The sequence below is a fragment of the Artibeus jamaicensis genome, unplaced genomic scaffold (assembly GCF_021234435.1).
Source record: "Artibeus jamaicensis isolate MK-2021 breed Jamaican fruit bat unplaced genomic scaffold, CSHL_Jam_final contig_1998, whole genome shotgun sequence".
In the NCBI taxonomy this organism is placed as follows: Eukaryota; Metazoa; Chordata; class Mammalia; order Chiroptera; family Phyllostomidae; genus Artibeus; species Artibeus jamaicensis.
The window spans coordinates 24410005-24868198 of record NW_026521407.1 but is presented as its reverse complement, the minus strand read 5'-3'; the positions used below and the strand labels follow the sequence as shown (position 1 = coordinate 24868198).

The 458194-nt window shown below is 42.6% G+C and overlaps 5 protein-coding genes across 13 annotated transcripts; 1 reads left to right on the top strand and 4 right to left on the bottom strand.

The window, feature by feature from the left end:
• Positions 1–42258: 42258 nt before the first annotated feature.
• WSB1 (WD repeat and SOCS box containing 1) lies at positions 42259–57766 on the bottom strand. The gene is made up of 9 exons (XM_037146033.2): positions 57432–57766; positions 52471–52639; positions 51293–51561; positions 49745–49876; positions 48034–48134; positions 45615–45787; positions 45009–45122; positions 43670–43777; positions 42259–43383 (listed from the first exon to the last, which is right to left on the bottom strand). The coding sequence occupies exons 1-9, from the start codon at positions 57469–57471 to the stop codon at positions 43224–43226; spliced, it is 1266 nt and encodes a 421-aa protein (XP_037001928.2). The 5' UTR covers positions 57472–57766; the 3' UTR covers positions 42259–43223.
• A 103565-nt stretch (positions 57767–161331) lies between these two features.
• Positions 161332–395564, top strand: NF1 (neurofibromin 1). Of its 8 annotated transcripts, XM_053655751.1 has the most exons (60): positions 161332–161773; positions 209927–210070; positions 211751–211834; positions 215701–215891; positions 219771–219877; positions 224464–224531; positions 224784–224859; positions 225542–225699; positions 230664–230837; positions 231287–231409; positions 231673–231747; positions 233333–233362; positions 237937–238068; positions 242335–242469; positions 245949–246062; positions 254236–254315; positions 255836–255959; positions 257396–257557; positions 258701–258950; positions 259613–259686; positions 259920–260003; positions 269195–269635; positions 270013–270152; positions 270415–270537; positions 270981–271064; positions 271779–271895; positions 272490–272671; positions 272790–273001; positions 275010–275171; positions 275309–275412; positions 278662–278797; positions 287842–287904; positions 292652–292810; positions 293323–293420; positions 294652–294798; positions 297378–297524; positions 301388–301498; positions 348917–349349; positions 349941–350281; positions 354728–354930; positions 357832–358025; positions 358932–359072; positions 359223–359502; positions 359940–360154; positions 362527–362588; positions 362718–362832; positions 363361–363462; positions 365145–365285; positions 368161–368287; positions 369936–370067; positions 371260–371395; positions 373142–373299; positions 375575–375697; positions 376074–376204; positions 376383–376483; positions 377534–377676; positions 378002–378048; positions 379250–379466; positions 392262–392378; positions 394550–395564. In XM_053655751.1, the coding sequence occupies exons 1-60, from the start codon at positions 161714–161716 to the stop codon at positions 394573–394575; spliced, it is 8556 nt and encodes a 2851-aa protein (XP_053511726.1). In that variant the 5' UTR covers positions 161332–161713; the 3' UTR covers positions 394576–395564. The 8 variants fall into 8 exon arrangements, with proteins under 8 accessions (XP_053511726.1, XP_053511729.1, XP_053511739.1 ...); XM_053655754.1 differs by having other exon boundaries at positions 257399–257557; positions 392262–395564; XM_053655764.1 differs by having other exon boundaries at positions 269291–269635; positions 392262–395564.
• Positions 318955–321991, bottom strand: OMG (oligodendrocyte myelin glycoprotein). Its single transcript, XM_037146807.2, has 2 exons — positions 321320–321991; positions 318955–320470 (listed from the first exon to the last, which is right to left on the bottom strand). Exons 1-2 carry the CDS (start codon positions 321320–321322, stop codon positions 319139–319141), a joined length of 1335 nt encoding a protein of 444 aa, XP_037002702.2. The 5' UTR covers positions 321323–321991; the 3' UTR covers positions 318955–319138.
• On the bottom strand, positions 328568–337098 carry EVI2B (ecotropic viral integration site 2B). Of its 2 annotated transcripts, none has more exons than XM_037146806.2 (2): positions 334126–334187; positions 328568–330257 (listed from the first exon to the last, which is right to left on the bottom strand). In XM_037146806.2, exon 2 carries the CDS (start codon positions 330232–330234, stop codon positions 328888–328890), a length of 1347 nt encoding a protein of 448 aa, XP_037002701.2. In that variant the 5' UTR covers positions 330235–330257; positions 334126–334187; the 3' UTR covers positions 328568–328887. The 2 variants fall into 2 exon arrangements, with proteins under 2 accessions (XP_037002701.2, XP_037002700.2); XM_037146805.2 differs by lacking the exon at positions 334126–334187 and adding an exon at positions 337009–337098 and having other exon boundaries at positions 328569–330257.
• Positions 341006–345220, bottom strand: EVI2A (ecotropic viral integration site 2A). Its single transcript, XM_037146808.2, has 2 exons — positions 344923–345220; positions 341006–341970 (listed from the first exon to the last, which is right to left on the bottom strand). The coding sequence occupies exon 2, from the start codon at positions 341947–341949 to the stop codon at positions 341224–341226; it is 726 nt and encodes a 241-aa protein (XP_037002703.2). The 5' UTR covers positions 341950–341970; positions 344923–345220; the 3' UTR covers positions 341006–341223.
• Positions 395565–458194: the final 62630 nt, after the last annotated feature.

Sequence of the window (458194 nt, the reverse complement as noted above, 5' to 3'; positions counted from 1 at the left end):
CTAAGGAAACAACTAGAACAGGAACAGAACCACAGAAATGGAGATCACATGGAGGGTTAGCAACAGGGGAGTGGGAGGAGGAGAGAGGGGAAAAGGCACAGAGAATAAGGAGCATAGATGGTAGGTAGAAAACAGACAGGGGGGAAGGCAAGAATAGTGTGGGAAATGTAAAAGCTAAAGAACTTAAGACACATGGACATGAACTAAAGGGGGGAATGTGGGAGGGAGAGGGTGTGCAGGGTGGAGGGGAATGAAGGGCGGGAATGGGACAACTGAAATACCAATCAATAAAATATATTTGGGGAAAAAATTAAAAAATAGAAAAAAAGAATGAAGGTGAAAAAAAAAAAGAACGAAGGTGAAACAGACATCATCAGAAACAGCACACTAAAAGAATCCACCACCTTCAGACCTGCAGCCTGAGACGCGCCGCCGGAAGTTCTTCAGGCCGAAGGGAAGCAAGGCAAGGGGACGATCTGAATCCTCGGGGAGGCGAGAAGAACGTTGGAAATGCCAAGCACCTGGGAAACTGTGTAAGACCATTTTCCCTCTTTATTTCTTTAAGCAGATGTGGCTCTTTAGAGAAAAGATTGTAGCATTACCTTGCGGAGTTTATGAATGATGCAGATGTGACTCACATGTACCACAATTATGGCAGGAAGGACGGAGGGCGGTGACGGTGCACGGCCGCCAGTGTGCAGTGGTGCGGTGTTAACTCCGAGCAGACTGTGCAAAAGGAAGGATGTTGGCACAGTCCTTTTGGGGAGTTACAACAAAATACCAGAGACTGGGTGGCTTACGAACACATGAATGGAATTCTCACAGTTCTGGAGGCTGGGAAGTCCGAGATCGAGGCGTTGGCAGGTGGAGTGTCCGGTGAGGGCCTGCTTCCTGCTTCATAGATGGTGCCTTCTGTCCGCAACCTCACGTGGGGGAAGGGCCAGGGGATCTCCCTGGAGCCTCTTTATAAGGGCTCTACGTCTTCCATCACCTGATCACCTCCTCCTGAAATCCCTCCTAATACCTTCACCTTTGGGCGTTAGGGTTTCAACATTTAAATTGGGGGGGGGGGTGCAGCGGGGACACATTCAATCCACAGCAGATACATATTGTAATCCCTAGAGACACCACTAAAATATGCAGCAGAAGTGGCACGCTAAAAAACACTTGAATAAATCTCAAGAAGGCAGGGAAGGAGGCCTCCTCATCTATAAGTGCGGATGACACACCAGGCCCCACAGAGCCGCAGTGACATGAAGGGACACTGCAGTGACTGCTGGGCCCCTGAAGGAGGCTGCAGAGGGAGGGGAAGAGGAGGCGGTGCAGCTTTGCACTCAGCCCAGGAGGAGAGGGCTGCCGCTGGCCAGTCAGAACAGAGGACACTCTACCCATTCAAATGACCTCTGGGCCGCAGGCTAGCTCCCCCTATAGTGTTGAAGATCCCTTCTCACTTTTGGATCTTTCTGTCTTTCCCCTTTTCTAGCCTCCCCCCCCCCCCTTTTAACCTATCAACATCCCAGAAAAGGCAGGCTCTTTACGTGGGGTTTGTTTTGATATGCAACACCAGCAGGTCCTTAGTCTCCTTCCCCACTGTAGTCCGGCAGGGGAAACCAGCCTACCTCTCATTCATCAGTGCTAGGCACAACCCCACTTTAGCTGGCCAGGCTCAGGTCTTCAGGGACAAGAACAGCAGTGGTAAGAGAGGAGGGCTCCGGGAACCTTCGGCTGCTCCTCACTCCCCAGGCCCTAAAGCAAGGCTACGTGGGCCCCTGTGTCTCATAGAGGCAGTGGGGAAAGCGGTTCTTTTCGCCTCTGCCTGCAGTCTGACGTCAATATGTCCAAATCTGCCTGAGACCCAGCTGGAGACCCTGCCGTAGGCTCATCACCAGGTAGGGTGACCAGCTTGCCTCAGTGTGCTCAGGATTCTCCTGGTTTTAGCCCAGTAAACCCCTCAGGCCCTAGCAAACTGGGGTAGTTGGTAACCCAGTGACAGAGGGCAGAGGAAGGGGAGCAGGTAAGGGCATGACAGTGGGTCATTCCCTCTGATGGCTGTCACCCAGGGAGTCCCCAAGGGTTTAGAGCTGGGGCAGATGGAGTTTTGGCTCAGGCCTCTGATGGGCTATGAATTCCTGCAGAAGGCCCAAGAAACCCAGTACAGACTTGTTTCTTTAGGGAAATTTGTTCTGGATCCCACATAGTCAACTTTCCCATGACCCGTGGAAAAAGACTAGGGGATGCTAAACCATGAAGAGTTTCACTGGCGGAAACAACACTTCAGAGCTAGAAAGTACCTCAAACATTGCATTTTCACTCTATCTTCACCCATCTAACAGCTAAGAAAGCTGAGTCTCGTAGTCGAGAGAATGGGCTTTGAAGTCAGCAGCTCAGGGTTAAACCTTTCCTGTCATAGAAAAGGGTTACTCTACACGTGGAATCTAATGAACAAAATAAACTAACAAATAAAACAGAAACACGCATAGACACAGAGGACAGACTGACAGCTATCTGAGAAGAGGTGGAAAGGGGCTGAGTGAAAAAGGTGAAGGATTTCAGCAAAATAAGCAAACAAACAAACACACACACAGCAGTGTGGCGATTTCCAAAGGGAAAGAGGGGTGGGGGAGATAGGAGAAGATAAAGGGGGGATAAATGTTGACGGAAGGAGTCTTGACTTGGGGTGGTGAACACACAGCACCATATAGAGATGATGTGCTATAGAACTGTACCCCCAAACCTCTATAATTTTATTAACCAACATCACCCCAATAGACTTTATTTTAAAAAATAGAATTAAAAAATATAAATAATAAATAAAGTAATGCAAGGGGGGAAGGACAGGGTTACCCTGGGTGAGGGTGACTCTCTCCCTGTCAGTCCTTAAAGGTCTTCACTGCCTCCTCTAGTCACGGGGAACCGCCCTCCCCAGCAACCCCTGCTGCTGCTGGCGGGCCTCCTGACAGAAAGTTCTTTCCTGATTCGGGCCTGTTCTTCCCGTTTCACTTCTTCCCTGAGGTCCTTGTCGCACAGAATAGATGGAGCATCTTGTCCTCACAACAGCCCTCACGTGTTTAAAGACGATATTCTCCCTCCCTGGCCCTAACCCCCAGCCCGGTCTTCTCATCTTCCGGCCAAGGACCCTAGCCACCTCCTAAAATTTGCAGACAACCATCCTATAGAAATCAAGGCACAGTGAGGTTTAGTAACCTACCCAAATTCACACAGCTAAGGGAACAGCCACAGATCTGAGCCCGCGATGGCCGTGGTCTTTCTGAGTTTCCAGGCTCCCAGACTCCCTTGTTAATTCCCTCTTTCTCTGTCTCTCTGTCCCTCTGTCTGTCTCTCCCCACCCCCACCCCCAACCCCCGGTTATTTCTTAGGGCAGTATAACAAATTACCATAAACTGAGTGGTTTAAAATAACAGAAAAGTATTGTCTTGTAGTCCCAGAGGCTGGAAGTCCAAAACCAGGGTGTTGGCAGGGCTCCGCTCTCTGAAAGCCCTGCAGGGGGCCCCTCCTGGCCTCTTCCTAGTTGCTGGTGGTTTTTCGAAGTCCTTGGCTCTCCTCGCCTTGTGGATGCGTCACTCCGACCTCGGCCTCCTTCTTCACCTGGTCTTTTCCTTACCTGTCAGTGTCTCTGCATCTAAGTTCCCCTCCTCTCTCGAGAACACCAGTCCCTGGATGTAAGATCCAACCCAATCAGCATAACCTCATCTTAACTTGATTATACTAGGAAACACCTTATTTTCAAATGAATTCACATGCACAGTGGCAGGGGTTAGGATTTGGATGTATCTCTTCGGAGGACACAATGTAACGACCCTTCCCCCGACATCAAAACCAGTAGAATTCATTCAGCAGGAGAAAACTCAATAGAAACGGTCCATCGGTAATCGACTGGTCTTGCTCTGGGTATGGTGGGGACCCGGGCAGGGCCTCGTGGAGAGAACCTGTCTGTCCCAGGCACAAGGACAGGAGCCTGGTCTGTGCTCAGTCACCAGACATTCTTGCGCTGTCCTGGCTGCACCATCCACCCTCCGGCTGGCAGGAGGGATGGTGGTGCAGGCAGAGAAAGGAGCCTGGGAGGAGAGGCTGGCAGTTTTAGGGCCTATTCCTGAGCATTTATCATGAAGCCGGGGTGGGCCACAGCATTGCTCTGCAAGACACTCCGGACCCCAGCTGCCTCCCTGTTGGTCTCGTCTGTAAAGTAGCAACTTAGTCAGGAGCTGAAGGGTCCTTGGCAAGGGCTCGCATGACTGGCAGAGAGACAAGTTTTTCTCAGAAGAAAAAAGAGAGGAAGACTCCCAGGGCAAAGAATGCAGCACTTTCTTTTCCTGGAGCTGCCGACCTAAACCGAGTTAGCAGCAAGGACAGCCCAACACGTTGCGATTTAGAAGGCCTCTGAGTAGGGACTGCGGGCTCCTTCCTGGGTCTCAGGCTACCCCGGGGGCAGGAGGGCCGTGTGAAAAGAGCATTTGATGTCAGGCAGACTAGGATCCAGTAGTGTGGCCTGGGGTGGATCGTAGTCTGGATCCACAACTTAACCTCTTTCTCTATGTGTCTTATGTCCCTCCCTCTAAAGCAGACAGTGCGGTGAAACTTCGTTGTCTGCTTCACTGGCTTCCATCCGCTCCTCCCTTACGACACCCTTGAGTTTTACCGAGAGGGTCCACCCGTCCCCTACTCTCAGTCCATGAGGTCTGGGAAGGCCCCACACCTCGTTTAGATGGTGTATTCGGATGGGACATGGAGCATTTGGTGGGACCTTCAACCACCAGACATTGCTCTCCTTGGGTAGAGTAAGAGGCTCAGGGACAGACCAGTGACCTGAGCTGGTCGTCAGGGTGGATGGCGGGGCTTCTGCAGGAGCTCCCGGAAAAGAGGTTTTCGCTCCCCCAGTGGCTTCAGAGCTGTAAGGACGTGAACTTGCAGCCATGGGGACACTGTGCGAGGCGGACCCAGGGCTGCTGGGGTGACAACACAGTGCCAACCTCAAGGAGAAAGAACCAAGAAGCAGGGCAGTCCGGGCTGGGAGACACTGCTGAATCTAGAACCCAGCCGTGCCTGAAGCAGGCCCACCCCACGGACCTGTCGGCCCCTTGTTTTGCTCAAGCCTGTTTGAGTTGAGTCCTGTGTCACTTTGAACAACCCAGATTAGTAGGCTCACTTCAGGAGATTACTGTAGGACTCCACAAGGTGTGATCTTTATATTATGAGCTTTTGGAGAATAAACACTGTCTTATCCACAAGGCTGTTCTTAGTAACTGACCCATAGCAAATGCTTAAAGGTTTGTGGAGTGAATCAATGTGTTTAAATGCCCCTAAAGGTTTTAAGATTTCTAATAAGTATTAGCTACTATTATCCCAGTAAAATTACCTCTATCATCTATTCTTTTTTTTTTTTTTTTTAGATTTTATTTATTTATTCTTAGAGAGAGGGGGAGGGAGGGAGAGAGAGAGGGAGAGAAACACCCATGTGTGGTTGACTCTCCCATGTTCCCAGCTGGGGGACCTGGCCCGCAACCCAGGCATGTGCCCTGACTAGGAATTGAACCAGCGACCCTTTGGTTCACAGGCCGGTGTTCAATCCACTGAGCCACACCAGCCAGGGCTATTTCCTATCTTTTAACTGGGCTATTTGCCTTTTTATATTGAGTTCTAAGGGTTTTTAAAACTACATTCTAGATACAAGGCTCTTATCAAGTAAATGATTTGCAAATATTTTCTCCCATTCTATGAGTTGTCTTTCCACTCTCTTGATAGTGTCCTTTGAAGCACAAAAGTTTTTAATTTGATGAAATCTAGCTTATCTATTTTTTCCTTTGATTGTGTTTTTAGTGTCATGTCTAACCACTGGCAAAGCTGAAGTCATGAAGAGTTATCCCACGCTTTCTTCTAAGAGTTTTACGGCTTTAATTCTTCTATTTAATGCATTGTTGTGCTTACGCAATGCTTTGAGTATGAGAACACTTGGAAAGGGTCCATAGGTGGCCAACCAAGGAGCTGAGGTCGGGGGTGTGCTCGTGCAGCCTCTGAAGGAAGTTCCCAGCCCTGACCTGTGTGGCTTGCTTGGCTGGGCATTGTCCTGCACAGGAAAAGTTTGTGGGCTTGATACCTGGTCAGGGTGCATGCCTGGGTTTGTGGGTTCAGACCCAGACTGGGGTGCACACATGAAGCAACTGATTGATGTTTCTCTCCCTTTTTCTCCTTCCTTTCCCCAATCTCTAGAAATAAATAAAATAAAATATTTTGGGGAAAAAAAGCTTCCATAGGCCTCTCCTCTCCCTTCCCATCCTCATCCCTGGGGGTTCACACTCTGTGAGGTGCTGTCATGTGATGGTGGAGCACCCCTCATGGCAGGGAGTCCTCGACCACAGCTAAGGGGCCTGTTATACATCTTCAGGGCTGGGCCTGAGCCATAGATCAAACTGCAGGGCAAGAGTCGAGGACCAGGGAAGCTGGTTCTCCAGAATCTACCCACAAGGAGGGCGCTCGGGCAGACTGCCGGTGACGTGGAATATGTGGTCAGGATGAAATAATCCGCCCACCAAAATACCTGGATGAAGAGAGCTAACGTTAAGCACCGATGAGAACGTGGAACGAATGAAACTCTCACAGCCTGCTTGCTGGTGGGAGGGAAAACTGTCACAGTCACTGCGGAAAAAGGCAAGTCTTTACTACAACAGAGCATACCCCTTGCCTATGGCCCAGCTGTTGCACACCCAGGTAGTACCAGCGTGAAGGTGTGCATGAGCTCCCTGAGGCATGTACAAGAATACTCGAGACGGCACTAGCCGGAACAGCCCCCAGCTGGAAATGACCCGAATGTCCATCGGTAGCAGAAGGAATAAATAAATTGTGGAGTATTTATATCATGAGGTGTTGCACAGCAATGAGGATGAATAGGCATGGCATGAAGTAAAAGAAGCCAGACTCATAAGAGTCTCTATTGTCATATTTATACAAAGTAGGAGCCAGAACAATGGTCACCCTTGGGGGCAGCAGTGACTGGAAGAGGATACAAGGAGACCCATTTACATTCTCGTCTGGATCTGGGCAGTGCTTACATGGGTGTGTCCACTTTGAAAATCTACCCAACTGTGCAGTGATTACTTGCATTTTTGGCATGGATGTTATATCATAAAGTTTACAACAAAAACAAGAACAACAGCAACAAAACAGAATGAGCACAAACTGGTACGGTGCTGTGGCCAGGGGCCGGGCAAGATGAGTGTCACATACAGCGGCCAAGGCCCAGCATTCCTCTCTGTGAGGGGGGACACGCTCCCAGCAGACGGGGGCTGGGACTTACAATGGCGGGACCCTGGCAGGCAAATGTGTGGAAAACAAAGGGCAAACTAATGAATGGATCTCTTCCTTCCTTCCCTCCCTCCTTCTTCCCTTCATTTATTCACTCACTCTTTCACTGCACTTTTAAGACCCACTGACCGAGTGCCCACATCAGCCAAGCCCTAGGCACACAAGGCGAAGGGATGTACAGTCCCTGCCCTCCAGCAGCTCCCAGCCCAGTGCAGGGAGCGGATCTGGAAAGAAGGCGGTGCGATCTAGAGGGAAAGAGGCCCCGAGAGATGTCAGTCCACGCAGCAGCAAGGCCAGATCGGGTTGGCCGGGGACCAGGGCAGGGCAGGCAGTCAGGGAAGGCTTCTTGCAGGAGGCAATGTGGAACCAGGGGCCTGAAGCAGGTGCTAATGAGACAGGCTGTGGAGACAGAATGTTCTTGGCAGAGAGAACATCCAGGCTGTTTCCCCCTACCTTATAGTTAAATGGACATGATTAGGGGTGAGTACAAAAAAAATAAGGGGGCAGCCCTGGGCAGGGAGCTCAGTTGGTTAGAGCATTGTCCGGACAGACCATTCAGTCCCCGTCAGGGCACATATGAGAATCAGCCAATGAATGCGTAAATAAGTGGAACCACAAATCGATGCCTCTCTCCCTCTTTCTTGCTCTCTTTTTCTCTCTCCCTTCCTCTCTCTCTAAAATTAATAAATTTAAAAAAGTTAACATAAAAAAATAAGGGGACAGATCAAGAACCAAAGAGAAGGGGCCTGGGGATGACTCCATGTTTTTAGATGACACAGGCTGTGTTCCTACCTGCTGGTGGGACAGGGGTCCCAGACGAGCCTGGTGGCAGCAGGCTGAGGTGATTGCCCAAGGAGTCAGCTTCTCCCAGAGTCTCACCTGTGAAGTGCACACACAGGGGTCCATGCAAATAAAGCGGATGTTTGAATCCGGCTGGGAGCAGGGCAGTGAGGAGCGGTGGGCTCTGTGGACTTGACTTCCCCGAACCGCTCACAGGCGTGCCAAATGTGCTTTCAGAGCGTGCTGTGGGCCAAACAGAACCATCCAGTCCCTGAGCCCCATCCAGTGCTTGGCTGCCAGTTTGCAGCCTCTGGACAAGCTTGTCTCCAAGGCGTCCCCGGATAGGAAGAATGACTCCTGTCATTCACTCTGTGGGTGATGGGCTGCAGACACACAAGGTGAAGGGTCCTCCAAGTTCTTTCCTCTCTTGACAGAGTCACCCTCGGGAGCCTTTTGGCAGCTTACCCCAGCTCTCAGGGACAGAACTCGGAGGGACTGGTTTTTCGGAGTGGAAAAGTACTGGCAGACACAACAGATCTTGATCCAGGTCCTGGAAAATCCCAGAAGCCAAGCGCTTAGGATGCGCAGCTGCCCCTTGACCAGGACAGAAAGACCTGAAGCATCGGGACAAGGCACTTTCCTCTCTGGGAAGACCGGTGGCCTGTCCAGGGTCTCACATGGCAAGTGGCAGAGACGCTGAGCTAGGGCTGCAGACAGCCCGAGCCTGGTCTAAGCACTACATCCTTGAGGACGTCTGGTCACGTAGAACCTGGGCTTGGAGAGGGGAAGCGACTCACTTAACGTCACATGGCTGGTAAGCAGCACACTGTCCATCATCACCCTTCATTTATTCTTTCAAAAACCTTTTAAGGGACTGCTAGTCATCTCACGAGACTTCCTGAGGACCGCCAGCCACCACTCTAGGGTCTGGGGACACAAGAGTGAACAACACGGACAACAGTCCCAGCCCTCATTCGGTTTACATTCCAGAGGGGAAACTGAACAAATGAACTAGGAAGTTATGCACTCGGTGGAAAATGTGAAATGCAGTGGAAGAAAATAAATCACGGTGCGCAGGAGGTGTAAGAGTTGCTGAGTTAAATAAGGGGGTGAGAAGGTGATGTTTGAGATAAAGCCTAGAGATGCGAGGGAGTGAACCCTGGATGTTTCTGAGAGAAGAGGTTCCAGAGGGAGGGGACAGCAGGAGCAATAGGTGGGCTGAGCCTGGAGTGTGGAGGAGGCCAGTGTGGCCACACCAGTGGGTGAGGGTCAAGGGGAAGAATTAGGTCAGTGAGGGCATGGGCGGGAGGGGGGACCTGGGGGCCAGGAGGGACAGGGCCTTGCAGGCCACTGTGAAGAACAGCTTTTCCTCAGAGTCAGTGGGAGCCATTGCAAGGGTGTAAGCAGAGATGTTACCTGATTGTAGCAGGATCTCTCGGGCTTCTGAGTGGACGCAGGCTCTCCAGGGCAGGAGCAGGACTGGGCACCAGCAGGATGCAGTCACTGGGACCCAGGCAGAGAGAACAGGGCTCAGGCCAGGGTGCAGCAGCAGAGGTGGTGAGGACAAGGTGGGTCCCAGATTCACTTTGGAAGTAGAGCTACCAGGATTTGCTGATGGATCTGACATAGCAAATGAGACAAAGAGAAGAGCAATGACGATATCAAAGGTTTGGACGGAGTAAGTGGAAGGATGGAGTTGCCACTTCTGAGATGGGAAAATGTTTAAGAAGAAGGTTGGGGGGGACATTCAGAAGCACAGTGCTGGGCATGTTAGTGTGAGATACCTCCTGGATTTCCATGGAGACGCTGAGTCAGCGTGGTGCTGGGGACTGTGGGGAAAAGTCATCATGTGAGAATCTGTCCATGAATTTGAAGAGCTCTGCCGCGGGTCGGGAAGGCGGGGCCCCCTGATGAAGCTCCCTGGAGCCTCTCGACCCCAGCTGCCCCCCGCCATGCCCTCGTGGTAGCCAGCATCCCGCTGGCTCCAACAACCCTCACTTCCAGGTATTCACACAGGGAGGAACTATGTAACACAAAAGGGACGGCAGAAACGACGGCTTGTGACGATCAAACCACGGCCTCTTCCTTGCTTTCCTTAGAATCGCTTGTTCCGGGAGGAATCAGCTGACGTGTCACGTGATGCTCCAGCGGCCCAGCGAAGGGGTTTCATGTGCCGCGGAACTGAGGCCTCCCGGCTGCAACCCCGTGAGTGACGACCAGTCTTCGAATCAGGTCCTCCAGGCTGTGCAGCCCTCGATGACTGCAGGCCTGGGTGACAGCTTGTCTACAACCTCATGAGGGACTGTGAGCCACGACCACCCAGCTAGGTGCTAGCAGATTCCTGACCCACAGAAACTGTGAGCACTAAAAATCAAAACCTACTAGGTTTTGGGGTCATTTGTTACCCAGCAACAGATAACTGATTGGAAAGAAGTTTTCAGTGCTCAGAAGGGCAGGGCAGGCCCTCAATGGCTTTGGAGTCCTCAGACCTGGGTCTGGAATCCCCACTTGGCTGTTACCCACCCTGTGACCTTGAGTCACTTCACCTCAAGTCATTGACCTCAGTTTTCTCAGCTGTCAAATGAGAAGTCAGTGCTGACCTAATGTGACCCCTGACACTAGGTAAGACTTAGGAGCCCAGGGCACACAGGGACATCCAATAAACAGTGGTGGTTGCCATGTTGTGACCTCATGGCCCAAGACCAGCTGAGTCGGGCTCGGACTGGGAAACCCCAGCATTTTCCATGTCCTTCCCGTTCCCTTTGTGAAATCAAGTGACTGACCGTTATCCCCACAACCCCTTCTGGGGCTCTTGGCAGAATACAAATAAGAGTTTAGGTGAGTAAATCTCTCTTTTTTTTTAATTTTATTGAGTTATTTTTCAAGTAAATCTCTTAAAAGATGCTACCACAAAGAGGTGTCTCTAGAGATAACAGTCAAATGGGGGGTTTTTGTTAGAACAAATCATAGAGTTCATCCCTTGATATCTTCAGCTTCCTTGTGCATAAGAGCCAGAGCCTTTACAGGGCCCAAACCTGGACTTCACTGTCACGGCCACAGGAAGTTGGGGCCAGAACTGAGAGGGGCAGAGGCTGGCAGGAGTTTCCGAAGACAACTGGGAGGTGTAGGAAGGGAAGAACCCACCCCAGCTGCTCCCTCTATATCTATTTTTGCATCTATTTGCATATGTCTGTTTTCATCCATCTACATTTATAGTTATTTAGTAAATACTTATTTAGCATTTCCTATGTGCCAGGCATCCTTCTAAGCACTTTAAAAATATTAATCATCACTCATCAAGCACCTACTATGTAGTACAAACACCTTGCACATGAGTTCCCGGTCAGCTCTCTCAGCAGCCCTACAGGGCAGCTGTAACTGTCCTCATTCTCAGGCAAGCAAACTGACTCAGACTTGCCCAGTGTCACAAAGCAAGCATGAGGGAGCTGGAATTCTGAGTTTCGCAAGATGCCATAACCCACCTCCTCCCACCAGTGGTAGAAATGCAGGCAGGGCCGAGCTGCAAGGGGTGGAAAGGCTCAATTCATCTGGAGCGCTAACGCAAAGACGTGACTTACGGCACTCACGGTTTACGAAGTTCTCCCACATCTAGGGAAGTCTAGAGGACCTGAAGGAGTGTGTTTGAGAACCCCTTTCCCAGTGTCTTTCTATCAAAGGTGAATTAACTGGGATTGGAGAAGTTAGGGTGGGTGCCCAACATGCCACCTGGCCATTTTTACATTCACCATCCTTTTCGGGAATACTCCTGTCTCTCCCCAGCGCGGCCCCCAGGCTCAAGCACATCAGCCAGAAGGGATGTTCTTTAAGCTCCTGTTCTGCATCGGGCATAGCATACATATCCTCTTGCAACAACCCTGAAAAGTGGATATTTTCTTTTTTTAAATATATAATCTTTATTATATTTTTCCATTACCATTTAGTCCCCCCCTATACCCCCTCCTCACAGCTGAAAGTAAATATTTTCATTCTCATTTTATAGCGAAAGAACTTGAGGTTCAGAGAAATAAGAGGACTTGCTAAGTGAGGAAGTGGTGGAGGTGGGATTTGAACCCAGATCTGCTTGACTCTAGAACTTACAAGGACCCTTCCATTACAATTTACTGTCTCATCAAGGGTCAGCTAGGCCCCAGGTGGGAGGGCAGGGTTAGATCAAAGCTATACTGCCCCTCAGAAGGGAGTGCAGAGAAGTCAGGAACAAGTCTCCAGAATGCTCAGGGGCAAGCTCCACTTCCCAGGCACGGGCATTATGGAGGCAGGGCCAGGAATGGGTGGTCTTAGAGATTCCCCGTATCTTGTCGTTTCAGCTTCAGAGCAGCAACCTTGAGACCCAGCTAAACCGTCCTCTGGTGAACCCCAGTCGTGGCATTTCCCCAGACTGGTAATCCATCCCCTGTTGGAATACTTCCAGGGGCGGCAAGCCCGCTCCCCACTAAGGTGGCCCCGACAGGGCTGCCCTTCCACGCTGTGTCACCTGAGCCCTCCACGCCCCCTCCGGTCCACTGATGACAACAGGGCCACACACGCAGCGATCGGCTTTCCCTGGCTCTGTCCCCAGCAGTTTCTATAGACTTTCCTTGGAGTGCCCAGCAGGAGTCTCTCAGATGCTCTGCCTTTGGAGGTGTGTTTCCTGGGGACCAACCTCCCCCCCCCCACCACCAAATCCTCAGTGTCTGTAACAGGCAGAAGCCTCTGGATTGCCGTGAAGCCACAACTGACCCACTCTGTGATGTACCTTCTTGGCACATGTGTGAAATCGTTCACTCCTTTATGCGGTGTCCTGGGACTCGGGGTGAGTGCCGAGGACACTCTGCCCAGAACCACCCTCTGCTCCTCGCCCTGTCCTCCAAGCTCTCTTGTGTTCTTCAACTCTTTCCTTACAAAAAATTCCTGCCAGGAAGCCCTCTATTGCTTGTACAAATAGGCCCTCAAGCATCTTCCCCTTCAGCCCTTCAGGTCTGCTCTGACAGTCCTAAATCCTACAGCAAAGTCGGTCTAGACAACAGTAATGGCTAACATTTATTCATTCAACAAGTATTTACTGGGTTCCTGCTTTGCACCAGACAGTGTTCTAAGTGCTAGACATGTAGCAGTGCACAAAGAAAGAAAGTAGACAGAATCCCTGCCTTAATGGAGCCCACTAAGAAGGCTATTGGGTTGTTTATCACACCTCCCATGCATGAGCTCATTTAAGCCTCCCAATAACTCTCTGAGGTGCACTATTACTACACCCAATCTACCAATGAGGAGATGGAGGCACTGAGAGGTTAAGTAACTTGCTGAGGAATAATGCTGACCACCACGTATTGAGTCCTTTCATTATGTCAGGCGCTTGGCAGGCATTTTGCCTCATCATCCGGGCGGCAGCGTAGGAAGCAGGGAAGGGGTCTGAGGCAGGGCAGGCGTGGTCTGAGCCCCAGCTCTCCGTGTGGCCTTCACAGGACCCCCTCCCTGTGTCCTAAAGGAACGCACCCTTCTGTGGCTCTGGGTCCTGCGAACATCTGAAACGCCTGGACTGGAGTGAGCTTTCCTGCCTCCGTGAAACCTGGAGGGAGGCCGAGGGGAGAGGGCCGGGGCCAGAGGGGCCAGCACTGCAGGCGTCCGCTCCAGGCTGGGGAAGGTGGGGAGGGAGCAGCGCTGGGCATGGGAGCGCCTCCCACGCACTGCACGCTCCCCTTGCCTCCCAGGTGGAGCCAGAGCCGCCCGCAGCGCCTGATGATTCCAGAGGTGACCACGTTCGGGGCCCACAGATGATCAAAATCTGGGGCATCTTGTTTGCTGACTTTGGACTGGAAACAGGTGGGGGTAGGGGCGGCGAGGAGGATAAAGTAGCTCCCGTGGGTCTGTGGGAGAACCGCCGGCCTGGGCGTGGGGGCCCGAATGCTGGATTCCTGTCTCCTCACTTCCCAGGGAGGCTGCACCGTCTCGGTCAAGGCATAACTACCCACTCCCGTCCCCCTCCCCCGCAGGTTTCCAGTTTCCCCATCCGTGAGCGTCAGGGGTCTGACTCCAGGCGAGGCAGGTAGAGTGCGGGGTAGCGCAGGGCCACAGGTCGCCCTCGGCCTCCCTCTTTGCCACCCAGCCCCCGCCCTGACGCCGTGGATCCGGGCGGCAGAGGGAATCCCGCTCCACGGCTCCTGGGGAGGCACTGCGGGCTCCGGCGCCCCCTGCTGGCGGGGAAGCGCCTCGCAGCGCCAGCAACCGGAGCGGGTCACTGCCAGGGCCTCGCCCTGCTGGGCACACGATTAGGTCAGCGAGAAGAAAGGAAATGAGTCACCTCCCTAGGGCTGTGGGGCGGCCCGGGGCAAGTGCGGAGACGGGCCACAGGAACTCGGGACAATGGCGGGAAATGAGAGGAATGTGGGCCCGGCTGCAGCCGCACTGCCCTCCGTGGGCCCTGATCTGCCACCCTACAGAGGCAAGCAGGCTGGTCGCTGGCTAGGCGGGCAAGGGGGTGTCAGGGGCAGCGGGTGGGGTGGGCATTGGGTGGCTGGAAAAGGATGGGGGCAAGGCCAAGCCCTAGGTGCCCCACACTGAAGGATAGCCTAGGGCATCTTTCCAGCCTAGCCAGACCCCACAGTGGCCCCCACTGCCCTTCTGCACAATGCACAAATTGGACTGAACGTCAGAATCATCCCCCAGGCTTGTTGAAACCCAGATACCCCCACCCCACCCCAGAGGTAGGTCAGAGCCGCAGCCATATAATTGTGCGTTTTTAACAAATGGCTAATAAGTGACGCTGAGGCAGGGGTCCTGGGAGGACACTTTTAAGTAGCACCACCTTATAATGAAGTAAAAGCTGCTTAGCTGGCTTATTGGTCCTGATTCCTCCAGCCTCCCTTCTCCCCACTTCCTAATCCTTCTAGGCATGAATTATTTAAGTCTGGAATTTAAGATTTAGTATTTTCAGACCACGGGTAAATGAAACCGTGGATAAAGGGAAACTACTGTTCATATACAATGGGATCTTACTCAGCCCTAGAAAGAAAGGAAATTTGTTACATGTTACAACATGGATGACCCCTGAGGACACTATGCTAAGTGAAATAGGCCAGACACAAAAGGACAACCACTGTATGATTCTACTTGTATTAGTTACCTAGAGTAATTCATAGAGAAGAACTGTGGCTGCCAGGGTCGGTGTGGAAAGGGGGGAAATGGAAAGTTCTTATGTTATGGGTGGAGCGTCTCAGTTTTGCAAGATGATAGAGAGTTCTGTGATGGACGGTGGTGATGGCTGCACAACAGCGGGAATGTACTTCATGCCACTGAACTGCACACTTAAAAAGGTTAAGACGGTAAATGTCAGGTTATGTGCATTTTACCACAATGAAAAACTTTTTAAAAATATCCCTGGCAGCCTCTGATTGCCTGCTTCCCCTCTCCCTCCAGATCACGCCTCCTTCTTTGCTCCTGCTGCGCCTAACACCTCCAGCAAAACACATGCCACCCTGCAGAGTTTTTGGCATTTGTTTATTTCCATTCACATATTTATTTTGCTAGTAGACACTGGGCTCCTTGAGGCATAAAAACAAGTGGGTTGAGCACTCCAAAGGTTTGTCCCAGGAATGGATAGGGCATGAGGGTCGAAGAAAGGATGAGTAGAGGTGGAGGTGGGTGGAAGCATTGGGTGAATCGACAGATGTATGGGCAAATGAATGGTCTAGGGATGGACGTCCCAGAGTGTAAAAGGGCCCCTGCAGTAACCCGGGCTTCTTGCAGTGACGTGGGAACTGTCCCAAAATGCTATGCCCACTGACCTGGTGCAAGAGGTGAACAGTTCAGCACGGTTTTCCAAATCTGAACACAAGTTTTCAGTGTGAGTCTTAGGCCAGGGAGACCCCACACACCCTTTGGTAAATGTCATAATGAAACTGAATGAGTCCAGAGACCTGCATTCTTAGCCCAGCTCCTCACTCTTCTGTGGTTTTGGTTAAATGGCCTGATCTCCCTGGGCCTGTTTCCCCAGTTATAGAGTGGGGAAGGGCAAAGTGCTAAGGTTTTTGCCTGGCTCTAAATCTTAGTATTTTTTTCTTTAACTAATTTTTTTAAGTTAATTTTAAAAAAATATTCAGGACTTCCGCCAAGATGGAGGCATAGGTGGAGACGCTGTGCTTTCTCACACAACCAAGTTTAGAGACAAATAAATATTAGCAACAAAAAACAGCCAGAACACAGAAAATTGAACTTTTCGGAAGTCTGTTAACAACAAATTCTTCAGCCTGACCGGTAAGGGGCAAAACCAGCGGCTGTTGGAGGGGGGTTGCACAGGAGGACTCGGTCAGACGGACTCAGGCGCGCGGAACCCAGGTGCTCGGAATCCAGGCGCGGGGTTGGACTTAGTGAGCGACACAGCGGGGCTGTGGGTTGACTGTGGTCGCGCTTTCCTGCGCAGATAGACAAGCCAGGGAGTGGGCGATTAGACAGTACCCAGCAGGCCCCAGTGGCGAGCGGCAGCAGAGGGCACCGCCATTTCCCCGCTCTGACCCCGCCCCGATATACAGCGTCATAACTCAGCGACCTGGGAGTCCAAGACTCTGCTCCTCATACTTAACGGGCGTGAACAGACCAAAAATGGCTCAAGAAGATCTCAAAGCCCCAGAGCCTATAAATCTAAGCAATGAAGAAATAGCAAAACTCTCAGAAGCACAGTTTAAAACACTGGTGATCAGGATCCTCACAGAACTGATTGATTATAGCCACAAATTAGACAAACATACGAAGGCGAAACTAATTGAAATGAATGGAATTGCACAGGAAACCAATAGCGATGAAAAGGAAACTGGGACTCAAATCAATGGAGTGGACCAGAAGAAAGCAAATAATGGCCAAACAAAAAAGAGTCAAGAAGCAAGAATTCAAAAAAATGAGGAGAGTCTTAGGAACCTCCAGGACATCTTTAAATGTTCCAACATCCGAATTATAGGGGTACCAGAAATGGAAGAGGAACAGCCACAAGTGGAAAACTTATTTGAACAAATAATAAAGGAGAATTTCCCCAAGCTGGCAAAGGAAATAGACTTCCACGAGATCCAGGAAGCTCAGAGAGTCCCAAAGAAGTTGGACCCAAGAAGAAACACACTAAGGCACATCATCATTACATTAGCCAAAATTAAAATGAAGGAGAGAATCCTAGAAGCAGTCACCTACAAAGAGGTGACTGTCACCTACAAAGGAGTCCCCATCAGACTGTCAGCTGATTTCTCAAAAGAGACCTTACAGGCAAGAAGGGGCTGGAAAGAGGTATTCCAAGTCATGAAATCCAAAGACCTACAACCAAGATTGCTCTATCCAGCAAAACTTTCATTTAGAATGGAAGGACAGATAAAGTGCTTCTCAGATAAGATCAAATTCAAGGAGTTCATCATCACCAAGCCCTTATTATATGCAATGTTAAAGGGACTTATCTAAGAAAAAGAAGTTAAAGAAACATGAACAGTGAAAGGACAGCAAACTCACAGTTATTAACAACCACACCTAAAACAAAAGCAAACTAAAAGGACAGCTAGATCAGGAGTGGAAACATAGAAATGAAGATCTCAAGGAGGGTTAGCAACAGGGGAGTGGGAGGAGGAGAAGGGGGGAGAAGGTACAGAAAATAAGTAGCATAGACAGTAGATAGAAAATAGATGGGGGGCAAGAATAGTATGGGGAATATAGAATCTAAAGAACTTGAGACACATGGTCATAAACTAAAGGGGGGTAATGGTGGAGATGGTGGGGTAGGGTGGAGGGGAATGAAGGGGGGAATAGAACAACTGTAATGGCATAATCAATAAAAAAATTTTAATTAATTAAAAAATATATATTCAATAAAAAGTACAAAAAATATCATGACAGATACCCATGTACTTGCCCACAGGATTTAACCAATGTTAACATTTTGCCATATATGTTTCACATTTCTGTTTCTTTAAAAAGAAAAAACTCTAAAGCCCTTCCACTTCTCCCCTATATAGATAACAACTATTCTCAAGTAATATAGATCCTTCTTGTCTACCTATATATTTTCCACTACATAACTGTATATCAATATATACAACTTATGTTAGTAATATGTATATTGAATGGATATATACGTGTTACATATGTAACATATGGATAATACATACATTAACAATATGTATTCAAAAGTAGTAGTGTCCTGTGTAAATCCCTTTGAAACTTGCTTTTTCACTTATCATTATGTTTTTGAGATTTACCCAAGTTGTACAAGTAGATCTGATTCATTCTTTTTAAGGGCTATATATGTAGTTACCACTGTATGAACGAACCTCAGTTTATATACCCACTTTCTTACCGATAAACTGTTGTTTCCATTTTTGTTATTACGCACAGCTCTGCGGTGGAGGCTCTTCTGCACGTCCCCTGTGTGGACGTGTGGGGGGCTCTCTAGTCATGTAGTCGTGGGATCTTAGTGTACACCTAGCTTGGTGTTTACCAGATGCTGCCAAACTCCTCTCCAAAGTTCCTCTGAAACACCTGGTACTATATTATTTCAAATTTCAGAATGGTTCTGGTCTTAAAAATATAATGGGAATGATTGCACTTCTCAAAAAGACAAAACTATAGTAAGTAGTTGAAAACAGATCAGTGGTTGCTGGGGTAGGGGTGATAGGGCAGGGCAAGGGGGCGTGGTTATAAAGGGAGAGAAGAAGGGAATATTTGGGGTTGTTCTCCAACTGGATTGCAGTGGTAATTCCACAGATATATGTGTGTTCAAATTCTCAGAACTATACAAAAATTGATTCTTCTTGCTCCCAGTGCAGAGCAAGAAGAATCAATTTTACTGCTTGACAACTGAAAAAAGTTAAAATGTATTATGGCAGATATACCGCGTATTATTTAAAACCTCCAGTGGGGTTTAGGGAGGCACCCCATAATCAAAAAGTAATATTTCTTCAGCAAAATACATGAACAATCCCATTAAATGTGGTCAATTAAGACTGTAAGTAACCTCAAATAAGTTCAGATCAGGTTTTTCTTTTTTTCTTGTGGTAAATTGCACATAATACAAAATGCACCATCTTTGCCATTAAGCGTAGGGTTCCAGGGGATTAAGTACATTCCTGTGGCTGTGTGGCCACCACCACGCAGAAACCCCTTTCCTCTTGCAAAACCGAAACCCTGTACCTAGTAAACAATGACTCCCCATTCTGCCCCACTCCGGCCCCAGGCAAACACCACTACAGTTTTTGTCTTTATGATTTTGACTACTCTAAGTACCTGACATAAGTGGAATCACACAGTATTTGTCTTTTTGTGATAAGCTTTTTCACTTAGCGTCATGTCCTCCAGGTCCATCCATGTGGTAGCATACTGCAGAATTTCCTTCTCCTTAAAGGCTGAATAATATTCCACTTTATGTATATACCACCTTTTTTATCCATTTATTTGTCTGCGGGCACTTGGGTTGCTTCCACATTTTAGCTTTGGTGAATGATGCTGCAGTGAATACAGTATGGAAACACCTGTTTCAGACCCTGCTTTCAAAGCTAGGTCAGGTCTCGTCAAGAGGTGAGTGTAGACCAAATGTAGATGGCAGGAAAAAACTTTCTGTTTTCAGAGTGTTTTTGGATTTTGGCATTGCAGAGAAGCGATGGTAGGCATGTACCAATTTATATTCCCTTCAGAAATTTATGAGTTCTCATTCCCCCATAGCTTCACTAGCATGGTCCTATCAGGCTTTTTAATTGTGGCCAACCTGATGGGCATGAAATGGGTTTCATTATTTTTATTGAATCCCCATGATTATAATGAGGTTAAGCATTTTTCATGTGTCTATGGCTGAGTTTCCTCTTCTGTGAATTTTGCATTTCTCTTAAATTGTTCTTCTTTATGAATTTATAGAAATTCTTTATATATTTTGGATACAAATAAGTTGCAATGAATTGCAAATATCTAGCCTTTTCATTTTTATGGTACCTTTAGTTATAAAAAAGTCTAATATTGTAAGACAGTCAAATTTATCAATAGTCTTATTTATCGAAACTAATACAAAATTATATTGAATGTAAACTGTAATTAAAAAATAAAAGAAAAAAGGAAAAGAAAAAAATATTCTTATTTACAATGTGGGCTCTTTGTGTCTTATTTAAGAAACTCTTCAAGTTCATGAACATATTCTCTCATTGATTTTTTTTAAGTTTTAAAATTTGTTTTTATATGTTTAGTTTAAAAACTATAGCTGGACTCTATCTTTTGAATATGGTATGGGAAGGGATCTAATTTTATATTTTGCAGGTCAGCCAGTTGTTCTGTTCTTGCCGTCAGTTGGTCTCTCCTTTGCCCACCGATCGGTAGAGACGCCACCTCTGCTGCCGTCCCCATCAGTGCAGTCCATCTCCACGTCCTCTCCCGCTCCCATAACCTCTCCGTGGGGCTTTGCTAATAATAAACCTTTATACATGGCAGGACAACCTCCCTCCCTCCTCACTCTTCTTCAACAGTGTTTTGACCATTCTTGGTCCTTTAGCCCTTCACTTTTGTACATAAATTAAAGGAAAAGGTGCACATTGGCATAGAAAAACTTTGTTGAATTTTGATAAGCATTGTCCATGGGCCACAATTTCCCCATTAGTAAGGAGAGAGCAGAATACATTGTTTTTCAAAAGCGAGAGGTTTTTTCACAGCAACCCCTCTGGTGTGCAGAAAAGAGAAAAACACGAACAGGTAACAATGGTCTCTGAGGCACGATGGGCACTGAGAGTGGATGCTCTAACTCTCACACTTCTGTCCCCGGAGAGCCTCAGGCCTCCCTCACAACACACGTACTTTTACTCTAGTTACTATTCTAAGAAACTTGATTATCTGGTTTCCTAGTCTACAGCAAAATAAAAGCTTCAACTCAGAAGAGGAGTTGCTGAGAGGAAAGCACGCTGATGACTAAGTCTGACAGGGGAATATAGGAGCGCAGCAGAATGGGGCCACTCACTTCCAGAACCTTGGAGGCGCGGCTCTGCGTTTTATCAACAGGACGCAGCTCTGCTCCACCCGGTCACTCGGGAGCCGCCTTCACCTTGTGGCATCCAGGCTGCTGACTGTGGCCCTTCTGAGCAGGGGTAAGAAGAAATTCAAGTCCAGCATTTCCTTTTAGGCAGGTGAGGTGGGAACAGGCACCCACCACCTGCAGTGTCACCTGATTGGAGAGAGGACAGCCCTGTGACTCTACCCAGCTGCGCAGGGGCTTGGCCACAGAATCCTTTGCTGGGGAACCAGGTCACAGAGGGCCTGTAGACCATCATAGGACCTTGGCTTTCACCCTGAGTGAGAGACAGGGAGCCATTGCAGGAACCCAGCAGTGACCTGATCTGATTTGTAACTGAACTCTCCAGCTGCTCTGCTGAAAACACTAAGGGGTGGAGGGTGGGGGGCAATGACTAGAGCAAGGAATTCAATTTGTTTGACCTTCTCTGGGAAGCTTTCCCCGCCCCCTCCTGCCCTCAGGAGGCTGAGCCCTTTCTCCTCCCACCCCCTCCTTTCCCTGCGCTTCCACATTATTTCTCATACTTAAATGCACTTTGTCTATCTTCCTCTAGGTCAATGTATCCACAACACCTGGCCCAGAACAGGTGCTCAGAAGGTATGTTTCAAGGCATGTTGGAAGCCACTGAAATAACAGCTGGAGCCTGATACACCAGTCGGTGCTCTTTGAGTGCAAGCTCCTGAAACCAATTCTGGCTGTCTTAAAGAAAACTTAGGAGATGCCCAGAATCCTCAGGAAGGCTGGAGACTCTGGGCTTGGAAGGAACAGGAAGCAGAAAAGACCTTCCTTGGCAGTCAGGTTATGCTGCAGGGATGAATAAGCCAATCGACTCTCCCGACCTTGTTTCCAAGTGCTGAGAAGGGGTCAGACTGGAAGCTCTTGGGTTGCCTGTCCAGGCTTTGGTTTCAGTGGCCCAGAGAGAGGAGGAATTGAGGCTGACAAAACTTCCAACCCCCTTTTAGTGTCTACAAGTTTCCCTGAGTCATTGTCTCCCCAAGGCTGTGCCGTGGGGGGCAGGTCATGGGAAAGGAAACCAGAGAGCTATTATTAGGGGAAATGAATGCTGAGTGGCCAAGAGCCAGCAAATGTCCACTACACTTTCCCAGGGCTAGGAAAGCACAGTGGCGTGAACTGCGGGCTGTGGGCTGTGAAGGAGAAGCACCCTCCTCTCTCTGCACTCGGGTGCTCAGCACAGCACGTGGTGCTCACCTAAAGTTTGTCCGGCGAGGGCACCGATGCAACTGCCAGCCATGGAAACCCGGGGCCTATCAGTGCCTGTTGAAACGATCATTTTATGAATAAAAAGGGGTGAGAGAGCAGCATGCTCAGTGAAGAGATTTGCCAAAAAGAAAAAAAAGCTGTCTCAGGAGACAGATCATAGCCCTGTTTTTTCTGGACCTTCCCAAAGGCCCTGTCAATCTAGGTCTGAGCAGGATTAACATTTATTTAAAGCAATTGGCCCCAGGCAGCCCTGGCTGATTGCGCTGGACACATTGCAGAGATTGGGCAGCAGGGGGCGGGCCGGCCTCCAAACCCTCCTAGAAGCCATGGCTATGGCCCTGACGCAGCGCCCAGCAGCCTCAAGGGAAGACCTGGGCAGGAAGTTCTGATCGCATGTGCCACGAAGCCAGTGCCTTCCAAGGAAACCCACTGGGCCTGTGACCAAGATGTGTCATAATCCGGGTCTGGAAGGCTGGCCGTAGAGCAGGCCTGGAGTCCACAGAGCCCAGGGGTCTCCAAATGGGCCCCTGGGGCCGAGGCCTCACATTAGTGGCCTGGTGCATACCAAAGGGTGAGGGGGCTACACTGAGGACCCCCAGCCCGGCCACCTTCCACGGGAGCGGGGGCACTCTTTCAGGCTTTCCAAGGAAGGCTCTATGTGACTGATCTCTGTCACAACAACAAAAACCTTGGGATCTAGTTTGCTGACCTAGTGCACCCCCGTTTTACAAAGTGTTTGTGGGCCTGCACGTGGGCAGAGCACTAACTGGTTACGTGCCCTCCGGGGCATTCATTTCCTCACCAATGAGGTGAGGGGAACTTCGGAGGACTGCTGCGCAATTGGATGGGAGAGCGTGCGTGGCTGATGAGATCCTGAGACACTTGCCAATGTTCACTTTCCTCCCTGTATTTTTCCATTTGCTTTCCCCGCTTCAAGCAGTTCTGAGGGTTGTAGCAAAGTGGAGAGGAAGATAAAGATAAGCAGAAGGAACCTAAAAAAATTTAAGAGTCTAAGCTCTGAGGAGAACTGAGTTGGTTTCTAAAGGTAATAAAAGGGAAGAAGAGAATTCATGTAAGTGCTCAACACACCTTGACCAGAAGCAGTGGGGACAGGAGAACCCCGACCAGGGGGAGGGTCCCCTGGCCTGCAGACCATGACAGAGGGTCCCCAGAGCAGCTCCCAAGGAGGCAGTGGAGCCTGGGGCAAATGGTTTAGGGATGTATCTAAGGCAGGACAGTGACTGTGAAGAACTCACAGGGAAACACGGGACCCCAGGGGCCCCTGCAGACTGGGCGTGGACAGCCTCGGCCGTGACTTGGGGATCATTTCCCAAAGACCAAAACACCATCCTCCTGCCGTGGGGCGTTGCATTAAGGCCTCAGAACTATGGCAGGACTCCTGGAAGAAGTTACGTGTTTTTCCCCAACAGCCTGGTGGAAAGGGACTCGGAGTCAGAGACGAGCAGTTACACAGAGCACACACAGTTCTATTTCTTTCCCCCTGAGGTGTCGGGACACAGAGAGGAGACCCAGCCAGTGGGTCTAAGGCCCGGAGGCCAGAGGAGGGGCTGTGTCTGCCCTCTCTGTCCCTCCTCCAGCTCGCCTTGGGCCTCCGCACTAGATGCTGCTCCCCAAGGCCCATCTGTTCTGCGGTTACCTCCCAGCTTTGGCTTCCTCTGGAGGGCGGAACCACATCTTCTGACCCCTGTAAAACACTGTGGGGCCATTTCCTTCCTTCTGTGGGTTAGGTTCTTGTGGGAGCTGGGAAGAGGGCAGTGAGCAAAGGCCGGGGCAAGCTGGTCTTCGGAGGCTCTCCCTACCCCCAACCCAGGCCCCAACAGGGAGACGTGGCTGATCCCAACACTTGGCAAGACAGCCACAGATATTTGCAAAGTGACAAAAGAAGAGGCGTGGCCAAAGACAAAAACTGCTTCACACAAGAAAATGCTTGGGAACATTTTCCAAATGCATTATTCTTCCACAGTGGTTTGCAAGGCCAGCAGGGCCTGTGGCATAAGAGCTCCTGGAGGAGACTCACAGGCCCAGCGACACCAGATGCCACCACCCCCCACCACATTGTGTGTGCATTGTATGTGGGTCTCCCCATCCCAGGACAAGGACTCTCCCTGGGTCTTCAGAGCCTGTAGGGCTTTTAGAAATCTAAATTTAACCACTTTTTTCCAGGGTCGTGGAAACTAAGGCCTAAGGGAGATGACCTGCCTCACATCGCACGGCTCCAGAGACAGAAGAAGAAGTGGCCGGACACTCTGAAATGGTCTTGCCTGCACCCCAGCACTGGCCCCTCTTGATCGGTTGGAGGTCACTCTCTCTCGAAGGCTCAGCCACTTGATAAAGAGAGCACAGCTGGTGTTCCCAGCACTGGTCCTGACCTCCGGCTAGCTCTGTGTCGTGTCATTTACATGGCTTATGTCATTCCATTTACTCCTCACCATCATCTTCTAAAAGAGACATTTCAATCTACATTCCAGGTAAGAAAATGGGAGCCAGGTGTGTTTTATTTCCCTCAGTCCACGTTCATTCTGTTGGTGTCATTGTGATCGACATTTTCGAGTACATGCAATGCACCAGGCACTATTCTAAGCTCATTTATTAGCTTACTTTTTCCTCATCGTAGCAGGACTATCGTAGCATCTTGACTATCCTTTGTCTTAGGTGAGGTCCCTAAGGCACAGGGTTTAAGTAATTTGCTCAAGGAAAAAGAAATAGCGAGGGGGAAAGTCAGAAATCCGGCAAATGGTGAGAGAGAGGAGACGTATTACAGGAAGGGGAGGAAAGCCACGGAAGTTGTGTTAATAGCAAGTTACCACTGTGGGCACAGGGGCCACTCCCACTGGGGACCTGCTGAGAGGCTGCGGGGCAGGACACTCAGCCTTGGTGGGGGTCACTCTTGGACTGCGGGCAGTTCCTTGGCACTTCTGAGCTGCCCCTGTGTGGGCTCCTCACTCAGGAAGTGTCCTGGGGCAGAGAGGCGAGAAGCCACCTTCATAAGGTACCGTCTGACAGGTGACTCGGTGGCCCAGGAGAACAGCAGCTGCCACAGAGAATTAGGCCTGACACATGGTGTTCAGTAAGTGCCCATTTTCTCCTCTTCTCTCTACAAGTTTGTTTTTGTTTTAACCCCAGACATTCCTGGAAATCGATAAAATTGATTTCATTAAGTACACTTTAAAATGTGATTTGCTTTTACAGCACCATGCAATTTTCATATTAAAAATCTCACATATTGGAAAACTTGCTTTGTCAGATCCCTACTCAATTATTCATAAAGATTCTAGTTTCTACGAATGTTCGTAGCAGCTCCATTTGCCAAAAGGTGGGAGCAAGCCACACGTCCATCGAGGGATGAGCGGATAAACAAAACACGGTGCACACGCACAGCAGAATAGTATCCAGCCGTGTAAAGGAGTGACGTGTGCTGATACACACTATAACATGGATGAATTTCAAAAACATTACGCTAAGAAAAAGAAGCCACACACCAAAGGCCATATAATGTGCGATTCCATTTATAACATTTCCAGAATAAGTTAGACCCAGAGACAGGAGGCGGGCTCTCGGCCGCCAGGAAGTGGGGGGCGGGGCTTGGAGCGATTCTCCAATGGTGCGGGGTCTCCTGGGGGCGGACAAAATGCTTTCAGATTACACCCAGGTGACGGTTGCACAACATTATGAATACACTAAACGTCAACGAATTGTTCTCTTCAAATGGTTAATCTTATGTTACGTGAATTCTACCTTAATTCATGGTCATATTAACCATAAAGAAGTAAAGAGAGAAGTCCAAGGTAAATCAAACAGAGCCAGAAAGAAAATGGAAGAGCTCCCCGCCCCGCCCCCCTCCATAGTCCTGCCAAGGGATTCCACGGTGTGAAAGAAATGCAAATTAAGAGAGAAAACAATGGAGGGGTGTTTTTCAGTCTTTCGAATTGGGGCATGATTTTACAAATAATTCTCAACCTTGGCCTGCCTATTGTGAAGAGGGCTTTCTCATTCACTTCTGCTGGGATATAGATTAGTCTAGCCATCCTGGAGGAAGGTTTGGCATTTTGTATTATAAGAAATTAAAATGTGCATGCTCTTTTATCTTATTTATTTTTTAATAAAGATTTTATTTGTTTGTTTGTTTGTTTGTTTGTTTGTTTTTAGACAGAGGGGAAGGGAGGGAGGAAGAGAAGGAGAGAAAGATCAATGTGTGGTTGCCTCCCGTGCATCTTCTACTGGGAACCTGCCTGCAACCCAGGTGTGTGCCCTGACTGGGAATTTAATCAGTGACCCTTCGGTTTGCAGTCTTCACTCAGTCCACTGAGCCACACCAGCAAAGGCTATGCATGCCCTTTTAAATGAAATACTTTCCTGTCCAGTTTTTTGGGGGCAGATGTTTCGCTCAAGACTGCATTTTTACCTGGAGCTGAAAGGAGAATTGGAATGTGTCCTAAGTCTAATACATTTGTTTGTTTTGTTTTAAAAAAAGAAGTGCATGCCCTCTGACTCAGCGCATGGGGTCAGGGGTCGGGCCAGAAACAGGCCCAAGCATTTAGTCTATAGTCAAGGCAGTATTTCAAATTGGTGAGGAAGGCTGGAGGAAGGCAGTGAGAAGTTGGCTAGCTATCTGAGAAAAAAATTAACTTATGTCTTTACCTCACCACATCTTATATAAATAAATTCCAGCCCTGGCTGGTGTGGCTCAGTGGGTTGAGTGCCAGCCTGTGAACCAAAAGGTTGCTGGTTCGATTCCTGGTCAGGGCACATGCCTGGGTTGCATGCCAGGTTCCCGGCTGGGCGCGCGCAAGAGGCAACCAACTGATCAATGTTTCTCTCCTCTTTTTTCTTCCCTTCCCCTCTCTCTAAAAATAAATAAAATCTTTAAAAATAAAAAATAAATTCCAGATGGGTTTAAAAGCTAACTGAAGAGGTAGAAGAAGGAGTAGGGGGAGGAAGAACGGGAGAAAAGAAGAAAAACAGAAATCCTGAGGAAAATCAGGGAAATCTGTATCTGGTACTCTGATGGCAAAGGGAGCAAAAAGCAAAGGAAGACAGGATAAGGAAAACATCACAAAGTCAGGCTGTTATCGAACAAGAGGTCGGGAGGGGGGGCAATACTCGGCCCACCTGGGGACGCCAAAAATTGCTACAAAACAACAGGGGCCCCTCCCAAGGACAAAATACTAAAATCTACCGGGCTCTTCTGTCCGCCGCCAATTGGAAAGACATCTCTCAATGCCAAAGATTTGTGAAAAGGAAACAAAATGTTTATTTAATGCTATTTAGGCTTAACACCTCCACTAAAATATCAAAGTCCTTTAGGGTACACACCTACACCCACACAGCGCTCCCTTCTCCCACTGTCCCAACTCCAGGTACCGTAAATCAGGAAAAGAGCACACGTCTGTGTTGCAGGCCGCTGGTACCGTCAGCTGTGTCAGGCAGGATCTCTAGTTAATCCAAAGTACTGTGGTACCCTCTCACGGTCCACTGGCAAGAGTTCTTTGTACCCAGTTCCAGTCAAAGTCTCTCGTGCTTTCCAGGCCACGTGGCCAAAGGGGGCACCCCAAAGCCGCATGGGCCTCTTCTACCACAGCTGCAGGGGTCCGCACTCCACCAAAAGCATGTGTCTTTCTTCACCTGGCTGCAGGGATCTCCATTCTGGCAAAGCTGCGTGGTTCTTCCCTTTCACCTGGGCAATTATCCCCTCATGTCCCGGAGCCAGTCTTTTCTAAGCTCTCAAACCAGGGGCTGTCACTCAGGGGCGCAGCCCCTAGTTACATCTTGGGTACAAGCCACTCCCTTCTCCCTGGCTCAAAACTTGGCCACGACTATGTAACATATCTATGAAACCAGTTAAAAGTTATAGATATGTTAAATAATCATTCTAGAGCTTAGCTGCAAAACTGTTGCTATGCAAAACAGCTCTCAATGGCCCTGCTCCATTCGTCCCTTCCCCTGGGGGGGGGGGGTGAGGACATCTTATATGTCTCTCCAATATTCCTATACACTTTGAATTCTGGACACCATTCCAAATCTTTTTTGCCCACCCCCACCCCCCGCTGCACTCTGTATCAAGGCCACATGAAAATGTAAAGCACATGCATCAAAAATCACCAAAAACAGAATCAGAAAGTAAATTCTAAGTTTAGAAAAATATTTGTAACACAGGACAGACCTGACATTTTAAGAACTTCTACAAATCAATAAGAGGAAAAAAAGGAAATAGGAAAATTCACAAAAGAGATGCGTAGGCAACTCACAAAAGGAAAAGGACAGATGTTCTCATGTTTTCAAAACGTATCAAGACACGTGGTCTCCAGCAAGCGGAGAGCAGGAACGTAACCCAGGCTTTCAGCAACAAAGTGTTCCCCTTTATCCAGCTGGGGCGCTGTGGCCCCTCTCTGAGAAGCTTCCCTAGGAGCAGGGCTCTGGGATGTGGGATTTGCCTTTTCCCGGGGCTCTGGAGAAACAATTGCAACCTTTGTTGAGGTTTTTTGAGGCTTTACCTGGGCAAAGCCCATGGGTTCCCAGGAGGTATGTGGTGATGTGATTCCTCTCCTTGTTTACCAGTGCAGACAATGGGCTGCCCGAGCTGGCCTTTCCAGTCCCAGAGCCAGCTTGCTGGGAGCTGGGCGGAGACCCCAGGGCCGCCTCCCGACCGGGGCGCCATGGCCACCGGGGGGCGGTGCTGCCCAGAGGACTGGCCAGTCTCAGGGCGCGGCGATGCCAGCGTGGGGAGACCACAAAGCCCCTTTCTTCTCTCAGGGAGATCAGTCACAACCGAGGCAAATGTCAGAAACTGCGGTGATCCAAAGCGCAGGCAGAGAGGCGGGGCAATGGGAACGTAAGACGGACAGACGCCTCTGAGTCACCATGGCCTCCTGCTCTGGGGCATCCGCTGCTCCTAGGGCTTGGCCGGCTGGTCGTGCAGGGAAACTGGGTCAGGTCAGTGGCCTAGTTTGCTGTTTAGCAGCAGCGGCCAGTGGCAGGAGGTGAGTGGGAAGGGCAGCTGGCCCATTCATGTGATGAATATCTGAGGAGCTCCTACCCAGAGCCAGGCAGGTCAGAAGGCACTCTGGCAGGTGGTGGCTGGTGAATACACAATACAATACACAGACTTGTGGAATGGTACACCTGAAGCCTATATGATTTCATTAACCAATGTCACCCCCCAGTAAACACAATAGAACAAAATAAAATAGAGCTGGGGCCACATGAGTTCAGAATATGTAATCTCAGGACCCTGGAGTCTGGGCTTGACTGGGCAAGCACCCAAATCGTTGGTCCCTCTGTCGCATCTAGGTTTCAGCTGTCTAAATTGGACCGCCTCATCCTGGCATTGAATTTCTTGGGCTCTAGTCCTGCCCTACTTGTCTGATTGGTTCTGCCAAGTGGTCCAAACTCTGACCACCACTCCCCCACCCCCACCCGCAGCCCATTTCCTGCTCATGTCGGCCAAGGGCTGGTGTTTGTAAGCCCAGCTGGCAGTGGCCACCTGCCTCCGAAGCCTACCCAGTCTTCTCTCTGCCTCTGACTCTGCTCTGGGATATCTGAGAACTACTTTCTTTTCCTCTCCAAAATCCTCACTTTTGTCACCTGATCCAAAGGTGTGAGCTGCCGGACCTCAGCGAAACTAGAAGCAGCCTGTACAGGTCTGTAGCCTGGAAGAGCTGGACAGGAGGGCGGCTGGAGATGGCTGGGAGGCCCAGGAACGAAGGGCCTCTCCGGAGAAGGAGGGGAAAGCGTCAGGGAGAGAAGCCGTGGGCCCAGTGGCACAAAGACCTTGGCCAGGAGGGAGGTCAGCAAGAGTCAGATGAAGGAAAACTGAGTCCAGAAGAAACTAGTTAGTTCCTTCTCCTCTTGTTCCTTCCTCTTCCTCCCACCCCCTCCTGGAGGTTGGGCCTGACACTGAGCCCACACGGTGGTGGCCGTGGAGTGGGGCTGCCGCAGGGCCCCTCTAAGGCTGAGTTGTGCTAACGCGGTGCCATCTTATCCACCCCTCCAGCCCAGCCCTTACCTGGCTTCACAGTGGCTCCCGAGCATCAGGGATGTCCCGCCTGCCTTACAGGGGGCACGCGGAGGCTCCGAGGGCGGAAAGACATTGCAGGAAGCGCAGCAGAGGGCAGGAGTCGACCCCGGCCTCCTCACACTCCACACTTTAGGGGACGAGGCCAGGATGGATGGGAAAGCAGATGCACTGCCCCTTTGCTGACTGACTTGTGCACAGATTTGAAGGTGTCAGTCTGTCTTTAGCATTATTTTTTTTTTATTTTTGCTGTGGAATGCCCAAACAACACAGAAGCATATAAAATAGAATCCAAATGAAAGTGCAATTCCCTCTCTTGGTGTAAATCCTTCCTAGGTTTTTCAACTCTATACATTTGCGCATACCATTCTAGACGTTTCTCTGTTCTCTCCTGACAGTCTTATTTCTTTCTTATAAAGGCTCCTCAAGTCCTATCATAGGGTTAACCTGGCCCTCTCAGATGGACACTGAGGAAGTTTCCCGGTTTGACCTTTACAGGGACGCCTCCCTGGTGCACTCGGAACATTTCCGGGACTACCTCTCTAATAGTAGACCTGGGAGAGCAAAGGAAATGCACCTGCTAGTCTCCTTTCTCTCTTTTTGAAATGAAGTTAATTGGGTGACACTGGTTCACAGGACCATGTAGGTTTCACATGGGCATTTCTATAATACATGTGTTAATCTCTTTTAAAGCTTGTCATTGCAGGGGCTGGCGGGCGCAGGGCAGGCTGCATCGAGCCATCACACAGAGCAGTTCCAAGTGTCCGCCTCCTGGCCACCTGCTCCCTGGCCTGCCCCTCACCTTCCAAGCCAGGACATAGCCCAGTCCAAAGCTCTTGCCTTTGTGCACAGCCTCTGGAGTCTACCTGGCACCCCTGACACACACATGTCATTCAATGGCACACACGCCAGCTCCTGTGTGCCATTGAATACCTCCTTTATCCTCTGGCTATCAGAACTGACAGCTGTCCCAGTACAGCAAACCACCCACTGGGCCGTGAAGTTGCAAAGTCTTCCTCTTGGGCGCAGACCCCTTTTGGCCTCCTTTCAAGGCAGTGACAAAGATAGAGAAATGGTTTGTCTACAAATGCAAATTAGGGCATCTCCACTGTCCCAGAGCTCAGCCTAGCTCTTCCTGTGACTGCTTATTGTTTTTTGTTGTTGGGTTTTTAAAAAATTGATTTTGAGAGAGAGAGAGAGAAACATCGATTTGTTGTTCCACTCATTTATGCATTCATTGGTTGCTTCTTGTATGTGCTCTGACCAGGGATCAAACCTGCAGCCTTGGCATATCGGGACAGTGCTCTAACCAACTGAGCTACACGGCCAGGGCTATAACTGTTTACTGTTAAATGCAGGATCTGGGGTCCCCCAGGGCGACACCACATGCGTGGTGCGAGCCAGTGAGGCAGTAGGCTTTCATGGGGTCTGTGTACGCGCAGCCCCCAGCCAGGCACTGGGGGTAAGAGAAACAGAGGGCATAAACCCTAATCCTGTTGCCCCCAGTACTATGTGCAAAAGGGGTCTGACCGCGGAGATCTGTTGTACCCCAGCACGGCTTTAAAGAGCGTTGCCCCCCTTCTGCTCAACCCCCCACCCACAAAATTCTAGCATGTATTTGATTCTCCTTCTACAGGATTCTTTGCACCTCGAGCCGACGGTGTCGGGGATTCGCGGGAGACATTCCGTGCAGGGAGAACTCCCAGAGTGCATCTGTGCGCCATGGAGCCTGCACTGTGCGTCACTGCCCCCTCTGGGAAACTGGGTGGGACACGTCCCTGCCCTCAGATCCAGCCTCACCATCTGCTCACCAAGACAGGTCAGCAAGCAATTACAACATGAGGAGATGATGCAAAAGGAAAGGTAGCAGGAAGCGGGCCTGGCGACATGAGGTGTCGTGTGGAATATTTATTGTCCGTGGAGCATTTGGGGGGAATGTGACGTGTGCCCAGTTCACCTTCTTTTCTTTCCCATTTGTACATTTTACCCATTGAACTTGAGGTTACCTGTCTTCTGCCTATAGCTCTGGTTCTGGAAATCCCATCTTCTCAGGAAACAGTTTTACTTTAGCCAAAAAAAAAAAGATGGTAACCTTCCCGGTCCAAAGGCAAACCCCATGACTCTGGCACACACCGCACAGTCGCGTGAATCCTCTGTCCTCTCTGTGACCTAATATTTTATTCACCTTTCATGAGCTCTTTCCTTCGTGGATGGGCTGGGTTGGCAATATGAACCTCAATGAGGAAAAAGCTGCCTCTTGGACAAGCTGGATACCAAACCTTTTGGGGGGCAAGATAATACCCCAGTGCTGGTGAGGTTGTGGTGAAATTGGCACACACCCACGAACGCTGCAGCTTAAGATTTAAATGGGCTCTGCACTTTTGAAAAGCAATCTGACAACACGCATTAAAGTGGCAAAGTATAACTTCTAATCCATCTTCAGGATTACAAAAGCTTTGTTCTTTGGGGAGCTATTTTTAATAGTAGGAAAAAGGGAGCAACCCTGAATGACTAACCAGAGGGAAGTTGTTCGTGTCTGAAAGCTCCTTTGATGAAGGGACTTTTTCCCATGCGTGAAGCCCAGCGTGGGGGGGGTGCTCCTCAGTGCACATTCGGGGGGCTGCGGGGCCAAGATGTGGTGTAGTCGGCGGAGGCACAGCTCCGGGAGCTGCCCCGCCTGATTCAGGTCTCATCTCTGCCACTAACTGGGCTGTGTGACCTGGGGAAAGTTCTGTCCCCTCTCCATGCCTCAGTTTCTTCTTCTGTAAAATGAGGGTGATGGTTTAGAGTAGGACCAATTTCATGCCATTATTATAAGATTTAAAGAAGGTACATGAAGTATAAGAGAGTATATATATTAACTATTATCATTATCACTGAATAAATCAAAACATTCTGAAATATACATGGTGATTATAAATGCTAATATGTAGCAAAATTGGAAAAAATATTCATGATGTCATAGTCTCAGTCCATTCTCCCTGCCTTTGTCTTGCCCTCTCTGGAACATTCTTCCTTAGCTGTCACATAGTGAGCAAGCGAAACTCGCCCTGTAACTCCCCTGCTCAGCCTGTACTGCTTCAGACCCCTGAACGGCCTAGAAGCTGCTTCACACCTCTACGCCCTCACTCCGCCTGGCAAACTACACACCCTCCAAACTCGGCACCTAGAGCCTGCCTTCCCTCGCATGCCTGAGTGCTGCTGCCCACTCTTCCTGAACCGTAAGGATTGGATCAAGAGACACACGAGCTCCTGGCCGTGCCTGCCGTCTGATGCAGTGGCCCCTTCTCGGCTGGAGGCCCTGCTCTGCCCTAGGGTGGGCACCGCTGTGGTCTGAGGAATGAGCCGAGGACCACGGGAGAGGGCTGGCCACGAAGTGTGCTTCGAACTGGAAAACTGCCCGGGCAGTGAGGCCGTTCAGTAAGGAGGCCACGCAGGAAGGATGGCGCCACTCCACCACATGGAGTTCCCCTGGTTTCCGGTGAGCTCCCCACGACTGCCCCCTTCTTTCAAGGGCCCCACTTGCTGCGGGGACTGATGGGGCAGAGGCTCCAGTAGTAGGAGTGAGAAGAAATGGCACCTTAGTCTCCCAGTCCAGGATCTGCTACTAAGTTCACCTTGTCTTGATCAAGCTGATTGACTTCAGTAAAATCATGGAGTTGTGAACCAGATCAGCGTTTTTCGGTGTGGCGTGGGTTGTGGTCCAGACTCAGATCCCCAGGAATGGGACCTGGCACGCATGTTTTTTGGAATTCCGATGAGTAACTCATTGTCAACACTGGCCTTGGCTCATCTCTGGAGCCCCTTGTTGCCCTCCATTCTCTCCAAAGGGCTGTGGGGCACACTCATTGTGAGCTCGGGGTGGGGTGGGTGCAGCACCCCAGTTCTATCCCAAGTGTGAACCAAGATCTCTCAACATAATAAAGAAAAACAATTTGACTTATGCCAGGCTCTGTTCCAGTCTTGTAACTGTTAAGTCCTCTAATCCTTGTAACAATCCTAGAAGGAGGCTAATTATTATCCTCATTTTACAGCCCCAGAAAGAGGCACGGAGATGTTCAGTCCCTGGCCAAGCTCCCGCAGCTGGTACGTGCAGAGCTGGGGTGCCGGCCCGGGTACTTAGGCTGCAGACTCTGCTGTCGGCCAACTCACTGGCTCATTGTAATAAGCCCAGCACATAAGACCAAGCCAGTGATCCTGTGGGTGGCTCATTATAAGCAATTACGAGGTTGTCTTTTCCTTAGCTGTTTAGTGATTGGCAGGTCTGTCTTCATTTGCCCCCTAGAGTGGAATTCCTTGAGAGCAGCAACTGTGTCTTCGCTGCCCCAGCACCCAGCAGAGTCTGGCCTATAGCAAGTCCTCAAGGGAATGGACGCACGAATGAATGAAGGAAAGAAGGAAGGCGCTTGAGGGTGAATGCTGAGTGCTGGACAGAGGGAGGTGCAGGGTGCAGAGGAAGCCAGGGCAGGACAGCCACACTGCCCGGCAGGGGCTGGAATCAGGCCCAACGGGCGGTTTCATGCCCTTGTCTGTGCATGTCCGAGGGGCAGCTAAACACTGTCCTCTGGACAGTCTGTGCCCACAGTGCCCCTCAAGGAGGTGGCTCTAGTACTTGTTCCAGCAAAAACCTCAGCTCAGAGTTGCAGCCTCCTGCCCTGGCCCCACAGGCTGCCTGCCTTCCCCTCCAGCAGAAGGGGGCTCCGCCCAGACTTCCAGGGCTTGTGTCTTCCGGGCAGGAAGCCAAGCTGGTTTCCCTCCACTTCTCCACCTCTCCTCCCATCCCTCCCCGATCATCTGACTGCTCACACCAGGCCCAGAGTGGGGTGTGGCTGTTTTTAAGGCCTTTGGCATTTATTTCAGGGGAAAAATACACTTAAAACAACTGCTTAATACACTCAAAAATATTCTATGACTTGCCTCGAACTTGTATAGGGGAAGGGGTAAGTATAAACACCCAAGGCTGTGGAGATGTGATTTTTTTCTTTTTTCTTTTTTTTAAAGATTTTATTTATCTTTAGAGAGGGAAACATCAATGTATGGTTGCCTCTAGTGCATCCCCTACTGGGTTGAACTGGCCTGCAACCCAGGCCCTGACTGGGAATTGAACCACGATCATCTGGTTCGCAGACCTGTGCTCAATCCACTGAGTCTTTTTTTTTTTTTTTTTTTTTTTTTTTTTTTAAGAGAAAGAGGGAATGAGAGAGAGAGCGAAACATCGATTTGTTGTTCCACTTATTTATGCGTTCACTGGTTGATTCTTGTATGTGCCCTGACTGGGGATCAAACCTGCAATCCTGGCATATCAGGATACTAATTGAATTACTGAGCCAGAGCTGGAGATGTGATGTTTTAGGTGTAATAACAACAGCTCTGTACCTTAGGCTAGGTCCTGTGCTAAGTGCTTTTAGGGCTTGATTTCTTTTAAATCTGACCACCATGGGCCTTAAGTGCTGTGATAATGCCTATTTCACAAGTGAGGAGAAGCTTCAAAAGCTAAAGGACTTGCCCAAGGTCATGCTGCTACAAAGTAATTAGAGCAAGATTTTAAACCAAGTATTTCTTGACTGTGAAGCCGATGGTCTCATAGGTATGTACATCCAGACTGTGTTGGCCTCGGCCGAGAACGTGTAGATGGCCTCTCAGGATTTATTTAGTGCCTAGAAAACGGGTGAACGTGACTGACCCACTCCGCACAGAGAAGTTACAGGGGGGTGCTCTCTCCCCCCCCTCCTGTCTGTCTCCACCCGCTTCTCTCTCGTTCTCATTTGCAAAGTGAGATACCAGGGATGGGGTCTCCCCTGTTGTTTCTGGGCGAAAGAATAGGGTGTGTTTTTGTCATCTTTGTACTTTTCCACATAGCTTGACATTACAATAGCATGGGCATGTATCTTTAAAAACAATACAGTCATGAAAACATTACTTTAAAACTACATGTGGAAGCTCTGGCTGGGTAGCTCAGTTGGTTAGAGCATCATCCTGATATGACAAGGTTGTGAGTTCAATCCCCAGGCAGTGCACATACAAGAATCAACCAATGAATGCATGAGTAAGTGGAACAACAAATCTCTCTCTCTCTCCCCCTAAGATAAATACAAATTAAAAAAAATACATGTGGAGGTTTATATTTATTGGGAATGTATTTAATTTTAGATCCAATTTTGCCTGCTAGGAAGCTCCACGTTGAACTCTGTGCTCAGTTATACACCGAGTGTTTTACAATCGTTATTCCAGGACCTGGAGGCAAAAAACCTGGATTTGAATCCTGACTCCAGGTTTTACTATCAAGCGGCATTTTGGCAAGTAAGTTAACTTCTCTACACCCTACCTTCCTCCTTTATAAAATGGGATAAAGATATTTGTTTCATGAGGGTTGTCGTGAGGATTCGGTTATACAGAACAAGCATGTGGAACAGGGCTGGGTCATAGAAATGTTCATAAATCTTAGCTATTTTTACATTTTAACAGATTCACATTGGCAGAATTTCATCATCAAGCCATTTTTCAGGAAGGGTTGACGGGTGTTGCACCCCCTTGTTTGCCTCATCTTACCTCCCACTTCACACTGTCCCCTGTTTCTGGTGTCTTCTACTCCCGGTATTATCTGTAACACCACACTGACCTGTTCATTGCATAGATTCTATGGACCCTGCACTTCATCAAACCCTAGATGCCACTGATTATAATCTGCACAATTATAATGAGAGCCACGAAAGAAAGGAGAGAACTTACAGGCACCAACAATTCTAGATGACACCCCACCCTGGCTGCTATGGCTCAGCTGGTTGAGTATCATCCTGCAAGGCCAGAGGTCACTGGTTTGGTTCCCAGTTACGTGTGAGAGGCAACCAACTGATGTTTCTCTCCCTCTTGCTCCCTCCCTTCCCCTCTCTGAATAAATAAATAAATAAATAAATCCCCAAGTTCAGAGATGTTCAGATGTGTAGCAATAAAGGGTAACTTTTAATCCATGAATATGGGAAGAATGATCTGATCCTTTCTTCCTGACTTGGGTCCTTCCTGGCTACAAACCGTGCCTGCTCTTTTGATGCGTCAGCTGACCTGGATAACCACCTCTCCCGCCCCAGCCAGCCAGGCCTCTAGGACTCTGGCCCACTGCCACTCTGGTGGTGCTGCTCCTGCTGGGTCAGCTCCAAATGAGTCTAACCTTGTCCACACAGGTGCCAGGGGCTCAGGTTGGCCCTGCATGTGGCAGCCGGGAACCCATCTAGTGTTGATCTTTAACGCCAGTGGCTGCAAGGTCACCTTTCTCAGCTTGAGTGACTGTTTTTGCTGCTTCCTGCTTCAGCCTGAGTTGGACTGTTTAGATGAGCAATAAAAAGAATTTGTTTGAGATAAGTTCCTAAGGAGATCAACGTGGAGGAAAAACTAACCGATGTCAGCTGTGATTTTCCCAGGCAGTGGACAAAGGGCAGAGCTCAATAGGCATTTTCTCGTCGGCATGGGTTTGGATTAACAAGTTACATTTGGCATTATTCCTCTCCCCCGCCCAACAATTCAGTGAGAGGAGGAGTGTGTTGGGAAAGGTTAAGACTGACATCATACGCGACCCTGGGGGACTGGCAAAGACGCAAGCAGGGACTAATTCAGGAGTCTGATGTTGACTGACTGCCCTTCCTGCACGACAGTGCCTGTCCGTGGCCATCATGGAAGCGGCTCTGGAGACAGAGCAACCAGAATTGCACCCTGGATGTCATTTCTTAGCTATATGACCTAGAGGAGTGAGTTGGTCTCTCTGCACTTCCACGGCTATAAAATGGCCATATGAATATTTTATAGAGCTGCTGGGAAGCACCAGGAATAGCAATGAGCACACAGCCAGTGCTCAACAAATGGCAGTAGTGACTAACAAATGTCAAATGCCTGTGCAGACGTGAGATAACAGCTAAACACTATTTATGTACGGAAGACATTATTACAGCATTTATTATAGCAAAGCTCCCAAAGTTACAAGCTGTTAAGCAGCCAAGCCAGCAATCACCCAAAGTCTTTCCTGGGACTGTAGCCTCAGCCAACAACTTTTGCAAAGTCCTCTGGGCAGCAGGCCCTGGGATGAGAAACTGGGCCAACCTGCTATACGAACATCCTCCTGATCTGAGGCCAGACGGGGCCAAGCCTAGAAGGCTGGGTCTTTGCCAGCTGTAGTCTGAGAGCTGCTTTCTTGGCCCAGCACAAGCTGGATGGGGTGGCTGGCACTGGCCTCTCATCCAAGCTCCCCAGCCCAGGGCTACTTCCTGGTCTGCTGACCAGGGCCCACTCTCTCATTCTCCCATGGCTCTGACAAGTCACTGTGACCCAAATGCCAGCGAAGTCCCAAGAGAAGGCGGAGAGAACCAACTCCCACCCAGGCATGGCTTGTCTGCCTTCTAAATGAGGCATGAATCCCTAAAAAGGAGTAAGTAGCAACAGAGCATATTCGAAAGGCCAAGTGGCACGGAAATTGACTAAGACATGGGATTTCAGAAAGGGCCAAGGCCCCTTTGGCCTGAGCCAGCTTACCTGTGACCATCAGAGAGGCCAGCTAGGTCACAAACTGTGTCTACAAGATTTTGGAATGCCATGAAACTGAGTAAAACGAGTGAAGCAGGCTTGTGGTACAAAACAGGAGTGATGGGGACCTTTGACGCGGGGGCTGCCGACCCTGGCAGCACAGTTGGCCCACAGCATTTGCTGCTTCTCTTCTCAGCTCAACCAGTATCACTCGGGAGAGAACTTGAAACCAGACTAACTCCTACCAGACCATCCCAGGGGGCTTGGAGCTGGGGCAGTGGTTGAGGAATAAAACAAGCGGTGCTCTGACTGGTGTGGCCCAGTTGTCAGGCACCGACCAGCAAACCCAAAGGTCGCCAGTTCAATCCCAGGTTGCGGGTGTACGAGGCAACCTTTTGGTGTTTCTCTCCCTTATCAATGTTTCTCTCCCTTTCTCCCTCCCTTCCCCTCTTTCTAAAAATAAAACCTTAAAAAAAAAAAGGCTGTCTGTGTGATCTAGGAGAGCTTCCACCTACTTAAAAAATCCTCACAGAGTATTCCTGCTGGTCCTATAGCAAACTTTACCTGTGATTTTCCCCACGATCACTGAGACAGGTACTGAGAATCACGTACCTTACCCGGCAAGTTTCCTAAGGGCCAAACATTTGGCTCACTTACTGCAAGCGTCGTCTTTCCGGTTCCCACTTCACGTTATCCTCTTTCTCAGGTATCTTTTAGTATACATACCATCCCTTTATTTTTCTGAGAACATTTCATTATTAATCAGTAATATACATAAAACAACTTACTGGAGTTGCCATTTCATCTGTCTTCATTGCAAGTCATTTCTTATTTCCTAATCTAACTTTCTACTTCACAGTATTTTGGGAGAATAATTTTTAAAAAGAGCCATGACTACTTCAGACTTAAAACGAAAACAATTTATCACCATCATCACTGTATTCTAGTTTTCCCTTAACAAACTTCCTTTCTCGGGTGGAAGTTGTTCCTGGACTTCCAACATTAAAAGAGCCCTGGCCAGGTTGCTCAGATGGTTGGCACATCACCATCCTGTACAACAAAAGGTTGCAGGTTCAACTCCCGATCAGGGTACATATCTAGGATGTGGGTTTGATCCTGGGTTGGGACATGTGCGGAAGGGTAATGATTGATGTTTCTCTCTACTTCTCTAAAATCAATAAACATATCCTTGGGTGAGGATTAAAAAAATAATAAAGAAAATTAAAAAACAAGAGAAACCACAAGGATAATCATAGTTGTTAGTCTCTAATAGGGAAAATAATGCTGGAGTTAACTTAGATGAAATTAAATCATTTTTCCTTCCCCAATCCTGGCATCATTCAAGCTTTTTTTCCCTGATTCTTCTTCAACTGTTAAATCTATATAAATACCAAGTTACAACCACACAAAGCTACCTGACCACCTGTACAAAACAAGTCAAGGTCTTGCTTTTGGCTATAAAAGCAAGCTTTACAGAGCAAAGGGCAGGTTGAGACTGCCCATTCTTTATTCCTCCCACACAATTTAGCATAAACACGAGCCAAGGTTACGATGACCTTTTCTCCAGGTTGCTTTATTGTTTGCTACCAAAACCTCTTATTCCTAAGGGGAAAGGATTTAAAAAACCACCAGTATACATCAACTTATGCTTTATTTGGAAACAGCCATACAAGAGTAAGCCCATCTGTAAGTCTACAAGATATTTTATATATATAAATTTTCTTCAGCTATAAATTCTGTAACTGAAATGCACTGTCGTAGGCCAGAACCTCACCAGAATTGCTGGGACAAAATGTCAATCTGGAAGTTAGATTCACTGTCCCAGAGGTTTCTGGCTTGTGAGACAATGTTTTACTTCTCACACTTGGTGTTTTCTTATTCCTGGGCTGGCTGGCTGGCAGCCAGGTCCCCTGCATCCATCAGCCTCCGCCTCAGCCCTGGCTCCAGTGCAGTCCAGCCTTTTTTTTGGTCTTGCTGCCCTGAGGGCAGTGCAAACCAGTCAAATCCAACTGTCTCAAGCAGGCAGAGCATTTCAAGACTTAGAAATTTAAATTTTGCCAACCTGATACCAAGTTACAGGACTTCAAGCCACCTGAAATCACTTTAAGTCATTGGAAGTTGTGAAGACAGCTCGGCTACTGAGAAGCCCTTTCCTGTGCTTGCACGCCCCTACCGGTTACTAAATTAGGAAATCCAATCTGAACAGGAATGAGCTCATCAGTTCTCCAAACAACACGCTTGTGGCATAGGCTAGAGGAGGGAAAGAAAGTATCATTTTTAAATCATGTAGCTAGAATCTGACCCACATTAAAAATCTAAACTTGTCTTCCCAATTCCCTTGGTCAAGTACTCAGTTTAGTACTTTACTTTAGTACATCAAAGTATTACCATCCTGTAATTACTTTCTTCCCTCAAAATGAAAATTACAAGCATGTTTTTACTTGACTCATATTCTGCAGCCTTCCTTTCCGCTTGCACCATGATTTTCATGGGGAAAGGAAGCAATTCTGGCCTTTGCAGAGAATGATTCACCCAAAAATGCTATTTTTACTTGGTCGAATAATTGGTTGGAGCATAAATAATGGTGTGATGGGTAAGTAATGCATCTTACTTTATAAAGCAGATAGATTACAAAATAAAATGGAAAAAAATCACAACGGGTTTAGAGATAAGATACTTTTGTGCGTCTTTCTGTAAAATGCAGAGGAGCCCTGACCGGCGTGGCTCAGCGGGCTGCTCCCCAGAGTGGAAGGCTGCCAGCTGACTCCCCAGGGCCCGGGAATCATCCTGGTCAGGATGAAATCGCTGTCTCTCTCACATCGATGCTTTTCTCCCCTTCTTTCTCCCTCCCTTCCCCTCTAAAAAATAAACAAAATCTTAAATAATAAATAAAATATAGGTGATTCTCAAGAAGTAACTTCAGCAAATTTTCCACTAGCTCTCAAATTTCTACCCTACTATACATCCATACACACCCTTACCAGACAATTGTAAAAACTTCCAAATAATTTCTTGGTGGAAACAATGAAGTCTTCAAGAGCACACACTGCTAATAAAAGGTTTTGCTTTCTCTTCTTTTTTGTCTCCTCAAAGGGCCCCACATCACTAGATTTTTCTTATGGCTATTATAACTAGGTAGGTTTACCATAAGCCTACTAGTTCTCCTAAAAAATTTTATTTTTCTTCTGCTCAGTAGTTGTTTTAAGAGTTTTTAAAACAAGCATTACTCCAACAGTTCTCCCCAAGGAAACCAATGCTGAACATTAAATTCATGAAGCATTAACTCTAGCCCTGTACTCTGCTTTCTCGCCTCATTTGTTTGTGATACTCCATCAACCCTGCAGTGGAGACAGACAAAAAGCACTAAACCTTCCAACATATTCAAGAAACATTTGAAGATAGTGATTTTTTGTCTTTAATTAAAAAAACTCAACAAAAATATATAATCAAGCATTTTACATAATACATACATTCTTAATATCTGCAGGTAAGATAAATAACAGAAGGCAAAAGCAGGTACACTGTATTGCTTCTCTTTGGTAAGTCACCAATATTACCCCCTGCAGAAACACAAGATACATGTAAAAACAAACAAAACACAAAACCATGGTCTTAAAATAACTATCCCTTAATACAAACAACAAAATATTTAGCAATAAAATAATACAGTAGATGGATCTTCAAATTGACTGAAATTTATAATACTTTATACCATAGGGGTTAAAGTAACAAGCTGCTTTCCAAAATTCAGGTCTGCAGCAATAGTTTGGGGGTGAGGGGAGACCCTTTCTCTAGTTATATCCTGGCTGTTTCTAATTGAATGTCACATTCAAATTCACATGCTGTTGTAAGGAAAACAAAATCCTTTCCCTATACAAAGATTTCATGTTACTTACAAGTCAGTTTTTTGCTTCCCCCCACCAAACACACATTTTATGAGGCAATTCAGCTTTTTTAAGTCAATATTTACCATCTAAACTCAGTGTCCCAGAATAAAAAATTTTCCTTCCACTTTACAGCAAAGATACATAGCGTGGCTCTACTAAAGCACTATATACATGTCAACACTACAGCTCAGAGAAGCAGAAGAGTCCATTCGACACATAGCAGCTTGTATCTAAGTATGTACACGTATGTGTGTTTCACAGTTAAATTTTAGGAAAAAATTGCATTTTCTATGTTGAGAAATACTTCTCCTATAGTCTATAAATAATATTTTAAAAATTGATCAAAATGCAGTACAAGAACATATCAAGTTAAATAAACCTTCTAAACCTTGAAGAACAGATACTCGAAGTCAGTAAAGCTTGAGGTCTGTGAGTGTGCTCTGTCAGTCCCTACGAGCAGGGAAGGCAGAGCCCACTAAACGCGATAGGAGAGGAACTCCAACACTTTGGACGGAACCGGCAGGTCCTGGACTTGTTGGGTGGGCATCACTCTCCGGATTGACATCCGGCATAAATGCTGAAGGCTGGGGACTTGCCTTGGAGTGGCCCAAAAATACACACTTCCATCACGTGTCCTGAACAGAAACAAAAAGAAAAATCACAAGCTCAGTCACCCAAATACATGCATTTCGACATCCTACAGCTCAACTATCATCCAAAGCTGTGTATCACAGCTATACACAAACTATACACCAAAACCTAATTAAGGAGACATAACTAATGATCTCCTTTATGATAAAGCAATAGTATTACAAAGAGCCCTTATGGAAGATTTACTGACAATATATACTGGCTGCTTTGATTAAAAACTACCTGAAATTGTCTCTTAAAAACAAACAAAAAACAGAAAAATGGATTTACCCAGCAGCTAAAACACTGCCATCAGTAGAAAAGGCACAGCAAAGACCATTGCTCAAAGGTGCAACTTGTACTGGATAATCCTCATCAATTCTCCAGAACCTCACCATTCTGGAAAGGAAATAAATTGTCCGGTAAGTATCTAGTAGGAAATTTAAGGTAAAAGCAACTTTCAAAATTGAGAAAGAAATGCCACTATGTTCCGAGTCACAAACCGTACATTTGCACAAATCACGGCAGCAAGCAATTGTGTAACTTGCTTTATAAAGCACTGTATCGTCTGTACATTGGTAATTTGGATCCGCTCACACTTAGAGACTGTAATGCATGTCTGTCGGCCCACCCTAGTTCAGATCCAGAACGCTCACAGCCGAAACCTTTCTCTTTATTTCTACACTTAAAACTCAGTATCTGATCTTTTTTACTCTCATTCCAAGACATTTATAAAACCTTCTCACCTAGGTAGAGTATGTCTAGGAATGGCAGATGACTGCCATTCAGAATTATCTAAGCAAACAGGAAAATGGTGATTTATTGTCATATAAAGCATTTGTGAGCTAGGCTAAAAGCTAATTAAAAATCTACCCAGCTTCCTTGAACTAGCTAACAAGGAGCACAGGGAAAGGCAGGCACTGTCTTTAGTCTACACGGATACTATTCAGGTCAACATTGTTTTTTTAAAAAATCCTTACCCGGGGATATGTTCATCAATTTTATTTACTTCATTTAAAAAAAGATTTTATTTCTTTTTCTTTAGAGGAGAAAGGAAGGAGAGAGGAAGAGAAATATCAATGTATGGTTGCCTCTTGTGCATCCCCTGCTGGGAACTGGCCCGCAACCCAGGCATGTGCCCTGACTGGGAATCGAACCTCGATCCTTTGGTTCGCAGGCTGGTGCTCAATCCACTGAGCTACACCAGCCAGGGCTGTTCCTTGATTTTAGAGTAAGAGGTAGGAGGAGAGAGAGAAGGGGTGGCAGAAAAGAGATAGTGAGAGAAACACTGATGTGAGAGGGAAACATCAATTAGTTGTGCCTCCTATATATGCTCCCACTGGGGATCAAACCCTGCAACCTAGGTATGTGCCCTGACTGGGAATTGAACCCGCAACCTTTTGGTGCATGGGATGATGCTCCAACCGCGTACCCACGCCAGGTCAACATTCTTTAAGACACACCAGTATCTTTCAAGATTTTGTGTAGAGAACAAGACACTAAAACCCAAACTGCAAAGGTTTTTTTTCTTTCTTTAGCCTTTCTTAAGAATGTTTTCATGAAGTCACAGATGAAAAGAAATCTTTAAAAGACAGTAATAAACAGGTCAAGCTGTAATTCACCAACTTACTTGTCATCAGCAAGGCTTGCAACATGCAGTCCATCATGACTGAAAGACACAGACCGGACCCATCTGTCATTTGCTCCTCCAGCAAATATTGGAGTAGGTGGGGGAAACATGTGCCTGAGGCAGAAATAGATGTTTTCAGTGAAAATGAGTCACTTCAAGAAACAAACTTCCCAGGTACAAAATACATCTAAGTAATGTTTAAAGTGGCCTTAATGAACACGAGTAAGACTTGAGAAGAGCTGATATATCCAAATTAAATGAAAGGAACGTAAAAAGAATGACTAATCTCCTTAAGAATATTGTTTAAGGTACTAAGTCCAACTTTAAACTATTTTTTTCCAACATGAAACTCTAAATGTAATTATCCCTTCTACAGTCATGTCCTATTAAATAACAAAATCTATATTAAGCCAAGTTTATCCTTAGAATTTATATTTAAAGCTTTGCATTATCCAAGGACTTAAATAATAACAAAATTTTAAATTATGATAGGTTGCAATTTCAGGTTTCACATGTTAGTAATTGTAATCATTGATGTAATTTCTTAAGTTATATACTGACAGCCAGAGATGAATTACAGACTGAAATAATTCATGCTGTACCCACCCAAGTTCCATGAGAATGTCTCCGGTATGTGGATCCCAGATATATACTCGAGTATCATAAGATGCAGTAGCCAGTAATGCTCCATCAGGAGAAAAGTCACAAGCTACAACATCGTGGTGATGTCCTTCTAGTTTCCGAATCATGGTATATTTATCCATATTCCAAAGGAAAACCTGCAATAAAAAGGAAAATGTTATAGCTTCATTCAGACACACAGAGGTCAAAATGGCACATCTTAAACTAAAACTGCTAAATTTAATTCAAATTATATTAAATTAAACACTGTAAATTATGGATAATTAAAAAAATATGCTCAGTGTCATAGATTAAAAATCAGTCTTTAAGTTAATTAAAATAGACATGCACATTCTATTTAAAATGTTTCTGTTAAATGTTAATTAAAAAATAAGCCTAAACATGAAAAAGGCAGTAACCACAAAGTTATACTGAAATCCATTTATTCCAAAAATTAATTAACTAAAATATACAGAAATAGATAGGGTTAAGTACTACAAACCCTCTTCTTTTTCTTCCAGAAACTACCAAATTTAAAAAATATATACAGACAGAAAATGTAAGGTTAACAAATGGTTACTCCATTGGCATCTCCCTTTGAGATAATCACTTGTTTACAAAAGGCTTGGGTCACCAACGTGAGCCTAGGAAGAGAAACAGATACTGCAAGCAAAGAGAATATTCACAGCCAAATGAAATTTCTTTGGCAAACAACAAGGATGTTAAACCACATTACAAAATGAAAATGTAATTTACGAAAATAATACAATTAACATTTCTGTGAATCGAGATTTGCTAATCTTATTTTTCCCAAACTGACCACACAATCATTAGTCATTTTAAGTATAAAACATTTAAATTACTTTGGTACAAGTTCACATATAGTTTTAGATTCTAAAATCAGTAGTTAGACTGTGCAGAATAGCTCTAAACAGAATTCTAACGTTTACTGTGTCTGTTCTACTAAAGGTGAGCTTGGAGGTTTAACATCCTAGCAAGACAATCTCTCCTCCTCTTGGGATAAAGCAATCCTTTAGCTATATTTTTTTTTCTGCACAGACACAATATATTACTTCCAAAGAAAAAAAAGCACAAGTTTTAAATTGGATCATACTTAATTAAGGTATCTCTACCATCTCAAAGAATTCCAAAAAATAGTACATACAGAGAAACCACCTGAAAGCCAATTACATCACATTAAACTGGTTTCACATGTCAGACTCCCAACTCCATCAAACTGGAAGGTCAATTTACTTGGAGGAGTCAGTGGGTTTCACTGGGGGAAATTATTTTAAAAAAGAAAAAAAGAAAGAAAGAAGAGCAGAAAGTGGACATCGACCAGCACCTGTGTTACGTACAGTACACCTTGCAGCCGAATGCAAGGTTACTTCATCCTATGGTAAAGGTCGCCCCCAGCCCGGTAGCCAGAGATGCCACTCTTTCTGCCCAGCTAACACCATTGTGCGCCTGTGTGCGAGTGGTGCCAGCATAACCTCAATCACACCAATATTGCTGCCACCACCTGTGACAGGGAAAGCAAGAAGCATATGGAAAACACACAGCCTAAAATAGCAATGTCAACATCTAGCTTTGTCCTTCTTATGATTTTTAAAGAACTAGATATTTTTTCCTAAACTTCCAACATTTTCAACTATCATTTTAACATACTTTTTTTGCTAAATAAAACGCATTTTAATCAGCCTCCCACCCCCCATTATTTCAAAGTGTATTGTGATTGTCACATGTATTTAGACTTCAACCCTTTCATAAATATCTAAAGCTAAAATGATCTCTTTAACTATACTAACTCAGAAGCTGGTAAACAACTAAAGAGTTCATCAATAAGCATAACCCTCTTAAGAGTCACTTTATACTTAATCTGTCTACAGGTATACTATGCCTGTTAGCATGAGACAGACCATATCAAATTTCTTGTATAATTCACTCTAAGACATTCATGAGTGCTATTTTCATTTTTATTCAATTTTTAAGTTACTTTTTTTCAGTTAAATGTCCAGGACCAGCTGGGACTCAAACTTTTTTAAACGGCAAACTGGACAAAAAAATAGAACAACAAAGAAGAAAATTATTAGCAAGGGAATGTCTTAACATTTGTACTATATCTCTTCTATAGTACATAAACTTTCCTAGATCTTAGAAAAAATAAATTTGACAAACCCCGTATTTTATGAACACTATTTCTAACTAAAAGCAATCCAATTTCTCACTTTACATTTAATAACTGTATTTAATTTTGCTCATGCAAATTCTCCCCATCACAAAATACAGCATTTAAGATATTCATGACACCGAGCACAGACTTAATAGGTTACTTAGATTTAAAATGATTATGCACACATTATAATCCAATTCATAATAAATGTATAGGAACTTTGACACATACTGCTTTACTGGCTCCCACTGAGCACAGCATGGACGAGTCAGGAGAGAATGCACAGCTATACACCCAGTTCTGATGGCCCCTCAATACTTTCATCATGTTTCCTGAACAAAAAGAAATACCCATGTTAGCCCTCAAATCCACTTCAAATGAGTGTCATTTAAAAATGGCAAAATTAAAGAGTTCTATGGTAGCAGTGATTTGTACGTAACAGAGGTTTGCAAATGTATATAGTTTTGTAACTAAAGTTTCACTGAAATATAATTATGCCAATTTGTTTGTGTTGTGCTCCAATGGCAGAACAGAGTATGGCTGTTATAGCATGGTCCACAAGTATAACCTATTTGACATCTGGCCCTTTAGGGAAGTCTGTTGACCCTTCATTTATAGAAGATAGACTTCTTTTGCTCTAATCCCTTTATATTCTATAAATGAAAGAACCGAAACACAGCAAGGTTGAGACTTACTGAACATCTTCAATATGCCCTTTCACCCTTTTCTTTCTGATAACCTACATTCTACTTCAAATGCCTTGTACATTATACCCAAAGCACAAAATTATGGCTAAGTATATTTTAACTTGGTTTTTCAAATATTTACTGAATACCTACTACATGTCAGGCAGTGAAGATCTCTACTCTTTTGGAGCTTACATTTTACTGAGTCTCCATTCTTAAAACATATGCACACAACTGAAAAACACGTTGAGAAAGCACGCATATTTGATATGCAAAAGAATATAAAAATTTAATTAATCAAACTGTTTTAACTGTTGGGATCCCTTAACCCTTCAACAGCTGAGCAGTCAAAGAGAATCGATAAAATGCAGAGGCAGCGCCTCATGGTTTGGTAATAACAACACATTTTATTAGGCAATGGTTCCATCAGCTGGAACAGGTCTCCAAATCTGAAGGTTCTGAATCCTACTACATTCAGTTTAAGCTATCTAACTAAGCAAGCCAGTCAACTTCCAGCTTGAGGTTGTAAGAGAACTAGCAGATCTTATTTAAATACAAGGTTTTAATTAAAACTACAAACTCTTTCATTACAGGCTCTAAGAAGAGGGAAGAAATACTCTGTATGGTCCTCTCAAACAAGGCAGATTCTCCAGAACCTTATTAGTAAGCATCACAATTACCAAGGTTTCAGAAAAATCTGAGTACTTGACAATGACATACCTATTATATTGAAGGGTAAATCTTTTACTTTTCATAACATAATTTCTTACTTAACCTATCCAATGTAATATTAGGCTTATTATTAACACTGACATGTTACAAATTCTGATGTACAAGTCACATTTTAATCTAAATTTTATTAGCTCACTAAGTTTTATATGCTTGTTATTCATGGTCTACTTAAATTTTTACTAAGCAAATGAAGTTAATAATTCTCCCTAAGATAAGAAAAAAACTAACAGACCAGTTCATATAAAACCCTGAAACTGATCTAGATTTTATCCTCAAACAGGTGATGCAGATCTGTGTGGTTAGTTTCTGAGTAATATTAGATTGTTTACTTAGAGTAACTGCTGACTTCTGGGTCGCATTTATGGTTTTGTTTGATCTGTACAAGGAGAGGGACCAATGGACTAGAGAAAAGGAAATGATCATAATGCCACTTTGAAAGTCAAATGCCCCAGATGAACCCAGTACCTCTCAGCAGTAATATCAACAAACGAAATCTTTTTCACAGCCTGGAAAAAAAGACATACCATCATCTTTCAGGTCCCACACTCTCAGAGTTTTGTCTCTTGAAGCTGACACAAGGATCAAGCTCCCATCTGGAGCAAAAGTTAAATCTCTGACCACTTCAGTATGATCTACCAAGTTAAGGAGGAGTTTTCCTAAATGAAATGGAAGGGGGAAAATAAGACAATGTTAATAATTTTTACCAGGCTCCTTCTTTATAAATAGTGTTCCTCACAATTTAAAAACTACTTGGGCATCTCTTTAGCTTACCAAGCATAAAATGATTTCTTAATTCTTTTAAAGGTATTACCTTTAAAGATTTGTTATTTACATTGCTCTAAAATGCATTATTTCCAGGATAGCAAAGCCTACATTTATTAGAAAAAAATTAAAAGGGAATTCCTGAATGTACACAAACTCCTGAATCAAGTTAATTTAGTATCAAGAAAACCTATATTATTATCATTTTAAAATCTTTGTATAGCATGATTTTAAATCAAAATTTTACTTTTCTTTTCCTTGGCCTTGGATTACTATTGGACTGTCAAACTCTCCAAAAGATGCACATTATTGCACAACAATCTAAATTTTCAAACATAATCTCACTGAAAAAAAATGTATTATTCATAATATTGTAAGTTTTATTTTCTATGAGCATCAATGTGCTTAAATTTTTAAAGAATCTAATCAAATTTTATTACTCATCACCACTCAATGTTCATGTTCTTATCACTTGCTGTGTTCTAATGTATATATTGCTTTAATTTGTACATATTAATTTTTAATTTCATTTTAAAAACTCCTTCTAATGTTTGAGTATGTCCTCTCAGCCAGAAACTGTCTTAGGTAATGAACAACACATTTACTTTTATTTGCCCAAAGAATGTAACTTCTAATCCTATCTAGTTAAACTTTAGATTAAATGTCACTAAAACTTGATAAAGGGTTCAGGGGTGTCCAGACCTTGGCCCAGGATGATTATGAATGTGGTCCAACACAAAATTGTGAATTTACTCAAAAAATCTTTTTTTGGGGGGAGGCTGGGATGGGAAAAATAGACAAAAAACTGTACTTGAAAAATAACTAAATAAAATTAAAAAAAAAAATCTTTTTTTGCTCATCAGTTTTCGGTAGTATTTGTGTATTTAATGTGTGGCCCAAGACAACTCTTCTTCTTCCAGAGTAGCCCAGAGGCGTCAAAAGGTTGGACACCCCTGATAGGTGAACGTTGAAAACCAGGTTTGCCTCAAATATCAATCACTGAAAACTGTGTAAGAAAATGTCTTGCTGCTTGACTAAATTACTTAGTTGTGTTAATCATACGTTCCTTAGATATGCCCTTCCTGTTGTAATGTGCTGTAACAGCCTCCAAAGAGCAATCAAGCACTGTGAACTCTATCATCCTAAATTAAAACCACAGCTGAAGGTGCTACTCAGGCCAATTATAAAGATGCACTGCACCAATTCTTGCTTTTCGGTAAGTGAAAATCCTCAAATCATATACTGCCTATGAGCAATGCCCGGCACATCATAAAATAATCATGTTTGCTTTTGAAATTGTGACTCCATACCTGTATATACATCCCATATTTTGATACGGCCATTGTTTAACCCTGTGGCAAGGAGTAGCTGATCTTGTCCGAATTTGAATCGATGCCATTCTATATTTACACAGCGACTTTGTTTTTCTGGAACTGAAGATCCAAAAGCAAGACTCCAGACTATATCACCACAGTCTATAATATGTTCACGAGGCTTATTCTTCTGAGCACCATCACTGTTTTGTCTTGACAATCTCAAACCACTTGAATTAGTGATGTTCTTGGTGCCATGCAAGAGACTGGGTGGGGGGAAAGGGTCAAAGAGAAATCTGGTTATTATTTACTCCAGACTCCTGTGGATATGAAATACTGTTTGTTACAACTTCCTCAATATTATCACTGTGACACTAAATAACAACAGAACCCTATAAATGGGAAGGGAAAGTTGCTATGAGCTACAAGGGCATGACCAAATAAATTCACAGTGGCTGAAAAGAGAGGAAGTTCAACAATGAAGTAATTTATTTCTTTCAAAATTTTCTTCAAAACCACTATATCAATTAAGACTCCTTTAACCTAAAGCAAGTATAAACAAGGAAAAACAAAAGCAAAAAAACCTGAGAAGATACTGTGAAGCCAGCACCAGAAAATTTCCTTAAAAAACAAAACCCATAATAATCAGTAGTTTCCCACAGTTCCTACACCTAAAGTAGTATGTAACCAGGACATTAATAGATATAACCATGAAGACAGACTAGACACAAAAGCAGGGAAAGATTAAATTTAGGATAATACATTTTAGAAAAACTTTCAACAAATAATCCAAACTCAGTTAAACCCAAGCAGAGGCTAAGTACATAAAAAGTAATTACATGACTATGTACCTGTTACCTAATAAAATGTTGTGAAATCAAAAAGCATCATGTAACAGGTCACCTGACCTGGCACAAATAACATATAGACTAAACCAAGGCACAATCCGCCTTTTAATACACAGAAACACACAAGGATCTGAGAAAGTGCCCTACAGGAAATACTACTACTTCCCACAGTTTTTCCAATGTATATACATTCAGCTTAAGATAAAACACATATACAATAGTTTACAAAAGAAAAACTTAAATATCAAAATCTTTTTATTACTCCACACAGAGAAAACAGGAAATTCTATAGACAGATACATAATACAAAAAAGAAAAGTGTCTTACAAGTTCTTAAGGCACTGGGACCATGGAACAAGCTTTACTGTTGAATGTCCTTGGGACCAAGCGAAGTATGAACCATCTGGAGCAAAAGCTACAGTCCAATTCTCACGACCACATTTCTTGTCAAAAGGAGCTGCTACAGCTAAGAGTTCACCTATAGTACGTGATCTCACTAAAAAGAAAGAAAAAAAGATCATATATAACCAACAATAAATTTGATATTGCTTCCACATTACTTTGGAACTTACTCAACTACATTAAGTATTTTTGTAGTTGGTTCCTGATGGGCTACAAACTGACTCTGATATGGAAATAATTATTTTGGTGTTTGAAGGACAAAAACCAGACAATTCCATACACTTTTCACTTAATTAGGAATAGATTTAGCGTTCATAATAAAAGCTAGTATATTAACAGAGCACATAGATTTTTTTAAAAAAAAGATTTTACTTATTTTTAGAGAGGGAAAGGAAGGGAGAGAACCATCAAGGAATGGTTGCCTCTCCAGTGTCCCCTACTGGGGACCTGGCCCACAACTCACATATGTGCCCCAACTGGGAATTGAACTGGAAACCCTGTGGTTCCCAGGCCGGCGCTCAATTCACTGAGCCACACCAACCAGGGCAGACATTTTTATTCTGTATTTAACAAGCATCATCAGCAAGTTCCTACCGCAAATGTGTGCATGCATACCCAACTGGAATTTCCTCAATTTAGAAAAAGGATATTCTTTATCAGTGTATCACCAATGCTATCTTGGGTTGATCTTATTTTCCAAGTTTGCTATCCTTTCTTCTTCTAATTGTTGTCCAGTTTAGTTTCACTGTTATTCATTTTATGGTCAGTTGTCTGGTCATCACTAGAGAGTATTTTTATGTATTCTGGCTTACACGAACTGCAGTTCAAATAAAAACCACTTATACTCCTATTGCTGGGGCGGATATATAAACCCCAAAACGTACTCATTCAGTGACACTTCTGGTCTGAATGCACAGCTAGTGAAGCACCTATCATGAGAGGTAGTCAGTAAATACTTACTGAATGAATATGAAAGCACAAATATAAGCTCTCTTCTTAAGTGACTTAAATATTATACCATCCAATTCTTTGATATACCGACAAAGAAGCTACGGTTTAAAAAGTAAACAAATAAAACAATTTTTCTGATACTCATAAATATGAATACCTAATAAGGCTCATTCTAATTTGGTGCAGCTGAGATTACCAGAAATTTTCCTTTTGATTACTCAAAACCTTCCTCCTTGCCACTTCAACCACTCAATCCTGTGCTCACATGACATTTGAAGGTTGGAGACAGCTATGACATCATCACCTAAATCCATTCATCAGTCTGAAATCTCTAGTCCTCTCAATGATCCCTTAGATTACATGGTTTGGAGGCCAGTCCCCATCTTCACCTTCATCACACTTTTCTGGATAAACTCCAGTTAATAACTGCCCTCCTATAAAAGTGGCACCCAGAACTAAATACAGTACTTCAGACGTAGCCTAATCAAAGCAGCAAAACCCCCCACCTATTTCTACCTCACCTATATCAATACAGTACAAGGTGACATTAACTAGTAATAACGTGACTTTCTTAATGCAAAATTTACACAAAGTCAGTGACCATCATGTGCCTGCAAAAAAAATTTTTTTTTTTAATATACAAATGAGAGCCCTGGCTGGCGTAGCTCAGTGGATTGAGCGCAGGCCTGCAAACCAAACAACTGCAGTTTGATTCCCAGTAAGGGCACATGCCTGGGTTGCAGGCCAGTTCCCAGTGGGAGATGCACAAGAGAAAACCATACAGATATTTCTCTCCTTCTCTTCCCCTCTAAAGATAAATATAAATAAATAAACAAACAAACTAATGATTTTTGAAAGGGCTTGCTGTTCCATGTGTCCTTATATTCCTCCAAGTCTACAGTCTTACACAGTCATTGTTCTAGGATACTTTATGTATGCCTGGCCCCTGAATTTGCAACTCCTGTCTAAATCTTTGTTTTTTTAAACTTGGTTTTTTGTTCAACCATATCTATCTTTTATTTTTTTATTTTTATTTATTTCTCTTTAGAGGGGAAGGGAAGAAGAGAGGGAGGGAAATAACCAATGTATGGTTGCCTCCTGTGCATCCCCACTGGGAACCGGCCTGCAACCCAGGTATGTGCCCTGACTGGAAATCGAACTGCAGTCCTTTGGTTCGCAGGCCAGTGCTCAATCCACTGAGCTACCCCAGCCAGGGCCATATCTATCTTTTAAATCCATAAATTTTAGGAGAAAAAAAAGTTCACAAATAAGGGAAGCAATTTTTAAAATTCAACTGAAAAATGCAAGCATTATCTTAAAAAGAAAAAGCCCCTGGTTAAGCTAAGCTGAGTATTTGTATGTAATTTCTGTCTCAAAAAAGACAACGAGCCCTAGTATTCAACCTCAGCAATGCCTGGTAAGTCAGACTGGCACTCACCTCTCTCTTAACCAGCAGAAGCAAGACTAACCCTCCTACAGAAAACTTCCTTTGGTCTGTATTTTAGGATCATTCTGTATTTTCTTTCAGAATCCAGAATCTTTTAAATAACAAAGCAGATTTTTTTCCTTCTTTTACGTTGGCCACAATCACAAAATTCCTCTTGTATAAAAGGTGGTTCTAAATTAGCTAAAAAACTGGTTCAAATAAATCAAAGACCATGAAGTAATAGCCTAACTTATTCTTGACTATATATTCAAGAAATGGGGCCACTATTAAAAAAAAAACCCTGCCAAATAAATACTATTACATTATATTTAATAACTACCTTATTAATTCATTTGCTTATAAACATAGGTCTCTACATGTATCAAATGATCATTTCAAATGAGTTTAATCGAATGAATTTAAGCACTCATTTAAATACTTACTGGTACAACATTATAAACCTTTATTCACCCTTCTCCCTTTCTCTATTATCGACAGTGATTTAATGTTGGTACCTTAAGAAATGTAGGTTTAATGATCCTGCATAAGGGAAAAGCTGCCCACCGCGGGAACTCGGCTGTGAAACCCACCTTTGCATTATTAAATACTATCTGTACAGCAGTAACACATCATCTCAGTCACCGCTGAATCAAACAAACTACATACTTAGCTCCTTCTTCATATTCCTGCAATTTCATAACCAGAAGGGGGCATCTGGGACAGTGCCCTATGAGGGCAGTAACTCCCTGTCACGTGGACTTCTTTAATCATTCATGGAATCTTGTCTCTCCTTTTTCGGTAGTACCAGAGAACCCAAGAGGTATAATTAATATTCAAGAAAGTAGAAAAAAAGTAATTCATTACTGATACAGACGAAGCTTCAAAGAGATACTAGTGTTTAACCTTGTATCCAAATGATACTTCACCCCCAAAAAAGGTTAGAAAAGGCCAAAGTTTTTTAAATTTATTGGCACTTAGCTAGTACAATAGTTTTATATTGTATCCAAGAAATAACAGAGACCTAAATGTGCAAAAGAAAAAAAAATTAAGGCTACTTAGATATTGCTACTTTATATAGGTATGCTAAGAAGCCCTATACCTCAGAAAACTGAAAATTTTCAAAATGGTTCATCAAGGTGAAGTAAAAACAGATTAAGAAAGGCAGTTTGTTCGCGTGTGGTATTATGTGCAGGAAAAAACCTCTACTGGTATGAAAATAAGAACTTTTGAGTTGTTTCACATCAGGACACACGAGTCTTAGAGTTAAAATAAAAACTGGACATCTTTTGTTTTCTCTGCATATTTAAAAGTTATTAAAATCAACCTGTCATCAAGAAAACTGAAGTCCAGAACTCTAAGAGGTCTCTAAAATACAAAATTTACCCACATACAGGATAGAGGGCATTTTGGTTGCTTCCGCTTCTCCCTTTCTCTACAAATGCCTCTTCCAAGTATTTAGTCAAAGAACAGGGAAATGCAAAGGCTCTCTACCGAATATCCACCTTTAAAAGCGGGGGGAGATGCTAAATCTGTTTTAATTTTAAAAATAAGAATTGTGCATACTTAAGGCATATAACATGATAACTTGATACGTTCCATTTTTGCTAAGCGTACCTGGGAATGCTCCCTCAACTACCCCAACAGCTGTTCCGGTTATTCTACCTTAAGAGAGGAATTTAAATAATGCGAGGTGCTTTTAACTGAGCCACTGAGGTCTTGACGCACAATCTTCAAAATCTACTGCCCTGTCTTCGGCGTGGCAGAGTCAGCCACTCAAGCAGCTTTTAGAGAGGCTTTTTACAGTTTGCTCTTCTGTGAAACAGCTTTTCTTCTGTCACTCCACCCACCCACTTGCTCCTCCCTGCCCCGAGTATAGGAAAGATAATTCTGAGTCGTCCACCTCTGAACCTGAACCACTCCCTTTCTTAACGCCCATTTCTTAAACTACTGCTTTCCCCAGGCCGATGGCACGTCTTCGGTCGCATTTCTCCTTAAACTGTGGTTGGCGATACACGAGGACCCCACCTTACTTTATAGCCCGAGTCTGCTTTCGGAATTGTGAATTTAAGGGCCCCCGAGACTTGTCCAGCATTCCCTTCTGCACTCGACGCCCCAGCCGCTGAACCAAGAATCCTAGAATAATGGTGCCATTCGCACCTCTGATGAGTGAAGTGCGGTCCCCAGGGAGGACCGGCCCGGGCCACACAATCACTGGGGCCCTCGGCGCCCAGGTTCTCCTCGACCCTAAGGGCCGCGCGCACTACCTCCCTCCCGGCCAGGCGCGGGGTAGGCGCAGCGTACGCGCAGCAGCAATGATCATCCCATTTACCCTCGCGACCCCCACCCGCGGGGCCGTTTCCTTCCTGTTAGCTCCAGGGCTTGGCTCCGGCTCATCTTACTTCCCTCCGACTCCGAACGCTTTCCTCCGGAGCCGCCTCCGGGCAGTCCCTGTCTCTCCCGAGCCCCCGCGCGCTCACCAACACCCCTCGCCCACCATCCCATTCCTCACCGATCTCTTTCTCGTTGACCCTCGGGGGAAAGCTGGCCATCTATGGGGCACCGTCTGATTCCGGGGGCGCGATGCGGACGCAACTACAGAGAAGGGAGCTGAGAGCGCTGAGGGGCGTGACTCGGACTGGGTCCCTCCCGGTCCCAGGGACGCAGGGGAGGGGCGGTCGCGGCGGCCGCTGCCGACTGCCCCGGGAAAGCTCCGAAGGCCTTGGACCAAACTATGGAGTCAAACACAAACAATAGACCCTGGTTTCTGCCTGATGCTTGTAGACCAAGACACTTCCTTCCACGCTGCCGACAGCAAACGAGACACTGGAGACAAAATGGCGGGCGGCCCGGGAGATATCAGGGATGTGGGGGCGGGGTCTCCTGACAACACAGCCGGAGGCCCCGCCTTCCCTACGCTCGCGACGTGTCGGCCTCTGCTAGGCGTCCCGCCCTCTCGCCCGGTGCGCGCGGGCGTAGTCTGGCTGGATCCGACACCCTGGAGCAGGAAGTGTGCGGAGGCGTAGGCGGAGTTGCAGCTGCAGCTCCAGACCCAGCCCCAGCCCCAGCCCAGCCGAGGCCGAAGTAGGAACCTACTGACTGGGCGTGTAAATCTGTCTAGTTTTTCCCGGCCCCTAGCATGCCTCTAGCAACAATGCCTTTGAAAAGCAAACCATGAATTGTAGAATACGTATTAGCCCAAAGCTTAAAGATCGCGTGGTATTTTAACTAGCTGAACTGGAAAAGACATTTCAGGTTTTGACTCTTCGGCCACCTCCGCAGCCCACACGTGCCAGGGAACTAGAGCTTTGTTCAAGTGAGGAAAAAAATGGGATCAGAATGAACGTCGCATTGCACCACTCGTCAGGGCGTGATGGTTCTGACGTGAGCCTGCGGGTTCTAGGAAGGACCGCGGTTGACGGGTCGTGAGAAACCGGGGAGCCCGGGCCTGACGGCGTCCCGCTCATCACCGGACCTCCCCTGGCTGCCTTTGTCCTGGCTCGTCCCAGCAGTGGGGTCTCTTTCGGGGCTGCAGAAGTGCTGAGGTCCGCGGTGCTCGGGCTTCTGGCCAAGCTGACCCCACCCTTCCTGCACCCGAGGTCTAGGCCTTTGGAGGACAGCTACTCACACAGCAGGGCTGATGAATGTGTCAGTGTCTGTCAGAAGCCAAGTTGGTTCCCATTTACAAAGGACATATTTGCATTTTAATGGCCCTTACGAGGACCGGACACCGTGCTGTAAAGGAGGCCGTCTGCGGCTGGGAATTTTAAAAATGTGGCCGATACGACTGGGAGAAAAGGTTCCTGGCCAAACTCTTGAGATTTCAAATGACAACACGAATAGTGTCTATTTCTTTTTCATTGCGTGAGTGATAATTCTTTCAGTAGTGAAATGTCTAACAGCAGATAGAACAAAATCATCTCCCCTCCTTTTTTATGAATTACTTTGTTACATTCAGTCAATATGTTTATTAACGGCTTACTCTGTGCCAGGCAGGCACTGGGGCTACCGATGTTAAATATTTAGAGTAAAACAAAAATATTTTTTAAATTTAGTCTTGTGGCTCATAAACCAGCATTTCTAATTCTTTTAACTAACTGCTATTACCTCTATTTACTTGTACTGTACCACACAAATTCATGGAAAAATACTGGTTCTTGAATATTTGTGAATTATTTTGGTGGCTTTTTCATATAATTGTTTAATGCCCCATAGTTCATTTATTTCCACTAACCAACAGACTTCCTGATCATTTTCTCAACTGACAAAGCATGACAAAATGAAAAACAATTTCAGGATTTGTACTCATTGTGATAATATTGAATATTTATTGAATCCATGCTACATGCCATATAAATGCTTTTGTGGATTAACCCATTTAATACCCACAATAGTATGAGTACTGTATTAATCATTCACATTTTACTGACAGTAACTTGACAGCAGTCACAGAGTCATTAAGTGGCAAAGTGCTAGATTTGCACCCGAACTTCTCTGTCTGCCCTGCCCTACCTTTTTGCGTGCTGCCTTGTCTCTCATCAATGAGACCTAGCTTGAAAAGCAAATAAATGTCCTGCATTTCATATCTATTTTTTATTTTAATGTTAAATCTGAATAGCTGTCATATCCCTTGCATATCACATAAAGTTGAAATTCTCCAAAGTTTAATCCTTGGCCCACAGCTTTTTCTCTGCTTCCATGCTCTCCCTGACTTATGGCAAGCTCCCTTTCGGGTTTAACTACCAGCTGTGTATGAGAACTCCCAAATCCAGACCTGACCTCTTTCTCAAGTTTAAAGTTTACATATTTAAATACCTCTTAGTAGCCCTGGCTGGTGTAGCTCAGTGGATTGAGCCTGAGCTTCAAACCAAAGAGTCAGTGGTTCAATTCCCAGTCAGGGCACATGCCTGGGTTGGGGCATGTAAAAATAAGTAAATAAAATCTTTTAAAAAGGTGTTCTCTAAAAATAAATAGATAAAATAAGTACCTCTCAGTAAAGCTCAACATGTCAAAACTTAGCACGTCCTCTTCTCTCCCAAAACTGCTCCAGTCTTCTATATTTGCTACCTTAGTGATCATGTTCACCCAGTCAGACCATCAAGCCAGAGTCTGGAGTATGCGAGACTGGAGTATTCTTACACTCCCCTCCCCTTTTCTCATCCCCACCAGGAATCAGTCAACCCACAAGCTCTGCCAATATTTTCTCTTAAACTGTTCTGGAGTCTGTCCTCTCTTTTCTGACTCAGCTGCCACTGTCCTGAGTTCAAGATGTTTTCATGTCATCTCTCTTAACAATCCTTTATAACCCCATACATTGAGAAAATGATGTATTTCCTTCTAGCCTTGAAAATTGACTAGCTGTGTGTCCTTGAGCAAATTATTTAGCTCCCTATGCTTGGGTCTTCTCATCTATAAAATAAGAATAGTAATAATACCTACTTCATAGTTTCAAGGATTGAGTTAATATAAAAAAGCATTTAGAACAGGGTCTGACACAATGTAGGATACTGTCAGGTATATGTTAGATATTATTTTTATATATAGTAATCCCAGGTAACTGCAAAATTGAAAGCTCAAGTTCTCATAAAAAGTAAAGGATTGACAAAGAGCCATAAAAATAGCATTAAATATATGTATAATTAAAATAATAAATTAAAGTTCTGATAAGTATTCATTTCTAAAACAAAGCTGACCCTATGACTAAAAAACCTATTCTTTGAACCTCATTCTTCACTTTTTCGGAAAGCATTGCTGCTGTGCAGTTATCGAAGGCTAATTTTTATGCAGCTATTTGAAAATTTTGAGCCAACATTTGCTATCTTGACATACAATCTTTAAAAAAATTCTCCCTTATACTCCATTTCCTCATATCTCAACAAACTATTGTATTAACAGTCTGTCATTTCATGTAATTATATGTCTTAAGGGTGTTTTTCTGGACCATCTTCTCACACTGGCAGGGAGGTACTTAAGCATAAGAGAAGGGGAGCAATAATTAAAATCTTGTTCAAGAAAAATATAATGATGCATGTGTAAATAATTAGCATTTGGGAGTGGATCACAATATAAAAGTTTGTCTTGCCTTTTTTATATTATAAAATAATATATATTTTTTATTTTATTTATTTATCTTTAGAGGGGAAGGGAAGGAGAGAGGGAGAGAAACATCAATGTAGGGTTGCCTTTCATGCGTCCCCTACTGGGAACTGGCCTGCAGGGAACCAGTCTGCAACCCAGGCGTGTGCGCTGACTGGGAATCGAACAGTGATTGCCTGGTTCACAGGCCCGCACTCAATCCACTGAGCTACACCAGCCAGGGCTAAAATAATATTTTCATATATTGATTAAAAAAAACTTTTCACCACATTATTCTAGGAAACCTTAACTTCATTTGGAGGTGGACTTCCTTTCCTCCCCAGAGTACGTAATAATGGTTCAGAAAGGTGGGCTTCTCCCATAATTAACTTTTCATTACTCATACAGACACTGCAGGTATATTTCCTTTGATGTTGTGAATGCTTCAGTTCACAACCATGGCCCTTTTTTGGGAGAATCAATATTCACCAAAAGTTAGAGAAATTCAAGTGGAACTCAATTGCTGTTAAGATGTGCGTCTAGGCCTGGCTGGCGTAGCTCAGTGGATTGAGTGCGGGCCTGTGAACAAAAGGATCACAGTTCGATCCCCAGTCGGGCACATGCCTGGGTTTCAGGCCAGGTCCCAGCAGGGAATGCACGAGAGGCAACCATACATTGGTGTTTCTCTCCCTCTCTCCTTCCCTTCCCCTCTAAAGATAAATGAATAAAATCTTTTTAAAAAGACCATCTTTCATTAAAAAAAAACAAAAGATGTGCGTCTATATGGGTCTCTGAAGTTACAAACAAATCTCTAAATAAGAATTCCTACAGGATCTAATTTCTAAACCTATATCTTGGCAAGATACAGTGTCCCCTTCCTATAACTAAAGGAAAGCAATATTTATTTAAAACAATTACCAAACATGACTAAGATTTTTTTAAACACTAATAAATTTTGCAAGATGGGTTGAAGCCAGTACCACCACCACCAGGAAAAAAAAAGCCACAACATCCAAAGTGCCAAATATTTTATTGTTCTCTAATGTGGTTCAGTTTCAAAGATGAAAAAGATTGCCATAGTTTTTTTCTTGTTGTTTTTTAGGGGTTTTTTGACTCTGTATTCACCAAGACCAACCAAACAGACAAAAGTTAGTAATAGTCTGGAAAGCACACATGGCTTAAGCAATAGGAGAGTTGGTTGTTTGGTGTTTGTTTTTGGTCTCTGGACCTCCCTGCTATTATTATTGTTACTCCCGCTCCTCCCAGGCTAAGTCATAGGCAAAGCCTAACAATCCATCCAAAATTATTCAGAGATGGGGTACAAGGGCTGGAGCTTCTAATCACGGATTTGTGGAGTTAAGTCTGGGATTCTAGATTGAATTCTAGAATTTGCTCAGAATTTAGCTAGACAAGCATAATTTAGACACAGAAAAACGTTCATTAATAAACAGTCACAGAGCTCTGGCTGGTGTGGCTCAGCCCGTTGGGTGTCATCCTGCAAAGCAAAAGATCACTGGTTCAATTCCCAGTCAGGGCACATGCTTGAGTTGCAGGTATGGTCTCAGCTGGGGCTCACGGGAGAGGCGCGACTGATGGATGTTTCTCACACACCAGTGTTCTCTCCTCTTTCTCCCTCTCTTATAAAATAAGCAAAAATTTAAAAATATTAAAAATAATCAGTAGTAGATACCTTTATAACTCTGAAACATGCTGGAAAAATAATAGGGCCCAGAGAAAAATTCTGGTGGCCACCTCTTTCATCCATGGTAATCTTGCTGGGGATGAAATATCTACTTATACCCTATATTATTTTTCACTTTTCTTCCTGATTTCACATATTTTGTGGGTGGTTTAGAGTGTGGTATGAGCAGAATAGTAGCCCTGGGTTTTCAACGATGTATAATTTGATGTTAGTTTACAACGACACCCAAAATTGTTCAGAAGTTTGGAAAATGGGGCAGCCGGTCTGATGTGTCGGCTTCTCTGTCCAAGTCGGAATGCCCCTGGCGGCTCATGGGAAATTACTGTATCTCAAAGAGTAAGCCAGGGACCCCTGTCTCCAGTGCTCTGTGGAACGGCTTCCCTGCACTTGGTGCCGAGCTGACCCAGCTCCATCCCCTTCTTCTCCTTACCCCTAAATTCAGGGCACTCATGTGCTGGCTGTGTCCTTTAGCTCAGTCCTTGACCTTCAGGAGAAATCTGTACAAAATGGAATATTCCACACTATAATGGGGATTTTCCTCCTAGCAATCATTTCTCTCAGCTTTGAAATTTTTTTCATGTTTTTATCTGTGCCCATTCTATAGAGATTATGAGGGAAGAGAAAATTATCATCTCCAGCCCTGGCTGGTGTAGCTCAGTGGATTGAGCGCGGGCCTGCGAACCAGACAATTGAGGTTCAATTCCTGGTCAGGGCACATGCCTGGGTTGCAGGCCGGTTCCCTGCAGGCCAGTTCCCAGAAGGGGATGCACAAAAGGCAACCATACATTGATGTTTCTCTCCCTCTCTCCTTCCCTTCCCCTCTAAAGATAAATTTTTAAAAATCTAAAAAAAAAAAAAGGAAAGAAAATTATCCTCTCCACATTGGCTACACGAAATGCAAAGATTTCTTCTCACTTGGCCTCCCTATTATTTTGTTTCTTGTTTGGGAAATGCTTCCTGCTGCCTGGCTTTCTGGTCAGTTCTTTCTCCCCTGGGGGTGAGGGGGATGGGAAGGGCAACCACAGTGGCTGAAATTGGAATCTTTCTCCAGGGGTCCCAGAGAGTCCTGGGGACAGCTCACAGGCTACCTCCACTCTACTTGAACTTCCAGCTCCCACTGGTGCACCTTGTCCTTGTGTAAATGGGCTTGAATGCGAGATCTTCCTATTAAGGCCTTTACTTGCTCATTTATAGGTCATAGCTTTTTTTAGGCTGAGGAATTTCTGACTGATTTCCAACACTCCTTCACACTCCGTCTTTTATATCTTGCTTATTGTTTTGCTTTCTGAATTTGTTTTTTCCTTTCTATGAAATAAATACCCTTGATATAATGCAAATGTTTCCTTTTCTCTACTCAGTTGTAGGTCCCTAAGGGCCATGACCTTTCTTTATCTTGGTAGCATTCTTAGGGCTTTGCAATTATTAATGTTCAATAAATGTTTGTTGAGTGGAATTAACTTGTATCTTTCATCTAACTTCCTAATAGGGTGTTTGAGGTTAATTCAAAAAGCAGTGTTCCTATGACTACCTTTACAAAAATAGAGAGAAACCAAATTAGAAAGTTTACTAATGAAGATTGAGGCACTTGTAGATTGAAGCCAATAAAAAACATATTAGTTACTTTGTGTACTAGTTTTACATAGAAAAATACATCTATTGAAAAAGATCACCTCCAATATATAGTTAAAACTCTTCAAGGCTAAGCATTTAAACTAATTTCTCAGAGGTGTAAAATTATTTTCAGACTCATGGCTGAAAAGAACCTTGGAGAACATACAGTGTAAACTTACTTTGCAGGTGAAGAAACTGATTTCAATTGTACAACTACTTTCTCACATTCACATGAGTAGTTGGTGGAAGAATGAGGAGAGGCTCAGCTCCGCTCACAGGGAGCTCAGCACTTTTCCTATTCTGCTAGTTCTTTTAGTATAATGTAGTTATCTGTATATGTGCCATCTCCCCCAAAAGGGTCATAAGTTAATGGAAGACAGACGTCATGTCTTTTTTCCCTTTTTCTTCATTGTTTATGCTATTATGCTTGTCCTCACTTTTCCCCCTTTTCCCACCTCCACCCAGCCCCCCGTCCCCCACTCAAACCATCACCACTGGCGACGCTATCCCCGTCCACGGGTCTTGCATGTGTGTTCTTTGGCTCATCCCTTCATCTTTCTGTTAGTCTCCACCTCTCCTCTCCTACAGCTGTCAGTCTGTTCCATGTACCTGTGCCTCTGTTTCTATTTTGTGCGTTAGTTTGTTTTGTTCATTAAGTTCCATACATCAGTGACATCATATGGTATTTGTCTGTCACTGACTGGTGTATTTCACTTAGTATACTGCTCTCCAGGTCCATCTATCCTGTAGCAAAAGGTTTTATTTTGCTCTTTATGGAAAATAAGAAAATATCATGCCTGGCAAATATAGCTGCCAAATACTAGGTGTTCAATTAACCGCCTGTGAATTAAGTTCTTACCCAACAAAATGTGATTCTTCTTGGCCTCCTGTTCACGAGGAGCCACTCTTTATTTATGCATTAAATGTTTATTAATTGCCTAATACCATGCTAGTATCAAAATGAGGGTTAAAATGAAGATCTCGTTTCAGCTTGGAGCCATACTACTGTGTGATGGTAAATATTTCAACCAGAAAGGGAAGGAAGTGAATTCTCAGCTGACCTATTTCCTCATTACAGGCCCATTGGCATTTCATTGAATTTTAGTGCTAAAGGGAATTTAAGGTTACCTAAGATCACATTGTCGGTAAATGGCAAGGCTAGGGCCGGAACAAGTGTCATCTCCCTCAAAATCCAGTATTCTTTCTATTACAAAGAATTTCTTCCTGCCCTGGCTGGTATAGGTCAGTGGATTGAGCGTGGGCCTATGAACCACACGATTGAGGTTCAATTCCCAGTCAGGGCACATGCCTGAGTTGCAGGCCAGTCCCCAGCAGGGGACCTATGAGAGGCAACCATACATTGATATTTCTCTCCTCTCCTTTCCTTCCCCTCTAAAGACAAATAAGTAATTAAAAAAAAAGAATTCTTTCCTTCTGTTTGCATTTTGGAAATAACATATGTGCTAGTTAAATTTACAAATATTAATAAAAAGAAGATTCATATTTCTTCTGGATTAAATATCAAAGTACCTGAAGGAAGTGGGTATGGAGAGAAAATAGGGTAGAAAAACAGAGCCATTGATTCCTAGCCAAAACAGCAGAAAATGCCCTAATGATCTGCTTCAAATTATAGGATGTTAGAACCGGAAGGATCCCTGGAGGCCGCCTAAGCAAACCCTGTTAGTTTCCATTTGAAGATGCTGAGACTCAGAGAGGGTCAAGAAACTTCAACCAAGTCACACAGTAAGTCACTACCAGAGACAGGACTAGCATCCAGGTGTTCTGACTCCCATCCGCAAGGCCGTTATTTCCTGAACTTCAGTTATTGGCAAATCGTCTTTTCCCTTTGCTGGAATCCACACTGTATTAGTACTTAACTTGATATTGTTAACTCATTTAAAAATTTAAAATGATATAATATGTAATATATTTGAAAACTTTAAGAAGAAAAATTTTTTACCAATTTCATACATGGAAAACCGGTATTATTTGGTGTAATAAGAAGATAAATGTCAAACATAAAAACTTGGGAAATATTTCTAAAATTTCACCTAATTACTCCTCTTGCTGAAGGCTTGGAGCCTGAGGCTTACTCTCTCTTTAAAGAGAGAAATAAGCAAGTGTCAGAGACCCAAAAATGAGAATTTCTTCCTGATGTGATCAAAGACAACTGTAAAAGGGAATAACCTTCTCTGCATTTTATGTCTTTTTGTGCTGCAGCTGATTTCTACCCAGCATCATTTTGGGCACCAGCAGTCACACCCCACAGTTCGGAGAACACCGCCCTATCCTATAATGGCATTTACAGAAACTGGGCTTTGACTCCGTGTTTTTATCCTTGGGTAACATTGTATTGTATAAATGTGAACTGCCTCGTATCTAACCTGTGTCTTAACAGCACAGATTGTTACCGCCTTATCCCACCGAGGAAGGAACCGGGTTGGGGGGGGAGGTTAAAATTACACCAGCAGTGGTAAGATGACTGAGTCAGGGGGGGAAATAAACTAGGAGTTTAAATTCCTGATAGAGATTTGGCCACTTTCCTCCCTCTCTCCATGTGATCTGGGAATCCAGGAGTTGTGCAGTCCAGGTTTGCTCCCACTGTCAAGCAGAGAGCTAAAGAGGGTGGGGAGAAATTAAACTCTGGCTCTTGCCAGGTTAGCTCATTTAATCCTCCCAGCAAATGTAGCCCCACTTGTGCAAATTCACACACTTATAGTAAGAAGCTGAGCCAGGATTTAAACTCTTCTTCCTGGTTTCTTAAGGTCAAGGGTTTCACTGACACCTCAAAGTTATCAGTTTGGAGACCTGGGTGTTAGGGTGATTTTTCCATCAGATTGAAATGTTATGCTGACCTAAAGACCAAAGGATCTTGCGCCATAATCTTTACCCCTTTTTGCCCAGTCATAACTCTCCTTAGTTTTCCTATCGCCTCACACAGGGCCCCAGTGGATTCGCGTGGCAGACCTCTTGTTCCATCTCTCTTCCCTGGTACAAGTACCTGCGTAAGTACCATTTGGCCCTATTTTATATTGCACCAGACTATTACATTATTAGAGCAGTGGCAAAATGTAAGACATTAGTTTTAAAAATTGAAATTCCCAAATTAATGCTGTTAGGAATCAACGTAAACCAGACTAATTTTTTCCCCATAATAATCCATGCTGAGAGATAATTGATTAATCATTTGACTTGGCTCTCTCCTAAATCTCATTAGGAAGGCTTTTGGTGGGCAAGGGAGGGGACCTTGAGGGGGACTTCTTGAAGGAAGGTCATTAAAGAGTTCAAAAGGATCAAAACAAATGTAAGGAGAGGGAAGGGGTCTTAGTGACCAGGAATTCAGAGGGACTTAGGGGCTCAGCAGCAAAGTGTGGGGGGATAGACATAGGGGTGGTGAGGAGCGAGGGGACAGGAGATGACAAAGGAAGAAGAACAGGGACACTTTTCTCCTTTCTTCGGCTCCTTAGCCCTTGGGTATCTTTTCAAGCCCTTGAGCTGAGAGCAGTGCCCTTGACCAGCTAGAAAACAGAGCCTTCTTGCTCCTTTTTGCTCCCTTTGGACAATAGCTCCTCCAGCAGTGCAGTGCCCTGGAGAACACGATCATCTTCTCACATGTCAGCAGGTCGTTCCTGGCCACGGCCTCATGCAACCCCCATGGATGTCCCTGCCCCACGGTTCTCACGTTGCTAGAGCCCTGGCACTGCTGTCTTCATGGCCCACTGAATGGTATATTTTGCCACATAGGGTTTGTGGAACATCTGGGGAATACTTCCAAATGTCTTTCATTTTGCTTATTGAAATATACTGCAAAGTTAATGGACCCATGAACGTTAGGAATCAGTGAGCCACATATCCTCTTATTTCTCAATGGCTTATCTGAGGCAGTCATTGATTTTGGATAATCGATCTGCCATTCATTTCACCCTCAACATAGCCTAGCCCCCCCCCACCGTCCCCCCACACAATTCCAAAAAGCTGGGACTTGCTCTCTTATCAATGTCTTGTAATATTTTAAAGCCAGTAATTATTCTGCCATTGGAGAAATTCTGATTTTATCAACATGTAATTTGTGAGGGCGACTTTGCCCTCAAGTCCCCCCGTCCACCACGAATGAAAGTAAACACTATCAAGACATGACCTGCTTGGGGAGGAGAGGTGGCCAGTTTCTCCAAGGAAAAAGGCCAGGAGCCCCTTCCTCCAGGTGCTTTTATTGGGTTGTAATACACAGGAATACAGGGCGGCAAGGACAAACAATAGATAACATTTCAAAGAAATCTGAGGGCTTAGTCTGAGTCAGTCTGTCAGGAAGGGAGTTTGCAGAAACTTTAGGGTTTCCTGCTCAGACCCTTGACATATGAAAGCATTCTTAGCAAAGCAGGTTTCACAGGATTTTTTAGAAATTCTTTCTTAGGCCAGATTTTCCCAGATCTGCTCTAGCAAGGCAAGGAGCTGTACCCCTTCCCATCAGGTTTTCAGGCTTAACTGGATTAGAGCCAGCAAGAGCTTCTCCCAGAGGAATGGGGACTCAGGCTATGTCACATAGCCGGGAGGGCATGGGTCCATTGCTCCCTCTTTGTTGCAGCCCCCGGAGTCCTTCCATGATGGCCTCCCAAGTGACTGAGTCTGGCTTAGGTTGCCCCTCTCTCTGTGAGGAGTCTTACCTGTCATTGACTTCCGACCATGCTTTGGGGGCAGGGAGAGGAAACTGAGGCAGCATTCACCACCAGAGACAAGTCTTGTCTCCTGTGGCTTGGCATTCCGGAGGTCGTTCACTCATCCTTAGCCATGGGGGGTAGTTACAATTCCTGAAACCAGGTAGAGTGGTCCCCAACAGTAATTTGAAGGCACAAAGAAATTATTTCAGAGTCACAGGTCAAGGCAAAGTGCTGTCCTTGAGTCAGCTGCAAAGACAACAGTCAACACCTTTCATTGTTTACCAAGCTCTTGACTTGTTCTCTTAAAGAAAGTGATTTCAAACCAAAGGGAATTTTAAACAAATACCTTTAGAAGGTGGATGAGAAGGCATTGAGAAAGTCTGCCATCCCATGAATGAGCGTCCGAAGTTCCAAAAGAACCTGCAAATGTGACCACGAAGCCAAGGCAGCAACTCTTTGATGCGAATTCAGGAAGAAAAAGTATCAAATGGATTTGTAACTTGTTAAAGAATTTGTCAAGGAATTGTACCCACAGGGACTGGCGAACAGAGTAAAACCAACCTGCAGGAAGCTCTGCAAGAGAGATTCCTTGGGGAATCAGGAGGAACAATCATCGGTCAGAAGGAAGCACAGTCTGCAAAGCACATCATTGAGTCTGGAGAGAGCAGGTGGCAGAGTTCAGTGGAAAAAGTCCAGAACTTGAAGCCTGGAATTTGGTCTCTCTTCCCGACAGTTCACATGACTTGGGGTGCACAGCCTTCCGTTGCAGTAGTAGAAATGCTTGGTGAATAACAGAGTATCTATGACGGGTTTTACACCTCTGGAAGGAAAGACTATATACGAAGGCATCAGAACACTTTTCACTTAGCTTTCAGGCTCCACTGGATTCATTAGAAGTTTATGTAGCTGGAGTTACCAAATGATTTGAGGAATAAGCTGCAAATCGTGGAGAAGCAGGCAGTTCTCAAGTGAGTATCAGTGAACTAGTAAGATAGTTCCTGTGTTATCGCTTTGAAACAGGACTGGTGAGCTGCTGAATAGACCATTTGCTTTTCTCCTGCCAACGTACGACCATTTCCCCCAGAACTGGCCCTGACATCCTTTTTTGTTGTTTTTTTCCTCCCAACCTCATCTTTTTTCTCTTTTTAAAAACTTTCCGTCTATCTACTTCGGGGTGGGCTAGGGAGGATTAACTGCTAGAGGATTAACTACCTAACTTTTGTCATTGCCTCCACTTAAATTAGTCTTGATATTCTCAAACATGTTTCTGTGCATGAAGCTGGGTGACACAAATCAATGCTGAGAGGAAGGTCACATTGGGGGTGTACAAGAATTGGCAAGGAATTGAAATCCAAACACTTGAGTCATGCAAAGGAAATGAAAGGAGCTAAAATATGATGAAGCCATGTGATAAATCAAAGCTTTTTTAAGTGAAAATTATTGTGTAAAGCCTTTACTATACCAGTCCAGCATTCAAGACTCAAGTCTGCAAAACCTAGCTCAGAAAGGAGCTGCTTCACTGTGTTATTTTGTTTCAATAACGTCTTAGGTTTGGATTCATGTACTACACTAGATAGAGATAAAAGCAGCCAGCGAGGTCGGGAGGAAAGAGAAGCCTGAGAATATGTTACCAAGATTTTCTTTTTGTAGCAAATGACTCACAGAAGGAAGAGCTCATTCTCTTATCCCTTTAAACCTTAACTTGTTTCACATTCCTCCCCAAACTTGACCTTCCTGTCAACCTGTATTGTAATCTCTCCAGAACTAATTTCTATTGTTTAACTCAAAGGATAACTTTTCCTGTTTCCTTGCTTATCACTTGCCCTATTACAAATAGGTGGCATGGACATGCTTTTTATTAAAATTGTCTTGTAACCAGTGTTTATTTTTATTAAATTATTCCATGCAACCAGTTCAGGAATTCAAATAATGCTTTAAAAAAGACATACTAAAAGCAAAGACTCCTGATGCCCTCAACTTTCATTTCATCATTACTTCCTGCCACTCAGAGGCAACCACTCAGTTGGTTAAATCGATCTCTTCTGACATTTACCTCCAATAAGCAATATTTCTAGGAAGGATGTGTATATTATCTCTTTTTACTTTGTCACATAGCAATTTTATAAGTTAGGCAATTGTGAAAAGCTGAAAGATGCGGACAAGCTATTAATCTGATCAAATTTATTGTTCTTCAAAATTCAGATATTAAGTTTGATTTTAGTTATTAAGTACAAAATTACCATAACCAACCTACAATATACCATTCTGAATAATGAAGTTTTTATATAACTATAAACCCAGTGCAAACTCAGAGAAGATAATATATTTATCCAACTATAAAATCAATATAATACAGGGTCCAGCAGAAGTAACGCCTGCTTGAGTGTGGTTGGTAGGGTAATAACATGGGTGTAATAATTTATAGTCTCAATTCGAACATTTTACCTAAAATGCCATATGGTGTGCTTAAGTATAATAGCGTTAGGTTACAAATGACACGTTTAAGATTTTGTAATAAAAAGGGTTATTTGTGTCAGACCCCATATAATCCGTCAGGATTCAATTACAGAGGTGGAACCCAATATTAACTGTGTGTATGTATCATGTATAACATATATCATACCTAATCTTACACGGTTGTGGGAACTGTTAAAAAAGAAGTCGCTGTAAAGCTGCTGTCTTCACACCTAATCTTAGAGCTTGAAAACTTCCGACAAGGTAGCCTAGAAGGGAAAATAGATGTAAAGTGGAGAAAAGCAAGTACCGGCTGGAACCTTCAAGCATGAGTTAGAACCTGCATGGACAGAGTGAAACCACGTCAGCTCTCACTCCTCTGACTGGATGGCATAGGTATCCTGCCTGAGAAGTTGTCCCATTTTACCATGTATTTAGCCCAGGAGTTGGGAAAGCAGAGGAGGATTCAGGGGAAAATGGAGCAGTGGTAGGTCCAGTCGCGGTCCCACGCCAACAGGACAAGCAATAATGTGAACCACAAAACCACTGCAGCTTCATTCCCAAGGCCCGACTGGCGTAAGACCGTCTCTTGCAGTCCGCCCCAGCCAGAAACATACAGAGAGGGAATTCTGGAAAATGTGGTTCAGCCTAGCCAGGCTGATACGTCGCAAAGCCACCACAGCCTACTCTCTTTCAATTTGGCACCCATATATATGTTTTTTATTATTAGAAGAAAATAGTTCAGGATTCAAATGTCCGTCATGCCTCTTTACCAAGAGAACAATGGAGGGGGGGGCATTTGAGATCTTGCTCCTTGGCGTATGTTGTCAGTTTGGCTGAAATAAACTCTCATTTGAGAGAGAGAGAGAGAGAGAGAGAGAGAGAGAGAGAGAGAGAACAAGAACAATGGCAAGGTCATCTTACATTCCTGGGACCATGTGGGGAAAATTGCTTGTAAGAGAAAAAAAGAACAATAGTTGTATTTAATCTCTGGAAACTACCTAAAAGCCCTTCATCAGGAATATTTGCCCAGCTCCTTTTACTTTAGCCAAATTAAGGTAACTGCTGGATAAGCCAAGGTTTCTGAAATTGTATTACCAGTAAAATGTAGCAGGGATAGGCTTCTAATTCAGAGCCCTTTTATTTCCAACAGCATTTTGTTTAAATGAAAACAAACAAAAGGCTTCCAGATAAATCATCTATGTAGCACTCTGCATTTATTTTACCTCTTAGCATTTAAGTAAATTTTCTTTAAGTAGGTAGGTTTAAGTTTCTGTCTCATTATCACAGTGGAATCTAAAAATTGCTGTTTATATTGTTTAACAAGCAAAAACAATGATACCGTTCAGTAGACAGTGGTGAAGCTGGCCTCATATTAAATTTTGAGTATTAAGAAAAATGCTTTATGGAGCCAAATAATTTAATGTTTTTGGATGAACAGACTGTTTCCACTTAGCGTAACTTTTGTGTTTTTCCCAGAGAAAGGTATATGAAAAGAAATACTATACCTAAATTCTTACTATAAACTAAGTCTAGGTCTCCTTTTTTTTTCTCCTAAGCTATTCATAAATGAAATTTGTTATTTTTTCCAATGTGTGACATGGCATATGAGCAAAAGACCTCATTTTTTGAAAGCACTACATCTCTTTCTCCCCAGCCTTCTCCATGTGACAGTCATTAAAACTTCCACTAAAGGAAAACTCTTCAGAAATAAACTATGTCTTAAAAAATTGAACTCAGCAGAAGTTGTCCGTATCGAACACAAAATGCAAGCGAAGTCATAAACTGTATAAAGAAAACCAGTCTAACTTATAAAATGGTATCTCCCTGTCCACTACTGAGTATAAAAGTTGGATAATAAAGAATTACAGTGATTGTGTCATGAAGACAGAGATGAGATGTTTAGATTACAGGATGTTTAAAAAATAGTTTTAAATGTTTCTGCTGCTGAAAAACAGGAACTATCAAACTCCTCTCACAGACCTCTTTTCTCTGGACTGTTTTTAAAGAAACAAACTCTTTTTTAAAAAGATTTTAATTATTTATTTTTTGAGAGAGGGGAAGAAAGGGAGAAAGAAGGGGAGTGAAACAACAATGGGTGGTTGCCTCTCACACGCCCCCTCCTGGGGACCTGGCCTGCAACCCAGACATGTGCCCTGACTGGGAATCGAACCAGCTATGCTTTGGTTCACAGGCCTGTGCTCAGTCCACTGAGCTACACCAGCTACAGCTGGATTCTAAGATACGCCCAACTTTTCTTGCCTTCTGGGGTTTTTTTTGTGTGTGTGTGGGGGGAGCACAGAGTTTCTAGCAGGCCTTCGCTGTGTGGCTCAGGTTCCCAGTGAGTTAGTTCATCTTTTCACGTTATGGGTGTTGCCTCAGTTCTGTGAGTGCTCCCATTTCTGCAGACCCCACATCTTTGAGAATGCTTCTACTTTTTACAGTGACTGCCATAGGGGATTCCCCTGTGTTTGGTTAGGGATAGGTATTGGGGATTCTCTCCATTTCTTTATGGTACCAGTTTTCTAGATTCAGCAAGATCTTCCATAAGAACCAATGTCTTCACTTATCCATATGCTGTACACGTTAGAGTGTGAGGAGTATGAACTGCAAAGACTTCTGCTAGACTTACAGATTTAACAAGCTTGCCTTCCAGAGGCATTGAATTTGCCCTTATTTATGTTAAAAGCAGTTGAAAATTAGAAGTCTTTTAATGATTTGTTTTCAATTTTCAGTGCCTATAAGAGTGCTTATGAATAAAAGGGTCAAATTTAATAGGCAAATCCATTTTATTATGAAATAGCAAAGATAGCTGTTATTTCACTATGAACTGGAAAATAGCTTATCAATAAAATTTCTGAACATCTTTAAATATTGATATATAATCTTTAAGTTTAGTATGTCTCCCCATGACACCTACTTTCCAAGGTCAGAACGGTGGCAGGAAGGGTCTCAGTGGGAAGATGCCAAGATCACCTTCGGGATTAGTTAACCCCCAGCGCTAGACTCCTAGGCTAGCTGGCCTTCCCCGCTTCCTTTAGACAAGAGCCAAAATGGTAGTCCAGCTAAGTGGGGGTGGGCAGAGGAAGAATAGGCAAGCTCTTAGAGGAAACCTACAGATTCTTCCAAGGCCACAATTTCCATTTATCTCCACTTGGTGGGGTGGGGGGGACAAAAGAGTAGCAAACACTTTCTCCATTCTGTTTCTCCAATTGTTTCATTGTGCTCACGAAAAGCAACTCTCTAAAATTCTTATCCAGGGTATGATGAATCAGCAAACTCTTTTCTGTTTAATTTGTGGTACTCGGTTACTTTTGTATAAGCAGTGCCTTATGTCTGCTATGGTTTACCATCACATAAATGACATCATTTTTTTTGCTCTAAATGTTTAAATTTACTAGGCTGGCTTTTCTTTTCAAAGGCAAGCTGTGTTTCTGAAGGGCAGTGTGCTTTGCTATGTGATTACGTTTAAATATTTACACTGGTGCCTTTTAAAAGGCAGTGTTGTCTTTGTTGATGGAGGCTTGGAAAACCAAGGCAGCATCACCATTGGTCTCGCTCACAAGTATTCCCTTGTGGTGAACAAAAGTCTCAATGGATAGAGCAAGGAGTAGGCCCACAAGTGAGCACTTGTGGATGTTAGTTTTAAATAAATTATTTGGTTTTAGGTGACTGGTAAAGGAAGTTACATTCCCCCTCCATTATTGCATGATTTTCCAAGCAGCTGAGTCCCCAAGCCAAGAAGTTGCTGGCTAGAGATGGCCTCTATTGCCACGGTCTTCCCAGCAGACACTGCTAGGAGCTAGTACTGAGGCTTAATAAGAGCTTTCTTTTATGTGCCCTGCTGCCCTGGCATGGCCCTCAAGGGGTGTATATGGTCTTTTCAACAACGTTCCCCATTGAGACAAAAAGTGACCCTGCGCTCATCCTTTACCCCCACCTACTGCCTCAAAAAGTTACACAGGGATGTTGCCCTGGCTGGTGTGGCTCAGTGGGTTGAGCACCAGCCTGTAAAGCAAAGGGTCACTGGTTTGATTCCCAGTCAGGGCACATGCCTGGGTTGCAGGCCAGGTTTCCAGTAGAGGGGCATATGAGAAGCAACTGCACGTTGATGTTTCTCTCCCTCCCCCTCTCTAAAAATAAAAATATATATATTTTTAAAAAGTTACCAAAGGATGTAATTAATTAAAAAAGAATGAAGCTACTAATAGGAGTCCCAGCACTGCTCCCTGAAAGTGTCCAGCCTTGTCAACCAGCAGCAGTTTAACCAGAAAGAGGCTTTTACCTTGCAAAGTTGTCTGCTAGACCGGTGGGAATAGAAATACCAGAACCCTCTGTGGTTATTTCTGAATCAGGAAATAATTATCCTCTTACTCATTTGTGGCACTAGTGCATTCTCCACAGCGAAAGTCAGACAAGGCTGAAAGACATAACTTAAAAACTCTCCTGCAGGAGGCTGGCCCGGCTCAGCTGCATTTGTAGGACAGCTTCCCCATGACCTCAGCTAGAGTATCAAGGTCCTTTCTAGTCCAGCAGACTCTCTTCTGGGTCTTTGCTTAGCTCTTTCTCTACGTTGCAGTTCGAGCTTTAGCAGAATTCAGAATGCCCGGTGGTAAAGCAGAGAGCCCTAGAAAGGCCTTGACGAGGGTGCATCCTTGTTGGAGAAAGCTGGCTCGCCGTTTCCATCCTCATCCGAAGCTCCCTGACAAGCAGCCGTGGATGTGTGGGAACACCTGCCGTCAAGCCCACCAGGACACCCTCAGCCTACAGGCCCTTGAAGGGGCAGGGGACACATACAAAAACGCTTCAGCTAAAAAAAAAATTTCCATGCAAAGAGACTCAGGGCTCTCTTCAAGGCTACAATCCCCAATGGTGGTGTCCTTTGACACAAATCTCTAACTAGAAAGAACAACAACAGGGAAACTGTCTAAAAGATGCCTAGGTTTCCTTGTTAGCTCATGATCAAGATGGCTACTTTACTCACATGTCTAGAACCTGGCCTGGGATGGCCAAACCGGCTGGGGGCTGGGCAGCATCGCCATCTCTCTCCGTGCCTTGCTTGTGCTTCCTCACAACCCGTCTGTCTCAGGGCAGTCAGATTTCTTACTTGGTGGCTGACGTTCCCCAGAGCAAGCACTTCAAGAAAACTGGGTGAAAGTGCAAAGATTCCTAGGACCTGTCCTTGAAATTCCCAGAGCTTCACTTCTGCCAAATTCTGTTGTTCAAGAAGTCATAGAGGCCAGCCCAGATTTAAGGGGAGGGGACTTTAACAATACCTCTTGCAGAGGCCGGGACAGGGTCATCATGCAGGGGAGCATGTCAGTTGGGAGATGTCGTGTAGCCATCTTTGTTTTATTTATTTATTTATTTATTTATTTATTTATTTATTTGAGAGGGGAAGGGAGGGAGAAAGAGAGGGAAACATCAATGTGTGGTTGCCTTCAGAGCGCCCCCCCCCCCCTACTGGGAACCTGGCCCACAACCCAGGCGTGTGCCCTGACTGGGAATCCAACCATCAACCCTTTGGTTCGCAGGCCAGCACTCAATCCACTGAGCCACACCAGGCAGGGCTTTTTTAAACTTATGAAAAATTTTATCTTCATTGTATTTTTTTCCATTACCGTTTAGTTCCTTATGCCCTCCTCTCCCTGTGTAGCCATCTTTGAAAAATACGATCTGCTGGATCTTAGGGCTTTGAATTTTCTAACAACTCTCTAATATTGGTAATTCTAGTGCTCTATATTTCTGTAGAAAAAAAACAACAACTAAATTTTGCTCTTGGTAATTCTATTTGAGGAAAATGAAAATTTATTAAGCTCTCCAACCAACCAAATTTCTGCATTTGAGTTTTAACCACATTTAAGTGTTATTATGATGTCAAAGAAGCTATTGATTCTGAAATAGTGAGTTTTGATTGAGTTGACTTTTTAAAAAATATTAAATATTGTTTGGATATTAAATGTGATGTAAACATTATAGTAACAAATCATTGGTTTTCTACTGGTTATTTCCACTCTAGGAGATAATGTCAATGCATGTACTGGTCAAAACTTCAAAAAGAAACAAGGACAAGATAAGCATAAATAAAGCAGCACCCAGGAAGTCCTTTTATAAGACTAATTTGAGCCCTGGCTGGTATGGCTCAGTAGTCGAGTGCCAGCCTGTGATTTAGAGGGTTGCCGGTTGGATTCCCAGTCTAGGGCACACGCCTGGGTTGTGGACCAGGTCCCCAGTGGGGGGCGCACAAGAGGCAACCACAGATGGTTGTTTCTCTCCTCTTTCTCCCTCCCTTCTCTTTTGTCTAAAAACAAATAAATAAAATCTTAAAGAAAAGGAAAGACTAACTCAAGACACCTTCACTGAGACTCAGTAAGATTCAATGGGTTTAACCTCCAACGGTGAAGGAATACTGTGCTTTGCCATGTATAATGCGCACCTATGTTTTAGTACAAAATCCCATGCAGCATGCGAATTGACTCTGCCCAGTTTTGTTGAAGGCCCTCGTAAGTCTTCACAAAGTCTGACTGCTCTCTCTGTGGGCTAAAACCTAACTCAACTGTCCTCCCCATCCTTGAGCCGGCAATTGAGTGGGGAAAAGTGTGCTTCCCGTCATCCTCAAATTGTGAGTTGGCAGAAACATGTGGGAACGAGACTGGCGTGGGTGAAAAAACACAGATTCCTGAGCTGCACCCCAGACAAACTGGCCCAGAGTCTCTGGGGGTGGAGTTCAGAATATGACCTTGAAACAACCCAGCTACATGGTTCTGGGACACGCTAATCTTTGAATTCACATGATACATGGGATTTCATACTGCCCCTGTATAATAATACACATCCTTATTTTTTGCTTAGATATTTGGGCAAAAAGTATGCATTATACATGGCAAAAGACGTTAATTCCTCCAGTTAGAGAAGTAAGCCCACGTGAGACCTAAGTCATTATAGCCCGTCTCATTCCCATCACCTTTTGGGACCCAGTCAGCAGACTGGCATCTAGAAATAAACCCAGTCACCAGTACAGAACAAAGACTGAGTAGGGGTGGATGGGTGGGGCACAGAAGGGTTATAGGCACAAACAGAGAAAGTTCAGGCCGGAGAGCAGTCATCAAATTAGCAGAGTCAGCCAGGAGCTAGGCAATGCAAAAATAATGGCACCCCCGAGTAGGGCATAATAGTATAGACATTAAGGAGTCCACAGACATCAAGGACACCGTGAAGCCCCAAGATTCAAGGGCAGTGCTCAGCCTCCAAGAGTGACAAAACTAAACATGCAAAAGCAAAGGATGCATAGTTATCTCAAACAAAACAGGATTAACACTATTTAAATATCAGTTACGTTCTCTTCTTCCTATCGGTTATGTCTGGTCCTGGGAGCAGAGGTGGAGATCAGCTGATTAGAGGCGGGGTGGGGGTCCTGGGAGGCCTCTTCAGTGCAGGACCTGAGCCTTATTTGGTCACAAATAAACACACTAACTTTCAAAGATTAGCGTGTCCCAGAACCATGTAGCTGGGTTGTTTTAAGGTCATATTCTGAACTCCACCCCCAGAGACTCTGGGCCAGTTTGTCTGGGGTGCAGCTCAGGAATCTGCGTTTTTTCAGCCACGCCAGTCTCGTTTCCACATGTTTCTGCCAACTCACAATTTGAGGATGACGGGAAGCACACTTTTTCTCACTCGATTGCAGGCTCAAGGATGGGGAGGACAGCTGAGTTAGATTTTAGCCCACAAATAAAACAGTCAGACTTTGTGAGGACTTACAAGGGCCTTCAACAAAACTGGGCCGAGTGAATCATCAGTCAGAAATGATCCCATATCACAAGTTTTGCATTTTTAACAACTGCAGCAGAACTGGAACTGCCACGTAAGAGGTTTGAAGTATAACTAGGAGCATTTCACATCATTTAAAAATGTTAAGCATTTGAGAATTTTCCTAGCCTGATTTTAAAAGCTGCACATTTGAGAATAAAAATACTTTTTGAAAGTAAAAATAATCCTTGCGAATGACAGAAAATTGAAAAATTTAGATAAGCAAAAATAATATTTTTAAACATCCATAATCCCACCACCCAGAGATAACCACAATTAACCTGTTGGTGTGTATCTTTCCAGCCTTTGCCCAGACAAATACACTCACGCAAGGGCTGGTTTTGCTCCCTTTGTTTTGATAAATGGGATGGTACTGTACATGTCCTGATAGTGGCGGTTGTTTTTAAAGCTTTTGTTTTAGAACCAGGCTCCAAGGTCGTGCTATCCCTCCTAGTCCTCCCTCTCTACTTCCCTTGGCATCTTGGCTCCGTTCTTCTCTATTGATGGCCTGTTCCCTCATGACCCGAACTGAATGTTCTACAAATTACTGATAGATGCAACAACATACATACATTTCACAGACATGGCCAAATGGTAGAAGCCAAACATAGGAATGCATGGTGTATGATTCCATTTATATAAAATTCTAGAAAAGGCCCAATTCAGCTATAGTGGCAGGAACTAGATGCATGATTGCTTGGGTATGTGGTGAAGGAGTTTACTGCAAAGGGAACTTTGGGGGATAATTAAAATAGTCTACAACTTACTTATGGTGGTAACTTCATGGGTACATGTATTTGTCAAAATTCATTGAACTTAAAGATGGATGTGCTTCATTGTATGTAAATTACGTTTCCAGTTGATTTGCTCTACACTCATTTACTACTCAAAATTTCGAGAGAAGGGTTCTTACTGGCTCAGTCTGAGTCAGATATCCATTCTGAGTCCCATCATCCAAGGCTGGAGGCTACTGCACAAGACAGATTAGGGTAGATTCCCAGCTCACAATAAGCCTTCCTTCTCCAGAAACAGCCTTGAGACTTGGGAGTGGTCCCAGTGGGCCTGGGCTGTGGAGCTTAGTCCACCTGCCACAGCTGGTTGGTGCAGGGTGGACATAGAACACAAGCCAGGGGAGTCTTTCCCCAGGAGTTTTCAAATGGGAACTTAGGAGAGCAAATCAGCATCTTTTTGGTGGTGGCCTCTGTGGATACGAGGTCCAGGTGCTGCCACTGAGTAGGTCTGCTCTCTTGGAGAACCAAGTCAACATACAGAGAGCAGTAAGGCAGAGCAAAGTGTTCATAAAAGATTTACCTGCACAGTCAAGTGGATGTAGAATGGGAAGTGATAGTTCCACTGAAGTCTAAACACATGAAGTCAACCATCCACTAGCTTTCCTCTTCCAGAGCTAGAGAGAATTCCAAGGATGGGCTTGTTCCGAGTAGTGTATCAGAACTGCCAGTGTGAGTGAAGAGGGGCCGCCAGAGCCCGAAGAGCGAATGCAGGCGTGCCGCCCGAGCAGCCAGTGGGACAGCACACACCAGGGGTGGATCACTTATTCCTGCTTTTGATGCGTATTTATTGAGCATCTTCCATGTCTCCAAAACTGTTCTAGGAGCTGGCAATTCAACAGTGAAGGAGGCAGATGAGGTCTCTGCCGCAGTGAAGCTTCCATTGCATTGGAGGGAGATAGCCAATAACCAAACAAACAAGAAACAGAAACATGGAAATTCTAGATAGTGACACATTCGATGAAAAAATAAAACACGGTCATGTGGTTGTGGCTTCAGCAAAGAGCAGACCACTTTAAACAAAGAGATCCAGCGAGGCTGAGCAATACAGGTAGCATTTGAGTTGACTCGAGGAGGCCAGGCAGCTTGACCAGTTTTCACAAAGGACTGAGGGAGGGAAGGAGCTTGGGTTGATTGAGAAAGAAAATCCATGCGAATGGAGTGAAAACAGAAAGTAGAGCTGAAACAAGAGATGTCAGAGGGATCAGCAAGGGCCAGAAGACACAGGACTCGTAGACCAAGGTGAGGAGTTTGGTGTGTGCTACAGGCGATGGGAAGACCTTGGACTATAAAGAGGAGGTCTCCATTTTTAAAAGTGCCCACCAGCTGTTATGCTGAAAATGGAGTGGAGGGCAACAATGGAAGCAGGGAGACCCAGTAGGAGATCACGGTAGTAAAGTCCTGCGGGAGACCAGAAGACAAGCAAAGATTTGGATTCTGTATGACATCTGCAGCTCAAAAAATTAAAAACAAGTGCTGTCAGCATTTCAATGTGTAGACTATGAACAAAACAAGGTCACACAACATAGAAGCTAATAAGCCAGCTTGAAACAAAAGCTAGACAGCCCAGGAGGCTTGGGGTGCTGAGTGATGCTGACATCCTTGTAACTGAGCAAAACGGGCCTTGGCCATGCAGCACCTTGACACATGATCCATCCATTAGTGTTGAAGGAAACAGGTTTTTATGAACAGGGTTTCAACCTAGGGCACTGAGCACATTCCTGCTCAGTCTTCCTCTCCACCAGCCCCAGCATTTCCCTTGCTCCCCAAAAGACTATGAGCCAAAACTGTGCCCCAAAGTTCCCCATATCCTCACCTGTTCCTAAGCCTGCCTGCAAATGATCTCCATCCTCTCTGGAACGTGCACTTGTGGGTTTCAGAGTCCCCAGCCTTTCGCAGCAGCTCTTTTTCAGGATCTGGGGTGCGCTGTTCTCAGCCCCCATTCAGTGGTTCAGGGAAACATTTGCCATGTTACACTAGGTCATGGGGGGGGGTCCAGGGAGACATAGTCCCAAGAGAGTGACCTCTCTGTACATCATTCAGAGAAGCCAAAGTCAGCAACTCAGTGTTCTCGGTCACAGTTCAGCTCCAAGCATTTCCCACGAATCCACGAACTTGGTTAGGCAGGTCCCCACAGCTCCATCACCTTGTCACCGTCTTCTTCGGGCCAGCTTCCCAGCAGGCCTCCTCTTTTCACTCCAAACTCTGCAGCTTCCCCCTTAAACACCAGACCTCACGGAGGACCCTCCCTTCTCAGTCACTCTCACCTTGTGGGGAACTGTCTTCTCTTTCAGTCCACCCTCATTTTAAAGGCTCTGCTGGAACTTCCTGCACAATCTCATATCTGGCTCCTCCTAGGATGTGTTAGCGTCTGCCATTTTTTGGTCAGTTCCCATGTTATCTTTTACCTTCTTTCACCTGCCATCTTTAGTCAGGGCAAGAGTTCCCAGTGACACAGGGGCATCTGGAGTGGACATCTGCCTCCCCTGGCTACGTCACAATACATGCTCTTAAAGTCAGGTAAACCTTTTGCCCTAGGTGCTGGTCCTCTTTCCTTCAGGAAAAGCATGGCTATTCACTTGCCATTGTCAAGCAAAGTATCTTATGCAAAGTATCTTAAACACTGTATCATCTCTTCCCCCTTCCCCCATCAAGGGTTATGGGAGATACACTCCATTATCTTCAGGGGACCCCCGCCCTGCACCCTGTTCCACTCTCAGTGCCCAGAAGCCCACTGCTGAAGGAGAGGAACCCCTCCGCCGTTTTTGTCACATTTTCATGTCACCTTGGCATCAAAACCATGTGGCTGTGCCCTGATGTTTTAGACATTTTAGGGACAAGACCCTTTCAGCATCTTCGGAAGCCCCTCCCTCCCTAGCACTCAGACAAATACTGCTTTCCCAAGACCCTGTCCTCTGTATGGGCAGACGGCCCTGCTCCTTCTGCAACAGCTCACATAGATGGACTCTCAAGATCTCACTCCTCTGGAGCCACTACTTGCACTGCCTAACCCGCATGGTCGTAAGACATGTCTACATAACCCTGTGATGGACACAGTTAGGTTCAAGCCGATACTGCATTAGCTTTATTATTTTAAGCCTCCCTACTTAAGCTTCCCAGTTTAAAATATCAAGACCCTATTACCAAAATTGATTTGGATAATCTAAACTTGAAATAAATGCTTAACCAGCAATACTCCTAATCTTAGCTCTCTGTTGGATTTTTGAACATTTTTGTCTGATTTGAAAACAGAGAGACAAACCAAATAATAAGAAATAAAACATGCTGCTATAATACTAAACCGAGTGCCCAAACACTGAGACGTAAGGCCTCAGAGACGTTCTCTTGCCACCAAAATTCACTCTTCTGCCTTTCCCAATGTCTTGGTCAATACTAATAGAGGATTAGAAATCAGTATTATTAGATTATTCAGGATTAGATTATTAGGAATTAATTACCTACTCTTCTAGTCAAAAGTCTATCGGTAGCTAGAATCCAAGGCTCATACCCAGGAAAATTTGAGCATGGGCTTGAAGGAGAGTACAACCCGAGGTCTCCATCAGTCTCTTTCTCTTCCTCAGCACACCCCACCCCCCGTATGTTTATCTACTCCATTCCTCTCCCGCTCTTTTTTCTGGCCAGCTTCCTCTGCTTGCTCATTGTCTCCATTACTTCATACCTTAGGCATGTACTTGACCCATTAGGGCTACTCAGTCTTAACTCTGTAACTTCCCAGAACCCCAGCCACTCCCACCCACCATTCTAAATGTCCCAAAGAGGAATCCAATGACCCAGCTCATATTTACCAGCCAGATCAGAGGTCATTGATCAGGCCAAGAATAAGGTGACTTTAGGTTTGAGGTCTGTCTCTGATTATATGGGTTGTGGCCAGCGGGGGTCAGGGTCACACAGTCCTTAATATGATCACTCAGGGGCAGTTAGCTGTAGGGACAGGAGTCCCCCAGAAAAGAGAGTAGATAGACACCCTAAAATATCTTGTCGTACATCTTTTCCATTCCAGGACCCAGTGGCTAACTGTTGGGTTCCTGTGTTGCTTCCCGAGTCTTCTTATTAGCCATAAAACCCAGAACCCAGTACTTCTGTGGATGTCCCTCCCCAGGCACCTCGCTCATCCGGAGTCACCATTCTCCCTCTCATTCTCACCTTTGTCACTTCTGTTCATCACTTCAAGTCCAGAGTTGAAGTAAAGTTAATCACTTCAGTCCAGAGTGTAGAATTCCTTCTTGCACTTTTGTTAAAATGCATATTCTTACTCAGTCTGGCTGCAGTGAGACCTTAGATTTTGCATTTCTAACAAGCTTTCAGGTAGTGCCAGTGCTTCTGTTCCACAGACATCACTTGGATTCAGTCTGTTTCCAGCTCTTTAGTTCTAGCTGAGTCTTGTTCTTAAGTAGTTTGTTGTTTTTAAGGCCGTAGCCCTGGCACAAGAGGGGAGTATCAAGCTGTCCATATGGATTATGTAAATGCTAGAACCTGGTGGCAAGAGACTTGAAACAATCTGTCCTTTATGTGCAAGGCAACTGAGGAGAACTTACTTCTTAGAATCCAGAAGAGCTCCTTGCCAAGAGAAAAACTGTCGGTACAGAGGGCGGGCCCACACTCCCTGGGACGTTGCTGGCCCTGGGACATCGCCCACGTGGAGGCCTGCAGACTGTTCCCTCCTCCTGCCCCGACACATATACCTTCAAGGTGACAGTTTTAAAAATACATGTAAAGCTATAGTTTTATAAGGCCAAATCAGTAAATTACCAAAGACGATGCTATTTAATTATTAATAATATTCTAAACTATGGCAACACAAAGTATTCTTGTTTATGCAACGGGCTGGGGGAAGCACAAAGACCTCCAGGGACTTTTTATGGGACCTGTTTAGGCCAGTTACTTCCTTTTTTACTAGAGGTAGTTTGGACCTTTCGTTATCTGACACACACACGTACCCACATGCACACATACATCTCTTGTACCCTCAAGTCTCCAAATTGATTAATAACATGGAGCAGAAATGACTGCTGCTCACAATTCCAAGTTTAGCTCAGCAAACTCATATATGAAAGTAAGAAAAAATGTGCTGTCGGTAATAATTTCAGAATAGCTGGGACCAATCAAGGAACTGAGGCAGGTAATACTGTTGGCAAGAACCTTCCAGGGAAATACTAAGAAAGCTTCTTTAGACGAACTTGCAACACTCTGATGTCTGTGGCAGTGCAGAATTCTGAACCTGCTCTTGGGACTTAGACACAGGGCCGCTCCATCATGGACTTTGCCTGCTTCGTGGCCCCTTGCTTACCAAACAGAACCTCGTCTGATCTATAATCTTTCTGCCGGTGACACTTAATCTGAGCTCACTGGGGGCAGTTTTCCCCCCTTGATTTTGGTTACCAAACAGATGGAACTTTTCCAAGTTGAAAACAGCAACTAGGTGCAGAGTTGACCCAAGGTCAGTGTTCGGGCGGGGCTGCGTCCCATCTACAAAGTGCCTGCTGTCTCTTCCACACCTCAGATTATTTTGGTTGTTAGGGTCTGGCATTCCCAGGGGATCTGAGGGCGGGTGAGAACAAAAACAAACAAGATGCCCTTAAAAACATTCCCAGTTCTTTTGACCTTTAAGGCACATGCTAGGAAATGGAAAGCCTTGCTCTGCTTCCTGAGAAAACTTTAGTGAAAGGAATTTTCAGCTGGGTATTATTTTTGGGAAGTGTTCAAATTTCTCTAAGTTGATTTTTTTCTACCAGGAGTAAAGAAATCCAAAGATTATCTTAACAAAAATAGAGGCCGTGCTGCTCTGTCTCTCTCTGTGTGCAGTTAAATTATGATTGTTTTGTTTTGTGTTTGAGTAAGCCTTTTCTCCTGACATGTTCAAAACTCAAAAATTTTAGGAATATCTGATTTAAATCTAAAAAGCTTTCCAGAAAGTAGAAAAAAAAGTATTACTTACTTTTTTAGTAACAAAAGAATTTATTAGTAAGGTTAATTAGTAAGAATTTACTAGCACTTTTGGGTAAGATGGTGACCTTGAACGCTAAAATCTAATCGCATTCTACTCGGTACCCCCAGTTCCTGAAAGGAACACAGTGAAAGAGCATCAATGCTGCAATGAGAAGAGGATGTCATCTACATTTTAGAAATGTGAGGACTGTCTACTGGACTGTAGCAGGCAATCTCGCCTTGAAGGAAGCGCTTAGGACACCCTGACCCGACCCCCCTTTCCCCCAGGAGGCAGAATCCTACAATAGTAATGGAGATCCGGGTCCCAGTAATATCTCCTAATGAGGAAGAACAGAAATGAAAGATAAAAACAGGCCCTGAGCCAATCACTCCTTTAAAATGCAGTTTTGCAGGAGGCCAGGAGTTACAAGCGACTGCCCTATTGACAGGGGGAATGCTGCTTCCTGAACAGCAGGTACCACAATAGCTGGGCTCTACCTGGGACCGTGGGCCCCCCGACTGGTCCTATGGCCGGTAGAGAGAGTTGACCCAGGTACAGCATCATACACCTAGAATCAGCCTTGGCCTATCAGCTTATAGCCCTGGAGGCCTTCCTTCTCTGCGTAGGTTAAGGATCATAGGGAGCTTCAAGTTGAGATTAAAGAAGAACATCATAGCATCGTCTGGGACAGGGTGGTGGAGGGGGAAGGGTGATTGGTTCTGAAGAGAATCACTTACCCTGTTTCAGGGTCTCATGGGACATTTAGATAAATCTCTCAATTTTCAAAGGTGGAAAGGCAGGAAAACAACCAATATGGGAACCATGAAAATATTCTATATCATAAAGGGAAGAGAACATAGGACCCAAGAAGAAAACCACCTTGTTAAATAAGGTGAAATGTAATGTACTGGGCAGAAAAAAAATATTACTTTATGAGTTGAATACATAATTTTTCAAGGGGAGTTAGATGTCTTTATTTAAGAACATGTCTTGCCCTGGCTGAGTAGCTCACCTGGTTAGAGTGTCATCCCCGTATATCAAGGTTGGGGGTTTGATCCCCAGTCAGGGCACATACAAGAATCAACCAATGAATGCATAAAGAAGTGGAAAAACAAATTAATGTGTTTCTCTCTCTACCCCTTCCTCTCTTTCTAAAAAAACAATTTCATTTAAAAAATTTTAAAAGAACATATCTTGCCCTGGCTGGTGTAGCTCAGTGGACTGAGCACTGGCCCGTGAAACAAAGGGTCGCTGGTTCGATCCCCAGTCAGGGCACATGCCCAGGTTGCAGGCAAGGTCCCCAGTAGGGGACACAGGAGAGGCAACCACACACTGATGTTTCTCTCCCACTCTTTCTCCTTCCTGTCCCCTCTCTCTAAAAATAAATAAGTAAAACATTAAAAAAAGAAAGAACATATCTTGTAGAACATGGCTAGCTTTGAAGATGAAGCCTTCTAGGCATAGCCAATGTGCTCCGGTGAGCAAAAAGATTGAGATTAAAAAAAAAAAAGGAAACAGAACTGGGAGGGCTCGGAGCAGATCAGACGGGTCACGACGTGGGGTGAGTCCGAGGAGAAGAGCTGTAACTTCAACCACCTCAGAGAGAAGGTTGGCCCTGGGGAGCAGAGAAGGAGCAGGGCGCAGAAGAAGCAAATGAGCCCTGGATGAGCAGGAGCAGGAGGCTGGAGCAAACGGTGACCACCAGGAGCCACAGAAATCCCGTGTGTGGCATTGGACTGCCCAAAGGGCCTGCAATGGCAGGTTGGCCCCAGGTCACCTGGATCTTAGGGACAGGTTGATTCTGGCTGACGTCAGAGTTACGGTAGAAACCGGAATTAAAACGTCGTTGGTGCACTGCACCGTGAACCTAACAAAATCAAAACGTGCACTCTGAGAAGCAGTAGCTGAAAAGTGTTCTCCAACTTGGAAAGATGACTAAAAGAGAGGCAGAGGTCAGTGCAGTAGTTTTCAAAATGAGAATTAGATAATAAAATAATATAAACACAGGGTGGGGTAAAACAAAAGTAAGCCTACATTTCTGAGTACACGAAACACAGTTTACTCTTGTCTTATTATCGATGAATGATTGTATTATTGTCCATGGGAACTATTGTAAACCTGCTGCTGCCCCACCCTATATACTGAAACAATGGAACGGAATTTGAAAATGCAGAGAAGCAATAAAGTGTCTCAACTCAACGGCGTAGAAAACTGAATCCATAAAATGGAGGCCGAACATCCTCCTAACATGCAGAGGAAAAGGATGAAAGTTCAAAGGAATGAGAGAAAGGGTGGCAAATGTAGAGAACACCAAGATAAAAATTAAGAGTTAAAGATATTGCTGAGGACAAAACAATAACATTAAAACAGACCTAATAAGGTAGAACTAAACTCTCCTGAACTCAGGGTCGGGGAGAGGCCTCTAAGTGTATGTATGTATGTATGTATGTATGTATATATATATGTGTGTGTGTGTTTGTATGTATATATATACACACATATATATTTATAGTTATATTTACATTTTAACCAGTTTCTTTTTTTTTAAGATTTTATTTATTTATCTTTAGAGGGGAAGGGAAGGAGGGAGGGAGAGAAATATCAATGTATGGTTGCCTGTCATGTGTCCCCCACTGGGAACTGGCCTGCAACCCAGGCATGTGCCCTGACTGGGAATCAAACTGCGATCTTTTGGTTTGCAGGCCCGCGCTCAATCCACTGAGCTACACCGGCCAGGTCTAAGTATATATTTACAGGGCATTCTAGGCAAAATCAATAGAAAGGTACCAATATTTAAACCTATTCGGACAGCCATTTCTAAATTTAAAACAATCAAAACCTGTTATAATAAGAATCAGAACCCCTGGGGAGCACTGGGGTGGGTGGGCTGGGATGGGAATAAAAGATAGAAAACTGTACTTGAACAACGATTTTTTTTAAAATTTATTCATCTTTAGAAGGGAAGGGAAGGAGAGAGGGAGAGAAGTATCAATGTATGGTTGCTTCTGGTGCATCCCCTGCTGGGAACTGGCCTGCAACCCAGGCATGTGCCCTGATGGGGAATTGATTGAACAACAATTTTTAAAAAAAGAAAGAAAAAAAAAAGAATTAGAACCCTGACCAGATAGCTCGGTTGGTGAGAGTGTCGTCTCATACAACACAAGGTTGGAGGTTTGATTCCCAGTCAGGGTCATAGGTTGCGGGTTCAATCCCCAGTTGAGGTGCATGTGGGAGGCCACCAATCGATGTTTCTCTCTCTCTCTCTCTCTTCCACCCCTCCTCAGGTAAGAATTTAAAAAATAAAAGTAAAAAAGAAAGAATTAGATGGCTGCTTTTTGTAAGTATCACAAATTAGCACCTCAATGGTTGATACTTGGGGAATCCCCACTAACATTAGGCTGAAACCTCCATCACTGGTGCTTACCATTGGTCCCAGAATCCCAGTCATTTCAGAACGAGAAAAAGAAGGAACGAAGGGATCACTGACATTAAAAACCCAAGGAGGCCAGTTATAAAATAAGTCTATAGAAATCAATGGCCTCTAAATGTTAGTTTAAATAACCAGATTATAAAATATATAAATAATCCATATACTTTGTTTTATATTAAATAATAGCAACACGAATGAGAATAGTAAGCCTGAAACCTTTAATGAAGGACATCAAATGGACAAAGATAAACCATATTCCTCAAGGGGAAGATATTGGATGTCGTCAAGATGCTGTTCTCCTTAAATAAAGTTACGAGTTTAATATCATTTCAATGAAAGTGACAAAGAAGTGTTTTCTTAGAACTTGAGAATATATCTGGAAAGGTAGCCAAACACAGAAACAGAGTGGCACCGTCAAGAGCAGGACCAGCACCTTGGACCTGGGGCTGCCCCTGAAGCCGCCCCAACTCAGGCACAGCCGCCGCAGTGCACGGACAGCCGCCTCGTGTGTGAACTTGACACACGAACAGGTGAAGGCTCTAATTTTTTAAATGAGCAAGCTACAAAAGATGAATTACAATGACCAATAAGCATATAAAAATAGCTTAAAAAGCATATAAGCATAAAAAAATGCAAAATAAGACAGGACGTCCTTTTTACCCATCGAACAGGGAAAACTGTTGCCCAGAGTTTGAGGGGAGCAGCCCTCTCAGACACTGCTGGTGGCAGTGAAGACCCCTGCTTGGCTTCCCCACCCCCATAATGGCACTTTGACTTCTCTAATGAACCATCACTCCTTCTCTCCGTAGTCCCTATGCTTCAGGTGAGGCCGATCTAACTCCTCATTCCTCCACCCACCCAAGCATAGGCAGAGACTCTTGCCCGCACAAGGACGGAACTTTTGCTTTAACCATTGGAAAAGAAAGTTCCTTTTTTACTGTGGTTGCTGAAGTGCTGGGTTGGAGTGGAAGCTTGCAACTTTTGTAGGACCTGGAGAAAGCACATCTCAGAGACAGAGCAAGACAAAGTTCAGAGAGCATCCTCTGAGCCCCAGACCCAGCCACTCCTGACTAAGACCTGCCGTCCTCACCCCAGGTCCTGGCTGCCCCAGGTCCTAGCCATGTAGGCCAATTCCTGTGGTTGTTGTTCGTCATCTGGTTTCACTTAGCTGTTGTCACTGGCAATGTGCTGACTACTACACCTATTAATTCTGCAGTTCCCTTTCTAGGAAGTGGGCTGAGATAAATGATTAGATATGTACACAGAGTTTAACATATAAGGCTCCTTATCATGGAGTTATTAATAAAAGTGAAAAATTGTAAACAATGGACATTGGTCAAATAAATCATAGTTTATCCCCAAGATGAAAGATATAGTCACTCAAAACAATGATTTAGAACATTAGTTAAGAAAATATTTTTACGCCCTGGCTGGTGTGCTCAGTGGTTAAGTGCCGGCCTGCAAATCAAAAGGTTGTTGGTTCAATTCCCAGTCAGGGCACATGCCTGGGTTGTGGGCCAGGACTCCAGTCACGGGCATGTGAGAGGCAACCGCACATTGATGTTTCTGTCCCTCTAAAAAAATAATAATAAATAAAATCTTTTTTTAAAAATATTTTCACAATACTCCAGCCAATACTTCTTTTCTCTGAGCTTATATGTTATCTCAACTTTTCCATAAAGAGCAAATATTATTTCTATAATCAGATGGGGCAGAACAAAAGTATGTGTGTTTTTTAAAATCCATGATCGGAGAAAATGACACATGCCACTGGTTTATGCATCTTTTTCCTCCTTTTTGGTATCTTTCACCTCTGTTCACTGTCCTTTACGGTTTTATGACCCATCTCACCTGGAATACAGCTCTGGAGGAGGGGGACTGTTACTTCTGTGTCTTGTCTGGTTGCTAGCACATCGTGGGCATTAGTAAAATACAATAATTGCCTCAGACCTGGGAGTACTCTCTTTGATAATTTTGTTAAGGTATTAGGACCAAAGTGGTCAAGCGAAACGCACAGAGACACATCATCCAAGAAAGCGCCGACCCTCTGCCTCCCTCACCTTTCTTTCCAAATTTCCTGCTCAGCCCGGTGTTTATCTCAACCCAATACCCGATTTCCCTTGTGCATCCTTAGCCCTCGGGGGAGGGTGGACATGGGGTGGCGATGAGCCCAAAGTGCCCTCTACTCTTAGCATTTTATTCACTTGTATTTTATAAAAGTCTGAAGCTACATAGTCCTCTTGTTTATCAGCAACAACCACAGTTGTGTCAGAGGTCGTAGCTGTGGGCGTCCCGATTCAGTAAGGCCCGGGCACGCCTCCTAGCCAAGAAAACTCTACATAAGTCACCTACGACTATGCTATTCAAAAGTAGCCAGTAGCCACACAGGGCTATTGAGAGTTAAATTAAATTTAGCCCTGGCTGGTGTGGCTCAGTGGGTTGAGCACTAGCCTGCAAACCAAAAGGCTGCTGGTTTGACTCCCTGTCAGGGCCCCTGCCTGGGTTGCGGGCCAGGTCCCTAGTTGGGGGCGCGTGTTGGGGAGTGTACGAGAGGCAACCCACTGATGTTTCCCTCACACATCAATGTTTCTCTCTCCTCCCCTCCTCTCTCTGAAAAGAAGTAAATAAAATATTTTTTAAAATAGCCCTGGCTGGTGTAGCTCAGTGGATTGAGCACGGGCCTGCGAGCCAGACAATCACGGTTTGATTCCCAGTCAGGGCACATGCCAGGGTTGCAGGCAGGTTCCCTGCAGGCCAGTTCCCAGCAGGGGACGCACGAAAGGCAACCATACATTGATGTTTCTCTCCCTCTCTCCTTCCCTTCCCCTCTAAAGATAAATAAATAAAATCTTTAAAAATAAATAAATAAAATAAACTAAGTAAAATTTAGTAAAAATAAACATTTAATACCTCAGTCACCGTAGCCATACTTTAAGGGCTCAATAGCTAGAGGCTTCTATATGGCGTGGCTTAGATACAAAACATTTCCAGCATCACAGGGAATTTTATGGGCTCAGCACTGGTCTAGAACATCCCTATAGCCTCCCACCTACTGGAAATGAAAACAGAGGATGCTAGTTCTTGGGGTGACATGTTAGCCATGAGTGGAGATTGTAAATATTCCTCTTCCTGTCAGCACAATAGGGAAATTCCTTTGCTTTAAACTTGCTGTACTTGGTTGACTTTGGATGCCTGGGGTCTTTATCAGGATTTGTTTTAGGAAGGAAGACAAAAAGAACTTTAAAGAAAAAAATCTTCTACCTGACTAAATCAGAGAGGAATCTTGGCCAGATTCTTTGCTACTTTTAATCTTTAATCCAGTCTATTTGGAAATCCCAGGAGCTGCTTCGGCGTGTTTGCTTTCCGGGTCAACAGGAATCACGTGTTTTCTCCGGCCCTCTGACTACAAGTTACTTTTCCAGAACATCAAGAAGCTTCTTTCTTGTTTACCATTTTTAATCTATCAGATTGACAAAGGTCAAAAAGTTTAACAACACACTTTATCCCTTACATGTTGATGATGAAAGTATAAATTGTTACAACCTTTTTGTCAAAATCAGAAATGCACCTGCCTTTTGACCCAGCAACTGCCCTTGAGGGCTGATCCTACAGATCCCCTCGGGCAGCATGAAATCGCATTTGAGCCAGGGTATGCGCTGCCCCACTGGTTACAAGTGCACTTCGAACCAGTGTGTGCCTGGAAACGACCTAAACGTCCATGAACAGAGGCCTGCTTAAATATGTTGTATCACCCACATGTAACTTAGTGCTACAAAGCCATACAAAGGCTGGAAAAGTTTTCTGTGGGCTAGTTGGGAACAATTTCCAAGACATACTATTAGATTAAAAAAAAACAAACCCAGTCATCATTTGTATTTTTTAAAAAGGATGGAGCAGGGGAAAACATGTAATGTTTATGTGTATAGAGAACGTCTCTGAAAGAGGGGAGTGGGGGAGCTGCTGGGACGAGGGGTAGAAAGGAGACTCAAACTAAATGTGCCCTTAGACTTTCACTAAATGCCCTGTGGTATCATGTGAATGTTGTATCAAGTGGACCAATTTTCTGTTAAAACATAGATTAACAAAAAAGAGAAAACTGAGATTTCCCAAGGACTCCCTCTCTTTGAATCCTTCTTTCACAGTTTTTGTTAACCAATGAATATGAATATAGAATTAGACAACAGCATTTGTGTCTGGTAACATCACAGACTAAATAATCCTACCAACTGTCCCACTGAAACTACTGATTATGACAGATGAAATATTAAAACTTTCTTCTTGAGTATATATATCTGTGAGCTGGTGAGAGAGTAGACTTCAGATAATTGCAGAGAAAAGTGCCAAGGCAGCTTTTGCCCTGGTGAACTTGACTGATTTCATAATGCAGCAAAGCCTGGGGCCTGCAGAATGTGAGGGGTTTAGTTGAATAGCCCCTCACGAATACGGGTCCCAAAGGTCCTCACCATCAGGGTAAAGATGAATTAAAAATGCCGCCCCCACTCCCAGCAGTGTACAAGGAAAATAACGTATCATAAATCTTAGCACTGAGAACGGCGTAGAATTTCTTCCCTAACCTCACCCCCAAGAGATCTTAAACCCAAGCTGGTTCTCACACAGGGTCGCAGCCTAAATTTCAAAACCTCGAGCTGGGGATGTGCAGTGGTTCCTGGCGGATAGCATTCTCCAGTGCCTGATAGAAAGCAGCACGGATTCCTTCCAAAAGGGTCCACTGATATCTTCAGACTGAAAGAATGTCTGTAGATAAACTAGAAGAAAATTGAGAAATCAAATACAAAGGAACAAGACCTGACCAATGGGAGCCCACAGGATACAAATGCAGAATCAGATGTGCAAAGCACCTAGTAGTGAGATTATCAGAGCTACAACATTTTGAGAAATAAAAAAGACACTTAAAATTCTCAGCAAAGAGCAAGGATTACTGAAAAGGCACTAAATAGGACTCGCAGAAGTGAAAGAGGTTTACTTCTTGCATATGTAAATGACTGCGGAGGAGTCTGCCCTCCTCTAACAGCCAGAGCGTGTGCAATGCCCACGTGCGTAGCAAACATTGTTAGCTGCCTACCATATGGACCCCAGTTTTAATTGTGTATCAGGTGGCCATAGCTTCAGGGGAGGCTGAATCCTGATTGGTTAAACTCTAAACCAATCATAGTTGTCTGGTCCCTCTGTCTGTGATTGATAGGTAAGGATATGCGAAGCCATTATAGATGTGAGAAAAAGTCTGCTGGGGGCTTTTTGGGAAAGCCTTCCTGGCTCCTGGAAAAAAAAAAAAAAAGAAAAGATGAATGGCAAGAAAAAGGCCTTTCCTAACTCTGGTCATCGCCGTCTGCGATGTAAAGCGTGGAGTAGCCATCTTCGGACCATGAGGGGAGCTGGCCTAAGAGGACACGCCAGTACACTGAAGATGAGGCGGCAAGAACCTGAGTCCTTGATGATCCAATGTTGCTAGTAAATTGGATCTCCTGACCTCCAGAGTTCCTGCTATGTGTGATAAGCCTTTTATTATAATTTAAAACCAGTTGAGTAGCGCTCTCAGTGACTTGAATCAGGAAGCTTCTTGACTGACAACACCCCCGCTCTCCACTGCAACACAAACCTGGGGCAGCTGGTCACACCCAGACAGGAGCAACAGGAGCTCAATTCACGACCAGCTGGCGGCTCTCCTGGCCCTTCTAGGAAAACTGTGATTGGCTTCCTCCCAGCTTCCAGAGGCCAAGGGTCCAGGGCAATGGGATGTGTTTTGGCACTTAGGGAGGAAAGAAGAGTACATGTTTTATGCCAAGGGTTCATCTTTTGGCTTCATTCACTGAGTTACTCATTACAAGTTTGTAGACACTAGGTAAGATGTAAGGACAAACAGAGGTATAGAACAAAAACAGTGCGTCCTCTGGGTCCCCTCCCTCTCCCCAATCCCCTCGTTGGTGCCATACCCAGCCCTCTCCACAGGTACAGGTCCCTCTCACGGACCGTTTCACAGGAGACAGAATTAGGCATTTTCTTTGAGTTAGTGTATGGGCTGGATCAGGCTGTGTGAACCTTGACAACTAAGCAATCAGACTGAACTCTCAGAGGGCCCCATTTTGCTTTGGGGTGAACTCTATCCCCTATTCTGTCCTTCTGCCCAATACACTCACCCTGAACCCAGAGGTGGGCTGGAATCAGACTGCCCTACAAGAATCAACGGATTCATTCAAAAGCCATTTACTGCAAAGGCACAAGAGGACCTCACCATGCTGTTTAAACCCCTGCGATGTTGCACGTGCTGTTTACTCGCCTTGTTCACCCGACACGCTCGTACTCACTCCTCAAGCCTGGCTTAAACATGATCTCCTCCACGAAGCTCCCATAATTCCCAATCTCTCCTCACCATGACTCCTTCTTGACAAAAGAGATTGCTTTTTTTCTCCACACTGCCAGAAGGCCTTGGACACATCTCTGTTCGTGTGGTATTGAAACTCTTTTGTTTGTCTATTTCTCTCTCTATGATTTATTCACCTTTGAGTCTCTATATGTGACATAAAGAAACCTTCATTAAATGTTTATTGAAATGAAGTCATGAAGCCCGCCTGGGGCCATGGTGTCCACCACACCACAGACTGTCCCCAAGGCCTACTCTGCTGTGGCCTGGAGATTCACTTTTCCCTGAGGTGTGGGTTGACGTGGTAGGAGGTTCCTGCCTCCTCCTGTCCGGGGAAGGCACAGAAGCAAGCCGTGTCCTTACTGAGACTGAACGGATCCTTTCGAAGTTGCTAGTTGAATCCAAACAGACATTCCTCCAAAGGAGATATACAAATGGCCAATTTGAGCATGAAAAGATGCTCAATATCATTATCGCCAGGGAAATGCAAACCAAAACCATGAGATTATCACTTTGCACTCACTAGGATGGCTACAGTGGAAAAGACAGATGATAACAAATGTTGGTGAGGATGTGAAGAAGTCAGAGCCCTCATATACTGCTGGTGGGAGTGTAAGATAGTGCAGCCACTCTGGGAAACAGTAAGCATTCCTCCAAAGGTTAAACGTACAGGTACCGTATGAAGCAACAGTTCCACTCTTAGATACATACCTAAGAGGAAAGTCAACATCTTCCACATAAATACTGTACGTGAATGTTCATAGCAGCATTTTCATAGAAGCCGGAAAGTGGAAACAGCTCAAATGTCCATCGATTGATGAGTGGATAGACAAAAGCTGGCATAACTGTGTAATGGAATATTACTTGGCAATAGAAAGATATGAAGTACTGACTCATACTACATGGAAAAACCTTGAAAACATTATGCTTAAGTGAAAGTGGCCAGTCACCTGAAACTGCGTATTGTAGGATTCCATTTATATGAAATATCCAGAACAGGCGAATCCATACAGACAGGAAGTAGATTAGTGGTTGCCTAGAACTGAAGGGGGGGGTGGTGGAAATGGGCAGTGTTCTTTCTGGGTGACAAAAATGTTCTGACATTGATCTTACTGCTGGTTGCACAACTCCTGAACATAGTAAAGACCATTCGAGTGTATACTTTAAACGTGAGAATTGCATGACATATGAATGATATATCAACAAAGCTGTTTCTGTATCAAACAAATAAATAAATCCCCCAAATGGAGCCAGCCTTCTTCCTGTTTCCATGGCAGGGATTTCTTTCCTGCTTTTTTTCAACATTTGTCTTCCTGTTGAAAAAATCCACCCAGTCAGCAAACCGGGGTCTGCTCTGCGGTAACACCCCAGGGATGCACCAGGCCCTGGGGCCCGATACTGCTCCGCAGTCCTTGCCAATTAGGTCAGCGGCAGGCAGGGCAAACGGCCCGCTGGCTCTGTGGCTAATTCGGAATCTGACAACAGGAGGGCAGGGCATGAGGCGCAGGCAGAGAGAGCCCCTCCGCAGGCTCCCTTGGGTAGGGCACTGGATCCTGCTGGTTGAAACCTCCCGTCGCTGAACCAGTAGGGAAAGCCGGGTAGCAAGGTTGCCGATCTGGAAGAAGGAATGCACTTCCCCAGGGAAGGGGCGGGCTCTCGGAGCCAGCCATTACGGTCGGACAAACACTGACCAAGCGGCCCTGAAGACTCTGGGCTGTTGCTTTATGTACTGATCTCATTTAATCCCCCCAAACCGACTCCGGGAGGTAGGAGAGAAGGACTGCTTTGTTGCTGTTTTACAGATGATGAAACTGACATACAAAGAGGTTAGGTAACTTGCCTAAAGTTGCCTGGCTAGAATTGTGTGAGCCTGATTCCACTCTTTTTAAAAAAAGATTCAAAACAGCCTATACACCCCACAATGTTAAATTAATTAGGCTTCATTCATACAGTGACAGGCTATGAAGATGGTAAAAGGAATTAGGCATGCAGTGATAAGTACTGATATGGATTGATCATAAAGATGTATTTTAAGTGAAAAAAGCAAGGTGCAGAACACTGTACAGTAGGCTACCGTTTTTCTAAAAGAAGGTAGCAAATATGTGTATTTGCAATTGCTTGTTTCTGAATAAAATATCTCCAAAAGGCATATAGAAACTAGTGACATCATTTGCTTCTGGGGAAGGTACAGTTGTCAAGCTCCATGACCCCCATGAGGGCCCCCAAGATTCTAGCTTCATGAGGCCCCCATGACGTTTGACTGCAGCTTCATGAGAAACCCAGAGACAGAGCCACCCAACTAAGGTGGCCTACTGGAAGTGGGTGAACTGATAAATGTTGATGGTTTCCTTCAGCCGCTGAGTTTTGAATGAATTTGTTATGCAGCAATAGCATACAAAAACAAATACAAATTTCGGTGCAGTGCTGCTAGAACCAATATCTTACAATGTGGGGGTGGCTTTGGAGCAGGTCAGTGGGCAAAAGCTGGGAGGACTTGAGGGGAGTGTGAAAAGCCAAGGCGCCTTGCACACACTGTGGAGACGAGCCTGACAGCATTTGGAGGGACTCATAGGAAAATGTTATTGGAAACTGAGGAAAAGGATCTAGTTAGGGGCCTGGAGGGCTAGGCAGTGGGGAAGGAGACTTTGAACCTTTTGAATATTTCATGTAGTACCCATATACAAAGATAAGTTGATAATATTTAAATAATAATTTTGAAGCGAGGCTGAGAGTGGGATCTCCGTGATTCAGGCTGACCTCGGGGGCGCCTGGTGCCTGCTGCTCGCCCCCCCCCCCCATCACTGTAGTGCACTGGCCGCCACCCCAGTGCTCTGGACGGTTTCATTTGCAGGGGGACTCGAAAGGTCCACGTGTCCTGGTTCCCCAACGGCCCCGGCCAGGGTCCTCCCCGTACACTTCAGCACTCAGAGGGAGTTTTGGGGATACTGAGATTGGTCCCTCAAATGTCGTCCCTTTTCCCATCTCTTTCTCTTTTTGTTCTACTTTCTGGAAGGCTTTCTTGATTTTAGTTCTAATTATTTTTTGAACTGTTCTATTTCTTCCATCACATGTTTAATGCTCAAGAACCTGCTCTCTCAGTGCTACTTTTTTGAGCATCCTAATTTCCTCTTATGAATGCAAGATCTTCCCTTCCCTAGCTGAAATATTAGTTAATTTAAAGAATGGTTTCTCTCTTTTCTATGTTGTCTCTGTGTTCTGAGTTCCTTTTATCTGTTTCCATTTCATTTGGTTTGTTTTTCTCCTTTATGTTCGAGGTGTCTCACAAAAGCCTGGTGTGCCCTGGCCCCCTGCTTATATTTGAGAATGCGGTGCTAAAGGGCTCTCTGGGAGACACCTGCGGGGTCAGGCCTTGTTCACTAGAGCTGCTCCTTTGCCCGATTGAGGAGGAGCTGATCTTTTCTTGCCAAGCGCCCTAACATCCACACGGTTTTTCTCTCTTTTTATTTTGTTGCAGAAAATCCCGAATACACTACCTGAGATGTGTAACCACCTGGCTATGGGTTTTCTGGGAGCAGACAAGGATGGGGAGGGAGAGAGAGAGCGAGCTGAGGGCCCAGCCACTCGTCACGTGTTCAATCCTCGTTTTCCGCTCTATGCTTCTGTCCTTGCCCTCTAGTATTTCTGAAGCCCTTACAATTAATTGAGTCTAAATTCTGGGGGTGGGGTGGTCTTACAGACCTTCCATTACTTCCCCTGTTTTCACTCCCAGCCAGACCAGCCCTGCATTCCACCTTGTAACCCTGACCCCTTAGGGGTTCAGAGGGGAAATCGCCTGATTCTCACCAATATCCCCTTCTGCCCTGCTAGACCAGGTGTTACTCCTCTGCCTTCCCAAAAACATCTTGAAATTTTTCTTCTGTCATCTGTCCTTTTCTCTTTGTCCTAAAGTTTTTTGTTTTGTTCTTTAAAAAAATTACTTTAAGTAAAAACCCCCCAAAACCTTCCTTTACTAACATTGTAGGTGTCTCTCTGTAAGAAGCTCAGGTCATCTCCTGCCTCAGCCAAACACACCTGTGGGCAGGGTTCAGGCCACCGATCACCAGTTTCAACCAAGATACTGCCAGCGTGGGCTCCAGAAAGTGGGTGAAAGCTAGCTGCCCCCCAGACCAAAAGCCTGCCTGGAGGAGGGACACAGAGCCCAGGGATTTAGGGAAACCCTGAGGTGAAGCAATAACACCCTAAAAAGATCAGCAATTGAATATTAAATTCAAATTATTTTATGTTGCAATTGTGATCCAATTAGGATTATCTGGTATCCAATACTGATCCAGACTGACTGGTTTCGGGGCTGGTTTTTTTTTTTTAGTTTCTTGTCTAATTAGACAAATATTTGACCGGGCATGTAAATGTCTTTTTTTATCATTAAGAATAATTCTGGATTGGGAAAATATCTGGTAAGTATGATTCATATAGAGATAAGCCGTTTCCTTTATATGAAGCATGGGTGGATGGGAATGCCCAGGAATACTGCAGCACTCACGAGGCATACCACACGAATGCTGAACTTACTTCCGTGTCATCCAGTGATTCCAGTCTCCAGCAGAGGCCCAGCAACCCAACTGGGCAAGCCCTGCCCCTACTTGCCCACTTCCACTTCTCAAGAGCAGCTTTTGGGAGGGGGAGAGGGGCCAAGAGAGTGTGACAAGTGGAAAGGAGTCTTTCCCTGACCCCTCAGATGATCGAGATTGTACCTTTCCGTTGCTCCAGGCTGAAGGAGCTGATGTCGGCCACCGTCTGGTGCCTGCCTGGCATTCAACACAGTAAGTGCTAAACATCAGTTGGCCTCTGTTCCTCCTCCTCCCGACTCAAATCGTGTCTCTACCAACGTAGGCAGAAAGGAGCCTTCCTTCCGGAGCATATTTAGCCTTCCTTTCTCCTTGGGATTGCTCAATTTCCTTTCCTGTGTTTGCAGTGTCAGCCAGGCATGTGATTTGCATTTGGCAACTTAAGCTCTGCGGCAGCGAGGATGGCGGAGTTATGACTCACATGCCACATACCTGCTCCACAAAGCAGACCTGCACTTGTTCACCAGACTCCTGAGTCCCCGTCCCCGCTGGGGGCTCTTCCCTCCCTAGCCAGCTCTAGGGCTCTCCCATCTTCCTTGAGCCCCAGTGGGACGGGGAAGACACCTCTGTCTGTCTGTCTGTCTCTCTCTCTCTATTGCCCACCCTTTGAACCCCTTTCTTAAGTTTGGAGGATTCTTCACTTTATGGTTTTATTAGGAGGAAGCACCCCTTCCCACCAGAGAAACTGAAAATGCTAGGTTTTCCCTTTCCTCGCTTCCTTTTGCAACTAGAGCCTGGGAAAGCTGGAAGCCCAGACGATGTCCACTCTTGCGGGGTGGAGAGGGCCGCCGATCGGAGTTCCTGCACCTGTGGAGGGAGGTGCCACCTGAGGCCACGTCTCCTGACGATTCTGTGAGCTGCCTATTAACCTTCCCAGACGTTTTCTGCTTAATTCAGTTATTTGGTTTCTATGGCTTATAGCCAGAGAACTGTGACAGTTACACAGGAGTTGAGTCCCTGATCTGTTGTTCCTCCAAGCCTGATGTGCTCATCAGTTTGCACTTGAAGTAAGTAAGGGTTAAGGGGACAAAGAATGAGTTTCGGGAAGGATATTAACAAACCCATATTCCTCTTTTGCAGGCTTCCTCCCCACCCGCCCCCGGTTTTGTGTTGGGGAAGGCGATGCTGTGGAAGTGTACTGAGCCCAGAGGGGAACCACGTGCTGTGGTCTTCATTCTGCCAAAACGAACCCAGTGACCGTAGGCAGGCCACCTGCTCTCTCTGGGTTTTCTCATTTGCCAAATGAGGCGGAGAAGCTGATCAGAAGATGCCACATTTTAACAAGGTTCCTGTTCTCCGAGCCTGAGTCTCACTACGGTGTTCCAATTTCATGGAGCGCTTTCGTTCTGTTTTGTTTTGTTTCTTCCTGTAATATCTTGTAATTATAGTTTAAGCCAGAAAGCCTGATGGATGGCTGATTTTATTGCCCCACGCCAGTCCTGAATAACGCCAGACTCACATATGTCCCAGCCTAAGGACCAGAACTCTACAATACAAGGATTCAAACACCATGTGTATTCAAGCCATGGCTGGGGACTGGGATCTAGAAAGTATGTCTTGGTTCACTTCTGGGTGACAACCCCTTTACTTATGGATGGTGGGTGGTTTATTGAATGAGCCTGGCTTGGGGCTTGAATCCTGGCTCTCAGTGGCTGTGAATAAGTGACCACATCCAAGTTCCCATATACTGTTTCCCACTGCCAACTAATGGGTTTTGAGCTGACTTACCTTCCCAAGAAAATCATGAGTTTCTCAGGAGAGGCAGCCATGTCTTAAATGTATTTTATATCTGCCCCCACCCCTTACTCCTCTCTCATTTCGACATACACGAAAAGGCAGCACATGTCTGGAACCGTCCAAGAAACTGACCACAGTGGGTGCCTCAGGGAATACTGGAGCCAGGAGGAAAAGCAAGACTTATTCTTCACTCTATACTCTTGACTATTTTACCATGAACATAATATAATTATTTTTAAACTGCTTGCTAAAGAAATAATAAAGCTCACATCTGTTTTAATTTCACTTTATGGTGGTAAAATAAAGTATTTATTCAAGCCCCTACTAAGGGGCATTCTGATTTCTGCATCTTGTGTGGGAATATCGCCCTCACCTCTCTTCAACCTGAGAAGGCTTCCCAGAGGAGGTGACTTCTGATGGGTGAGTCAGTCAGGTGAATGGGTGGCAACATGAACCTGACAAGCAAAGAAAGGTCCCTGACCCCGAGGATGTCAGAGTCCAGCAAAACACAAAGCGGTGTAATGTATATGTGGTCATTTAAAACAGGGAATTTTACTGTTGAACTATAATATAAAGTGAAGAAACATTTGTAAATCCTTAAGTTCAAGACAATAATTGTTTATATATTATTGATTTCATCTCTTTTCTGTGAGGCCAGGGGCATCCATCTCACCAGCCATGGCCAACGTTTCCTGAGTCACGAATTGAATATCATTTTCCTGGGATTTAGCTGCAATACAGTGACCATTGTCCTTATTTTCATTTGAGGGATGCAGGGGAGACTAATTAATGCTTCTAAAGCTTCATATTAAATTGAATAAAAGTTGGAATGTATTTAATGCAAAAAGCAAAGTACAAAGGAATCATTTTCAATTCAAACTACAACTCTTTTGAGAGTGAAATGGGTACAATTAGCAATTTCTCTATGAAAACAGGTATAAACCGAGACTACACCAGGGAGAGTAGCACTTAACCAGCACCTTAGCTGTGTATCACGTAGGACTCTTGTTCTACTTAGAATAAAAGAAAAACCATATTCAAACTACAATGAGATACCATCTCTCACCTGTCAAGAATGGCTATCACCAATAAATCAACAAACAACAAGTGCTGGCGAGGATGTGGAGAAAAGGGAACCCTAGTGCACTCTTGGTGGAAATGCAGACTGGTACAGCCACTATGGAAAACAGTATGGAATTTACTCAAAAAACTAAAGATGGAAATGCCTTTTGACCCAGCGATCCTGCTTCCACGAATTTATCCAAAGGAACCCAAAACAGTAATTGGAAAGGACATAAGCACCCTGCTATGTTCACTGCAGTGTTATTTACAATCACCAAGATATCGAAACAGCCAGTGTCCATCAATAGATGAAAGGATGAAACAACTATGGGACATTACACAATGGAATACTAGTTGGCTGTAAAAAAGAAGAAAATTTCACCCTTCAAGATAGTATTGATGGACCTGGAGAACATTATGCTAAGTGAAATAAGCCAGTCAGAGAAAGACAAGTACCATACGATTTCACTCATACGTGGAATCTAATGAACAAACTGAACTAACAAGGAAAATGGGAACAGACTCAGAGAAAGAGCAGGATGACAGCTAGTCGGTGCGGGGGGAGGTTGGGGGTGGAGGGATTGGGCAAAAAAGAAAAAGACTCATGAACATGGACGACAGTGTGGTGATTGCCGGAGAGAGAGGGGGTTAAAGGGGACTAAATAGTAATGGAAAAAAATACAATAAAGATTACATTTTAAAAAATAACCCAGCTATTAGTTTTGTTAAAGAGAAAACCACAGGCTCCAAGTGGCATCACTTGTGCTAAAACCCGTAATACCAAATCTAGATTAGGTCAATTACTTGACCTAATTGCTATTTAACCTAGAAATATAATTGTAATCAACCAGTCTGGAATTTTATGGTTAACACCAGTGTAATCTGTCACCTGGGCCCTGTCCAACCCCCATTAAAAGAAGAGGTAATCTGGCCCTGGCTGGTGTGGCTCAGTGGATTGAGTGCCAGCCTGTGAATTCGAGGGTCCAGGTCAAGGCACATGCCTAGGTTTTGGGTTTAATCCCCGGTCGGAGTATATATGACAGGCAACCATGGAGGTTTCTCTCCCCCTTCCCTCCCTCCCTCTCTCTCTCTAAATTAAATAAGCATGCCCCAAGGTGAGGATTAAAAAAAGAGAAGAAGAAGAAGAAGAAAGAAGAAGAAGGAAGAAGGAGGAGGAGGAAGGAGGAGGAAGGAGGAGGAGGAGAAGAGGAAGAGGAAGAAGGAGAAAGAAGGAGGAGGAGGAGGAGGAGAAGGAGAGAAATCTGCATGATAAAAGCCCTTGCCATTCCTTTCACCCCAAAGATGTCCTGGTCTAAAAAGAATTTATTCTTTTCTTTTGTTAATAGCTCTCTGACTGCACTCTTCTTTCTATAAAAATCCTTCCATTTTGTACTAAATCCTCAGAGATCCTTTTTAGTTGCTACCCGAGATTCATGAATCCTTTAATAAAGCCAGTTAGATTTTCAAATTTATTCCATTGAATTTTTTTGACCAGTTTACTCATAAGTAAGGGTTGGTTCTTATTGCCAACCCCACCCTATGAGCTGTCTGAAAGTGGGTCATTATTGCTGGTGGCCCTGCTGGTCCAGGATGCTGGGGTGGGAACTCCAATTCCTTTTGTTACCAGCGAAACAGCACCAGAATGTTTTGGGTGAATAGGCTTCAACCTCCAAACTTGAGCTCTGGCCAAGAAAGAATTCAGAGTCAAAACTCAAACGCAAGCAAAAGTTTCTCTAAAAAGTCACAGAGGTAGAAGTGAGTTGTGGAGCAGGGCAGAGTGGAGTGACGGACGAGGGCTTCACAGGCTTGAAACTCAGCCTGGGCGACCTGACTGTGAAAAATCATGCAGATGGACCATCGTAAAGTGGGGTCAGCACTGCCTGGTCCATCTAACTCCGCAAACCTTCAGAATGTTAAATAGAACTGGGCATAATAAAGAACGTCTGCACTGTGCCTAGCAACACTGTGTCCCAAAGAACCGTTTGCAAAGATAATGGGAAAGACTATGACTACCACAAGACATTCTTTATTTTTTTAAAAATTATGTTATTGTTGTTCAATTACAGTTGTCTGTGTTTACTCCTCACCCCTGCCCCTGACCCTAGCCAAGCCCTCCTTCCTCCTTTGCTCCCACCCCACGTTGGTTTTGTCCTTGTGTCCTTAGCATCACTGTGTTAGCTAATCTGTTCTTGTAGATATTCCACCCATAGGAATTCCTCCCTTCTACCGTGTTATTCCCCTTCTCTTTCTCAAATACACCTTGCCTTGGCCTTCTAATCAGAGCGCTATTTGTGTTTGCACCTGAATGTTCTTTTGGATCTCAGACAAATGCATGCTGCCTCTCGCTTTGGCCTTTTATCTTTAGGTTAACATGACCAGTGGGGAGTTCCCCAGACAGTGAGCACGGGAAAGGCGCAAAGGCTGCTCTGGGCGGAGCTGACCATGGGAAGCACAGGAGGCAGGCCCAGGCCAGACAGGTAGGAGGGGGCCTGAAGCTCTGGAGTCTGATTTTCATTAGCTGTTTGATGAATCACCTGGGGCTCTCCTGTAACAGATTTCAGAGCTATCTAAAGGTCCCCAGATCTATCTAATCAGGACCCTCCAGTGGTACCTGCAAATTTGGGGTGAGTTGGCTCTAGTCTCAGCCGGGGGTTCTCAAAGTGGACGACGTGCTGGCTAAAGCTGCCTGTGGGGGCCCCACCAGAGTCTGATGCAAGTCCAACAAGTGAGGGAGCTGCCTCATGAAGGGACAGTCACTGGGTCACTCCGTCACTGCAAACCTGTCAGTTTGGTGGAGTGGAAATGAAGAAGGACCAGTTCCACTGGTGAGGCAAACACAAAATGTGGAAAACAGCAACAGTGTCATCAAAATTCTGGGTGTGGCGGGGGCAGCACCTTCTCAGCTCTTTGGCCATTCCTGAAGCATCCCAGCAAGGGCCCCGTCCTTGCCAGGGAGCCGGAGGAAACTGGAGGAAAGGTGGGGCGCTCACCCACCCATCAGGGACTCCCCTGCTGTTCATCCTTCCCTCACCCCTCCCTCTATAAACATCTTCCAGCCTCCGCAGAAAGAAAAATGTGCTGGGCTTGAGGGAGGGAAGGAAGGAAATAGGACCCCACGGTACTGGTGTCTGTACCCTCAGGGCAGTTTGGGACTAATGCAGGCAGTGTTACTAATGTAGTAACACTGGTTTTGCAGGGCAAAGCATGTTTGTTTGAGTCAGACATACATCTTAAATAAAACTTGGTGCCCTGGCTGGTGTAGCTCAGTGGATTGAGTGCCGGCCTGCAAACCCAAAGGTCACGGGTTTGATTCCCAGTCAGGGCACATGCCCGTGGTGCAGGCCAGGTCCCCAGTAGGGGGTGTGCAAGAGGCAACCTATCAATGCATCTCTCTCACATTGATGTTTCTCTCCCTCTCTTCCTTCCTTCCCTTCTCTCTAAAAATAAATAAAGTCTTTAAAAAACTTGGTGACTTCTGGGACTCTGACTGGCACTGGCATTGGTAGCTAGGGACGACATTAATAAAAAGCAGAGTGCTAATTTATACAACAGTGTGTAGCGCTGGCCCTCAGAATATGAATCAGTTGCGTTTGTCTCTGGCCACCTTTCCATTTCCCTCTTTTGTTTCTTCAACTAACACACATTTGAGCACCTGCCCAAGGCTCTCCCAGGCCTGGGGCCCCAGGAAGAAGAGCAAGACCTCCAGTCTGGAGAGAGCAGGGACTGTGAAGCTGTGATGAGTATGCAGGGGACAGCGACTGCCCTAGGGCCATCGAAGAGGGACACTGACCACTTTGATGGCAGCCGGGCGTGGGGGTGTAGGCCGGAGCCAGTCTTGGAAGGTCAGCTCAAGCTGATCAACCATAAATGAAGCCGGAGGGAAGAAATCACTGTGGGATTCCAGGGATAAAACAGACCTCCCCGCATCCCCAGAGGATCTGAATGGTTGCTGGCTCCCTTTCCTCGGTCTCACTCCCATCCCTGGTTAGACTCACCTTCAGTATCTCCTGATTCAGATTCTGAGCAGAATGGCCCAAATGGGAGGTATTATCTGGGGGTGGGGTGGAGAGCTGAATCAGCCTTCTAATAAAGAGGGGAATGAATGGGGAAGAGGGAGGGAGGGCAGTGTCCGCTCCTGGCTCTTGAACTCTGCTTCTAGCACCAGGTTCCACTGTACAGTTCGATCCTTAGTGAGAAGACCCAGGGCTCCGAAGTGGCCTGCCCTCCAATCCTGGCACCTAGTCTGTTGCTGCCCCGCCCACCAGTCCCGGTAATCCCAGTAGCTGTTCACTCACTCACTCACTCACTCACTCACTCACTCACTCACTAATGCGGAAGATACAGCGTTGGGCAAAACAGAGACCTCTGACCTCACAGGGCTTCTGTACTAGTCGGGGAGACAAGCAAACCAGTACGCGATAAAGAGGAACCACAAAGAGGCAGAGGGAGGAGGAGGGGTGGACTAGTTCTGGTGAGTAAGGGGAGGCCTCAATAATAAAGTGGCAGGGGGTCGGAGACCTGAGGAAGTGAGGGGGAGGGGAGCCGCATAGATATCAGGGGAGAGCACATTCCGGGTGGGGAAGGTCCTGAGGAGGCAGGAGGAACTCCCAGGCTGCCAGTGCCCCTGGAATGGGGTGAACAAAGCGGGAATTGTTGTAAGAGAAGAGACGAAGCATGTAAGACGCAGCTTTGCAGACAGGCAGTCTCCTTGTCTGCCAAGTGGGAAGTACAGTGTGGTTGCACTCCGGGTGCCCTATGTCTCCCTCTGAATAGGTGGCAGCTATTATCAGGGTTATTGTAAATACAATATGTGCGTGTTCAATATTTAGTATTATAACTTTCCCCAAGAAAGTGATACTTTCTAACCAAATACATGCTAGATTATTTTGTTATTTCCACCCCCCAGTATTTTTGTTGTAGAAAAACACACATAACATAAAATTTACTATCTTAACCATTCGTTGTTAAGTGAGTGGTTCAACGGCATGAAGGACATTCACACCACCGTCACCTCCGTCCATCCCCAGAGTCCCTTTCATCCTGTAAAACTGAAACTCTGCACCCATTAGACACCGACTCCGCATCTGCCTCCCCCCAGCCCCTGGCTGCTGCCATTCGACTTTCTCTCTCAAGGAGTCTGACTGTTTTTAAGCACCACACATAAGTAGAATCGTACAGTGTTTGTCTTTCCGTGGCTGGCTTATTTCACTTAGAATAATGTCCTCTAGGTTCATCCACATTGTAGCAGGTGTCAGAATTTCCCTCCTTTCTATGGCTGATGGTTGGATAATACTCCGTGGTATGTACGATACGTATCATATTTTGTTATCCATTCATCTGTTGGTAGACACTTGGGCGGCTTCCACCTCTTGGCTATTATGAAAATGTGGCTATGAACGTGTGTGTGCAAATATCCCCTAAAGACCTTGTTTTCAATTTTTTCAGGCAACTAACTACCCACAAGTGGGGTTGCTGGATCAGATGGTAATTCTATTTTTAATTTTTTTGTGAACTTCCATACTGTTGGCCACAGTGGCCTTACCATTTTATATTTCTACCAACAGTGCACAAGGATTCCAATTTCTCCACATCCTCACCATTTTTTACTTTATTTTTCTAATAGTAGCCACATCGCACTAGGTGTGAGGTGTCTTTTCTGGTGTCATAAAAACATCTTAAGTCACGTGACAAACCCTTCTTCTGTGCTGTGTTTGGGGTATGTGGGCATCACATTCCAGCAACCGCAAATTAAAGTCGTTTCTTCTGCCATCCCTCAAGGTGATGGCTTGCCACCCAGAGCCTGGATACAGGTACCAAAAGCAAGGACAGAGGAGCAAAGTGCTGGGCTGCATCTACGCGAGACCAGATCCAGAGTCAGAATCAGGATCCAGAAAGCCTCTCTTTGAATCGACACTTCCTTCCTCTTTCCCTTCATTTGAGCAAACAGAAAGCCTTTCCAGGGAACTCTGAGCCATGGTCCAACTAAGGAAGCAGCTGTCTTTGCTTTTAATCTCTGGTTTTCAACATGTGTCGCATGTCCCCTCAGGGACTAGCCATGGTCTCTGGAAGGCAGGCAGATTGTCGCAGATTCCATTTCTGCCCATCCCTGCTCGGCCCCTACTTGCTCCTCATCCCTGGCAGGCCACGCTTGCTTCACCTGATCTGGGGGGATCTTCTCCGTAGCCCGCACCCCCATCCCACCCCCATCCCACCCCCATCCTGCTTTCGGTGGCCTCACTGCTCCTACAGACACTTCGTCCTTGAAGCACAGCATGACCTGCAGTTTCTGATAAATGCTTATCCCACTTCAGTATTTATTAGAGGGTTCTATCTCTGTAGTGGTGTATTTCCCAAATAATTTTTTTCTGATAACACCAGAAGAGAGAGAAAAATATTGGTTAAATCCCATTATGACAAAAATTTTCCAAATTTTAACTATACGAGGTGACGGATGTATTAACTAACCTTATTGTGGTTTTCATTTCACAATATGTAGTTCTGTCACTAAGTCGTACATCTTACATTTACACAATGTTACATGCCAATTGTGTCTCAATACGGCTGGAAAAAAAATTTGCTGAGGTAAATATTTAAAAAAAATAAACAGGTTATGAGGTAGGGTTTAGGAATTCTTTGTTATAAAGAGATAGTTTTGGTGAAATGGAATTTTCTGTAGCAAGTTTATCATTAACATCGATTCTAAGTATAAAACCTTTGTATCCCCTTCTGTCAGGCATTCGTTCACCAGGCAATAACCAATCGGGAAATGGTTTACATTTGTGCAGAGGCCCAAAGCAGACAGTGCATCGCTGCTTTAATTTTTCAAGGAAAATACTTGCCTTTATGCCTGGCCCAGTCTCAAAAATCAGCTAAGTAACAAGGAAAGTAGGAACTGCCCTAAATCTGTTTTCACCTGTAACTGAGATTAATGAGACCTCAGAGTTTTTGGTGACTTCTGCTGACCTCTGCTGGTCATGTTTGAGATTGCAGGCCCCTGAGGTCCTTCAAAGAAACAGCAAAATTTAAATTTTAGGGCTGAAGTTTGTAGAGTGTGTCATCTAAATCTTTCATTTCATGAAGAAAGTAAGGCCCAGCGGATTTATGCGACTTACCCAAGTTTATTCAGTTACATAGTGGCATATTTAGGGCAACACCTACAAATGTATCATCTCCCAGTAAAATATAGATTCTCAGCCCTGGCTGGTGTGGCTCAGGGGACTGAGGACTGACCAGAGAACTAACGGAAAGATCACCAGTTCGATTCTCAGTGAGGGCACATGCTTGGGACCAATCTATGTATTTTTCGCACATCGATGTTTCTCCCTTTCCCTTTCTCCCTCTCTTCCCTTCTCTCTAAGAAATAAATGCAATATTTTAAAAAACAGATATGCAAACATGAATGAACTCTATTGAGATGAATGTTCTTTGGATTATCTGTAGAGAATTGTCTTATTAAAAAGTGGAAACAGCTAACAGACAAAATGTTTGATAACCAAGAATAAAAATTAGGATTATTTGAGTAAAGTCATAATTCTCTTCATCTCTCATATCCCGTAATCCCATAACACTTGTCAGTCACTGTTTGATGATGTATATAAAGTAACAGGGAAGAGAGTCAGAGAATTCTTTTTCACAAAAGTTATTTTTAGTTGCAAATTCCTCTTCCTGATTCTGGTTTGTTAAAATTAGTTTGCAATCCCAGAGGAAATTTCAACAGACTATAGGAGAGAAAGGAGACTGCTCCTTTTAAGAACTAAGTTCACTAGTAACCCTGCAAAGGCACCTGGGACCCAAGAGAGGTCTCCTGTGCTTCTTCAGTGGCAGTTCCAGGTCTCCCCTTTGAGGTGTGTCTAGATCGGAAAGCTGAGTGACCACCGAAATATCTAGTCAACTTATTCTACGTTTAAAAAAGGCTCTATCCAGCAAAGCTTTCGTTTAGAATAGAAGGACAGATAAAGTGCTTCTGAGATAAGATCAAATTCAAGGAGTTCATCATCACCAAGCCCTTATTATATGAAATGTTAAAGGGACTTACCTAAGAAAAAGAAGATAAAAAAGATGAACAGTGAAAGGGCAGCAAACTCACAGTTATTAACAGCCACACCTAGAACAAAAGCAAACTAAGAAGACAGCTAGATCAGGAGCAGAACCATAGAAATGAAGATCACATGGAGGGTTAGCAAAAGGGGAGTGGGAGAAGGAGAAGGGGGGAGAAGGTACAGAAAATAAGTAGCATAGATGATAGGTAGAAAATAGGGGGAGGGCAAGAATAGTAGGGGAAATATAGAATCTAAAGAACTTGAGACACATGGTCATAAACTAAAGGGGGGAATGGTGAGGGAGGGGTCTACAGGGTGGGGGGATTGAAGGGGGGAAATAGAACAACTGTAATGGCATAATCAATAAAATATATTTAAAAAATAAAAAAATAAAAAGGTCCAAATGCATAGCATTATCTTGATTAATAGGATTTGCTATTTGTAAGAACATTAGCTCTGGAGCTATACAATTAGTGGCTACTCACTAGCTGTGTGAACTTAGGTAAATTACTTAACAGCTCTGAGCCTCATTGTCTTCAGCTATAAAACAGGAATCGTAAATGATGTCTCCCCAGAGAATTCCTTGAGAATAAATGAGGCTGTGGGAACAGATTCTTAGCACAGTACCTGGTACAACAGGTCAAGGAGAGGGATAGTGATCAGTTTCTCACGTTGTGTTAAATACACCAGACCTTATTGGTGGAAGTTACACTAGTTTTGTTTTACCCATAAAAAATACTAATTTATGTATTTTTCCTGAAGGAGGTTTCAGTTCTGTCCTTTAAAGGTGAAATGAAATAACCAAAAATGAACAAGACATACATTTGTAAATCCTTTAAAGAGCATGGCTAAAGATTCGCCACTCTAAAAATTTTTTGTTTGCTTTTTTTGGTTTTGTTGTGCCTTTTCCACAATAAAAAGTCTCCTTAACACTTCACAACCAAATAGATCGACTGTGTGTGTATGTGTAAACACTTCGCAGTCTTTTGCTTAGCACATTTTTTAAAAATTGAATTTATTGGGGTGTCACGGTTAATAAAATTATATAGGTTTCAGGTGTACAATTCTACAATACATCCTCTGTATATTGTGTTGTGTGTTCCCCACTCCAAGTCAAGTCTCCTTGCATCACCATTTATCCCTTCCCTCTGGTAGTCGCCACATTACAAATAAACTCTTCACAGGCTTTTGCTCAGCACATTTCTTTCCGAAGAAAAGGGTTTGTGTCAGTGAGGAATGGCGGATGTGATGCCTCCCTGAGTGAACTGAGTCAACCCAGGCTACCGTTCATTGTGTGCAACAGAGGAAGTGTAATCCCTTCCCGAAGGATGCAGAGCAGAAGTCACGGGGTACCACTGAGAAAGAGCTAAGAGGACAGGATGCTGGAGCGGGAAACCCTTTAGTCCGAGCAGTGTTGATTGACTTGACCAGTTTTATGATTTACCTTCTCCCACAGGAAGATTCTGTCTGCACAAAGTGTTTTTTGTGGATGGAAAATATTTGCTGAACACACCTCTAATCTCAGTCCCTAGTTTTACCTGTGAGGAAACCGAGACCCGCAGAAGTGCAATAACTTATTAGTCAGTTAGAAGCAGAGCCAAAAGCAACACCCAGGGCTCTGTATCAGTCAGGGGACTTGGCTGCCAGTTATAGAAGCCAGTTCTGGCTGCCTTAAGCAAGGGCTCTCAGGGGCTGTCAGGGTTGATGGGAACCTGACCATCAGACTTAGAAATGGCAAGAAGCAAGAGTGCTCTTGAGGGCCAAGAAGATGGATAGAGTTTGCAGAAAGTATAGAAATTGTCTTACGATCAGAGAAGTCTGCTCAAGATCTTGATGCCTCTTCTGCCTCAGTTGCAAAGGATAGCGCCAACCTACCCATCTTAGTCCCATGTCACTTGCTCAAGATTTAAAGCTCCAGGAGAGAGCACCTGGTTAACTGAGCTGGAGTCACATATTCATGCTGTGGCTGAACTGCAGCCGGGAGAGACAGTCTGGCCCCTTGAGCTCCCATAGAAGAGCATCACCATAGTTCCCTACCCACGACTGGGGAGGGATAATGCCCCCAGAGGAAACTCTGGGGGAGTGGGTGTGGAAATGGGTGTGGCAGCCAATGGGGTTACTGCAAGGGTCTGAGGGCGTGTAGCAGATCCTGACCACAGACCCTGGCTAAACTGCTCCAGACAAAAGGAGACACAGCAGGGAGAATGGGATGTTGATGTTAAACTTGACTGATCTTCCACAGGGGAAGCTCTTTTTTGCTGTCGTATCCTTGGTGCAGTTGGGAAACCTCCCAAGAGTAATCTCTATACACTCCATCGACTCATCACCAACTAAAAACTAGTTCCTTTGCTAATTCTGTAAATAATACTACAGTACAGCAACTTTCAACTGGTGTGCCATGAGGATTTTTTTAATTGGCAATACCTAGGACTTCCACCAAGATGGAGGTGTCAGTGGAAACATTGTGCCTTCTCACACAACCAAGTTTAAAAATAACAAAATTTTAGTAACAACAAAAAAAAAACAGCTAAAACACAGAAAATTGAACTGTACAGAAGTTCGACAACAATGAACCCTTCAGCCAGACAAGTAAGAGAGGCAGAGCCAGCGACTGGCGGAGCGGGGTTGCACAGGAAAATTCAACCAGACCGACCCAGGTGCACGGGCAGCTGTTGGCAGATCCCAGGCGTGGGGTTGCGACGGGCAGACCCAGTGAGGGTGCAAGGCAGCAGGTTGACCGTGGTCACACATTCGCGCACAGATAAACCAGCGAAGGAGCAAGCAGTGAGACAGACCATGCAGGCCCCAGTGGCAGAAAGCAGCAGAGGGGACTGCCATCCGCGATTGCTCCTCTCTGACCCCGCCCCCACATACAAGGTCACAACCCAGTTACCTGGGTGCCCCACCCTGGTGAACACCTAAGGCTCTGTTCCTCGGACCTAATGGGCGAGAACAGACCAAACGTGGCTCAAGAAGAACTCAAAGCCCAGGAGCCCATAACTCTAAGCGACGAAGAAATAGCCAGACTTTCAGATGCACAGTTCAAAACACTGGTGATCAGGATGCTCACAGAACTGGTTGATTTTAGTCACAAATTACAGGAACAAATGAAGACTAAGCTAAGTGAAATGAAGGGAAATGCACAGGAAACCGATAGTGATGGAAAGGAAGCTGGGACTCAAATCAAGGGAGTGAACCAGAAGGAAGAAAAAAATGACCAAACAGAAAAATATGAAGAAACAAGAATTAAAAAAAAATGAGGAAAGGGTTAGGAACCTCCAGGACATCTTTAAATGCTCCAACATCCGAATTATGGGGGTACCAGAAGGGGAAGAGGAACAGTCACGAGTGGAAAACTTATTTGAACAGATAATAAAAGAGAACTTTCCCAATCTGGCAAAGGAAATAGATTTCCAGGAAATCCAGGAAGCTCAGAGAGTCCCAAAGAAGTTGGACCCAAGAAGGAACACACCAAGGCACATCATCATTACATTAGCCAAGATTAAAATGAAGGAGAGAATCCTAGAAGCAGCAAGAGATAAGGGGACAGTCACCTACAAAGGAGTTCCCATCACACTGTCAGCGGATTTCTCAAAAGAGACCTTACAGGCAAGAAGGGGCTGGAAAGAAGTATTCCAAGTCATGAAATCCAAAGACCTACAACCAAGATGGCTCTATCCCGTAAAGCTGGATAAATGGCATTCCATTTAGAGTGGAAGGGCAGATAAAGTGCTTCTCAGATAAGGTCAAATTCAAGGAGTTCATCATCACCAAGCCCTTATTATATTAAATGTTAAAGGGACTTATCTAAGAAAAAGACGATAAAAAAGATGAACAGTGAAAGGACAGCAAACTCAGTTATTAACAACCACACCTAAAACAAAAGCAAACTAAGAGGACAGCTAGATCAGGAGCAGAACCATGGAAATGGAGATCACATGGAGGGTTAGCAACAGGGGAGTGGGAGGAGGAGAAGGGAGGAGAAGGTACAGAAAATAAGTAGCATAGACAGTAGGTAGAAAATTGACAGGGGGAGGGCAAGAATAGTATGAGAAATATAGAATCTAAAGAACTTGAGCCCTGGCTGGTATAGCTCAGTGGATTGAGCGCAGGCCTGTGAAGCAGAGGATCAAGGTTCAATTCCCAGTTGGGGCACATGCCTGGGTTGCAGGCCAGTTCCCTGCAGGCTATTTCCCAGCAGGGGAAGCACTAGAGGCAACCGTACATTGATGTTTCTCTCCCTCTCTCTTTCCCCTCTAAAGATAAATAAATAAAATCTTAAAAAAAATATATGCTTAAAAAAAAAAAAGAACTTGAGACACGTGGTTATAAACCAAAGGGGGGAGAGTGGTGGGGGAGGGGTGTGCAGGGTGGAGGGGATCGAAGGGGGGAAATAGAACAACTGTAATGGCATAATCAATAAAATTAAAAATAAATAAATAAAAATAAAATTTGCAATACCTGACTATTTGGTCAGGGGCACTGGCCTCTTTTCCTTTAAATTGTCAAATTAAAAAATGATAACAGCCAACACAACCATAGCCATTCGGTGTGAATTAATCAAAATTATACTTATTTCTTTGTTAGACCAGCAAAGATACATATTTTTGGTGTGCTACAGAATTTTGGCAATTACTGTGTTTTGCCATGTATAATGCACACCCACATTCTTGGCCCAAACTTTCAGGAGAAAACATCTTTTGTTTTACTTTTTTAACTCAATTTTTTACTTATATATGAAACCAATTATTGTATTCCAGGGTATTATTTTGCATATGGATATTGGTACTGCTTTCTGGAGTTATACTTTTAACACGTAAGCATAAATAAAAGATTTAAAGATATTTATATAGATATGGAATTAGTACTACTCATATATAATGCACATCCTTATTTTTCCCTCAAAAATTTGGGCAACAAGTGTGCATTTCTGCCCAAAATATGGGTAATTTATATGTGCCATGAGATGAAAAAGGTTGAAAATCACTAAAATCACTGCTATAGTTTATAATACTATGAACTAATTCTAAACCCACTGATAAACAGCACTCCCCACCCCCCAAGAAAAAGGACCAGGTGCTGGAGCAGGCAGTCCAAACCAGCAGCAGAGGGTTGGATGGAGAAGACAGCATGGCCCACAACAGCTTTTAGAGGGCTGGGTCCAAAGTTGGGGTAGAGAGCAGTTCAGGTCAGGTCTATCAGTCAGGGCTCACCAGAGAAGCAGAACAGGTAGGGTGTGTGTTGACACAGAGAAGGGAGTTTGTCTTAAGGAATGGGCTCAAGTGATTGCGGGAGGCCAGCAAGTCCAGAAGCTGTAGGGAGGCCTGCAGGCTGGAGACTCGGGGAGGGAGTTGTGGCGAGAGCCCAGGGTCGTCTGCGGGGAGAAATCCCTCCCCTTCTGGGGAAGTCAGGCTTTTTTCTAGGCCCTCAATCGACTGAATGAGGTCTGACCATATCATGGAAGGTAATCTGCTTTACCCTAAGTCTACTGATTTAAACATTAATTCCATCTATAATTTACCTATGAAGAAGGATCTAGAATAACATTTAACTGAATATCTGGCTACCTGGATAGGTATCTGGCCAACTTGGCTCATGAAATGAACCATCACAGATGGGTTTCAGAAAAAGAGCTGGGAAAGTTTAAATAATTTTACACTCAGCTGTGACTTGGGTAGCCTCTCTGAGCTTCAGTTTTCTCATCTGTCAAATGAGGAATTTGAGTTGGTGGCCTCTAAGGGTTTGGGGGTAAAGTAGCAAGGTGGGTATCAGCGTTCAACTTCTCCTTCCCCAAGTCTCGTGGAGAGTCCCCAACAGAGTTTGAAATGGTCAGGACTTGAATGGGACATGGAAACCAGGTAAGTGGTTTTTTCAGGTCTCCAACCTAGCACCGATCTCCCCCTTCCTAGCAGCGGCCCAGATTTTATTGTTTTCCATAGTCCCTTACAAGCCTGTGTGCATCAAGAAGAACTGACCTCAGGCCCAGCACTAGGCACTGGTTTGCTCAGCTTTTGGGAGTGTTTAGCCCCTAACATTGATCGGTTCAGGAACTCAGTCCATGAACACATAGTACTTCCCTGAGCGAGGGATGGGCTCACAAAAGTTGGCAACCAAGTGGAGACATTAGGATGTAAAGAGAAGTTTGCTGGTAGCTTCTGAAAAAGTTACATCTTTTTTGCCAGGAGAGACTATCTGTCTTCCTTTGGATGTTGTCAGGTGAGGATCAGAACCATAGTGGCCATCTTGCTACCAGTTTAAGATGAGTCCATTTGGGCAAGGACAAGCCCAGGGAACCCCCAGAACCAAAGCCAGAGCCCTGGCTGCCTGATGTACAATGACCCCCTAGTGATGGACTTCTCCAGGTATAGGATCCAATAAATCATCTTCATTTTTAAACCCCTTTGAGTAGGATTTCAGTTACCTGCAACAAACAGAAACCTAACGGACACTCTGTAAAGGGTGCCATTGATGTGCTTCTGGAATTGGTGCTAGGCAAACTCTGACAAAATGCTTTCCGTCTCCTACTGTGGAGGGTGCGGGAGGGCAGACATGGCGGGCAGGAAGCCAGCACAGCAGGGCTTCCTCTCTGAGCAGAGAGCTGCACCAGGCATCCACCGGGATGCCCACCCAGTGGGGCTGTCTCCCAAATGAGCAAACACGGAGACCTCACCGTGTCTATGAAAAGATGCTGTGAATCAAGAGAGGAGACCCTCCCTGAAGAATTAGGAGGAATTCTCCAACGTGAAGTAAATTTGTACCACATCTTATAAAATGTAGGATGTAACTCATGGGTGGTATTGTCTAATCTGCTCTGCATTTTGCCCTCCTTTCTTCTGATAATTGGCCTCATTCCATGGGCACAGGCCTGGGACCAATAAGTTTGCCCTTGAAATGTTTCCCTGAAACCAGAGAGAGAAATTCTAGCCCCTCTCGGGCTACAGAGCTAAAAGGGTGTGAATTTGGCGTGACTGGTGTTCTTGTTTCTAACCAGGAGACAACATTTTTTACAGAAATAGGAGAAAATGAAGCAAGTGAGGCTAAGGATGAGAGAAATAGAGAGAAGAGAAACAGAGAATATGACCGGGCAGCATGAAGCTCCTGGTTCACCTCTCTCTGAGGTCCCTGGAGATGTCCTAGCTCCTAGGACTCTCCCTTACATCTGTCAGCCTCCCCACTGCCTTTTCAATAAAGTCCTATCCCCTCAAGCTACGTCCAGCTGGGTTTCTGTTTCTTGCATGTGAGAGGCTCTGGCAAACAGAGCTTCTGCTTCCCGTTCTTATCCAGCCAAATCGAAGGGAATGTTGGCCAACACAGAGCAAGAAGTCATAAGGGAGAATCTCTCTGAGATCAGGAAATATTTTAATGGAGAAGGAAACTTACCAATGCCAAAAGAAAATCTGCAATGGAGGCAGAGCTGCCCAAAAGTGATTTGGCGAAGAAGAGAAACTTAAGAAATTCACCTAGAACTCAGAGGGTAAATATGAAAACAACAAAACCAAAAGCTATGTGGAGGACCCATTCAGGAGATCCAGGGTAGACACACAGGCCAACCATCCTTATTGAAAACCCTTGGCCCTGGCTTGTGGGGTTCCGTGGACTGAGTGCTGGCCTGCAAACCAAAGGGTCACACTGTTCGATTCCCAGTCAGGGCACATGCCTGGGTTGCAGGCTGGGTCCCCAGTAGGGGGTGCTTGAGAGGCAACCACACTGATGTTTCCCCTCTCTTTCTCCCTCCTTCCCCTCTCTCTAAAAATAAATAAATAAACTTAAAAAAAAAAAGGAATACATTGTCTGAAGAAATATTTTGTTTCTGCAGTAAAACATTGGAGGAAATAATAATGATGATACATAGTTTCACATCATGTCAGGTCTGGGTTTAATGCCAAGTAAGTGTTGCCAGCTTATAAGCAAATTTTTGGTTTTCAAAGATTTTAGAATTTTGGAATTTTGACTGAAGGGCCCTATAATAGGAAGCCCAGGTGGAGCACACAGACCTGACAGAATAGGAGTAATAAGAAATCAAGGAGGAAAAATATTCAAGAGCTGAAAGCAGTAAAACTTTGATAGTAAAACAGAGTATCAGGTAAAATTAATTTCAACAAGACCTAAACACAGTCTAGTCACATTTTTTATTTGAAAGATGAAGGAAAAATCTATAACAATATCAAAAATTCTAATGAATAATTTTTGCACTGATTAAATGCCCCATACCAAACTTTTTACCCTACACGCAGTAAATATTATTTTCTTTAGATATTCATATTACCTTTATAATATTGATCATATTCTAGGCCATAAAGAAAAGCTCAATTATATTTGAAAAATAACTTGACAAGGTTGCCTATCTGAGAGATAATGAAGGTGGGAATTCAACCCAGACCTCCTCCTCTTGACTCTCCCAATATCAATATTCTCCAAGGACCACAAGTGGGTAGTGATTTACTTCCAATCACTGGTCACACTGATAAGTTTTGTAATTTGGTGATGAAAATTACAATTTGGCAAAATGCATAGGACAGTGTAAATATTCGATAAATATTAGTTGAACGAATGAATGAGCGAATAAAGCCATGAAACAAATGAAGCTTCCCAAGGAACTGCGTACATCCTACAGAATATACCAAAAAATGCCATTCTTTTCTAGACTATGTCTGAGAAGTGGTTGGGGAAGGCAGCTGTTTCTTTATAAAGCGGGCGATGCAGCCCATTAGGTACCATTAGAGGACGCATTAAGGCGAGGATGCACAGACGACTGAGACACAGTGCGACTCCCCCGGAGCACCGGGGATCAGCGGGAGAGGAGTCCACAGCGCCCGAACGGTCCCCACTTACCGTCCCTCGAAACTTTTTAAGCTTCCCTCGCGGTGACCAACCCCGGAGTAATGCACGTTTAATTCGGCTTTTAATGCAGAAAAATCGATAATGTTGCACCACAGGCAGTTTATTACCCGTAATGTGAAGTTTAACACATAAATAAATAAGGAATATACACACACCAGGGCACTGAAGAGTACAATTTGGGGGCTCATCTTTTCCCACAAATCAAAACACTTAGGTCTTATTCAATATTTCAAGTTAAAAAAAAATAAAATAACTTAAAGATTAAAAAAATTCTCGGCTGAAATCACTTGCAAATTTTTCCTTTAAAATAATAATTATGATGGCTTTTATTCTAATAATGCTTTGCAAGTTATTTTCTCTTACTTGACCCTATTTTGATCTTCCTCCTCAAATCCTTGTGAGTTAGATAGGACAAGTAAACCCATTTAGCAGATGAGGAACCAGAGATGAGAAGAGCCCCATAGAAAAACTGGGAGTCTATCCATTCGAGGGTACTTCTAGTCCCCAAAGGAGCTTGGTTCTTTCTATACAGAGACAGTGGGGGCAGGGGAGGAGTGGAAGCAGTTTGACCCTAACCTGTGTCTACCAGTGGCATTCAGACATGTCTAGAGTTGGTAAGCTAGCTTCACTAGTAATCTTTGTTTTCTTTTAGTGTGTTTTATAGTTTTTGGAGACCTCAGGTGGAGAAAGTTGAGTTAATCATAACCCTTATTCATGGCACATCGTCACCATCATCATAACCATCATCATCACCAAGGAACCGCTCTTTTTTCTTCAATTTTATTCTTCCCTTTTATACCCCAACTGCTCCATCATTGTGCTGTATACTTATGATTAGTGTAGTTTTCTGCATATATGTTTCATTTTAATATATTTTTACTTGAAAAAATGCTGTCCCAACCAAGGACCAACTCCACAAGCCAGGCGCGTGTCCCAACCAGGAATCAAACCGGGAACCCCTCACTCTGTAGAACGACACCCAACCAAGTGAGCCACACTGGTCAGCGTGAGAACAGCATTTCAGAGTTGGTGAGCCGTTTTATCCATGAACGTATTGTTAACATTTTAAGAAGCATGTCTGTCATGAGGGATGGAGATCTGAAGGTTTTTTTGATGGGTGTGTGTGTTTTTTAATTTTGTTTCAATGCCTGGATTTATTATCATGGTAATTCTAGCATCTTGAAATGAGTTGGGGAGTATTCATTTCTTTTTATTTTCTGGAAGAGTTTGTCAAGTATTGGTATTATATCTTCCTAAACACTGGATAATTCAGCAACGAAGCTACTTGGGCCTGGAGTTTTCTCTGTGAGATGACTTTGAACTTCAGATTCTATTTCTCTTATAGAGATAGACCTGTTCAGGTTACCTATTTCTTCTTGAGTGAGTGTTGGTAGTTTGTGTCTTTCAAAAAATGAATCCATTTCATCTAAGTTGCCAAATTTGTCAGCATGAAGTTGCTCAAAGAATGCCCTTATTTATCCCTTTAATATCTACAGAATCTGTAGGGATGTCAGCTCTATCATTCATAATGTAGCTAATTTCTGTCTTCTCCTTTTTGCTGATCAGCGTGGTTAGAGCTTTTTAACTTCTGTTACTCTTCTCAAAGAACTGGCTTTTGGCTTCACGGAATTATTTCCTATTGTTTTTCTTTTTTCCAGTTTATCAATTTTCACTCTAATTTTTATTGTTTCCTCTCTCCTGAAAACTTTGGGTTTAATTTGCTTTACTTTTCTGAAAATGTCATGGTGCAGGCCAAGAACAATGATATAAGACAAATATATCAAGGAGCTGGAATGGAGTCAGAAACAGACCTATACATATTTCGACCACTGATTTTTTTAATGAAAGTTCAAGGACAACTCAGCGGGAAAAGAATGGTCTTTTCAACAAATGGTGCTAGAACAATTCGATGTCCACAAACAAAAAAAATGAATTTTGATCCATATCTCACAATAGATACAAAAATGAACTCAAATGTCTCATAGACCTAAATGTAAAACTGAAAACACTAAAATTTCTAGAAGAAAATATAAGAAAAGACATTTGTGACCCTGCGTTAGTCAAAGATTTTTGTTCTTTAATTTATGAAAAATTTACTAAAAATTAAAGTGATTGTGTGAATCGTGGTCCTGAATCAAATTTATATTGAAGATTATGTGCACAATTCACCTGTTAAGAAAAATCCCATTTTCCATATGCTTAAGGGTTACTCTTAGTAAAATAACTTAGTGTGCTAAGATAAACACAGATATGACAATCACTTTTTCTTTAGAAGATTAATGCTTTTTGATCTAGGTGAATGAAGGATTTAAGTTGTTTAAATAACTAAACATATGAAAATTATCTTATTTAATCAAAATATAATTTGTTTTGCCCTGGCTGGTGTGGCTCAGTGGTTGAGCACCAACCCGAGAATCAAAGGATCACTGGTTCGACTCCCAGTCAGGGCACATGCTTGGGTTGCAGGCCAGTTCCCAGCAGAGGACACATGAGAGGCAAGCATACATGGATGTTTCTCTCCCTCTCTCCTTCCCTTCCCCTCTAAGTTAAATAAATAAAAAATCTTTTAAAAGATATAATTTGTTTTAATAATATACAGAAAAATAGCATAGTATTTAAAATTTATAGAAATTAAAAATTTAAAAAATTTTATCACATTTGCTGCCTCTAAACATTTCATAAGCAAAGCAAAAAGCTTTCTCAGATCAAATGAGTGACATTAGCAAAATGTACCAAGAGGAAGGACGTGATGTGACAGAAAATAAGACAAACAAAAAATATAATTCAGAAAAGGAGAAATTGATACATTGGGCTCCAACAAAATTAAGAACTTTTGCTCTTTAAACAACCTTGCTAAGAAAATAAAAAAGACATGCCAGAAACTGGGAGAAAGAAATGTCTAGGTATATATTTGATGAATGACTTGTATTCAGAATATACCCAGAACTCTCATAACTCTGTAATAAGAAAAAACAATTTTTAAAAATTGGGCAAATATTTGAACACCTTACCAAAGGAGTCATTGTGTGGATGGTCAACAGGATATAAAAATGTGTTCAATATCATTAATCATAGAGAAACGCAGACTAGAACCACAATAAGATACCACTACAGAACTACTACAATGGATGAAATGTAAAAGACTAATCAAACCAAGTGCTGGTACAACAGTGAAAGCTCTCACATACTGCTGGTGGGAAAGTAATTGGATTATGTATAATTTGACAATTTCTTAAAGAGTTAAACATGCACCAACCATATGATACATCATGGCTAGTTATTTATCCAAAAGCGATGAAAGTGTAAGTCTATCCAAAGACTTGTATATGAATGTTCATAGAGGCTTAGTTTATATTAGCCAACAACTGAAAACAGCCCAAATGCTTATCAACAAGGAATGAATAAAAAAATCAGAAATCCACACAATGGAATATTACTCAGCAAGAAAAAGGAAATACATGATTGATACATGCAACAATAGGAGTGAATCTCAAAATTGTTATGCTGAGTTAAAGAAGCCAGTCCAAAAGATTACTGCACAATTCTATTTACATAAAATTCTAGAAAGGCAAATTCATTTATAATGACAAAAAGTTAACGGTTGCCCTGGGGATAGTGAAGGAAAAGGTGAGAGAGAAGGATTCCAAAGGGACACAAGAGAACTTCAGGAATGATGGATATGGTGATGTTTCTGTGCTGACAGTTCCATGGGTGTATACATATATCAAAACTTATGAAACTGTGTACTTTACAGTGTGCAGTCAGTTGTACGTCCAATTATCCTTCAGTAAAACTGTTTAAAAGATGGCATGTCTCTGACTATCTGAGTCTTTGTTTTACATCCTTTAAAAGATTTAAAAATTGTCTTCTTAAAGATTTGGGGCTTTTTCATTAGGTGAATTCCAAGATACACAATAATTTCTGTTGCTATTTTGACTTGTCTCAGTTCATATTTCCTCTTTCCTCACATTGGTTATGTGTGGCTACCTCGAAACTTAGTGAGCGGGCACACCACTGTGTCACTCGTGATGCTGGGAGAGAGTCCCACTCAGTGCTCTGCAGGAACTGCTCCACGTGATGTGACGTGACGTCGGTTGGGTGACAGTGGTTTGGAGGATTCAGGATGGTGTCCTTCACACGTGGGAGGCCTTGGTGGTGGCAGGAGAGGCAAAGTCACATTGCAAAGGGAGGGAACCTGAGCCACATGGTTCATTAGAGGCCATTTTAAACACGTTACTATGCTAGCGAGAAGGAACATTTAATTTTTTTAAGTGATTATTTCCCTGGCAACCTTGGTGACCTCTCTTACCAGTAAACTTTTCTCTTCCCTAACAACCCTGACCCCTCTGATTCATTTTCTTGCTTTGTAATGATTCAAAGCCCTCCGATACTATGATTAAAGGTAGCTTTGGGGACTTCAGCCAAGATGGAGGCGTAGGTGGAAGCACTGCGCCTTCTCACACAACCAAGTTTAAAAACAACAAAAACGCAGCCAAACCACAGAAAATTGAACTACACAGAAGTCTGACAACAACGAACCCTTCAGCCAAACCGGTAAGAGGGGCAGAGCCAGCAGCAGAGCGGGGTCGGGCAGGGAAGATCCACCAGACCGACCTGGGCGCACAACCCAGGTGCGCCAGCAGCAGTGGGCAGATCCCAGGTGTGGAGAAGCGGGCGGACCCACTGGGGGCACAAGGCTGTGGACTCACTGAGGGCTGACCATGATCACACATTCGAGCGCAGATAAACCGGTAAAGGAGCAAAACGGTGAGACAGACCATGCAGGCCCCAATGGCGGAAAGTGGCAGAGGGGACCATTATTGTCCCTCTCTGACCCCACCCCCACGTACAGCTTCATAAACCAGCGACCTGGGTAGCCCCGCCCTGGTGAATACCTCCTCATATGTAACAGGCACGAACAGATCAAAACATGGCTCAAGAACAACTCAGAGCCCCAGAGCCGATAAATCTAAGCAATGAAGAAATAGCCAAACTTTCAGATGCACAGTTCAAAACACTGGTGATCAGGATGCTCACAGAACTGGTTGATTTTAGTCACAAATTACAGGAACATATGAAGACTAAACTAATTGAAATGACGGGAAATGCACAAGAAACCAATAGTAATGGAAAGGAAACTGGGACTCAAATCAAAGGAGTGGACCAGAAAGAGGAAAAAAATGACCAAACAGAAGAAGATGAAGAAACAAGAATTCAAAAAAAAATGAGAAGCTTAGGAACCTCCAGGAGATCTTTAAATGTTCCAACATCTGAATTATAGGGGTACCAGAAATGAAAGAGGAACAGCCACGAGTGGAAAACTTATTTGAACAAATAATAAAGGAGAATTTCCCCAATCTGGCAAAGGAAGTAGACTTCCAGGAAGCACAGAGAGTCCCAAAGAAGTTGGACCCAAGAAGGAACACACCAAGGCACATCATCATTACATTAGCCAAGATTAAAATGAAAGAGAGAATTCTAGAAGCAGCAAGAGATAAGGGGACAGTCACCTACAAAGGAGTTCCCATCAGACTGTCAGCTGATTTCTCAAAAGAGACCTTACAGGCAAGAAGGGGCTGGAAAGAGGTATTCCAAGTCATGAAATCCAAAGACCTACATCCAAGATTGCTCTATCCAGCAAAGCTTTCATTTAGAATGGAAGGGCAGATAAAGTGCTTCTCAGATAAGGTCAAATTCAAGGAGTTCATCATCACCAAGCCCTTATTATATGAAATGTTAAAGGGACTTACCTAAGAAAAAGAAGATAAAAAAGATGAACAGTGAAAGGGCAGCAAACTCACAGTTACTAAGAACCACACCTAAAACAAAAGCAAACTAAGAGGACAGCTAGATCAGGAGCAGAACCATAGAAATGAAGATCACGCCCTGGCTGGTGTAGCTCGGTGGATTGAGCGTGGGCCTGGGAACCAAAGGAATGAGGTTCGATTCCCAGTCAGGGCACGTGCCTGGGATGCAGGCCAGTTCCCAGCAGGAGACCCACGAGAGACAGTTATACATTGATGTTTCTCTCCCTCTCTCCTTCCCTTCCCCTCTGAAGATAAATGAATAAAATCTTAAAAAAAAAAAAAAGAAGATCACCTGGAGGGTTAGCAACAGGTGAGTGGGAGAAGGAGAAGGGGGGAGAAGGTACAGAAAATAAGTAGCATAGATGGTAAGTAGAAAATAGATAGGGGGGAGAGCAAGAATAGTGTGGGATATGGAATCTAAAGAACTTGAGACACGTGGTCATAAACTAAAGGGGGGGCATGGTGGGGGAGGGGTGTGCAGGGTGGAGGGGAATGAAGGGGGAAATAGAACTGTAATGGCATAATCAATAAAATATATTTGAAAAAATAAATAAATAAAGGTAGCTTTGGCAGTGGGCATTGTTGTCCATTTTTCCCCAATCTTAAAGCAAATGAGTCCGAAATTTCTCCACTGTATGTGCTTCTGTATGTTTTTGGTAGATGTCAAGTTAAGAATATTCTATCCCTAATTTTCTGATAGATCTTTTTTTTGGTCATAATTAGTTATTGACCTTTACCAGATGCTTCTTCTGCATCTTCTCAGATAATTGTATGTTTTCTTTTATATTAATTAATTTTCTGCTGCCAAATTACTTTATAAGCCCTCTCTTTGTCTTCTTTTATGTTCCTTTACATAGTTAGAATTTTTGCATCTTTATTCCTGGTAAAATGACCCTATACTTTTATTTTATTTTACTGTTCTATGTGATTTTACAATCAAGTTTATGCCCTTTTCACACAATGATTTGTGTAACTTTCTGGCTATTTCTCTTTTCTGGAGGAACTTGCCTTGGATGGGGGTTTATTTCATAAGAGTTTGGTAAAACTTACCTATGGAGTTATCCAGGCCAGAGGACTTAGGGGACGGAGGGGAGTGTGTTGATTACCACCTGATTCTCTTTTATTTTACTGGTGCATTCAACTTTTTATGCCAATTTTGGCATTTTATATTCTTCTAGCAATTTATCCATATCTAGGTTGTAAACTACCAGAATACAGTTTATAGCATTTTTTTTTGTTAATTTTAAAATCTCAGCTTTGTCTGTGTATTATCTCTTTTTCCTTCTGTGAAAAATTAAAATTTTTCCTGGTCATCTTTTTTTTTTCTCCCATCACTGGTCTTTCAAAAAAATAATTGCTTCTGGTTTTATGATTGTCCTCTATCATATTTTGTTCCCTATTTCATCAATTTTTATTTTGTTCCACTTTCTTTCTTTGGGCTAATTCTATTGTTTTGTTTCTCAATCTTTAGTTAAATACTTAGCTTATTTTTTAAAAATTCCAGTCTTCTTATTTATGTGTTTATATCTGTAAATTCTCCCCTAATTATAGCAATAGATACATTTAGACACAAGCATTTTCATTTTCACTTGGTTCTAAATATTTAAGAATTTCCTCATGACTTTCCTCTTTACCTGAAGAGTTATTAGTTTAGGGTATTATGAGACTTTTAAAGCTAACTTTTTGAGTTGATTTTTAATTTCTTATATTATATTTAGAGAAAGTCTATGTGATATTAGTTCTTTGGAGCTCACTGAGATTTCCTTTGTAGTATAGTTCCGGATCCACTCTGGTAACTGTTTTACATGTAGTTTTAAAAAGCATATGCAGTTTCTGACGAGTGAGCAGTTCAACTTATATTTACTATCAAACTTACTATTCAAATCTTTACTTTTTCTATTCTTTTTTTCTTTCCTTTTTTTCTTGTGTGATATATAGTTTCTGAAAGAGGTGTTTCAATATTTAAAAATGTTAATTCCCCCCCCCCCATAGTTCTGCCAGTTGTTCATTTATTGTTTGAAGCCACACTGCGGAGCACATGTGCCTGTTCCTGTGATGTTCCTTTTACTGTTCCTCTTACTGCTTGTCTTTGTCTTTGGGATGCTCTTGTTTGTTTTGTCTGCTCTTGAACTTGTTTCCCTGGCTTCCTTTTGGTCCCTATTAGCCTAGTGTATCTTTCTCATCTCTGTTTTTTTCAACCTCTCAAATTTGTCTGCTTTTATGCCTCTTTTAGAGAAAATATAATGTTGGATTCTTTTTAAAATCCAATTTGAGAATCTTTTTATTGGTGGTGTTACCCTGTTTACATAAATTCTCATCGCCGGCATATTAGATCTACTTTGACTGTTTAATTTTGTGTTTTCTATGTCATACTTTTACCTTGTTTCCTTGTTACTCTTTCCACATTTCATTGGATGGAGCAATGTTCTCCCACTGCTTTGAAAAATTGTACATTCTATTTTTATTCTTCTGGAGTTTACTCCTCACCCATTAAGATATATTTTTACCTCCATTCAATTTCTTAAACTTGTCAATATCTATTTGCTTCCTCCCGAAGAGACATGTACCAAGTATGTTTCACTAGTTCGAATCTTTTTCTTTCTGTTACTGGTATTGTTTAGAGTTTGGGATATGGCTTATTTTATTATTATTTTTTGTTATTATTTATTTAGATAGCAAAGAACTTGACTAACTTGTTTCCATGCCATATACCTCAAAACGTTCTCCGGCTTCACTTCCCTTGCTGGAGCACTTCCTCCAACGGTGTCTTCCAAAGCAGGTTTTTGTGTGAGAAATCTTCTGAGGGCCTCCTGCTAGAGTACCTGACACTGTCTGCAGTTCACCCCCTCCCTGCTTGAACAGACAGCTTAGCTGGATGCACAATTCTAGGTCAAAATTTTCTTTCTTTCAACACTTGGAAAACATCTCTGTAGTGTAGTGTTCTTGCATCCACCTGAGGATTCTGACATCAACCTTATTCTTGTCCCACTAGAGATTGCCTGCCTTTCTCTCTGGAGAGCTCCATGGAGACAAGGTCTTTGCTTTGTTCACACATCTTTCACATAGACCAGTGGCGGGCCCAGTCCGTCAGTCAGCGTTTGCTGGGTGCATGGACGTTACACCATTCTGCCTGCAGGGTTAGTGCTCTGGGCAGTTGTGGGCCCAAACTGATCAGCAGGGTAGGCAGATGCGGGGAGATTTGACAGGAAGGTCACAGAGAAGCCCCAGCTAGTCCTTCTATGCTTATAATGACTCATCGACAGCATGGCCCCATGGTTTAAGCTTGGGAAAATGTCATGATCAAGAAGCAGAGGACAATAGCCAATAATGAATTTCATAAGAATTCTCTTCTGCCTCCGTGTTCGACAGGGACTTACCATTCCAGCAACTCTGTGCCCTTCCTGCTTATTCTCTGTACTTGCATCAAGAAATGTGCTCTGACCAAAGTGGACGAGAATCTGAAACATGGATGAGGGAGGGAGAAATCACGCAGGCAGTTAGAGAACCTGAGGCAGAAATTCTGTAAAAACTCTCTCATTAATAGTTTATATTCCTGAAATTTTACCCTAGCCTTAGGTGTCTCCTGAGTACTTCTTTCCAGCTGTAATACACTTCCTTCCCAGCCTGTTCAACATCTACTTGCCTTTCAATATTGAACTTAGATATTACCTCCATGCGGCCTAAGATAACAACTGGGAACCCATCTACACGTTATATTTGAGTCCCTACATGCTCAGTAATAAAATAGGTTCCATTCCACCGAAATAATGTGTCATATTTAGAGAGGAGCTCAGGGAAGTGCTGGCCTCTTCTCTATGATTCTGCCCAATAGAATCAAACTCCGGACCAATTAGATCAGAACCCCCGGCAGTGAGGCTCAGGCATCGGGAATTTGTAAAAGCTGCCCAGCTGGTGTTTGCGTGCAGCGAGGACTGAGCACCCCTCCTCCAGGACCCCCGCCTAACGGGTACCCCAGGGGCAGCACAGTGCAGTGTAATGCACCACAAAGTGGGTTGACTTTGGGTTTTTAGGTTCAAATCAAAGCTCAGAGACTTGCCAGGTATGTGACCATGGACAAGTTCATTAACATCTCTGTGCTTCAGTTTCCTTATCTATAAAATGACAATTTGAAAACGTAACAGATCTAACTGTAGAGTTTACATGGACATCCAGACTGCCATGAAGTAAACTTGAAAATGCATAGGAAATTGCTATCACAGTTTCTAATCTGTATACTGATGCGTGTATTGTTTCTGAGATGAATATTAAAACAATTTGGCCCTGACTGGTGTGGCTCTGTGGGTTGAGTGCCAGCCTGCAGACTGAAAGGTTCCCGGTTTGAGTCCCGCTCAGGACACATGCCTGGCTTGCAGGCCAGATCCCCAGTTGAAGGCATGTGAGAGGCAAACAATCAATGTTTCTCTTCTTCTTTCTCTCTCTTTTCCCTTCTCTCTAAAAACAAACAAATAAAATATTTAAAAATTTTTTTAATTATACTTTTATTTCTGCTTAAAAATACTACAAGATACCATAAGCTGCTTTAGGGAAAAAAAAAACCCACACAGAATAACTTGAAAGGTAAACATGTTTCAAAAATAAATAAAATACAGTGGAGATGAAAAAACACCATTCTTTAAACGTGGCTGTGAGGGTCACAGGAGAGGCCCAGTGTTAAACACTTGTCACAGTTCCTGGTACATCGCTCGTGCTCGTGCCAGCTTGCAAGTGACCATCGTGATTCTCCCCATTTAGTACTCGTGCCTACGTGTCACCTCTTCCCACAGAGTGTTATGGAAGCAATGGGCTGTCACTTCTGAGGCTACATGGTGGATGACACTGCAGCCTCCTCCTTGGATCCCTGGCTCTGGGGGAAGCCAGCTACCACGCTGTGAGGCTACTGAAATAGTCTATGGCTGGGCCTCCTGCCCTCAGCCACGTGAATGAGCCCCCTGAAGCCATCCTCCAGCCCAGCTATGCCTTCAGGCGACAGCACCGTGGCACCAGCCAAGCCACGCAGCCCCCGCCCCCCATCATGACTCCGACGTCAGGAGAGATCCCTAGCCGGAGCCACTATTCTGAGCTGCTCCTGAATTCCAGGCCCACAGAAACTCTGTGAGCCAATGCACGCTTATTGTTATTTTAGGCCACTAAGCTTTGGAGTAACTCGTTACGCAGCAACAAATGATGACCAAACCACTCAACACAGCTATTATCATTATTCTTCTAAAGCACTTCCTAATTCTGAGCTGAAATCCACCTTCTCAGAATTTCCACCCCCTGTTCCAGTTCCGTCTTTTTGAGCCATATAGAAAAAATATATTCTCTCTTCCTCATGGTCCAGATGGTTGGCGACCCTTTTCATGCCAACTATTTAATTTAATCAGATATTAGCTGAGGAGCAGTCACCGTGCCCGGCACTAGGGGCACAAAGATAAGTAGGATGGAGACTCTGCTCAGCCAATGCCACTCCGAGGGAGGGGTGGTGCAGTAAAGGGACCTGACTCCCAGAGGCCAGGGGAGGAAGTCCCATCGTGACTGGCTCTGCTTACAGAGGGGACAGAAGGCTTCTTGGAAGAGGTGGCAGGAGTTGAGGCCTAACAGGTGAATAGGAGTTCACTAGGCACACGGGAGGGGAGGCCTTCCAAGGGGAAGTCACAAGCACCAGGAGTCTCTACCCTCATCCCTTCACAAACACCCTTTATTCTCTGGGAGCATGAATATCTCTTCTTCCGGTCTGTCCGACTTGACCCAGTTCTGAGTCCCTCCACTGCCCCACCTCCACCCCCAATCTTGGTAACTCTGCTCAAGACACACCCCTTTCTCTCCCACGATGGGACACGCAGACAGAGCCAAACCTCTTCCAGGGTGGTCTGACTGGCGTGGGGTACAGTCAGCCACCACCTTTCTTTTTCTGGAAGCTTCACCCGGCCCAGGCCTGCCTGAGGTTTTGTTGGCACCCACGTCCTTCGGCTGATTCATGCTGGGCCTGCGGGCGTCTGGACAGCTCAGTTACTTCTCACGCGTGCAGTAGCTCCTTCAGCTTTGCACTGCTGGTGTTTGGGGTTTTTTTGTTTGCTTGTTTTTTTAAAGAAAGACAGAAACCTCAGTGTGTGGTTGCCTCTCATGGGCCCCCTACTGGGGACCTGGCCTGCAATCCAAGCATGCGCCCTGACTGGGAATCAAACTGGCGACCCTTTGCTTCACAGGCCAGCCCTCAATCTACTGAGCCACTCCAGCCAGGGCTGATATTTTGTTTTTACAAATTTTCATGGGTGTTCTGAAGTTCAATAATGTGACCTACACAAACTGCTAATCTCAGCTCCCGCTTGGCAGGGGCTACGTGGAAGCCAACTGTGCCATAAAAAAAAAAAAAAACACTTTAGAACACGCCTTGGACACAGGAACCCTCTGTCATTCTAAGACCATTGTGGCGAAGAGTGATTCAGCCTCCCTGCAGCTCCAACCAGCCTTCAAAGATCTAAGAGTCTGTCTCGGATTTGAAGACACCTTCTACAAAGGAAAGGCCACGTGGGGGTGTGGGCTGTGGTGCTTCGCAGGAGCGGAGCGCGGATGGAAGGAAATTGGAAAGGGATGTTTGTCTGGTTCCCCACAGCTCCCACTACTTCCCTGGCCGGGGAGAATCGGGCCATTGTCTAGGTGGAATGGTCGGCTTGTTTATCTTCTTAGGCCCAGCTTGGTACAAGGTTTCAGTTAGTTTTCTTATATCCAAAAAAGTGACCACAGGAAGAGGCCGACCTGCCTTTGGCAACTGTCCAGTTCATGCTCTCCTTCTCCATTTCTCTGCCTCTTTCCTCTATCACTGGCTTCTAACAGAAACTAAGAAGAGCAAACTTCCCTTTCAGTCCCACCAAAGGCAGCTTTTAGCCATTCATTCATTCATTCATTCATTCATTCATTGAGTACCTACCACGTGCCAGGCATTGTCCTAGGTGCTGCTGATCCCCAAGTGAAAGACGCCATCCCGGGCACCCAGCGGCCACAGTTCCGGGGAATCTCAGAAGCGTTAGAGGCCGCAGCACAAAGGCAGATGGCAACACATAGCACAGGCCCTTGGCCCAGCTTGGGGAGGCGTTAGAAAAGTTCTCCAGGAGAGGAGACATATGGGCCGATCTTAAGAGGAGAGTAAAAATTAGGCATGGAGAATAATAATAATTATTATTAATGATTAAATATTACTATAGATTTTGTGAAGCATCTTTTATGTGCCAGGCACTGTGTTAAAATCTTTACGTACATATTATTTTATTTGACTCTTAGCAATACCACTAAGGCATAGCTGCTGAAATTACTTCAGCTTTACAAAGGAGGAAGGTGCGATTCAGAAAGGTCGACCTGCCCACGGTTTTACTGGGAACACGCGGCAGACATGAGATGCGAGTGGAGACTCAGATTTCTCCGACTCGGAGTCCATTCTTCTACCCAGGGCTGCCATGTGTGGTTGCGCACGTCGCGTCCCGCACAGCTGCAGACGTAGCCCTGCCCTCCGTGATGTGTTATGCACGGGGAGGGTACCCAGGCGGAAGAAACCTCCTTTGCAGAAATATGAGAAAACAAGCTCTATTTGGGGCACTGGCTCGGCAGTGCAGCTGTGTCAGGAACCGAGGAACTCCGTGAAGATGGGTAGAGCTTTTGCAGCTCCTGTGACTGCCTATGGAACTGGCTGCTGGTGTCTCGGGCTAGCTCCTGGGGCTTTCAGTACTTGCTGTAGAGACCCAGTTCTTCCCTCTCACGAGCTGCGGTGTTCTCAGCAGGACGTGACTACACCTGTGCCTTTCCTTTCTGAAAGGCTGGCCACACAATCATTCAAGTGCATGGGATGCAAGTGGTCCCAGGTCTCCAAACTGCTTAGGGTCCTACAAATGGCCAACCAGCTTCTTATGCTTGGGCACCAGATATCACCTAACAAGCAAATCATTCTGATAGCCAACCCACCTTGCCTCTTTTGTGGAAGTAATTCCAGTAGCAACACACAATCCAAGGAATTGGGCACATCCCAGTGAATACGGCAGTATGCCGGGCACTCTGAAAACACGATTCCTCCAGTGCTCACAACTGTAAGAGGCAGGCATTATTATCACCTCCAACTTTGCTGATGAGAAAACAGGTTCAGAATTGTTGAGCAATTGACCTGAGGCTATACAATTGATAAGCAGTCAGGGTTCTCACGAAAACTCTCTGGCGCCACAACCCACATGCTTCTGTCTTAAGGTCAGCTCTCAAAAGGCGTTGGAAGAGGGCAGGGAACTCTTTGGGTGGTTCCTAAGGCACCCGAGAGCATTTATTTGATGGGGTCTTTCTCTACTTTTTTTTTCACAGATTTTTCTAGAATTGGGGTCATCCGTCTCAAAACTCAGGAATCCCTCTCAGGTGGAGGGGCTGTTTTCAGGCCTGATTTTTTAGACATGCAGAATTCTGAGAAAGAGGCTTCCTTACACTGTGTTCAAACTGCAGGCAAGCACGTCAGAAAAGTGTCCCTGTCACTTTGAGGGGCCTTTGTGAGGGTGGGTTAACACAAGGTGGTGTCGCATCAACTGCGGCGTCTTCTGACCTTGAGTGTCTTTCTAGGCTTGGTCATGTGTGTCACAGAGACTGGGATAGCTGCAATGTAGGTGTCTTATTACAGCCATTTGCAAGGTTTTCTGAAACCTCAAAACATTTTATTTAAAAAAAGTAAAAGAAATAAAAAGTTTCCGATGAGGATGTTGGGAGCAGACTTCGGGAGTGGGGTGGTGTCTTTTTAAATCAAACCAGGCTGCTAGTTGGCTCCCACTTCAACCTCCGGGTTCCTGTGGGGGGGCCTGCAGCAGCCGATGAGTCCCACCCCACCCTCTTTATTTCTTTTAAATGTGCTTCTGAATATCAACTAATTTACTTTCCCAGGGACTTCGAGGCCAGGAAAGAAGATGTCTTGTAAGTGCGGTTATTGTGAATCTTTTCCCAGTTTCTGGGCTTCCATGAAAAATTACATTTCTAAACTTGCAAAGATGAAAAACAGATCCAATACTGATATTTGAGCCCACGACGAAGCAGACGGGCTGCCAGACCTGCCCTGCGTTCGTCCTGTGGGTCAGGCGCTGGGGCCGGGGGCAGAAACCAGGAGCACCACGGTGAATCAAAGAGGACGGGGCTCCCCCGGTACTGAATCTGCAGTGGGGAAGAGAGGCATTCGCCAACAAAATTGCATGAATACTCATGCAGTGACAATTTATAATATGTATTGTGTAGGAAAAATGTAGGGATCGATGAGGTGATGTAATGGGGGCACTGGCCAAGTCTAGGGTGTTTGGAAAGGTTTTCATGAGTGAGATCCCGCTTGAGCTGAGATCTTAAGGATGAGTAGTGGTAGACCATGCGAAGAAGGGAGGGAGGAGCGGGTTAGGCCGGAGAAGAACACAGACAAAGGCCCTGTGGTGGGAGGGGCCAAGGCTTCCTCAGGTGTGTACTCATCAATAAATATTAGCTGATTGAACAAATACTATTAATAAAAACGAACCATGACTAGGCCCTTAATATGTTCTAGGAGCTTTTAAAATATATTTATAAGGTTGATTAACACTAGTTAAAGTGGCATAACTTCTTAATCCAACAAAGATTCATTTCCCCTCCACCTCAAAGGGTTGGGGGCGCTCCGGGACAATCTCCTCCCCCTGGGGACTCAGGGATCCAGGACTCTTTTATTTTACCCAGGGCCTTTTCAAAAATTCTTCCTTAGATCTTTCTACACTACCACACAGCAAGTGGGGAAAAAAAAGAGTATGGAAGATTATGTGAGCCATTTTGGGGCCAGGTTTCTAAGTGGCATACACCACATCTGCCCTCATTCAATTGGCCAGCACCCTGTCACATGGCCCCACCCTGGCTGCCATAGAAGCCAGGACATGTGGTTGTCCTGTGTGCAGTGTGACCCCAAAGCCTGTTCTTTTAACCATACCCAGCATTTGCCAGTCAATCTTTTTTTTTAAATATTTTATTTATTTGAACCCTGGCTGGTGTAGCTCAGTGCTCAAATGTAGCCTGTGAAGCAAAGGGTCGCTGGTTTGATTACCAGTCAGGGCACATGCCTGGCCGGGTCCCCAGTAGGGGACACAGGAGAGGCAAGCACACATTGACGTTTCTCTCCCACTCTTTCTCCTTCCCCTCTCTCTAAAAATAAATAAATAAAATATTTAAGGAAATATTTTATTTATTTATCTTTAGAGGGGAAGAGAAGGAGAGAGGGAGAAAAATATCAATGTATGGTTGCCTCTCGTGCATCCCCCGCTGGGAACTGGCCTGCAACCCAGGCCAGCTGTTTGGTTAGCGGGCCTGTGCTCAATCCACTGAGCTACACCAGCCATGGCACCAGTTAATCTTTATCAACAAGCAGACTGAAGTGCTTGGTTGTACAAGGCACTATCCGGGATGAAGCACTGCCAGAATTAGATGGAGTTGGTTGCCAGATTTAGGGGTTTCTGCTCAGAGTTAGCTCTGGCCGAGAATCTCCCAAACACAGCACATGGTTGAAGACGGCCCTGCAGGGATTGCAGAGGCTGTCAGTCACCTGGGCGAGGGGAGGGTCAGGGTACAGATTTCGAGTGTCTGACAGTGACTGTATAATTTGAATTAAAAAATTCTAAGATGACTGTAGATTTTTTTAAAAAGACTTTATTTGTTTCTTTTTAGAGAGAGGGCAAGGGGAGGAGAAGGAGAGGGAAAGAAACATCAACATGTAGTTGACTCTTGTGTGCCCCCTACTGGGGACTTGGACCACAACCCAGGCATGTGCCCTGACAGGGAATGGAACCAGTGACCCTTTGGTTCGCAGTCTGGTGCTCAACCCACTGAGCCACACCAGCCAGGGCAGATGACCATAGTTTTAATACGTTTTTAATTAAACTCTGGCCCTTCTAGCCCCAGAGTCCAAGCTAGAGTAGACATGCCTGAGCTGCATGAAGGCTTAATGAAATGCTGGTGTTTGTGCAGTGGAAACACACAGCACAGTCAGTTAATTGCTTCTCTTAGTCTGGGCATTAAACACTCTCTCCTACACTTTTGCTGGGCTTCCGCTTGGAGAAGAACCTTGGCACCCTTAAGGACAACCTGCTTGTTCCCAACCGCACAGCTTGGTGAGGCCGAGTGCTAACTCCTGGGGAGCTCCTTCTCCCAGGCAAGGTGAGCCAAGTGAAAAGTTGGTTCCATTTTCCCCGGAGAGTGACAGTTCATTTAATTCCAGCAATAAACTGCCTTCCAGGGAAAAGGGACTCTTTAAAGGTCTGTGTCAATTACCGGGTAATTATGAAACTCATGATATGACTAATCCGGTGGCTGAACCTATGATTATCTGACATAATCCAGGAACATGTAGTATAATAGGCCCTTTGCTTCCCGTTGAAGAGAAGTCAGTTTCTGTCTGTGCTATACTACAGATGACTTCTTTCCTGGACATCTCTCCCTACAAAAGGGGGGTAAACATTTATCAAACGGTTTCTGAATTAAACTCAGTGTCCTGGACACTATGCGGGCTATTTTCATAAATGGCTCAAGATCTGGGAATTCCAGGGTTTTTCTTTACGTAATCTGAAGTGCCACAAAGACTTTTGACCTTCAAGACTTCCCTTTAGTGATACCTATGTTCCTGCCTGTACTTAACATCCACGATTAGACTATAGGCCTTCATGACAAGCCTGTAACTTCCCAAAGCACTCTTTATTTATTTGTAGACATTTTATAACCTTTTTCTTACAAATACTTTCTAAATGGTAACCAAAACCCAACTGAACAAGCACCTACAAACATACCAGTTTTTTAAATCAGGGAGCAAAATAGTGTTGCCCACACCCTGAGGTCACTGACATTATTTTTTTGGAGAGAAATTGAACAGTTTCTGAAATCTCTTGACCCCTCTCATCCCTTTTCAGAGAAAAATGTGGCTCCTGTGTATCAGGGGCCATGTCTTGGGTCCCGTGGCCATGCTTCCCTGGCCAAAGCCGTTTGGACCAAGGACTGGCACCAGACTCAAAAGCTGTCCTCTCTGGGCTAGACAGCAGCCAATGAGATGTCCCAGTACAAGAGCTTGACAGAAAAGGGGTGCCGTCTGCAGCGTGGTGTCTGGCCGACTGAGCTGGCCCACTGTAGACATTGAGGTAAACAGTCAGAAAAAAAGAAGTAGAGAGGGTGGTGATGCAGGTTGGAGTCTAGAGTCTTAAGCAAAAGGCACCTCCTGCTCAGAAGCCAGCAAGATAGGCAGGTACCGGTGTTACGTCCCAAATGCCAGTTGGTTTTCTTGATTCCTTATCTTCTTACTTACTTCTCCTTGTAACCATATAGTGAGTCCCAGTGACTGAGGAAACATGACTAGAACTCTGTTTCTTGCCACCTGTGGTAGACTGAATAAGTCTTTCCCCTCTGTATGTCCGTATTCTAATGCCCAGAACCCGTGAATGTTACTTTATAAAGCAAAAGGGATTTTGAAGATGTGACTAAATTTAAGATTTTGAGCTAGAGAGACTATCCTGGATTATCCAAGTGGGTGCAATGCAATCCCAAGGGTCCTCATAAGAAGGAAGCAGGAGGGTCAGAGTCAGTAGGAGGAGCTGTGACCATGGGAACAAGAAGCTGATGTGTGGGAGGGGCCAGGAGGCAAGCAATGCAGGTGGCGGGGAAAACTGAAAAAGGCAAGGAAATGCATTCCACCCTGAAGCCCCCAGAAGGAACCACTCCTATGGACACTTGCCTTAATCCTAGTGAAACTGATTTCAGACTTCTGACCTCCAGAACTATAAGGTATAAGATAATGCTCTTTTCTGGAGAAGACAGAAATCAAGTAACTGAAACACTTAATGGTTCTGCCCATTAGTTTGGCATTGTGGGAAGCTCCCTGATCTCCTTCTCTGAGGAGACACTTTCATTTTGCCAGGGGAGTATTAGGGGAGAAAATGGGAAATCAGGTATTAAATTAAAATGACAAGAACCAAGAACATGCCGCATGAACAGTATTTGTAGGGAGAAAGAATCTGACAATATGATGAAAGGAACGACAATGTGAACAAAGACAGAGAAGAGCCCTGGTAAAACTGAAACTGTACTTACCCAGGCCTCAACCGGTCCCACAGTAATTTTTCATTCATTCAAAATCTATCTGGAGAGAGATCTCAATGCTCTTGTTAATTACTCCTTCCAAGGCATCCTCATCATCGTAACTGAGCACACTCCTGGGTGCCATCCTGGAAGTGAGTACGTTAATGACCCTATACAACATCCTGAGCCAAGTACTTGGAGACATTAACTGGATTTCCAGCACACCGTTCTACTCTCCTATTATAATTTATAGAGAGCATTCTGCCAGGTAGGCTCACCTGTCATCCTCCATAAAGTTCCAAGTGAGAGTTCTCTTCTGTAAAGCTTCAAACTGTTTACTCAGTTCATTTTGCTAGTTTCTCACAAACATCTTTCTATTGCCAAAGAAAATTAAGCCTTAAAAGGAGTTTCTCTTTATGTGGTATCTTTTAGGATAAATGTATTTTGAAGGCAAAGACTTAGGTTGTTATATATGCTGTTCTTTATCTGCCAGTAGCCTGAATATACTTAATAAAGAAATCTTTTGTTGTAATAATTAGGATTACTCTGATCATTACTGTATTGATCATTTTGAAAATTCCTGTGTTCTTAGTTGCAGGTAATGGAATCTACTGCAGCTGCTTTTAACAGAGCAGGATTAGAGCAGAGTATTTAGTAACTTAGAGGTTTCCTAGCAGTGCCAGGGAAACAGACTAGGACACCCCAGTCAGAACAGTCCCAGGAGAGATGCCTGACCACAAACGAGACTGTTCTCATGGAAAGCCCTTTGCTGCTGCTCACCCATCAATACCTGTGATGCTAGAAGCTGGATTCTGGAACTTCTATCAGAACTTCTCCACCATCATGCTTGCAAAAAAATGGACCCACCCACAAGCAGCCGCCACCTCATTTGAATCACTTTCACCTTTCTGGGGCATATGTGCATCTGCTTGGCAGTATCTGAGTCATATGCAGAGCCCTAGCCACAGAAGAGTCCCGGAACTGTGTACCTTAGAAAGGGTTGGAGAGGATGTTGTGTGGGCCAATCCGTGGAATCTGTCACAATGACTATATATACTGCAGGTACTTTTTGTGGCAGAATGTGGCAATCGTGAACGTCATAATGAGAATAATAGCTAGCATTTTGCAGGGCTTTCTATATGGCAAGTGCTGTGCTAAATACTTTATATGCACGATTTTGTCTAACCCTCAAAGCAAACCTATGAGGTAGGTACTATTGGTATCCTTGCACTGGAAGTGAAGACACTGAAGTGCAGAGAGTTAATAAACTTGCTCCAAGTCCTATGATAAGTACAGTTAGGGTTCAAATTCACATCTGTCAAATAGGAAAGTATTTAATTTCAACTAGAGTATTGATGATACTTTAATTTTTATTATCTTCTTAGTCCATCTGTGAGGGCCAGCTTGACTAGCTAATCTGTGTTTCCCAAGTCTCTGAAAGGCTTGTGCAAACATTGGGACTCTGATAGTTGTGCAACTGGAAAAAATATTAGGTATTCTGAATGTGAAATGCAAAGAAAGAAGTACATCCAGCCTGGGTTATAGTACCTTTATGTCAGCTCTAAGGTGACCAACCAATGATAGGAGATGAACCAAATGGAGAAAATTAGCTGAAAGAGCTTACCTCTGAGGAGGATGGAAAAAGCATTCAATTTCTATGTCTGGTATAGTCAGTAACGGGCTGCTTTGTCTGAAGTGGGGGTGGCGGTGGAGGGACCCTTAAAAGGACTACTCCTAACTCTAGACAAAAATAATTTTTTCTCTTTTTTAAAGAAAATGTTTACTGAATTTATTGGGGTGCTCTTGGTTAATATCATTATATAGGTTTCAGGTGTACACTTCTATAATATATCATCTGTATATTGTATTGTGTGTTCACCGCCCAAGGTCAAGTCTCCTCCCATCACAATTTATCACCCTTTACCTTTTGTCTCTTTCTTCATTTCTAAAGCCAGAGCCAGCCAGACAAGCTGGGGCGTGTCCTGTTGCACAAGGATCCTGCTGCCTTGTGAGCCTCTGGGCTGAGGAGCAAGTGCAATTAACATTCCCAGGTGCGAGTCATTTCCCTACCATGCGGGCCCTGCAGCATCTTATTGTGGCTACAAAGGCTGACTGACTGACGGGGACTTTCTTAAGCAGAAAGTGTACACATTAAAGGCTTACAGAAAAGTTATTAAAAGGCATAAACATCTCATAGTGTATAAAATACATTGGCTTATAGGACTGGAGACAGTTTCCAAAGTGCATGGGGTTCAGTGTCTTCCACCTCTTGTTTTAAGTTTAAAAAAGGCACAAAGAAAAAACTAATACTCAGACTATCTTCACCGCAGTCATGCTTCAATCTCATTCTAAATGTGTGGTGTCCTGCTGAATTGAGGTCCACAGGGAACCGGGCCCAGGACACCCCTGGACCTTCTGGTATCCGATACAGACACAGCTCCTGTCTGGAACTGGCTTCTTTAGAGCCATTTCCTCTTTTACACACAGAGCAGCAGCCTCAAAAATGAAGTGCGGAAATCACTCATGCACACATGTGCATACGCATACATGGACTTTAAATGGTATGTGAACAAATATATATTTTTTATTTTCATACTTGTTCGTTTAAACATATAATAAGAAAATGTATAATCTCAAATGTGCAATTATGGGCATTACTGCTTATAACATGGTTAAGAGTTAAAAAAAAGAGAGAAGAATTGCTACAAGAAACTATATTTACCAGGTAGTTAGTCAATAAATAAATCAAATGGTACTCTAATTAGCAAAAAACAAAAATTACTCAGGTGGTCCTTGAATGATGGACGTGTGGGAAAGGGTCCAAGGAAACAACCCCAGATTTTAGTGTCTACTCGGTTATTGTCAAGCAGGGGGGATCTTAAATGAGTCACTTCCCCCCGGTGAACGTCAGACTGTTAAGTAAGAGGAGATGCTAGGGGGAGTGCTGTTCTTATTCCAGGAGCCCAGGGTCCCCGAGGTGTCCCGGGTGCTGGCTGAGGAAAAAGGGCTCTTGCCCCTGGAGCCTCAGCCAGTGCAGCTTCCATTGGTTTACATACTGAGCTTCTAACAGAAGCTTCTTTGAAAACAGATTTTACTAATTTTTTTAAGTCTGAAAATGTTCCTCTCAGCCTGAAAGGATAATAATATTTTTATATTTTGCTTTTATAAACCATAACTAACCGAAAAGCTAATAATATTTAAATAAACTCACTAAGAGTGAGGCTTGTTTTGGGAATTTAGGCCAAATAATAGTGGATACGTGCTTTGATCACAGGCTGTATACCAGGCACTCGGCTAGGCATCCCAGTGAACCTCGAAAAAAGAAAAATCACAACAAAAATCACCACCATGAGGTAAGTTTTATAATAAATTCCATTTTCTAGCTGAGAACACTGAGGCTCAGAGAGGTTAGCACTTGGCTGAGGTCACCGGTTTGTTCATGGTCAGGGTACAGCCCCAGGCAGTCTGACTCCAAACCCTTCACTCCTACTGCTGTGTTTCCGCCTGGCAGGGGAGGGCGGGGTGCCTCAGTCCCAGGGCCTAGGACCCTGGGGTCGGAGATCTCCAGCAACACAGCCACGTGGGTAGTCCCACTCACCTTGAATTCACATGCAGCTGCTCTGTGCATTCCAGGTACTTGACGTGCGTGACTCAATTTCCACAGGCTCTACCCGTTCATCCAGTCTTGTGGGAGTCGAGCCCCGGGCAGGCTGCCTGTGGCCCAACCAGGGGTGACTCCTGTTTCAAGCTGCAGCCTTCGCTGTGAGGGTTCATCTCTGTGTGAGCTCCTTGGCTACTTGCAGTGAAGTTACTCCTGTTCTGAAACCTCCCTGGGTTCTCAGGCTAGGTCCCTGGTTCATACTCTGGGACTTACTTTCTGATCCACAGTCACATCCCTACTCCTGCTGTCATTTCGTTTCCTTTTTCCCAGACCTGTAACTCGCAGGAACACGAGTTTCTTCTTTCTCTCCACCCCACTCTCATCCGACTGCCTCTGGGGTGGGGGGCGGGGAGCAGAGAACCTGCTTTGAGATTTCTACAATTAACCATGGAGGGAACAAACTGAACAGCACCTAAGTGGTTTACGATGGATATACTCATTGATTCCTGATAACAACCCTATGAGTTAAGTACCATCATTATTCCTGTTTTACAGATGAGGAAACTGAGGCACAGAGGGGTTAGGAAACTTGCCAAAAGGTCCCTTGACTAGTAAGTAACAGGTTTTATATTTAAAGCCAGAATTGTCTAGCTCCAGTGCCCACATGTCTTGATGTTCCCTAACACAAGGGGGTTATAACAAAAATAACAATCATGGGCTGTAAGACAACAGGAGGTCCCAAGCTGAAAGTTGTCTTAACTCTTTATGGTACTTCAGGACTTTCAAAGGCCTCTTACAGCATTGCCTGCGGGTTTGGGCTGCTTCATCACAGTGCCTTCTGCCTATGCCCGTGGGCAGGGGTCTGTGCAGATGATTGATAGAGAGCAGACTTGTACTGGAACTCTGCCCACATCCTCCCAGGGCTTTTTGTCATTTTGCCGCAGTTTCCAGTGTGCTTTTGTTTGCAATGGCTTGCACCTGTGCCTCTTCTCTGGGGCCTGGCCCCGGGGCTGCCGGAGTAGCACTCTTCCCCCAAGGGCAAAGGTCCCGGAGTGCGTGGTGGCTTTGCTCCTCCTGGGGTGGCCCTAGGGGAATGTCCACTGCTAGAGTGTGATCTGCCTGCCTGCGGTTGAAGATGACTCAGGCGTGACTTGCATCCCAGAGTCCCCTGCAGCCTAGGGCTGAACGACAGCCTCGCAGGTTTCTCCCTTTTCCCACTCTCCCCACCCCTCTACTGATTTCTCCTGGGAGCCCTTCTGGAATGAATCTCCTGCTCGCGATTCCTCACCTTTGGTTCTGGGAAACCAAGCCTAGAAAAAGAGTTTGAAAAAACACATGGCTTGAAGACTAAAAGGAACAGTTAGCCCTATTTTCAATGTAATATTATAGAGTTGAAACTGTTCCTTCTTAGCATCCTGAAGGATTTAATGCTTAATGCAACATTTATTTAATTCTTATTCATCTTTTTAAGAGTTAACGGTGTCCAGTCTTCACTCTTTCATGTCTTGGAAAGGTTTCTGCAGTTCTTCCTCTCTCTAGGGGCTGATTGGTAAGGATTGCCTTAAACAAAGGTTAAGAATTTGTGTTGCATCTAACTCCCCACTGCCTTTCAGGAAGCAGCACCTCACGTTCTTCGTCTCTCAATGTGTGCACTTATGCACACGCACGCACACATGTGCACACATGGACACAAGCACATGGCACATACACACAGGTCGTGTACATGCATGCATGTGCACACACATGGACACATATTTACGCACAGAGATGTACCATAGTCAGGATACAGTCTTCTGCCTCTGAGACATTTCCTGATGCTTCTTTTTACTCATGTAGCTTCCCAGCAAAGTGGGAAGGACTCTGACGGCTGCCAACAGTGTCAAGTCTGATTCTGAATCAAACAACATATTCTTAGATATAGTGAGAAAAGGAGAGCACTGAGAAAAAAAGGAGGGCAAGTCGTAAAATTTCTTTAGGCAGATTTTAAATATGGCTAGCTTGTTCAATCATTCTAGAAGTTTTTCTAAAGCCTAAGGGGACATACAAAGTTATCTTCAATTAAATGTTGTATAGCTTACATAATTAATGTTAGGCTATATCAATAACACAGTAGCTTCTGCAAAGAGCTGTACAGGGTGGAAACCAGTGGCTTACCATTGTTCACATGGAAAATAATATAACAATTCACAAATAAATACAAGAATAAGCTGTGTTTTGCACCCTTACAACTGTAAACCAACTTTTGCTCCACCTCGTATTATTATTATGTTGTCTGTGCATTTTTAAATGCTTTGAAGCCCCCAGGATGCATATTCATGTTATGGAGCATAATTTTACCTTTTTAAAAGATACAGAAGTTTATAGTTATCATATCTGTTTTCCTGACACATTGCTGATCATGTGGAAAATTTGCTTCATTGAATTATTCATCAAAAATTATTAGCTTCATTTTCCTAAGTTAAGAACATTACTTTCAATTATTATGCTGTTCAAATGAGAATATATTATCTTACCTTATGACATTTTGGCACAACACTTAAACCCATTTTAAGGTTAGAGGGCTTTGGGAGGGCTTTGGTTCAAATCTTGGCTCCAGCTTCCCACTGTGAATCTGTCCGTCTTCAAATCCTACTCTCCTGGCCTACAAAACAGAGACAATAATAATGAACTCACAGGGCTGTTGCCACGTTGCCTGTAAACTACTCAGCACAAGCGCATGGAGCACAGACGTGGGATGATGACACTGGAGATGAGACCAAGGCTGACGAGAAGTTCTCACTTCCTATTTCCTCTTCTCTTTTTTTAACTTTTTCCTCTCCGTATGACTCACACATTTCCTCCTCTCACTCCGAGCATTTCATTACTCACTTTTTTGGTATTTTGGTCATTATCACTCGTAGTCACTCTTTATAGTGTGATGGGGTATTCGATAATAATTTATTTAATGAATTAATGTAAAAAGTTTCAGGCACTCTGGACCCAGACTGTTTATGTAAGTGAGACAGGCAAGTAAAATGAAGGGGGTAAAATAAATGCGGAGACTTTTCTTCCTAAGAAATTTACCTCAGTTCAATTATCGAATCCCTCCTCTGTGCCCAGTCCCGTGTTGGAGAAACCTTTGTGCTGGATTTAAGAAGCTACCACTCTACTAAAACAGTCCCTGTTTTTAGTTATCAAATATACTTACCTTACCTATGAGAACTTTGCTTAGAGATACAGGCGTACCATGAACTTGATCGTACCACTTTGGGACTCTACCACATAGGAGTGAAGTTTTTCTTTGTGGGCACCAAAAACAAGCCATTTACATCAGAAGTGATGACCTCGACATTTAGCCAAGTATGTTATTCGTGTTTTGTGATGAAGAGTTTTGTTCATTAATGCTGTGTTAGAGTAGTGTTGTAATAATGATTCTTTTTCTTCTTTTTGGTGCTGGCCAGTGGTAGCACTTCCTAGAGTCTTTGATGAGCCGATGTGATGCAGTGTAATTCCCTAAAAGGGGGGTGGAGTTGTGCCTGGCACACTTACTTGACCACAGCATCTCTTGAATGAGAATTCCATGGAACATACCCTGAGAAATGCTGACCTGCTTTTCCCTTGGACCTGCGCTCAGCCAGGGATCTGGTTTATCTATTTTGTTATGTCAACACTAGCATTTTCCACAAGAGCGACTTTCCTACTGTCAAGATGATTTTTAAAAACCTATAAGTTTTCATCACAAGAAGAGAAATCTTGGTAACTATGTGAGAGACAGATGTTAACTAAACTAATTGTGGTCATCCTTCCACAATGCGTTGTATGCGTGTCAGATCATGTGGTGTGCGTCAAATTTATACACAGCTGTGTGTCAATTACATCTCAGTAAAACTGGGGGTGGGGGAAGGGCATGCACTTTTTTTTTTTTTTTTGGTAGAAGTCCAAAGAACGTCTGGCAGATGAATTAAACATTAAAGAGAGAAACTTCCATGTGGTGAGTGTTACAGGAGGTGAATCTTCTTGGGGGGGGACTACTTTTCTCTTGTTCTGTGAGGACCAAAATAAATAACAATGAGGAGGGCACTTCTCACCTGCAAGGCACTGTGTTAAGCATCTTACATAAATTATCTTAATTACTTCTGAACAGCGCTGCTATGTGCTACATGTCGTTATTCCCATTTTGTGATTTAAAAATTCAGAGGGTTGGAGAAAGTTGACTAACTCACTTTTGGTGACCAGCAGTTATCTGACAGGTCTGGATTTGGTCCAAATCTCTCGCACCAAAGCCCATGGCCTTAACCAAGGAACGTAATGAGGGGAAAACGTGAGTGTCGATGAGTGGACATCTGAATATTTCTTTCCCCTTGTGTGGCTTCAGCTGCCAGGCTTAAAGCAGGTCATATCCCCCAAGGTACATGGCCCCAAAGGCCCGTGTTTGTGCTCATACCTTAGGGCAGGTCACTCAGTGATAATAGCTAATAGTTCCAAGCACTGTGAAGATCTTTACAAGCATTATCTTGCTTGAATCTCAAAGTCTGAAGCTGTGAGGCAGGTACTGTAATGACCCCTTTTTACAGATAAGCATGGGCTCAGAAAGGCTCATTTGCATATTCATGGCCACTCAGCTAGGAAATGGCAGACTGGCCTGTAAACCCAGGTCTGATCTGAGTTCAAGTCACATACTTACCCCCCTCTCCTACACTGCCCCCCAAATAACTGTATAAGACAAAATGAATAGTCCGGGTCTTAAATATGTCCTTTAAAAACCTACCATGTCTCTGGCCCTGGGTGGCTCACTTGGCCGGAGGGTCGCCCCATATACCAAAAGGTTGTGGATTCAATTCCCAGTCCGAGCACAGACCCGGGTTGCAGGTTCAAGCCTTGGTTCAGGTACATACAGGAGGCAACTGATCAATGTTTCTCTTTCTCTCTCTCTTCCTTCCTCTCTCTCTAAAATCAATAAACATATCCTCAGGTGAGGATTAAAAAAAAACCCCTATCATGTCTCTGAATTAAAACTGAGAGGGAAAAGCAATATTAGTTTTTTTTCCAGATATTTCCAAATTATGAACATTTGATTTTTTTTTTTGCCTATGTAGCACCTAGATCTCATATCTAGTTAGTGGGAATTCTACTCTTTTGGGAGGTCTTGACGGCAGGGCCCCTGTCTGCAGAAGCTAGGAGAGGCCGGGCATTCCCTGTCCTGCCTCTTGGCTCAGCCAGTGGGACACTCCAGCTGACAATGATGATAATGGAGGAAGTGATGAGGCAAAGACACAGGCCCCCTCAGCACTCACAGCGGTGGCCGTGGCGTGCACTGGCCAGGGCTCTGGCCCTGAGTAATGCTTACATGTCATATCTTTGTCTGGGTTTCCTGCTGAATCACCTCCACTGGTTCCTTCCTGGTTTCTGGGACTGTTCACTCAGCACCCCCCCACCTATACCGTGACCCACTGATATCCTTCCAGTACACTACCTCTCTGTGTAGGTAAAATGCACGTGGCTTTTGATGTGTGTAACCAAGAGCCAAACATACACAAACTTATTCACATATCTGGAGTTATATAGTTGAGGCCAAAGACAAACCTTTGACTTAGAGTCCTACAGTTGATAGGAAATGTATCCCTTTCTGAGAGCCAAGGCCAAGGACACACATGTGCCTTTCTGCTTGGGTAACAATCGTCTTGCATATATCGGAGCCATGAGCAATGAGTTTCAATTTCTCAGCCAGGCCTCCGGGGCTCTGAGCAAGGTGGCTCCACGCACGCTCTATTTGCTGCTATGCCCTTAGACTAGGCCTATACTCCAGCCAGCCTGGCCTCCAGACTGCTTGGTAGCCATGTTTTTTATTTTTCCAGCCCAAATACTCACCAGCTCTCCGGAGTTCAGCTTCTTCTAACACACAGGGATCAATGGAAAGTTTGGTTTTACGTACCTTGAGTTGTCCATTTGTGAACACTTCTTATAGTCATGAGCTTTCTCCCACAGCTCCCAGCTCTGCTGAGGACCACGGCTCGCTCCACGGTGGTCTGAAAACTGTAGATCCAGGCCTGCTTTTGTCCTCCTGATAGGAGAGGAATCTAGTCCTCTCTTCATAGGTCTCACTGGGGAATGTGAAAGGGGGCAGGTCTCCTTTCCCTTAGACAGAACCAGCCCAGACTATGCAGATGGAAACAATGTGCTTTATTGCTATGTTGGGACGATTGAAAATAGAATTAAAGTTTAGTAGGGAGCCCTGGCTGGTGTAGCTCAGTGGATTATGTGCAGGCCTGTGAACCAAAGCATTGCGGTTCAATTCCCAGTCAGGGGACATGCTTGGATTGTAGGCCAGTTCCCAGAAGGGGATGCACGAGAGGCAACCATACATTGATCTCTCTCTCCCTCTCTCCTTCCCTTCCCCTCTAAAGATAAATAAATAAAACCTTAAAAATAACTAAATAAAATTGAGTAGGGGGAAGGTTAAAGCTCTTGGGGAATTCGATTCTCCCAGAGTCACTAGGGAAGGTATCGCGGGATCAGGCCTCCACTTGGGGGGGTGGAGCATTCTCCTGAGGTCTGGTTCCAGGCATCCCACTTTCTCAGGCATCTTCTACTATAAGACTCTTGGGAAAGCCACTTCACTTGACTTGAGACTATTCCTTTTCTCCCTCCAGACAATTCCTCAGTCAGACTGCGGAACTCGGCGGGACTCCCAGCCACGCTTAGACAACCACATCCTGCAGACCTGGCAGAGCTCGGAGGTGTTGGGGAGGGGCTCTGGCTCCCCAGGGCCTGGGGCTGGGGACAGGGACGGGTGGGGGTCATCTGTGTCAGATTATCTTTTCTGCTATTCCTTTCAGTGGGACCTGCAGCAGACATGACTGCGTCAGTGGCTTTGGCACTTGTTAGACTGCATGCAGTAATATCTCCCAACATAGTCATTAATTAAAGAGGAAGCTTCACTAATGGGTGCTTCCCCTTCCCCTGGAAGTCCCTAGGTTCCATTATAATGCACAGTAGGGTTTAGACTCTTTCTCAGTTTGCTTGTCAGAACCAGGGAGAGGTTACAACAGTTTTGTCGAGATACAGTTCATGAATACACAGTTTGCCCATTTCGAGTGTCCATTCAATGGTTTTTAGTATATTCAGAATTGTGCAGCCTTCGCCACAATCAGTTTTAGAACATTTTCTTCGCCTCAAAATGAAACCCCACACCTGTTATCCACTCCTCATTTCTCCCCACCCTCCTCAAACTTAGGCAACTACTAATCTATTTTATTTCCCTATGGACTTGTCTTTTATAGACATTTCATGTAAACGGAATCACATAATATGTGGTATCTTGTGACAGGCTTCTTTCACTTAGCATGATGTTTTCAAGGTTCATCCGTGTTATAGTATGTGTCAGTACTTCATAGTATTCCATGTATGAATATACCACATTTTAGTTATCCATTTTTCAGCTTATGGATGTCTGGTTGTTTTGACTTTTTGGCGATCGTGAACAGTGTGCTATAAACATTCATGCATAACTCTTTTGTGCTCATGTTTTTTCATTTCTCTTGGGTATATACCTAAGGCTGGAATTGCTGGGTCATATGATAGCTCTATGTTTAATCTTTTGAATAACTGCCAGAATGTTTTCTTAAGTGCCTGCTCTATTTTACATTTCCACCAGCAGTGTATAAACAGCCATCCTAATAGTAGTAGGAAGAGATACTTCGTGTGGTTTTGATATGCATTTGTCTGATGGCTCAAAAGATGTCAAGCATCTTTCCTAGTGCTTATGGGCTATTTGTGGATCTTCTTTGGAGAAATATCTATTCAGATTCTTTGCCTATGTTTTGAGTTCTTTGTTCCGTTGTTGTGGAGTTGTAAGAGTTCTTTATTTAAACTAGATACAAATCTCTTATTGGATACATGATTTGCAAATACTTTCTCCCATTCTGCGTTGTCTTTTTACTTCATTGATGCTATCCTTTGAAACACAAACATTTCAAAGTTTTTTGATGAAGTCCAATTTTTCTATTTTTGTTCTCCATTGCTTTGCTTTTGTGTCGTATCTAAGAAATCATTGTCTACCTGAGGTCATGAGGATTTACTTTGTTTTATTCTAGGTGTTCTAGAGTTTTAGCTCTTACCCTAAGATCTTCGGTCCATGTTTAGTTAATGTTTGTATACGGTGTGAATTAGAGGTCCAACTTCACTCTTTTGCATGTGGTTACCCAGTTGTCCCAGCACCACTTGTTGAAAGGACCATTATCCCCCCACGGAATTGTCTTGGCATCCTCATTGACATCAACTGACTGTAAATGTGAAGGTTTGATTTTGGACTCTCAATTCTATCCCATTGCTCTATATGTTTGTCTTTATGCTAATAAAGACATTTATATTGTCTTTATAGTGCTAGTTACATGTTCATCATGGCTGCTCTCTTTCTTACCCCTGGAGGAGCTCCTGGTTGGCTGGTGGCTTGTTAACAACTTAGTCTTGGAAGGAGGATATGGCCAGAGAAAGAAGGGGAGGTAGCCAATTCTTTGTTACGTCTGTTCTTGTGCGGGCCTCTCTTCTCCAACGGTGGGATTCACAGCACAGAGTTGTTGTCGGTGATGTCTTTGTTCATTTTTCTACATTGTACAGTTTACGTGTGCCTCATTATGTGGCTCTATAGAGTACATTCTCTACAGTCAAACAAACTAAATTTGCTGAGCTTTTCTGTGAAGGTCAGAAGCTGTCAGTAGTATCTAAATATTAACACACACACACACACACATTCACAATAAAGATGTTGTTTGACGATGATTCAGAGACAGACCAACTCCTTTCCTGCAGAAACATGCTCTGGAGAGGGCGTTTTGAAAACAGATCTTTAAATATTTCATAGTTGTATGGTTCGTTACTACAAACATGAGTGTGCACCTGCCAAAACCCTGATAGCTGTGCCTTTTTAAAATTTGGAAATCAAAATTCCTAACCCATTTAAAGTCAGAAGAAAATGTTTCAGAAACTTTTGAACCCATTCGTTAGTTTAGAAAAACAACTGGTTGACCTCAGGAGACACGATTGGCACCAACTGTTACAAAAGCAGCGGCACCCTTGTAGAACGAGTGGAAAAGGCTGACAAACTAATTTCGTTACATGGCAAGCACAGCTAGTGACAACTTCCTCCATTTGTGCGTATATACATGTGTCTTTTAGAGTAGCAGTCCCCAGCCTTTTAGGCACCAGGGGCCAGTTTCATAGAAGACAATTTTTCCACGGATGGGGATGGGGTTAGGTGGTAATTTGAGGGAAGCTTTACTCCCCGGCCGCTCACCTCCTGTGCTGTGCGACCAGTTTCTAACAGGCCACGGACAGTGCTGGTCTGCAGCCTGGGGATTGGGAACCCCTGTTTTAGAGGGAACTTTTAAATATGGTTGCCATTAAAGTAGTAACAAAATAAACTGAACCTTAGGACCAGAACTTTGAAAAGATCAATAAATCAAGAAACTGGAAAATAGTAAGACAAGTTCAATCACAGTGTTCTTAGTAAAGTATTATCATAAACAACACTAATAATGTGAGATCTGTCCAGAAAAAAGTCTAGCCATTGTTAATAGAATGAGAACTGTTTGTGCAACATCAGTGTAATCTGGCAGGTGAGGAGAGTGGACTGGAATGTGCATGTGTGAACAATGACGACTTCACCGAATTAGTCAGTGGGGGTGGTAGACACCTCTGAGTGAGCATGTATGCTGTGTGGCTGTCGCACTCAACATGACTGAGTGAGTAGAACTATGAATCCGCCTCAGATTTTGCATTAAGCTTGAACATTCCTCTGCAGAAACTATTAGGATGATCCAGAAGGCTTTTGGAGGATGATGCAATGGGTGCAGCACAAATAAAAGTTTGGCACAAACTCTTTAGAGATGGTTGAGAACCTGTTGAAAGTGGTCCATGTCCTGAAAGGCCTGCAATGAGCAGAACGCCCAAGAATGTTAAATGTGTATGGGCTGCAATCAACAAAGATCAGAGAACTGTTCGAGCTCCCAAGATGCCTACTTTGAAGGGGACTGAGGTGCCATTGTCCTGTGTACAGTGTTTCTTATATCTTGTATCTTGTTCAGTAAATGTCTCTATTTTTTATATTATATGGCTGGATATTGTCTGGGCAGACCTCATACTTTGTTTTATAATACATTAAATACTATTAATAATATTATTAATATTGGACATTTTAGTGAGAACAAAAGCAGTATATTACTAAGCGAACTACAGAATGTTTTAGAATATGTATAGATTATTTAAGCAAAGAGACCTGTACTAGGCATAGAGACTTGAATTTTTTTACTGATAGGAATATGCCTTCAAAAAGTTTGGGTACCACTGGCCTAAATTATTACATTAAAAAGCAAAATGACACTATAAATTGCCAATAAGGAGCCAGAGTGAATAGCATGTCTCAAACTCATCTGACCATGATACATTTGGAGAGGTGAATGTTCCAAGAAGCCTTTGGACGATGCTGCATGATGGGTAAGAGCATGAGCCTGCAGGCAGATGGAGTGGATTTAACTGCCGGCCTCATCACATGCTAGCTGGGCATTATTACATCTTCGAAAACTTCTGTTTCCTTACCTGTAAAACAGAACTAGTAATATGGCCTATGAACTTTAAAAATGACATCGTATATAAGTGCATAGCATAGTGCCTGACATGTAAGCACTTCATGAAAGAAAGCTTTTACTATTCTGTCATCTAGGACAGTTACTTAGAGACCTGTCTTATCTTTCATACCTACACTTCCTCAGAGCAAGGATCGAAATTTCTACTACATGTCCCATCTAACACTTAGCTGCGATAGAGAGTCATGAGGAATGACAAAATGAATGATAGAATCAGACATCTCTGAAGCTAAAGGGTGGGAGATTAAGTATATCACCGAAGACTGAGGGAAAAACATTAATTTCTCAGCTGTTTGTATCACACCTTTTAATGACTACACCGGTACACTCACACAGGATGAGTCCTCATAGCAGCTTTTGTTACCTAGGCTGTTGATAACAATTAGCCAGTAATTAATTGTTTCCAGCTGCTCCTCTCTGATGAATCGTTCACAACAAATTTATTACAGTTCTCCTGTGGTTTGATATTGCTTAGGAGCTAGAAGCCTAGCACACCTGAGATGAAGGCAGGATGACTAGCGTGTTTTAAAGGTCAGGGAAGTAAGGACTGGAGAGGCCAGGGACACTTCAGCCCTGGGAGGATCAGCTAGGCTTCCTCCAGCCCAGCTTTGAGATGCACTTGGCAAAGAAAACTGTAACATGTTTCAAGTGGACAGCACGATGATTTGATATGCGTGCACACTGTGAAATGACTAGCATGATCAAGTGAGTTAACAAATCCGTCACCTCAGGTAGTTCTATTTGGTGAGAATGCTGAAGATCTGTTACCACGAATTTCAAGCATATAACATGGTATTATTAACCACAGTCACCATGCTTACACCAGCGGCTCAGGATTCATTCATCTCATCACTGGAAGTTTGTGCCCTCTGACCAATCTCTTCCCACGTCCCCTCTCCCCAGCCCCTGCAGCTACCTTTCTACCATTCCACTCTCTGTTTCTGTGAGTTCATTTTTTTTTCAGATTTCACGTGTAAGTGACATATACTGTATTTGTCTTTCCCCAGCTAAAGTGGGCTTTAAAGGGTTGACAGAAGACAAATTGTTTCAGGTCCCCATGACGAGAGTAAAGGCATGATAGAGCCCATTTCTTTCTTTCATTTTTCTTTGTGTCCCTCCCCCCATGCGCCTATTACAGTGTTTTGTTATAAGTCCTAATAATACTCTTCCTCCTCCTGATGACATACTTATTTAACAACGACTAAACCAAAGAAGCCCTAGGCCTAGCACGGGCCCAGTTTGGGGAGGTATTGCATTTAGAGAAAGAACGTGGCAACCCAGAATGAAGGTACGTTATTCCTGTGTACGTTATTCAACGTGCAGCCCACAGTCACACTTTGGAGAGTCACCTCCCTTCTATTCGGCAGCTGTGTATGCGCCTCTCTCTTTCCGTTTCTTGTTCTCCACTGATTTCAGTTAGGGTTGCGTTCAGCTGCACATAACTGAAACCTGCATGCACGTGCTTAACACAGGGGAGGCTTCATTTTCCTTTTGTCATCAGAACTCCAGAGGTAGGCAGTTCAGGGCCGGTATCACTCCTTGAACCCAGACTTTCTCAAGCTTCCATCTGTTGCAAAATGGTTGCTTCACCTAGAAGCTTTGAATCCATCTTCTCAGGAGGAAGAAGAATGATTAGCCAATGACAGAAGCTTTGTGTATGCCAGCTGAGTTTTATTTGCTTTTAATCAGGAATTTAATAGTTTTTGGAAACTCCACCCAGTAGAGATCTGTTTATATCTCCTTGGCAGAACTGGGTCCATCGGCCATCATTAGCAGAAAAAGAATCTGGGAAGGTAAGGATTTTTGTTTGTTTATTTTCATTTTCTTTCAAAAAAAAAATTGTTGACACTATTACAGATGTCCCCTCTCTCTCCCCACTTTGCCACCCTCCACCCAGCCCTCACAACCCCCCTTTACCACACTGTTTTCTGTGTCCATGGGCTTCACATGTATGTTCTTTGGCTAATCTCTTTCAGTTGTTCCCTCAAAACAAAATTGGGGGAGAAAGGGCCCTGGCTGGTGTGGCTCAGTGGATTGAGCCAAAGGATCGCAGTTCGATTTGATTCCCAGTCAGGGCACGTGCCTGGGTTGCAGGCCAGTTCCCAGCAGGGGATGCATGGGAGGCAACCATACATTGATATTTCTCTCCCTCTCTCCTTCCCTTTCCCTCTGAAGATAGATGAATAAAATCTTTTAATAAATTGGGGGAGAAAGGAAAGAATGGCTGGACAACTGGCAGTGTGTACTGCATTTCTCTCCACCAAAATGCTCCTTGAACTTCCTCTAACATGTGTGCGCTCTCCTCTCTTCAGGACTTCTTTTTCCATTGTTCTTCTTTTTTTTTTTAATCTTTCAAGGTCAGGCTGGATCTTTTCCTTTCCAGCTTTCTCGGTGTTCCTCTCTCTATCTGAGAAACACCTACTGTATGCCAAGCACTGTGCCAAGCCCCTTATACGTATTATTTTATTTAACTCTATGACAGCCTATGAAGCAGGTACTTTTATTATTGTCCCACAAATAGGTGTGGAAAGTTAGGCTTAGAGTAGCAAGTTAGTTTGCCAAGGTCACATCACTAGTAAGAACTAGTGCTGTCATTTGCACCCAGATGTCATAGGTGGAAACTGAGATGAAGATTTGTACACAGGAAGTTCATTGTAAGTATCTTCAGGGCTAACACCTGTGGGGAAGAGTGACCGCAGGATTGGCCAGACCGAGAAGGTGAACTAATACATAATTGCAAGAGAGGCTTCAGCCAATCGCACAAGGAGGTTTGGAGCTGAGAAAGCCCTTCAGAATAGTCCCACACTGAGGCAAAGGGGCCAGGCCTTAACCCTTGCAGAAGTGGGGGTCCTAGATGGGCAGAGGGCACTCAGGAAGACGGGGTATGATCTTGGGTGATGTGGTTCTCTTCATCGGTTGGCAATTTCTGGAGGTCTCTCAGGCCATCAATTGCTCACACTTTTGGCATCAGGGGTGTGGGTGGGAAATGGGGGCTTCAGTCTTGAAGCAAACACCATGCCATGTTCAGTCTTTACCCTGCTTAGATCCACTTTTTTCTTTTTTTTAATGAACAAGTGTTTTTTTTTTTAAGATTTTATTTATTTATCTTTAGAGGGGAAGGGAAGGAGAGAGGGTGAGAAATATCAATGTATGGTTGCCTCTTGTGCGTCACCTGCTGGAAACTGGCCTGCAACCCAGGCATGTGCCCTGACTGGGAATTGAACCTCGATTCTTTGGTTCGCAGGCCCATGCTCAATCCACTGAGCTACACCAGCCAGGGATGCTTTTTTCGTATAGTAAGTTCTGGGAACCACTCCTACAGGATTCTGGATGGTCTCCTCTCCTAGGGAACTTACAAGAGTAAAGTCAGTAGGTACAGCCCTTGCCACTACTAGTGGTTTTAAGATCACAGTAAATCATCTCCTTTTCTAGATTCCCCTGACCTTGAGCTAGCACCTCTGCTGGTCTCAGTGGCTCTCCCGGTAGGATGACCAAAACCCACACACCTGAAAGGGTTTTAGCTCCTAGTTACTGTGTCTTTTTTTTTTTTTTTAGAAGTGGCTGCTGCACTAGTTTATTTACCATTAAAACTGAATAAGGGAGAACCAAGACATGCCTCATGAACCATCAAACTCATTCTCCTCTGCCCCTCATTGTATAATAGCTACTGGGGTGTACAGAGCAAATCCACTTTAGTTTGCCCCCTTCTCTGAGTCTTTGTTTCCCTCATCCATTGTCTGTCCTGATGGTTCTGGCCTTACTGTTTTGCGTACAGTGGGCTATTGCTTTCTCTAAGCTTCCTAGAGCCATCCTGGTGACCTATTCGCACAGTATCCCGGAGGGCCTTGCCAGGATGTGAATATCGTTGTATAAGGTCATGCTCATGTCACTAAACTGCTTTGTCTAGCATTTTGCTTTCCTCCTTCATCCTTTCTTCCCAAACCCATACATAGAGACATATGCTCCCAGCTTCTGCAGGTATATTTATGTTAGTTAGGTCCTTTAGCTCCTTCAGGAAATAGTCCCTTTCTTCCTTTGTCACATTCAGCATTTCCTCAGTGGGGTTATTTGTTGTGACTTGACCTTAGTTATTGCTCTGGTAGACAGGAAGAAAGTTGCAGGTGGATGCTAAGGAGGGTATGAGTTGCCTTGCAAGGTAGACACTTCATTTTTAAGGAAGTGGATGGGGCACTTGCACAAACCCAGAGTGTTCTGAGTAATGTGGGGTGATGTGGGGTTTTAAGACTTTTAAGTACCTCAACGCAGATGCCCCATCCAAAGTGTCAGGATCCCACTTCCTCCAACTACAGCCCTGACCTTGGCAGAGCAGACTTGCCAGAACTGAGAATTCAACGTTTTGGGGTTTCTACACTTACAATGAAATCCTGAGCCTGATTCTCAGTTTTTTCTTTCCTCATTTATATACGCTGCTAAGGAGGCACTCTAGCTTTCATCCTTAGCCTTTAATTGGTGATTCATCACCTTCGACTCTTTATTGTCTTTTCCCCCCGAGTATAGGTTTACTCCATCAATACCTACCCAATCCCACAGTCCTTAAGTTGCTATTTTCCCCATATTTTAAAAATGCCCGATAGATTGCGTCTACCAGAGCATTCTTGCACCAGCATTCCCTCCCACCCACCCAGCCCATCACTGCTGCTGAAAGTCTTAACAGTTGCACTGCTCCAGTACAGTAGGGCCTGTCAGGGCTTCACCTGCCAGCTGGCCAGCAGGTGACTCAGCGCCCCTGGGGCAGACCACACTCTTCGGACTAATCGGTTTAATTCAGAATCTCTGGAAAACCAACTCTGAGATGGAGATTCACATGCAGGAAAATTTATTAGTAACACCCTTGGGAACACCGCTGTGTGGGAGTGAAAAGAACAGGACTGAGCAGAAAGCGAAGTTGAACTAAATCTAGTCACAGCAAAGCCCTTAGTTATTATTCCTCTGGGAGCTGATCCCTTAAGAAAGAGTCCTTCAGCCCTGGCTGGTGTGGCTCAGTGGATTGAGCGCCAGCCTGCAAGCTAAAAGATTGCCGGTTTGATTCCCAGTCAGGGCACACGCCTGGGTTGCTAGCCAAGTCCCCAGCTGTGGGTGTGAGAGAGGCAACTACACACTGATTCTCTCATCCATCATGTTTCCCTCCCTCTCTATAAAAAATAAATAAATAAAATATATATTTAAAAAAAAAAAAGAAAGAGCCCTTCAGTGTGGTCCCACCTTGAAGCTGCATCTGCCAGTCATTTGTGTGCCCTCTCCTGGAGCCTGGTGTGACTTGGCTAAGGTACCTCTCTTGTTGAGGTCAATTCTTGGAAAGGGACTCCATGAGAGCTGTTGACCACCAACATTCCCAGCGGTTGGGGAAATGGGCACCTCAGTCCTGAGGAGTTGAGTGCTCCTTGCCATGGTGGAGGAGTGGGGAGTGGGTAGAATAAGGGAATGCTACTGGAATAAGGTGAAGAAAAAAATTGCCGTGACCAAAAAACAGAGGAGGTCCTGGCTGGTGTGGCTCAGTGGCTTGGGCGCCAGACCTCGAGTCAAAAGGTCATTGGTTTGATTCCTGGTCAAGGCATATGATTGGGTTGTGGGCCAGGTGCCCACTTGGGTGCGTGTGAGGGGCAATCACACTCAGACATTTCTCTCCCTCTCTTTTTCCCTCCTCCATTCTCCTTTCTCTAAAAAGTAAAATATAATCTTTAAAAAAAAAGAATGAATAAATGAGGTGCATTTAAAACTACATCAAACAGACTAGTAGTTCCCCTGAATACAACCATATTGGAGAGTGCAGAACTGGAGATGTTAGAATACAAATCCAATCCCATTCTACTCTGAAGCCTGTGTCTTTCCACTAGACCAGAGATGGTCAAACTGGTGGTCCATGGGCTAAAGTCAGACAGCAAGCACATTTTGTTCGGATGCAGTATTTTAAAACAATGTGAATTGGCTGCCACTATGTAACACTTGGAAGAGTTTAAGTATAAGTTCAGATCTCTGGTCTGCAATAACTGGGAAGACCTAGCAACACTGTCAACATTGCTGCATGGCAGTAACTGACTGGAGTTGAGTGACAGTTTTCCCTTTAAATGCGGGGGGCGGGAGGATGTGCTCCTTAGTCCACCAGGGTCTCTATGCATTACATTCTTTGGCATTTGTGGTTGGAATTCCTGCTATACTCTGCACTGATAACGCAGCGCATGATACATATAATAGGTATTTGGGTACTGTGTACTGGTTCAGTGGAAGTGAATGAATTTAATTGGAGAGGAAGTTGGAATGAAGTCTAGACCTCTAAGTGTAATGAGAGGCTTGACACTCAGGGAAAGCAAGAGAGAACAGCAAGTGCAGATTAGGACGAATTAATGATGTGCCCGCTGGAGCCTGAGAAAAGCAGGAAGAGCAGAGGGCTGACACCTGATGTCTTACCCTAGACTTAGAGAGGAATGGAGAATCAGGAAAGAAATCAGGGGAAGAGAAGGAAGAGAGGCACAGAGGCACCTCAGCCAGGGAACACCACCGGAGTCAAAGGAGCTGAGGGTTTAGGCAGCTGCACCCAGTGTAGCACAGAAGATGAAAGGAATAGACAGGCAGAAAGCTGTGGCAACAGGAAAGTAATTAGGGACTTTCATAGGAAGTATGACAAAAAAGATGGGAGAGTTGGGGGTCTGGAAGTTTAGCAGCGAAGGAGCAGCGTTGGGGTGCTCTCTGGGGGTATGAATGAGAGCTTTTTCAGGGGTCCTAACTGGAGAAGGCATAGATGAAATTCATTTAATATCCATCCTTTTCTTCAGCATTGTTATCATTTCTGACATCATCCAAAAGAAATTAGTCATTATTCTTGTTGCATTTTTAAAGAGTGCACTGAAGAATTATCCAGACCTTGTCGTCTTGTTCTAGTGGAATAAAATGCTAATTAATTTAGCATGTATTTTGGAGCATCACCAGCTAGCAGAGATTGGATGCTTCTTTCCTATCATAGACATATCTGTGTGTACATGGGCTCTTGGCTTTATAAATTTTTTGTGGTAAAATTGAAATTCTAGTTTTGCTCTGCCTTTTCACTCAGTATCCTTCTATGTGGCCTAACAGGCTACTAATTAGTGTGTGCCCAGAATATGTAGACTCATTTTAACACTAGCCTAAGTAAAGAATATAGAGGAAGATAAACTTAAAATTAACTCATTCCAAAGTTCGTATTGGATGTAGATAGATCATCCATTGTCTTGGATGTAATCCTTTTCCTGGAAAACCACCATGACCAATTCCACATGGAATCATTTAAATTCTGGTATTAGGGGCTTAGGGAACACCTTTGTTTTAGGAGAACTACAGTCTGTTTCTACTGTCTTTGTAGTCAAACCACCTGGGTTTTAGGTCCTTACTCTGCCTCCTACCAAGTATGTGACTTATGGCAAATCTCAGACCTCCTGTCACCTAGCCTCAGTTAGATGAGGTTGATACCTATCGGAAAGGCCCATTGAAAGACTTAAATGAGAAGACGTGTTGAATTAATGCCTGTCCAAGCCCTTAAAGGATTTTTAGAGGGTGGTGAAACATGAATCTTTCTATAGCAACCGTGTAAAAGTTTTATTAACTTGGGTGCCTATCAGTCCAACAGAGGAAGTTTGCACTGGGATTCCGCAGTCTGAGTACTTTGCCATTGGGTCTAGCATAGGCATTTAAGAGATCGTTTAAAACACACACACACCTGATATTCTCTTGGACTTGCTTCTGTTTCTCATAGTAACCACCAGGGACCTGGAAACCTGAGGTTGTGTGTCTTACTGTTTTTGTGAGAGCTTAAGGCAGAGAGGAGCTCAGCATAGCCTTCCTGCCCAGATCAGCGATAGTGGTCAGCAAGCTGGGAGAAATGTTAGCCCCAGGGCGCTCTAACTTCCAACCCCGGGAGCAATCCAAACCCGGAGGCCGGCGGGGGAGGGGAAGTCTGGTGTGGCGCTGGGGATGGAAGCGGATGCTCCCGAGTCAGCTCAGACTTGGAACGCAGCACCCACAGCGAGAGTCTAGGTAAGCCTGGCGGCTATAAAGGACGCTCTGCGCCGCCGGGCCGGGAGGAGTCAGGTGACGTCACCTCCAGGAGGACTCGCTTTTTCATTAATGAAACCTGCCGGCGCAGGCGCATGCGCGGCAGGCCCCCTTCCCTCGCGCTTCCCCCTCCCCTTTCCCAGCCGCTCTCTATCTCTAGCTCGCTGGTTCTCCCTCTCCCCGGGCGGTGGAAAGGATCCCACTTCCGGTGGGGTGTCATGGCGGCGTCTCAGGCTGTGATGGCTGTGGGGAGACGGCGCTAGTGGGGAGAGCGACCAAGAGGCCCCCTCCCCTCCCCGGGTCCCCCTCCCCCGCCCCCTTCCCCCAAGCCTCCTCGCCAACGCCCCCTTCCCCTCTTCCCCTCCCGGCTCGGCGCAGGCCCCCCATCCCCACCCCCGTGGGAACGTTCGGAGCCTGCACTCCTCAGACCCTCTCCTGGACTCTTCCCTCACCTCAGCCCCCACTCCCCACCCTCTTCCCTGCTCAGGGCGCCGGCCGCCCCGTCCCTCCGCAGCCCCCCGGCCGCGGGGAGGACATGGCCGCGCACAGGCCGGTGGAATGGGTCCAGGCCGTGGTCAACCGCTTCGACGATCAGGTAACGGGCCCGTGGCGGGCGGGAGGTGGGAGCGGTGTGGGGGTGGGGACGGAGTGGGTGAGGGAGGAAGGAGCAGCCGCCTCCCCCGCGGCTGCCTCAGGCGCTGGAGGAAAGGAAGGGGGGACAAGTGGGGGTGGCTTAGGGGGAAGTGTGGGGAAGGAGGGGACCGCCGGTAGTCGGGCTCTCTTTCCCACCCAAGTCGGGGAGTGGGGCCTTTTCTCTGGCTGCCCCCCCCATCCGTATTATCTCAGCCCATCCGATTGCTAATAAGGATGAGTGACCTGGGGGTGCTTTCTGGGGCTCTCCATCTGGATTTAATCATTCCCGCCTTACTTTTCTTTTTGAACCAAGGTGGGTAACATTTAGGGGTTCCCTCTTCCCTCAGTGGACCTCCCAATTGGGAGTGAGGAACTGAAGGCACCCCAAGGCACGTCTTGTGTACCCCCAATAGGAGAACGGTAACACCCCGCCCCTCCCCCAGTTCCTTCAGCTTCCTCTCTCGGAGGGGGAAGAGTAGAAGAAATCAGGGACAGCACAGGTCTTCTTACTTTTTGCTCCGCCGTCTCTGCCTGCCCCTGGAGCTTAAGTGCACGCGCGCGCGCGCGCGCACACACACACACACACACACACACACACACTCACATTCACACTCACACTGCGCGTTTTTGGGCCCACACAGCATCCCCCCATATCCTCGTGAGACAGGACTGGCTTTTACATTGGCGTTTGTAGTGGCAACCATGGTTCTTGATCCCTCCTGCTTCTGAAATATTTTTCTCGTTTTTCCTTCCTTGATAATTGCAGTTTCTCCCTTTACTTTTGCCAGGTGTATGAGACTATTACTGTTGCTTTCTTGAGTGAGCTTCTTGGGGAGTAAAGGGAGAAGGGTGAAAGGCAAGTGGGAAACTGCATCTGAGCCCCGACAACAGAGAGCAAAGACAGCTGGGATGTGGTCCTAAAGCCCATCATTCTGCTAGTGTTTTGTTATTGTTTTTGGGCACCTCTTGGTTGACAAGAGAACTTTCATTGAGACTATGTGGGTTTGAAAAAAAAGTTTCATAGCTTGGGGAGGTGCCTTTTTATTCCCTGAGCTTCACACAGTAATCCTAGGGCTGATCAGAATGAATGCGCACGCAGCCTTTTGTCAATGGGAATTAGTTTAACTTTGTGTTGCTGTTAGTTTAAACTGATTAGTTTAAAGGGATGGTATTTTTGTTGTTGGGTTTTTTTTGCAGCTGCAGTTCTACTACGGGCTTTCTGTGATGAGGGAACTGTTTAACATTGAGTTAGCCTGTTTTGTTTACTAGATGTAATTGTCAAACTGATTATGGGAGCTGAATGGAAGGGGGAGGTGGGCTCCACTTTTATTTGATCCATAAACATTTCCTTACAGGTTTCATAGTGTTTCTGACCTACCTAAAAGATATTTGGGAATAGGCAGAGGAATTGAGAAGAAATTTGAGAAGAAACTACATAGATAAAATAGATTTAGAGCTCTGGCTGGTGTAGCTCAATGGATTGAGCACCGGTTAGGTTTTGCTGGTTCGATTCCCAGTCAGGGCACATGGCTGGGTTTCCTGCCAGGTCCCCAGTATGGGGCATGTGAGAGGCAACCACACATTGATGTTTCTCACCCCCTCTTTCTCCTTCCCTTTCCCCTTCTCTAAAAATAGATAAATAAAATATTAAACAATAGAATTATAAAACCATCAGAGACTTGAAGGAATTGTTTCACCCATCCTTCTGCTTTCAGACTGAAAAGCATTTAAACCAACTATACTACTAATCTACCTGGGGAAGTAAAACGTTACCACATATATTGGATTATATTATTGACAGAACATTAGACTTAAAACTTGATAAAAAAGACTAAAACTTGATAAAAAGGCACATAGAATCCCAAAACTTAACCAATTTTAAAAGTGATTACTTCCTTAATTAGGGAAATGACAGTTACAAAGGTGGGCAGCTAGAAAACTTAAGAGTATCAGTGATATACTTAACCCGTCTTTATGATGCTCAACAGTAAGTTTCCAAGTGGAAATTGGCAAATTTTGGGCGTGTATCTTTAAGTTGGGGCTCCCTAGCTGGGTTATTTAACACATTAGCATGTTCTTAGATGCCCCACTTAGCCATACCCCACCAGTCTCTGTTGAGCTTTGATTCTGAAAAGGGAGTGTAGGAAAACTGTAGTTAAATGAAGGTTTCTTTTTCTTTTTAAGAAATTGGAAAAAGCTACCCCAATATGATGTGTTATAAATATGTTCATTTAATCACTTAAGATATTTTCCATACCTTGTCAAGTAAAAACAGTGTATAAAATGCCCCACAAAAATAACAGAGAATAAACTCTGATTTTTGACTTGTTACAATAGCATATTAGTTTTTGTAAACTGAATGTGAATCAGACTATTTGAATATGTGGTGTAAAATTCACAGTATAAAATGATTGGCAAGTGTCTTTGAAGTTATAAGCCACATGTTAATTGGCCAAATAGATTTGTAAAACTTTGAAGCTGTCTTGGATAATAAAAAAAAAATCTAGCCTTGTTCTTAAAGCCTGGTCTGGCATTTTTATATGGACTTACAAAGTAGTTGAAAATGAATACTCTTTGGGCAAAGGTTATTATATGGTGAGTAAGGAAAAATGCTTATTTTGTATTCTGGAACTTATCTTTTGTAAAAAGAAAATTCTTCAGCTGGTCCTCAGTTGGTTCTCTGTGCTCCTCGTGTTCCTCTACTTTGTCTAGCATCTGTTTAGTCTTTCTCTACATGATCTCCTTTCTCCTCACCTTCAAACTTACTAAGATTTCTTTTGTCTTAAACATTTGGTTGGTCTTACAGTCTTCTGTCTGTGGCTCAATCTTTTTTCTTCTTTTGCTGCCAGATACCTGCTGCCTCTGCTGTTTATCCACCCATTTCCTTTATAACTCTGAAAACTGACTTCTGCCTCCGCTTTCTTTCTGGATTGCTGTTTTCTTGAAAGTGATTCCTTCTGGCAAAACAGTGGTTTTTGCTTAACTGCAGCGCCACAGTGGTGTTCCATTACCTCGGAAACCAGTCTCCTCTAATTTCCAAGACAATACTGTCTTGTATGTATACTTGCGGATCTTCATATATTGATGTTCTCATTGATTTTGGGCAAATGTGCTTTCTCTACCATGCGGTATTGCCTGTTGTTGAGCTGGGGATCCTAAGCAGGGGTCTGAGTTTTTCCCTGCCTCTGTCCTTCTCTCCATTAGTTCTTTGTGGATCCTAGAATTAATTTGCTTTCTTCATCAGTCAGAAAAGAATTGCCCAGAAAATCTCTAAGGTTCTGTTTCTAGTTTAAATATTCGATGATGTTAATATTTTAACAGCATCTCCCTGAGCCACATCAGTCTGTTGGGAGCTGACCCCACTTAATTTACCAAATTATTTCTCCTTATGCCTCAGCATGCACCTTCTGCTTATTTCTGCTTCTCTCAGCCTTTGTTTATGTGGACTCTGAATACTTTCGTTCCTCCTTTGTGCTTTTCTAATTCCTGTTCATCCTTCAAGGTGCAGGTCCAACCGCATTTTCCCCATGAAGTCCTCCTGGACTAAACTCCCTGCAGGCTCACTTGGTGTGCTTGTTACCCGGGGTTCTGCAGAACCACCCAGGAAGGGTTCTCCCCCTCAGAAGGGTTGGTTGGACACAGCTTAGCATTGTTTTTTTTCCCTCTATCTTTTTATCAAATAGAGTGTAAACTTTCTGAAAAGCAAGAAGCCTCTGTTTGAATTCACTTATGGTCACCCCAGTGCCCAGTGTGCCTGTGAGTGGGCAGTGTGTCACGGATGGAATGTTTTTCACACGGTTCCTGGTTGAAAGGTAGACTGGCTAAAATAAGTGGTAATATTGGCTTTGTTATAGTTATTAAATAACCAGATTTTAATTTAGTTTTAGTAATAGTCTAAGTCTTATAAGTTAAGTGGTATTTTAACTAGGAGTAGTTTCTTTTTGTTTAAGGAGCTCTAAGGAGGAACTTGTCCATATTTATATACCCTCCCTCAGAGGTAGTGTGTTTTTTGGATCGAGTTTCAGATCTGATTAACTAACTACCTTTGTGAAATTAGATTTTTCACTTATTTTTTGAAAATGTATTTTATTTATTGATTCTAGAGGGAGAGAGAAGGAAACATTGATTTGTTTTTCTACTTACATATTCATTGGTTGCTTCTATGTGCCCTGACTGGGGATGGAACCCACAGCTTTGTTGTATTGGGACGATGCTCTGACCAGTGGAGCTATCCAACCAGCACAGATTCATCACTTATTTTTAGTGATATCTCTACGTAAGGAAAATGTTTACAGCCATCTGATAGGATAATGGAAGTGAAATACTTTAAAACATTTTAAATTGTTCAAATGTAAGATTTATACATTTTTTTTTTACAGCTTACTGACTGTTGTATTTTCACTAAATAAGGGAGGCTGACTAGTCTCTGGGTAGTGCCCTGCTGTGTACCTTGGCTGATACATACTTTCCTTTAGCATTCACTAACAAATACTTAGGTGACACATCATAGTAAGAAATCCTTTTGTAACTCATGGGTGCTCATAATTTGTTTTCTTGCTTTATCATCTAATTTGTGGCATATGCACAATATATAATATGGGTCTTCAAATTTAAGACGTGTAATAGAAAATGTTATAAGGTGTTCTGTGAATTGGGCCAGCAGTGTTACATTAGATTTAAAACATTCTTACACTTCTTTTTATTTGACTTTTTGACTAATAGGAAATTAGGTTCTAAAATCTGCTTCATTATTATTTTTTTATTGTGTTTAGCTTGGAGAATTTTGTTCTTAAAGGAATCTTTAGGTTAGTGATATAATAAGTAGTCATACCTTATTTTTGCATCTTTGTTCTTTAAATTACTCAGACTACTGTGGGGCATGTTTGGTTTTGCCTTTCAAATTCAGTGTTGTGGGGTTCTATACAGACTATATTGTTGCATTATAACAACATGCTTTCAAGGGTGAACAGTGTGTTGTGTGTTAATTAAATGTGGGTTTTGCACATGTGCTCTTCAGGCTTCAGTCCGTTCTTCATTAGGGGTTTTGTGTCTGTATATAAGACAAGGGGTAAGAGGTATGGGAAGGCTCATTTTTTTTTTCGAGGAGAGTGTTATATAGGAGAAATAGAAGGGGAGGTTTGTGGTCAGCTTAAACTGTTAAAAGGCTGAGAATCAATACCGGAGTGGGTTATGGGCATCTTAAGCTCTTTCTTTGCAGAAGATTGACTCGTCTTTATAAAAGCATTGACATTTCATCTATTTTTTTAGAACACCCCATTTTCTGGGGGATAGAGAGAAAAATATGAGGCTTGGTTTTGACCTTGAAGAATAGAAAAATTAAGGTGTTTTCTATTGTAGTGCCTGTGAATTAAGTTTAAGGTTTCATTAACTTGTACATTTCTATGTTATACTCTGTGGTAGAGCCTTCAGTAAACACAGCACTCTCAGGTTGTGCTGAAGAAAATTTTAACATTGTAGAATGTAAATAACTGGAAATGATGGTGCCCTCATTTTAGTTTCTTTAGGTACATGCCTGTTTGATCACTTCAGGAGTTACACGCCTGTGATAATACAGTTATATTATCTGGTTCTCTGAGTGTGGTTTTTGAGCCATTCACTATGTCATCAAAAGAGCTTCTGTTGAGACAAGCAAGCCCCAAGTTAATATGGAATCCCATCCAATTGTAATGAAGAATTGGAATTATCCTCTAAAACTTTACATATTTTTACTATAAATGGTACTAATTACTTTGCAGTAGCAGTAACTCGAGGTGCAAACTTCCAGATTGCATATTTTCTTTAAACCACAGCCTGGCACTCTTTTGGTTTGGCTCAGGGTTGTCACTACAGCCTACAAGCTGTTGCCTGCCCCGTTCATATTTTTCAGCTTTGAGTGTCTTACCCTGTTGAATTTCAGAGAACTTGCCTTTTCTTGATGAAATCCTTCCCTCACCTCCACTTCACATCCCCTGATCAGGTGTTGTATTTAGGGCAAGAGGCATGCAGTTAATTTAGAATGTAGCAGGACTTTTAGAAATTCACTTAAAGAACTTTTAGCTTATTATTAATCATAGTTTTATACCCAGATAATGGTCTTGTGGGTAATTATGGCTCCTAACAAACAGTGACCCTTCTCTGTTTAATTGTTGGCAGCTTTCCTTGGGTAGTCTTCATAGGATTTGGGCACAAGAAAAGAATTCTCACCACCGCAGACTTGTGATGGCGGTGTGCTATGTATTGCATAGTTCAAAGAACTTTTGACTGCAATGCTTGGCGTGGCCTTGGGCAAGTCAGTTAACCTCTCTGAACTTCAATTTTCTATGTCTTCATCTGTAAAATGGGGATAATTTCTGCCTTACTCCCATTGTGGGCTTATTTAGTGTCTTAGGTATGAATCTTTTACATGAAAGGAAGCTATAAAGTTAGTCATAAAAGTTTATTACAATTATCATCTTCCTGTGCAGGAGTTTTTCTATCCAGTATTATTCTACTCTGCTTGAGGAAAAAAATAAAACCAGAGAGGCAAAATAACTTGTTCACGTCACATGACATGTAGTTAATTGAACTTAAGCAGGAACGTGGGTGTCTTAATCCTTAGAGCAGTAACTATTCAATAAATGGAGCTTTACAGAAAAACTGTTTTATGAACAGACAGCATAAATATGTGAAATGAGGAATGTATCTTTTGATTCTTCATGTAAAGAAGAGATGTTAGAATTTACCTTTTATGTTCATATGAGAGTATCTGGAAATCTTTTATGATTGGTTATGTGTTAGACACAGGTCTTGAACATTATATCCTTGATTTCATTATCATTCTTTTTTTCACTTTATCAAAGTTTCTTGGATTGTTAGAGGAAGTTGTAACATTGCTCCCCTTTTATTTAGATTTATGACATTGCATTGTACTCACTGAGGATTTTTAGGTAAGGAGAGTTGATTCCTGAAGGTGAGAGAATAAAATCTGTGAGAACACCAATAGGAGTATATACAATTATAAATATGAGATTATGTATTTATTTCATTATTTTATCTTGGCATTTCAGTCTGGTTTTGTAAAGTGGGTTTTCAGACTCTTAAGAACATTCCACTTAGGATTTGATTAAACTTTGATTGAACTTTAAATTTTGGTAGTATCTGAGTTCTCCATCCTGTTGGATTTCTGGGTGTTTGTTTTTCTTTTCCCCTCAACCATCCATCTTGTCTTTGGAGTGTTTTCCAATTCTCCTGTCTTTGCAGTGCCTTTTCCCTCTGGGCCTGCTCAGGGCTGGGAAGATGTCTCGCCTTTGTGCTCCAGGCAGGTCTTCTTCCTTTTGGACTGAGGAGGGGACAGAAGCATTTGTATTTCCTGTTATGTTTCACTTTTTGGCTTCTAATACCTGAGTTTTCACTTGGGAGTGGGAGAGAGATTTTGTTTTGGTCACCTGTTGTCAACAAAGACCAGGGAAGGCCTGTGCTCTGATTTCTGCCCTGACACAACTGCTTTAGGCTGTTTAAATTTTGAGCTGTTTTATTATCTATAAAACAGGAGAAATATGATTTGACATCCCAAAACCTTTATAATTCTTAAAGTGGATGGATTTTTGTTCCATGTTTTAAAGAGTCAGTCCTCTGAAAAAAATCAGTTCTAGGTACTAATTGATCCTTAGTTAGAAGGAATCCAGGATTATTTAAATCCACTTCTGCAATAGTCCTGGCAGATGATTGATTGTCCAACCTCAACTTGAACATTTATTTAATTAATTAATTTGTAAAAAGATTTCATTTATTTATCTTTAGAGGGGAAGGGAAGGAGAGAGGGAGAGAAAGATCAATGTGTGGTTGCCTCTCATAGGTCCCCTGCTGGGAACTGGCCTGCAACCCAGGCACGTGCCATGACTGGGGATCTAGCGGTGATCCTCTGGTTCCCAGGCCTGCGCTCAATCAACTGAGCTATACCAGCCAGGGCAGCATTTATTTTAAAATACAGTGGTAATTCATGCTTATGGTAAAAATGTGGAGGTGCTGCAAAATCACAAAAAATAAGTAAACATCATTTATAATACCACAACTCAGAGAAAACCACAGTTAAAATTTTGGTGTAATTAAATGTGCTCCTTCTGAAATCAGACTGCCTGGGTTTGAATTCTGGGGCTCAGGCTATGCCACTGCTTACCAGCCCTTGGTCAAGACTCAAGTTCTTCAAGCTTCAGTTTCTTCACCTGTAAAATAGGATCAGTTACTATTGCTAGTATGCACACACAGATGATTGTGAGATTTAAATCAGGAAATATATGTAAAGCATGTGGCACAGTTTCTGGCACACAGAAGGAACTCAGTAAATGTTAGCTACTGTCATTAATGTTAGGTTGTTGGAACCGAGTGAGACCCAGTGTTTTATATCTGCTCTTTGAGCGTAACAGTGTAATCTGAATATTTGCCTGCATAATTAAGTTTCTTTTATATTTAAAAACTTTAAGAGATTATATGTAATTTTTATTTTTCCTTAATATTTAAAAAATAAATTTTGATTTTTTTGTATTGAACATCTTTTGCCCTTAGGGTGACCAGGGATACTACATCTAAAGGTAACCCATTCCATCAGTAGAATTGTAATTGTTAGAAACTCTTTCCTTAAATCGAGACTCATCTGTTTTATTACATTAGTAAACATTTAAATGTCTACTGTTTGTGGTAGATGCCAAGCATTGTGTTAAATGTTGGGAAAATAAAGATAAGACATGGTTCTTGGTCTAAAGGAACCTAAAGTCTAGTAAGGGAGAAAGATGGTAAGAAAGTTATGGTGAATACAGATGCATAGAGTACATTGGGTCTATGGAAGAGTAGCACTTGATTTAGACTGGGGGGTTAGGGAGACCTTGTCAGCAAAAGCAAAGCCTGGGCTGAGGTGAGAATCCTGTGGGGTCTTCTGTGCCATAATGAAATGTTTAAATTCTTTTTTGAAGGCTTTGGGCAAATATAATTTCACTTAATGGCTTATCCTTTAGTGGGAAAGATTGAGGAATATAATAAAGGCAAATAATCGTATGAGGTACCATAGTGGTAGAAGAAGATAGAGATCTAAATTCAGGTGGTGGAATTGGGACTGAGATGGCAGGGAAGGAAAGAATGGGTTTGATTTGTAATAAATAGCTGTTGGGGTGAATGAGAGAGAGTGGGCAGTATTAAAGGACACAACTGAATTCGGAGACCATATCTTTGGCATGGTCATAGTCACTAGAATTGAGGAGATCAAGGAAGGTTGAGGACCAGAGGTTGGATGGGTGCTCCACCTTGACATTGAAGTCACCTAGATTAGGGTTGCCAGATTTAGCAAATAGAAGTATTGTCTGTCCAGTTAAATGTGAATTTTAGATAGACAATGAATTTAGTATAAGTATTTCTCAAATATTACATGGGATATATTTATATTAAAAATTACTCATTTATTTGAATTCAAATTTAATTGGGAGTTCTGTGTTTTATCAGGTGACATTAACCTAGATGAAGATCCCCAGATGGTGGTGGATGTGAGGTAGGGGAGAAACTGAGCCAGGACTGAAATTGTTTTGATGATGGGGGAAAACATCTAGAAAGTTGGTAGGTGACCGTGACAAGGTTTGTTGGTGGGTAGCACATGAGTCCTGAGCTGTAAGGAAGAGTGGGAAGAGCAGAAAAGTGGGATTTGGCCTCCCGAGTCCTCTGCTCATTATTCCTATTTCTGTCCTCTGTAACTCTTCAGAATAAGTTTGTCCTTTTACTTCAAAAATATTTGAAGACAAATCTTAAGTACTCCCTAGATTTTTCCCCCCAGAAAAATATCATACTTTTGACCATTTATAGGACGTAATTTCAAGACATCTTATGTGCTGGCTATTTGCTTCTGGGTACAATAGTGGCCAGTACTCACACATACCATTTTTAAATTTTCTCTCTCAATATTTTTGTTTATGAGGGTGTTATGGGAGACATTAAAGAATGGCACAAAGACGCCAGGCTTCAGGCGCAGTGTATTTTCAGCGTTCATCTGATTACCAGGACAGTAAACCTGTCAAAGAATGTTAATTGGCATGTGTGTGCGTGTCTGTTTTTTTTGTTTCATTATAAATTTCAAACTTATACAAAAGTAGAGAGCTGATTGTAAATGAATCTCCATGTAGCCATTACCCAGCTTCTACTCAGTTTTATTTCACCCACACTCCTCCCCATTTCCTGCCCAGCACCTCTCCATCATTGTGAAGCAGTCCCAGTTACCCTCTCATTTCACCATGACTACTCCTTCTTTCTCTTTTTTTCTGCTTGTTTTTTTTCTTAATTAAAATTTTTTTAATTTAATTTTAATTTTATTTTTTTTAAATTTTATTTAGTTATTTTTCAAGTACAGCTTTTTTCTTAATTTTAAAAAAAGTTTTCAATTATAGTTTACACTCAGCATTATTCTGTATTAGTTGCAAATGTACAGCAAAGCAGTTAGAAAAACATGCACTTTACAGAGTGGTTCCCCCGTTGCTTCAGGTACCCGCCTGGCCCCCTACATAGTTCTCTCCATACTATTGGTGGTGATATTACTTACCTATGCTGTAATCTGCATCTCTGTGACTACCAATTTGTACTTCTTAATCCCTTCCCCTTTTTCAGTCAGCTCTCCAAACCCCCTGCCCTCTGTCTGACAGCTGCCATTCTATTCTCCGTATCTATGAGTCTGTTTCTGTTTTGTTTATATTGTTCATTAGATTCCACATGTAAGTGAAATCATATGGTATTTGTCTTTTTCTGTCTGATTTATTTCATTTAGCATAATACCCTCTTTCATCACAGCATGACTTACTCTTAACTCATGTTGACTTAAGAGCTGTGTGATACGAAAACTATTCAATTAAGAATCAGAAAACTCAAGTTTGAGTCTTAGTTTCCTGAAAGAAAAAGAAGAATGAATTAACCTGGGCAAATCAAGCTGTCTGAGCCCTAGATTCCTAATATTTTGCAGAGTTTGTGTGCAGGTTAGGAGGAGACATAACACTAACTGCTTTTTTTCCACAAAGATACGAGGTTGATATATAAGAAGGCACTTTGTAAACTCTAAATTTAAAGTGAAAGTGTTTTATGCAGGTAGGAGCTCATTGTTGTTAGTAGATGCTCCTTCTATAACTGTTCAGAGGTCATCTGCAGAATAATAGTCTTAAAATTATTTGCATGTCGACACTGCATGAAGTCCCTAGTCCCGAAATCCTCTTTCCCCACCCCTGAGTCCTAAGTGCGCAGTTATCTTCCCAGTGTGGTGCCTTTCTCTTTGTCATGACTTTTGAAAGTTCACTGACAGTATGTCCCTCATCACATGTCGAAATTTTCATCTGTACCCTTGGATTAATTAACGTAGACTTGAATTCAGATAATGCAAGTGGGGTCGTTAAGCTTTATCTAAGTTGATGGCTTTCAGTAGTCTTCAAATTTGAAGATCGTTTTATTTTCTGCTAGAACTAGAGGTAAAATTGAATCGAGTAGTTTTGCTTTTAATCTCTTGTTGGTATTAAGCCATATACACTCTAACTAGTGGTTCATAATCTTCCTCCTCTTCTTGACCTTAACATAGTTTTAAAAGCCTTTAAATATTTATTTAACATATTATCTTTAAAGGTTTTAGTTATTCTGAACTTTTAACTATTTTAATACTCTTCTATCAATTTGCCCATTGTATAGAGCATACGTTTTTTCTAAAATGTTCTTATAAATATTGAACTCGGAGGGGAGAGGAAGACCAACTGGTACAGGCAAATTAGTTTCTTTAGATACACCAGCTCTACCATATTGCTTAAGATTTTTGTTAAAAGTACAGATTTCCTGTTCCTACTGAACACCTATGAGTTCTAGAGGTATGGATAATGGGTTGCAGTTTTAAAATATGTCCCCAGGTCATTTTGTCATAAAACGGGGTTTGTGAATCGTGCTGTATGACACGCAGGGAGACTTGAGTTTCTGGGTAGTAGTTAGCAGGTCACACACAGCACAGTCATCTATACTACTGTGACAAACAGAAGAAAAAAAAAAACTAGATGAATTTTTAAAACCCTATTTTAAAAAAACATTGCAGGGCTTCCCTGGCTGGGTGGCTTAGTTGGTTAGAGTGTCATCCTGATGTGCGGAGGTTGGGATTTCATCCGGACAGGGCACATATAAGAATCAACCAATTGAATGCATAATTAAGTGGGACAGTAAAAATTGGTATCGCTTATCTTTCTGTCTCTCTGTCCCCTTCCCCCTTCTTTCCTTTCCTCCCTCTCTCTTTCTAAAATCAATAAATAAAAAAATTAAAAAATACTGAAGAGCTGTAGAAATAGTGAGGGCTAGATGAATTAAAATTCATCTAGAAGAGACAGAGGAGCCCTTTTTTAGGTGAGAAGCAGATTGCTGATTCTGGACACAGACTAAAGGAAAGGGTGAACCAGTGGCTAACTTCAAGATAGCTCTCACGTAGTTCATTTCCTGAATGGATTGAAATGATCAGCTGGCCTGTCAGTTTGCCTGATAGAGTAAATGGAGAACTCTCACCAGGAAGACATATTCTGGACTTTTTTTAAAAGTATATTTTATTGATTATGCTATTATAGTTGTCCCAATTTTTTCCCCTTGGCCCGCCTCTGCTTGGTACCCCTTCCCTCCAGCAGTCCCCTACCCCTTAGTTCATGTCCCTGGGTGGTGCATATAAGGTCTTTGGCTTCTCCATTTCCTATACTGTTCTCAACATCCCCCTTCTATTTTGTACCTGCCAATTATGCTTCTTAATCCCTGCACCTTTTCACCCATTTTCCCCCTTCCCCCTCCCAGCTGATAACCCACCAAATGATCACCATATCTATGATTCTCTTCTGTTCTGCTTATTTGCTTTAGTTTTTGTCATTTTAGATTCAGTTGTTGATAGTTAACTTGTTGCCATTTTAATGTTCACAGTTTTTTATCTTTTTTTTTTCTTAAATAAGCCCCTTTAACATTTCATATAATAATGGCTTGGTGATGATGAACTCCTTTAGTTTTACCTTGTCTGGGAAGAACTTTATCTGCCCTTCCATTCTAAGTGATAGCTTTGCTGAATAGAGTAATCTAGGTTATAGATCCTTGCTTTTCATCACTTTGAATACTTCTTGTCAGTCCCTTCTAGCCTGCAGAGTTTCTTTTGAGAAATCAGCTGATAGTCTGATGGGAACTCCTTTGGTATTTATCTCCTTTTCTTTTGTTGCTTTTAAGATTCTTTCTTTATCTTTAACCTTTGGCATTTTGATTATGATGTGTCTTGGTGTGGTCCTCTTTGGGTCCAACTTGTTGGGTACTCTGTCCTTCCTGGAATGGTTTGTCTATTTCCTTCACCAGATTAGGGAAGTTTTCTTTCATTATTTTTTCAAATAAGTTTTCTATTTCTTACTGTTCCTTTTCTCCTTTTGGCATCCTCTTATTCTCTACTCATTTTTTAAAATTCCTTTTTCTTCTTGCTCTTCTGATTGAATGCTTTTTTTCTTCCTTATGTTCCATATTGTTGCTTTCATTCTTGGCTTCACTCCCACCATTGTTGGTTCCCTGTAGATTTTTCTTTATTTCACGTAACATTACCTTTGTTTCTTCCTGGGTCTTTTTTTGCTGTTGAAGTACCCAGTGAATTCCTTGGGCATCCTGCTCACTAGTGTTTTGAGCTCTGCATCTGATAGGTTGCTTATCTCCATTTCATTCTTTTTCTGGAGTTCTGTCCATTCATTTGGGCCATATTTCTTTGTCTCCTCATTTTGGGAGCCCCTTGTGTTTCTATGTATCATGTGGAGCTGCTTTGACTCCCTGTCTTAGTAGCATGGACTAGTGTAGAAAAAGCATACCTGTAAGTTGTATAGGGTGGAGCCTTAGGTAATCACTGGGGTGGGGCAACCCATGCCTCTGTGTGGGGGAGGGCTCGGAGAGGGGAGAGTGTTGCTTCCTGGCTTCTGGAATTTTGCCTGGGAGGGAGCTGTCTCCTGGTACTTGCCCTGTAGCCAGTCACTTCAATTTCTCCTTGTATAGCACTGGTGCCCTTCCAGCTGTTGCCCTGGTACTGAATCTCAAAGAGGGTGAGTCTGCGTTAGTCCTGAGTCCATTGTGGGTCCTTTAAGAGGAGTCTCTTGAGAATCCCACAGTTTCTGCTGCTACCCTCTGTTTTTTGTTTTGTGTTTTTTTTAGATTTTATTTATTTACCATTAGAGACAGGAAGGGAAAGAGAAAGAAAGGGAGAGAAACACCAGTCTGTTGCCTTTTGCATGTATCCAACTGGGGACCTGGTCTGCAACCCAGGCATGTGCCCTGACTGGGAATTGAACCAGTGACCTTTCAGTTCACAGGCTGGCACTCAATCCACTGAGCCACACCAGCTAGGGCCCCAGTAGTTTTTACAGACAGAAGTTTTGGGGACTTCTGTTCCTGGCACTGGAACTCTGGGCTGGGTGATCTGGTCTGGAATCCCTTATTCCCGAGGTATCCCTCACAGTTTTTGTTTACCGCGCCTGACTGTGGGACATCCCATTCTGCCTCTCTGCTCTTCTCCACGCATCTCCGTGTCTCTCCACACCCCTTTGAATGTCTCCACGTTTCTATACCACCTGTCCGTCTCAATGAGTGTGGCTTCTTTAAATCTTTGGTGGTCCAACTTCCAAATAGCTTGATATTCTGGCGAATCTGAGTGATACTTGTTTGTCGTCTGGTTGTAATTTTGGCTGTAGTTGTGTGAGAAGGTGAAGCATGTTTATCTATGTCTTTATCCTGACCAGAAGTCCCACTATTCTTTATTGTTCTAAAAAAGTGGGAAAACAGGTCAATTTAATGTATACTATTTAAGTTCCAGTAGAGCAGGGATTATGTCTGTCTTGTTTGCTGCTTTACTCCCAGGGCTTATTACAGTGCCTGGCATATTTAATACGAAACCCACAGTATCCGAAATTAATTATTTACTGGATGGATTAAATAGCAGGTTATACACCACAAAAGACTAGATTAAAGAACCTGTAGACAAGTCAATAGGAAATACTCAATTTGTAACACAGGAAGATAAAAGAATGGAAAAGGTACAACAGAACCTGAGATATGTGGGACACTAACAAGTCAAATGAGGTGTAATTGGAGACCCAGAAATAGAGGAGGGTAGCGTGGATGCACATATTTGAAGTGATAGTGTTAGGAAATTTTCCAAAACTGATGAAAGACATTAACCCAGAGATCCAAGTGGTTTAGCGAAGCCCAGCAGGATAAATAGAAAGGAAGGTACACTTACACATATGGTAATTGAACTGTTGAAACTAGAGATCAGGAGAAACTCTTGATAGCAACCCAAAGGAAAAAGAAAGATACATCACTTTCAAAGTGATGATAATGTAACTGGTGACTGCCTTTTGAACACAGTGGTTGAAACTGGGATATAATGGAAAGACATTTTTAAAGTGTTGAAAGAAAAAAACTGCCCAGTTAGAATTCTGTTCCCAGCAGAAATATCCTTCAGAAATAAAGATGTTTTTAGACAAAATCTGAGAGACTTAATCACCAGCAGGTCTATATTAAAAAAATTACCAAAGGAAGTTCTTTAAGAAGGAACATGTCTCAAGCGTAAGGATAAAATTTTTTTAAAAGAATTTGTTTGTTTGTTTGTTTGTTTGTAGAGAGGGGATGGGAGGGAGTAAGGGAAAGAAACATAGATGTGAGAGAGAAACATCAGTCTGTTGCCTCTTGTATGTGCCTGAACCAGGGCCCAAACCCGCAGCCCAGGCACGTGCCCTGAACTGGAATCGAGCAGGCAGTTTGCTTGCCGGTGACACCCAGCCAACTGAGCCACACTGGTCAGGCCTACTGAAACTTCGTAGGAACTTTATTTTTTATACTAGAATAAGAGAATTTCTACAGCTTTATTAAGGTAAGCTTGCCATATAAGAAATAAACTGCATGTATTTAAAAGGCACAATGTGATGAGTTTTGACATACTTACAAGCCTGTGATAACATCACCACAATCAAGGCAATGAACATACTATATTTTTGGACCATAAGACGCACCTAGGTTTTAGAGGAAAAAAATAGGGAAAACATTTTTAAAGCAAAAAATGTGGTAAAATATTTTATAACATAAATAACATATTTCACCAATATAAATGTAAACAGAACTCAACAGCAGCATTAACAACCATTATTCGTCCCAAATGGGGCAGGGGTGCATCTTATAGTTAGAAAAATACCGTATCACTCAAAAAAGTTTCATTCGGTCCTCATAATCCACTCCTACCTTCGTCCCATCCTTAGGAACTGTTTTGCTCAATCTGTATATCAACATTTGTTTTTTCCATTCACCTGTTGATATTTGGCTACAACAAATAAAGCTGTTGTGAAGATTCATATATATCACTTTGTGTGGATATATACTTTTTCTGGAGTAAATACAAAGGACTAGAATGGCTGGGTCATATGGTAGGTGTATATTTAACTTTTTTTTTTGCGGGGGGAGGTGGGTTAGCTTAGGTGCATTTATTCTTGCAAAACCAAGTCTTGGGTAGTCATCGGCCCCCACCCCCTACATCAACGTGCAGTGGCTTGCTGCTGGCCTCTCTTCCTTTCCCTGACCCCTCTCACTCAGCCCTTTCCAGGAAGCTTTTTAGTCTTCCCTTATAGGCTCTGGATGAGCAGTAGGTAAACCTGGCTCAGTGAAACCTGATAATAAAGTGCTCGATGTAGAGTGAGGGGACAGACCCCATGTGACCCCTAAAGCTTTCTCAGGACCAGCTGGGTGAGACCTTTGGATGAGTCCAGTAGCTGCAGACACAGGGGATGTATGAAACCCCAATTTGGATGGGATCCTTTCTTTCTAAGTCCCAAAGCCTCTTCCAGCAGGTAGAAAGCCTCACTGCTGGATGGCAGGAAAAGGGCCTTGGCTCTTTAAGAGCCAAGCTAATGGCAGCTGGCTGTATTGACTAAGAAAACAGCTAAAAAGTTGTCATGTTGCTGTCAGAGTTCCCCGAACCCTGGGGAGTTTGTGCAAAAATAACCCTCAGGTTTCCAGGGGGAGGTGGGAAAGTGAACACTGGATCCCCAGGGAGCTGGGCACCCCCAGTGAGGTGGTTGCTAGAGGGTCCAGTCTTAGGACAGACCCAAGATGGTGGGGTGGGGGGAGGTGGGAGAGGGTCTCAGATTCTGCGTTAGAACTCAACACAGACAGAAGGATGCCAGGAGACAGGGCTAGGACTTTATGCAGAGCAGAGCTAAGACACGGATTCCGGCCTCCTGCCTCTGGAACACCCTTCCCTAACCCCACAAATGGTCTGCCCCATGCCACCTCTTCTTCTGGCTTCGGGAAGTAAGGGGGCAACACAGTTCCCAGCTCCTGAGGACAGGACCCCATTGTCCCAGTTGATAGGGAGTGATTTCAGGTTTATCGTGGCAATTTGAATCAAGTCCTCATTTCCTTGGGGGACCAAGAACCTAGGTCTGTGCTCTTTAGACCTCCCAAGTCCCCGCAGAGGCTGCCTGTGTAAGAATCTGCCAGTCGCTGTTTTCCAAGCGATCATACCCTTCTACAGTAGTATATGAGAATTTCAGTTGTTCCACATCCTTGTCAGCACTTATTTTTCTTTAAAAAAATTTTAATTATATCCATCCTAGTGGGCGTGAAGTGGTATGTTATTATGATTTTGATTTGTATTCCCCTAATGACTAATGATATTGTGTGTGTTTTCCTGTGTTTATCTACCATCTGAATGTTTTCTTTGGTGAAGTGTAAATTCAGATCTTTTGCCCATGTTGTAAAAATTTTTTTTTTAAACTTAAGTTTTGAGAGTTTATCATATATGCTGAATACAAGTTCTGTATGAGATGTGATTTGCAAATATTTTCTCCTATTTTCTGGCTTTTTATGTTTTCTTCTCAAAGTCTTTTGAAAGTGGATATTCTTAATTTTGTTGAAGCCCAATTTATCAATTTTTCTTTAAAAAGGGATAATGTTATTGATTATATATCTAAGAAACTTTTGTCTAACACAGATTCACAAAGATTTTTGTCTTATATTTTCTTCTAAAAACTTTATTTTAGGTTTTACAACTTCGGTCTTTGACTTATTTTTAGTTAATTTTTGTACCTAGTGAGATTCTATATGTCTGTTGTTTTGCCAGTTCACACAGTCTTGATTATTATAGCTTAATTTTTTATAGTAAAATCTGAAGTCAGGTATTAATAAATTCTCCAACTTTGTTCTTTCTCAAGATTGTTTTAGCTAGTATAGATAGATCCTTTGCATATTCATGTACAGTTTGGCATCAGTTTGTCAATTTCCGTAGCCTTTTCTGAGAGGAATTGTGTTGAACTACGGATTAATTTTGGGAGGGTTGCTACTTTAACACATATATTTTTTTAATTTTTAAAGATTTACTTATTTACAGAGCAGGGGTTGAGGGAGGGAGAAGAGAGGAGAGAAATACTGATGCAGGAGAGGTACATAGATTGATTGCCTCTTGAATGCCCCCTAACTAGGGACCTGGCTTGCAGCCCAGACATGTGCCCTGACTGGGAATTGAACCACCGATCTTTTGGTTTGCAGGTAGGCTCACAGTCTACCTACCACACCTATCATGCCAGCCAGGGCTACAGGTATTTTGTTTTTAAAACAATTTAAAAACAAATTAAAAAAAAGATTTTATTTATTTACTTTTAGAGCGCAAGGGAGGGAGAGAAATATCAATGTATGAGAGATACAATGATTGGTTGTCTCTCATATGCCCCCAACTGGGAACCTGGCTTGTAACACAGGCATTTGCCCTGACAAGGAATTGAACCTGAGACTTTTTTGTTCTGCAGGTTGTCTGCAGGCCAGCACTCAATCCACTGAGCCACACTAGCCAGGGCTTTTAACAGTTATTTTTAAATTTGAGCTTCTGATTATTGCTAATATATAGAAATACATTGATTTTTGTTTGTTGATCTTGTTTGTTTTTTAGTGAGGCCATAAGTTTTTTTGTTGTTGTTTTTAATGATAATCTTGATTGTATCTCACAGAAATCAGCTAAGCACATTTGACAGTCTAGTTCTCTGCTTGACTTCTAGAAACTAGAATACATATAAGGAGCCTTTCTGTTACTGGATTGTAAAGAAAAATTCAGCTAGGGTGATGCTGATAGGAACAAGAAAGTAACAGGAAAAACCAAGCCCTTTGTCCCTTCTCCAGTCGTATAGTACCTCAGCAGAGCCTTAACAAGGAGCCACGTGGCAAAGGAGAAGTGTAGTTTGCACAGCAGCCCCACTATCAGAAAATAAAGTACAAAAGGATAGGTGTGAACATGAGAGAGAGCAACTTAGCAATTGGCACAGTCTACTACTTTGGCTACTCAGCAGCCTTACATGCCTTTATACAGGTATTTGATCTTGTGTACAGAAGGCAAATAGTCTGTGCTTTTGCCTAAGAAAATGGAAGTCGTCTTTGTAAAAATGAAGATGTCATTCATCTCTTTCCACAACTGAGAGCCAAGGTCCAGTATTCATTGAATCCATCTCTGGGTGACATTCCCACTATCCACTTCTGGGCTATGTTAATTATGCCTCAAATTCATAGTCCCACATGACTAGCCTGTTAGCTAAAGACTAAGTTGTAAAGTTAACCTTTACTAATACATTTGTATAACATATTGAGTAGAGAGAAGAAATTGGTTTGAACACTCACCTAAAATCTTCTAAAGTAAGCAAAGAAGAAAATACGTATCACTGCTGTAGACTTTGTTTTGGTTAACTAGTTGAGAGATTGTAGTTTATAACTACTTTCTTCTACCCATTCCATGTTCCTTGGTGGGATAACCCAAACCTTTGTTAGTGAAGAATATGAATACTTAGTGGTCTTGCTCTGTGTTGTTTCCAGGAACTTTTACTATTACACATGTATAAGAGATGTTTCAGATAATCCTCAGGGTTTCAAACAGTCCTCCCAGTCTCCTTATGTAGCAGTAGTTCAGTGTCTCCTAGGTAACCCCCATATGAATTACATCAGCTAGTCGAATGCCCCCCACCCCTGCCTGTTGATGTAGTTAGTACAGTGTTAATTTTTTTTTTTAATTTGTTGATTTTAGAGAGGGGAAGAGGGAGAAAGAGAGAGAAGGAAAGAAAGAGAAACACTGATTTGTTGTTCCATTTATTCATGCATTCATTGCTTGATTCTTATATGTGCCCTGACTGGGGATCAGACCCCTACCTTGGTGTATGGGACAGCACTCTAACCAACTGAGCTACTGGGCTGGGCCTAGTGCAGTGGTTTTCAGCTGAGGGTAGTTTTGTCTCTCAGGGGACACTTGGCAATATCTAGAGATATTTTTAATTCACATGACTTTCCCGGGTGATGCTTCTGGCATGTAGTGGGTAGAGGTCAGGAGTGCTGCCAAGCATCCTGCAGTGCACAGAACAGCCCCCAAGAGCAGAGAATGATGCTCTCCAAGATGTCAGTAGTGCCGAGGTTGAAAATCTTGATTTGATGGCACAAGGCCTGTGTGATCAGGAAACAGTTTTAGCTTCCAATTCAGTGAACTGTGGTGAAATCATTCTTTCCTTGGGAACTAAGACCTCAAATTCAGCAGATATCAAAGTTGTAGCAAAAATTATGCTAATGGGGATTTTAGGGAAAATAAGGAGAGTAACCACATCTATTTACACCCCTTGATTCTCAGACACTTGTATTCTTGCTATGAGAAAAGCAGTAATGTATAGAGATTGTTGATTCAAAGCATGTATTTGAGGATTTGGTGTCCAGCTAGCACTGTCACTGAGTCTTCAGCAGGCCGTTCTGTTATTCTATTAGACCAGCTGCTTCCGGGCGACAGGGTATTTGGTCAGACCAGTGAATCCCAAGGTCCATAGCCCATTCCTGCACTACTTTTGCTGTGAAAGGAGTTCTTTGTTTCATTTTGCTTGAAGGGGGACTATTGGCTCAAATACCTAATTTTACTTCCTTATATTCTTAAATTGTTGTCTACTTATGGACTGAAGAGCATTTAAATCTGTATAATTTTATTTGTATATTAGTTTTTAGGTAAATTGGAGATGAATGTGTTATGTAAAGTGTATATTTTATAATATCAACTGCTTATTTTCCTGATTGACTATAATGGAATCATTTTGGCATGGGAAAGAAATAGTTAAAAGTAGACTATAGTGGGTCATCTCACTGTGAAGTCTGTAGGGCTTAAGCGCAGAAGCTAAATTTCTATTGGCTTTATCTTCTTCGTGATGATTCCAAGTTTAATTTTCTCTGTATCTTTTTTAATGAATGAACTTTTTTCATTAAGCCTCATAGTAACAAATGGCTGGTAGTACATGACTAAATAGGTCAGGCTTCTGGCTTGAACTAAGTTGTAACCTAAGCACAGTGTCAGGTGCTTGAACTGTGTTGTATGAAAAGCCTCTTCCTTGTGATACGTTTAGACTGTTTCAAATGTCATGCTACAACCAGCACATGGAATCTTTGCCATTCAAAAACTGTTTTCTCCGCCTCAGGAAGGAGGTAAAGCCTAGATTGGCATCTTCCCTGACTGTGACTTCTGTAGCTCTTAATTTATTAAAATGTATAATTTGTGAATTGTTCTAGTTTATTTTGGTAATATGTTCTTGAGAATTTGAATCCCAGAGGTAAACATCATAGACATTTAACTGTTTGGATTCTACTATTTGGGTATCTATTTTCATTTTTAACATCAACTGCATTGTTTTTTCACATAGCTAGAAAACGATGATTCAGAAATTTGATTGATGGCTTTTACAAAAATTTTGCTAGGAAAATAATTTTCACAATTGAGTGTAATTTAAATATTAGCTAAAATGATGACCTGGGGGCAAATTGTTTTATTAGGTAAAATATGGAATCTAAAGAACTTGAGACACGTGGGCATAAACTAAAGGGGGGGAGTGATGGGGGGGGAGTGCAGGGTGGAGGGGAATGAAGGGGGGAAATAGGACAACTGTAATGGCATAATCAATAAAATATATTTTTAAAAATTGTAAAAAAAATAAGAGTTAATAAATTAATTTAAAAAACCTTTTTGACTAATTTAAAACTTACAGAAAAGTTGCAACGATAGTATAAAAAGCTTCTTATATTCTTTAGCTAGGTTTACTAGTTATTTATATTTTGCTCCATTTGTTTCATGTTTTATTATTTGTTCTCTCACCGTCCCTCTCCCTTCATCTCCCTTTATTCCTCCTTTCCCTCCTCTCTTCTCCCTACCAGTTTGTTTGCACTTGGAGGTGTTTTTTGACAGTAAGTTGTACCCACCACATTCCTAAGTACTCCTGAATATGTCAGGGCATCTTAATAAGGAAGGGCCTCTTTTAGCTACAGTACAATTATTGAAGTCAGGACTTTTAATATTGGTAACAATACTATTCTCTTTAACACATGGTCCATATTCAAAGTTCATCAGTAGCATTGCCCAAATAATTCATAGACTTCAAAAATCTTTTTTTTAAACCAACTTCCTGTGTTTTATTGCAATAGTGATTTTTGAAGTGGCTCCTCCCTTCCTTCCTTCCTTCCTTCCTTCCTTCCTTCCTTCCTTCCTTCCTTCCTTCCTTCCTCCCTTCCTCCCTTCCTCCCTTCCTCCCTTCCTCCCTTCCTCCCTTCCTCCCTTCCTTCCTCCCTCTTTTGTGTTTCATATGTGGGAATTAATCAATATTCAACACTGTAAAACTACATAAATCACCAATGCTTAGGCATGTGTAACTTCAGTCCAAGTCAGTGTGCCAGGTTCCAACACTTGAGCATACTTTGGGTAGTCTTTTTGGAACATGATTTTACTTAAATTTTTTTAGAAAAAGATTTTTAAAATTTAAACAAACATGGCTTTATTATGTAATATAATGCATTATTTGCATCTCTTTTTAAGATAAAACATGAGTCTTGAGAGTCAGAATTAGGCCAAATTTCCTTAAAGTAGGGAAGTAAGTATTTGTTTTGGTTTTTGGGGGTTTTTTTTTGGGTTTTTCTTGGCTTGTTTTATATTATAGTTTAGGTTTTGTGTCTGATTGGGAATTTTTTTTTGTGGTAGAGTGGTTTGGAATTTTTTTGTAAATTGGTGTACATCTTAAAAGCAAGAGCTGGAAGATTGAATGTTCCAGTTTGACAGACAGTGGCAAGTAGCAAGATTTTTCTTTCTCTTCCATGGTTTGTTTTTCTGTCTGTGTGCATGTGTGTATGTTAGAGAAGGAGGGAAGGAGGGAGAAAACGAGTGTATATCCATAGATTTCTTTTGAGGTAGGATACTTCTTTTTGAAATTATTAGTTATCTAATTTTCAAAAAATTGCACTTATAGATGAAGCTCTCTTCACACCCTTCCCTGGTCCAGTTCTGTGTGGTGTTTACTACTCCTGTTCTGAAGTGGTTTGTACTCTTTCTGCCTGTTTTATCCTTTGGTTATATATGTGTGTGTCCATAAAATACTTACAGTTTAATCTAAAGAGTATGCTGTAAATATTTTCTACATGTGCTTTTTTAAACATATTACATTCTTAGATTTGATTACTGCTTACACACACACATTTAGTTGATTCAGTTTCACTGCATGTATAGTATTCCACTGTATAAATGTCAGTTTATGTGTTTCTGCTATTGAGGAACACTTAGCTTACCATATTTTGCTGTGTAAAATGTGCTCCCATGTATAATGCACACCCATGTTTTTTTGCCCAAACTTTTAAGACAAAAATCTTTCATTTTAATTTTTTGATTCAGTTTTTAATTTAATTATATTTAGATACTTGTTTTTTTGTATTATCAAGGAATTTTAGCATTTATTTTTTAACATATTATGGTACAAGACATTTTATGTAACAGATAATTACAAATCACAAAAACAGATACAAGGTATTTCAGGTACTACCCATGAATAATGCACATCCTTGTTTTCCCCTCAAATATTTGGACAAAAAAGTGTATTATACATGACAAAATACGGGTATTTCAGGTTTTTTCCTATTTTCTTTTACAAATAGTGCTTCAGGAAGCCTGTATTTGCATGTGTTGTCTAATACAGGGGTGTCAGACGCATTTGCACTGGGAATGCTGATGAGCATTGTTATACACGTGTCTTGTGCACATGTGGGACTTTAGACTATATGAGGTCTGTCCAAAAACGTCCATTGTTAACATAACGAGAATGGTTTGTGTGATGTTGGTGTCACCTGGCAGCCAAGGAGAGTGGATTGGAATGTGCATGCAGGAACAGTGACGACTTCACTGTACTAGTCAGTGGAGGCAGTAGACACTCTTGAGTGAGCATGTGTACTGTGTGGTTGTTGCATTCAAAATGACTGAACGAGCAGAGCAACGATCTGCATCAAATTTTGCATTAAGCTCAAACATTGCTATTCAGATGGTTCAGAAAGCTTTCAGAGACAATGCAGTGAGCACAATGTAAATACAAGTGTGGCACAAATGCTTCAAAGATGGTCAAGAATCTGTTGAAAGTGGTCTATGTTCTGGCAGGCCTGCAACAAGCAGAATACCCGAGAATGTTGAATGTATGGGCTGCAATCAACAAAGATCAGTGAGTGACAATGTGAGAACTAAGGCTGATCTAGGGATTCCAAAAACTACTGTGTCCAAGATTTTGACACAGGATCTTGGCGTAAAATGTGTGGTGGCAACATTCATTCTGTGGCTTCTGCTACCAGAGCAGAACGAACAGTGCGCCGCAGTGGCTAATGACTTGATTCAGACTGCTACCAGTGAACCAGATTTCCTGCAGAAGGTCGTAACTGGAGGTGAGTGGTGAGTCTACAGCTGTGATCCAGAAAGGAAGGCCCAGTCATCCCAGTGGAAGTTGTCTGGTTCTCCACTCCCAAAGAAGGCACCACAAAGTTGCAAGATCAAGACCATGTTAACTATTTTTTTTTGGATTGTGAAGATGTTGTCCATCACGAGTATGCTCCTCCAGGCCAAACTATTAAAGTACTACCTCAGTGTTCTTTGTTGGTTGAGAGATGCAGTATGATGAAAATGGCCACAGCTATGGGCAACTGGTGATTGGCAGCTTCATCACAACGACATGCTCACTCATGTATCCTGTCTTGTGCAGCATTTTTTGGCAAAACATCAAATCAACCCCTCTAAAGCCCAGATTTGGCAACCTGTGACTCCTGGCTTTTCCTAAAACTAAAATTACCTTTGAAAGGGAAGAAATTTCAGACTATTGATGAGATTCAGGAAAATACGATTGGGCAGCTGATGGTGATTCCAACAAAGGATTTTTTTGAATGTCTTGAACAGTGGAAGAGATGGTGGGAGAAATGTATGAGGTTCCAAGGTGCTTACTTTGAAGGAGACTGAGGCGTCGTTGTGCTGTGTACCATGTTTCTTGTATTTCTTTAGTAAATGCCTCTATTTTCACATTACATGGCTGAATACTTTCTGGATAGACTTTGTATATCCTGGAAGAGAAGGGAAGGATGTTGGCTTTTTCAGCTTTATTAGATAATCCAAATTGTTCTGTTTTTTTTAAGTGATCAAACCAACAATATATATGTGTTTCTGTTGCTCTATGTTCTTGTTAATGCTTTGTATTGTCTGTCTTTTTAATTTTTTAGCTATCTGGTGGGTAAAAAATGGTATAACATTGTAATTTGAATCTGTATTTCCTTGACTACCAGTCAGGTTCAGCTTCTTTTCAGATATTCATGAACTGTTTCTTATTCTGTGAAATATCTATATATATCTGTATATCTATATATCTATATGTGTCTGTCTGTATATGTATTTGCTCATTTTTCTGTTTGGTTTGTTTGACTTCCTCAGTGTTGGAGCTCAGAAGGTGTGAGTCTGAGCAGGTGAGTTGGTGTGTGGTATCTTTAAGAGGAACTGCTTGGGGCTCTAGAAGTTTCTTCCACCGACTCAATCCCTGCTGGTTTTTGCAGCCAGAAGTTCTGTGGACTTATCTTCCTGACACTGGAACCTTGGGCTGTGCTGGAACTTCTTGGTTCCGAGATATCCCTTCTGAATTTTTATCCACCACACGTGGTTGTGGGAACAGCCCATTCTGTGTTCGTGCCCCACCCTGTAGTCTGGACGGATGTGATTGCTTTAATTCTGTAGTTGTCAGACTTCCATTCAACTTGATTTCTGAAGGTTCTGATTGATGGTTGTTCCAAATTGTAGTTGTAATTTTGATGTGGTTGTGTGTGGAGGTGAGCCGTGTCTGCTTATACCACCATCTTGTCCAGTAGTCTATGGTTTATGTTTAGTTATTGATATTTATATGTGTTGCAAATATCCTTTCTGATTTGAATAGAATTTTTTGACTCATATGTATCCTTTAGTAATTGAAGTGCTTAATTCTAATGTTGCTGAATTTATCAGAATGTTATGATTTGTGTTTATTTTTACTTTTATTTTTATTTTTGGTGTTTGTTCTTTTCTTACTTCCTTGATGTCATTAAGACACTCCCCTATTCTAAAAAGGTTTTTTTTTAAGCTTTCAGTTTTACACTGAAGCCTCTGATGCACATAGACTTTTCTGTGTGTAAGGATCCACTTTTGCTTTTTTTCCATGTGGCAACAAGTAACTGATTGTTCCAGCCTGTTTATTGAGTAGTCCGTTCTTCTCCCTGTGATCTGCAGTGCTTGCTCAGTTGAAAATTAAGTTTCCTTATATGCACGGTATTTGTTTCTGGTCTCTGTATTTTGCTGTCTGTCCTGGTCCCAGTAATCCACTTGATTATTTATCCTAATCACTATAGCTCTTAATAAGTCTTAATATCAAGTATGGTAAATCCCCTCACCTTTTTCTTCAGGAAGAGTCATGGCATGCTTTTTTCATCTTGGTTTTAGAATCAGCTTTTGATTTTCATGAAAAATGGTGGTAGGATTTTGAATGGCATTGCATTGAGTCTTTGGATCAAGTTGAAGAGAATTGATTGACATCATTTTGAGATCGAGACTTCCTGTTTAAGAATTTAATATAGCTATCTATTTTATCTTTTAAAAATGTATTTCAATTATATTTTATGACTTTCTCATTATATAAATAACTATGTAAGTTATTTATTGTGTACATCCAATGTCACAATTTTTCTTAGAATTTTTTTATATTGGTGAATTTCTTACTTTTTTTTGTAGATGTGTCAATTTTGGGATGTGTGTTTTATTAGGTACATAGAAGTTTAAAACGACATCTTCCATCCTGGCTGCTGTGGCTTAGTGGTTGAGTGTCAGCCTGTGAATTAAAGGGTCACTGGTTTGATTTCCGGTCAGGGCACATGCCTGGGTTGCAGGCCAGGTCCTCGGTAGGGGGTGTGCAAGAGGCAACCACACATTGATGTTTCTCTCCCTCTCTTTCTCCCTCCTTTCCCCTCTCTAAAAATAAATAAATAAAATCTAAAAAAAAAAATGATCTTCCAAGTGATTCGATTCTTTTAAAAAATATTTATTTACTTACATTTAGAGAGGTGGGAAGGGGCGGAGGAAGGGAGGGGAAAGAAACTTGGATTGCTTGCCTCTTGTAGGGGCACCAAACCCACGACCCAGGCGTGTGCCCTGACCAGTAATCAAAGCGGCGACCTTTCACTGTGTGGGATGATGCCTACCCAGCTGGGCTGTACCACTCAGGGCCCAGCTGTGTTGATTCTTGTGTCATTATGTAATGATCCTCTTTATTTCTCGAACTTTTTGACTAAGCATGTTCTACTTTTCTTTTGGTTCATATTTGCTTGGTAGACCTTTTTCCATTCTTTGGCCATCAGTCTTTCTGTGCCCTTGTGGTAGTCTATTTCTAATAAACAGCACATATGTAACCAGTATGAACTTTTTTCTTGTAAGTGGAGAGTTTAGCCAATTTGATATTTATTCTGATTATTGATATATTTGGATTGATTTATGCCATTTTATTATGCACCTTTTATTTGTCCAACTTAGAATTTTTTGCTCTTGAATCTCAGACGTCCTTTCTGGGTTTCTTTTTCTTCTGCTTGAAGCATATTCTTTAGAATTTCCTTTAATGGGGATCCGTTGTGGTAATTGTTCTTATTTTCCTTTTAAAGTGTCTTTACTTCCTCTTATTTTTGAATGATAGTTTTGCTAGATATTTAGACTTCTATCAGTGTGTGTCTCTGAATATGTTAAAGATATCATTTAACTCTCTTTTTGAGCTCTTTCATTGCTGTTGAGAATTTAGTTGTCGGTAATTGTCATTACCTTATAGGTGATATTTTCTCTCTGGCTACTTTTCAGTTCTTTTGTTTTTTGTTGCTCTGCAATTTCACTGAAATATTTGTAGGTATATGGATTTATTTTTATTTAGTGTGCTTTGGAGTTTTGGACTTGTCCTGGAGCCGGGGATTGTTGTTGTCTGACAGTTCTGAAGAATGTTACTTTTTTTTATAGTTGACCTTGGCTTTTTTAAGACTTTATTTTTTAAAGCAGTTTTAGGATTATAACAGAATTGAGAGGAAGGTGAGAGTTTTTGCATATGCTTCCTGCCTCCCCACATGCACTGTTATCAACATCATGTACCAGAATGGTATTTTTTTAACCAAGGGTGAACCAGTGTTGATACATTATAAGTCATTATCCATCATAATCAACCCCAAAGTCCATAGTTTAAATAGGGTTCACTTTTGGTGTTATATACTCTATGGGTTTGGACAAATGTATAATGGCGTATATCTACTGTAATATCAACAGACTTTTTTTACTGTCCTAAGAATCTGTGCTCCCTGCCCTGGCGGAATCATACAGCATGCAGCCTTTTCAGAGTGGCTTCTTTTACTTAGTATGCATCTAAGGATCTTTTATGTCTTCATGGCGTGATAGCTCATTTCTTTTCAGTGCTGATTAATATTCCATTGTCAGGCGGGGTTCCGCAATTTTATCCATTCACCAACTGAAAGACATCTTGGTTGTTTCCATGTTTTGGCAATTATGAATAAAGCTGCTGTAAACGTCCACTGCAAGTTTTTGTGTGACATATACTTTCAACTCCTTTGAGTAAATACCGTGCAGCAGGATTGCTGGATCAAATGGTATGCCATTACCTTTTCCGATACTGCCTCTTCACTATTATCTCTATTAATCTCCTTCTGGGACTAAAATGAGATGTATAGAATATTGTTTGCAGCTGAGTCAAGTAGTGTACAGTGATGAAGTTTATTTTCTTGTACAACTTTTTGTGCCTCCTCAAGTTGGTAACCGTTTCGTTTTTCTTGTTTGCTTTGTTTTTGATGTGCCTGGTGTAAATTCTTTACACCATTGACATACTCTCAGTATTATTTTCCATACAGAGTCAGACCTGTTAATCTGCTCATTGAAATTGTTTTCCCTGAGGACTTACTCCCATTCTCCTCTGTAGGGTAGCTGCTTGCTGGGCCAGGTGTGCACCCATCAGCATGGTTTCTCTCTTCTTCATTATTTTGGAAATTTCCATTGCTTCTGTACTGTGTGGATTTCTGTTTTGTGGACACTGTTAGCTTGGAACACATCCTCCACAGCTTGCTGAATAAAAAGGTGCAGAAGAGATAAATTTTGAGACCTTGCATATTTGAGAATATCTTTATTCTATATTTTTCTTATTTGATAATTTGGGTATTAAGTTCTAGAATGAAAATAATTTTTTCTTAGAATTTTGAAAGCATTTCACCACTGTCAGTCTATCACTTGAGATTGCTAAATCTAATGCCATGCTGGTACCTGTAATGTTGTAAGCAAACTTATTTTCTTATGTTTTCATTTTTAGAAGTCCTTGGGTTTTTTCTTTGTCCTTGTTATTCTGAAGTTCAGTATAATATACTTGGATGCCTAATGGAAATCTTTCAGTTTGGAGATTCCTGTTCTTCCAGCCTGGGAAATTCTTTTTTCTTTTTTTTCTTTTTTTTGTTGCAGTTGTGCAATTTTAACAGTTTTAGCTTTATTTTTAATTTAATGAAATTTCTTGGAGTGACATTGGTTAATAAAATTTGGTAGGTTTCAGGTGTACAGTTCTATGATACACCATCTGTATATTGATTGCATCGTGTATTTACCACCCAAAATCAAATCTTCCATCACCATTTATTCTCCTTTTCCTTTTCCCATCTTCTCCTACCCTCCTTTACAAACTCTGGTAATCACCATACTGTTGTCTGTGTCTGTAAGGGTTTTTTTCCCCCCTTAATCTCTTCAACTTTTTTACCCAGTCTCTGGGAAATTTTTTATATTAATTCTTTGGTAATTTTTTTCTTCCTTGCTATTTTTGTTTTTCTTTTTTTCACATATGGGAATTGATCAGTCGTGTAATTTCAAAAATTCTTTTTTTCTCATAGTGTTTACTTTTGTTTGTCTGTTTTCCTGGAGAGAGTCTTACTGACTTTATCTTACAACTCTTTAGTATTTTATTTGATCTGTCTGTGGAGAGTTAACATTGCAGTCCTGAGACTGTAGTCCTCAGGAAGTGCTGCTTACAAGGTTGCCTTTTGGCTGGTGTCTGGGAATTTGGATTTTGGAAGGGTTCCTAGCATATCTCGATAAGAATGGCTCTCTGAGCTTAAGCTGTGCCAGTGTGATTTATACTGAACACCTCATTTCCAACTGGGAGCCTGGAACTTTGGTTTGTGCTAGGCAGAGGTTGCCCCCAGTAGATACTCTGGGCACTGAGTCTCCAGTGAACTTACCTGGGATACAGTATTTCACATGCGTTGTTGTAACTCATCGCTGGAGGAATTCAGCACGTCTAGTCTTACTCCACAGGGAGAAGACTCTTGAAAGCTTGTGTGTTGCTTCCTATGGACCTTGCTTGCACCTTTTCCTTTTGCTGATTTTGCTTTGTATCCTTTTGCTGTATTAAGTCATAGCTGTGGTTGCGACTGTATGTTGAGCCCCGTGAGTCCATCCAGCAAACCACTGAACCTGAGAGTGGTCTTGGGGACTCACAACTCACTGTCATATTTAACTTTCTAAATGTTCTTTACTGTTCCTTGTTCTCACTTGCTTGCTCTTTTTAAAATAACATTCTTTAAATTTTTGTTAATATCTTTTAGGATGTAAATATTTATGTGAGTGTGAAGTTTTCTCCTCATCCCTGCATTGTCTTTTTTCCTCAAAAGTAATGTGTACATGTATTGACTTGGTTCTCTTTCTTTTATGTTAACAGGCCTTTCTTATGCCTGGTGTTTCTAGGCTTTCTGATCTCACTCTACGTATTTACTCTTAAATGTGGGAGAACTGGAAGCTTACATACATGGGCTTTACTATAGGGGAATTTGTGGTGAGGTACCATATCTTGCCATGTATAATGCACAGTTTTTTGCCCAAATTTTTGAGGGAAAAATAGGATGCACATTATATATAGGTATCATGAATATATACCATGGGTATAACAGTCCCATGTATAATGCACACAAAACCATGAGTACGCGTTATACAGGGGGTAATACAGGGCTTTGCTGTTGAAAGCCCTCCAAATGCAAATCTTTTCTTCGGGCATTCAGTTTCTTGGGAAAGGGCTGCTTGGTTGCTTACCTGGAAAGATAACTGTCTGGTTCCAGGGCTCTGAAACCTAGATGGAGGGAAGAGGCTGGTGGTTTCATGGTATGGAGATTCTCACTCAATTAGGCAGTAATAGGATCATTGTGGAAATATTATTTTATGGTTCAAGTTTGTAAAATATAGATAAAGGAAATGGTTGCTTGTTTTTTTCCTCTGAAATCACCAAACTATGTCAAGATTAGATGATAAACTAGCAAGAGCCATACTGCATTAGATTATAAAGAGGTGGTTAGTAAAGGAGATAGAGTCAGTGTAACACACTACGGCTGTGCACCACACGATGATATTTTGTTCAACGACAGACCACGAGTACAACCATGGCCCCGTAATATTACAGTGGAGCAGAATTTCATGTAAGAAATGGAAGAATATGTGGCTCAGAAGAAATTTTTATCTCTGATGGGAGCAGTATCTGTGGGGCTTGGCAAGATTCTCACTCAGCACTCCTCAATTTTGAGAGTATAGAATACTGATCTGTTTCGTAGAGGGTTCCAACACCGCCCGCCCCCTGCCCCCCATCTAGCTTGATGGTCTTCGGAGTACATTGCTGTGTGTTCTTTGTTGATCCTGTACAAGGACACAGCTCTGCAGGAGCTACCTTAACAAGTATTAAGTGCCGCTGTCACTTGAGAGTAAAAGTTCTCTGTGATAGCATGGAGCCAGCCTATCCCTGTACTTTGGAAATATTTTCAGGTCATAATGTTATAAAGCACAGATAAGTTTTATTTCTTCCATCAAATCAATGCCCTATCTCTTTCTGCCACATAGGGTCAGTGGAACCAAAAACAAATATCTGAAGTCAAAATATTGAGTTCTAACAGATCATAGATACAGAGAACAAGATAATGGCTGGGGGGAAGTATTTACATTAAAACAGCATGACATGTGACAGTATCCATAGAGTTTAAAAAAGACATTGTGTCCTCGGTTCTATACCCTCTCCCTGTTAAACACTCTTTTTTTTTTTAAATGAATGCCACAAACTTCCTTAATCTGACCACTGCTGCAACACAGTAGCCACATTGCCATGACAGTCCCCTGTGTTCCTTTATTTCTCCATCCTGGTTTCTTGTTTGTACCTCAGGCCACCTTTTACTCCCTGCTGATAGTCACCATTATGCTTATCTGTGCTTTACCCAGCCAGTTTCTCCTCAGTATTTCCTGTCAGTGAGGTCCACATTCCTGTTTGTGGAGCAGCATCGACAGCTTCAATGACAGTGATTAGAAAGTAAACAGGAGCGTATAACAATGTCCTAGACCTTCACATTCACCCACCACTCACTCATTCACTCATGTGCCCAGAGCAACTTCCAGCTCTGCAAGCTCTTTCTTCACAGTAAGTGCCCTGTGTAGGTATACCCTCTTTTTCTTTTATACTGTAACTTTACTGTACCTTTTCTACATCTAGATGCGTTTAAACACACAAATACCAACCTTTGTGTTACCAGCACCTACAGTGTTCTGTATGGTAACTGGCTGCACAGGTTCGTAGCCTGGGAGCAGTGTCATAGAGCCTAGATGTGTAGTGGGCTGGATCCTCTCGGTCTGTGTGAATGCACTCTGATGTTCGCACAGTGATGAAATGGCCTAATGATGCACTTCTTAGGATGTGTCTCCATCTTTAAGTGATGCAGGACAATAGTTCATTCTTTTATTTAGCAATCATTTATTAATTGCCTTTTAAAAGAAGAGGGAGGAGGGAGGGAGAAAGAGAAAGAGAGAAGAAACATCAGTGTGTGGTTGCCTTTTGTGCACCCTCTATTGGGGACCTGGCCCGCAACCCAGGCATGTGCCCCTACTGGAAATCGAACCAGCAATCCTTTGATTCATATGCCAGCACTCAGTCCACTGAGCCACACCAGCCAGGGGATTAAATGCCTTTTAAGATTCTTAACCTCAAGGAATAAAACAGGTTACAAGAAAGATACCTTCTCTACTCCATGGAACTTGTATTCTTGTATGAGTGATGAATATTAAACAGCTTATCATCTGCTTATTTAATTACAGTTGTTTTAAGAACCATGTAGAATTCAAAAGGCAGGAGGATTCTCCATACTGTTTTCCACAGTGGCTGCACCAGTCTGCATTCCCACCAGCAGCGCCCTAGGGTTCCCTTTTCTCCACATCCTTGCCAGTACTATTGTTTGTTGACTTAGTAATGGTAGCCAGTGATGGCAGGTGTGAGGTGATATCTCATTGTGGTTTTAATTTTCATCTCTCTGATGATTAGTGATGTTAAGCATTTTTTTTTGTTTCATTTTTTAAAAATATGCCTGTGGGTCATCCTTATGTCCTGTTTGGAGAAGTAAGCGACTCTTCAGGTCCTTTGCCCATTTTTTTAATTGGATTGTTTGTCTTCCTGATGTTGAGTTGTATTAGTTCTTTGTATATTTTGGAGATTAAACCCTTATAAGATGTATTATTGATGAATATGTTCTACCATACTGTGGGTTTCTTTTTCGTCTTGTTCATGGTTTCTTTAGCTGTGCAGAGGCTTTTTAATTTGATGTAATTCCATTTGATTATTTTCTCCTTTGTTTCCCTGCCCTGGGAGATACATTGGCAAAAATGTTGCGACATGAGATATCTGAGATTTTACTGCTTATGTTTTTTTCTGGGATTTTTATGGTTTGCTAACTTACATTTAAGTCTTTTTTACTATTTTGAATTTATTCTTGTATATGGTGTAAGTTGGTGGTCTAGTTCCATTCTTTTGCATGTACCAGCCCAGTTTTTCCAACACTATTTATTGAAGAGACTGTCTTTGTTTCATTGTGTGTTCTTGCCTCCTTTGTGAAATATCAGTTGCTCATAAAGGCACAAGTTTAATTCTGGGCTCTTTATTCTGATCCATTGATCTGTACGCCTGTTCTTATGCCAGTATCAGGCTGTTTTGATTATAGTGGGCTTATAGTATAGTTTGATTTCAGGTATTGTGATACCTTCAATTTTGTCTTCTTTTGCAAGATTGCTGAGGCTATTTGGGGTTCTTTTTGGTTCCAGATACACTTTTGGAATATTTGTTCTAGGTCTGTGAAATATGCCATTGGTATTTTAGTGAGAATTGCATTGAATCTACAGGTTGCTTTGGGTAGTGTAGACATTTTAATGATGTTAATTCTTCCAGTCCATGAGCATGGTATATGTTTCCACTTATTTATATCTTCCTCAACTTCTTTCTTCAGTGTCCTATAGTTTTCTGAGTACAGGTCTTTTACCTCCGTGGTTAAATTTATTCCTAGGTACCTTAATTTTTGGTTATAGTAGTAAATGGGATATACATTTTCTTTTAGTTTCTCTTTCTGATGGTTAATTATTGGTGTATAAAAATGCCATCAGGACTTCCGCCAAGATGGAGGCATAGGTGGATGTGCCGTGCCTTCTCACACAACCAAGTTTAGAGACAACTAAATATTAGCAACAGAAAACACAGCCAGAACACGGAAAATTGAACTTTTGGAAGTCCGTTAACAACAAATTCTTCAGCCTGACCGGTAAGGGGCGAAACCAGCGGCTGGTGAAGCGGGGTTGCACAGGAGGACTCGGTCAGACGGACTCAGGTGCGCAGAATCCAGACGCGCAGAATCCAGGCGCAGGGTTGGACCTAGTGAGCGACCCAGCGAGCAACCAGGCGAGCGACTGCGGGGGAGACAGCGGAGGAGCAGTGCTGCGGAGGAGCAGTGCTGCGTGTTGACTGTGGTCGCGCATTTGTGCGCGGGTGGACAGGCGAGGGAGTGGGCGGTTGGACCGGAGCCCGGCGGGTCCCGTTGCTGCGGCAGTGCAGGGAGCCGCCATTTCCCTGCTCTGACCCCACCTCCACATACAGCATCATAACCCAGCGACTCTGAGTGGCCCGGCCCAGGGGAACTACCTAAGGCTCTGCTCCTCATCCAGCTGTGAGAAACAGCAGAGGGGGTCGCCATTTCCCCGCTCTGACCACGCCCCCACATACAGCGTCACAACCCAGCGACCTGGAGTCCAAGGCGCTGCTTCTTACACTTAAAGGGCCAGAACAGACCAAAAATGGTGCAGGAAGATCTCAAAAGCCCCAGAACCTATAGATCTAAGCGATGAAGAAATAGCAAAACTCTCAGATGCACAGTTTAAAACAGTGGTGATCAGGATCCTTACAGAACTGGTTGATTATACCGACAAATTAGACAAATATATGAAGGCGAAACTAATTGAAATGAATGGAATTGCACAGGGCACCAATAGCAATGAAAAGGAAACTGGGACTCAAATCAATGGAGTGGACCAGAAGAAAGCAAATAATGGCCAAACAGAAAAGAGTCAAGAAGCAAGAATTCAAAGAAATGAGGAGAGTCTTAGGAACCTCCAGGACATCTTTAAACGCTCCAACATCCGAATTATAGGGGTACCAGAAGGGGGAAAGGCACAGCCACCAGTGGAAAACTTATTTGAACAAATAATAAAGGAGAATTTCCCCAAGATGGCAAAGGAAATAGACTTCCAGGAAATCCAGGAAGCTCAGAGAGTCCCAAAGAAGGTGGACCCAAGAAGGAACACACCAAGGCACATCATCATTACATTAGCCAAAATTAAAATGAAGGAGAGAATCCTAGAAGCAGCAAGAGCTAAGGGGATAGTCACCTACAAAGGAGTCCCCATCAGACTGTCAGCGGATTTCTCAAAAGAGACCTTACAGGCAAGAAGGGGCTGGAAAGAGGTATTCCAAGTCATGAAATCCAAAGACCTACAACCAAGATTGCTCTATCCAGCAAAACTTTCATTTAGAATGGAAGGACAGATAAAGTGCTTCTCAGATAAGATTAAATTCAAGGAGTTCATCATCACCAAGCCCTTATTATATGCAATGTTAAAGGGACTTATCTAAGAAAAAGAAGTTAAAGAAACATGAACAGTGAAAGGACAACAAACTCACAGTTATTAACGACCACACCTAAAATGAAAGCAAACTAAAAGGACAGCTAGATCAGGAGTGGAAACATAGAAATGAAGATCTCAAGAAGGGTTAGCAATGGGGGAGTGGGAGGAAGAGAAGGGGGGAGAAGGTACAGAAAATAAGTAGCATAGACAGTAGATAGACAATAGAAGGGGGGGCAAGAATAGCATGGGAAATATAGAATCTAAAGGACTTGAGACACATGGTCATAAACTAAAGGGGGGTAATGGTGGGGATGGGGGAGTAGGGTGGAGGGGAATGAAGGGGGGGAATAGAATAACTGTAACAGCATAATCAATAAAAAAATTTTTAAAAATGCCATCAATTTCTGAGTATTGATTTTGTGTACTACTAGTTTACCAAATTCATTTATAGGTCTAGTAGTTTTTTGGTGGAGTTTTTAGGGTTTTCTATATACAATATCATGTCATTTGCAAATAATGACAGTTTTATTTCCTCCTTTCCAATTTGGATGCCTTTTATTTCTTCTTATCTGATTGCTGTGGCTACGACTTCCAATATTACATTGAATACAAACGGTCAAAGTGGATATCCCCATCTTGTTCCTGATTTTAAGGGAAATGCTTTTAGTTTTTGCCCATTGGATGTGATATTAGCTGTAGATTTTTTAATATATGGCCTTTATTATGTTGAGTTATGATCCCTCTATTCCCACTTTGTTGAGTTTTTATTATTAATAAGTGCTGGATTTTATCGAATGATTTTTCTGCATCTATTTATATGATCATGTGATTTTTTTTCTTTCATTTTGTTTACATGACATATATTGTATTTACACAATGGAATACTATGTAGCGGTAAAAATGGAAGAACTCTTACCTTTTGCAACAACATGGATGGACCTGAAGAATATCATGCTAAGTGAAACAAGCCAGTCATTGGAAAACAAATACCATATGATCTCAACTAATATGTGGAATCTAATGAACAAAATAAACTAACAAGCAGAAACAGAAGCATAGATACATGGAACAGTCTGACAGTTGTTGTGGGGGTGGGGGAGAACTGGGACTAGACAGAAGATGGTGAAGGGATTAGTCAAAAGACATATATGCATGACCATGGACTTGAACCAGTGATATGGGGATTGACTGAGGGAGGGCAGGGGGTGGGGCTGGGTAGAGGTGGGCAAAGGGAGAAAAAGCTGGGACAATTATAATAGCATAAACAATTTTTTTTTTTTACAAAAAAGAACCATATAGGAGAAGTGAAGGAGGCTCACAGAGCGTGCATGGGAGGTCCACTCTAGGGTTCAAGAATGGCATCTCTGAAAATACAGATGAAAGTGGGAGAATGAGAGGAGAGTGGCAGAGAATAAGACTAAGATTAATCAGGATAATGATATTGTGAGTTTAAATGAGGTGCAGGATGTGGTTAGTGCCTGGTGCTTTTGCTCAGGTGTTAACTAGTAGTTATACTGCTTAGATGAATATTATTATACTGGCTAATCAAATAGAGGACCTCTAGATTTTAACTTATAAAAATAAGTTTTCTGTCAATAGTACAGTAAAAAAGTTAGAATACTTATCACCAAATATAAAAGTTCCTTATGGTATAGAAATTTTGGTGTTTGGAAAGTATTGCTAAGGTAGAGATCATGCTTATTAACCTCTTCGTAGTTGTATCTGCAGCACCCAGCATATGACACAGAGAATGTTTTTCAGTCTTAAAAGAAAAACTGAAATGGTACTAGGAATTCTGGGTAACCCGGAGGCTAGGAAGGCCATGTGATTTCAGATACATGAAATATTCTCCTTTTTTTCTCCTTACTAAGGCATTTATTTAGTATTGTTCCTTCACTGGAGTTATAAAGAGCCTTCTGATGAGAATTTAGACATTAATTTTTATCCAATCTGTAGCCAGCAAGGATCTGTTGGACAAAGTCTTATTTTTCTTCTTTTGGGGGTCTGTGACTAGTATTCCATAGCCTTTCAGCACTGGGACAATAACTAGACAATGTACTAGTTACCTATTACAGCAAAACAAATCACTGTACCTTAAAATTAAACAACCGACATGTATTTTCTCAGTTTCTGTGGGTCAGGAAATGGAAGAGTAGCTCAGCTGGTACCTGTGGTTCAGGCTCTCTCTTGAGGTTACAGTCAAGCTGTTGGCCAGCGTTGCAGGCATCTGAAAGCTAGACTGGGGAATGGATGCACTTCTAAGTTCGCTGACCTGATTGTTGGCAGGAGGCCTTAGGGTCTTGCCATGTTGACCTCTCCAAAGGCCACCTGAGTGTCCTCATAACATGGTTCTCAGCTTCCTCTAAAACAGGTGATGAAAGGGAGAGAAATTAGGAGGGTGGGAGTGAAGAGAGGGGTGGAGAGAAGACAAGGCAGTCCTGGATGAAAGCCTCCATCTTCGATGACCTAATCTACGCCCACACGTTACAGTGTGGGCGTAGCAGGAGGCATGGCTCATTGGGAGTCATCTGGGAGACGGGCTGCCCCACACTCCATCAGTGGAGTAACTTCTTCTAGCCCAGTTGTATTAAATAATAAATGATTGCTAGATTTTAGTGTGCATAGATAGAGAACATGGGCCTTCTCTGTAAATTAAAGAACCAGGAAACTTTTGCTTGAGTTTAGGAAGAAAATTGTTTTGTAGCTTTTGGAGATACTTTTTCTTCCTGAATCCTGAGTTCGAGCGTCAGATTTTGGGAAGCTGAATTATCTAAGGGCAGTACAGCCCTCGACCTGGGAGTGGGTTGTGTGCTGCCACTTCACTTACAAGTTTATACGGAGCACAGTCACTGTTTCTCTGCAGAAATGCTGATGTAAATCCCTCTAAAACCTGTTGAACCTATATTGAATTAGAACTGGACCAGCACTCTTCATCTTTTTTTTAAATTTTAAAATAATCACAGACTTACAGAAAAGCTACAAGTAAAGTACAAAGTATATTTTCTTGACCATTTGAGTATAAGTTGCTGATTTAATGCCTTATCACCCCTGAATACTTTACTGTCTTTCCTACTAATTAAAATGTGGTACTACTATATTACCCATAATTCACTTATGAAAATCAGGAAATTAACAACCACTACCTGATTCTCAGGTCCCATAGAAGTGTTACCATTTGTCCCAATGAGGTTCTTTATAGCAAGGGATCAAGTCCAGAATCACATGTTACATTTAGTTATGTCTCTTTTGTCCATTTCATTCCAGAACAGTATTTTCTTAACTTTAATGACCTTGATGCCTTTGAAGAATGTATCATCTGCGTATTTTGTAGACTGCCCCTCAATTTGGGCTTAAGACATCCTCACGATTAGATGTATGTCATTCATTCTTGATAGGAATATCTCAGATGCAGTGAGTGCTGTGTTTTTCTAATTTTATCCTATCAGGTGGTACAGTTTAGATCATTGCATGACTGGTGATGCTAACTTTGATCACTTGATCAAGACAGTGAGACGAACTTCTGTGATGAACATTTCCCTGGTAAACATACACACACATGCGCGCGCACACACACACACTCTGTATGGTGGTTCTTAGACATTAAGTATCCCATTCTCACCAAGCTTTCGGTTTGTTTATGTCTATGAGTACAGACTAAACGTTTTCTGTTATTCAGTGAATGATAATGTTTTATCATCATTGCTTTCATGTTCAAATTATTCTAGATTTGGCTAGTGAGAGCCCTTCTGTCTGGCTTCTATGTCCTTTTGACTTGTCTTTATTATTCCTTGGGCATTTCTTTCCTCTCTGGACCAGACTTCTTAGAACTTTTCTTGTATATTGCGTCTGGAATTAGCTATTTTTCTAAAAAGCCCTGGTTCCTTTTAATGGATGATGGATTTAGAAACCAAGATCTGGGGGCCAGGTGCACTCATTGTTACTGAGTTGTCATTGTTTTCTAAGTGCTCTGAGTGGACAGAGCTAAGGTATGTATATATTCATTCATGATTAGATGTATGTCATTCATTTTTTTTAAAGATTTTATTTATTTATGTTTAGAGGGGAAGGGAAGGAGAGAGGGAGAGAAACATCAATGTACGGTTACCTTTCATGTGTCCCCTGCTGGGAACTGGCCTGCAGGGAAACAGCCTGCAACCCCAGTATGTGCCCTGACTGGGAATCGAACTGCAATTGTCTGGTTCGCAGGTCCACGCTCAATCCACTGAGCTACACCAGCCAGGACTGTTTTTTTTTTATGTCATTCATTTTTGATAGGAATATCTCAGATGCAGTGCTGTGTTTTTCTTATTTTATCCTATCAGGTGGTACAGTTTAGATCATTGCATGACTGGTAATGCTAACTGGTAATTCATCGGTTTGTGTGTACATATTTTGTCATTATTTAATTTCATATCTCTCTATATTGAAAACTGTATGTTTATACCATCTCTAATTTTAGTTCAACACCAGAGGGGTATTTGCAGTTTTCCTCCTTTTGTATTTGTAACTTTTTTGGACAGTATGAAACCTGGCCCTTGTTATTTATTTATTTGACCAGTGTTTTGTAACCAGTCAGTCATCGCTGTCATTTCCTCATCACCACCTAGTCCTGAGCACAAACGCCCTACTTAGTCTGCCTGGGTCCAGCACCCCTTGCTGTCCCTCAGCCCCCACCACCAACCCTGGTGGATGTCCTTACCTTGCGCAGGCTCATATACCAGCCCTGTGCTGTTTCCCTGGGTGAGCGTCCTCCTCCCCTTGCTCAGTCTCTGTGCTGGAACATCCATCCCCCTTTGCACCACGCAGGAGCCCAACACAGTCTAGCACCTCTTGCTGGCTCCCACTCTCTTATCTTTTAATCCCACTCACGTTTGGACACCCAACTGCGAGCCATCCTCCTGACGGACCCCTTCCCTATCCTGTTTGGGCTCTGATACCCTGTGCGGCCTGCTCTTCCATGCAGACACTCTTCTCACCCCATTTGGGCTCTGATACCCTGTGCCTGGCTTCCCTCTGAGTCCCTCCCTACCCGTGATGTTGCGACATTCTTTGCTGGGCTGCTTTCCCGTGTGGATACCCCCTGCACCCCCTCCTTGCTTCTTTTATCCACACGAATGCCTTACTCATTCTGCTCACATCCTACATCGCATCCCTTTCCCAAACACATAGACACAGGTGTCTGCCTTGCTCTGACCCTCCCAATAATGGTGTTTGTGTTGAATTATTATACTGAAGGGAAAGGAGGGGAAAAAGAAGAGCCAGCATTTTTTTTTTTATGGAAACAATGTGATCCAACTTTATGTTTGACAGAAACAAATCCTCCTCTGCCTTGGTAGTAGATACCTTGAGAATCTGGCAACGGCATATGGGAATCTGCTGTTGGAGCTTCTTTCGTGGTTGGGACTTTTGGTATAAGTAGGTTCTTTGTGAGTTAGGGGCTTCTGTGTGTGAAAACACTTGGGTAGTCTGTAAGTCCAGAATAATAGGAAGGAAAGAAACTAAGAAAGTGTTTGGGGAAGGACAATGTTGGAATTAATTTCTTGGCAAAACTGTGCTAATCTTTCCCTCAAATATCTTTAGAGCATTTATATATTTAAAAAATCCAGTTAATTATTTAATATCTGTTTTATAAACTCAGTGTTAAATTTCAGAATGTTATCATACTGTTGCCCTAACTTTAGCCATTCGTGTACTATCAGTTTAGCCATATCCTGTATCACTTACTTAGCTTTAACAACCTTAAATAGGCTTGCCTGTTTCACTTAGCCTTGTCAAAGGAATAATGTCTTTGTAACCATAGGTTGGATATACTGATTGTATTTTTAAAATCACATAAAATAAATGAAAAATGTAAAAATTTTAAAGTCCATTAGATGCCATATAAAGTCATATTACATACCAGTAATGCAGATGGAGTCTTATCTTTGGAAATATGTTACTAATAACTAGTGTAAATATTTGACACCTTTTCCTGACTTAGAGTTTGTTTTTTGGTATCTACAATTGATGTGTCTCCTTTTCCTAGTATGATTTTTTTCCAGGTGCTTCCCCCTCCCCATGATTTTCTCTTAGCTTTTTTTCTCTCATTTAGTTGAAAATTTCTATGAAGTGAATTTTAATGTCATCCCACCCCCATCCTGGTCTGAGGGGCCTTTTAGAAACTGGTTACAGTGTACACAGAAGCAAAGATTTTAGGCCTGTGACCTTTTGAAGAATTTTCTGAGTGCAACTAGAAACAAATTATCCATTGTTCACAGAGCTTTGCTTTAATGTTATGCCTTCGCTTGCTAAATCTTTTTATTTGTTGAAATCTTGTATCTTAAAAAAGTGTTTAATGAAGATCCTAATTAAAAGGTGATTATTTTTCTTTATATACTTTAGATCATTTACATTTCTGCCATAATATCTAAGGATTTGTATATGGTAGCATGAAATGTTTAAAACAGAGCTTAATTTACTTTTTTTTTCACAGTTGGGAGAATAATACATGCCAGTTGAAAATAAGAGGAACTCATAAAAGTAAAGGAAAAGAAAAAACACCTCATTCTCCTCTAACAGTTACTATCTTTTAAAAATTATTTTGTTCAAGTTTTATTTTGAATTTTATATTTTTAAAATGCTAATCCAGGCATAGTCATTTCCTTATTATGCTTTCTAATAGTACTTAACTTTGTTTTGGAAAGATGTAGAGTACAAAAATGGTCTAATTATATTTTTAATAATTTAAAAATTAGTGAAATGAGCACATTTTCATTGTGTACTGACACTCATCTTCTATGAATTGCTTTATATTTCTTTGGCAGTTTTTCCAATGAATAATCTGATTAATATATAGTATGACCTTGTGTTAGTTATGTAAACCTCTGGCTGCTAGTTTTTGCACATTCTTTTATTTCCTGTTTGTTACTTGTCTTTTTCTTTGTCAGTGCTGTGGTGTCTCTCTCGCTCCCACTTAATTGTTTCATGGAATTTAAACATTTTTATGTAGGCAAATATATCTGTTTTTTTCTTTACAGCTTTTGGATTTTTCTTGCTTAGGAAAACCTTCCTTATCTCAATATGATGACATTATTCTTTAGTATTTTTCCTAATAGCTTATGGCCTTGTTTTTGATCACAGTAGGTTCTCTCTCTCTCTGCCTCTTTCTCTGTCTCTCTTTGTCTTTCCCTGTCTCTCTGTTTGGGCCTCTCTTTCTCTCTCATATTCACACATACACACACAGTTTTAAATTTGGTATGTTATTTTTTCCAGATGGATAGTCAGTTGTTCTGATAATGTTTTATGGACAAATCCATTCTTTTACCACTGGTTTGAAATACTACCTTTACCATATTAAATTTCTATGAACATACTAATAACTGCTTTATGTCTTTAATTAGTTTGTGCTTATAACATACTAGTTTCATTATTAAGAGCTCAAAGAATGTTTCGGTACCTGATAATGCAAGTCTTCTCTTGTTCTAGCTTTTCAAAAATATCTTGGTATTCTGACAGGTTTATTTTCAGTGAACTTCACAATCAGTTTCTGTGTTAAATACTGCCTCCCTTCCCCCAATCTTCAGAATCTGTAACATCTCACTATTTCTTGTCTACTCTTTTTAGCCTAATATAGGCTACCATCTTCTCTTGCCTAAACTATCTTTTAATATCCAGCAGTAAGGAGGCTCTTTTGGAAAACATAAGTCAGTTTATGTTACTTCCTTGCTTACATCCCTTCAGTATTTTCTTCCCCTCTTTTCATTATCTATTGCCACATAACAAACTACTCCAAAGCGTTACAGCCAAAAACGACCTGTTGCTTTTGCTCACAATCTCGGGAGTAAGAATTTCATGACAGATTCAGCTGGGTAGTTATGTGCTAATGGGTAGGACAACTAGGCCTAGAGAATCCCTTGCAGTGTGACTTCTTCAGTCACGTGTCTGGTACCTCAGCACTTCTTGCCTGTCTTCCCACACAGCATCTCATTCTTCAGAATTTCCTCACGTGGACTGGGCTTCTCACAGCATGGTCTCAGAGTAATCCCACTTTTTACATGGTGGCTGGCTTCTGGGGGGAGGGAAATAAAAACTGTCAGACCAATTAAGGGATATCCCTGCAACTGGCATAGTGTCTCTCCTGCCATATTTTATTGGTCAGAACAGTCACAAGACTTGCCTAGATACAAAAAATGAGAAAAATAGACTTCACTTCTTGATGTGGGAGTGGCAGGGCCTTGTTGTAGGAGAGCATGTGGGATGAGTGACCCTGTGAACGTATTTGGAAAATATAACCTGCTATGTCATCAAACTCAATATATTCAAAGCTCTTAAAATAGCCCATAAAGCTTTCCATGATGTGACCCACCCCTGCTTTTCTCTCTGACCTGATCTCCTACGTTTTCTTCTTTTGTTCTCTTTGGTTTAGCCACAGTGGCCTCTTTGGTAGGCTTTGTACACGAGGTCTGTCCAGAAGGTTTCCAGCCATGTAATATGAAAAACAGACATTTTGAAGAAGATACAAGACACAAGAAATACTGTACATAAGACAGTGACACCTCAGTCCCCTTCAAAGTAGGCACCTTGGGACCTCATACAGTTCTCCCAGTCACCATCAGCTGCCCTGTCATATTTTCTTGAATCTCATCAATCGTCTGAAATCTCTTCCCCTTTAAAAGTGATTTTAGTTTTGGGAAAAGCCAGAAGTTGCAGGGCGCCAAATCTGGGATGTCGTGATGAAGCTGCCAATCACCAATTACCCATAGCTGCAGCCTTGTGAATCATCCTAATAGTTTCCATAGAGGAATGTTCAAGCTTAATGCAAAATCTGATGCAGATTCATTGCTCATTTTGAATGCGATGGCCACCTAGTACACACGCTCACTGACTGGCGTCTACTGCTCCCACCAACTAGTATAGTGAAGTCATTGTTCACGCATGTGTGTTCCAGTCCACTCTCCTGGGCTGCCAGGTTACATTGATGTTGCACAAACCATTTTCGTTACATTAAAAGTGGTTGGATTTTCAGACCTCGCATGCCACACTCATGCAGCATCAGATCTGTTATAACTGCCACTTCTGCCATGAGTGCTTGCTCTTCTTCAGATCTTTGTATGGGTCTTCCCATTCTCTTCCTTTGTTTAGGTCTCTGCTCAATGTCACATCTCCAGAAAGCTTTTCCTGACTACCTTACCCGATAAAATCTTGGCCACTTACTACCCCCTTTAGGTTTTGGTGGTGTTTGTTTATGGGAGCCTGGGGGACCAAAATATATACCCTTCTTCTCTGCCTGGCTTCTGAATAAATTGAGAAGTAAAAGTAAAGATGGAAGCCCAAACCTATATGAAATAAATAAATACAATTTTTAATGATTAGTGTGACGTTGGCGACCCAAACGAGCCTATTAACCACATCTCAGAATTAGGCAGACCTGCCTCTCCAGTCCTAGGCAGTGTTGGTCACTGTCCTCTGCAGCAGTAGCAGCTGACCAACTCTTGGCATGTTGACACGGAGGAAAATTCTTGTACTCTGGCAAGCCTGTTCCTAAGCAAAGACCGGTAGGGCTGAGTCGTGCGTGCTTGGTTATTTGTCTCATTTTTTGTATATCTGACTAAAGGGGGGATGAAAGCAAGGGAATAAAGGAAGTGAGAAACGGGATGGCTTGTGGTGCTGTTTACTGAAAGAGGAAACATGGTAGGAAGATTATAAATCAAGTTTTAGGAACACTCCATTTGAAGTGCCTACAAGATGCCCATGTGGAGATACCAGGTAGGTATTTGGATAACACATTCGAAGATACTGATTTGGTAGTTGTATTACTATTCTGTTGCCTGTAACAAACTCTGTAAACATGGTGGTTTTACAAAAACCACAAACTTATCTCACAGTTTTTGTGGGTTGGGGATGTGGCCTGGTTAGCTGGTTTTTCTGCGCAAGGCTCTTACCATGCTGAATTGAAGGTGTTGGGTGGGGCTGTGAGTTTATCTGAAGTCTGGGGTTCTCCCAGGCTCACTGGTTGGTAGAATTTAGGTTCTTACAGTTGTGGAATTGAGTCCTTCAACTCGTAGAAGCCGCTTGCTATTTCCTGCCATGTGGCCTTCCCCACAATAAGGTAGTTTGCTTCTTCAAGGCCGGGGGAAGGCATTTTTCCTGCTTTAAGTCTTTTATGGCTCAGCTAGTTAGGACAGGCTCATTCAAGATAATCATCCTTTTGATTAACTCAAATCAAGTGACTGATTAGGGTCCTTAATTGCATCTGTGAAGTCCCTTTTGCCATATAATAGGGTATATGATGTGTGTGTATATGTATATGGAAAGGTTAATTATAAGGAATTGGCTTTCATTATTATGGAGGCTGAGAAATCTCACAGTCTGCCATCTGCAAGCTGGAGACCCAGGAGAGCTGGTAATTCAGTCTGAGTCCGGGGAGCTGATGGTGTAGATTCCATGCAGGATTGCTCAGGGCAGGAGAATGTCAGTGAGTCTCAGCTCAAGTCAGGTGGAGGGGGATGAATTCTTCCTTCCTATGCCTTTTTGTTCTGTTCAGGCCCCCAATATGGATGATGGGTGGGTGGGCGCAAACTGCCTTGTTACTGTGTGCATCTACTCAGATGCTAGCTTAATCCAGAAACACCCTCAGAGACATTCTTGGAAATAATGTTTAGCCAAATGCGTGTGTACCTTGTGATCCAATGAAATCGACATAAAATTAACCATCGCAGAGAGATTTGGGGAAATTTCCTAGCTATGCTTCAGCCACTGCCTTTTTCTAAAGTCCTCCCCTTTTTTTATATTTCAGGCTTTTCCCCCTTCATAATCTTTATAATTAACATTACATAATTCTGTAGCTTCTGTTCTGCCCCTGCCTTCAAAGTCTAAAAATACTTTCCCTCCTTTATTTCCTATTTCTTTACTATCAAATTAGTCATCTATTATTAACTGACTAAGCAAATTTGGGTATGCCACTCAGTCTCTTCCTACCTTTTGTTACACCATTTAGGAATGAGAAAGCAGGACTGAGTTTTGTGTTTTCCCGGAGGACCCTCAGTAGTCTTCTCAGTTAGCATTAGCGGGATCTAATATTTAAACCATAAACACGATCATGGTACTTTCAGTACAGAATGGTACTCTTCAATAGAGTACATGTGAACTTGGTAATTCAACTTAACTCATTCTCAGATAAGTGTAAATGTAGTTCCCTAAAGATATTTTTTCATGAGATTATCTGTTCTTGCCATTACTCCCTCAGCTGTGTTCCCTAGGTTGATTATCTTACCTGAGCCAATCTTACTCTGTTTATTCCAGATTATACATTTGTTCTCATTTTTTAACAATCCGCAGTTATTTGCCATTATTGACCAGAGGTATGGGGCACAGATTTTTTTGTTGGTTTGTTGTTCTGTTAATGCTCAAGTTCAGTGCATAAGGGAAAAGGTTGTATGCATTTTATTGCAGACATTCTCTGAAATAATTTTTAGCTACAAGGAAATAGCTCTGTAGCTCTTTCTGTGAGTCATCGTCATTCTTGCTTACACAGAGCTGGGTAAGGATTTAATTTTGTAGATAGGATTTATGGCTTCCAGAAAGAGAGCTGCAAAAATTGAAATTTGCAAAGAACTTTAGATTTGCTCTAAATTCTATTATATACAGAAAATTGGAGCTTGAGATATGAATATAGGTAAGTATGGTTGATAAAATTTTCCTAAAATCATGTGATTTTCAATGAGCAATAGAGTTCTTTTTAGTCATTTTTAAGTGTAAACTAACATTTTTTGTTGTTCTTTTTTTTAGCTTCCAATAAAAACAGGACAACAGAACACACATACCAAAGTCAGTACTGAACACAACAAGGAATGTCTTATCAATATTTCCAAATACAAGTTTTCTTTGGTTATAAGCGGCCTCACTACTATCTTAAAGAATGTTAACAATATGGTGAGTAATTGTTACTGTTCTGTTGGGGAATTTACTTTGGTTGTTTTTGATTTAAAAATTTGGAGCATCATATTTTGAAGTATAGAAATTCATTTTCTGTTAATACTCATATTTTGTGGATAAGCACAGGTAACCTTTTAAGTTTCATTTTAGTTTTTGATCTTTCCCTTGGATACTTCTTTTATTTGTGACTCTGTCTCCTTGCCATTATTTTTCTGGAATTAGCATTTCATAAAGATACTGTGTTATATATATATATGAATTGACCATGGTAATCTATTAGAATATTTTCCTTATCTTAATTGAACATTTACACATTAAATTGTACCAGTCCTGAGTAGGTGATAAGTAAAATATAACCTAATATTCCAAAAAATGAGATTACTTTTATGACAGTATTATTCCATTTCCTTCATCCTGTAGCTTGTGACAGATTCTCTAGTTGTTCGAGAAGCTGTTGTTGAAGTGTCCTCAGTGATTTCCTCAACGTAGTCCACTGTCAGAAGCTGATCATTGCTTCTCTTCCCCACGTTGTATAAAATCTGTTTGTACCCCCTAAACTCCGAGGTCCTCACTCCACTGTCCTCCCGCTGTCCCTCTGAACACATTTCCCCTCCCTCTCCTAGTGATTCCTTCCTCTCTATCAGTGCCTATCTGAAATTCCCTTCATAGTCAGCTCAAGTCAACTGATCTGGTTATTTCTTGACTAAGTTTAAGTCTGATGGTTTTTAGCACTTACAACCATAATTTGTGTTGTTTGTATTGAACTGTGAAACTGGCTTCTGATTGCAGATTGTGAAAATCAGTCCAATTTTTATAGTTACATCATCTTTGTTGTGTTTTCTTTTTAAAAAACTGATTAGACAGTACCTGAAACTTATAAAATTGATAAACTGGAGGTATGAACAATCATTTGCCTTAACAGAGAAAGTTCTTATTATGAAAGAAAAGATTTTCTGAAAAAAAAAAAAGCAGGACTTTTTTACGAATACATAAAGTGATTTATAGAAATACACTTTAGATTCGGTGGAGCTCTTCTGCTGCGCATTGTGTGGGGTCCAGAGATAGGATTTTACTTAATAATAAGCAGCATGCTCCCAGTTAGATGGAAAATATTTTCATATTTGGAACTTTCTTTTCAAAACAAAAACAGTAATATGATACTGACATTTATTTATGTCTTACTGAGTAAACTGAATTGTGGAAACCATAGTCTCTTATCAGTAAATAGTGTAGTATTCAATTTAAGAATACTGAATGCTTAAAATTTACTGTAATTGTTGTTATAGTACATTTTGCTATAAGAATTTAGACTTTGATTACAGTACTTTGTGGCATCAAAGTTTGGTTAAACACTTCATTCAGGATTCTGCTGAAGATCTAGATGTGAATCTAAATCCCATGTATTGTATTGAAGTATAAACTGAAGTATCTTCTTTTACTGTTACACGGCTAATTGGCAGACTGTAATGAATGCCAGCAGTTTTGTTCATGTGATAATTTATTTTGTGTGAACATTAGCATAAAATCAGAAATAATAGACTTACATACGGTATAATCTGGGAGATAAAATAGAACACTTTGATTTTCTTGATCCTCAATCTCACTTTTCAGATATATGCTGATTTGTAGTGGAGAGTAATAACTAACTTTTAGTGTTCTGACTATCTTTTCTCTTAGAGAATATTTGGAGAAGCTGCTGAAAAAAATTTATATCTCTCTCAGTTGATTATATTGGATACACTGGAAAAATGTCTTGCTGGGGTGAGTAACTCTATTCTTGAGTCTGCAGGTTTTGTGAATTCAATTTTGAGTTGATCTGATGCATCAAAGGATAGGCGTGGACAAGGGGCATGGATGGTCACGGGCTTTTTGTCTAAGGTCTGCATGTGGATTTTTTTTTAAGATTTTATTTATTTATCTTTAGAGGGGAAGGGAAGGAGAGAAGGAGAGAAACATCAATGTATGGTTGCCTTTCGTGTGTCTCCTGCTGGGAACTGGCCTACAGGGGACCAGCCTGCAACCCAGGCATGTGCCCTGACTGGGAATCAAATGGCGATCGTGTGGTTCGCAGGCCTGCGCTCAATCCACTGAGCTACACCAGCCAGGGCTGCATGTAGATTTTTAAAGCAGAGCAGCCTGGGTGGCATAAACACATATTTAGAAGAAAACTGTTTTCTCATCTTTTGTAAGTTAAATAGATATCAGAAAGTGTTAAAGTTGAGCTACATATGTCTCAGGCTTTTAAGAAAGGATTTTATGGGGGAAAAAAAGGCCACTATTTAGTTGATTTGTTCAGGCCAGTGGCATTGTTTAGCTTTGAAAGGATATGATGCAAAAGACCAAAAGTAGGCTAGTTTTCCCTGTGTGGATCTATTTTTAATATTTTAGCTTTCAAATCTATATGAAAGAGAGCTTAAAAAATTAAAACTGTGTTACTGATAGGTCCTACCTGAAGAACACTTGTTATTTGTAAATATGAACGTATAAAATAGATGTGTGAAGGACTGAGGACAAAACAGTTTTTTTCAGGTTTTCTCTAAATAGTTATCTCAGTGTATTTCAACCATGACTTAATTGGAATTTTCCAAGAATATTTATGTTGTATAAAGCAAACTGTTTCCATACTTCAATAGCTTTAATTCTTCCCTGGAACATGTTAGGAGTTTACATAAATAAATAAATTTAACACTTTCATTTTAAAGATCTGTCTATTCCATATGTATCGAAGTTAACTTATTTCTTACATTCTGTCTTCCTTTGGCACATCAGAATTGCTCCTCTCTTCCATGTATATTACACTTGTTGTTTATGTTAAACCTGGTCGAAGGGACTTTGCTATGGGAGGACTGATTGTCTTGTTGAGAGGACAGGGAAGGATCAGGAGAGAGAGATGAGGGAGTTAGAAAATCATTAACACAACTTCCTTAGGGAAGAGAAGTATTTAAGACTATAGACCACAAAACCTAAGCATAATGCTTTAAGACTCTTTTTATTGATTCTTGGCCATAATCCCAAATTGTGAGACAGTGTTTTTTAAGTTTTCTACTTAAATTGAGGGTGAGCTAGTTCTGTTTTAGCTTGGTGCTTTCTATTAATTTGTGATATGCTGTTGTTCATTTGTAAAATGGAGTAAAAGAGCAAATGGGCTGTTAAATAGGATAGTGTCATTGTGAAGAAGGCTAGTTTTAAACTTCTGCATCAACTCTTTGTAGTGATTTTACTGCTTTGATTGTAAATACCAGTGTATCAACCACTCCCACGTTTGAACTGGGGAAGGGTGGTTTATTGCCTCTTTCATTCTACAGCTTTTCTCTATTAATGTTTGTAACTGAGAGGCACTGGTAAATGTGCTTTGGAGAATGTTGTTATTGGCCCTTGTTAATTTGATACTCTTTGGAGATAGCCTCATTGAAATGCTCGTAAGTGGGCATAGCATGATGTATATAACGCATAAAATGTGTATTATCTTACTCTGCTCTCTGAGCGAAAAGGTGTAAGTTTTTAAAATTAAATTTATAATGAAAAATAATACAGTTTACATTATTGAACAATTGTGTTTTGTTGGGTTGCTGTTAATGATTTTATGGTTGTCTCCTGATTTTCATTTTTAAATCAAAGTTGAGGGAGTTTAGGGTGAAATGAGTCTACAAGTACGTGTTTATCACATAAGTAGTTGAAATAGCTGATGAATGTGAACAAATACTTATCAGTATCTTATTAGTAGTAAAGTTTTATAGAATTTGAGGAATCTTAAATATTTTTGTTTCTGTATATATGACCATTATTCAAAAGATTGAACAAATTTTTATTTGTTTAAAATGGAAATTATTTTCAACATCTTTGTTGTTTCGCTAGCCTATACATGAGAAATAGGCATTGTATTTTGTATTCAAATTTCGTATTTTTTGGTGGTATCTGTTTATTTACTGGCTGTATATTTCAATGTATTTTAGTCCAAAAGCATTTAGATTGTAATTACAGAATTGAGCATAGCACACAATTATACAAAATTTTGTTCTGTCATCATGCTTGGCATTATCAAAATTGTCACTTATATATGGCCCTGGCTGGTGTGACTCGGTTGGAGCGTCATCTGGTAACCAAAGGGTCTCAGGTTTGATTCCAGTTAGGGCACATACCTGAGTCACAGTTTTGATTTTTCATCTGGGCACATACCGGAGGCAGCCAGTCGATGCTTCTCTCTTGCATTGATGTTTCTTTCTTTCCCTCCTCTCACCTCTAAAAAGCAATGAAAAAATGCTTTTTAACATTAATTAAAAAATTTTAAATTAAAAAATTGAAAAACTTGCTGTTGCTGTATGGATAATGAAGCTGCTAGGTGAAATATGTGTGTGGAACAGTGTATCCACAGGAGAGCACAGCATCCATTGATTGTTTTGGTAGTTGTGTGGGAGAGATTTATTTTACAAAGTAGAGACCTCAGTATTGACACCCAAAGTTACCAGACTTGGTGTCACTTGTAGTGGGATCACCCGTCGGTGTGTGCTCCTGATGTGAAGGGCACTCAGTTGCCCGAAGCGTCTAGAATGGGTGTAACCAGACCTAGATTTGGGCTGCACCCTACAGAAAATACAGGAAGTAGAATACCAAGTTATACCACTAAAAATAATCAAATCCATAATATGGAACATTTTGTAAGGCAACTGGACCATTTTTAAAAAATGTCAATGTTATAGAAAATAATGTATATGGGGGAATTGTATTAGAAAATAAATAGAATGTGTGGGGAGATCATTTTAGAATAAAAAGACTAAAGGAACATAATAGTCATGCTGCAATCTATGAACCTTGATTTTTTAAGAAAAGATTTTATTTATTTGTTTTTAGCGAAAGGGAGGGAGAAAGAGAAACATCAGTATGTGGTTGCCTCTCACGTGCCCCCAACTAGGTACTTGGTCCACAACCCAGGCACGTGCCCTGACTGGGAATTGATCTGTGAACCTTTCTTGAAGTTATGAAAGACATTTTGGGGCAGTTGGGGAAATTTGAGTAAAAATTAGGTATTAGTTCACACAAGGGAATTGTTTCTTTTTCCTTGGCATGATGATTGACTGAAGTTATATTGGAGAATGTCCTTATTTTTAAGAGATGCTAAAGTATGTAGGGCTGAAATACTATGTCTGGAACTTACTTTCAAATGATTCAACCAAAACAAAATTATTTGGAATAAGTAGTATTTATCTGTTTTGGTCAATCTGCTCAAAAAGGCTGGTGTGATTGCCTATCCAGGAAATGATTTGGGTGTTGAGACGGATGATACAGGAGTAATATGAGTAATGTTTATTTAGAACACACACCGAACTGGGGGTTCTCGTGAGGAAGAAGGCTTATGCAGGGATTCTGTGAACAGGGGACAGACAGGGGTGGGTGTGGGGGCTGGACTTTCATTGTGCCTAAGAGGTGAAAGATGGAACCAGCCTCTTTATTAGACAGCTGCAGGTACAGCAAACATGCTGAAATATTGTTACTGAATCTAGGCGATGAGTGTATGTATGGGTGTTCTAGTATTCTATTTCAACTCTTTTTATTTGAAAATTTTCATAATGGAGAATATTTACACGTAAATGTAAGAACGTTTTTGAATTACATGTTTATTCCTATTTTAGCAACCAAAGGACACAATGAGATTAGATGAAACAATGCTCGTCAAACAGTTGCTGCCAGAAATCTGCCATTTCCTGCACACCTGTCGGGAGGGAAACCAGCATGCAGCTGAGCTGCGGAATTCCGCCTCCGGGGTGCTGTTTTCGCTCAGCTGCAACAACTTCAATGCGGTCTTCAGTCGCATTTCTACCAGGTTAGTGTGTAAATCTGCGTAGGACTGTTGTAAGTAATATAAACTCTAGAAGTTTTCCTTTATTCTACATGAAAATTAAAAGTTGACAGAATGAGTTTGACCTGGGCTTTTGTAGAAATTTTATGCATTAATTCCTTTGAAATTTTTATTATTGTGATAGTAGTATGTACAATTAAATGAGTGCTGTTATAAACTTGAAAGTCTAAATTTTAGGAAATATCACCCATGACCAGGTGTTTTTTTTTTAATGAAAATACTGGATATGGATTTTTGAGTTTTTAACATATTATTCCTTTACTATGAAATGAGCCAATCAGATAAAATAATTCGTAAGAGTAGTAAGAATTCTGATGATCTCACAGCTCTGCTCCGTATCACAAGATCCTAAGTTACCAAACCCCTCCCCCCCACCAAATAATTTCAGACCTATGGAAGCAGAAGGAAGTGAATAATCGCCAAGTAGAAATCTGCAGAACGTAGACGGTTTTATTGTATTTTTTTCTGACTATAAGACTCACCAGACCATAGAATGCACCTAGATTTTAGAGGAGGAAAATAGGAAAAAATTTTTTTGAAGCAAAAAAATGTGGTAGAATATTTAATAACATAGGCCACTGCGGCCCCCCACAGGGAGCCAGGTAAGTTACATTTGGACTATAAGATGCACCCTTCCCCCCATTTTCTTCCCAAATTCTGGGGGGGGGTGCGTCTTATACTCTGAAGAATATGATAAATATACAAACTGAAGAATGAAGTAGAGAACCTATCACTAAAATATCTAGAAAGACCAGGTAAACTGAATAACAACAGGAAGATATTTAAAATATATAGTAATAAAGTTAAACAAACACCACCCCCCAACCCATCCACCCAGGTCCAGAACTGAAAAGGAAGGTGAAAACCAGAGATGGTTTTGAAGGCATGACTTGGCCTTGCAACAGAGGAAGAAAAAGATGGTTAGGTTTTTTTCTCTCCTTAACCCAGGGGTTTGGGGCTGACATCCACATGGACTGGGTACAAACCTTTGTACCCTATTAATGCCAGGAATAGAACTGGGGCTTTGTATAAAGCATGACTAGAAAGAGCCAAGCACTCCCTAAAAATGAACAAGGAATGAAGGGAGGAAAGGGGACGGGGGTGGGGGGAGAAGAAAGAGAGGGAGGGAGGAAAAGGAGAGAAGCCCAGGCTGGTGAGGCTCAGTGGGTTGGAGTGTCGTTCCACAGAAGTGTTGTGGGTTCAATTTCCGATCAGGGTACATTCCTGGATTGTGGGTTTAGTTACTCCGGTCCTGGGGAGTATAGGAGGAGGCATCTAGTTGATGCTTCTGTCTCACATCGATGTTTCTCTCTCTCTCTCAAAAACAATGAAAAAAAAAGTCTTCCATTGAGGATTTAAAAAAAGGAGAGAGAAAGATAGGGAGGGTGAGGGGAAGGGGAAAAATAACTACTAGCACAAGAAGTTTGTCTGCCTAAGCTTAGGGTAGGGGAGAAAGTTGTCTAGGGCCATTGCCTTATAAGACTTTGAGGCCCTCATTTATGCCACCCATATAATCTGGGGCTGAAAAGTTAAGAGCAACAAAAATATGTCCAGAGCTGGGCACCTGGCAAAAGCAAATGCAAAACCATCACTAAGACACACCCACCATCCCAGGCTAACAGAGATTCCTAAAGAAAATGCAGACTGCAGTAGAGATGAATTTGCAATCAAAGTTTATAAAAAAGAGGTAACAATTCACTATGATTATAAGTTGGCACATACAAATATATGACATCACTTAACATTCTTAAAAAGAATATAAAATAAGTATTTTACTGTTTTTTAAAAGATTTTATATATTTATCTTTAGAGGGGAAGGGAAGGAGAGAGGGAGAGGAATATCAATGTATGGTTGCCTCTCATGAGTACCCTGCTGGGGACTGGCCTGCAACCCAGGCATGTGCCCTGACTGGGAACTGAACTGCGGTTGTTTGGTTTGCAGGCCTGCGCTCAATCCACTGAGCTACACCAGCCAGGGCTTATTTATTTTTTTATTTTAAAAATATTTTAGAGAGGGGAAGGGAGGGAGAAAGTGAAGGAGAGAAACATCAGTGTGTTGTTTCTTGGGTAGGGGGCAGGAGGCAGTGGTTGCCTCTTGCACACCCTCTACCCAGGACTTGGCCTGCAACCCAGGCATATGCCCTGACTGGGAGTTGAACTGGCAACCATTTAGTTCCCAGGCTGGCACTCAGTTCACTGAGCCACACCAGCCAGAGCAAAAATAAGTGTGTTTTAAATGATTAGAGAATAAGAAGAAATTTAAAACTATTAAAAAGGATGAGAAACCATGAAAACCCAACAGATTTGTAAAACAAAAAAATCAAATAGAATTTTTAAAGTCATCGAGTCCTTTGCTTCTGTTGGTATGGACCCTTCCATTAAAAAACAATTAGGTTGAGTGCAGTTAGTAATTCTGTGGTGAAAACAGCTAATCCTCTCTACATAAAAGAGTTCCATCAGCTACGGCACATGGTACACTTTGGCAGAATAATTGTTATCTTAAGCCCTGGCCTGGTGGCTCAGTTTTACTAGAGCATCGTCCCCATATGCCAAGGTTGCAGGTCGGATCCCTGGTCGGGACATGGGCATGTATCAGAGACAGCCGGCGGGGGCACAACTAAGTGGAACAACAACAATCTCAGTCTTAATCTTTCTCTCTTTTTCCCTTCCTATCTCTCTAAAAATTAATTTCAAAAATTTAAAGTTATCTTAAGACAGGTAGCCCATATTCTCTTCAAGAAAAGCAAAAGACAGGAATATCAAAAGCTAATGTTAATCCTAAAAGAGAAACATCCGTATGCAGGTAGAATGTGAGACACAACAAAATTTCATGGTGTTGATTCATCTGTTATATATGAGATATAAAATCAATCTTTAGGAAGATCTGCCATTCTAGATCTTTCATATTTTGTCACCCAGTGCTATGACAGCAATGTCGTAAGATAGCTCCATCTATATTAAACCATCATAAGGCTTTTTAGGTGAATGGTCATCAGCTTCTATTTCTGGCACAAACCGAATGAAACGGCAGGTGCAGTTGTTTGAAGTGTATTTCATAGATCCCATTTCTGAGCAGTCCCTGAAAGCTAAAGAAACTGGCTTGTTCTGGAGACACTTAACTTCTCTTTTGGAAACAGTGAACTAGATTCAAGAAATACACAAAAGTTGTTTATTTTTACTCACGTAGATGCTGCAAAATCCTATGAAATGAATCCTTTGGTGTCTAGAAAATTTCTAGAGTTTTTAAAGATGGCACAGCGCAGACAGGACAGAGCAGATGGCACAAGGCATCGTCTTGTTTCACAGAACATTGTGCAATTTAAAACTTATGAGTTGTTTATTTCTGGAATTTTCCGCTTAATATTTTTGGACTGTAGTGGACCTTGGGTTTCACCACTGATAAGGGGGGACTACTATACCGTTCATGTTTCTGAAGTCTAGTGTATGTAAATAGATGTTAATAACATTTTTCTTAGAACTTGAAATTTGAATTTTAAAACTTTTTATTATAGGACAAAATTGAAAATACACATAGCATAGTATTTTATGCTTCAGCAGCTATTAGCATGTTATGATTTCAAAAAAATAAACTTATATATAAAGTATGCAATATAATGATTTGATATACATATATGTAGTGAAGTTTATTGGATTATCATGGTTTCTTATATCCCCTAAATTATCTTCCTTTAGGTTTCCACAAGAAATATTTGTTCTTATTTTTATGTATATTTTCTCTTGTAAACTAACTCATCATCAGGATGAGAAAAATCTGTTGAATTCAGTATTTTTGACTATCCTCAGACTTAAATTGATAAATTGTTTTTGGCTGTTACTTTTTAGGTTACAGGAATTGACCGTTTGTTCAGAAGACAATGTTGATGTTCATGATATAGAATTGTTACAGTATATCAATGTGGATTGTGCAAAATTGAAACGACTCCTGAAGGGTGAGTTGAAATGTATGATGTATCTGAAATTAATGACTGTGGGTGAAAATCCAGTATTTTGAGTGTACTAATTGTATTGAGCTAGAACACCAAAGAGGGTCTATAGTGCAGATGTCCCTGTGAAATGGACAGTAATACATATGGTTTAATAATTTTGGAAAACCATACAGTAAAGAAAATGAGTATCTTAAATCTTGGTAAGGGAGAGTTTTGTTCAACTACAACTTTTAGTAAAGAGGATATAAGGGTGCTGCTATTTAGTACTTTTAGAATTTCATCTTAAGCATAGCTATAGGTTTAGAAGTTACTGTTAAGCTTTTGTCGTGCTAAAAACGGATTGTTGAGCAGGATGACAAAGTTCAGAAGATGAAGGAACCAGAAAATTGTGATCTTATGATGTGAAGAGGAATTGAGTCAGGAATCTCATTTCTGACATTTCTGTTTTCAGCTCTGGGATTTATTTACTGACTTTGCAGTATTACGAAGTCCCTAGTGATTTCAGTGCCTAGTTCTGCTTCCTTGCAGAACATGTCAGTAGTAGTCCCACATGGGGATATTATAATTCCTGATTTGTGATTTTAAATTTTTGGGAAGTGCTATTTATGATTATGTTGGTTGAAATAAATGATCAGAAAAAAATTGAGTTTTTGTGGTAAGTGGGAAAGTGCTGATAAAAATCAAATATCAGTGATCATTATTCATGATTCCAGTATAACTACCTAAATTCATTTCACAAAAAAAATTGTTTTTTTAGTTCTATGTACTATTGGATCCTGGCTAACTTAAACGTGAAATCCTGTGGTTCATAATTCTTTGTATTTTACTTTGTGTAGTGATCAAGGAATTGTTAATAATGTTTTTAATGTCTGACCTGACAGGAGATTTTATTATATTAACTTTGAAAACTGCATCAGTTTTGTGGTGCAATTTTCAAAATATGTTGTGTAGTTTTGTTTGTTTTTTTCTTTTAAAGATTTCATTTATTTTTAGACAGAGGGGAAGGGAAGGAGAGAGGGAGAGAAACTAGTGTGTGGTTGCTTCTTGCACGCCCCCTACTGGGGACCTGGCCTGCAACTCAGGTACGTGCCCCGACTGAGAGGAAGATAGAAATATCAAATTATTTGCAAAGCAGTGTGGCACACTCAAACAGGGTAAGCATAGTGAGAGAATAAATATGTATTTGTTTGCGGATGAAAGATATTAAGAGGAAAAGAGCAAGATATGGAGTCGCAAGAGTAGGTCAGATTATATTAATAAAAATGCAGTAATGTGTGTTGTATTTTCAGTATCGTGCTGTCTAGTTTATGTGCTTTTTCTCATCAGTCCTGGCAGTAACCCTGTGAGGCAGGTAGTAGTTTTATAATCCCTGGTATAGATGAGGAAACTGAGGCTTCAGTAACATTCCCAAGGCCATAGAGCTAGCGAATGGCAGGGTGAAATTCAAACCACACCTGCCCATCTCTAGAGCCAGAGTACTTAACTCCTACACTCTTGTGCTTATGGCTTCTGAGGCTTTAACTGAGTGGCCATGGGAAGTGATGAAAAGTCGTTAAGGTGGGATTAGTATTTTATTTTAGATATACCGTTTTCCTTGAAATTTATAGGATGGCTTGGCAGAACTTTACTTGAAAGTCTGGGACTTAGTTGGGTAGTAATGTGAGTGAAAAATGAGGGTAGTGGAGGTCTGGATAGAATGGGGTAGTTTGGGAACCAATTTGATAACAGTATTTAAGAAGTAGAAGATATAGTATTTGTATATATTTAAAAAATATTTTATTTTTTAGAGAGGGGAAGGGAGGGAGAAAGAGAGGGAAACATCAATGTGGTTGCCTCTCACACATCCCCCGATGGGGGGACCTGGCCCACAGCCCAGGCCTGTGCCCCAGCTGGGAATCAAACTGGTGACGGCTGGCGCTCAGTGCACTGAGCTACACCAGCCAGGGTGAATGTATAGCATTTGAGTAGAATATATCACATAGCATTTGGTGATAAATGTAGTGATATGAGGTAAAAGAGAAGTATCACCATGCATTGCAGAGAAAACTGGTTAAAGCTGGAAAAGAAAGGAAGAGAAGTTAGGAAAATGATAAATTCAGTTTTGGATTATTGAGTTTGAGCTATCAGTAGGATGTTCTGTCAGAAACTTGTAGAACTGGAGTAATAAAACATATATACATTGGAACTGAAAATAGGCTACCGTGTATAACACATTTAAGATGTGAAAAAAGGTAAACTTGACGACCTTGGCTGGTGTGGCTTAGTTGGTAGGAACATGGTAACCCATAACCATAGGGTTGCGGGTTCGATTCCTGTTCAGGGCACATATCTGGGTTCTGGGTTCAATTTCTGGTCTGGGTGTGCATACAGGAGGTAGCTGATTGATACCTCTCTCTTGCATTGATGTTGCTGTCTCTCTTTCCCTCTCTGAAAATAGTGAAAAAAAAATGGTCTTGGATGAGGATACAAAGATTTTTTTTTTAAAGGTAAAGTTGATGAACATAGGAAAGCAAAAGTGCTCAAGAGGACTGTGACGTGAAATGCCATTATTTGAAAATCAAGTGAGAGCAAAGAATGTTGGAGGGATATGTTTTAAAACTGACTTGGAGAGCAAGTTATTCCTTTGCAAGTCTAGAAAAAAAAGACATTTACCTTAAACAATTACTACTGGGGGAAGGACTTGGATATAAAAGTATTTATTAGTGTTATTTATAATACTGAAATTTTGGAAATATCTCAGTGTACAACTGTTGGAAAATGTTTAACTAGTGCCTTTATATAGTGACTTAAATATTCTGAAAAACAGCAAAGCATACTAAAAAGTCTACGGCTTTGAAGTGCAGTGTAATCATTTCTTACATCTGTAACCTCGGAAACAGTTTGCTTCTGTGTAATGTCTGAAAGCATTGTGCTTTTGAAAGAATTAAATATATTAGGTTGAAAATACCTGACATGTTATAACTGTTAAGTATTGGTTAGTATTGTGTACAGAACCATCAAATGTATGTAGGAAGAATTTTTAATGATGTGGAAAAACTTAGGATATTATGTGAAATGAAGACAGCAGACTGATGTAGCCTATATGATCTCAGGTATGGTAAATGTATTTGTCTTCCATGTGCATAGGAAAGTGGATGGAAGAAAATCTACCAACCTGTTGACAGTGGTTGTCTCTGAATGGTGGAATCACGGATGACATTTTAACTTGCCTTAAAGTATTGTGTATTTTTTGAATTTTTCACAATGACCATGTGTTTCATATTTTTTAAAAGCAAGTTATTATTTAAAACAAAACAAAGGAAAAACAACCACAACAGCCTTTGCAGTTCAAGGCATATTTACTTTTTTTTATTAAAAAAAGCTTTAGGAATATCTGCACAAATACATTTGCAATCAAGTTGACAACATTAGTAGTTTAATACGAATTATGTTTGATTACTCTTAAGTTTTAAACATGGTCATATATACATACTGTTTGAAATTCTTTTTTTCCTCTGGATAGAGGGTCTCGGTAGTGAACCTGTTGATGATCGATGGGTCACTAGTTTGTCCCCCAAATCATGCAGATGATTATACTGCGTCATGGTCTACACTGCCCCAGACTCCCTGCGGTCTCTCTGCGGCTGCCGTGGTAGTGCTGCGTCAGGTACAGTAGGAGACGAGCCGAGGGCCACGGCACGGAGTCTCCCAACTCCTCCGTAACAGCGTGTTAAGGTTTTTTGGTTATTTTTAAGGCCAGTTGCAAGGTCCTCCATTATTTCAGCAGCTGCGTCAGGTGTCCCTCCAGTTGGGATTAGAAGATGAGTGGTACTTCTGTACTGCCGGTAGAGGTCCAAAAGGTTTGGGGCTCTATAGATCGTAAATATTTTATTTATTTATTTTTAGAGAGAAGGGAAGGGAAAGTGGAAGAGATGGAGAGAAACATCAGTGTGAGAGAAAAACATCTATTGGTTGCCTGTTATATGCATCTTGACCAGGGACTAAACCTGCAACCCAGCCATGTGCCCCAGTTGGGAATCAAACTGGCGACCTTTTACTCTGAGAAACGACACCCAACTGAGCCACACTGATCCTGGCTGTGACTCTCTTTTGACAGTTCCCTTCTAGTGCGGAACACAGTATGTTTTGTACACCATAGCTGTTTAGTTCTGTATCTTTTGGGGGTATTTTTTTCTAGTATCTTTAAATTTACAACCCGGAAGAGGACATAAACCAAGAAACTGAGAACAGTTCACTCATGACATAGATAGCCTCAATATCTGAATTGGAGTTGGTTCATAGTTAATAGGCTTTTCCTCTACTGACTCAAACTTACTTACTTGTTTGCAGGGACTTAGGCGGTGTCATCCATCACTGGCCACTCTGCATCGTGACTAGCTGTGTTTACTTTTTGTTGTGTTTTGTTTTTAGTGGACATAACCAGTGAGTTTTTGGTTTACATGAATTGTCTTTTGCTTCACATTGCTTACAAACAATACTGGAACAAAAGGTTTTTTTGTTTTGTTTTGTTTTGTTTTGTTAGTAGTAGTAGCTTGAATTGCATTTGTTCTAACTAATTAGAGTTAATTTTAAAACTTTTTTCCCCCCAGAAACAGCATTTAAATTTAAAGCCCTAAAGAAGGTTGCACAGTTAGCAGTTATAAATAGCCTGGAAAAAGTAAGTCATAACCTCTTTGGTATTTGTATTTTGTTAGTTTTTAGCTATAAATATTGCTGTCTTTAGGATTTTGAATCAAAAAGTCATGGCTTGAGTGATAATTTTACATAAATTTTTAGGAAGATGCATTGTAGTATTCTTTTGAAGGAAATTAGAAGTTTGTGATATAATTGGAGCTGTGTGACATTTTATTTGCTATGTTAAGAAAATATTTCTGCTTTCATATAAAAATATATGTTTTATTATTTGTAGGCATTTTGGAACTGGGTAGAAAATTACCCAGATGAATTTACAAAGCTATACCAGATTCCACAGACTGATATGGCTGGTAAGGATAAGATTGTTACTTTTTTTTGTCTTGAACTCTTACATATGAGGTAAAAATCTGTCACTTTCCAAGTTATTTTTTGCTTATAAGGTGCTTTTACTTCTTAACAATTGATGCCAAATAGGGAGGTTTTTTTCTATTTCTAAATTAACCTCAGCCCTTTTCCTTTTTCTTGAACAAATAGAGAAAGACATTTGAAACGAAGCTCTTGTCTTTAATTAGAGTCACAGATGGGGTATTTGATGGCTCTGTATTGCCAAGAAGCACTTTATTGTGCTCTGAGGCTTTATTTTGTTGGAGGGAGATGTGTGTAAAGTAGTATTATTCTTACCTAGAATTCTCCAGACACACCTGCAGGGCCAGGAACACAGATTCCTGAAGCTGTCCAGTCCTTGTTCCTTGGGTACATGAGACTTTGCAGAAGACCCTCACATTGAGACCAAACACGAATTTGGTCATTTCAAAGTGTGGATTTTTCTAGGGTGGATCAGGACAGCTTTTCTGATACATAGACAACATAACATTGCTTGTCTGCTTACCTGAATGACTTTGTTTAAGTGAACTTCCAAGTGTATTTTCTAAAAACGTAGCCCTTAGGTTTTTTGATAATGCCAGCTTTTAATTTGATGCCAGAGATTTTCTTCTCATCTAATAATATTTAATATTTATGTTTTTCACATAGAGTGTGCAGAAAAGCTGTTTGACTTGGTAGATGGTTTTGCCGAAAGCACCAAACGTAAAGCGGCAGTTTGGCCACTACAAATCATCCTTCTCATCTTGTGTCCAGAAGTAATCCAGGACATATCCAAGGATGCAGTTGATGAAAATAACATGAATAAGGTGAGGGGGGCAAAGTTCCTTCCGAATGGCCAGATGTGAAGGCCTAAAATAACCATTTTAGGTCTCTGTGTTTGCTGGCCTTAGCAGAGACACACTTGACATGAATTTATTTGGAGGGGAAATAAATGATACCGTTCGCTAATTAAAGATTTAAAACGATCCCTAGTTTCATTCTTTTATCAGAGAAGACTAAATGATACTTCTGTCGGTGTTAAGCAGTTTCTTTTGTACTCACTGCAGGGGTAGCCCTACTAGGACTCCCTTTTGTGGTGCATTTGCACACTTAGGGGTGTGTTCACTCGGTGCTAATGAACCTGTCTAGTAACTCATTTTAGGTATTTTAGAAGAGTTTTTACAGCATTTTATTAGGAAGGCAGGGTACCACATAAGCCATCAATAGTGAAATTGGCACTAGAACAACAGGTAATTCTAAGGGGTACTGTAATCTTTAAAGAATAAGACCTAAGGTATTAATCTTACCATTTTATTTGAATTTCTGTATGCAGTTCATTTGGCTAATACACTTTTTTTTCCTTTGCCACTTTGGGAGAATACTCTTAGCTGACTGAACACGGAATGGGCTCTTGCATGATTTGCCATACGTGATGTTCAGAATCAGCTGAATAATTCAGTATTTCATAGATGTGGTTAGAGAATTTGGGCCTTGATGGTTAAATCAGTGAAGCATATAATCCGAGGCGGGTCTTGATGCTGTGGCACTCCACGTAGGTCTGCACCCCACTTTTCTACCGTGAGGACACCGTTTTTCATGTTAGATTGTTTCAGAGCCCTTCAAAATAGTAAATTTTTTTTACTGGGAAAAATATACATAGGTAAAAAGCTAATAATATACGCAGTAGTACTTAAGTGAAATTATATTTTAATAATTACAACTATATTTTTCCAAATGTTTATTGGCCATTTGTATATCTTCTGTGAATTTCTCATTTTCCATTGAATTGTTTGTCTACAGTTGACTCGTAGGGTGTATGTACACTTTTTACTTTAGGTTTTTTTTGTGAACTTCGTGGGTTTTTGCTTTTGCTATTTAGATATTTAAAATGTGTATGTAGTCAACTCAATCTTGTATGTATGTATGTATTTATTTATTTTTTGATCTCCTAGCTTTTTTGGTCAGCTTTCTCCCAAGAGTTTATTTATTCATTTTATTGAGATACAATTTACATGCCATAAAATTCATCCTTTTAAATTGTACAGGTCAGTAGTTTTTAGTATATTCACAAAGTTGTGCAACCAACTGGAATTGAATATCAATTCCAGAACATTTTCATTATCCCCAAAAGAAACCTCATACCCATTAGTAGTTATTCTTTATTCCCATTTCACCACAGCCTCTGGCAACCATGAAATCTACTTTTTTAAAAATTTAATATATTTTATTGATTATGCCATTACAGTTGTTCTATTTCCCCCCTTCATTCCCCTCCACCCTGCACACCCCTCCCCCACCATTCCGCCCCCTTTAGTTTATGCCCACGTGTCTCAAGTTCTTTAGATTCTATATTTCCCATACTATTCTTGCCCTCTCCGATACCTATTTTCTATCTGCAATCTATGCTACTTATTTTCTGTACCTTCTCCCCCCTTTTCCCTCTCCCACTCCCCTGTTGCTGACCCTTCATGTGATCTCCATTTCTATGGTTCTGCTCCTGATCTAGCTGTCCTCTTAGTTTGCTTTTGTTTTAGGTGTGGGTCTTAATAACTGTGAGTTTGCTGTCCTTTCACTGTTCATCTTTTTTATCTTCTTTTTCTTAGGTGAGTCCCTTTAACATTTCATGTAATAAGGGCTTGGTGATGATGAACTCCTTGAACTTGATCTTATTTGAGAAGCACTTTACCTGTCCTTCCATTCTAAATGAAAGCTTTGCTGGATAGAGCAATCTTGGTTGTAGGTCTTCGGATTTCGTGACTTGGAATACTTCTTTCCAGCCCCTTCTTGCCTGTAAGGTCTCTTTTGAGAAATCTGCTGACAGTCTGATGGGGACTCCTTTGTAGGTGACAGTCCCCTTAGCTCTTGCTGCTTCTAGGATTCTCTCCTTCATTTTAATCTTGGCTAATGTAATTCTGATGTGCCTTGGTGTGTTCCTTCTTGGGTCCACCTTCTTTGGGACTCTCTGAGCTTCCTGGATTTCCTGGAAGTCTATTTCCTTTGCCAGATTGGGGAAGTTCTCTTTTATTATTTATTCAAATAAGTTTTCCACTGGTGGCTGTTCCTTTCCCCCTTCTGGTATCCCTATAATTTGGATGTTGGAGCATTTAAAGATGTCCTGGAGGTTCTTTAGCCTCTCCTCATTTTTTTAAATTCTTGTTTCTTCATATTTTTCTGTTTGGTCATTTTTTTTCTTCCTTCTGGTTCACTGTCTTGATTTGAGTCCCAGTTTCCTTTCCATTACTATTGGTTTCTTATGCATTTCCATTCATTTCAATTAGTTTAGCCTTCATATGTTCCTCTAATTTGTGACTAAAATCAACCAGTTCTGTGAGCATCCTGATCACCAGTGTTTGGAACTGTGCCTCTGATAGGTTGGCAATTTCTTATTCGCTTAGAGTTACGGGCTCTGGGGCTCTGACTTCTTCTTGAGCCATGTTTTGATCTGTGTTTGCCTGCTACATATGAGGAGAGGAGCCTTAGTTGTACACCAGGGCGGGGCCGCCCAGGTCTGGGTTGTGACGCTGTATGTGGGGGCAGGGTCAGAGAGGGAGCAGTGGCAGTCCCCTCTGCTCCTTCCCGCCGCTGGGGCCTGTGCGGTCTGTCTCACTGCTCATTCCTTTGCTGGTTTATCTGTGTGCAAATGTGTGACTGAGGTCAGCCTGCCGCCTTGCACCTTCACTGGGTCCACCCGTCGCTACCCCACACCTGGGATCCGCCCTTTGCTGCCTGCGCCTGGGTCGGGGGATCTTTTTTGCCAGACCCACTCTGCTGCTGGCTCTGCCCCTCTTACCTACCAGTCTGGCTGAGTGGTTCATTGTTGGTGGACTCCCGTATTGTTTAATTTTCTGTGGTTTGGCTGAATTTTTTGTTGCTAAGACTTTGTTGTTTTTAGACTTGGTTGTGCGAGAAGGCACAGTGTTTTCACCTATGCCTCCATCTTGGTGGAAGTCTGCTGAAATCTACTTTTTGTCTCTATGGATTTGCCTGTTCTGGACATTTTATGTGAATAGAATCATAGCGTGACCTTTGTGTCTGAAACTTCCCAAGATTTTTCCAATAAGCTTACATATTTTTCTCTAGCACTTTTCTATATTATTAAGTTTAGATTTTTAAATCTTTCTGGATTTTAAACAGTATTTATTTTTTTATGTATCTCACTCTTTTCTAGTCAGATTCCTTATGAGCTAATAACTAGTGTTAATGGTTGATATGTATCCTTCCATTCATTTCTACTTGTTATACAAATATTCATATCAAAATATACATATATACGGTGTGGTTGAGCTCATTCTATACCTTCTCTTTATTTTATTTATCATTGCTCTTAAACTTTATTATTTCATTTCTTCTACTAGCTTTGGGATTTATTTACTCTTTTTCTAGTTCTTTAAGGTATTCAGTTATTGATTTGAGAGCTTTCTTTTTTAATGTGAAAGTTTTCAAGTATAAATTCTTAGCACGGCTTTCACCATATAATAAATTTTATTTATTATTTATTTATTTACATTTCATACATACTGAATTGACATTCACTAGATATTATAATTACACATTCATGTTTTATTTGGAGAATTTATTTGTCTCTCCTTTTCTTTTTTTTTTTTTTTTTAAAGATTTTATTTATTTATCTTTAGAGGGGAAGGGAAGGAGAGAGGGAGAAAAACGTCAATGTATGGTTGCCTTTTGTGAGTCCCCCACTGGGAACTGGCCTGCAACCCAGGCATGTGCCCTGACTGGGAATCAAACCACGATTGTCTGGTTCGCAGGCCCGTGCTCAATCCACTGAGCTATACCAGCCAGGGCTAAATTTTATAATATGCTGTGTGTTCACTTTGATTTGTTTCAAGCTATTTTCTGATTTCTTTTGTGATTTTTTTCTTTAACCTGTGGTGTTTAATTTTTACTTATTTGTGAATTTTCTAGTTTTCCTTCCGGTGTTGGGATTTCTAGTTTATTTCATTGTGACTAGAAAATATATGTCATGTGATACCAGTCTTACAAAATTTGTTAAGACTTGCTCTGTGGCCTAACATGTGGTCTGCCCTGCTCGTTGCTCCATGGGCACTGGAGAAGGATGTGCGTTCTGTCGTCGTTGGGGGGCCGTGTTGTATTTGAGAACACGTGTAAGTGGGGATGTGAGGCTTTCATTTAGGAGAAAAGCCAAAGGGACAAATTTGTAAGTGCAGAGAGGGTTTGAAATCACAAGAAAGGATAACTTTTGGTGAGGAACAGAATTTAGAGCAATAGAACCACCTTAGGTATAATCTTAGAAAACTGAAGGTTGAATATAGCCTGGAGTTTTAGATAAAGATGGACGGTTTGATATAGACCATAACCAAGATACTATAGTATGTATTTATTTTTGATTCACTAATATTTAGAAACTAAAGATAACATAAAAAATATGATCCATTGAATTCAGGGTTAAGAAGTCAAGCACCTTGTTTGAGATGGACTGTTTTTTTATGTTTCTTTAATAATTCAACAACAAACATGTACAGATTCTGTTCTTTTTGGATTTGAGAACTATTTAAAAACTACTTTAATTGAGAAAACCCATGGAAGTCAATTATGAATTATTTACTTTTTATTGTATTTTCTCCATTACCTTTCATCCCGCCATGCCCTCCTCACCGCCACAGCCCCCCCCACAGTCACCACATTGTCCTCCCTGTCCGTGGGTATTTTTAGAGCACAGTTTTTAAAGGCTGATCATTTGCTACTTCATTAGATAAATCGGAAATCTGAGAACCTTCATATATTATCGTTTTGCTATATTTGAATTCTGTAGAAGTTGTTTCTGGACAGTCTGCGAAAAGCACTCGCTGGCCACGGAGGAAGCAGGCAGCTGACCGAAAGCGCTGCAATCGCCTGTGTCAAACTGTGTAAAGCAAGCACCTACATCAATTGGGAAGATAACTCCGTCATTTTCCTGCTAGTTCAGTCCATGGTGGTCGATCTTAAGGTAACATGCTTATTATTTCTTTACTGCGAACTTTAAAAAAATTATATGAGAAGTAAACTTAAAGTGTAAGTATTAAACTAAATCATTATTGAAGATCATTGCTACTGCTAAAGTTCTGAGTCTTCCTTGATAATGAGTTCTTAGAACCTGCTCTTATTGTTACTGTGTTCTCGGGCTAAAGTGGTGTAGAATATGAAGAAAACACACCACAAGTTTTCTAAAAGTGACAAAAATATTGAAACTTGGTTTTAAAACTCGGACCTGGAAGGTATTATACACGGAATAGTAAAAAGTTTATCAGACTGATGGGCCACAATGTCAGTGCTTTGTGCTGCTTCTGGCAACTGAATGTTGCTGCCGTGTGTGTGGACGATGTGTTGATATGAAATGCCAGTAAAGGAATACTGCATGGCTGCTTACAGGCTGTTTTTCCTTTGGGATTTTCATAGAACCTGCTTTTTAATCCAAGTAAACCATTCTCGAGAGGCAGTCAGCCTGCAGATGTGGATCTAATGATTGACTGCCTTGTTTCTTGCTTTCGGATAAGCCCTCACAACAACCAACACTTTAAGGTGAGAACATTGGTTTTTATCCAGTTATATTTACTGATGCTCTTGACCTTTTAGAAATGTGAAAAGACTAGAAAGATGAATAGGTTACACTTGTATTGGTACTGCTTAATATTATATATCAGTGTTAATTTCAAGACCAGTGTTGATAGAAAAAATTATTCTATTTTTAAAAATGTTCTTTTTGTTTTTCCTTTTGTCTTCATTTGTGTTACTGAGTATTTTTCTCACAGAAATAGTCTTCTATTTTCTTCTTTCATCTGTAGATTTGCCTGGCTCAGAATTCCCCATCTACATTTCACTACGTGCTGGTAAATTCACTCCATCGAATCATCACCAATGTAAGTCCAAAAGGTATTGCTAAGTTACTTAATTTTTTTTCTTTTAAAAAATTTTTTTATAAGAAAGATGTCCTTCATGTACAGAAGGTTCTGAATTTAGATGTATGATATAGAAAGATTTCTCATAGGTGGTTATTTATATCTAATAACTTATATACAGTTGTATTTTTCATATTCAATCTTGACCTGAGGGCCGTTAATGAGGAAGGTGGAGGTAATAGGATCCTTTGGCAAGATAAAACCTTGTAAAACATTTTAGTTGGATCCAAAGTCCTTGAGGTCAGTGACACTGAAAATATAACTTAACATTTCACCCTAAAGCTCATCACATATTATTTTAATACTGTTAGCTTTTCTCTAACATTTGGTTTGTCACCTTACCATTAGAGTTAAGAGTGGTAGTTATGTTGTAGCCCAGTGTGGCACATTTAAATAATGGTGAGACCATATTTGATTGTACTTCTTAGTTTTCCTTAGACAGATGAAATAGGAACACTTAAATAGAGGTGTTCATATGTTACAAAACCATATCAGACAAAATAAGCAAACTCATTAAAAGGTATTTAATGAAACCTTCAACCTTGATAAGAGTGCATTCGGTAGAAAGATAGCAAAACTTTATCAGATTTGGACCACTGATTTAAAAATTCCAGAAGTCATATTTTGAAGGTTCTCAAGTGTAATTTACCACAGCTCCATTTTTATCCATTTATAGATATTCACACTTACATAAATCAGTTAACTTTTTCCCATTTTGCTCCCTTAAAAAGGACTTTAATCATTAATGACTTAGGTATATTTGTCCTCTTTATCATCAAATTTGTTTTAAGAGTGTGTCTCTGGTGAGTTAAAATTAACTTCCCCAATTTCATTTGCCTTAGGTGTGTTGAATTAAAGAAAAGTCTGCCCACATTTTCTTTCACCCATTTCTGCAGAGGGCAAATAACTATTAATGAAGCTATTTAGTGACATTTAATTTTTTTTCAGTGGGGCGATAGTAGCGTTCAGGGTAGGATCACTTTTTGTCGTACAGGACTGCTTTGTATGTTGCAGGATGGTTAGCCTCCCTGGCCCACGTTTTATTAAAATGCCATTTGTGCCCCTTCCCTTTCCCTACCCCCAAACATTATGAACAACTAAAATTGCCTGAGGGAATGTGCCTCCCTCAGTTGAGTATCAGGTAGTTAAATTATAGGTAGATGTAACAGTAAATACAGTTTGGTCCAAAAGGGAAAGTTTAATGAATCATTGCAGAGAAGGTATGTTTTTATTAAAAACCTTTAAAATTTGTACTTTTACCAGTGTAATGAGACAGTACATTATACCTTCAAGGTTTACTCTCAAGTCTGTTAAAAAAAAAACCAAACAGGTGATATTTCCCCTCAAGCTTATGTATAATTCAGAAATAAAGATTACCATTTTTTCCCTTTGGTTTGTAATACTAAAAGATTCCATTTATTAGAGTGGGTGGCTTCATATAAATGCTTGAAACTTGTATGTAATAAACCCAAGTATATACTTTTTTGGTACTTTGTGGCTAGTGACTTTAATTGTAAAATATTTTTGTCTACAATTGAATATATAGAGCACTTTCAAGCATGGACTCGGCACTGCTGTAAGTGGCTGAGCTGCTGCTCTGCGGGTGCGAAGCATGTCTGGAGTGGCACCCGATGCATGCTCAGTGTGCGTGGTCCAGCGGCCGTGCATCCCTCTGTGCTCCGCCGAGTGCTGCATGTGCGCAGGTGGCGTGTGTCTGTGTCGGCGGTCACATCGATAGGAACTCTATTTTTATAAAGAAAACCTATAGCGATTGTTTTAAAATAGTAAGCATCAGTAACCTTCTGATGAATAGCTTGAGAAGGAGTGTAAATTTGAGTCTGTGAAGTATCTTTTAAAGCTATATACTTTTGATAATGATACTTTATAATTATAGGCTTTGGTATATTATTTTTGTTGGGCTCCTCCCCTTTTGGTTTGAGACTAATAGATACTGAATCTAAAGTACTTTCTGACTGAAAGGACTGTTTATAAAGTAAGTAAGTAAATTCATGGAATTATTATAGAATCTCGCTGAAGATGGGTATTATGAAAATATTTTGTCCTGAAATCACATGAAAATTTTTTTGATATTTGGACTCATAATCTTAAATTCATTCGTAGTGTAAGATTTCATTTTGAATGATTCTTGGTTCAATACACCTCATAAGTTTCTTCTTCCATGGTTCTTTAGCCAGCTCATAAATATTTTAAAAAATTACCACATTCTCCAAAGTTTTACTGCTGTGTTTTGGGGAGTTTATTTAGAAGTAGTAATGGTATTTTCAGTTTTGTTTTTGCTTTTGTGAAACATACCCATACTCAGTTCATAAGTGCGGTGTTTAGCTCTAAGATATGCCACTGTTTCTTTTAAAGAAATCTGAAAGTCTACTCACTATTTGAGTGTTACTATAATATAAGATTTCATGAGTTTCTAAAATGGTAGGCCTGGTACTGTCACCTTTGTTACCATGGCATGTCGTAAGGGGTACATTGTACTTGCAAGACCTAAGTTCAGTTCTTACTCTTTATAGGGTTCTGTTAGGCTAAATTAGATACGTTGTTATAATTGGGAAATTAAAGAACTAATATACACATATATGAACAAATTTGTCTTAGTCATCAGTAAAACATGGTGTAGCAGGTTGTCGTCCTTAGTACTCTGTTTTGTCCTTACGGCAGTTTATTGTGGTTTACTATGGGTAGTCACACACTGAGAGTGAGATGGTCTCTTCCTAGTGAGACGTTGGTTGAAGAAATTATTTCCAAAGCATTTGAAAATTTACTTAAATGATCACTTGAAGAATTGCCACATAGTTTGATCATATTGTAAAAATATTACCATTTGCTTGGCAATAAACTTAGTGTTTTCAAGGGAAAAAAAGAATGTCTACTTGGACTTGTTTCAGAAAGGACACATTTAGTAACTGCTCAGAACGCAAAAATTTTAAGTAACTATGTGGTGTCTAGTTTTTAGTACCTATTTGATTTGAAAGTGTATCTTTAACTTTTACTTTAAAATGAATGAATTTATAAATTATGAAAATCACCAAATCTTAAGTTAAAATCAAGTTGTTTTATAGGGCATGCCTGGTAGTGTGATCTGGAAACAGCCCAAGTGCCCATCAGTAATTGAGTAGATAAAAAGGCTGTGGTAATTTGTATAGTGGAATACTAGTTGGTCATTAAAAAGGCAAAATAGCTTTTGCAACAGCATGGATGGGTCTGGAGAATACTATGCGAAGTGAAATAAGCCAGTCAGAGAAAGACAAATACCATATGATCTCACTTATATGTGGGATCTAATAAAATAATTAACAAACAAAATAGAAACAGAAGCATAGATACATAGAATAGACTGACAGTTGTCAGAAGGATGGGCTTTGAGGGGCTGGGTGACAAGAGGTGAAGGGATTTCCATATATAAAACACGTGGACACAGACACAGTGTGGTGATAGCCAGAGGGAAAGAGGGATGAGGAAAGGTAGAGGAGGGCAAAGTGGGGAAAATGGGGATGGAAGGAGACTTTGCTTTGGGCAGTGGGTACATGATGCAGTGTGCAGATGATGTTTTGTTGAGTTGTGTACTTGAAACCTGTATGGTTTTTGTTAACCAGTGTCACCCCAATAAATTAAATTTTTTAAAAAGACAATAATTTTGTCTTTTTAGGATGTTATATTAGGATGCATATCTCTTTCATTGGTTTGGGGGGGACCACCCAAAAACCAGAATTATCTTCTGAATGGTGGACCTCTGGTAGTACAGGCTCCCCTTGCTAAGTCACTGTTCTAGGAATCCATCTGTATCTGTACCAGCTGGTGGCGTTGTGAGAGGCTGCATTCAGCTTCGTTGAAATTTTTTATACCCATTTTATGATGAATGATTTATGAGCATACCTGCCCACACCGTGTTGAGTGGTGTTCAGCAGTTTTTGACCAAAAACGGCATGACCCCCTCTGCCCCACTCTCCCTATTTGCCCCATCTTGCCCCAAGAGACCTATTTTTGTTTCCTTGGATGAAAAAAGTCCTCAAAGGACTTTTGCTGATGTGGAAGATGTGAAACAAAAATGGCAGAAGCACTAAAAGGCATTAAAATCAACAATTTCAAAAACTGTTTTGAGCAGTGGAAAAAATGTCTCCATAGGTGTATTGCATCAAATGGAGAGTAAAGCTCTTCAAAGATGACTGAAGTTTAAACATGTAAGAATAAATACACAATTTTTATAAATAAATTCTGTTTTTTGCCTCTGCCTTCATATTATGGAGTCATTAGAGGAAGGAGGACCTGTTATCTCAATGCATTTTTGTGATTATTCAGCTTTTTTTATTTTAAGCTGATTAGTACAAGTTGTATTCTTAGTAAATGTATGGAAATCGTGCTGTATTGATTGATTGGGCCAGCCAGATGACCAGATTGACCCAGGTTTAAAGAATTCATTACATAACCAAACGAAAACTTGATCATTTGTTTAGGAATTAGCTTAATAAACTAAGAGTTGAGGGAAAAGCAGTTAACAATCATATTATCCCCCCAAATTATTTCTTCCCTCACAGCTTTAGTGTCCCTTCCTCACGGTAGTTTAGTATTCAAATTATGTATTATAAATTGGTTGTATAATTTATAATTTATCTAGTTATAGGCTTTTAATTCAGAGTTTTGAGTTAAAGTAATATTACTTGGTACTACTGAAAATATTCTGAGAATTATGGATAGAGAATTTAAATGTTGAGAATTTAACTAGCTTAGTTTTGAATAAGAAGAAACCTGTGAGTAGGATCTAAAGCTATTAAATCGCTCTTACCTACTAATTCAGTTATTCTTTCAGGTGTTTTCTATAGCAGAAATATTATAAATTTGAAGTCTCTCTATAGATTTTTAAAGATTTTATTTATTTACTTACCTTTAGAGAGAGGGAAGAACAGAGAGAGAGAGAAGAACATAATGTGTGGTTGCCTCTTGTGCACCCCCTACTGGGGACCTGGCCTGCAGCCCAGGCGTGTGCCCTGACTGGGAATCAAACCATGACCCTTTGGTTCTCAGGCGGGTACTCAGTCCACTGAGCCACACCAACCAGAGCTGAAGTCTATATTTTAAGTCATCCCATTCCTTGCATATTCTCTATATGTAGTAAAAATTCATCCATTTTTGTATTTAGTTGATTTTTATAATTGTTATTTTTCACAATATAGTAATTAAGTAATTTAAACATAAAAGTTTAAGAGACACTCTCAGCACTGACTGGGATGGTACAGTGGTTTGGGTATCATCACACAGACTGAAAGGTTGCCTGTTCAATTCTGTGTCAGGCAGGGCATGTGCCTGGGTTGCAGGCCAGGTCTGTTGGGATTGTGCAAGAGGCAACCAATCAGTGTTTCTCCTGCACATCAGTGTTTTTCTCCCCCTCCTTTAGCCTGCCTTCCCCTCTCACTAAAAAATAAATAAATAAAATTTTAAAAAGATACACACTCAAATAAAATAGGTATTAAAAACTAGAATTAAAACTGGTTAAACTAAAATATAAAAATGTTTTTATAAAATAATTATCTTTTAAAAATATTTAGCTATGATCAATTTGTCTTTGTGGTGCTCATTAGTCTTTTCATGTATTGTACCATTATTGCATTATTAGTTTAAGGTTACAGGTTTACTAATAGCTTTATCTCATTTACTAATTTGATGTTGTAATTATCATTGTTGTTTGTAGGCATATAAGTGATTGTTTACCACTTGTTCCTTCAACATTGTGTTGAACCACTAATCTCTTTTAAAGCTTTGATCACATTCTTACCTGGTAAATATGTAATGTATACGCACATGTTTCTGAAATGTGTAAAACGTTACACTAGTAAGTGACAATTGGCTATTGAATTAGCTTTCTAAAGACTGCTTTTCAAATTTACTAACACCAGTGAGAAGAGACACTATATGATCATGCTCAGGAAGCAGACGATTTGTCTCTTGTTATATTTTAAAATGGATGTATGGTTCGAATTAGAGCTATCATTTACAGACATTAGAAATCATGGTGTGTGTTTGCATGGTCTTAGAAAGTTTCTCACAAAAGGATAAAACAAACTACAGTAGTAACCAGAGCATATAACTTACGCAAGTTTGTACTTTTCCTTTCTTATGGTCTCTGTTTTTGTCCAGTCTGCACTGGATTGGTGGCCTAAGATTGATGCCGTGTATTGTCACTCAGTCGAGCTCCGAAATATGTTTGGTGAAACACTTCACAAGGCAGTGCAGGGCTGTGGCGCACACCCGGCAATACGGATGGCACCGGTAAGGTCGATCGTGCGTCTCGAATCCCACCTTCCTCGTGCTTTTTCAGTGTCTTTCTCCTGTTCCTGCTGTTTCGATTATTTTAGAAAATCAAATGTGTCCTTCCTTTTCTGTAAGTACTGTGATCCGTTGTACTGTACTATTGCTTTCAACATTGTTTCAGTGAGTCGAACTTCGTTTTCTTAGAGAAATGCTCTCACAAAATGCTGTTAAAATCTTTTTTTTTTAAAAGACTTTATTTATTTTTCTTTAGAGGGGAAGGGAAGGGAAGGAGAGGAGACAAGGAGAGAAATATCAATGTGTGGTTGCTTCTCTTGAGTCCCCTGCTGGGAACTGGCCTGCAACCCAGGCATGTGCCCTGACTGGGAATTGAACCGTGATCATGTGGTTTGCAGGCCTGTGCTCAATCCACTGAGCTATACCAGCCAGGGTGCAAAATGCTGTTACAATCTTAATGTTACTTTTTTGAATAGTTTTTTTTCCTTTATGAATCAAAATACTTTGATTAACTCCTCATCTGTTGAGGATGAATAGGGAAAGCTGACTTCTGGTTTAGAGTGAATGTTCCTACTAATGCAGTTTACCTTTGGATGCTCGCTATTACACATATGAAATTAGAAATAAAATTAAATTTTTTTAATTAAAAAAAATAATTCAGCAAACATGCTCTGAGCTCTTAAAAATGATAGCACTTTGATATTGAAGTTTGTGTTTAAACTTAATAAAAACACTTTCAGATTAGGTATTCTAACAAATTAGTACTCTTTATGGAATTTTAAAACTCATGGGGACCCATTTAAACAGACAATTAATTATAGGATTTTAGAAGTGATATATTGCCATTTATGTATAGCAGGAGTATTTTACATGGCAGCTCTTGACATTGATTGGTGGTGCTTTGTCTTCTGCTTCTTATTTTCTGTTCTTATTGGCTGCTGTCACTCACATGATCAGATGCCAATGAGTCACTGTTTTGCATGGCAGTTGGCTTCTGTGTCTGTAAGTATGACCCATTGTAACTATCTCAGAAAAGTCCTTGCTTTCTTTGACTTTTCTGTGCTTAGTTACCATCTAGTCACATCATGTCATTCCAATGAAAATCTAGCATGTTTTTACCTATCGGTTTTATCCAGTAAATTAGCCACTTCACACTTAGAAGATAATTTGAACAGCTTCTTTCCTGGCATGTTTTTCTTTTTCCAAGTTCCCTTACTCAATGTATATTTTGGTTTTATGTGGTGGTAGTTCACTCTTACCCAGTTGTCAGTAATTGTGGTGGAGGATTATCGACCTTCAGAGGTGCTCACCCTTTTGGCATGTCTGGGCCACACTGGAAGAGTTGTCTTGACCCACACATTATATACACAGACACTAACAAAAACTGATGACCAGAAAAATAGGTTTTAAGTAAATTTACAATTTTGTGTTGGGCTACATTCATAGCCATCCTGGGCCACGTGCAGCCCGCAGTTTGGACACCCCTGCTAGGTGTTCAGATAGAGAAGCTGGCTGTGCCATATGTTTTGTGATTATTTAGCCTAAAAAATTACAGCCAAAAGAGCAAGACAGTGATGTTTTATTTATTTTTTAAGATATATTTTACTGATTATACTATTGTAGTTGTCCCAGTTTTTCCGTCTTTGCCCCCCTCCACCAAGTACCCTCTTTCCTCCAGCAGTCTCCCCACTTAGGTCATGCCCGTGGGCTGTGCATATAAATTCTTTGGCTTCTCCATTTATTTGTACCTACCAATTATACTTAACCCCTGCACCTTGTCCCCCATTCTCCCTCTTCCCTCTCCCAGATGATAACTCTTTAAATGATCTGCATATTTATGATTCTGTTCCTGTTCTGGTTGTTTGCTTCATTTGTTTTTTTAGATTCAGTTGTTGATAATTGTGAGTGTGTTGTCATTTTAGTGTTCATAGTTTTGATCTTCCTTTTTTCTTAAGTAAGCCCATTTAACATTTCATATAATAAGGGCTTGGTGATGAGGAACTCGTTTAGCTTTACCTTGTCCGGGAAGAACTTTATCTGCCCTTCCGTTCTAAATGATAGTTTTGCTGGCTAGAGCAATCTCGGATGTAGGTCCTTGCTTTTCATCACTTTGAATGCTTCTTGCCAGTCCCTTCTTGCCTGCAAGGTTTCTTTTGAGAAATCAGCACATAGTCTTATGGGAACTCCTTTATAGGTAACTCTGCTTTTCTCTGGCTGCTTTTAATATTCTCTCTGTATCTTTAACCTTTGAAATTTTAATTATGATGTGTCTTGGTGTGGTCCTCTTTATGCCCAACTTGTTTGGCACTCTCTGAGCTTTCTGGACTCGTATGTCTACTTCCTTTGCCAAATTAAGGAAGTTTTCTGTTTTTTTTTCAAGTAAGTTTTCAACTTCTTGTTCTTCCTCTTCTCCTTCTGGCATCCATATGATTCAGATGTTGGTATGTTTGGAAACGTCCCAGAGGGTCCTTATACTGTCCTCTTTTTTTAAATTCTTTTTCTTCTTGCTGTTCTGGCTGAACGTTTATTTCTGCTTTACTTTCCAAGTTGTTGATCTGAATCCTGGCTTCCTCCTCTCCACTGATGGTTCCCTGTTGATTTTTCCTTATTTTACTTAGCATGAACTTAATTTCTTCCTTTAATGTTATTGCCATACTCAGTGATTTCCTTGAGCATCCTGATCACCAGTGTTTTGAACTCTGCATCTGATAGGTTGATATCTCCGTCTTGTTTAGTTCTTTTTCTGGGGTTTTGTTCTGTTCTTTTTCATGCTGGAGCAAAATTTATATGCTGATACCTGAGATTAAGAGATAAGAAAATGAAATTATTACTTTTTGGACAGGATTACTAATTAAGAGATAATTCTTTTCTTTAATATATAATCTTTATTATATATTTTTCCATTATCATTCAGGCCCATTAACCCCCTTATAGTCTCCTTACACCATTCATTGTTTTCTGGTCTGTGTTCCTGTGTAGTGGCTGTATCAGGGAAGGGCAGTTACACCGAGTTACTTACATCTTAGTAAATAAATTTGTTCAGTGAAACTTTCATCTTGATCTAAGGTGTTATCTCAACTTAGAAAAATAAAATAAAAGTTTAGTGGGAACAAACAGTAGAAACAGAATTTATTAAATACATTTTGGTAAGACATTTGCAGTCAGATTATAAATACAAAAAACAAAAGGTATTTGTAAGTTCACTGTTTCTTTTATATAGAGACATTCTTGAGCATTGATGTGTGCTTTTCCTCCCCTGTGAAGACCAAAAACCTTCAGTGTCCTTGGGCATAATAACAAATGTACTACTCACACTTAAACCCTGAGAACCATGGCTCTGCATTATAGATGTGCATCTCCACTTCTTACCTTTGGAAGAGAAGCTGTTTACTTGGACATTTTTATGACAGGTGCATAGCTGTTGAATATTCCATCTGTTTGTGGATGTACTCACATAAAGGCATACATGGCAAAACAGATTGCCAGCACAGGATCCAGCATAGTATCTCTGCAATTTAAATGTATTTTCCATGAATTAATCTTTCTCAAAAAGTTCTTTCTCTGTTTTACCATTGTTCTTCAGGCAAAATACATATATTTTGTAACTTGAGAGAGACGGGATGCCATGGAAGGAAAAAGCGAACTTACAATTAAACTATTAAATTCAGAGGTTGCCTGTACAGCATATCTCATCAGTTCTAAGAAGCACTTTTTGTTTTTAACATCTCTGAAATTGAGAATGCATCTTATTTGTCTGGTGTCTGACAGTTGACAGTGGTCATTCATTCTTTGTCCGTGCAGTGATGATGCATCTTACAGTTGATAATGTCACAGGTTCTGTGAAGTGTTGGTATCTATACCTGTGAAGGATGAATGTCAAATGCATTACTTAATGTATTTGAGAGCTATAGACTAAATATTTTTATAATGTCAATGTTTTTACATTTTGGCAATTGTCTACATAGGAGTCAATATTTTAATATATTGTAATACATTTTTCTCTTAAATATTTTAATATTTGAAGTATTTTAATATATTTTGCTCTTAAATTAGAATGTTGCAAAAATAATTTTCACTTGATTTTTTAAAGTGGAATAACATTAACCATATACTTACTGTTGGATGCTTCTGCTAATATCATACATTTGGTGGTATAAAATATGTTTGTTTTTTCAAAGCTCTTTTTATAATTTATTTTTAAAAGTTGGATAGCTGTTATCTTGAACAATTTCTGATTCTTACAAGATGATGTCATGTTTTTGTTTTTAGAGTCTTACATTTAAGGAAAAAGTAACAAGCCTTAAATTTAAAGAAAAACCTACAGACCTGGAGACGAGAAGCTATAAGTACCTTCTCTTGTCCATGGTGAAACTAATTCATGCAGATCCAAAGCTCTTGCTTTGTGTAAGTATTTTTATGAAATGCCTTGAAATTATTACACTTAGTTTGGTTTAGCTGCAATGCCAAGACCTTGAATATAATCATTAGCTAAAGATCACTTAATGATTCTTTCTGATCATGCTTGAGGACATCACTAAGAAAACTAATTTATAGAGGATACTAATATACTTAGATCAGATTGTTTTCCTTTTTTTTTCCTTTTCCTTATTGTTAATGCTTTGGTGAACTCTTTGTCCTTACCCTGTTACCAGATTATAAATTATTCAGGCATTATCCTGTAATGGGGGTGAAGGGTAATGAAGCAAACCATAACTCTGAGTGCTTCCTACATCCGTATGGTTGCTTTTTTAAAATCTCCAATTGCTGTTGCCAAACCATTTAGCTTTTCTTTCCTCCTTTCTTGATGTCATCAACCTCCTGTTTTCACTGGTTTTGCCTACAAATTCTGTAGGCAAAAATTCTGTACTGTAAGGAAGAGAAAAAAAATGGGTGTGGTTAGCATTCAGTTACTGTCATTAACTCAGCTCTTACAGCCTTAGATGGTATTAGGTTCCAGAGAGCATCAGTCAGGTACACCAAATAATGAAGAACTAACAGATGTAAAGGGATGATAGCTATATGAAGTGATTAAAAGCATGGGCTCTGGAGACAGACTAGTTACGTGATTAGGGTGACTTAACCTCTCTGCTTTAATTTTCTTGTGAAATGTTACAGTAGTTTCTACCTTAGATTAAGAAGATTGATATTTAACATGTTTTTAGAAATAATATAAAATAAATGCATAATAAGCATAAATAAATGTTAGCTATTATTAATGTTAATAGAATAGTTAACATTAACATTAATGTTATCGATGCCCCAGATGTAACAGTAATATATTGTGAATCCTATGGATTCATAGGATCCATGTTTAACTTCTGTGGAATTTCTCCAGTCTCTGGAGGGCAGCATCCAGAAAGATTTGTTATTGCTTTGTTTAGTAGTATGCCTTAAAAGTATTAAGGTACATTCAATTTTGATGGCATATTTTTCAAATTCCTGTACTATAGGAGTTTATAACTTGATAGCCATAGTTTCAAGAGTTCTATGAACCCCCTGAATTTAAAAAAAAGTATACATGTGAGTATTTTTTTCTGGAGAGAAATAAGAGGAGAGGGAGATAGAATTCCTGCAAGGGTGTTCCAACCCACAGGCCCCTTGCAGCCCAGGATGGGCTCTGAATTCGGCCTAACACAAAATCATAAGTTTACTTAAACCTTTTTTTTGGGGGGGGTGGGAGGGGCTTATCAGTTTTTGTTAGTGTTTGTGTATTTAATGTGTAGACCAAGACAACTGTTCTCCCACTATGGCCCAGAGATTCCAAAAGGTTGGACACCCCTGCAAGGATTAGTGACTCCAAGGAAGGTCTCTGATATTCTGAACTCTTTGAAGAGCCCATCCATATTTGGGAATCTAATAGAATAAATTGTTAGAACTTTGGCATGGAAAAATTTTGTAAAAACTATCTGTGAGACGCTGTAAAACTAATTAAATACACTTTTTCTTATTCTTCTGTCATGTAGCACAAGTTATTTCCTCATGCATGCCATGTATAATAGCACTACTCTGTTTACATTGCTATAATTCAGAATCAGAGAAGGCACTAAAGTCACCGGTGACTTAGGTGTTAAGTATTCTATTGTTGAAAGAACAGAACCTAAACAAAACTTCCTGTTTTCTAAGGTTGAAATTCAGCAAGCACAAAAGGGCAGTTTAAAATTGTTATTTTCTTTGCTGCCACCTAGTGGTTAAACAACTTTTGAAATAGTGATTCATTGATTATTTCATATTTTTCATATAACAATTCTAAGTCTTAGTAAATGGGAGAAGTGAAGGAATAACTATTAAATGATCTTAATCATGGTATTTTTAAAGTAATGCAGTTCTGTTTTCTTCCATCTCTACCATCTCTATTCTAATCCTTACTACTCTCATTTTTTCAGTCCTAGCTTTTTGCTAATTTTTTAAAAGCTTTAAAAGCTTAGCTTTTATCATCTGCTACCTCATTTTCATCATTTTTCTGCACTCGAGTTAGGGCGATCACTTTAAAAAGCAAATCTTATAATGCCCCCCGCCCAGCTTAAAACCTCTTGAAATTGCTCTTGGGTAAAAAGATTAAGCTCCATTCAGACCTACAAGGTCATGCAAAATCTGACTCCCAGCTACCACTTCTAGCATTCTTTTTGTCCCTTATCCTTACTCTAGTCCTGACGGCCTGTTTCCCCCTCCATCTTACTTCCTTCAGACCTACCCTTACACTTGCTGTTTCCTTGGCCTACTACGTGCTTTTCTGTCCTCTTCACATAGGACAGAAATAATTCCGGCTAATTCTGAGCTCTTATCACTGGCCAAAGAAGTCTCCCTGACTGCACCATATTTCCCTGTTAAGGTGCTCCTAGCTGTAGGTATCTTCATAGTTCTTACTTCATTTGCAACCTAACACTGCTGTGATTATTTTATTGGTTTAATTCAGACTACATGCTCAGGAGGGTGGGAAACATCTTTTATACTTGTCACGTCTTTGGTATCAGGGTATTAATGACTAAGTATAAATGTTACTGGGTTATTAATGCATGAATATAATATTAGAAAATAGGCTAATAGTTTTGAATTACAGATATGCTAGGGCTTACCTTAATTGTTATGATGGGAAAGAGTCTGTAGTTAGCAAAAATAAAAATATGGGCACAAATTGCACTGGCCTCAGTGAAATGAACCATAGCTTGAAGTGTGAGTAGATGCTCCCAAGTTTCAGGAAGCTTTTAGTCTCCTTAAAGTAGATAGGTGTTCGCATTTACACACACCTCCAGTTTGCTTTTCTTAATATACAGTGTTTTTCCATAATAGAAAGGACTCAGGTGTGGGTATTTGGAGGTGTGGGTTCTAGCCCTGTCTGGGTTTGGGTAGGTGCTCCGTGCTGGATGAGGGCCGGACAGGTTTGCTCAGTGCTCATCCAGTGTCCTTTGCCTTTGATCACAATCATTATGACATCAGAACCAGTACGTTCCAAACTGGAGGTGCACTATTTTGTCACTGCAGTGTTGCTAAAAAAGTTATGTTATCGATAGGAATTTTTTATGGAAAGCTAATACCTAGTTATTGTTTTCTTTTAATTAGGACTTTTCCTCCCCTGGACATTATTTACATCAATGAGCAAGTATAGATGTGGACTGAGGGAATCCTTAACAAAAGCGGTTTTGATTTAATTAAAAATTCACAATTTTTTTTATTGAGATATAATTCACAAACCATAAAAGTCACCATTTAGAAGTGTACAGTTTTTGTTGTATACAGGTTGTGCAGCTGTTACCATGGTCCAGTTCTGGAATTCATCTTCCCCAGAAGAAACCTACTACCCATTGGCAGTCACACTGCTTTCCCTGCTCTTTTCAGCTCCTGTCAAATGATTTTTTTTTAATTGAAAATTGCTTTTTTCCTTGCAGAATCCAAGAAAACAGGGGCCTGAGACCCAAAGCAGCACAGCAGAATTAATAACAGGGCTTGTCCAGCTGGTCCCTCAGTCGCACATGCCAGAGATCGCTCAGGAAGCAATGGAGGTGAGTGACAGGTGTAGTTTCAGGACATCTGTCAGACAGGTGTGTCATTTCTAGGAATGGTATGTTTCTGTCTATACACTATTTTATGAACCAGTGGATATCACACGTAGCAAAACACCGTGCACATTCTTATGCTTAATAAAAAAACTCAAAATATTCTAATTGTACTTGAACAACAACAAAAAAGCTGAAAAAATTTTCTAATTTTAGTTGACTTTTTGAATTTTTAAATGTATTGAATTTTAAATTCAGATACAATTTGCGTACCATAAAGTTTACTGTTTTAAAGTGTGCAATTCAGTGGTTTTTACTGTATTCACAGTGTTGTGCAACCATCCCTACTGTATAATCCCCATTTCCCCCATCACCCCAGTCACTGGCAACCCCTGGTCTGTCTTCTGTCTTTGTAGATTTCCTCATTCTAGATATTTCAGATAAGTAGAATGATACAGTACATGGCCTTGTGTCTGGCTTTTTTCATTTAGCCTGTTTTCAAGGTTCATTCATGTTTTCAGTTTTCTGTATTGCTAAATATTTCATTGTATGAATATATCACAATTTTCTCATCTATTCTTCAGTGGATGCACATTGGGACTTTTTCTGCTTTCTGCCTGTTATAAGTAATGCTACTCTGAAAATCTGTGTGCAAGTTGTTGAGTGGAGGCATCTCTTAAATATGCAGTTAGGAGTCAAATTGCTTGCTGGGTCACATGGTAACTCTTTGACTTTTTTTAGTAACTGCCAACACTTTTCCAAAGCGGTGGTATCCTTTTATTTTCCCACCATCAAAGGGAGTTAATCCCGGAGTTAAAAGGGAGTTAACCCCAAGCCGTGCATGGGGGTTCCGGGATCTCCTTGCCAGTACTTGCCATTGTTTTTTCATTATAGCCATTCTAGTGGGTGTGAATACGCTTGACTTTTCAAAAAATTATTTTTATATTGATTACTTGATAATTATGGTTCTAATTTAAATCAGTTCTATTGTGGTGTGATTTACCTATAAAATCCTAAGATTTAATATGTTTGTCATCACCTCACAAAGCTCCGCTTATCTTTTGCGGCCGTTGCCCGCCCACCCTGTTCCAAAGACCTCGGGTCTGGTTTCTGTCACTGCAGATTAGTTTTGCCTGTTTTAGAAGTTCACATGAGTGGGATCTTAGGTGAGGTGGTCCTTTTTGCATGGCTTTCACTCAGCAAGTTTGTGAGATTCAGTCATGTTGCTGCATGTGTTAGTTCCCTCTTTTTTATTATTGATAAGCATTCCATCGATGATTCTACCAGTTTACTGACTTGCTAATGGTCACTTAGGTGAATCTATTGATCACTAGCAAAAGTTGTCTTGTGACCCTTTGGGTCCCTCCCTCCCTCCCTCCCTCCCTCTTTCTCTGCCTGCTCCCCAGTAACCACTGATGTGCTTTCTGTTGCTGTAGATTAGTTTGCATTTTACTTAAATGGAATTATAAAGTATATACTTTTTTCTGTCTTTATTAAAAAAAATTTTTTTTTTAATTTATCTTTAGAAGGGAAGGGAAGGAGAGAGGGAGAGACATATCAATGTCTGGTTGCTTCTTGTGTATCCCCTGCTGGGAACTGGCCCCTGCTGGGAACTGGCCTGCAACCCAGGCATGTGCCCTGACGGGGAGTCGAACTGCGATCTTTTGGTTTGCAGGCCCGCACTCAATCCACTGAGCTACACCAGCCAGGGCCTTTTTTCTGTCTTTAACTCAGCATGGCTTTCATGGCATTCATCTGTGCTGCATGTATCATTAGTTCATTCCTTTAAAAAAATTCATTCCTTTTTATTGCTGTATAGTGTTCCATTGTGGCTGTACCATAGTCGGTTTATGTATTTTGATGGACATTTGTGTTTTCTAGTTTTTGGCTGTTACAACTGAAAATTCTAGGAACATGTATATACAAATCTCTTTGTAGACATACGGTTTCATTTCTCTTGGGTAAATACCTAAGAGTGCAAAAATCTTACTATGTGGTCATTATAAGAGACACAGCTTAAATATAGGGACATTGGAAGGTAGACAGTATAAGGATGGAGGAGATACATCATACACAGTCACTGTAGAAAACTGGAGTAAGATGTATGGAATAGATACAGAGTTCAAAGCTAGAAGCGTTACTGGAAATAGAGAGGGACATCTCATTATAACCAAGGGGTCCAGTCCATCCAGGAAATAAAACTCTGTATGAACCTAATAACAAAGCTTCAAAATATATAATGTAAATGGAGTGAGAGAGACAAATCCAGTCATCATGGGATACTTGAGCATACTTATTTCAAAATCCTGATTGAATAAACAAGCAAAGAAAATTAGTAGGGATAGAAGATTTGAACAATACAGTTATTAAATATGACCTATTTGACATACATAGAACAATACATTCAATAATGCACTTTCTTTTTAAGTACACAGGGAATATTCATTGTATCCTTACACATGAAGTCTCAACAAATTCTAAAGGATTGAAGTCTCTCAGGATTACTTTTGTGACTACAGTAAAATTAAGCTAGAAATCAATAACAAAAAGCTTTATAAAATATCAAATGACTCCACTGTGTTCTCATTCATACTCTGGACTTACGTACTCTGCAGATTAGTAGATGAAGTTGTTGGGGGAAAAGACATGTGGAAGAAGAGTGATGCACGGTGACCAAGAGTCGTGAAGACACGAGGGGACAGGGATGAAAGGATCAGAGACACAGGGAGACAGGGAGAGATACAGGGAGGCTGGAAGGTGAGAAAGCAGAGATACACGGAGGTAAGGAGAGCAGGAGAGTACACATATCATTAAAAATTGCTTTGTAATATCTACAAAAGCTAACAATTTCACCCAGCAGGTATGTAGCCCACAGAAAATACCTATTTTTATATTTTTACCAAAAGACACATACAAAAATATTAATAGCATAATTTGTAGTAGCCAAAAGAATTGGAAACGACATCTGTGTATCAGTAGTAGACTAGATTAATAGTTTTTGTCACATTCATTCTACTGATTAAAACAGTAAAAAAAGAAAGAATGAGCTACTCCTAAGTGCAAAGCATGGATAAATCTCACAGACATAACATTGAGAGAAAACAGCCAAATGCAAAAGAATGTGCTGTGAGATTCTCTTTATATAAATAGGAAACAGGCAAAACTAATCTATGGTGACAGAAATCAGTAAGTGGTTACCTTTGGCAAGGGCCAGTGACCAGAAGGGAACGTGAAAGGCTTCTGGGTGTTGATAATGTTGATCTGGGCACTGGTTACATGAGTGTATACATTTGTGAAAATTCTTTGTGACATGTACGTAAGGTGAGCTGCTTTATGGTTTGTACTGTACACTTCATTTTACCAAAATTGTTTCAGCATTCATTGCTTGTATTTGTGTACCATGCTGTTGGTCCTGTAAATTTGTATATTCCTTGCATTCTTTTTGGAAGGTTATTTGACAGTGTTTGGCAGGGGCTGTACAAATGCCCTTTTGTGTGTGTACAAAAAATTCCATTTCTGTATTTTTGTAATCCTCTGACTGCAATTCAAAAGAAAAAGGCTGTGCACATACATGCTTATTACTGCTCTTATTTACAATAGGAGGCTATTAGAATTTTTAATAGTCACTGATAAGAGAATAGGGTAATATTGAATGACAAGAGAATGATATCTCAACTTGGTGAACGCTTTTTTAAAAAAAATAAATTTTATTTATTTATTTTTTAGATTTTATTTATCTTTAGAAGAGAAGGGAAAGAGAGAGGGAGAGAAATGTCAGTGTATGGTTGCTTCTCATGTGTCCCATGCTGGAAACTGGCCCCTGCTGGGAAGTGGCTTGCAACCCAGGCATGTGCCCTGACTGGGAATCGAACCATGATCCTTTGGTTTGCAGGCCCGCGCTCAATCCACTGAGCTACACCAGCCAGGGCAGAACCTTCCTGGTGAACTCTTAAACATTCATTAAAACATGCAGATCACCCAGCAATATGAAAAAGTGTTTATGAAATGTCAAATGAGTATACTGTGTTTATAGTTGTGCTAGCATATATGTAGGAAAGTAAAAAATGGAAGGGAACATAAAAAGAGAAATAATTATTAACTCAGGGAAAAGGTTAACACATTCTCTTTCAATATTTAAAAAAATATTTTGTCAATATAAACAAAATTTACCTCTTAAAGTGTCAGTTAATGATACTAAGTTTTTGCACAGTAGTCATAAAATTGAATGTTAATTTGTGCTGTTTTTCCCTTGATATGAGAGTTATAAACTATAATTTTTGAAGTCTCACAGTGAATAGCAGTTTTCCATAAATATCTAAAAGTAATTACAGTAAAACTTTTTAAAATATAGCTTATTGATTATGCCATTACAGTTGTCCCATTTCTCCCCTTCACTCCCCTCTACCCTGCGCACCCCCTCCCACCCACATTCCCCTGCTTTAGTTCATGTCCATGTGTCATAAGTTCTTTAGCTTTTACATTTCCCATACTATTCTTGCCTTTCCCCTGTCTATTTTCTACCTACCATCTATGCTACTTATTCTCTGTACCTTTTCCCTCTCTTTCCTCCTCCGATTGCCCTGTTGCTAACTCTCCATGTGATCTCCATTTCTGTGGTTCTGTTGCTGGGGTCCAGCCTCGGCAGGGTTCAGGGTCCCTAAAGGATGGACGGTACAGGCGAATGAAGAGTCAAGACACCTGATTGGATGCCAGAGAACAGCCAGCCTCTGTGGGTCTGACTGAAGTCATAGAGTTTGATTTAGGCTTTATTTTTATAGAGATTGTTGTATAACATTAAAGGAACAGGTGCATAGCATATCAGTTAAGCAGAAAAAAATCAATACAGAGGTAACCAGGAAAAGTACAAGAATTTCCATAGTTTCAGTTATGTTAAACAAAAGTTGTTTTGACCGGGAGAACCATTAATCAGACAATTTGAACTAGCTCTACGTACAAAGTTTGAATGTTTTATTGTTTATTAAAGGTCTTAGAATTTGGCATGGGGCAAAAGTTACGCTAGACCGAGCAGAGATTAGGAAATTCATTAGAAGCCTTTGTGATGTCTAACTTAGCTATCTATCTTTCTGTCCAAAACGTTTCTCTATGTACTATGGACTCTAACTCCTTGGTAATTGTATCTACGTGCTTAGTTTATCGTATCTAACAAGCTTCTCCTGTTTCTTTGCCTACTAAATTCTAATTAAGGTAAAGGAGGGGCTGTTAATCCAGCAACTTTTAGACATTCAGGGGCTATTTCATTAGAGGGAACTTTGTTCTCTGGTCAAGAAATTATTTTGTACAACTTCATTGGAATTATGCAAATCAGTGAACCTGAAATACAGGTGTCTAATAATCCCACCACCTTTTGATCACCAAAACAAACTTGTAAGGAGAGATAGACGGGAAATCCAGCCACAGATGCCTCTGCCTTGCAGATGCATCTCAACCGTCCTGACCTTGTCAAGACACAGTTGCTGGCTGGCTCCTGACAGTTCTGTTCCTGTTCTAGTTGTTTGCTTAGTTTGTTTTTGTTTTTGTTTTTGTTTTAGATGTGGTTGTTAATAATTGTGAGTTTGCTGTCATTTTACTGTACACGTTTAACTTATCTTCTTTTTCTTAGATAAGTCCCTTTAACATCCCATATAATAAGGGCTTGGGGATGACCTTATCTGGGAAGCACTTTATCTGCCTTTCTATTCTAAACAAAAGCTTTTCCGGATAGAGCAATCTTGGATGTAGGTCCTTGCCTTTCGTGACTTGGAATACTTCTTTCCAGCCCCTTCTTGTCTGTAAGGTTTCTGTTGAAAAATCAGCTGATAGTCTTATGGATACTTCTTTGTAGGTAACTGTCCTCTTATCTCTTGCTGCTTCTAGGATTCTCTCCTTCATTATAATCTTGCCCAATGTAATTATGATGTGCCTCAGTGTGTTCCTCCTTGGGTCCACTTCTCTGGGACTCTCTGAGCTTCCTGGACTTCGTGGAAGTCTAGTTCCTTTGCCAGATTGAGGGAAGTTCTCCTTCATTATTTGTCCAGATAAGTTTTCTACTTGTTGCTCATTCTCTTCCCCTTCTGGTACCCCTATAATTTGGATGTTGGAACGTTTAAAGATGTCCTGGAGGTTCCTAAGCCTCTCTTCATTTTTTTGAATTCTTGTTTCTTCCTTTTTTTCTGTTTGGTTGTTTCTTTCTTCCTTCTAGTCCACTCTATTGATTTGAGACCCAATTTCCTTCCCATCACTATTGATTCCCTGTACGTTTTCCTTCATTTCACTTAGTGTAGTCTTCGTTTTTTTATCTAATTTGCCACCAAATTTAACCAGTTCTTTGAGCATATTGATTGATTACCAGTGTTTTGAACTGTGCATCTGATAGGTTGGCTATCTCTTCATCACTTAGTTGTATTATTTCTGGAGCTTTGATTTGTTGTTTTGTTTGGGCCCCTTTTTTTTGTCTTGACACACCTATTATATAGTGAGGGATGGAGCCTTAGGTGTTTACCAGGGTAGGGCAACTACATCACTGGGTTGTGATGCAATGTGTGAGGGAGGGGTTCGAGAGGGAACAATGGCGCTTGCTCCATTCTCTGCCGGATTTCAGTCACTTCCACCCAAGCAAATTGGGCCCTTTTGGTGCTGGTTTCTGGGTGGGTAGGCTTGTGTATGTTCTAGGACCCTGTGGGTGTCTCCAACGAACTCTCCTGTGAGGCTAGGATTCTCTCTCAGCACCTCAACCCCCACAGGTGTTTTTAGTCAGTGTTTTGAGGCTTTATTTCCCCAGAAACTGGAACCCTGGGTTGCATGGTCTGTCTCACTCCCCAGTTTTGCCTGGATTATCTGTGCCCGGTTCCGCAAGCTGCCGTGTGGGCTGTGTCCCTCCACAATCAGAGGCCTTGCTGTGTCTGCCTGCTGCCGCCTTTTGTGCCTGGGGTTTGCCAGCCACTGCTTTGCAGTGAGTCCTCTCTACCTGGCTGCCTGATTCCGCCCCTCCTACTGGTCTAGATGAATGTTACTTCTTTAATTCCTTGGTTGTCAGATTTCCATACAGTTTAATTTTCTATCAGTTCAATATTTTGTTTCTAAATTTTTGTTGTCTTTATTTTGGTTGTGCAAGGAAGCACGATGTGTCTACCTGTGCCTCCATCTTGGCCAGAAGTAGTAAAATTGAAATAACAGAGGCCATGTCTTTAATAATTTATAACTTTAGGTCATAAAGTGGCACAAGGCTAGACATTTAAATATCTTTTCCTAATTCAGAGCAGGTTATTTGCAGTTTATACACTTTATTTGGTTTTAAGAAATCAGTTCTCATTATTTGTTCCAAACAGTGTTTTGGAATTTATTTGGTTTTGGAACAGTCCATTGGAATTTTAATCAATGGCTTCATAGCATAGTAAAGAATTGCCAGGTGTGCTAAGGACTGAGAGGAGTGTGCAGATCTCAACAGAGTGCTTCTGGGGGAGGTGCTGTGGGATTGGAGGTAGGGTAGGGCTGGTATGAAGGAAGAACCCAGTTTTACTCTTTCTACATGTGATGGCTTTAATTTATTTCATATGGTGTTTTTGTATGTTTGTTGTATATTTTAAATTATTTAATTCCTGTTAATGTTCTGTGAGCCAGATTCCAGTTTCAATTCTGTCAATTAAAGTATTTTTAGGGTGAATAATCTGCTATGAAATGTAAGGTCTATTTTTCTCTCCTTTTTTGAAATATAATTTATCTTTTCTGTTCCAAAATAATTTGTGGCAAGATAACTTTTACTTTATATTTTGGCTTAGAAGTAATGTATTATTGTGTGTATTAATTTTGACATGCTGTCCTTACTTCAGGATTAATTTTATGTTCTCCCAAAAGTTTAATTTGATACTTATTGAAATTACCTGTTTGTATATTAAAGCAATTTTTACATGTATATATTGGTGTCCTAAATTCATTAGTCATTTAACCTCATGCCTGTATGCCATTTTGATCTGCATAAGATCAAAATGATCTGCATAAAATGAAATATATATATATTCCCCCCCCAGAGATTTGGATTCTTACAGGTTTTTTTTTTACCTTACACTGTATGTTGAGGCTGCAATTAAATAGCTTGATTTGTTAGCATTTGTAAAATAAATAGTCCAACGTTAAGTTAACCTAAAATTTTTTGTGTAATTCTTCTCTGTCTTTTAAAATTCAGGCCCTGCTGGTTCTTCATCAGTTGGATAGCATTGATTTGTGGAACCCCGATGCTCCTGTGGAAACATTTTGGGAAATTAGGTATATGCACTTTTATTTTTTAATCTAATTGAAAATTTATTTTGTATTTATTTTTCTCTTTAAATATTAACACTCTAGTACTTGGTTTATTATATAACTTGATTCACTTACATCTCCAGAGGTTTTTGATTTTGTTTTTTATTTGATTTGAAATTACAAATTAGATTGTTTCTTGTTTTAACTGTGGGAATGATGTCACAGTAAGAAAAGTAAATTTCTAAAAACAGTGTTAAATTTTATTACCCAACCACAAGTACTGTTATTTGGTCTGTTCTTTTTATTTCCCATTTCTTTATAGTAACAACTGTGTTTTAAATTGACTTTGTGCAGTTACAAGCTTAGAGTTTTAAAATTTTGTAATGTTGATAGTTTCACATTTTTAAAACTATGTCATAAGTTGTCAAAAATACCAGTGTTTTTGATGAATTAATAATAAACATCTGCTTACAAGGCAGAAACATACAGAATTTTATAATTTTCTAGGTTTATAAATTATTACCTTTTAATGAACACAAAGGCAATAAATACATTGAAGGAAATTTAGCCTCTGGTTTTGTCATTATCTTATCATAGAAGTGAGTGCACCAAGTCACTCGGCAGCTACGTTAAACCCTTCACTCTAGAGCAGTGCTCTTCAATAGCAATGTAATGTAAACCACATACTTACTTTAAAATTTTCCAGTTGCTGCACTAAAAAGTAAAAAGCAGGTAAAATTAATTTTAATATATTTTTAGCCCGGTATAGAAGTCTAAAATATTATTTCAACATGAGATAATATTGAAATATTATTTTAATGTAAAAGTTATTAAGGAGATGTTTTACATTCCTTTTTTCATAAAGTCTTTAAAATTTGGAGTGTGTTTCACACTTACAGCACATTTCAGTTTGTACAAGCTACATTTCAAGTGCTCAGTAGCCACGTGCGGTAGCTGGCTGGTGGGTACTATGTCGGACACTACAGCTTCAGAGCAGGGATCAGCAAACTTATTCTCTGAAAGGCCAGGTAGTAAATAGTTTAGGTTTTGTGGGCCAGATGGTCTCTGCCATGACTATTCATTATACTGTTGGTGCACGTAAGTGGCCACAGACTGCATTTAAGTTAATGTGGCCATGTTCCCCTTAAAACTTTATCTGCAAAAGCAAACGGGGCTGGGTGTGGCCTGTGTGCAATTGTTTGAAGACCCCAGCTCCAGAGCCCTGGGTTTGCCTACAGTTTGTTTCTGTACATGTGGTCCGTTATTTGTTCCCAAGTCCTCCACAAAGATTAGATGCGTGGATGAAATAATTGGGAGTTTGGGGAGTAGCAAGTTTAGCAGTAGTTGATTTTTTTTTTATGTAATCTGTATACTTTTTCCCTTTTCCACGTTTTGATAACCATTTCTCTGAAATTCCAGAACAGAAAATAAGTTTGTCTAAACTTGTGCCCATTATGAGGAAATGTCACTCTTATGTACCAATCATATATGTATTAGATTATTTATTGACAATACTGGTAACAATGAACGTTATGTTATTGCAGCTCACAAATGCTTTTTTATATCTGCAAGAAATTAACGAGCCATCAAATGCTTAGTAGCACAGAAATTCTCAAATGGTTGCGGGAAATTTTGATCTGCAGGAATAAATTTCTTCTTAAAAATAAGGTAAGCAAAATAACATCTTTAAAAGAGGAAGAATATATGGGATTGTAATGGGAAGAAATTAAGGAAGTGTTTAGTTTATTTTAGCTCCTCCCTCCTACAAACTCTTTAAGGGAAATATATGTGTAGAGAACAGTGGCTAACAAATCAACATTTAAAAAATTATTCTGAGGCTTTGGTCTCTGAGTCACAATCCTGATTAATTTAATTAAATTAAGCAGGTCTCTGGGGAGGCCTAGGAGAAGTGTGGGCTGCTGTAACCAAAGTAGATTGAGAGAGAGTCTTCTTCATTAGGGTCAAGTAAAAAGTTTGATTCTGAACTTTCAAAGCATAGTGACAAGGTTTTGGGGGATAAAGAAGAGCCTTAGATTTCTTTTAGTATACATCAATCATTTTCTATAATTAGACAATTAAAATTCTGTTATGGCTTAGTTTTAGGGATGCTTGATTCAATGAATTTTTATTTATTTATAGAATCAGAGCTATGAGAAATCTTAAATGTAACTAACTCATGTGCTTTTAAGTTTACCATACCGTTTGCTAAATTTTCTTTGTTTAGAATTAGGCTAGTGGTAAATTGGGTTTATTCATATCTGGTTTATTTTACTGTGTTAATATAGTGGAACTTGGCATTACACTTATATCTTGGTACTTGTCAGCTTCAGAACTTGTCAAACTCTGTACTCGTCACATTTTGACATGAAAAAAAAGGTTCAGCACTTGGTGCTTGCTCGGGACTCATCATACTCCTAGAACTTATATGAGTCACGATGGTGCCCTGCAAGAGAGAATACTTCATCATTTGGTACTTGTTGGTTTAGGCATTCATCACAAGTTTTGGAACAAATTAACAATGAGTCCTGAGGTACCACTGTATTCCTAAAATAAGGAAGGATATTAGACTTCAGAGTTTCATGCCCTTGGCTATGACACCACATTCTCCAGAATACAAGCATTAGTAATCCAGTAATTAATTTGTACTACTATGGTCAGTAAAGTCACTCTTGTGACACAGTTGGCATGCATTCAAGAGTAAATTACTGCTCCAGAGGAACTTAATCTCAAAGAGTCAATTCCAATTATCCTGGCATGGAAGAGAATAAAATCTTCTGGGAGAAAATCTTTAGAAGTCATTTTTAATTGACTGAGAAGTGCATGTTAATGTTTTACTTGTGTCCATGTTAGATTGAGAAATGTTCATTTATATTTCTAGGGTCTGTTTCTAATAATTTGAAGGGTAGAAAATTGAGAATCATTCAAAGATTTTGAGCAAACATTATTTGTCAGTTTCTAGTGCATGTTCCCCAAAGTGGGAGATAGGACTTGGGAGGAGAGGTTTCCCAGGGTGGTCTCAAACAGGCAGACAACTCATGTTCATAAGTATTTATTTCTCTGGGTTATCAGTGCTTCTGAAAGGCTCACTTATTTCTTCTTTCTAGCAGGCAGATAGAAGCTCCTGTCACTTTCTATTCTTTTATGGGGTAGGATGTGACATTCCTTCAAGTGGAACTACCAGTCAGATGGCCGTGGATCATGAAGAGTTACTCCGTACTTATACTCCTGGAGCCTCTCTCCGGAAGGGGAAAGGGAACACATCCCTGGTAAGCAGCTTCCTTTGTTGTTTGCCTGTATCGTCATCTGTGCTCTGTGTATTTTTCTGAGTGAATTTGGTAAATCTCAGTGAGGTCAATACAGCATGGCAGAGAACTGCTCAGGTTCTGGTTCTAGCACAATTCTTTGTGCTAGAGCTCACCTCAACCCGAGGTGAGCTCCTGACATCTCTGTGACTTCAATTCCTTAATTTTAAAGTGAGGGAAATAATGATTTGTGTTCCAGCATTGTTGTAAGGATTAAATGGGGTCACATGTAAGCTGTATTTGATTAAGTATTTGACACTTATGAGATATAACTGACAGCTATGATTATTATAAATGTCCACTCCATAAGAAAGGCCATTCAAACCCCAGAAGTTTAAAAGTTGTACCAGCTCTAAAAAGTACAAATTTACTGGGAGAAAAAAAACATTTTGCTTCATGTTATAAGTAAATGTTTCTGTGATTTTTGTTTGTGTGTGATTCCTTTTGAAAATAAACCATAGTATAAGCAAACAAAATCATTAGAGAATAGCTTTATTTTTTTTCAGACTAAAGCTTTTTTAATCCCTAATTTTGAATATAACAGTGTAACAACTAAATGGCATAGCATTTACAGTTGTCTACTTCACCTGCAGAATTTGCATTTGTTTCCTAAATGAGGATGTCTCTCTTTTATGCTTTGGGAATATGTAATCCAGAATCAAGTATAACTTCTATAGCAATGTTTAGTTCTTGTTTGTGCCTGCATTTCAGTCTTGAATGTACTTATTTCTTCCCTGCAGTAGACAGAATTTCCTGTTATTTCTTCTTCCTTTGTCATAATTGACTGGGAGGTGACTTACATTTTTATGTAGGTTTATGTTATGGATGTTGACTTTTGTCCATGTTAGACTTAATCTACATTTCTGGAATCTAGACGAGGATACTAATTATTCAGTTGGAAATTGGACAGATAGTAGCATTATGTTGGTCCAAATTATCTTATTTTTAATTCACACAAGATAATTGGAGGCTTGAAAATTCCTATCGTGATGAAAGGGGAAAGCTCTTGGGGGTTATTGTGTACGTGCATTGTGCACAGTTTGTTACATTGCTGGATTTTGTAAATGATCTACATTGAACATACATGCTTCCACCCCTGACTCTCAGGATAGTGCAGCTGGGTGCAGTGGAACCCCACCAATATGCCGACAGGCCCAGACCAAACTGGAGGTGGCCCTGTACATGTTTCTGTGGAGCCCTGACACTGAAGCTGTTCTGGTTGCCATGTCCTGTTTCCGCCACCTCTGTGAGGAAGCGGATATCCGGTGCGGGGTGGATGAAGTGTCCGTGCACAACTTCTTGCCCAACTATAATACATTCATGGAATTTGCCTCTGTGAGCAATATGATGTCAACGGGTAAGTATGGCTAATGTTTTTCCCACTCAGTCTGCCCTGAATCAAATGATATCTGATTGTGCTAGGAATGTAGGGATGTATTTAAGATGATGACTTTGCAGGATTAAAGGACTGATTCAAAAACTTACCAGAAGTTCTTTTCTGTACAGGTAAGGTGAAAATAAATAGCATTTGAAATAAACTGTTAATGTCTCATTGATTTTTTCTTATGATCTACATTTGTTTAAAAAGTGACAGTATAAATTGCTGGCAATTATATGTTATATAAATTACTTGGCCTGAATTGTATACAGGGTGAGACAAAAGTAGGTTTACAGTTGTGAGTACCCAAAACACAATTTATTCTTGTATTATTTATTAATTATTCTATTAATTTCCATACGAACAACTGTAAACCTGCTTTTGCCCTACCCCATATAATGAAGTTTTAAACACATTGTCACATTTTGAAAAAATAAGTGGGAATAGCTATTTTATGGTGTGGACATTTGTGAAATCCAAATGAGAAATACCTTTTTCTGTGAGGGAGGTAGAGGAAGTGTTCGGCTTTATCATTTGAGGAGTTTGCCTCCGACTTTGCCTCTTTGTTGGGCTTGCCAGGTTCCCCATTGGCAAACAGGGCTATAAGTGCAATAAGTTGATTTCCTGTTGTCTTCATTTAGGAAGAACAGCCCTTCAGAAAAGAGTGATGGCACTACTCAGGCGCATTGAGCATCCCACTGCAGGGAATACTGAGGTGTGTATGCCCTCAGCAACAGAGCTTTCCTCCCAGGCCCCCACCTTCAGTTTTAAAAGCCTCACGTTACGTGTATGTGACCCGGGATAGCTTTTGAAGCAAATCTAAGTTACGTGCGTATTACCAGTAGGATATTATGTTTATGAAGAGCACCATGTTTGAGGCTGGCTGTCACTGATTGATTTAGCTCTAGGTTTAAAGTTGCTTTCACTTGGTAATTGCCTTCATTTTAGGCTTGGGAAGATACACATGCAAAATGGGAACAAGCTACAAAACTAATCCTCAACTATCCAAAAGCCAAAATGGAAGATGGCCAGGTGAGTTTCTAAAGTTGATTTTTATTTATTAATGATCTACTAAACGTATAACATTAGTAATCTTTTGTAAGTTACTCTTAGTATATATAATAAGCGTATAGTTGTCTTAAGACTATTATAGTTGTTGTAAGGCTATAGGCTATAGTTGTCTTAAGCATATAGTTGTGGTTCATCTAAATCTGTACTGTCTAGTGTGGTAGCCACTAGCTACATGTGGCTACTTAAATTAAAGTTTAACATAAATTAATTAAAATGAAATGCAATTAAAATTCAGTTTCTCAGTTGCAAAGTAGTTACATTTTAAGGGCTCAATAGGCACATGTGGCAAACGGCCACTCGGTTGAACTGCACAGGTGTAAATGTTTCCATCGTTGCAGAAACATCAGACAGCACGGACCTGGGGATGATTTGTGGTAGAGACCGTTCCTTTACCCTCCTTCTTTCTCTTTCTCCATCAGGGTATTTCACAGAATTGTCAGAAAAGTAGAAACAGAAGTACAGAAAAATAAATTAAAATTGGAGCAATGAATTTTACTGTTTTATTAAATATTCTAATTAAGAGATCTGGTGGGTGGACAATTTGATCCTATAGGTTAAATGAAATTTTAAAACTTAAACATTTAATTGATCAGCTGTTACATGTTACCCTGGAAATTAATACGTAATTGGTATTTGTACCTATCTGATTTGTAATGACCGTAAAGCTGGTTAGTCTCCTATTGCTTTATTCCTGTCAAGGTTAATTAGGACAAGAAAAAAGTATGTTTTTGTGAAGCAAATGTGTACCTATTATCATTATTTGTAGATGATATGTGGCTTTAGAATGAAAGCCCTCCTTGCCCCTTTGGTAACTTTTATTGAGCTATAAGTCACATATTGTACAGTCCATCCATTTAAAATGTACAGTTCAGTGGTTTTTAATATAGTCACAGAGTTGTGCATCCATCACCATAATTTTAAAACTTCATAATCTTTAGTTACCGATTCACTAATTTCCCTTTTCTTCCTTCCCCCCAACCCGTCCCTCTCCCATGAGTCCTAGGCAACCAGTAATTTGCTTTCTGTCTCCGTAGATTTGCCTGTTCTTGACATTTCATGTAAATGGAATAATGCAGTGTGTGGGTTTCTTGTGACTTTTCTTTTTCTGCCTACTTGGAATAGTATTTACAAGGTTCATTCATGCTAATCAAAGCTTTTTAAAATATATCAATGGCTCTTTAAAAATGTATGTGGCAATCTTAAGTCTGGAATTTTTTTGCTTTATTTTTTCATCTTAGACATTATTATTATTATTTTTAGACATTATTTTTTTTAAGCCTAATAAAATTATCTGTAAATTTAAGTGACAATTTAGGATATTAGGTAGTGAACATACCTGTGCAACCAGCACCCACATCAAGAAGTATTAATCAGCATACAAGAAACCTTCATTGTGTTTCTTCATCATTAACAGCCCAAGAGAAACCATAATTCTGACTATTAAATAGAATACTGTGTTTTTAAACTTTATACAAATGGAATAATAGAGATATACTCTCTTATATCTGGCTTCTTTCCCTCAACATTGTGAAATTCATCCATAGTATTCCATGAAGTTGTAGTTCATTCATTGTTACTGCTATATAGTATTTCATCCAACAAACAATGTACAATTTTTGTTTCAACTCATTTTGGTAATTGGATGGCTATACAAAAACATTTAGTCATTTTAAATAGTGCTGTTATGAACAATCTTTTTAAAATTATATTTTATTGATAATGCTATTACAGTTGTCCTGATTTTTCCCCTTTTATCCCACCTCTCCCAGCCCTGCCCCACTCCCTCAGGCAATACCCCAACATTGTGTATGTCCATGGGTCATGTGTATAAGTTCTTTGGCTACTCCATGTCCTGTACTGTACTGTACATCCCCCTGGCTGTTCTGTAACTACCTATTTGTACTTAATCCCTCCCCCTCTTCACCCATTCTCCACACCCCCTCCCATCTGACAACCATGGAAATGCTCTCTGTATCCCATGATTCTGTCTCTGTTCTTGTTTACTTAGTTTGTTATTTAGATTCAATTATTCATAGATTTGTATTTTTTACCATTTTATTGTTCATAATTTTGATCTTTTTTCTTAAATAAGTCTTTTTAACATTTCATATAGTAATGGTTTGGTGATGATGGACTCCTTTAGTTTTTTCTTGCCTGGGAAGCTCTTTATCTGCCCTTCAATTCTAAACGATAGCTTTGCTGGGTAGAGCAGTCTTGGCTGTAGGTCCCTGATTTTGAATTTTTTTTTTTTAAGATTTTATTTATTTATCTTTTAGAGGGAAAGGGAAGGGAGAGGGAGAGAAACATCAATGTATGGTTGCCTTTCGTGCGTCCTCTGCAGGGAACTGGCCTGCAACCCAGGAATGTGCCCGCACCGGGAATCGAACCGCAATTGTCTGGTTCGCAGGCCCGTGCTCAATCCACTGTGAATATTTCTTGCCAATCCCTTCTAGCCTGCAAAGTTTCTTTTGATATATCAGCAGTGGTCTTATGGGAACTCCTCTGTAGGTAACTAACTACTTTTCTCTTGTTGCTTTTAAGATTCTCTCTATCCTTAGCCTTTGGCATTTAATTACGATGTGTCTTGGAGTGGGCCTCTTTGGGTCCAACTTTTTGGGGGCTTTTGATGCTTCTGGACTTGCATGTCTATTTCCATCACCAAATTAGGGAAGTTTTCTTTCATTATTTTTCAAATAGATTTTCTATTTCTTGCTCTTTCTTTTCTCCTCTGGCACCCCTATGATATGAGTGTTGGATATCTTGAAGTTGTCCCAAAGGCTTCAAGATCTTCAATACTATCCTCATTTTTAGGATTCTTTTTTCTTCTTGTTCTGATTTGTTGTTTTTTGTTTACTAATGTTCCAAATCATTGATTTGATTCTTGATTTCATCCACTCTGTTGTTGTTTCCCTGTAAATTGTTCTTTATTTCACTTAGTGTATCCTTTGTTTCTGACTGGATCTTTTTTATGCTGTTGAGGTCCTCACTAAGTTCCTAGAGCATCCTTATAACCAGTGTTTTGAACTCTGAATCTGATAGATTACTTATTTCCATTTCACTTAGCTCTTTTTCTGGAGTTTTGATCTGTTCTTTCATTTGGGCCATGTTTATTTTGTCTCCCTCTGTTTGTTTCTGTGTATTAGGTAGAGCTGCTTTGATTCTGTTGTCTTGTGGCTTAACGCAGTAGGTGCCTTGTAGGGTCCAGTGGTACAGCCTCCCAAATCATTCCAGCTGGATACTCAAGGTTCATCCTTCATGTGTGCTGAGGACACCCTCCTCTTATAGTTGAGCCCTGGTTGCTGTTGCCAGATCAGTGGGAGGGATTTACCCAGGCCAGTCACTGCAAGGACTGGCCGTGACCAGTTATCACCAACCTCTGCCTTGTGTGGAAGATTCGCTGTGAAGGGAGAAGGGTGGCGGTACTCTGATGTGGTCTATAGCTAGCTGTCCACCGGGTGCGCTGGCCCGGAGACCAAAGTAAGCTTCAGTTTGTGTTTTTCCTGGGGCCACCCTGACTGAGCTATGAAGCAATCCGAGGTAGCGGCTACTTGTATTGGGCTTGGAGATACCTAGGCAAAGCCAAGTTGTGAATGTAGGCTGGCCGCTGTTAGTGCTGGGCCTGAAGCTCACTGAGGCCAGCTGTTGCTTGTTTGAGAGGATTTAGGAAGTTGTCAGCAGGAGTCAGGACCAGCCATTCATATGGAATAGCATCTTGGGTGGGCCCATAAGTTGGGTGGGGTGGAGTCTCTGGAGATTTCCAGTGTTAGTAAGGTTGATGGAGTCTCAGATATGGCACCAGCTTGCTGGCTCTGTGGCTTTGTGGAGAAAGGTTAGAAAAAGGGACAGTGGCTTCTGTTAGCCTTGATGCCAGATACTTCAGTTTCTCTCGGTATGCTGCTGGTGCCTTTTGAGCTGCTACCTCAGTGCTGGAGCTCAGAGGGAGTGAATCTGAGTAGGTGAGTCTGTGTAGGAGTTCTTTAAGAGGAACTGCTTGGGACTCCAGAGTTTCTTCCACCAACCAAATTCCCAGTAGTTTTTTACAGCCAGAAGTTGTAGGGACTTATCTTCCTGACACTGGAACCTTGGGCTATGGGACCTGGTGTGGGGCTGCAACTCCTCACTTCCCATATATCCCTCCCGAAGTTTTATCCACCACATGTGTGGGACCAGCCCACTGTGTCTGTGCTCCTCTTTGGAGTCTGGATGGAGGTGGTTTCTTTAAATCTGTTGTTGTCATTCTTCCATTCAACTCGATTACTGACTGTTCTGAGTGATGGTTGTTGCATATTTTAGTTGTAATTTGTGTGATGAGGTGAGCCATGTCTGCCAACTGAACATTCTTAAATGTGTCTTTTGGTGACTATCTTAGGATGTCCATACTTAGCAGTGGAATTGCTGGGTCATCGGGCATGCAGATGTACATGCAGGGAATATAAATTATTACAGCCACTTTTAAAAACCATTTATTGGTGTCACAAAGACTTTAAAAAGACAATTTACGTTTTACAAGTAACTGTTATTATACTTATGTAAATAATGAAATATCATCCAGCCATTTAAAGCTTTCTTTTTAAAGAATATGTGCCAAATGAGGTATTTGCTCCATTAACAGAAGTCTATTTAAGGTTACCTACACCTGCATGAACAAACAGTTTTTCTATTGTGATTGTTCAAATTATAGCCCTTTAGAACAGAGTCACAGAAATGGAGATCACATGGAGGGTTATCAGTTGGTGGAGAGAGGGAGAATGGGGGGAAAAGGTACGAGGAATAAGAAGCATAGGCAGGCACAAAATAGATGGGGAGGTTAAAAATACTATAGGAAATTGACAAGCCAAGGAACTTATATGCACGACCCATGGGCATGAACTGTGGGGTGGGGAATGCTGGAGGGTGACGGGTATGGTGCAGAGAGCAGGGGAGGGGGATAAGGAGGAGGGAAAAATTGAGACAACTGTAATAGCATAATCAGTAAAATATACTTAAAAATTATAGCCCTGTAGGGCCCTGGCTGGTGTAGCTCAGTGGATTGAGCACAGGCCTGCGAACCAGACAATCGCAGTTCGATTCCCAGTCAGGGCACATGCCGGGGTTGCAGGCCGGTTCCCTGCAGGCCAGTTCCCAGCAGGGGATGCACGAAAGGCAACCATACATTGATGTTTCTCTCCCTCTCTCCTTCCCTTCCCCTCTAAAGATAAATAAATAAAATAAAGTAAAAAATTATAGCCCTGTAACGACCAAAGTAGAAAATAAATTATTACATAAACTTTTTCTGATTCAGTTAGGTAAAAAGAAAATATATTGAAGCACTTAAATATTTCATTAAGTTAGATATACAGGTCTAGGCAGAGGTAACCTGAAAACATTAATATAATATATTCAATAAATACCTGCATTTGCTACATCAACAAATGGAACAACATTATTAGAATGGTATAAGACAAGGGAAAATTGACATTGTACCCACCAACCAAAACTGACAATGAAGAAACTTGTAATCATTTGAGCTCCAATAAGAAGTATAAATATACAGAAGTCACACTGAAGAAAAACCCACAAACCTGATTCTTCAGACACTACAGACATCTTAGACACAAAAGATCCACCCAGGCAGAAGAACAATGGCATTATCAAAATCTTTATATTTCAGCTTAAGTTTAACTTCATGTACCTTATTTAATTTCCTTTATATATAATGACAGTTTAAGAATATTTCACTGTCATTTGAAAACAGAGTAATCACCACTGTGTTCCCAGAGTCAAGAAGAGAATAAGAATTACTATTTCTTTGTTTCTGTTGGAGGGACTCTAATTAACAGTGCCAGAAAGTGCTACATAAAAAGTGAGACTAGGTGATAAAATATGAACCCTGTAAGGGAAATGTATTTAAACCTACTATGAAAATCACAATTACAAAAAAAAATTAGGTTGGGGATGGTATATTAAATGCTTCAAATCTAAGTCAATAAGAGTACACAAAATGAACTTTGACTAATGCATAAAAAATTTTAATTCCTGTTTATCTCTTGTTTTCTAAAATTATAAGGGAACATTCTGCAAGTGAATAAGAGTACACAAAATGAACTTTGACTAATGCATAAAAAATTTTAATTCCTGTTTATCTCTTGTTTTCTAAAATTATAAGGGAACATTCTGCAAATCTCATTCAGATCTGTCTGTCCATAAACCAACATGCTAAGGAGCAGAGTCGTTTCTCTGCTTCATTTATTAAGCCTTCAGGAAGATTAATTGCACCGTCATCTTGGACTGTATCAGACAACAAAGTGTTTCCTTTTTTGCAAACATCCAAATTCATGGCTGTCACAGCATCACTGTTGAATTGATGTTTATGAACTGCAGGCCCCTGACTAAGATGTTCATGGTAAATAGGTACTAAATTGGGAAAATGGTTTTGGAGATGAGATGTTAGTTCTGCATTTGAATTAATCTGAACTGGTTCTTTTTCACACCCACATTTGTTACCATCAAAATCAACTATATTTTTTTCCTAATTTTGCACTGACCTGGCAGTTATTGCAACGGGCATAATTTGCACTTGGCATATAATCATATTTGTCCATCCATCATGGTTGTGGTGGAGGTGGTGATGCTGTGGACTAATAAATTGCTGACAAATAATCTATTCCCAGTGTGTGTAATGCAAGGGTGTTGAGTTACTTGTGCTACATGAGCAGCAATCATTCCCCCTGACATATTATGTTCCAGGTCTTCAGAGTGTCAACAGGCATCTAACATTTGTACTCATCTATCTGTCAGTAGTATCAACTCAGTATTAAAAACCAGGTCCTTTCTTGTTCCACTGCTTGTCCCACTTGTTTCTGATGGGCCACGGGCATCTCCTAGGCAAGTGTTTGTTAGACTTTCTAACTTTCTGATATGAAGGTCTGTATCACAGCTAGTTTCAGGGGCATTGAGACCATGATCATTATCTCCAGTTTCTTTTTTAAGTTCTCTGACTGGGCTTCACTGCCAGGGTTCCCAGATGACTGGCTTACATGGTCAGAATTCACATCGTTGCTGGATCCATCACTGAGTCCCTGGCTGCTACCAGGACCACTGTTTCTGTCTTCATGGTGTTGTCAGTTTCTTCAGAACTTCCTTGCATGGATTCATGTGTCTCAGAGTTGCTGTTGTACATGTTTGATTCTGTTAATAAGTTGCTCATTCATTTCAATGTCACTGCCTCCATTTTGATAGGTTTCACTAATATCACTGCTTTGAGGTAACTGAGGTGATAGAGCTGCTCCTCTGTCTCTTTCTTATTTCCAGTGGGAAGATTAGCATTTAATGAAGATGCAAAAGTACTCTAGATAGCTGAGCCTCAACTGCTGTTAGTGCAATATTCCATGATGCTTTAAATAATATCCATGCCAAGTACTCTGTCTCTTCAGTTTCGATATTTGGCTTGAGAGCTGAGACTGAATTAAAGATATGTCTAAGTGGTGCTGGATTCAGATTCTTGACGAGTGAGGGAAATAAGTCATGTCCATGCCAAGTACAGCTGCGCTACAGTCCAAATGTAGTCAGTATGCTGAGTACTCAGTTTGCCCTTCCACTACCACAAAATGCAAAATAACTTTGATAATCTCAGCATGCAAATTTGGTCCAAATATATGCTCTACCACATTGTTGCTGCAAAGCCAAACTGCTACTTCTTTTGCAGTGGATGTTTTCGGGTCGGATACTAATGGTTCATTATTGTACACAGCACTAAAGGTATGAAGTCGATTTGTATTCTGACTTGGTCCGGCCAACCTCATAGTCAAAGTAGGAGACACAGAGTACTTAACTGCAAGGTCTAGGCTTTCTTTATCAAAGCACTGTGTTGTAGCCCGTGGTTCTTCCACTGTGCTCCACATTAAGTCAGCCATGTCACAAGCCACACTCTGTCTTAACTCCTGATCAGAGAGCTTGCATCAATACTTGATCACATAGGTCTTGCAAGGGATAATGTGCTGCACCAAAGCATGGGTGTATGCCATATTCTAATAGGTACAGTTGTATTAAATGCATGTGCTATAAGAAGTGTCAGTTTCGGGAGTTCCATATTCAAAACAATCCTTTATAAGATAAAGGCCACTCTCCTCACAAAACAAACATACATAAGAGAGCAGTGCAGTGATGTTTCTACATTATGGGTACCGCAGAATGCCCCAAATATGTTGCTTTCTTGGGTTACTTTAGTCACTATAGGAGGATGCATATTATGCTTGTAAGCAGCATATAGGAGAAACGGAATTTGAAAAAAAATTTGCCACACACAGTAAGAGTTTTTCCTTCTCATATGTACTCCTTAAACTAAAAGGATCAGAACCCTGAAGATTTCTCCTCAGATTGTAAATTCTCATAGAATGTAATTCTTTTCTGTTTTTGTCTTCCTGTCTACTTATGTCTACTTTCTTCATTAATCTCTCTTTCTTTATTCAGTGGTTCTTCTTCTTGATTACTCTCAACTTGCCATGTGGAATCTATGTTAATAATAGTATAATGTATGCAAAGCTAGCCACAGAGCACTTGAACTTGGGCAATCACTAAGTTAATAAGCACATGTAGTACTTGATTAAAAATCTCCTAATGCTTATATTCCTTGAAGCAGCATAGACACTGCTTCTGTGCCTAGGAATTGATATAAGCAAATGTTTTGAGAATATGTTCCTTTCTGAGCTGCAGCCCATCACCACCTTCTATATCTGAAACTGCACCTCTGTTTATTGCTACCCTTAATTTTCTAAGGCTCGTCCTTCCTCCAGAAGCCAGACACCTTGATGTGACTGGAAATGGCAGTGAATACTTGGATTTTTTTTTTTTAATAAGATTTTATTTATTTATCTTTAGAGGGGAAGGGAAGGAGAGAGGGAGAGAAACATCAATGTATGGTTGCCTTTCGTGCGTCCCCTGCTGGGAACTGGCCTGCAGGGAACCTGCCTGCAACCCTGGCATGTGCCCTGACTGGGAATCGAACCGCTATTGTCTGGTTCGCAGGCCCGTGCTCAATCCACTGAGCTACACCAGCCAGGGCTTGGATTTTTTTAAATATAAAAAATGTCCTTTTGTCATGGAAGAATTGTTGTATAAAAAGTGATTTGTCGAGTCTCTCAATTTAGGATGAGTTTATGCTTCCCTGTGTTTAGGCTGCCGAAAGCCTTCACAAGACCATTGTTAAGAGGCGAATGTCTCATGTGAGTGGAGGAGGGTCCATCGACTTGTCTGACACGGACTCCCTGCAGGAATGGATCAACATGACTGGCTTCCTTTGTGCCCTCGGGGGAGTGTGCCTGCAGCAGAGGAGCAGTTCCGGCCTGGCCACCTATAGCCCGCCCATGGGTGCAGTCAGCGAACGCAAGGGTTCCATGATTTCAGTGATGTCCTCGGAAGGAAACGCAGATACACCCGTCAGCAGATTTATGGACCGACTGCTGTCCTTAATGGTGTGTAACCATGAGAAAGTGGGACTGCAGATACGGACCAATGTGAAGGACCTGGTGGGTCTAGAATTGAGTCCTGCTCTTTATCCGATGCTGTTTAACAAATTGAAGAATACCATCAGCAAATTCTTTGACTCACAAGGACAGGTAAAGTGTGTTCTGCTTTAATTTTTTACCTTTCCCTGTGAATAGAGTGACGTATTTATGAAGCTCTTTTGTTTAGATTATTTAATAAGATAGTGGGATGAGTATTTACTCGCAAGTTTGAAAAGAAATAGGCAAAAAATTACAGACAAAAAGATTCTCTCTTGTGGGATAAACTTGCTGTTTCGGAGCTGTAGCATGTGCGTGTGCCTGGGGCTCTGAATGTCTTACTTATGGGCACAAATGTCTGTCTGTGTGGCTCTTTGGGTGCAGGTCTGTGGGTGCATTTCTGCATACGTGTGGCCTTGAGATCAGGCAGCTTCATCTCTGTGGTCTGTCTGCTGTGCACTGATTCCAGATGTATTCTGTTCCTTGCGTAGGTTTTACTAACTGACACCAACACTCAATTTGTAGAGCAAACCATCGCTATAATGAAGAACTTGCTAGATAACCATACTGAAGGCAGCTCTGAACACTTGGGGCAAGCTAGTATCGAAACAATGATGTTAAATTTGGTCAGGTAAGCATTCTACTGAACGCAGAAACACATTGGTATTAGTAGTTATTAGTGAAGTAATTTGCCATCCTTTTCTTTATTGCTCCCAAATTAGGGTGTGGCAGTAAGGTAACCAGAAATTATGTGTGTTCTTTTATAAACAAAATACAAATCTTGCAAGTTTTTAGTTACTTTTAGTGATTTTACTTAGAGATTAAAGCATTTAGAAAAACCTCCTCTTTTGTTTATTTCTGATAATTTTTTGAATGTTTCTATATCCAAATAGATATGTTCGTGTGCTTGGGAATATGGTCCATGCAATTCAGATAAAAACGAAGCTGTGTCAGTTAGTTGAGGTGATGATGGCAAGGAGAGATGACCTGTCATTTTGTCAAGAGATGAAATTTAGGTGAGTTCTTTAAAGAGGAAAGTAGGGTCTTCTGTTGTGTTAAATGTAAGTACAGAAAAATGGTACCTGGTTATTATGGGAAGTGGAGAGGTTGTGAGAGTGGGTGGAAAAGGAGCATTTTATGTTTGTTTTACTCTTCATGTCCGTCAAATTTCCCAATGCTTTCTGCCCATGACAGTATTGCCTTTTTCTAAAATTATGCTATTCTTGAGCTAAGAATTTGGTTCTGTTTCCAAACTGATACATAGCTAAGGACTAACACGGAGGGTCGGTATTCCAGTTGCTTGTGTTTGGTCCCTTCTGTTAGATCTGATAGCAATACCTCTTTAACAAAATTGTCACGTTGCCGTGGTGATTTGGCACATTGTGTGCACTATTGAAAGAGGAATATGTGTGACTTAAAAAAAATTGTTTTCTCTTTCCCTTTCTCTGCCATTCTGTAGGAATAAGATGGTAGAATACTTGACAGACTGGGTTATGGGAACATCAAACCAAGCAGCAGATGATGATGTCAAATGTCTTACAAGGTAAAAAAGAGAATGACCTTTAAGTATCAGCAGGTTTCCTCTAGGCATTAGTACTACTTCATTATAGCTGTCATACATATTTTTATGTGTATTGAAATTATTTTTATGGATATTAAGCTTTTGCATTTGAATTATGTACTGTTTGTTTTTTGTTTTTTGTTTTTTTTACTGACAGACTTGCAGTAAAAAAATGGGGGATCGTTATGTTGGGAGTTGGTGTTGTGTAGGAAGGATAGTGTACAGTTACTGGAAACTAAAATAAACGTAGCTGCACATTATTTTATGGTTAGGTACATAAATGTATTATTTGAGGAATGTAATTGTTTTGAGTTGTTTAAAAAAGTAATTGATTAATAAAGTTTGGTCTAATGATAAATACTTCCTGCCACATATCAGAAAATAATTAAATACTATGAACTATATAACAATTTCCAGGTATTTCTTTGGCCAGGCTTGTTTTTTTAAATTCATTCTTTTAAGGTCATCATTTACCAAGATTACTTTGTAGAAAGTTATTATTACCCTGTCCTAAATTTGAAATGTTTTGCATTCTGGGATCTTCATATTAACTCAAATTACTTAGGTTGTCCTAATAACTTGTTTAATGAAATAAGCTCCTAGAGTTTGCATCTGTTAGTTAGGAAGAAGTTTGAGGGGAGTGTGGAGTGAAGAACCCGAAAGACTTACTATGGTCTTTCATGTTGTTTTCTCCAGAGATTTGGACCAGGCAAGCATGGAAGCAGTAGTTTCACTCCTGGCTGGTCTTCCGCTGCAGCCCGAGGAAGGAGATGGTGTGGAACTAATGGAAGCCAAATCACAGTTATTTCTTAAGTAAATTTCAGTTATCAAAAACACAAGGGAAAAAATAAAGCCCCACACAACAAAACAATGAAAGTGTAATTCAAGTGATAAATGATTACATTTAGAACATGGACATTGTTTTGGTATTAGGGCCAACGGCTGCTGTTTCATAAAATATAACCCATGCATGAAGCAGCATTCACTGTGACATGGGTGGGACAGGAAAACAACCGTGTTATGTGGTTTTCAAAGAAAATTAAGTGATCAATTTTTATCTGGGTTATTGGCAGTATAACTCAGATTTCCTTATTAAGGCAATATAACTCAGTTCACCTATTTGGACCACTAATTTTGTATGGTAAACATTAAAAGTGATGCATTTACATGGCATCTGTTTGGTGTCTGTGTAATGAAATATGTACTCGGCTGTGTCCAGATGAAATCATACTCAGCAGAGCACACTCCATAATGGGCCACACTGGCTCATTGTCCCAGGACCAGAGAGACACAGGTGCCCTAGGTCCACTCATGACCTAATACACATGTGATGATTTCAGAGTGTCTGGTGAGCTTTCTGGTTGATGTGGCCTTCACCATATAAAGGTCAGTCTTTTTGTTTCTCAGGTATTTCACATTGTTTATGAACCTTTTGAATGACTGTAGTGAAGTTGAAGATGAAAATGCACAGACAGGTGGCAGGAAACGTGGCATGTCCCGGAGGCTGGCCTCACTGAGGCACTGTACAGTCCTTGCGATGTCCAACTTGCTCAATGCTAATGTGGACAGTGGCCTCATGCACTCTATAGGTGAGATAAATGAGAGCTTCATACAGAAATTGAAAACTTAGAGGACTAGCCTAGAAGACCAGTAAAGTTATTTCAACAAGTTCATGTTAGTAATTTTGTATCTGTCTGTCCACATCAGGTTTAGGTTATCACAAAGATCTCCAGACAAGAGCTACGTTCATGGAAGTTCTGACAAAAATCCTCCAACAAGGCACAGAATTTGACACACTTGCAGAAACAGTGTTGGCAGATCGGTTTGAGAGATTGGTGGAGCTGGTCACGATGATGGGTGATCAGGGGGAACTCCCTATAGCTATGGCTCTGGCCAATGTGGTTCCTTGTTCTCAGTGGGTAAGTTCATTCAAAGCGGGAAGGGAAAGTGCCTGCTATGTAGCAGATGGTTCAGAATTCATTTGTGCACTGAATGTTCATTGATTAAGTTGCTGAAACTTGAGAGCTGGAAGAAACTTCAGATATTATTTGAGTAGTTTTCCCTTGTGGGGAAATGTGAGGAGCTTCTAGTCCTCACTATATTTTTATCTTAAGTATGAGGATCTTATTCCTCACACTTAAAGTAAAATTTAAACTCCTTATGTATCCCACTGAAAAATTTCATTTAAATACTGGATGGAAAAAAAATTAAAAGCACTGATCTGGTCTGGTGTCTTCATATACTAAATGAAATAATTAGTGTTAAATCTCATATTTAGTGGTTAGTAATGCTAGAACTAGAATTCAAGGCCTGCGCCTATTTACTATCTCCAGTTCACAACTCTTTTTCTACAATGCTTTGTATAGTTTTTTAAAAATACAAGCACTCTATTTGAAATTAAGTTACGTGTTTTAAACACTGAAGACATAATGTGGCTATTTGGCCTCTTAATAAAATTTTCCTAAAAACATACCATTCTTAGTATGCTAAAATTTTGGGAAGGGATGTCCCTTTCCATGTTAAAAAGCTATTTAGTGTATATGGTACCAAAAATGATTTTAGTTTAATAAATTATAACTAATAAGGTGATCTGTCATTGCCAGTAGATTTATTTCTGCTTAAAAGCTGTAGGAACTTAGTCATACTCAAAAGCAAAACTCAGACTCTGGCCTACAAGTCTCTACCCAGCCTGGGCCCTTCCTCACCTCTGACATCATCATGTTCACCACACTGGCCGTGACACACTGGCCATGACACGTGTTAGGGTCATTTCCACCCTGCAGCACTCTTCCTGCTGCTGCTGCCACCTCTCCTGTCTGGAGTGTGTCTTCCATGGCCAACTTCTTGTTCTTGGCAGGTTTCTCTGCTCAGATGTCACTTCCCTTTCTGACCATCTAATCACTGCCACACCTGCAGTCATTCTGCTACATTGCCTTGTTAGATTTCTTCGAAGCATATATTCACTGTGTGAAATTAGCATGTTTACTTGATTACTTATTTTGGTTCCACCAGAATGCAAGCTCCATGAGAGCAGAGACCTTGTTCCCTGTTCTCTCTATCCCTTCCCAGAATGTGTGGTTCAATAGTGATTTGCTATCCTATCATTTTTCTTGAGTGTACATGAAAATACTTCATTATGGGAAATCTTGAGGGTTATCATTTGGGTACTGGAGGGGAATTAGCTCCCCACCCTCACTTTGTACATAAATCTTGCTAATCTCTTGGCTCTGAGCGCACCAGGTCTTTCTCCTGACTTCTGTGAATCCTGTAGTTTTCCATTTTTGTTGTTTCTCTGCCCAGCCCATGTTCAGATTTTACTGAGTTTTCCTGACCATATCAGACAGGGGTGTCAAACTCATTTTCACCGGGGGCCACATCAGCTTCTCGGTTGCCTTCAAAAGGCCAAAATAATTTTAGGACTGTATAAATGTAACTACTCCTTACTGTTAAGTAGTTGAAATTACATTCAGCCCTTTGAAGGCAACTGCAAGGCTGATGTGGCCCCCAGTGAAAATGAGTTTGACACCCCTGTTATAAGAGGAGAGCTCTTTATTGTCACCAAAATCTCATTCTTGCTCACTCATTTTTTGAGAAAATGATCAAACAACTCAGCTGCCATCTTCTGTTTGTACTTTTCATTTTTGTCATACGATTTAAGCTGAAACTGGATTTTTTTTTTTTTTTTGTCTTCTGGTAAAGCTTAGGCATCTCTTATCTTTCATCAGTTAATCCTTAGAATTAACAGCTGCCGTAGGTGTATAGGAATTATAGGCATAGGTGCGTGCACAGATAAATCCCAGGGCAAAAATTAATCAGTCACCATTTACCTCAATTCAGTGCATGGCAGTCAGTTTTGGATTTGCCTTTTAGTTTCTTGCTTAAGGAAAAACAGGATTGTTCACACTAACGCAGTTGCTTTGTTCTCAGGATGAACTAGCTCGAGTTCTGGTGACTCTCTTCGATTCTCGGCATTTACTCTACCAGCTGCTCTGGAACATGTTTTCTAAGGAAGTAGAATTGGCAGACTCCATGCAGACTCTTTTCCGAGGCAACAGCTTAGCCAGTAAAATAATGACCTTCTGCTTCAAGGTTTGTATCCATTCACCTATTCTTGTGGGCAGTAGGCCAGACAATGATTATGTACAGAATGTATGGAGCAGAGTGTCTGCTTTAATGCAAGATGCATGGATCAGGCATAATAAATTCCTGCTTGTGTGTTTCTCTAGGTGTATGGTGCTACCTACCTACAAAAACTCCTGGACCCTTTATTACGAATAGTGATCACATCCTCTGATTGGCAGCACGTGAGCTTCGAAGTGGATCCTACCAGGTTTGTCATCCTTTCACCTGCAGCTGCTCTCCATGTTTTCACTACCGCCACCGTGTAGGGCCTCGGCGGAGGCACTCTGCAACAGGGGGGCCTGGCCCTCACTGTTTCTCCCCTTAATTCTGAAAAATTAGTCTTGAACTATGAAAGTTACATGCAAGTACATTTTTTCTGAAAAACAATTACAGGTACCCTTACAGGTGAATTTGATTACTACTTCTAGAGATTTAGCACTGTTACTATATTAGTCTGTTGTTCTGTCCTTTTTCAATGTATTTGCATGTAAGTGTACTTGTAGAAACTATATATTATAACGCGAGTGCTTAATATCAATGGTAATGCATGGTTTTGCAACTTAATCTTTTTAATTTAACCCTATGGATCTAAGGATCGTTCTCTGTGTATTGTTCTTTTTAACTTCCATGCAGTGTTTCACAGTTTGCCTAGGTCATCATTTATTTAGGCAATACCATATTGATCCCATTGATGTTTGCAGTAACTCCCTAATTATTGTCCCAGCATTTTAAAAAAAGTTTTTAGGTCATTTGTTGTAGGAATTATTCTGAAACCCAAGTCTTCTTGTCACTTTATTTCTTAAAAACCATCCATTGTTCCCAGTTGACTGCACTACAAAGTGCAGAGTTGTCTAACTACAGTCCACCATCATCTCCTGTCACCCTTGTCCTCTCTGCATTAGCTCCAGGGAAATCTGCACACATGATACGTTTTTAAAGTGGTTTGACACATGGGGTTTGTTGGGGTTGGAGGTGCCTAATACATAATAATACTCTATCTTAGCCAAGTTCAAAACCAGAAAGGTGGAGGTAGGGAGGATTGGGGGGAAGCATTCATGACTCAGCTGTCCCTTTATTTCTTACAGAAATTATTTCAGAATGCAGCTTTGGACCCTGTGGACAAATAGGCTTGCTAACACTTTACCTTGAATTAGACTCATCTACCCCATACCTTGTACAGCTGGATAACTACAGATTTCCCTCAAAGGGACTGGCAAGCTTTTTACCACACAAGTAGAGAGCAGATCAGAATACATCTTTTCTGCAGGCAGACATATCTCAAATGGAGATGATGGTACTGAGCTGAGTGTGCTTGGCTCTTTTCTTTTTTCCTAACTTACTCCTCCTTCTATAATGAGGAGTGACGTAGGAGAAGGGAAAGAGTCCAAAGGAGAATGCTAGGTACAATTTAAAAACTGCCACCTCTGTGAAGCTTTGTCTGTCACCAGGTACTGCCCATGCTCACACACTACGCACAAACAAGTAACCTTTATTCTGTGTTCTGTACTATCATCCTAACACTTCTTCATGGTGATGTATTTTGAATGTATTTCCCATCTAGACTGTTGGCTCTTTTACATTTTGTATATCTTTACATCCTCCTATGACTATTTAGCATGGTAGCTGGCCTGTAGTTGACATTTCATAATTATTTGTGAATTTTAAACAATTATGTTATGTTTGCTTTCTAAGCCATATCCCGTCTGTCTTCTAGTTAGAACCTTGACGTTGCTGTTTTAGAAGGACACCTGAAACAGGCTGCAGTACACCTGCTGCTGCGTTGACGCAGTAGGAAGAATTTCCCACAGAGTAGATGAGAACTGTCAAGGTTGCCAGGAATCTCTTCTGGCCTTGTTAAATAAATTGTTCATCTTCTCCTTTATACCACTAAACTCCTGTGCCCTCCACATTTCAGATTTGAATCACTGTGGTAGCTTCATAACTGATCTCCCTGCATATAGTCTCCATATTTAGACCAGTCTTTTTAGTTCTCCATGTATTACAAGTTCATTTTTTGCCTCTGGTTTCCCAGCAGCTACCAGCCATGTGAATTAACTGTATCTGTATTCGGTTTGCTATTTTGACTTTATCCATGAATTGTATTCATTACTTAGTGTGTGCATGTCTTTCCCCTCTTTGAAAAGGTCAGAGGCCAATTGTTGTTGAATCCATCTTACCTGGCACTAAGATGGCAAATAGTAGATGGGTGTAAATGTTTGTTAGATTGAATTTAGTATCTGCCCTGCCTACTTCCTCTTCCTGAAATACTCTCGCTCCTTTTTGCCTATGTAAATTCCATCCCTCCTTTAGGACTTACCTGTCCCATGGCATCTTTCCTGCCTCATATCTACATCCATTTCTGAGCTCTCATTATATCCATATGCTGTACCACAGAGTTAGCTGCAAGGACTCTGGAGTGGTGAATTGAGTGTCCCAAGCATTCATGTAATATGTAAATTAGCACACAAATAAAAATTGCTAGTTAAGAGATTGAAAATAAGTATTTACTCAGTACTTGCTTGGTAGCTGTGCTAGTTTTTAAGGGGACAAAGATAAATACTTTCCCTCCTCTGAGGAGTTTACAGTTTAGTAGGGAAGATAAGACACGTAACAAGTAATTATATAAAGGGTTTCACGGGGATGTGTTCTCAGAGTTCAGATGATGCCAGTTGGGGAGCTCTAGTAGAGCTTTGTGGATTTGGTAGCCATTGGGTAAAAACTTAAACCCTATAAAGTAGGTAATATTATTATTCCTGTATTATTGATGTAAAAAAATTGAGGCCCGGAAGAGTGAAGTGTCTTGACCAAGGCCATAGTAATAAGTAAGTACTGGTAGAGCTGAAATTTAAGCCTAGTAAGGCTGCTCTCTGGATTTCTGCCTTTAATCACAACACCAAGACTTTGGAGGTCATACCGAATTAGCAACCCTGATTGAATGTGGGGGATAGTTTGCAGCATAGCAGGCAAGGGTGACATCAGAGGTCATCTGTATGACGTGATAGAGATAGTGATGGTGCTATTGACAACATGGGGAGCACAGGATAAGACAAGAATTGTGGGAGGAAAAAAATAAGTTAATTTTGGGCAAACTGAATTTTACATACTGGTGGGAGGGACACCTAACAGAAATATTAGACTGAAAATGAAAGGCAGTTCAAAATAGGGGAAACATGAAAGGCCACAGAATATATAAAAGCACGTCTAAATAAAAGTTGGAAATATGAGATTCCCTTTTCTACCTACTAGATTGACAAAAAATTAAAAATCATATATTAAATTTATAAAAATATAAGAATTTTTATACACAGTTTTCAAAACAACTTTTTTTTATAGTTGGTTTGTTCAAATCAGGGTGCGATGAAAGTCCAGACATTGTATTTGGCTGAGTATCTCTTAAGGAGTTTCTTTTACTGAGTGTTTTTGTTTGGTTTTAATTTATGTTACTTCTTTTTTGTAGGTTAGAACAGTCAGAGAGCCTTGAGGACAACCAGCGGAACCTCCTTCAGATGACTGAAAAGTTCTTCCAGGCCATCATCAGCTCCTCATCAGAATTTCCCCCTCAGCTTCGAAGTGTGTGCCACTGTTTATACCAGGTATGCTCTAGGTTAGAGGTTACCATTATTAATCCAGAGCCAAATGAAAAAGGATGCTTTAGCAAAGAGGAGTTTAGTGTCTGATAGTGGATGATTGATAGTACTGAGTCAGTGTGGATGAGGAATACATTAAAAATTATTATTGGAATTGGCTTTGAAAAAACATAAATATTGCTTAGGAAACAGTTTGAAGTATTTCAAGGAGGTACTTTAAAATAATAAATTTTTCTTGGCATTGAGAGCAAGTTTAAAATGTACCAAATCTATTGGGTATAATGAATGTGGTTGAAATGAAATATATCATGCAATTTTTTTGTTATCTTTTGCCTGATTTACTCATAGGGCCTTTAACACATGAGTCAGGTGTACCCCCTGCTTTTTGCATTGTGAAGCTTGATGTATAATTTTTATTTCTTCATTAAGATATAATGAGTTTGTGTCAGGTTTTTCCAGAAAGACTGATCTGTTTATTTTATGTGAAATGCTACTTATAAAACATATTGCACCATCATTCAGATTAAATTATTAAGATTTTCTAACTCTAGCACTGCACCTAATGCCTCTTAGTTCAGATGTCCACAGTCATCTCCTACTTGTTGAGGAAATTGGGTCTGTGTTCTTTTCTGGCTTCCACTTCGCTTTTGAATTTCATATGTAGTTTCAGGAATGATTTATTTGTCCCAAGGGACACTTAGCCTGTTTAAACTGTAATTTTGGGAGAAACGATAGTAGGTCCAGAGTTTGAGATTCCAGGAGAAAGAATTTGTGTCAAAACCATGTCATTGTATCTCTCTCTTTGCAGAGTCATCCTCGGCCATTTGTTTTTTAGCATAGGGCTTGCAATGCTTAGAGACATTATTAGTAATGTTGGTGAAAGTACAATTTTTAAAAGCTGTTTCAGGCTTGCTTTATGTCAGACAAAACAGAGTTTAAGTCAAAAATAGTACAAAGAGACAAAGGTCATTATGTAATGACAAAGGGGTAAATACATCAAGAAGATACAGTGATTTTAAATTTATGTGCACAACATTGAAGCAACTGACTATATAAAGCATAAACTAACAGAACTAAATGGAGAAATAAACAATAATACAATAACAGTTGGGTACTTTAATACCCCACTCTTAACAATTAATAAATTATCTACATAATAAACAGCAGATTTGAACAATACTATATATCAAATAGACTTAACAGGCAGATACAGAACATTCTATGCAACAACAGTGCAATACACATTCTTCTCAAACACATGTGGAGTGTTTTCTAGGATAGATTATATATTAGGACACTAAACAGGTTTTACCAATTTCAAGAAGATTAAAGTCATACTGAACAAGTAGGTCTTGACCACAGTGTCCTAAAACTAGAAATCAGTAGTAAGAGGAAAACTGGAAAATTCACGAACATGTAGAAGTGAATCAACACTCCCCTGAACAACCGGTAAAGGGGAAATAAAAAAAGTTCCTTGAGATAATTGAGAACAGGAATACAACATACCAAAACTTGGGGGATATAGCAAGAGCAGTTCTAAGAGGGCAATGCATAGCAATAAACACCCACATTAAGAAGCAAGATCCCAAATAAACAGCCTAACTTTATAATTTAAGGAATTAGAAAAAGCACAAACTAAGCCCAAAGTTAGCAGAAGAAAGGAAGTAATAAATAATTAGAGCAGAAATAAATGAAATAGAGAATAGAAAAGCAATGTAAAAGTTTAAGCAAACTAAGAGTTGGTTCTTTGTCAAAGATAAAATTGACAAACCCTTAGCTAGACTAATCAAGGCAAAAAGAGAAAGGAACCAAATCAATAAAATTATAAATGAAAAAGGAGACATTACAACCAACACCACAGAAATTCAAAGGATCATAAGAGACTACCATCAACAACTATATGCCAATGAACTGGACAGCCTAGAAGAAATGGAAAAATCTTAATAATATACAGTTTACTAAGACTGAGTCAGGGAACGTTTCTATCCCAGTAACTTTTCTAAAACCAAGGAGTGGATTTTGCTTACCATCTGTTGAAACATCTTTTGACGTTTCTCTCGTCTTCTTGATAAATCCACAGTATTTTGTACAGCATGTATGGCCTGGTCCTAGCTTAAGTTAATTCATTGAAACTGCCTGGGATGTTGTACTGAGAATTGTTAGATTATGAGGAAGTTCATGAGAAGTGGTATTGCTTATCAGCTGAATGTCTGTGTTCCTTCAGAATTCATATGTTGAAGTCTAACCTCCAATGTGAGGGTATTTGGAAATGGGGCCTTTGGGAGGTGCTTAGGTCATTAGAGTGGAACCCTCATGAATGAGATTAGTGCTTTTATAAAAGAGACCCCAGAGCGCTCCCTGGTCCCTTCCACCATATGAGGACAGAGGGAAGATGGCTGTCTATGAACCAGGGTTCTCACCAGACATTGAATACTCATGTGCCTTCATTGTAGACATTACAGCCTCTAGAACTATGAGAAATAAATATTTGTTGTTTAAGCCAAAAAAATAAAGCAGGACTGAACTAGGAAGTAATGGAAAATCTGAATAGACCAATTACCAGTGAGGAGATTGAATCAGTAATCAAAAATCTCCCAGTGAAGAAAATGCCCAGGACCAGATGACTTTACTGGTGAAGTTTACCAAATACTTAAGAATTGAAACTTACTTCTTTTCACACTCTCATAAAAATTTGAAGAGGATACAGTGCTTCCCAAACTCACTTTACGAAGCCAGCATTATCCTTAAAAAAAACAAACACCCCCCCCCAAACTGACACTAGTAGCAAAGAAAACTACAGACCAATATTCTGAATGAATATATAGTAAACATTACAATAAAATACAAACAGAATACAACAGCACATTAAAAGGATGTTGGGCCTTGGCTGATTTTGCTCAGTGGATTGAGTGCCAGCCTGCAAACCAAAGGGTTGCTGGTTTAATTCCCAGTCAGGGTACATGCGTGGGTTGCGGGACAGGTCCCCAGCAGAGGGTGCACTAGAGGCAACCACACATTAATGTTTCTCTGTCTTTCTTTCTCCCTCCCTTCCCTTCTCTTCTCTCGAAAAATAAATAAATAAAAAATTTAAAAATAGAAAGATGTTGGGTGTGTACCTGGGTGGCAAGGTTGGTTCAACATATGCAAGTCAGTGTGATACACAAGAGTCATGTGGGGATCTCAATAGCTGTAGGAAAAGCATTTGACAAAATTCAACATTCATTCATGATAGAAGCTCTGAAAAATTAGGCATCAAAGGAACATAGCTCAACATAATAAAGCCCACAGCTAACAACATACTTTATGGCGACAGGATGAAAACTTTACTTTTAAGATCAGGAACAAGAAAAGGGTACCCACTCACCACTCCTAGTCAGCATAGTACTAGAAATTTTAGCTACAGCAGTTGGATAAGAAAAAGAAATAAAAGGTATCAGAACTAAAAAGCAAGGAGTAAAAGGAGTTTTGCATGTTACATGATTTTATATATAGAAAATCCTAAAACACAACCAAAAAAATTATTAGGTCTAATCAATGAATTCAGTATGCCTGATACAAATTTAATATGCAAAAGTGAGTAGTTCCTATACATTAAAATGAATTTTATGAAAAAGAAATAGAGATCTGTTTCATTTTCAATAGCATCAAAAACAATAAAACATTTAAGAATAAATTTAACCAAAGAGGTGTAAGATCTCCACACTGAAAACTGTAAGACATTGATGAAAGAAATGAAAGATGACACAGATAAATGGCCGGTATCTCGTCTTCATGGATTGGAAGAATTAATGTTGTTGAAATGTCCGTGCTACCAAAAAACATCTATAGATTCACTGCCATTCCTATCAAGATTCCAAGGGCATTTTTACAGAAGTAGAAAGCATCCCTAAAATTTATATGGAACCACAGAAGCCACATAGCTAAAGTACTCTTGAGAAATAAGAACAAAGCAGGAGGCAACATACTTCCTGGTTTTAAGCCATACGATAAAGCTGTAGTCATCAAACAGGATGGTATTGCATAAAAACAGACAAATACACCAATGGAAACAGAATCAGGAGCCACAAAATGGGCTGAAGCATATCCTGTCAACTAATATTTGACAAGAGAACTAAGAATACTCAATGAAGAAAAGACAGTGTTTTCATAGGTGCTGCTGGGATAATTGGATATTTTACATATGAAAGTGAAACTGGACCCACAGTTTACACCACTCACAATAATTGACTCAAAGTGGATTAAAGGCTTAAATATACAACTTGAAACTATGAAACTCCTAGAAGAGAACTTAGAAATAAAGCTTCTTAACATAGGTCTTTGGTAATGATCTTTTGGATATGACACCTAAAACAACAAGCAGCAACATAAAAAATAAGGAAGCTGGTTGTGTCAAACTAAAAGGCTGCTGCACAGCAAAAGAAACCATCGGCAAAGTGAAAAGACAACCTAGGAAATAGGAAATATATTTGTACACCATATATCTGATAAGGGGTTACTATGCAAAATATACAAAGATCTCATACAACTCTGTAACAAAACAAACAACCCAATTAAAAAAGGGACAAAGGAGCTGAATAGACAGGTACAATGAAAGATACTCAACACAGCAGGTCATTAGGAAAGTGTAAATTAGAACCACAATGAGATACCACCTCAGGCCTGTTAGATGGTCATCATGAAAAAGTTGAGATGATAAATACTGATGTGGATGTGGAGAAAAGGAAACCATTTGGCCTTGTTTGTAGCATTGTAAATTGGTGCAGCCACTATGGAAAACAGTATTGGGGGACTCCAAAAAAGTTAAAAATAGAGCTATTACAGCTATCATATATGATCCAGCAATTTCATTTCTGGGTATATATCCAAAGGGGTGAAAAAACACTAAACTGAAAAGATATCGGCACTCCCATTTTTTTTGCAGCATTATTTGCAATAGCCAAGAAGTGGAAACAACCTAATGTTCATCAGTGGATGAATGGATGAAGTTGTATTTTTATATGTATTTATATATTTAAACATACACACAAGGGGAAATTATCGAAGGAAATCCTATCATTTGTGACAACATGGTTGGCCCTTGAAGGCATTATGCTAAGTGAAATAAGTCAGATAGAAGACAAATGCAGTATGATCTCACTTATATTCAGAATCTGAAAAACAAACTGATAAAGAGATTAAACTTTTGGTTACCAGAGGTGAAGGAGAGGGGAAATTGAAGAAAGGTAGTCAAAGGTACAAATGTTTAGTTACAAAATAAGAGGGATGTAATATATACCGTGATGACTGAGGTTAGAACTGTGGTATGGTGTGTAAGAGAGCTGTTAAGAAGAGTAAATCCTAGGAGTTCTCATCCCAAGGAGATTTTTTTCTCTCTTTGTATTGTATCCGTATGAGAAGATGGATGCTATCTGAACCTAAATCAAACCATGATGCTATATGCCTAACTTACACACCAATGTATGTCAGTTATTTCTCAGTGATGATGAAGGGGTGGTACGGAGAGGGGAGAAGATTAACATGCTTGTGGCAGGTTCTCCCAGGACAGACTGGTCTGTTTATTTTGTGTGAAATGCTACTTATAAAATATATTGAATCATTCAGATCAAATTATTAGTCTTTGTCACACTAGTACTGCATGTAAAACTTCTTGTTCACATGTTTGTAGTCATCCCTACTTGTTGAGGAAATTAGGCCTTTATTCTTTTATGACTTCCACTGTGTTTTTGAATTGCACATGCAGTTTCAAGAATGATTTATTCATTCTGAGGGAAATTAATACAGATCCACGTGGCCTGTTTAAACTGTGATTCTGGAAGAAAACATGAGTGGGTCTGGTGTCTGGGATGGGTGGGTACAGAGGAAAGAAGTTACGCACATTTACTGAAACCATTGCCTTTGTGTCTTTGCAGTCATCCCCAGCCATTTCTTTTCTTTTTTTTTTTTTTAGCCCAGGGTTTCAGTTGCTTAGAGACATTAGCAAGATCAGTGAAATTACCGTTTTTAAAAGCTGTTTCAGGCTGCTCTGTGTGAATTTCTCTCCCATTCCTATTTATAAAGATGTTATCTACAGTATCTATAAAAAACTTTTCACCACATACATAGAAGATAAAGCATACTTAGCATTAAATCTTTCCATTTATCATGACTTTTTCTGCCTTTTCAAAAAAGCTCGAGGAATTTAGGAGAATCCCACATAATTTTTTCAGATAGTTAAATCTCAGAGTAGAGGGTTGTTTAGTTATAACATTAAGCTTAATAGAGTGAATAACATTTTTTCTGAAATTTGGGCATTATTCAGGTTTCTTTTTAGATCTGATTCAGCAGTTCTGTTTAAAAAACAGACAAATGGTGAGCACATACTAAGAATAGTCTAGGTCAACTTCTTGGCTGGCCTACTAGTAACTCTTCAGAGAGCTAATGAATTTTTAAAGTGGCAGTGGCTGTGACTTTTGCTGGTTAAAAGTAAATGGGTACTGCCTACCTGATTACATGGTCTAGTCAATTTCAGTAGAAATTTTCAAGTAGTTGTTGCCCTGAAAGGTTTTGTATCATCAGCAAATTTGGAGTCCAATTTAAGACCATGCTTCTGATAAGTTGAAAGGAACAGGACTTGGCACTAGTAAGTACTTTGGAAATATTTAATGAAGGAATAATTCCCCCTCCCCCATTCCCTCCCACTCAAGCAAACAAGATTATTGGTAGCTTTCATAGTTAGGAAGGGAGGGAAATAGCAAAAATAATTCAGGATAGAGATTGATAATTCAAAAATAATTCAGGACATAGAGGTAATAATTGGTGGCTTACTAAACACTATATGTTTTGCTTTTAAAGCAGTCCATAAAAAAGTCCTATATTATGATAGAACTGAATTATCATATTAAAATTTCACATAAAATTATTCTCTTTAAATTTTGTGTCAGTGGATTGTTTTGAGGTACTGGGTAAACTTGGAATGTAGAGTGCTGTGGAGCAAAGGTATACTATGTTATTTATAAATAGGTTTTTAAAAAATAAGTGATAACAGGCAATTTACATTTACTAGTTAAAAGTAAAGATAGGGAAAAAAAGCATAGATCTTTAGATATTCTTTCACTGAATCTTTTTCCAAATGTAGTTTTCCCCTTAGTTTGCTCTTTTATTTTTATTTATCTTCCCTCTTCTGGCTTTTTCCTCCCCTTTTGACTTTGGCAGTAACATAATGGTACCTTTGTACTTTTATTTCTGTTGAGGGGAATAGTAGTCGATTGTTGTTTTTGTTTTTTCTTCTTCTAATAAACATGGCTTCTGCTTTAGGACCTAAGGGGAAAATTTTGGAAGCTAACTGAGAATTATTGCTAGCTAAACTTGTCTGAGCTTTAGCTCTTTTTTAATTGCAGTTCATATTTTTGGCCATTAAGCCTTTTCCAAATCATGCTTTAAGCAGACTTCTTATTTTATATGCTTTCTTGGTTAGGGGACTGGGTTAAGGTTGTATAAGAAGAGCCAGATAACTGAACAGTGTAGATATATAATTATATAATAATCTGTAATTAATTATATGTAGTTACATTTATAATTATATAAATGCCTTATAATTAATAAGGTATTTTTGTATGTATTTATTTCCACATTTCTTCCTGACAGTTTTAGAATAATGATAAAAGTAATTCCCAGAATAGATATTCTTAAGTTATGGTGAAGAATTCAAAATATAATGATTGTGAATAAATATTATCTTTTTCTAATAAATCTGCTTCTCCAAACAGAAGTGATTTGCACAAATTTTTAAGGCAGTAAGTGATAGTTACATACCATAATTCAAAAAATATGTAAAACTGCATTTTGGTATATATTTATACCAAAATATATTGTGGTATATTTAGTTGCTATACTGTGATATATTTAGTTGCTAGTGCTTTTGTAGATAATTTAAAGTTTAATCTCAAGGTCCATGAGAAAAGGACTGTGTGTTTCTTGGTGTCTCCCAGTGCCTAGGATGGCATCTACCAGGTAGACGCACAATAACTCTTTGGGTGGATGGGGGGACAGGTGGATGAGCAAATGTGTTAGATGCACAGAATTCTTAGAATAAAATGCCGTGTGTAGTGCATTAAGTTTTATTTGGTTTTTAAAATATTTTTAAAGTAATTGTTGTGCCTAGTCTAGTCCAGTCAGGAGTCTTTTAATTTTAAAACAGCTCTTTGGTTTAGAAGAAACTTTGAGGGATGAAACCAATTTGTCTCTGTGGGCTGGGTTTTTTTTTTGGGGGGGTGGTTTTTAGGACATTTTGATAAAATGGTCAAATATGTTAAAAAATTTAAGTAGGCTTACAATTTTATTCTGTAATTTTTCTGCAGTTTCTTCACTTTAATATTAATTAATGCTTGTTTTTAGTTGAGCTGATAACATTCTTCTCCCAAATGTTGCAGAGCTTTAACCTCCTCTGATTAGACTATTTCAGGAAGTAGCCTGGAAACAGAAAAATGTGAAATTTTAAAAGTAATATTTCTTAGAGATTTTCAATTCAGAATGTCTAAAGTGAATTTTTCTATTGTATTCAGTCATTTAATGTTTATTTTTTATCAGTAGGCTTTAAATTAAATGCCAGCTATTTAAAAAAGAAATTTAAGTCAATTGAAGGATACACAGAGAAGTATTTAAATATCAAGAAAAAATCGTGTAGACACATAGAAGCGTTTTTATAGTGTGATCTATTTATAATCAACATTTTATGTAAAATTTATTAAAAGCTAGGAATTAACTGAAATGTAAATATTAAATAAACCCCAATCCACCTGGGGAGAGCTTTTCTGTGATTTATAGCCAGAAATAGTAGATATGATTGTCTCAACATTTCTTGCTGTTTTATTAGTGCTTTGGCTTAAAAAAATGTATTAAAATTGAAATCCAGAAATAAAATTCATCCCTCTAAATTCAGTTGATTTCTAATTTTTTTGTTGATTCCATTTGTGTTACATTTGATCGTGTAATTTTATGTACAAGCCAACATTGTTTTTGTTGCTGTATGTAGTTGGTGCTGTGACTTGTTTGTGCTCATCTCTGTTCTGTAGGCAACTTGCCACTCCCTACTGAATAAAGCTACCGTAAAAGAAAAAAAGGAAAACAAAAAATCAGTAAGTTTGGAGTACTTTTTATTAGCTGTTTCTTTCAAAGCAAAACAAAAATCTTGCTGTTTGTTAAGAACATCTTCACTTCAGCCTATTTGACCTTCACTGTAAAATCATTCTACTAATTCTGGCACAAAATAGCTTTCATTTCAATTAACCCTGGAATTAAGTTACATTGAAACATTCTCTGTGTTCCTTTGGTTTGATTTATCCCAAAGGCATTTTGGGGGCATTTGTTGCATTGGATATCCCTGGTCTAATTTTATCATTGTTGTTGTTGTTGTTGTTTTAACTACAAACGAATGCTAAAGAAACTTAATTTCAAGGCCTTAGGACATGCTGACTCTTCATTTTTGCTTCTTGTTTGCAGGTAATGTGAGTGGTTTCTTTTTCTAGAGCTGAAAGTTTTTCTTAATTGATAGAAGTAAATGGAAGGAAAGTATCACTTTCTAACTTTACCTAAAAGTTGCTGAATTTTATTTTTTACTCTTTATATTTTTATCTCCTAGACCGTCCCTCCCAGCCAAAATTCAAGTATCTGTGCTTAGATCATAAAAATCCTAATGGTAGAATCACTTTTACTTTAGAGAAAATCATCACTAAACTATTGGGACTGAGAACACACTACTGTGGAAATAAAGGATACTCTGAGTCCGTGTTGTAGAGAAATGCCTCATTGTGCAAACATCACAGGAATACACTGCCTGCTTCTATGAAGTTGTCCTAATGTAAAGGGAATAAAATTAGGGCAGGCAAGATTATTTTCTTCCCATGAGTAGAATTTGTCCAAAATATAATGTGCATCTATTACTTTAAATTCGCCATTACCTGTCTGCAGGACCTACCTTTACCCAGTGAGCACTGTGTTCGTGCACATAATGTCAGTGGTTTCAGAGAAAGAGGTAAAGCCTGTGTAGTTAATTTGCTTAAGAAGGTAACTTTAGAATATAGTGTGCAGCTGGTTTCATTTTCTATTCCTTGTCTAAGCTTTACGTAGAATAAATTTCTGTTTTAAATTCAGAACTAAATTAAAATGTGGAGGTAAATTTGTTCAGCAGTGAGCAAATGAATTGGATTGGATGGCCAACTTGCTTGACAAAAACATTTTTTTCTAATGCTTCAGCCTTCTAATTCTCAGCATACATGGGTTTAACATGATGTACACCATCACTGTGGAAATTAATTTACTGTCTCTAACAATCCTGCTCCGTGTTCTACTAATGCCGTTGTGAGTGTGTCACATAAATTAAAATTCAGGCTTTCTGTGTTTCTCTCGCGCATGTTTTCTAGCCTTCCTAACATTGCTTTATTTATTAAGATTTTGTCTAAAATGGTTCCTTGAAATGTTTTTTTTTCCTACTAGTGTTATTTTCAGATTTTTTTTAAGTTTCAGAGTAACACTAAGTTTTGGAGTGTATTTCTCAGCACAGGTGGTATGAGGTCCTCATGAAAACAAAGGGAATGTAATTGGTAATTTGAGATATATTAGAACATGTTCCAAAAAGTATGAAGATAGTATAGTTGTTACAGATTTAAAATGTTGATTTATGGAGATATTGGCTTAATGGAATTTAATCTTTTGAAAGCAAGTTAACTTTTTTTTGGTTTGTATATTTTGTGGATGGGAATATGTAAAATATACAGAGAAGATTCTAGCTTCTGACATAGAGTTGTATAGTCATATTGTAGATAACTCTGTTTATTAGACTCAGGTATATAATGTATAATTAGATTTCCTTTGAGAATTTAATTGTCCACCTAATAACCTAGATAATTAAGGATGTTGGCGTAGTGACTCTCTTGCTGATGCACAGTTTGCGACTGCATTTATTTGTAACATGTAGTTCAGTTTCTACAAAGGGGAATGAAGCCAGTGTTTGTGAACTAGTTTCCGCACACAGAGCGGCCTAACTTTGACTTTTACGAAGAATTTCTTTGGGATCCAAACTAAATTTGTACCCATTAAAAAAAACCTTGAATATGTGAATATTATTATTATTGCTTTTTAAGATTTATTTATTTATCTGTAGAAGGGAAGTAAAGGAGAGAGGGAGAGAAACATCAATGTATGGTTGCCTCTCGTTAGTCCCCTGCTGGGAACTGGCCTGCAACCCAGGCATGTGCCCTGACTGGGAATCGAACCGCGATTGTGTGGTTCGCAGGCTGGCACTCAATCCACTGAGCTACACCAGCCAGGACTTTGAATATGTGTATATTATGAGGTAAAAATACACTGGTGTTAAGTAGTGGGGAAAGAAAAAGAAGTATTGATTGATATTGATTACATTTTATCAGGTTTTAGTTCTAAAATGCAGTGAAACTGCCATCAGTGAGACATGTAATTGGATGACACACAAACCAATGTGTGTTCCTGCTGTGTGGGTTCTTTGAATTTTGATGTGAAGTGTTTTTGAAGATGTGGAATAGATAGAGTAAAGGTGTAATACTTTCCATAAGTTTTACAATATTCTCCCTTTGGGAAGTAATTCACTCAAATTTTCATTAAATTCTGAGACTGTGTAATATTAAGTATAAATCAGGTATAAACGTGAGCCATAACTTCTTTGTGTTAGAGAAGACTAGTAAATAGCTATTACCAAGATGCATTTTAAAAGAACTCTCCATGTGCATGTGAGTTATTCATATTTTTATAAGGCACTTTCACAGGTTAGTATTTTATAAATCAACTGGTTCTTTGGAAATCAAACTATACCTTTTAACTTTTTAAAAACCACTCCAGGATTTCAATGGATTAAACTTAATATATGCTAATTTATTTTAAAAACCTATTTAAACTTAAAGTTTTTAATCCCCTTTCTTCTTACTCTCTCATTTCTTAAAGGCTTTAAAATATTGTAGATTTGTTGATAACGTTTCTTCTGTTTTAAGAACCACTCAGTATCAGTAGTGGTCTAGGAACATTCTGAGACTGTATGAAGAATTGTGTCTGTTTATCTACATGTTCATTTTTCTGTTCCTCCTCCTCCAAAGGCTGAACACTGAACTACAGCACTTGAATATTCTTCTCAATTCTGTTTCTAAAACTATATTTCAACTAAAAATAACTCTAAGACAGTCTTTAGGTTTTAAAGCCGTTCTAACTAAGGCTGCTACATTTAGCTGCTTTCACCAGTTTCCCCTTCTTTACGGGTAAGGTTGTTCTTCGTGCAGTGGCACTTCCAGTGCTGTAACACAAAGAAAGCCTTCTGGGCTTCGTAGCAGAAATGGAGGTGAGAATACATGAGCTGTATAATTCACCTCTGTTATCTCCTCTTACAAAGAAAGATTTTCTTTGGCTTAAAAAGTCATTTTGTAAAAGTCTTATTTTTACTAATTGTCTTATTTTTACTAATTCCCTATCAGATATGATAGAAAATAATTTTAGGATTTTAGGCAGCAAGTAAAAACACATTTAAAATGTATACCACATGAAGCACTAAAGGAAATAGAATGAAATGAAATAATCTTTACTCTCTCTAGAATTAATCTGGATTTAGTGAGCCATGTGAATTCATGAAAAGATGTCCTACTTCTTTGAGGCATTGTGAAGACAACTAGAGTTATGTGAGATTCTGCACATGAGTCCCATTCACTCATTTTCTCCCAGCATCCTTCGAAATGCTGCAGGCTTGTCCCCAGAACCGCAGAGACCTGAGCGGAGTGCTGGCTTCTTGGCACTACAGTTACCACTGCTTTAAGAAGCAGTTAGTCACAATAAGCAAGAAAAGTTGTAGAGATTAAAATGATACATAAATGTTTTTTAACAATAAATGTGTTATCTGTAGAAAAATGTAAATTTCAAAAATAATTTCCATCTTAACTTAAAGCAGGAGGCACTAGGAGGAGATGGGAGCTGTGCCAGTTCATTAACACTTTCCCCAGTCTAACCCATTACCTTACTTTCCAAGTAGGGCATCTTATTAAGAGAAAATTAATTCATTTTAAATATTGGGCTCACATTGTTTTTCAGTGTGGGCAGCTATTTTTTGAATTCTTAACTTTATATATATATATATATATTTTTTTGACAGAATCAATTTAAATTGAGGTTCACATAGGGGTTCTGTTTTTGGTTGGTGGATCCTTTTTGTTTTTAGGTCCCAAGAATTCCCGTTCTTCCATGGTTTAAATAATAGGTAGGTCCTCATGTTATAAAGCATTCTGATGAAGAAAAGAAACTGGCAATGTAATGTTACTTGTAAGTAAGTTTTTTCTCTTGATAGGAATCTAAGAAAACTAAGTTTTATTTTGTTGGAAAGCATTTTGCTCAAGAAATTTAATTGTACCTGGTACACACCAAAATGTAAGTATTTACTATTAGGTATTAGATATTTAGGGGTATGCTGTTGAAAACTTAGCCACATCTTAATGAGTTGATCATATTCTTATGTGTTAATCTTAGTAAAATATGATAACCTTTGTGTGAAAAGTTGATCTGCTTTTATTACTCATAAAATTGCAGTACAAATAATAGTAACAAAATTAAGATCTCTTTTTAGGTCTCTTCTACAAAACTTATTCATGGGATTTTTCCTTTTTCTTAGATATCTATATTGTATTTTAAAATGATGGAAAGCAAGAATTGAGGATGAACTTTACTGATATTTTGGGAGTAGGAAAAAATAGAAAAGTATTGTTCACGAGGATTGGTCTAGTCAGAGCTTTTGTGCAAAGTTTGACCTTCAAGTTCTTTCTTCCCATTTGCTTGTTTTAACTCAAAGCACATACTCAATTCTCTACTCCTTGTTTTTAGGTGGTTAGCCAACGCTTTCCTCAGAACAGCATCGGTGCAGTAGGAAGTGCCATGTTCCTCAGATTTATCAATCCTGCCATTGTCTCACCGTATGAAGCAGGGATTTTAGATAAAAAGCCACCACCTAGAATTGAAAGGGGCTTGAAGTTAATGTCAAAGGTGAAGAAGTATTTTGATAATCTGTTTTAAATTTTCTTTCAACTAAAATTTCAGTTTCATATTCACTGTACTTCCTCTTTTTACTTTTGAAATGTCTTATAGTTTTCACTTAAATGCTTTTGTTTTATTTTTGTCTGTGTTACAAAGGAATTCATTAGACTGATACCTGGGGTATCTTATCATGAGAAAATATTTTAGAAAATCTTTTTTTTAAGCTAGTTTTCTATGTTATCATACTGGAAATTCTGAAATGGAAACAAAAATGGGTAGTACATGATTTTTTTAAAAAGACGTTAAAATTTTTTAACATGCACTTTTATATATGTAAGTATTTGTGTGTATATTAATTATATTTGGTAAAGCATAGAAACAACTTCTAGTATTTATAGAATAAGGAATAATTGAGTCAGTAATTATATTGATGACAATTCATGTTTTTTAACAAACATACAGATGTGTAGACTTCATACAATAAATAATCTGATTTTTTATTACCTTGTTTTATTGTTCAGATACTTCAGAGTATTGCCAATCATGTTCTCTTCACAAAAGAAGAGCATATGCGGCCTTTTAATGATTTTGTAAAAAGCAACTTTGATGCAGCACGAAGGTAAGCCGCCTGCCACGTGGTCGATTGCTCTGTTTGAATCAAATATTTTCACTTAGTGTACAGGAAGCTCCTGGTTAGGTTTTTTTCTTTTTCCTTTCTAGGTCAGGAACATGGTAAATCTTATTTTGCTATAAAAGACGTAACGAAGTAAATCTATATTCTTTATAATTTGGTAGTGTTTTCCATAATTCAAAACCCAAAGGGACTTTTGACATATTTTTGACATATTACTAGAATAAAAGATTTAAGGTTGTCACAATATAGAGCAGAGAAAGTAGGAAAAGATTCCTTTTAGTAAAAACTTAAAACAAAAAAATGATACAGATAATGCATATCAGTGTAAAAATCATAATTATTTTTATGTTAGAATATTTTTGATACTTCAGTTTAGAAGTGTATCTGAACTAAAATGTTACTCTTTAAACCAAGTAATGCACATGTATACAATTTTGTTCATGAGTAACTGGACAACTGTTGGGAACTCTTATTATGATTTAAGAAACCTTAAGGTCTTTAAAGTTTTCATAACTAAATAGTTGCTTTCTGTTTATCTTTCTGAGTTAGTTTATCTGTAAACTAGGGATTATATTTACCTGAGTTGACTTTAGAGAGACAAATGAGGTAATTTATGAGAACATGCTGTATAAATGTCAATTAATGTCCAGAGTTCTGCCTTTTCCTGTAGTCTGAATCTAATTGATCTGACTCATAGTCTAAGCTAAATTGTGCAGCTCTTTCCGTTTTTCATCATAATTCATGTCAGTTTCCTTCTAATTGGAGTTTAAAAGGTATATTGTTCAACTGCAACCCATATTGGAGGAAAAGTGAATGTCGACATAGGATTCATGGTCTAGCTGTTGACTGTTTATAGCAAGTTCAGAGACGAGGCTCTGATCCTGGCTCTCACCTGCAGGTGATACAATTTGGGAGAGGTCTTTTGAGTTGCTTGGGCAACTTATTTGTACGTTATTGGCTTCTCCCCACAGCCTCATCCTTCTAAATTTGGGATTCGTCTGACTGCAGAGCCTACTGTGAAGGTGCAGCTAGGTGTCAGAAATGAGAACCAAGTTTCTCCTTGTCCCTTCTTTTCTTGTTTAATGATGGTCACTCTGAATACGTCTCCATGTGTGTAATGTCTGTTATTTCACAGAGTTACTTTTTATAAATTTAATTCCAACATAGCTATGAGTGTATCTGGTTTTTAAATTCTAATGATTTTCTATTTTTGAAGGTTTTTCCTTGATATAGCATCTGATTGCCCTACAAGTGATGCAGTAAATCATAGTCTTTCCTTCATCAGTGATGGCAATGTGCTTGCTTTACATCGTCTGCTCTGGAACAATCAGGAGAAAATTGGCCAGTATCTTTCCAGCAATAGGTAAGATTTCCCAGTCATGGGCATATTGAAAATCGGTTTAAATGTATATTAATAAAATTATTGGTTATAAATAATGCTTTTTCTTTATATCTTTTTAGAATAAGAATTATGGTTTGGAAAAAGAAATGTAGGCTCTTTCTGAAAATATGCAGGCAAAAAGTTAAGTCATTCATTAAATGATCAAAAAGCCTACCTAGGTGCTACAGACTTTTTAAAAAAGATTTTATTTATTTATTTTTAGACAGAGGGGGAGGGAGAAAGACAGGGAAAGAAGCATCAATGTGTGGCTGCCTCTCATATACCTTCTACTGGGGACCTGGCCCACAACCTAGGCATGTGCCCTGACCGGGAATCAAACCGGAGACCCTTTGGTTCACAGGCCAGCACTCAGTCTACTGAGCCACACCAGTCAGGGCTATCCTTTTTTTTTTTTTTTAATGTTAAGCTAGGAAATCACGAATGAGCCCTTTGGGTTTTTGATTTGTAAACTATACTATATTATGTACAGAAGTTTAAACAGGACAGAAGTTTAAATTTATTAGAAGATCAAATGAGTATTGGCATTTGAATCTGAAGAGCAGCTCATTCTTAGGAATTTCATAATTAAAACTTTGTCAATGTTTTAATTTTATAATAACCCCATTTGTGATACTCTTAAGTATATGCTTTATATAGAAAATACTCAATAACTGAAAATTATTTAGTTGGGAATTGTTTCCTTAGTTGTTTTAGTTAGTCTTTGTAACCTGAATTACTTGCCATCTTTTCTAGTTATGTATCTTTGTTTATAAAGGGCCCAAATTCCTGTATATGAAGAGTTCTCTCACAAAGGTAAAATGAGTCTAGATCAGTGTTTAAATGCCAAGAAGAGTGGTTTGCTCATTCATAGAAAAGGTAGAAGACCATGGAACCAAGACTAAGAATTGACTAGGAGAGAGAGCGTTTCAGTCCTTCGTGGGTTATTATGGATGGAGGTGGACATGGGCATGACTGATGTGCTCCCTAAAGCAGAAAAGCAAAGATGCTGCATCTGGGAGACACTGAAGGAAACTGTGGCCCTTTTACATGCAAACATTGGTCTCTCTTACATAATTCACGAACACATTCATGTAGTTTGATGCTAGAGAAAATTTTAAAAATTAATTTTTATAAAACACATACATTTTAAATGCACAAAAAAGGTATGAAAATAATATAACAGAGATCCATGTCTACCACCTTGCCTTAACATTTATTTTGCTATATTACTCTAGATCTTTATAACATTTTATTTCTTGGGAAAAATATTTCTTTCTAAAGAATTGACAAAATTCTCCCTGGCTGGCGTAGCTCAGTGGATTGAGCGCAGGCCTGCAAACCACATGATCGTGGTTTGATTCCCAGCCAGGGCACATGCCTGGGTTACAGGCCAGTTCCCAGCAGGGGACTCACAAGAGGCAACCATACATTGATATTTCTCTCCTTCTCTCCTTCCCTTCCTTTCTAAAGATAAATAAATAAAATACTTTTTAAAAAAGAATTGACAAAATAAGGAAATTATAAGTATTATAGTTTTGTGTTTTCAAATTTTGTAAAACTGACATATTGAATATAATTTCCCCACATAACATTTCTATTAGAGATATGTTAATATTTCATTGATGACTGTATTACAGTGTAGTTTGCATTTCCTGATTGATGGATACTTAGGTCTGTTTCCTGTTTTTCACTGTTTTAAATAGTGATGTAATGAATGATGCCATACTCATCCCCTTGCGTATTACTTAGATGTGCAGTGGCTCCTTCCCGGGGCACGCGCACCCGCGGCCTCACTAGCTGCCGCCACATGGTTTTCAGAGTGGGCGCGCCCATTCACCCTCCGCCCTGCAGCCTGTGGGCCTGCTTTACACAGTCTGCCCAGAGTTGGGCGTTGGCAGACTTCGCAGTTTTTGCCAGTATGATGTTTGTAAAATAGTATCTTGTTATTTTTACGTAGTTTTAAATATTTAATAGTTATTGAAAATCCATAATTAGTCTGGTTAAGCAGAAATAAGATATCAGGGACAGTATGTCTAATTCTTAAGTAGTAGTTTCTCAAACTGGATTATTTTTACCCTGAGAGAAGTGTTATTTTTACTTACTGATTGTCCATTTAATGGTACTGGATTAAGAACACTAGGAAAGAGCCCTGGCTGGTGTAGCTCAGTGGATTGAGCGCAGGCCTGTGAAACAAAGGGTCACCTGTTCGATTCCCAGTCGGGGCACATGCCTGGGTTGCAGGCCAGGTCCCCAGTGGGGGCCACATAAGAGGCAACCACACATGGATGTTTCTCTCCCACTCTTTCTCCTTCCCTTCCCCTCTGTCTAAAAATAAATAGATAAAGTATTTTAAAAAACCACTAGGAAAGAGAGAATTGTTAGGTAAATGTTGTAGTTTGGGGAGTGACCGTATTTCGAAGGTGTCTCAGTGTGTACTTACACCCCCAGTGTCTCTCATGAGTCAGTGGAAACCTTAGCTTACGGTCAGATAAAAAGCAATGAATGGCAGTCTAAAGAAATGTGTGCTCGCTGCTTTTTCCTAAGTAGTTTCCTGTGTCTAGGGATCACAAAGCTGTGGGGAGACGGCCTTTTGATAAGATGGCAACACTTCTTGCGTACCTGGGGCCTCCGGAGCACAAACCTGTGGCAGATACACACTGGTCCAGTCTTAACCTTACCAGTTCCAAGTTCGAAGAGTTCATGACTAGGTAAAGTACCATCTTGTTTGCTTTCTTTCTGGTTGAGGTACGAGGTTTACTACTAGACAAGTTGTTAGATATGCTTCAGTTTTTGACAGATAATTATCAGGAAGGATGTGTACCTAATAACCACATTGCCATATTTGGGGATTTAAATTTTTTTTACCCTTTATATTGTTGAAATGTGATTTTTTAATCCTTGATTTTCTTATGTAAAAATAATAGTGTCTTACTGAGTAGTACTTTGTCATGTTGCTTTGAGGTGTTTTTGCATTAATTCTTATAAGGGGAGTATAGATAACATAATTTTTATACTATAGTTAAAGAAAATAGTATTCTAGTAACTGTTTATGGGGTTAGGTGGGTACTTGAAATATGGAGAGGATACTTTGTAAAATACATGATTTTCTAGCCACTATGCTGTACATCTGGAACTAACACAGAATGATAGTGAATGTAAACTAATTGAAATATTTTTTTAAAAAAGAAAAATATAGGTCAAAGTATGTAACTAATTTGCCCAAGATTCCACATCTAATTCATAGGTCTTTTGGTTCTAAGTGCTGGGCTCTTTATACCGCACTGTAACATTTTTCAGAACCCTCCTAAAAGTTAATGAGATTTAGACTGGGGCTCAGAAAATTAGTATACTTCAATATTGCTATGAAATTTCTGAGGATATTTGCTTGAATATCATTTAGGAGGATTTAGTTTGTGAGCTAAATAAACAGTGCTTGTTGTTGGATGTTTACTTGTATGACATTATAATGAAGGTAGTGCTGAATCCTTTAGTCTTTAAAGTACCTTTCATAGTACTTTATACTAAGTCCCCTAGTATGTGCTTCATAGTGACTGTGGGTTAAGTGTTTTGTTCGTAGTATTGCCAGAAGCAGAAAGAAAGAAGCAGAACCTGACATTCAGAAGTTAATTCACATAAAGATTTGCATATAATGTGCCTTGCATTGTAAGTGCCTATTATTATTAATCACGTTATAGATACAGTAGTTCCCCCTTATGCATGGGTTAGCTTTCCATGGATTCAGTTACCTATTGTAAAACACAGTCTGAAAATACTAAATGAAACATTCCAGAAGTGAATAATTCATAAGTTTTAAATTATGTGCTGCTGTGAGGAGAGTGATGACATGTTGTGCCGTCCTTCACTGTCGGTCTGGGCTGTGAGTCATCCCTTTGTCCGGTGTGTGGGTGCGGTAGACGCTGTCACCTGTTAGTCACGCGGCAACTGTCTCCGCTCTCGGGCTGACTGTTGTGGAATCCCAGTGCTCGTGTTCGGGTGGTCCTTGTTTCACCTCATGATGAGTACAGGGCCGTTCACATAGCGTTTGTTAGCATTTATAATTGTTCTATCTCATTATTAGTTATTGCTGTTAATCTATTAGTCTGCCTAGTTGATAAATTCAACTTTATTACAGGTATGTGTGCATCAGAAGAAATCATAGCTTATATAGGGTTTGTTACTATTTGTACTTTCAAGCATCCACTGGGGGTCTTGGAATATATTCCAGGGGAGTAACGGGAAACTACCATAGATCATGTTTCAGTACACATGACTCTAATTCTTTGATATTGTTAAAATATATATGAATATGTCAATCCAACCTTTTGGTTACAGGACAATATTCCAACCAACTGAGCCACACCACCTGGGTGGGACCTTAATATAAGATAAAAGCGGTTTTCAGAATAGGGAGATTAAAATGGACTATTAAGAAGTAGTGGTACAGCTGAGTAACCATTTGAAAAAGGTTCTGATACCATTCATGAGAATGAAAAGGTTGAGAAACTGAACTCTTAAAAACCAATAAGTTACTCAAAAACTTCCATCTAAAAAAAATACCATGAGACTTCCCCCAAGATGGAGGCATAGGTGGAGACGCGGTGCTTTCTCACACAACCAAGTTTAGAGACAACTAAATATTAGCAACAGAAAACAGCCAGAACACAGAAAATTGAACTGTTCGGAAGTCTGATAACAACAAATTCTTCAGCCTGACCGGTAAGGGGCGAAACCAGCAGCTGGCGGAGCGGGGTTGCACAGGAAAACTCGGTCAGACGGACTCAGGCGTGTGGAATCCAGGCACAGGGTTGGATCTAGTGAGAGACCCATCAAGCGACCTGGGGGAAACAACGAGGGAGCAGGGCTGCAGGTTGACTGTGGTCTCGCATTCATGCGTGGATAGACAAGCGAGGGAGTGGGCGATTAGACGGGAGCCAGCGGGACCCCGCAGTGAGTGGCAGCAGAGGGTGCCACCATTTCCCTGCTCTGACCCCGCCTCCACATACAGTGTCACAACCCAGCGACCTGGGAGTCCAAGGCTCCGCTCCTCATACTTAACGGGCAGGACCAGACCAAAAATGGCTCAAGAAGATCTCAAAGCCCCAGAGCCTATAAATCTAAGCCATGAAGAAATAGCAAAACTCTCAGACGCACAGTTTAAAACACTGGTCATCAGGATCCTCACAGAACTGGTTGATTATAGCCACAAATTAGACAAACATATGAAGGCGAAACTAATTGAAATGAATGGAATTACACAAAAAACCAATAGCGATGAAAAGGAAACTGGGACTCAAATCAATGGAGTGGACCAGAAGAAAGCAAATAATGGCCAAACAGAAGTGAAGAAGCAAGAATTCGAAAAAATGAGGAGAGTGTTAGAAACCTCCAGGACATCTTTAAACGCTCCAACATCTGAATTATAGGGGTACCAGAAGGGGGAAAGGCACCCCTTTCCCCCAGTGGAAAACTTATTTGAACAAATAATAAAGGAGAATTTCCCCAATCTGGCAAAGGAAATAGACTTCCAGGAGATCCAGGAAGCTCAGAGAGTCCCAAAGAAGTTGGACCCAAGAAGAAACACACCAAGGCACATCAGAATTACATTAGCCAAAATTAAAATGGAGAGAATCCTAGAAGCAGTCACCTACAAAGGGGTGACTGTCACCTACAAAGGAGTCCCCATCAGACTGTCAGCAGATTTCTCAAAAGAGACCTTACAGGCAAGAAGGGGCTGGAAAGAGGTATTCCAAGTCATGAAATCCAAAGACCTACAACCAAGATTGCTCTATCCAGCAAAACTTTCATTGAGAATGGAAGGACAGATAAAGTGCTTCTCAGATAAGATCAAATTCAAGGAGTTCATCATCACTAAGCCCTTATTATATGAAATGTTAAAGGGACTTACCTAAGAAAAAGAAGTTAAAAAAAGATGAACAGTGAAAGGACAGCAAACTCACTGTTATTAACAACCACACCTAAAACAAAAGCAAACTAAAAGGACAGCTAGATCAGGAGTGGAAACATAGAAATGAAGATCTCAAGGAGGGTTAGCAACAGGGGAAGTGGGAGGAGGAGAAGGGGGAGAAGGTACAGAAAATCAGCAGCATAGACAGTAGATAGAAAGTAGATGGGGGGCAAGAATAGTATGGGAAATATAGAATCTAAAGAACTTGAGACACATGGTCATAAACTAAAGGGGGGGGTAATGGGGATGGGGGTAGGGTGGAGGGGAATGAAGGGGGGGAATAGAACAACTGTAACGGCATAATCAATAAAAAGTATAAATGAAAAAAAAAATACCATGATTAAAAACAATTGTATGGTTAATATCCCTGTCTACTAGTTTTCTTAGGATAGGCCTAAGAACTACTCTGTGTGGTTCAAAGAGTGACCCCTCAAACAGTTTATTACCTGTTGCCAAATTGCCCTTCAAAGGTGGGGAGAAGGACATACCATCTACCTCTCTGGGTACTTTGTTATTTTGCATATTTTATTATTGGTCCAGTTGTAGATTTTTGTAAGTACTCGACAATATAAAGCCTATGACCGCTTTGTTCTTCTTTTCTTGCAGGCATCAAGTACATGAAAAAGAAGAGTTTAAGGCTTTGAAAACATTAAGTATTTTCTACCAAGCTGGGACATCCAAAGCTGGGAATCCTATATTTTATTATGTCGCACGGAGGTAAGGGGTACTATGTTGTAGTTTCTCTTAACAAAATTTGAAAATGCTAGCAAATACAGAGAGAGAGTGTGAGCGTGTCAGCAAGTTCAGGTTTTGCTATTTGACTGGACAAGAATTGAAAACGACTTTATCTGGGAGAATATAGCTGGGTAAATAGCTATCTTGTCCTGAAATAATGTGCAGTATAGTAGAAATTGCTTTTCATATTACCCATTTGATATTGGCTTCTCTTTCCTACATCAACTTTTTAATGCTACCTACAATGGATTAATTAGTAAAGACTAAAAAACATTACAAAGGATTTTTTGTTTTTAGGTATATTCTGATTATATAATATTTACAACATCATCAGGAACTTTTCTTTTTAGCAGAAATGAAACTTTAAGCATCTGTTTCTGTACACTTTTGGTGATAGGCTGTATAAGGTAGCGTCAGTGTGATTTAACAAATAGTTCAGAGAAGCTGTGGGAGATTTCTATAAAGATGGTGTAGGAGGTGACAGGCTCGAAAATTGGTTGTGTTTCTTCGTGCTGTCTTCAGTTAAGTCCAGTTCCTAGAAAGCTTGCGTGGTACTGCAGGGAGCCCGTCCCTAACAGTAGGTACATGCCTGTGCTGCATGGCCTCCCTGCTTCTTCTCCCGGCTTCATTTTCCCTTCCTTGAGAACTCATCTGTGACATGATTTGGTCAGTTTTACTTCTTCCCACTTAGTGTGACGTGAATTCATGGCTAACTGAACCTTAGAGACAGTGTCATGTAATAGAGACCCCCGGAATGGCTTTGGGATATCAAGGAGTTTGGAATATCAAGGACTGTTTAGTCTTACTGTTGCTATTCACTAGCTGTAGGAATTACCTAGTCTTTCTGAGTTCCTGAATTTAACTTTATATGAATTGAGGAATGATGCCAGTAGACTTGGTAGCCATGGGTGGCAAAAACTAGGTGTGTATGGAAAACAAACGGGAGCTGAGAAATAATGGGAAAGAAAGGAAGGTGGAAGATGGGGAACTCATTTAACCAGACAATTCAGATAGCGTTGAGATTAAGAAGTCCCGAGAACTGGGGCATTAGGGTATCGTACCCTTAGCTTTCCTCTTTAACAATTCCGAGTAACATCTCTTCACCTTCTCATGAAAGTCTCCTCTTCAGCTTTTTCTCAGTTGCTGTTTTAAATTGCCTAAGGTAATTTTTGAGATGAACCGTATTTATATTCCATCCTTAATCTTTAATACAGCCAGTGTATTTTGACTTTCCCTAATTTAGCTAAATGATGAAAAGTAAAACATTGGAGAGAGATGTAGGTAGATATGTGTCCTCCTCCCCCTTTAAATTCTTAATTAGTTTATAAGTAAAGATTTCTCATAAACCTCAAAACAGGTTGTTTTCTTCACAGTCAGAGGGAGCATGTAAGTTTATGTTCCTTCTCGGTGATGATCTAAAAGGCCACATGAAAGCAGGATGGGCCGGATGCACACACTCTCGGGGGCTAGTCAGTGGGCTGTGTGGGAAGCCCAGGTATGAGAGTGCTGAGGATTCCCTGCTCTGCTGCTTGTTAGCTGTGTCAGCTTAGACAAGTTAATTTTTCTGAATCTGTTTCTTCATACATTAAAAAAGGGGTGGGGTGTGCTTATAAAAAACTGTGCTGTCTGCCTCTCCCAAGTGTTTTGTGACCTCTAAGATTCTGTACAAAATGTTTGAAGTTTTCTTTTTTGTTTGTTTTTCTGATACAACCACTGCCAATTTTAGATTTTCAGTCCTTTCAGTTTCTTACTTAGACTTACTAGAACTCTTCCTGGCCTGCAGTTTCACCTGGTGGGAAGAAGCCTTAGCTCCAGGAGGGAAGAGCACCCAGTGGCTTACTACTAGTTTTAAATACCTTGCAAGTGTATTTTGAAACCATTTTTCCCCCACTGCCATCACTGAGACTTTTTGTGAGCTCTTACCTGTCCTAATGCAGCATTATCCTCCTTTCCCCAGTCTCCAGGTCACTACTTCCAGCCCATCTTAGAATTACTTCTGGAGAAGGTTTCCAGTACAGAACTAACCATGTCTCTCTCGGTGTGTTAAATAGCACCATTGACTCCCCATGTAAAGTCCAGGTGCTTTATTGAGGCATACAGGGGCCCTTAATTTTGGCCTGTTTTAGTTTCTAATGTTTTCTTGCTATTGCTCCCATGTACCTGTGCTCCTGCCCTGTAGTAGTTCAAGTGTCATAAATACAAGGACACTGTTGCCACAGTGTTTATAGTGGCGAAAGGAAAAAAGACTGCAATATAACTAATGTTTGAATTTTTGAATAAATGATTATAGGTCAGTGTTATGGAGTAATGTGCAGTGTGTTAAAGGTGGGGTTTTTTTGTTTTTTTTTTTTTGTTTTTTTTGCTTGTTACAAGGGACAGAACAAAATTCAAAGTTGTATAAGCCAAAGGGAATGTCAGTTGACACATGTCCCTAAGAAGATCAAGGGGTAGCCTGGCTCCTTGTGTGACTCCATGCAGCACTAGTGTCATCTGGAAGGTATTTGTCTTCCCTGTGTCTCGGCTCCACTTTCTTTATGTTCATTTGATTCCTCAGCAGCTCTTCCTAAGCTGTAGCCAGCAGTGGTTTGTGTTCTCCCAGCTCAAGGACCCCAGGGGAGAAACATCTCTTTCCCAGTAGTTATATCAGAAGTTCTGGTTTTATTGGCCTGCCTTAAGTCACAAGTTAATTCTCCAGGCAGTTACTATGGCAAGGGGGGTGGAATTGCATGGCTGAGTTACATGTCCAGTTATTGGAGCTCAGTGGTGAAGCCCACCCTAGTCAACCAAAAAGGGGATTACAGGGGCAGGGTCCCCCTGGGGAAAATTGCATCGCTGATACCAGAATGAGGAGTTCGGTGAGGAGTGATGAGGAGTTTCTGAGCTGTCAAAAGTAACAGAAGTCCCCTAATGCCATGCTGCTTTTAAAAGACACAGAAGGATGATTCTGACACTTACGTACAAGGTGCAGAGCGATATGGGTATGTGTGTGTAGTATGTATCGACTGAGAATTGTATGAAAGTACACACACCGAATTGCTCATCTTGCTTGAGTATCTCAGGGAGTCTGATTGGAGGAGGTAGAGGGCCCATTATAATATTTCTATCGTATATCTCTGTACTGTTAGACTTGTTGCCAAGAGCACATACTAATTTTTAGAATAATAAAAAATATAAAACCTAAAAGTTACAATGAAGAGTTTTCTTGAATATAGTAATTCCTGGCAGTTGCTCTTTGGGTGGAGGTAGTAGTAGTAATAACAGCTAACATTTACTAAGCACTTTGTCTGCATCAGACAACTGTGCATATTTTATAACTTTTCATTTAACCTTCACAATAACCTTCTGAGGTATAATTAGTAACTGTGATTGACGTGTATAAGCTGAAACTTAGAGAAGTTGTTAGTTCTTCCTGGACCTAGTTGTCAGAATGACCTGGAGAACTCAAACAAACCAATCCCTGGCCCTACTTTGAGCTGCCAAGTCAAAATCTCAGAGGTAGAGCCTAATCCTGTGTATTTAACAGGCACCCCCAAGTGATTCATTTGTGGTCAGTTTATTGCTGAAGTTTGTTTGAGAATTTCACTGGTTCATGTATTTAACTCATGGTAGCACAAGCTAAAGAACCAGAGCTGTTTCAGACTGTAACAACTGCACTATTAATAACATGGTTATTATCCCTGTTAAAATTCTACACTAGGTTTTTGGTTAGATTAACCTTTGTATCAGTGGAACAATATGAAAATCTCAGCAATAGTTACAAGGTTTATTTCTATAAGGAAGAATTCTGAATTCTAGGCCTCTGATTTACAAATGACCTTTTGAAATATAAAACAAAGCATTGCTCAAAGCAACAGAATCTTTTCATTGGAGTAGCTGTATTATGTATTACAAAGGTTAGCAGGTAGGCAATTTTTTTACTGTAACAACATATTACTATTACACATTCATGAAATGTGACACCGGTGTATTGTTGCATAGAGTACTGTTGTTTCTACTTATTAGATTAGCACTTTTTGTCCATTTAATAAAAAAATAAAATAAGAACAACACCCATCACTCCTCATCCCCCTCCCACTCTCTCACACAGAAACATATTTCGGTTAAACACCACCATAACTTCTTCTCTTACACCTTCAATGTAAAAATCTCATTTTCAGTTTGATTTTGCAAACATTGCTATTTTGTGCTTTTTAAGCATTTATAAGAAGGAAATCATATTTAGGTAATAATTAGGTTTACACAATTAAAATATGCAAACAACCAAATTAAGCTAGGATAATGATGATTTCCTAGAAGTAGTTAAATTTGATTTTCCCAGCATGTTTGGTGGCATTTAGCAGATGATAAAGAACTCAGATAGGAATGCCGGCAATTCAAGTCCACTTCAACTTCAGTGCACACAAAACAACAAAAATATTACATAGAAAAGAAACTGGACATTGTCCCTTGGATTCAGTGTTGTGCCATCATTTTTCATTGTTGCATTTACGATGGTGGCTGTCTTTGAGGTCACTGCTGTTTTCAGAGTTGTCTTGGGATTTGAGTGTGAGGTTGTCTTAGAATTTGGGCTCATCCTGGGAATCAGGGTCGTTTGGTGATTTGGCGTTGTCTTGGAATCTGTAGTTGTCTTGGAATCCGTAGTTGCCTTAGAATTCAAATCCGTCATGGTATTTGCAACTGTCATAGAACTTGTGGTAGTCGGGTCCCCCAAAATGTAACCAACAAAGAGGAGGAAAAAGCTGATGAGGGATAGCTTGAACATCATTTTCCTGTTTAAAAATATTTATAGAAATTTAAGACTTGGATCCCAGACAAATTTAAGGACTACCTTTGTTAAAAGGGGAGAAAATGAACCTTCTCAGCACTGGGGAAATGCCAGCCTTTTAGTTTGTAGTTGTTAAGGTAGAAGGAGATTTAAAAGTGATCAAAATCCACCCTTTTGTCTTACAAATGGGCTCAGGCAAAAGAGCACAACTTGCCTTCGGATGCATATGTAAAAATGACTAGAACTGTGAGTCCTAGTCTAGTGTTTTTTTAGATGGGATTGTGAAGACATAGAATAGACTTACACCAAAAGTTTAATAGTAAACCATTTTTAAATTAAGGCAAATTTCCTTTTATATTCAAATATAATGGCTTGCTACATTTGAGATAATGCAACTAGCCCATGTTGAGCATAGTTATTCTTTTATTTTTTTAACTTGAAGCTCAAATTTTAATTTTAGAAATCTAATATACTAAAAGTTACATTTGGTTTTAATCAGTAATGAGAAAATTTCAATTTAGTATTACCTTTTAATGTTTTTTTTCTTTGAAGATTGAGAATTCAGGCTTTCTCCAGTGTCCTATGTGGGATCTGATTTTTTACTCACTGTGGGCCATTTAAATATAATTAGAGAGTCAGTCACGTGTTCCAAACTTGACCTGCCATTGCTCTTTGGAAATACCCTATTGAGTGTTTTCCAAACAACTAGTGTAAACAGATGGACTTTGGCAGAGATCAAGGAATTCAAGTAAAGCCTTTCTAAAACCTAATTACTTATTTAAAGAATCCAGTGAGTGCCACTTTGTTATTTCTCTTATCCATGCATACATTATGAATTTCGTCACTGGACTGACTGTAGAGAAATAGATACTGCTTTGCCTGCTGTGATCATTATGAGTTAAAACCAAGTAAGTATGTTAGAGATGGATGTCTGTGTGTCCCCCCTGCCCCCAACACATCTTGTTTATGAGTTCACAGGGTGGTTTCTGGCCATAGTTATTTTGAAGTAGGAATGTAGCATTTGGGGAGTTTAATTTCTAGTAAGTAGAGTAACCTATTAGAAAAGGTTGAACTTTATTAGTATAAAACTAACTTAATAACAAAAGGATTGTGTATGACAGTGATACTTTCCTGCTGGGTTTAAAAAGATTGTTTGAATACATTTAACCACCAATTAAGAATTAGAATAGATTCTTTAAAGAAAGTTCGTCTTTTGATCGCTTCTTTTCCTTGATAATTAGTGTACAGGGAAGTTGGGTTGTACTATGCTAATGCTTTCATCACTCAGGCTACCTACCACTCTTTAAAAATTGTAGGCTGTGAACAATGGCATTGACATACAAGGAAATTGCTACATAAATAGCAAAAGTACAAGTCTGTACATGCTCCTCACTTGTTTTACTTTGCCATGACATTTTTTTCCACCTGAATGAATAGAACCAGTGCTAGCAAAATCCTGTTTATATGGTACATATACAGAACCTTACTTACCTGGCAGTTAGCTTGGTCATACCTAAGAAGTAACTCAAAAAACCTCTTAGCAACCAGAGTAGATATTATAAATCAGAGTACTAAGAGAACGCACAGTCAACTCTTTATTGATACTTAAACATGTCAATGTCAACTTACTTAAAACTCAACATTTTCCTTTTCTTATTCTGCTATATTCTTCTAATCTCTTAGGTAGTTGCATCATTACCTAGCCAAATGGCTCTCCAACCTTGGGTTTCTCATTATCTTTTTCTTACCGATTTTTAAGCTGCACAGGCCTCTTGATGATAAGTAAAATTTAAAGTTCTGAACTCTCCAGCACTCAAATGCTCCCAAACAAAAATCATTGCCATTATTCAGACCTTGAATACCTTCCACCTTCATATCTTTGTGCAGCCTTCCTTACCTGCCCAAAGTACTTCTTCCTCATTCGGAATTCTGTTCCTCCTTCGGGGTCTAGCTCAGATGGCTGCACCTTTGATATGAGCCTTCCCTGTTTCTGTTCTTCACATCAGTCATTTTAAGACTTTACTTAACATGAAACTTAAACCTTTCTCAGAAAACCAGTAAACAAAAGATAATGGTAAAGAAAAAAACAATGAAATAGTAAATGCTTATTTCCTATCATGTACACACCACACTTCAAAATACCAGTGGCTATAAGATAAAGTCTTTATCTTTAGCATCTTATAAAGTCCCTTTTAATCCATTATGCCAGGGTGTCAAACTCATTTTCACACGGGGCCACATCAGCCTTGTGGTTGCCTTCAAAGGACTGAATGTAATTTTAGGACTGTATAAATGTAACTACTCCGTAGAAACAAGGTGCAGGGCTGGATAAAATAAGGTGGAGGGCGGGATTCGGCCTGTGGGCCTTGTGTTTGCCACCTGTGCATTATGCCATTCACATTAGTTGCAAGATTGCTGAACTGGAGCAGATGGAAAGTTATTATGGTAAGAGGCTAGATGCTGGCCTTATTTCAGAAATATGATAATGCTACCAGCATTGATGTTGTTCCCAGTAAGCCTTATATGATTTCTGGGCTGTTCTCAGAAAAGTATATTCATGATACATCGCTAAGGGTAGCATCAGGGCAGTTGTTAAGAAGACTTTAGGAACTGGCAAGGCCACAGTCTTTCCAGAAAGCTCAGAATGCCAAGTGAACATTCTGTACATTACCTCCACTAAAACCATTTCTCTCAAAAGTTTAATAGCCCTGGCTGGTATGGCTCAGTGGATTGAGCGCTGGCTTGTGAACCGAAAGGTCACAGGTTCAATTCACAGTCAGAGCACATGCCTGGGTTGCAAGCAAGGTCCCCAGTTTAGGGGTGTGTGAGAGGTAACCACACATTGATGTTTCCCTCCATCTTTCTGCCTCCTCCCCTTCCCCTCTCTCTAAAGGAAAATAAATAAAATAAGAAAAATAAAATTATTTTTAAAAGGTTTAATAAGAGACTAGTCATTATGTATGTAAAACATTTTAGAAGGATGTTCCAGACTTTATATTATATGCCTTACCTTTGTTTTAGCAACACTGACCATCTCACCATTGCCTTACTCTGCCATCCCTTGGCATCCTGGCATGCCTTATGCTTTTGCACAGTCTTATCAGCTTTGGATGACCTTTTTTTAACATAGGGCAAACTCCTACTTTTGATTCAAGGCCCGTCTTAGTAACCTCACTCTGACTCCTTTAGACAAGCTAAAAAAAATTAAAAAATAACAGCTTGCCCTGACTGGTGCGGCCCAGTGGATTGAGCACAGGCCTGCGAACCGAACGGTCGCTGGTTCAATTCCCAGTCAGGGCATGTGCCAGGTCCCCAGTCCCCAGTATGAGGCATGTGAGAGGCAACCACACGCTGATGTTTCTCTCCCTTTCTTTCTCCCTCCTTTCCCTGCTCTAAAAATAAATAAAATCTTTAAAAAAAACCTACATTTTTATTTAGATACAATTCACATATTATAAAATTCACCCTTTTAAAGTATACAGTAAAGCGGTTTTTAGTATATTCACAAAGTTGTGCAGTCATCACCACTATAATTTTAAACTTCCATCACCCCGAAAGAAACCCAATACCCATTGGCAGTGATTCCCCATCACTCGTTCCCCTAGTCTCTGTGGATTCGCCTGTTCTGGACATTTCATACAAATGGCATAGTACCAGATGTGCTATTGTATGAGTGGCTTCTTGTACTGTGCATCATGTTTTCAAGGTTTATGGGTATTGTGGTGTCAGTACTTTATTCCCTTTTATAGCCAAATAATAGAGGTTAATTATTTTATAGGTTAATCATTTTTATCTATCTGTTTTTGATGGATATTGTTTCCATTTTGGGGTATTATGAATAATGCTTCTGTGAACATTCATGTACAAGTTTTTGTGTGGATATGTGTTCTGTATGTGCTTAGGTATGTGTATCTTGGGAGCAGAATTGCTGGGTCATAGCGTGATGCTTAACATTTTCAGGAACTGCCAGACTGTTTTCAAAAGCTGCTTAGTCATTTTACATTCCCAGGATGTATTCTCATATATCCTAGTGGTACATGAGAGTTCTAATTGCTCTGCACCCCCACCCAGCACTTGTTCTTGTCTGTCTTTTTAGGCAAATTTTCATAAATGCCCATGTTAGAATATAATTTTTCTTTTTTTAATTGAGATGTACTTGACATATAACATTATATTAGTTTCAGATGTACAACACAGTTCAATGTGTGTATATATTGCAAAGTGATCACCAGAAGAGTCCAGTTAACATCTATCACCTCACAAAACTTTTTTCTTGTGATAAAAACTTTAAAGATTTACTCTCTTAGCAACTTTTGGATATATAATATAGCATAATTAACTTTAATCACTTCACTGTACATTATATCCCCAGGACTTACTTATTTTAAAACTAGAAGTTTGTACCCTTTGGTCACCTTCCCTCATTACCCCAGCCTTGCCCTCCCCGTCGTCCCTCTGGGCAGCCACCAGTCTGTTCTCTGTACCTGTGAGTTCTGTGTTTTGTTTTGGGGGATTTTTTAAAATTTTGTTTCCACTATAAGTGAAATTGTATAGTATTTGTCTTTCTCTGATTGTCTTATTTCACATCATAATGTCTTCAGGTCCATCCATATTGTTGCAGGTGTCAGGGTTTTTTCTTTACGGCTGAATAATATTCCATTGTAGTCTTATACCACATTTTTTTTATTCATTCACCTATCGATGGACACTTAGGTTGTTTCTATGTCTTGGAATGGGATATAATTTCTTTGTTCACCTATTAGACTTTTAGCTCCTAGCTCTTAGATGTCTTTGTGTGGATACACAGAAAATCTAGCTGAGTAGGTGACATTTCACAGAATACTTAGTGAGCCTAGCTCTTAATTGTTACATATATGTAATCATTCAATGATAGTGTTAAAACTAATCATCAGTTTTAATTACACACACGATTGTAGTCTGAAGGAAGATTTGATTTAAGAGAGTGATTACAATTGAAGTTCTGAATTCAGTCAAAAGATTTCTTAAGTGAAGTGATTTCATTTTCTCTTGATATTTGATTTGTAGGAGTGTAGTGGCCTTGGGTGGTGGTGCAGCAAGGGTTTGTGTTACTCATCGAAGGTGACTAAATGATTGATACACACTGATTAATCTGTGGTTCTGACCTGACTTGTGCTTCCAAAACCAGTGGCAAGTGGCTGTGGTCCATCTGCCGTTCTGCAGAAATAGGTTTTGTTTTGCATCCACTGTGGTTCACCTCTTTGAGTAGATAAGTATGCAGTCCTTGAAAAGAACCTTGAGATGTACTTGCAAGGTTTGATTACATAAAACAACACGGAGAGATTTTAAAACAAACATCTAAGGTTAAATACAGCCAAGTGAATATCGTTGCCTTCTGAAGAGTCGCTATAAGAGATGATGTATATACTTCAAACCCTGCCGCCTTTGAGCACATTTTAGGGAAATATATTTTTGGAAGGTACTGTCAAATGAAGCATGATTTTTTTTAATGTAATAGGGAAAATGTTGTACTTGAAAATTTTTGACAAAGCAAATGGCAAGTTTAGTAATACTGTTTTTTTATTGATGTTTAAAATGAGTCTTTTTCTTGCGTGACTTCTAAACTGGCCCTTAGTAATGTTTGAACGGAGGGGCCCCAAAGATGTTTTCAGTAATGATATGTTCATTGGAATAAGAGCTAATAATGACTCAAACATGACTGCTTTGAAGAAACATACAGAAATTTAGATGTATCACATGCAACACTTATGTTTATAGTCAGTCAACTCATAGTTAATATATGAAGATGTTGTTTTACTAGTTTCAGGTGACTTCTTGATCCTTTAGTTAATTTTAATGTGTCTTAAAGACACTTGAGCTTTTACAGTATGTCTCTAAGTTCATGTTTAATGTCCTACCACCTGCAGCTTAAAAAAAATTTTAGTGTCAGGGCAAGAGATTCATAATACCTCACCCGAGTATACCTTGTTAAATCAAGAAAGAATTTTTGGCAAATCATAGTAGAAAAGCTATACCATGAGGAAATATTGGAGCCTGTAAATAGATGAAATTATGTTTAAACACTTATGTGCTTTCTTTAATTATTCGTCATCGGCGTGAGGAAATAGAGCTGAGCTGCTGACGTCTGAGTAATAGAACTGGTAAGTGGACGTGGCTCTGCGCCAGTTACTCTTAAAGTGCGCAGCGCCTCAGACGCAGCAGTGGTTGCTGAGGCTTCAGTTGGCAAACAGAAGCCTTCCTGGTGGTTATTGTGGTGCACGGCATCCTTGTTTCCCTTTCCCGATGCTTCGTTTTTTCCTTTCTCAATGAAAAGCCATTATACCTTAGTTTATTTTCTGTTGAGGCAAGCATTTGACAGGCCTCTGAACTCCTGCAGTCTTCCAGGGTGTTCGTTTGTTTGTTTGAACTGTGACTATGGGCAACAAACTAATACAAAATAAAAACTGCATTTCCTGGTATTGAGTATACCAGGAAATTTATTTGATACTTGGTTGTGAGATACCCTTGTGAAATATTCAGATATCTAATTTTTTAGTGATAAATTATATTACCCATAGGATAAATAAATAACAAACCTTGTAAACTAGCTATTTGAAGGGTAACTAAAGAGGGCAGGTACTTGGGAATTATGTACCAGTTTGGGTTCAGTCATCTCTATTTCTGACCTTGTTAATCACCTAAGGAGCTCTTAAACAAGGGATAGCAGTAATCTTTAAAATTTTTATGTAGCACCTAGACAGTCCTTTAGTATACCTGATTTAATTTGTTCTGTAAAATACCCATATAGAATACATGTTCTTAACTATGTAGATTTTTGCCAGAAGATGCATTAATTACTTGCCCAAGGCACTAATGCAGGTGATAAAAACTTCTCATGCTCATTCTATTAAATCATAATGTGCTTTAAAGACACTTCAAATTACATAGTTTTGCTGTTTTTATTGTGTGTTTGTGTGTGTTTAATTTCTGTGCTTTGAGCTTATTAATCATTTCCAACAAATTCAGAGTATCAGTACCAACCTATAGAAGGGATAAATAGGTGTGTTGAGCATATGTCTTGACCGGTTCCTAAACATCTTGAACAGAGTTGGGGTACTTCTTAAAGTTGAGCTACTGAAAAACCTCACTTTGCACCACACTTTTTCAAAGTGTAAAGCAAACTAGCCTGTTTAACACATTATTAGCACATAGAAGTGACATTTGTTTCTGTTTCCCTGATTCACTTCCCTTGAGCAGTCTGTGCCTACTGAATTGTTCACAGGTATTAGAATCAGCCTTTCTCTGGAAATTGCTCCAGGGGTAACTCCCCACTGCCCAGAACTGAATTCTTACATGACAAGTACCAGCTTCTTCTTTGATCTCTCTTTTCTCTGGACTGTGAAGCTGTGACTTTGACATAATAGAAGAAACTTCGATTCTATAATAAGACTTGGAGGTTTGACTTAGTCTGTCTTAAGGAGATCATAATTAGCGTACCAGACACATCTTTGATCGGTATTAATTCATTTTTTTATTTATAACATCAGATCAAGATGGTGAAAAACTAAACTCTTAGGAGAAAGTGGTATCTAAACTGAAATCAAAGGGATGAATAAGGGTTTTCCAGGGGAAGAAGAGGAAGGGGAGGAAACCAAAGACAACATGCATCATCTGTGAGAGCCTGGCGGTGAGAGAGAAAGGGGGAGAGAGAGAGAGAGAGAGAGCGCACATAGATTAGAGGGACAGACAACCTTTTAGTGTGAACTTCACAGTGACGGAGTAGGAAAATTTTAAGATGATACTGTGAAGGGAAGCAAGGCCTGACCCCGAAGTAAGCAGTATTATCTGGTTCACTGTATTCCCATATTTTTATCCAGAACCATGCTTCCTATCTTTAAAATATTCTGTTTTGTGTCTTTTGCCCACTTTCTATTGGGAATCTAAATGTTTTTCTCATAATTTTGATGAGCTTTAATTAACAATCTTCTTTATTCTCTGAATATTTTTATTAGGCTCATTGTTTCAGCATAAAGAAATTTGAGGGTTTTATATAGACACATCTGTTGATGATTTCTCTGTGATTTTTTCTTTTTCTAATAAAAACAGCCACCCAGATATTTATAAATATTTTTAAATCCTCCTGTTGGTTTTAAGACTTCCTTTTTTAATATTATCTTTTTTAGTTCACTATGTAGGCAGAGCAAATGAAGTGAGTGTGAAGTTGGACTACTTTCCATTTTTCCCAGCATTGTTTATTGAATTTTCCCTTCCTCTTTGATTTGTGGGTTTTTCTTCCTTCTGAAGTTAATAGTTTTTGAGAGCTTATGATGTGGTAAGCACTGTTGTATGGTTCTAAGCACTTTACATGTATTAGCTCGTCTTTCCTCACAACCACCCTACGAGGAGATGGAGTCACAGTGCTACCATTTCCGTATTGGGTTATCTTCCTTTCTGCTTTTACGCCTCTGCCATTCTGTCTTAATATTTGCAGTGATCTGTTTCCCTCTCAAGAAAGGTTAAGGTGCCTTTACTATTTCTTCCATTTTTTACTCTTGCCTGCTGAACTTACGTGTTTAATGCTATGTTCCGAAAGGAATCTCATTAGAATGTTTGTTAGAATTGGCTTAATCCATAAATTATACTGGACATAATCGCATCTTTACGACATCAGTAGAAGTGTATCTCCTGTACCTACTAGCCTTGGTGCTTGTGTGTTCCAGATGCTGAATAAATACTCACTGAGTGAAAGAGTAAATAAACGGAGAGACCTTTGTTTATCACCTCTATCAAGTTTATAACTCTCATTAATGTTTTTTACCTTTTCCTCATTTGGTTCTATGCATTGCATGTGAATGTTATTTGTTGGCATTGCTAATTTTGGTGTACTGTTATTGTTATGAATAGTGTCTTTTTTGTGTAATTTTCTAATTATTTGTTGCCAGCATATGAGAAAAATTTTTAATGGTTCCATATTTATTTTGGTATTTATTTCAAGTTACCCTCCTGAAGGTATTCTTGAGGAATTCTTTAGATAGACAATTATATCACCTGTTAATAATAACCATTTTGTTTTTTACTTCCCTGTAATGTTTATCTGTTGTTTCTGTTTTTTGTTCTGAAATTTTCCAAATAATGTTTAAAAAAATGATGATAATGGGTATTGGTACTTGATCCTGATTTGAATAGAAATACAACTTTTTACTTTTAAGCAAGGTGTTTGTAATACATGGTACCATACCTTGTCTGGTTCTTAAAATGTGCTTTACAAAGAGCCCTGGCTGGGGGGCTTGGCTGATTCAAGTGTTGTCCTGCACCCCAAAAGGTTGCAGATTCTGTCCCCTGTCAGGCATGTATGGGAGACAGCCAATTGGTTTCTCTCTCTCTCTCAAATCATATTCTTGGGTGAGGATTTTTAAAAATATTTAAAACGTCTTAATAATTTTACAGAAGATTTTAGGTTGACTTTTGTTTGACACTTTTGGTGTTAGTTAAAGGAATTTGGTTATTGCTTCAGAGCCTTGTTATGGAAGATTATTGAATAGCACATATTTGTGACCCTTCCAGTCAGCTACAGAAGACATCCCGTTCTGCTGTGCTATAATGAGCATTTGTCTGGCATTCAGCTGGGTCCCTATTCCATCAGTATCTCAACCTGAATTCCAGAGGGCAGAGGAACAGGGCTGAAGCAAATACACCCTTTCATTCATTTGGCTATAGAGAGTTTGGGTGTTCACTGGGCTTGAACATGCACAGGTAATAATAATCGTAATGACAACAGCAGCAACATTACATGAATTATACCATTTAATCCTCAGAATAAAACTGCTATGAATAAATAAGTCCTGCTAGCCCATATTATTTGCAAGAAATCTGGGCTGTAGAGCATCATAGACCAGTGGTAACTGGTCCAGAGCTACACAGCTGGGAAGTGGCAGAGGTAGGATTTAGGCCTAGAACCTTTGACACCAGCGCACACTCCACTGCTGCTTTATCCCTTATTGCATTTGCTTTTGTGTTTGTGTTCTTAGTTGAATCCACTTGACTGGTGAGGAACAAGTTACTTGGAAAACAGAAGTCTTAGTTAGGGTTGGATGGATGGATATATATATCTTACAAGCTTGAGAGATAGATGCTGAGGACTAATGCACTTTAAAATATTTATGGAGTTCAGTAATACAGTAGTTCTTGTCTTAGTGGTATATAAGGAGCCCACTGCCATTAATAATGCTAAGAATACAATTTCCTTAGAAGGAAGTATTATCTAGCCTTAAATACTAGATACTTCCTTCTAAGGACTTATAGTTGACATGTGTTGTAAACTTAGTGAGTTTTTCATCTGTAGTTTGCAGGCATGTCGGTAAAATTGGTATAATCCATAGGTGCTGATAATGCTGTAATCCATAATTTTACTTTCTTGTCACTTTTCCCCATGGTATTTCTAAGACAACACTGAATTTTTGACACCTTCAGAATGAAAGACACTACCTCTGAGGAACATTCTGTGCAACTCAGCATATGTTTTTTAATATGTTTTATTGATTATGCTATTACAGTTGTCCCATTTCCCCCCTTTTATTCCCCTCCGCCCTGCACACCCCCTCCCACCCACATTTCCCCCACTTCAGTTCATGTCCATGGGTCACACATGGAAGTTCTGTGGCTTCTACATTTCCTGTACTACTATTCTTACCCTCCCCCTTTCTATTTTCTACTTACCATTTATGCTACTTATTCTCTGTACCTTTTCCCCCTCTCACTCCCCTGTTGATAACCCTCCATGTGATCTCCATTTCTGTGATTTTGTTCCTGTTCTAGTTGTTCGCTTTTGTTTTTGTTTTAGGTGTGATTATTAATAACTGCAAGTTTGCTGTCATTTTACTGTTCATATTTTTTATCTTCTTTTTCTTAGATAAATCCCTTTAACATTTCATATAATAAGGGCTTGGTGATGATGAACTAACTCCTTTAACTTGACCTTATCTGAGAAGCACTTTATCTGCCCTTCCATTCTCAATGAAAGCTTTTCCTGATGGAGCAATCTTGGATCAGCATTGTTTTTTTTCTTAAACAAGATGCTAGTGTGAGGTAGAGTAGAAAATACCTAAGCAGTTAGCCTCTGTCATCAGTAGTGAAGATAGTAAGTAGATCAGTGATTGGGAGGAAGTGAGAACCATTTGCTCATTTGGAAAAGTAATGCATTTTAAAACTATTTAGCAGATTATTTCAAATAACTCCTTTTCTTCATGGTGAAATTCCCCAACCTAGGTTAGGGGAGCCAGTTAGGTTTGCTGGGGCAGAAAAATGTTCAGGAGCCACTTCACTAGTCAGCGTAGGAGAGGAATTGCTTTATTGAAGTTTAACAATAATTTTTGCATAAGCCTGGCATTTAAAAAGAAAAAAAAGAGTGCTTTAGAAGGCTCTTACCCTTCTCTCCCTTCTCCTCCTCAATAGAAGTGTTCCCAAATCTGGAAAAAAATGTATCTTAATTTTAAAATTTCTTAGGAAGGAGCATAAAATTTTCTTTCTGTGTTCTTTTTCCTAACTTTAGGAGTGTTGAAGTAGACTCTTTTTTATGTCTCACAAATTAAGTGCCTCATTCGTGGCTCACATTTTGAAACACTGTCCCGCATTTTAATCTTGCCTTGTTTCAGTGCTTCTTTTTTCGACTCTTGGCTGTTACTTTTGTTTTTATCTAATTCATAAGGTGGCTTACTTTTATATTTGAAGAAAATTCTTGATTTTATTCTAGTTGGATTCCTACTGCAGTTTGATTTGGAGTGTTAAGAATTTGTCTCACGCGCAGCCCTAGTCCTGTTGTCTGCTTTGTTGGGTTCATCATCCGGTTGTAGCTCAAAATGAATCCCATTCTTGTCTCCCTTCCTGCTTTTCTTTTCCTTGCCCTCCCTCCTTCAGTACTGCCCATGCTCGTTAGGCCCCCATGATTTATTCTGAAACTAAATCTCATTTTTAATTTCAGTAAGTCAGATTCTAATCTGTGATGTGCAAAAAATAAATTTTTCTCTCCTGAACATAGAAGACTTTTAATTTTGTAAGTATTTAAATTTCCATAATAAATGGTTTGTTAAATATGTACTAAAACTGTTCCTTTATGTGACTTTAAGCCTAAATTTTTTATTGTTTTTAAAACCTTCTTAAATGCAAAAAACAAAGCCATTAAACTTTCCTCATTAAAATGCAAAGCCTAGTGTCTTCTAGCTTTTTGAAGAGCTTTTGTCCATTATATAATCTGTAGAGTAGCCAAGAGTTCCTCAGAAGCAGGACATCATCTAGATTTAAAACAGTTATGGCTTGTGTGTAACATAATGACATGGCACAATCATTCATGGGGTGGTGGCCACAGCTTTACTCTAGCGGCAAACCCTTGGATGCCTCCAACATCCCATTTACCATAGAGACTTGACCAAGGCACCCCAGGACAAGAATGATCAGGTCACTTCAAGCCTCACTGAGTCAGTTGATTAAGTTGGTATGACTGGAAAGCCAAATGACACAGTTATGAGCATAGACCATTTATTTTTTTTCCCAGATGTTTGACAGTGTAAACATACATAAAATACATATTAAAGTTAAGATGCTTTATATCTTGTGCAATAAATTGAAGCCTGAAAAAGAAAACATCTCATTTTTAAAAAAAGAAATTCATTAGTTTTACTTAAGACAGTAAAATAGCAGCAAGTACCAAGACATTGTGCACTTCTTTTATTTAAGACAAATTACTTCATTTACATCAGATCAGAAAGGTAACACTGGCTTTCTTGAATACTTAATATAGTTGAATCACTGGTTAGATGGGGGCATGGTTTCCCAACTGTACATCAGGGAGGAGTTCTTTCATTAGTTGCAGACAGTGCAGACCCTCAGACGGCCAGCACCACCACAGCACTGAACAGTAAGAGAAGCAACGCATTTACTTTCCAAGCACTGGCCGCAGAAGGTAAACGAGTCTTTGCATTTGTGGTGGTCTCTTCCCTCCGTAAGTTAAGAGTTGTGCTTTGTTGAGGCATTTCAGAGAAATTATTTGGCATGCCACTGGTAATACTTAGGGTCATGGGTGTTGGGGGTGACTTTTTTGAACTAGTGAGGCTTGTGTTTGTAACCATTCCATCTTGGAGATGAATAGTTAGAGTTGCAGCTGCTGCTTCATGTGAATCGATCATTTCTGTGGATGTGTCTTCTGCATAGGGTACAAAAGCCTTGTCAGTGCTAGTAAAGGTGGTGTCTTTGCTTAGAGTGGCGCCAAATGTTGTTTCCTTTGTTCGATATTGTTTGGGCATTTTGGTCACTTTGGATTGAGTTACCATACTCAGAGAGTTAATGGTGTCCACTGTCTGCATCCCACTTACAGTGAACAAGCTTGAGGTAAATCCAGAAGGTGTGGGGTATATGTTATGTTCCTTCAGAGATGATATTTGGCTAGAACAGGGAGTCCCTATGACGTGGGCTTTTGTTTGCATCATCCACTTCAATAAGTAAGTAATGTTTTGTGTGTGGTCACATGACCACCTGTTATTGTAAAGGGTTATTTCTTGCAACTGAAAGAGTTGGTCAAAAGCTTCATCTGGGATGAATGTGAATTTGTTGTTGTGCAGGTAAAGATGTGTGAGATTTGTCAGGTTTATTAGTGTTCCTGGAAGGATTTGTGTCAAGGAATTATAAGAAAGGTCCACGGTGTGCAATTTGGAGGGCATGTTGGTTGGAACTGTCCAAAGTTTGTTACTACTTAGGTTGAGAACCTCAAGACTTCTTAGTGTATTTTTAATGAGGACAACCTTTTCCAGCATATTCTTAGAAACATCCAGATATTTTAGGTTCCACTGATAAGCAGTATCAGATTTGTCAAGCAGTTTAATGTTGTTGTTAGCAGCAGACATATTCCAGAGGGACCGAGGTAATTGAGCAGGGAGGCTTTCAAGCCTGTTGTTTGAAATGTCCAAGGTCCTCAGATTAGTGTATTGGGTTAACTGGTTATGCAGATCAGTAAAGTGGTTATAAGACAGATTTAAATAGATAATATTCTCTTGCAGTCCAGCTGGTAATGTAGTCAAGTTTCTGCCTGAACAGTCCACATGCCTGTGCCTTTCTGTGCATATACATTGGAGAGGACAAATGCATAAAATACCAGGTGTGAGAAACAGAAGGATGAACAACAGGCTGGGAGACATTTTCAGTATCTGATATTCCATCAAAGCCTGGAAACAAACAGATATACCCTTCTTTTAATATGCAAATACAATTAGGCATCTGCATGGGTCAGTTAGCATTAGGCAAAATTTTCAATAAACCTCGTTGTTGTTGAGTCCTTTTATAATTGTTCCAGTGATTAAACTAACAAAGCTCCCCTTCATTTATAGTCCAAATGCTTAATCCTTCAACTGGGGCTATGTGGTAGAGATTCTCTCCCTCCACTCTCTCCTGCATTTTCTCCTTTATTTTCTCTCTTCTTTTAAACAGTCTTTCTTATGTATCTTCCCAGAGCCTTAATATTATAAAATAGCATTCTCTGCAAATGAAGAGTTGGAATCTTAAGCTATTAGTGTTTTTTATATTCTTTTTTACTCAGATGGGAAAAAATGGCTGTCGTGTCTCTTTTTTTAAATCTCTGCAGTAATGTAATAGTGTGTTTGTGTGTGGGGAGGATGAGACTTTATTTAGATATTAAAGCAATACTTTGAAATTCATCTTTGTATTTTTAGGATAAATATATTCTAGCAAAACATTTCAAGGCACTTGCAAAATTCAAACCAACACCATACCTTCAAACCTCACATTTTATAAAGTGATTTTTCTTCTGCATATTTCAGGGCTGATTCTAAAAGAAAACAATGTATATTTACAAAGTGAATGGATATTGAAGAGAAATTTCTCCACTGACACTGCAGCAAATTTCTGGTGCATGCGTTTGCTATTGAAAATATATTCAATCCTAACGTTCTTTTTCTTAAAAAAAAAAAAAAAAAGACAGAAAGAAAAAAAAAGAAGGAAAGAGAAAGGGACAAAATCTCAAGGTCAATCTTTTACTGATTTAAATAACATCTTACCATAGTGTCGTCTTCAGCATCAGCATCTCATTTTCTCCGGGAAACTTAAGCTTAAAGGTCTCCTTGTTCTGGAGAGTAGGAACTGCTTCTGGCTGTGGGCTGTGCTTGCCTGCTCAGCTGCATTGTGTTGCTGTGAGCTGGAGCTCTGCAACCACCTGATCAGTACCACATCGGAGGACTGCAGAGCTGTCATTGGTGCTGACTCAAATTTATTGCAAGAGGTGCACTCGCAACAAAATGGACCCAAATTTTTCTCTAAATTTATAGCTGTAAGCATACCTCCACATGTCAGATGTGCTGTAGGGTGAAATGCCTCACACACAGCGGATGTGGACCTTACTCATTTCTGTGGATTTGTCTGAGCTTATGTTCCACATTTTAATATTTGCCTGGTGAAGAATTTGTGGGGAGGTTTTGGTGCCTCTGCTCTTCATCTGTTTTACATGTTGAAAAATGTTGAATTTGACCTTCCTCGTGGACGGTTTTCTGAGATACTAGTTTAACTATTTTGAACTCCTACCTTATGTTTTTTTTATTACAGAATGGTACAGTTATCGTGTCACTTTTTAAAATAGCCTGATACAATCTGTTTGAGTTCTATGCACTTCCCCAACATGATGGTTATTATGTATAATCAGCTTTTCAAATGTATCAGTCACTCAAATATTATTCTTCCTTTATGGAAAGCAAGAAGTACCTAAATATGATTATTTTGTCTTTATCTTTCTGATATAAAGGATCATTTGACCCAGGCTGCCACAAGCAAGGCTACATTTTTTAATGAGTATCTTATGCTTTTAACTATCAGTTCATAAAATATCAGTGATAAAATAAATGTGTTTTATTTTATGTCCTTTGGGGTTAAGGATTCTTTTTCTTTCTGAAACTTTGATGAGTGAGTATGACTATTATTTTCTCTAGAGACCTTTTTGGTACTGTATGAATGACCATCTATTTGATTTTATGTTTTAAAAACAACAGCATCAATTTCAGGTGATTTCTTCAGACTGTTTTACATTTTTATCTTATGAGAAAGCAATTTATACTTTTGAAATTATGCAAAATAATGTAAGAGGCAATACTTTGGTCATGAGTTTAATAAAATGAGAACAGAGTGTGGTAGCTTCTGCTCTGCTCTTTGGTGGACTGATTGTATAATCTGTTAAAACTTGTCTGATTTCCAGAACAGTCAGTTTACCTTAGAAAAGAAAGTAAATGAAGTTATGGCATGTTCATTACAAATTGTTACCATTTAAAAACCAGCAATTATTAGCATATTGCATTTAAGGAAAATCTATACCTAGTTATTAATTCATTTGTGTTTCTCTGAATTACATTTGCCATTATTTTACCCCAATTAGAATTTAAATTTAGTATTAAAACTTGAAGTTTATTTTCTTAGAAAGCAAACTATAATCCAGGAGTCACCTTTTGTATAAAACTAATGTTCCTCAAAAAGTATCTACATTTTTAAAGTCTGCAATGTTAGAAATTTATTACTGATTTAGGTACTTTATTCCCACTTTACTTTGAGGGTTCAGCCTTGGACTCTTAATAAGATTCTTTCTATAGATTTCAGAAACCAGTCATCAATCTTGGAGCTTAGAAGTAATGTGTTAAAAATACTCCATTCAGTAATGTTGTTGTGGAAATAGGGAATGTTTTGACATTTAGATTTCTTATGTTTCAGCTCTTCTACATTATTACTCTTCAAGGGATGTGTCTTCAAGGGATGTGATGGAGGGTCAATTTACCAAACACTCAACTCTCTTCTTTTAATTTTAGGAAACTCATGAGGAAGTAGTTATTCAGTTTCATTATCCTTGCCATTATTACTTTTGTTTGAAAGAACATGTTATTTCATTAACTAATGGGTTTAAATGAATATGGGCTTAGACTTATTGATTTAGATTTCTTGAGATTAGATTCTGCTACATATAATTTTAAAATTCCAACATAATAGTAGTGGCACTTTCTCATTTCTAAGTTTGGGGACAAATTGCTTCTTCTTATTCAAAGATTATTATAAAGTTCTCAAAAAAAGAGGAACATTTTAACATCTTTGAATTGTAACAAACTGTCCTTATCTTCTGCTTTTAGAAATTCTCATGAAATAAAATAATAGTATATTACTATTACTCCAAAACTATTTTTATTGGCTTAAGTGTCTGCTGCAACTTACTTTAGATATTATTCAGACACATGACATTTTAGATAAGTCTTCTGTTGATTCAGGAATCACAGCTATATAGGCAACTGTTATAAACTAGACTAAGTACTAAATTCATTTGCATACTCTATGGTGAAACACACCACCCTAGGATATATTGCACCAGTGCTGTGAAAAGTGTAACAAATTACCTACCAGGGAACAACTGTCCCATGTCAATCAACAGTTTGGAAACCCAATCAGATTACCTTTATTTCTTAAGTTGATAACATTTGTTGTGCTTAAGACTAAAAGTATTATAATTACTTTTGGTAATATAGTTGGTTCTTCAGACTGAATTTCCTGCTGAAAACAGCTAAGAGTTCTGAATAAAGTTTTTTAAAAGTGTGGAAAAACTGACAAGATAGAAATTGTTAGGTCACACTCCAGGTAGATCAGTTTCTTCTCCTACCTCCTCACCCCTTTTCTCTCCGTGTTGCCAAAACTCAAGTTATTTGTTCTCTAGAATGTTCCTTATCTCAATTTATCTGTTTTCTTTCTTGTAAAGTGTTGACTTCTTTCTCTATTCCCCATATTCCCTATAAATAGTTCCTAACAGCATTAATATAATTACTTGTTTGTATTATCCTAAAATAGTTTCAAAATAATACCAGTATTGCTACAATTAGATTATAGACTACTGAATAATGTTAAAAATTTCTGTGCAGCTCTGTTTGTTCTGAGAATATATTTCACCAAGGATGTATAGTCAGTTCTGTATTCTAATGCAACATGAAGTAATTATTTTCTTTATATTTTTATATCATCAACTTTACATAAGTAAAGTTAGGTTCATTTGTTTCAGATGTCATCAGTTTTTAGGGACTGCTTAAGTCAAAACTATACAACAAGGTGTATTCAGAGAAATCTTGCTTGTGTATTCCCTCCTCCCTCTTCTCTTCATACTCCTGTTAGAGACTATTTTTAGTTGTTCCTGATCTGTATTTCTTTTTTGCAAACATAAAAAAAGTATATGTGTATATGTTGATGTATTATATGTGCTTATCCCCTTATATAAAAGGTTGCCTACTAAATGTACTGTTACACATCTTGTTTTTTAATTTTTTAATATATCTGGAAGATCATTCCATATCAGTGCTAGGGATCTTTCTCATTCATTTTATGAACGAGATGCATAGTACCACCCTTGAGAGTACACCATGGTTTATTCAACCAGACCCCTACAATGGACATCTGAGTTGTTTCCAGGCTTTTGCTGTTATAAATAATGCCACAGTGAATACTCTTGCTCGTAAGTTATTTCCTTTTTTGCCCTATGAATCTTTGAAAAGATTTCTAGAAGTAGGACTGCTCTGTAAAAGGGTGAATTAATTTGGAATTTTTCTACTTATTACCTACTTCCTCTCTATAGACAATACCATTTTGTAGTCTAGTTCTGTAGACCCTCACTATAGACCTTGTTGTTGAACTTTGGATTTATGTCAATAAGCATAATAGTATCTCAGTGTAATTTTAAGTGTATCTCATTTATTATGAGGAAGGTTGTATATCTTTATGTAAGTTTTTAAGAATATTTAATTTTTTCTATTGTGTTGTGGGTCTTTCCTACCCTCCTCTGTATTAAGGAGGCTTTTTTAATTTCAGAGATAGTGGCCCTTTGACTTAAAGCTGTGGAGGTTTTTGTTTGTCATTTGTGTTTTGACTTTATTATGGTGACTTTATATGTTTGTTTGTGCCATTTAAAAGTTTTATATGATTGGAGTTTGCTTTTATTGCCTCTGGATTTTGAGTCTCAGCCAGGAAGGTTTTTTTCACTTCCAGTTTAAAAAGGACTCCACTTGTTTTCACCTATTAACTTAGATCATTTTATTTTTAATATTTAGATCTTTATTCATCTGGTGTTTATTCCAATGTAGCATGACATATAGATCCAGTTTTATTTTTTTCAAATATATATTCAATTGTCCCAGTACTTCCCCTCCCGCTTTGAGATTAGAGTCTATTTGGGGGCTCCCCATCTGTCCCATTGATCTGTTTGTCTAATGACCTTCCAGTACCACAGTGTTTTAGTTATAGGTGCCCAAATATTTTGCTACTTGACTTTTTTATCAGAACTGGGTGATAACAACAATTACAGGTCACCTCATCTCATGCATTGTATCCCCACTACCTACACTAAACAATACATATGTGATACATGTTTGTTGCAACAAATGAAGTACGTGCTCTTTGGTCTAAGTGTTAGTGAAAAGAGTGCTGAACGAGGAGTCAGGGAACAAATGCAGCATTTTTTTTAATCCTCACCCCAGGGCATGCTTACTGATTTTAGAGAGAGAGAAACATCAGTCGGTTGCCTCCTCTGTGTGCTCCAACTGGGGATCGAACCTGCAATCTTTTCGTGTATGGGATGGCGTTCCAAACAACTGAGACCCTGGCCGAGGCCAAACTTGGCTTTTGATACCACTTCCAAACCAGTCACTTGGTCTCTATGGGCCTGTTTTTTCAGCGGTTAACAAATAAAAGGGGTTCAGCTGGTTGGTTGTCAGGGTGGTTTCTGAACCTGGTTAATGCTGATCTGGTGAGAGCACCGCTGGGATGTGGTGTGTAATTCGGTCTGCGTTTAATGACCCTGTGCCTTGTCCTTTTGCCATATTCATGAAATAAACTTTCTCTTCTGGATCTTGGTTCTTTAATCTTTTCTGTAAGTTTTTCTTTGTTCCAAATTTTTTTCTCTCTTATATTTCTTTTATTAGCTTGCTAATTTTTTCTGCTGCTGATTAGGCAAGAATAACCACTGTTTGGCTGCTCTGCTTCCACTGACCTCAGCTGGGAAAAATTGCATGAAGTAAATAGGAATTATTTTCCCCTTGGCAGAGAATTTCTTAAGAATCAAAAAAACAAAAACCAGCTGCTAACAGTAGTCTGTTTTATTGTACAAAGAGCAGAAGGAGAATAGCTGCCTGTCGTGTTTGAAGAAATCAGCCAAGACCATGAACAGATTGGCTATTCTTAATTTATTTATGAGCCTTGGTATTTTCTTATATTTTTCCATACCCATCCTTCAAGAGGTCAGGAAAGAAGTTGACGAAAAAGAAGAGCAAAAGTATAGAAAGAGCCTGTCAGGGAGCAATTTATATGTAAAATGAGAAAGATTATGATGATTTAAGGCAAGTTTAAGCCGACCAAATATAAAAACATGTCTTACTGTAACAAGAATACTTAAAATTCAAAAGAATAATAGGAAATTCTTAAACTCCTGATTGCTGATAGGTAAAGTACCTTGAAAGTGCAAAGTTTGAAAAACACATGAAAGAAACTTTTTTAAAATTAATTAATTTATTTACTTTTAGAGGGGAAGGGAAGGAGAGAGGGAGAGAACTATCAATGTATGGTTGCCTCTCCTGCGTCTCCTGCCAGGAACTGGCCTGCAACCCAGGCATGTGCCCTGACTGGGAGTTGAACTGCAACCCTTTGGTTCACAGGCCCGTGCTCAATCCACCAGCCAGGGCTGAAAGAAACTTTTTTAACGTAGAAGACAGAGGAGAAACAACATAGTGTGGCAGTAAACATTATGCTTATTCAGGAAAAACAAGCAGCTCAAGGAAGTATTTCTGCAGATAAATAGTTTTAATGCTCAGTAAGGGATGGTTTAAAAGACTTAAAGAGAAACATTATATATGTAAATTTAATGTCCAAAAGCCTGCTAGTTTTTATTGAAGGTGGAGCTTACCATACTACACCATACTACACCATACTACACCATACTACAAATAAATACTATATTTTCTTCAGAAAACCCCAGAACTACTAGAGGTTCCAACTTCACCAATAAGGCACCACCCTTCATCCTAAGTGACTGCTTCCCACAGGAGTTGGGGGGGGCAGGGGGGAAGAACTCGGGCCTGTGAAGCAGCTGGCCCTGCCCCAGGCATCCTTCGAGGGCTCCACAGGCACAGGCCACGGAGCACTTGCCACCTCGACTTTGACAAAGAGCGGTGCGTCCCTACTCTGATAACTCAGATTCATCACTTGTCAGGTCATGGGTAAAAGATTAAATTCTGGGCCTTGGCCAGGTAGTTCAGTTGGTTAGAGCATCATCCCCAATATGCCAAGGTTGTGGGTTCAATTTTGGGTCAGGGCACACACAAGAAGCAACCAGTGAATGCATTAACAAGTGGAACAACAAATCAATGTTTCTCTCTCTGTGTCTCTCTCAAATCAATTTTTAAAAATGAAATTCTGCATAAGAAAGGTAGTTAAAGAATTTCTAGTGTTTAAAGTATGAGTTTCATGAAAGTTGAGAACCATCTGCATTTCAGTACAATCTGTTTTTCTTGGAGAAATCATCCAAATTTGAAATGAAGCCGTAGGAGGTTTTTTTTTATTTTATTTTTTTATTTTTCTTTGTAAGATTTCATGTTGTTTGGGTCCTTAAGGTGTCAAGAGGCTAGTTTCAAAACTTTGGCTCCTCTAATAAGACAGGAAAATGTCTCCATTTTATGGTGCTTGCTCATGTTTTTTTTTTAGAGTAAATTCCTCCAACTCAGCCCCCAATTTTGATATTTTAAAATGTTTTGCAAATGAAAACATATTTGAAAGCTAAAAGGAAATTTCTTTATTTCCTTTTATAAAATGCATGTCCCTGTTTACAAAATACATTTTAATCACTCATCCCTATGAATTTAGAATATTCATTAGAGGTAGTTTAATTTAAAACTAGGAGTTTTGTTTAAAACTTTGAGTATGACCCTGGCTGGTGCGGCTCAGTGGATTGAGTGCTGGCCTACAGACTAGGGGGTCACCAGTTCCATTCCCAGTCAGGGCACATGCCTGGGTTGTAGGCTAGGTCCTCAGTTGGTGCTGTGTGAGAGGCAACCACACATTGGTGTTTCTCTCTCTCTCTCTCTTCTCTCTTCTCTTTCTCCCTTCCCCTATCTCTGAAAAATAAATAAATAAAATCTTTTTTCAATAAATAAAACTTGGAGTATGTATTTAATTTTTCATTTCCTCCACCTCAGACTTTGAAATGGAAAAATAAAATTTTATTTATTCAAGGTAACTTGTTACATAGCTTTCCAGGAAAAAAAAATCTATTGAGTGATACTAAATATACATAGATTCCAAAGTGGTTAAGTTATTCACACATATACATACCATCCACATACGTAAAATATACTCTACATTAAAGTTAAGATGCTATAGCCAATAAATCACTGTTGTATTTAAAAAAAAATAAGTTTCACCATGCCAATGGGCTTTGAGCAGATTTTGGATAGCTCCTGAATAAAAATAAAAATTGGCTACCAGTTGCCATTTAATATATTTCATCATATGAAGACAAACAAAAGAGAGCCCTTTGAAAAAGATTGAAAGTCAGCTAAAAAGTAAGCGGTAATATCTATAATAGTTCTTCAGGTGGGGGTGGCAGGGATTCATTGAGATCTTGATCAGCATTAGGAAGAATCGAGATCTCCTGACATTGGATCTCATTGTTGGAATCTTCCAGGGTTTTCATAAAATCTTCCGGTGGTAGGGACAAGTTAGGTGAGTCAGGGGGAGGTGGAAATGACTGTTTGAACTCAGAATTATGTTCTTCACAAATTTGATCGACACGGTCCAGAGATGGGGGGATACTGGTGGGATCGTTGGGAACAGGTGATAAAATTGTCACTGCAGGTTTATCAGGTTGGTTTCCCTCCTCTCCTTCCAAATCGAGGAGTTGAGGAGGTGGTGGAGGCAGATCTACATCATCAGAAGAAGAAACAGCAGTGCCGATTGTTGACCCACCAGCACTCTCCTCCGATGTGCCATTGACTTGATCTTTCATTTTCTCTGTTTGGGAGTTGTTGGAATCTTCAATGTTTTCGCTTGATTCAAACAACTTAATTTCTAAGTCATCCGCTAAAAGTGTGTTTTTGTTTGGTCTCCAGGCCATAAGTGAAATAATTGATGTACGTTTTGTGGGTGCTTCATTTTCTCTGATGTTATCCAAACACATATCAGGGGTTTCACCATCAGCAAATGGAGACCTGCCTGCCCAATTTTGATCATTTAAAACTGGTTTTCTCAGGCATTTGCATAGTACAATCATGATTGTAGCTACCAGTAGAGAAACCAGAAATACACCAACTATTATGGCAGCTATGTAATTGTAATCAGTTTTACGTGGGGTTTGTGTGATTCTGGTATCTCCTGTGATGAATCCTGGTGTAATCCCAGGTGGCCTTTCATCATCTGGTGGCGTTGGTTTTATGAATGGAGTTTCCATAGTTGGTGGTACTGGTTTTGTAGAAGTGCCGACAGATGGAGGTTGTTGAGTGGAAGTAGAGACAAGTGGTTGCAGGTGCCTGGCAGAAGTACGGGCAAATGTTGATAGCTGTCTGCCAGAAGTGAACACAGGTTGTGCTGTTTGCTGGGAGGAGGTATTGGCCATTGGTGTTGCTTGCCCCGTGGTGTTATAGGCAAGTGTTTGTGCTGCAGGAGTTTGTCCAGCAGGAGTTTGTGCTGCTGGTTTTCCAGAAGCGGTAACTGCTGTTGGTTGTCCAGCAGAAACTTTGGCAGTTGGTGTTGGTTGACCCAAAGGATTCCCTGTTGGGTTTTGAGAATTAGCCAAGACATAGGACGCTGATGAGCTAAGTAAAGTAGACTGTGGTTGCTTCTCTGTTGTAATTGCTTTTATGGGTGAGAAAAATGTATTGTTCAGGTGTCCACAAAACAAGATGAAGATGAAATATTTGGGATCCATTTCAGATTGTTTCCTTTTTCCCACTGGTTTTATAATAAAAAAAAAGACAATTAGGTCTCATTTGATGTCTGGCATAAAGTAGGTAGCTACCTGATAAGTATTTATTATTTCTAATTTGGACTTGATATACTAAAAGCTAGCGTTGTAAATGACTCTTGAATATGCTGTAACTTATCAAACAGCATTTGAACCTTATAGACAGTGTTCTCTCTTAACTCTTTCAGAAGGTCTGTACTTGGCACTGCTGCCCCTCCAGCTTCATTACGTTACAGTCCTTCATTTCACAGCCATACTTCTCAAATGCACAGGCTCCGTGTATCGGTTCCATGTACTCTCTACTTTTTCCTCTTTAGGACTTGAGGTATATTGATCCTGCTGCCTTGAAGGACACCAGATACCATCTATTATTTTATCCAAAGATCTTTCCTTTCTCTTTTTCCCCTCTCTTGACCATATTTGATGCTACTGACTATTCCTTCACCACTTACTACTCAAAGAGTTCTTTGTAGTAGTCTTCCTTTCATATTAATCTCACTAGCTTCTGTTTTTCTCTTGCCTCCTAAATATTGGTACTTGTTATTCAGTCCTCATCTTTTCTATTTTTCTTTGATTCTGAATCTGTAAGATTTCAGTTCTCACCTTTATGCCAAAGCTCCCAAACCTATATATCCAGCCCAGATCTCCTTAACTCTAGTTCTATTTGTATGACTTCTTGGTGGATATTTCCATGTATACATCCTACTATCAACAAACTCAGCATTTAAAACAGAATTCAGCCCTGGCCAGCATGGCTCAGTTGGTCAGAGTATCGTCCCTTAAACTGAAAGGTTGTGAGTTTGATTCCCAGTTAGGGCACATGCCTAGGTTGCAGGTTTGGTCCCCAGTTGGAACGTGTATGAGATGCAACTGATTGATGTTTCTCTCTGACATCAGTGTTTCTCTTCCTCTCTCTCCCTACCTCTCTCTCTAAAATCAATAAGCATGTCCTTGGATGAGGATTAAAAACTAAAACAAAAATAACAGATTTCATTTTTGTCTCAAAACTGACTCTTCTCCCAACTTTTCTATTTTTAATAGTACTGCCTATATACATTTCTTATGCACAGAGTCTATCATATAAGTAATCTTTGCAATATCATTGGTGTTTAGTACTATATCTTTATGTTAGAACCTCATATTTTTTAAGGATTCTATTCAACTCAGAGTCTGCAGCACAGAGTCCTAAAGTAAGCTTCGAATCTGGATGGGTCTGTCTTACCAGATGGTCAAGCAGTCCCGCTTTTGCTTGACCACCATACACTTCATTTATTCATAAACATCATCTTGTGTCAGGCCCTGTTCTAGGTTTAGAAGATACAAAAAAGAGATTCCAGTTGTAGAAACAAAGTAGTAATAATGATAATGACAATAAATTGATGAGTTTGTTCATAAAGGTATGCAGGAGATACACAGAGGAACTAATCTAGTCAGGGAGGGCTTTAGGGAAAGTTTCTCAGCTGGAACTGAATCTTAAAAGGTCTGTAATTAAGCAAATAAAGTGCTCCAGCAAGGGGGACAACAGATAGGCCTGGGAACAGAAGGCATGTGTGTGTAAGTTAGGCACCTAGGGCTTCTAGTGGGAAATGGTAGATGCTCAAACATGAAGAGGTAGTTAAGCTCCAGTTCTGCTTCCGTCACCTAATTTCTTATCTAACCATGAGAACGAGTCACTTAATCTCTCCTTTTCTCAATAGTCTTATCTCTAAAGTAAGGAGCCATACTAATAACAGTTTTCAGCCCTGTGTGTATACTCTTGCTTCACACATCATTAAAGAGTGGTAACTGCTCAGTTATTTTTCTGCTGTAGGGAAAGGAAAATCCCGGTGTTAGATCCTGGTGTATGTGCTTAGAAACTATGGTTTTTCTGTGATTTGTAGGCCAGTCAGAGAGAGATCTGATGTTTTGTGCAAGGTACAATAAAAGGAAAAGAGGAGCTCCCTCACCTTTTGCAAATAGATTTTCAGTGTATGAGTTTTCTTTGCTTACTCTTCTGCTACTTGGTATACAATAATGACAGGTTACCCTATTTTATAGGGAAAAACATGTGATTTTTTTTCTTGTACATTCTATTTTCTCTAATACTTCAAGCTTAAATTTTAAAATATTTCTTCTTTAGCTGTGGCTGGTGTGGCTCAGTGTATTGAGTGCTGGCCTGTGAACTGAAGGGTCACTGGTTCAATTCCCAGTCAGGGCACATGCCTGGTTTGTGGAGCCATGTTCCCTGGTAGTGGGTGTACAAGAGGCAACTGATCGATGTATCACTCACATATCCATGTTTCTCTCCCTCTCTTTCTCCATCCCATCCCCTCTCTCTAGAAATAAATAAAAATCTTAAAAAATATATATTAAAAATACTACTTCTTTAAACTGTCCTGCACACTGCTGATGAATTAATCTTCTTAAAAGCACCTGTGATCAGGTTACTTCACAGTAACCTTGACAGTTCCCCATTGCTGTCAACAATTCTGAACTGAATTTTTTTCTTCCGGCTTGAAAACTGGTACCAATGCATATCTGTTGACTGAAACTTCTCATTCAGCTGAATGTACTTCTTACATACTTTGTTAACACACGCTTTATTTCCTGATCAGTCACTTCTAATTATGCTGTTTTTCACCTACTTAGAGTGTGTGCTTTTTTTTTTTTTCAGACCCATCCTTTTGCCTACTCTGACTGCCTGTACGAACCAGTCCTTATTAGCTTTCCGACCTCAGCTTTAAGACCCCTCAGAAACTACGGTCTCTGGGACTGGCCACGCCCAGAGAAATGAGTCATTCCCTGAGTTCCTCTAGTTGTGGTTGTCTCTGTGGTTCTTTAAATAACGCTTCGTGTATGTACTTCACTTATATACTTCCAGTCTTTTAAATAATTATGTTTATTTTGTATTACTTTTCACAATTTCTTTTTATTATCCTTACTTCCTCAACCAAGATTATAAAGAACCTTGAAGAAGGCAGAAAGGAACAAAGAAAAATACTCATCTAGAACATACTATGTGCTGTTCTATTCCAGGTGTTTTACATACTTTATTTCATTTAACCTTTAGATGACTATGTGAAAGATAGAAGAATTCTTAATTTACAGATAAAGAGACAAATTCAGATGTGTTCAGCAGTTTGCCCAGTATTCCATCTCCGTTAGTGGCAGACTGGTGGTTGTACCCAGGGTCATCTGATTGCAGAGCATATGCTCTTCCTGCTCCCCTAAACTGCATCATGTTTCTGTATTTTGATTCTTTTACAACAAGGGCCACATATGTTAGGGGCACAGTAAAGTTTGTTCCATTCTATTTCACTTTTTCAGTATTTATTTTCTTTCAGAATGTAAACAGAGAAGGTGAGATCCAAGTTATTAAATTTGTATTTTATCCGCTTTCCAAAAGGTTTAACAATGAAAAAATTAGAAACTCTTGGCATAAATATGGGGATTTGAATCACTTCTAGGTGGTTATCATTTCTCCACTTCCTACCTGCTATTCTTAGAGATTTCCATGCCACCTGCCAAGAAAAGGCCTCACCAACAAGTGTTACTCTTCAGAGTTGCCCTTTGGTTTTTAAAAAATGCCATTCAAAGCAATAGAAAGGTGGGCCATGAATTGTCTTCAGCCAAAAATGTTCTTTTGTGACTTTGCTTAAATTAAAAAAAAAAAGCCCACATGGTTCCTCTTCTCAATCAGCTAAAATAGGGGAGGTAGGGGTGGCATTAGGGAAGGAAAGAGCCCAAACAGGAACATAATTATGAATCCAGTTTAGTTTGTAAGATCAGGTTTGATAGGTTCATGTTAGTACATGATATTTTTTACTTATCATTTAAGCTTCGCAACCATATTAAAATCAAATTCTACTTTTTTACCTGTCTTCCCCCCTTTTTCATGCTTCAGTTAGTTGTCTACCCTCCTAGGGTCTGCTTCGTCAGAGTGCTTGAATCTGTGATAGATAGAATTCTACAGCAATTCAGAAAAGAGTTAGCAGGATTTTTAAAAAGAATAAATGGGGGTATAATAGTGAAGAAACTGACATTTTTCTAGCTCAGAGGCAGTGAGGCCATTGTTATAACCAGTGTGGAAATCTATTTAATGTATGTACAGCGTCCTGCGGAAGTAACGCCATTGAGTGTGGTTGGTATGATACGTGAATATCTCCCACGTGGTGGCCAACAAGTTGAACATTTCACCTAAAATGTCACATGGTGTGCTTGAGTGTGATATTGTTATATTACAGAATTACAAGCTTATGATTTTGCAAGAAAAGATTTTTTATTAGTAAAAAAGGGGTGTTATTTGTGCCAGACCCTGTATTATAAATATAAGTAAATCATGTATACCTAAAGTATCCACACAGTGGTGCTCCCTGTCGCTGTGTTTGTGGTACAAGGGAGCCAGCAGAGGGGCTGGCTTCCCAAGGTGAAGACTCGAATGACCCATCTTAAACTCACCCACTTTTCAATGCTCCCGTTAGTTGTCTCTCCCAGTCTGCTCTAAATATCCTTAAGATTCTCCCCCCCCCACACACACACACACTACCCAGAATTACACCTAATCATGCTAAAGAATCTAAGCACATTCTATATAGCATTTTTCTAGTGTGCTGCTCAGGCAAATCCTAAATATGTCTATTTTCATACAGTAATAATTTGCTCATTATTTTAGGTTGGCACTTCGAGTTTTAAATGTATGATTTTGGTCCTTGCTTTTCCTGAAATTTAAAATTTTTTTTAAATAATAAAAAATGTGAGTTGTTTTAACTCAGCAGGAATTACAGTAAAGCCGGAATTCCATATATTAGACATACACTCATAAATATAATGCATATGTACATAAATGGTACTGCATTTAAAATTAACACTGTTAAGCTGGGCATAATAAGAAATATGTTTTGTCTTTTCCAAGGAAACAGGGAGATTTGGAGAGCATACCCTAGACAAAAAGGCAAATGTAGGTAGCAGTATCAAAAATAGTATCTGAGTTTCAGTTAGTTTGATACAAGTTACAATATAAATATAACAGATTAAAAATTAGTATTAGTGTATCTCGAACTAGTGAAGTTAGGCCATAAGAGGAAAAAAACAGCAATGCTGTATCTTGAGGAAAACAGAAAGGGAAATTAACCTTGAACTGTGTTAATGATAAGAAATATTTGATAGCCATTTTCTATCAGTAATAATTTCCACCATTTCCTGAGTATTATCCCACTTTACTGAGCAAGGTGGTATTATCTGCATCTTGCAGAAAAGATACTAAGACAACAGAGAAGCCGGGTAATTTGCCAGAATGTCACAGCTCTAAGCCGTGGCACCACTACAGAAACCATGTCAGTCTTGTACCAGAGCCTTTCCTTCTAGGGCGTGCCCCTCTGTGCAGGCTGCACTGGCTCTCAGAGTAAAGCTATTAAATAGAAATGTTTCACGAAGAAGGGAGGTGCGAACTCTCTGGGAACAGATATGTAAGTGACTTTTGGAGGTAGCGTTTTGTAAAGGGTAGGAAAAGAACTACTAGGAAACCATTTTAGTCCTGTGATGCCATAAAAATAGTTATGGGAGTCTTGAATGATTAGCCTATAAACTGTCACATTTGATGTGATTTTTAAAAATTGGACATTAAAAATGGATTAGATTTATATTTAAATAAATTCATTAAACAAATTCAAACTTATTCAGAATTCATAATTTCCTTTTAAGTAGAATTGTATTGGAATTAGTTGAGAAACACAAGTACTATTAAACTCTAAATTTAGGACTGACCCTTTAAAAGTACATTGCCAAGTCTTGTGTAATATTTCTAACTTCTGTAGTAGTTATGGAGAAGAAATTCAAAGTGGACTTATATAAGGGAAAGTCATAAGTATTTATGAAACGTTGATATAGTTATCATTCACTATGAATTTATTATCCCCTGATATTACAAATCTATGTAAACTCTTGTGATTTTTATTTTGAAGATATTTACTTTGTAATTTCCCAGTTTATTCACTGAGTAGACACCTTTTAAGCCTATTAGCAATTTTCTGTTATTTACTCTGGGTGTTTTTTTCCTGTATCTATTTTATACTGTTTACCAAAGGCTCAGATAATGTGACATAAATATGTAGATGATATGAATATATACCTACATTTTATCATAACAGTTTTGTCTTAATGAATTTTAAAATGAGCCATGTTTTTTGGGTCATCACTGTTACTTAAATATAAAATTCTATTTGTATAAAAAATAAAGCACATATAATGATGGTAATCAAGTACCTCATCTAATCTCCCTTGGCTATTTTTAAAATTAAGTGAAGGTGACCATTTTTACTATGGCAACTAAAGGGGATTTAAAAATAAAGATAATTTAAATCTATGGATATATCATGAATAGGAAAATTATAGGAAGCAAATCAAAATTTTTAACAGTGGTATTTTGGGGTTGTAAGGTCAGTCCTATCTCATGGGTTCTAGTTTAATTTCTAGCCCTTAGCTTTATTGGCCATGGCTATAGTTTCTTTTAATTATGGAACTAAGGTTAACAAATCCAGGTGAAATTTTATACTACACAAACTTAGGTGAATTTTTTTTCTCCAAGCCAAGCTCAGCACTGAGTATTTTTTAATTCCATGCAACAAAAATCACAAAATCTGTTATAGACATCTTTAGACTACCAGAGTTTAAGTTTAAAGCATTAATATCATTTTAGTTTTAAATATATATTTTAAATAATATAAAGATCAAGCCAGATTGCCTCTGTGAAAGTTTTCTTACCTCAGCTGTTAACTTCTTTTGCAGGATGCTAACTTCTTGTTCTAACTGGACATTTTGGTGATTTGGCTAAGAAAGCAGAGGGTGGTTCAGTTTAGGTTTAAAATGGTCCTCTAGCGAGCTGAAATGGTTTCTGCTGAAAAAGAGGAAGTTTATCAATAGTTGGTTCCGGAAGTGCAACATGCCACAAAATGACTAAGAAATGACTTTAACAGAACTTATTTTGAAACACAATTTGGAGCTATATGATTTGAATGCTTTTAATTAATGTTTGTAAGTAAACACTTGAGGCTCTCTAGTAATGTGATTAGGTATATAATTTAAATATTTAGAGTAGAGCCCTAAAGAGCAAATTGTATTGTTCTGAGAAACTTGTCAGTTGGGCAATTACTCATAGTGAGATTTCTTTCCTAAGAAGTGAGTGAGGTGTTTATTCTGTTTATGTGTGACCTTAGGCAAGCTACTGTACTTTTGAAGCACTATTTCCTCCTCTGGAGGGACATTTTTCTTACTGAATCATTGGGAGGATTAAATAAGATAACATAACATCTACAACTGTCTCACACACAGTTGGTAGCAGGAAACATTGATGTTATTTTCTCTAACATAATTTAGGCAAAGCCCAGGTAAAAATATAATTCTTTTTTTGACCAAATACTTTGCTAAATGATTTTTTAGTTCAAGTCCACAACTCTTTGATTATCTACAAAGTAGGTACTTCTAAGTGGAAAAATTAATTTTGGAATTATCTTTTAAATAACTGAGCAAAGTATATTGAAGAGTATGAGTCAGTCTGAATAAAAATTTCTTTGGCCAAGTCACCTAGCCTCTTGCCTCATCTGAAAAATTGAGGTTATAATTTCTAATTTATATATTTATTATGGGATTAAATACATGTAAAGTGCCCAGCATAGCATGTGTTGTAGAAGCAAACAGTAATTATTAAATTGTGTTCTGCTTTTCCCTGGTCACTGAAGCAGAACACAGATTATTAAGATCCAGTTCTTAACTGCACGGGACTCATAACTTAGAACAAAAAAAAAGTTCTTTTTAAGAGTTGTACTATAAAGCATAACATACTTTAGCAAAGAAAGCAAAAGTACTATAAATGTTTAAAATTCCTAAATTAAGTGTGTGGTTTATAATTAACCCATGGGTAAAAAACAAAAATGCCTTTGTTCAAAAATAACCTTTAAAATTTGAACTCAAAACTTAACCTATCATTTTTTTAAATTGTTAAGTTTGGAAAAGAACTACTTTTGTTTATTCATGAGCTGTCATTGGATGGTGTCCTTCTGAAAGTGCAAGTTTAACAGCCAGGGAAGTGAGTGATGAATTTTCAGTGACCCTGCAGTAGAAGCTTTCTGGTGTTGTAAGAAAATATTTGACCTGTATGTTGAGTATGAAAGAAGTAGTTGCCTAGTTAATTTCTTATTTTTAAAAAGACACTAAATTATTTAGTTTTCTCTAAGTATTTATATGTGATACTTGATTCAAGGAGTGCTTTCTATTATCATTATTTATTCCAGTATACAATGTCAAATTTTTAATTTGTGCCAAACAGGGGCTCTGCCCAGTTTCATTTCCAGTCTAGTCCCTTTTACTGAAAAGATAGCCTCCTTTCTGTCACCATGCTCGGCATTGCTATTCTCTTGCTCCTTTTTTACTTTGTTGACGTTCAGATTATGTGGAATAATATGGTTATGATTTACTATTTAGAACATGAATATTTTGACAAATGGTACTAAATTGGTAATAAAATTGATGCTCTACTTTTTCTTCTCATTTTAAGATGTAACATAGCTCTTTGGGGACATGGAACTTATAAGAGGTTAATTTGATGACGAAGAGCAGTATCATCACCTAGGGAGTTACGCAGAAATCACCAGTGCCTGGAGCTCACCCCATTCTAATTGAATCAGGAGAAGGTGGGAGTTAGGCATTGGGGAGTTTTGTTTGTTTGTTTGTTTTTAAAATTTTATTTAGTTATTTCTCAAGTACAGTTTTTTGTCTATTTCCCATCCCAGCCCACCCCGCCCTGTGTTCCCCACCTCCCTCCCATTTCCACCCCCCTTAGTTCTTGTCCCGGTGTCCTTCATACTTGTTCCTCCAAATCCCTCCCCTTTTTTTCCCCTTAAATTCCCTCCCCTCTCCCCTCTGGTCACTGTCCCCTTGTTCTCTATTTCAGTGTTTTTGTTTTTATTCAGCTTGCTTGTTTGTTTTGTTGTTTAGCTTCCTGTTAAAGGTGAGATCATATGGTATTTGTCTTTCAACACCTGGCCTATTTCACTCAGCATAATGCTTTCCAGTTCCATCCAAGTTGTTGCAAAGGATAGTAGCTCCTTTTTTCTCTCTGCTGCATAGAATTCCATTGTGTACACCTATTTAAAGTACCAATGGCATATTCACAGACATAGAGCAAACACTTCAAAAATTTATATGGAACCATAAACAACCCCGATTAGCAGCTGCAATTTTAAGAAAGAATAACAAAGTAGGAGGGATCACAATTCCTGATATCAAACTGTATTACAAGGCCACTGTAATCAAAACAGTCTGGTACTGGCATAAAAACAGGTACATAGACCAATGGAACAGAACAGAGAGCCCAGAAATAAACCCAACTCTCTACAGTCAATTAATATTCGACAAAGGGGCATTAACATAAAATGAAGTAAAGATAGCCTTTTCAACAAATGGTGTTGGGAGAACTGGGGAGTTTTTAAAACGTGTCAGGTGACTTTGATACACAACCAGGATGAGAATTGCTAAAACCTAGAAGGGGGATAGTAAGAATGTGGTCATATTTGGAAAAATATATAAAATGTTTTCTTAAATGGCTAGCATATTGTCCAAAATAAATGCTTGGTAGGAATGTGATTTTTTTAAATGTGGCCTGCTGTTTAATTAGGATGCCCTGTGCCAATTTCAGTAAACAGCTGGAAGTCAGACCAACTTTTGTAATATACAGGGTCCGGCACAAATAACACTCCTTTTTTAATTACAAAATCATAAGCACATAATTTTGTAACATAACAATATCACACTCAAGCATGCCATATGACATTTTAGGTGAAATGTTCAAATTAAAACTATAAATTATTACACCCATAATATTACATTACCAACTGCACTCAAGCAGGCATTAACTTCTGCCAGACCCTGTATTTAATTGAAAATAGAAGTCTTGACTTATTTTAAGTAAGTCATTATTTTACTTGAACCCAGTTTTTTAAAAGGTTAAACATTTACCTGAAATATCCTGTTTTCCAAATTAGAACACACACACACATACACACACACTCTCCACACACAAGCCTTTCCTTTGCTCGTATCCCACTAATGGTTAAAAAAAAAATGAAATTGATCATGTATTAGGCCATTTGGCATCCTTAAAGTTCAAAAATTAATTAACTTTTCGATGTTTGCTATAAATAATCCAAAGAGCAGTATTTACAGGACAGAGGGATGTTACACTCAAACAGTAAGGTGCACTTTGCATTGGTGCTCAGTCTGCTGTGGCGGCTGTAGAGCCCTTGTTTCAGTTGTCTGCTCCTTCTCACTGGTCTTTGCCTGTGTTCCCTCAGACAATGAAGCAAATGCAAATAGACACAGTCAGCTTTATTCTGACAAGTCTTAATTTATTTCACAAAATTAAAAGTTTTAGTTAAATATTTATAGTAGAAAAAGTCTTGTGTGTGTCATATGTAAAGATGAAAACATCTAGCATAAAATTAGCTGTGTTGATATAAGAGCTGGTATGGGTTTTGTCACATTCAGCAAAAAGGTACCATTAAACGATACAGTCCAACTCTGTGCATTAGGAATTTGACTTCTTTTAGATGTTAAAGCATTTACTTGCCTCTGAGGACACACTGAAACTCTTCAAAGTTCATTTATATTCAGACAAAGATCACCTAACTACTAGAGTCGGCAAGAAATGTTTAATTGTCCCTTTCTACCTCTGTTAGTTCCTTCAACTTATTTATAAAAACATGCCTAAATTTTGGTTGTTTTATTATTTGCTTTTTAAAATATTCAGTGTCAGAACAGAAGTGCACAACTTAAATAATGAAGTAAGCAGGCATACCTCTCCCATTTCCACCTGCTTAAGTCTAAATTGCAAGGCCTGAGATGTCAAATTTTAGACCATCAGACCGATGTGTTGGCATTAAATAGCAAAACGACTTTGCTTTTACTCCATAAAGTTTCTCATTGTTACTTTGCGTTTTCTTCACAGAAGCACCTGTTAGTAAGTTTTTCAGTTCCTTCTTCCTGTGTTTTTTCCCTTGGTGCTGTGAGCGCTCCAGTAGATTGCATCATCAGGTTGGGCCCTGTGGGCTGTTTTGCTCTTTTCCAAGTGTCTGAGTCAGCAGGCCATAGACCACTGCTTGCCAGAAAATCGCCATTGCTTCTAGGCTGACGTTTGCTTACTTGTTTTGATCGTCTGAGAGATGAGACTTTATTTGCCAGAACCACCGTTGATAGAAATAGAAGGGTACAGATAAGAAAAAGCACTGCAATTATAATTAAGCAAACTAACATAGCCATTTTGTTGTTGTTTTCCTCGCAGACGTCTTTTTTGAAAATTTCACTGTGACTTTTGCTTGTGTTTTCAATGTTCTGTGATGTTGGAGAGCTGTTCCTCGGAACAGAAGGTGTATGAAAGTCCAGGTCAGATACAGGAGTTAAAGTTGCGATGTGAGATGATGTTGCTCTTTCAGGCATGTTTGTAGAATTACTTTTCTTATCTGCTTTAGGAGTTGTTGAGTTTGTGTTAATGCTTTGATTTTGGTTTCTGCCTGTCTTACTCTGAATATCTGGGTCCCAGACAATAGTATTGTTAGCCCACAGATGGGTATAGTTTGCCTTTGTTCCAGGAGACAAAGAAAAAACTGTTGTCATCAGAAAGGCCAGGTGCAGGTAATGTCGTATGTGTTTCATGTCCGTGAGTATACGGGTAATCTGTTGGGACAGAAATATAATTTGTTAATTGTGAAGGAATAATGGTTTCAGGTTTGGGTACCTGTAGATAAAAGATGGGCAGCTGGTATGTTATAAGTAAACTACAAGCTCATGCCTAACATTTGCAGTCGGTTTGAATGCCTTCTCAGCTGATTTTTTTCTCTCCAGCTACAGGGAAAGAAACAGTTTACTTTTGTTATTCTTTTAAATGTTAGAAGTTAGCATTACAGATAACTATTAATTATTATAGACTGAATACCGTGGTTTTATATAGTTTTCTCTCAAGTATGCTAGGCTTCAGTTTTGAGTCAGGTACTTCTGCTTTTACTTTTTTGATTCCCTCTCTTGCCCATTTAAGGATTTTTTTTTACAGAAACTCCCCACCTTCTAACAGATGTGTCATCAATCTCTATAGTAAAGGAAGAATGTGGCCTTGAGCATTTCACTTCATGTATGAAAATAAAATGGAAGTAGCTTTTTTCTTCTGGTCAGGAAAGGGGAAGTACAGTAGCAACCGAAAGAATATGAACTTCAAATAGGAATTCAAGGTGGTGGGTTTTTTTCCCCATTTTTGGGTATTTATCTTGAAGTTTTGAATGAAGCTAATACTTAGAAATATATCCCCATTACTTGTGAAAGCAATTTTATGATGTTGGTTCTCCCTTTTTACCTCTATGTCCCCAACTTACTTTGGCTTTCTGAAAGCAAAGGCCAAAGGCATGCCAGTTTTATTAAGCTAAAGATCTGGCATTAAAAAGAAAACAAGGCAGAATTCTTTTGAATAATCTTAAAAGTTCAACAAAAGTTACTGACTTTTTTATATCATTTATGCCTAGTTTTTTTTCCCTATGAATATATATTTTTTAATTCTCATCCAAGGATATGTGTGTTGATTTTGGAGAAGAGTGGAAGAGGGGAGGGTGGAGAGAGAGATCAACTGGTTGCCTTTTGTGTGCACCCTGACTGGGAGTCACACCCGCAACCTTTTGGTGTACAGCACAATGCTCCAACCAACTGAGCCACTCAGCCAAGACTCTGAATATTTTGATATAATTAAAAAGAAACAAATTATACAAACAAAATAGAGACAGTCCGATAGGTCTGACAGACCTATCAGGAGAGGGCAGGCTGACAGCTGGGGGTGTGGGGACAGGAAAAGAACGGAGAAAGAACACATGAACATGGACAGTAGTGTGGGGATTGAGGGGCGGAGGGGGTTGGGTGGAGGTGGAAGAGGGTATGGGGGATAAATGGTGATGGAAAAAATTAAAAGAATAATAAACAAGACAATGAAATAGGAAGAAATAGAGCATCAGGATCATGGGGCTTCAGACTGAAGTGGGAAGTCAAGGCAGATGGTAAGTATCTCAGCATACAAGTGAAAAAGTTGAATTTCGGTTTTGGCCCTGAGTTCCCTGGAAGCCAGTACAAAAAGGGACGGGTCTGTTTCTAATTCTCATTATTCATGATAGGATTGAAGATTTAAATAGAACTGGCATATCTGTTCAGGTACTAGTAAACCAGAAAGATTTGTCACCATTATTGAGCTATCTCTTTTATAATAATATTTCAGTTTGTTGGAGCTACTTTTGTAAAACTATTTTATTGTTGGCATTTTTAAAATTTATTTTTTATTTTAATTGTTCAAGTACAGTTTTCTGCCCTTTACCCCCATTCTGCCCCCCAGCCCTCCCCACCTCCCTCCCGTCTCCACGCCCCCTTGTTATTGTCCACGTGTCCTTTACACTAGTTCCTGCAGACCCTTCCCCCTTCCCCTGAAATTCCCTCCCCTCTCCCCTCTGGTCACTGTCAGCCTGTTCTCAATTTCAGTGTCTTTGGTTATATTTTGCTTGTTTGTTTGTTTTGTTGATTAGTTATTGTTAGCATTTATTTGAGGGAGCTGGAAGAAAAAACAAAAGTATTCACCTGTTTTAAGTGCAGATTTCGATTCCGTAAATCTAGGAGGAACCTGAGATTCGTTTTTTCTGACCCACTCCCAAGCAGCGTAGATGCTACTTCTACTAGTCATACTTTCATGAGTTTCAAGGTTTTATAAGGAATAGTTATAAGAATAACATAATGATGCTACTGGGAATTAACCTCTGAAATAATACGTCCTATTAGTAGTAGGGAAAAACCTTTATTATGTGTTCTAGAATTAAGATTACTTTTTGGATTATGACCTTTGGTAGTGAAAGATACGGTACACTGATTTCTATATAACAGTGTTTAGCTTCAATTTTTAAGTTGAATGGCATAAATCTTTGGCTACTTTATGATTTTTTCACAAAGAGAAATACTTTAAATTGGGTTACCAAGTAGTTTCTATCCTTTTATACTAGACTGGCCTTGTGCGTAGATGCTAAAATAAGTTAAAGTGGGTTATTCTTGTCACATTAGTTCATGAACAGCATAGCATGCGTCAGTGCCTGTGCACATTTGAACAGTTCCTACCACGGGGCAGACAATGGGCCCACTGTCAATTGTTCTCTGCCAGATGCACTGCCGTCCCCAGATAAACAACTGCAGCAAATGGGAACCAGGGGCTGTCTCTGCAGCCCTGATTGATGTATGCCACCGAAGCTAGGTTATGTTATCAAAAGTTTTTGTTAATCTCCAGTCATTTTTAATAAAATTTATAATGCCTAAGCATCAGTAATAAGAAATTTATTTTTTAAACTTTTCATGCATAATCAAACTTTCCAATTTGCTGTAGAGTTTACACTCAGGTCCTTCCTAGTCCTAGTTTAAAACTCTATGTTGGTGGTAAATCTTTACCATTTCTAACATAAAGTTTACCTAATAGGACAGGAAAAAAGCAGCATACATTTCAATTACTTACAATTGTACTTTGTTAGTAAGATTCTTAGGTACTATTTGTAGAACTTCCTCAAACACTAATCTGTACAAAGTTATGTGAAAAGGCATAAGAAAACCATATATATTACATACCTTACAAAATGGTTGGTCAAAATCTGCTTATCACCTTATTTTAATAAGCCACTTCTTGTCTTGAGGCACAGCTTCCAAGTAATTTAAAGCAGAACAGACTTGGAGAAATACGAACGTTAAAGTAAATCTGCAGTAAAAAAGGGCATATGCAGCTAGCTTTCCACTGTTCAAACCAAACCACAGATGACACATTTCCTTTTCGCTGCAGCTAAAGCACATGTCACGGCGGCGGGGGGGAAAAATGGAGTCTCCAACTTGTCTAGCTGGCCCCTGGCGTGACAGGAGGCTTTGTAGAGCAAATCCCCGCCTCCAGAGCAGGGAGGGTTTTCTGCTTGGTGTCTTTTGACCTTAAACTAATTATATATGCCTGGTGTAGCTTTTGAATAATATATTCAGGTCATTCAAAAGAAGGTGAAATGGCATTTTTCCTGCAGCATTAAAATCATCTCTAAAAATTTTATTTGGATGCCACAGACTGATTGATAACATGAGTTTGGAGACCTCTGGGGTATTGGTTAAATAATAGAACAAACCCACATCTCAGACCATGGAACTGCAGTGATTTGAGAAAGTACATAGTAAGTTTAGATTATATAGGACATAAAATGCTTTCGTATGGCTTAGTGGGTCCTCTCCCTCTCCCTCCCTCTCTCTCTTCCTTCCCCCTCTCTTCCCCCCTCCTCTCCTCCACCCTTTGAAGGTCCTTTCATCACCATCATCAGTGAATCTAAAATGGATCTAATTTTTCTCTCAGAAGTGGTGGTCCCGCATGATCTCTTTCTTTTTGTTCATGATAACAGCATTCTGTGTAATGTCAGAGGCTTTCTGTACAGCAAGTCCCTTTGATTCAAGTTCTTTCTTATAGCCCTCATCAGAACTAAGATAATATTGATCCTTTCTTTATATCCTTGGATCAGTTTCTTAGTACAGTCTTCTGCCACATGACAGACTACATATATGATGGTGGTCCCCTAAGATTATATAAAGGAGCTGATAAATTTCTGTCACCTAGTAACCATGGTAACATAATAGCACAACACACAACTCACACGTTTGTGGTGATGCCGGTAAACAAACTTATGGCACTGCCAGTCATATAAAAGTATAGCTTACACAGTTATATAGTATTGGGCTCTTCCGTCTGTCTTTGCGATTGCGCACTCTGATGTTTGCACAGAGATGAAGTTGTCTGACAATGAGTTTCTCAGAACATACCCTCATGTCTTTACGTGGTGTGTGACTGTATTTTAGATCCTTGCAAGGCCATACCTAAGCTACTGCAGTACCTTTTTACTAGTTATGACTCCTGTGTATATCTTGTATATATTACTTCCTTTGATCATACCACCCCTTTCTTTTAAGAAAGTAGTGGAGTAACTCCTTAATACCAGCTCCTTGACTCTTATAGCAGCGATTCAGAAATGTTCATGCACATAAATATTAGATGAGAAGTTGTTTTAAAACAGTGAAAATTGCTGGGCCCCACTGTCTATACTGTTTATATGCACTAGTGGGTCTGGGCTGGACCCGGGAACCGCAGTTTTGTCAGGCACCACACCAGTCCTCATGCTGGTGCTGCACAGAGCATGCTCGGAGGGGTCCTGAACCCCGTAGTTAAACAGTTTTGGTCCCTTCACAATTTAGCTATTATGTATTTTTCCAGCTTTATTTGTTAAAACTTCTCTGTGTGAATCCTCCATTCTCACTAAACTAGCTGACTGTTGCCTCAACACGCTAATTACCTATTTCTTTTCCTCTTTACCTCTCTCCATGAGGCCCGCCCGTCCCTCCTCTTGTTGAGTTCGAAATTCCTCCAGCCCACTGCAGCTGCTCCTCTAAGTAGCACTCCCTGACTGCCCGCCCAGTCTGTGCTGCTGTCTCCCTCTCCTGAACTTAACAGGAGGATTTCTCCCCCGGAGTCCCTGCGATAAGTCATTATATCCCACCTTATATCTTTTCTTTGATCTTGAAATAGTTTCCTTTTATTTAAAAATCATTTCACTTGTCATATTTTTATCTTATTTCCTCCCAACAAAACTAACAACTCAGCCTAGGTCGTAGCTGTACTACCACAGTGATCAACTAAAAAACACTGGGCCCAAGTTCACGTAGGTTGTTTGACCAAAATTCTAGTGCTGTGTTTTTCAGGGCTTTCTGTGGGTCCTTACCTCGGCTGGTCACATTGCTTTGCATTATTTTTAGCATAAACAACATACACCCTAATATGGCTGCCTTAAGAAAAATTGGAACTGATTGGCTCTTACGCTCGCATAGTCCAGGGATAAATTTGATCCCAGGAGAGGCTTTATCTAGGACTCAGATGAAATGGCCAGGGTCCCAGTTTCTTTGTTTTTTCACTCAATACCTTTGGTTCTTAGGCACACTTCCCTTCATATCTCAAGGTAAGACCTAACAACTGTCATGGCTCTGTGTGCCCTTGTTTATAAACATCAGCAAAGTACATGTCTCAATTCCTAGCAGTTTACACTGCCATGTCTGAATGGGGCCTCTTTGGCTCTGGTTGTCCTAATTTGAGTCATGTGACCATTACTGAACCATTGTCTCTGGTCAAGGTAGAATAAATGGATTCACTAAAGCCATTCAGCTCCAGGCGGGTCATTCCCAACGAAACAGTTCGCCTGAGAACTATGGTGGACATGGAGGCCACTAACCAATGTCCACTGCCATCCTCCTGTGATGGACAAGTTTGTTGTTACTGTCATTGCTCAGAGTTTTAATATTTGTTAGTGTTGTGGACCGCTCTGCCTGGTTTCAGGGATTGTAACTCCACCCTCTGTGAGTAAGGATGAGTGAGTGACCTTTGGAATTCGAGCCACAGGAGACAAACCTTGTCTCTAGTAGCAAATGCTGCCTCAGTTTCCTCCCTGCCCCCAAAGCATGGTCGGAAGTCATTGACGGGTACGACCTCTCAGAGGAGGGGCAACCTAGTCCAGTCACGATCACTTGGAAGGTCATCATGGAAGGACCCCGGGGGGCTGCAACAAAGAGCAATGGACTCTTGCCCCCCAGCTTTGACAAGCCTGAGTCCCCTTGTAGTCTGGGAAAAGCACTTCTTGGCTCTAATCCCCTTAAGCCTGAATACCTGATGGGGAAAGGTGTAGCTCCTTGCCTTGCGAGAGCGTGTCCTGGGAAAAAATCTGGCAACACAAAGACTTCCTGATAAACCTGTGAAATCTGCTCTGCTAAGAATGCTTTCATTCTTGTGGTAAGGGTCAGAGCAGGAAATGAGTATGTCTCCCAAAAGTTCTGCAACCCCCTTTCCTGACAGGCACTGACTCAGACTAAGCCCTCAGATTTCTTTGAAATGTTATCTACTGTTTGATCCTAGCCCCCTGTATTCCTGTGTATTACAACCCAATAAAAGTCTTTAGAGGAAGGGGCTCAACGCCTTTTTCCCCTGAGAAACTGGCCACTGCTCAAGGCCTTTCTCCTCTGGAAAACTGGCCACGTCTCCTCCCCAAGCAGATCATGTCTCAGTCATGTTTATTCTCATCCATGGCACACGGGGAGGGGGGGGACTTGCAAGGAAAGTCGCCTCCACATTTTAAGATTTTTAAAATATATTTATCTTTAGAGGGGAAGGAGAGAGGGAGAGAAATATCAATGTATGGTTGCCTCTTGTGCATCCCCTGCTGAGAACTGGCCTGCAACCCAGGCATGTGCCCTGACTGGGAATCGAACTGCGGTTGTTTGATTTGCAGGCTCGAGCTCAGTCCGCTGAACTACACCAGCCAGGGGTGCTCAGAGTTTTTGGATTGAAGATTCATCTCCTCTGTTTTACTTCTCAATGTCCAAAGAACAACCTATTACAAAAAAGGATCCGGACTTTGTATAATTGTTTTGTGTTATTGTTAGTTTTCTCTAGAAAACTAATCAGAAAATAAAGAAATAAAATAGATTAGTAGCATCTATATATCTATTCAGAACTCTGTTGACAAACTGTCCCTTTTTTTTTTTTTGTCATCTTCCTTAGGTTCAAAACTGGTCAGATCAACGGTGATTTGCTAATATATCACGTCTTGCTGACTTTAAAGCCATATTATGCAAAGCCATATGAAATTGTAGTGGACCTTACCCATACTGGGCCTAGCAATCGCTTTAAAACGGACTTCCTCTCTAAGTGGTTTGTTGTTTTTCCTGGCTTTGCTTATGACAATGTCTCCGCAGTTTACATCTATAACTGTAACTCCTGGGTCAGGGAGTATACCAAGTATCACGAGCGGCTGCTGACTGGCCTCAAAGGCAGCAAAAGGCTCATTTTCATAGACTGCCCTGGGAAACTGGCTGAGCACATAGAACACGAACAACAGAAACTACCCGCTGCCACCTTGGCTTTGGAAGAGGACCTGAAGGTGTTCCACAATGCCCTCAGGCTAGCTCACAAAGACACCAAGGTTTCTATTAAAGTAAGTTTCGCTCTCTGTTGGGCTCATTGCCTTCCTTGACTGACCAGACTGTTGACTGGCCTTCCTAAGTGTTCCCGTGGTAGTGTATCAAATGTAAAGGAAGTCCAGAGGGAGAAAAATTAAGCTTTCTATCCTCATGGAGGTCCTGAGGATGATATGAGACGTATACCTTAATTATATTCTAGCTTGGGTTGGAGGCAGAAGAGTGTAGCAAACAGAGGGCAGTTCCCTGCATAGCAGTCATATGGCAGGGATGTGCTGAAAGTGGAAATGAGTGACAATTCTGATTTTTACATGCTTTTTGCAATGAGGAACATACATCTGCAGGATAAAAATCAGTATTTGTCTATAGTATTCTGCACCTTTTTTAAAAACAAAATTAATTTTTTCTGATGTTTTCAGTCTCTTGCGCATTAATCACAGTAATTTTTGAACCCATTTGACTATATAATGGTAATAACTCTCCCTTAAATAGCAAACATAGTATCTCGGTTGGTTGGTTGCTTGGTCAGTTGGTTTTGGCACCTCTTACAATTCAACATAATGGAATTTAATTCTTCTTCATTCCACCTTCTCGCCATCACTTTCCAGGTTGGTTCTACTGCTGTTCAGGTAACCTCAGCAGAGCGAACAAAAGTCCTGGGGCAGTCAGTCTTTCTCAATGATATCTATTATGCTTCGGAAATTGAAGAAATCTGCCTGGTGGATGAGAACCAGTTCACCTTAACCATCGCAAACCAGGGCACACCACTCACCTTCATGCACCAGGAGTGCGATGCCATTGTCCAGTCCATCATTCACATCCGGACGCGCTGGGAGCTGTCGCAGCCAGATTCCATCCCACAGCACACCAAGATTCGGCCAAAAGATGTCCCTGGGACACTGCTCAATATCGCATTACTCAATTTAGGCAGTTCGGACCCGAGTTTACGGTAAGTTTTTAAAAAATTCACTTCAACTTTATTCAGGGTTTGTGACTTTTAAAATGAGACCATTTAATAAGCTTTTAAAGCAGCCTGTCTACTCTGATACTGTAAATTGGAAGGTATGTTATGTTGGTTAACCAGCGTGAGCTCATCGAGTTGTGAGGTATTCACATGGACTGTAGAATTCAGAATAGGGTGAGTCACACTAAACCAATGTGTATTCTTTGTCCAGGAAACTTTCATCTGAAAGAGACAGCATAGCAGTTTTTGAGCTTTTTTCCAAAATACCTTTTTTTAAAGTCTACTCTTAAATTAAGTTTCTCTTCCTCTGTGTCCTCTAATTAAGTTTTCCTGTGTCCAAGAGTATATCACTGTTAAGCTTCCTCACAGTTAAATTAGATTATCATTGTTTTACAGAGGAAGGGTTGGTGTTCAATAACTCAATAACATTATTGCATACTTTCCATCTATGTGACTTTAAGAAAATTCTGGGAAGAAGTCTTAAGATAAATATAGCTGTCATCTGAGCAGAGATTGTCGGTTCTGTTCAGGCCTAATAATCTGAGCAGAAATCAGGGAGGGGTGTGGTCTGTGGAGCCAGTAGATCCATCTGGGTCAGGTCCAGGTCTGCTCTGTGTGGCTTCAGGTGAAGTCCCGAAGTTCTCTGAGCTCAGGTTTCCTCATTTTTAAAATAAAGGTGACGGTGCTATCTTCATAGACTTACAAGTATTTAATAAATAGTGTGGGTTCTAGTATAGCACTTAGCACGTAGTTTTTGCTTAGTAAATATTATTTCTCCCCAAGTTCCCTACCCCCCACCCCATGTGTCTTTGTACTCTTTCCCACTTTTGCCCTTCTCCATTTCATGTTAGAATCATTTTTTTTCCTCCCAGGAGCCTTGACACTATTAAGATTTTTATAAATTCTTAGCTTCAGAAAAATCTTCCCTAGGATATAATATAGTCCAGGTTTTACAAGTGGGCCTTTTAGGATTACAGATCTCCTTTATTTAAAAGGAAAAAAAGATTTCTTTTTAAAAAAAATATATTTTATTGATTACGCCATTACAGTTGTCCCATTTCCCCCTTTATTCCCCTCTCCCCTGCACACACCCTCCCCCATTCCCCCCTTTAGTTCATGTCCATGCATCATAAGTTCTTTAGCTTCTACATTTCCCACACTACTCTTGCCCTCCACCTGTCTATTTTCTACCTATCATTTATGCTACTTATTTTCTGTACCTTGTCCCCCACCCTCCTCCTCCCACTCCCCTGTTGCTAACCCTCCATGTGATCTCCATTTCTATGGTTCTGCTCCTGATCTAGCTGTCCTTTTAGTTTGCTTTTGTTTTAGGTGTGATTGTTAATAACTGTGAGTTTGCTGTCCTTTCACTGTTCGTATTTTTTTATCTTCTTTTTCTTAGATAAGTCCCTTTAACATTTCATATAATAAGGGCTTGGTGATGATGAACTCCTTGAACTTGACCTTATCTGAGAAGTGCTTTATCTGCCCTTCCATTCTAAATGAAAGCTTTGCTGGATAGAGCAATCTTAAATGTAGGTCTTTGGATTTCATGACTTAGAATACTTCTTTCTCTTTTGAGAAATCAGCTGATAGTCTGTTGGGAACTCATTTGTAGGTGATTGTCCCCTTATCTCTCACTGCTTCTAGAATTCTCTCCTTCATTTTAATCTTGGCTAATGTAATTATGATATGCCTTGGTGTGTTCCTCCTTGGGTCCACCTTTTTTGGGACTCTCTGAGCTTCCTGGATTTCCTGGAAGTCTATTTCCTTTGCCAGAATGGGGAAGTTCTTTATTATTTGTTCAAATAAGTTTTCCACTTGTTGCTCTTCCTCTTCCCCTTCTGGTACCCCTATAATTCAGATGTTGGAGCGTTTAAAGATGTCCTGAAGGTTCCTAAACATCTCATTTTTTTTTTGAATTCTTATTTCTTCATTCTTTTCTGGTTGAACGTTTCTTTCTTCCTTCTGGTCCACTTCATTGATTTTAGTCCCAGTTTTCTTCCCATCACTATTGGTTCCCTGTGCAATTTGCTTCATTTCACTTAGTGTAGCCTTCATTTTTTCATCTAATTTGCAACTAAAATCAATCAGTTCAGTGAGCATCCTGATCACCAGTGTTTTGAACTGTGCATCCGATAGGTCGGCTATCTCTTTGTCACTTAGAAGAATTGGCTCTGGGGCTTTGAGCTGTTCTTCAGCTTGAGCCATAATGTTTTGGTCTGTTTGTACCTGTTGCATTGAGGGGTGGAGGCTTCTGTGTTCACCAGGGTGGGTCTGCCCAGTCGCTGGATTATGATGCTGTATATGGGGGGGGAGGTCAGAGAGGGAGGAGCAGTGGCATTTGTTCTGCTCTCTCTCAGATTTTGGTCCCCTCTGCTGCTTCCCACAAGCAAATTGGGCCCTCCTGGTGCTGGTTCCTGGGTGTGTGGGCTTATGTACATTGTAGGACCCCATGAGTCTCTCTAACAAACTCTCCTGTGAGGCTGGGAGCCTCTCCCAGCCCTTCAATTCCCGAAAGTTTTTCCAGTCGGTGCTTTTAGGCTTTAATTCCCGTTGCTGGGGCCCTGGGTCGCGCAGTCTGTCTCACTGCCTGTTTTTTTGCCTGGTTTATCTGCATGTGAATGTGTGTCTGTGGTCAGCCAACCGCCTTGCATGCATCACTGGGTCTGCTCCTTTAGTCCTGCGCCTGCCCGGTCTGCTAACCTGGTCTGCCTGTTCCTGCTGGACCCCTCTCATCCAGCTGCCAATTCCACCCCTCTTACCGGTCTGGATAGATGATTTGTTGTTGTCAGACTTCAGTACAGTTCAATTTCCTGTCTGTTTTGGTTGCGTTTTTGTTTGTAAATCTTTGTTGTTCTTAAATTTGGTTGTGTGAGGAGGTACAATGTTTCCACTGACACCTCCACCTTGGCTGGAAGTCATGATTTCTTTACCTGGCTGGGTCTCATAGGGTCCGTGAACTCTCAGAAATTATACACAAAATTTTGTGTATTCTTTACTTTTATTGTCTCAGAGGAATCTGACACTTTCCCCCAAGTTGAGGGACCCCAGTTCCTTATAGCTGTTGAAATAATACAGAGTCAACGTCAATGTCAAAATAGTGTAACTCAGAATTGCTGGGGGTTAGTAAGAGATACATAAACTTAGAAACAACAGTGTTAATATTCTCATCTTAAGAAAATGGAGCTATACATATGCCCTTAATTTTTAGTTCAAAATTACTCATCGAAGAATGCTATTAGTGTTCTAAAAATTATTAGCTTGATAAACCTAATATTCTTCTCTTGTGAAATAAAGCAAGCTGACAGCTCCTGCTTTTTGCTGAAGTGTGTCATGACTGAGAAAAGCCTTTTGGTGGCCCTGGCTGGTATAGCTCAGTGGATGAAGCACAGGTCTGCGAACCAGAGAATTGAAGTTCAATTCCTAGTCAGGGCACATGCGTGGGTTGCAGGCTGGTTCCCTGCAGGCCAGTTCCCAGCAGGGGATGCATGAAAGGCAACCATACATTGATGTTTCTCTCCTTCTCTCCTTCCCCTCTAAAGATAAATAAATAAAATCTTTAAAAAAATAAAAGCCTTTTGGTAGACTTTCTTCCCTATGTGTCTATTGCATAAATATATTAGCATGATGAAAGTTCAGAGGTAAGGAAAAACCTGAAATTTGCTGAGTAGTCAAACTATTTCTTTTGTTGTATAAGGGAGAAAATTAAAAACTTAAAAATGGAATATGAGTTTTTGAGCTATCTTCAAATTGTTTAAATATATTTTTCAGATATTTATAAGGGAATTTTTGGTTCTAGTGGAATCTGAATATGTCTATATTAGGGATTTTGTTTTGTTTTTAGTTGTTATATGGAAGAAGTTCATGGAAAGAATAGAAAGGAACTTAATTATGTTTACAATTTTTTTCACCACCAGTTTGTAGTATAACTTATAGGACACCCAGGAAGAAATGCAATAGTTGCTGATGAAAGATTTTAACATTTTAGGTTGATGAGGTGCCACCTCATTTCTCTTCTTAGGATCCCCATTATAATTGGGTCTAGTGAGCGGAGGAACGACAATTTGAGTTTCAGGTTCATTGAATACGTAATATGCCTTTATTTTCTGCTGGTCCACCTTAGGCCACAGGCCATTCATAGTTTATGTCCTAATGGAACGTCTCTTAGGAAGGTGAGGCCTTCTACTCACCTGTCTTAGGAGCCTCAAAGTACTCTTCTGGGTGTGTCACAACTCACCCTTAAAAAAATCTTTAAATGATCAAGGGGTATTTTGGTTTTATTACAGAATCGTAACAACTCTAATTAATCATAAAATTTAAAAATACTTGATTATGCTTTGTAATAGAGTCATAACTTGTATGTTATTAATTTTTTTAAATGTAAGAAAAAATAAGTCTTAAAACAACTTCATTTGTGTTTTCTCCTAGGTCGGCTGCCTATAATCTTCTGTGTGCCTTAACTTGTACCTTTAATTTAAAAATCGAGGGCCAATTACTAGAGACATCAGGTTTATGCATCCCTGCCAACAATACCCTCTTTATTGTCTCGATTAGTAAGACACTGGCTGCCAATGAGCCACACCTCACCTTAGAATTTTTGGAAGAGTGTATTTCTGGATTTAGCAAATCTAGTAAGTAATGATAATTTTCTTTACTATGTTAACAGTGAGTCTAAGGAAATTCAAAGAAAACCCTTTCAGAATTTACTAGTGAAATCTCTAATTGATTATATTTTTACTTCTTTACCTCTTTTAATTTTTCATCTGTGGTACTGTGTAACTGAAGGAACTCTGGCATACCATATTGAAAAATCTAAAATTCTGGCAATAAAAGCAAGATGGCAAGGTTTTGATGCCATACATGTCTCTGGACCACTCACAAAGTATTTTTCTCACCATGTTTCAGTTTAATTAGCTTCAGCATTTCTCTTAGCAGGTTATTCTGAATGAGTCAAGTATCCACATTGTGTCCTTAATTTTAAAGAAGTGTTTTCTCCTTTCTTCAGATTGACTTTGAACTGTGATTATGTTGTTCCCGGACAGTTCCCAGAGAATGCGATGGCACATAACACAGGGTCCAGCATCAATTCCTGCCTGGGCTCTGTTTAGTCAGTCTTGTGAACTTGACATTTGCCCTCTGCTGTCTGTCCATCTCCGTATCCTGTGAAAGTGCAAATGTTGACATCATCTTCCCTTCCTCTCTCCATAGTATATAAAACCAGTTCTTCTGTATTTTTCTTGGTTTTTCTGTATTAGATCATTAAAGCTTTGACAATTCATTAAGATCAGGTCACTATATATTTTACATAATAATGAATGTAGGAATATAACCCTAAAAATGCATAAGACTGACAAAACAAGAAAAGTATAAAGCTTAATTGAGAAATATTAATATACAGAGAGATTTGAGTGAGTAGGAATACTGTGCTCCTGAATGAATAATTCTTTCCAGATTATTACAAATTGAATGCAATCCAGTCAGAATTCTATGAGATTTGAGGATTAAGAATGAGGTAGAATTTTAAATGATTACAAATTTCACTTGAAAGTACAAGAATAGCTAAGAAAATATTGAAAGGAAAGAAAACTGAGAGAGACTTGCTATTACAGATATTTGAATACATTATAAGGGTACAGTAATTAAAACAGAGCTATTAAAGAGTCAGCAATCAGATCAGCTCGGGAGACAGGTTGACAGAGAAGCACCAGTCGAATGGGGGAGAGACGAAATCATTTAAGAAGTGAGGTTGGGAAATGAATTAAGTTGGGTCTTCATCTTCACCACAAACCATGAGATATCAAAATGTGTCCTAACCATATGTAGGAGTTGAATACAAAACCTGGAACCGTTAAAAAAGAAGAAGATTTAATTGCTTTCTGGGTAAGAATTTATGAAGCACAAAAATGATAGATGGAAACAGTGAGCAGGTTTGCTACATTAAACTTCAAAACATGTCTACTTCAAAAAATAAAAGTGAGAGATAAATTTAAAAACTAGGAAATATGATTATAGCAAATATGAGAAAAATTAAGATATTAATTATGAAGAGGTCCTATTGATTAATAAGAAAAATGAATCAACAGTAACATGCAGATCACACTACAAAAGGATATTTATGTATTAAGAAGTTCACTAATAAAATTAAAGAAATGTAAACTGAAAAAAATAGGAAGACAACTTTCAGCTTTCAGACTGGAGAGTTTTTGAAAGCCAGCCGTGCTGAGTCTGTGGCGCTGCGAACAGGCAGTTTTCCTAGACAGCAGCTTGGACACATGTGTCAGAATCCTGAAGGTCCTTTTGGCCTCATCATTCTGCTTTGTAGAATTTATTCTAAGGAGTTAATGTGCAGGTGTTCATCATAGCATTATTTTTATTTAGATTTTTAAAAACCAGGTATGTCTTATCAGTAAAGTGTCCAGATCTTGAGTGTCTTAAGTGAACAGCTCGATAAATTTTTATGTGTGACTACATCACAAAACCGTGTCCCAGATCCAGCTACAGAACATTTGTAGCATCCAGAAGGCTCCTCTCAGTACTGCCCTCGCCCTAAGCATAACCAGTATTCTGATGTCTACTGCCATTGGCTTATTCTGCCTACTTTTGAAATTTACGTGACATTATGCTAGCAAAAAATTAGAACACCTAAAAGTCAAACAATAAAGAACTGATTATCATTAGATCCCCATGGGATGGAATAATGTGAAGCCATAAAACATGTTTTTAGAATGGAGCTTCAGTTGGGGAAGATGAAAAAGTTCTGGAGATGAGGGGTGGTGATGCCTGTGCAACAGTGTACTTGATGCCACTGAAGCATGCACACTGAAAGCAGTCCAGTTTGTGTTGTATGTGCGGTTCACAGCAAGATTGGGGGGTTCTAGGCAAAGCATACAAAGGAATTTCTGTACTATTTTGATGTCTTTTCATAAGACTGAAGTTACTTCAAAATTAAAAATTAAAAATATTTTTTGGAGAATTTTAAATCTCAGTATAATATTTAATGAAAAAATACTAAGAACATACTGTATATGTAGCCCAACCCTAATTTTTGTGGAATTGGAGTGGGTTATATGTGTACACATACACAGAAAAATGTACATGAATTGGAAATAGATTGGAAAGCTTGAAGAAAGTGGAAATGATACACCAGTATAGCAACAATTGTTTCATTTTTGTAACGATGCTTTCTTTTTACCAAACTTTCTAGAATTACTACATATTCCTTTTACAATTGGAATAAAACTTAAGTATTTTTATCTAGAAGAGAAATAGTTAAAAGTGAAAAACGAGATAAAACTTTTCAAAATTGGTTTACTGGCTTTAAAAATTTTGTTTAAGGCCTCCGTCTTTAGTAATATATTTGCCAAATATCGTTTCCTTTGGCCTGATTCTAGGTAATGGTCTTCACCTTTTACCTTCCCCTCTCCCAATTCTTTATTTTAAAATAATTTGAAATAACTAAAATAATATTATTTAAAATAAATTTTGATGGAATTTTCATTGACCATTTATGCTAATAGCATGTTTTCCCCCAGGTATTGAATTGAAACACCTTTGTTTAGAATACATGACTCCATGGCTGTCAAATCTAGTCCGTTTTTGTAAGCACAACGATGATGCCAAACGACAGAGAGTTACTGCTATTCTGGATAAGCTGATAACCATGACCATAAATGAGAAGCAGATGTACCCATCTATCCAAGCAAAAATATGGGGGAGCCTTGGGCAGGTATTGAGTTTGCTTAAATATTTACCTAGTACCTCCTGCGTGCAGATATTTGTCTGGTACCCACTCTGCGCAAAGCTGTGTGCCAGGCACTAGAGATACAGCCGTAGAAAAGACAGTCCCTCTACTAAAAAGCATACAGACACCCACCTAATTCTTGATTTGGCTCAAAATTGTAAATGTCTAGTGCATCTCTCAGAGCCAAAGAAAAACTAGTTATTGTAGCACTCTTCTCCATGGCATAATTAATTAGATAGACTTTAATTATAGAAATCTGATGTCGCTTCTGGTAAATAGTGCTTTACAATGTGCTCTGGTAGCTTACATACCATGGGTGTCTGTAAATGTTTCTTGATGCTGTTATTAGGGACACCTGCTTTTATTTATAGTTCTAGCATAAAAACAACTATATTAAAATACAGCATGTGCATTTTCTTATTATCTGTCAAGAATTACAAATATAATTTCTTCAAAGTAGTCACTTAAGGAAGCAGTACTCCTACTCAAGCAGTGCTGCGAATCCTCCAGATAATTTTAAGTATCTTGGAGACCTTTTTAAAGCTCTATGAAACATCTCAGTACGGATGTCATTTTCTATATTTTAAAATAGTTATATTTTATATTGATAATACGTTTTCTTAGAAGAGAACAGAGATGCTTTGCAAATAAAATTAATATAGAGATTTAAAATTTTTTAATTTCAGTTTCTGAATCTCTGAAAGAATGTCTTCATCTTTTATCATCCTGTCCTTTTCATGTTTTATTTACTGACAGGTCTCTGAATAAAACCTAATATTTTAGAGGCCTCTGGTAAAAAGAATTTTCATGTTGGGCTGCTCCTTGAAGTATTTTTAAAGTAAAAATAAGTTGCTAGAGTGGCTAAAAGGTTCTTTTTTTCTCTTCCACCAGATCACAGATCTCCTTGACGTTGTTCTAGACAGTTTCATCAAAACCAGTGCAACGGGCGGCTTGGGGTCGATCAAGGCCGAGGTGATGGCAGATACTGCTGTAGCACTGGCTTCCGGAAACGTGAAATTGGTTTCAAGCAAGGTAATCCCTTTTCCTTTGCCTTCTGGATGTCAGCATGATGTATCTCTTTGTGTCATCAGGAGGCTTTTTGTTTGTAACTAGTTAAACTGAAAGTTTTTAATGATAAAACTTTTTTAGCCCCCATGTTTTTAAAATTCTGCTTCCTTACAGGTTATTGGAAGGATGTGCAAAATAATTGACAAGACATGCTTATCTCCAACCCCTACTTTAGAACAGCACCTTATGTGGGACGATATCGCTATTCTCGCGCGCTACATGCTGATGCTGTCCTTCAACAACTCCCTGGATGTAGCGGCTCATCTCCCCTACCTCTTCCACGTGGTCACCTTCTTAGTGGCCACAGGGCCGCTCTCCCTTAGAGCTTCCACACATGGACTGGTCATTAATATCATTCACTCTCTGTGTACTTGTTCACAGCTTCATTTTAGTGGTAAGTTCCAAGACCGTGGACAATTTGTGTTTCACCAGCTCCTGTCTCCAGTTTACATCATCTGATTGACAGAGATTAGCTTATTGTTTATTGTGGTACCCTAACACTAAACTGCTAATTCAAAAATAATAAATTACTTCGTGCCACATCAAGCTATAGCAGAGACTTTCTGTGCTTATTTGGCATGTAGACTCTTGTAGTTGCCACATAGGCCAAAGTCTCAGCACCAGTTGACAGTGTTGCGTTGCCGGTGTGAATCTGTAGGTTAAACGGCACTAAAGCAGTGAGCATTAAGATAATGTATCTAGAGGGTCGGTTTAAGGAGCATGGTTATGTAATTTTGACATGATACTCAAATTTTCTAAATTTAAAATGAAATATGACACTTTAAAATTTTTTTAAATTTATGTCTTTAAAGTGGTTTTTTTCTTTTACAGAAGAGACCAAGCAGGTTTTGAGACTCAGTTTGACAGAGTTCTCATTACCCAAATTTTACTTGCTGTTTGGCATCAGTAAAGTCAAGTCAGCCGCTGTCATTGCCTTCCGCTCCAGTTACCGGGACAGGTCATTCTCTCCCGGCTCCTATGAGAGGGAGACTTTCGCTTTGACATCTTTGGAAACAGTCACAGAGGCTTTGCTGGAGATCATGGAGGTACGTAAGCCAAAGAGATAAGGAACTAAGAAGCTAGGGCATTTTTTAAATCCACTAGTACCATCTAGAAGAAAAATTGCTTTACTTAGTTCTGCACTTAATGCTTAAATAAAAACACTTTCATGGAACGTGTTTATTGATAAAACATGTTATTTATTTAATAACATTATAATAATAAATATTACTTAAATGTTTCTGGAGACTTCTGGCCAAGATGGAGGTGTAGGTAGACACACTATACCTCCTCACACAACCATAAAAAAGACAACAACAATTTAAAAACAAAAACCAACCAGAACTGCCAGAAATATCGAACCGTACGAAGTCTGACAACCAAGGAGTTAAAGAAGAAACATTTGTCCAGACTGGTAGGAGGGGCAGAGACGGGCAGCCGGGCAGAGAGGACTCACGGCAGGGCAGCGGCCGGCAGCCCAGCAGCCCCACGTTGGTATGCAGATGAACCGGGAAGAACAGCTGGGGAGCGAGACAGACTGCACAACTCAGGGCCCCAGTGTGGGGAAATAAAGCCTCAAACCTCTGATTGAAAACACCTGTGGGGGGTGAGGCAGCAGCGGGAGAAACTCGCAGCCTCACAGGAGAGTCTGTTGGGGAGACCCACAGGGTCCTAGAACATACACAAACCCACCCACCTGGGAATCATCACCAGAAGGGTCCAATTTGATTGTGAGGAGAGTAACTGAAAACCCACAGAGAGCTGAGCAAGTGGCACTGTTCCTTCTCAAACCCCCCTCCCCCCTTACAGCATCACATGGGTTGCCCCACCCTGATGAACACCTATCACTCTACCCCTTACTATGTAACAGGTGTGCCCAGACCAAAAAAAAAAAAAAAAAAAAAAGGCCCAAATGAAAGAATAGATCAAAGCTCCAGGAAAAATACAACTTAAGTGACAAAAAGATAGCCAACCTGTCAGATGCGGAGTTCAAAGCACTGGTGATCAGGATGCTCCAGGAATTCACTGGGTACTTCAACAGTATAAAAAAGACCCAGGCAGCAATGAAGGTTGCATTGTGTGAACTAAAGAAAAATCTTCAGGGAACCAACAGTGATGGGAAGGAAACCAGGACTCAAATCAATGGTTTGAACCAGAAAAAAGAAAGAAACATTCAGCCAAAACAGAAGGAAGAAACAAGAATTCAAAAAAAAAAAATGAGAGGCTTAGGAACCTTCAGGACATCTTTAAACATTCCAACATCTTAGTTGTAGGGGTACCAGAAGGAAAAGGAGAGCGAGAAATGGAAAACTTATTTGAAAAAATAATGAAGAACTTCCCCAATCTGGCAAAGGAAATAGACTTTCAGGAAGTTCAGAGTCCCAAAGAATTTGGACTCAAGGAGGAACACACCAAGGCACATCATAATTACATTACCCAAGATTAAAGAGAAGGAGAGAATCTTATTTATTTTACTTATAGATTTTATTTATTTATTTTTAGAGAGAGGGGAAGAGAAGGAGAAAAATATCAATGTGTGGTTGCCTCTCATGTGCCCCATACTGGGGACCTGGCCTGCAACCCAGGCATATACTGTGACTGGAAATCGAACTGGTGACCCTTTGGTTCACACCATGTGCTCAATCCACTGAGCTACATCAGCCAGGGCAGAAGGAGAGAAATCTTAAAAGCAGTAAGAGAAAAGGAGAGAGTTACCTATAAAGGAGTTCCCATCAGACTGTCAGCTGATTTCTCAAAAGAAACCTTGTATACAGGAAGGAGCTAGAAAGAAGTATTCCAAGTCATGAAAGGCAAGGACCTACATCCAAGATTACCCTATCCAGCAAAGCTTTTTAGAATGGAAGGACAGATAAAGTGCTTCCCAGATGAGGTCAAGTTAAAGGAGTTCATCATCACCAAGCTCTTATTATATGAAATGTTAAAGGGACTTACCTAAGAAAAAGAAGATAAAAAATATTAACAGCAAAGTGACAACAAACTCAGAGCTATTAACAACTGAACCTAAAAAGGAAACAAAAACAAACTAAGCAAACAACTAGAATAGGAACAGAATCACAGAAATGGAGATCACATGGAGGGTTATTAGTGGGAGAGTGGGAGGGGAAGAGCGGGGGAAAAGGTACAGGGAATAAGTAGCATAAATGGTAGGTACAAAATAGACAGGGGGAGGTTAAGAATAGTGCAGGAAATGTAGAAGCCAAAGAATTTATATGTGCAACCCATGGACATGAACTAAAGCAGGGGAATGTGGGAAGGAGGGGGTGTGCAGGGAGGAGGGGAATAAAGGCGGGGAAATGGGACAACTGTAATGGCATAATCAAGAAAATATATTTAAAAATTAGTGTTTCTGTAAAATATTTATCTACATAAATATATGCAGAGTATCCTTTATTTTTAGGCTTGTATGAGAGATATTCCGACATGCAAGTGGCTGGACCAGTGGACAGAACTAGCTCAAAGGTATGACTCAAATTAATGTAAGTTTAAACCTATGTGTATTGTTGAAAAGATAGATAATACTGCATGATCAATATTTTTAATTATATATAAACAAAAGCTTTTATAAGCTCTTTGGATCTTTAATTGCAGATTTGCGTTTCAATATAATCCATCCCTTCAACCAAGAGCTCTTGTTGTCTTTGGCTGCATTAGCAAAAGAGTGTCTCATGGGCAGATAAAGCAGATTATCCGTATTCTCAGCAAGGTACCTCTCCCTTCTCCCTCTTCCTCAGTATCTGTGGTTCTCCAGCTGTAAAGCAAATCTTGGATTTTTCTAAATGACACTAAATTGGAACTTAATAATGTGTTGTATATTGAGTATTGAACCTTAAAACAATGAGTTTTGATTCTTTTCTTCACTGTAATTCTTTGAAGTGAAGAAACCATCTCCAAAAAAGACGTCTTAAAAACAAATAAGTATTATCTCTTTTGCTAAGAAAGTACTCTTACTATTTTAAGTTTTCAAAGACTATGTGGTAAAACTAGTGTTACATAAAATTATCTAATTGGTAATAACTATAATAATGCCTGACTTATTATATTAGAATATATTATAGAAATACTAAAAAAATAAAACTAAAATGTGCATTGAGCTAGATAGCAAGATCACTACAGAGTTGGAAATACTTCTGTCATTTATTTATTAAGAAATTGTTCCTAAACTGATTCTGAGACTGTTTTGGAGTTAATGTTTTATCGCAATGAAAGTAAAATAATTTTTTTCCCCCAAAAGGCACTTGAGAGTTGCTTAAAAGGACCTGATACTTACAACAGTCAAGTTCTGATAGAGGCTACAGTAATAGCACTAACCAAATTACAGCCACTCCTCAATAAGGTAATGACTGGAGAGAAAATGAATGCATTTATTTTGGGTACTCCTGTTAAATCTTATTTTCTTTCAAAGAGTTCAGAAAATAGGTAGATTGGGAAGAAGTTATAAAGAAAATGCTACAGTTAGATTAGTTATTTGAAATATTTACATTAGAGGAAGAATAAGTATGGAGAATATGTTCTCAAATGCTTGTTTTTGTCTCATTAGTGCTAAAGGAGAAATAGGTCTGTGTTCTTAATTGGTTTATGCAGTAAGAATTCATAGAGCATCTGCTATGTGCCAAGTACTGTTGAGGTGCTAGAGACATGTCACTGAACACAGCCGATAAAGTTCCCTGTCCTCATAGAGCGTACACTCTGGGTGAGTGTGGCGTGGGCAGATAATAAGCAAAGTAAGTAAAATACACAGTATGCTAGTTCGTGATTATTGTTGTGGAGAAATGTAAAGCTGAGTGAAATATACCTGATCATCAAAAGAATTTGGGTTCTAAGTGAAGATGATACATAAAAGGACTAAAACAATGCAGTCACTATTAGGATGGTTGGAGCCCATCTCAACTGTGTGACCTCAAGCAGATCATTTAACATATCAGGCCATCATGGTTCCACATTGGTAAAATGAGTAAACTAGACTAGATACCGGCACAGTATTCTCTATCAGCCCTAAGCTGGCAGAATTCTATGACGTGTGTACAAAAATACGCTAGGCTTGAGAGAGATTACAGAGGAATAAATACTTGTATATTTCTGTTACCAAGTTATACGAGCACTCTGGTCCTAAATTGTCTAAAATGGTTCTCTCATTTTCATCTTGCAAATAAAAGTGAAGTTCGGAAGGGCTAAGTAACTTGCCCAAAGGCACATACCTAATAAAAGAAAAAACCATGGTTCTAATCCAAGGCTGTGCATGTATTTTCTCATATACCACACTGCTAAATAAGGATTTCCCAAAATAAATATTTTTAATTCAGAGCAGCAAGCGATTCTTACACTGGTAAGAGTGACAAGAAAGTTGAAAGGGTGGAGTCTGAGTGAAAGCTAGAGAGATCAGGAGGATGTCTTGTCGGGAAAGGGAGCACAGCAGTGGGATTGTACAAGAGCGCCACGTCCATGGAGCGATGGCGTGGAGACCCTTCTAGTCGTTTCAGAGAAACTGTTCAGAGAACAGTGACAGGGCAGGTTGTGAAGATCGGATGGAACTAATCTAACATTCAACATTCTCAGGGAGGAGTTTGGAAATGCGCCCATAGGTTTTCAAGTGTATAGGTAATCCGACAAAAGCAGGATTTAGGAGAGTCATTTTGGCAGTAGTGTGGGGTGGGTTGGGATAGGGAGAGATCGGAGGCAAAAAGAACCCATATTTAGAGTAAAGAAGGTTAGATGAAATAGTGTAATTAACCACAAGCAGATGCGAAAGAGACTAGTATGGAAAAATTAACAAAACTTGGTGACTGGATTTGGAACCAGAATACGAGAAGAAATCAAAGGAAGTAGACAGTAAGGTTTTCAGCCTGTCTAACAGAGTCTAGTTACACTCATAGAATAGTTACCACATATTTACCTTCCAAAAAAATTTTAAAATATGCATAATTTGGGGATAACATGCCTTGTTTTATATTGCACTGTATTTTGAACACGACTGTTCGGTGTTTCATGTTACTAACCTGAATGTGTCTCCGTGGCCAGGACTCCCCTTTGCACAAAGCCCTCTTTTGGGTAGCTGTGGCTGTGCTGCAGCTTGACGAGGTCAACTTGTATTCAGCAGGCACCGCACTTCTGGAACAAAACCTGCACACCTTAGACAGTCTCCGGATATTCAATGACAAGGTGAGCAAGTGTTCTGTTGGGAGTCTCAGACTACGTGCACTTAGAACCTCCCTTTCATTGTTGTTGCTGCTGCTGCTGCTTTCGTCGTCGTCGTCATCATCATCATATCATCATCCTTTTAAAATCAGAGGTGGTCTCGAACTTAAATATGCATTTCAGTAATGCAACTTGCAAGTGTAGTTCCTTACCAGCTTATTAAAAAAATGTAAACTTTACTGCATGCTTTCTGTATAAAAAGAGCAGAAAATAGTACTCGCTCAATACTGGTAAACAGAATAGGGGTAAATAATACTGAGTAGTAGTAACAGCTGCCATGCCAGACCCTGTGCATTATTTCTAATTTCTGTAACCCTAAGGTAAAGGGTAGAAATCTGCACTTCTCATTCCATGCATAAAGAAATAATATAAAAACAAGCTGATTCTGCCCTGAGCAGAGTGGCTCAGTTGGTCAGGCATCATCCCACAAAGCAAAAGGTCATCAGTTCAGTTCCCAGTTAGGGCACATGCCTGGTTTGTAGGTTCAGTCTTCAGTTGGGGCATGTACCAGAAATAATCGATATTCTCTCCCTCTCTTTCTCCCTCTCTCTAAAAATGAAGAAATAAATAAAACGAGTTTATTTTTCGTGAAAATGGTATGTAATGACAAACTAGGTGTAATGAAAAGATAAGGACTAGGAGGTTAGATAGTCTAATGAGAACTTTTAGGTACTGGTACTAGTTTTTTTGTTTTTCTAATCCTAGTTTAATTTTTATTTTTTAGTTTTTTAATAAATTATTTATTTATTTTTAGAGAGAGGGGATAGGAAGGAGAAAGAGTGGAAGAGAAACGTTTATGTGTGGTTGTCTCTCTACTTATGTCCCCTACTGGGGACCTGGCCTGCAACCCAGGCATGTGCCCTGACTGGGAATCGAACTGGCGACCCTTTGCTTCACAGGCCTGTGCTCAATCCACTGAGCTACACCAGCGGGGTTAATCCCACTTTAAGCCATACCATAATATATCCTCTTAACATTTATCAGCCTTGACTGAGATTAGATTTTGGTTCATAGAATATACTACAGGAGGAAGTCTAACAGGAAGAAATTATGTTCCATTTGTCTTTAGAGAAAAATGGGAGGTCTAAGAGAAAAGAGGAATTTTTCTTAATGGCTACGTGTATAACAAGAGAATTTCTTGAAGTGAAATTAGCAGAGCTATTGATACAAAGAAGCTAGAAAGAGGACAGGAGCATGGTTTTAAGTATGAAGATACCTGGTCTTAAACATTATTTGTTCATTCTGCCAGATGTGGTGTAGACCCTCAATAGCTGGAGCTCTAAGTGTAGAAACACAACTTTAGAGGTAGCGGGTACCTTCGGGATTATCAGTCAGTCCTCCATTGTACAAAACAGAGAAGGGCAAAGAAGTTAAGTAGCTTGTCCCTGTTGGTGCATCTGACGTGGGACTGTAGCCCCATCTCCTAATTCTCATTGACTTGTCCCTGTTGGTGCATCTGACGTGGGACTGTAGCCCCCGTCTCCTAATTCTCATTGTGCTCTTTTCTGGGGTGGTCTTAGGATAAGGGTGGGCAGTGATAGCTGGCTATCAGCTATTTGTATGTTAAGAATATTTGCAAATGAAGTGTTTGTCTCTTAGGAATATCTGCTCTGGCATTTTCATTGCCAGAACAGCCCAGTAGCAGGAGCTAACATTGACTCCAGGGCCCTAGGAGACTAGGAATCAGAGTTATTAATAAGCTTGTTAAAGGGTCACCAGGATGTAAGATGCATGAAGTATGAGGATAATGTATAACATGGTGCTTGGAGTTAATAACTGTAATATAATTGAAATTTTCTAAGAGAGTAAAACTTAAATGTTCTCACCAAAAATGGGGGGGGTGTGGTGGTGAATATGTGAGTTGATGTGTATGTTCAGTGCTGCTCTAAACATCTCCCTACATATATTATTCCTGCTTTCATGTCTTTAAGATGGAAGTCTAGACAGATAGGAGCATGACTCTAAACACCTTTGGTTATTTGTTTTCAAAAATCTTTATGCGTAAGGAAATCAGTGGGGTTCTTTTAAAAAAAAAGCAAATTCCTGGGGCTTTAACCACCTCTCGTGATTGAGAGATGGGACCCAGTATTTTCCACCTTTAAACAAGCATCTTCAGTGACTTTAAAGCAGATATTTCTGGAACCACACTTTAGGAAACACTATTAAAATCTTAATTATCCTGGGAACATTGCATAACATTTTGGAGTTTCAATTTCCTCATTTTCCCACGCTAGAATGTAAAGTCCACCAGCGTGAGTACTTTTTAGCTGTTTATTATCTGCAAAACCTGGAACTCTGCCTGGCACATCGAAACCACACAATAATAAGTCTTTGATAAATAAAAGAATGAATAATGCGTAAGTCTATAAAAGGGCACTGATAACCTTACTACATAGGATTGCTTTAAGGTTTCAATATAATAATGCATCTGATATTATTGAATACTGTAGCCACTCAATAAATATGAACTCTTTTCATTCCCATGGATTTTTTGTCACCATGTACACAGAATACCAGGTACACAAAAAGACCTCACAGTGGTGGTCTTGTTGAAACAAAAATAATTACAATTTTTAAAAAGTCACCAGGATATAAATTGACAGTCAATTTATTTTGTACTTTGTCTTTCATCGTCTTATCATGTATATGATCACCTGTCTTGCACTAATTAATTTGTAGTACCTTGAATGTTCTTCGGTGGTTTACAGTAGTCCTCTGAAATGATTTCTCTCAACTTGAAAGGATTACTCATCTTGTCATAGCTGTTGAAGCAGTAAGGGACCCTTTAAGGAAGGTCCCTGTGTAAACCCGTTGGCTTTCTCATGCCTGTCTTTAACAGAGCCCGGAGGAGGTGTTTATGGCAATTCGAAACCCTCTGGAATGGCACTGCAAGCAAATGGATCATTTTGTTGGACTCAATTTCAACTCGAACTTCAACTTTGCCCTGGTTGGGCACCTCTTAAAAGGTAGAGGGCTTGTGTCAGAATATTTTTATGAAATGGTATCAAGAATCCAGAAGTACTTAAAATAATTGCTTGAAATAAATTGAAACAATTTGGCTCATGTATTTACTGTAAAAGCAAATTTTATCTGCTTTATTGAATTATGTTTTATTTAATATATATTTTAATAGAGCCTAATTTCCACATCAAATATCAGATTTCCTTTAAAATGCAAGAGTTGGTTTTATAAAATTTCTAAGTGCTAAACTTTCTTATAGCTATATATTAGTTAATACTAATATATCTTTTTGATTATCAAAATAAGGCAGACTGCAAATAAATATTATTGGAGTAACATGTTAGAAAATGTTATCTTAGTGATTTGGTCACAGATTTTCTTCAACTTGTTTCTTATTTATTGTTAATCAGTCTCATTATTGCATCACCTTTTTGGTACTCCCAACTCCCCCCTCCTAATTTCTGTCTTGGCTGTAGATGTGATCTCTAGCTGTTCCTCAGAGCCAGCTCATTTGCCCCCTGATCTGGCTTATTGACACAGGACAGTCATGGCCAGATAGGGCAGTTAGCAGGAGCAGCTTGCAGTGGTGAGTGAGAGGCAACAGCAGTGAAAGGAAAGGCCTGGAATAAGAAGCTGGCACGGACCAGCGTCTTAAGCAGCCTTGGATTTGGTCACAATAGAAAGTCAAGGTAGAACTTGAGTTCGTAGTTTTATATCAATTTAAGTGATTTTAGGCTTGATGGAAGGATCATGGAGGTCCCCTCACTTTTGACTTGGTATAATACATAAACCCACCACTGTGAATGTGTATACAGGGTAGGGCAGAAGTAGGTTTGTAGTTGTGAGTACTCGAAACAGTGTATTCTTGTACCATTATAGATTGATTACTGTATTGTTTTCCATATAAACAACTGTGAACCTACTTTTGCCCCACCCTGCATTCAGTTTCACCACTGCAAACAATATTGACAGTTAAAATCTTTAAACTGAATAGGGGTTGCTCAGAAGATACTACATTTACCACAGGGTACCAAGAAGAGGAACTGCAGTGGGGCTGGTAAAGTGCTTGCTTACTCTGAATTTCCAAAAGAATACCAGGTATTTTCAGTGTACAAACCCCTATTTAAAAATGGAGCAGTGTTAGTGATTAAATGCTGTCTGGAAATCGGACTTTACCCTTTATCAACCCTGTTTGCTGGGCTCTGAAAACATACACTTTCTATGTCATTGGAGTTTTTTCTTTAAGTTAAAAAAATTTTTTTAATCAATAGAATCCTATTTTTTTAAGCTATCTTAAAGTGAGCTTCATAGATTTTTTTTTTTAAATCTCTGCTTCAGGGAATGGAATATCTAAAACACCATCTCCCCATTTCCTAATTTCATCTCCAAAACACCATTTCCTAATTTTCATCTCCCCGGGGTACCTTAGAGTTCCAAGAAATACTATTCTATTCTACATGACTTGGTATTTAATCCTGTGTATGATTAACTAACTACTCACGGATGTATGTTTTGCCTTCCCAAATGGCTGTTCTTGAAAGGCAGGAGTTAACCCTTCTGCCTCCTTTTCTTGCAGGATTTCTAGTCACCGAGTACGAACTCAGAAAATACTGTTGGAAGAGTAAAGTAACTTGTTGTTTTTATTTTTTGTAGGGTACAGACATCCTTCACCTGCCATTGTTGCAAGAACAGTCAGAATTTTGCATACGCTACTAACTCTGGTTAACAAACATAGAAATTGTGACAAATTTGAGGTGAATACACAGAGCGTGGCTTATTTAGCAGGTAAAAACACAAAATAGACCAAGTTAATCTTACCACATCTCTATATAAGGACCTACAAACACCTATAGGAACTTTAGCCAGTTGCTTAGCAAGGTGAAAAATTCACGGTCCAGTCCTATGGTGGTGATTAAATTTTGAAAGTTTTAGCCCTGGCCTGGATGGTGCGGTTCAGTGGATTGATTGAGTGCTGGCTTTCGAACCAAAAGATCACTGGTTCAATTCCCAGTCAGAGTACATGGTTGGGTTGTAGGCCTGGTCTCCAGCTGGGGGCGTGTGAGAGGCAACTGATCGATCTTTCTCTCCCTATCTGTCTCCCTCTCTTCCCCCTCTCTAAAAATAAGTGAATAAAGTCTTTTAAAAATTATTTAAAATTTGGAAAGTTTTGCCAAAACATTTTTCTTTATAAAAGAATTTGCATATTCCCTTTGTCACTTTTGATTCAAGACATTATTTGGCCCCTATTAGCTGTCATAAAATCTGAATTCTTTGGCCCAGCGCCCTGGGCCCTTAAGCAGCCCTCCTGATTCTGTCTTTTTCTCTAAATTTAACAGGCCTCTTTTTTTTAGTACCTCTCCAAATGGAGAGGCTATTTTAAGGTAATATATTTGCCATTTCCTAGAAGTTCCTTTCTTCCTCTTTAATAAGCTTTCCTGATTCCATTTGTTATTTACCTACGAACTTTGCTTATCCCCACCATTCCATTAAACCTTCCTCCTTTGCTCTTCCCTGATTTTTCTACCCAGAAATACTTCACACTTACGCATAATACAGTTCTTGGACAAAGTCATTTGATGGAAAGGGATGGTTCCCAACTTAGCAGACTTCAGTTTGTGGCAGCTTTTTTGTTTGAACCATTTGACCTTGGGCAAATCATTTAACATCTCAGTATTTTTCCTTATCTAAGAAATGGACCTCATAGTACCTGTTCTGCCTACTTTTTGTGTTGCGATCAAATGTACATCAGAAGACTCGAAATATAGATGCGTATGAAGTTTCTTTGTATATTTCATGTTTGTGCACAGCCAGTCATTTAACTCATTCTCTAAGTCTATCCTTGGTGTTTTGTGTCCTGAGACCTCATACTCCCTCAGATGAACAGCTGTTACCCTTTTCAGGGAGTTGTAAGAAGTGTGTCCTATTTTAAGTCAACTGATATGTTAACATTTCTAATCTGCCTTCTTTCTCCTCTTAGCTTTACTCACAGTGTCCGAGGAGGTTCGAAGTCGCTGTAGCCTAAAACATAGAAAGTCTCTTCTTCTTACTGATATTTCAGTGGAAAATGTTCCTATGGATACATATCCCATTCATCATGGTGACCCTAGCTATAGGTAAGTGGACTTCTCCACAGTCACATAATTATAATCAGGTTTCAGTTTAATATGCTAGTGGAGGTATGCAGCAGAAAAATCCAGAAGGGAATATAGAGATCATCCAGGAAGAGTGTGTAAATCAAAACCGATTTTTTAAATGTACAGTATTTTATGTGGGTTAGTAGGAGAATTCTCCTTCTAATCTCATGTTAACATTAGTTTCCTCCTTTTAAGCACAAACCAGTTGAATAATGAAAAGAGATGATCTTAAAAGTATTAGGTGACAGGAAAGGGCCTAGGAAAAAACTATCATGAAATATAACAACATTATGTGCTTAATGATAAACTAAGCTATATAGATTTGTAAAACAAGTATGTATGGCAACACATTTGTTATATTTACTTATATCACATTAAAGTTATTTACAAATTTTTATCACAGAATTAGATGATAATGTAATAAAATTATGTCTACTGGTATGTATGGTTTTAAGGTAGTATATTTTTTTCTTTGTACCAGAGAAATTACATGAAAATGTTATCATGTGGGGATTTTTCTATATTTTCAACTAAACAAAAGTATCTAACTTTTAAGTAGTGTTGAACATAGGAAAGTAATGTGATATTTGTAGATCTTATGTCATTCAACTTATCACTATCCCACTTTTTGACTAAAAGCCCCTTATAATTTCCAATTAAAATTTTAACAGGTGTGCAACAGTTTTCCAGGCATACTTGGTTTTTGATAGTCTTTTTTAAAAAATTGATTTGAGAGAAAGAAACATCAGTTGTTTGTTCCAGTTATTTATGCATTCATTGGTTGATTCTTCTATGTGCCCTGACCAGGGATCAAATCCATAACTTTGGCCTATCAGAATGACGTTCTAACCAACTGAGCTACCTGGCCAGGGCCTCAGAGGTTTTATTCTTCAGTCATTCCTATGAGATAATGTCCTTTTATTTTGGAAAGGGGAAAAGTGAGTTTATGTGTGATCTCCTGTCAAAGTATAAATTTAGGTTGATTTTCTTGCTTTTTGAACTAAGAATACAGCCATCTATTTAGACTTGATTTTCCCTGACCTAAAAATTAATGTAGTACAGCCCTGGCTGGTGTAGCTCAGTGGATTGAGCGTGGGCCTACGAACTAAGGGATTGTGGTTCGATTCCCAATCAGGGCTCATGCCTGGGTTGCAAGCCAGTTCTCAGAAGGGGACACATGAGAGGCAACCATACATTGATATTTCTCTCCCTCTCTCCTTCCCTTCCCCTCTAAAGATAAATGAATAAAATCTTTTTAAAAAATCAATGTAGTACAATTTTATTAAGCATTTAGTGAGTACCTACTATGTATAAGATACCATGGCAAAAAAGTGGATACTTTCTGAAGATACCTTGAGTTTGTACCTTAAAGCCCTTTAATTCACGATTTTATTTATTTTATTTTTTTAAAGATTTTATTCATTTATTTTTAGAGGGGAAGGGAAGGAGAGAAGGAGAGAAACATCAATGTGTGGTTGCTTTTTTGGTGCAGCCCCCCTGCTGGGAACTGGCCTGCAACCCAGGCATGTGCCCTGACTGGGAATCAAACCACGATCATCTACTTCGCAGGCCTGCGCTCAATCCACTGAGCTATACCAGCCAGGGCTAATTCACGATTTTAAAATTAAGTGATGACTGTCACGGGACAGCCAGTTGGGAGGGGCAGCCAGTGGTTGTGTTCCTCACTGTGTTGATGAATTCTTCTCAATTGCTTGAATCTTCCAGGACACTGAAGGAGAATCAACCGTGGTCCTCTCCCAAAGGTTCTGAAGGGTACCTTGCAGCCACATATCCAGCTGTGGGTCAGACCAGTCCCCGAGCCAGGAAGTCCATGAGCTTGGACATGGGGCAGCCTTCTCAGGCCAATACGAAGAAGTTGCTTGGTTAGTGTCTCTAAATTATGTAGAGTTTTTTCAGAACTATTTTTTAAGTGCTCAGATACTTTTACTCTTGGAGAATTATTTGGAGCTGTTCAAAATTATCAAAATTTCCTGGTTTTGATGTAGCAAAATTTTTGATGCCACTTATGAGAGTTTGATAGATCAGTTAAGCCATATCAGTTAAGATACAGGAGTGAGAATGAGATCTTAAAAGTTTTCTTTCTGATTCCTAGACTAAATTCTTTAGCTGTCCTTGTTCTGTTCTGCCCTGGTCAGGCAGCAGGGAAGTGGGCGTAAGAGAGACATTAGCTGCTCACAAGAAGGGGAGAGTCTGGCTGCACTCACACGCGGGGCTTTTAACAATTCAGTTCCTAAACTTGTCATCTGAGAACAGAATACATCAATGTGGCATGAAGCTATAATAATACTTGTTTGCCGTCCTTTCTTAAAAAGACAAAAAGGTGAGATTTTCAGTTACTGTGTTTTTTACTTACTGTAAGAAGATAAAGTTCTCGACCGTTGAGATTGCTCACTCACACCCACATTTGTCAATGAGAAGTACATCTAACATCTAACATGCAGTGAGCGCCTTTCCCTTTTCAGCAGCCAAAGTAAATAATGAAAGAGCTCACAGATTCCACCTCCCCGCAGAGGAAATGCAGAGGGGCTCTTGCACAACTTTGGCTAAAGTTTCCGATATTACTGAAATACATCAGGATCCATATTTCGGTACCAACACTAAGGGTGTCTCTGTGGGTTTCAGTTATCCATGCAAGTATATTTTTAAGTATCTTTAGGTATTGGCAGAAATCTATGTCCTTAAGGAAATCAGTGAACAAATGAAGTGTGAAATAACCTGCCAGTAAACCACAAAACAAATTCTTTTACACCAGACCATAAATAATCTTCTGGGAGTTTCCTAGTTTTGAGTTACTTGGTTTTGTAATTCTTGAATTTCATGCCAAGGACATTGTAAATGAAAACTGATTTCGGAGAAAATGCAATATTGATTCCACTCAACCCACACGCTCAGTGAAAAAGTTACGGCCTCTGCTCTGAAGAGCTCGTGGTTTGGTGGCTGAGACTTACAATCAGCCGATAACAGCATCCCCAGGGACCATGAAAGTAATAGGTCTCAATGAGGGGAACCTGAAGAACTGGGGCAATTAGGAAAAGCTGTAGAAGGGAAGTAACGTTTGAACTGGGTCTTGAAGATTTTAATACATTCTTGCCAGGTAGACAGAAGACAAGAAAGGAAGGCATTCAAGAAAAGAGGAATAGTATGAATAAAGAAAAGTCAGAAAAAACAATTGGGCAGAAAATGAGGCTAGAGGATTGTAACTAAATCGTGAGAGACTATATGCCATGTTAAGAGATTTAGCCTAAATCAGCAGGGATCTTTAAGTAGGGCAAAGGACATTGCCAAATTTATTTTTTAGGAAAGTTTTTTGGCTTCAGTATGGAGAAATAGGGAGAGATTTTTGGCAAGGAGGCCATTTCAGTTCAGAGGTTGATACAGCAGTGCAAACAAAAGGACAGTGCAGGCCTGCGGCTAAGGCAGAGCAGTGGGGGAATGGCAAAGAGGGACCGGGTTTGGGATGGATTTCTGGAGTGGAATGGGCAGGACTGGGTGCAGCTTCCGAGTACAGTAATCCAGTTCCAGTACTTCTGCATTTTATAAGAGAAAGCTAGTTAACATTAGTGTAATGCATGATTGGAGAAACTCAAAGGCAAGTGGGCGGTGGTACTATTTACTATATTTGAAGCATCTTGCAGGGTATCCATTATTTAATACTTTTGGGCATGCAGATTTCTTTTCAAACTTTCAGAATTAAAATCAAACTTTGAACTTGCCTACTTTTGGAAGTTCTTTACATACTAATATCTAATTCTTGGCACTAGCAGTATTAAATTTAAAAAAGGCTGTTCAGGCATAGCTTTGCTGACAAACAGTACGTGCCTCCTATTTATTTCCTACCCAATACAGTACTGTTGCGGCGTTCCGTGTACCTCCAGTGCAGTGAATGTGATCTCAGGGTGATCTGGACCAGTCAGGTACATCATGTCCTGAAACAGAAAGTGAAGGGCCGAATTCCTTGAGGATATGGAGAATAAAGGAACACAACCCTGCCTCAGGGATATGGATGAGGATGAGCTTTCTTTGGGTCCTTAAGTGAAAACTTAAACACTCTGTGTCTAAACATTTTCTTTTTAGTATATTCCTAACCACAGACAATGTGGTTAATGAACTTCCATATTCTGTAACTTTTGTTTATAGGAACAAGGAAGAGTTTTGATCACTTGATATCAGACACGAAGGCTCCTAAAAGGCAAGAAATGGAATCAGGGATCACAACACCCCCCAAGATGAGGAGAGTAGCAGAAACTGATTATGAAATGGGTGAGAAACAAAGTTAATCATTAATCGAGATAATTTCAAATAAAGTGGAAGAGTACATTAAAGCCATGTTTGCTTTCTAGCTGTTTCTTAGAGTCTTTAGGATGAAATATAGAGATATTTATTCTTTTTTCAAAGATAAGCTATACAGTTCTTAAAAAGATCATTATCTTGCAATCAATGAAAAAAGTAATCATATATATGATATATAGCATTGTAAACAGTTAGTCAGAACTTTAGTATAGGTGAGTAGTAATTCTGCGTGATGTCAACTAAAAAGCTACTGAGTTTTAGAAGTGTAACATTCAAGTGCATTAGGTGAAGTGGTGTCTGGTGTGCATGATCGATGGTCGCAGCTGACCGTGCTAACTCCCCGCAGAGACTCGGAGGGTGTCCTCAGCACAGCAGCACCCGCACTTACGGAAAGTCTCGGTGTCGGAATCGAACGTTCTCTTGGATGAGGAGGTGCTCACCGATCCAAAGATCCAGGCACTTCTTCTTACTGTTCTGGTAAAATTTTTTCGATTTTTGAGGGTTTTTTCTTCCCCCAAGTTTTTGTTTCAATCTCCTCTTCGGAAGTCCTTACATATTAAAACGTGAAAGGAAGGCTGTCTTCTGCTTCTCAAAACAAATAACAGTTCAGCCACAAAATGAAATGTTTTCTGTTGACCTTTTCTCATCTCGGCAGGCTACCCTGGTAAAATATACCACGGACGAGTTTGATCAACGAATTCTTTATGAATATTTAGCAGAAGCCAGTGTTGTTTTCCCCAAAGTTTTTCCTGTTGTGTAAGTATCTCCGTTCGTGTCTAATTTTTGTGTCTGTCTTGAAGTCAGATGTTTTATAGAAGCTTAGAAAAAGCACCACCCAGTCGCGTTCACTGGTTGTGGAGAAGGGAACGTGAGACAGTGTGATGGTGATTTTAGCTTAGAGATGGTGGTTTAATGGGGGCCAAGACTAGTTTTGGCATAAGACACGTTAGGGAAAGCATTTTTTTAATCTGTTGACTTTCTTGAGTGGTTCATCATGATAAGCATTGTTCATTTTCTCACTTAGGAGCAAACCATCAAATTTCCATCTTTAAATCCGCGTGCCTGTTTTGGTTTCTTTTTTGTAGTGTTTTTGTATTTATCCACAGCTAAGTGAAAACAAAATTGACCTCTTTGGAAGATGAATTTTATTCTCTCTTAAAAGTGAAAATCTTATTAGTCTCAAAGTGTTCTCAGAGAATCTAGGGAAATTCTGTTCCTGATTTAGGTCTTCTATGTGGTATCATTATTTCTTTATTTTTGTTAAAACTCATTTAAAATTTTAAATAGTTGGCTCTTGGTTATTTTAATGGATGGTAGCCTGCTTAGAAATAGTAAATTTCCTCTTAAGTTTGAATTGGATCATATATTCTACCTCCTCCAAACTAATTTTGCTTGCCTTCATTTGATCTAATTCAACATTTATTAAGCACAAGTTAATATTTAAATTTAGTTGAACTTTCTGGGTACCTATCAACAGTCAGCAGAAAGAAATGACCCTAAAGCGTGCTGAGTGGCCGACAAAGCAGCCTTGTCTTGAGCAGACGGTCACCATCTCCGGGGGGTTAAGCCTGGTCATATGACAGTACGAGTTGGTGCTTTTACTGTATGTTCCCTGAAGACTAAAAATCACAATAGCATTAAAGCAGACGCACAAATTCACTGTAGAAAATTTGGAAAAGTCCGAACAAGTAAAACGCACTCCTCTTCACCTTTATCGCATGGTCCTAGGGAATATATATGTTCTTCTGTGTATAGTTTCATTTCATTTTTCTTTAAAATGTTCCTTTGCTGATTTTTATGTTTTAGGCACAATTTGTTGGACTCTAAGATCAACACCTTATTGTCGTTGTGCCAAGATCCAAACTTATTAAATCCAATTCATGGAATTGTGCAGAGTGTGGTATACCATGAAGAGTCCCCACCACAGTACCAGACATCTTACCTGCAAAGTAAATAAACACTTCGGACGGAGGGTGGTCGACGCACTTGCTAACATGTGCGCCATTGCAGGCGCACTGACTAAACGGCTCTTTGTAAGGGGTCCTCTAGTTCATCTCTCTCCGTGTGCTCTTTTCTGACTGTTAATTTTATGGTCAGTAAATATCTGGTTGACAACTCTTTAAAATTAAAATATGGTTTTGTACTGGGTTGACGTTAAGTGAGTTCTGAAACTTTTTTCAGTGTGGGTGTGGTTTTCTGTATGGTTAGCTCTGTTAACAATGTTAAGATTAAAAGAGTCTCATGCTTATAAAAGTAACATTTGATTTGTTGCAGGTTTTGGATTTAATGGCTTGTGGCGGTTTGCAGGGCCCTTTTCAAAGGTAAGAAAAAAATTTTTTTTCTTGACAAAAGGAAAGTTTTTGTTCCCATCAGTGTGTCTGCTGTAAGAGCACACAATACACTAAACCCAGAATGATGATTCTGGGTTTACATCATTTTTATAGAAATTTCCACCACGTGATTCGAAGAGGCAGCACTAATATTTATGTTTCTGTATTAATTTTTATAGAAAACAACTCAGTTCAATTTATGCTGGACTTTCAGAAGGGAATGATAAACCTCTGTAAACTTTTCTGCCCTCTGTCCCTCATATATTGGATGAGCCTGATGCACACACTTAGTATCTTGTAATTAGGAAGGAGCATTACCTGTAGTTAAAATTTACATCATGAATCTCAATTTTTTAAAAAAATAACATAATGCAAAACAAAAAAACACAACTACCTCATGTAAGCATTTATCCTCCCAACTCATTGGATTAGATTTATTCTTTTCTGACTATATTCTCATTTGCTCCTGTTCAGTATGTTCTTCGATTGGCATTAGTAGTTATAATGCTAGATAATGTATATTTAATTACAAATCTCAAAATTAACTGAGGTTCCTTGAAGGCAGGAGGTCTGCTTCTCCCCCCGCCCACCCCAGCTCTCCCCTACCAGTTCCTAGGCAGTGTCGTAGATGCAAGGGTGCTAATCAATATGAATTAGAAACCTTGTTCTAATTTTAAGAATTGGAAGTTTAATTTATGTTATTTAGTTATCACTGACTATCACATGATATGTGAAGGTTGTCACTAAAAAATGGGCCTGAAGTCACGGAAGTAAGTGTATCATGCAGGAACTTTTGTAGTTCGATTGCGAGTAACCCTCTGAGCCCTTCTCAGTGAATCTCTCCATCGCAGCCAGAATGGTGGTGCTGGGCCCGTTTTCTCTGTTGGAAAGAGGACCGGCCGTCCTTCCTGGTCACTGCATTGTCTCAGAGTTAATCCGGCCTTTGTGCATGGCCTTCGCTAGTGGCAGGTTCTCCTAGAGACTGAATGTGTAAGACAAGTAGAATTCCCAGCTGTGGGCCCCATGGTAGTCTGTAATTTTACCCCACCCCCTTTTTAAATGATCTGTAAAACAAAGGAAGAGAAAATAGTAAATGCAGTCCAAAATGAAAATTGAATTAATCATTTTTGGCTTCAAAGGGGATTAAAAAAAAAAGAATGGAGCTAAAATAACTTCCTATTTTCCATTACAGCAAACACAAATCCCAGACTATGCTGAGCTTATTGTTAAGTTTCTTGATGCCTTGATTGACACGTATTTGCCTGGAATTGATGAAGAAACCAGTGAGGAGTCCCTCCTGACACCCACATCTCCTTATCCTCCTGCAGTGCAGAGCCAGCTTAGTATTACTGCTAACCTTAACCTTTCTAATTCCATGACCTCACTTGCAACTTCCCAGCATTCCCCAGGTCAGTAAATGTCATCTTTATATAAATCTGAACAATAATATTAATATACCAACATTAGGAATTCCCTTGTTATCAGTTTAAGCAGTTTTTGCTCCTTTTTGTCATGAGGTTTATTTTACATTTCTTCTTTTCCTTGTAGCTGACTGGAATTTTGTTATTTTATAAAGCTTTCTACTTTCAAACAGCTGTACATAAGACAGTGAAATGTTTAGAGTGTTCACATACATAGTGTTCAAGGTTAATAAGTTAAGAGTTTGGGCAGGAAGAGCAGCCCAAGGTTATTTGTTGTTTAGAATTATAATTCCCTTACTAGATGTACTAACCTTGCCCTAAGGGTGTCTGTGTTACTGATACGGCATACTGTATCCAAAAACACACAAAGTATAGTGGGACCCCTCTTCTCTGCTGCCAGTAACAACTCAGCCATCTAGAGACCACCCTGAAAATGTAGAGCAAAGAAACAACCAGACAAGAAAGCCATCTCAAGGAAATAACATCTTAAAGCCTGTGAGGAGGTTCCTTACTGTGAAGTTGCCCTTAGGTCCAAGTGGGAAAAGTATAACAATTCAACATGCAGCTAAGAAGTAGCTATACTGAGAAATAATAGCTAATAGCTCAGGGGGCTGAGGTAAACAAGATGGCAGAAATGGCTCACCTGCAGGCCCAGGCTCCTTCAGTGCCAGAGGGGGTGGTTTCGTGCAACTCCAGTCGGCCCTGGAGGTGCTGCTGCTTCTGGAACCAATGCCATTGTTTGTTACGATGACAGTGGGTAAGGAGGGAAAGCTTCTGTTATGGTCATATTTTCTATTCAGAAAGATACCTTTCTAAAATGTTTTCTTTAAGGTTTTGTGTTCAAAGTTCTATTTTTTGAAAAGTTTACTTACAAAGCACCTCATTCTTTAAGGAAAGTTACTATGCATAGTTCTTTTAAATGTTAACATGGATTTTCTTGTTAAAAGTCAAATGATGCATTATAACTATTTTGAGTTGTTCAAGATCCATAAACATTATAGAATCCTGGGGTTATTATAATCCTCCAGGATGTTATCAGTTTTGCATGAACATTTAAACATATATAAATCTGAAGCTTCTGAAGAACTTGGCAAATACCAGTTCATATTATAAACCATTATATTAAATAATGTATTTACCTATTAAGCTTTGGTCAGCAAAAGAAACAAATTAATTGATCCAGCATTTATTTATCAGTCTTCTCACTGTGTCTTGTCAGGCTGTACGCCAACACCTGCACTCCCAGCCCACCACTAGCAAGAAATAAAAGAATGCTGGCCGGCGTTCTCCCCCCATATCACTGTGTTCATTTGCCCTCTCTCACTTTCTCCCTAGGACAGTGTTTCACCGAGTGTGGTCCTCGATCAGCAGCAGCAGCATTTGGGTGCTGGTTAGAAACCCAACAGCTGGAGTCCCTGTGACTCTGTAGTTTCATTAGTGCCCCAGCGGCTCTTACACACACTAGGGTTTGAGAGCGCTGCCCTCAGATATGCCAGTGCTGTTGCTTTGGTAGTGGTGTTTCAGCTGCTAAAGGGAGGGCAAAACTTGAAATCGACTTTCTTCTAGATATTGCAGCTTCTGAGTTATTTCCCTCACCACTGCTCCCCAGCTTTAAAACCTCAGCATTTTGGAGCTGCGGGGACAGTAGGGGGTTATTTTGTTCTAGGCTCATGATGTGTGCGGTGGTGAGGTTTGGAAGAGCTAAATTAATTGCTTTCTCATACAGTTCTTATCTAGAACCAAGGCCAGCGTCCTCTCCACCACGTTCATGGCTTTCTGGAGGTCTGATGCGTGTATCATCTTCTTCCTGCCCATCCTGTCTTTTTTCTTTCGTTAGTCTGTTTATTGCTGTCTCATGACTTCTACCTACCCATGAAGTCCACCACTCCTTTTTCTCTGCAGAGCTGTTTTCTGGGTTATCTGTTGTTTATAATGATAACAATGAGAAAATTCATAGACTGCCTATATTGGTTCTCTTGTTTTTAAAGTTTGTTCATTTTGAGCAAACTTTTTGCCTCTTTGGCTACTAAAGTGGTGTTAAACCTGTCAGAATGATTAGTTAGGTTTTTATTTAACTCTTTTTTTCTGCCCAGATTATTTGCCAGGGGGATTTCTGCCCGTCTTTGCACACTAATGGAAACAATAAATAATCAGGCCGAGAACAAAGGCACCTGCACAGGCTCCCTGGTGGTGGATTAACTGCTCCTGTTCTATATTGATGGGGCATGAGCCATGTCATTTTCTTTTTTCTTTTTTTTTAATAGCCTCTTCTGCAGGCTCTTATTTAGAATTGTTTATAAAAATGGGAGCATAGCATGTATGGCTTTGGGTACATTCTAAACCAGCTGTTTCACCTCCAGTGGTTCTCCGAAGATGGCTGTTTGAACAGTCTGCTGCGCCCCAGCATTCGGCATTTCCAGTCTCTAAATTGTAAATTGTATGTCTTTGGTTTGCCAGGTTATTTTCCTACAGGTTTTTGGAGAAAAGGTGTATCTTTTCAATAGTGACTTTATTCTCCCACAAAACCCATTTTTATCTCTAAATTATGGGCTCATCATCTCCCTGAAATGATCCTGATTTATCTCTATCAAATCACTGTGTTTTTGTCATTTGCTCTCATGGAACACCTCTTACAAGAGTTAATACTTTGTTTGTAATTAGGTATACTGCTTTATATCTTTAGCTCCATGTAATCATATATCCTTATCTCCTCAATTTATGGAGCTGAATTTGCTGATACCAATGGGATAAAAGAAATAATTAATCTTAGCCAGATTTCTAACTCAGTCCAGCATTTCAACTTTGCTGTTTAGCTGTATAGAAACCAGAATATTTTTCTATTTCCACTCCCCTCAGCCAAGTCCCAGCAGAAATGTTTCAGAAAGCTCCGTGTGATTTATTATCACATTACTCAACACCACCCCATGCCCGGCCTACTGACTTGAAGCCGGTGAGTGCTCTGTTGCCCTGTGTGAAAAAGCTGAAGTTGCTGATCTGCACACAGCTCAGCTTTTTGCTGCAGACTTTCCATGTCAATGGAGGATTCCGCTCTCTAGATCTGTGGTGCTTAGCGGGATCAGCCACTAAGCTGTGTTTTCTTGTGGTTGCCAACATTGTCTGCTGTCACATCAGCTAGATAAGAAATTCACAAAATCCCACCCCAACCTCCCAAGCATTAACCCTAACTTACATTAAAATTTGGGTGGTAATTCATCAGTCACTAGCTTTTGAGGAAGTGATGGTCACTCACATAAAGCAGTTGTCTCTGAAAATGCATTCTTCTTGACAAATTATCATAGCCCTCTTGTCTCTCCCCTTACCACAAAGAGGACTGTTTTATAAATCCATATTTGAAAGTGCATAAATGACTGTCTCCCGACTCCCTCCCTAGTAGAAATTGCACTTGGCCTCAGTGGAGCTGGTGGACAGTACTCAGAGTTTAGTGCCTGTAAATTTGTGTTAAGTGTGGTCCTTTTAACTGAATGGACATAAAACTTGGCCTCTTCAGATTTTCCCAAATGCCTCTAAAAGAATCCTGAAAAGATGTAACATTTACTCTATGATACATTAAAATATTTCAAATTGGACATTGTGATCCATTGTTAGAACCACTGTAGCTGACCTGGATGGACACAAATTGAAGAGCCAAGGTTAGAACTAGAAAATAAACCTGATATACCTAAAAATGCTATAGATGGGACTTTTCTTTTGCTTAAGGCCAAGCCAGGAGTGGTTCTTTGAGGTGAGGAGCAGTAAAGCCTTTTCTAAAGCCACTGCAAGTACATTGTCCCTGCGTCTTTAACAGCAAGTGCACCAGAAACAAAAATCGAGGTGGGGCTGCGTGGGCTTAGCACTCATTCAAAAGAAAGTAAAGAGCTTTATTTCCAGTGTGAGGTTTAATTTATAATTTACCAAGTTGTCTTAATATTTTTCACACGGTAATTTAATTCGATAAGCATTTAAACACCTATTTTGTAGGTGTGTACTAGGCACCCTGGGATATCGAAAGATATACCAGGGTCACCAAAGATTTGACCGTTTTTCCTTTGGATCTCGGTATTGAATTTGGAGCTGAAGTTATTTCCGTCTGATCACAAAGTCTTGTTCGCACAGTTAGTTGATTTTTAAGTACAAGAACAATACCACAGTACTGTGTAGGAGATAACCAGATTCCAGATGTTTGTGCTGTGGACACTCATCGTCTACTGCACAGGAGGGACTCCGTCAGACCCAGGGAACAGGGGCAGCAGGACGTGACACTGCCCTCAGACAGGCAGCAGACTTTAGAGCAGTAGCAGCTGTGAAGTGCACACAGGTAACTATTTTGAGGTGTTTGGTGGTACTTGTATGTGGTATTATAAAGTGTTTTGATAGTTCAAAGGGGTATTTGGAAGGATCAGGTAATAATTATGGCAATAATTTTATAATATATTTTTACCTAAAAAAGGGAGGTGTGTAATTTTTAAAGCCTATAATCTATTTTAAATATTTTTACTAGAAAAAAATCTTTAATTTTTTTTTGATCAGCTTATTTTACTCGTAGTAAATGAACTTTTTTTTTTTTTTTTTTTTTTTTTTGAGAAAAGACTCATTGAATTGAGTTTTGTTTTAAATCACTTCTTTCTCTTTATTTTGGGGCTGTGTCCAGGCCTATCCATTATCTACTCCTTTTGCTTCTGTAGTGCAGGCCTCCCTCCTGGGTCCACTGGGAGTTACACACACTCCCAAGCCGGCAGCACTGACCGCCGTGTGCGCAGCAACAGCTCATCAGGACCGGTTCTCTGGACCGTCTCTGAGATGGGCCTGCAGACTTAGCTCTGAGTTAGCAACACTCCTGCCACGTTTCCCAAGGTTAAATGTCTCACTTGTAGAATAAACTTACTTTGAGACTGCTTACAACATTCTAGTCATTTCAGAGATCTTTAGGGAACTGCTTATGGTATCTGCAGACCTTTACTGGGTGTATCCTTGATTTATCTTTCTTCTTTTTCTTTGTTATTGCCCTATATGTAAGGGAGAAAAATAATTGTAAACTGAACAATTGCTTGATGTAATTTCTGCCAATTTTTTATTCTTGTTTTTCAGTTTAATTCTTGGTTTAAACTAAAATTCTTAATTGTAATAACTGGTGAAAACAGTTATCTATAAAATTATAAATTCTACCATTTATTTACAGAGCGTAACATTTAGGAAATTAATGGTCAAAGTTCAATAATTAAAACCAGATTCCTTTAGAAAACCAGGGAACATAATAATTATCTAGTATCTAATTGTATTTCACCGTTTTTAAAAATCTTATGGACATCACTCACTTTTGTTTTTTCTTCTATTCTGTGTCTGTGAAGCCTCTCTGCCTTGCTCTAAATCAGCAGTTTTCATGCAGCTGTTTCCTCATCAAGGTACTCTTTACTTTCATCATCTTTGCACGCAACACTGCTTTCCTTGCTCTCGTCTTGGGCACACAGCATGAGACTTCATTCAGCAGTATCCCTGAAAGCACAGTCTGGCTTAGCACCTGAGGAACTCAGAAGGCACTGCTCTAAGGTCTGGATGCTTAGTGACTCTGCAGGACCCTGTACCTTGTCTTTGGCAAGGAGACTGAGGATCGGGAGCTGCCCCACCTCCCTAAACACTGAAGGTGCAGTCCCAGCCCAGGACCTCACGGGCAGGTTAACAAGAAACCCTGGGGCGGGGGTTAACAGAGAAGGCAGGCAGTGTGATTGGAGGAAGGGTTTTCCCCAAATATAAAACTAACCCCAGTGCGTCCTTACAAATTGAAGCTGCCTATCCACTCTGTCACCCATGTTTTTTTGTTTTTTGTTTTGAAAAAGGAGTATAGTCCTTACTTAGCTCTAAGTACTAAGAGGGAAAAATGTCATACACTCACAATTGCTTTATAAAAGATGCCTTTTCTTCTTTTACTCTTTTATGATTATTATGTAGAAAGATCAGACCTCATAGAGAAGGAAGTGTTAGCAATTGATGTAAGTCCACTAATTTTTTCAATTATTATAGCTACTATTTTGTATTTCTAGCCCAAAATACAAATACTTCTAAATGTATATTTACCACGTGTCCATGAGTGTATTTACTAGAGCATAAGAAGCTATAGTTGCCTTTTCCTCTAAGAAGGTTTTTTATTAGTTTTTGTGCTTATTTACATTAGCTTCAGTAATTTTACAAATTCTAGTATAAAATTCAAGTTCTGTGTATTTGTTCCAAAACTCCTTTCAGTGCATCACTTGGTCTTTTTTATTTCAGGTGTTAGGGGGACCTTAATTTGTACAGTCATTATGTGATCTTTGTCCAGAGACTTCGCGTAGATTATCCGGTCCTTCCAAAGACCCTTTGAAGTGGGCCTGCCTTCTACACTGCAGCGGCCACTGGAAGAACCAGAGCCAGATAAGGGTTGTGTTTCAACCGAGACGCAAACCTGGGTCTTCTGACACGTCCACGTTCTCACACGTGTAGTTAAGACTTTCTGAGCAGGTCCGCCCATCGAACACGTGGTGAAGCAGGCGGTGCGGAGCCGTAACCTGCTGGCACTGCTGTGTGGGCGGTGGGGGTTCGGGTTTGCTCCGTACCTTCTCGCACGTTACCTAACCCATTTTCTGCAGCTTCTCAAGAACTGAAAGGGATCCAGTCCTTTTTATTATGTCATGAAAACATTAGATTCTAGTTTAGGAAACCATTTTGGTGTTTTAAAGAAATAAAGGAATTTTAGAAAATTATTTTAATTATTTGTCAGGTTGCATCTGTATCCCTGGTTGTCAAAATAAACAAACCCTAATACCTGCCTTCAAGGAACTGGTGTCCCAGCAGAGGAAATAGACATGCAACTTAACTGAAATGTAATCTAATACTTATTTTTCCATTTACTTAGTTCACTGAATTTTGTCCAGAAATGCCTTTTATTTAGCATTTCCTCCGTGCTTGTTAATGCGCTGCTTGTAGGGAGGCCCCAGCTCCCTCTGCCCTGCACGTCCGTAATTGGTCGTATGTTTGACCATAGCATTCTGTGTGTGTGTGGGGGGGGGGGTGGTAATTCACACTAGCAACTCAGAACCATATACATTCTTGCCTTCATTTCTTTTGGGTGGTGACCCCTGGGTTTCTGCCTCCTCATAGATTGTTGCTTTTGTGCCCACTGAGGGTCAGAAGGGAGCACTAGTACACAGGGCCGTAAGAGACCCGAACGCGAAGCCTCAGAGAAGCCTTGGTGAGAAGTACAGCCCCAGGTTCGCTCACCGGTTTAAAGTAGAGCAGGTACCAGTACAGGGCGGTCTGTTTCCATTTGAGCAGTCCGGCTGGTCATCGAGAACTTTTCCTATAGAATGCTGAGACCAGATCCTTCACCAACTTCTAGAGAGGTGTCTAGATTTGATTTTAGAGGGTAAAAAGAAAGACCGCTGCCCAGGTTCTCCAAAGTAAGAATGATGCTTAGAACCCTAAATGCCATAATCCGACACTCTGATCTTTCTACCGTCATTCTGTTCCACACAGCTTGGCCTTTTCAAGGTGCTGTATTTTGGGATAAGTAGAATACATGTTTTACTTTATTGTTTTCTTTAAAATGATCCCCAGTATTTGTATGTCAGCTTCGATCCTTAATGTAAACCGTTTTCACTGTGAAGTTGGATCGGGAATCACAGCCATGCACTTGACCTGTGTGCAACTTGTAGAGTTGGGTCCCCAAGTAGGAAGAAAACACGAGAAAACAAGAACCAAGTTGACATGAAAATTGAATTTGAGACTAGAAGTAGGACTTCAGTGTAGCATTGAAGTTTTGCGTTATGAATGACAGGGCTAAGTCAGTGATACTGTAACATTTTTAATTAAAAGGAACACATGTTCATAGAAAAATAGAAGAAAAACACGCGTAACGCCACCTCCCGTGAGACAGTCGCCGTTAACATTTCGGTGCATCACTTGCCAGTTGCTTTTTTTTGAGTTGAGATCATGGTATGTGTAAAATTTTGTGGGGTTTTTTTTTTTTACCCTTAAAACTTAACAAAAGATAAATAAGGCTTTTAATTTTTTTTTATTTAGCCATATAAAGGTTATTTGCTTAACAAAACAGAAAATGAAATATTCTTAGTATTTCTTTGAATTCACCTTCACTGTAGTGACTGAATTTATGTAACTGCAATTTTTAAAAAAATATTTATTGATTGATTTTTAGAGAGAGAGATTTATTTGTTCTTCCACTCATTGATGCATTCATTGGTTGATTCTTGTTTGTGCCGTGACCAGGGATCGAACCTGCAACCTTGGTGTATCAAGCCAACGCTCTGATCAACTCAGCCACCCAGCAAGGGCTGTAACTACAATGTATATCACCTTAATTCTTAATGTCACTGAGCAGGCCATTGTCCTCAGATAGAAGCGTTGCCACCTTGCCAGTATCTGGCAGTGGCAAGGCTGCACCCCAGATAGCCGCACGAGGGGCCCCGGGGCAGCAGGTCGCTGGCAGAAGGCCACAGGCTCCCCAGTGGTCGGTGGTCCACGCCGTGTTTCTCCCGACAGTGGTCCGCACTGTGTCTCTCCTGACAGCCTTCTCCTAATCATTTCAGACCCTTACCTTTTAGAAGTCCTACTTTTTTCCCTCATTTTTTAATATTTTTTTATTGATTATGCTGTTACAGTTGTTCTATTCCCCCCCTTCATTCCCCTCCACCCTACCCCCCCTCCCCACCATTACCCCCCCTTTAGTTTATGACCATGTGTCTCAAGTTCTTTAGATTCTATATTTCCCATGCTATTCTTGCCCCCCATCTATTTTCTATCTACTGTCTATGCTACTGATTTTCTGTACCTTCTCCCTCCTTCTCCTCCTCCCACTCCCCCGTTGCTAATCCTTCTTGAGATCTTCATTTCTATGTTTCCACTCCTGATCTAGCTGTCCTTTTAGTTTGCTTTTGTTTTAGGTGTGGTTGTTAATAACTGTGAGTTTGCTGTCCTTTCACTGTTCATCTTTTTTTATCTTCTTTTTCTTAGATAAGTCTCTTTAACATTTCATATAATAAGGGCTTGGTGATGATGAACTCCTTGAATTTGATCTTATCTGAGAAGCACTTTATCTGTCCTTCCATTCTAACTGAAAGTTTTGCTGGATAGAGCAATCTTGGTTGTAGGTCTTTGGCTTTCATGACTTGGAATACCTCTTTCCAGTCCCTTCTTGCCTGTAAGGTCTCTTTTGAGAAATCTGCTGACAGTCTGATGGGGACTCCTTTGTAGGTGACTGTTCCCTTAGCTCTTGCTGCTTCTAGGATTCTCTCCTTCATTTTAATCTTGGCTAATGTAATGATGATGTGCCTTGGTGTGTTTCTTCTTGGGTCCAACTTCTTTAGTACTCTCTGAGCTTCCTGGATTTCCTGGAAGTCTATTTCCTTTGCCAGATTGGGGAAATTCTCCTTTATTATTTGTTCAAATAAGTTTTCCACTGGTGGCTGTTCCTTTTCCCCCTATAATTTGGATGTTGGAGCGTTTAAAGATGTCCTGGAGGTTCTTAAGACTCTCCTCATTTTTTTGAATTCTTGCTTCTTCACTCTTTTCTGTTTGGCCATTATTTGCTTTCTTCTGGTCCACTCCATTGATTTGAGTCCCAGTTTCCTTTTCATCGCTATTGGTTTCCTGTGCAATTCCATTCATTTCAATTAGTTCCGCCTTTATATGTTTGTCTAATTTGTGGCTATAATCAGCCAGTTCTGTGAGGATCCTGATCACCAGTGTTTTAAACTATGCGTCTGAGAGTTTTGCTATTTCTTCATCGCTTAGATTTATAGGCTCTGGGGCTTTGAGATCTTCTTTAGCCATTTTTGGTCTGTTCGCGCTCGTTAAGTACGAGGAGCGGAGCCTTGGACTCCCAGGTCACTGGGTTGTGACGCTGTATGTGGAGGCGTGGTCAGAGCGGGGAAATGGCGGCCCCCTCTGCTGTTTCTCGCAGCTGGGCGAGGAGCAGAGCCTTAGGTTGTTCACCGGGGCAGGGCCACTTAGGTCGCTGGATTATGACGCTGTATGTGGAGGCGGGGTTAGAGCGGGGAAATGGCGGCGCCCTCCGCCTCTGCTTGCCGCTGGAGCTGCTGGCTCTCGTCCAATCACCCACTCCCTCGCTTGTCTATCCACACACGAATGCACGACCACAGTCAACCTGCAGCCCTGTTCCCTCGCTGTTTCCCCGCAGTCACTTGCTGAGTTGCCCACCAGGTCCAACCCTGCGCCTGGATTACGTGCGCCTGAGTCCGTCTGACAGAGTTTTCCTGTGCTACCCCGCTCTGCCAGCTGCTGGTTTCACCCCTCTTACCAGTCAGGCTGAAGAATTTGTTATCAGACTTCCGAAAAGTTCAATTTTCTGTGTTCTGACTGTGTTTTCTGTTGCTATTATTTAGTTGTCTCTAAACTTGGTCGTGTGAGGAAGCACAGTGTCTCTACCTATGCCTCCATCTTGGCGGAAGTAGAAGTCCTACTTTTACCAGAATCTTATTTCCTATTAAAATGACTCCAGAAAAGCACTTGTAGGCTGGAACTTGTAGGCCACATGCAAATTTAGGAAATGGAAGGTGAAATGCACTGATGAGCTCATGACAGAGGATCTTCAGATGGAGAAAGCTGTTTGAAAAAAAAATTTTTTTTCACTAAAAATATGGCACTAACCCCTGGAGATCAGGGGTTGCGTGCTTCTTGGCTCTGAATTACAGCCATCACATTTTAATATGAAACATTCAGTTCAACCAATGTTACCAAAAATGACATCAACCAGGTCTTAGAGCAAAACAAAAACAAATCTTTTTAAACGATCTTTTCCCTTCTGGTGCTTTTATTCTAGTAGAGGAAATATGACTTATACAAGTTGTGATAGTATAGTCAGGAGGTAATAAACCTGAATGCCACAGAAAATCGGGAAGGAAAAAGGAGAAAGCGGTTCTAGCAAGAGACAGCAGAATGCATCAGGAAGGACACAGAGGCAAGAATAAATACGGATCGAATTTGAGCCGTAGAGATAGGCAAGGTAATTAAAAGAAACCGTACTAACGAATTCAAGACCCTTTCAGGAGATGATGAGCAGCCTGCTTTCAATTTTGATGTTTCTTTTTTAAATAGCTCTGGAGAAAATGCAAATTAATATATGCAGAAGGGAATGAAAAATCGTCCTGAATCCTGTTACCCAGAGAAAAGTTCTGTGAACTTCTGTGGTGTGTTTCTTTCCGTCATCTTTTCACACAGGTGGTTAGATTAGAATAGAACAGATTTAAAGATTACGCTTGGCTCCTGGAGAAGTGTTGCTGACGCTCGTAACTCATAAACATTGACATGGGCCCGGGTTCCTTTGATAAGGCCGGGACAGCAGACCGCTCCTGAGCCTGTGTAGGTCAGCCCTGCGCCTGCCGGCGAATGCCTTGTGCTCTGACTCGAATTCAGGGCTGAGTTCAGGGGGAGGCCGTGTGGCTCCCAGTCATTGCAAACCTATTTCTTGTTCATGAGCCAACCAATAATGGATGGGTCTGTGTACATTTTCTAGAACATAAAGTTTTAGATCTGAAATGTTTTATTTTCATCCAAAAATGAAAATTTTTTTATTCTCAAATTTAATGTTTATTTTAAAGTTCAAACAGTATAGATAAGAATAAAGTAAAAAAATACCTGAAATAACGCCGTCTGGAAATAGCATATTTTGGCAAGTGTTTTCCCAGCCTTTTCCCCCTACTCCTGAATTATGGTTATCTCCTGTCAGTAAATATCAATCACTACTTTACACTTTGGTACAAGCTGCTAACATGCTCTCCAGCTATTTGCTTTCCCACCAGTAGCTATACTAGAGGCGGGTATAATCTATGTAATTATTTTGGTAAGTTTCGCTGAAGTGGAACAGACAGGAAAGTGCAAAGATCATAAATTACAATCTAATTACAATCTAATGATCCTGTAAGAAGTAAACACACTTAAAAATCCAGCATGTAGATCAAGGAACAGAACGTTACCAGCTGCCCGAGGAGCCACCTCGTGCCCTTCTACAGTCACTGCTTTCCCAGGGGTGACTGCTATTCTGTGACCCATCTGAGTTGTAATCTTTGCTCATTTGAGGAAAACAGTGTCATTTTTGTTTCTGGTTGCCGTCGTGAAGGCATGACCTAGGTTATTCGTAGAGTTCATTGCAGGACCCGGGTTTGGAGGCTTAAACTCCTTCCTGAGAGTGTAAGGCGCAGAACGTGATGACTTGCCATGGTTGAAAAGAGAAGGTCAAAGCAAAGATTCTACAGTGTGACCTTTCTGATAGTATGCTATTTTCTCTGTAAATATTTGAGTTCCTTTGGGACAGGCACTATGATTAAAGAAACAAAAAGCATCTGCCTTTTCTTTTGAAATGACGAATTTCAGTATCTTCTGCAACCAGAGAGTATGTACGTACATTCTGTGTACAAACCCCAGTGAAGATCTGTGGCTAGAAGCTGACCTCTGCTAAAAGCTTCTGTATGGTTTGGAGGGAGTTCTCGTCTTCCCTGGCCGCTGCCAGCCTTTCATTCAGCTCAAGCCTGCCTGCCTGTAGCAACTTCTTGTGTTGGTTTTTCCCCCCTTATGCTGTTTTTCTGCTGTGAGAGCAAAATTCGCTTACCAAAATGTGGGGTTTTCTGTGTGGCAAGTTTTTGTAAACATTCTAGCAGTTAACTATTAAAATGAAATATGCAGAAACAATTCTCCAGCTTGTGGCTTGTATGCCAGTCATGAGATCCAGTCCTGGAGCTTAACACCAGAGAGGGAGTAACCGGCCGCTCTGCTTCTCCCCAGGAATCGACAAGGAGAACGTGGAGCTCTCCCCAACCACCGGGCACTGTAACAGTGGACGGACTCGCCACGGATCCGCAAGCCAGGTGCAGAAGCAAAGGAGCACTGGCAGTTTCAAACGTAATAGCATTAAGAAGATCGTGTGAAGCCTTCTTTCTTTCCTTTTTCAAGGAGACTTAACTTCCGCGGGCTCTTCACTAGTGACCCTGTCACCACCGTGCTGTGATGCTGCACCTGACGTTTGTAGAGAGCCCGCCCGTCCGTCTGCCATGTTGCTGGGTGACCCATTCTTGGAAGCATTGCCTAAATTTAATGCTGCTTTTTCTTTAACTTCTTTCCTCCTACTTTTGGTGTGTCTCTCTAAGCAAGTGTTCAGAATGACTTCGAAGAAAGTGGGAGGTCAGGACACTTGAACTGAGAACATCCCAGTGTGAGAGGGGATGGGTTCTTACTGCTACTGCTGGCCAGCTGTGACGGCCATTCGCACAGAGCTCTGCCTCCTGTCTCCCCTTCATCCTGCAAAGTAAAGTGTTGGCCTTATTACACACTTTCCGAGGTAGAAGTTTACGGGAGGAACATTATGATAGCCCCAGTATATTTAATCTGACTTTTAGCTGTGGACTTTTTTTTACCCTACAAAACTGAAGGAACCCTAGAGGTCAAGCCTCAGTGACTTCACACCATAAAGCCACAGGCGAGGTACTTCCAGGGCTGGAGGGGTTACTGTTTTGTAGTGGGGTCTTAAGAAATACTAACACTTCAGTACTGGCAATAATTACAGAAAAATAAGTGTGACCACATGTGTCTTAACGTTACTGAATTAAAGCAAAGGGTTCTGAGGCCTGATCTAAACTCAGTCATTCAAACTAGTTTATTTTTTTCCAGCTGATTATCTTTTAATCTTTAAATGTGCTTAAAGTTGTTTTTTGCTTTTGTAAGCCAAAACTATACTAAGTATAGTAATTATACATTTCCCCTCTCCTCCTCCTCCTCTTTACTAAATAATTCTGAGCAGGGTAACCAGTGAACAAAGTGTTAGAAATTGTTCCTACAAGGTAACTTTTACAGATGTTCGCATTAGCTCCATAGCACAGTGGAATGGTACGTGACTTTTTGATTAGCTGTTGCTTTTATTTTGTTTAATAATTTCTCCAGAAACTGAATATATGCTGTATATTGACAATAATGTCTTTGATAAAATATAGTTTAAATGTCTTGTATTCCTCCCCCTTCCCTCCAAAAGAATCGGGAATCTCTTTAGCAAAACATTTGGCTTGTGTGTGGCAGAATCGAGTTAGATCACTGTGAAAAGACCGTCCGCCTGGTGTGACGGCAGAGAACCGCCAGAGGCGCTGCTGCCGCACCCGGTGGGGTGGGTCACGAGGGCCCGGGGTTTCCATGGTGACGCAGACCGGTTTCTCTGGGATGTTATCCTTTAGGACTAAAACGTATTTATTACTAAAAGATATTACCCCTAGTCCCAGGTTCCCTTCATCTTCTAAAATGCAGTGGCTCCGGGAGGGGAGAGAGACCCAGGGGAGGGGCAGGTTCCGGTAGTGCTGTTTCATAAGTGGACTCCAGTAAATTAAATTCCACAGCTAAATCAATGAATAATGGTACATGTAAGTGTTCTGATTTTAATAATATAACACACTTCACATTTATCCACACAGTAACAATGTAATTATCTTCATGTAAATAAAATTGCTTTTGATATTCAGAAATAACAAGAATTTAATCTTTTTAATTTGTTTACAGTCCTGGGAAAAGAACCATTTGCCAAAATAAAAGGAAAAAAAAATCCTTAGTTGAAGTAGGTATTTTGGCCTAGAATTATTGGAAAATATTGAAGACAGGTGCAATCAACCAAACTTTTGTTTTTAACTATTATAGAGGCTGCATTAGAATAGAATGTTTATAACAACAGAGCAACTAAGACCATAGAGAAGCTAAGACTAGAACTGAGTTTAGAAGTAGGTCCTTAACAGCCCAATGCCAAGTGTGCGGAGCCTCTGTCCAGGCCTGGGTCCCTGCACACCTGGTGCGTCTGGTGGGTCTCGGCGCCTTGGCTCCCGGGACAGAAGCAGACGTGAGCCTTCAGTCATTCGGGTTCCCTGGTTTTCCTCTTTTTGGGGGCAGTTTGGTGCATATGACAGCAGGTATTGTTATGGCTGTTTCACTTCTCCCATCAAAGTAGATAAAGTCCAAAGGTTTACTGTTAAAAATATTTTTCCATAAACAAGTTTTCCAAGGTATGATATTTCTTAAATGTATTCATTATTTCCCTCCAGTGTGTGAATGGAAGGAATTCACTTGAAGCGCCTCATGAAATGGTCAGCGTTGCACAAATCAGAACAGCCCTTTCTGAACCGCAGAAGTGCTTTTGACCAGTGCATCCTGGGATTGGAAAACTTACCAAGTTTAAACTTTTCCTTGTTTAAAGAGCTTCTGACTTTTGAGGGAAATCTGGCTTTCCAAACAACTAAAATGAGCGACAAATCTCGCACCAGTGTGCTTCCCCTGAGAAAGGAGATACCTTTGTAGGCCTCATTCCTGTGATCTGCACGAGAAATTCTGACGTTCAGAGCACGTTGCCCATTTTGCAAAGTCTGATGTTTTATAAAGAACACTGTAGGCCGTGTGTTTTGGATTTGTGGGTGTCTCCCCAGACTTTTATTTGTTTTGTTGTTGTTGTTGTTTGTTTCCCCCTGACATTTTAAAGAGGAAAACATTAACTCCTCACGTATGTGTTGTGCATGGTGTCCCTGCGTTGTCGCTGCTCCAGCCCCAGGGGCGCGCGCTCGTTGGCCGGGGTGGAGAACGCGGTGCTGTAGCCTCGGGGGAGAGCAGCAGGCGCTCCGTGCTTGTCCGCCCAGCACCCGGGCAGCGTCCACCCCTGGGTGCTGGCTTGGCAGGCCCCCGTGCGCAGCCCGTGTCTGCCCCACAGAAGGATGCGCTGAGGCCCACAGTGGAAGCCAGTGGCCCTTCCTGCTTGGTGGGCATGAGGGTTTTTCCATTTCGTTTTGGGGTTTTTGTGGTTTTGTTTATACACGGTCCCCTCACCGCCTGGGGTAATGAGGCATGTCTTACTCGGTGTCACGCAGCGGACTCACACAGAAACTCACTCCAGTGTCAGCCAGACAGTTTTCTAATGCAGTGTATTCACCTGTACATAGTTTGTGTAAAATTTGACAGAAAAGTATATTTACTATACTGTAAATACATGTGATGATATATTGTATTATTTTGCTTTTTTGTAAAGCAGTTAGTTGCTGTACATGGATAACAAACAAAAATTTTATTATTCTCGTGTTAGCATTGTTAACTTTTTTCCCCACGACTGCATTACATCATTTAAAGAAAATGCTGTGTATTGTAAACTTCCATTGTATATGAATACTTCCTCTTCTTTCTCTCAAACCTAAACTTTCATTCCCTCGTCTACACCCTTGTGAATATGTAAGCAGCTGTACGTCAGCAGAGAAGTACGCCCAGCAGACAAAACCCGTCACTGTAGGGGACTGTAGAAGCTTATTTCAGATCCTCGTCACCCCCACCCACTTCCCTCCCTGTGTATGTACTGCCCTGCCCCTCTTTTTTAAGTAAAATGTAAATTCAATCTGCTCTAAGACGTGGGGAGTCATTTACTTTCTTCACACACATCAGCTCTGTTTTCTCCCCCCCCCCCCACTCCTCACTGATCTTTTGAAACATTAGGCCGTGTCCTTTCTTCTAAGGGTGACGCGTTCTCCTCCCCCTCGCCCACCCTCCCACCCCGCCGTGGGTTTCTATTTCCAGGACCTCTCTCAACTAAAGGTAACGTACGTACTTTTGGTGTAATATGTAGGGGGAAAAAAAGTTTTCCTTTAGCCTCTTAGGGCTCCGGACTTGGCTCTGAAAATTGAGCTGACATTAACAGGAGAGAAATACAAATGCATTTGATACAACTTTTCTGTGACATGGGAAGCCCTCATCAGGAGTGAAAACCTGAAGAAATGGTCAGACCCAGCATGTCTGCCAGGTCCATGGTGGCCTGGGGCCGAACTGGCTCGGCCTCCGAGGGGCGCCTGCAGCCCCAAGAGGCCACACTGTGGTGTGTTTCCTCATCCTTCACCGCATGCTGAGAGTCAGGCTCCTCTTGGTAAAAGGAATTAAGCCTGTGGGGTTGCAGGATTCAGAACCATCCCCTCCATGGGGGCCACTTCCTCAGTATAAAATAAAGAAGTCACACTGGAGTCTTAATGCAGCCCTTTCCTGATCAGAAGTTCAGGGAGCCCAACTTAAATGTGTTTTAAGGGAAGGGAATGTTGCCAGGTGTCATGTCAGCTGACTTACTTGCTCAAAGAAACCTTTTCAGTGGTTATTATTGCGCCAAGCCCCATGCCAGGCATTGCAGAAGCAAAAAAAAAGGAAGAAGCCTGGCTTCCGCCCTGTGTGGGCTCACAGTTTAGTGAGGAAAACAGCCACGTAACCACAGTGTCCCAAGGTGTGGGCTGGGTCCTCGGACAGTTTCAGAGTGACTGGCAGGATTGGTGGCTGAGGATTCGGGTCTTGGAAGATGGCCCACAACTTCGCCTGGGGGAGATGTGTCCACCCGTAGAGCTGTTGACAGTATGGTTGTGGAATCTGGGTTGTATCAGGAGGTCACTGAGGCAGGGGACGACCTGGCCCGAGAGCTGTTCATTACAGTGTTGTGGTCATCAGCGTCTTCCTGGTCACATCCTGGGCCTCCAGATACAGGCGCCGTGCCCCATCGAAGGCGCTGGGCGCGCGGCTGCTGAATGACAAGGCTGTGCTTTTGGGGACTCCATACATTGGGTCAACGGAGGAAAGGCCTCGTTCACAGTAGCAACCTGTGCAAACCCTCCCAAGTTGGAGGTGATGTATATAAAGACCTATGGAAAACTCTCACCCAGACTGAGTTTTCACATATCACTAAGATTTCCCAAATGTATTTTTTCACCTTGTGCATTTAGAAAAACAAGATATATTTAAAAGGCCATTTCAACCCCACAAGAGGAGGGAAGGGAAAGAATCACTAGATAAGAGTATAGTTCTTTAAAAGTTTTTTTTTTTTAAGATTTTATTTATCTTTTAGAGGGGAAAGGAAGGAGAGAGGGAGAGAAATATCAGTGTATGGTAGCCTCCTGTGCATCCCCTGCTGGGAACTGGCCTGCGACCCAGGCGTGTGCCCTGACTGGGAATCAAACCTCCACCCTTTGGTTTGCAGGCCCGCACTCGATCCACTGAGCCACACCAGCCACGGCAAGAGTACAGTTCTTTAAAAAGAGGTTAATTTTGCTGTATAAAAGCCCCGGTGTTGTCTTTATTTTCCTGCTGGTGCTGCTGAGTCTGTCCCCACAGTGCCTGTCGGCAGATGGGCATGTCAGCCAAGTGAATGGAGGCAGACCGCAGCTCTGCGTGTGGAAGCTGAATCTCGTAGAGCTGGGTCTTCCCAAGTGAAATCCCACTTCCTGTCAAGATTCCTACTGGGCAACTGCATGTCCCGACTAAACGATCCAAGGGTTCGCTTTATCGAATAAACAAGAAAGAGCTAAGAAAGAAAAAAACAATTAGGAGCCTAGTTGGAAACTCTCCTCACAACTGCAACGTAGAAATGTTTTAATATTTCATAAAACCGTGATAAAGGCAATTAGACTGGGTGAGTAGGATGGAACAGGCAAAAAGGTCCAGATTATGCTATGGTTTTTATAAGAGCACCAGTGACCTTCAAATTTTAGTGATTTTAAAGGCCACAACAGTTCTGCTGTCAGGCCCGCAGAGGGACTGACCGTGGTGCAGAAGGGCAGGGACGGGACAGTGCTGTCCAGTATCATCGCTGCAGCCACCTGGGGCTCTGGGACACTTAGGATGTGGTTTAAAGTAAATCTGAATTACATGTAAATAGTTACTTGTGGCCGGTGGCTACTGGACTGGAGGGCGTGACGCTCACCATTGAAGGCCTGAGGCCAGATGTTCGATCTCTTCTGTCGTGTCACTACCAGAACTTGTCACAGAGCTGCACAAAATCACAAGAGCCAGAAAGAGCTATCCTCCGCTGCCTGGGAGGAGGAGGGCTGGACATGTTGGCCAAGAACATTAATGTCTCCCATGATGGGGAAGGACTTGTTCACCTAAAGCAGTGGACGGACTCCTCAAGATTACACATTGACTACCTTAACAGATTAAAATGTCCCATGTCCAAAAAAATAATGCACCTGGAATCTAAAGGCCAACAAACAGGGAAATTGCTCTCATTACAAAGAGTTCATAAAAATCAAGTTTAAGAAAAGACCCAAGCAGAAAAAGAACTAAGCACAGGACATAAACCCCACAGAAAGGAGCTACTGAGCCAATTGCTAATTACTACCTAATGGGGAAGGTCATCACGCTCATTAGTACACAAAAAAGATGCAAACGGTAAAATACCATTTTCATCTTTCAGATTAGCAAAGATTTATTTAACTAAGACTTGGTGCCAGTCAAGAGTGTGGTGTGAGGGCTCACTGGTACACTTGGCCTCTTCTTTCTGGATCTCTGGCCTTTGGAACGTCCCCACCGTCCACCCAGAAATACTGTGTGTAGGAGTCTGGCGGAGAGAATAAGTGACCGTAAAGCCGAGACGCCAGAGCCTCCCTGTCTCTCTGTTCCTTGGACCTCAGTGCTACGGGCCCTCCCAGACCCAGAAGGGAGCTGACCTCACCGTCAGGGCGGGGTTCTCGTCAGCCGACTCCAGCGTGTCTTCGTACACATTCACCGGGGAGTCTGCCAACACTGGCCTTTTTAAAACAGATCTTACCATTTGAGGCTCATATTCCTGGGCAACCCTTGGGTGAGCTGAAAGGAAGGCCTTGGGCCCTTGGCAACTGCATCTCCACTTTCTGCTTCCGCAGGGGAGACTCCTCACTGGGGCCCACTGCCTGCCAGCCACTGCGCCGAGGGCCCGCCACACCTTAGCTCTGCTGTCCCCAGCAGCCCCACGCGGTGGTGCTATAATTACCTGTGTTTTAAAGTAAGAAATATGAGGCACAGAGATGACATTAATTTGTCCAAGGGAAGAGGCAGCAGACAGGGAAGGCGTCACTGAGCATCGTGAAAATACTCCAGGAGAGTCCACGTGGAGTTCTAGAAGAGCAGAAGGTGAGGGCAGCTCACTCGGGAAGGCTTCTTGGAGGAGGTGGCATTTGAAGAATGGCTATGACGGGGGCACCAGAAAGAAGAGAGGACACTCCAAGCAGAGGGAACTGTGTGTGCGAAGCAAGCCGGGCATTTCATTGATCAATTCCATGTGCAGTCATTGTCTTGGGACCAAGGCCCCTGCCATACACAACCCCTGGGAGGCAGTAAGTGCTTAGTAAGTGTGTCACAGAGTGTGGCACACGTGTTACTGTGATGCTGCGGCTTACACAGCAGAGGGCTGAGCAGGGGTCTGAGTGCAAAGGCCCTGCCTGCTTGCTGCCTGTGCTGAAGACGGAGTTTTTCTTTTCGGCAGCAGGGGGCAGCAGAGAAGGCTGGAAGGCGGGAAGGCTGGGATCTGAGGGGACTTCAGGCAGGTGAGACCTAAGGAACCTGGAGGTAAATGCTGGTGCCCTGGCCAAAAGCCCCCTTTAGGAGCCATTTCTCATCTGATGAAAGGATCTGGAGCCCGCCTGGCTAGCCTAAGTAAGGTTCTCCTCGGAATCCGGGAAGGAACATTAGCCATCAGTTCGTCCTGCTCCCTTCCCGGGCTCAGAAAAGGTTCTGGGTGGGCACCTGGGGTGAGTGAAACCTCTGGATTCCCAGGCACCCCTCCCAGCGAGGAGGGCCAAGGTCTCAAGGCTCCCTGCTTACCCTGGACACGGCTGCAAGGGGCCCCGCACCCCCAGCAGTGCAGCTGCGTCTGCCAAGCAAGCTCTGGCACCCAAGTGTGTGTATTTCCGGGTGGCTGAGAAGGCAAGTGGTTTCACACCAGCTTCTTCCTCTCCGGAACGATCATTATTCGTGGTTAAAAAGAAAAAAACAGCAGGTCGTGAGCAGGAAGAAAGTGTGAATCCTGCCCTAGTTCCAGACAACGGGGCCGCCTTCGTCACAGCCCATAAATGGAAATCAGTCCCCTGTTCAGTCCGGCTCTCAACCTCTCTGTGCGGCCACAGTGAGAGCCACGCGTGCTGGGCACGTCAGGGGGCTCGTCACAGTCATTCGCTTACGGGAACCCTGTGGGACCCCTGCAAGGCAGGAAGTGCTATCCCTCCTTCACAGATAGGAGAGCTGCGGCCCAGGGACACTCACATTCCAGAATCATAAGGCTAAGCAGGCCGCAGACCTTGGGGTTCTAAAGCCTGACTCTTTTTTTAAAAGACTTTATTTACTTATTTTTAGAGAGGGGGAAGGGAAGGGAAAAGAGAGGGAGAGAAACATGGATTTGTTGCCTCTCACACCCCCAACAGGGGACTGGGCCTGCAACCCAGGCATGTGCACTGACTGGGAACCAAACCCGCAATTTTTGGTTCACAGGCCGCTGCTCAATCCACTGGGCCACACCAGCCAGGACCTAAGTCCTGACTCTCAGTAACCTTTCATAACTTGCACGTATTATGTGTCCCATAGATACTGGTTTCCTGTGGCTGCTGTAACAAACTTGCTGCTACCACACACTTGCTGGCTTAAAACAACAAACGCTCCGTCACAGTCTAGGGGCTGGGAGTCTGAAATCAAGGGAGTCAGCAGGGCGGCGGCCCCTCCAGAGGCCCCCCCCAGAGATCCCTGCCCACGCCCCTCCCAGCTTCGGGGGCTGCCTCCATCTGACCTCCGCCCGACCTCCGCCCCCGGGGCCACGTCGCCAGCTCCTCTGTGTCAAATCGGCCTCTGCTTCCCCCATGAGGGTTCGTGTGATGGCATGTAGGGCCCACTCAGCTCGCCCAAGCTAATCTCATCTCTGGCTCCTGGACTTGGCCACCATTGCAAAGACTCCTTTTCCGATAAAGTGACATTTACAGGCCCCATGGATGGGGACATGGGCAGCTTTTGGGGGCCGTCTTGCAGCCCACCGTGCCACATGCGCCGGTTCCCTCCTTAATCCCTTCGGAGACCTTGACTGTGTGTATTGGGCATCGTGCTAGGAGCTGGGAGCTAGAGATTCAAAGGAAAAATGGCAGAGCTGCCCCCGCTGTCTGGGACCTTCTGGTCACTGTGTGACCTTTCATACCCACATCCCAGATGCTCTTGATATGTAGCAGTGGGCAGAGATGTCAGGAGAGTCGCAGCAGCTGGGACTTAGGGCCTGTGGCACTGTCCCAGCATTTGCATGTGTCTACTCACCTGGCCCTCACACCAGCCTTCTCCCGATCTGTAGGGTGGCTCCACAGTTGGCACTTGTCACCTCCCTGCACAGAACGCTATGGGAGCACAAGGGACAGGCAGTTAGGAGAGTGTGGTCAGGGAAGGCTTCCTGTAGGAGGTGTCACTTCCACTGAATCTGGAAGAACAGGAGTTAGCCAGAGGAAGTGGGGTGGGGAGGGGGGCAGGAGTGAGAAGGTACCCCAAGCAGGAGGCTGGAGGGAGCTGGGAGGCTCCCAGACAGCAGGGAGGACAGACAGGAAACAGGACACACATCACCCAGCAGATGGGTCCTCAGCAGGGGGTCAGCCTGACCAAAGTCAGGTCTCTCCCTCGAGAGCGAGCGGGACCTTGGCTGCTCCCTCCACGTGCATTTCCCCGAGATTCTACCGAGGTGGCTGCAGCTGTTGGAGCTCACCCAGAGGAAGAGGAGAAGAGGGAAGCTCCGGGTCTTCTTGCTCCCCTCTCCCCTCCAGGGGCCTCCTGCCTCCTGGAAGCCACCCCCTCCAGCCCGAGGTCCCCAGCCCACTTCTGCTGGGGCCGCACCGTGAGATCTCAGAAAAAGGGGTTGGGAGCCCGAGGGACCTGGCCCCAGGTCCACCTCTCACCACCCAGGAACCTTGGAAGTCGCACCATCTCCAAGGGTCCTTCTAAGCACTGAGCAGGCCCTCTGGGCTCCCAGAGCCTGGGCCCTCAGCACAGACCGCATGATGTCCTGGCCACCCAGCGTCAGCTCAGAGAGGACAGGGTCTGTGGCTGCTCTCCTTTATCCGACTCCCGGGCACTCAACGAAAAGGCGACGCCCTGGAGAGTGCCTCTGCCACGTACGCCCCCTGGCCCCCACGGCACGGTGGTGAGTGACAGAACCAGGCCCCAGCCCGTGTCCCATAGGGAGACAGGCGGCCATCAAACTGTCACTCAGCAGGGACAAAATGCAGAGGGGAACCCGGCAGGACAGCCAGGGGCCAGGCAGGCCTTCGCTGAGGAAGGGACTTTTGAACTCGATGTGAGCCTGTCTTTTGGGAGAACACAAGTCTGGTGTGGACGTCGGGGCAGGCTCACGGAGTATGTGTTCACGCTCACATCGGGGGCACCCACCTCTGCCCACTGAGGAGGTGTGGGGGGGGTGCGGCGAGGTCTCCCAGCTCAGTGGGGCCCTGTTTTGGGGGATCGAGAGCCAGTTCCTCAGCTCACAATGCCGGTAGCCCCAGCCCCTGCCCAACTCCTTGCTGGGTTGAGCCCCTGGAGGGGGAGGGACACGGGCAGAAGCTGAGTTGGCAGGAATGAATATGAGGGTCCCTGGGCAGGCAGCGGCCCCAACTCCTACCAGCTGGCAGACTGGACCCCCAGCAGCAGCCTCTTTCCCCCGCCCCCTGCCCCGACGCTCCCAGATTCTCTTCCTCCTCTTCCTCCTCCATGTCATGGGACAGGTGCCTGGGGAAGTGACACATGCAGTGGCCCTAAGTTTCAGTCACCCCTCCGAGAGCTACGACTGTTATCCCCATTGCACAGACCAGAAAACTGGGTTCCTGCTGAGGAGCATCCAGCCAGTGGAAGGCCCACGCTCTTCCTAGATACACAGGCGTCAAACTCGTTTTCACCGAGGGCCACCTCAGCCTCGTAGTTGCCTCCAAAGAGTCTAATGTAATTTCAGGACTGTATTAAATGTAACTACTCCTTAGTAGTTAAGTCAGAGCTCGGCATTGCCACCAGGTAGAAACAAGGTGCCGGGCCGGATAAAACAAGGTGCAGGGCCGGATCCAACCCAAGGGCCTGTGTTTGTCACCTGTGTCCTGGAACCTCCCACCCCACCTCACCCACCCCTGCCCCAGGCCTCTGCTGGCCTGCTTGTTCTCAAACTCATGGATCTCTCTTCCCAGAAGGCACTCCAGTAGGAACTGAAGTATCAAGGGGGAAAGGGCAGCTAAAGGCCAAGTTCATCCCTAAAGCCAGGGCCTGGACAAAAGGGAACCTCCGAGAGGTACTCTGATGGAGGAACCACAGGGTGGCGGCTGCATCGGATGTATTTAGGCTTGAGCAGGAGACCGCAGAGGTGGACGCTGAGGCCCAGAAGGGTGGCCACACAACCCGTGTACAGAACCAGGCCCCAGCCCACCCTGAAATCCCTGTCTGGGGTTCCTTGCACTGCCCTTGGCTCCTGAACATGATGAGACAGGGGCTTCCTCTGGACCCTCTGTTCACTGGGGATCAGGGGACATGAGGTGATTAAGACACAGCATGCCCTAGAGGGCATCTTAGCATGGTTGGGGAGACGGGTGGCCCACCAGACAATTAAAAAACTACATAGGTATCTGGAGGAAGGGACTAGAATTCAGATTAATCGGCAAGATGGGCTGCCATCAAGGGAGGAAAGCTCTGAACTGAGCTGAAAAGCCTAAGTGGGGGTGGGGTCAGTGGAAGCCTGTTTTGGGGTTGGGGGTAACTGGTGCTGCAAGGGTCTGACATGCTGACCAGCAACAAGGTAGAGGGAGGGAAGGAGAGCCAGGCCAAGTCCTGTAGGGCCTCCAGGCGGGGCTGAGTGTCGTCACCAGGGGCGGCTGCAGCAGAGTCTCAGCTGAGCACTCCTGGGAGGAGGCTTCTGTCCAGACCTGGAGGCTGCTGCCACTTTTTAGGACTGAGATTCTGTCCTGGGCTCTGAGACTGGGCATCCAGGAGGGGGTGAGGGTGGGACCCCAGGGAAGACGGGGAACCTCCCCTAGGTGTGGGGTGTCCCTGGGCCCTGCAACAGGCAAGCCTAGTGGAGCTTCCCAGTTTTCCCCTCTTCTGCCTGCCCCTGGTCTTCTCTCCCCCTCCCGTGTCCTGGGGCCTCTGCTCCTCCTCTCTGCACCCTTCCCCAGCCCAGAGCTGGCCCCAGAGTGCTGTGAGGGAGGACTGTGTGTTCCTAGGCCCGGAGACTGTTCTTCCCAAGGCAGCACAGAGAAGGTGAAGAGGAGGGCGTCTGGATCCATCTGGATCTAGCCTGGACAGGAATTCTGACCCTGCCTCTCACACGCCGTGTGGCCTAGGGTTCGTAGTTCAACCGCTCTGGGTCTCAGCTCCCTTGGCCACGTCTGTAACAATCGAACACGCCACCGCACGCAGCGCCTAGGGCAAAGTGAGTGCTCCGTACCCACAAAGGGTGCGGGGTGGGTTGGCTGTGGGGAGGGAGACCGAGGGCGGAGAAGGGGCAGTCGGACTCCGGCCCTGGTGGTCCGGGGCTCAGGCCTGGTAACTGCATTCTCCGGGGGAGGGGCGGGGCCTCCGGGCTGCTCCGAGTTCCCGGACACGTGTCACACGCCCACCCCCGCGTTTTCCGGGCGAGGAAAGGAGTTCGGTTCGCCGAGGGAAACTGAGTCAGCAGGTGCGGCGGCGGCTCGGGGCGCGAGGGGTCAGCCGGCCCGCGTGGCGGCCCCACTCGGAGCAGCGCGGCTCCTTTTGTCTGCAGCCTCCGCGCCGCCGCCGCCGCCGCCCCGAGCGGCGGGGCTGCAGCGCGGCGCCTGACACGGCCGCGCCCCCGGGCGGAGGGAGGCTGCGCGTCGCAGACCCACGCGGGCGGCTGGCGGCCCCGGCGGGCGCGCGGAGATGGCGGCGCGGGGCGGGCGGCGGCGGACGCGGCCGACGGCGCGGGACTCGGGCTGACGGCGGCCGACGCGGATGGCGGGCGGCGCGGGCTGGGCGGGCGCCCCCGCGGCTCTGCTGCGCTCGGTGCGCCGCCTGCGCCAGGTGTTCGAGGTGTGCGGCCGCGACCCCGACGGCTTCCTGCGCGTGGAGCGGGTCGCGGCGCTCGGCCTGCGCTTCGGCCAGGGCGAGGAGGTAAGGGGACCGCGCCGGGCGCCCGCGCCCCGGGCCTCCGCGACTCCCCCGCACCCCCTTTCCTTTCCCACCGGCCTCCGAACCCCTTCCCCGCCCCTCCCCCAGCTTCCCTGCCTTCCTCCTGCCCGAGGCGGTGGCTTCACCCCCGGAGGACCCCGGCCTGGGCCACCTCCAGCCCCTGCCGGAGCTGAGGATGGCGAGCTCCCCCTGCCCTGTCGGACCCTCGCTTTCCACCCTTAGCGCCGGTGTTGCGAGCGCCTCGCGTCACGCCCGGGGTGGCCTCTCCGCCCATCTTCCGTGACCCCGTGCCGGTCCCTCTGACCGGTCTGCAACCCAGTCGATGTTTGCGGGAAGGAGCTGTCAGAACTCGGCCTCTGGACCCCCGCCCCTTCCCACCCTGTGGTGACTGAGACGCAGAGGTCCGTGTGCGCGGAATTCCAGGTCGCGGCGGGAGGTGTGCGCCTGGCTGGGCCTAGCCAGGCGGTGGAGAGGACAGCCGGGGGCTCTCTGCAGCCTGGCTCCCTGACTGCACCCCCTGCCTAGAATATAGAAGGAGGCGTCTGCTTGTGGCCACCCAGGATTCTGGGCACTTGCGCCTGCTTGATGACACCCCCCCTCAGACTCCTACGGGCAAGCTCGGCTGGCAGCTGGTTGTGTTGGCTGCGGCCGGCCTGCCAGAGCCAACCTTGGGGAGCGGCAGCTGAGCGTGTTTCCTGAGGTGGGCCTGCGTCTGTCTGGGGAAAGCAGGAGTTGTGTTGTTACCAGGGCTGAAATCTGAGGGCGGCTGCTGCCCGTGGGGTGAGCAGAGGGACATCAGTAAGTGCCCATGTCAGTGTCCTCTCATGCCGTGGGCATAGAGACTGGTGACTGTGTCTGGGGGATGGCAAGGACCCCCTGGCAGGTGAGCAGCCCACCCTCGTGCTACTGTGTACTCCGAAGTGGTCCAGGGGCAGAGGCCCCAAAGAGTGAGTTTCTGAGGCCACCTAAGGCCTCAGGCTGGGCATGAGGAGCAGGGGGGCCTCGGGCCTTGAAAGGAGCGCTGGCTGGTGTTCTGTTCCTGGGACAGCTCAGGCCCAGCATTTCAGAACACAGAGAAACCAGGGTGTGGCTAGATTGGGCCCCTGCCTCCATGTCACCTGCAAGTGGGAAATAATAGATCATCGTCTCTCCCTGGCACCAGGGCGTGGCCCAGACCTGGGAGGCCCTGGGAGCAGGAGGTGGAAGAGGCTGAGGCAGGTGTCAAGGTTGAGAACTCAGGTAGCCCACCTCAGGATGATCACTCTGGCAGCTCTGCAGGCGGTAGGCAGTCCACTCCCTGCGCCTCCCAGCTTTGCTCAGGGCGCCTCCTGCAGCCGCAGCGTTCCTTCTCCTCCCACAGCCCCCGGCATGGAGCAGAGCCGGCTCCGACTCTCGGGACGCTGGCTCTGGCTGGAACCCAGAGCTCCAGAACCGCAGAGGCTCGGCGGTAGGAAGGGCTTTCCGGCAGGCTCAGCCCTGAGCCCCCGCACCCCACCACCTTATTCCTGAGCTGGACAGCTCCTCTTGTCAGAACCTTCTCCCTCGTGCACTCTGGAGCCAAACCCTCTGGTCCCTTAGCCGTCAAGGATCCCCACAGGGACTCTCAGGTCTCTCTTCTGTGTGGCAGCCTTGTTTGAAAACAGCGTTCTTGCCCCCCTCACTCCTTTTCACCCATCTTCCCTTCTCCAGGCCAAATACCCGCTGTCCCTGAAGCCCCGAGACATTCCTGTGTGACCCGACAGAGGCTGGGGAGCTGCCATTCACTAATATGAGACTCGGTCTTCCTAGTAATAACAGGGAGGGGCTGGGCCAGAAGGCCCCGCTCAGCCCCGACCTGCACACAGCAGGTGGCACAGGTGGGGGCCGCCATCTGAGTGGGCACCCCACTTCCTGCTCAGATCCAGTTCCTGGTCACCAAAGCCCCCAGAGATCTTCCTTAGAAACCTCTGCCAAGCCAGGATCCTCTCCATCCTGCAGGAGGGTCTGTGATTTCTCTCTAATGAAAGCACGCCCTTGTATCTTGCAGAAGCCGTTTATAATCACTGTAGAAAATGGGAAATATGGGCAGACGAAAATTCCCATCTCCCAAGGGGCCCCGCCACGACGCCGTGGTCACACGCTTCTGGGGCTGTTTCTGTGCTTATCTGTAGATTGTCTCTAGAACGTGAGATCATGCTGTGCATACTGCTTTGTAGCCTGATTTTCCCCCAGCAAATGATTAGCATTTTTCTGGTTCAGTAAATTCTCATCTCGTTTCATATGCAGAGCTTATTCAGATTTCTTATTTGGCCCCGAAAATGTCCATTTTTGCTGTTTTGTTTAAACCAGTTCTCCTTCCAGAACCGTGCAACTCTGTGCAGGTGTGGCGACCCCTAGGTCTCTCTTACCCAAACACAGTTCTTTTTTTCTTTTTTGAATAACCCTGGTCTGTGGAGAGATCAGGCCTGTTGTCTCTGTCAATAATTTCTTGAATCGAAACGTGTTCCTTGGCCCTATTTCTACCAAACTTTCTCTTGTTGATTTCACTCCGCTGTAACAGGAGAGCCAGTACCAGGTCCTGCTGCTGTCCCTCCCGCTGCTGCGCTGCCTTCAGGGGGCAGTCGCTGGTGCTTTCTGCCCGAATTCGAGAGGCCGTTACCACCACGGGGCAGGACCACGGACAGGGCCTCGGAGGGGCGGGTCCGCTTACCCTGTACTGTTGACTGAGACCCACAGAACAGTTTGCATCCCCGCTCACCTCACTGAATCACACGTCGTGCATCACAGACCAGGATCGCCGAAATGCTATGTCTTGGGAAGTTTCTGTTTTGTTTAAAACCCAGGTGGAGCCCGCGGTTTCCTAGCCCATTAGTTAGTGGCCCAGGGTGATGACTACTGTTTATTAGACACAGGGTTCAGGGAAGCTCATTATCCACTTTTAACCAACTACCCACCACCCCCGCAAACCAGGGATGCTAGAATCAAATGGTTTGCAAAAATCAAAGTAGACTAAGTTTCAGTGTATAAAATATATATTCATGAGGCCATACTGATGTAAATAAATGATTCAATGAATGCATAAATGCTGGGAAACTCTCCTGTTTCTGAAGAAATTCAAATAACTTATGTAGATGCTTCCTTATCATGGAGGTGGAGCCTAAGCCCCCCCCCCCACCTGGCAGTCCCTCCCCCTGTTTCCAACCTATGAGAGTCAGAAGTGACAGTGGCTGCCTGCTGCAGAGCACAGCGTGGAAGTGGGGGAGGGGCAGCTTCCCTGTGGGGAAGCCTCAGGAGCACTGCTTTAGCCCAGGGGGCCAAGGTCAAGGGCAGTAATAATCAGGCAGGTATGACGACGTGATGACAATGGTGCTTTGCCTGTATAGTCTCCCCCCAAACCATCACCCCAGTGAGTACTGAGAAGAGCATCAGATGAGTCCCAGCATCAGAGGGGCGCCTTGCCTGACACCTGACTGGCACTCGGTAGGTGTGTCAAGACCACAAAGCTGTGGAGAGTCTGAGAAGCTCCTGCCGGGAGCGGATCCTGGGCAGACATGGCAGCTCCATGTGCTGGGTGGCATCCTGTGGGGTCCTGGGACAAGCAGTGGACACCAGTAAACACTAAGGGAGTCGGGGTACAGTGTGGACTTCAGTCCATACTAATGCTATTAGCTGGTCTCTGATATTTCCCGAATTTATTGACTTAGGAATCCTAGCAGGAAAGAGCAGACAAGGAAATTTGATGCAGGCATAAGGCATGTGTGAGACACAAGCCTGGTCTTTTAAAGAAAGTACAACTGGAGGGCGGGGGTGCGGGGTGCCCCGCCCCAGCCCTGGAAGCCTCCGACACAGTGGGAGCGGGATCATGTGGCAGGTACATGAAGGGACGGCCCTGCACCCGTGTGGACAGGCCAGTGCCTAGCCCAGCATCCGCCCAGCATCCGCACGGAGCAGGCACCTGTCCGAATTGCTGCCGCTGCTGTTACTACTATTTCCTGAACACTTGCAAGCGTCTTTTTTAAAAATATTTTATTTATTTAGTTTTAGAGAGAGGGGAAGGGAAGGAGAAAGAGTGGGAGAGAAACATTAATGTGTGGTTGCCTCTCATGTGTCCCCCACTGGGGACCTGGCCTGCAACCCAGGCATGTGCCCTGACTAGGAATCGAACCAGTGACCCTTTGCTTCACAGGCCTGTGCTCAATCCACTGAGCTACACCAGCCAGGGCTTGCAGGTGTCTTTGAGAGGCTCTTCTGAGTTAGGGGTTTCCTGGGGCTGGAGGTCAAGATCTGGGACCAGCCTGAGTGTTCTCAGCCCACTCTCCTCGTCCAGGCTGGTCTGCCAGCCCCTCCCATCCTTCCAGCAGCTCTGGGCCGCGTTTCCTGTTACATGCCCTCCCTTCCCCACTTTGAGGCCCACCCCCCTTGCCAGAGAGATGGGAACAGAAGTAGTTGAGTGGGGTCCCTGCCGTCCGTTAACACAGCGCCATTGCCCCTGAGCCGTGGGCTTGTCCTGTCTGCCGGGACTGGAGGTCCACACTCCAGCACCACAAAGGGGTGTCAGTTATCTGGGGGAGGTGAAGCCGCCGCAGCTGACCCGGGACTGGGCCATCATTTCCCCCTTCTTTAAAGCTGCCCCTGGATGTGGCCAGAAGCACAGGAGATGCAGTAAGGGCCCCAGCTGGGTCCCTCTAGTCCCCACGTCCCCTCTGGGTGAGCTCTGCCATGAGAGGGAGGCTGGTGCCACCCGGCTTCGTCCCGGGGTCGGAACTGGCAAAGGGGTTGGGCTGCAGGGTTGAGCTGAGAGTGACCAGCAGCCAGTCCCGGGGCTGGGGCCACCTCTGAGACTCCTGGGCTGCCAGGGGTGGGGTGACCCTGAACTAAAGCTGGGTTCTGCCCAGCAGGAGGGGGACTGGGTGCTGAGGAAGAAGGAAGATGTCCCTACATTTGCAGCTGCAGCTTGGGGAGTGGGGAAGGGACAGGAGATCGGGTGCGTGTTGGAGGGGACTGTGACTCGTGGTCAGAGAGGAAAAGGGCCCGCGCTGGGGCGGTGGCGGGGCACAGAATTGACGGGCCCAGCAGGCCTGCAGAGCCAGCCAGTCACTCCTGCATTGTAGAATTGAAGGCTTTTGGGGGGAACAGGCCCCTCTATGTGTCCTAACGGGGACCTGGTACAGATGACAGCTGGCGAAACAGGAGGCCCAGGTCCTGGGTGCCTTGCAGGGCTGAGCGGGGTGCCTGGGGCCTGTGAGTGGGGAGCAGGGCAGGAGTGGCCTGGGGAGACCTTCCACTTTCTGTGTTTCTGCCCACCTGGGCACCACCCTGTGATCCTGAGGTTGGAGGTCACTCTGAGGTGGGGATGGAGGCTTCGGTCCCTCAGGAGTAGGGAGCGAGCATGAGGCCCCAAGGTGTGGGCATGGGCAGGGCAGGGCAAGCCCCAGATGGGCCGCCAACACCCTCCGGCCTCTAGTTTGGCGGCACTGGGAGGAGGGGCGTGCAGAGAAAGCCCGCAGGGTCTGTCCGTCCTGTCAGGCATTCCTGGCGCAGCTGGAATCCACGTGACAGAATACCCCTGCGTTACAGCTTGGTTCCCAAGACCCTGGGTTCTAGAGAAGGAGCTCGCTCCGAGTGGGGGAAGGCTGGGTGGGAGTAGGTGTGGTCTGCGCCACCCTGCGTGAGTTCTGCCGCAGACATTCAAATAGCAAGACACCCTCGGGTGGGGTTCAGCAGGTGGAGAACCTCAGAGCAGCAGCTGAGCCCCTTTGGTGCGGGGTGCTCACCCTTTCCCAGGTGGATGCTAGAGGGTCAGGGCCACCAGGCTGGGTGGGCAGAGAGGCTTTCAGACCTGGGCCTGACTCTGAGGCTCAGGAGGCTTCCCCAGATCCAGGAAGAGAACCAGAGCAGCGAAGCAGGAGAAAGGAGATGGGTGGGGAGGGGAGGGGACGCAGGGGGGAGGGAGGGGCGCTTGGCCTGGGGCTGAGGGCGGAGGCGGCAGAGCCAGGAGAGAGGTTGCTGCGGGGAGGGAGGGGACAGGCTGTGGGGGCGGATTCCTGCAGGCCCAGGAACCTGGGGGTGGGGGATGGGTGGCTGAGATGGCTCCTCCTTCCACAGACCGGGCCCCACCACCGTCTGCACTGGCCGACCCTGCCTCAGAGGGCAGTGCAGGTGCCCCACCCGCCGTGACCCGTGCAGACTTGTGTTCGTGGGTCTGTCGGGACGGGGTTGGGCGAGGGGTTCTACCCGGGGCCTGGAGTGAGTGTGTGGGGGGCGTCCTCTGCCTCCTGCTGCAGCAGCCCCTCCGGCCCACCCAGCGGTCGCCCCCACCTCAGGCCCTGAGCAGTCCCACCAGGCTGTGCTGGGAAGGGGAGGCTGGCCACCTGCTGGGATTGACAGAACTGGGGGACCAGGCCCTGGCAGGATGGAGGGAGACACGCCTCGTCCTGGAAACAGTGAGAGTCATGCGTGGGTCAGCTGACTCCCCCCTCCCCCACAGTCACACGGTGCTGTGATGTTTCTGCAGAGTAGTTGTTTCAGAAGATACTCTTTATTTATTTTTAGAAAGGGGGAGGGAGGGAGAAAGGGAGAGAAACGTCAATGCGTGGTTGCCTCTTGCACAGCCCCCACTGGGGACCTGGCCCGCAACCCAGGCATGTGCCCTGACTGGGAATTGAACCAGCGACCCTTTGGTTTGCAGGCCAGCTCTCAATCCATTGAGCCACTCCAACCACAGTTGGTTGTCTTAATATATGTTTGCAGAATTTAAAAAGTTGAAAGTTGATTTTCCCCTAACATCTTGCACCCGTACTATATGCCACAACTCTTCCAGGCACTGGGGAGTAGGGTGCCCTGAGCTTGTGTTCCGATGCAGGCAGGGGAGACAGGCGGAGGAATCCATGTTATACCAGATGGTGTTAGGTCCTAGGAAGAAACATAAAGTACAGAAACTGATGGCAGGTTTTTGACCTTAGAACGACCTTGGAAGGCCGCCTCTGTCGCGGATGGATGTCTACGCAGAGCACGGAATGAGGTGAGGCTGCCCTTCGCAGGTCTCCCACTTGGTCGATCCAGACCCAGGCAGGGGGGGCCTGGGGGTCTGAGGCACAGCAAACCCCGAGGGAAGGGAGCGGGCGGGGGGGGGGCGGGGGAGCCAGGGGAGTAGCGGTGAGGCTGTGCCTGTCACTTCACCCAGGTGAGAGGTGCTGGGGGCAGGAGCAGGGGAGCAGTGGGGGACGAGTGGCAGACTTAGCTAACAGAGACCTTTGGAAGTGGGGTGTGAGAGAAGGGGGGAATCTGGAGGCAGGAGGAGGTCTGCTCCAGGAACCGGGAGTTTCACTTGGCTTGTGACGCCTGAGGTGCACCTGGCGCCCAGGGGGAGACATGGCACCAACGGTGGGTGGTTGTGTCTGAAGAATGCCCCTCAGCCCTGCTCCTCCTGGCAGGCCCGTGGCTCTTTCTCCACTTTCTTCTACCCTGACCTTAGGTCTCGCCACCCACAACAGGGCGGTTTGCATGTGGGACAAACACAGAACCTAAAGTGTGATTCAACCCACTTAAAAAACCAGGCTTGGGGTTTGTAAGGGACTCAGCTGGGCTGGCTTGGGACGTCGTGTCTCCCAGGGTGGATGCTGTGTCAAGATGCCCACCTGCTCGTGCTCTGTATGGGATGCTGACTGTCCATCTCCCCAGGCTCTCAGTCCGAGAACTTGCATCCTTGCTGCACAGGACCAGCTAGAGCCATAATCAGTTGCTTGAACACGCGGCCAACATGCTGCAAGCCCGCTCCAGGGTGTGCCGGTCAGAGCCGCCCCCCCCCCAGTTGGAGTCGGACTCTTTGTGTCCTTCTGTCTTTCCCTGTCTGCCCCTCTCCCAGCATCTTCAGATCCTTGGAGGCCACTCCCTCCTTGCCACCCTTGGGGTCACTGCCTGGGGATCTCTTGTCCACAGCTGCATGCTTTTGGGGACAAAGGGAGCAAAGCACCCCGATTCAGGATCCAGAAACTTGTATTCCAGCGATCCAAGAGGGGAGCGGGCCTCCTGGTAGCCGTAGCCCACACTGTGGCTGTAAGGGCTCCCAAGTTCCCTTTCGACCTGAGACCTTTAGTCTGACCCACATCTCACGGGCGGTGGCACAAACCTCGGAGAAGACCGCCAACTTCCTCCCAAAGTATTTATGGATTGTACGTGAGCTTGTCGTGCACACTGTCCCCAGGGAGACCCTAGTGGAAGGCCATTACCTGGACAGGGTAGACAGGAGGCTGATTTACAGCAGAACAAAGAGGAAAAGGGGATCTGAGGTCCACTCGGCGTGTATGTTGCTCCAGAACAGCCCTGCCAAGAGGTGGGACTCGCTGCCACCCAAACCAAGGCCATTCCGCCTGGACCAGGCTCTGGCTGGATTCTCTTTCATGCGGTGAGCTAAGGTCTGTCTCCCTGAACACTCACCTGCTGCTCATTCTTCCCTCTCCATCCATCCAAACACCGAGCTGCCCATTCAGCAATGCATCCACTTACGCATCCTCTTATCCATCTAAGTATCCACTCATCACTCTCTCCACTCAGACACCTGCCTGTTTGTCCATCCACCCAGCCATCTACCCACTGGCCTGTCCGTCCACCAGTCAACCTGTTTGCCAACCCATCCCCTCATCCATTCATCACCCACTCACCCATTTCTTCACCCGTGCACTCACCTGCCCTTTCACCAGCCTCTCCAGCTTCCCCACCTGTCCACCCCCGACCCAGCATTCGCTGTCTGCCACGTGCAAGGCCAAAGCGCAGATGCGGGGACGGGGACTGGCTCTGTGTGGTGCAGGCACAGCACGGGCAGGAAGGCGAGAGCTCGGGCCGGGGCTGGAGCCAGACGGTAACCACATGGAGGACTCAGGAGCAGGGACTGTGTGGCTGGCTCGGGTTGAGTTCTGCACGGGCAGCAGGGTCCAGCATTTCCGGGAGGAAATGAGCCCAGGTGGCGTAAAAGGTGCTCATTGTGATGGATGGGGCTCAGTCTCCTTATCTGTAAAATGGGGGCCATCACCGCACCTGGGGGACTGTGTGAGGATTGTGGAGATTTTGCAAAGACCAAGCATGGCGGCTGTTGGCGTCCGGGCTCCGGCCCACCTGCTCCTTGACCGTGCAGGTGCCCTGCTGCTTCCCACCCTCCCCTGCACTCTGACCCCTTTCTGCTGCCTGGTGCTCGACTGGGCCCGGGCCTCCTTGTTCGATGGCCTGTGTCTCCCGCAGCCACTCTCGACCTTCTGTGGACTGCGGGGAGCAGGGGATGATTTGTGCCAAGCACCTTCCTGTCCCTCACACTCCCTTTTGTCCTTGCAGCTACCCCGAGAACCCGAATGAGCGGCAAAGTGAGCCGTCCAGGGTCCCCTGGTCAGTGCAGCAGCTGGGGGTCCCAGGTTGTTCCAGGGTCAGGAGAGTGGGAGATTGATCAGATCTGAGTTTCAGAAATATGACACTTGGAGAAACTCAGATCTGAGGCTTCCTCTGGTTTTCTCAGTCTGGGTCGGCCTGGGTTCGAGGTGGGAGTGGTGCCTGGCAGGGTCCTTAATAGAAGTAGGTTGACTGTGCCCCCCGGGAAGACGGCTGCCATGGAAGGCCACCGGTGCCGCAGCAGCTGAGGTTTGAGAGCAGAGAGGCCGTCTGCCACAGCCCCCTGAATTACGCATCACCATCACTGCCTGTTCAAAGCGTGATTAAAGAGCCCCGGGAGGCCTGCTCCCTGGCTGCTCCGGTTTCCTTCCCGAGCCCCCGCAGTCCTGGAGGCTTGTAGGGCAGGGGCTGGGGCTGGGGCTGGACTCTCAGGCTGCACCCTCTGGCTGCACCCTGTCCACTTTCTCCAGGCTTCTCCATATTTTCTTGGCTCAAGATGCAGACTCTTCCCAGCCTCAGCGGCCCCCGCCGGCCTTGGCCCCTTCTTGCTCCCAGTCCCAGCATCTCCCTCTAGCATCTCAGGTCAGGCCAGGCCGGCTTTAATGTCCTGTCTGTGCTGCAGAGACGTGGTGGGGAGCCCAGGTCCTGGCATCAGGTGCGCTGGTGTGAGACCCGGCCCTGCCGTCTGCAAGCTGTGTGAACCTGCGCCTCAGCCTCCTCGTCTGCAAAGTGAGGATAATATTAGCAATATGTGCTAAGCCTGTAACGACCGACCGTTAGCACTAACCCCCGGTTTTCTGAGAGAGCCATCCATTTTCAGCCTTTTGCGGATCCTTCTGAGCACCCGCTCTGTGTCAGTTCGGTGAGAGAGGACACACAGCCACGTGGGATCCGACTCCTCCCCTGAGGGAGTGTGCCACGGTGCGGAGGGGCTTCTAAGGCAGCCCCTGGGTTAACACCTGTGACCAGGGCAGGGCTGCTGGCCTGTTCCGGGGAGGATGGGTGGTGTGTGCAGACAGCCCTCACTCTGCGCAGAATGTGGGAAGCTGTCCACGAAGGGAAGGACAGCTGTGCCAGACAGAGACCTGAGGAGGGAGGGAGGTGGAGTGGGCAGGCTGCGCGTCACCCGAAGGTTGAAGCAGAGGGTGACATGGCTCTGTGGCATTTTAGACACACGCACCTGGAAGTACTTACAGGCTGAGGTGGGAGGCTGCTGCCCGAGTCCTTGGTTGAGGAGAGGGGAGGGTCCCCTGTGCGGGGATGAACAGGAGGGGCATGGTCTCATGACCCTGCTGTGACCCCACGTAGGTGACTTGAGCCCAGGCGCCGGCTCACGGACCCCCACACACCCGCCTGGCCCCCGAGGTGCACAGTACTGCACACACGCTCAGGAGTCCTGTCCTCCTCAAGGCAGCTGCTCAAACAGAAAGGTGCGAATGCTGTTGATTTATAAATTCAAACAACTTTATAGGACAAGAGGTAACTAGTGCTAAAGGGTAGTACTTGCACACCTTAAAACCCTGTCCTGCTCCTGGCGGTGACCGGCGCGGTTGTGACCAGTGCGATTGTGACCAGTGCCTCAGCGCCGTTTTGGCCCCTTTCCTCCGTTTTGGCCCCTTTCCTCCTCGTGTTTCCTGTGTCTGGATCCCAGACAGAGCCTGTCTCCTCCCTGCCGAAACCCGCTCCCAGCACCGACCAGCCACTCGTAACGTCTCCACAGTGTTCTGTCTGCCCAGCAGGGCCCCTGAGCCCGGCCCACCCGTGGCTGGCTGGTCAACCCCTGCCTCCCCAGCAGCCTGAGCCAGTGCGGGCAGGGCAGGCCCGAAGGGAGAGTGGATGGGGGTGGGGCATGAGCCCCGGACCACCTGCCCCCCCCCCCCCCCCCCGCCTGCCGCCAGCACTCCACGCGGGGCTGGACTGTCCCAGGGCCCCAGCCTGCCTGGTCTCTGTCCCCAGCCCGGCTGCCAGCCAGAGGACTGAGTGACCTTTGGTGTGGCCTTTTTAATACTCCTGACCCAGGAGACACCTGCTGCCGCTTCCTGGACGCAGAGTGGTGGACTCAGGCGCCTGCCCGCCCGCCCACTCGCCCGGCCGCCCCCTCCCGGCCAGGCCAGCCAGCGATTCGTTTGTTTCTCCCTCGGTCTCCTCCCCTCCCCTCCGCGGTCTCCAACCGCACCGTCCGGCAGCACACGCTGTGCGGGTTTGAGGGTTCCCGTTTATGGTGACTCCCTGCTTCCCTGTCAACGCTGAGCATTATTTTAAATTTTAACTTGTTTACATTTTCATTTTCAGTTGCTAATGAGACTTGGCTTTTTTTTTTTTTTTTTACATTACATTGCTGTTTATTCTTGCTACCCTCTGCATTAACTGCTGTATCATCTCTTTTGAGCAATTACCAGCGGGAAATTTAGCTTCAATTTGTATATTTTTAAACCAGTTCTTTTTCTCTTTGTATTTATTTTGGCATTTTATCTTGCTCTGCTGCTTTTTTAAAAATGGGTTACATTCATTACTCAAAAATTTTCCTACATCTAAATACTGTGTTCAAGTATACGATACGTGCCTTATTTCTAATTATATTTGCCATATTTCAGTGCTCAGGAACTTACCTCCCCATCTTTAACAAGAATCAATCAGCTATTTGGTTTATAAGTCACTGTTGTAAAATATTTGTTTTACCTGTTTGGGATTCATTATGAGGTTCATCCGACATTCGGTTCTACTAAGAATTTGAATTTGTTTCTGAACTAGAACTGAATTGCACCAGTTTTCTTTCTCATACTCTTTATTTGGAAAACGTCCAGACAGAAAAGTTAGAAGCAGAACAGGAAGAACACCAGATGCCCTTGCCTGGACTCGCTGTCAGTGTTTTCCCCCATCCTATTTTCCTTCCACTCCATCACCGATCATCTTCCATTTCCCGTTGCGTCGTAAAGGTCAGATGAAGGCATCTTGACATTGCCCCCGTGAACCCTTCAGAGTGCAAGACCAAGGACAGTCTCCGGCTTCAGTGAGGGGCACCGTCACACCTGGGGCCTAATAGTAATTCAGTGACCCCCCTCTCAGAGTCAGCCCACGGATTTCCCCAGCTGTCCTCAGAATGTCCGTCCTCTCTCCTCGTTTGGATCCAGAATCCGGTCAGGAGTCGCGTGTTGCGTCTGGTTGGTTATACACCTGTTTCGTCTTCTGGAAATTAAAATAATCTCTGGTATTTTTTTCACGCCGGTAACATTGACACTTTCTGCCAAGTCTGGGCCAGTCACCGGCAGGCAGTCCCATACCCTCCATGTCTGACTGTCCCCTCTCGGCTTTGGCAGGGAGAGGTGGCAACGCGCACTTCTCCGGGCGGCACCCACAGAGCCACATGACGTCACTTTTGTCCCTTCCTTGGTGATGCTGAGTTTGATTAGTTGGTTAAGGTTGTGTCTGCTTGGGTTCTTCAGTACAATGGTACTTTTCCTTCGTTACGTTACAATGAGTAAGTCCTGTGCGAGGTGGTACCTGAGACAGTGCAAACACCTGTTTCTCCAGCGGCTTCTCGTGCAGGAGTTTCAGCGCCTGTGATGTCCGTCCCTCGCTGCGGCGCACGCTGCACATCTCACACGGTGGCTGCAAAATGGTGACTTTTCTGTCATTTTTCCTAGAGCTGGAATGTTGCTGTTTGAAGGGCTTTCCTTCACCCCTTTTCTGAGCATCATAATGGACCCATAGATTCTTTTCAGTGTGTTATAATCCATTCCCATCACTATTTTTTTTGATGCACAAGGATTTTTGGTTTTGTTTTTAAGGTAACATTATACAATTTTAATCACTGTTACTTGGAGTAATGTATTTTAAAATTGCGACAAACTAACCACGATTACCTTTTTAAAAAACTTTCTGTTCTTCACCATTTATGGATTTTTGAGTATGTAACACATTTTCACGGACTTTAATTGTATTGCATTAGCTTATTAAATTAGGGAGTATTGCTTTTCATTATATACTTAGTTCTATTAGAAGCAAAATATTAACATTAAAAATAAATGTCTTACAAGTAGGTTAAATTAATATTTAATATTTAATGTGTTTTGTTACCACTGAGGATGAAGTACTTTTTTCCCATTGATTTTTTTTCTAGCTGCATGTCACTGGCATATAGGAATGCAGCTGATTTTTGTAAATTTATCTTGTATATTACCACCGGTATGAACTCATTTATTACATGTAGCAATTTCTGGGTGGTATCTTTGGATTTTCAAAGTAAGCAGTCATGTCTTCTTCAAAAAGTATCATTTTATTTGTCTTCTTTTCCTGTATTTATGAGTCTAATTACTTTTCCTTCTGAGATGAGACTCACCAGCATCTGTAGAATTAGTTGGCACAGCAGGGGCAGGGTGGGGGGCAGTGGAGACGTTGCCCTAACTTAGCAGGGCCTGGGAATGAGGCATGCTGGGAATGAGGCAATGGCAATGTGGCCCTGGTGCAAGGTAAGGGAAACAGGCCAGTGCCTGGGGGGCAGTTGCCCTGGGTGGTCTCTCAGTGGCGAGTCCTGGAGAGGCTGAGGCTGGTGTTGCTACGGGACATGGTCTCCTGGAGAGAGAATGGCCGGGCCCCAGGCAGTCAGGTGTCTCGACTGTGGATCAGGGGTGGGGGTGGGGTGGGGGTGGGGAAGACTCCAACCTCCAGAGGCAGGAGCTGTGCCGCTGGGGGGTGGACAGGCTGAACCTCTCTGAGCGCTGACGACCACAGACATGGTCTCCAGCAGCCGGAGCTGCTGGTGGGCTGAGGTTGTTCCCGGCCCTCGGCTCTGGTCTTGAACTAGTTGATAGAATCAGTAGGTGTAGGGTTGGGTGGGGCTGGCAGACGAGGGCCCCATCACTTTTTTTTTTATTATTTTCTAGATGGAGTGACTGTTGCCTACTTCCATTAGTGTAATGTTGGTACCAAACTTAGGTTTAGATTTATAATCTTTAACATGTTAATAAAACTACCCCCTCCCTGTCCCATTCTCCTTTAGTCCAAGTTTTATTCAAGACCAGGTGGTAGATGGTACCAAATATCTCCCCAACATTTGTTCAATATTTTATTTTATTTTGTTTTTTAAAAGATTTTATTCATTTATCTTTAGAGGGGAAGGGAAGAGAGAGGGAGAGAAATATCAATGTATGGTTGCCTCTCGTGCATACGATGTATGGTTGTCCCCTGCTGGGAACTGGCTACAACCCAGGCATGTGCCCTGACTGGGACTCGAACAGCAGTTGTTTGGTTCGCAGGCCCGCGCTCAATCCACTGAGCTACACCAGCCAGGGCTGTTCAATATTTTAATGGTGTTCACTATTTTTCCCATTTGATACAAGGAATTGTGCTGGGAGGGGCGCGCTACGATCGGCCAGGCCTGCTCAGGTGCTGTCTGTCCCCCAGAGGCTGGGCACCCCCACTCCCTGGAATGGGGAGGGCAGTCCCCAAAGGAAAGTCAGGGCGAGGGGCCAAACCAGAGGAGGGGCCACCTGGTGTTGGGCAGAGAGGACGGACAGAGGTGGGACAACTGGTCCCATAGCCCCAGGAGGACCCCCCGCATGCCCCAGAGGCGTTGGGAGGGGCGTTGGATTCTCTGGTTGCCCCAGAAAACACGCGGTGAGGACAGGGGCTGGCTTCACGCACCACTGTGCCCCAGCCTGGGGCCCAGAGTGTGGTGCACACAGAGGCACAGGGACTGTTACCCGAATGCCTGAGTGAATAAACGGTGCAGGGGGACCGCCCCAGACCCCCGGGGCCCCATTCCTCCGGAGCTCTGCCCTGAAATCGTGGTTTGTAAGCAAGTTCCTGACACTCCAGGCCACTCAGATGAAGGTTTGGGGGGCACCGGGGCTTTGTGGTCAAGGACTCAGGTTCTGGGGCTGGACAGGTCATAGGTCAACTCCCAGCTTTCCAACTTGCTAGTTGGCCTGGGATCAGTCTCTTTGTCTCTGAGCCTCATCTGGGAAACGGGGATGTGACGTCGCTGTCCTCACAGGGGCATGGTGAGCGTGGGATGAAGGCACAGGGCCACCACCTGCATGGCGCCCGGTGCGTCCTGAGTCCTTTACACCCGGGAGTTGTTTTTCTTCACTCTCGGTGGCTCCAGAAACACTTCGAAGGCGAAGCGTGGCACTGGTCAGAGACTGCCGCTCACGTCCCTGCCGCTGCCACAGCTGTGGCCCCGGGCTGCTGATGACGACGACAGAGGGATGCGTGAGCACCTGCTCTGTGACAGGCACTGTGTCTGCCACTGCAGATGCAGGAGTGAATTGAAAAGGTGGTGACGCACGGCAGAAAAGAGGCCGTGAAGTTTCTGTTCTGGCTCCATCGCTTCCTACCAAGTCCTTAATCTCTCTATGCCTCAGTTTCCTCGTCTGTAAAGCAGAGGTAGTAATAGAAACTATATACTTCATAGGCTTGTGAAGTGCGGGTGGGTTAATGCAGGTAAAGCTCTGAGGCGATGCCTGGCTCAGAGGACCGCTCATCAAGTACTGGTTACTGTTTCGTGGGCATCATCATCGTCATCATCGCTGTTACTCCAAGGAGCTCTCAGCCCAGAGAGGGCTGACGGGACCCGTCACACCCACAGAGAGTGGTGACTGCTGTAGGCTGAGTCAGCCTGGAGGGGGTGACGGCCAAGCCCTCGGTTTTCACTGCAGCTGCCGCTGGAATATTTCCCTGCTACCCCCGCAGCCTCCTAACCACCCTCTTGCCAGCCTCAGAGGGCATGTGCCGGGCTCAAAGCCCAGAGCCCCCGGGGCCCTGGGTTCGCACCAGCCCACTGACCCTGCCCGTGTGAGGTCGCCCACCACTCAGCTGGGATTCCTCTCCCAGGTCTCATCACCAGATTCTCGGGGGGCGGGGGGGGCTTCGAAACGGCAGGTTCCAGGGTCCACTCTGGCTGCCAGGCTCTGCAGACCATGCTGGGACGACCGGCTGGAATCTCCCCGCCCCTCTGCCTGGAAGCCACAAAGGCTTGCACCTCTCGGGCTGCCCTCCTGGGGGTGCGGCGGAGAGGCCCCCCTCCAAGTCCCGGACTCGCCAGGGCCCTGATTTCCTGGCTGAGAGAATGGAGCCAGGAACCCTCCCTGCAGGGGCTGGCACGAGGGTGAGTGAGGTGCCACTGCCCTCTTCCCTCTGGTGCCAGGGACCCTCTTACACGGGTCCTCCTCCTCCCCCCACCCCAGGCCCCTCATCCACTTTCTGCAGGGTGAGGTGTGAATTGTAAATGAGGCTGTAATCATGTGGGCGGGCTCTTGCCTCTGCTTTTCTGCTGCTGTGCTGGCTGGAGGAGGAATTTGACGGTGCAAAGAGCTCCCTCAAAAGAATGACCCTCTCCCTACCCGCCATCGGCCCCGAGGAATTTCCTCCCGGGTGCTGTGCCTGGGGCCGGCACTGGGAGTGGAGGGCTTCTCTGCAAGGAGCAGGGGCAGTTTCAGCAGAGAGCAAGCAGGCACAAGAAAGCCTCTCTCACAGTTATCATCCCCCACTGCTCAGTCCGGGCTCAGGGAGGGCTGGCCAGCTTCCCCTCCACTCCCTAACCTGCCTGGGGCTGGGAGGACCAGGGAGACCCCCCCATATATGTCCCCTTCCCAGGTGGGTGCAGGCGGTGCTGGGAGCTGCACCCCAGGAGCTAGCTGCCTGGCATGGGGGATGGGCGAGTGGGCCGCCTGCACTTTATTTTTTGTGGAGAGCTCTCAGATCCACACTCTCCTCTGGTCCCTGGGAACAGCGGGAAGGGAATGTATTGCCAGCTCATTTCACAGGCCAGAAGGCTGAGGCTCAGCGAGGGTGGGCTTTGTTTCACGGCTGGCCTGTGGTGAGGCTGCTTTTCCCTTCTCCTCAACTCAGAAAAGCCCTAATGGGGTTCCCAGAACTCGGAGTCTTTTCCATTCGCCACCTCCTGTCCTGTCGACAGCAGCAACGTTGAAGTGCTGGAGCCACCGCAGTTTGCCTTGTTCCAAGCAGCGAAATTCAATTCACTGGAAGCCCGAGATGCTCTGGTGACGTCCATTCTGGGGCAACAGGCTGGCGGGAAGGCATTTCTGTTTGAGTTTAGCTGGGGTGTCAGTGTGTGGGGGAGGGAGGCCGGGGACTGAGTCCTGGGGCGGGGGGGTGATTAGGCCCAGAGCTGGGCCAGTTTGGAGGATGGGAGGCGGGGACAGATGGGAGAGGCTGGGAGAGGCAGAGCCCAGGGGCCAGTGCCGGGAAGGAGTGGGGTGGGGTGGGGTAAGGGAGAGCTGTGCTCACAATTCCTGCAGGCCAGCACTGCCCTTGGACACGCAAACAGTCCCACTGGGCGCCAGTGATGGGCCCCAGGCCCACTGAAGCTCCCGAGTGAGTGGCGCCCTGCAGACCACTCTGAAAGTCACAGACTCCAAACGAGGGCCAGAGCCAGTGGCGGAGGCACAGTGTGGAAGCTCCCTCCCACGGTGCTTTGCACACTGTGCCTGCCTGGAAAGCAATGTCCCGGGACAGGTGCCTCTCCCCTTGCAAGGTGAGCTCCCTGCCCCCATGGCCAGGAAACCACCCAGGGGCAGGACAGCTTTGGCTTCACCACCCACCTGAGAAAGGACCAGCCCACCTGTCCTTGGGCCCACGCCCACCCTTCCTTCTGGCGAGCGCACCCCAGGGTCCCAAGCAGCATGTACAGACTGATTGGCGGAACTCCCTCTTGGACCCCTGCTTCCAAATCCAGGCAGGGTCCTGAGAGGCCACCCAGACTCTCTCCCCTCTGGGGGTGGAGGAGGGACCGCAGCGCCGGCCTCCCCCAGGAGCTGGTCTCCGAGCCCTGCTTCCTTCAGACCCCAAGCCAGGGTTGTGGCACATCGTGGCCGCTTCTGTTAGACCTGACCCCACAGTGTTGTGAGGAATTTTCTAACAAATAAAGAGCTTCATTGTTTTTTTCCCTGAATTTAAAAATGATCCAATACAGCCCTGGCCGGTGTAGCTCAGTAGGGCCTGGGAACCAAAGGGTTGTCAGTTCGATTCCCAGTCATGGCACATGCCTAGGTAGTAGGCTGGGTCCCCAGTAGGAGGTGTATGAGAGGTAACCAGACATTAATGTTTCTCTTCCTCTCTTTCTTCTTCCCTTCCCCTCTTTCTAAAAAATAAATTAATAAAATATTTTTTAAAAATAAAAAATAAAAATGATCCCATACACGTTTGAAACCCAACCAGTTAACCAATGTAGGAAGAGATAGAAGGACTGGCACACAGAGAGAACCTGGGTCGTCAACAGCTCCGTCACTAGCTTCCCGGCGTGGGCGGCCTATTCGAAAAAGAGAGAGCGAAAGTACTCGATCCAGAATTTGCTCCATGCTGGCTGCCAGGCTGCCCTAAAATCTTTCTCTTTAAATCCTAGCACTCCGTGAGGTAGACATTGATCAGAGAGGGTGAGTCAGTCACTCTTGGTCACACAGCTGGTAAATGGAGGAGGTGGGATTCAAGCCCAGCTCTGTCTACTTCCAGAGCCTGGGAGGGACAGGATACCGCCTCTGGGCATGTGGCACTATTAACAGTCTCATACGTGCGTTTACACTGCTCTCTAAGCTATTTTTACTTCACTTAAAAGTAGGGCAGGACATCTGTCCCTTCCCTGGGAGCTTCACTGGAACTGGCTCCTACAGGGCAGAGTCTGGCTGAGGGGCTGAGGAAACAGTTCCTGAAGGCATGGACAGATAGATGGACAGACAGACGCCCGGGCCAGTCCACCTCAGACCACCCGGGCGTCTGTCTCCTTCATTCCTATTCAGACTCCACACAGAGCCCTCGTGGGTAGCCGCAGGGGTCTGGTCAGCAGCAGCAGCACAGGCTGTGAATTCGGGGCCGCTTGGTGACACCGGGACACAAAGGACCTGGCTGCATGGCCCCTCTCCACTGTGCACTGAGCGTGCTTGCTCAGGAAGCCACCCTCTCTGCACTCCTTCTCGCACGTTCCTGCACTCCCTGAGGAGGGGTCCTCCACTGGGCAGTGGCCCCCTGGCTTGAGAGCCAGGCCCCAGTGCTAAATGACCCAAATGCCAAGGAAAACATCTCACAACACGCAGGCTCAAGGTAGGGCAGCTCCAGGGCTGATTCCTTTGGGGGCTCAGAGGCATCATCCAGGACCCAGCCCCCTCCCTCCACGCCCCGATGTGGGCTCAGGGTGGTGTCCACTTTCCAGGAGGGCAAGAAGGGTGGGAGCATTTCCTGGGGATGGCCTTCCCCACCCCCACCCCCCATTATCAAAGAGAACTCTTCTGGAGGCCTCCTGTAGGTGTTTCCTCATGTCTCATTGGTCAGAAATGGATAATATGCTTTTGCCTAAACCAATCACAGGCAAGTGGTATGAGCCCACCTGACTGGCTTGGTCCAATCAGGACTTGTGCCCAAAGGCCCCTGGTCAAACAGGAGGTGGGCATCTCAGCCACATCACTGCTGCTCAAAGGAGGGAAGAGAGGCAGGGGCAGCTTTGCTGTGACCAGCCGGATGTGTGTCTGCCACCTGGAGCTTCAGGCCTTGTCATTACTACTTGACTTTAAAGAAGAGGGGACCTAAAAGGGTCAGAGAGGTTGAGTAATGCCCCAGGATCATCCTTCAGGGTCCCCAGCCCTGTACCTCCATCTATTTTTCTGCTCTGGTTTTCTTCTCTTCCTCCCCTAACCCCATGCCCACCTTCAACATTAATGTCACCCAACACCCTCGTTTTCCAGATGGGAAACTGAGGCTCTAAAACCACTCAGTAAGGTCATTGATGGCCTGGGACTAGGCTGAGGCCACAGAAGCTGCCCAGCATCCCTGAGATCGCAAAGGGGCTTGGCGCCCACCCTACTTTGCTGCCTCAGCCCACTCAGGACAGCCCTGCAGCCTCCCCACCGGCCCACCGCCCTCTGCCGCTCCTGCCGAGGTGGAGGCTCACCCTCGAGTCCCTCTTTATGCAGCGTTGCACAGGACACTTCCATGGCACTCTGCAGTCTGTGACGTCCCTTACTCAGCCACAGTCTCGCTGACCTCACAGTCATTTTGTGAGCTGGCCGGGATGTGTCACAGACACGCAAGCTGGGGCCCAGAGGGGTCTGAGAGTAGTAAGTACTGCGGCCCAGGTGGAGCCAGTCTTGTTGGCCTGTGACCTGTGCAGTCACACGGGGTCAGTGCTCTGGTCCCCATCTTGAAATTTTGAGTTATTTTGGAACAAGGGCTGTAAACTGTGAAGCTGACTCTGAGCCCCATGGCTGTGACTCCTCAGGGTGCTTTCTACTCACTGCTCGGGGAGAGTCTGAGTCCCAGGGACAGCCCTTCTGCGGGTGGGTGGTGGGCCTGGGCCCAGGGTACAGGGTCCGGCAGGACCCACCCTGGAGCCCTTGTCTCCAGCTGGGTTTGCTGGAGCTCTAGCCTCACTTCCCTCCTCTGCTCTTTCTTCCCCTCCCACAACCACTGGGGAGGCCAGTGGCTGCCTCCCCCTGTCCCTCTGTGCCCTTTGTGCCTGGAGTGGGAGCTCCAGACCACAGGCCTCATTGTGTGTCAGGCAGCCAGCTGCCTGGGAAGGTGGGTAAAGAAGCAGATCTGAGGCTCCTGGGGTGGTAGGAGAGGGGCCCACAGAGCGGGGAGCGGGTGGGGCTGTTTGAACACCAGCCTTACCTGCCAAGGCGAGGTGCTGGCCTCTGGGTGACCAGCCATGACCTGCTCTGTCACAGGCCCACCGGGAGGACTGGGAGGAGGGACCTGTGAAGTGCGTGCTCACCAGGGTCCTGGCTCCTAGGAACAGCTCCCTCTGTGAGCTACAGCCTGGCGACTGTTATGTTCTGTTACTAAATCCTGCCACCCAGGCCTTGAGGGAAGAGTGTGGCCATCTCAGCGCAGCTCCCCAGGGACCCCCCCCGCCCCCCACTGCCTGCTGGGCCCTTCCTCACCATCCCCTCCCAGTAGAAGCCTGTCAGCTAGTCCTAGCCCCACAACGCCTTGCTCCATGTTCATGCTCCAGCGTCCCCGCTGATGTCCCTCAGGCTGGTGCCCTGAGCAGAGCTCTCAGCTCCGGCAGCTGCCCCGCTCCTTCTAGGGCTCCTCCCCAGGAGCACTTGGTGGGTCTGTGCACATGGGGCACGACTTTGGTGGTCTGGGGCAGCGACAGCAGGGGGCTGAGCAGTTCCCCCAGAACTACTGGGGGGTCCTGAAAGCACTTCCTGGCCTGCCTCAGGGCGTCTCAGGGAACCTTGACCCCATCCCTCCAGAGATCCTGGCCCCAAGTCTAATCTCCTTCCATCACCATTTATTCCCCTTCACCCTCTTCTACCTCCGCCCACCTCCCTTTCCCTCTGGTCATCACCATACTGTTGTCCATGTCTGTGAGTTGGGGCTTTTGGGGTTTTTTTTGCTTAATCCCTGTAATTTTTTTCAACCAGCTCCCACCACCCCCTCCCCTCTGCCAGCTGTCAGTCTGTTCTCTCTCTAGGAATCTGTTTCTATTTGGTTTGCTAGTTTATTTTGTTCGTTAGAATCCACATATAAGGAAAATCCATTTTAAAATTTCTGCTCTTTGTTATTTCTTCCCTTCTTACTCTGGGTTTGAAGTTTATGCTGTATTGTTATTGTCATTTAATTTCAAATATTTCAAATTTCCTTCGAGATGTCTTTGACCTATGGATGACTTCGGACATGTGATATTTACTTTCCAAGTATTTGGGAATTTTGCAGATATCTTTTTGTTATTGGTTTTAGTTTCATCGCCTTATGGTCAGAGCACATAGTTCGTATCATCTCAACTTCTTCTGAGTTGTGCAGTTTTGCTTACTGGCCCCAGGATTCAGTACGACCTGTCTTGGTGAACGTCTCCTGTGAGCCTGAAGCAGAGTGTGCCCCCTGCTACTACAGGCCGAGAGTTTTATCAGTGTCAGTCAGGCGGAAGGGTGAATGGTGGCGTTCAGACTTTTTATGTCCTCGATGGTTCTCCATCTGATGAGTTCGGCTGATTGCTGGAAGGCAGTGTTGGCGTCTCCAACTGTAATGGTCAGTTTGTCTGCTTCTCCAGTTCTGTTAGTTTTTGCTTCATGTGTTGAGGTTCTGCTGTTTGGGGCACGTGCACATTTACCACGGATGTGTCTCCTAGTGTGTTGACCCTTTTATATAATGTTCCTCTTAACCCTCGGTGCATTTCCTTGTGCAGATTAGATCGTTTCTATTTTTCTATTGTTCTGTCTTCAAGTTTACAGTTGTCTTTTGTTTTGTTTTCTGTCATCTCCATTCTGTTATAGAGTCTGTCCAGTGAATTATTATTTCAGTTCTTTTGTATGCTTTTCCTTCCTAAAACTTCCATTCAGTTCTTTTTTTATAGCCTCCCTCCCCACCCCCGAGAATTTCAACATGTCCATTTGTGTCCAGAGTGTTCAGCCTTACGGCACGAGCAGGGGCGTGATAACCGCTTCAGGGTCTTGGTCCGCAGCTGGCTCCTCTCGGGCTCGATGTCTATCAACTGCCTTTCCCCTTGTGCATCGTTGAGCTTTTCCTGTTTCTTTGTATGTCAGGTAATTCTGGATCACGCCCTGGACATTCTGAATATTATGTTCTGAGACTCTGGGTCCTGCTAAAATCCTCTGAAGAATATCAATGTTTTGTTGCTTGTGTGTTTGTTTAACCATTAAATCAACCCGGTCAGGTTGACGCCTCTGACCCCAGCCTGCCCTCTGAGTTCCAGTGCCGGTCAGTTTTCACAGCCTGTGAAGTGCCCCGGGGGGGGGGGTGGTGTCCACTTGAGGGTGCACTCTCCAGGGGCCAGTCTGCTCGCTCTCCGGGCTGTAGTTCGGCTCCAGAAGCCTTCGGTGTGCTATAGGGGCTGCTCCCGTGTATGTGCAGCTTAGCAGGGAGCCCAGGGCTTCACACACAACTGTATGGGACCCTGCTCTTGAACTTGCCCTTCTCTGTGACCCCTCCTGTGCTGCCCCCTCCAACTCCCAGGGGTCGCTGTTCCTGGTCCTGTGGTTAGAAACCTGAGGCCCGGCCTCCCCATCCTGTTCCACACTCCCCACAACTGGCTTACCTGCAGGATGGAGCAGTAAGAGGAAAGAGCGAAATGAATGGTGGAGTTCAGGAATTTCTCCACGCGCTTTGTCCTGAGGGACCGTTTTTCCTAGCTTCTTTTTCCACAGAGAGTTTCCTCTCGCAGAGTTTCAGGTGCCTGAATTTCAGGTGCCTACCTCGCTGCCCGGCTGCCGCAGCCACCCTGCTTCGGGAGGGCGGGGAAGGGGGCGGGGCTTGCCTTGGGGCGGGGCGGAGAGACCATGAAAACCAAACCAAACCTGCATTTCTTCCGATTTGTCTGTCCCGAAAGGGCCCCCTTTTCCTGGCTTCATATCAAATACTGAACTACTTTTGGAGCTTTTTCTGATTACTCCTGCCGTGTGGCTGTGGGATTTGGGCCACCTGAGCCTAGGGTGGGAAATGCGTGAGAACAAAACAAATCGGATGCTTACCGCCACTGCACACCTCTTACTTCGAGATTTTTTCGTTTGGTTTTCCACTTTTATTTACTTTAAGTTTTCATTTCCTCCCAATTTTTCTGCTCGTTTACTTTCCAGGTCCTTTATAGCTGCTCTATGCATTCTGTCCACACTTTACTTGCAGTTAGTGGAAGAGGCACCTGTGGGATACTGACCTACCTCACCCTGCACCAGAAGCCTGCCTTGGTGTTTGATCTTGGCATCTAATTTAAAAAGCTCAGCTGTCTACAAGCCACGTTTGGGATGCCAATGGGAGACCTCTACTTGAACAACACGTTTGAAATTATACTTTTTCCTTCTAATGTAGCAGATCCTCACACGCATAATGTAGTTTCATTCCATGTCATTTCGTTGCAATGTCGAGATGCCGCACGAACTTAACCCTCGTTTGTATCAATCAGCCTGCGGGTTCGTTTCCATCATTTCACTTAAAATCGCAGAACCTATTGATTAAGTGAGAACGCTCTGTATTGGAATGATTAAGCAAAGGTTCTCTGTAGAAAACCATGCTAAGGTTTTCTAGGTGGAAAGAGAGCAGGATACAAATGAATTCTCTTTCCGGTCAGAGCAAGCCCAGACTTGTGATTATAATGATATCAGTAGAAGTAATAATACTTGTTGGTGAAGAGTATGAATTCTGGAGCCAGGCTGCCTGAGTGCAGATTCTGACTCTGCCTCTTACTAGCTGTGGGACTTCAACCCTGAAGAACTTAGCTTTTCTGAGCCTCAATTTCCTCGTCTATACAATGGGCGTAAAAATAGTACCTATTCTGAGGTGGTTGGGAGGATTCAATGAATTCATAAGCACAGAGTGGTTAGACCAGACCTGGCATGCAGGAAGAGGTGCAAAGTACTTGCTTAATTAATAATATCGTAAGGGCTAGCATTTATTAAGCACTTCACCTACAGACAGAGCCGGCTTATGGCCCTTGCTCAGAGGAGGCAAATGGCTTGTCTGAGTCCATCTGGCTTGGAGATCTCAAAATTAGGGAGGTGTGGGTGGCTGGATCTGGCTGGTGATCAAGAGAGAGCAGCAGCAATGGAGCGAGGAACATCGTCTGGCCTGAGCTGGAAGAGATGTGACCCGGGGGAATGAGGGAGGGAAGAATCTGCCTGAAGAGAAAGGCAACAGAAATAGAAGGGGAAGCCTGGTAATTAGGTGGCCCCAAAAGGGAAAGATCAATATTTTACTGCCAGGGAAACAACCGGTTTCTCTGGCAGCCTGCCCCAGGGCCCAGCTGTGTGTGCCTCAGCGACAGCAAGCTGCTCCCGTCCCCGCCAGGCCCCGTGTGCGCGTGGCTCCCGGCCTGGGTGCAGAGTGCGGCCCTGCGGGGGTGGGGGGACAGTGTGGCAGGGGGTGGTGGGGGACGCAGCCCAGCCACACGCAGTGCGTGCGCCCCCAGGTGGTCCCCCGGCACTTGGGGTCACAGTTCACCCGAAGATTGCGAGCCGGTGGTCATTTGAGCTCTCCTGCGACCTTGAGCAAACCCTCCCCTCCTGGGACTTGGACTCCCTGACTGTAAAATGAGGGGCCGGGTGCCCTGACAAAAGGTTATCTCGAGTCCAAGAAGGTCGAGGTTCTTGGCGATCAGGATAAGGGTTCCAGCCACAGAGGCAAAGCTCCTTCCATACCCAGGGGCCAAGACTTGAAATGACGCTGGTCTGTGTGCTCTGGTGAGAGCCTGCCCCTGCCGAGAGTGCTGGGGTGCAGGGGCTGGGGGAGGAGTTACCCCAGCAGCGACTCTCCAAATGTCTATCCTCCCGAGCCTCGGTCTCCTCACCTGTAAAACGGGGACTCCCATTGTAGCTGCTACTCAAGATCGCTGAGAGGCTCCGGGGAGACTAACTACCGCCAGAGTTTAGCTCCGCGCTGTGGCCCGTGGCAAGCCCTCCGAAGCTCCAGCAAGGAGTATTAGTACTTCCCTGGATAAGCCCCACTACTGTTTATTTTTAAAAATCATCGCGATTACAGTTATGGTATTTACTGGTATAATTGGTGTTTATTGTTATAAGTTTACAGCGATGCCGCCTGTCTTCTAAAGGGCTGTAGAGCCGTTGTCGCGCGTCCCCACTGCTCTGTGGAGCGCCCTGTGGGAGTCGCATGGGCCACGGCTCAGGGTGTTCTGGTTCTGGCAGGCGCCCTCAGGACCCCTGTACCTGCCATCACCAAACACCCCGCACCTCAGGCTGGCTCATGGGGACAAACAGCCTGGCCTTACCAGTGTCTCCAGCCCCAGTGAGTAACGAACCCCGTGGATTTCAGACCCTAATCCACAGCCTGCTGCCTCTCAGGTAGATGTGAGGTCGGGGCTCCCCATCAGCTATTCGGCACTTGACTTGCATCAGAGATTGTTAATGTGTCGCCTTCGACCTCGGAGAGGAGTGTAGGGATGAGCACCAGGTGGCTTGGGGGTCCTGGGTGCCCAGCTCATTCCCAAATTCACACACTTTCTTCAGTGCTGGTGCTGGGAGGACAGGAGGAGAGGAGGCAGGACAGAGCTGGGGTGGGGAGTGGGCCCTCCCAGGCCTGCAGGAGGTGGGCAGACACCTGGCCATGGATATTCTCAGAAGCCATGCCATTGCCTGGCAGAGTCGGGGGCTGCCTTGGCTGGGGGGGTGGGGTGGGGGGGTGCAGCTGCAATGTTGGGAGGCTCGGTGGGGCGGGGCAGGGGCTGGGAGAAGCCGCCTTCTCCTTCACGGGAGTTCCTCTGGCCTTCCCTGAGGGCCCAGGTTCAGGAGTCACGACTCCCCCCCCCAACTGCACAAGCAGGATCAGCAGGCACAGAGGTACAAGCATTGGGCCACTGAGCTCAGGGAGGGAGGAAAGATGTGTGTGTAAGGTTTCTCTTTGTTCACTGATCATCTTCTAACCCCCACTGGGCACATCCCCATGGTGCCAGGCCGCCGGCAGTGACCTGGGCTTCAGACCCCTGCTGCGGCTGTTAGGCTGGCAGTATCCTGTGCAGGAAAGACGGTCCTTCCGAATGGATGGATGCCCACAGAGCTTGTGGTGGGGTGCAGACCGGAGGGTGTCTGCCACAGCGATGCTAACGAGAACAGCAGTGACAGGAGTCCCTTTCCTACGTGCTGCGCACCGCCACTCCCAAAGTGCTTTTATGTCCATCACCTGCTACCCAGCCCGAGGAGAGCCTGGGAGAGAGCTCGTCCTGCCTGACTGGGCTCTAGGTACTAGTGGTGGCTATGGTGGGGGCAGGGGGCAGCGCCTGACAACAAGCGTGTGTGTCTGTGTATACATGACTGTGTTTGTGTCCGTGTGGCCATGTATGTGTTAGCCCGCAGCCCCCGCATAGTGCCCGGCTTGTAGGAGGTGCCTAGTCGTTGCTTGTTGAATGAATGAGTGAATGAATGCATGAATGAATGCTTCTGTGTGTGCTGTGGAGGGGCTGCCACTAAGTTACATGCTGATTTAGAAGCAGGCTTCTAGCCCCGGTTGGTGTGGCTCGGTGGACTGAGCACCATCCTTTGAACCAAAGGGTCGCAGGTTGGATTCCCAGTCAGGGCAGATGCCTGGGTTGTGGGCCAGGTTCCCAGTTGGGGGCATGTGAGAGGCAACCACACGTTGATGTTTCTCTCTCACCCTTCCCCTCTTTCTAAAAAATGAATAATTAAAATCTTAAAAAATAACACATGTGATCCTTGCCTTCAAGGAACTTATTTTCTAGAGGGAAATAAATAAATTAACAAACCAGCATGTAAACATATAATTACACATCACAACATGTGACTTGAAAGGAAAGTATAGGCTACTATTGGGTTGGCCAAAAAGTTCATTTAGTTTTTTCTGTATGATCACTCAGTAGTGTTTAGTCGGGTTTTTACAAAATATTTTATTTCATTTTTTTTATTTTTAGAGAGGGGGGGAAGGGAAGGAGAAAGAGAGGGAGAGAAGCATCAAGGTGTGGTTGCCTCTCACATGGCCTCTACTGGGGACCAGGCCCGCAACCCAGGCATGTGCCCTGACTGGGAATCGAACCTTGACCCTTTGGTTCACAGCCTGCACTCAATCTACTGTGTTTAGTTGGTTTTAACTTCACTCAAAACAATTTTGTTAGATTGTATTGTGACAGCTGTCCTATCAGTGTGCATTTTAAAAAAAACTATCAAAATTGGTGAATTTTTGTGCAGCCATTTTTACACTGAAGATGGAAGAAGATATGCAATATTTTTGGTGTATTATTTCAAGAAAGGTAAAAACACAACTGAAACACAAAAAAATATTTGTGCAGTGTATGGAGAAGGTACTGTGACTGATTGAATGTGTCAGAAGTAGTTTGCAAAATTTCTTTGAACTGTTGACATTTTGGCCAAATAATTCTTTGCTGTGGGGCCTGCTTTATGCACGGAAATATGTTTAGCATCACCCCTGACCTCTACCCATTAGAATCCAATAACAGTCAAAATATCCAAATCAACATAGTCAAAATATCCAAATCAATAAAGTTATTGGTGAAAATTATTTTTTTTATTTTATGGAAAAAAAACAGGAACTTTTTGGATATCCAAACCCAATACATGTTTGGATAATAGCAGGTTGGGCCTAATTAGGGTGAAAGTGATCAGGAAGGATTGTTTGGGGGTAAAAACATTTATTTTTTTAAAGGTTTTATTTATTTTTAGACAGAAGGGAAGGGAAGGAGAAAGAAAGAGAGAGAAACATCAACGTGTGGTTGCTTCTCTCACACACTCTCAACTGAGGACCTGGCCCACAATCTAAGCATGTGGCCTGACTGGGAATCAAACCAGAGACCCTTTGGTTCTCGGCCAGCACTCAATCCATTAAGCCACATCGGCCAGGAATGACGCACATTTAATAGAGGTACAAATGGAGACTGAAAGGTGAATAGATGTTGTCAGGTGATCAGTGGGGAGGACAAGCGTTTGAAATACACAGAACAGCATGTGCAAAGGTCTTGAGGAAGAAGAGTTTTGTTTGCTTGTGGAGGCCAGTGTGGCTGGGATGCAGGGAGCGACAGAAAGAGTGGGAGGAGATAGGGCTGGAGGGGCCAGACTCGATCGGACCTTGCAGGCTGTGTGACAGAGTTCAGTTGTACCCTGAGTGGAGTGGACAGTCACTAGAAGACTTTCAGTAGATGACAGAATCCAGCTGGCGTGGCAAGTGAACTGGAGGGGGCTGACTGTGGAAGGGGGTAGCCATCTACCCCTTTGGGGATCTGCTTGGTCAGGGAGGGAGATGGAGATGGCCGGGGCCAGGTGGGGTCCCTGGGGGGACGTGGGAAGGGAGGCAGCTTTGGGACGCAGTCTCTGGGTGGGGACTGGGGGTGGGTGCGAGGGAGCAGGCCCAGTGATGCTGACGCAATTACTTCTAGCTTGTAGACAAAGGGGAATTTGGCCAAGGGTTTCTCAGGGCTACAGAATAAAATTTTTAAGTGGTTAAAACTGTGTGTTGAACAGATAAATAAGAAATGGCAGGGTTTTGATTTATTCTCTTTTCTGGAGCTTCTGCAGTGCGTTTACGTGGTGTCTGCACGAAAGAAACCATGAGGCTGAAAAGTCAGAGCATTTGCTTTCCACGCGCCAGTGTCTGTGGGAGAGACTTGGAGACAAGCTGCCCCGCCCCCTCCCCCAACAACCCAACAAACCTTGGGCCAAGCGCCCTGCCTGTTGGTGCTGCTTTTCCTCACTTGTGCTCTCTGTCACTCCAGGAGACTGAGCAGTGGCCCCACTGCTCTCTGGGGCTGGCTCTGACCCCAGGTTGCGGTGGTGAGAGGGCTGGGAGGGGACCGCCAGGGGACAGCCACTTCATGTGCTCTCCCTTCACCCCAGGCTCCTGGCCAGCCTGCCAGCCTCACCCCTGCTCCACGAACCCTCTGACTCTGGGGGTGGCTCACGCCTGTCATTTCTTTCTTCCCACAGGTGGAAAAACTGGTGAAATATTTGGATCCCAACGACCTGGGCAGAATCAACTTCAAGGACTTTTGCCGGGGAGTGTTCGCCATGAAAGGTGACGTGTCCTGGGGGAGAGGGTGCCGGGGGCTCTCAGGACCCTGTCCAGATGGCTTTAACTCAGACTCCTTCCAATGGGGGTCCCAGGAGCCCACGATGGTTCCAGAAGTGGGTTCTTCCCCTGGCTCTCCATGAGGGCCGAGGGGAGGGGTCTTGGGCCCCTAACCGTGGAGGGGCTGCGGGTGTCTCCGAACCTGTGCCGTGGAAGCCCGCGCCCGGAGCCAGCCATGCCTGGACCGGCCGACCAGTCATTTCTGCCCTTCCCATTGTCTGCCTGCTCAAGGGAGGGACCCCCTCTTCTTCCTCTTTTCTCCTTCTGGGTGACCAACCTCCTGAAGAGTTCCCCAGCACATGGGTCTTCTGGGCAAAGCTGGACGGAGCTGGTCACCCCATCTCCCTCCGTCCCTCCTAAGTTTCCTTCATTTGTTTCCACTTTCCCTAAACTCCCTCATTTTTTCCTCCCCCTTCCCTTTAATGGAGCAACACAAAAAATCTCTCTCTTTTTGCCCCGAACCAAAGGCCAGTCGTGAGAGACCCCAGAACCAGGGTCTCAGAATGCGACAACTCTTACCTCTCACTGCTGCCCCCTGGCTGCGAAGAGGAGTTTCCTTTCCTGTTGCCCAGGAAGGAAGCCTCGTTTGTGAGGATCACAGCAGGGTGAACCCCTCAGCGTGGGGTAACCCCGAGTTCTGGGAGGGTGGAAGGAAGCAGGCGGTGCTGCCCCAGAAGCGAGAGGCAGAGGGGAGTGAGCGGGGACGTGGAGGGGACTGCGACAGCAGGCTCCCCGGAAGGGCTCTGAGAGGCGTTTGACCCTGTGGTCCCACCGCTAACTGCACCGGTCCTGTGCCTGTGGTAGGCACTTTGCAGGTTTGACCTCCTTTGACCGATACGATCTGGGGACATTTCCTCAGGGACGGAGGATGGAGGTCTCCTGTGTAACTGAGTCAGCAGGAGGTGGGGCCGTCCTGAGGGTGCCCCTCTCTGAGATGTCTGGAGTTTGCAGGGCTGCAGAGGGCCTCAGCCTTGGGTAATGTGTGTGGTTGGAGGCCCCATGAGCCTGGCAGGGGTATTGACTGACACAGCTTCCTCCAGGAAGGCCTCCTTGATTCCCATTGCTCCCAGCCTGCCCTCCGCACGTGGGAGTCTCCTCTCTGTGTGCTCCCTGTTGGGGCCAGTCCCAGGGGAAGTGCATCGGAGGGTAAGGACCTAGCTCAGCTCCCTCTGCAGAGCCCTGGACTATCCTCCCCACAGCCTGGGTGTCCACCTCGGTCTCTGAGTGGTCGCCTGGTCTCCTGGAAACTCAGGCTGTCTGCAGCCCTGAAGCAAAGCTGCCATGATAGGCTGAGGCTCTGACCCTCCACTGTCTGTCTGTCTGTCTGTCTGTGTGCAGGGTGTGAGGAGCTGCTGAAGGACGTGCTGTCCATGGAGAGTGTAGGGACGCTGCCCTGCGCCCCGGAGATCCCAGACTGCGCGGAGCAGGTAAGAACGGGGCCCTGGCCCCGCCTCACACAGGCAGGCTGGCGGCGCCTCACGCAGACCACCTTGCCCCTGTTGGTCTTCTTGCCTTGGCTTTGACTTTTTGGTGTCTGGGGGCCCCAGGGCCTCCTCGGAGGACCCTTTGGCTTCAAAGTTGAGAAATAGTTTTTGGAAACGGAGCGGTGAAGCTCGTTGGGAAGCCACAGCAGAGAATGCGGGGGCTGGGGGTGGCTGGGGGTCCTCACGGAGCGCCTGGCTCTCTGTGACACGGAGCAGAAACAGCCCGGGGAGGGAAGTGACAGGCTCGCAGTTAACAGCAGGCAGGACAATTTTTTCTTCTGTGCCACAACCCCCTGTGCCAACAGTCCCTTTATGTTTTTCCCCCAAACAATCACCACCAGTTAATTCTCCAACACCACTGTCTGTCCAGCAATTTAATTTGATGCTGACACTGACTACCCAGAGTTAGTGTGGACCCAGAGTCAAGAACGCAGTCCCACAAGTCTGACCCCCTGAGGCAGCCACAAATGGGGTCCCTGCCTACCTGCACCTCTGCTGGCTGACTACAAATGCAGGATTCCCGTGACCCTCCTGAGTTCACTAGAACCACTCCCAGAACTCAGGAGAATGTGTGGTATTCGCTGTCAAACAAGCTCCGAAAGAGTTAGGAGGCTTTGCTAGAAATAAATGATAAAGATTTTTTCAAGGGTCTTGAGGGTTTGCAAACTGGAAATACTACCAGGCAATACCTAGAAGTGTTCCAAAAAAGAAAAAAAGCTGAACATTCTTATAGTAAAAATTGCATTCTTGAAAAGAATTAGTCCTGGGGCTCTCTCTCCTTCCTTTCCCCTCTAAAGATAAATAAATAAAATCTTAAAAAAAAAAAAAAAAGAAAAGAATTAGTCCTGCATTCTTGGCCTCTGGCTTGGTCTGAGATGGCAGTGCTGCACTTGATGGGTGGCTAGATAAGGCGTGTCAGGTGGTCTGGATACGTGAACACTCTTTGCGTAGTCCTCCGGGGGGTCATCGGAGGGTTGTCTGGGAGGCCGGAGGTAAACCCAGTCACTGATGCAGGTTGACGTTCCCAGGCTGGTTCAGACAAGAATGGAATCGCTTCCTCGTGTCTCAGTCCACTTGATTTTTGTAATTTAGCCGCTTGACTATAGTGACTCCATTTTATTTCTTCACTCCTTTCCTCGTTGTTGCTATTGCTTTGTTATAAAGGACAGAGCCTAGGAGCGGATTTGCGCGGGGCCAGGCATGGGCAGGGGTGGGGCGGGTTGGGGCAGAGAGCCCATGCCTCCCCCCTGTGCACTGCCTCCCCACACTGCCGTGTGCCCGCCAGCCCGGAAGCTCTCTGAACAGAGACTTGGCATGTGAATGGTTTTTTATTTCTTTAGGTAGAAGGCCCTCCTGGCTGAACCTTTTCTGCCTGCTGTGTAGGTCTGGCCCTCACTGGTGGCCAGAGCCCAGCAAGATGGCAGTGGCTCACCAGACGCAGTGGGCGGCCGTGTCTGTGAGCAGCTGTGTCTGTGAGCAGCCGTGTCCATGAGCAGCTGTGTCCGTGAGCAGCTGTGTCCGTGAGCGCCGGGTAGGGCAGCACAGTTGGCCTGGGCCCTCCCTGTTCCTCACTGTGGGGCTCCCGTGTGCTTAGAGGTCAGCCTGCTGGGCCAGTGGGTGCTGTGGCGATGGACCCCAGAGGCCCCAGGCCCAGGGACCTGAGTGAATCCCCTTCCTGCCTCAGATTCCTGTGATGTTTGGCTCTGGGCACCCTTTGGCCAAAGGCCAGGAGCAGGGAGACCACAGCTGGGACAGGTCCGAAGTCCCTGCTGTGCCCTGCTGTGTCCCAGCTGTCCCCTAGGGGTCAGCTTAAGACTGCTGAGATCACTGCTTCAGCTTCCCAGGTGCCACTAGGGGACGAAAATGTGCGGAGTTGTTTGGGGACTGTGCACGGGTGACATGTGGTGGGACCACAGCAGCGTCCCCCCAGCCCCTCCTGCCCTCAGGGTGGGACAGGGGGTCTCTGGTGTCACTCAGCACAGGATGGGGGTCCTAGTTAAAACAGTGAGATGCTTCAGCGTTGGCTGGCAGTGAACGCCCGCAAACCCGGCACCCTGAGGGCACCCACCCCACTCACCCGGCTCCAGGCCCGGTGACCCCAGCAGTGGGCCATGCAGCAGGCGTGCTCCGTCCGCTGTCCAGACTGCGGGCTCATGCGAGTCCATCTACTCAGGCGGCACCTGTGTCGTACCAGTTCTGGAACTTACGGTGTGGCACCCTCCTGCCTGTGTTCTCAGAGCCCCTGGTGCCCTGGCACTAAACGCGTCTCTAAGGGCTTGGGAAACCCAACTGTTGGGCAGGTTTCCCAATGCAGGGGATTTGGCTTTGGTCAGAGGGGACGCTGGGTGTCCCTGGTGTCCCGAGGCTTATATTTCAGGAAACGCCCCGGGAGTCCCTCTTGAGGCTGGCCCTTGTCCCTGTGGTGTAGGGGTATCTGTGGGGCGAGGGCATGGGTGGGTGTGGAGAGCCCACCACAGACTTCAAAGGCAAGGGGGCAGTGAGAGGGACCCCAACCCACTGGTGCTGTAGGACCCTGGGCCCTGGGTCATGCTCCTGTGTGGGTGGTTAATAGGGAACCCCATAAAATGAACAGGGCATCAAGCCACCTGCTCCTCCTGTGTACCCACCACCTCAGCAAATGGTGTCATCAGCCACCCAGTCCCCAAGCCAGAATGTCATCCTGAGTCCCCCACATCCAGGGAGCCCCCTCCTCTCTCCCCACTGCCCCCTACTGGCTGTCTTCATCGCCGCCCCAGCCTTTCTCTCCCCAGACCCTGGTTCCACAGTTGCCTCAGGCTCTTCCGAAGGAACGGCTCGGATAGTGTCAGCTTCCCCTCGCCCGCCCCCCGGCCCTGCGGCCCCTCGTCACCAATGGGATAAAGTCCATCACCGGCTCCTACCCATTTCTTACAGCTCAGCATCCCAGAGTCGATAACACCCATCTGCTTCTTGTTTGGTTTGGTTTGGTTTGGTTTGGTTTCAATCTTCACCTGAGGACATGCTTATGGATTTTAGAGAGAAGAGGAGGGAAGGACAGAGAGAGGGAGAGAAACATCAGTTGGTTGCCTCTTATACACACCCTGACCTGGGACAAACCTGCCACCTAGGCATGTGCCCCGATCTGGAATCAAACCTGCGGACTTTTAGTTTACAGGATGACACCCAAGGAACTGAGTCACACCGGCCACGGCTGCTTCTCATTTTCTGAAAAGGCGTATTCTCTCTTGCCTCCAAGACTTTGAACGAGTTGTCTTTCTCCTGGGTTGTCCTCCACCCACTCTCTTTGGGCTAACTTCTGGTCATCATTTAAGATTTACATAGGCACCTCCCCCTCCAGGAAGCCTCCCCTGGTTCCCTCTGCCCCAGCCTGCCCTCCAGCCTGAGCTTCCACGGGGCCCTGTGCCCTCTATCACTGCCTTGGCTTCACCGTCCAGGTTGGCTGCTTGTCCCCTGTGCAGCGATGCCATTTCACCCCATGAGGGCAGGGCTCAAGTCGAGCTTCCCTCCTCACACCAAGCTGAGCGCCCATGGTGAGCACCCTCGCCCACGCTGCACAGAGCGTTTCCAAAGCAGAAGTCTGGATGTGGACTTGTGTTGAGGGCATGCGGATTTTATTTTTTTTAATATTATTTTAATAGATGTGGCCAACATTTTCTTCCAAAAAGATGGAACCAATTTATATCATCTGATAGTTCATGCGAGTGCCCATTTCCCCACCCCTTCACCAACCCCGAAGTTCTTCATCCGCCTGCACGTCTCCCTCCCGTGTTCCCCCCTCCCTTCTGCTCGCCGTTCTCCTGGGGAAACTCGTTCTCACTTCCATTCGTGCGCGCTTTACTTGTGAAGTAAGTGTCTCCTGTGTCCTTGGGCCCTTTGAATTCCTTCTGTGAATCGCTTATTCATAGTCTTCGCCCATTTTCCATGAGGTGTTTTTTGTTTGTTTTTTAATCCTCACCCGAGGATATTTTATTGATTTTGTAGAGATAAGGAGAGAGAGAGAAAGAGAAACAATGATATGGGAAACATCAATCACTTGCCTCCTGTATGTGCCCTGACTGGGGATTGAACTCGCAACTTTTTGGTGTGCAGGACATCACTCCAACCAACTGAGCCACTGGTCCCAAAGCTGTCATTTTCTTATTGACTTATAAGAAAAAATATATATATCTGTCAGTCTTTATGCATTTTGCTTATATTTTAATCTTGGTTTTGGTGTCTTTTATTGCACAGCATTTTAAAATTCTGAAGCAATCATTATCAATCTTTTTATGCCATGTACATTGCATATGTTATCTTCTGCCTTCTCTACCTCAAGACTGTACGCTTATTCATATATATATATCGATATATGATATATATATATCAGATAATTTTAGATAAAAGTGTTTATGCTGGGCTCTTTGATCTACCTGGAGCATATTTTTTGTTTTGGTGATGAGCTGGCATTATTGTTTTCCACATGTTGCCAGACGTTCAAGTTCCTGCTATGGAATGGCCCTTCTTTCCCCACTCGTCTGAAATTTTACCCCTTATTTGTGTGCTAACTCTCCTTAGAAACATGGGTCTCTTTCTGGACTCTGGTCTCGTATTGATCTATTTGTCTACCTACTTCTAACTCCAAACCACAGCTTCAGTTACTCTTGCTTTCTAGTTTGGTATCTGATAGAGAAAGCTTTTCTCATTGCTTTTTATTTAAACATCCTTTTTGCTATTCTTACATATTTTCTCTTCCAGATAGTCTTTTTTGGTCAAATTCAACTGAAAATCTTGCTAGAGATTTTGTTTGAAATTTGTACATCTGTCGAAGGGCAATTTTTTAACTATAATGTAATACTGAGTTCTCTCACCCAGGAACACAGTATATCTCTCCACTTATTCTGGCCTTCGTTTATGCCCTTGGGGAAAGTCTTATGATTTTCTCAAACAGGTTCTGTGTGTATATTTTTAACAGAGTATTTTTTATTATTGATTTGAGAGAGAGAGAGAGGTATATCTATTTGTTGTTCCCCTTCTTTCCACACTCACTGATTGGTTCCTGTATGTGGGACGAAGCCCCAGCCCACCGAGGTGCCTGTCAGGGCATCAGAAAGGTCCTGCACATTTCTTTGTAGGGTGACTCTCTTTTTTAGAGTTTCTGTTGCTGTTAAGTGCAGGATTTTTTGCCATAATATTTCCTAATTGCTTATGGCTGCATGTCTAGGACAAATTTTCATTTTTGGAGTTGATCTTGTCATGATAACCTCACTAACCCCCTTACTAGTTCCAATAGTTCATTTATGTGCAATTTTCCCACTCACTTAATCTACCTAAGAAAGTAGCTCTATCATTTTTCTGCATAAACTTAAATGGCTATGTCATGTTTCATCACATGAAGACAAATTTATTTACCAGTGCCTCATTGTTGGGCATATTTATTTTTTAACCTAATTTTGGTTGTAACAGTGTGATAATGATTCTTGTAGCTAACTCATTCCTCACAGCAGCAATCATTGCTTTAGATTAAGTCAGAGGTTGGCGAATTGCAGTTTCATGGGTCAAAACCTAGCAGCCTGTTTTTGTAAATAAAGTTTTATTAGAGCACAGCCACGCCCCTTTGCTTACCCATCCACTGTGGCTGCACCCGCCCAGCAGGTGGCAGAGCTGAGCGGCCACCACAGGGCTTCCTCGCCCACAAAGCCTAAGATATTCGATATTCTCTATCTGCCCTTTACAGGACAAGTTTTCCACTCTGGGGATAAATTCTGATAGGTGGAAACCGTCTTATCCAAAACATGCGCATCTTAAAATTTCTAACACATCTGCCAAATTCCCATCCTGAAGAGCTTTCAGTTTCTCTCCTAACAGGATCTCATCAGAATCCGGCTACCCTTTTGATAATGGGCGCTACTGACTTCTCAAATCTTTCTAATCTGAGAGGCCAAAATTAAAATTGCTCTTTGGAATTATAATATGATTGAACTTCTTAAAGTGCATTTATTGGTCATGAGGAGTTCTTTCTTCATGAATTGACTGTTCGTGTTCTTCCTCCCGGTTTTTATGGGTGCGTTCATTTTCATTGATTTATCGGACTAGAAATGTTAACTTTTTTGACATCCATTTCACATATTTTTTCCGCTCGTCATTTATTTTGAACTTTGTTTATGACAGCAAATTAAAAATGGTTTTACAGCCAGCTCATAACTCCTCTCTGTCATGTCTTCAGCCTGGGGTCAGATGCTCAGTAAAGGCTTTCCCATCCAAGACTGTGAAACAATTCTCTTTTCTTGTGATTTTTTAAGTTCAGTCTTTATGTTTAAAGCTTCGATCCGTGACATGAACCTTGGCGTGTAGAGTGAAGCCGGGATCCAGTTCTCCTTTTTTTCCTCATCAGCCCCCCTTAACCTCCCTCCCACTGACCCCACCTCACGGGAGCCGGAAGCTCTTCCTAAGGTTATTCTGACTCGGTGGCCCTCCACTGGCAAAACAAATGGGGTTTGCTGGGACCCGGAGGGACTTCAGCCTGAGCTCGAACTGGCCCTTCTGCTCACATTTCAAAGGAGCTTTTGTCAAACCCCAGTCTTGCCAGACATTTTTTTAAAATCCACCCTGTGCTTCTCCCTAGAACCGGCCTGGGGGTCCGAGTCCACCTCCCTCCCCCCTCTTAATGTCATGAATCCCGAAGCAATCGTTCCTAAAACCACGTGTGACAAAGGTACTTTTAAATTCTAAAAATACTTCTTCTGACAAACAGGGCCCTAATTCAGCTGGGCTGGGGAGATGTGGGCGGCGGCCCTGGGCCTGGCTGGCATGGCGGGGGTGGGGGTGGGGGTGGGGAGGGGGTTTCAGCCCTCCCGGAGGGGCCTTGTTTGATCCATTCTGCCTATATCTGGCCCCAGTACTTTTTCTGTGTTCCAGAACCCCCTCCTGGAAAAGAAAGATAATTTCTTTACTCCAAGCCTCAGGGTTTCTGTAAGAATAAAAACACCCTCCAGCGTATCTGTCTCTGGGAGGTAACGGACCCCTGATTAAAGTAAAGGTGGCTGGAGCAGAAACAAAGCAGATGTTCAATCCCCTTTTGTTTGTTCCTGAACCCCGGTCTGCCCGGGACCCTGTCTCTAACCATCTACCCATCCCTGCCCTGGCTGGGCTGAGCCAGCCCGTGAACACCGACTTCCCCAACGTCCTGGTGCTCCACCCTCATGCTCAAGGTCACACAAGTCCGTAGAATGTAGCCTCCCTGAATTAGAACTTCCGTAGATTTTAGAGAGGGGCCCCTTCTAGCCCGTCTTTTTAAAGTGGAGCAGAAGGGAAAAGGTTCGCTGTTCATCCCCCTGTAGGCTGTTACCCAGTTTTGTACGTAACTTTGGGATCTTACCCCACCGTTCGTTCCCCCATTGGCTCCACATACTTTCATCTCTCCTGTTCTCCTTCGAAGCAGCTGTCCCAGCTTGCTGGTTGCCTCAGGAATGAATCAAGTAGGTTCTGCCACAGGTAACTGTGGGAAAACATGCGCCCAAATCGCAGCAGGACAGACGTTCTCAGAAACAACACAGTCTGCACTAGTGGTTCTCAACTCTGGCTGCACACTGGAATTATATAGGGAGCTTTAAAAACATACTAATGCCAGGGTCCCACCTCCCAGAGATGCTAACTTAGTCTGGGGAAGGGTCCACTCATCTATTTTGAAAAACTCCCCAAGTTATTCTAATGCACAGCTAGAGCTGAAAACTCAGCCCCGAAACCAGGAGCTCGCAATCTCTGCTGCTTACCAGAGTCACCTGGAAGCTTGTAAGCATCTGGAGGCCCAGGCTGTCCCTCAGACCAGTTAACCCAGAGCCTCCAGAGGTGGGACCCAGGTATCAGCGTTTTTCAGAGCTCCTCGGGTGGTTCTGTGAAGCCATGACTGTCACACAGTGTCCCAGATTCTGGCCAGTTCACATCGATCCTTGTTTTCCTGAGGGTGGGATGCAGAGGCTCAGGTGGGGGAGCTCCTGTATGCAGAAGTGGCGGGTGTCTGACACAGCTGGACAAATGCTGGCTGCCCTGCTCACAGGGCCCCAGCAGGCATCCTCGGGGGAGCTGGTGTGCGGTTTGGGACCGCAGGGCCTGGCCTGAGGTGTCCGTCCCTCCAGAACCTGGTGGCCTGGCTGCTTGAGCACGGGGAGGGAGCATTCCCGTAGCCCAGTGAGCCGTGGCTTTGCTTTTCCCGAGAGGGGCCCTGCACAGCCCCACAGGGACTCGGGTTAGCAGGGCTGGGGGTGCCTCGTGCGCCGCCGGAGCCCAGACAGGAATCTCACGATTAGGGAGCCCCTCACCTGCCCCCACTGAGAGCTCGGGGGCCACCGCAGAAGGTGCAGGAATGGAGAGGTCACATTGGTTTAACAAAGACCTAGAAGACTTACTTTTCCTCCAGCCTTTTATTTATTTCAACTTCCAGAAGGGTTGTAGGGGAAATACAGTGAGTGCCCATGTGTTTGGCTCCCTAGATCCACCAGCCGTTAGCCTGTTGTTAATTTGCCTATTTATACATACCTACTTTCTTTTACTCTTTCTTCCTTCCCTCCTTTCTTTTTTTCTTTTTTTTTTTTTTTTGCTGGCCCACTTGAAAGTTAGCTGCAAACATTATGACACTCTATTCTGAAATAAATACTTGACCATTCCAAAGAGCAGGGCTGTCCTCCTCTGTATCCACAATACAGTTACCATTTGCAGGAAATTTAACTTTCACTCAATATATTATCTAATGTAAGCTCCATATGTAAGTTTTCCATTATTCTTGTAGCTTTTCTTTTCTTTTTTTTTTCAAGATTTTATTTATTTATCTTTAGAGGGAAAGGGAAGGAGAGAGGGAGAGAAACATCAATGTATGGTTGCCTTTCATGCGTCCCCTGCTGGGAATTGGCCTGCAGGGAACCTGATTGCAACCCAGGCATGTGCCCTGACTGGGAATCGAACCTCGATTGTCTGGTTCTCAGGCCCGTGCTCAATCCACTGAGCTACACCAGCCAGGTTGCTTTCTTGTAGCTTTTCTTTTTGATCTTGGACCCAGTCCAGGGTCACACGTTACATTTAATTGTCATGTCTCAGCCTTTTTTGTTTTGCACCCTTAAAAACATGGACATTATTTATTAATTCGAGCCAGCTGTTCCAGAGAACGCTCCTCAGTTTGGATTTGCTCTTATGGATTGTCTAGCCCTTTGGGGTACTACAGTTTAAATCCGGATTACAATGGTGCGGGGAGGAGAGAGCCGGGAGGGGTTCTGCGTGGGCTTCTCCACGCCGCCCTGTGGCGCCCTCCTCAGGCGGCGGTTTTCCCAGCTGCAGAGCAGCCTGCACACAGGGTGTGAAGGAGACGCTCACCGCGGGGCAGACGGGCTTGTCTGTGTGGGGCAGCGGCTCCACTCCTTGGCACCTGTCCCCAGGACAGGGAGGAAGCAGCAGGCCTCCGTCCTCACCGGCTCTGAGAGCGTTCTGTGCGGGCGTCTGAGCACCGTGGGGTCCACCCTGGCACTTGGGAACCACACGAGGACATGTGAGTCCTCGCTCCATAGCCGTGGCCACATCATCCTCTCAAATTTTTGCACACCTGCCCTCGACTCCTTCAAGTTTCAACACAAACACGACCTCCTCAGAGAAGCCTTCCCTGACCTCCCATCTCATCCCTCCGTACCCCACCCCCATCACCGTCGTCACACCTCGCTCATTTCCTTCGGAGCCTGCGCAACCCAACCAGTGCCTGGCACGGCGATGCCGTGAGGAACTATTTGTTGTTGCCCGAGTGGGTGGCATTCACTCAGTGGTGGGAGGCCAACGCTGGCCGGGAGTGATGGGCAGGTCTTCTCCTACCTGGGGGCAGTTGGGGGGCCTCCCCCCAAAGACTGAGTGAGAATCATGCTCTGCCCCAGTGATTTGGGGGGCATAGGAAGGAGCAGGAAGGGAGGGGGCCATGGCTCTGACCCCACACCTGGGCTCTCATGCTTGCGTGTGTGTGTGTGTGTGTGTGTGTGTGTGTGTGTGTGTGTGTGTGTGTGTGTGAATCCCTTGGGAGCTACCAGCTGCAGACCGACTCAGTAGGTCTAGGGCCAGCCTGATTCTGCGTTTCCCACAGGCTCTCGGGGGCGAGGGGGTGAAGCGGGGACCCTGCGAGTCAGGGACCACACTAGCAGAGCTTTCAGTGACTGCGGGTCCCGACCCCGGCCTTGCCCATAAATGCCACCAGCCACCAGAAGGTGCGGAAAGAGCCCGAGGCTCTCTTCCTGGCCTCCTCCCCCTCCCCGCGCCCTCCACCAGCAAGTGTTGTTTCTTGCAGTGGCTGTCGCCTCCCCATGTGGTGAGGCCTGCTAGATTTCTGTCTCCACATTTCCGCTCCTGTGACAGACAGCACAGATTCCCCGCCAGGAACTGTCTCAGCCGCTCGCTTCTCTCTGTGCTCGGTTTTCGCTCCGTACTCGCTCCTTCCCGTAAGGCCGACTCCTTGGGGACGTTGTGTCTGCCTTCGAAGTCAAGGCCCAGTACCGCCCCCCCCCCCCAGTGAAGGATGGCACGGCTGGACGGCTGGGAACTGGCATTGCCACCCAGACCCTGAGGCTGAGGGTTTCCAAGCTTTGGTTTCGGGAGTAGGTGCATGGACACACGCCTGACGGGCTCTGGAGGCAAAGGGTTCATTTAAGCCTGTAAAGAGCAGGAACTTTGGGGTCTCAGGGGCCTGGGTTTGAATCCCACCTCTTTCACTTACTAGTGTGACCATCTTTTGCAAATTACTTAACCTCTCCAGACCTCACTTCCTTCCCTTGCTAAATGGATGTTGTAACAGGTGTCTTCCTCTCGGGGTTACTGTAAAAATGAAAAATGAGAAGGCGTGGAAAACACCCGGTAAAGTGCCTGGAAAATGCTGGAATCTCACAAATCACAGTGCATAGACTGTGCGGCGTATCAAGCAGACTGAATGAATACCTTCCGCCCCAGGGTTGCCGACAAGGTGCTGATAAGCTGTGCCTGGGTCCCAGGCCTCCTTTCACACCTCCACCCTCTAACCCACCTGCTGCTCCCTCACCTCCAGGGAACTCAGCCCCTGGGCACAGCCGCCTCCTCTGCAGGTCAGACCTGCCTCCCGGGGAGGGAGGGTCTGAGGACACAGCACACCTGCTGAGCCTCTGGGAGGATGCTTAAATGTTTTATTAGAGATAAAAAGTTCCCCCCTCCCCTCGTTGCTACATTCCTGCCGAGGACCAGAAAAAACAGCTGAAACAAACAGAAGACACAGCATAACGTCCAGTCCTCCAGGTGGAGATCTCTGTGGGGCCCGGGCCAGCTGCCCATCCCCTCAAGCCTCTGGTCACGGGCACAGCCGCGTGGGCAGGAGGAGAACCGCCCAAGTCCCTGCCTCGGTGCGCCTGCCTGCCCCGCTTCTTGAACACTCGCCGCATCCAGCTGGGCAGAGGGGGGGCTCTTTGGACGACAGGGGCTGGGAGACTGAGCCTCTTCTCAACTCTGATGCTGTGACTTTACATCTAGAATCCATTTAGGAGCATCTGCCTTTACCAGACCCCGCCTGGTCTTCTTCCTGTGCTGTGTGGCTTGGAGCATCCTTGCTGTCCTCCAGGGGGTCTTCAGCCCTGGCCTAAAGGCCTCCCGAGGTGTGTGGGAGGGCCGGGGCCCAGGCTGGAGCACGTCAGCCAGGTGCCCCTCAGCCCCGACTTCCAGGCAGAAACCCAGGTAGATCCTCTGGATGTGGGAGAAGGTCGTCCCGAGGACTCGATAACCGCACTCCCTCAGATTTTCCATCCCTGCTCTCCAGTGCCCAGTCAGAAAGCACTGTTTCGTTTTGCCTTCTCGCAAACCCACTTCATGGACGTACATTTTGTTTTATTTCCTTGCCTCAGTGTAAGTCCACCCTAAACTGAATATTTCAACTTTCTTTTTTTTTTTAATTAATTGTAGCCGGGGGTGGGGTGGGCAGAAAGAGAGAGAAACATCAATTTCTTGTTCTACTTATTTACGCATTCATTGGTTTCTTCTTGTGTGTGCCCTGACCAGGGATCAAACTCACGACCTTGGCGTATCGGGACGGCTTTCTAACCGACTGAGCTACCTGGCCAGGGCAGAATATTTTAACTTTCTTAAAATTGCTACTTGAAATCTTATTCGATTTGTCACCCTCTTGTACAGTTTGATCCGTTCCATTATTTTTAGGATTTTTGCACCCCAAAAAGGTCCTCCTAGGTGAATTTATACCCTTTTCTCATCAGATAAGAAGTGCGGCATAGCCACTCTTTCTTGTCTTGGTAATGAGAAAACTTAGTACCAGTGGGGAGTCAAAAACTTTCGATTTAGTTTTTGACCTTCTTTTTCTGTATTGGGTTGTTGTTTTTTTATTATTAATTTTATCAGTTCAACTGTGAATGTCTCACTGTAAAAACTTCACAGATGCCAACAACAATAACAAAGCCAAGCTTGGATAGTGAGGAGGGGCTGTTTGAAAGGATTATTCCAGGGACGGGAAGGAGCTGTCGAAGTGGGGGGGGGCCCAGCAGAAGGAGAAAAGCTCTGACGAAGGTCTTCAAGCTTCTCAGGGGCGAAAGGGGGTTTCTTTACGAGGAAACCCCAAACCAGACAAGGCTCCAGCTGGTGTGGGGAAGTGGGCTGACGGCGGGTGGTCCCTGGAAGAAATCAGGGAACACTCCCCCGCAGGCCAGCCCGTGCTCAGAGGGCTGCTAAGAAGGGGCTGAAAGCTGGCTCAGGCCAGGCTCACAGACCCGAGGGGAGGAGGACAGTTGGTCCAAGTGTGCGGACTGCGCGTGTTGTTCTGCTAGATGGCAGGGCAGCAGTTCAGGGGATCTGCAGGGTGGGAAGTGGTCTCCAGGTAGCCCCTCCTCCAGGGCGGGGAGCTGCCTCGTCCGTCGCTCCGCCCTGCCCAGCCCTGGGCCCGAGGGAGTGCTCCTCAGTGTTTGTTGACTGGCTGAATGAGGGCCTTCTTGGACTCAGGAGCTTGCCTTCCTGGGAGGCCCAGATGCAAGCAAGCTTGTCTCCCACCCCTCCCTGAGGGGTCTGGGTTCCTGGCTGTGAGCCTCTGCCCCTCTTTCAGAGGCTTCTAACTCTCCCTTTTCTAGGAGGGTCCCCAGCTCCCAGCCTGCCCCCCTCCCCTTCTCCGAGGGGCCCTTCTACCCCGCCCCTCCCCAGAGGGTGTCCCACTCCAGGCAGCGCGGCTGGTTCCTGCTCCCACCCTAGTCCGTTCATCAGGTTGGCACAGGCTGGACGAGAGGGCGAGAAGGCAGAGGAGGGGCCACCCTCCAGTCCCCCAGGGCTGAGGGCAGACCCAGAGGGAGCAAGGGGCTGCAGCCCTGGGGCTGGGAGTGGGCAGGGCAGGGCCCCCTTCTGCCCATTTGTGGGGACTGACCTCCCGCAGCTGACCCAGGTGACTGACCACACCTTTCCTGCTGCTCGGACCCTCTCTCTCCACTCGCGCTTTCTCTGTCTTCGCCTGCGCCCCCCTGTCTCTCTCTGCTTTCCGCGTCTCTTCCTGGCCCGGTCTCTCTTCATCTATGTCTCTGACTCTGTCTCTGTGCCTGTTTGCCTGGCCCCTGTCCCTCTCTCCCCCTTCCCTGTCTTTCCCTTGTCTCTCTCCACCCCATCTCTCTGTGGCCTGCCGATACCTCCAGTCTCAGCCGAGGAGGCCTTCTGGTTGGACCCGGGTCTCAGCAGGAGCCGGACAGAGGGCCGGGTGGCGTCAGATGGAATGTCAGCCATGCCCAGGGACTTCGCTTGTCAGCTCTGGAATCATTCCCGCCACCTCCTATCCTGTCTCCTTAGACGAACCCTGCGGGGAGGTGCTATTAGACCCATTTTACTGATGAGGGGGCTGAGGCTCAGACAGCAATTGAGTCACTTGCCCAAGGTCTCAGGACTGCAGAGTGCAGAGCCAGGGTTTTAATCTGCACCTGACGCCAGACACCTCAGACAGCCGGCTGCGTCTGCTCTTCCTGAGGTTTCTCAGGTTCCCAGGCCTCTCCCCACGCCCTTTGCCCCGAAGCCTGGGAGAAAGGACCAAAGGACTCACTCACCCCGAGGGTTTGCATTGCTTCAAAGAGAGCTTATCAGAGCACCTGCATTGCCGGAGGACAATCTTTACCCAAAGGAATGAAACTAAGTGTTTCAGGAGCCAGTGAGCCCCGGACTGGGACCAGGGAGCCGGAGCCTCCCAGCGGCCCATTCCTGCTGTCGTGGCCCTGGACACAGGCAACCGAAACTGGAAGAGCCGGCGTTCCTACTGCCTGTCACCTACCAGCGGGGATTCAGTCTCTCTGGGCTCTTCATTCAAATGGTCAGCGATCTGAGAAGACGGTGGGTTTGTACCCTAACAGACCGTCTTAAATTCCATTTTAAACCAACCCTTTTTATAAGGAGAGGAAAAGTGTAGGTAAGGGGTTTGGAATTCAGGAGAGAGGTTTATCAGATAACAGCTGCCATCGGCCCTTTCTCTGATGTCCTTTCATCTGCTGACCTGTGATTTTCTTCATCTGGGTCCTGGGTCCTGGGTCCTGGGTCCTGGGTCCTGGGTCCTGGGTCCTGGGTCCTGGGTCTTGGGTGCGTTCCCTTATCTGTGTCCTGGGCGCCAGATTGTTTCTGTCTGGAGTGGCTCAGATGCCACTGTGGCTGCTCACGGTCGCTCTTGGAGCACAAAGGTTAATCACTGTGGTCCCCTGGAATCAGAGCGGGCCGGACCTTCAGTCCCTGAACTGAACTGATAGCTTTTCACTGGCGTTAACTACTAGGCTTATTAACTGTTACATTAAACTGAAGTTTTCCCACTCTTGAGTTCCCCCATCACCATGACCTGGACACAGAGGGCCCTAAAACCAATGCCTTAGGCCGGGTAGAGGAGGCAGGTGGCACGGAGCCCCCGCCCCGTGAGGGGCTGTGCGGGTGGTTCAGAGGTGTTCCTCGGAAAGCAGGTCCTCTGCAAGGGAGTCTGGGAAATGCATCGAGGGCAGATGAGCCAGCTTCTCGGCTGCAGGACTTCTGGGAGCCTGTGCACCTCTGGGACCCAGACGGGAGGCGGAGGTGGCATGCCGGCCCCCTTTGCTCGCACCAGCACCTCTGTTCCGGACACCAGGCCCTGACCGGCTCTCCGGGCAGCCCTGGGTGGGGCGTGGAACCAGCGTGAGGCCTGGCTGCCCCTCTTGCCCCAGAGGAAGCAGTGCGGCTGCGTGATAACAGTGTGGGGTTTGGTCAACGGCTGTTACACAAGGACCAGAGGCGTGGCACGTACACCGTCACGTGTGGGTCTGGTGTCTTTGCCGAGCAGCCGGGGTCACTGTGCCCCACACCTTCAGGGGCGCCCTTCTTACTGTGTCAGAATCCGTCGCAGTGGCACCTCTGGGAGTGACGTGGTGCAGGGCCTCTGCAGCCGAGCATGACGGGCCGTCCCAGCCCCCGTCACTGTTGTCTGACTTTTGCAACACCTCTCTGTTGACTTCCTGTCCAGTCTGCTGCTGGTGGTGGCCCCGGCGGCCCTCTTGTAAGCCGTGTCTCCTGTCCTCCCCGCCTCCGTGGCCCCCCTCCCTCAGCCCCACGCCAGAGCAGCCGGCAGAGAGCCCCAGCTGTGTGGGGGGGCCGAGGGGGTCCTGCCCTGAGGTGCACGGGCTCTGTGGCCTTGGGCAAATCACGCACCCTCTTTGGGGCCAACGACCTTATTTGCAAAATGAGGATACAATACCCATCAGGTTGCAGTTTTCTTTATCACTAGATGCGGAGCCACAGGAGGCCAGAGGCCGCCCCTTATTCCTCTCTGTCCCTAGGGGTCTGGCACACACCTGGTCTTGGGGGATGCTTATTAAATATTCGCTTTGTCACTTGACCAGAACCCTTCTGCAGCATCTCCCATGCTTCGCTGGTTCACCGGGATCTCCCCAGCACGGCCTGCCCTTCCCAGTTCTCGGCCTCTGCCTGGGTTCTCTCCCCTGGGACTCCCATCCGCGCCATCTGCAGCGCTGGTCGTTTTGGGCACCGTTCTGCTGCCACCCCAGAGCACTTCCCTGCCCTCTCCCCGGACCAGCAGCCTCCTCCTTCCACACCAACCCGTCCCCGAGACACTTCTGCCTGACAGGGCAGGAGTAGGGGGCTGGGGGATGGGGGTGCGGGTCTTTGTGTCCCCCCTGGGCCTCTCTGTTGTTCTCTGTGCAGGGCTGGGGTGGGGGCTTATTGTCTCTCTGCTGCACCCTCTTGGAGTTCCCAGGGCCTGTGTGGTGCCAGGGGCAGAGCAGACTCAGGACAGGAGGACACAGAGGGGATGGGAAGTTGGTGGCGGCCACAGTGCTGTCTCCCACCTCCCCGTCCCACGCAGCCCTCTCAGGTGCCCTTCTCGGGGGAGGGAGCCCTTGGCAGGAGGGCCAGCCCTCCTCCTTTGTGGGGCGTAGGCCCAGGCCGGCCGGGACAGTCCAGCTGGCTACTGCTGGCTTGGGGCCCCCTGGAAAACCGGCCCTCGGGTCTGGTGGAGGAGTAAGCACGTTAGAGACTGGTGTTCGGTGTCTCGGCTTCATGGGACTCTCTGTGGTTTACAAAAGCGGGGGGCGCCCTTTCTTTACAAAAAGGGCTTAACTCAGGCCCTGGTCTGCCTGCCGACCTTGGGAGGAGGTGGCGCAGCTTCAGTGGGAGTGCGGGAGCCCTGGGCCTGAACCGCGGCTCTGCCCCTGCCTGGCGAGGCTCCCCACACCCCGTGTCCTGTCTGCGGAACAGGCGTGACCCTGGGGCCCTGCTCAGGCTCCTGACGATCCAGCCCGGGGCGGCCACCAGGACCAGTCGGGGACTGACGGGGAGACTGGGCTGGAAATGTCGGCGCCTGTCAGCGTTACCAGCTTGCTTCTGTTTTCCGGCAGAGAACCATTATTTCTTGGACCCCTTTGTTTTCTCTCGCCTTCCATGGCTCATGTAGCAGGTGGCTTTCTCTCTGGGGCTATTTTTTTTTTTCACAGAAATAGAACCTTTGTGTTTTGTAATTGCTTCACAGGAGTCGTCACATACGGCCAGTAAAGAACAACACGTCTGTAAACCCTGGCTCGGTCAGGTGCCCAGCCCCCACCACAAACCCCTCCCTACCCATAGCCCATGGCCCCCTCCCCACACCCACATGCACCCCCACTGCCCATGGACCCCGTCACCCCTGCGCACTGCCCCCCCATGCCCCACAGCCCCCCCCCCCCCCCCCGGCTGATAAACATCTTCACGCCATTTGTCGGAGAGGAGCCCCTCCTCATACAGAAGCCCGGGCCTGGCCTGTGACTCAGACCACACCTCTCTCCTGTTCACGTCTCCTCCCCAGCACAGACCCCCGGCTGGCCCCTAAAGTGCATGGGAAGGACCATCACGAGGTTACCGAGCCCGGCTGTGAGCCAGTGGTCCAGCAAAAATAGGTGGTGCGGGATTCCTCAGAGTTTAGCGGGCTCCTACGGTCAGAGAGGGCGACGAGCTTGGTCAGGGAACAGGCACCTTCTTCCCCTCGAGCACCTGTGGGAACTGCTGTCACCCACGCACTCAGCCCTCCCGGTCCAGGAGCTTGTTCGAACTGCAGCGTCTGACGCGGGACCAGACCCGCTGAGTCGGGACCTGCATTTGAACAAGACCCAGGTGCCTCATTCACACGCTCATTGAAGCCTGGGCCACACTCTCGCAGGCCCCTGGGTCTCCACCTGGAGGCATGTTAGCATCGCCCCGTGAACTTCAGCAACCCCGATGCCCGGGTTGCACGCCCAGGTGCAGATTTAACTGGTCTGATGTTCGGCCTGGACACGGAGAGTTGTAAAAGCTGCCCCGGTGACTTAGACGGCAGAGGGGCTTGAGAGGCACTGCCCAGTCTCAGCGCCGGCCTGATACGGCGGCTGTGGGCCAGCGCACAGAAGGGCAAACGTGGGTCAGGAGTTTCCACTCGTAAATGTGCAGGGAGGCATCGGAGGCCTTGGAAGTGCCCCGGGAAGGCACAGGGACAATAAGGCAACGTCCCAGTGGCTGGTTGCAAAGCCTGACCCAGGACTTAGTTTCTTGACACCAACTCCCAGGCTCTTAGAGTCGCTCCCTCCACACCATCCCCTTGAAACTCCTCTTTCGTGGACCTACGCCTGGGCCTGGGCCTCAAACCGACACCCTGGCCGGTCTCCATCAGTCTGCCTCCTCTGGTCTGAGTTTGCTGCCTGCGGGCTCAGGATGCTGCACACTGGCCCCGAAGCCAGTAAAGATGAATCCACACAAGCTGGGAGTGTTAACACATTGTAACCACTGTGCTGCCTTCCGTTCTGTGATAAACACTGGCTGGGAGGCCGCTCCATTGGCGGAGAGCCAGGCACTCCAGGCGGGCTGGGTCTGAGCCCCAGCCCTTCTGCTGTCAGCTGTGCAGCAGCCCACGGACCTGCAGCCTCTCTGGGCCTCAGTTCCTCATCTGTAAACTGGGCACAACAGCTCTCCCCTGCTTCTGGTCGGTATGTGGACTGAGTTAGAGAAAGGAGGTGATGCAGTCCCAAGCAGGGCCTGGTGCGGGTGGGCAGTGGATCAGAGCTGGGGCTGCTGGGGGCATCCAGCATTGTGAAGCCTGGACTTCTCCGTGGGCCCAGGCACCATGGGCCCCTGCAGCAGCAACCCCCTGAACCTCCCCAGCCAGAGGCAGCCAGCATGTACCTCTTTCCTGGGCCAGAGGCACAGGCTTAGTGTCGTTCCATGTGTGTGTTTGGTGACTGTGAGGAAACCTGCCTGTCACTGTGGGGACTCCCTAGCCTTCCTGGGCTGACCAAGCAGCACGAATTGGCTGTGCCGGCCACAGCTGGTGGCAATTTCCCTCCGAGGGGAGTTGTTACTGTCAGACAGAGCAGTTGTTACTGTCACGGCTATTCTGGTTTTACTCCTCCCTCCGGGAGCCCAGGATCACCGGGAAATATCAGCTCTGTCGCCTGGTTACAGAGAGCGGAGAACCGGGCAGGCGGCCCCCGGAGACTGTCTGGAGCAGCACTTTCACCGTGCAGATGGGAAGCTCTCGCAGAGGGTCAAGGGCTTCCCCAGGGGCAGGTCCGGGTGCTGGAACAGGCTTCCTTTGGCGCTTTCTCCTGCCCCCCGTGACTGCTGCAGTCAGGAGGGCGTTGGGGGCAGGGCCCAGAGTCCTCACCCCGCAGCCTGTACTTCCGGGTGACTGTGCAGACTCCTGGGCCCCGGCGACCAACTCAGCCTCTGGGGTGGACCTAGGGTCTGTGTCCTTAGCAGAGCGTGACCAGTCCTGGAATCAGTGCTGTGGACTCAGCCCAGTGGCCCCAAAACCCTAGGCCTGTGCTCTGGGCCTCTCCTCCTCTCTCCTGCTTCAAAATTCACCACTGGGGAATCCAGCCCCTGCTGAATCTGCTTTCATTTAAAGCATCACTTATTTGGCACACCCGACAATGGTGGGTCCCCAGTGAAAGGGACAGGGGCGATGTCCTGTCATGGACAAGCCCGGGCCCCCTGGGCCCAGGCGGCCTGGGGCCCAATCTCACACTTGGCACTTCTCGTGGTGTGTCCTCTGCAAGGTTCTTCACCGGTCCTCGCCTTTGTTCAGATCTGGAGGATGAGTGTGGGGACGCCTTCCTCCCAAGGTGTCGTGAGGACTGGATGAGTCAGTGTAAAAAAGTGCTTAGGTGGTAACGAGTACATGGTAAGGTAAAAATGTTTGCTGTTATTATGCCCATTCTACAGGCTGGGAAAGTTATGCTGAGAGAGGTTAAAAGACCTTGCAGGGTCATGCAGCCAGTAAGTAGCAGGGTTGGTTGGGATTCCTGTCCTTGACCCACGTAACCCCTGCCTGGGCGACGAGGCAGCCTTCCCCCTCCTGCGGCCCAGCTGGGGGATGACTGGGTGGCAGGAAAGACTGACTGCCCCGCCCCCCCCACTCACCCCCCACACTCTGGCAGGTTTAGGAAGCCTTCCCAGTTCTGTTAGCCAGGGAGGTGGGCTCTGGAAACCAGGTGGTCACACTGTGTCACTGCAGCTCAGCTCCTGTCAGCCCCAAAAGCCCCTAATAGAGACAGAGGCTGCTAGGGACAGTTCCATTCTCCATCAGTCTTAACAGCCTGATATGAAAAAAAAAAAAAACAACTTTGTTTATTTTTAGACAGAGGGGAAAGGGGGGAGAAAGAGAAAGAGAGAGAAACATCAGTGTGTGGTTGCCTCTCACACACCCCTACTGGGGACCTGGCCTGCAACCCCGGCATGTGCCCTGACTGGGAATCGGACTGGCGACCCTTTGGTTCCTAGGCCAGTGCTCAATCCACTGAGCCACACCAGCCAGGGCAAAAGCCTGATATTTATTATGCCAACCATTGTGGTCTAGGAGCATATTTTCAACCAGCGGTTCTCCAGGTCCTGTGTCAACAAGGGCACTTCCTTGTCTGGGGAAGGGCTGTAAGGCCAGGTGTCCTCAACCCCTACCTCTGCCGGGAGTTTTCTAGAATTCAGAAAGCTGTTTCTTTGCAACATTCCCCTCCCCCTCCCCCACCCCCACCCGAAGTCTTTCTCTCACCCACTGAATTCTCTCTCAGACCAGTTCTGGTGGAACTGGGGGACTTGGGCCAGCCTCTGGCTGGCGCTCACCATCCAAATGGGCTCTGGGGCCTAAGGAGCAGAGCGAGGCCACTGGAGCCTGCTGGGGGCCCACCCCAGGGCCTGGCAGGCGCTGCACCCCCCTCCTCGGGCGCCCACCCCTCTTCTTCCTCTCTGTGGCCAGGGGAAAGGCAGCTCCATTACCACCACGCTTTTTCTCCTCTTTCATCCCCGCTGTGATAGAATCTGCCCGAGTGGTCAGTGCCCGGACAGCTCTCGGGGCCCATTCTAATGAAGGTAACTGAATGCCGGGGCAGCTGAAACTGACCCTTTGCAAAACAGCGAGGGAGGGCTGCTCTCAAGGGCAGAGCGTGCCAGCTCTTGTTCGCCCTAGCCTGGTATTAGAGACAGGCTGGCCCCCATGGGGGGGCGCCCAGGAAGAAGAAGGGGACAGAGAGCAGGTTTATTTGGGGTGAGCTGGGCTGGCTCACTGCAGCTTATACTGGTGCTTTCAGGAGCTGGAAAGGCAAACAGTAGATTTGGGTCACGGCGGGGGTGGGGGTGGGAGTGGGGAAGGAGGTGGCAGGTTAACCAGGATTCTGATGCCAAATAGCTTGGGACTCAGGGCTTGGGGTTCTGGACTTGGGACCCTTCTTTTCAGAGTTTCTCTTTCCCTCCCTCCCTCCTTCAGCTCAAAACCTACAACTGCAAAGCTGCCCTCGTGTAGACACACGTCACCACAGTCCAGGGCTCCCATCTTGAGACTTGAGAGGCCTGTTGCAGAGTAGGAAGGGCTTCGGCAGGTTACTGAAGGTTTCTGAGCCTCAGCTTTCCCATCTGTGAAATGGGAGAGTGGGTGCATACTCCGGTGAGACCAGATGTTGCAGGACCCACAGCTCTTACCACGTGTGGCGTTAT

What these genes read in the sequence shown, in the direction of transcription:
- EVI2A (XM_037146808.2), bottom strand. Translation starts at nt 341,949, where the DNA reads ATGAAACACATACGACATTACCTGCACCTGGCCTTTCTGATGACAACA.
- WSB1 (XM_037146033.2), bottom strand. Translation starts at nt 57,471, where the DNA reads ATGGCCAGCTTTCCCCCGAGGGTCAACGAGAAAGAGATCG. An exon ending in AATATGGGATGTATATACAG is followed by an intron (nt 49,877 to 51,292) that starts GTATGGAGTCAC and finishes CATTTCATTTAG; the next exon opens with GAAAACTCCTCCTTAACTTG. An exon ending in CAGTGGGAGCCAGTAAAGCA is followed by an intron (nt 45,788 to 48,033) that starts GTATGTGTCAAA and finishes TTTTTATTGCAG; the next exon opens with GTTTTCCTTTGGAATATGGA.
- EVI2B (XM_037146805.2), bottom strand. Translation starts at nt 330,234, where the DNA reads ATGGATCCCAAATATTTCATCTTCATCTTGTTTTGTGGACACCTGAAC.
- NF1 (XM_053655751.1), top strand. Translation starts at nt 161,714, where the DNA reads ATGGCCGCGCACAGGCCGGTGGAATGGGTCCAGGCCGTGGTCAACCGC. An exon ending in TGGAAAAATGTCTTGCTGGG is followed by an intron (nt 211,835 to 215,700) that starts GTGAGTAACTCT and finishes TTCCTATTTTAG; the next exon opens with CAACCAAAGGACACAATGAG. An exon ending in TCCGGATATTCAATGACAAG is followed by an intron (nt 365,286 to 368,160) that starts GTGAGCAAGTGT and finishes TGTCTTTAACAG; the next exon opens with AGCCCGGAGGAGGTGTTTAT.